Source organism: Emydura macquarii, unplaced genomic scaffold (assembly GCF_026122565.2).
Source record: "Emydura macquarii macquarii isolate MOO-44397 ecotype Brisbane River unplaced genomic scaffold, CSIRO-AGI_Emac_v2 contig_2897, whole genome shotgun sequence".
NCBI classification, from domain to species: Eukaryota; Metazoa; Chordata; order Testudines; family Chelidae; genus Emydura; species Emydura macquarii.
Window position 1 is genome coordinate 49,037,627 of NW_027133034.1, and position 562,933 is coordinate 49,600,559.

The 562,933-nt window shown below is 41.0% G+C and overlaps 5 protein-coding genes and 1 long non-coding RNA gene across 8 annotated transcripts; 4 read left to right on the plus strand and 2 right to left on the minus strand.

The window, feature by feature from the left end:
• Window positions 1-34,287: 34,287 nt before the first annotated feature.
• Window positions 34,288-248,876, plus strand: SV2C (synaptic vesicle glycoprotein 2C). The gene is made up of 15 exons (XM_067568724.1): window positions 34,288-34,577; window positions 68,089-68,138; window positions 100,588-101,287; window positions 147,016-147,196; window positions 164,475-164,626; window positions 213,836-213,969; window positions 214,120-214,209; window positions 217,087-217,197; window positions 219,060-219,148; window positions 221,271-221,435; window positions 224,972-225,105; window positions 227,195-227,398; window positions 228,212-228,371; window positions 246,260-246,437; window positions 247,890-248,876. Exons 3-15 carry the CDS (start codon window positions 100,708-100,710, stop codon window positions 247,953-247,955), a joined length of 2,244 nt encoding a protein of 747 aa, XP_067424825.1. The 5' UTR covers window positions 34,288-34,577; window positions 68,089-68,138; window positions 100,588-100,707; the 3' UTR covers window positions 247,956-248,876.
• Window positions 248,877-271,730: 22,854 nt separating this feature from the next.
• LOC137166903 (uncharacterized) lies at window positions 271,731-281,028 on the minus strand. Its single transcript, XR_010923866.1, has 3 exons — window positions 280,800-281,028; window positions 273,099-273,387; window positions 271,731-272,287 (listed from the first exon to the last, which is right to left on the minus strand). It is a non-coding gene; the product is annotated as an uncharacterized lncRNA (long non-coding RNA).
• On the plus strand, window positions 279,789-468,140 carry IQGAP2 (IQ motif containing GTPase activating protein 2). The gene is made up of 36 exons (XM_067568807.1): window positions 279,789-280,565; window positions 316,254-316,353; window positions 370,545-370,701; window positions 373,757-373,834; window positions 376,582-376,658; window positions 381,477-381,544; window positions 381,927-382,040; window positions 390,747-390,925; window positions 391,627-391,714; window positions 396,567-396,730; window positions 397,249-397,409; window positions 400,317-400,441; window positions 402,747-402,910; window positions 412,452-412,542; window positions 419,429-419,593; window positions 421,852-421,994; window positions 423,167-423,337; window positions 427,870-427,953; window positions 428,658-428,729; window positions 429,022-429,091; window positions 429,484-429,692; window positions 431,058-431,207; window positions 432,645-432,808; window positions 433,559-433,783; window positions 434,764-434,904; window positions 435,279-435,363; window positions 438,005-438,237; window positions 439,945-440,077; window positions 442,833-442,935; window positions 445,205-445,346; window positions 452,091-452,178; window positions 453,657-453,869; window positions 461,686-461,846; window positions 462,829-462,972; window positions 466,495-466,603; window positions 467,161-468,140. The coding sequence occupies exons 1-36, from the start codon at window positions 280,520-280,522 to the stop codon at window positions 467,272-467,274; spliced, it is 4,731 nt and encodes a 1,576-aa protein (XP_067424908.1). The 5' UTR covers window positions 279,789-280,519; the 3' UTR covers window positions 467,275-468,140.
• F2RL2 (coagulation factor II thrombin receptor like 2) lies at window positions 406,315-409,744 on the minus strand. Of its 3 annotated transcripts, XM_067568811.1 has the most exons (4): window positions 409,534-409,744; window positions 408,630-408,682; window positions 407,798-407,866; window positions 406,315-407,511 (listed from the first exon to the last, which is right to left on the minus strand). In XM_067568811.1, exon 4 carries the CDS (start codon window positions 407,444-407,446, stop codon window positions 406,421-406,423), a length of 1,026 nt encoding a protein of 341 aa, XP_067424912.1. In that variant the 5' UTR covers window positions 407,447-407,511; window positions 407,798-407,866; window positions 408,630-408,682; window positions 409,534-409,744; the 3' UTR covers window positions 406,315-406,420. The 3 variants fall into 3 exon arrangements, with proteins under 3 accessions (XP_067424912.1, XP_067424911.1, XP_067424909.1); XM_067568810.1 differs by lacking the exon at window positions 408,630-408,682; XM_067568808.1 differs by lacking the exons at window positions 407,798-407,866; window positions 408,630-408,682.
• Window positions 468,141-477,014: 8,874 nt separating the features above from the next.
• Window positions 477,015-489,311, plus strand: F2R (coagulation factor II thrombin receptor). Its single transcript, XM_067568886.1, has 2 exons — window positions 477,015-477,688; window positions 485,736-489,311. The coding sequence occupies exons 1-2, from the start codon at window positions 477,607-477,609 to the stop codon at window positions 486,935-486,937; spliced, it is 1,284 nt and encodes a 427-aa protein (XP_067424987.1). The 5' UTR covers window positions 477,015-477,606; the 3' UTR covers window positions 486,938-489,311.
• Window positions 489,312-522,812: 33,501 nt separating this feature from the next.
• Window positions 522,813-533,007, plus strand: F2RL1 (F2R like trypsin receptor 1). The gene is made up of 2 exons (XM_067568818.1): window positions 522,813-523,821; window positions 528,977-533,007. The coding sequence occupies exons 1-2, from the start codon at window positions 523,755-523,757 to the stop codon at window positions 530,074-530,076; spliced, it is 1,167 nt and encodes a 388-aa protein (XP_067424919.1). The 5' UTR covers window positions 522,813-523,754; the 3' UTR covers window positions 530,077-533,007.
• The last annotated feature ends 29,926 nt before the right edge of the window (window positions 533,008-562,933 follow it).

Below are 562,933 nucleotides of genomic sequence, written 5' to 3' on the forward strand. Positions count from 1 at the left end.
TGTTACTGGGCTAAAGAATCCTTGGTAACTTTTAATTTCTGCAAGCTGGTATCAGGCCATACACCAAGAAAACACAGTCTGTCTGTCTGTTTATATGGCTAGCAAAAATACAAAGCCAAACCAAATGCTTTAACTTCAGAGCTTTAATTTTCCTGGCCTCCAGCAATTCCCATGGGAATGTCTGTTGCCTAAATCTCAGTTTATTAGTTTGAAGCACATACCCATACAATAGGTATTAGATCACCCCAAAAGTCAGAGCACTTGATAGTTACCCCTAATGAGTCTGAGGCAGTCTCCGGGTGATTCAGTCACAGATTTTTGGATGGCCAATCTTTTCGTCTGTGCCTGGAGATCTTTCGATGTGTCCACAGAGTGATCTGCTGACTCACTCACTACCTCCATCTTATCCCCAAAATTACAGAAACATGTCAATCAAGGAAAGGTTACATAGCTGATCAAATAAAATCAATCACTGGACAGAAGCAAAAGTTAGACATGTCACTAAAAAAAATGGTTAAGCAAGCAATCTTGAGTTATTAGTCTAGTAGCTAGATTTCCCCATAGCTGCAATTCTATAGTATATCCAGACTGTGGTTTTTCACAGACACCTGACCCAGCATATTCAGAGAGAGAGAACGCACAGTCAAGGTTACTTCACGTGTCCACTGTCTACTACCCCCCACTCCCAATTTGCCTAGTTATGCTAAGTTCCTGCAAAGGCCTGAAAATGGTTAAAAGCAGGAAGCAGGATAATTTGCAGTCCAGCCCAACAATTGGCAGTGGCTTCAACACCTGGCTGATTGCTAAAATATCCCTGTACACTATGATTTTTCCATCCTTTCAGGCAGGGCAAGCTCTGGAGAACGTTGACATGTTGGAGGTGCCCAAGTAGAAGCATGAATTTTTGTCCCAGGCCAGTGAAGGGTGATCATCTGTGTATGCGAATCTTCTAGTGAAGACATCACTAGACTAGACATTACTATTGGGTCTTGTTGCAATAGTGGTTTTTCAATGCTTCCCTGAGGTGTAGTGCTCTGTGATTGGCTTGCAGCATTGCAGTGGCATCTGGCTGCTCAAAATTTGTGGCCAGCCTATCTGCCACCACAACCCAACCCAATGGGAACTTCTTCCCCTTTGTCTCACAGACATTATGGAGCACACAGCAGGCAGAGATAACTATTGGGATGTTTTTTTCACTGAGGTCTAACCTAGTGAGCAGACTGCACCAGCACGCCTTTAAACATCTAAATGCACATTCCACCACCATTCTGCACTTGCTGAGCCTATTATTAAAACGCTCCTTGTCGCTATCCAGGGGCTGGGTGTATTAACAATAGAACTTAGATTTAAGTGAAACCAACTAGAAGGAACAGGGATAGAAATGGTTACAAACAAACAAAAGTAAAAAAAGTTTCTACCACTAAAATCTACTTTAACAAACTAGGAGCGCTGTATGCGTATCTATACTGCATGTCCTTCCAGCTTTCATAATAGTGATAGCAATGGCCAAGATAACTTATTTAGTGTAAGCCAAGCAGGGTGGGGAAGCTCTCTGTATGTATGTGCATTGCCTGGCACAAAGGGATACCAGTCTTGATATCTAGGCTCTACTGTAATACAGCTAATAACTCAGTTTTCATTATTACAGCCTCCTGCTTTCACTTGCTCAGAACTTACTCAAAAATTCTCCTTTGGGGCTGAAGCTTTCCATACTGAGCCTCATCCTTTAGCTCAAAATGTAGAATTGATGTCTTTCATCTCACAATAGTGAACCTTACCAAACAAACAATACCTGCCGGAAGAGAATGTCCAGACAAAAGAAGTTCTTTTATTGTATGATGTTAAGATGCCATAGTGATTGTTAGCCACTACATATAGGTTAGGCATAGTGTATACCACAATAATGGGTATCATGTGCACAATATACATATAATATACATTATATATTGATATAGGAGTGTTGGAAAGTTATGGTAACCAAATGCATTATGCTCTTCCCACAATTCTATTCATCCATGTCACATATCCCACAACAATCTGCAAAGCTGAAGGCAGACTTGGCATTAGAAAATAGGAAGCCTGTTAAAGCCAAGATACATGAATGGTGTGTCCTAGTACAGGTTGGGATGTTACCTCTATCCTCAACTGGTTTGAAATATAGTAGTCAAAACAGAGATAAGACAAGTACAGAACAAAACAAGGAACTGTTACAAACTGATGAGTTGGATTATAGTAATGTGTAAACAGTTGTGTAACTTGTAAAATCATACTAAAATGCTACTAGCTGAAATGTGTATCTTTGAAGCACACCTGTGTAATGCGAACATGCTATTAGGTCAGAATTGCATCCCAAAAGGGGGGTATATATGCCTCCTTCTCATATTGTACTGTTTTATCTGTAGATCATTACATTTAGCTAAGTTTTTGGTTATTTGGTCTCAAACGTTTTTTAAGAATAAACTGCAACTGTCATCAAACAATTGGCTACGCCTTTTAGTCAATGTGGCAATCATGGTATATAAGCAAGATAATCAATGCTGATTTATCTTGAGCCTGCAAGGACTGTTTGTATCTCCCTGACTTTGCAGGAATAGCTGTGACTACTTCTCAACAGCTAAAGCAAGGAGATTAGTTTTATTCATATTTATGATTTCTATTGTAGGAGTGCTTACAGTGACAGGCCAGGGCCCCGTTGTGCTAGGTGCTGTACAATCACAGACCAAATAGACAATCCCTGCCCTGAAGAATTTACACTTTTGTATTGCTAAAATTCCCCATTCAACTGTCTCCCAACTAGTTTATCAGGTCTGCTGCACAAGTTATATGCACTTCATGAAGTAGCAAATATGGCCTAAAAATGAGTGAGGGAAAGCCTTAACACCTCTCATACACCTAGATGAGCCCACATTCCTTGAGTTGTGTTAGGTTGTGGGCATGTGCCTTGGCCATAGATAGTTTAGAACAGTGGCTCTCAACCAGGGGCATGTGCACCCCTGGAGATACGCAGAGGTCTTCCAGGGGGTACATCAACTCATCTAGATATTTGCCTAGTTTTACAACAGGCTAAATAAAAAACATAGCGAATTCAGTAAAAACTAAAATTTCATACAGACAATGACTTTTTTATACTGCTCACTGAAATGCAAGTACAATATTTACATTCCAACTGATTTATTTTATAATTGTATGGTAAAAAAGAGAATAAGCAATTTTGCGGGAATAGTGTGCTGTGACACTTCTGTATTTTTATGTCTGATTTTGTAAGCAAGTAGTTATAAAGGGAGGTGAAACTTGGGATACTCAAGACCAATCAGACTCCTGAAAGGGGTACAGTAGTTTGGAAAGATTGAGAGCCACTGGTTTAGAAGATGGCATGGTTACTTCAATGCCTCAAATCTATTTGACAACACAAAATAAATTTAAAAAGAAAAAAATGCAACCCTGAAATGTAAATAAGTCAACCTTCAAACCTACTGTTATGTGATGGGGTGTCCCAGTTCTTCATCTTGTGGGCTGTACAGCACCCAGTCATTGCAGATTGCGCTGAGTTGCCACAGTCCTAGGATTGCTGAGCTGTATCACTGACACATCCCACAGCCTCAGGCAACTGATGATTTGCTCGCTCCTTGCTCTTCTTGGTTATGCCCTTTTGGTGTGAAAATCGCCATTCTTCCTGTATTAATGATATGTCTCAGGCCATGGGTTAATATGGACAAAGACAGTGGGAGGTGAAATGGAAGCAGGTGATTGCAGGTTTGGCTGCTCCAGTGTGGAATGACTGCTATGCAGAGAATGGCCTGGTGTTTATTAAAAATGCGATGGGGAGACTGCACTGGAGTCACTGCTTTGCCACCACTTCCCTATGATTAGGTGTGCTATATGGAAATGGAAATCCATAGCTTCTAAAGGCTCAGAGCAAAAGCATGGGCACTATTTACACAGAGTATTTGTGTAAGCTTTTTATGTGTGAGAAGTCACTGCAGGCTATGGCTTAATCCATTTCTTCTGCGCAGCCCTTTAAGCGCACAGCATAAAGTCTGTCTGTGAACAGACTTTGCATGGCTAGCAAGCACAGATAAATCTATGCTCCGGATTCTGCACTCAGTTGCAAGTGGATCTCTCATGCACACACCCCAGGGCAAAATTAGGCTATAAATTATTGTTTTACATCTGTACACATCTACAAGGACAGCCAGGAAGTGTGACATCACCTTCACTTTTGGGTCACTCCCTTCTCATTATGGCAGCTTTATGCCTTTCTCTGTCTAAAATCATAACATATCAGTGGAACCAACACAAAGTAATTTATAGTACAATACATGAGATTTCATGCCGTAGTTGGAGAAGGAACTTTTGTTGTGTCCCCAGATTTATTAGATCTTAATTTCTTTGGGGGTGAAGATGTCCATACTTGTTCTCAGCCCAAATGTGAATATTTTTGGAAAGCTTGAGCTTATAGGGGTGTAGCCATTTTTGAATCACATTAGTGTGGAAGGGAAAAAAAGTTTCCCTCACACATTCCTGTTAGAATTGGTGTGCTCAGATAATTTAGGTTTTTGTGCTGCCAACTTCCCATTTTACTTTATTGTTTTCCCATATGCTGCCAAGTGAGCAATGTGTCTTGCAGACAGAATAAAGAAGTCTCTGCCCTGAAGAAGTTATCGAAAAAGACAAAACACACAGAGGTCAGGTGAAAAGAGCTCTAAAAGCAAACGGACAGCAGGGAGGTTTAGCACATATCTCATTCCAGTTTCCTGACTTCTTTTATTTCTCTTTCTGTCCCATTAGATTATTCCTTTTGCTTTGCGTGCGCTCTTCCTTTTATCTAGCCCTCAGCCTCTGAAAAGCGCCCTCCTTGTACACCTCTTGGCAACTGACTCTGTTCCCCCTTTTAGTCTTCAGACTCCATGAAATTCTTAAATCATTAAGAGACTGAAGCATAAAGGCATTTCCAAGTGTCTTCAGGTGCCAGTGTATAGGTTATGGCAGGGCTCCTATGGCTTCTTCTGATTCCTTTCTGGATGACTCCAGCTCCTTTCCCTGTGTGGCTGGAGGAAGGGATCCTCAGTTCTGGTGAGGAGTTTTCTGGAAGCCTCTCTGCCATGTTGTAGTGGTCTCACTCTCTAAGGTTGAGGTCTTACTTCAAGAAATCTCTTCAGTTGTTTTACAATGCGTGTTTAATATATCCAATTCTACACATGTTCAGTGCATCTTACTTTGCTGTTAAGATCATCCCAGTTTGGGATTCATTTGACAGTCATGATTTTTAAACTACTGAGTGTGGCTTCATTTATTGTTTTCAAAAGTCTCTATGGGATCAACAAAAGAAGCCACTTTTGAAGCTAATCAGTTCTGTAGGATTAAAATTATGACCTTTAATATTTTGCATTTTCCATAATCAATTGTGAAAATCTTAACAATGCAGTTTTTTCTCAATTGAAAAACTAGAGGTTCTGTATTAATGAGCATGAATATTGGCATCACTCAGAATTGACACTGTGCTGTGCAAAAGCAATAGCAAATGGATTTTTTTTAAGAACAGGAAGAATGATGCAGATGGAAGTTCGGGTTCCTCTAAAGCTGATTCAGGCAGAAGACTCTGATTGGGATGTAAACTAGCCAACAGTTAACTGGTAAGTATTAGTTTTACTGTTTACAAATTGTGTTAATTGTTTAACCGTCCACTGCATGTGGGAGGCTGTGCATATGGAGGGTGAGTGGGTGTTGCAGGCAGGAATGATGGGGCAGGGCTGGGACTTGAGCATGCGCAGGGGAGAGCCCTGGTGGCTCAGGAGTTTGGTGCCGGTAGCAGCGCCAGCTTGAGCAGCAGTGAGCTGGGAGGCAGTGGCTCACGTGCTCCTGGCTGAAGGGTGTGGGGGGTCAGGTGGGCATGGGGGGTGTCCCCAATCCTGGGGCAGGGCCAGAAGTGTGGCAGAGGCAGATGGGCTCGGGGGTGGGCAGGGCGTGAAGGTGCTTTATTGCCCTCTCCTGTGGGCTGGGGAGTGCCAGGCCCTGCATGCCCAGGGTGAAGTTGGGCAAACTGTGAGTGGTAGCAAGCCAGGGCGGAGGCACCTCCCCGCTCCAGCTGGCGCAGCCACAGCCCCATCCCTCCCTGCCCCCGGCACCCGCCTCGCCAGACAAAGCCAACCCCAGCCGCCGCAGCATGGCCCGGGCAGGGCAAAGACCACCCTCCCTCTCCCGTGTGTGTCTTGCTGTGCTGGCTGAACAGCGACCCCCCCGCCACTCCCCAGCACAGCAGGCTCCCCCTGTGGGAGAGCCCCACAGCAGAGAAGCAGCAGCTGCAGCCCCACGCTCTGGGGACCCCCGCATCTTCTCCCACTCACCTGGGTGATGCAAACACTGCAGAGTGTGGTCAGTGGGGGGGGGGGAGGTCCGGTGTTCTCTCCCCCCACCCTACGCCCCAGGCCAGCGCCACTCACCGGGGAAGCACACAGCATACTGGAGCTAAGGATGTAAAATAATATATCGTTTAAACATTTAAATAATATAATCTTTCATCATTTAAACTTTTGTTCAGTTAAATGATATTTTACAACCCTAATTCTGACATGAAGATTTGAAGTACAAAGAGAAATTTCTGTGGCAGATTAAGAAAGGAAGGTAGGTCATGTGTTTAAAGCATATGATTGGAAGCCAGGTAACCTGGATTCTATTTTTAACTCCGTCACAGATTTCCTTTGTCTATCTTACTTAAGGTAAATTATCTAGCCTCTCTGTGCCTCAGTTTCTCCATTTGTAAAATGATTATAATTAAGTCAGTGTGGTAGTTCAGGCATATTAGTGTTTATAAAGTACTTTGAGATGCTCTGACAAAAGAGTTCTTCTAGTATATGATTAAGTTTAATTTAGAAAAATGGATTTTCCATGTGAGAATCTCTGACTTGTGTGTGCAAGTATTCGAATGTATCATGAGTGAGCAGATGACACATGAATCAAATTGCACATGTACTGGTGGCAGTCAGGTGCTAGATATCAGGGCCAGAAAACCTGTTTGGCTTCTGCTATATGCCCATCCATTATAGGTGGTTTACATGGTTTTGCAAAGAACATTTTCTGTCTACTGTCTTGGCTACTGGAAAAAATGATCTGGGGGAACCTCAACACAGCCATTCGGAGCTCCAGTGGTTGTTTCTGTAGAAGATCAGGAGGAACATATTTAAGCCACCTAAAACCCACAAAGATCATAAAACACTTGACTTCTCTCATCTCAGTCCGTGTATTAGTCATAGGTACTATATGTTCAACATTAATTCTATACAAGACAAATCCCAGAGGAAGACTTTCTTTCAGCTCCACTCTCTGGTGCTCTGCTGAAGTTTCAAGAACTAGATGAAGTCGTATCAGACTGGCCTCTTGTTGCTGTATTTCAGCTCATGCAAGTCTCCTGGAGGGAGTGTTAAATTTAGCGCAAGGAAAAAACAGTGAAGAAATATATAATGGAATATTGTGAGGTGGCAAGCAAACAATTCAAGAACAAGGTACAGCAGTTCCAGGCAGACATCAAACATATATGTCCTGGTCTGTTCAATGCTGGGCCTGCAATCCAAACTGACAACGCAAGTGTAACTCTGAGTACCCCAATACCAAAGGTCCAGGGGCTCCCTGGTATGTAGCAGGGAGCTTCAGCTGGCCTGATCAGCTCAGTGCACCCCACACACGGTTATCAGGATATTTAGTTAAAAGGGTGTCTTGTTATATAACATTGAAAAACTAGTAACTCACTGATCATTAATATTCTTGTGTGATGTATTACAGTTAACATGCAAAAATCTACACAGATGTGCTGGAAATAAGTTCCTCAAATGTGTTTGGCAGTCAGTGCCTAAGCTCAGCTGGACCTATAGAAAGGAATGTTGTTTTGCAGGCTTGACTGTGTCTCCAGTGTAAATTAGCAAGATGATGAAAAGCACCTTTACATGCAAGGTAAACAGAGCCATCAGGCAAGCAAGTGGGGGAAGATGACCATTTAACAGTCTCAAGGAGGAGCCTTCCTGCATCTTCAAAGAGGGTCAATGAATTTTGGGAAGATACAAGCAAAGGAAAGAAGCCGTTTTATCATCCTTCGTGTGGGGAAATCAATTAAGTGCTGTGGGCTCTGTGTTGGATCCTGGTTGAAGACTGGCCAGCCATTCTGGAAGAATGATTGTAGTGAGAAAACTTTGAACAAAAGAGTTTAGTTTCAGTTAACTTTAGTCTAAGGGGTATGTCTACATTGCAGAGTGAAGTCGACTTACTTAAAGTCGACTTTCACCTGCCGATTTTTAGAAGTTGCTGGAACGTGTACACACCATACTCTTGCGCTGGGCTCGTGTGTCCACACTCACCATGCTTGTGTCGACATTCAAAGCAGTACACTGCGGGTTGTTATCCTACAGTGCAACTAGCTGCAGTGGCTGTTGGGATGAGTTTCATCATCCCATGATGCAACGCTCCTTCCCCCTCCCTTCTTTTGCCGCCGGGTTTGCCGCGATGGGGTTCCTAAACTGAAGGGGGGCCATTGATGGGACACATATCCCTATCTTAGTGCCTGCCCACCTAACAACTGAGTACATAAACCCCACAAGGGGTACTTTTCCATGGTCCTGCAGGGCCTTGTGGATCACAGGGGTCGTTTCACCAACATCTATGTGGGGTGACCTGGGAAGGTGCATGACGCGCGCGTATTTCGGAATTCAGGGCTGTTCTCTAACATGCAGGTGGGCACTTTCTTCCCTGACCAAAAATCGGGGGTGTGGAAATGCCAATAGTGATCCTGGGGGATCCTGCTTACCCCTTGCTCCCTTGACTAATGAAGCCGTACACTGGGCACCTTGACAGCGACAAGGAGTGTTTTAATAACAGGTTAAGCACTTGCAGAATGGCCATCGAATGTGCATTTGGGCTTTTAAAGGGCAGATGGAGGAGTCTCCTCACTAGGTTGGACATGAGTGAAAAGAACCTCCCGTCACTGATATCTCCATGCTGTGTTCTTCATAATGTATATGAAGCAAAGGGGGAGAGGTTCCCCCAGGGTTGGGCTGTGGAGGCAGAAAGACTGGCCATCAATTATGAGCAGGCAGATGTCAGCAATACGCTGAGAGCTAACCGCAGAGTGCTTTGCATTAGGGAAGCATTGACAACCAGGTTCTGCAATGAGATGCAGGACTGATTTCTGTTCCTGTCTGTTATTTGCCTTTGCTCAACATCTCCCGCACCATCGATATCTGTACCCTCCAAATCCATCCCAAACAAGATATGAATTAATAAAGAAACGTGTTGAAACGATGCAAACTTTTATTTATGAACATTCAAGTTGGTGGGGCCGGGGGGCTAGTGTTCATTCACAGTTTCAAGGGGTAGCATGGTTTCTTGCAGGCCAGCTGTCAGCAGGGCAGCCGCTGCTCTCTGCTCGCCTCCACCAGGGTGGAATGCATCACGTACTGCAGCCTGGCCATTCTCCTCCGAGACCTCTTGGGGGTGGGGGAGGGGCAGGACAGCAAAGTTATAAGCAGAGGATCGTTATGGAGGGGCTGCAGCAGGACTCTGTCTGGCCTCTGCCCCCCCTGAAGCTTCACAAGCCACTGGAGCATGTCTACATGGTCGCGCATGATTTGCAGCATCTCCTGTGTGGTACTGTGATCATGCTCCTGCATTTCTCTGTGACTCTCCCTGTCCATGTCCATATGTATAAAATACTCCCCTTGCAGTGCACAAGGCAAACTCAGACTCTCATTCCATTCCTAACACCCCAGAAGGGTTGGCTCGCTGTGCTGTTACAGAGATGGTAAGCCAGGGGCACTTTACTGTGCTATCGAGGGGATTAATGATCTTTAAAAAGCTCATTTCAAATGCCCTGTATTAGAGGAATGCCTGGGCAACATGGTTTAATTTGGATGACCGTTTTGTCACGAGGCGGCAACAGGGGATCTGAGGACAGCGCGGGAGGGGGTGGTTAATAGTCTTTTCTGAAACCAAATCAAAATAATTAAAGTGACTTGTTAGGACACTACAATGGGGAATACAGAGGTACAGGATATCTGCTGTACAGCCCGGGTATTTTAAACATGCACCGTCTTCCCTAGGTGACCATGAGTGATATCAGTCTCCTGAAGGTAACGTACGAGGAAAGGGAAGATTTGCTGCACGCAGCAAGGTACCAGCCTGGCCCTTATGCCGCTATGCTGTGTTCTGCCATGATGCTGGCTCCCTTGATTGCAGCGTGGCGTGGCAGAGTATCCCACCAGGGAGGAAGGAACAAGGCTGCCCTCCCACGAAACCTTGTGCAAAGGATAACAGATTACCTACATGAAAGTTTCCTTGAGATATCAACTGATGATTCTCGGAGCCTATCTCTGCACATAAATAATCTGTTGTGGGGGTAACCCCCCAGTAAAGTCCGCTGAACGTCTGAAATCCCCTTCCTGCCCCTCCCCTCCATTTAAAAGGACAGAACTGCTAAGAAGAAAAAAAACTCACCAGATGTGCCTTCCTCGGGATCATCATTGCTGTCCTGTGTGCTGCTGGACTGCCCTGGGGTCAGGAATATGTCCTGATTGTCTGGGAGAATGGACACCCTGCTCTCTTGCGCCCTGCTCTCCTCAGCCTCCTCCTCCTCCTCTTCGTCCACAGAGTCGTCATCATCGTCCATGGACTGTGATCTAGCAGAGATATCGATGCTACGGGGCGGGACCATGGTGGGGTCACCACTGAGAATTGCATGCAGCTCCTCATAGAAGCGGCATGTTTTTGGTGAGAAGCTAAAATAGCTATTAGCCTCCCTGGCTTTCTGATATGACTGCCGCAGCTCCTTGATCTTCACGCAGCACTGCTGCGCATCCCTTTTGTGTCCCTTCTCTAGCATGCCCTGGGATATCTTCCCATAAATGTCCAGATTCCTTTTGCTGGCTCTGAGCTGAGCCATAATGAACTTCTTGCCCCACAGACCAATGAGATCTAAGACCTCTGGTTGACTCCATGCTGGAGCACGTTTGGGCTTTGCAGTAGCCATGAGGAGTACAACGACAAAGCTCTCTCCACACTGGCAGCACAGGAAATGAAAATTGAAATGTTCCCGGGGCTTGAGGGGAGGGGACATTTCCGGGTAGCATGAGCACATTACAGCAGAGCGCAAATGTCCAGAGTTGTCACAAGGGGGCATTGTGGGATACCTCCCAGAGGCCATTAATGTCGAATTACATTACGCTATGTCTACATTGATGCAAAATCAACCCAATAAAATCGAATTAGGCGCTACGCCACTTGCAGAGGTGGTTTTATTATGTCGACTTATGCCGCGGTTTAAGTCAATGGAACTGCCGTACCAGTGTAGACGCAGGCTTTTGGAGATTGACGTAAGTGATGTTACGTCGACCTCTGTCGCCAGTGTAGACCAGGCCTTAGAAGCATATTTTTACTTTTGTTTGTAACCATTTTGGTCCCCATCCCTTCTACTTTGTATCTCTTAAATCTGTGTGCTAGTTTTATTGTACTGTATGTGACATTCCCCTGATGCAATCTGGACTGGTGTATTGCTGCATCACCCCAATCCTCCACTCCTGGAGCCCATCTTACTCTGCTCATCTGTGAGAATCCCCACTCTTAGGCTGTTCATGCACAACCTCCAGCATGTAAGCTGCTCGCAACTAAGTGAGTGAGTGCTTCTAACTAGCCATTCTTTGGATTATACAACAGAATGACCATAGCAAATACTTCCAGTCCCAGATGCAACCCTAGGAACTTCCATCTTATAATGTTCAGTTATGCCCACTGAACAACGTAAGCTCATATAAGTTCATCTATTTAACAAAGAAATTGACATACACTAGCTTTGTTATTCCAAGTGGAGTCTCCAACATATTTCAAACCAAATGCACTGCTTTAGGTAAAACAAACAAACAAATGTATTAACTACAGAAGGATTTTAGGTGATTGTAAGTCAAAGTATAACAAGTTAGATTTGGTCAAGAGGCACACAAACAAAACACAGTCTAAACTAAGCGTAACACTTCCAGCACCCTTACAAACTCAGGTGATTCTCACCGCAGACTGGCTGGTTTCCCTTTAGCCAGGCTCTCCCCTTTGGTCAGCACTTCTGCTGCTTGGTGGTATTTGCAGATAGAGGTGGAAGAGAGAGAGAGATCATTGTAAATGTCTCCTCTTTTTATAATGTTCCTTCTCCCCTCTGGGGCTTTGCCCCCACCACTCTTAGGGTCAGGTGACAAACAATGTCCTTATATGGACTCATTCGTGTCCTGAGGCAGTGAGCATTAGCTCCTCAGGGTTCCAAGCTGGCCAAGGGAAGGGAAGTGACTCACTCAAGAGTCCAACTGATCCTCCGTTGATGCCTAACCCAGTCCTTTGTTCCTGGTAGGCTGAGCTGGATTTGTCCTATACATGCCTTGTTGAGGTGAAAATTGCCCCTCTGCTCCTGGATATGTTTCAAGCCATGAACACACATCTTTGGGAATGTTACTTAGTGAAGCTTCATAACTATACACATGACATAACAATAAACATATTACTATAACAATAAGGATCAGTACACCATGAGCATTCCAAAGACATCTAATGTGACATACTTTGCATCAGACAATACACCATTATACTATAAGGGTGAACATGGAAGTGCAATGTGTCACACTATAAATCAACTCAGTGATGTCTATGAAGTGGAGGGTTTGTCAACCCCAGTTAAGCTAACAGGCTGCTATGTTCTGGCTCTTTAAAGGAGCAGTGAACTTGATAAGCTTGTGTGAGTGCTACAGTGAGAAGAGCTGAGGACTGTGGAGAAATGCTTTTGGAGAGAACTTGAGGCTGCAAGGGTAGTTGAGGTCACCCTGCAAAGAGAAACTAGGCAGTAGAAGTCAGGCTGAGACCTCCTTGATTTTATACTGGCTGTTGGTGTCAAGCTGTGAGCCACATCAGCATAGCATTTAAGGCACATAGAGTTGCAAGGCAGATGTTGACTGAACCCCTTACTGGCCTGTGTGAACTACTAAGCATCAATGCAAGCTTAGGTCAACAAATCTGTGCAGACATCAGGCCTCTGTTTTTAAAATAAAAACCTGCTTTTCCATGCAAAAATAGTATTGTGTGGTATACATTGTAGTACTCATCTGCATATGTGGATTTTTTGTCTTTTCTTTTAATACTAGTTCAGTATTGGTGGACATGCAATCAAATTATTATTTGTACAGTTTGTCATTTGGGGTCAAGGAAGTATGTACTACTCCACATATGAAAACGCAAGACAAGTCTATCTGCTGTATTTTTAATAGTTTATAATGTATATGGTATCCATTTGTCTCCAAGTAAGCCCTTTTCAGGTATCATTTAAGAAGAAATCTGTTCTAAGATTGTCCCAAGGCAAATTTAGTTTGTATTGTAGCAATATAATATATAGTCCAGTAGCTTTAAATACTCATCTTGAAAGCTATCATAAATCAATGACATCTTAAGGCATGTTTGTATAGGGTTTTTTGCTCAGGTTGACACTCAGCAAGCACGTATTCAAATTACTATGAATTTAATATACTCTGTGCTGCATAGCCTCTCCAGAATTAAAAGACACAAATTATTCCCATAGATCAGTAACTGTGGTTAAAAGACAGGAAACAAAGGGTAGAAATAAATGGTCAGTTTTCACAATGGAGAAGTAAGTAGCGGGGTCCCCGAAGGATCTGTTTTGGGAACTGAGCGGTTCAACATATTCTTAAATGATCTGGGAAAGAGGGTGAACAGTTGAGCTGGTGATGTTTGCACATGATACAAAATTACGCAAGATAGTTAAGTCCAAAGCAGATGCAAAGCGTTACACGTGATCTCACAAAACTGGGTTACTGGGCAACAAAATGGCAGATGAAATACAGCACTGATGAGTGCAAAGCAATGGACATTGAAAAACATAATCCCAATTATACATACAAATTGATGAGATCTAAATTAATGGTTAACTCCAAAATCTTTCTTGAGTGGTATGAAATTGTAGAACTATCCATGATATTTTAGTTTCTTCAGAAGTCTTTAATGAATACCATTTGGTCCTGGTGTCTTATTACTGTTCCGTTTATCCATTTATTCCAAAGTCTCCTTTCTTGATACCTCATTAAAGTCCAGGCCTTCATATTTGGTCAGGTTTCGCTTGTCATCAAATTGTAGACCATACTTTTATAAACTGTCTAAGCATTTGGGTATGTGATGATTTGGAAAAGTCAATGGATCATCTGCATAAAGTGTAACTTTCCCCTTCCCACTTTCATTCTGATTTTTGAGAGAAGCTGGGTGGTTTGTTGTTGTTACTATGCTCAGTTAATGTGCAGCTCCGCTCCTTCCAACTTTTAAAGGTCTCTGATTTGTGTTGTCTAACAGACGCTTAGGCCCACATCCTTAAAACTATTGAAGTGCCAAAACTCTGCCTAAATACCTTTTTGAAGATCTGGGCCTCACTGTGTTAAGGTCTCTATTTAGCAAGGTACTTAAGCAGATGTGTAAGTTTAAGCACATGAACAATTCCATTGTCTTGAATGGCATTAATGGAATTATTCACACGCTCAAAGGTATACATGATTAACTACCCAGCTCAGTACTTATGACATGATATAGGTACAACTACCAGTAGGTGGATTCCAAATCTTTCACAGTAATTACTGCTATACATTACACACTGCAGGAGAGAGTTGTTGTTTTTATGGAGTTGTAATGTTTGAATACATTTTAGAATTGCTATTAAAAGCACATTCTCAAGGCTTATAGCCTAAAGTCAGACATGCCAGCTCACTTGTTTCCCATGGAGCATGCATATGTGAATCATAAAATCTCTCAAATCTTCCTTTAAGCTCCATTCTTTGAGAAGTCATGGTACTGAGTGTTCTAAGAAATTAAGAATCACGTTTTGGAAGAGGTCCTCAGTTTTCTCTATAATTGCAAAACACGTCCTTGATTTTTTGTATGTGTCAGTTTCTCATTGATGGACTCAATAAGTCAACTGTTAGCAGCTCAGGATCGAATAATAAACATTCAGGCTGAATCTTCAGAAAATGGGTGAACTTCCACTTTATTCATGTCATGTAGGTTCTTAGGATTTTTCAGCTGTGCTTCATAGGCACAATAGGCTAATCTAATCTATTCTCTGTAAATAAATGTTTTCACTGGAGTGGTCAAACAGGTGCACAACTCTTTTGGAGACCATTTTTTACGATCTTTCAAAGGGGAAGCAATACTAAAAGGTTTCCCAAACTATTTTCTCAACTATTCCTGAAGCTGTTTCATGAGAAGTGGGATGTCCCCCTCATTCTGGGATGTAACCAAACCCTTAAATCTAGTTTTCATTTAAATTGTGGATTTACTCATCCGACCATTTTTGGTACTTTTGCATCTATATCTATCAATTATTCTTTCCTCAATTATTTGAATACTCAGCACAATACAACAGAGAAATATTGAGTTAATTTATTAACCGTTCTAAAACCAGCTGCAATTCTATCAGAACTCTGATAGGATTGGCAAAGAATTGAGATGAGAATAAATGGGGTTGTTGTTCTTGTAGCAAAACTTGAAACAAAGCTTTCCTTTTCTACCAGTTGGTTCCAATATTCAGCCATATTTGATGATTCTGTGTAAGAGACAGTAATGAGTTTAATCTGCACTAAATCTAAATTTAACAACATACATCCAGTTATCATTGAAGCAGCTGTGTCTATTACCATAATTCCCTTACCAGTCTACACTCATTTATCTCTCTTTAGACTGGAAAACAGAAATTAGGAGAGGAGGAGAGTTGCATTTTGCTTAATTATAAATATGGTCTCAATCCTGTCAGAAAAATGAACTAACAGTGGCATCACATCTGTTCAATTATCTGCCATTCACCTATGACTCACACCCAGACACCACTGCTGTCACAGCTTTAAAGTATGTTGATATAAAAGCAATGAGAAGACTCAGAATTTCAATTATCTTTCTCATGTAAAATGGAAAACTTTTAATAAGCTTAATATTAAAGTATTCTTTTTTGAAATTAAAACTACGTAAATGCCTTTTGTGCCACATAGTTTAAGAGCAGGTATGTTGGTTACCACAGCACAGAATCAGGATGCATTGTATTGTAGATACGTTAGGTCCTATAAAGTAGGTGTCCCAATGCAGGGCACCATCTGTTTGATGGTAAGCAATACAAATTGGCCTAGTGGATCTGGATGATTTTAGGGCAACAGATTTAGCAGTCTAGCTTGTCAATTCAATTCCATCTTGGTAGTTACCAAGTGATCCTCTGATGGCTCTTGTTAGATATATGGTAAATTAATTAGTGGCCTCTGTCTAGGCATTAGAGGGTGCACACGTGTGTAAGACAAAAACTATTGCAACAAAGGGGCATTGTCAATAAATATGCCATATCATCATAAATGGCACTCTTGACAGTGCTGTAAGAGAGACCATGGACTGGGTAGGCATGAGAGATTGTACTAAACTCTGACTTCTTTTGGGTCATCTATTGAAATCAAGTTGGAGGCACATTGTCAAGGCTAGGTGGGCAAACTTAACCTGGCATTGTCCATATTATTTTTTCCACAGGATTCTGCCCTGAATCAGTGCACATGCTGGACCTGCTCTAGGAAAGAATCTAGGTTGTGTAGTGAAGGAGGCTATTGTCTATAGGATCCCTGCCTCATTTGTTGCAGCAGTTGGAAGGTCTGTAGTGAGTCAGGCAGGGGAGTGCAGGAAGAGAAAGAACTGTCTCATGGTTAAGGCAGTGGAATGCTCTCCAGAAGAATTGGATTCTATCCCTGCCTCTGCCAGAGTTCATGTGTGAAGTGTGCTGCTAGGAAATTTGCTTAGAGTTTCGGGGGAAGTGGGGGTTGCTAATTGTGTATTTCTCAATTTTTGGGTGCCCAATTTGTCCCTACTGTCTGATTTTTCAGAAGTGTTTAGTACTTATAGCTGCAGCTGAAGCCGCAAGGAGCAGTGCTTTGTACATATAATGTACCATATAATGCTATATACTCTGAAAAATCAGGTCCTAAATGTCTCAAACTGGGCACCTAAAATTAGCAGGCACTTTTGATCCTAATCTCTCTGTGCCTTCGCTCCCCAGCTGTCTAATGTGGACAATAGCACCCCTTCAGATCACAAAGGTGTTGTGAAGATAAATTAATGTTTGTGAAGCTCTCAGATGCCATAGTGAGAAGTGGCATGGTAAAGTCCAGGGGGAAATTAATTCTGTCTTCAGAGCATTGTCTGAATAATGTGGAAGAAATAAGGCATGGGGCCTACAGAGGCAATATTTTATCCTTATTGTTCAAGCTGCTCATTCAGTGAGCACTGTCCATCCAATGCACTGATTGGGTATGGGACCATGCTGTTTCTGTGGTTTTCCTGGAGCCTCTTGCAAAGAAGTGTTCCACAGTGCAGAGGTCAAAGCAGTTCAAATGAATTCAGTCCTAGACTGTATGAACTTCCAGTGCGTTTCCCTATCTATCTGCTTATGGCCCCCATCTCTCTAGCAGCTGAGCACATCACAGTCATTCATATATTTATCCTGACAACACCTCAGCAGAGTAGGGAAGTGTTATCCTCCCCAATTTTACAACTGCAGAACTGAGGTCCAAAGTCAGAGGAAGTCTGTGACAGATCATGGACTTGAACAAGGTCTTAGGGGTCCCAGGCTAGTTCCTTAACCACTCAGCCACTTCCATTCCTGTGGAGAGTGTGTGGGAGAATCTTAAGGCGCTGACTTGCATCTTACAACTCCACGACCCTGCAACATCACAGATAGGCTTTTTAAGGGTTGGGGAGAAAAGAAGCATGCGGCAGAGTCATAACTCCCTCTTTCCATGGGTGGTGTGCAATATGCAGAGTAGAGCAGGGGGCCTTAAAAGCTTTCCTCCTCATGCAGTGTATATAATGTGTGCATTCTGAATATATGACATATTGGATACCTCTTAGGTGAATAGGTACTGAAAGCTATGTCATGTTGTCACTTGAAAGGTTATTTTGCCTAGGCTTATAGTAAAGGCTTGGGTTTGACCCATGGCAACAAGATATTAATGCTCTCCATACATGTAACATACAGGGAAATACGTTACAGTTCTTTGATGGATTTGCTAGTGTAACAGGGTCTGCTACTCACCATTTGGCAGTGCCTCCTCATGGCTCATCTGGGGAATTAGTTCACCACTGTCCACGCTTCATCCAGGAGTCACATCCGTTGAGTCAGTTACTTGCACTGCAGCGCCTCTCTCGCTCATCAGGAGCTGTAGTGCCTCTCCTTTGTGGTTTAGCCCTCAGGCCAAGTCACAAGAGTCCTCCCCTTTTGGAGTATTAAGAATCTCCTTCCTCAGAGTCTCAGGCAGTCTCCATCTCCACTATGCTGACTCCGCCACTCCCGCTGTGGCTGGTAGAGGAACCTGGACCCACCCTCTACGCCAGGTTCCAACCTAGGGACCCTCAAACCAGAAGTTTAGGTCTATCCCTCTCATAACTTACTGGTCACTCCTTGGACTGCTTCCTACCCTGTCTTGCCCAGGCTCATACTCTCATCCTTGTATTAGAGAATGCAACTGCAGGCTCACCTCACTGCATGCCCCTCCATCCTTGACTTCTAGCCTTTAGAGAAGCCCTGCCTGTTCCTGCCCAGGTGAACTTTGTTCTCGGTCTCATTGCCCCTCAGCTCCCCAGCAGGTGCAGCCTAAGGCTAATTGGTCTTTCTTGCCACTTTAACCCCATTCATGCTAGTGTAGGCCAAACTCCTCCATCACAGCTAGAATATAATTAATGTACAAAGATAAACCCAATTAGAAGAACTAAATTTCTAACTTGTAATTTAGTTACAGTACTCTCGTAACCCTAAGTAGCTCTGTCAGCTGCTGAATCAATATTTAGGCCCAATTCTTTTCTCATTAGCACTATTTGAAAACAGATTTACTAGAACATATTAAAGTTAAATAATGAAGTACTTCTAAATAGATGAATACTAGATCTATGAGTAAGAACAACGAGAGTCCTGTAGCACCTTAAAGACTAACAGATTTCTGCGGGCATAAGCTTTCGTGGGCTGCAACCCACTTCATCAGATGCATGAAGTGGAAACCACAGATAGGAGGTATATATATACATCCAAGGGTGAGAAACATAACATTGCACTTTAGCACTTGCTCTCACCCTTGGATGTATACCTCCTATCTGTGGTTTCCACTTCATGCATCTGATGAAGTGGGTTGCAGCCCACAAAAGCTTATGTCTGCAGAAATTTGTTAGTCTTTAAGGTGCTACAGGACTCTCGTTGTTTTTACGGTATACAGACTAACACGGCTATCCCTCTGGAACTTTAGATCTATGAGTATATGCCATTTTTTTCAGTAGCCAGATAACAGACTGCACTGTTCTTAGACAATGCAACAAAGTGATTATTCTCTGAAAAATCTCTTTAGATAGACATCCTGTAACTTCTATGCTAATGGTTAGCAGTCCCTGAGAATTGAAAAGCATGGCTCTGCTTACAATGCAGTAGAATCATGGAAAAGTGATAGTCCATCCTCTTACCAGTGCAAAGTATTTTCTAATGCTTTGTCCAGTCCAGTTAAAAATGACTCAAGCAATGAGGCTTGATGAATTATTCTTCAGTATAGCAAATCTCACAATTAGGACACTTTTTTTCATTGCAAACTTTCATTTATTTCCTTAATTTTATCCTTTACTTTTCAATATACCTCCTATGTTATCTAACAAAGCAGAACTTTACATTGTAAAAATGTAAGGCTTCAAACATATTTTGCCATCATGCTGAATTATAGTCTGAAGCAGAGAACCAGTAGGTGGCTAAAAGCCATCATGTGGGCATGCTAGGCTGTTTTACCTGGTGGCTGCCTTATAAAAATCAGAGGGAAAACTCCCTGTTAATACTTCTCTCCCTTGTGGTCCTTTATACAGAGCTTCCCCCACACAGACTAGACTTGCACATCTGATGGATTTCCCACGTGAAGAGGAAGAGTGAAATAACAACATATGACAGATATTGGTCAGATAGCTTAATGCACGACTGGAAGGTGCTCGGATATGGTGGTGGTGATGGGTGTATAAAAACTTGAATAGGCTAGAAAAGGCCTTCTGGGAGCTGAAAGGAAGTGCAAAAGAAGAAGTCTCATTTTTGCTCATCAATAAGGTTTCTGCAGGAGCTTTTTAAAAAGCAGTTGTGAGATACCTGAAGCAAGCTGGTGGAAGGTGTTCTGGAAATACTGTAGATACCAGATAAAGAGACCAGCAATTCACAAAGATTTTGTGTCAGTCAGTGTGCACACTCATCCTCAGAGGAACTGGCTTTCTACAATGCTGAAGGTTCACTTGGTGGAGTGCTGCTTTTGGGTCTGGATCATGACCACGGGCTGCTGGTAACTAAACTTGGTCTCAAGATGTTGGGTGAGCAGCAATAGCTACATAACTTTACAATGAAGACAGACTTTTCTACACCTCTGTGGCTGGCTGGTCCTGATATTGCAGCAGCTCCAGGAAGCTGGGAGCTTTGATCAACATGAATATTTGTTGACCTGAGGCAGCTAGCTACCCTGGAGACTAACTGGTTGGTTGGGTACTATTTTGATGTCAGGTAATCCCAGGGGGGGTGGTAATGGTGTCTTGGAGCTTTGCATGGCACAACATCATGTTGTAAAGTTTGTAAGCGGGGGAATGGGCCCGCTATTGTGGGGAACTTTCCTTGCTTGTACAATACCCCGGTAGAGTTGGTTAGCAAAAGGATCTGAGTCCCTGCTCCCACTCCCTTTACCCAGAGGCCCCACTTGACCTCGAGGGCTCCCCTACCACTTCGCTGTGTGGTGGGGTGCCTGTAACCCTGACAAGGCTGGGCCCAGGATTCCTGGGGCTCCACCCCCAATCTTGCCGTGGTCCCTTAGGGCAGGGGCTAGGGTGTCCCCACTCCGGGGTACTAACTCTGCACTGAGCACGTCCCTGACCCACTGATCAGTGCATACAATACAAAGTAATACAATTTATTACACAAACAGCAATCAAATCAATTCAAAATTAAGAAAAGAGTAAAAAGGTTAAAGTAAAACATCCCAACACTGCCCCTGGCCCGGGGCACCATGCACAGTGTCTCTGGGGTTCACAGTCTGTCACACGTTGCAGGCCCACTGTCCAGGCCCTGGCTATGCTGCAGGAATGCAGAGTCAGCCCCCTGCTCTGCCAGTAGCCACACACTCCCAAAGTCCCTTTTGTTCTCCCCAGCTGCTCACCACACCCAGCTCCAGACGGCTCCAGTCCCAGCTCGCTCTGCTCCATGCAGCTGTGCTTCGCTTTCTGGGATGCCCCTCTGCTCTGCTGCTGAAGGTTGGTCAGCTTGGCTCCATTCAGCTTTCTGTGTACCTCTTCCAGCCTTCCAGCTGCTGGCTGCTTTCTCCTTAGCTCGGTCAGTTCTGCCCCTGCATGCCCCAGCAGGCAGCCCCAGCTCACACGGAGGGCTGGGCTCCCCCCACCCTCCTGGCTCTCCCATTAGCCTGCCCGCCCTGTCAATCAGGCTGACCTGAGTTGGCCTCTCTCCACTGGCCCTGGGGACTGTCCGTTCCAGGGTCCTGCTTTCTCCAGAGATGGCCAATCAAAAAGACCCACTAAGTTTCAGTAAGGGGCTAACAGACCCCTTACAATAAGGTGGCCCATGTCCCTGAAATCACTGAAGGATTTAAACAACTGGAATAAACAAAGGGATTTCACAAAACTGGGTAAGTGGGCAACAAAATGGCAGATGAAATTCAGTGTTGATAAATGCAAAGTATTGCACACTGGAAGACATAATCCCAACTATACATATAAAATGATGGGGTCTAAGTTTGTTGTTACCACTCAAGAAAAAGATCTTGGAGTCATTGTGGATAGTTCTCCGAAAATGTCTACTCAACGTGCAGCAGCAATCAAAAAAACTAACAGAATGTTGGGAATAATTAGGAAAAAGATAGATAATAAGACAGAAAATATCGTATTGCCTCTTTATAAATCCCTGGTATGCCCACATTTTCAATACTGCATGCATATCGGTTGCCCCATCTCAAAAAAGATATTAGAATTGAAAAAGGTATAGAAAAGGGCAACTAAAATGATTAGGGGTATGGAAAAGCTTCCATATGAGGAGAGATTAATAAGACTGAAGTCTTATTTTTCAGCTTGGAAAAGACGACTAAGGGAGGACATGATCGAGGTCTATAAAATCATGACTGGTGTGGAGAAAGTAAATAAGGAAGTGTTATTTAATCCTTTTCTCATAACACAAAAACTAGGGGGTCACCAAGCGAAATTAATAGGCAGTAGGTTCAAAATGAACCAAAGGAAGTATTTCCTCACACAACACATAGTCAACTGTGGAATTCCTTGGGATGTTGTGAAGGCCAAGTCTATAACGGGGTTCAAAAAAGAACTAGATAAGTTCCTGGAGGATAGGCCCATCAATGGCTATTAGCCAGGATAGGCAGGGATTGCTGTTTTCCAGAGGCAGGTAATGGCCGACAGGATGGATCACTTGATGACTATCTGTTCTATTCATTCCCTCTGAAGCAGCTGGCATTGGCTACTGTCAGAAGACAGGATACTGGGCTAGATGGACCATTGGTCTGACCCAGTATGGCCATTCTTATGTTCTTATGTCTTATGAATAGCAGCTATCAGCAGCAGCCATATGCTTATTGGTTTCCTCTCCCCATTCTACCCCACTCCTCTGAAAGAGACCAGGAATGAGTACTGCTCAATGATGATGCCAATATTGAGGATTATTGTGGCATGTACATAAGCTGGCGAGGTAAAGCACATGAAGCCCAAACTTTCAAAAACTGTGGACCTTTTAAACAATGGACAGGGTGGGGGAATCTGTTCCAATCAAGTAACATTGACACTAATTGACTCTGGGTGACCCTACATACCCATTTTATCTGTGGCTAATGAAGCCATTCCCTGATTACACAAAGCTAGTGAGACCCAATTCATCTCTACACTCAGCAGGGGCAGGATGATGGCAGTGTGTGTCTTAAGAAGATTGAAAGCAAGGTGGAGATGACTGATCAACAATAACAATTCAATGACAAATGTAACAATTATAGTACTTGCCTGTTGCTTTTTGCTTAACATATATCAAACCAATGTGATGACTTCTGCTTACATGCCATATTTTCAGGCTGAGGACTCCTTATATGGCTGTCATAAACAAGCAGAGCATAAAAAGAACCTGACAGAGAGAAGAGAAAGAGAGATGGATAAAGCAATCTCTTCTTTCTCAAATCAGTTATTGGGGCATTCAAGCACTGCCTTGATCAATGATACTCAATTTTGTTATTTATGTGATCTCCATGCAATGTAAAGAGACCTCAGTCTGTCCATTAACAGAGACTAACACAACTAGAAACTAGACAATAGCTATATGATCCAGTGTGGTCTTTTGCAAAGCTTTAAGAGAACCCTGGCAAGTCTGATGTCCAAGTTCTGTAATCACAGTGGAGACAAAATTAAGTTTCTGAAGTACTACACTTAGGATTTGCAGCAATCACTTCTTTCCAGACATCTTGCTGATTAGAGTCCTTTAATTCTGAAGGGAATTTTAGGCATGGATGACCTACGAACTCAGTTTCCATGGTAATATACCATGGTGAAGGCCATAAAAATAATAGAATAGTGACAAACTGAGAAATATTTGTAAGTGGTTTCATTACCTCTATTTTCTGTACATAGAAAGGATGTTTTTACCATCTTGTGGGATTGTTACATTAGATTAGCATATTTATCACATATATGAAGATCAAGCCAAAATCCATGTAAAATCTAAGCTCTTTGAATATGCTTAGCTGATAGTTCAGAATGGATTAATATTAATATACAAATGTGTTGCTAATTTGGAAAAATAGAAAAGAGTGCAAAATATTGCTTTTAATAATATTTACAAATTCATTCTCTAATGAAAATCAAAGTACTGGGGATGGCAACTTATTCTAATGTCAGTACACAAGTTCTTTTTATTTCAAGAAATTGTTAAAGCAATTTCAATATTTATAACAAGACATAGGGAACATACAGTGTATACTTTAAACTGTTGGCAGGAAGAGAATTTGAAATGAAATCCTTTTACATTTTGTACAGCACTCTAATAGCTTGTGAAATGGCTCTGAGAAGATTAAAGGTTTTCTGCAAGTAAACTTGTGCTATTTACATATATCATTGCCTTTTTCATTACCAAGGAGTTCTGTAAAGGGGCACCCAGGAAAGACAGAATGGCATTAATATTCAACTGTGCTTTGTGTCTGACTGTTCATAAAAGCACTTTTGAAATTTCAATTAGATCTTTTTACCCAAAAAAAGGGAAAAAAGCAGAAAACTAGGAAAAATACAGGGCTTCACTCATTTTCTAGCTTTTTTATTCTGCATTTTGATATTGGCACCAAGAATGCTAAACCTGTAGATAATTGAAGTAACCTGCAATGATACACTATAGTATATAATTGGAGTGCGAAGAATTAGGGTTGCAATTTTTTTACTGTTAGCCACTCAAAAGCCAAGTTATCTGTCATTTTTCTCCTCATACAGTATTAGTATTCTACCACAATTCTGTGTAACTGACAGAAGGTCTAGACTGTTTCATTCACTGCCAGTAAAGCTGAATGACATGCGCATTTATGGCAATATTTTAAAAAAATAAATCCAATTGATCAACCACGCTGAGGTTCTTAAAATGTTTTTGATCATAGCTTGTGTCTTTTCAAACTTTATAAAAAAAAGCTAATTCTGCACCTGATAAAAGGCTTCTAGATTACAACTATTCTCACCGCTTGCCCACAGATGTCACAATCCGATAATATATTATGGTATTATTTTTTGTTAGATTTGTTTACCAAGGAAATTAACTGACCTCTTCACAGTGCAGCTAGATCCTACACATACACTGTTGTTATGTAGGAGCAACTTTCATGGTCTTTTGGCTCAGGGAAGCCAGAAATGGGGGCAGAATTAGATGAAAGGGAAGAATGTTGATCTGAGAAGTAGTAAAGCAAGCCAACCATTGGAAGGAGGTGGAGTGGGTAGGCCTAGCTCTCTCTTAGGAGGGAGGCAGATGATTCAGGAATGGAGGTGTTGTATTAATTGAGATAGAATAATGGGCCCAAAGAGAAAAGGTGATCCCAAAACCGTCCACATGTGCAGGGGTGTAGGTTTTATTCCTGAAAAAGTTCTTAGTTTACATTTACTGATAACTGTTAACTGATAACTACCAGTTCCAGCTTTGAGGCCTACCACTTGTCCCAGGGCCTGGGTAATGACCTTCAGGAATGAATCTTCTGTTAGACGGTAAGAAGATGGTGCAGCACTATACAGTGCCCCCAGATCTTCCCTCTTTCCCATTCTCTGGAGCAAACTGTGAATTTCAAAATCAGATGTGTCATAGGGGGCATAATTGGCATAGTGTCTACTGCATCCCCTCTTCATCCACAATTATTTCCTTGGTACCATCTTCACATCAAATCTCTTGGACACAAAACATAAGGCATACCATCTCTGTTCTTCCTCCAGATAGGTTTTGCCATGGAAGGTGATCTTTCCCAAGGCCTTACTGTAGCCACAGCCTGTACAGTCTGTGCTCTGCAGGTAATTTTTGCCAAAACCTGCCATCCTCACAGCTATTGTGGGTTTAATTCATTCTCTTTATACCAGGCAAAGACTTGTCCTCTATCCATGTTTACTAACAGAGGGCATAATAAGGAGGATTTTGTTTTTTCTCTTCACAATCCCAGTGGTGCCTCCAGGAATGTAAGAGGATTATATTGGGGGTATAGGTCACCACACACTTATGGGCTGCTAACCATCAACAGGAGCTCTTACCTGGTGTTCCTCTGCTTTGGCTGCAGTGGGTTTCAATGGCCTGGGTTCTTAACTGATAACTGGTGGTGCCTCCACCTGACTGTTTCAGATAATCAGAACCCTACTTTACCTCATGAGGTTTTGACTATCGCCAACCCCATACTTATCCCTATAACTAGCCTGATATCTTGTACGTGTGCTCTTCTGACACCTCCATAATGGATGAACCAACAATCTAGGTACACTTTATTTACAAGGGGAAATATACAGGAAACATAAAGGGAAGGGAAAGATTGATTTAGAATGGGTACCTCAGTAACACCATACAACCCGCAAGTAATACTACCCCCTTTCCCAGGTGGATTTCCCTTAAGTTGTGAGTACGGTTTATTCCACATTAATGGGCTCCATAAAGTGGAGGAATCCACTTCCTTTATGAGTTGTTGCAGGCCTGAAGATGGCTGAATGCTCTTGGCAAAATAGACAACTCCTGTCAGGCAAGGAGAAATAAAAGAGATCACTCACACTCCCTCAGGAAGGGCTGTCCTCCTCCTCATTCCTCCTCCCCTCCCATTGGGTTATTTAACTTTCCATCCCCTAGGGTTCACCCAATCACAAGGCTCAATAGCCTCCATTCCTTTATTGATGAGGTGAGCACACTTCAGTCTTCCCAATCTCTCATCTACCTTTTTTTCATCAGACAAGCTTGGCTCCTTTTTTCATTAGATCCATTAACTTGGGTTACATATTTAATCCTACAATGAATCCTGCTGTCTCATCCATCATGCTGCTCCTTTAACCTTCAATGTGTCTGTGATATACAATATCAACCTTTTCTATCCTGCATCTTACTTACACATCGAAATATAGGGCTGTTTTGTTTCAAACTCATTGGTAGGTTAGAAGGAATAAACTATTAAAGCAGCTTTTTGGGTCAAGATCAAACTTTGTCTGTTTAATGTACTATCAGAACATGGAACAGTCCTTTTAAAACCGAACAGCCTAATAAAACAAAGCATTCAACCATAAATTGTATGTACAGTACATGAAATATTGAGCTATTCTACCTATCATCACCTTATAAAACAATGATAACCCATAAGAGATACTGATATTTTACTATAGCCTCTGAGAAACTCTTGCTCACACACTAACATGATTATAAACTAATCTCTCACTTGACTGAATGTAACTTTTAAGATGCCACGTCAGCAAATTATGATTATAAAAGTCTAAACTAGCAATGGCATGTATGATAGTCCTATGGTAAGCAGGTAGCAAACTTGTTTAAGAGTTTTTGGTGACTTAAATTTTAGAGTTTAGAACCTAACTGTTTTCCTTTATATGTATTAAAGTCACCAGACCACTGTGAAACATAGTACCTGGTTTGACAAAGCCTTATTATTATTCATCAGGTTTGGTTTTTTTTAAAGGACCATCAAGACTCTTTTATAAGCTGTGGTTCTAAAACTGTATATAAGGTGTAAGAGTGACCAGATACAGCACTCTGGGAAGGATAGCTGCCCTATTTATTCATTGATTATTGTAATACTTGTAGAAATAAATAACAGTAATTAATAGTAAAAAGGGAACTTCCAGATATAGAAACAGTAATCAGGCTTTAAAAATTAGTTTCTAATAACCTTGCCCAATGTCTTCTGAAAATCAACCCCCATTTTACATTACTGAGACCTAAAAAAATGCAAGCATTGCAAAAAGTTATCCTTCTAATGTGTGTCAATGTACAGTTGCTTTAAATCCAAGATAGTTATAACAAGGTTGGAGTGTAGAGAACATGATGTTTATTTCATTCTCTAAATCTGCTCTGGCAGTTCAGTCTTTTAAACAAATTAAGAAAGTGTGACCTTCCTTGGATATATATTTAATCTCTTAAAATAATTCCTATGACTTTGCCCATTACTGAAATTAAAAAAAAAAAAAATGATAGTTATATTTTTAGATCCATCTTTAATAATAAGTTGGCTGCATTCCATTCTTTAGGGTTCTCCTGTGAACTGAGCATGATTCTTAAAATTCATACTGAAACTGCTTCTGTATCTAAAAATTTAAACCAAAGTTTTAGAAAGTATCTAATGATTTTTGGGTGGCTTAATTTTTTGGCATCTAATATGAAGCGCAATAAAGAGCCCTGATTTTCAGAAAGTGGGTGCTCAGCACTTTCTGAAAATCAGGTCCCTATTGGTGTATCACTACAAAAATATTGCATCTAGCATGAAGTAACTCTATTTTGAACCTCATTATGATAAAGGTAGATTAATCACTGGGACTGGAAGTGGGTGGTTGCCTAGGGACCAATGATAGTGGTCTGATTACATTCAATATGGGTAAACAAAAGACAGCCCCAATTAGTTTGTGTATCTATATACTTGGTGTTTTAAAGGGATAATTTCCCTAGACTGAGGAAAAATATAAATGAAATTGGGAAAATTGGATGTTCTTTAAGAAAAGTTTATTAGATTGCCAAAAAGTCACAATTCCACAATCAAGAAACAGGACAACTTTGGGTAAAAGCCAATCCCAGTTCAGTAGAAAAGTGAATACAGCAATTAGAAATTTATACACAGACACAAATGGAAAAAGGGGGAAGTAGATGGCAATCAATACAAATAAGAAGTTATGAAGTGTAGAAAATTAGTACGTAGAGCCCTGCAAATCCATAGATACCTGTTTTATCTCCACGGGCCATTTTTTGCAGGTCATGGATTGGGTGCAGATGGTCATGGAGGTCAGATTCCGTGACTTCTCGGGACCCCAGTGACTTTTGAGACAGAGTTGGAGCAGCTATCAGCCCTAGGGCAGCTACCAAATAGTTGATCAGTTGGCCAGCCCTGAGGCTACTGCTGAGGGTATGGATGCGGCTAGAGATAAAATACAGAGTGCGGAATGCGGGTCGGATACAAGTTTATTCTGGTGGATGCAGATCCACATTTTTATATCCGCGCAGTGCTCTAATAGTAAGAGAAGCTAAAGACATCAAGGAAAGCTTTCTGGCTGGCAAGGCTAATGGACAATAAAAAGGAGTTTAAGTCTTTGAAGAACAAAAGAAACCCTAACATTGTATAGGCCCATACTGAGATGGAGATAGTAAAATTGTTAACTGTGATGCAGGAAAGGCAGAAATATTCAGTAATTCAGCTTATCCAGTTTGAAGTCCTGAGCTGGAACTCAGTGGAGTGGGTGGGCCTTAGTTCCCCTACCAACCTCCTGATGGACTTTCAAGCAAAGAGGGCTTTCAGACCCCTACACAGCAGGAACAGACTGACAGCCCTGCCAGGCTGAGTGAGCTCAGGTGCCATGACCCATCTGGCCAGAAGGGGCACCGTTCACACAAGAAACGCACAAGGGCATTTCTAATGAGGGTGAGTGCTAGCCCCAATGCTATTCAACATTTTCATCACTGATCAGGTAGTTAATATAAAATCATTGCTGCAGATGACACAAAGATTAGCGGGTTGGTAAGTAATGATGAGGACAGGGCAGTCATGCAATGATCTGAATTGCTTTGTAAGCTGGACCCATTCAAACAAAATGTGTTGGTTTTTTTTTGGGGGGGGGGTTGGTTTTTTTTTTAAATAGCCAAATATAAGAGCAAAAGACTATAGAAACAAAGAATGCAGGCCATACCTATAGAATGGGGGTATTGTATCCTGGAAAGCATCTTGTCTGTTTTCCTTCTGGTCTGGGAGAAAGGGCTAATAGATTCCTTGGATGTATAAACGGAGGAGTAGTAGGTAAGATAGTGAGGTGATTTTTACCTCTATATGTAGCATTGGTGAGACTGATGCTGGAATAATGCATCCAGTCTTCATGCCCACATTTTAAAAAGAATATTGAGATTGATGAGGGTTCAGAAAAGAGCCACAACAATGATTTCAGGGCCAGAGAAAATGCCTCACAGTGAGAGATTTAAAGAGCTCAATCTGTTTAATTTATGAAAAAGAAAGTTGAGAAGTGATGTGATTATAGTGCATAAGTACCTTTTTAGGAGAAAATACTGGGTACTCCACAGCTCTTTAATCTAGTAGAGAAAGGCATAACAACTAAGAGCAGAAAGCAGAAGACAGACAAATTCAAATTAGAAATAAGGCGCACAATTTTAACAATGAGGGTGATTAACCACTTGAATGATATGCCAAGGGCAGTGGTGGATTCTTTATTTCTTGATGTCTTCACGTCAAGACTAGATGCTTTCTTTTCTGGCAGATATACTTTAGCCAAACACAAGTTAGTAGGATCGGTATGTCCCGGCCACATCTGGCAAAATCTATCTCCAGTTGTTTCTGTTTTATTACGGTACAGCTCACTCACTCCTCCTAAACCACTTTACTTCATAATCTGTCTGATATACTCACAAACCTATAGCTTTCATCATGTAGTGTCATGCTACTCAGAATTCACAGTCTTCACCCTGTCTCACTTTGACTGGTGTATGCTGAGTGTTTGGCCGTACATTGACATGTCATGACTATCTTTGTGAAATTATTAAAATACAGTCTTAGTCTCCATGTCAGCAAAAGTGTAAATGAGGAACTGGGTTCATTACTGTACTGTGAACTCAGCACAATCTGATTTTTAAAAAGAAAGAAATTTAAAAGGGAGTTATGCATAGATTTAATTTTTTTAAGCTTTTACTGATAAATTACAATTGTGATGGTGATTCAGGAAAATGTAATTAAGGTAAGATACTTGTAAATAAGTCAGCATTCCAAATTACATCCTTAGCCATGAATATCAAAACTGTTGATATGGGGAGTAAGGATTTTCATTGTGCATTTATTTATTTGGGGCATTATATTGTGATGTCTGTAAGCTCTTCAAGATAGGGATAGTGTCTTGCTATGTATTTTGTAAAATGCTATACATATTTATGGTGCTCTCGATAAATTACCAGTAATCTGGAAGAAAGCTGTATGGTAATTCTATAAAGGGTTAGGGGTGCCTATCATTGGTCAAAGAGAACCGAACAGCAGGAGTCAGGGACACAATCTGTCCACAAATCTTCTATCTTAGGTTATTTATATGAACCCCCCCCCCAATCACTAGATTATCTGAGCACCTTACAATCTTTAATGTATTTATCCTCACAACATCCTTGAAATAGGGAGGTGCTATACCCCCATTTTATAGATGGGGAACTGAAGCACAGAGAGACTAAGGGCTTGTCTACACTTAATGCTACAGTGGCACAGCTGCACCACTGCAGTTTCATGGCTGTAGCACTTCAGTGTAGACACCATCTATGCTGATTAAAGGGATTCTGCCATTGACATAAGTAATCCACTTCTCTGAGAGGCCAGAATTCTTGCGTTGACCTTGCACTCTCCACACAGCACTTAGGTTAGCTTAACTACGCTGCTCAGGGGTGTGTGGATTTTTCACATGCCTAAGCGATGTAGTGGTGCCAACCTAATTTTCTAGTGTAGGCCAGGCGTAAGGGTGGGATCCATGAAGAGACTTACATGTTGGAGAGGGCCAGCCCGAGCTACAGTGTGACAGGGCAACAGCCCAGGGCGCCTGATTGGATGGGGTGCCAGAATGTTTTGGATGAGCTGCCAAAATTTGATATCTGTTTAGCAGTAATAATTTGCGTAAATTTCGGCGGCAGCTTGTCAATTTCGCTTTTCCCCTCCCCACTTACTCCCTGCCAAAAAATCTTGCGAAATTGACTGCCTAATCAGTGCCATTTTTCTGTGGATAGCAAGATGCGTCGGGAAATTCAAATGTCTGCCCAGGGCGCAAGAATGGCTTGGGCTGGCACTGATGTTGCAACACTCAGAATCACAGTGCCTGACTTAGGGGCTAGAAAAACACTGATCCACAAAGCTGAATTAGACACCTTTGCTCCCTATACAATGGATGGGGAGAGAGATGCACCTAAGAATGCGCTCCACAAAAGCTAGCACACTAGGTGGGGAGCCACCTAAGCCAGCCAATGAGGAGATGCCAACCAGCAGGGTGTATGCTAAGCATCACCCCTCTCTTGGAGCTAGGTACCTACATCTAGGCTGCAGGGAGGCACCTAGCTCTTCGTAGCAATCCACAAGGGGAATTAACTTCTTAGAGTCAGGCTGCTAGGCATCTAAGTTGCTTCTTGAGGGAATGAGATGCCTGCTTCACTCCACACAAAATGGGGTGGGAGGTGTGCTTAAACAGTCATTCAATAGTCATCCACTGAGCGGGAGTGAGGGTGTGAGAATGACTCCATAATCCAGTGGTAAGGGCATATATGTAGGAGGCAGGAGACCACAGTCCAATCCCGCTGCTCCAATCACTCTGTATTTATCTACAGTGGAGCAGCTTCAAAGGAGAGACTGGTGGCCCCCAACCTCACCATATTCCATAGTTCAGTGGTTACAGCACTCTTCTGAGAAGGGGGAGATAGATCCCTGTCCAAATCCTTTCTCTGCCTCTGGCAGAATCTGGGTCTCTTGCATCCCAGTGGAAGGCTCTAGCTGCTGAGCTAAAAATTATAATGGGGGGTGGCACCACCATCTCCTTCTCCAGCTACATTTTGCATGGGACCTGATCCAGTAGGCAGCCGCTGAGCATGCCTACCTGATCAGGCCCTGCATGTGAGGTGGGCAGCCAAATGCCTATCTTCTACCAGTTTGTGAAACATACTGGTGCTTAGGTGGGAGATAAATGTCCAGATGCCTAGAGGGAGGCAGCAGTGCACATGCGAAGAGGCAGATATATAGGCACTTAAGGAACTTTTTCTTTGAAAACCTAGATGCTGGGTGAGTTAAGTGCTGAAGGGGGTCAGTTTCAGTTTTGTGGATTGCCGTAGAGCCAAAACTGGGACTCAGGCACTTAAATCTGGGGTTTAGATGCCTAAGTACCTTTGTAGATCCCAATTTAAGTGACTTGTCCAAGATCACAGAGGAAATTGGTGATGAAGCAGGCCTTGAACTAAAATATCCCAAACCCTAGTCTAGTGTTCTGTCACAGGTTCCCATTGAAGTCTGTGTTGGACTCCTTGCTGGGCCTCTCGAGTGTCTCACTTTGTGCCCCCCAATTGGGGACAGCCTCTGGGGTGGTGGTTGCCTTTACTGGGTCAGGGTAAAGCTGCCTTGTTAAAAGGCTTGGGGAGATTGCCTGATACAGGACTGTCACTGGTCTGCAGTCTTAAATTCCTCTGCCTCCTCCTCCTCCTCCTTTGTTGCTCTTCCTCATTTGTACTGGGTTTTGCCTCCTTCACAAGGTTCAGCTGTGGCTGTCTGCCTCTAGGATTGGCAGCTCTTGCAGCTGCGCATGGGCGTGGCAGGTCTGTTTGTTTGCAGGTAGGGAAAGCTCCCCTCCCACTCCTGCCTATGTCCTGAATGGGGCTTTTATACCCCATTACATGCTCTAACTACTCAACTGTTTTTCCTCTCTCTTGGTATTGATTGACCAGTAGACATCTGTCCCAGGACTAAATGGCCTTCTGATATGGTTCTTTAGAATGGATGGTTTATTTGCTATCTTTCCAGCACTTGAGTAGGAAAGGCATCATAATACATAGCATTTTGGGCTAGAGCTTGTGTATTTTCATTGCCTAGCTGTATTTTTGTCATGTTGCACATTTCTTGCTCCTGCAACACCCCCTGCATTAACTCGCTCCTCCATCCTTTCTCTCTTTTTAGTTTCTACCTCCTCTCCCAAGGATTTTTATGCCTTAATTCACTCTCTTTTCAACCTTACAATACCAGTATGTATCCTAAGAATTCAAAAAACTGCTTTCTCCTGACTGTTTTTCATTTTTGCAGTCCTTGCCTTACTGATCATACTGTGCATGGAAATGAGAAGTTAGTGGCAACAGAATGGTTCTACCAGATGAGTCAGGATGGATCCTCCTTATCAAGTTAAATCAATGAGAACTCTACTAAGCTAATTTCAGCTGGAAGTTTCTTTGCAGGGACTGCATCAGGTCTGAACCTGTCTGCATTCCATGAAGTCAATGGGAACTCTGGGAGCACAGGAAATGCCAGATCTGGTCCTTAACAAGTATCCTTGCGTTCTTTTAGGGTATCTTGTGATAAAATTTAAAAAAAGGACTACTGGTATTTTACAAGTATCAAATCCATTTTAACTTGAAATCTTGATACTGCACACACTTAGGCATCTTTACTCACATGAGTAGTTCCAATGATCAGTTTTACTTGTGTGAGTAGGGTCCTGTAATTATAATACTTTTCACGTTTCATGATCTTGCAAGGATATGCTTAACTTCACATGCATGAATAGTCCCTTCCACGTCAATGGGATCACTCATACATAAAGTTAAGCATGTATGTAAGTGTTTGCAGGACAGGGTGCCTGTGATGAGGTGTACAAACCCCGCACTGGACTGGCAGGGGTTAATCCCACACTGTAGTCTGAGGGGGCCACGCCCCCCCCCCAGCTCTACTGGGCATGCTCCACCTGCAGCGTCTGTACAAAAGAGAGCAGCCCAGCTCAGTTGGGGTGGACTGCTGAGGAGAGAGGAGGTGCCTGTCCTGGAGCTGTTGGAGCCCTAGACTGCAGAGGTGGAGAATGAGGATGCTGTAACCCAGGTGGGTGCCCCACTGTCTGAAGGAGCCCCCAGATAATGGTGTTACTAGAAACCGCACCAGCCAATGATCCCAGAGAGCTGGGAGAGCTACGGACTTTGCTGCTAGAGAATGGAGTAGGAAGTAGCCCAGAGGACTACCGTGGGAGAATCAGGGAACCAGTCGGTGTGTTTCAGATGGATCTGTGCTGACTTAGTGGTGAGTACCCCTGCCACTATCAGGGCTCTCAGCTATACTGACTCTGGCCACTAGGCCACGCAGCCCTGAAGTGCAAGGTGGACAATTAGACCCAACTGTGGTGCCACAATGCCCCTTCCCTCACCCCAAAAGGGGGATGGGGCATACAAGCCCTGTGACAGGGCCTAAATCTGGAGTTGAGGAAAATAAAAAGAAATCTAGAAAGATCAGAGGTGCATATAGTTGGCACACATGATACCATGGTAATAGCACTGTACAGAAACTAGTATCCTCTTAGAATTCTAGCTGGTTGTGGATTTTTCTTAATTCTCTACTAGATTCTTTTTATTTTGTTAACCAGCAAAAGTGCATGAAACTGTTGGCCACAAATAGAATTTTTCACAGCTGTTTTCAGGTCTCTAGTTTTTTTCTGTCTCTCTCCCCTCAGTCCTCATCCCACACCCTGATTTCAGGCTTACTCTGCAAATCTTGGAAAACATGGAACCAAAAGTAGAAGAGCGCAGAGGATTGATTGTTTACTGTGAGAGAGTATTTTAAATATGCTTAATCATTTTAATTGTATATATTTTTGTGTGTTGAGGTTTTGAATTTTAAAGTATTTTGAAAGCCATTAATGAGGCATTTTCTGTTGTTCCCTTTCCTTTAATTTATCAAGAGAATGTTTTATAAAAAAGGGAGACAGAATCACATACACAGAGCAAACAGTTGGGTTATTTCTATCATTACTGAGCTAATGTTGTGCTTACAATGATATAATTCCCACTCTTTCACAATGCCTTACTAATTAGGCTTAAAGGGTAGTTTTTCCCATTGTGCTGGTATATTGATTGTTTCTTCACTGCTCTGTGCTCTTCTGCAAGTACCGCCAGCTGCTCCTTCATGCTTTTACTACATGAAGAACTGATGTCTTTTCCAAAATATCAAGAAATGCAATTAACCTTGGTTTGACCTTTTCTCCCCTAAGTGTACTAATTTGAGTTGCTGTGTACAACAAAGACACATCTTTCATACTCTCAGCATATGCGCAGTGTGCCTAGCCATTTGATAGCAATGTCATCAGCCAGGTCAAGAGCTGGTAAATTAAATGCTGTAAAAGTATTAATAACGTGAAATACTACGCAAGTCTCCCTAAATACTAGTAGCAACTATTTCTCGTAGTGTGCGTGCGCGCATGTGTAAATAATATGAGCACTGCCAGTTTATTCATGATATCTGTGAATAGTACTCAGCTACTACAATAACTGCTTTTGAAATTTTTCCCTGTGTATTTATCCACGTTGATTAAACCACACAACACCCTTCCACCAATCAGATAAGTATATATTACTGTAATCTCTTTACAGATGGAAAAAGTGGCATATGTATATGTGTATATATATGTATAGATAAGCTACAAGGCATACATATCTGCATATATACATGCAAACACCACATATATGGTGGTGTTAATCATATGCTCATTGGGGAAAACAATTATAACTGGCAGTCATTTTATGCTTTAGATTGCATTTCGTACCATGAGTGGTCTGACAGCTGGTCTATCTCCTTTGAAGTGAATTATCTTTCTCTTTAAGTTATCAAATGAGGGTGGTTTTTTTAAAGAAAGAGAGCCATGGGTAAGTTGTTAGATGAGTATTTATTCTGTTTTACTGATAAGACATGGAGAGGTATGTACAAAGAAACTGAAAGACACGGATGAAGTGATTTACTCCCCTGGACCACAGTGCCTCATAGGCAAGTTTGTGTCAGGCAAATGCAGGTTCTGATAGTAGTTGCTGTGTGGCCTGGGGCAAGTCACTTATGGGCAGTTTTTCAAAGGTGGCCTCTGTACTCTGTGTCTCAATTTTGAGTGCCCAACATGGGCCTGCATCCACAGCTCCAGCTGACTTCACCTGAATTTGCAGGTTCTTAGCTCTTATGAACATTGGACCTACAGACGTTTGAAGTTGGGTATCCAAATTTGCGGCACCCAATATTGAGAAGGTTCTAGCTGTTAGCATGTCTGGCTCAGTTGTCCCAGCTGTAAAATGTGGGTAATTAGTTATCTACTCCATAGACACGTTGTGAGTACTAACTAGACATATTAAGTAGGCACAAATTGGGTAGCTAGAGGCACAAGTAGTCAGGTGCATGCACAGAAAGAGAGGTTGGTCTCCACCCAAGCTTACCCTCAAAAGGTTGTGACACCTCTGCTGTCAGACAGTGAGTCTGCCAATACACAATCCTCATTTAAAAATTTATAGTAACTTACCTTCTTTTAAAGACTGATAAAATTGCAGTAGTTAATCCATGAGAGACAGCTACTTCTTTCAAGAGTCACATTAATTTTTTGTAAAATCTTTTGGTAAAGAGCAGTTTGTTTTTTTTTTGTTTGGATGGTTTTTTTTTTTTTTCTCAATATATGAACAGCAAACTGCTCTTGATTGGGCATTGGCATTTTCATCTATTCTGGAAAACATTATTAAATTAAACTCATTAAGCCAAAAAGGAAATGAGGAGGAAACCTATAGGGATATTGGGACAGCGCTAATTTTTCTTTTTCCCATTTACATTGATGCTTGTATCTCTGCAGAATAACCTGTTAATTACATTTTGCTGTACTCAAGCACCACTCCCATTGAACTCAGATTTGGCTCACAGGTGAATGGGAAAATTTACCACTTCTCACCTTTTTGGGTTTTTTCATCCAGCAAAACAAAATCTGAGCTCCTACATGAACTTGACCAATATTTAAAATCTGTTAATCAAAGCTGGATCCTTCTTACATATTGAAAAACCTTTTTTGAGCCACTAAGATGTTGACTTCTTATAATTTTCATGTAACACAGCCAGTGCATCCCCTGGATAGGTCACATTAGGCCCAGTTGTCAAACCAGTTGCTCAGCTTGTACCACCTAATTTTAAGCTTGCATCCCCTTTCAAAATCTACATGTGGATGCAAAAACTAATTACAAATCTACAGTGGTTGCTATTAAAAGATAAATATTGGCCAAGTTACATGACTGCATATGTAATACTGCAGTCACTTCTTGTTCTGTGGTGACTGTAGGCAAAAGTTTTTACCTTTTAGTGGCAGCCAACTTGCATACGTGCACACTGCACATAACTTGCTGTGTAAGAGACTGTATAAAACTAACCTTAGTTAAGCAACTGGTTAACAGAACTGATTATCTGTATCATTTTTCTTAAGGTTTTTTAATTTTGAGTGCTTAACTAAAGAAAAAGGACACAATAATTCAGATTAGTTTTATAGAGTTAGTTTATATATCCTTAATAGCAACAACTAATAGAATAAGATATAAGAAGGTAAAGATGATATTGGACTATGATTTGGCTATGTAAAATGGTTCATGTAACCACTTATGTTTTCAGAATCACATTACACAACCACAACAGAAAATAAAACTTACACTCAATTTCTATCTTGGGAAGGTGACTTTGTTTAGAGTTTTAACTAAGAGGGGTTTACTTGTGCCAACTGCTTATCAACTCTGTTATTGCTAACACAACAGAGGAAACACTATCAAAGCTAGATCCAAAACAATTTGCTGAATTATTTACATTCCAATTCACCAAGGTCTCATTCCTAATAGATCTGTATTAGTCAACCCTTTTAACCTATTTCCTAAGGATTATATTAACCCTAGGATCTGGCTAACACTTCTAACTACCTAAAATGAACTACATTTATGACAGACTGAGTGCCGTTCAAAAAGCTTGCACACTTGGTCTTATTTTATGTCTCTATATACATAGAACTTGACAGGCAATGTGAAACTATTAACTAGGGTAGACCTGTACAGTGTTCCATAATCCTAGTTAACAATAGTAACTTGTTCTGTTCAAAAGCTACTTTACAGCAATCTTGACTGGAAAACTGGAGTAATAAAAATGGGATGAAATTTAATAGGGTGAAGTACAAGGTCATGCACTTAAGAACTAATAAGAATTCTTCCTATAAGCTGGCGATGTATCAATTGGAAGTGACAGAGGAGAAGAAAGCCCTGGGTGTATTGGTTGATCCTAGGATGACTATAAGCTACCAATGTGATGTGGCTGTGAAAAAGGCTAATGCAATCCTAGGATACATCAGGCGAGGTATTTTCAGTAGAGATCGGGAAGTGCCATTATACAAGCCATGGTGAGACCTCGTGTGGAATACTATCTACAGTTCTGGTCTCCTGTTTTTAAAAAAAGATGAATTCAAACTGCAATAAGTGCAGAGAAGGGCTACGAGGGTGATCAGAGGCATGGAAAACCTACCTCATGAGAGGAAACTAAAAGAGTTTGACTTGTTTAGCCTAACCAAAAGAAGGCTGACGGGAGATATGATTGTTCTCTATAAATACATCAGAAGGATAAGTACCAGGGAGGGACAGGAGTTAAGTTAAGCACCAATGTGGACACAAGAACTAATGGATATAAATTGGCCATCAGTAAGTTCAGGCTTGAAATTAAATGAGTTTCCAACTATCAGAGGAGTGAAGTTCTGGAATAGATTTCTGAGGGGAGCAGTAGGAGCAAAAATCCTAACTGGCTTCAAGACTGTGATTAATAAACTTATGGAGGGGATGGTATGATGAGACTGCCTCCAATGGCATGTGGCCCATCTGCCACTGCTAGTCTCAAATATCACCAACAGCCAGAGATCAGACGCTAGATCGGAGGGCTCTGAGTTACTACAGATAATTCTTTCCCAGCTGTTTGGCTGATGGGTCTTGCTGACATGCTCGGGATAACTCATCACCATATTTGGGGTCAAGAAGGAATTTTTTCCCTGAGTCAGATTGGGAGAGACACTGGGGGGTTTTCATCTTGACTTGAGGACTTCAGTAACTCAGCCAGAGGTTGGGGGTCTGTTACAGGAGTGGGTGGGTGAGGTTCTGTGGCCTGCAATGTGCAAGAGGTCAGGTTCCTTCTAGCCTTAAAGTCAAAGTCTAAATCTAGCTGTTAGACATTGGGTTTTTATTCTCTCAGCCCTCTGTTCTATCCCTTCTAAAAGGCGTTGATACCTGGGAAGTTCTTAAATAGTAATCACTCATCATTTTGGGGCCTCAGTTACTACAGCTGAATAACCAGAAAGTCAGAGTGACAATTCCCAACCAACATTAACTCAGAGGACCGATAGATCTGAATCTCTGCCTGAATTGGGTATCTCTAACTTATAGCACATATGCTACAATAAAGATATGGTGCTTGTTTATGTATGTATTTTTTCTATGCACTTTATATATAAAGATGGGACAGTGAAATGGGCTACAGTTTTAGTTTAGTGTTCCAAAAACCATTTTAAAATATATTCTTCCAACAGATGTCAACTTAGATATTACTCTGAGAACAAATCTCTGAGAAAAAAGAGATTGTTAACTATATGGCTATTTTATTTAGGCTTGTCAAATACTTCTGGAAAAAGGAACATACAGTTAATAGGTTTTGGCATTCAATTTCTGACCGTGTTTGCCAATTTGTTTATCTGCTGGCAGGAAGGAATTCCGTTTTTATTATCAAAGTTAACTAAATTGAATGTGTTGTCGCCAAATGCTACCTCCCTTTTTAGTTGATTTAAAAAAAAAAAAAGTCTTTGCAATAACTATGGAACTTGGCTTGCTGAAGGTTTAAGCATGCCCAAATGTCAGTTTCCTTCTTTATAAAGGATATTTCTTTTGTAAATGTATTAGCACCAACATTTAACATTCAATTAAATGCAGGTTAAAAAACCAAGTCAATGAAGCAACAGAGATTGCAGCAGACACAAATGAACTACATATCATGTGGTTTTTCATACTACTTCACTTTGAGTGCTCTGCAGTTTTCCAGCATGACAATTCCTTGGCTCTGCCTGCCCTTTTGTTTGAATGAGCAGAAAGGAGGGAGATCCACTGGATCTCTCCTCCTCCCATCTTACCCCAATTGCAGAGCCACCATAGATGCTACTAAGCAGTTGCAAGAGACTGAGCATGACAGCAGAATTGCTATTTGCCCTATGCCATCAAGGGGGGCAGTGCAGTTGTATGGAAGGACAACTTTCCATGCAGGATGGCTTCTACCTCCAGGGATCTGGTGATGCCCTTCTCTACAGTTCCCCAGATTTCTGGGTTGGGAGGGCCTTGTTCACTCTGTGCCCTGCCTCTACAGGCTGCTGTCACTCTGGGGGATTTCTTTGTAAAGGCACAGTCTGATCCGAGGCATTTACATTTTTCTCAGATCAGCTATCCCTCCTCCTTGACAGGACAATGCCATTATCTATCTTTGAGTTACTGACCTCTCAGAAGTGCAGGGGCTAGAATTCCTATGCATCAGTGTTCTAACTGATAGAGCACAAAAAGGGGTACTAGTGAGGGTCTGTTGTGAACTGTCAAATCAAACTAGAGAACATGATGAATAGCTTTGTAAAAATCTAGCTATAATATGTAGAAAGAAATGCTATGTTACCATGGGGGATTTTAGTTGGGGAGACATAAGCTGGAGATCGCATGTTGCTACTGGTGTAACAACCTTAGAGTTTCTAAAGAGTGTAGATTTGGTGATACAAAAAAAAATACACCCTGTAGTTCTATATTAGACCTAATTCTGAAAGGTAAAAATGAATTGATGCAGGAATTACTGGGCACAATTTTATGGCCTGTGTTTATGCAGGAGGTCAAACTAGAGTATCATAATGGTCCCTTGTGGCCTTAAAATCTAAACCTATAAACAGGCAATTTGAAAAGCTCTGTCCATTGGGATTCAAAGGTTTCTGAAATCCTCTTCTACTCTTTGAAAGAATAAGAAGAGAAAAGTAGAAAGACAAGATGATGAATGGGAAGAAAGAGAACCAAGAAAGGGAGGGGGAAATTACAAGATAAACTGAGGAGACGAGATGAAATAGAGACAGCAGAGAGTAAATAGAAAACTTTTTTTTTTTTTTTTTTTTTTTTTTTTTCTTCAAGAAGCAGAGTGTGCTGTTACATTCAGGAACTAAGGGATTGCTGTATTGGACCAGACCAATGGTCCATCTAGTTCAGTATCCTGTCTCTGACAGAGGACTGTACTGGCTATTTCTGAGGAAGGTGGAAAAACAATGCAGATGGTGTGATGGGATAACCAGCTCACAAAGAATGTCGTTTTAACCCCCATTAGTTAGAGGTTGCTGTATGCCATAAAGCATGAGTGTGTATACCCTTGGCTTTAACTCCTTACTATTATAATTCTGTAGGCTCTTTTTAGCTGTCTGAATGCCCAGTCCTTTTAAGAATCCTGCTAAGCTTTTGGCCTCAATGGTATCTGCTGGCAGTGAGTTCCACTGGTTAATTGTGTGTTGTATTTCCTTTCAGAAGCTGTACATTTGCCATCTTTCTCTTTTGTTGAATGCTCCCTTGCTCATGTATTAGAGGGTGAACAGGAATTTGCAATTCACCTTCTCTGTACCCATTTGCTATTCTGTAACCTTTCATGTCCTGCCCTCCTCCCTTATTTGTTTCCTCTTAAAGGTAAACCGTCCCAATTTCTGTTCTTCCCTATTGTACCCAGCCTCTTCTGTGGCCTGGGGGTGGTGGGGAAAGCACAGACTAGGCCTGCAGTTCTGACTAGCTCTAATAGGTGGTGTCGGTGGACATGCATGAGGATGGCTCCTTGCACTCCTTCCCTCTCTGCCACAAAAAGGCAGTCACAGGCTGGCCCCAAATGTTTGTTTCAAATAGTATCTATAGAAAAGAGAGGAGAAAGCAAAAACAAGACACTTCCAATTTCTTTTTAATTTTATATTAAATGACGGTCCGATTCAGGGATGCCACATGGAACAGTAGGACTAGTGGCCTGTGCCCTGGCACACAATCCCATTAGCAGTGCTACTCATTCTGCCCAGGGTTTATTACTTGTATTTTTGGTAAGATATCTAAAGAACCAGATTTTTTTTATTTTATACAGTTTGTTTAAAAACAAGAGCTGCCTCTCAAAATGCAATTTTTCCAGTTTTTTGTTTAAAATTTTCTGAAAGAGAATGAGCCTAAACCCTGCACCAAAACATCTAGTTTCCACGTGGCCCTGCTTATACCACCATTATTTATTAACGGTGGGATTTTCTAAAATGCCTAAGTTTCTGAGGCACCTAGGTTACTGAAAAAGAATGAACTTGCATTCCTTAGCCACTTGGACACTTTTGTAAATGGCACATAAGTGCCTACATTGTGCCACACACAGAGCTGAGCACAAAGACAACACTGGGCCTGAGAAGTCTGCAGTCTATAAAATATATCGGAAGGACAGAACAGGTTGTACTGGGTGGGAGGGGTGGCACCATATGTGAAAGAAAGCAAAGTCAAATGAAGCAAAAAGCTTAAATGAACTTAACTGTACCATTGAGTCTGTATGGATAGTAATTCCATGCTTGAATAATTAGCAGTAGGGATATACTACTGACCACCTGACCAGGGATGGCAATAGTGACTGAAATGCTCAGGGAGATTAGCGAGGCTATAAACATAATAATGGGGGATTTCAACTATCCCCTTATTGACTGGGAACATGTCACCTCAGGATGGGTTGCAGAGATAAAGTTTCTTGACACCGTAAATGACTGCTTCTTGGATCAGGTGGTCCCGGAACCCACAAGAGGTTTAGTCCTAAATGGAGCACAGGATCTAGTCCAAGAGGTGCATATAGCTGAACCTCTTGGTAATAGTCCACAACATTATAAAATTTAACATCCCTGATGAGGGGGGACACCAAAGCAGCCCACCATAGTAACATTTTAATTTCAGAAAGGGGAACTACACAAAAATGAGGACGTTAGCTAAATTAAATTAAATTAAAAGGTATAGTGCCAAAAATTAAATCCCTGCAAACTGCATGGAAACATTTTAAAGACTGCATAATAGAGGCTCAATTTAAATGTACAAATGAAATTAAAAAACATAGTAAGAGGACCAAAAAAGTGCTGTCGTGGCTAAACAGTAAGGTAAAAGAAGTAGTTAGAGGCAAAAAGGCATCTTTTAAAAAGTGGAAGTTATTTCCTATTGAGGAAAACTGAAAAGGAACATAAACTCTGGCAAGTGGAAGTGTAAAATATATATTTAGGAAGGTCAAAAAAGAACTTGAAGAACATCTAGCCAAAGACTCCCCCAAAAAAAAGGGGGGGGGGGTGGCAAAAAATTTAAGTACATCAGAAGCAAGAAGCCTGCTTAAACAACCAGTGGCCCCACTGGTTGTTTCAAGATGCAAAAGGGGCACTCAGGGAAGATAAGGCCACTGCGGAGAAACTAAATGAATTCTTTGCATTGGTCTTCACTGATGAGAATGTGAGGAAGATTCCCAAACCTGAGCCCGTCTTTTTAGGTGACACATCTGAGGAACTGTCCCAGAGTGAGGTGTCATTAGAGGAGGTTTTAGAACAAACTGATAAATTAAACAGTAATAAGTCACAAGGACCAAATGGTATCCACCCAAGAGTTCTGAAAGTGCTCAAATGTGACATTGCAGAATTACTAACTGTGGTATATAATCTATCATTTAATTCAGCTTCTGTACCAGATGACTGGAGGATCGCTAATCTGATGCCAGTTTTTAAAAATGGCTCCAGAGCCGATCCCAGAAATTACAGGCTGATAAGCCTAACTTCAGTACCAGATGAATTGGTTGAAACTATAGTAAAGAACAGAATTATCAGACACATAGATGAATATGATTTGTTGGGGAAGAGTCAACATGGCTTTTGGTGAGGCATGACTTCCTCCTACAATCTACTAGAATTCTTTGAGGGGGTCAACAAGCATGTGGATAAGGGTGATCCAGTGGACATAAATTTTTCAGAAAGCTTTGACAAGGTCCCTCACCAAAGGCTTTTAAGCAAAGTAAGATATCATGGGATAAGAGAGACGGTCCTCTCCTGGATCAGTAACTGGTTAAAAGAGGAAGCAAAGGGTAGCAATAAATGGTCAGCTCTCCTAATGGAGAGAGGTAAATAGTGATGTCCCACAGGGGTCTCTACTGGGACAAATGCTGTTCAACATATTCATATATGATCTAGAAAAAAGGATAAACAGTGAGGTGGCAAAACTTGTAGATGATCCAAAACTACTCAGATAGTTAAGTCCAAGAAGACTGCAACGAATTAGAGGTCTCACAAAACTGGGTGACTGGGCAGCAGAATAGCAGATGAAATTCAGTGTTGATAGATGCAAAGTAATGCACATTGGAAAACATAATCCCAACTATGCATGTAAAATGGGAGGTATAAATTAGTTGTTACCACTCAAGAAAGATCTTGGAGTTGTTGTGGATAGTTCACTGGAAACATCCACTCAATGTGCAATGTCAATCACAAAAACTAACAATGATTAGGAAAAGGATAGATAATAAGACAGAAAAGATCATATCGCCTCTATATAAATCCATGGTATGCCCACATCTTGAATACAGCAAGCAGATCTGGTCGCCCTATGTCAAAAATATATTTTTGGAATTGGAAAAGGTACAGAAAAGGGCAACCAAAATTACTAGGATATGGAACATTTTCCATACCAGGAGAGGTTAAGAAGAATCTCTTTTCAGCTTGGAAAAAAGACAACTGGGGGGGAAAGGGGGGATATGATAGAGGTCTATAAAATCATGACTGGGGTGTGGAGAAAGTAAGGAAGGAAATGTTTATTCCTTCCCATAACACAAGAACTAGGGATCACCAAATGAAATTAATAGGCAGCAGGTTTAAAATGAACAAAAGGAAGTATTTCTTCACACATACACAGTTAACCTATGGATTTCTCTGCCAGGGCCAGATGTTGTGAAAGCGAAGACTATAACAGAGTTCAGAAAAGAACTAGATAAATGTGTGGAGGATAGGTCCATCAATGGCTATTAGCCAGGATGAGCTAGGATGCAAAACAATGCTCTGAAGTGTCCCTAGTCTCTGTTTGCCAGAAGCTGGGAATGGGTGACAAGGGATGGATCACTTGATGATTACCTGTTCTGTTCATTCCCTCTGAAGCATCTGGCATTGGCCACTGTCAGAAGACAGGTAGATGGACCATTAGCCTGACCCAGTATAGCCATTCTTATGTTCTAAGACCCAGGTAAGATGTCCTGGGAGACAAGAAATGGTGATAAATGGGACAGATATGGCAATTTTCTGTAATATCCTGGGCACACTTTATTGAATTAAGAATCTTTGGAGTTCATTGTATCAAAAATGCAGATGTTTATGTATTTTTGGGACTGTATGTAGCATCTATAAGGGGGAGACATGGCTAATGTAAACACTGAGGTATTATGAGCTCCAAAGGACTATTTGAAACAATGTGCCAGACAAGAGTGGACATTTTAAAGTTGTGTGTTTCCAGGAAATCTCTAGGGAACGATGTATGCAAATGTACCCCATCTGGTTATGTAAGAACTCAACCTTTTGAAGCTTTGTCCTGAGGAGGTGACCTTTGTGTGCTGATCACCTGTTACATGAGGACAATATAAAAGGCCCAAACTGTACAAAGGAGAGTTCTTGTTCTGAGAAAAAGGTATTATAAACTTGTAACCACAGAACTATCCCTGTGTGGGGATTGATGGACTGACTCTTACCAGAGCCCTTGTTGGCATTCGGGTGATCTTTTGGTAAGCTTATTAACATGCGTGAAGTGTTTTTAAAAATTGTTTTAAATGTTTTCTCCTAAATGCTTTCCCCTTAAGAAGAAGGGCTGATAGCCTCGGAAGAAGAAAGCAAAGCAGGCCTGCTTAGGAAGTCTGACTTGCTGGGGAATTCAGAGTGCAGCCTGGAAAATCCTAAATAAAGAGTGGGGAAACCTGTGTCTCCACCAGAGAGGTGATGCAGTTGGGGCACCAGAAGCCTGAGAGCAGGTGCCCATGGGGACCATATAGCAGAAATGCAGATTCAGTTGCCCGTAACTGTGACAAACTCTTTTCTTTCTCTTACTCTCTCCTCTCACCCACCGCCATCACCTTTTCCTCCAATTATATAACGTTGTGGTTCAGAGGGCATTTGGTTGACATGAGTTATTGTTTGTAGGTTTTGTGGAATAAATGTTTTGATTAAACTATGATATACAGTACATTATTGTATCTGCAGTACATATGCAATAAGGATATTTCATCTGTAAATTAGTTTATAACTGGGGCAGCTAGGAGAATATTTTGTTCATGGTTGTTGCTAGCAACAAAATCCTCAGTTTGGAGGTTGTGGTAATTACGTCAATGGGGTAATTAATCAAAGAAACATCATAGATGAAGGAAACCTGAATCCTATGATGCCCCTATATGCCGCCATACTTTGTGCATTTGTTCTAAGGAGGCTGACAAAAGGAAAAACAAACTGAATAATTTATGACAGTAAAATAACCTTTGATATGTGAAAGGTTATTCACATGAGTTTGATTTAGAATAAGCTGCATTTCTTTTAGAAAACCTAAATCTGTGCTATGGTTGTTAGAGTTCATAAATATATGTGCATCTGGTACATATAAACAGTGTTTCAATAATAATAATAAAAAAAAAAAAAGTTTTACCAACTTGTTTGCTTATGAAACAGAAACCAGAAACAGAAACCAGATAATGCTTCCTGTCCAGTATTTTCTGTCTGTGATTTTTACTTTTCACATTAGTATTCATTGCATTGATGCATTAATAGAAAGTTATGTAAAACTCTAAACCCCATTACAAGTTGATCAGTTTTGATTCTAAAATCTATGTCACACTAAAAATAGAAATAAACTTCATGTGAGCTTTCTATAGCAATTTTAAAACCCATGTTATCTTGGGGGTTTTGACTTGCTTACCTTTTTTAATATTAAGATTAGGAAAAGAATACTAATTGAAGATGAAATGCAAAATATAGTGGAGGATAATTATTCAAGACAAACACGGTGAAAGGCTAATATTCCCCAGAACAAGAAAATAAGCTGATAATATTTAGTGTATTATGAAACTGCAGATACAGCATTAAAATTAATGACAAGACAAATGATATTGGAGAAGGCCCACTGAGCATATTTTAGATTTGATTTGCGAATTATTTGGCTAGGGAAAGACTTCTAGATATCTAATATAGAAATGACTGAACAATCAAATGATGGTTCAGACTAAAAGGAAGCGGGGTGAAAATTAACCTCCTTCACAGCTACAATATGAAATGCCTCATCATGTTGGTGAGCAGTTACTCATGTGAATAATTCAATGGGACTACTCAAGATCTCCAGTGTGAGAAGGGGCGTCACAATCCTGCCCCTCGATGAGTATGGGGTGGTGGGTTGTGACTACTTGTAAATCAATAATAAGGTTGTATCTCTCTAAATTCAATTGTCCATATAGCTGATTGAGATAATCCTGTAATGGAAGAAGAAAATAACACTTTTCTGCTGCTTAGATTATTGCTGTACTTTCTGCACACCAGAGAGGATATTTCAGTATGTTGGATTTATGTCGGTGACTCATCAGTTCAGCATAAATCTCTACTGTCATTTTACTGTGTGAATCAAAAGCAACTTAACGGATGGTATCGCCATGGCATTTTCAAAATGTTTAAGATTATATTTTTAAAGTTAGCCAGTCCTTGTTAGCATTTGTGCACTGCAATCCATACTCTGTAGAAAAGTTAGGGCTCAATCTGCTTTCACTAAAGTGGCAAATCTCCCATTGACTTTTGGGGGAGCAGGATCAGGCCCCTGAAGTTTAATATAATGTCCTTCCCCTGGCATGCTGCCCAGCAACTGGAGCCAGGGCTGAGGACCTGAGCCTAATAGGTGTGCAAAATGAGTGTAAGTTAGATGTTAAGCAAGTGAAAAAGGGGGTAGCAGGAAAAGCAATTACTAGGAAGGATCAAAATAAGGTGTACTTTATTTTACACCTTCCTGTTAGCTGTAGTTCCTGTTCACCCACTTCGACCCACTAAGTTTGCGAGCGCCCCCTTCTTGCATGCCCACTGTAGGCCCAATCTCTCATTGTTATCCTCACCAGCTTTCTGGTGAGCCAAGAACCAATTTAACTTGATGTGTAACTTATCTCACCAGTTAAATTGTTGTTTAACATTTATATTGCAGTAGCACCTATAGGCCAATTAGATCAGGGTGCCATTGTGTTAGGTGCTGTACAAACAGCCCCAAAAAGTTTAGTCTCATGCAGAATTTAGTCTAGACTTCCACGGGATTTATGGCCATTTGCTAGGATCGCTATCTCTGAGGTACAAAAAAGGGACAGCCACAATGATCCTGAGCCCATTCAACTGGTAGTGAATGCTGACGCCCTTACACATTTCATAGGACAGCTTCCTCAAAAAGGACAATCCTGGGAAAACCTAGACAGGGCAATCCTGCCACTAACACGAACTCTTGATTTTTGCCCATTCATTTTCTGCTGAAAAGGCTCTAACTTTAATTTTTAGGTTCGGTTCATAAACACCTCTGTTCTCTGTAAAAGGATGATGAGCTGCTGTTTCTAGAACTCACCTGACACTTGCGCATGTTCCCCCAATTACTTGGGTCAGATCCTGCAGCATTTACTGTTCTTGAGACCTTATCCTGCACCCGTTGAAGTCAGTAGGAGTTTCTCCATTGACTTAAGGAGAACAGGCATTGGCCTTTACACTTATTCAAGAAAAATTCTCATTGATTAATTAGACTAAGGACTGTAGCATTTGGCCCACATTTTTAATGCTTTTGGATAGTCCCCTTTTTTATAAAATGAGCACTTAGCCTAAATTGCAGCCTCCTGTAGACACAAAGGGCCTGATTCTCCTTTCATGCACCAGTGTAAATCAACAGAACTACAAAAAAAGGTCCGAGGAGACTTAACCCCTTACTTTTTAGGAGCAAAGGTACATGTATGGCACAACAGCAAGCCAAGTAACCTAGTGCTTATGTGTCTGTGGCTCTCACTAACATTCATGACACTTACACTATGTTGTCCCAGAAATCCATTGTGATCCTTTCCTATTTAAAGGGATGTAATTTCTCAGATTCAGTACTTCATTTAGTAAACACTTTACTACATAAATACAGCTTCTAAAATTTTAAATCCTATTCTGAGGCTTACTTTCTCCACAAAGCAATGTTTCTCCATTGCTCACCTCTGATAGCAAAAACACAGCCCAAACAGAAGAAGCTTTGATCAACAGAAGCTGGTGGAGCTCTTTTATAGACTTTAAGGACAGACAGGACCATCATGATCATCTAATGTGACCTTATGCACATTGCAGGCCACAGAACCACTCCTGCAATAGACTCCTAAGGCTGAGTTACTGAAGTCCTCAAATCCATAGTTTTAAAGACTTCAAGTTACAGAGAATTCACCACTGCAAGTGCCCCATGCCCCATGCTGCATAGGAAGTCAAAAAACCCACAGGGTCTCTGCCAATCTGACTGAGGGGAAAATTCCTTCCCAACCCTGAATATGGTGGTCAGCTAGATCCTGACCATGCAGGCAAGGCCTGCCAGGCAGATATTTGGGAAAGAATTCTCTGTAGTAACTCCGAGCCAGCCCCATCTAGTGTCCTGTCACCAGCCATTGGAGATATTTGCTGCTGGCAGTTGCAGATTGCCTACATGCCATTGTAGGCAGTCTTATCGCACCATCCCCTCCATAAACTTCTCAAGTTCAGTCTTGAAGCCAGTTAGGGTTTTTGCTCTAAACCTTTCATTTAAAATGGCATCAAATTCTGCTCTTTTTGTTTTTACACAGTCCATCTTAGAGAAGCAATTGTTTATGTAATCTTTGTTCCAGCCAGGATGTTAAAGCTAGTAAAAAAAACTTTTCTTAAAGAACAAGAACTGACCAGATACGTTTCTCTTTCTTGGAACTAAACCTTTACTAAGGTTCAGATAAGGGACTGTCTTCTATTAGTTCCTAACAGAAACTTCCTCCCTCTCTTTCCCTGTCTCTGCAATCAGCAAAATCCCCAATGACTCTTCCTTGCCTCTGATTCCTGTGGGTATTGTCTGCTCCCATGCCCTTTGGAGAATCCTGTTGTGAAATCCAGCCAGTCTAACAGTGGTAGCATATGTATGGCCTTGTACACATTTGAAAAAAGTGTCTTAAAATTTCCCACCATGGTGAGCTGATGAGGTTAAAATACTACCAGAGCCTTTTCTACACTAGAGCTAGCACTGGTGGGGAAAATTTTAAAGGGGGGGAAAAAAGAAAAGTGAGGCCCTGGGAACTAATGCATTTGATCATAAAGTGCTGTGGCATGCAATACAATATGCTTTTGGTCGTCTCTGAAAGGAAGCCCTAATGTAGATGTATTTTAATGCTCCCAGATTTGGGGTTCATCAGACTGACACACCCAGGTCTCTAATATCGTGGGACTGCCATGGTTACAACAATACTGCATAAACTCAGGTCTGGCAGCCTGCAGTTGTCTGGCTCTGTAAGCATGCAACGGGGAAAATGTGGTCAAGGAATTGAAGTCTGGTGGCCTAGGAGTGTGAGCGAGGATCACAGAGAAAGAATCAAGGAAGGGCTTGTAGTAATCCCAGGTTATAAAGAATAGGTTTGAGAAGTTCAGGTACTTTTCTCTGTCTGAAACTTGTCCAAATCTCCAAACAGTGCACTGCTACAGAATGAGGACCAACTGGCTAGGCAGCAGTTTGGCAGAAAAGGACCTGTGGGTTACAGTGGACAAGAAGCTGGATATGAGTCAACAGTGTGCCCTGATTGCCAGGAAGGTTAATGGCATTAGTAGGAGCATTGCCAGCAGATCGTGGGAAGTGATTATTTCCCTCTATCCGGCACTGGTGAGGCCTCATTTATAGTATTGTGTCCAGTTTTGGGCCCCCCACTACAGAAAGGATGTGGACAAATTGGAAAGAGTCCAGCAGAGGGCAACAAACTATTAGGTTGCTGGAGCATATGACTTATGAGGAGAGGCTGAGGGAACTAGGCTTGTTTCTTCTGCAGAAGAGAAGAGTGAGGAGGGATTTATTAGTAACCTTCAACTACCTGAAAGAGGGTTCCAGGGAGGATGGAGCTAGGCTGTTCTCCGTGGTGGCAGATGACAGAACTAGGAGCAATGGTCACAAGTTGCAGTGGAGGAGGTCTAGGTTGGATATTAGGGAAAAGTTTTTCACTAGGAGAGGAGTGAAGCACTGGAATGGGTTACCTAGGGAGGTGGTGGAATCTCCATCCTTAGGTTTTTAAGGCCTGGCTTGCCAAAGCCCTGGCTGGGATGATTTAGTTGGGGTTGGGCCTGTGTTGAAACTAGATGACCTCCTGAGGTTCCTTCCAACACTAATCTTCTAGGATTCTATGATGACTACAGGATTTCTGATCTCTAACTGGATGTCTTTTCTCATATTAATCTCAATTTTTAGTCCATCCCCATATGTTCACTTTGCTGTTTGTTTTTGGTTGGATCTATTTGTAAATCCTTTTTTGTTACTGTTTTAGCTTTACAATTTTAGATTCTTATGGTATGATTCTGATCTCAGCTCTACACACGTAGCACCAAGCCGTGAAACAGTGTATGTGTGTGAAGAACAAACCACAATTCTATTCTTCAAATTGTAGTAGTTGTCAGGATACAGCTGTTCTCCTCCAAAAAATGGATTGGGACAGATACACTTATTTCACATGCCTGTGTTTTAAAGATCCCTGAGAGGGAGGACAATCCAAACAGAAGTGTTAGTATTATGGTTTACTGGGCTAAGTCCTATGTCAACGTAGCATATCATGGCACATTTCACCAATGCAATATATTCCTAGTACTTACTAGAATTAAAAAATGCATGTGAGCCTCTTCAGATGCATTGAAAAATGATAGGGAGCTTTCTGTCAACTTGTGAATTACACATCTTTCAACTATTTCAGCAATACAAATGCAAAATTCAGCACTCAGGGTCATCATATGCATGATTTGTGAGACTGTCAGGACTGTGCATCCATAATCTAAAGAAGGGATTATTTACAGAAATCCCTCTACAGTATGTAGGCTTTCATCTGTGAGAGAGACGGTTAATACTCTTCACTTTAAAAAGTAGCCTTGGTATAATTCAGTGCTAGTTATTAATCTATTAGTTAAAAGAAATGAAGACAATTTCTATCTCCAAACACCATATGTTAGAGAATTCACTTGCATGTGAATAGTTTATAAAAATGTGAGCTGGGTCTGTAACATCTTATGACACTTTGGCATGCCCATCAGTAAAGTGAAAGGCTTGTTACAATTTTTGTTTTGACTGAAGCATGCTGTAGCCTAGGTGGCATATGACAGCTGAAAAGCCAGCTTTAAGGCCTTGTGCTGATCAGTTATTTCAAAAGGGGGGGGCATGTTTCTTGTATGGGGGGGAAGAAGCTTAAATACTTTAATTCAGGTATCCCATATTTCATTTCTTATGTAATATATTAGTAGGAGTATTGCCAGCAGATCGAGGGAAGGGAGTAGTCCCCTCTATTTGGCATTGGTGAGGCCACATCTGGAGTATTGTGTCCAATTTTGGGCTCCCCGCTAAAGAAAAGATGTGGACAAATTGGAGAGAGACCAGTGGAGGCAACAAAAATGATTAGGGGGCTGGAGCACATGATTTATGAGGAGAGGCTAAGGGAATTGGGCTTGTTTAGACTGCAAAAGAGAAGAGTGGGGGGGGGGGGATTTGATAGCAGCCTTCAACTACCTGAAGGCTAAGGTACTCCAAAGATGATGGAGCTAGGGTATTCTTAGCGGTGGCAGGTGACAGAACAAGGAGCAATTGTCTCAAGTTGCAGTGGAGGAGGTCTAGGCTGGATATTAGGAGAAACTTTTTCACTAGGAGGGTGGTGAAGCACTGGAATGGGTTACCTAGGGAAGTGGTTGAATTTCCATCCTTAGAGGTTTTAAGGCCTAGCTTGCCAAAGCCCTGGCTGGGATGATTTAATTGGGGTTGGTCCTGTTTTGAGCATGGGATTAGACTTGACCTCCTGAGGTCCCTTCCAACCCTAATCTTCCATGATTCATGATATACTAACAAGGCTATTTTACAGAGGGATAACGCTGCAGTAGTCTCTTCTATTCCAATTCAGATATTTCATCATGCAAACCCTTATATGAATAGTACTATTGAAGTGAATGACACTGCTCTCCTGAGGACAGAGATTGTAGTAAAGAAATTTCCATGACCCTCCCTTCACAGACCTCTGTCTACATCATCTAGGCTGGAGATGGGATTTGCCTCTCCTGTGAGAAAGGCCACCTCTAGACCTTGGAGAACTCCTACATCATGTATAATCACAGATGTGCCATTATGTGGTTACTTCACTTATGTAATTATACATTACCTAGTCATCTAGAAATCACTGAAATATGTCAAATATAGATCCACGGGTCTGGATGAGAGGATGTCATCTAATGCGTGAAGTCATGTCTGATGGGGTATACATTAAAACCTAGTCAATAGAAATTTGTGGAAATTTTTGGTCCTGGTATCTTCACAGTAACCTGGGGAATTTGCCCATGTTTGACTGCACAGGGCCCCTGCCAAAAGCTTCAAGGGAGAAAATGTACCTGTTCATCTCTGTAGACTTATGTATTTCCCTAAATGGATTGTTCACTCCACCATGTCATAAGTAACAGCATCCAAGTCCTGGAAGAAAGCTTGGTCAGACATGTACCTTACATCTGACAGGGGAGCAGCCCCTGTCCATAGTGAGCTTCTTGGCACTGCAGTATGACTTTTAGGCATAGAACACAGAGTCATGACAATATATACCTGAAAATAAATGAAGCAGAATGTCTGGGCACAGAGATTAAAACAGCAATCAATCTTGCCTAGGGGATCGCCATATTAAATGGAACTTGAACACTACATGGATTTCCTTTGCTCTCATAACTGTTTAATGTTAAAGCACAGGTGATATGTTGGAGATGTATTCCAAACCTGCTTGATCCAATCCTGTGACCTTAACCTGAACCATGCTCTAGTACTATGGAAACCCATAGGGGTGAACCTCTCCAAATTGCACATGAAGCATGCCAAACATAATTTGAACAAGAGCAAATGAAGACAAAAGCATCATTATGATGATTTAAAGAGAAGCTGATTTCAAAATAAAATATGTAGTATGAATCAGAACTCCTCTCAAATTTAATACAGCTGCTGGTAAAACATGTCAGTATATTGGACCATAGTGAGTTACTGACAACTTGTCTGAGTTAAAGCACTAGCTACCATCAGGAAAAAAACCTGGCATTTATCATGTTGCAAATTCAGGCCTCAATCTTGTGAAGATTTAAATGTGCGCTTAACTTTTTGCATTATGAGTAATCCCATGGACTCCAGTAGGACAATTCACAGTGCGTAGTTAGTTCATGCTTTAGTATTTGCTGGATTGAGGCCTTGCTCCCTTATTGTACTTAGAGCTGAGTGAGTTACTATTTTAGTTATAAGATTAGGGCACACCTTTGCTAGACACTTCTCAATAGTCAGAGATGAGAATCTTTTAAGAGTGTACATCCTAAACAAGCAAGATGGAAAAAGAGGGATAGGGGAAGCAAAGACACAGGAAATTTGAAGTGACATGCCCAAGGTCACACAGCTGGTTAGCAGAAATGCCTAGACTAGAGTCTCCTGAGTCTAAGTCCATTCTCTGTCTGCCAAGATCCAATTGCCTCTTCTGAATCCGCTTTTGAGATTACCAGAAAGCAACAGTACAGAAACAAAAGTGCCCGTGTCCTGAGGGAGAAATACCTATTGCTTCATATATTTACAATGTTCAACAGAATTCAGATGCCAATAGAACTTCTCTTGGTATGGTACCTGAACCAATGGATAATGTTGCTCCTAATAATATCACTTGAGAATGTACTTGATTTCACCACTTGTAGAGTAGAGTTTCCTTTGATCATTTTCACTTATGACTGGATGCCTTTGTGACATCTAAATCCATAGGAAACCTATAATTACTGAGGACTAGCATAAACTAGGGTGAATGCATCAGTTCTAGACAGATCAATTTAAAAGGTGAATTTTATTTGTCTGCCCAACATTACTTTTTCTCTGGTCATTCTTTTTATCATCACTTTAATATATCAATGCAGATGTGGCTAACCATCATTATGCAAATTACTGGATACAGTATCATATATCAACAGAGGGGAGCACCTCTTGGTGGGAAGCTTTATGAAAACTACAGTATGAAACCAAAATATGATACAAATGCAGCAAATCTTTAAAGTGCTCCTAATTTCTAATAGAGCACTCTTCTCGTAAACAACTCTCTTAATCAAACTCCAGTTTCTGTTCCTGCAAATGACCGTCCTCAGAGGTTTGTGATTGTGTCCTTCCTGATTTCAGATAAGCTAATGTCAATCCCATCCCAAAAGTGTAAGTTTTACTTTTATAGCCCATTCTGAGCCTTGCAGGGTAAAAAGTTGCAGCTGCAATGTCTTTTCTTTTTGGAAAGCTGTGCTTGCCTCTATTAGCTCTGTCCTGCAGGTTGTGTGGCTGGGCTAAGATCTGAGGAAAATTAAAATTTTGTTACCTTGTGCTTTTAAGTCTTCCCCTGACAACTCCGCAGCTGCTGGTCTGATTTTCTGTCTCAATTATCTGAAATTGTAGCAATAATTGTAGTCCCTACTTTTGTCTTGTTGTAGCTGACTTGGTTGGTTGGTTGCTTGCTTATTTGAAATGAAGTAGGGCCCAGCAGCCTCGGTCAGGGCACTGTACAAACACTTAACCCACAATCCTCTGAACACGTATGTGTGTGCTTAATTATACTACCATGTGCAGTCCTGTTTAAATCAGCAGGAGTATTTGCAGGATTGGGGCTGTAATAAGAGGCCATCCCTGTCCAAAAGAAATTACAGTACAATGTAAGGTTCTGAGCTTGCAAAAAGTTTCACACATGTTTAATACTGACTTTAATAGGACTACTCACTGCGTGTAAAATTAACCACTCTCTAAGTCTTTGCAGGATTCAGACAAGACACTGCTGCCAGGTATAACAAACGATTGGAGAGGAGGAGATGGAAGAGCAAGGATAACAGCTGGTTAAATAGACTAGCTATGGGCTCAGTTAGTAGGTTGTAAGTTAAAAGAAATATATATTTCTGAATCCTATGGCATTTTATCACCCATAACTTGCACTTAAAATATATTAAGGAGAGACTCACGCTTCTGGTTTGCTTATGGAGGGTCAACATTGTTCTTTTAAAAACAAAAACAAAAAAATTCCAAGGATTCTAGTGTGTTTTGGTGTTCCATCGTTGCTAGCTACCTGTCTGACACTGTGTTGTATTTTACAAAGCTGATTTCAATTCTCTCTCTTCACTAGGAAGGCTTGATTTTTCTTCACATTTCTTCCCACTTGAACATAATGTTGAATGGGAGAGATTATCCTTTAATTTATGTTCCCTGGAAAATCCTCCCCTAATATATCTTGCTATGGAGAACCTGGGAGCTTTCTGTCCACTTACTCTGTGGTGTATAGAGTGAACAAAGTGAAGTTTTCACTGAAGGACTTTGTTCTCTTAAAGATTTTAATTGCCATGCAGCAATCCGAAGTGTGCCAAAACTTTTGCTTTTGGGTGGGTTGGATTTGGGCAAAAAAGAGGGGAGTGAAATCTCCTGGAATTCATGGAGAAGGAAATTATCCTAGGGAATGAATGAAGGGTTTGAATGTAGTACCACCCTGTCTCTTATGGAAAAACAGTTTTGAAGCGCATGGAGTGAGTTCCCAACTCTGATACCTTTCTTGTGACCATAACACCCTTGCAAAGGGTAACATTAATTATCAGGAAATATAGTGACACTTCAGAAATAGTTAGAAAGGTGGACCTGAAAGTGCATTTAATATTAGGAAACATCCCATTGAATTACCCTGTGAATAGGAGGTCGTCTGATGGGATGGTAACTTTGAGGATTGTGTGTGTTTGTTTTTTTACATGTGGGTGATGGGGTAGGTTAAGCTTTGACTGCCAAAACTGAATGTATAACCAACATTTGAGTTATACTGTAGCTCCAGGGACAGGCCTACCTGTAAGAATTCTAGGAGTAATTTAACTAATACTGATCCTGCTATGTGTTTTCTGATATGCATCAGAAATCAAATCTTCATATTATTGTATGCCGAGAATTGGTGGAAAACTTTCTGGACTTCAGTAAGATTGAGAACACATCATTGGAATATCCTACATGTCTTCATTTCCCTCCGCCCCATTTAAAGTGACCTGTCTAAAAACAGGCAATCTGGTTCAGAGATGGTGGATTGTGATGTATGTAAATCTCAGGTACCATCTGTAGATGGAAGTATAGGAATGTGGAAATACACCCCACCCCCCCCCCCCCCATGTGCACAGAGGTTAGGAAATCCATGATGGACGTGAGCAGTGTTTATTTTGAACTTGTGGAAATGGATTGGCTTGTTGAGTGTCTTAAAATCCAAGACAGCCCTGTCCTCCCCTGATTTCTTTGGAACCAAGAACAGTATGGCTTATAAGCCCCTGCCCTGATATCGGTCTGGCCTAGAACAGGTTCTACCGCCCCGATTTGGAGATAATAGCTTTGCCGAGCATAACCACTTTCTTGGATGGATTGAGGAAGGGAGTGTGACGAAGTGGGAGTTTTCTGTAATATTTTTATGAATCCTATGACTGCCTTAGTTTCCTGTATATTTTGCATGGCTACCTGGGGGGAAGCTCATTTTGTTTTCGAGGTAGGCTAAGAAGCACGCACATCAGTCAGTCAGTCACCCAGCTCTCTGACCCAGACTGGGTCATTAAAAAGTACTGGCTGAGGCTGATCCTAAATCACTGGGTTTTCTATGGTCTTCTCAGTTTTTCCAGCCACCAGGAGAATGACATGTAGCAACCAAAGATCCAGAGACAGATGGATTTCATCCATTTCTCAGCAGGGAAGCTGAACAAAGGTCCCAGCTCAAGAACAAAGGACTGGAAGGTGTGAGGTAGAGGGGATAAAGCGTTGACTTCTATAGGAAACTGGGATCTCTCTCACCTGGGAACTGACTGAGGAGGTCAGATAGAGAAACACACAGTCTGAACAAGGGATTCACTACATGTGGGGGGTTGGGCCTCTAGACTTTCAGATTCTGTGTGCCAGGTGATGACTAATTACTTTTCTTTTCATAGAATCCGAGAAGATTAGGATTGGACGGGATCTCAGGAGGTCAGCTACTTCAACCCCTTGCTCAAATCAGGACCAACCCCAATTAAATCATCCCAGCCAGAGCTTTGGCAAATCGCACCTTAAAAACATCTAAGGATGGAGATTCCACCCCCGCCCCCGCCCTCCAGGTAACCCATTCCAGTGCTTCACCACTCTCCTAGTGAAAAAGATTTTCCTAATATCCAACCTAGACCTCCCCCATTGCAACATGAGACCACTGCTCCTAGTTCTGTCCTCTACTACCACTGAGAACAGCCTAGCTCCATCTTCCCTGAAAACCCCTTTTAGGTAGCTGAAGGCTGCTATCAAATTCCCCCTCATCCTTCTCTTCTGCAGACTAAACAAGCCTACTTCCCTCAGTCTCCTCATAAGTCATATGCTCCAACCCCCTAATCATTTTTGTTGCCCTCCACTGGACTGTCTCCAATTTGTCCACATCCTTTCTGTAGTGAGAGGCCCAAAACTGGACACAATATTCTAAATGAGACCTCACCAGTGCTGAATAGAAGGGAATACACATTTCCCTCGATCTGCTGGCAATGCTCCTACTAATGCAGTCCAATATGCCGCTAGCCTTCTTGACTCATATCCAGCTTCTTGTCCACTGTAACCCCTGGGTTCTTTTCTGCAGAATTGCTGCCTAGCCAGTTGGTCCCTGGTCATGTAGCAGTGCATGGGATCCTTCCATCCTAAGTGCAGGACTCTGCACTTGTCCTTCTTCAACATCATCAAATATATATGAAGCTCCTTAGCCCTGGAATAGCTGCCTAAAACAGAAAAATGGCTTTAAAACTTTGTTTTGCTATCACTGTCATTATTTTTGTCCTGTGCTTTGGATGTGGCTTTTTGGATTGGTTTCCTGAAAAAATGGATCTTGTGAATATGGGTTTGCTACCAAAAATGGTCTTGCAGAAATATCCACCTTCCATGCCCTTAGCCAGAGATGCTGTCTTGTCACTGCACTGGACACCATCGAGCTGGCGGAGGACCTGAAAGCATCAAGTGAGGCATCTGAAACTAGAGCAGATGTTGGGGAAATTCTCTTTAAGGAGGATCCCAACCCCTCAGCATTTTTCAGCTTTGTGGTCTTGTCAGAGAGCTGGGACTCAGTAGAACCAAGTATTGCTCTGGTGCAAAAAGTGGCCTTCACTGAGGCTCCAGGTGCTGCTGATACTGCAGCATAGTCTCTGTGGGGAAATGATTCCACCCTTCTGTCAGTGAAAACTTTGGGTAGGAAATCCCCTTCAATGGGAAGGACATTGTCCTTTACAAGAATTGATAAAACTGCATGCCTGCTTTGGGTAAAGCAACCAAGAATGCTTTTGACTAATAGACACTACAGAATTTTTTAAAACACTTTTTTGGGGGGAAGGGGAGATTTGGGACAGATGCTTTCTCTTTGCTGTGTTTACCATTCTGCCTTTGCAGCCATAAGCTGGGTGGCTGGGACAGGAGTATAAGGGTCAGTTTTTTACCTTCACTGCCTCATCATCCCTTTTTTAATCTTTTGGTGAGTGCTCAGGGGAGATAGCCTTTTGCTATTCTTGGGTTACTCAGAATAACTTGGAAAAACTGTGCAGGGAACAGCAGTTCCTAGGGATCCTGAAGGATTTATTTGCTGTATGTCTGCATTTGTGACCCATAGCCCACTTAGAGGGATGACTACCAGGAGAGAGGAACAAGGATTTGAAGTCATTGGCTTTCATCTCTTATGCCTATGTTTTTCCACTGAGGGGATTCTGAGAGGGACCCCAAGAAGGCAGGCCAGGAGCCTGTTCTAAAATTGCTGCCTGTAACATATGAAATCTGACTCCAAATGACTGCCGAGATCCTGCTACAAAGGGAAGGGGAGGCAAAGGGAGAAAATTACTCTGTGTCCCTAGCGGTTCTCTGGACTCCTGAGGAAGAGAGGGGAGGGGTCCTGACCACAGCATCCCACTGGCAAGGAGAGGGAGTCCTGGAAACATGTAGCCCTCCCTACTTCTCTCCCCCCCCCCCCCTTTGTGATACCTTGGCTGGTGAAGGAGAGGATGGGAGGTAACTGGGGCCCCAATGTTTTACCATGTGCCAGTTCTGTTGACTGGGAGATCCTGGGGCCTTCTCCTAGAGGGAGAAGTTATCTGGAGAGTCCTCCTAGCCAGTCAATCCATTTGACTTTGCCTACTATACTATGGTGATTGAAGAACCCATCACTACTGAATATATGCACCCATCCCTGGAAGTGAGAAACACAATTTTTTCAATCTTTTCATATGGGAATTTTTCTGTGATCATTCTCATCGCTCTTCTCTGAACTCCCTCTAGTTCTGCAGTATCCTGTTTTAGATGGGGTGCCCAGTTCTGTATGGAGTACTCCAGATGAGGCCATGCCATTGATTTACATAAAAGGCATAATACTTCTTGTATTATTCTCCATCCCCATTTCTTATACATCTTAACATTTTGTTTGCCTTTTTGACCGCAGCTGCACATTGAGCAGAGATCTTCCTTGAGCTGTCGGCCAAGTCCCATTCTTGAGTTGATACCTTTACAAGGTTCTAAACTAACTGTATGTGAGTAGTTTAATTTCCCCCCTTCAATATGCATTACTTTGCATTTATCAGCATTGATCTTCATTTGCCATCATCTTGCTCCCATGCTGCTCCACCTTGCTCATGTGTCTATCCAGAAGCTTTATTTTTGTAGATAAAGTCTCGCCTTTTGCCTTTAGAAAAGAGACACTTGTAGGGAATCAGTCTGTTTTCGTAGAATGTGACTCTAAAAGCTCTCTGATAGAGCTGTCCCAGGCCAATGAGATAGGAGAGGAGCAAGATGGCTGCTGCAATGGCCTTTCACTATTGGTTAAAAGGCCTTATGGGCCTCCTTTTGCTCTTTAGTTTGAGAATGATTTCTTTTCTGTAGGACTTAGATACGACCTACAAAACTGCTGTAGAGTTCCAAAACTTATTCTAAAGGAATTTTATCAGGAGTTTCTCCTGTATTTGCTCACTAGACACATGCCTTCCTTCTTGATCATGCTACTTCAGCTAAAGTGGTTCTTTTGTAGTACTTTGTAAAATCAAATGCAAGATGCATTTTGTATTCAGAAATATATCCAATTCAATTAGACCATAATGAATTGAATTGAAGACATTTTTTGCTGCATTTCTTGTTTATGCAGTGATGATGATGACCGTGCAATACTTCCTTTTGTTGCTGAGAACTTGGGAATCTGTTTTGTTTTCCTTTAGAATATTATTGTATATTCTAAAATTGGATTTTGTGGGGGGTTTTTAAATGATCAGAGCTATTTTAACTCGTACTTCTGACTAGAATTGTTACTATCCGTGCAAGTAATACCTAAGATTACTATAACAGAAAGAGATTAGCAGGAAAAGGATTTTTTTTCTTTTTTTTTTTTTTTTTTTTTTTTCCGGGGTTGGGTTGTGCATTTGACAGCACTCTGTATATAGACCCATTCACTGTTTCCCCTTAGTAGCCATTCAGTCAATTTCCCTTGCTGTTTGTGTGAGTCTTTCTCACAGCAACAGAGGAGAGAAAACATGAATGTAAGCCCAAAAATATAGGCATGAAGGCTCAGGGGAGGGTGTTATACATGAAATTACTTTTAACTGTCTAGAAGACTCAATATGTGAGAGCCTGCTGAGGTTCCCCAAATTGTGAGTTACTGAGTTACCCTTCTTAACCTCAGCAAGTGGTCTCGGCTCCCTTACACATCAGCTTTTCAGCCCTTCCAGCAATACTCTTCAGGACTCTGTTAGTGCAAACCTTGCCCAGCAGGTAACAATCAGGAAACCCCAATTCCTGAGTTCCTCAGGGAAGATTTTCTGCCATGCACAGCTCCTTCTTACTGGAACTCTCTCAAAACCATATCAAATTCACTGCTTCTTTAAAGAGACAGTATACAGCAGCTTATTACCTTAACTGGGGCTCTATTTCAATCAAAGCACTGAGATACTTTACTTTTTATTATAAACTAAGTCCATTATATTTAATATCACTTACACCTGAGTCCTTTTATTAATAAAGATAGAAATGGTAATAAACAAACAAAAGCAAGAATGTGATTTTAAAAATTTCAGTCTAACTTAACAAACTAGAGTCCTTTGTTCAAAGAAGTTTCTCCCCTGTCTTTCTTCCAGCATGACTGGCCAGTTTTTTAGCCAGGACCCTTTACAGAGCTCAAAATGCTGTTTCTTTGTCTCCTCAGGTGAAAGATAACTTAGGGGTTTGCTCCCTCTCTCTTTATAGTCCAGTACATTTTTTTTAAATGTGTTCTTCTGAAAGGTATCCCAGATAAAATTGCTGTCCCCTGTTGTGTGTAGATACCATGCAAGTTCCTTCCCCACTGGTAATTTTTACAACACAAATGATCTTTCCCTGCAACTTCCAATACAAATGAATTGCCCGGTGAATTTGGCCACATCAGTTTGAGGTGTTGGTCTCTTTCCTTTGGCTAGGGAAAACCTGTTTATGAACTCCCCCTGACCTGCCTGGTTTAAACACATTTTAGCCACATTTCTAGAACATCTGTAAAATTATTTTGTGGGTTAACTGTACATAATCCACACAGGAATATTAATGATCAGTGAGTTGTTAGTTTTCTAACAACATGCCATCTTTTGGGTAAATATCATGTGTCACTGGAGTGCTCTTAGGATCATAGTATACTTAGCCAGAATTGCCCCCCCCCAAAAAAAGAGGGTATTTGATACTGGCCTTGTTGTCTTTAGCCCCTTTCTATGGTCTTAGTTGTAGCTGAGCCATTTTCTTTTGAATAATCTAATGGAAAAGTCTATTGAAATATCTGTGGGTTGTTCCCTATCTGCTCTGTTCACAGTTTCCTTCACTTCATTTTGGTGATGCTATATGCAGATCAGGTGTCAATTATACACTAGTTCTCAGTGCTGGACAGGGTGGATCTGATTCTCCTCCATATACAACTTGTGTAGTCATTAACACCTATGAAAGATGAGTGTAAAATGCTACCATTCTAATGCCTGTTCTCCACAAGTGTAAATGACTACACAAGCTGCAAAGCAATGGACAATCAAGCCCAATGTGTGTGTGGGGGGGGAAATCTGAGCATGGTAACTTTAATTTAAATGGACTAAAGACAATGGATTTACTTTATAGATTCTCTGTTAGTAAAGCTTTTTGCTAAGTTTCAGTATTAAATTAAAAAAGAAAAAGGTAGTGGGTCTACGGCATGGAAAGGTTTTCCAGAGTTTCTGGTTTCCTCTCAGAAGCAAGTTCTGACACTTCAGCTAAGGCTTGTCTACTCAAAACACATGTAAAGTTTTCGAGGGGAGGACTGTCGTTGTTGTGTAATTTGTTGTACAATGCCTAGCACAACAGAGCTCTAATGCTGGTTTGGGGCCCTTAGATGATTCTGCATTAGAAATAGTTTTGTTTTTTTTTTAGTTTTTTTAATGTGTTTTTTTTACGCCAAATAAGGGGGGTCATTCCTGGGAGGAGTAGTGCTGACTCACAGAAGTCTCAAATCACTGGACTACAGAGAGAATAGAGGTTACAGCATAGGGTCCCTAATTTCTGTCTTCGTGCAAGGCGCTGTACAGACATGCCACAAATTTATAGCGTTATGAAAATCCTAATAGAAAGAGCAGCCACTCAGAAACACTTGGGATTGGCAAGAGCCTGCTGAAGTGCCTGGACACAAACCGCCTTCCCTGCTGTTACCTCTAACGCAATATTAACTTATGGACTAAGTGCCGGTGTAGATGTGTGCGGATTTCCCGCCCAGGGGGAGTGCACTTTACCGGGGGTTTCCCGCACAGCCCATGTGCTATCTTGCAATGTCCCAATCTCGCCGCGGAGGAACCTGTCTGCTTGCGTTAGCCGAGATTGCCCACTCCCACGCCGTCAATTATTGATCGTGCGCTGCTGCCTCCCTGTGACTCCGCTCTCCTCGCCTTTACCTCCCTCTCCCCGGCTCCAGCACTGCAGCAGAGGGAGGACTGCAAACGTGCAGCCCACACCGATCCCTTGTCCGCCCTTCCTCTGGCTCTCTCACGCCCGGCGGCGACTCCTCCAGGAAAGAGGCTCCTCCACCGCCAGCAGCGCCGCCGAGCCGAGCTCCGGAGGCAGGAGAAAAGTGACACGCTCCGCACCCGGGAGGCGGCTGCTGCTTGGTGCGGGCACTGGCAGGGGGGGGGTCTCGGTGTGTCCCAGCAGGTAAGTGGCGCGCCTAAGAATTCACGGGGGATGGCGGCTAATCCTGCTTGCGGGGCAACTTTTCCTGTTTGCGTGCGTGCCTCGGCCGGGCGGGGAAGGGCTCCAACTTTTTCCCAGCAGCGAGCGGCTTTGCTTTCCGGGGCAGTCACCCGCGGGTGGGCTGCAGCTGGTGATGGTTTCCAGCCGTATCTAGCTGGGTTCTCTTGGCGATCTGACTTCGGCTGTTCAGAACAATCTTGGGCAGTTGCTGCTATGCAGCTGCGGGGGGCTATGGGATCAGCCAGGTTGCCTTTCCCTGCCGTGTGAAGAGCAACTCAAGCCTGCCTCTGCAACTGACTAGCCTCCCTCTGTTAAGCCTGGCACTGCTTTTACGTAGTAAACCTGTCCGGGGGGGCAGAGACTGCAAGGCTCCCGTGGTAAAGATGCTTTAGGGGCGCAGAGGGAAAGCTGCAGAGGGGCAAGTGGTGAAGAAGGAAGACGCATGGAAGGGTGCAGACGCGCTCAAATGCGTGGGGAAAGAGCGGGTCGGGTTGTTCGCACTCTGCAAATAGATAGTCAACAACAACCCCAGTCACAACGCGCCTTGTGAAAACCGCCCTGCATTTCCCCCTGTCTAGGCTGCCTGCAAGGCTCGTGGCTCAGGTTGGCTGGGATGTTCTGTAGTGTAGATTTCACATCCCCTCCCCTGTTCCTCGCCTTTGCTGCTTCAGCGGAAGGAGTTTCCTGAAGCGTGCAAAGTTGTTTGGTTTCCAGTTGCTTTGGGGACCAGATCCTGAAGTCCCTTAAACTGTTGTTGTTGGAGGGGCGCGAGGGGCGGGCGGTTACCCATGGCAAAAGTCCCAGTAAAATCCGTGGCTGGCCTGAGTGGGTGTTGAGGACCGATCTCCCTGGTTTGGTTTACGGGACTGCAGCACAGAAGGGCGGCGGGAGGGAGATGCTGTCTGGAGAGAGGGATAAAAGGAGGGAGGGAGGGAGGAGGAAACGTGCCCCGGCAGAACTCCCCAGGGGACTTCAAGGAGGCGATGCACGCGCGTATCTCCTCCTTGTAGCCCCCCGGGGAGCTGTGCGCGTGCCTGGGACTGCAGGACTCGCTTGGTGCCGATGGGGTGGGAAGCTGGCGGGCTGAGTCATGCTGGCCGGGGCTGCCACGTAACATCTGTGCGCAAAGTGGGGAGGGTTTGGGGGGGGAAGGATCGTCTCCTCGAGAGATGTTGAGATCACCCAGCAGGGATTGACAGCATCCTGCGCTCCGAGTTAGGCTGAGTGAGGAGCGTGCACGTACAAGAAGCGAGGGATTGCGGGGGAGGGGGGCGTTAGCACAACACGGGGGAAATCTACACAGACAACCAGATGAGCGCTGCTGGTGGCCCACCCGCCTCGCCTCGCTTGGGCTGCACCCACTGCAGTGCAGTGCAGGCAGCTAACAGCAACTTCTGCTGGAGGGGAACCTAGGGAGCTCTTGGGGCGCTTGTGGGTGGCAACACACGGATCGCTCTCAAAAGGACGATTTCACTTAGACCTGGAAATGGACAGGTTCCTATGAAGGTATCTTCGAAAGCAACTCGCTGTTTCTGTCACAATTAAGGACAGAGGATTTATGGAAAGGATTAGCTAGCGCAAACAGGCAATAAAGTTGTCTCAGTGGAATCCGTGATTAAGCAGTATAGTTTCCTGGAATCTCTGTATATTATCCTGTATAGTGCTGGGATCTCCATTTCTGTGTATTCCATGGAAACATGTATTTAAGTTTTTATAATGAATTTTCCATCCTGGGAAGTGTGGAATTTCCTTTATGCTGCTATGTAACATATTCATTGTTCTTTCTGTAGTTACACTTTTATTTCCCATTTCCATCAAAAACAAAACATCAAAAACCATCAGACACACACTCCAACCCTCCATTCCCTACTCTTTTTTTTTTAATCAAATTTTAACATTTATTGAATCTGTCTAGTTGCTTTTTATCTGTATCATAATATTTGAAGACTGGAAGACTTTCTCTTTATAAATTCCAGGGAAGCACAGAATCCTGTTGAAATATATTATGGTTGTACTTTAAGTGGATTTTTATATAAATTTCTAGGAAAGCTTGTCATAATCCATATATTGACAGACAGTTTGCCAATTAACTTTATTGACAGAGCTAGTGCCTACCGGCATCTTTAAAAGATACCTGTACGAGGAAAAAGGTTTAATATCTATATTTTGGAACCTTTTTTGGTATTATTAAAACATGACCGTGAATATCAGTAAGCACAGACAAGGCATTGACTTTCTCATGTCGTCGGGATGTAAAATCACATACCATTAGCTTTTGAAAAAATTTTAAAAAAAGATTTGTATCACAAATGAGGTCAGAACCAAGTGCTTTCTGATTGTATACTGTATTCAAGAAATCTAATTCATTTTTTATGACACAGTAAAATGAAAGTGTTTTCTCAGTTCTCAACAACATGGAATAAACATACAACATAGTAAGATCACCCATAAAGCTTGTAGTTATACATAGTGTGTTTTGTTTTGTTTTTTATTGCATATGCAATACATGATATAGTAATGTGTGATACGTGTGACTAAGACCACTATAAATGTATGTCAGTTCTAAATATTGCATACAAGCTTGTTAGATCCACAAATTATTTATACAATAATGCATGATTTTACATGAGTTAAAAGACAGTGCTTTCCAAAGCACAATAAGTAAGCATTTATTTTCAGGGGCCCAATGCTCTAATTGAAATCTGTGGGAGTTTTGCCATTGACTTCAGAGGGAGCAGGATGGAACCTAATATAGTGGACATGTCTTTAAAAATTAAAATAGTTTTGCAAAATGAATACTGAGTTAGTGAAAAACAATGCAATTCTAAATACTGTAAACTGTTTTTACCTAGTAGCCTGGTCACTTGGGCTATATGTTGCTTAGAATTTCTTGACTGCATGCATATCCATTCTTGTTTAAACAAAAGCTCATCAATTAGATGAAATGTGTTTGCAAACCTGTGATAAGGAACCTGCTGCTGCTGCCATGGTATTATGTAGCGCACAATGTTTTCATCTTTAAGCAGACCAGGAATCATTTTTAAAATGTTGTAGTGGATTGAATGTGGGGCCTGATATTTTAAGTGTTTATCTGTAATCAGCTAAACAAGAAATTTCTATTTAGATTATTTTTATTAGTGTGTCTGAAATGTTGAGGCTAATAACAGTGCTAAGAAAACATTAAATCGTGTATTTTTAAATTTCTGTTTTAGGTTAGGAAACAGCTTCAGTTACTGAAGAAAATATCACTTCTGCTTTAACCGTAAGTGAAAAGATATGGATAGCATTTTTACTTGATGAAATATTTATAGTAAATAAAATCATAAAAATGGGACTTGATAATCTCTTAATTTATCTTTAATTTTGTATATGGGTATTTGGTTCTTTTTACAGGAGTTATAAAGGTTTAAAATATCTATTTTTGTGGAAATGCATATGCTGCCAGACTTATGCCATTTGTGCTCTGTATACAATTTAATTTTTTTTAAAAATAAATATCCGTTCATTAAATACAATCAAGCAAATTTCTACAGGACTGGTAAGATTAGTTATTTAACAGAAGGACGACAGTGGCCATCAGAAAAGGTCAATTTAAGCAAAGTATCTCTCTCTCCTCTGAATCAAGTCTGAATTCTGACTCTTCTCCTCCCACAACAGGCAAATACATGTTAACCCAGGCATAAAATTGCTGAAGGTTCTTTCCAGTGTACATCATATTATCACAGTGTTGTTTGATCTTAAGACTGAAATCCTATCAAAGTTTGACTGCATTTCTGCTAAGCAGCAGTTAGCATAAAGGCTTTAATACAAAACAACAAAAGCCAGAACATAAACAATTAAGATGGCCATTCCAACCCTAACACTTCAACTAAGCTAGGAATTTATAATGATGATGGATTAATAATACCTAGCACTTACAGCACACGTGGCATATAACATTACACAGATCCCTGCAAAAATAAGGTAAAATAGCATCTCCGCTCTCTCCTCTACAGAAGCTCCCTTTTGTGGTCAAGTCTGTCCAGGATTGAGTGTGTGTGTTCTAGGCTGGAAGAGCAATCCGCTCCCCACAACCCTGCCTGTAGGTTTCTGATTGGAAATCTGTACAATAATTAATGCTGTTGGTACCAGTATTGACTACTCCCTTAGGCTTTTGTTTCCATAAATGCTCAGCCCAAGGGTAATGAGCTGATATCTAGGGAGCACCAAAGAGGGAGCTGACTACACAAAAAAAGGAAAACAAAAAACAAAAAAAACCCCAGAATCCATGGGATCAGGAAATAACATCCTCTACAGATTGTCAGGCCCTGTGGGTCTCTGAGAGACCATCTTCTCTCTGTGAGGCTCTAGTGTAAACCTTTCATTTCACAGGAGCAAGTAAGTACTTACTTCCCAAAGTAGGCTTCACAGACTAGTTTTTACCCCACTAGAATATTTTCAAGGGAGGGGAATACTGAATCCCTCACCATTGAGGGATAAATCCTGCCCTAATGGCACAATCCAAGTAACTGGGTTGGGCACGGAAACTTGCAAGAAAGGACTTTTCTTCAGGCTACATATGGAGAGGCAGTGCTGCTGCTCCACCATCACTGCTGCAGCCTCCCAGCTGAAGTAGTCCTCCTGGTTGCTGTGCATCCACTCTTGAGGTTGGGAAATGGCGACTGGATCTGCCCATCCACAGTCCTTGTCATTGTTACTCCCCCAGCCTACCTGTATGCAGGAGGCTAACAAGCCACCACGGTGCACAGCTTTATAGTACTCATGCTGCAACTCTTTGACCTCTAGAATCCTGCCTTTCCTGGGTAGTTGGTTCTATGTCCCTGGCCCTTGGTGCCAGAATCACAAAGAGGACTTGGGTGTTGCAGTGCTGAAAATTACAACTCTTTGGCTCCTTGCTGCCTGGTGGAATTCACAGCCCCGAGATAGGCTTCCCATATAATGTATGGGGAGAGTTCAGCACCTGAGAAAGGGATTCTCCGAAGCCAGCAAGCTGAGCATGGAGCTGCCTAAGATAGCCTGGAGCAAAATGCAGAGGAGGGAGGCAGGGTTTAGGGCCCAGATCTACAGAGGGAGTTAGGTACCTAATTCCTGCTGATCTGGGCCTCAGATGCCTGACTGACGAAGCAGAGGCAGGTGCCTCTTTCCGCTCCGGTTTCTCCACCATGAGCCCTCTCTTGGAGTTAGGTGCCTAAGCCAGGTCAGCCCTATCTCACACAAAAGACAAGGAAAAAAGAAACACACACCTTCACCCCATTATAGCCAATAACACAGCCGATAGGGCACTCCCCTGGGATGTGGAAGAGCTGTTTTCAAATCCCCACTGTGCCTGATTCTGAGCAGAAACTTGAACCGAACTCTCCTGCCTCCTGGGAGAGCCCTAACTGCCAGGCTATTGGGTACCCTGGAGTGGGTCACTCCCTCCCATTGGAGCTGTTTCACTTAGTATTAAATAAATAATATTTATTCGGGGGGGGGGCGGGGAGTGATTTTTCTAGGTCAGTGGTTCGGGCACTCATCTGGGATGTAGGAGAGTTAGGTTCAAATCCCTGCTCCAATGCGTAGGGTTACATTATTGCCCATTGTCATGAGACTCCCCTTGATATGCACACGCGGTTACCTGAAGTCAGACATTCAGAAGGCTGAACAATTGTATGCTCAGATTACACGTTCTGTAAGTCAGGTTGTGATTTGCCTCTGTGTTTTCTGTTTTCCATTGTATAGAAGGGTAACATTATACACTTACATATCCCATTTGACATTTTATTGCACACTGGCATTTTTTTAAAAATAATTTTAAATATCAGGAATTTTAGTCTTTTGCCTGCTCACCTGCCAAAAGTGATGATGCTGTAAGGAGCAGCATTTGGTCCATAATTTGACATGGATGAAGCCAAATTACGCAATTAACTAGAGTAACACTGCATGCATTCTAATGCATTCATAATTTTTATACACATAAGTGGACTATGTAGTTAAAGGGACACCATCAACCTGAAAACTGCTCCATTGCAAAAAATGAATTCAAGTGCTTTCAGATATTGTTCTGGTCTGCAAGTCTTCCTGTCAATTTTTGTGGTTTTCCCAATCACATTTTCTTGATTTGTACATGTTTTTATCTTTCCTGCATGTATATAAAAGTTCTGTGGGAGCTATCTAAGTATGGGAAACTGACTATACACAACGGGCCAGGTGTTAAGCACCTGAATATCTTTAACTCCCATTGATTTCAATGGGCGTTAGAGGCCCAAATACTTTTTAAAAAGCTGTCCCAAAGTGCAGCCAAATGCATAAAATTAACAGAAAAAGGAGATTCCTTTCCCTTTAATCCCTTTCAGTTATAGTAATCTGGGGTATTCACTTGCAAACTCTGTGAGCAGTCCCATTGAAGTCTGTGGATGAGGCCAGCAAGGAAGGGGTGTGTCCAGGGGGGCTCAAAATGCACTGATTCAGACTCCTATGAGTCCTGGATTGAATTAAAAGCTGCCCTTTCCCGATGGGGATGAATATCCCTGCTTTGTGGATGCAGATTTGTCTTGATCAGGTCCACAACCTATAAAGGACTTTGTAATCTTTTTGAATGAAAGCTGCCATATACATACATTGTACTGTTAGCACTTAATCAGTGCTCTAAATTATCTGTAGCCACCGTAGTATGAAACTCTTGTAAAGATATAAGTGTGCTGGACTGCTGAAATCAAGAACACCGATTGGCTGGTGAGACAGGAAATTACTTTATTAAATTGTTTGGCCCACTGAGGCTGACTGTCCTAGACACTGGCTGCTAGAGCTGTATTTTACCTGGACTTAATGAATTGCTTGTTTCCATTTTTATGAAATGGAACCTTCATGCCCCCTAGAATGGGCTGTTCCTTTCTCTTTTTGGCCCCAAATTGACACACAACCCTGCAGTTTCTTCCAGCTATCTGGGAGGGCAGACAATATGTCGTCTCTGACTAGCCGAGTGACCAGTGCCACTGCTCATACAGAGTGGGAGTCTTCGAGGTTGTTCCCAAATAAGAAAAGTGAGGGTACTGGGGGAGGAAAAAGGAATTTCATATTAACATCCTGGGTTAATGTGGAACACGTAAGAAGTTTATTAAAGCAACAGAATAATAGAATGAATTTTAGGGTAAATTGTTATAAAGAATAAATGAGAAAATATTTGAAGAGCCGGCCAGGAGTGAATGGGAAAAGCTTGTGTGTGCTTTGTAAGTGTGTATAATTAAGGTGAAAAGTTCCAGAGAGGTAGCCGTGTTAGTCTGTATACAGCAACGAGAGTCCTGTAGCACTTTAAAGTCCACCACATTTAATTTCTGCAGGCATAAGCTTTCGTGGGCTGCAACCCACTTCGTCAGATGACGAAGCCCACGAAAGCTTATGCCTGCAGAAATTAAATGTGTTGGTCTTTAAAGTGCTACAGGACTCTCGTTGTTGCTATAATTAAGGTGTTGCTCAGGGCACCATGCACCTTATCTGTGGCACACAGGGGACATTATTGATGTGGCAGTGCTTCCCTGATTTACTGATAAACAGAATGTCTTTAGTTACACAAAAAGCTAATTGTTTTCCAAAACGTTCATTGTGATGAACATGAATATGCTATGACTATGCAGTCTTTTTGGATTCAAGGGACTGCGAAGGAGCAGGATTGGTTTTATTCAAGAACAATATCAGTAAAAAGCCAAAGTGTTAAAGATTAATATCAAATCATCGAGGGGGAGAAGTGACTTCAGAAGGTAGGTTTGGCTTGAGTGACACCTTAGTTTTCCTTGCAGTCCCATTGAGAGATAATGTTGCTTTAAGGCTGACAAAGGTAACAAGTGTTGGTGAAAAGTTTGGAACAGTCTGAATCTTTCACAAAATTGCATGTTCGTGGGGAACTGAGACGGCTTTTGGTGATTTCCAGAAGCCTAAACTTAAACTCTTTTCTTTGTTTTCTAATATGCAGTATTATAACGTATCCTACTTCGATTGCCACATTAGTCAGTATAATGATGGTGTTCCATCTAATAAAGCCTGGAGGTAACATAGGAAGGTAATTAAATATGCTATTTATTTTCTGCTAGCTAAAGGTTTGATTTATCAGACAAATTGAAACTCAGTGTTGAAAGGGAATTGTGGGAGGAGTTGCCTTATGGTCCCTCATTGCTGTGGTATCTGAAAACTTCATTTAGAAGGAAGATGCAGATAAATTGATACCTTGAGATGATGGTTTAGAGACGCTCCCTTCTAAGGGAAAGTGTTATGAATTATAGGACTTCTGAGATGTGTCCTGGAAGCAGGGATGGAGAATAAAACACAGTGTAGTTGTGTGCAGCAGTTGACTACAGAAGCTCTCTAGTTTATTGTATTCAAAGTTTCCATCCTTTCTCATTCACTGGTTTGTTGCTTAATGAACCCCAAGATTACATGGTGTCAGCAGTGCTGAATGAGGAGACTGTAGTCATTTTGAGGTTAACCCTTGTGTGTGAAACTGAAAGCAGAGGAAAGGGAGCAGCGAACAGAGAAGAACAGAGCACAATGTAGCTTTATTTAGCTTAAGAACGGAAGAAGGCCAAGAATGGAAGTGTTGCAACCTTCATCCAGTCTGCAATTGTCAGGCACTGTTGCAATGAACTAGAAAGGATTCTGACAGAGATCTGAATTGTATTTAGCAGCCGCAGAGGCAGAGGAGAAAAATGATAAAGTTTAAAAAAAAACAAAACAAAAAAAAAAAAACCTTTTTGTGTGTTTTTATGGAGGAAGCATTGAATATTTACAGCAACTTCAAGTCTGAAGAAAGTGAAAACATGAAGTTAGTATTTTAGTTAACTAAAGTTGAGGACTATTGCATGCCAAAAAGAATAGGACCTTTTTGAGAGAGACAGATTTTTTCACATGCAGGCAAAAAACTGATGACACCATAGAGCAATATGTCACAGAATTAAGGAGACTCAGTAAAAATCGTGGCTTTGGTGAGTTGACAAAGTCTCTGGTGAGAGAATCATTTGTGGCATTAGAGGCAATATGTTGAGAGAGAGACTGCTCTGTGAAGGAGATTTAAGTTTGGAAAAAGCTCTCCAGATATACAGGACAACAGCACAAGCCAAAGAGCTGAATTCACCAGATGTGCATGAATAACCCTTAAATACAGAAGAAAAGTACAATCAAGAAGTGGAACCATTTGCGATGAAAACCACTGCTGGGGGGAGGCTGGCGGGAGATGTGGAAGGTGTGGCTTGCAGCATGGCTGCAAACAGTATTTTGCCTTTGAAAAACTCCATCCTAAAGGTGAGCAAAATAATAGTTTTTTGCAAAATGCCACAGATCTCAAATGCAGAAAAATCAAGTGCATTCAGTTGAAGACAACATGATTGAGGAGTTTTACACAGACTTACTGGGATCAAGAAATCCTGATGAGAGGGATTGGATTCTGCCTATGAAAGTGAATGGAACAATTACTCTACTGAAACTAGACACAGGAGCTCAGGTTAACAATCTGTCTGAACAAGATCGAGAGACTGAAAATAAGACCAAATCTGGGACCAACAAAAATAAAAGTAACTGGTTATTTTGGGACAAATATACCAGTGAAGAGGAGGTGCATAGCTAGCATCAAATATAGAAGCATCACATACAGGCCTCTGCTCACTGTAGTGCCAAAGGCGGTGACATCAGTCTTCTGCCTGGCTGCCTGTGGAAAAACTCAGTCTGGTAAAACAGGTGCTCTCACTACAAGGCTGAGGCACTCATTTGGAAATATCATGATCTATTTCAGGGGTTGACTTGCTTGCAGGGTGACCATACCATCTGGATAAACAAGTTATCCATCCATATAGAAAGGTGCCATTTGCACTCTGTGATAAACTCAAGGCTGAACTTGCAAGGATGGAAGCAGTGCAAGTAAGACAAAAGGTTGAGGTGCCAGTGAGTGAACTCGCTTTTCTCCACAATGGCCAGGAACAGCCAGCTAAGCATATGCTTATGTACAAGAGACCTCAATAAGGCAATAAAAAGAGAACATTTCAAATTACCAACCAGAGAAGAGATGTGGTTCAGTATGCAAATACACAATATTTCTGTAAATTGGATACGTCCTCAGGTTTTTGGCACCTAAAATTAACTGAAGAAAGCTCAAAATTATGCAAATTTAATACTCCATTTGAAAGATACAGATTATTACGCTTAGCCTTCGGCATAGCTTCAGCACCGGAAGTGTACCACAAGACCATCTGTATGACCTATGAACATATAAATGGTGTTGACTTCAAAATGGATGACATCATAATCTGGGTTTAGTGAAAGAGGAGCATAATTGTAGATTTTGGTAAGTCTTCCGTGCAACCAGAACTGCAAATCTCAAACTAAATAGGAAACAATGTGTTTTAGGGGTTACAGAGCTGACTTTTGTTGGGCATATAGTCCAATGAAGGTGTAAAACTGGTTAAGAGGAAGGTTTCAGCCGTTGAAATGATGCCACATCCCCAATCAATGAAAGATGTTCAATGGTTCCTGGGAATGTTTAATTATCTTAAATTAGGTATGAATTTTCCATCTACCAAAGCAGTGGATTTGAGAACTTCTAGAGAATAAAAAATGAATGATACTGGGGTGCAGAACAGGAGGAATGATGGGGATGTTTGAAACAACAACTGATACAAGAGCCAGTGATGAAGTTCTACGCACCAGGAAGGTTTATTTAAAATTTCAGCAGATGCTTAACACTCTGGGTTAGGTGCAGTGATTTTACTGAAAGATGAGGATTGTTGGTAACCAGTGGTATATGCATCCAAATCACTGACTGAGGCAGAAAGCATGTATGCACAGATTGAATCTCTCACAGACAAACCATATTTCTAAAAGCTCCTTCTCAATCAGTATATTTATGGCCAGACTGTGGATGCTGAATCAGACCACAAGCCACTGATGGAGTTATTTGGCAAACTGCTGAATGACTGTACCTTAAGAATTCAAAGAACGATAGTAAAGCTGCAAATGCATAATTTGGTTGTGACTTACAGGACTGGTAAAGTCATGTTTGCTGCAGATGCACTTTCCAGAGCGGTGACTCCCACTATGAAACCAGAGAAGACCTTAGAGATAGAGATGCAAGCCTACATAGATCTGATTGTAAAGTCAATTCCAGTAGCTACCAGGAAATTGCAACAAATAAGAGGGGAAACAGAGAGAGATGAATTGTTGGGGATCATTAAAAGAGTGACAATTAAAGAATGGCCTGAAGAAATAAGCAGTTGCTGTCCAAGGATAAGAGACTATTGGAACTCCAGACATGAACTTACTGTGACAGATGGGGTGATTTTCAAGGGCAGCAAGGTTGTAATACCAATGAGCCTCCAGAAAGAAATGCTACAGAAGATCTATGAGGGTCGTTTAGGAACTGAGAAGTACAAAAAGTGAGCATCAGAGGTGTTTTATCGGCCATGGATCAATTATGATATTACTAATGTGGTAGACAATTGCTTTTCATGCTTGAAATATAAGCCATGCCAACAGGCAGAGCCTCTGAGACCTCACCCAGTTCCACAAAGGCCTTATGAGAAGGTAGGCACTGACTTTTTATTCGGTAATCAAAGGATTATTTAATAGTTACAGATTATTATTCTCAGTATACAGAAATTTGCACACTACACAATTCTAATAAGTCAGTGATAGCCAGTATGAAGGGAATCGTCTCCAGACATCTGGAATTCAAGATGAAGTCTTTTGCGACAATGGGCCACAATTTTCCAGTGCAGATTTTAGGCATTTGCCATAGATTGGGATTTTTATCACAAAAGATCAAGTCCATATTCCCCCCAATCAAATGGACTGGTGGAAAGGTCTATACAGATGGTAATGAATCTTATAAAAAAGATTTTTGACAATGAGGGTAATTTGTATATAGCTTTATTGGTTTATCAAAGAATGGCTCTTTTCCAGCTCAGCTGTTAATGGGAAGAAGGATCAGATCTAATTTACAAATCACTGATAACTTGCTGAAATCTCATGACAATGAAACCATATAGAAGATGACAAAAAATCAGAAGTAGAACTATTATTATGACAAAAAGGCCTGTGATCTCCCATCTCTTTACCCAGGTGATAGTGTTCCTGAAGAATCAAATCTCTAATTCTTGGTGTACCAAAGGGATACCATTAAAGAACAGCTGCATCCAGAGTCTTATGTGGTCCAGACAGATCAAGGGGACACATTTCAATGTAATCGAGGGGATCTAAGACTAATCCCAGAAAGTTCCAAAACATGGACAGTAGATGTGGACTCTGACATTTCCCAACTGACCATTCATCAACAGACAAAGGAGGAAACTGGCAAGGAACAAGAGAACATCTGACTCTCATGAAAGGCTGATACTGAGAATAGCAGAAAGGGAGATTAAATGTCCTGAAAGACTCCGAGACCTACTAACCAACCTGGAGTAGGGGTATTTGAGGAAAGTGAGTGGTAAAGACTCACTCCAGAGTGATGTGCTGGTGATCTTTTTCTCTCCAGGTAGTTGACATGTTTGGGTTTATGGAAATGTACTAGATGGGTTGAGAATTTAATGTATGTTATTAAATGGTTAGCTATTTATAGATCTATATTTATAATGTATGTAAGAGCTACTTGGATTTTTTTAGGAGGGAAGATGTAGAGAGATATTTGTGCAAGATTATAATTTAGAGATGCTCCTTCATAAGGGACAGTATTATGACTATAGGGATTTTGAGACGTGCCTAGGAAGCAGGGCTGAACATAGGATAGCTGTGTGCAGCAGTTCACCACAAAAGCGCTCTAGTTTGTTTTAACAGAAGTTTTATTCCTTTCTCATTCACTGGTTTGTTTAATGAACCCCAAGATCATTGCAGAGGAAATACAAGAAGAAACATTTTTGTTTAATATTGGGCGCAATTAAGATTTAAGTATTAACAACTGTGCAGAATCCTCATGTACTCTTCATATGTTTCTTTTATGCCAATTTTTTCATAGTCTCTCTCCCCTTCCTCACCCCTTCTAGCTTCTAGATTTATATCTTCAATCCCACTGCTTGACAGTGATGGGCCATGACGCTTTCACATAGGAGCCACGTTGTTCCTCCTGGGCTCCAATTCCATGATACAAATCCACACTCAGGATTTCTTGTCTTTCCCTGGAAGGCTAACTGCTCTTATTCCTTCTGTCTTGTGTATGACAGCACAGAACTTGCTTTGACAGCACTTTTAATAGACTGTTTGATTGGCAGCACCCAGTACTACAGCTTCACAAACAAAACACCAGACTAGCCCTAAACCTTCCTTTCTTTAAGGGTATATTTTTGTTTGTTCTTTACACATTTTAAATATTCATCGTCAGCAGACTACTGAAGCTATTCGTTCCGCAAATTGGTATTTAGATGTCTGAGCCCACTCCCCTTGTCCTCAGGGAGAGTACTTCCATTGACTAAATGGGAATTTGATCAAGCAGAGAAATTTGCTCTTTGTTGATACCATTCTGCAAACAGCTACCTCAGAGCTGGTCTACACTACAGAGTTTTGTCGACAAAACAGTGGAGGTGTACACACTGAAACTGTGCGTCGCCCTAACTACACCAACGTAAGTCCTATACCTCTCATTGAGGTGGTTTTATTGTGTCAGCACAGCATAGGAGTTACATCAGTGGGAGGAGCATTTCAATGTGTATACCTCTACTGTAGTGTAGACCAGCCCTGGGGGAGCTGTTTGCATAACAGCTTACCTTATGCTGGCTGTTGGCTGTCATTCCTATTTGGCTGAAGAGCTGAGAAGCTGGACCCCACTATCAGCAGGGAGTGGAGCAAGAAGGTATGGGTGACTTCTTTTGGCCCCCAGCAGGGAATAGGAGTGTGGGGAAGGCAGCCTAGCATGAGCTTGTGCGGCAGCTGGGCTCCTGGAAGGGAGCTGCCGGCGGAGCTGAGAGATTGGGCTCTCAGGTCTCCCCACTACCCCTCTTAGATCCGTGGAAGTGCTCCTGGTGAGGACGCACTCTACTGACCCAAGGAGGGTAGCGTGGACTTCAGCCACCATGGTAATTAATGTAGTGACTGTAAGTCGACCTACCATAGTTCACCTTACCTTTGTAGCATAGACAAGGCTTTAGGTTTGCAGATTTGTTATTGTTTCATGTATTATAGGTGGATGTATAGAATGCAAGAAAAGAACCTCACTTGTGCAACATAAGCCAGATACTTGAATCTGCAGCTGAGTAGCTGAAATTGCAGCGTACTTTTCCTGTGTGTTACCACAGAGGAGTCTCAAACCAAGACCTGTTTGTAAGGTAACACTGCTACCAGTGAGCAGAGGGAGCCTTCCATTAGCTAAGCATGGAGAAGCTGTGATAGACTGATCTCCATTAGGAGCTGATGTTGACATATTTTCCAGTATCTCTCTCTTTGGCTGCTATCAGAACATCTCTATGTACCAGGTTGGAGGAGAAATGAGTCAATTGTTTTGGATATATATCTGAGTAGTCATTATTCTTAAAGCTGGTCATTTAAAGATTCCTTTAAAGGGGAGAGAAAAACCATGTAAGAGGGAAGGATCGTGGATAGAATGGATAGTTCATATGCCAGGATTTTGAGGCTGTCGGGTAATACATTAAGATCACCAAGAGTTCAGTGGAAATGACAATCTGGGCAGGTGAAAGTACTGAACCAGGCCCTACAGCCTCTAACTACAGGTTGAGGAAAAAATAGCACGTGTCTTGTTGTTTTTAAAAATAAATTAGTGGTCTGACATGGCAGAATTTTTTCTGAATGAAATGTGTGGATCTCCGTTCACGTATGCCTTGTCACAATATGGATTTAGGCCTTCGGGAGCAGAACGCTTTTCAGTTGGGTGGCTAGGCTGTTTTTCAAAACAAACCATTTTAAGAAGTTCCTCTAGACTGAAAAATGGTTCCATCTTAGTTCTGTTGCCTATTGTATGACTCTAATCTCAAAGTATTGACAATATGTAACTCATGCTTACTCAGTGTGGCTCTCTGTCACTCTCCACGTGGTTCAGCCACTAGGGGTATGTCTACACTGCAGCTGGGAGTGTGTTTCCCAGGTTTGGTTGGTAGACAGACAGACATGCACTAGCTGTGCTTGAGCTAGTGTGCTAAAAATGCACTGTAGCCAGGCACTGGCTCTGACTGGACTGACGCACAAGCAGCCGCTCAGACGAGTCACTCAAATACATATCTAGGGGTCCAGGAAGGTTTATACTCCAGCAGCAAGTCAAAGCTACCACCTATGAAATACCCAGCTACACTGCTATTCTTAGCACACTAGTTTGAGCTGAGCTAGGATGTGTCTGTCTACCTGAGCTGGGAAGCTGCAGTGTAGACGTAACCTAACAGACAGAAATTTACAGAATGATGATGGCTTATGAAATGTGGTGAGCCATGTAGGAATGTATAATTTAAACAGTTAAAATATTCTGTTTGTGATTTAATGGAAGCTGTGAACCTGCAGCCACTTTGATTTACTATACTTCATTTAGCCTCTGTGCTTTCTTTCACTTACTGAAAAGCTAAATGTGCCTGTGTGACATTAAGAACAGCCCAAGAGAAGTGGGCAAAGAGCACCCAGATATCCAGTAATGAACTGGGCAAGCCAGCAGCAGTTCAAGTGCACCCCATTTCTTTAATGTCATGAATGTATCTCATAAGTCTCATGCAAGGTGTCAATGAAAAACTCATGGGCTCACTGGCTATTAATATCATCATATAACATAAGTGCAAGAAACTGATACAAAGTTACGGACGTAAACTGAAATTCTAGTTCTTAAGGTGTCTTTGCCAGCTACACAGGAATTCACATTCCTTTACTTGGATAGGGTGTCTCCCCACTTGGGGCATTACTTCCAAAATACTTTGAAAGACACTGAGAATCATAGACTCATAGGATCGGAGGGGACTTCGAGAGATCATCTAGTCCATTCCCTTGCTTGTATGATTGTATGTACATATTGTATAAACAGACCCGTCAAGTTAACCAGGATTGGAGGCAAACCTCCCACTATCAGGGCGGGGGAGGAGATTGACAATCGCATGTCAAATGTTCATTCAGTTGCACTGGAAGGGGCAGGAACTGAAAAATTTGCATTTTAGCAGAGACCATTCTGGCAGGGAAGGAAGCAGCAGGACACTTCCTTCAAGACAGACTCCATGTTGCCTATCTCACAGCTGGAAATAGGCTTTGATCTGGGACGGTTCTTCAGATGAATCCATTTCAAAGATTCATTGGACTACAAAAGAGAGAAGCTAAGAAACCCTATGTTGTTGATTTTTTCACCTAAGAAGACAAAGGTGATTGATTTTGGGGGATAAATCTTGACCCAGCAGTTTGGTCAGCCATCTTGATGGAAACGTGGTGAGGATTTTACCTTGAACTAAGTCTAGCTTCTTAAGTATTAGTTACTAGAAAGTATTTTATCCTTATTTCTCTCAACTATTTCTGACTTTAATTCTTATACTTGTACTCACTTAAAACCCATCTTTTTGTAGTTTTAAATAAATGTTTTATTTTTAATCTAAATCAATCCAGTGTTGGATTTGAACTGTCTGGGGACTCCAGTTAAAGTAACAAACTGTTGAATATTAAGGTTTGTTGCTCCTTAAAGGAGTTAATGTTCCTTGAATTATTTCAGGACAGGTCTGGGCATTTCAGAACACACGTTTTTTGGAAAGCTTGGGGTTGGAGAGAATGTGGAGTCATCTTAGCAGTTGTTAACCAAGGCTAATGGAGGCCAGTGGAAGTCAGTGGTATTACTGGCAAGCTCCAGGAACTAGAGCATTGGACCAGGACTGCCCAAAGTGCATGTTTGTTCCTGACTGTGGAAGCCCCAAACAGAGTGCTTTAATGGCAAACCACTGTGAGCCAGTTGGGGTTACAGGATAAGAGGTGACACAGCTCATCACTGGTCTGGATTGCACCCCAGAGCGTGATAGCTTTCTACACTGCAACTTGCTGTGTAATTCAGTTCTGTTTAATTTGTTTGGGGTCCTATTAAACAGATCTGCAGTGAATAACACATTTATAACATGGCTAAAAGATTGGATTTATCTGTTTGTAAGAATTTACTTAGAAGGGTCTTTATCTAGGGGTCCCAAGTCATGTATTTGCAGTGGCAGGCATCAATGCAGCAGCATCGATTGAGTGGGTCTGTGTAGACCGCTCAGTTGATCAGAGAGTGCTCTTCAATCAACTGAATTAATCTACCTCTCTGAAAGGAGCAAGGGTGCAACAACGGGAAGGTGTGTCATGTCAATGCAGCACTGTGAACGAAAGTATGTTGACGGGAGATATGCAAGCTATGTTACATAGCTTGCATATCTCCTGTCGACCGCCACCGCCAATGTAGACCAGCTCTTAGACTAGAAAACAGACGTACAACATTTTTTAAAAGTAGTTTTCTGGTACAAATTGAAGAGACTGTAAATAATAGCTGTATTATAGCCACCAGTCAGCACAATTATCAAAGAGGTGGATCTGGATTTTCAATAACTGGAGTTTTGGATGGTTTAAAATATTTATAGTTTGATATCCTATAAGGCTAAGAGTAGATATTCAAGGAATCAAACTCCATGGTAATATTTCCATTTTAAAATTGTTAGTTTCGTTCTTAAATGAAATTTCCAAAGAAATAGTGTTCAAACAGATTTCTCAAAAAAGCACATGAAGTAGCCCTCTAATAGGGCAAGACATTGGATGATATTGAGTACCATGTGAGCTGCAGTTTCTAGGATAAAGGGGTGAGTTATAGTGGTCAGCACCATTAATACAGACTTTCCTTGTTTTCATGGGCTTTTACCTTCACCCTATTACTTTAATACAAAACATCTTGATTACTTTATTACTTTTAAAGTGCTTTGTTTGCATCAAGATGTTTTGTATTAATGTTGTGACCCTGGCAAACTAGATGCCAACTCTTGGCAAGATTCCTGTGTCTCCACTGAACACTGACAAATACATAGCTGGAACCAATCTGGCTCAGCCCTGTGTTGGTATTGTTACAATAGGTATTAGAATCATGAGAATGTGTTTTAGTGTTTAGACTTTATTGAATGCTCGTGAGTTGCTGCATGCATTAATCTCACTCATTATCTCTGTATCCCCTGTTATTAGGTAATTTGAGCATTTGCACTGTAAGCCTTTGTAACTGTACAAATCACCAGACAGGAGAGAAATATTAACTAGTGTAAAATGCTGGTCTCCAACAGAAGGGGTTGTGTCCCGCCCAACGAGGAAGACTCCTCGATGCCAGAAGAACTAGAATGGGCATCCCCATAGGAAGATAAGACTTACAAGTGAATTCCCTCCCATCAGCTGCATTTGCAGCTCAAAGCAGAAAGGAAGTGGGAAATAAAGATCCAGGTCATCCTTGTTAGGGGTTTTTATGCTGCTTGACTTGGGGGGGGGGGCAAGGACTAATAGGACAGAGTTGCTGCAGGTAGCTCATGATTGCCTGTTTGCTGGATCTTAGGAGTGGAGAGAACCTGTAGAAGTCTGACAGAATTTCTATTTGCCTCACATGTTTGAGACATTAAAAAAAAATTACTTTGCCCTGGTCTACGCTTACCTGGAAATTTGGCGGCAGTCGACGAGAGTTATGCAAACTACACAGAGTAGCTTGTGTAACTCCCGTCAACTGCTGTGCTTCCCTTCTGCGCGCCGTCTTCACTGCACTGTGCTACGCCACTTGAGGGGGTGGTTTTACTCAGTCGACTTCCTGATCTTTGCCGCCATCAGTATAGACATACCCACAGTGTTGTGTATTATGTCAGAAGTGTAAGATATTAAAGGGACCCTGCAGGCACCTTTGCAGCTGTTGCCCATCATTAAGAAGGTGTTTGACAGTGTCTGCAGTTATTGTGGGACTCCTACACAGACCTTCCAGAAATGGAAGGAAATATATGCTGGTTGTGGTGGATTCTGCCACCAGGTACCCTGAAGCCACAGCTCGCTCTAATATACAAGCTGAAACTGTGGCTACTGCCCTAATTACTATTTTTAGCAGAGTAGGTTTTTCCCAGGGAAATCGTGTCAGACCCTGGTGCAAATTTCACGTCTGCAGTTTTTAGGAAGTTATGGGAGTTGTGTGGAGTGTGGCATATAAAGGCTGCCCCGTATCATCCAGAAACCAACCAACTGGTAGAAAGATTCAATGGGACACTGAAGTCCATGCTGAGAATGTATGTTACTTGGTGAGAGAATGACTGACTGGGATTTGTTGCTCCCTTATTTGTTAGTCGCATACAGGTGCATATGCCAAGAATCTAGGGGTTTGCCCCCTTTGATCTCCTTTAAGGGAGACAAGTGAAGGGACCCCTAGATTTAATCCGAGGCTCTTGTGGGTTTAGTATAGAAGAGTCAGGACAACCTCTCCATGCGTATGATCACTTGTTTTAAAGAGACTTTAGACGTTATGATGAATTTAGTGCATCACAATCTTGAAAGGAGTCAGGCATCTCGAAGCTTAATTTAACAAGCATTCTGGAGAAAGATCTTTTGATATAGGTGACTTGGTGTTAGTGTTGATTTTAGTGAGGAAGAACAAGATACAGGATTATTGGGAGGGACCTTTCGAGGTGATGAAGAGCATGAATGAAGTCACTTATGTAAAGAAAACCCATGGCAGGGTAGCTGTGCAAATAGTACATGTCAATAGATTGAAAGCTTGCCCACGAAAGAGAGATTGGGGTGAGTGTGATTTGTTGTTTTTATGTGGGAACGTTTACTACCCCTTGATTGATTTGGTCATGGACAGTAAGGGAGAGGAGAGACTGGAGAGCATTGAGATTTGGGAAGGTTTGAACCCAACCCAAAAGCAAGACATATTGGCCCTCTTCAAATACCACAGGTAGGTATGTTCCAACCGGCCAGGTTAAACTAACAAAATAGTGTATTCCATTGAAACTACAGGGTCCTGCCCTGCTCCTAGCACAGCATATTGTACTAAAGGTGAAATGCAAAGACAGATTCAGGAGGAAGTGGAAAACACGCTAGATATAGGGGTGATTTCTAAATAAAAAAGGCACTGGCCATCCTCTTTTGTGATGGCATCTAACAGGGATAAAATCATGAGATTTAGGACAAGAATCAATGGCCTTAAATTGCAGCAAGAGCCGTTTAGTCTGGATATTAGGAAAAACTTCCTAACTGTCAAGGTAGTTAAGCACTGGAATAAATTGCCTAGGGAGGTTGTAGAATCTCCATCATTGGAGATTTTAAAGAGCAGGTTAGACAAACACCTGTCATGGATGGTCTAGATAATGCTTAGTCCTGCCATAAATATAGGGGACTGGACTTGATGATCTCTTGAGGTCCCTCCCAGGCCTACGATTCTATGATTGTCTGTGGATTTTAGGAAAGTAAACATCCTCACCCAACCTGATCATTTACCCCACACTGTGGGTAGAGGACCTACTGGATCAATTGGGGGGGTACAAAATTCATAAGTATTCTGGATTTGATTTGTGGGTATCTGCAAATTTCCTTAGATGGTGATACCCAGGAAAAATCAAGCTTTTACAGTCAAGTCTGACCTATATGAGTTTAAGGTTATGCCTTTTGGATTAATTAGTGCAGGGGCTATCTTTCAGAGACTTGTCAATGATGTGCTGCAGGGTTTACAGACCTTTGCCATGACCTATGTAGACGACTTGGCTGTTTTTAGTGACTCCTGGCAAGACAACACGAACCATGTGGGAACTGTATTGCAGAGGCTAAGAGAAGACAGAAGACTGTTATGATGCCCACATGCAAGGTGGGGGGTTATAGAGGTACATTATTTAGAACGCAGGGTGGGCAGTGGATTTGTTCACCCTGACCCTTTAAAAAGTAGAAGCCATTCAGAATTGGCCTGCCCCATAAACCAAGAAGCAGGTCCAATCCTTTATTGGTCTGGCCAGTTATTACTGGAGGTTAAGTGGCATTGTGGCCCCTATAATAGTCAAAGGGGAAACCAGACTGCACGGTGTGGACTGAGGTCTGTGAAAAAGGCTTCAAAGACATGAGGCTGTGTCTTACGAGCCAGTTTTAGTCAGCCCTGATTTCAGCAAACATTTTGTGCTGAGCACTGGTGCTTCTAATGCTGGTTGAGGTGCAGTGCTAATGAAGGATGGGGTGGGGGACAAGAGGCAACCCATTGCCTTCTTGAGTTAAAAAAAACTGACACGCTCCCCTTATCCTTGGACAGAATTATGCTGTTATCAATGTTATGCCATAGTCTGGGCTGTTAAACAGCTTGAGCCTTGCTGTATAATAAAAAATGTAAGGTTCTAACCGATCATTGCTGCTAATATGGTTGCACCAAGCCAAAGGGACCAATTACAGACTGTTACACTGGAGCCTAGCCCTACAGGAGTCTGACATGGAAATAATCCGTATCAAGGAAAAATAACATGTAGTGGTAGATGCCTTGTCAAGAACAGGGGGACCCTGAGGCATATTTGTGAGTGTTGGTGACACCCCTTCCTACACCATTTTTGCATTGGATGTGAAGCTGGCCTACCAGGTGCCAACTCATGGTAATATCCCCAGGTCTTCACTGAACACTGACAGATACATAGCTGGAGCCAGTCTGGCTCACCTGTGTGCTAGTATTGTAAAAATAGGTGTTACAATTATAAGCATGTGTTTAGACTTTATTGAATGCTGGTGAGTTGCTGCATGCATCAATTTCATTCATGACCTCTCTATCCCATATTGTTAGGTAATATTTGACCATTTGCCCTGTAAGCCTTGTAACTGTAAATCATCAGACAGGGAGAGAAATACTTAGTGTGAAATATTGGTTTTCAGCAGAAGAAATTATGTCCTGCCTGACCAACAGGACTGGATTTAGGGGTAGGTGACTCAGGCAGCAGCCTGGCGTTCCAGGCTTGAGGGGGCGCCGGGCTCGGGGTGCTGTTTTTGTTAGAGACCAAAGGGAAAATAAAACCCTCGTGAGGGCAAAGGCAAGGAAAGTGACCTTTAGAACTAAAGGACTAGGGTTAACATTCTAAGACTGTCACCTGCCGTAACATTATTTAATATAGGTCCACCTAATGTTAGTGCACAGTTCAATTTCTTGATATTAGTACATTTCAGTTATTCTTTAAATTAAGAAGTCTATACGCTTAGAGGAAACTAATTTTTATTTGCTTATATATGGCATGAATAAATACAGATTTACAGATCCTAGTGTGCAAATTTGTCTCATGTGAGAGAGAAATCATTCATGAAAATCGTGCGTCAGTCGTGAAATGGGTTACAAATGCAATAAAAATGAGGTATTCAAAAGTTTAACAAATGGAGGGGGAGAGGTGCCAAAGACTCTCCTTATCTAAGGTGTCATTTGGTCTAGGGCTGGCCCTGCCAATCAGAAAGGCCCCGTGATGCCAGATGGATTAGAATGGAACATTAAAGGGGACCAAAGATTTTGTTTGCTGTTCTCCACGCCCCCATGAAGATGAGATTTACAAGTGAATTCCTCCCATCAGCTGAGTTTGCAACTGGAAGCAGAAGTGGAGAAGGAAATAAAACCTAACAAGGAGGAACTGGATCTTTATGCTGCTTGCACTCTGGGGGGCAAGACCTGCTAGGCATAAGCAAAAGATCCCCACTGCTTAGCTGGGTTAGCCCTAAAGGACGTATAGAGCTTTCTTACCATAGAAACATCTATTCCTTTTTGAACGTACGTGTGTGTGTGTGTGTGTGTGTGTGTCTGTTTTTTTCCTTGTGAATAACTCTCATTTCCTTCTCCTGTATAATAAATCTTTAGATAGGTTATTATAGGATTGGCTACAAGTGTTGTCTCTGATGTGAGATCTAAGGTGTAATTAATCTGGGGTAAATGACTGGTCCTTTGGGACTGGGAGTAAACCAACAAAGGTAGGCTTCCATGGGTGGCAAGACAGATCCGAGTACCCCAGGGGACTGTCTGTGTCTCCATCTTAAGGCTGTTAAATGCTTGAGTAGTTTACACTTGGTTGGTTGGTGAACTCTAAGTATAGAACTCACAGCCAGTTGTGGGGGTTTTATCCTGGTTTGTACTCGTGCTTTTGGGTCACTGCAGGACAGTTTGATGCATCTTAGTAAGAAATAACCCAGCTCTCAGTTTCAAAATTTGGGGAAAAAGTCTACAGTTTCCCTTTACCTTCTCCACCCCTTCTGTATATATTTGCCTCCAGAAATTATTAATTTTGAAGAAGAAAGACATTACTTGCTGGATAGTACCAAGATCAGTTGCCTGTAATTTATTTAATTACAAAAAATTATATTTAATCACCTGTCTTGTGGTGATTTATTAGCATGCATTCTTCTTTGTTTCCCTTTTTATCTGTTACATTCCTGGACATTTCCAAGGAGGGATGGTATGCAGTTTAATAGGATACATTACATCACAAGTTAACACTAATAACTTCCTGAATAACAACATATTTTCTTCCTGGTTTAGGAGTGTATATTAAATATCTACATTTGGTTGTAGATATGTAATTTTCGATCTTTTATAAATATTTTCTAATGTTTATATTTACCATGCACTTTCCTGAAAACACACAGTGCAGAAAACACACAGGCATTGGAATGAAATCTGAAGATGACAAAATGCATTCCCTTTTGAAAGTACATTTCTAAATATACAAATCACATAGTTTTGTTATCTTCTGTCTTTCACTGTGGTTTTTTGTCTCATGAACTATTTAATTAGCATTTTGTATCCAGGATATTGGTTTTTTTTTTTTTTTTTTTTTGCACAGTTGGGGTATTTTAGTGTGATTTTTATAATATTTTTGATGTCTGGATAGCAAATTTGTTACTGCAACTTGCTGTGCATCATGATACAGTAGCTGGCTAGAATGCTGAGAATACAGTAGTAGGAAAGCTCTGCAGGAAACAGGATGAAATGGAAAAGATATCATCTGGCATATACTTGATACAGAATTTCAAACTGAATCATTTATAGGGCTCCCTATATTTGGCAATTAAGAAAGCAGAAGAAAACTGAGGTGGATAAAAATCCAATTTAATTTGTTCGTAACAGGGATGAAGCTGTCTTGTTTGTGTTTGTTACACAGATGCTTGAGGAGAATTTAGCTTCTTAGGTTGGTGTTTAAAATAAAATAAATTCATTAGTCCCCTCCTGTCCATCTCAGATGTACCTGCTCTTTAAGAAGCAAACAAACAAAACCATCTCCCTCGTTTATAATGTAAACATGAAAAATCTGCTCCAATCTTTTAAGGCAATGTTGTGCAGCATGCTATGGCTTTTTTTTGTTTGTTTTGTTTTTTAAATGGCAAGAGAATTCTACATGGAATACTGAGTTGTTCTAAGGTAGGTCACCGACTATAATTATTTCATAAGGTAAAAGGATTCATACATTTACATTTCAATAAAATTACACAGAGCCTTCAAACTGTCCATTATCATTAAATAGGCAGAAGCAACAGTTCTGGGAAAAGGTTAACCGTATGTAGTTTAGTCATTTTTCGCATGTGTTCAGAAAATATTGAGGATAAATATTGCTAAGGCACTTCTAATCTGTCCTTTTTGTCACATGGTTATAGCTCCCTTCCCATATCAGTGAATCTCCATGTCTTGACGTCTTACAATCACCTGTGTGCAAGAACACCTGTTATCAACTCCTTTATTGTCACAACATTTCTAATGGACCATGAATGTGTGATTTTTTTTTTTAGTGGGTAACCTGGCATACTGGTGTGCTCTTTTTTTGTTTTGTTTTCTGCCACTGATCGTAAATGTACAGAGCTACACATAGGGTGAGAATGATCTCCAAACTGGACAGAAGTACTGACGGCCATTTTAGCCTCAGCTTTGTTGCACTCTGAGTGACCTTGGACAAGTGGGAGAATACTTATCTACCTCACAAGGGTAAAAGAAGGATTGATTAATTTGCATAAGGGGTTTGGAGATTTATACACTGTCATATTCACACTTTTGTGTTTATGCTGACATTTTTCTTTCATAAAAAGTAATTACTCATAAAATGACATCACTGAGATTTCCCATATTTTGATAATTTTCCTTTGTCCTAAATAGTTAAGGAACCAGAACAAAAATCTAGCTAAAATTGATTTCTTATCTTTCCCCCCACCCATAATATTGAGGAAAAAAAGATATGGAGTGGACTGATCTGCTCTTTTAACTGTGCATTAAGTAGCACTGGATGCCATATTCATTGTAAGAAAAGGGTTGGGGTTTTTTTTCCCTTTAATTAAATCTGCTAATTTTTGCATTTGTAAAACAATCACGTTTTGCAATAATGTTTCAGTAACTGGCCATTTGAAGAGGTGGAAAAAAGAGACAGCATGGTTTAAATGTTAAAGGATTTAGTACAGTGCTCAAGAGTGCAGGATTCCCCAACTGTATGTCTTTGGTGTATGTCCTTGATGCTTTGCACTTTTCTGCTAATAATATTGTGCATAATTGACAACCTTTTAGGATAGAGTGGTGTCCGTTAAAAAGACAACATTCACCATTGGTGCTATCTGAGAAGCCACAGTGTTTTCTAATGGTGACTGTTGTAGGTAAATATTGTTCCTAATTTACAATGGGAGAACTGAGGCATGGAGAGAGTGACTTCTGTAGATCAGTGTCAGATCCAGGATTAGAATGTAGGCCTCCTAACTCTCCGTACACGCCCGGTCTAATAGATCAGAAAAGGCTCCCAGGCAAGTCCTGTAAGCCAAAATTTTCCAAAGTTGGATGCTTATAATTCGAAACTTAAACATATATTTAAGCATTTAAATAAATGATCTGATTTCCAGAGATGCTGAACATCTATCACTCCCTACTGACTTCAGTTTGAGCTGGGGGTGTTCAGCATCTCTGAAAATCAGTATCTTAAGGTACCCATTTTGAAAATAGCAGCCTCAGTGTTTCTGAGCCTCTGTTTCTGTATTAGTAAAATATGGGTAATAGTGCAACTCATGGGCAGTTTGTGAATAACACCATACTAAATTGCCATTTTAGCATCAGACTAATAGCATTTCTGCTCTGCAGCTGTTTGAAATTAGGTATTTTCTTTTCTCCTTCTGACAGCATTTCAGCCAATTTTCTCAATATTCAAAATCTGAGATACTTTCATTGCTCCATGAGCTCAACCCTATGCATACTCAGCTGCGTAGGAACCTGTTCATTCTTTAATCCCTTCTGAATAATCGGTTGTAAATGACACTTTCTCCCTGTAGATATGCTGCTTGCCTCTGGCTGAACTATGCAGAGTTAAATGCATGTGACTCCTCCTTATATGGCCATTGTAGATTCATAGTGAAGAAAATTCTCTTGAGGAGGAGAGGGTGGTAAAGTGAGTTGTGCATCTGGCAGCAACAAACATGGCCAGACATGAGTCTTGCTGTATCCCATCACAAGACAGCATGATACTGACTGGAAGAGGAGGGCATAGTCTCTGCTGTTGGTCAGGAAAATAAATCTAGCAATGCTGCTTGTTACCAGCTCAAAAATCTAATTTCAGCTGTAGCTAAATAAGACAGCATGTTCTTAAAGGAGTTCTGTTAACATGCATCAATTTTAAATGTTATCTACTTAAATGTCAATTTTAATTTTAAGTTGGTGGGAATACATCTTTACACAGTTTACAGCTCCATTTTTAGGTCAACAATTCAAAGATGTTAAAAATAAAAAAATACATAAAACTATTTGAACATGAGCAGAGTGAAATACAATGTGTGCACGGCCTGCAGAGCTCCACTAACTGCTTTGTACCAGTTAAAGAAACAAGCTACACATGAACTGGCTTATGCCATCAAGCTCCGATGCTCCTTCCTTTCTTGTACTGGTGGCTTCTTCCCCTTCAAAGGTCAGGAGCTGCTTTTATTCATTACCTGTTTCTTCTGAAACATTTATTTCATCTCTCTCTTGTGCAGACTCATGGATGTGTACACTGCTCCTTTCTTCCTATGACATGTCATGTGACTTCTCCTCTCCAATGGAGTAGGCTTGGGTTCCTCCTCCCCTCCTGCCAGTGAGACACTCTCACCAGGGGGGCTTGGAATGATTCATAGACTCCTAGACTTTAAGGTCAGAAGGGACCTATAAGATTATCTTGTCTAACCTCCTGCACAACTCAGGCCACAGAACCTCACCCACTCACTCCTGTAATAGACCCTAACCTATGTTAGTAGTGTTCTTCTTTTTATTGATCTATTAATTTGTGAAAGAGTCTTTGCATGGGATACTGGATGAATACCAGTGAGGAAGCAGGCTTTAAGCCATAGATGTCAATAGCACTGCTGAGCGCCTAGTAAAAGCTCTGTTTTGTTGTCCAGCAAAGGCAACAAGAACTGTAACTTCCTTCAAGGAAGAAAGGGTTAATGTGGATACTCAGAGTTAGCATCATCCCTTATGTCAAGCTTGTGGTACACAGAGATATAACTAAAGGCAGCTAGTATTGCTGCTTCAGCAGCACTAAAAATGCAAAATGAAGTTTTTGAAAACGGAGAGAGTGAAATTGGAACCTCTTTATAGCATGTCTCAAACAATATAGCACGTTACAAAGTAAAATAAAAGAGCAAAAAAGAGGAAGGCTCTGGATGGGTGGCACAGACTCGCACAGAGCCTGGAAAGCTGGTGGTTAAAAATACCAGTGAGTTAAAACTATCTTTCCAGCAACTAGATGTCCTATAGCTGCTTCCAGCATTTCTACTTAACATTATGCCAGAACTCCTGCTCTCTTATCAAGGTGTATTGGCAGCAAGTAGCTGATTCCCCAAGAGGATAAGGACATTGCCAGCTCTTGCATTCTCCTTGCTGTTGGTTAGACTATATTAGTTTAGGAATGAGAACAGTGTTGGGGTTGTCGTTCTCTTTCTGATCACAAAGATGATGTATGCTGCCAGAAAAGGGATAATGTGCGTGCATGCTCTCTCACTCTTTTCCACAGAGTGTATTGTTCCAGCAGGAGCTAAGCACCTATATGTCTTCTGAAATATAGAAAGCCTTCACTATTTCACTTCAAAAAGAAAGTAAAAATAGTTAATTCCAAGGTGTCTCACCACCTGCTCTGCAAGGCCCTCTCTAACCTTAACACGTTTGCTGATTTCCGTTCCCTCATCTGACGTGCTGTGGCATTTGCCTGTCTAGGTACATATATGGCCCCCATCTCCATAATACTTTTGAAAAATCTGTGATTCTTAAGTAAGAAAAGACCACTCAAGTCATCCAATCTGATTCTGCTGGATTTTGCAGGACTTACTCTCTGTATAATTTCCAAGGTCTTATTTAATGATTTTTGCTATTTGATGCCTCAGGGTAGGGTGCCTTGGCCACTGCTCTTAGGACTCTACTTCAATGTCCAGTTATTACAGTGCTTAAGGTTGTTTTTCCTGTTATCTCATCCAAGCTTTTCTTTCCTTATTTCTGGACCATATCCTTCACTTTCTTCTCCCCTTACTGAGCACTTCACATCAACTCCTGCCAGGTGACCTGGCTGTGCCAACATATGGGTCTCACAGGAGACTCTCCAGCTTTGCAGGAGACAAGGAACAGAATCAGGGCAGGTAGGGAAAACATTGTGTGTGCTGACAGGACTTTTTATTGACTGACAGAGTTTAAGTGATCAGAACAGAGTTTTCCCATTGCTTTGTGCCAGTTCCTCTGTTCTGTATTTAAATGCAGTACAGTTGTTTTCACTTTGATGCTGACAGCTGAAAATGACAGTACATATTGTATCTGGATACCTCTGATGGACACAAAGTGAATTTTAAAGAGAGGAAAGGATGAGGCTGGAGCATAGTTCTTGTTCCAAGGGGAAACGGGCTTTTCGCATATTGATAACCATTTTAAAAGTATGGGGAAAAAAGGAATTTAAAGCAAAATACTTTGGAAAATGATGTCAACACTGCTTACATTCATGTAACCTTTTCCTTTATAATGAGGCGAACTGGCTGGTAAGTAAATTAGTTTAATAGTTTTTCACTTGGTTTTCGCATTCAGGTTAGGCTTAAATTATTCCTTGCAGGATTTTTGTCCACATCACAAAACCACTGCACCATTCGATGCAATTTAGTATTCTTCACTCAGGAGAGCGCCTCTAAGTGCCCACTCAAGAGGCCTAGAAGAGGAATAGTGTCGTAGCTCAGGATTGAAGTGGATTGGCAGAACTGTGTAGGGGAAGCTCACGCAAGGCCTGCCTGAAATTTATTTTGTTCTAGTGTCAGTCACCTCATTTAATGAGCACCAAAAATGTTCTTGAATGGTTCTTGAATGCACACACATCCATGTAAAACAAAACAAAAAAACCACAAACAAGTAACTCGTTTTGTTCAACAAAATCTGTTTGTAATAACACTGAGGATAAAGCCTACAAAAGCAATTAAATGGATCATTCTGGAATAAACTACCAATGCTTAATTACAATGGGGCAAATTTGGAAATGATGGAGATTGGGCTCCACTGTGATTCATATCAGAGATTTAAATAACACTGAACAGTAAATAAAATACACAAAAGAAATTACATCTTCTGTATTCTTACAATCTACTTTATAAAAGGTGTACTGGGTATTTAATAGTGAACATGGCCTATTTCTATAGTCAGTCATTCTTTCTTAGAAAAGAGTCTTGATTTCAGTAAAATGTAAGTCTATTGCACAATGCCCCATACAGTGGTAGCTCTTAAAATATAGCCATATAACCTTAACTTACAAGATGTATTTACCTTGTAATGTTCCCTATTCTTACTATAGGGGAGAGAGAAGTAATGTTGTTTAGTTATCTAAGGAATTTGGGCAGTTTAAGGGTTACCACTATACAGTAATTATATTGCTGGGAATACTGAAAGTTTACATCTAGTTAAAAGTAACTGGAAGACACAGTGGCCTTTCTTTATAATAGATATTGGTCCAAAGAAGAACCCTAAATCATCCATATTCCTTGATGTTGGTGGGGAAGTTTGGGTCATTGATTGATAGATCTAGGTTTTATACCATTGAATTTTGGATACAAGTCTATAAGATTTCAAAAGAATAACCAAATGCTCAGATATTCCTTTTCTTGCAACTATGTAATATAGATGAATGTATTCATTACAAGCAAGTACAAAACCTAATAAGGCAACATATTACCTTAGCTTCCCTCTCCCTAGACTGCTATTGCATACCATGCTGTCACAATATGATTTTCATTGTTTACATCCTTGTTTTTAAAAATAATGTATTTTGGATTATTTTTAATATAATTACTGTAATTTCATCTGCTGTTACCTTGCTATGGCATGTAATTGTGAGGAGACAGAGTATGTGAATTTTTATTAAGACATAATTATGATATGTACTGGTGTAGAGTATACAGATCCAATTATGTGCAAAGATACCGAATAATCAAAAGTAAGTGAACTGTGACTTGTATGTGCAGTACTGTATTTCATTTGATAAATTCAGTGTAGTGGCTGCTTTATTGTTTAAAATGTCAAGAGTAATCTGGGTTGTAGACTATCCACCTACCCAAACCATTTGAATTACTGGATATTGAAGTAATTTTTTTTTTTTTTTAAATCCCAATTTTTAAAAAACATGTAGCTCCAAACATACTGATTTTTTTTCATCCAATTTTACAAGAGGAAAATTAATTCTCTTAATTTGGAATGCGTATTCTGTTTCAATCTGATGTTATAAAACCCCAACGAAGGCCTTTTTAAATACCCTTCAATCTGAATTCAGATAGATTTGAAATCCTTTTCTGTTTCTGAGTTCCAGTGGTTTCCCTGAAAGGAAAAGCTATAATTTTCTCAGCAATCATTATTGTACAAAGCAAATAATATAAATTATGCTTACCCATGAAATGTTTATCTTTGATTTCCAACTAAGTAGAATACTGTTGAGATCTCACTTTTGGACATGAGGTTTGGTGACTTAGAAACACTAGCACCACCTCTTCCTTAAATTCATGTATTTATCCTTTAATTGGATTTACCTGCCTTATGAAGCAAATACCGCCTCTGCAGTCACAGAGGTGGTTCCTTTAATAGTTCCTCTGGGCAGGGGAGTGTAGCATTCCAGTGGATATGGGCATGGCTTTTATTCTTCCTCCACAGCTCAGCTCTGCAGGCCCTCCTTTTTCCCCTCATTAGTGGATAAAGGTGGGCTGGGTATGAGATTGGAGGATTCACTGTTCTACAACTCCTCTTTTCTCCCTCCCTAGGGGGAGGTGGCATGTAATGGTTTTAGGGACTCTTTCTGCTGCAAGGATTTCCCCTCATTCTCTAGCACGCAGTTCAGTAGTCAAGATTTGTGCTATATAAGACCCTATTGCAGCAACACACACAAGCACATGTATAACTTTAAGCATAGAGCAACTACTCAATTGCTTAAAGTAACGTGATTTTCTGGATAGAGGCCTTTATCTCATGTGAATTGTCACATCTAAACTTGGGTAAAATTTTGAAAAGCATTCTATTCTGACCTAATGGGATAGTATATAACTTCTATTTTTCCTTAGTCATTTTTTACATCTGAGACAACTTGCAAGAAAACAGTATCTTTCCTCTCTGAGTTCACATACTCCTCCTCCTGCTTCTTCCTCACCTGGAGTTAAAATCCTCTGTGACATCACAGTTGGTTACTATAACTAGAAGTGATTTTGGTTTAACAGAGGATTATGTCTTCAGATGGGCAACAAACAGCAGGTGTGGAAAAACTCAAAAGAAACAAAGATCCTGTCTTCAGGTGTATGTCATTAGTAATAAAAAATGAAGGAAGAGAGAACCAGAAACTGACACAAAATTAGAATGTCTGTTAAAATGTACATTTACTATGAGAGGTCAATTTAAAACAGAAAGAGAAATTTTTAAAAAAGGAGGAAAAAATCTTTCTTTGAAAAAGAATTAGTTGTATGGAATAAGAGTCAGACATGTCTGGAGATCCTGTAATACAGTAGTTTTTATCAGGTTGAAATCACTTATTACAAAATAAAAAAATGATCGGTTGTAACAAGAATGACATCAAATAAATGGAATGTTCTACTAGCCTAATAGGAGAAGCAATGAGAGAAAATGTAAAGTGTTTAAAGGTAACATTTGATTTTTTTTTGTACATTTTGTAACAAAAAAATCAGTGTTTTCCCTAAGTGATTTCTACTATACCAAGTTTCAGTAGAGTTTAAAATCACAGTAGCTTTGCATCTTGCATTGTCTGACTAAAATGTAATTTTACAGAGTGAAGTCACCCTTTTTACTGTCAATTCATTGCAGTGGATGTAAGTTTGGAAGCAGCGTCAAGCTTGACTATAAATAAAAGAAGCTTCCTTCATTGACATCTGTCTGGATGGAATACCTCACCACTCAATCAGTGGAAAATGTCTGCTTTTCTGTCTGCATTTCTACTCCTTCCCTTCCTAACAGAACTGCAGAATCAAGAAAATTTTGGACTAAACCCTCAGTCCTTTTCTTGCACTTGTGAATGCCCAATTAATTCCCTGGGGCTGAAGGGTTGAGAATTCAAGCAGAATTTAGCCTTCTGTCTAAGTGGATTTTTTTTAAAATTATTTGTACACTACCCCAATGTGTAATGAGGAGTAATTTACAGAACAAGTAAAAAGACCAAGATCCTACCCTGAAGAATTTACAACCTAAGGCCCCAATCCAACAAAAATGTAAGCATATGCTTCACTTTACATGCTATGAGTAGTCCTGTTAACGTCAATGGGTCTACTCAGAGCGTGTAAAGCTAAGCAAGTCCATAAGTCTTTGTAGGATCTGTGGATCTTCCTGGGTGCATCTCTGCAGGGAACCCCATTAGAGTTTGCAAATGAAGTCATTCCTAATTTTAGACATGACATAAGTGAAATTAATAATCGGTAATTTTGAAGAAGTTGAGGAAGATGTTATGGGGTGAAAAAGGATCCAGGTTACAGCAATAATGTACAATTACTCTGTTCTGGTATGTGCACTTCTTGATGGCTCTGATTTAGCTCACTTGTAGGGACACAGAAGAAGGGTTTTTGGTTTTGTTTTAAATGAGATCATTGTGCTCCTGGAAAAATATTTTATAAGTGCTTTAATTCTATGTGAGACAAGGCGGGTGAGGTAATATCTTTTATTGGACCAACTTCAGTTGGCGAAAGACAAGATTTTAAGCAACACAACTCTTCTTCAGGTTCAGTAAAAGATATTACCTCATCCACTTTGTCTCTCTAATTTCCTGGGACCAACGCGGCTACAGCACTAAATACTATGTGTAATCTAAAGAATTTAATTGAAGTTTATATGTAGTGGTTTAATATAGTGGAAGTAAACAGACCCATTGGATAATACAGTTTGTTGCAGTCAAAAGCAAAGAGCCAAATTCTCATTTACCCTTAAGCCACTTTACATAACGTGAGAAGTCATTCCTCATCACCAGCACTTCTATATAGATCTTCCAATGGTTTACTAGTAGCTAATTAGTCTGGTGTAATTAAAAGAGTAGGGATCTATTCTGCATGGACATCTGCCTGTAAATAATACAACTCTACTTATCACCAGAGAATGTGTTTCATCCAAGGCTCCCATTATAGTTCCCTGTGAAGGTAAAATTACTTAATTGTATCATAAAAGAAACTGTCACAGCCCTACAAAAGCATGTTGGCATTAAATCTATGCAAGATAAAAAGAAATATTGAATTGTACACTTAACTTCCCAGATAAAATCTTGACTAAGATGAAGGTAAGGCTGAGAGTACAAGTAAAATTAAGGATAAAAATCCTCACAAAATGTTACTGAAAAACGCTCATTTAAAAAACAAGAAAATTCAGAGTTAACTTTACCTTTACAAGACACTCAACCTTTGGAGATTTATGCTCTTTAAAATACTTTAGCTCGCTCTGTATTGATGCTACCTCCACTCTGTAAAATGGGCTTAGTTTATTTATATGGTGAAAAAATAAAGCTTGATTCACTGGTTGCAAAGTGAAGAAAGAACAATTTGCATAGATATCATATAGGCCCCTCTTTCTAAGACAATATAAGAACCTTTCGTAGTCACTAACTCCAAAAGAAAACCCTGTGGAAAAACTGTGGCAAACTCCGTAATTGTTCTTGAGCAAGTGGCTGTTCAGTCAGAGCTCATAGGGCCTGCAATACCCAGGCATATGTTGTGGAACTAGATGTCCTACTCATCCCATATTGAGTTTAGACTATGCCAATAATGTCATCTGAGAGAGACTTTCAGAGCTAAAGAACTATCATTACAGAAGTGGCCTTGCCCCTATAGACCTACTTAGGAGGAACATCATGAGTCTAAAATTAGGTTCTAGTTTTCAATCATAAATATTGCATTCTGCTTTTTTAAAGTGCTCAGTTTTTCTGCTGCTAACTGCTTTGGTTTGCATAGAACATTTGAGTGATGCTGTGACCTTTGATTTGAGGAACATTCAAAGTTTCTAAGATCAATCTAGACTGAGGGAATCCAAAGAAAAATAGAGAACTGTGGTGCCTTTCTGTAATATTTATGAAGAAAGTCCTAGAAATGTCTTTTAGTTTTATTAAACCATATTGCTTTTAAGGTTACATGCAGATTATGATTTCTGTTTTTCCTTTTATTAAAATTACTCTGTTCTAGCTTTCATGATGCATTTTATAATTCTGCCTGTGCCACACAACATCTAAAATGGATGTCTGTACTACACTTTTAAGGATAAATATTTAGTACAACACATTATGTTAAGGGTGGATTTTCAAAAGTAATCCAGCATTGGTTCAGATCTACCCTCATGGAACTCAAATGCAAAACTGTCATTGATTTTAGTAGGAGTTAAGCCAATGCTGAGTACTTTTGAGAATTCCACCCTAAATGTAGAATATACTTTGTTTTTGAAAGATCAGTTAGTAAAACATTGGGGTTTTTTTAAACTTGTTAATGTAAATAGTCCCCCTAATCCAGACAGCATCACAGCTGGTACAGTGCGATTTTCAAAAGTGCCTAAGTGTTGACTTTCCATGGGCTTTGTGGTACTAAATCATGTAGGTACTTTTGCAAATCCCACCCAAGGTGACTAAAGGCATTAACCACAAAATGTTTCATGGCCTATGTGAAATTAGCTGATGTTCTCAGTCCATTTCCTTAGTTCAGATGTCAACATCATTACAGTTTAAAAGTGGCACCAAGCATTGAGGGCATGATTTAAAGCCTATTGAAGTAAGTGGGAGTTTTTCCATTGATTTGTGTACTTTGGATCAGTCTTTGAATCTTTATGAAGACTGGACTTACCCTTTCATCACCAGATGTGTGTCCTCCAGGTCAAAGTTGAAGCACACTGATGAGCTAATATGGGGAAGCTTGCACAGCTGATGTCTGTAAATGGATGTCTGTGTCCATAGCTGTTTATCAATTCACTTTTCAAAGCACTAAATTAACTTTTTAAAAAATATTGTGGTGCTATGTTCATCTCTAACATTGTTTTCATAAATTGGAAACAAGCAATGTTTATTTTAAAGCACTAGTACAGAGATTTTTTTTTTCAGACTGAAAACTAGTGTTTGGTGAGACATCAGCGGACAATAAATTTCCATAGTGCAAATATGTAGGGAAACAGGGATTTTCTTGAGCGTTTTCTCAATAACATTCAAAGAAATTGCATGTACACCATCTTTGGAGTTCTTTGCTATAGTTGTGGAAATGCAGCTACGACACTGCAGCTCCCAAACAACTATTAATGTGGTGCTGTACCAGTGTGAAGGAGCATCTCGGAGGGAAAAATATAAATAAGAATATTCTCTTTTTCTATTTTGCAGGTATCTTTCTGAAGCTGAACATGTTCTTGCATCTCCACTATTGACATCTAGCGCAGAATAGATATTCCAGAGAGCATCAATAGATCCCTTTGCAGTAAGACAATCATACATTAATATACAATGGAAGAAACATTCAAAGACAGGACTTCATTAGTGAAAGGGGCTAAGGACATTGCTAAGGAGGTGAAGAAACAAACTGTAAAGAAGGTGAATAAAACTGTAGACAAAGCTCAGGATGGGTATACGCAGAGATCCTACAGTCGATTCAAGGATGAGGAAGATGATGATGACTACTATACAAAAGGAGGAAATTATGATGGAGAAGTCAATGATGATGAAGGGTCTAGTGAAGCAACTGAAGGGCATGATGAAGATGATGAGATTTATGAGGGGGAATATCAGGGAATCCCAAATATAGGGCAAGGAAAGGACGGCATAGTGGCCCTACAACAGCCTATCCATGATGAATATAAGGACCGTCATGAATTGGAAACAGAGAGGAAAGCTGATGAAGAGGAGCTAGCACAGCAGTATGAGCTCATTATACAAGAGTGTGGACATGGCCGTTTTCAGTGGGCCCTCTTCTTTGTTCTTGGAATGGCACTAATGGCTGATGGGGTAGAGGTTTTTGTGGTTGGATTTGTGTTGCCCAGTGCTGAGACTGACATGTGCATACCCAATTCTGGATCAGGATGGCTAGGTAAGTCAAATCTATATCCTATCTCTACTGTGTCAAAAATTATATTTGTTGTCATCTACATATTAGTTTGCCAGCACTGATGCTTGTTAATAAAAATATATTTTTCTCTATTAAATGTGACTGGTCAGGTCACTACATGTATTAGATGGCTGAAATGCATTTAATGAAAACAGTAATTTGTTTTAATGCTTTTTTTCATGGTCAATTGACAAAAGTAGCTATACAAATACTGACTGAACAGACTACACAGAAAAAGAAAACACCAAGAGCTAAGGGCTTGTCTTCAGAAAGACTTTGTGCATGGCAAGCTGGGCTGTAAATCTACAATGCACTAGCTTGCCACGTACTACCTGGCCATGTGGACCTTGCTACAGCACACTAGAAGTTCTGTAGTGCTCTCATTTACAGCAATAGACATCCAGAAGAACTAAATTAAAAATGTCATCTGAGTGAAGCTCTTCTGGATTTATCCTGGTGTAAATGAAAATAGATTGTGACCCAACAGTGTTAAAATTGTTTGGGTTTTTTTTTTTATTTGTGTGTGGTTTTGTTGAAATGTTCTCGTGTTCACTCCTTTGCTCAGTTTTGCTACTGGTTTTATTCTTGTCCCTTTTGTTCCTGACTACTTGGAACTATCTGAATTTACTAAATGTTCGGTATATGTAAAAATTAGATGGTCCTACAAAATTTAAATTATGATAAAGCTCTCTTACTAAGATATTAAACCTATTTCAGATGGGATTCTCAACATATTGATGCCAATAGTTTGCTCTCTAGTTATTAATAGCAGATGAGATTCTGCTCTTATTTACATCCATGCACACCCACTGGCTTCTTTAGGAATATAGAGGCATAACTGAGGGCAGAATTTGCACCAATAAGCATCCTTTAAGACTGTCTTTACTATTATGTTAGTTGAAGGATCATATATTTTGTTGCTGGAGACAAAAGACATTAGATATTTGTGTGGTGCAAAGATTCATCTTTTATTAAAATTAACAGTCATCTATGACTATGATAGATGGCTGAACTGATACAACATATTTGGCACGGCTTATAAAAAGAAAACCACGCAGATTCTCACAATTTGTTTTCAGACACATCATGACTAGAAGTTACTTAAGACCAATGATTTTTCAAAGTTGCCATTCATGGAAAGTAGGTGTGTAGGCATGCATGGTTGCAGGGTATTTTGTGTAATCTGTCTAGTTTTTTCTGTTTTTTCTTGTACCACACACCACACCACCACCAACACACACACACACACCCCACCCACACACACACACACACACACACACACACACAATGCTCATACTGCCTTCTGCAGCACTCAAATCTTCTGTGCCCTGCTCTTCCGCACTAGAAAAACACAGAGAGATTCCTCTTATGTAGGAGCCAGTGATTTCCCTGCTAGCACTGCTGGACCCCTCACCTCACCATCTGTACCTTCCACTGCATAGCCCTCTGTGCCTTCTGCTGCTGTGACTATTCCCGCAGAAGAACTGCCTATGTCCATGGCTGCTGTTCAGCCAGCAAGTGAGCAGCTTCCTACAGTTGCTGCACCGTCGCCGCTTCCCTCCTTAATGGGAGATGGCTCTTGCAAATTCTGCCAACTATGCCAGTTGTAGTGTGATCCTGCGTGGCGTAAGGTCATGCTACAGGCAGCCTGCCTCAATTCCCCCCTCTTGGACTGTTCAAGAAACTCAAACTCTTTTTTGTTCGTTCTCATCCCTTCCTGGGTTGTGCGTTATTAAATTAACAAACATTCAAAATAAAGTTTTCAAGTCCATCCAAAAGTTCACACAAGCAAAGGTTTCTCTTCCTCCTCCCAGGATTTCCTGCCTGGGGCCTGCTGTTCTTCATATGGCAGTCACCTTAATCTCTGCCCAGTGTGGCTCATTCTGTATGCAAAATTGGCTACCGGATTACAGTGACATTACAATGATTTCTCTCAAATCTTAACTAAGATTCACTTCAGAATTGTGTGAATTTATTCCTCAGAAATTCTGTAAATCGAAACCATGCTGGCAAACAAAATTATGAAAAGAGAACACACTTAGCTATTTGAGCAGCATATACTAGTCTCATGCCTCAAATACGGAAATTATAATCAGTGTTCCTATATCTTATTTTGTAGTAACAATACGAGATTCTGTGTTGAGGTATTAGCAAATAAATAATTCTACTTTAAAAGATTAACACACACAAGCAAGGAAAATCAGAATTAAGCCTGCCATTGCAGCCTATCTTCCCCAATATGTACCGAAGGCACTGTGACAACTGTGGTCATCTTAGCAATAGGTCCCACAAAGGGGTCTGCACAAGAGGGGTCAAGCAGGGGCATGGGCCCCCCAATCGGCAGGGGCACAGAACTCCTCCGGGGTCGAGGTGGAGAAAGTGAGCTGCTCCTGCCCTGGGCCGGGGAGGGAGATGACTTCCTCTGGACCTGGGGCTGTGGGAGCAGAGCCAAGCTGGCTCTGGGGCTATGGGGGGTGAGGAGGTGAGCCAGTTCCTCTGGCTACGGGGCGCACATAGTGCCCCTCCAAAAGTGGCCAAATTTTTTTCCATGTATGCCCCTGGATCCACAAAAACATAGTGATATCACGTGCTCCTCCCTCTCCCCCCGGCAAAATGCTAGTGTTGTAGATTTTAATACTACAGTACAAGTGGTGACCATAATATTTATATCCGTTATATACACAGCCTGCATAGATGGAATAACTATCTCCCCAGTGGTATGTAGTATTTTTCAATGTCATGAGAGTCTCTGGTAGAACCATTTTAAAGGCATCATAACTGGGCCATCATAGGCATGCATTTCCATTATTTTGCTGTTATAAATTCACATCATAATCACACTGAGTCTTTTTAGACAGACCTTAAAATTGTTTTACTATTATAATTTCATAGCTTAATGGGATTGTTAATGTTGTTAGGATTCTAAAGTTATGGCACCGGTGTTAAAATGTATATAGAGCAATCACCGCACATGCTCAGTGGCTGTTTTTATACAACTATCTAAATTTATTTAAAATGGGGTGTGTGTGTGTGTGTGTGTGTGTGTGTGTGCGTGCGTGCGTGCGCGCGCGCGCGCGCGCGCACACACACAGTTCTGTCATTGAGAGAGGCCCCATTGGCTCAATACATGTATCCTAACCCTTCCATAGCTTTCTAGTCAGACACTGGATAGTTAGAGATCATGCAGACAACTTAACCGTTACCATATAGAAAAGCTTCCTTGTTCTGTTTTTATATTTTGTTTCATTTTTAACAGAGCTGGCTCCTTTTACGTCAAATCATTTCAACTAAGCTGTGGATTGCTAGTTGGTTTGACATCTTTTCAGTTACATGATGAAACTGTAGATCAGCACGCACAAAGTGGTGTCTCAATATATTTTAGTTTAAATAATATTACCAATGAACTTTTCTGTCTATTAAACAATTATTTTATTTTAAATAAACCTTTTGTTCATAAGTTTACACTTACAGCTTGTCAGAAAGGCCTTCCTGGTTTGGTTCCCTATCTTACAACTTGATCTGCACATGCAAACTCCTGCACCTACATGGAGCCCCATTGACTTTAGGGATCATTGGCACAAGGAGTCTGTCTGCATGATACAAGTTGCAGGATCAGGGCCTAAAGCATAGCTTTGGTTCCTTTTTTAAGGTATCCTTGACAACGTTTTATTTCTTTCATTTAACTATATTCTCAAGCTCAAAACTGGGCTGAATTTGGTATATGCTGATAGGACTTTGAAAGCTCCCGGACAATAAAAACCTCTGTGGTGTGCTATACAAATGGGTCTTTCCTCCATTAGATTTGTATATTTTTTTCCTATAAGCATCAAGTGCTAATTGACAAACCACTGTTGTCTTTTCTCTCCTGGATACCACACAAGTTGTTGTCACTATTTAGAAAGATCTAAGAAATCCAACATATTTGTTAGGCTCTAACTTCTGTGGAAATATTTTTCAATGCTTTTCCTTCTGTTGCCCACTAGGTAGCAACTTATGTTTCTTGGAATTGCACTCAGTGCAGCAGCAGATACACTGGAGCTGGTGTACTAAAAATATCTTCCCTTGAGGCAAAGTCTTTTCCTGGAAGTTCAGAGACACAAGAAAAATACACTGTTTTCTACTGACACTAAGGATAAAAAGATGTCAATCTGTTTCCAGCTGAGTGCTTCCTGGCTACTTTAGCAAAATCACAATGGAATTGCCTTCCTTGTAGATTGAAACAGAGCATCTTAGCCTCAGTGTATCAGATCACTCAAAGGGAGAAAGTGTTCTAGCTTGCCTTCTGGGCAATCCTGCTGTGATTTTGCTAAATTTAAGATGGTGGACTTAGACCAACAAAGGGAGGGGCAGAAGCCATGATTTCACATCAAGATGATGTATGAAGCCCAAGTAGTCCCAAAGAATACCATGTCGTCAGTGTATGTGAGAACTCATGCTTATCATTGTAAGGGGGAGATTAGGAAGAGATGAGTCATGAAGGAGGAAACCACTGGTTTAGATACACATACTGTGATCCATTGATTTATAATTTATTATCCGAGGAGCTGTTGGCAACCGTTTATGTTTAGGATGCCTAACGCTTTCTGATATAAAAGATTCTTCTGACCTTTTTTGATAAGCTTTGATCTCTCCAATGTTTACAGCTGTTCTTTGAAATTTGGCAGGGAGAAAGCCCTTGGGCTAGAGAAGTGCCTTCTCATAGTTCCATGAAATTCCATTCAGGTTCAGTTGAGTTATAAACTGTTGACAATTGCCACTTCCAGTCTCATGCTTGCTTTTTCAGCAAACCTTTGTCAACTTGCCAAAATAATAAACATGCACATTCTAAAGAAAATGGGCCCATGCCGCTGCTGCCACCGCCACAGCATCAGACACTGCACTGAAAATCCTGAAACAGACAACTCACTCCTGTCAGAGAGGCTGTAGTGAGGGGTGCAAGAGGACAGAGCCAGCCATGCTCCCTTCAGTCCCACTAAGTGGCTCAGCCTCTCTCCCCCAGGTGCACTACATGGGGCAGGAGTGGAGCCCACTATCTCCTGAAAGTAGGGAAAAGAGGGATCCAGGCTGGGCTTCCCCTGACCAAATGCTGGACCCAGTACCTGGTGCTAGCAGTCCAGTTTTTCTCCTGGGGTACACCTTTTCCTTGCTACAAGATCGTGTCTGTAGCTCAAGCTAAGCTGCAGTACTGAAGGCCTAGAATTCAAATCTTACTCATGATCCATGACATGGGGATTGTTCTAGTTATTGTAAATAATAGAATTACTGTTTACCTTTTCCTTAAAACCCCAGTAAATTACATTTTAAAAAATCCCCTATATTAAGAGTGTTTTATAGATTGCAAAGTCAAGTACTTAAAGGTTAGAAAATGCAAGAATTTAAGTTGCCCATCTGATCTTAATATGCCCCCCTTGTGCGTATGCATTATGATAGTCTTTATTATACACTATTTTTTCTACAGGATCTCAGTCAGTGAATAGGTAGATCTTCAATATTTTTTATCCTTATCACTCAATGTGTGGTCACTTCCTTATTTACTGCACCCCATCCAAAGCAAATAATACATTATTTCTCATTAATTTCTCATAGGTGTCCATCAGGGTAGTTTCTAAGTAGCCTTGCAAATGCTAATCTTATCTCCACATCTGCCCAGTGACAAAGGAGGGTTTTGGGGTTTCTTTTAATGAGGCCATACATCAGTGAGAGCTAAGATTAAAACTGAAGATCTCCTGACTACCAACCCGATGCCCATTCCTCCAGACCATGCTGTCTTGCTGCCAGAGAAATTGACCTTCTGCCACTCCTAATAACTTAACTGAAATGTATGCTCATCATTTAAATGAGGCCCCAGGTGTATCAAGTTAGATAGCAAAAAATGAGGAATACAAAACTAGTGGCCATCTGCCAAAATTTGGATTAAGGGGGTAGCTCACCATCACATAGGAAGTCCATAGCAGAGGCAGGGATAGGATTAAATTCTCCTGTGTGGTGGTCATTTATATCTCTTCCTATGGTGGCCTGCCTCATTCACTATGCACCTTCAGATTTTTAGACAAATGAGATGGGATCCTACAAACAGCCTCCTTCACTACACAGCCCTGATTCTTCCAGTTTCATCCTGTGCACTGATTGAAGCAGAGCTCCTGTGGAAAAAATAGCATGGGACCATGTAATTGAAGACTGTTTCACACTGCATATACACAAGGGGATGGTTTACGGTTATATGGACAATCTAAATTCTGGCATTTTCTAATATTTGAATGCTTGACTTTGCAAACTGAAGTTTTAACATATTTTTGTAAGTATATTAATGTAGATGCAAATGTATTTTCAACAGATTACATATACAGCTCAGTGGTAGTAAGCCAGTGCCTTTAATGGTAGTTGTGTCCCTTTTACTCCAGGGATGAATTGATCCTAATATCTTTAGGTTATAAAACATTGTGAAAATGTATTTGTTGTTCAGTTATACAGTGCTGTTTATGTAGCCCTCCTTGTATAAAGTGTAAATGTGCCAAACAAAATGAGTCTTTCCCCAAAGAGATTAGAGAAACCGTTCCATACAATACATTGAAAAATATGTGAAAGAGCATGAAGTTGGAAGTGAGTGAAAGAAGCAAAAATGAGTTGTAAAGAGAAGTTTAACTACCTCTGACTTAGTTTGAGCTTTTAACTACCTGAGTTAAAAAGGAAAGGGAGTTCCAGGGAGGATGGAGCTAGGCTGTTCTCATTGGTGGTAGATAACAGAACTAGAAGCAATGGTCTCAAGTTGCAGTGGGGGAGGTCTAGGTTGGATATTAGGAAAAACATTTTCACTAGGAGGGTGATGAAGCACTGTAGAATGGGTTACCTAGGGAGATGGTGGAATCTCCATCCTTAGTTTTTTAAGGCCTGTCTTGACAAAGCCCTGTTTGGAATGATTTAGTTAGGGTTTGTCCAGCTTGGTCCCTTCCAACCCTAATCTTCTATGATTCTAAATTTGGGTGGAGGAAAGAGAATGGTAGGGGAGTGGGAGTAAGTGTTATGCAGAGCCTTGAAGTCAGGACCAATAGTTTAGCATTGATGTGGAAGAAAAGGAGAAACCAGAGAAGAGTCTGAGTGGTAGGAAGATGATAACCTTGATACCTTCTTTTGCGATAGACTGGAAATCTTTCCATACCAGGTCTTACTTTCAAGTTAAAGTCCCTTTTTTAAGAAAAAGAATATTTTACAAAATTTACAAAATGTAAAAAAAAAAAAATCTTATTCCAGCTATTCTATAATAGTAAGACGTTTTCAGTGTTAGTAGTTTCAGCTGATGATTTCCATACTCTTATACTATTAGAATGGGAAAGTTGTTTTGTTTTGTTTTTTTTAAACTCAAATTGTAATATATGTATATAAGATGGCTGAGTTTACCAGTTTAGATAAAAGAGTTGTCCTGATCATTTGCCCATAGGAGAGTCTGTTTTGGATAAGCATCCAGAAATGTACCTGCTCAATCAAATGAGACATCCAAACCTCCTAGGAAACCATTGCCCTTGATAAGGCTGATTTCATAGTTGATTGGTCACAAGAAAATATGACTGGCCCAATTTTGTGTGTGTGTGTGTGTGTGTGTGTGTGTGTGTGTGTGTGTGTGTGTTCTGTTCCTAGCTCTGCCTCAGACTTCTTGTGTGACTTCTTGTGCAAGTCACATCACTGTGTGCTCTGTTTCCTTATTGGTAAAATGGGGATAACATTTCCCTGTCTCCCATGGATATTGTGAGGATAAATCCATTTATATCTGTGAGGAGCACAGACACTTCAGTGATGAGCATTACAACAGAATCTCAAGGAAATGACAAGCTACAGTAGTAATCACACTGGAACGTGAAAATCCTAGGTGTATGAGCTGACTAGTACATCTGATCTGAAATGAAAACATGAACCTAGCCTGTCACCTCAGTTTCTCTGTAAAGGGCATGCAATCAGGGCCCCCACATGGGGGTGGGGGACGGAAGGGTACACTTTACTGGGGCCCAGTCCAGGCTGCAGCCCCCATGGGTATGTGTATGGGAGGGGCCCATGTTCTGAGTTTGTACTGGGCCCAAAAAAGTTATGCTTGGGTGTTGCATGCAATAATAGCTGCACTTCTTATGGCCTGTGGGCAGATTCATTCAGTAGCATGTACAATGAAAAAGTGCCAGGCCAGTTGTCATAGTTAGCTTCAGGTATGATGTGCTGCTTTGAGTTCACAAGATTTTGGTCATCAGATCATCCAGTAAGCACTATAAATAGTTCCATTTTACTTGACCAACTTTGGATTTTGTTTGTTCAAGGCTGCTGACTGACAGCTAGGGTTTTACTTAACTTTCTTTTCTTTCTAACAATTTCCTAATATATGTTGCTCTCTTTTTCTTTTGGAGATAAAACACTGGAAAGGATTTTTTTCTTCCTTGGTGGTCTGAAGCATCATTGCTGTTGTTATCAATATCAGCATAGGTCTAAGAATGAGGTTTGTTGTGTCCCTTTTATTGGCCGAATTGTAGCAGCACAGTGAAAAACATTGAGGACTAGAGACTGTTCTGGCCCTTGTGAGGGTGCGCAGCAGAAGAGGGCTCAAGGAGTTTTCTATGCATAAGGGTTGCCCCTCTCATGGACTAAGAACAACTCAGTCTCTGTGCTCAGAATAACAATAGAGATTGAAGAAGAAAAAGATTTGATGAAGTTCCGGAAGGTTTTCCCCACCACATTAGAATTTGTAAGGTAGCTCATTGTTTGTGTGTTACTTTCCACTACAGCAACTGACTTTTATATATATAAAAACACACTTGCAAGTGTGAGGAATGACCAAATATTTCCTTGCTTTTTTAAATCTTTGAATGAGGTAATAATGTGTGGGGTAAATGGGTCTGCACTATGGCAATGTCTTCAAGGCTATTGATGACAACTGTTCACCAGAGAGAAATTTATTTATTTTCTTCTTTGCTTGACAGATCTAAAACTGAATTCCACAGGGACTGAAAAAGTCACTAAAAATGTCTTCACTGGCAGTAATTTATGGAAATATAACAAACAGCCCCACCATGCCATAGAAAAATATTATGCATCTCTGAGGATTCAGAGGTTCAAACTGCACTATAGATCTGCATCCAAAACCAATTTTCCAAGCATAATAAGTTTAGCTTCTCTTTACTGTATTGCCCAATTGTTGTTTTTACTGTGTTGAAAGGTTAATGCTATTCAGAATAAATCCTGGTGGTGTTTAAAGGTTAATTACACTTCAGCTGATGCAGTAGTAGGATTTCTGAAATTTTTCTAAAGAAGACCAAGTTCTGGTTAAATGTTTTCTTTCAGTCTGTAATCACAGAGAATACATGTTTTTTTTAAAGAATCAGGTGGAGAGTTACATAAGTGTAAACGAAGAAGGGTTGATTATATCACAGCTTCTCTCTCTTTGAGTGGGTGTCTATTTATTTGTCCACATGTATTCTGTTCCCACATCTGCAGTTGCAAACTACTAGCCTGCTTTGCAAGGTGTTGAAAACATGTGACCTGCCTTTTGCAAATCTTAGATGCCAAGAACTATGTGATGGAAGCATAATTTTTAGATTCCATTTAATTCTTGCTGTTACCTGTTGAGACTAAATGTGGTCTTTTGAAAGATTTTTCTGTGTGTATCTTAGATTTCTTTGCAGCACCTGTTGTGATCAGAAATCTAAGATAAAATAGCTTTCAGCTGCTTTTGGAAGGGTTTCCCCCCCTTCTCTTCAGCTTTAAAGTATTTAGTTATTTTATGTGGGTGACATGCTATAACCAACATGATTAGTTATTTTCATTGACATCCGTTACTATGATTTTTAATTCTGTAGTTTTATCATACTAAAATTCTGAATTATAAAGTGGAGAACTCTCACACTCAATTTGTGCAAATCTTCTATCATTCTTGGATGACTTGTTGGCATCCTAATGATTCATACCTTAGGGTAAATACAACCATTAATGAGATAATAGTGCTGAGATTGGCTAAGTGAATATCCAAGGAGAGTTTACTTGAGTCATCAATGTGTTTACTGAATTTGTGAGGTTTCAGTAATCAGGTATTACCTTGACTCAGTATCTTCTCCAAAGCTCATCAGAATGGTATCTGAGTTATACAGGGTATTCACAAGAATGAGATTCAAAAGTGTGTGTGAGAAGGTTCTAAACAAATCTTGGAGGTCAGAAACTCTGACTCCATTTTGGGACCAACAGGACAAGATGTCTGAGACTTTCCTGCAATCAGGAGTTAAAGATGTGATGTTAGTTCATGTAAGCTAACTTGATCTAATTAATACCTTCTAAAACTCTAGTCAGGACAATTTGTACTTTAGCATATGTTAAACATGATCTAACATCATTCTAGTCTAGACAAATCCTGCCTCCGTTTCGAAAGGAAAAACTGCCCAAGGGACTAAGTGGTAGGTCAGAACTGGCTACAATCTCTGCTAAAATAAGAGAGAGTTAGATTTATTGAGAGCCTTCAGTACTTTTTCTATAATTTAAGTTAGCCTTACAGACCTTAGTTATTGAACAATGTAACCTAATGTTATTTTCTGTGTTTACTGAACCCTTAAAATAAGATTCTCTCTGGTTTTATTTAATACGAATTTGATCTTGTATATTTGAGGAAACAATTGTCTGTGACCTTTAGAAGAATTTATTCTTTATTACTTATATAGAGCTGTAGATATGCATGGTGCTTTACAGAGGAAATAAAAATGAGTCCCTGCCCCAAGGAGAGGTTATAAACTAAAAACATCAAAGGGAGATAACTACATAGGATTGGGATGGGGAAGAACAAGGGGAAAGACAATGAAAAAATGAGGTCAGCTCTGCTCTTACTGCATCAATCTTGAAGGCTGCACAGTTTCTTAGTTACTTGTCTTCATTTCAAAGGGTATTGACTTTGAAATCACTGACCTGATAGAAAGAGGCTGACTTAATGAGGATCTACCACATAAAATTGTGCTGGTAGCGGTAGGGACACATCCCAAGAGAGTTGGAACAATTCAACCTTTGACACTTACATTAGATCTAATTAATAAATAGATGCTGCTAATGAGGTCAGACTTTTTCTTGCTCGCATCACTAGTAATATTAAATCTATCCCATCTGAAAAAAGTTTCTTAAAAAAAAGACTGCTTTGCTGCCATTCAGATTTCATTATTAACTTTATGGTGCATATTTGAAATTAGTTAAATAAAACTACAGACTGGTTTTGCTACAAACAAGTCAGCCACAAGGAAAACATTCCTCTTACCGTCTACCAACAAAGGAGGTCTGCATGTGACTATATTTGTGGAAAGCATTATTATTTTTAGTATTTTTTTATAGTTTACAGAAATGCTTCTTAGCAATCCAGAAAGACTTTACATTCTGCTTGGCCCGAGTCCTGCAAAGCTGCATGTGGGTGAACCTCACTGTCCACCTACAGCCACACTGAGCTCAGTGGGGCTTCACACAGGCTCAATAGTTTGCCCACATGGATTGAGGCGTAAATTCTTACTGTCAACGCCATATTGATATACCCATCTAAGGTCCTGATCCTGCACTCAGGCTTACCCCTGAGCCCCTGTGCAGCTCTACTGACTTCTATCGGGCTCTGTCTGGATGCAGCAAAGTGCCCGTGTGCAGTGACTTGAAGGACTGGGGTCTCAGGGCCAGATTTTGAAAGGTATTTAGGCACCTAAAGATGTAGATAAATCCCTGGTGGGATCGTCAAAGATGGCTAGTCACCTAACTCATATTGAAATCAGTGGGATTATTTTGTACTTTATCAATTTAACTCCTGCATTTCAATTTATTTGCAGAAAGAGGCTTCATAGATGCAGTGGAAGGAAGCAAAACTAAATTTCTCTTGATATGATGGATCAGTTAGGAAGATCTTGAACAAAATCTTATTTTGAGTTTTCCTTAATTTTTCAATATGTTCAATGCTGCTACGTGTGTGTTTTTCTAGTAATTAAGTGATGATTATTATTTTTTTTTTTTTTTTGGAGCTTGTAATTTGTTGAGCCACATTTGAACAGATCTTTTTTTACAGAGGCTGTAATTTAGTATGGAAACTAAACATGATATCTTTTGTTGGTGGCTAGCTACATCACAGCATTTATTTATTTATTTTATCTTATTTTAACCAGTTTTAAAGAAATGTGATTGTAAGTCTGAACAGAGATATTTTTTAACTAAGTTTACTGGTCTGGATTTTTTTCATTAATCCACAGGAACTTGTTCTACTCACCTTGTGCTGAATAGTGCCGTGCTCTCTGAATAGCCTCCCTGAAACCAATCAGTCAGAAATAGTCCCAGAATTTATCATCCAAAGTAGTTTCTGCTACTTCGAATTTTTTGTTTTCATTTTAAAAGTGCAGTCCAGGAAGCTACGATACAGTCTAATTTTTTTTGCATTTTAAAAAAGGAGGAAGTGTAAATTGTCAAGATATTAGTATTTAATAATTATCTACTGGAAGTGAGCATTGTGGTTCTCTCCCAGTTCAGTTTCAATTATATTTACTTTGCATCTCACATGTTCTCCCCCTATCATTGTACAACCAACTGGAACACCTAAGTAAATATTCAGCATTTCTTTTTAAATAGATCTGAATAGTAACTGATATTCACATAGCCATTCCTGTGTAGCAGATGACAAGACTTATTCCTGTTGATAAAACTAGTGCTTGGTACACCCACTTTCTTGCTTTTAAAAAAAAAAAACCAAACAAACCTCATATGCCGTTACATATACTTGTGAGGTTTGTTATATATAGCTACATATGGATACTGGATTACAAATACCTGAGAATGGGCCTGACTATTGGTAACGTTTTACAAACACTTGCATCTTCTTTGCACCGATATAACTGACTACACAAGGTGCAAGGCAATAAAAATCACGCTTGATTTGTACTTTTACTAGACCCTGCTGACGACAACTATGTTCAGACAGAGTTGTAGCTGCAGAAGCACTGTTTTGCTCCTAACATGGACAGAATCTTAATTCGCTGTCACTGTTGGGTATATTATGATTCTGCATTGGAAAAAGATATTAAAACTTTCATTTCTTACGATGGCTGAAATTTGGTTATTAGTATTAGTTTTCCCTGAGGCAGTCACAGTTCTTGAAAAGATTGGGTATATAGGTGTGGTTTTAAAAATCATTATATTATTTGGAAATGTGTCTAGGTTAAGAACGGTTAGTGAAATTACGGCAACTGTAGGAATGTGAGGAATCTCACTGAAATAACAGTGGGAGTCCATTGTGTTTTGTGTTTAATAGAAATAATAATTCTTGAGGCGGTAATAGAAAATTCTAGAAATATAATTCTGTTCTCTGAAATATGCCATGAATATTCCAGAGCCAGATGAAAACTTGCTACATGTAGAATTAATACTCTTTCTTCAGATGAAGATGCTAAAAATACTAACACTACCATGTGTATTGTTTATCTTTGGCACAGCTCACTTGCCTTCTAGTTTCACGGAACTTTCTTGCTGCAATGTATGCTCAGTTTGGCTATCAACCTAATAATGTGATGAGAGGAAAAATTAAGATAGATCCTCAGCTAGTGCAAATCAGAATTATGTCATTGAAATCAATGGACAGGGTGGTTTTTTGTGTAGTGGTTCTTGTCTGCTATGAACTGAACTGAGACTAAATATATGTTGTGCAGAACGTGGGACCGGTCATAAGGCAGTGATTTTGAATGCAGATTATGATCAGATTTGAACCAGTAATGAAATGCTGTGCATCCAATTCTCTGAGCCACGGGCTTTCAATATCCTGGTCATGACCCAATAAATTGAGGGGGGGTTGAATCCACCTTCCCTCTTGCTGTGGTGAGATGGGAATGGGGATCCAATGGGTAGGTGGAGTTCCAAAGTTCTTTTCTATTGTAATTTGGGCTCATACTATGGGAAAAGTTGAGAACTATTTGAAAGCCATTGCCATGAGCCATGCAGTTTCCCTTATTTCAGATTTTCTAACCTCTAGTTTTGTCATTGACTTTTACAAATGGAAAACGGTTAGCATGTGTCATTCATTCTTCACTTCTCTCAGGTTAATAACTTGTAATGGTATCAACAGTGGGGAGTAAATATACTAGAACTATAAGTGCAGCATATATTTGAGATGCAGTTGTACAGGAAAAAAGTGTGCATCACAAGTAGTGTACGTTTGTATTAAAAATCTCCATATTTTACCTCATTGTTGAGGGGTGCAACATTTGTATGATAGTCCAGGGGTGTTTTACCTCTTAACTTTTTTTTTTTTTTTTTTTTTTTTTTTTTAAAAAAGGTTTAAATGGATATAACAATGTCTGTATACATTGGGACAAAGTTAGATATGTGCATGAATACAGCTATGTGCACGGATGCCAATGTTTTCAAATCTCAGAGCCTAAAGTGAGATGCCAAAATCCATATTTAGGCCCCTAAATTAAGTGGCCTGATTTTTTTAGGAGGTGATGAGCACCCTACTCTCCTATTGAGAGTTGTGGGTACGGAGAACCTCTGAAAATGACTTTTATTTAGGTGACTAAAATTAGGCCTTGAAATTTGGGATTTTGGGCCCTTATGTATGTATGTACATACCTGATGTTCATACCCATATTCAGATATTTGCATAATCATGTGGCCAGTTACAAGTCTACCTGGTAGAATGGGCAGATAAGTAATGTGCATGAATACATTATGTATTTGCACATATAAATTAGCTGTATTGACAACTCTCATGACTTTATTGCAACTCTAGGGACTTTAGAGTATTTTATTTACCTGTCTCATGAAAACATGATGAAAGGCTGCCAACTCAGGAATTTTCACTTATTCATAATGGCCACCACCCGCTATTAGTGTAGATGCGGCTGAAGCCAGCAAGATGCCTTCCCTGCAGTCTATCTGCATGTGGAAATGAGGCTGCCCTCAATAAAATTGGCTGCTAACTCCCCCTGTTTCAGGTGAGATTGAAGCCATGCCTACAGGCTAAAAGGGCCCCACTCCCTGGTTCAGGGGGCTAGACGGAATACAGGAACTGTGAGGAGCAGCTGAGACACTGTGAAACGAGGATGAGGAAAATAAGGGGGGGCAGCAGGAAGATTTTTGGGATTCTCAGAGATAAAAATACTTAGGACATCTGGATGATTCTGAGCCCATAAAATTGGACAGCTAGCATATGTTGAGCACCATTCCAGATTTCCTAGGACAGTTCCCTCAAAAAAGGGATGATCCTGGCAAAATCTGGACAGGTACAGCCCTGGGATGGGGAGGGAGAAGGGTTTTGATCAAGGGAAGGAGTGCTGCCCAGTTCGAGGCAGAGAAGTGGTGGTGTGGGGGGAGTCAGGAAAGCATTCTTTCTTGCAAAAGACTAAACCAATCCTATATTGGTGTTACTATGAAATTATCGCTCATATAAATGATTGATTGCAACTCTAAAAAGTAGCACAAGTACTATGTGTAAATGTGGATCATGATGCATTAATTAAGTGGTTCTGAAACTCTTTACATAAGAACAGCCATACTGGGCCAGACCAATAGTCCATCTAACCCAGTATCCTGTCTTCCAATAGTGGCTAGTGCCAAGTGCTTCAGAAGGAATGAACAGAACAGGTAATCATCAAGTGATCCATCCCGTTGGCCATTCCCCATCTCTGACAAACGGCAATCCCAGCCTATTCTGGACAGGATAGACATTGATGGACCTATCCTCCATGAACTTATCTAGTTCTTTTTTGAACCCCATTATAGTCTTGGCCTTCACAACATCCTCTAGCAAGGAGTTCTACAGGTTAACTGTGCGTTGTGTGCAGAAATATTTTTTCTTCATTTTAGACCTGCTGCCTATTAATTTCATTTGGTGCCCTAGTTTTTGTGTTACGAGAAGTAGTAAATAACACTTCCTTATTTACTTTCTCTACACCAGTCATGATTTTATATATTTTTATCGTATTCCCCCTCAGTCATCTCTTTTTTCCGAGCTAAAAAGTCCCACTCTTATTAATCTATGGAAGCTTTTCCATACCCCTAATCATTTTCGTTGCCCCTTTCTGTACCTTTTCCAATTCCAATATATCTTTTTTGAGATGGGGCGACCAGATCTGAACATAGTATTCAAGATGTGGGCGTACCATGGATTTATAAAGAGGCAATATGATATTTTCTGTCTTATTATCGATCTCTTTCCTAATGATTCCCAACATTCTGTTAGCTTTTTTGGGCTGCTGCTGCACATTGAGTGGATGTTTTCAGAGAACTATCCACAGTGATCCTAGATCTTTCTTGAGTGGTAACAGCTAACTTAGACCCCTATCATTTTATATGTATAGTTGGGAATGTGTTTTCCAATGTGCATGACTTTGCATTTATCAACATTGAATTTCATCTGCCATTTTGTTGCCCAGTCACCCAGTTTTGTGAGATCCCTTTGTAAGTCTTCATTGTCTACTTTGGACTTAACTATCTTGAGTAGTTTTGTATCAGCTGCAAACTTTGTTACCTCACTGTTTACTCCTTTTTCTAGATCATTTATGAATATGTTGAACAGCACTGGTCTCAGTGCAGACCCTGGGGGGACACCACTATTCACCTCTCTGCATTCTGAAAACTGACCATTTATTCCTACTCTTTGTTTCCTAGCTTTTAACCAGTTACTGACCCAGGAGAGGATGTTCCCTCTTATCCCATGACCGTTTACTTTGCTTAATAGCTTTTGGTGTGGCAAAGGCTTTCTGCAAATCTAAGTACATTATAGCCACTGGATCACCCTTGTCCACATGCTTGTTGACCCCCCCTTAAAGAATTGTAGATTGGTGAGGCATGATTTCTCTTTATAAAAACCTTGGACTCTTCCCCCAACAAGTCATATTTATTTTTGTGTTTGATAATTTTGTTCTTTACTATAGTTTCAACTAATTTGCCTGGTACTGAAGTTAGGCTTACCAGCCTGTAATTACTGGGATTGCCTCTGGGGCCTTTTTTTAAATTACCATGCAGCCCTTCTTTTATCAAAGGAAATAAAGTAGGAGATGGGAGAGTTAAGAAAGTAATAGGAAATGGATGGCAGTTCCCTATCTTAGGGGTGAGGAGAGGGTAAGTAGAGACTCTGAGTAGCCAAGTAGAGGCATGCATTCTTGCGTGCATTAAAAGTTGATTTTTTCAACCTGAAATTATCTCTCACACTGGCAGTGGAGTAGAGGGGAGTTAAATAGTTAAAAGAACAGGCTCGCCAACAGGAATTCCAGACCCCAGGGCAGAACAATCCCACCTTGCCCCCCCACCCCACCCCCGCAGCCCGGCCCCCTCCCCTGCTCAGCCTGCTCGTCACTGTGTCCTCCCCCCCCCCCCCCCCTTCCCCATTGCTCAGTCCCTCTCCTCTTTTCCACAGTCTGCCTTCCCCCAGGCGATGAGCGATAGCTGAAGGGGCTGAGTGGGGATGGGGGAGGAGGGACATGATGAGAGATGGCTGGGGTTCTGAGCAGGTAGAGGGACATGGCTACATAGAGGCCAAGCGGGGAAAAGAGTGTGGAATAGAGGAGGGGGGTTAGTGGGAAGAGACATTGTGACAAGCGAGGTGGGGGCGGTGCCTGAGATGGAGCAGGGGTGGACTGTGGGCAGGAGCCATGGGCAGAAGAGGCAGGACGGGGCGCTAGCCTCAAGGAGAAGCTTGTCCCCCACCACCCAGGGCCCGAGCCCCTTTTAAAATTGCTGGGCCCCCTTAAAATTGCTGGCCACTGGGCAATTGCCCCCTTTACCCTCACCTGTCAGCAAGCCTGTAAAAGACTATCTAAAAACATGATTTGATGGTATTTTTAAATATCCTGATTTTAAGGGGGGGTCTGATTCATGATTTTTGATCTCTTGCGGTTGGCAATACTGAATTAGGTTTATTCAAACACCATAAGGCGTTTCCGCTCCCCACACTTGTGTCTAAAGTGGTTAGAAATTGCTGTGCTTCTTTTTCAGATAGTGTAGGTTATTTTCTGGCTCTCTATTCCACCACAAATCAGGACTCTACCATTTGTGTCATATAGAAATTTACAATCTGTACAAAAATGGCAGTAAGAAAGAAATGCTTCCCAAAGGAAAAACCTGAGGGCCTTGGTGATTTTACACATTTAATTTGGCTGTTGCCTCCAGTCTTTTTTTTTTTTTTTTTTTTTAAATATCTCAGCTGTCTGGGCTTCTCTGGTTGAGGATATATGTAAGACAGTTACACATGCACAATTAGCAGTTTCCAATTTCTTTTTACTGAATAACGCTCCAAAGATAAAACGGTTACAGCACAACTGTTACAACACACCATAGCCAGACTAACATCACTAACTAGAGATTTGTTATTTTACTTTAAAATGAAAAAAGGTGCCTAAACCTTAAAATATATATATTTATACCTCACAAAATAAGTACAGGGCATCTGGCTTAATGTGAAAAATACTTCAAGTTCTTTAACCTTGTGATTCTTCCAGGACAAGATATTGTTTTACTGGACTCTAGAATATTTGTTTTAGGCTAGATTGGCAACACACAGTGGAAGTTGAAAAGGAAAACAGCCCCATGCCAACTTTTCACACATCCTCTGTGCTTGTCAAAAAATGCACATGTTCTGGACACCATATTCAGTGCTCTCTTGAATACTTTCACATGTTGCTGTTTTTCCTTCCCCAAACTTTTGTATTTTAGAGGTGCTGGATGAGTTGGCATTACCAGTTAACATTAAGAAATGGAAAGCAGTAATCATTTTAGTGGCCAAAATAGTTATTTTGAGAAAATGGAAATTTGCAATTCCTCTCTGATACAGACTGGTTTAGTGAGCTCTCTTCTGCTGCATTAATGGAAAAAAAGACTGTCTAATAGAAACACTTGGTGGGGGGGGGGGAAATGAGGATGTCTGGTCACACATGAAACTACTACATACTTTGCAGTTTAGTATATATTAGTCCCTGATACTCACTTATTTATCTATTTAGTCACTTTAGCAACTGCTGCCCTACATGACCTCTATTGGTTCCGATTTGTTTTGGTCTGTTTTCCCCCCAGGTTTTACAAATAATAATCACTGAATTTTTCTATTTACATGGTATTTCCATCTTGTGCATGTATTTATATGTTTTGTTTCATTGTGTTTATATAAATAACAATGAAAAAAGTTTTTAAAAAGTAAGTATAGGGATTGGGATTTCTGACAATCAGAGATCGTCTGCTTTCATGTAGGCTCACACTAGGTATTATATTGACAACTAGATTAAACGTTTAGTTGTACTCCATAACCAATTGTTTCAGTATCCACAATATTGAGCAAGAAAGACAAACTGATAATTGCTATAGATGTGAAGCTCACGCAGTATCTTTGGTTCAATGATATGGTACAAATCACAGACCCACTTGCCTCCAGTCTATGGTTCCTTCTTTATGGTGTTTTCCCAGTCTCAATCTCAGTGACTTCTGTAAAATTACAGGGAACTGTATTGAGATCCAACCCACAGATTCAGCAACCCTTGATAGCTCTGTCTTTTCCCTGTATGACTGGGTTGGATCTGACTGGTGCTCAAAATGTCTGCCAATTCTGTACTCCAGATAGAACTCACTATTGATGGATCAGGAGCTTCCAGTTTCTAGCTAAAGTGGTATGTGTGTATATGCAGGAGTGCCTGATCTTAATGAAGCGTTCCACACCAGCTTCAGAACAGCTACTGAATCTGATTAACAACTCCCTGCACTCCCTCTAGTGTGCTGAAATAGTGTGCTGCAGTCACTCCTCTATACTGCCACCTTGCCTGGGAATGTTTCCATGTGAACTCGGAGCAAGTAAAAACAGCAGCTGTGATTACAGCAATAAGATTTTTGGCTGAACAGCAGAAAATAAGAAAAAAAGGAAAGGGGTTTTCACTAGTATTCTTTAATTGGCCCTACCTGGAGGCTTTCCTGGGAAATGAAGAGGAAATCTATGCAGGGGAGCACTTTCTGTTCCTCCCTTTTGGGTAGGAAGCCTATACATGTGTGTTCAGAAGGGAGCATATAGCAAGTACGGTGCAAATAAAAGTATTGAACAACATTGTAGGAAACCTGTGTATGAATGTAGGAACACATTGTAGGAACGTGTAATGTGCTGTGTTTTTAAATGCACTTTTTCTTCACCATTGTATCCTTCCTCTCTCCACTGGTTGAGTCTGCATTTACACTGAAAGCAGAATTCAAATGCACGGATGTGTGGCCAGTTTGTGACTCTCTTGCTGCATTTGAAGCTCGTTCGCAATGATTTGTGACAATAACGGTTAATAGCTGATGACCTCTTGTGAGCCTGCAGGAGTACGGATGAACATAGCCTGTGTGATGACGTACAACATTCTGCTGTGCTGTGTATTGATCTTGTATGGAGCTTGCCAGAGTTTCTCATTTTTAAAAAGCACAAGGATTTTTCTAGTCTGCTAGAATCCAGAGCAATTTTCAAGGTCAGTTTTAAAGTAGCCACAGGCAAGGCTCTTAAACGGAGATCAGGAACTGATGCATACAGTCGTCTGAATAATTTTTCATTTAGAAATTATAACACTGCCTATTGGCACCCCTTTAAATAGCTAAAAAAGCCTATTTAGCCTGGAGTTTTATAATTTGGCCTCACCGGCAGCTGTAGGTGTACTGGCACCATGAAAGAGGGATTATTATTTTTGGTACATCTTTCTTGAGCCTGACATTGGGCCAGTGTATTCCATTGACTCTGTGTGTATGGGAGTGGGGAGGGGGACCATAGAGAGGATAAGGAACTTGCTCCGACCGAGAGATTTTCAGATAGCAGTTGTCTACCACATATGAATAAATTAGTTACTAAAAGAGTGGCTAAGTTATGCTTCCCATTTCGTGAGGGACTTCTCTGAACCAGTCCCCGGTAAAACGTTTGAGAAGTATTCCATTTGGTCAATTATATAAGTGCAGCAGCACTTCAGATCCCTTTCGGTATGTCTATATTGCAATTAAAAACCCACGTCTGGCCTGTGCCAGCTGGCTCACGCACCAGGGGCTCAGGCTAATGGCATGTTGAATTGCAGTGTAGACGTTTGAGCTCAGGCTGCAGCCCTGGACTCTAGGACCTGTGAGGTGAGTCTGAAAGTCTGCCCCACAATTAAACAGCCCCTTAGCCCGAGTCAGCTGGCGTGGGTCAGCTGCAGGTTTTTAATTTCAGTGCAGACATACCCTTAGATGCTAGCTGGGAATGGGCACACGGGTGTGTTTTAGGAGATTCACAAACATGCTCTCCCTGATTTTTGGAATATGGAGTGTGTAGAGTCTGGGCTGAAGACCAGATGATTATCTGGGCCAACGATGACTTGTATAACATTTCCTCTTTGGTTTTCTGGGAGTGGCAGCGTTATAGCCTTATTATTGGTCTATGCTCATCTCTGACTAGTCTCTAAGTGGACTTGACTGGCTGCTGTTAGAGGCACAGCAGATAACTTTTGTGGATAACTTCCTATTCTGCGTATACTTTAACTGCCTCTTGGAACCTTTGCTTGTCTTTAATCCTTGCTGTGATATTTAGGACACCAGTCTGGGAATTATTTTTTTTTTTTACCAGTTACCAAAAAATTATGGCCATTTGGTTATAGAAGTGGATTTAATATTATTGGTATATTTTAATTACCCCATTATTAAGATTTGAAAATCTTCTGCTGAGCATTTTCAGTAACTTCTGATTTCACTTTTTAAGGGCCTGTTGCAATATTAATAATCACACTAATGGGAATTGACACAAGAAGTATGTAGAACTTATAATGGCAAAGATCCATTTAATGTTGTCTTCACACCGTGTATTAAACCAGTGTCTACACTTTCTCCAATCCATGCTTTTAGGATGTTTGGCCCTCATGCTCTGAATCTCAAGGTGCCTCTCCTCATGTTCATCAGTGTAAGAGCAGAATGTTTAGATTCAAAGATGTAGTGATTTTTACACTCTCCATGAACAGATAAATTGCCAGCTGTTAAACAAGAAATATCTTTACATTCATATTATGTGCTATTTATATGAGGCAAATATTCACAAAGTGCATAAAAATATAGGAATGTGTTTATCATCACAAGTAATGTTTGATGTTATCAAATAAAAACTATAGCTGAAAACACAGGTAAATGTACAGATTACAAGGAAAACATACCGTCACTTACTATCAAACCCTGTGAAGATCCAAAGGGAGAACAGACTGCTTTTAGACTTTTATGTCGATATCCTCTTTCTGCCAAGACAGACTGAAGTTTGATCAATGTCTTATTTAGGTGCATCATCACTGAAATATTATAAATGGTATAATTATGGTAGCTCAAGAGAATGCCAGTTGTTTTTTCTTAGCCATGTGTATCTTAGCCAATGTCTTTACATGATTGATATTTCCCCAAATGGTGCTCTGTTTTACCAAGATGTTCCATTTCCAATGAGTTTAATTCTGTGATGCTTCCGGGGGGTATGCAGGGTTGGGAGGCACCACTTTACCACCTGCCCTTAGTGTGAAAAAGTCTTGTCTGTGTCTGATGAGGGTTAGCTTCCAACTCTACTGCCAACACAAGCATTGCCCTCGAGGCCTCACAGGCCCCTCTGTCGCTCTGCAGATTAGCGATAGGCACGCTCCTGCCCTTTGAGCATTTCCCTGGAGCGTCCAGTCCCCGTTTCACTGGACACTCGCAGTATTCAGAGATTCGCTGCTTCCGAACAAATAGAACACCCCACCTTACCAGTTCCACCTCAGATCATGGCCTCGCTTAGCTCACAGCACTTAGATTTGTTTATAGTGAAATCAATAATTTATTTCACAGAGCATAGAGATTCAAGTAATAACGAGTATATGGGTGCGCACAGGGATTTAAATGCGACTACTTTTTGGAGGGGCACTTTAAACACCAGCCCGCCCACCCACCCAGTGCCTTGGCCCCCACTGTCTCCCAGCAGTCTGCCTCCATCCCCCCTCACTCCCCAGATCCCCCAGGCCCTGCTGCCTCCTCCCCCACCATTGTCCTGAGATTCCTTCTGCACGCACCCTCCCCTCCCCCAGGCGGGCCATTCTCCAAACACTAACTGGAGGCTGCGGGTGAGGAAGAGACAGGACTCAGCTCAGTTCCCCATGCCTGCTGTGTTGCCAACCTGCCTCCCCTGCTCCAGGCGCCATGTAGTGGGGCTCGGGGAGCGCTAGCTGCATGTCTCTTCAGCCATGCTCAGCCTGACTCCCACCCTGGCTGAAAGAGGGGGGTGGGGGGGGGGGGGGGAAGACAGGCTTGGGGGAGAGGGACTGAGGCTGGGAGTGGTGGCAGAGATGATTACTGAGGGAGCCCTTCCTCTGCTTGGCTCCCCTTGTGCATGCCCCTGCAAGTAGAAACCTAGAGGTAATAAACAAGATACTCATATTTTACACCACTGGAGTATAATTTCAATAAGCAGCTTTTGTGGCTAATTAAATGATGAAGTAAAAATCAGCTGTTTGTTAGCGTACATACACCCATACCAGAGAGAATTTATTAATTAACTTCCTTACTGTCATTTGGTATTAATATAGATGCTGTATGTCTGTCGGTAGGATTCTCTTGTTTAATGCAGCATTAATTTAACAGAACCATATTTTACAGTTTTACTCAGCTATGTCTGAAGTCAGAAATAGCATCAACCAAGAAAAAATAATAATTTAGAAAAAAAAAAAATCAACCAAGGAAAAAGCTCAGAAATTAAAACAAGTGACCAAAATGGTGAATTTTAATATGAAATAAGACTATGCATATAAATGAATGTGTGGTCAATTAAAAGCTTTGGGGGATTTTTTTCTGATGTGAGATTGAATTAATCTTGGAACATTGTACAGGAAGTGCTTTGTGCTGTTCAATCAAATACACCGTTCATAATCATTCTGAGTACTGCCATAGAAGTGCATCTCAAATGGCAAGGTCACACCAATTTGCTAGCATGACACGGTCAATTCAGAGCCAGGTGATTAGTGCACTCTGTAACTAACATCAAAATCTCAGAGTAAAGAAATTCTGAGGACCCTCCTCATAGCAGTGGGAAGAGAAACCAGGAATTAGGGGTATTAGGAAGGTTTAACTAGGTGTGTTTTATCTCAGGCTTGTCAGTTAGGATTTTCTCTAATGCCAGAGGGAACTGTGGGATCAAAGGAGGAGATAGCATAAAATTATATGTTCAGTGATAGTAACTAGAGAATCCATCAATGGCTCCACATCATTATCTGGGATTAACTGGGGTTTTGATAAACCTACTACTGTGTATACTGCATTTTGGAAACGGTATCTATCTTTTAAAAAATGTTGTTTATCTGGGAGGCAAGATAGCTGGATATAACTGATTCTTACAGCAATGTATTTATGCTACTTTGAATAAAGGTAGCAGGGATTATTTGTAGATGTTAGGGAACTGTTGTACTGGTCTCAGACTGCCTATGAGAGGTTGTTAGCTTGGCTTAGTCAAGCAATAGTGGTATAATATTGCTGTGTGGTGCCATTTGTTACAACAGTCACAAGCAGTGTCCAGTTTGTGCGTGCTTGTAGCATGATTGCAGCGACCTAATAAGGATAAACCAAATGAATAAATAAGGGTTTTAAACATCTGGCTGTGGCATTGGGTTTTCTTTGTTTGCTCTGATCTTCGATGTATTTATTAAAACGATAACTTTCTTAAAGCGCAAACGATGAAGCTCATATACTGCAAAGTCATTGGTTTATTGTATTCCTTATTTTGCTGCCTTATCAGAAAATACAGCTGTGAGAAGGCAAGTCGCCTTCCTAGTGAGCAATCTATTACTTGTGACATCCCTTTGCAGTTACCTGGCTTCCCACTCTACTCTTAGGAGTTTATCTATTTTTGATCTGACTGGAAGAAGGAGTAAATCAATTATTCTGTTTTGTTAAAATGGCTTTTAATTTAAATAATCCTAGTTTCAGACTACCCATAAATCACATTCTGTAAACACACAGAACCACATTCATTAATTAAAAGAGAGGCATATGGGATTAGCACATCTGTTGTTTGGGTGTATTATAATGTAGATAGCTCTCCCCACACACCAGAAGATAACTGCATGCAGAATTTGAAGGCACTGGAAAAACTTGTTTTCATAATAAATAATATGAAGGTAGCTTGTGCATATCCATATACTCAGTGCTAGATCGTCTTGTTTTCTAAAGTTACTCTCTACGCTGCCAATGCAGACCCATTGAGGACAAACATGGAGGCGGTATAGACATTCTTTTCCCTTCAGAGCATAATCCAGGAAAGGCTCCCTTGCCACAAAGCCCTCAGATTAACCTGTGAGACCAGAGACAAATCAAACCTGGGTATTTTACTAATCTGTAGACTTCTGGACAATAAAGGCTTCCCAGACAAGCTGATCAAGTTGCTGTCTGACACGATAATGAAGTTTGCAAAATTCATCGCCTTGGGAATCTTCAACATTTGTGTGGATGACTCCTCTGAAATTACATCATATCAACCTTTCCATCTTCAGTTTCTCACAAGTAATCACTCATAAGGATGGACACTCTCGGAACTGGACAAATATATTGGAAATGCAACTTCTAACTGTCTTGGGCGAACAAGTTCTCCTGTCAGGGTAGATCAAAATTCCCTTCTACACCCCACCCCATCAGAAGATGAGAAGAAGCCACCGCAATGGTTCATCCCTGAAAATTCCCAGATTTTCATATTATAAAATATGTATAGAAAATTCTACTCAGCCAAGAGACTGAGGGGTAGAAGAATTGGTAAAACTCTATAACCATTTCCTGACTACCACTCTAGGTACGATAGCACCAAAGCCCCCCTCTCATCTTGTCATCTGCATAGATTCCTTTGGTTCTCAGATAACCTGCAACATAAGAAGTAGGAAGGAAAAAAATCTTGATCAGAACTGGAGAAAAATGCAGACTGATTCAGACAAACTCATACACTAAGAATTCCTTTGAACTTATGCAACTGCTGTGATAGAGGCTAAAGGAACCTAATTCTCATCACCCATAGAGGCAGCAAAGTCCTGCCTTTCAGAAGTTTTCTGGATAGTACTCACTTTGTAAATCCAGACTCGTCTGCAGTCCTCCCCAGAACTGAATGTCTTTCATTGGGAGGAATTACCCTCCTTTGTTGTCAGAAAAGAAGACCTGCTTCTGAAATTACCCTGCAAATGTCCAGAAACAACAAACCAGATCCAAGACTGGAAATACAGTACTCCGTTCTCAAAATTTGGACCATTCACACAAGAAGTAGTGATGAAAGCAATTACAGCAATCAAGGCCACCACATAGAGCTCTGTTCGTTGCTCTTCCTAGCTGATGAGTGTAGGTGATATCTAGGGCTTCTGCTTGCAGACAGTTGTGTGTGATTGCTACTTTCCACACTCTTGCAGTTTTATAATTGCTACAGAAACTTAGTATAATTCTGAGACAACAGAAGGTAATTGAGACACTAGCTAACAATAGCCTTCAACACTACTTTCTCTGCTTACCACAACCTGGTTTCATCCCAACGAATTTTAGGCCAGGACTAAGACTGCACAGGTTTTGTGGATGACTTCCTCCTGTCTATAGAGAGGGGAAGTACATGTGTACTCAACCTTCTGGTCGTCTTGGCAGTGTGTGATACTGTCAGCCATCAACTTCTTCATCCCAGATCTAAGAGGTTGCAAGAATGAATGAATGTATGTATGTCTCAGGCAGAACCCAACTGAAAGCATCTATCCTGTCTCTTAAAAGCAGGAATGTCGTGGAACAGTGATATGAGGCCGGTATGGCAATGCAGTTCTTCATATAAACATACACAAAATAGAGGTTGTTGCTTAATTTCCTAACAAATAAGCTGCTTCCTAAGATGTTAACAATCAAGCAGAGCTAGAGATATTTGTTGTGCCTGTTGATGTCCCACATTCATTACATTCAGTCATCTCTGAGAGTATAGCTACACTTCAAGCTGAAGGCATCATTTCCAGCTCAAGGAGACATGTTGGCTCTGATCAAGCTAGGACACAAAAAACAGAAGTCTGGCTGCCATGGTGTGAGCAGCAGAAAGGGCAAGCTGTCCCAAGTATGTGCCTACAGTTTCAGATGGGAGTGTACTTGCTCCTCTCCCACTGCTCATGGCGTGGTGGTTACACTTCTATTTTTAGAGTGCTAGCTTGATAGGAGCTAGTGCAGGTATGTCTCCTCAAGCTGGACATTAACCTTCAGCTTGAAGTGTTGGTTTTTCTTGAGTGTTACTGCATTAACGAAGATAAAAATGTTTGAGGGCTATTAGCCTTCATGCTTCAGGATGTAAAGCCAACCACTAACGGGTTAGGAAGAAATTCCTTCCATATGCATGTTATTGTATAATTATACAACTGTGTTTTACACCTTCCTCTGAAACATCTGGTACTGATCTGTTATGACAATAACTATGTTCCTGTTTTTTGGGAATGAAGGATGACTCTTGCCCTACCATCTGTTCTTGTCTTGCAGCTGTAGTGAGCTGAGCCAATTCTTTTCTCAGTCCCTAGGCTCAGCAAGACCAGCCTGTGGCAGGGTTGTGGAACTCCTTTGAGTCCTTTGCTGTCTGCCCTTAGAGCACACTGCGAGTCCCATTTACTTCATTTCAGTTGGCTTTTGACTATTTTGAGGGTTCCTTTCTCTTGCTTTTGCATCTTGCATTTCCCTTACCCCCCACATCTCCTCTCCCCCCCCCCCCCCCCCCACACACACACACACACACACTTGTTTGTTCCAATTTCGATAACAAGTTAGGACTTGATCCTCTTGGGACTGGAGTGGGTTCTTGCACTCTTTTATTTCTGCCACACCCTGTAATATTTTGTATTTGTACAGGGCACCATCTTTGTTCGATGTCTGTGTAGCATTCCATATGTATTCTCTTCGGTGTTTAGTTGGCTTTTCTTTAGCGGTACAGTACTTGGCTGCGTCACAGTAGTAATTCTGTAAATGGATTACATGTATCAATAAAGTGTCCGTGTTAAACCACTAGCAGAAGGATGGAATGCTATAGATATAAACTTTTCTCTCTATTTACCTGAACTTGATCCAGGCTGTTTCTGATCATGGTTCCTTTTACCTGATTTCTAAAAGACCTAAACAGCTGTGCAAAATAGATCTGTTAAATTACTTGTTCTCTCATTTTCCCATCTACACTGATCAACTGAGCATGATCTTTCTTTTGCTCAGGTTGATTTTCAATCCCATTTTCCTGACTTTCATGGTTGAGCTTCTCTATTGTCAATTATACTTCATCAGTATTTTCTAATAACATGATCATTTTGCCTGTGAATCTAATGTGGTTCTCACCTGCTTTTCATTTACGTGAAGTCCCTGTTTTGGTCCTAATTTAGTGTCTAGCTGTTTTGTAGACATGCCTGAAAGCAGTTGAAAGAGTTGATGTGTGTTTGTCTTGCTCTTCTTTCTGTCACTAAACTAGAAGTCTTTTTAATTAAGTGTTTGGTATTCTTCACTTTTTTATTTAGCACAGAAAATAAGTCTGTTTTGAAAAATGTTTTCTGAAATTCATTGTCTCTTTAATGGTTGAAATCCAGTGCTGCAATGAATCAGTTACAAAATTTGGTAAAGAGTCATTAGGTTAAATAAATTCCTCAAGGGCCAGATGTATCCCTGGTGCAGCTCCATTGAGCTGACTATAATTGATTCACTGAGCACCAAAGAATTACTCTAGAGATGAGTTAGGCCCTTTGTCTGCATTATTGTGCTTTAGTGGTATGTCAGTTCTCTGGTCCCCAGCCCTTGCATCCTACGTGAGGGTAATAAGTGATTTTTCCACTTACATTCCGTTCATTTTCTTCACTGCTTGCTTGTTTTTTGTTTAACTCTTTTTATACCTTTAGAAGTACACTACATGACCTGTAAATGGCATTCTCTTGCTAGTGGAAGTAAGAGTTGAACTGCAGAGTCTCTTTATAGTTAAATCATTCCTTTTGTTGACTAGACAGAACTGTGAGGCACATAAGGTTATTTGTGGTGGCAGCCTCAGGCCTCAGAGCAAGGATTCTCCTGAGCTCACTAAATGTGTTCTAAGTGAAATGGACTTCAGAAGATTTGACTCAGATGGAGAGTCCTGAAAGTCTTATTTCAGAACCCATTAATGTTGCAGTTTAGTACCATCATTGAGATGTTTGTACTTCCTTAAAGCTTTTGGTAGCATTCTAATACTGACAGCATAAAGCTCAAAAGCATTCCTAAAACAGATGAAACACAATAACAAAAAGACTTGAAACTACTTATGGCAATGGTCTCGGAGAATAATCTTTAAAAATAGCAGTGGTTTGGCTAGAGTGTAACATCTCTAACTTCAGGGTGACCAAGACTTTCTTGATTAGGTGTAAGCCTGTATTTTTCTTCTTTAAAGTTTTTGAAAACATTTTGAGTTTTCATATATATGTCATACATATTTATTTTATGGTCCACTCCTTGAAATCTAGTTGACTATTAATTTAATTTTGTATTAATTTTCCAAGTATCAATACAGTAAACATGAAACATGACAAACTATATTTAGATGACTGTGAGAGTCATAAAGGACTTATTAAATGTTACCTGGGAAAAATGACCTTCAAGATCTTTGGACACCCTGCTAGAAAAGAATATTTAACTTGTGATTAAAATGCAGTTCAACCCTGAAAAATGATTGTGAGAATTCTGTTCTATACAAGGTCTTATACAATGCTCATCAGCATAGTCTCTGAGCACCTTCCAGTAGAGCATTTAAGCAATATGGCTAAAATCTTCATGTGATTATTTCTTTCTGTCCCCAGAGGAAAAACTATGCATGTAGTGGAGTGTTTTAGTTTTGGTTATTTCTTTATAATGATATGTATATTGTGTTATGTGTATGTATTAGCAAAGTCAAAGTACATCCTGCACTTGGAGCCAAAGATGGTGAGGTCTGTGGTGCTTTTCAGGGCTTCTCCACTTGGTGAATTTAGTGCACGGCAAGCCAGCGGGTGAATTTAGAGTGCCCTAGCTGCACCACATTCACTTCCCATGTGGACATTCTTACTGCACACTAAAAGTAACTTTGGGTGGTTTAGCTTGGTACACTTCAAGGTGTATTAAGCTAAAGTGCACAAATAATAAGAGAATTAAATAGAAATTTATTTTCCTCAGTACAGAATTCTTTGGGTTTGTTTAAAAATTCTGTAGAAAGATTATTATTCTCCGTTTAAATTCTGTTTGACTTACCTGGATAGAGCATATAATTGAGTTCTGGACTTTCAGTTTCTGTTTCTTAGCAGACTAAAGTCTCACATGTGCAAAGAAAGACACGGGCTGGAAAGGATTGTTGTTGTTCTGTGCTTATGTGGTGGTGGAGCTGAGCCAAACAACACCGAGGAGTTAGTTAAGACATGATCTTAAAGACAAAGAGACAAAGAACGGAGGCAGAGTAGAAAGGAACAGTGGAGTAGACTGGACAGAAAAAGGGAAGACATTATTCACTACACACACAGCTTCCTATATTCCCCCACACTTTTGCCACAGAAAAACTGTCTTGGCTTCTGAGCGTAAAAGAGACCCTATCTGGGAATATTTTGAAGAAATTCCTTCGCTGGGTGAAAAAGGAAAATATATCAAGTGCAAGCAGTGCAAGAAGGAGATGCAGGGCCTACTTGCAAGAATGAAACATCATAATGAAAAATGTTTATTAGGAGAAAATGATGTGGATGAAGATGTGGATATGTCTGAAGAACAATGTGGATCAACTGGTTAGTAACTTAAATAATTCACTTTGCAATGCATCATTCATTCTTCAAGACTGTCTTTTAGTATAAGTGTGATTTAACAAGTAAATTCCCAAGCTGTTTGCTATGTTGGATGTTGCTAGAAAAAAAAGTTTAACTTAGCTAATCCTTATGGCTTGTGTAATTAGTTAACTAGGTTTAGAATCTATCACCCAAGTATACGGAATAGAAAGCTGCAGTAAAAGAAATCTAGAGTTGACAGCTGCCCCTGGGTGTCATTTTCTTATTTTATATTACATAATACATGTCCTTTATTTTGGAACATCATGACCCCAGACCATAATGGTGATGCCATAAGTCTACTCCCTATTCAGCATAACTCAGCTTTCCCAAGGGAACCCCATCTTATACTTGTTTTTCTCAAAAAACAGAAATGCCAGTGAGTTCTGTGGGGCTTACTCCAAAATTAAGTGCACCCTAAGTGCAGTCAGTCTTTGTTTTTTTTGGTAATTTGGAATCAGATCTGCATCCTTGCTGAAAAAAATGTAAATGATTAACTGAATAACAGAGTAAAGTATCAGCAGCAAGCAAAAGATTTTAATCATCCAGTAAAACCACCACCATGGATGGGTTTGTAGTAAGGATCAACAAATACCAACAAGATACCATAGATGAAAAAATTGCTCGGTTCATTCATGGCACAAATTCTCCTTTTCGCATTGTTAGCAATAATACTTCATTGACATGGTTGAGTCCTTACGACCTGGCTACACTCCACCTGGTAGAGCAGACATTGATGGAAGGTTGCTTGATACAGTGTATGAGAAGGAACTTGAACAGTGTGCAAGAAATACTGAGGGGAAATTTCCCAGTTTAAGCCTGGATGGGTGGAGTAATGTACACAATTATCCAGGAATATGTGCCTGTGTGGCAACAGAAGATGGGCTTGCATATCTTTCAGAAACAATAGATACATCGTAAATGCCCACATAACAGAATATTTAAAAGAAGTGGCAGTGAAAGCTGTAATAAACTGTGAACAAATATTCAATTGTCACATGTACAGATTTGTCACAGACAATGTTGCAAACGTGGCAAAGATGAGAAGATACTTAGAAGAAGAAACAGAAGGATGCTCCTTAATAACATATGGCTGCAGTGCCCATTTAATGCATCTTTTAGCCAAGATCTTTAAGTAAGTCTTCTCCAGGAATAAAAGAAAATGTTGTTGAAGTCACAAAATATTTCCATAACAACCATTTTGCTTCAGCTTCACTAAAGAGAGCAGGAGGATCCAAACTAATTCTCTCTCAAGATGTTCGATGGAATTCTGTGGTTGATTGTCTTGAACAATTTATTAAGAATAGGCCAATTCTCACTTCCAACTTTCTTCAGAAAGTTTTATATCTCATCCAAAGGATCTAACATTGGATTAAAGAGGAATGTAGAGGATATGCTCAGTATACTGAAGCCTATATCAATAGCCTTAAACGAACTTCAGAGAAATTGTTGCTGCATTGCTGATGCTGTTGAAATTTGGAAGGCATTTTAAGAGACATTGAAGAAAGAAATACCTCACCAGAGTTAAACTGCAAGCAATAAAGAAGTGAATGGATCAAGCACTAACTCCACCTCGTTTTCTTGAGAACATTCTCGACCCCAGATATAAAGGTAGATGTCTAACTTCTGAAGAAGATGGTGCTGTCATGACATGGGCATTTCAAAATCTCTCCTCCAGTCATAATAAATTTCAGGGCTGGAGCAGAACCATTTAAACAGTACATGAGCAGAGGGTTGGACTTGATGACCTCCTGAGGTCCCTTCCCACTCTAATATTCTATGATTCTATGATGATGTTTTGAACAAAGTCACTCCCCTGAATTGGTGAAAATCATTACCCAGGCACCTTGAAAAAGAGTTCCTTCAGTTGCCAAGCCAACTTTTCACAGCAGTAGCTTCCTCTGCAGTCACAGAAAGAATATTTTCATCATTTGGTATTATTCAGTCAAAGCTAAGAAATCGACTGGGAGTTGAAAAAGCAGGAAAACTCGTATTTGTTTGTCTATGAATAAAAATGACAGTGGGAGTGGGAAAGATGAGAGCTAGTTGTAGAAGTTATAAGGACAGCATACATTTAGTGTTGTGATATGTCTGTTAGAGTTAATACAATTTGAAAATTGAAGAAAAAAAAGTTTAAGGACAGCTGGCAACTCAGGAGACTGCTGCAATTGCAAATGTGAAACGTTTATGTAACATTTAAGATTTAGTTTAATAAAATATGTGTTGTGTTTGCATGTATGATTTAGTTCTTACCATTTCTAACGTACTGCTGCTGCATCTGCAGCTTGACACACGTAATGAGTATTATGTACTATTTCCTAAATTAATAAAAATCAAGTTATCTAAAAAAATTACACAAAGTATACCCTGCTAGATGTTGTAAAATGCTGTATTGAGTTGTAAATTAACGTTTTAGCGATCAGATTTGCACCATTGTTTAAGAAATATGTGAAGAAGTATCAGTGGGAAACTTGATTTTAAACCAATGATTTCTCTTGGTGATTTAAATCGCTTTGATTTAAATCAATCCACCCTGCTTGAATGCCAGTTTCCAAGTGTAAGATTTCCATGGATCAGGCAACGTATCTACAGTACTTTAGAGCCCAGGTTTAGTTGATTTTTGTTCAATACTTTTTCTGTTGTAACCTAGAAAAAGTCAGAATATTTTGATCCTCTCTAGGTGCATTTTTTAAAAATAGAACTGCTTAATTTTAGGTTATGATGGTGGAGAAATACACTTGCATGAATAAATGGCCACTGATTTGTTGACATTAGAATCATAAACAGAAAAAAAAAAAAAAAAAAAAGCCTAAAATAACTAGCTAAATAGAAACTTGAGTCCAGTGGCACTTGTACAACAGACATTATGGAGGCAGATATTGTTTTTTTCACTTGTAGGCCACCAGGTTTTAGTCCAATTGACTTGCTGCTATACCATGGAAACATAACATCTTTGCTCAACAATATTAGCTGTAAACTAAATTCTCTGAAATTAAATTGTTCATGTGATGCTAATGCCTGCCTTAGCTTTAGTCCTGAAAATATTTTTACATTATTTATTATGAAAGTATAGCTGCCCTTTTATTGTGGCAGTGAGAATGTAAAATGCACTTAAGTTGCTAAAAATATCTCATAAAAAGTTAAAAACTCTGTATAATGAAGAGCTGTCAGTTATTATTTATTTAGTAGCGTAGTACTAGAGGACAGAGCCCCAGTGTGGCAGACACTGTACAAACATAAAACATTTGTACACACATTTGTATTGGGATTGAAAAATTGCTGTGCATATTTTAAAACAATTTTATAATCCTAATTTTTAAAAAAAATTGTGGCTAATAAACATGGTTAGAATTATTTTCATAGTTGTCAAGTGCATGTGAAAGCAGGGAAAACCTGGATGTTTGTAAATATGTAATGGATATAGCAGGATTAAAAAAAAAGTCCTCAATATGACTGTGTAATTAAATATTAGACAGTCCCAAATTGCAGACCTAAAGCTATAATTAATTGTCCTCCTCTGCAGATGTCATAAAAGGGAATGCAGAAGAAGTAGATTAGATTAGAGAATGGTAATAGAGGAAAAGACTGATGTTCAGCACTGCTTTGGGATTTGCATATATTATAAGTTAGATAGGAGCAATCATTTAGCGTGTAAGTGTGTGAGACAAAATGAATACAGACAGGGGACATGGCCAGTCTTTGATTAGAGGCAAGCTGTTGCCCCTCTCCAAGGACCCAATCCTCCAACACTTCGGCATATGTCTGACTTGACTAGTGAGAGTAGTCCTACTGACTTCAAGGATTGTTGGGGGGGAGTACCATATATCATTTTGAGGGGAAAAAGAATGAGGAAGGGAAGTTTTTACTCCTTCCATCCATATCCCAAATTACCTGTCAGCAACTGACTTCCCCTCATTCGCCACATTAAAAAAGCCTTCTGCAGTGTTTGCATGAAAAAGAATGTCTATAGGAAACTAGTTGGCAGGCAGTGTGTGTCTGCAGGAGGGTCAGGTTGTAGCAAGAGGGTCAGACACTGGAGTCAGAGTTCTAACATCTTTCTCCTTCTTTTCTCCCTCCCTCTTCTCCCTCATATGAGAAGGTGAGCCGTGTACTATGATGAGTAGAACTGAAGATCTAGTATTGTGAATACACAGAAGAAAAGGAAATTGAGAAAGCTTTTACTTTAATTAGATCACATTATGAACAATTTAATTAGAAGCTTTGTTTGTCTCAAGCAAATTGTAGTGTGGGTTATAATTTTCTTCACAGTCTCTCTGATCAGGTAGATTAATCACTGGTAAGATTCAAATATAGTTGTGAAAGATTAGAATCTTTAAATTCTCTGTCGACTTTTAGCCAGGATTAAAACAAGGATAAAGTTGGGTATTACTATTCATTATGCTAGACATGGCACTTCAGTTCTTCGCTGTTAATATTTATATTTCCACAATGGTAGCTTGCAAGAAGTCCCTTGTATGAATAAATATAACAATAAGTAAAGTGGTTTCTAGATAACAGCTAATTTTCTCTTCTTTGGAACCATTTTTGGGATTTTATGTGTAGAATCTTATTTTCCAAAGTACAAATCTTATTTTAAAGAAAGGAGTCCCTTTTTACTAAGAAGCATTGTTTCTAATTTTTTTAAATGCTTTCCTCACTCAGTCTGGTGGCCAAAAGAATTTAAAAAAAAAAAAAAAAAAAAAAAAACCTGATGAAATTTGAACACATTTAGGGGGAGCTGCCATACCCTAGGTATACTAAAGCAGACGCTGGCTTAATAGGAGTACATAGCAGCACTGATAAACTATATCATTCTACTGCATGCTAGTCTTACTTTACTTTTATTGCTTTTATACCTCTTAATGATATGTGTATTTAGGGTCAGATTTTCAAAAGAGCTCAACTTCCACTTAGGTCAGATTCTGGGTGCTGAACTCCTTGGAAAATGTGACTGTTAGTGTCAGAATGGGAGCTGCTGGGTGCTGAACACTTCTAAACATCTGGTCTTGGTTGTCCAAAATGTGTGCACATGGTGTGGATGCTCTCTAAGCTAAATGTCCCTTAGAATGCCTAGCATCAATTGAATTATTCACAAAATGTGCTCACTGCTGTCTACATGTGGTGAATCCTTGTCCAGCTTGCCGGAGGAAATGGTTAGGGGTTGGGGTTTTTTTGGTCTCTTTAAGGGCACCCTTTCTGGTCTAATAGGCGGTAGAGAAGAAGTGTGGGGGAAGGTTCACGGGGAAGTAGAAGGATGGAAGCAGCTGGGCCAGGGGCCCTTCCTGCTGACTGGAAAGGGTGGGAATATTTATATCCTATGAAATTCAGGAAGTCACGCCCTCTTTTACCTGGATTGGGCTGGTAACAAAAGCAGCTGGCATGGGGGGAGGGAGTCGGGGGAGCCTAGAGCAGCAACAGCCTGAGCCAGAGGAAGAAGGAGGTGCCTTGTGGCGGAGGGAGGGGGGTTTGACCAGACTCCCCTTACTGTGGAGTAGTGAGTGGGTGTCCCCTGGAGGGCAAACGGCTGGCTGGGGCCAGAGTACGGAGTGGGAGGCACATTTGGGAAGCAAAGTGGCTGCATGGGCATGGTAGCTAGTATGGAAGCACCTGGGTAAGTGGGGCAGCATGGCTGCCTGTTCTTTTCCCAGCACAGAATTGTGTGGCCCCTCTTACAGGGGAGTGGGGAGACAGGATGACTGGCTTGGCATGGGAACAAAAATACGGGAAGTACAGGGACAATCCCAGAGTTTGGAATCTCTTTCCTGGGATTCCCTAGGTCTGCAGGCTATGCAGGGTTGCAGGCAGCATCCAGCAGAGCATGAGTCTCCCCAGTAGACCCAGTATTACAGATTAAACACTTTTGATCCAACTCAGATGTTGAACTTAGGGACAGGGGCCCAAGGTGGGGGGAGGAGCATGCCGAACTGGGGCAAATTTTTAGGTGTGGCTCAGGCTCATAGCTCAGACATGGCTGCAACCAATATTCCAGTTGAAATTGGAGATCAAAAGTGGGCAAACTGAGGCACAAGTTGGGGTCGACTTGGCCAGGATGGCTCACTGAGAAGGGGGACTCAAAATTGGGGAAAAAACTGCGGTGTAACTTGGGATAGCTGCAGTCAAGATTTCAACAGAACTGGGGGGGCCTAACTAGGGGAAATTGGCACAGATTGGAGTGGCTGCAAGGAAGACCCAGAGGATACTGATTGAGGAAATTGAGGCACAGCTCAGTGTGGCTGCCAGTAGAATTTGGGGGCCAAATTTGGGGAAACTGAGGTCAGTAGGGGAGGATCAGAGTGCTAGCCTGCTGGCCATATTCCAGGCTCTTGCTGGTAATTTGGGGTGTGCCTCTGGTAGATGGGGAAACACAAAAGGCCCTTTACGAAGATGACCTATCTCAGAATTGAGTTAGATATGTGGACTGGTATACTAGACTCTGCCAGGAAAATCTGGGAGGAACTTCTGGGATTGATTGTCAAGGCAAGAATAGCCAGGCACATTATACTGTGGGAGCTGCAATCTATTATTGGGCATCTTAACTTTCAGGCTGAGTGGTGGCCCAGGGCAGGGATGGACAACTGTCAGTCACCACCATAAGAATACCAAAGCCCAACCATTTTATAACACTTAATAAAAAGATGACAGCGGGTTTTGGAGTGTGGGAACAGTTTCTGAATAATTTTAACAGTGTCTTTTGGAAGGAGAAATGGGTGATAGAGGCAGATTTAAAGATTCACTCAGATGCTTTGGGAGGAACAGGTTTGGCAGTATTTTACCCAAAAGGCAGGTGGTGTGCCCAGAAATGGCACTCCATGTCAATAACTAAAAGAGAGAGTAAAGGATAGAACAGTCCTGAAATTCTTACTCATGTTAGTGGCAGTGGCTATCTGCAGGCTGGATTGTGTGTTTCTGGAGTGACAACATGGTGGTGATGCATGTTCTCAATCGCCAGTCCTCCAGATTGCCCAGGGTGGTGATATTAGATGCACAGACTTCAGGACCTAGAATCAGGAGCCAACAAGGAACCTGAACAGATGCTGGTAGCCTTGGAACCTTGTCATACAAGGGCTCTTGGGGGGGTACAAAGATTGATGATGCAGCAAACCTTTAGGGTTTTTTACAGGAATTTTAACAATTTTGTGCAATTTGGGGAGGGAAGGGGCTGTCTGTGACATAGCCAATTCCAAAACACCAGATGCTTCAATCACTGGCCACTCATGGGTTGGCATCATCTACCATCTCCAGTCACCCCAGGCCTTACATTTGCTAGTAGAATGAGGGGTTACCCCGATCCTTGTGGCAGGTACTTAGTTCAGGGATTTTTTTAGTGGGATGATCTCAAGATACAGGCCCTAGAGAGGATCCAGTGGGATGAGCAATTGTTTATTTTGGCCCTGAGAATATTGAAAACCAATCAGGGTGGGAGGGAAGGAGTTGAGTCAATAATACTACAGGAATGGGGGTGAGGCAAGGATTTGGCCAGTAGAGACATTAAGGACTTATATAGCAATGAGACCAGCTGAAGAGGGATCCGTCTTTATTCATGGTAATGGAAAGCCTCTTGCAACCGGGACCGGATTTGGGACAGGCATCTCAGATGACTGCCTGGGGTGCCGGGCTTGGGGTGCTGTTTTTGTTGTTAGCAACAAAAGGGAAAACACAATGTTTGAAGTAAAATGTTTTAGGTATTCCATATGTGCATTTTTCACTAACCTCCTAGAATGTTCTGGACCTTTGCAGAATCTTGTGAAACCTTCCAGACTTTCTGAGAACTACATTTTCCTCAAGCCTCCTGGAATGTTATCACACAGGCTCTCGCAGGTATATAAGGGGCAGGGCATTGCCAATCAGTCAGTGAGATATATGAATGAACTGAAGTGAAGTGAGAGCCCAGCTGCGATATTGTGAACCTTGTTTTATTGTGTAATTGTGAAAGTGTTCTTGTGTTTTAAGATTTGAAGAGTGTAAGCAGCGACTAACAAAGGACATATATTTAATGAGACATCAGCGATATCTATTAAACCCCTATCTACACAACAACATAAAAGAAATACTGTTTCTTATTTTGCCATTCTTAACACGTACTGTTTGATGATTTTCTAAGACAGCAGAACATAGACTTTTGCTCTACCTAACACTGTCTGTTTTCCCCCATAGAAAATAAAAGATGCCCCCGAAGAAGCCTTCAGGAGCTTAGTATAGGAAGCAAACAGCTCAATTGCAATCTAGTTTATAGCAAGGGGCAAATTTGATGGGAAAATGTCTGAAACAGAACAACATAGACCAGGATTTAGGCAGTAGGGATCATCCCAGTGTAGAATAAATTGAGGAGCGAAGTGTAAATGGAATTTACTAAGGAATTAGCATATTTACCTGAAGGTAAGGAATGGAAATGTGAGGAAAGTGATGGAGAATCATCTAGTTTTCCTGGTGGCATAAAGGAGACTAATGATAAAAAAGAATGTGGCTCATATGAAAAGGAGAGAAACAATCAAGAAGAACCAGCCTCGCATGATGATAGAAACAGCAGTGAGAAAATTTGCACGCCACAAATTGATAAATCAGATCCTGCCTTATGGCTGGTGATCCTAAACTCTGCCAGTATTGCTAGTACAATTTTGAATGGGCTGGGCAAAAATTGAGGATATGATGTTTCCAGTAAATGAGCAGAAGCGACATGTCTCAAAGTCACACTGCGAAGGAGTGCTTGAGAACAGTGAGAATCTGAATCGGCATCGGCTAGTTTACTCGAAATCAACTGACAGCTCTGTTTGTTGCAAAATATTTGACAAGAATGCTAAATCGTTGTTTGTACTTTTCAGGTACAATTACTGGCATAACTTAGTGTTGCTCTGAAGCAACTTGAAAAGTCACCCAGCCATTTTACGACCTACTCCAAATGAATGGAAGTTGAGTCCATGCTCAAGCTGAATAAATGCATAGACTCAGAAAACCAGTGTATTATTAATGTAGAAACCCAACCCTGGAGAAAGATGCTCAAGCATCTGATCTCCGTTACCTCTTCCTTGCAATGGAGCTATGGACCATTACTGCAGCAAAACAATTCAAAAGGAATTGACCTTGTGGCAAGGAACGTGCTTGATAACATTGATGCAGCTTGGCAAAACAAAGTACTATGCCATAATAATGGATTGCACTCCCAACATTAGTCACAGTGAAAAGATGTCATTTACAGCAAGATTTTCTGATGACGAGGTTGGCTGTATCCAAGGAAAGGAACACTGTCTGTTTTCGATCTGTGGACGACTCTGCTGGAAAAGGCCTCACAGAACTGTTTATGAACGTTTTGAATGAGAAGCAAATAAAGTTTCAGGACTGCCATGGCCATGGCTATGATAACTGTGTGAACATGAAGGGAAGAAACCGTAGTGTCCAGGCAAGGATTCTTGCACTGAATCCAAGAGCTTTCTTCGTGCCTTGTGGCTGCCATCCCCTCAACCTGGTTGTGTCAGATGCAGCATCATCATCTTTAGATTCAGTATCTCCCTTCAGAGTACTGCAGAGGATATACATCCCATATTCAGCATTAATTGTCAGGTGAAAGATCTTCATGGACAACGTTACCTGACCATGAAGCCACTAAATGATACTTGTTGGGAGAGCAGTATTGACAGCATAAGGTCAGTGAGGTACCAAGTGACTGAGGTTTATGACACCCTGATGGAACTGGCGCAGTCGAATGAAGCTGAGGCCGGAATCCGACACGAGGCAGAAAGCCTGGCAAATCAGATCACTGACTTCAAATTTCTGGTCTCAATTGTGGTTTGGCACAATATCCTGTTCCACATAAATGTTGTAAGCAAAGCATTACAAACTCAGTCAATGGACATCGCGACTGCTGCTACTTTTGATGAGAAGTTGTCTTGATTTTTGTTGTTTCCTACAGAAACAATGGATTTGAAGATGCCATCACTACTGCCAAAGAAATGGCAGAAAACTTAGGAGTTAAGCCTGTCTTCATGGAAACTCTTATTCATTGGAAGAAGAGACAGTTTGATCACAAGGGAAGAGAGAAGGTGATGGGAAGCTTGGAAGAAAAATTCAAGAGGTAATCTTTTTGCTCATTCGTTGGCGCTGCTCAAGTGTCCATCAAAGAAAGGTTTGGATAAACGAAGCACCACAAGAAGACCAGGGGGGAGAGTTGTATGATCTTACTAAACTGCCAGCAGACAGGAAAACACTCTTGAATAATTGTACAGACCTTCACCGAACACTGACATATGGGGAATGTTTGGACGTCAATGATAAAAATATCTGTCTAACTGGACAACATCCGTCACATTTTGCCACATGGGAAGCAATCTCCACTCCGAGTTCTCCAATTCATTCATGATGCAGAGCTGAAGGACATTTTTCCTAATGTGTGGATAGCTTTGAGGATTCTGCTCACGCTGCTGGTCACAGTCGCGAGTGGTCAGCACAGCTTTTCAAAGCTCAGGCTCATTAGAACATATCTTCAATCGACGATGGCCAGCAAGAGACTGACATCACTGGCTATTTTATTAGTTGAAAAATGCCATTGGCCATGAGGTCTGTGAATAAGGAGATGGCTATATTCGTATGTATGCAAGGAGGGATTGGTAATTCCCATTGGGACACCTTTCTGGGCACCATAGTTATTCAGGGAGGATGAGTTATACCTATCTGATGGGGGAATGGTTATAATTATGTCTGATATTAGCCTAGTAGGGGTGGGAGGAGGCAGCCAAGCATAAAGGCTGGTGCCTCCTTGTGGCAGATGTCCAGTGCAGGAACTTGTTAAGAAAGGAATTCCTTTCTAAACTCTTATCTGATAACTGTATCTAAGGAAAGCATCCGTTAAGGGAGCCTTGTAAGGGGGCACTGGGGCTCCTACAATTGGAACAGCAGGGAACCAGTTCCCCCCCTTTTATAACCCCTTTAATCTCAGATGAGGGAAGAGCAGCAGGGTCCCAGATATGGGATGGCTGAGATCAGGTTGGGGATTATGTGGAAATGATTAAGGAAAGGATGATGACTGCTGTGTACAATTTATTGTTGGTTACTCCTCGATTGTTTTAGTTGAGCGACGTTGCAGCCTAATTCAACCACATCCATTGCCTCCTGTCTTTCTTCTGGCATGGTTGGGCAATAATTGTTTTCATCACTGTTTGCCTTTCATTGCCCTTCCAAAGCAGACATTTCAATCCATGTTCTGGAGGAAAGAAGAATCTGGGGAAAGCGCTTTTCAGACTGTTTGTAATAAGTTTAGAAAGAGAGACAGGAACAGCTCCACAAGAGCAGTCTGCTCAGGAGGATGCAGGCTAAGTGTTTCTGTTTAAATAGTGCATTTATCTGGGTATGTTTGTGCACATCAGTGGCTCTCAACCTTCCCAGACTACTGTACCCCTTTCAGGAGTCTGTCTTGTGTACCCCAAGTTTCACCTCACTTAAAAACTACTTGCTTACAAAATCAGACGTAAAAATACAAAAGTGTCATAGCACACTATTACTGAGAAATTGCTGACTTTCTCATTTTTACCATATAATTATAAAATAAATTGATTGGAATATCAATATTGTACTTGCATTTCAGTGTGATACTTAAGCCTGATTTTTACTTGTGAACTGTGTCTGAAGCCTGAGCCCCCAGCAGCGGGGCTGAAGCATGTAACTTAGCTTTTTGAGGCCCCCTGTGGCGTGGGGCCCCAGGCAGTTGCCCTGCCTGCCATCCCCTAATGCTGGCTCTGCACTTGCACCTGTAAATCCATCCTGTGACCCCACTAGGGGCTGCAAACCCCAGGTTGAGAAACACTGATCTAGATGAGTCGATGTACCCCCAAAAGACCTCTGAGTACCCCCAAGGGTACATGTACCCCTGGTTGAGAACCACTGGTGTACCTGGATGAAGCGTGGCTCTCAGACTTGAGAAGTTAATGATTTTTTTCTGAGTCACTAAGAATGAATAAATACAAATTCTGGAAATGGGGGCCCTGTTTATATTAAAAAAAAGTATTGAGACCGGTTTGTTCCATGGGCACAAGTTGTGGATATTCTCTAGATATGATCCATGATTATTTATATACTTGTTTCTGAGCCAGGATAGTTGGGTCATCTTTCATCAGTGCAAAATATCCTAGGTGTTTTCTGGAAAAGACAATGTGCATGACCCTCTTTAACGTATACTTTAGGAGTTCTCAGCCTACTTGTGATTTTACAGTTCTCCCAGCTAACTTAGAGTTCTATGTGCAAAATCAACCCTCAGAGACCTCTTCAGACATTGGCTATTCTGTGGAGGATACTGAGTTCACAAACAACAAAGGGATAATGCTCATCCCTATATTAGTTTATTTTTTATTTGTATTGAGACAACATCCAGAGGTCCTAATCCAGAATTAGGGCACCATTGTGCAAGGCACCAAAAAGGTGTTTTCAAGTGTGACAGCTACAATATGGATAGTATAACTACATAATCAAAAATTATTCTCTTACTGATATGTAAATTATAAATATTCTTCATGGTAACTAGTGTTTCAAAATGGCTTATGTGAAAGAACACAGCTAAATGGAACTTGCTTGTATAAAATGTAAAATGGGACCTGCTGCAGCATTTTGGGATGTGTTATAGGCTTCAGCAGTGGGAACCCTGATTTGGTTTGCCATAGAAGCATTTTTGGTGTGAATAATTGCAATTCCAATGTCAGATTAAGTTTTCCTTAGAACTTTTACAGGTCACTTTTGGTGAACATTCATGCCAGTAAAACTCAATCATTCAAATGTTTTCTGTCACTTTCCTCTCCCATCTAGTCTCTCTCTGCAGGGAAGGGGTGGGCCTTCAGGACCCCAGTACTATAAGTAGGCTTGGAAGGATAACCTTTTTATCTGTAAATGTTGATTTCCCCGTACAGAAACAAACTGACAAAAAAAATCAATCAATAATCAAAATTTACAGAAAGGCAAAATAAGAGAAATGCTGCTTCAGTTTGATTTAAGGATATTTACTTTGTATATTTTAACACGTGATGTTGACAGTTTGTGATTTCACAGTTATAAAGCTTTAAATCTTTGAATCTCAATATCTACTGTCATTAAATAATTGTCTGACCCCCTCGTTGTCTGAAACCCCCTCATAATTTCCTGCAACTGTGAACATTTAAATTGATGAAAATAAAAAAAAGCTTTAAAATAAATATTGATGTTTCCGATGAAAATTACTAAAAAATAAAAATCAAATTCTACCAAGCCATATTAAAAGTACTGCCTGCCATGGAACCTTCTGGTCCTAACAGTTCAAGGATCCTTTTCTTGCTGATCCAATTCAAACAGGGGGAGCAGGACTAGCTAACAAATAACCTGCTCCCAGCTATTCTCTTTTTAAGCTCCTGCTCTGTATACGACATATAGTAGGGCAGCAGCCCAAGCCAGGAATTTTTACGAGGATGCAGAGGTGGAGAGAAGGAACAGCAGACAGGATAAAACAAGCAGCAAAAACAAAATAAAAATCTGATTTGACCAGGGCAGAGCTCAGAGACAGTCCCTGCCTTTACCACTCTCATTTAGTTTGTTGGATAGCAGTCTCTGAGGCTGCAAACTAAGATTTATAATTGTACTGTGATTTTTTTTCACACTGTTCTGACTTTCAAGTTATGTTGCACTAAGCTGGTAAGTATCTAATAGTTAAACTCAAAACCTTTTTAATCAGAGTAATAAAATAATGTAGGTATGTTGCATGTAATGGCAATGCCATTACTGAGACTGAATGTGTTTTGCTAAATGTGTGTGACTGAAATGTCATTTGTCTGATCCAAGTTTGTGAAATAACAGAGCACTGTAAGGTCACATTTGGCCAATAATGTGTATATATGTATGTGTGTGTATTTTACAAAACATAAGGTTAATATAAGTGTTTGTGAAATTTAATAAATAAACTAAAATAAAATATCCTTGCAACATTGTCCTACCTAGTATATAAGAACCTGAAAATAAAATTGACTAGAAACTAATTAGGCTATTTTCATTGTCCAAGTAGGATGAAGTACAAGGAGTAAAAAAACAGTGTAAATAGTGAACCTTTCAGAAATCTAGCTTAAATTGTCAGTTTTTATACTCTAAGATGATGATAGTCATGTAGGTAAAGATTTTTTTTTTAAATGACAGTTATCCTGACAGTGCTCCCTTTTTTTAGTTTTAAGTGAATTTATTGGCGAGTTTGAAGGGTCCATTTTTTTATCAATACCACTCACGTCGTAAATTTAAAACAGCATCACTTTATTATAATAGCTACAAAGAATTTTTCTCTGTGTGTTTAATGTGATTGGCCATGTTTAAAAAATTCTTTTAAAGCAGAGCTTGTTCAAGTGCTGTCTTGTGTTCAGGACAATACCTATTTGAGGAAAGCACAGAGAGTATTATAGAAAAAGAGAAAAACCACAAAGTAGGGGTTCTTTCATCCTGCTGCACTCTGATAACTAGCATTCATTTGTTTAACTCATTTCCTTTCGACTGAGCATAACTGATTTTAATAGCTACTGGCAGCTAATGATCCCATACATAACTGCTTGTTTTTAATATGTTTCTGACAATGTGTTTCTGTAAAGCAGATTTTTTTTTGGCAGTATTTTTGTAGTATTATCATGCATGCCCTGTGTTACTGTGGGATAGTGGAACTTTTTCTCCACTTTTTACTCGTCTGCCTATAGCTAGAGGCACCTAGTTTAATAATCTAGCAAGCCTCAATGTGTGTCTAACAAAGGAGTCGGACACAATAAGATGTCTATTCTTCCACAGATGCATGTGCAGATTTACACACCTAACTCGCTAATACGCAGATAGGGGACGAAATTAATTCCTGTTCTGTAATTTCACAAGTAAAAAAGTTTGTTGGAAAAATACTCTAGTATGTTATGATTGATTTTTGGTCAACTGGTGTCAGTTGCATAGCTCACAAAGTAACATCTTGTTTTCTGTGTGTTGCAGGTAGCATAGTGTACCTTGGGATGATGTTGGGGGCATTCTTCTGGGGAGGCTTGGCAGACAAGGTGGGAAGGAGGCAGTCTCTCCTGATATGCATGTCTGTCAATGGATTCTTTGCCTTCCTGTCATCATTTGTCCAGGGCTATGGCTTCTTTCTCTTCTGTCGCTTATTTTCTGGATTTGGGTAAGCTCTTCTGCTTTCTTTCATTTCTTTAATTTTTCTGTGTTTATAAAACTTGCCATATGTTTCCTGATATATGGAAATGCACATGCTGTAATGTAGTGTTTATAGTCTTGTTTCATTGGCTGGAGAATTACAGAGAGTACATATGGGACTAACCCTGGAAGACTTTGCCACAAACTTCTTGTGTGAACTCAGACAACTAACAATTTGCATCCCTTGGTTTTTCCATAGGTAAAATATTACCCACCTGAAAGGTGTGTTGTGAAACTTCATTAATATTTGTAAGGCATTTTGAGAACCTCATATGTAAGGTGCTGTACAAGTACAAAGTATTACTAGCCGTCAATTGCTAAATGTAAAAACTGACCATCAGTGACAGTTGCCCCCTATTGTGGGTATTATCTTGAGGGTCATATTCGGAGCTCTGTTTGTTTAGATTTTTTTTTTTTTTTTTTTTTTTTTTTGGCTCTAAATAATTTTTGCAGGGACTGGGATGGTTTACGAGATTGGTTGTAGGACCTTTTAGGATGCCATTTTAAACCCCGTGTCCATCAGAGTTGGGGTAGTTTGGGGAAGCTTCTGCAGTCTGCCTCTATTCTTCCTCTGCTTTTGTGGCTAAAGAAGGACTTTAGTTTCCAGCACTAACAGTTTGGCACCTCTAATAAGCACTAGATTCACAAAGGATGAAATTCCCCCATGACACCACTTACATTTTCACTTCAGGCCACTTGCATCCCTGCATAGTGTCTGCAGCCTTAGGATGGTCCAGTGAGGATGTCCCGCTTCCTCCCTCAGTTCTGACTTCTGCTTCTGGAATACAGGTGGAGACTGAGGTTTTTGGATGCAGACTGGCTTCCCTTTGGTCCCGCTCCAGTTAAAGGGATCTTTACCATTTCGCTACCAGTGCTCCCTGGACATTGTAGCCAATGTGAGCTGGTCACCCTAAGACACCAACACCCAGCAAAAGGCTTTCAGACAAGACCAAGGACTATCCTGTCACAAAATATACATCTCCTCCATTCACTTTTGAGGTACCACCAAATAAAGTCTCATCTGCCTTCTTGTCTAAATCTATGGAACCTCAGAAGAGGAAGATTTTGAAGAGGAGCCTATTCCTTAGAGTGCCTCTAGAGAGAGTCTTCCTCCTCTCCTGAGGATATAGTAATCTCCTCCATTACTGACTTCCTGCTTCTTTTAACACTTGATAACCCTTAAAAGCTACAGTCTTAGACTTGCAACTGACAACTATTCAAAAGAAATCTCATGTATTAAAATCATGACACCTTGTAGAGCAACTGTACCAACCACTGAAGGATTGATTGGATTGGGTCAATGACCTCTCAGTGACACTCCACTACCTTCCGGAAAGACTCTGGTTCCACCATCTCTTTTACTGCAAGCCTGCTCTGAAGTCTTTCATAGTGGTTGTGGCTTGTGAGGTAGCCAGTGCAAGGCAAAACCACAGTCCATTCCTCACAATAAAGATGTGAGAAGTTGGCTTTTCTGATTACGTGTAAAGATCAGTAGGACTTGAACCAAGGCCTGCAGGGCTACCAAGCAACTAACAGCCCAACACTGCCACCCAGCAGCAGCTAACTTGGCTACTCTCTGTGGCCCATGATCTGCAGAGAGAGGTTCAACACTACAGGAAGTTCCACCTCAAGTGATCTGACTGACAGTAGTCTTAGCGATCCCTGATTGGCTCCTTGTCCCTATGTAAATGCAGGACGTGTCCATGTAACAATGTGGATCCCTTACTAGCTGCCATAATTGCCCTGCTTCTCTGTTCCTGAACTCCTGGTCTTGAGCTTGGGCTCTGACGCCCAGGTGACCCCTAGAACTCTAGCACAGACCTCGATACCTGACTCTGTCTCTGACCCTCGGCTTGACTCTTGATCCTAATAGTGGCTCAGCCTCTGACCCCTAACTTTGTATCTGGAATCCCAAGCTCCTGCCACTAGTCCTGCCTACCTTCCCCCAGGATCCTGGCAAGAGGAAGGCTTATTTCTCTGCAACTCTACATGTGAGTGGCTAATTATCAGGGTCCTCTTGCCAGGTATGACTATGCCAAGTGGAACAAGCAGGCATCCTTGATGGAACATCTGCTTGAAGATGTAAGAGGCCACAACCATCAAATCTGAAAGCCAGATAAACACTTTTTCAAGACTGCTTACAGTGCCTCAGATATGGCAGATGTTTCAGTAGCAATGACAGTACCTAAGAGAAGGCTGCTTTCTGAAAGCTCTGGTTTATCTCAGCATGTGCAAATCCATGTGAAAGATCTACTTTCTAAGGGGCCAGAACTGTACAGTTGCGCACAGAAAAAGACTAGGAGAGGGCAGAGAGTGAAATCAAAGATTCTACATACACTTGGTTTTCTTGAGACTGTCAACCATCATACAAAAAAGGGCACCTTTCAGTTGTCCTGACCTTTATAGGAAGAACTTCCAGAAATTCTCTTACTCCTCTTTTGGGAACAAGGGAAGAAAAAAACTTGTAAAAAAACCAAAAGTTGACTCCAGCTTTGACACCAGGTGAGTGAAACAGCAAACTTGCCCTGAGCCTTGACTCCTGTCTTGTATACATACATCTTTCCTCAGTTCTCCTCCTGAGTGACATGAAAGTAGAGCTACTTCGGTGAAATGGGTTTTGCAAATAGAGAGAATTTAAACATTCAGCTCCATGCCTCCCCTGTGCCATATTCAGGGATCCTTGGCTAGTACTGATGGAAGATGTCAGCTCCCCAAAAGAAAAGCATGAGAAATTTAACCAAAGAATTGAGTGGTGCTATGTTTAAAAATATGAACTCCCTGAGATATTATTGGAGAAAGGTGTTAGAATAATCTCCTAAAGGGTCAAAAACGTTATCTCAGACAATTTTATACAGTTCTTTATGAAGTTAGTTTTATATCATTCTTTATGAAGTTAGTGTATTATATCCATATTGCATTAATGATTTAAAAGAAATGGTAAAAGTGAACACAATTTAAACTGGTCTTTAATAGTACAAAGAATCTAAAAGAAGGAGAAGAAAACTGAACAGAAATGCTAACCTCTCATAAGAGGTCTTATGAGAACACAGCTGCACGGCACATGCCAGAATCTCCTGCAGTCAAAATACAACTAAGCAAGCAAGAAACCATTCGGAAAAGAACTGTTGATTACATCATATCTTCTCAACAAACTGAAAAACTAAAAGATGAACCACAAGCTTTTAATAGAAAGTTGAACAGAGCAGTGGGTGTTTAATAGACCTTGGGTAAAATTTTCCAAAGCATGTAAGTCCCATTTTCAAAATGGACTTAGGCATCTATGTCCAATTGACTTTCAGTGAGCCTGAGACTAGGTGCCTAAGTCACTTTTGAAAACAAGACTAAGTCATAGACACTTTTGAAAATGTTACTGCAAAACAAGTTTTGTCATTTCTAAGCAGGACGGACTCCAGAAAAAGCTGAAACATGTTTACTTCTATTACAAAACTGGGAACTAGCAGAAAACATAAATATCAGAAAGATACTGCTGGAGAAAAGGCATCTACCTGAAAGATGAACATTTGAGAAATGAGTTTGAGGTGACATGAAAAGATGAAGAAAATCTGAGTAATATGGTGACATGCTGTATCTCAAAATAGTACCTTGTGACCCCCATATTCATCACTTGTATATGGTTGTGATGTTTCATACAAAGCATGCCTGGTAAGGTATCATATGAAAGGTCATGATCTGCTGAAATGCTATTCTCTCAGAATGTCTATCGGTATTGTGTATGATGTTATGAGATTTTGCTAATGGTTGTTATTGAAATATGTTGTGAGTTTAGGAGACTCCCCCTGCTAGCTCTCCAGTGATAACATAGGTGGTAACCCACACCCAAATGGGTGTTATGTGACCATTATGAGCCATTGACAAGCAGTGGAATTGTAAACTAGAGATTTACAATTCTGTAAGAGGCAGTTGAGCAAGCACCACACAATGGGGTTTGTTCAACTGTGTGACTCGGCAAGGCCCCCCAAGACATGCCTGAGCCAGTATCTTTCCTGGGACATGAACTGAGAGTATAAAATAAGGGACAGTGACTTCATAAGACCACTTCTCTCCTCCCCCACATATGTTGAAGGCAACAAGAACACAGGGAAGACAAAGACTTTCAGTTGAGGAGATTTGGTCGCAAGCTGAGATGGAAATTCAGCCTGTTTATTAAGAACTGTAACCTACCTGTGTCATCCAGTGAGATGAGAAAAACTGCTTGCTTCAAATGTTGCTTAATCGAATAAGGTTTAGGATTTAGATTGTGATTTTTATTTTAATTTTCTTAGATAACTATTTCTGACATTTATGGCCTACCACTTAGATTAAGAGATTATATCTTTCTGTAGTTAATAAACTTTATTTTAATGTTTTATCCTTACCAGTGAGTTTGTCTAAAGTGCTTAGGAAATCTGCTCAAAGGCTGGTGCATGTCCACTATCGGTAGATGAAGTGGCAAACTAAATTATGAGCTTGCATTGTTCAAGAGAAGGCCTTGAGCAGTGTAAGACGATACACTTCTGGGATACAAAGCGGAGTGCTGGGGGGATCTGCTGGTGTCTTCCTTGGTGCGGTTCAGAAGTGGCTTAGAGAACATTCATGCCACTTTAGCTGGGTGTGTGTCTGTATGGTGGTGGCTGAGTGATAACAGCACCTGGAGGGGTTTGAAGCTTGTCACTAGCACAGCATTGTGCGACAGCACAGACTGGAGAGTTAAAGGGGCACAACAGTCTCACAGTTCCTAGTTGTAATCCAGGGGCCCGTAACAAACATGCAAAGTCATCTCCTCTAATGACATCATTTTCCATAAGCCTGGTTCCTCCACTGATTCATTAGACATCAGAATTTGGTCAGAGATTGCACCCTAGAGCTGGCTAAAAAGTCTTAGGGTGTTACACAGAGGCCCAGTGTGTGTCAGTAACTCTCATCAGGCTGATATGCTCGTTACACCTAACACACTTGTTATGATCTGTATCTGAAAAGTTCATGTAATATTATTTGAAAATGAATGACACACTGGTGATATCATTGTGAAATGTATGTATTAACACTATAGGAGGAATTATGGATACTCACTGCTACTATGCTTTACTGTCTATGACCAAAAAAAACCAAAAAGTAGGTTTTCTTCCAGACAGAGGGAAGACAGCTATCATCTACCGGTCTACAATATAAATGAAGACAGTGTGTGACCTGCATTCTTGTAGCCTGGCTGCTGGTGTCAGGGTAGTCAGCCAAAGCAGCATAGTATTTAAGGCACCCACTGTAGGGCAGGTGGTGACACAACCCCTTGCTGGTGTGGGCTGAACCCCAAAGCATCATAGAGGCTTCAGTATTGGCTTCCTAAAAACTGAAAATACCTGGACAAGAGAGTGAGAGCTGCATTCATCAGCTAGCCCCTGAAGGCTCCTCCTACACATACAAAGACAAGTAAGGACCTCGTTAACTCTGTCTCTTAAGTCCCTAAAGGAAGACTGCTGCAAGGCCAGGACAAGATTTTTAATGTCAACATGAGTTAATAAATACTACCTTGAACTGAAATTGCTACCTATAATGACAGATCAACTAGTGTGATCTGTTAACTGATGCTGGAGAATTTTATCAAGACTATCCTGGAGTTTAGGTGAGTGTGACGTTGGCCTCCAGAGGAGTCACGCTGAGATAGCTTAATTAATTAGGGCAAAACTACAACGAGGTGGGACAGGCACTTTCCAGATCTGGTGGCTATTTCTAAAAACTAGATTCACCAAGCCAGCACCAAACAGCTTCTACTTAGCTCACTGGTTATCCAGAAGCCAAAAATAGTTCCCTTAAAGCCATCCAGCCCTCTGGCTTCCACCCAGACAGCCAAGTCAAATATGATGGGCATTCATGAAAATCTTGTCCATCATATAAAAAAAGTTCTACCAATTCCAAAGGACCAGAGACATTACCACCCAGGTCAATGAATACTTCAGATTTTACTCAAATACATGCTTACAGCCAATATTTATTAACTAAACTAATATTTAGTGGGACAAAAGGAAGGAGAGAGTATTGGTTAAAAGATCATTGTACATACAGATAAGAATAAAGTCCTTAGGTCAGTTTCATAGTACAGATGGAAAGCTGAGTTGCAAAAATTCTTTCAGGGTCAGTTTATGGGTTATAATCTAATAGACAATCCATTTGCAGAGTTTGTATAATTTCTTCCATAAGAAATAGCAGGGTGAACCACTCTATAACAGGGATCTTAGTCTGACGACTTGAACTCTGTCTGATGAAATGCAAGTAGACCTAAGATAAACAGGATCAGGTCTGAAACTTCCTTTATAGTCCTCTAGCAGGTTATATCATCTTGGCAGTAGGGGTTTCCTTGAGTGAATAATAGGTAATTACTCATGACTTTGAAGCAAAAACCCCTTATTTCCTATGCATACCGATAACTAGCTATATTAGCATAAGGTAATTGGCTATCTATAGCCGTTTACAGATAGTTATTACAGACTTCACAAAGAATTAAAACAATGACAATGCTACATTTAAGTTTCATTTAAATGTTAATATCTTCTTTTGATTTCTAAATTAACAGAATATAGTGACAGGCAGGAACTATTTGATTACATTGATAACCACTAACAAGAGTAGAGGTAAATACAGACATACATAGCCATTATTTATTTTCAAATTCTTACCAGTACATGTTTATCAAACTTCTAGCTACTTACAATGAATGGCTCTAATTACCATTTGTATTTCCTTTCGATATGTTTTTAAAAGTCGAGTGTGGGTCATTCAACGTGCTAGGCTTAACTTTTTGTGGCCTAGTATCACAATAAGTAATAGATTTTATTTATTTCACTTTACCTAAGTGATTACTTGGTTGTTTTAAGATGCCTTCTCAGAAATTATGTACCTAAGTTATAAAAAGCCTCTAAAGAACTTAACTGTATATAACATTTGTTTCAGTAGCAAATTTCATTCTAGTTGCCTTGAAATAATTTTAAGCTGATATGTGACTTAGCATAGAGAGTGGAAAATGTATTGTATTAGTTCAGCATCTCACTACTTATAATAGTAATCTGAGTTAGAGGCAGTGAAAAGATAGCTGAAAGAATGCATGTATTCTGAGAGCAATTACAAACTAGAGACTTTTCAGATAAAATATGATTTGTGGTGTCATGTGAAGTGGATACTTTTTCAGACAAAAAGAAAGAAGCTTGAATTAATGTGTCTTGATTTATAAGGTAAAACAATTATTCCCAAAATTCTTTTCTGAAGTGTTCTGTCTTTTATCTGAATCAGAATAAAAGTTTGCCAGGTTTGCTCCCTAAACCATGTTATTGACCACGAGATGTTATACTACATAGCTTAGATGTGAGAAACCAAATCATTTACTAACTTGATAGAACAAAAGCCACAGATAAGTCCCCTTGACACTGTAGTTTATGGGGACAAATCTGAGGGTCAGGCTTTATACACTTGCTAAGAGGATAACATTTTGTTTTAAGACATGTTATGATCTAGAGAGAATTTCCATCCTGAAGACCTTGAAGCACATTTAATTGGAGCCAGTGCTCAGCTTCCATAACTTTTCTAAGACGCTTTCCAATAGAACTGATTTGCAAAGCTACCGGGTGCTCTCAACACACTTTTGCATAACATTACTCCCTAGATTTAACCTGAAGAGCAGTACTTAATTTAGAAGTGTTACAATCATTATTTCAATCCTGCTCAGACACACCACCTTTTCACAGTTACCAAACTTTCAGCACCAAAATCAGGTTGCAGGTAATTGAAGTTCTTTGAGATGAGTGCCTGCACAGTTCAGACAAACCACCTTCTATCACCGCTTCTTCAGAGGCTACGTGCTGAACTTTGAGGTACTGGAAGGCTCTCTAAGGAAGGGTGAGGACGTAGCTCCATATATCCTGCTGGTCTGACTGTGCAGTACATCAAGGGACATGGGAGTGGTCCCATGGGCCAAAACCTTTAAGTGCATTCTGCACAGGCACATCTGAAGTGTGGGTCTCTGCAGCCTGTCATCTTAAAGAATTTCAAATACAGGTAAATAAGCTGGCCTTGGAGGGAGGAGGGTGCCAGTTTTTTTTGCATTTCAAAGGTGGTAACCCTACCTCTGGTTTATTAATATAAACCAAGAAGGGTTCACCCTTCATCTTTGCATCTAGGCTCCCCATGTCCTTTCTGGCACTTCTCCAGTTCTTCACAGTTACCCCTGGCTCAGGGCTTCACTGCCTCTCCCTACGAAACCCTCTTGCTTGTCCTGTTCTCACTCTTGCCCCAGCTCAGCACAGTCCACTGGGCTCCTTCTGTGCCCACACCAAACCCTTGGCGGCTGCTCTTTCCTCAGATACTGATCCCCCTTCCAGTCTCCATGGTGAACCCTGCCCCAGGTCTTCTCCCAGCATGGCCTAGAGATTTGTATTATATAACTGCATGAGCAGTCACATGAGTCCCAGTCACCTCACCCATAGTCATGTACTTTCGCTGGTGACTAAACCTCCAAACTGAAAGTGGCTACTTCCCTGTAATAGACATTCAGGCTGCATGTGCACCCAGTGGACCTGCTATATATGGTCCAGAGGCACTTGAATTTAAAACATAATTAAAGTGAACCACATTGTACTGATTTTCATTGAATTACAATTTTTCTAGGGCATCATTCAGAAGGTCTCTCTCAAGGGAAACTGTTATGATTGCCTGCTCACTTTCGGATATCACCGTTTCCTGAAGAATCTGAAGGGGGAAAGCTTTTTATGACACTGGGAATCTGCCACCAGTCTACAAAAACCAGGCAGAAAAAAGAGGAACTGATGGGAAGGGGAAGTACTAGCTGCAAATGGACAGTGGAGCTGGAAAAACAGGACAATAGCTGGGTTGATATAAACCAAGAAGAAGCATAAGAGCAGTTGTATGTTTCAAATAGGGTGACCAGCTAGCAAGTGTGAAAAATCGGAAGGGGGGGTGGAGGGTAATAGGGCACCTATAAAAGAAAAAGCCTCGAATATCAGGACTGTCCCTATAAATTGGGACATCTGGTCACCCTAGTTTCAAACTCATGTAGCATCTTTGCAGACCACAGGTAACAGGATGAATGTTGCAAATGCCATCACACAGACAGACACAATCTCTTCTGTACTTTCACTGTCTGGCTCTGGTCCAGTTTATAAGGACAAGAAGACTAGATATTTCTGTCAAAGAGCATATTGCTGTCTTATGCATTTTAATCTTGTTGTGTTTTTCCTATTTATCTTTGTATTCCTGACATGCTTCTGCATTTCAAGCCCCTTTGGTGAGTAAATCTGCAAACAAACACTGGCTGCTTTCTAAACCCAGCTTCCTGATTGCTCCGCATAAAAGTGTTGCTTGCATCCCAGCTGTCACAGGGCGTGTTGCCAAAATCTATTGCAACAGATTACAGCCCTACAGGTGGATTAGCAGACACTTTTATAATTTTTGTGTGTGATAAATAGAAAGATGCTCCTTAGTTTATTGTTTATTTTCAGAAATTCATCTCTCCTGCCATGTATTAGCTAAATCCCTTTTTGTTCTTCACTCTCATAATTCCACAGAACAAATGATAACTACAAATTAGTTCAAACATAAAAATGTTAATCACTGTTCCTTTAAACTTGTGTTCAAGATGGGGAATTGTCTTTTGAGGTCAACAGTTGCACTTTCTTTTGATGAAAAGTAAGACATAAATTATTTACAAATGATTTTTTCCAGTAACAGTTGTTCTCCTCTTTAAATGTTGCTATCTAAAAGAGAAAGATGATGTTAAAACACAGTTATGATGGAGGTTGCATGAAACCTCATTGAAGTTGGATGACAGATGAGCATGATAGATGCCCTTTCAGGATAAATGTAAGAAACAGTTAAGCTTCTTTTTGGAGTAAGATAGCTAAAACAACAGGATATCTTTTTAAAAAAATCTCTTGCATTTTGGGCCATTTTCATCCTTGGTGTAAGTCCATTGAATGAATTTAGCCCATTATGTCTAGCACTTACTCAAATGGTATAAAATTTGTAACATTATTAGTGCATGAATTGGTGGGGGAGTGCTCAAAAGTGCATGTAGTATTTTTAATAAGGACATATCTGTAATGAAAATTTCTAGGATCAGGACGCCAAAACAGGAGATTGCATTATCCATCTTAGAGATGATGAACGCTGTAGAAAATCCTATGACATACAGATATATAGAAAGTAATTCAATGGTGGAGGGCAGTTAACATAACAAATTGAAGGTGGAAGCTCTATGCCACAGCAACCTTCTCTATGAAATCGGGAGGAGTTTCTTTTGTTTTACAACCCAAAACTTTCTATGTGCATCTAATATCATTAAGGCACAATGAAAAATGCAATGATAAGCTGTTTTTGTCATTGTTCTTTATTTGTATGAGCTAATAGAATATGGGGGGAAATAATCAGTTTATTTTATTTCACCCATCTACACTGTAAGAAGGAGAGCCCATTTTTAAGTAGTAGAATGGTAAGAAATAGGGAGGGCATTTCCCACTGGTAAAATCCTTATTTTCTTAAGAGTAAAAATTTGTTTTTAAAGTGCCTTGATGTTTTGTTATCAAGACTAAAAATGCTCTGCCATATAAGTCTGTAGTTGTAATTTTCAAGACCAGGGTTTCCTAAGTATTTGCTCAGGGTATGTCTACACTGCAGAGTGAAGTTGATTTACTTTAAGTCGACTTTCACCTGCTGAATTGTAGAAGTTGCAGGAGCATGATCACACCACGCTCCTTGCGTCGGGCTCTTGCTTCCCCACTTGCCATGCTTGTGTCGATGTTTAAAGCAGTGTACCATGGGTAGCTATCCCACAGTGCAACTAGCTGCAGAGGTTTTTGGGAAGCTTGTCGTTCTCCCATGATGCAACATGTTTCCTCCCCCTCCCTTCTTGTCCCAAACAAACTGCAAACACTTTTTCACGCCGTTTTTCTACGCCGCGCACACGTCGTTGCCAGAGAGGCATGGAGCCCAGTCAGCTCACAAATATCTCACGGCTTATCCTGCAGTATTTTCAAAGGCAAAACAGGAACTGCAGCACAGAAAATATCAATGTTACGAAGGCTGCCCTGCTATAAGCCATAAAGCAAAACATTCCCATTTGCTGCAGGCTGTCACACATCATCTTCAGTCCGTTGAGCGCTGGTTCTGGGAAACAAGCATGGATTGGTGAGAGCACATTGTTATGAAGGTGTGGGATGATGAGCAGTGGCTGCAGAACTTTCATATGCGAAAGGCCACTTTCTTTGAACTTTGCGCGGAGCTGTCCCAAGCCCTGATACACGTGAATACTTGCTTCAGACCAGCTCTGACAGTGGAGAAGCGAGTGGCCATTGCTCTGTGGAAGCTGGCAACCCCAGACTGCTTCCAGTCAGTTGGGAATCAATTTGGAGTCAGTAAATCCACCGCTGGAGCTGCTGTGATGCAAGTGTGCGGGGCCATTAATAGACTTCTGCTATGAAAGGTAGTGACTTTGGGAAATGTGCAGGACAAGGTGGACATGTTTGCCACAATGGGGTTCCCAAACTGTGGGAGGGCAATAGATGGCCCGCATATCCCTATCCTAGCACCTGACCATCTTGCCTTGCATACATAAACTGGAAGGGATACTTCTCAATGGTGTTGCAGACTTGTCTACTCACTAGGCTTGACATCAGTGAAAAGAACATCCCATCAGTTATATCTGCATGCTGTGTGCTCCATAATTTGTGTGAAACAACAGGTAAAAACTTCCCCCAGGGTTGGGCTGTGGAGGCTGATAGGCGGGCCACAAATTTTGAGCAGCCAGATTCCAGCGCTACGCTCAGAGCCAACCATGGAGTGCTTCGCCTATGGGAAGCATTGAAAAACCAGTTTTACAATGAACTACAGTAATATATGTCTCTCTGGTGCCTTTCTCTTTCTCATCCCCCACTCTCACACCAGCGGCCCTCTCCCCTTCTTTCCCCACTGAAGCTATGAATGAATAAAGGCAGATGTTTCTTAAAGCAGCATAGTTTTACTTGTGACCTGTTTCAATAGGGGGAAAGGAGGGATAGGAGGATAAGTTAACATTGTAAAGTGTCACTGTGCAAGGAATTGTGATTGCATGCAGTTCTTAAAGTGGCCGTCATTGTCTCTGCTTGCCTCCACTGGTGTGGAGTGAAGCACATACTGCACCCTGCTCAGCCTTCTCCTAGCGCACGTGGGGGTGAGGGCTGATAAAGTGGTAGGCGGTGGAGCGTTTTGGAGGGGCTGTAGAGGGACTCTGTCCTGCCGCTGCTCTTCCTGAAGTTCTACCAGATGCCTCAGCATCTCAAACTGATCCCTCATAATACACAACATCTTCTGTTGCGTATCATGCTCCTGCGCTGATCTTCTGTGTTCCATGTCCATGTCGAGTTTCTCAGATAAGGACATCCTCCAGGTTCTGAACTCTCTGTCAGCAGCCGCGGAGGCATTCATTAGTTCACTAAACGTCATCCTGTGGGTTTTTTTCTGCTTCCTAATTTGGGAAGTCTTTCATCAGGAGTTCTGCAAGGTGGGCTGAAGGCCGAAGTGTCGACTGTAAGAAAAGCAAAGCACAAAGTTGCCATTGTTAGCTGACCCAAAGTAGTAAAAGAAATGTTACAATGTAAAAAGAACTTCCCTGCATGTTCACAAGGCTAAGCCAGACCCGCATTCCAATCTGTAAGTAGCGGACGGGTTGAAGTGGCAGTCCAGCCATGGTAAGCAAGGGGCCCTTGGATCCATTATGGAGAGGTTTAGTTAGCACTAATCTCCACAATCCACACTTGAGCAAGGAGAGAGAGTGATCACTGGGCTCTCCTGTAACATCCCAAGGACCGGTTTGGGAGGAGATGGGCAAAACAGAGTAGAGGATGCTGCAGGTGAAGTCTAGCAGCAGAAAACATAGGGCAACAAGTGTTCCGACCCATAATGCCCATAGCAACACTACCAGTACTAGAAATCGTCTTGGGGAGGCGACCAGGAACACTGGCCATGGCAGACGAATAACTCGGAGTGACTGTATTGGTCGGGTATTTTAAACTTGCGCCATCTTCCCTAGGTGACCATGTGTGATATCAGTCTCCTGAGGGTAATGCATGCAGAAAGGAAAGATTTGCTGCAAGCATTGGGGTACAGGCCTGGCCCATATGCTGCTATGTTGTGTTCCGCGATAATGCTTGGTCATTTAATAGCAGAGTGGTGGGGTAAAGAAGAAGCAGTGGCAGAAGAAATAAGGCTGCCCTCCCCAAAAACCTTCTGCAAAGGATTACAGATTACCTACATGAAAGTTTCCTTGAGATATCCACAGAGGATTCTCGGAGCATACCTCTGCACATAAATAGGAAGCCCATTCCCTCAAAAACACAAACTCCTTTTAAGAAGCTGGACTGGGGACATAACTGCAAAAATTAGATTTGCCACACACACTCACCAGATGTGCCTTCCCCGGCATCTCAATCAGTTCTGCTATCCTGTGTGTGGCAGGGTTGCTCTGGGGTAACGAATAGGTCCTGGCTCTCAGGGAGAATGGATACCCCACTCTCCTGCACCCTGCTCTCCTCATCCTCATCCACAGAGTCCTCATTCTTTCTGGACTGGGATTCTGCAGAGGTATTGAATATCCAGTGGTGGAGTCACTGCTGAGAATCGCATGGTGCTCCTCGTAAAAGTGACATGTTTTGGGCGAGGAGCCAGAGTGGCTGTTAGCTTCCCTAGTTTTCTGATAAGCCTGCCTCAGCTCTTTGATCTTAACGCGGCACTGCTGCGCATCCCTGTTGTGTCCCTTCTCCAACATGCCATGAGATATCTTCTCATAGATATCTAAATTTCTTTTGCTGGCTCAGAGCTGAGCCAGAACAGACCCTTTGCTCTACAGACCGATGTGATCTAAGACCTCTGGTCAACTCCATGCTGGAGTGCTTTGGGCCGTGCATTCGCCATGCTGTCCAAACTGGAAGTGGTAATTCAAAATTTCCAAGGGCTTGAGGGGAGGAGCTATTTCCTGTTTACATGGCCACATTACAGCAGAGCATGAATGTCCAGAGTGATCACAACAGAGCATTATGGAATACCTCCTGGAGGCCAATGGTGTTGATTTATGTTGTGCTCTGCCTACACTGACACAAATGCGACCCATGGAATTAGACTTCAGCGCTACGCCACTTGCAGAGGTGGTTTTATTAGGTCGACTTTTACCACGATTTAGATCAGTGGCACTTACATGCCAGGGGAGACGCATACTTTAGGAGGTCGACGTAAGTGGCGTTATGTTGACATCCATTGCCAGTGTAGACCAGGCCTTAGTGTGTACCACATCTTAGTATAGATATTGTTTTATGGATCATCTTCCCATTCATTTGCTCTCATGCATACCATTCATCTCGTTAGACATCAAACAGAGATCTGTGTGGCAATTACAGCAACTGCTTACACTGGGAAAAGTAGTTTATGTATTTTCTCCTTTTATCATGGTGCTAGGATATGGCACATTGCAAGTTCCTCCCTCCTTCTGTTTAATAGGAAACATCCAGCCATTTTCCCCTAACTCTCCACTTCTAGATCTAAGGCACATTCCCCAGCATTGAACTCTCCTCAAGACTCAGCCCCACATCTTGCCTGGCCTTGGAGATTTGGGAATAAGATTACATGCTGAATCTTGAATTTCATAGCCATGGGCTCCAGATTTGCCTGAACTGTCCCCCTGTGTAATAAATAATGTTTGTAAAGTAATTTGAATGAGGAAAGCTCTATATAAGTACTAAACATGACAATTTATTATTAATACAACATTGCATAGGCTGTCTGAATCTGTAACATTTACTACCATAGTAACTGCAATATGTGGACATAGACTAGATTCTCTACTAAATGACAAGAACTTGGAAGTAAAAAGAAGAAAATAGTCACTTCTATCTAGACCCTCATTTAATCAAATTTAGAAGCAAAAATATAGTGATAGGATTAATAGAAGAGTGACCAGAATATGTAAATACCAGTTAAATTTACCCAGACACAAACTTCCTCAATGGTTAGAATCAGTTCTAGGAAAAAATCACTGCCTATGACAAGAACTCATTTTCAAAGCAAATATGGTGTTAAAGACACTCATCAACAGGTTAATAGCAACACTTTCACTTGGGGCTTGCTTTTAAAAGGTGAACACCTCAAACTCCAAGTCAGCACAAGTGGATGCTCAATACCTCTTAGGCTTCAGCGGGGATATGGAACACTTGTTTCTGCCACTGCCAATGATTCTTCAACATAATACAAGGAACTTAATCTGAGCAGAAAAGACTCACTCTATTCAGGATATTCTATAGGGGTGAGAGTCAGTGCTGCACCTCAGACCAGAAGGAGAGGAGGTCGTGGCAGCTATAAGTCACCTTTCCACCCTCCCAGTCTTGGGCTGTTCTGGAGACTGGAGCGGACCCCAGTATGACCGAGGCAGCCCTGAGGCCCTGTCTAAATTAACAGTATCCTCTCCGGCTCAGAATCTTCATAGCACTGTGGGCTGCAACCTCATCCCTGACTTGCTTTTCGCAAGCATACCCCCAGCAGTTCCCTATGCCAGGTTTTCAAGAGAACAGCCTTATCATTGTCTTCTGTATCTGCACCAGGAGAATTCTCACCCAGATGGATATGAGGCTTTAAGGGCCCCTTTGCACCATTCTGACCCTTTTACCCTTATAAAAGGACTGGAGTGAGGATGAAGATCTCACACTACGTTTCTAGCTCTATAGCAAGAGTGTTATTTTGTCGGACTATGAGTCTGTGTAGCAGGACTTTTACAGAGAATTTAAGAACTAGCATGCTTCAGTCCATCTTGGGAGCTATTTATAATATGAGTCTATTGTGGATCCTTTGTAAAGAGATGCCTAGAAGGAAGCAACAGAAGAACAACCCCCTTGAGACATATAACCATTGAGTGCAGTATCTAAACATCCAATAAAGTAAACTGTATTGGCACACACTGAATGTTCATGGGAAAGAAGTTTATTTTTGTATTACTCTTTTGCTCTCTAATATTTGTTTAACCATTGGTAAACTTGCTTCTTTCTGCCCATCAGTTTTAGCAGCCATTGTGACTGCAGCATAAATGCGCATTTATCCTTATCTTGAAATTCAGTTGCAACTTCACCACATGTGAATTGCAGCGGTTGTACAGTGTATATTCTGTTATGAAAATACTCCTTGAAGCATCCTAGAACTGTCTTAAACACTGAAAAATGAAAGCACAAATCTTGAGTCCTGGGAAATGATGGAACATTTTGCAGTGTTAAGAAGGAAAACTGTTTTCTTTTTAGTCTAAAGCAAAGATCTGAAGACTAATAATGAATGGGCTGACTCTAATGCTGAAAATTATACATATCTTGAATTTTATGAGTTTTTATAGAAGAAAGCTGAACCGGTTTTCTCATTGTAGCTTTTTGAGAGGTCCATTTTTCACCATAGATGAACTGTGAATTTTATGTAAAATTGCATTTTAAACAGACATTTCTAATCTGACTGCAGGCAGTGGCCACATTGCAGAAAAGAGGCTTGATTTGTGATATTGACACTGGACTTCTAGCACAACATGAGCTTAACATCAGTTGTAATAAACCAATTTACACTGTTTTAAATCTAAGGTTGCAATGATAATGAGTAAACATTTTGCTGAAATATTAAAGAACAAAATTTCTCCTTCACATTGGTAAATTAGTATTAGTGGTGGTTTATTTATCCTGATTTTAATACTTGTGGTGTCATAGATGACATCATTTTTAGCAGTATGGCCCCCTGGTAACACAAGATTCAGAAATGCTATGTTTTATGAGAATCTTGTCGCCATGTTTGTAGATTACCAATCCTATCATCATCATAAAATGGATTTTCATAAAAATTAAAGTCAAACAACCAACTTCATACTAGTTACAATTCTTCAAGTTTTAACAGCTCACTGACAATTAATTTAATCCGCCGCTTCTTCATTAACCATATAGTTTCTATGAAAATCTATGGATTTAATTGTGTCCAAATGTGTGGGGCTTCCCCAAAAGTTTTCAAATGCACTGCAGTCAGGCCTATGGCATGTAGAAGACCTTTGTTAAGGTGACAATGTACTTAAGAAAAAACAAACATAGTAAGAACACTTTTTTGGGGCAAAGGCTCTTTCAGTTTAGGTTCTAAAGAGGCACAGTAGTGAGGTTTGTTAAGACTTGCTATTGCACTATCTTTAACATATGGTTTGTGTCTCCTTTTAGGATTGGTGGAGTTGTTCCAACAGTGTTCTCATATTTTTCCGAAGTGCTTGCTCGAGAGAAGCGTGGTGAACACTTAAGCTGGCTGTGCATGTTTTGGATGATTGGAGGTATCTATGCCTCTGCCATGGCTTGGGCAATAATTCCTCACTATGGTAAGAAACAAATCTTGCCCACATGTGTGTTACTTCTATTGTATATAATCAGTAAACCACTTTACAATGAGAAAAAGAGCATACTATGAGTTTGTACTCAAAATACTGACCTACTTAAAATAAAGAGCTAATTGATCGTTAGTAGGCAAGTGAACAAATTATATATCAGGCCCTAAATTACAAAATATTAAAACATGCAAAAATCAGCCATTGCTCATGCTTCAGCCAATTGTCCCTGAACCTCATGAGACTGGAACTTAATACACTGGAATCTCTTGTAATTTAATTGATGTTATCTCTGAAACTGAAGAAATGTATTTGCAGTAAACAGATATTATAATAACTTGCATCATTCAGAGAAAGTTTGAAAATCATGGTGTCATATTTGTGCCATTGCTTCTGAAATAGATTGAAGGGAAAAGTTATCCCTTTTTTAAACAAAGGAATTGGATCTTAAACACTTGGGAAAGGAAAGTAAGCAAGGTGGTTCTCCTGGTTAATGTTTGCAACTCCAGCCCAGACTACAATGCTACCGTGGCTAGTTGTCCATAAGTCATTCTTGTACTTCAGAAATATAGAAATAGAATGGACTGCAATATTATGTAACAGCTTTTAGAATGCATAAGGTACAAAACTTCCAGCTGATTCAAGTAATACAATGAATGTCAATGTAATGAGAAATCTCCTTAAAGTCATAGCACAATGAAAGGTGGTAATAAGACAGATTTGATTCCTAGCCTCTTCTAGGGCCTGACTTTCAAAGATGTTGACTGCTCACGGACTTCAGTGGGTGCAGAGGTTGCTCAGTGTCCTTTAAAAATTAGCTTTTGTGGACAGGAAGAATGTAGAAATGTTGCTCATTGCACTTTTCCAAATAATTAAAGGACGAGGTGCAATGGAAATCCTAACCAATTTTCTTCAGCCAGAAGGAGTGTGACCACAAGAGATGGAGTGTAAAGGAAAGAAAATGTGAGATTCTTGAGGCTTTCAGAAAAGTGATGAGGACAGGTGGTGGGAAGGAAAAGGAGGAATGGGTCACGACTATGCAGACTAAATCTTCTTAATGAGATAGCAAAGAAGCTTGGATTAAAATTCATCAGGGAATCTCATAGAAAAGCTGAATCTGAGTTCCTGACCTGGCCTGTAGGTCTTTGAATTGCCAAAACCCAAGATACAGTATAAGCAATTACTGGCAAGAGTCAAGGTATATTAATTGATTTTACTTTTCAATTAGTAAAGTGCCCTGGATACCAAGTAACTTTTTGTTCCAGTATATATTATTCTTTCATTTACTCTTACCTTGAGGCAGAAAATGCAAACATTATGATAAATTGATTTTTAAAAGGTTGTGTAGTTTTACTGCAAATTCTGGAAATAATCTTTACTGAGATGCTTGTAACTTTATATGAAAATAAATCTTGATAAATAACAATGCATACCCCATGCCAAATTAATGACACGAGGGGATTAATTTCCCTCATTTTCCAGCGGTGGAAGAACACCAATAATAGAAAGCCATAATAAATCAGGCCTTTCTGCATTGATGTCTAGCAGTATCACTTCAGCTGGAGACCTAAAAAGAAATGTAAAAGGAAATTCTGAGGGGTGATATTCTTCAGATTCAGCCAGTGCTGACCTTGCAGTGCTTTTTTTTCCCCATAAAAAGGGGACCCTAATAGCAAAAGGGGAAGAATTGCCAGCAAAAATGACTCTTCATTACAATGAAAACGCACAAACTTTTTCTGTTCTAACATTAGTTTTGCAAAATTGGCAAAACTGTTTGTATGGCTTTAGTGGGGACTCTCAAAAATCGTCATCACTCTCAGTTAGACTTACTTAACCCTACTGGCTAATTTAAAAACACTGGACCAGATCCTCAGCTGCTGCAAAAGTGGGACAATACCACTGAAGTCCAATGAGCTATGGCAATTTACCCCCGCTAAGGATCTAGCCCACTGTTTCTAGAAGCTCCTGTCTGTCACTGAGATTACATTTAAAACCCATGAAGTCCCTATCTTCTGCACATGCTGCACAACTCTTCTTGCCATTAACAAGAATTATGCATCTACACAGATAGCTTTAGACTCACATTTTTAAAATGGAATTCTACTCTAAAAGTATTTTGCTGAGTTCTAGCTCTCCATTATCACTCACTGAGCCAGATTCTCTGCCGCTTCCAGCTTCTGCAGAGTGCAGTAGAGATGTGGAACCATCAGGGAGCGGGCTACACCTCCCTGGTTCTCAGCCTGGCTCACCACAGCTTAGAGCAGTCTCTAGGGTTTGCTATAATGTGCTTCATCTTGCAGTGGTCTCCAGGAAAGCATCCACCAGCTGGGCAGTGCTGTCCAGATACTTCCTCTTCTTATCTCCAGCATACCTCCTGCACAAAAGGGCACGGTAAATACATTTATCACATTTTGTGTATAGCATTAAAAAAACCTTGAACCACTAAGATGTGCATATGGGTGAGTAAGAACACAATCATAGTGTTGAAAACTTGTTTTTCCTGTTTCATCAGATCCTTACTATTCATTGCTCCCACACGTAAGACATCTTAAATTTAGGTTTGAGAGACCATGCCTTCTGTGAAGCATTTAGCGCAATTATGGGTGCCATAAAATAATAGATAATAACGGGAGAGAAAATAATATAGGGGGAAGTGAGGGTGAAGACAGGAAGAGAATCTCAGAGGAATAGGAAAGGACAAATTTATGACAACACAAACCCACATAAATGAGCTAAACAACATTATTCTTCCTCTCCTCATTCAAAAATGGTGTCCAAGGAGGTGGTAAAGAGAATGAAAAGAAACAAGGAAAGAAAAGTGCTCTGTGTTTCACGGTTTCCTCCCTTTTGATTTTCAAGCAAGTTTAATAAATTAATTTCTTAATGATCTGATTGTTTGCTGATTTACCCATTCTGACATCACTTTTTATGAGGCGAGAACAAAAATGACGTGACATGTGTAGTAACTTGTCTCTTTTTCTGTTCAAGCAGCATGATAAAGCCTAAATGCTGGGCAGGGGGATGTCCAAAAGGCAAAGCAGAACAAATTAACAGTGCTTTAGTACAAATCTGTTATGGGTGCCACACAGAACAGTGTGCTAATAGGGTAAAATCAAAGCAAAACTTTTATTAATTAAAAGTTCATAAGGTGGCACTGTTGTAGACTGCAGGGATCCTGTGTTGAAAGATCACTGCTTCAGTCCCTCATAATCTCAGCTGTATGTGCTAGTGCCTCTGTTTAAGAGTGCTGTTAATTTATAATTGTTGTCCTTTGTATGAAAACTGAAAATGACTGTGGGTTTGCTTAGGGTCCCTGAAAAAGGAATTCATGTCACAGAGCTGACATTAGAAGTGGAAACATCTGTGAAGAGATGATCACAATTACTGCCCATGAATGAGGTCAGCATGGGTCACTATAGAGACACTGATTTATACTATCATTAGGCTAGATTTTATAGGAAGAATAATTAAGCTATTTTGTAAACCATTTTGAAAGTGCAACTTCCAGTTCAGCATAATGTTTGAAGGTAAATATCTTTAATGAGTGTCAAAAGGCAGTAAATATTTAGCATAGTGTTTCTTTTTCAAATAATGCACCATCTTAAGACTGAAAAAATGCTTTTCTGTTTCAATTGCAGATTTAAGTTTATTATCCTTTTGATTGGTCCGAAATGCTCCTTTCAATAGAATGTCAAATGAACCTAGTGCATACCGCAACTGGAGGTTAAAAAAATAAGAGGAGTCATCCAAGCTTTTGTAGTTATTTTGTGCTCTCATACAAAAACAAACTTGTAAAATGGCCAGTTTGGCAGATGTACAAAAATGTATATTGCCAGCCATGTCCAGTGTGTGTTAAAAATGATTAGCAGAGAGAGACCAGGGTTTCATTGCAAATCTCATCTGTTGGGTTTTAGTTTTTGTAAAACTAAAACAAAAATCAGAAGCAATTTGAATCTGGGCTCCAATTTAATCAAATGACCAAAGTTTAGGGGCCACTTTTGGATCAGTTTAAAGAGTTTTGGCCCATCTCTAAGTATATGTTGCGTACAGATTTGTATTGGCCTACAGAACTAAAGGAAAATTCCCAGTAAACCCCAGGACATCAGACAGCCCACAAACCTTCTAAACAGAGGCAAATTAATTCCTGATCTCATTGAGTTGTAGCTCTTCATCTTGGCTGGCAGGTAGCCCAACAGAAATAAGATCCATAGATCTATCCAGGGGTGAGGCCCGTTGGAGGGATAGGGTGGGGCCAGGAGTACTAGTGCTGGGGATTCAACTGGGGATAGGGACTGCTCCTTGCTGCCCTCTGTTTCCTTTGTCAGATATGGCATGCTACCATGTTATGCATTATGAGGCATGATGTGAGGGAGCCCAGGATACATAGGTTGTGTCACAGGATGGATTCCATGGCCTGTAAAGCTCTCGCCTGTGCCTGAGTCAGGTGACCAAGAATCACCTGAGAGCAGTCTGGAGGCAGTGCCTCCTATAAGATGAACTGCCTGCTCATGCTGCAGGGAGTAGGAAGGATTTTCTGTAGTAGAGCTAGGCTGGCGGCAGCCTGGGAAGCATACCAGGATTTAGGTATGAGCTGACAGACTCTCCCTGATGGGCTAGGAAGAAGGGTCTAGGAGAGTCAGGAAGCCCTCTGATGGTGCCCTGGTACAGGCATCAAAAGGATGTGGGGTTTAGTAAGAGGGTCAAATGGACTGTGAGCCAGGAAAGGTTCAAAGGACTGTGTTGGGTTTCAGGAAGAATCAAATGGTAGCAGAAATAGGACTGCAGTTTTGTTCAGCTGAGCCCAATGCTGAAAAACAGACAGGAACTGTGTGTTAAAGGGAGCTTGTGAAAAACTCTTTGAGCCTGCATGGGCCAAAGGAACTAATGATGTATGGAACCATAAAGGCGTCATAAAGCAGACTCCAAGAGCAGGAACATTAGTTGAAACTCCAGCGTCGACTGGAGAATTGGAGGGAAAGCTGAGATGCAAACACTTGACTCAGTGGGGTATGCTGACTCTAGTACAAGGGGTATGCAAACCTAAAATGCAGCAAACAACAGAAAGGTAGCACACAGGGCAAGCTGAGCATGGAAGCTGCTGGGTCCCCAAAGAATCACAAGACGAAGAGGTAGCAGTGGCACTTTCAAACCATTTACATGAGAAGGGAAACTACTGTCTCCATCCCAGCCTCTTGGACTCTAGATGGGGTCATGCTAGTACGGAGATACAGCATGAACCATCCCTCCACAGAACTCCCAAGGCCCGTCTTTTCTGAAGGTATTTTCCTCCAGAGTCCCACAGTGATTGAATGCCTTCTAATGCAACTACGTATGTGCATCATCCCTCCTTCCAAAGGCACATGCAGGTACACCATTTTCCTCTTCTAATTATATTAGGAAAATATAAATATTTATAGACTCATAGACTTTAAGATCAGAAGGGACCATTATGAGCAGCTAGTCTGATCTCCTGCACAATGCAGGCCACAGAATCTCACCCACCCACTCCTGTAATAGACCCCTAACCTGTGACTGAGTTACTGAAGTCTTCCGATAATGGTTTAAAGATCTCAAGGTACAGAGAATTCACCAGAGGATCCACAAGCAAGTGACCTGTGCCCCATGTTGCAGAGGAAGGTGAAAACCCCCCAGGGCTTCTGGCAATCTACCATCGGGGAAAATTCCTTCCCGACCCCAAATATGGTGATCAGCTAAACCCTAGGCATGTAGGTAAGACTCACCAGCCAGACACTTGGAAAGAATTCTTTGTAGTAACTCAGAACCCACTGCATCTAACATCCCATCACAGATCATTGGGCATATTTACTGCTAGTAGTCAAAAATCAGTTAATTGCCAAATTAGGCTCTCCTATCATACCAACCCCTCCATAAATTTACCAAGCTCAGTTTTGAAGCCAGCTAGGTTTTTTGCCCCCACTGCTCCTCTTGGAAGGCTATTTCAGAACTTCATTCCTCTGATGCTTAGAAACCTGCATCTAATTTCAAGTCTAAACTTCCTGATGGCCAGTTTATACCCATTAATTCTTGTGTCCACATTGGCGCTGAATTTAAATAATTCCTTTTCCTCCCTGGTATTTATCCCTCTAATGTATTTATAGAGAGCAATCATATCTCCCTTCAACCTTTTTTTGGCTAGGCTAAACAAGCCAAGCTCTTTGAGTCTCCTCTCATAAGGTAGGTTTTCCATTCCTCGGATCATCCTAGTAGCACTTCTCTGCACCTGTTCCAGTTTGAATTCATCTGTCTTAAACATGGGAGACCAGAACTGCATATAAATCCTCAAATCAAAATTTCATTCAAACTTCAGACTCTTTCAGCAATTAACATGCCTAGGACAGAGAAAGATGAGTAGAATCCAGGAGCTACTGCCACCCTATCACCTAGATCAATATGTGGGATTCTGGACCTAGAACACAGGAGCAGTAGAAAGATTATTGATCCAAACATCAGACACCAAAACTCAAAACCCTCATGCTAATAGATACAGTGTTTGAACCTGATTTCCATGTACCATACACAGACTTACAGACTGATGAACCCAACTAAAAGAGTTTTGCTATTAGCTGGCTGTTCTCTTACCTGTGGATGGTTATTTCACCAAGACTTTGGTATTTATTAAAAAGCAATAGTAAGAAAAAATAACACAAAGGTAAAAAATTGATATCTTGCTGTATGTTTGCAGTAACTGTTCAGAACACAGCACAGGACAGATGGGTAAAGGAGAGAGGAAGGGTCAGTAGGCAGGTGCATTTGGTTTCTGCCATTTAAATGAATAAGAAGGAAAGAATGACATTTGCCCTTCCTCCATCATAGCACCTCAGATTGTTGGTTCTTTTCCCCAGATCCATTCTCCCAAGAGACAAGGAGCTGTTCCAATATTCATACTTAAAATTGTATGAGTCTTTTTTTAAACAAGCGGCATGTCAGACTCTGCAGGGGTAAGATGCCTAATGCACATTCAGTCAGGGAGGGGGAGAAACACTGACTCCTTCTAAGGTTCTCTTTTTCACTCATGCATAAACAATGTATTGTAACAAATGTCATTTTAATTTTCTGCTGTAACTGTGATCAGTATAATTATGAAAAATGTGCATCAATGTTTAAGCCCATCTTTTAATTGTAGGAAGCTGCTTTCATCTCTGAATTAATTGTTGTATATTTCTTTCCATCTTGGCTGACTTGTGGTCAGTCTTGTCCTCAATGCTCAAAGCATATTCTTTTTCTGGCATCATCTCAATCTCAGATGACATTATCTGCAGTTAAGTTTTTGGGATCCTTCAGTATCTTAGCTATGGTACTGCAACATTCCTTAGACTAGAGAAGACACAATCCTCCAACATCAATTTTCTATTATTTCCTTTCATGTCTGTTTTTTTTAACCTCCCCTCACCAATAAGAATGAATCTAGCCCAGTAGCACTTTCCAACCTATGTAAAGCAATTTAAGAAAGAAGCATTAGAAAATGAAAAGTGCTATGTAAGTGAAAAGTATTATAAAGGTCAGCCATTTGCAGAAGTGGGAATGGAACTCAGAAGTTTTATTCTACTGAATTCACTTTGTAGATCATACCACTTCTACTGTAGGAAAAGAATCAGGTCCCTAGATCATACCCAGCAACTGTCCTAGGTTGCTATCTTGTTTCTGATTAGATTATGATAATTTATTTTTTGCTGTGTCTTTGGTTTCCTTGATTTCAGATGTTTAGTGCTTGTATCTATCTATCTATCTGCCTCTGAGTTTATATAAGAGTCAAAATACTAAGGGGAGGGCCTTGGGGTGTTATTGCCTATCTCATGCACATTAGTTCTGAATAATTAGCTGCAAGATACCTTGCACAGGATTTTTAAAAAAAAGTTCATTATAATTTCAAATATTTTAATAAATACAATTATTGAAAAAATTACAAGCACATTCCACATATTAAAAAGAAACCAATATACAACACCACACATAATTAATCAGCCATTCCCCCCGAAACACTTGGATTAATTAAGATCAGTGAGGCAAAGAAACTAAAAACTTACATTGTGGTATAACAAAACCAGAGTCAAAACTTCATTTTGTACCAGTCACATCCCAATTAAATTAAATCTAGTAATTTCATATGAGGACTCTAAATGACTAACCAAGCTCATAAAATGCTAAGTAAACAAAACATTCTTAATATCATAGTTTCAATAATACAGAAAAAAGTTCAGTAAGGAACAAAGACAAAACAACTTTTTATATCAATCAGATTCAAACTAGATTAAGTAGTAAAAGAATGTAAAAGATATTAAATATCTATTAAAGCTGTAGGAAGAAAATATAAATTTCAACTTCAGTATCATGAGAGATAAGGCCTGGATCACCTCCTGTCATGGAAATTCTTGTGGAAAGTGGCAGGGGAGGAAAAAATCCACAGAATTTCTCCAAAATTATTCTTTCTGAGCTAGACTCTGGATCTAGCTGGCTGCAAGTCACTGGGGCACGGTGTGGGCGCAAGGGTGTTTCCCAGACAGATTCTTTTGTGGGATCTAGCTCTGTGGTTGCACAGTGCCTCACACAATGGAGTCCTGATCCTGACTGGAGCCTTTAAGCGCTATTGTAATAACAGGATATGAAATGAGCAGGATTTTCCACCTTGTGGCATGAGTGGCATTCCAGTGGCCCTCCTTCTCTTTGCAAGCAGAGCACTAATTGCCTCTGCCTCAGGAACCCACCTTAAAGGTATCTTCCCAACTCTCTCAATGGTCCCAGGAATAGGGGCTGGTGACCCCCCCCCCCAATGCCCCACTTCCTAGGGGCTGGGGGAGAACTGTATGCAGAGAATTCCCTCCATGCACAGATCTTCCTTCATCCCTTGGATGATCTGAGCCAGTCATTATTGCTTTTCACATCAAATTCCAATTATTTAGACTAGATTATTCAGTAAGAAAGCCTATCAATTTAGTCCCTTAATTATGTAGCATTAAGCACATAGAATCATATTACTTTCTAACAGTGGGTTTCAATACAAATGCAGATTTAAGTCTAAACAGTTCTATTCAGATTCTGCTAAAATCCTATTATATAATGGCTCTTCATCTGTGCTATTCCGCTTTCATAAGCAGACCCTTTTCTCCATAGTTTGAGTACCTATCACTGTGATGTTCAAGAACAGAGGTTTTAGAATCCTTGACAAGACAACATTTTGGAGGGTAGACAACTGGAACAACAAATCTTCTAGGCAAAAAGTGTTTCTTCTCAAAACATAAGATTCTTTTTCCCCCCTTCTAGCTGGGGTAGACCTCAACATAACTAGGAAAGTATTAACTTGTTTGCTATTGAGTAGATCTTTCTACTGGATCTCCAAACCACTGAAAAGCCTCTCATGAGTGAATGAGGACTCAGAGATTACAATGAGAGTTGTACTCAAGTAATTAGAATAAGATCAAATGAAAGGTGCTGAAATTTTGTTGGACGTTTAAAAATATTTAAAGATTTTTAGCAGGGAGTCACATTTATCTAGCGGTACAGAATTTAAAAATAGAGAGCTTTAAAGTGTCCAAACTGGAACCACCCCCCAAACCTCTGGATCTTAAAGTGTTTGTCTTAGAAAGATTTTGTAAAACTTCCATTTGTTAATGAGAAACAATGTGTTATCCTGTTTGGTGACTTTGTACTGTTTTCCCTTGTTTGCGTTTGGAGTTATATTTGCTCGTACCTTTTTTTTAAAAAAGGTAATCTTTCTACTTTTCTCCAACCAATGAACTGAAAACTCTGACTCCGGTCCTGCCTCAGGATCCACTAACATGGACTTCTGCACTCATTCAGAGTTCTACTGAACCCAATGGGACTGTGCATAAGCACAGGGACCTATGAACAGATGCTGGTGCAGGATGAAGCCTTTATGTGTAACTGTCCAGTTGTGAATTCAGCTTGTCAAATCTGTTTCTCCTTGACTGGATAGTGAAGAAAATGCACTGTAAAGATATTTCTCACTCTATCATTAGATTAGTGGGGAAAAGCAGATATATTAGCCTCAAGTGGTGGCTAAAGGTAAACGTGCCCAGGAATAGAAGAGATCTTCTTGTCACACTTTTCCCCTTAACTATCAGAATTATCGCTGTAGACATTTTTCTATTATCATATTCGCTTTGTTCTTCTGTCTTCCCTTTGGAGATATCAAAAGAAAAGATAAATACACAATTAAAAGCAAAATGAAGTCCCCTTCTTGCACAGAACTACTGTGTAATATATCATCTTAAAAAGTGGATATGGGAGCACGGCCACTACATTAATAAGTACTCAAGGAGAATTAAGCTGTTAGAATTGCTACTTTCTAGAGCAACAATGAGAGTAGCAAAGTTTTAAATGGCCCCCCTCTGTTTTCTCTCCCTGGAGTTCAGATGACGAGGTGTTCAGTGGCACACAGCACTGATAATCGGAGCAGATGACTTTTAAACTCTCACTTCCGGTGTCCTTCGGAATGAGTGAGGCTGGATGGTAAAGGGAGGCCCTGAGCAGCAGTAAAAGCATAAAGTTTATAAACTCTCCCTCAATGTGTACTTCTCATGCTGGCAGGGGCTGGATGGCACTAAGTGATGAGATTTTATTCCCTTTCTTCTCAAATTCTTCCTGTCGGTGGGAGTGGATATCAGGGGTACTGAATGGCAGTGCCACACCACTGGGAACAGAGGGATTTGCATTCTTCTTTGGAGATCTGTGTCCCCAGCTCTCTATCGTGAAAGGGGTGTCGCTCCTCCTCTGTCAAGTTAAGTGCAGTATATTTTAGCTAATAAGATAGCAAAGGTGTTTTGTTGCATTTTTATAAATCTGTTTTTACAGAAATGAAATGGTTAATGCATGGTTTTGTTATTGAGGTCAGGAGACCTGGGTTTTATCCTGGCTCTGCTACAGATTTACTGTGTCCCCTTCGGCAAGTTATTCAAACCGAAAATTTTCAGAAGTAGTCACTAGTTTGGGATGTCTAATTTCTGGGTGTCTGGCATGGGATATCTATTGACTTCAATGGGAGCTGTGAGTGTTCCAAGTCAGAGATTGCCAGGAGGGGCACAGAACAATCAAAGCACTAAAAATTAGTGGCTACTTTTGAAAATGTGGGTCTTAACCTCTTTATGCCTCAGTTTCCTCATCTGTAAAATGGCATACTATTATTCACCATGTGCAGGGCCCCCACATGAGGGGTGGGAGGGTACACTTTACCAGGAGGCCCTGCCCAGGCTGCAACCCACATGGGTATGTGTGTCGGAGGGGGCCCGTGCTACAAGTTTGTACTGGTTCCGAAAAAATTATGCTTGGGCCCTGACCATGTGAGAACAGATTAATATTTGTAAAGCATGTTAAGATCTTCCAATGGAAGATCAAATGCAAGGTATTATTTATTTGTTAAAACATAATAAGCGTGGGAATTTAAATCTATAGTGGTCCTTCCCTATTGTAAATATGGGGCTCATGAGGCTCTGGCTTTTATACTTAGTTCTGCTTTTGAGATGCTTTCAGTGCAATTTAGAAATTCTGACATATGCTTTAGAGGTGGGACAGAGCAGCAGAGAAACAGCTTGATTTCATCCCTGTTTCATCAGCTATCTGTTGTGTTTCTTGAGGAACTAGGTACTCAGGGGGCTATAAGATGTATTATAAATCATGGTTTCATTTTAGGGGAAAGGTGAGTTTCTTCTTCCCCCTCCCTCTGCACCAATCCCCAGAGTGGGATTTGAATCTCTCTTATGCAGTGCATCCAACCAATCAAGAAGACAAGGATACACTTACATGATTTGTAATAAAAGGAGATATGCTTGAATGATTTCACACTGTGCTATCACTGCAGTGACTGTACCCAAGAGGTCTAGGTAAAGGCTACTGCACACACTGGTCAGATTTACCAGAATTATTTACTGCAGTTCCTACTATTACCAACACCTGATAGATTGGTTTGAGATGGAGACACAAAAGCGGTGCCCTGCTTTTGTTGTTTTGTTCAAAGATGGAACACAGGGGAGTAGGTTGTTGTCAGTGAATAGCCATGTTAGGTAGATCAATGGAGTTTGCTTTAATCTTTCTGCAGGAGGCAAAGTTCACATAGAAAAAGAAGCACAAAGGAAAGGAAACTGAAACACAATTAAGAGTTTTAAAATTTTATAAATATAAAAAAATCAAAATGGGGAGAAAAATACAAAAAAAAACCAACCCCACCGCACTCATGTAACTATTAAATTGATACTATTGTGGTTGGTGCATTATAAATACCTTTTGATGGATTAGCCAGAAAATACAGTGGTGCCTTTAATGCATAGGTTATAAATGCCTAGATTATAAGGCCTGAAGGGACCACAATGATCGTCTAGTCTGCACTCCTATTGAGGTTTGAGTTTAAAAAAAAAAAAAAAAAAAAAAAAAAAAAAAAAAAAAAAAAAAGCGCTTGTGAACCTTTGTTCCCCCACCCTTCCCTGGCTCTTTTGAGTACAGCTTTAAGTAATACAGTGTGTCTGACAATATATTTTCTTAAAGGGAATTCTGTCAGGATTTTACCTGCCTCATTGCAGAGAAAAAACAAATCTATTAGCTGTCAGGATAAAATGGATTAAGTAAAAATGAAATGACAAAGAAACAAATCGCATTGTGAATGGAAAATAAATACAAGTTTTGAGAAAAGCATAATGTGAAGATTAAAAAAAAAAAAAAAAAAAAGTCCTAGATTTATCAGACTGTGAAACAGTCTCCCACAGGAATTGTCAAAATCCCCATAATCTGACAAGACAAAGGACTAGTAAATATGCAGACGAGCTGGTAGTTCTGAACTAGCCATTTGGGATGAGGGTAGTGAGAACAGGATAGAAAAGTATGTCATTGTGGGTGGGGAAAGCTACAGCACCCCAAAACCAGTTCTCATGCACCCTGGAAACAAGCTGCTACATCTGCAGTTAAAGTAGTAATTGGCCCCTTGAAAGCAAATTTCCTCCCTACTCTTGAGGTGGCCCTTAGTGTTGCTGATTGCAGGAGCAGCTCACACGTAAAGAACTGCAGGATCAGCACTGATTTGCTGGCCCAGCTTCTCTTCTCTGCTCCCAAAGCGTTCGGCTCAACTCTGAAAGGATTCTTCACCATTCTTCACCCATTGCACGCAATGGGAATGTTGTAATTTGCACCGGAGGCACAGGATCAGAACCCAAAAGAGAAAAAAGAATAAAAAGAAAGGGGGGAGGGGAATAAAACAAGTGGCGGAACATACCAACAAGGAGAGGAATGAGAAGAGAGAGAAGGACATGTGGTAAGGAAGCAGAGGGATGGCAGCAGTGTGTCAGGACATAGTGCCAGCAGACATGGAGAAGTGCCCATCTGTCAATCCATCCCAGAGGAGGCTCCAGCAAAAGAGGATGGTAACCCCTGCTGTAATAAATCATGCGGCGCAGGCAGGGAGAGGGACTAGGACGCCTAACGGGTCTTTTCCTTTTCTAACTCGGATGCATCTGTGATAATACAGCAAATAAGCAAGACAAATGGGGCAAAGTGACTCACCAGCCAGGGCACCCCTCACAAGTGTGAGTGGCATTTCAGGGCTTTTCCTCCACCATAGCTCTGCAGAACTTCCATCCAGGCCCACTAGTGATTCCTTTTGCCTTGTGACTTGGCCTGCCAGATGGGTCACTCTTGAGACTCTCCGCTTTTGGGGGTAATTCAGAGTCTAGTCCACAAGACAGGAAAAATTCAAAGTCTAGTAGCTGCTATGTCAGGCCCTCAGCCCCCACTTGGGGCTTGTCATTCTTGACCTTCAGTCTGGAAGCTTGCCCCCCTCCCTTTGGTCTGGGGGAGATGCAGGGAAACCCAGACCTGCCATATCCTCTGGGACCCTGTTTAGATGGCTGTGGACTGTCCTGCCTGCTGCTTCCTTGGGTTGTTCTTACCTGTCCCTTCTTGTCAGCCTCTTCCCAAGATCTGCAAACGCTGCTATTCCCACTGTGGAATTGTGGCTCCTTGCTGCTTCTTCCCAGCTGGCTACAGAGAAGCCTCTGCAAAGCTGCCCCAGCCTCTCAGGCAGTAGCTAGGCTCTATTCCAGTCCTTCTGGTCCCCCTGTACTCCTGGAGCTGGAGTTGTGGTTCAGGCAGCCCCTCGGTCACTCTCCTAAAGGCAGGAGTCCTGCAGCTCTGCTCCATGGTGCTGGACTTGTAACTTGGGCCAGCTGTAAGGCCTCAGTTCACTGCTCCTTCAGCTGGCTTTTTTTCCCCAGTTAGTCCCAGGGTTCAGGGGATTCAGCAAGCCAGACTCCTCTTACTGGAATCTCCCTGCAAGTGAGGGGAGGTCTGCCCATTTCCCAGAGCCGGAAGGAATTTTTTGAACCAGGCCTCTCCATTTAAGACTCTTCCTCCAAGACTGGCATGCTTCACAAGTGCAGTGGGGTGGGGCCTCCTGAACCTACAGCTGCTCTTTAACCCCGTCTCACGTGGTGCGGAGTTCGTAGGCTCTTTCACTCCTATTTGCCCCAAACCTTTCCCACCCTTCTGTGCAGTACAGAGGAGAGCGAAAACTCTGGAAATAGCTTTTCTTGGGGAAAGCGATGCAGGGTGCTCCCCTGTCTGCAGAGCAGCCTCTCCTCTTTACAAAAGCTTTCTGCAACAGACCCATTGGCCATGCATGGCAAAGAATGAGCCATGCTCAGGGAGCAGGAGCTGTGGAGGATCCACACTAAAAGAGGTATTCCCCCAACACACACTAGTCTGGGACCATGTAGAGGATGCAGCAACAACTCAGCAGAATTTATTGATTTCTCCCTCCCCCCATACTTTTTTCAGCAGCAGGAAACACATGGGCCCCACATTTTAAAACAAAAAGCAACCTTATTGTATTTCCTTCCTTTCCTTTCTGGAAATTATGTTTTAGTCCAACATTGTTGGGCTTAATACAGGGGTAACTGGGAGAAATTCTATGGCCTGTGCTATGCAGAAAGTCAGCCTAGATGATGTAAAGGTCTCTTCTGGCCTTAAAATCTATGAATTTGTGGCTATTTTAGTTATGGGGAAATATTATTTTGGACTTAAATGACGTTTTAGCTTTGTTTTGCTTGAATCTATATTTGCCAGGAAACCTGTATAATACAAAACAAGTAGAATAAGACATAAAAGCATCTACTGTATAATGAAACATCTTTTGTTCCCTTTTCAATTCCACTAAAGGACATAATGATTCAGAAGTGTTAACTTTTTGCTGACATCTAGTGCATTTCCACTAATGTTGTCTCCTGCAGGCTAATACTGCATTTTCTAAATCTGAGTCAATTACAGTGGATATAAAGCAGATTTACTGACAACTTGAGAGGTTAACTCCCACTCATGAATTGTTTTTTTGTTTTGGAAAATCCTGTGTAATTACTTTTTACTCAATGTGTACACTTAAAATATTATCTTTGTCTTAGAGACAACAAGAATGACAACACAGCTGAATATAGAAATGATGTTTATGCAAATTAGGATAGGCAAGAAAAACAAATTCCTTTGTTTATCACTTTGCACTATTTTCTGTGCCCTGTGCAGGGTTTTTTATGGTCATTTAAAAGTTTATCTTTACAACTGTTAGAAGCTTAAGTAGGTTTTAAACACATTCACTTAATGAATACTAAAGATGCTCATTAGTGAGCTTCAGAAAGAACCTTCTCCTGTGGCTCTGTAAATTGATTGAAATAGAGAAAAAGGATTTGTTTTCCCAGAGGTTCAGGAAAAACCAAAAATGCAAGCTAGTAATTTTTGTGGTATAGCAACCCCCCCTTGGTCTCACCTGTTGGCAACAGTCTTCTTTGGCAGCAGGGCCTGTGGTAACTGCCCCAACCTGGACAAGTCCTTTGGCTCTTCCCCTCGGCACCTCTCTCACAGAACATTTGGTGCAGGCCTTATTTCAGGCCTGGAGGGGAGTCTTTCAACCCCACAGGGCAGGGGAGGTAGTCCCAGTCCATGTATATGCCCCAGGGAGGTACTTTTCTGTGGCTTCTTCTCAGGGCTGTAGAGGTGGTGGTAAAGCCCTGGAGGGTTGGAGACACCAGTCCTTCCTGCAAGTTGGGGCCAGGGTTTTTCCTCTCTCTGCTTCTCTGGCTGAAGAGAAGCACTTTCTCCTGGTCTGGGGAGTCTCTCCTTCAGCCACCACAACACTTCCAGCAGCTCCTTTCTCTCCTTCGCCTTTGTTTCCCCCCCTTTAGGGAAGGCAGCCTTTAAGTACAACTGGAGTAGCCCTTAATTGGGTCCAGGTGTCTGTAATTGACCTGCAATAACCTGTCCTCTGCTTACAGGGAACAGGGCCTTTAGCATTCTAGGGCTCACATACTGGCCCTGATGAGGTTCTGGCTGCACTTCTCCCCACACTTGTTTTTATACGCACACCCCATCCGTGGCCCCACAAAGTCGCGGGACCTCCTCGTCAACCTCCTCCTAGCCCTGGCCAAAATGGCCATCCACAAGACCAAGGAGAGGAGGTTGGCTGGGAGGGCGCTCTGTGACTGTGGGGCCTACTTCTGTTCCTCTGTTCACTCACGCATCCGGGCAGAGTTCCTCTGGGCAGTGTCCGCTGGCTCCTTTGACACCTTCCGGGAGCCATGGGCGCTGTCCAGGGTTCTCTGCTCGGTGTCCTGTTCTGGTTCCCTCCGTTTGACCCTGTGACCCCCCACGCCCGCTCCTTTTTTCATTCGTTGTCCCACGCAATCAGTTGTGTCCTGGGTCCAGTGATGGAGGAGACTTTAGCAGTTCCACTTCCCAGCTCACAATTAATATACCCTTTTGTAGCCATCTGGCCTGACTTTACCACACTTTATGGCAGTATCAGAGCAATGACTCTTTTTTGGTGTTTGCTTGAACGATTCATTTTACACAGCAGTCCTGATTCTCAACTCACTCTGATGTAAATTAGGAATAACTCCATTGAAAATAATGGTGCTACAACAGGATCTTTATGAAGTGTCTGGTGCATCAGGGATTACATCCACTTACAATATTTCTAAACTGGAAGAAGCAGGAGGCATAATCTTTGCCTATCATTGCCAGGAATGAATAAAGTAAGATTAGTTTATTTGTTCTGGTGAGATTTGTTCCTGGATCTGCTTTTTATTTTTGAAAGACAAGAGTCTTTTTTCCATAAAGCAGAAAAATGATTGGTGCTGTGTTCTCTCCCTACAGTAAATAATAGACAAGTGTGCTAATGAACAGTCATTTAGATATCAGAGCTGGTTACTAGTCCTCCTGTATGATAATTCAGATGCATACAATCATATATCCATTTTGTTCAGAATGAAATGCAAATCTGTTAACCATCCTCGTTTACTGTATACTCAGGCAGGTAAGAGACAGCAGTTTCCCTTGCAGTTGCAATTTACTATGACATCCATAACATATTCAGCCCATAGAGCCCTCTTACAACTGGAATCTCATTACTTCAGTTTGTAACTCTATTGCCTTTAAAATGAGATGAACAGAATTACAGAATGTGCACTGTATTTCTTTAGCAAACTTATTTCTCCTTCTCCTAAAAAAAAAAAAAGACTTTTTTCTCAGTAGCCACACCTAGATACTGGGTAAATGACTCCACTGAAGCTTTTGTACCCATTCACAGTATCTGAAGATGGTACTATGATCACATGCCTTTCTGTGTGTATTCATTGGGTGCTACAGATGGATATTGAGCGTATGTGAGGGAAAATAGGTATTACTTCCCTCCACCCTGTGTTCTTTCCCTTCCCCACCTCATTTCTTCTCTTTCCTATCATTCTGTTTTTCCTTCTGTCTAAAAGAGTCTGGTTTAGTTAGCCATAACTGTATATTTTGCAAAAGTGCTGTAAGCCTGTAACCAAAAAAGCAGCTGCTAGAAGCAATGCCCTCAGTAATCCAATGCTAATACAAGTTTGCCAGGACTCAAAAGTTATGCCTACACAGTAACTAGACACCCACAGCTGGCCTGTGCCAGCCGAGTTGGTCTCACAAGGCTCAAGCTGTGGAGTCGTTTCATTGCTGTGTAGACTTCCTGCCTTGGGCTGGAGCCCAGGCTCTAGGAGTCTGCAGGGTGGTAAGGTCCCAGAGCTCGGGTTACAGCCCAAGGCTGGAAGTCTACACAGCAATGAAACAAGGCTGAAGCCTGAGCCCCGCAAGCCAGATTCAGCTGACACTGGCCAGCCGCGGATTTTCCTTGGCTATGTAGACATAGCCATAGAGGCTAATAAAACTATGTACTGTGCTTGTGTATTTTTCCAGCAGGACAATTGCAAGTAAAAATCAACACCAAAAACGAAAGCTACATTTTCTCTCTTTGCTGTTGTCTTCTTTCCCTTTTTGTATGCAATTGTCTTGTCTTCTAGGAAACAAAATTAAACTTTAACAACAGCAACAACAACAGCTTGAGCTCATCTGACCTAACTTTCTTTTTCCCAAAAACACCCAGTTATTACCATCTTTCATACCAGCTGAAAGCCTTTCTACAGCTAACACCCCCTAAACCAACAAAAAACCACGCACCCAGGGTTATAGTTAGAATAAAAGATTTATTCAATATTTTACATTTGAAATGCTGTAACTGATTTTCCTTCTTTTCTGTACCTTCAATAAAAGGTTAAAAATAATGGTGGTTATGGAACTAACCAAGCTACTGTCTCTGTATACCAAACCTTGTTTTAAACTGTTTCATGTTAAACAGTAACAGGGTCATGTTAACACCTTTAACTCTTTAAGCCCATATATTCCATCAAAATGAATACCATAGGACTCAAAACATTCCCAATATATAAGTTTATATTTTTCTGTTTTACAGAATACACTAACAGGAAAGACCATGAAATGTGTACAGAGAGGCAGTACGAGAGGTGTAGAGAGGCTAGGACACTGAACAAAGTGTTGCTCTATAAGTCCTGCATAAGGATACTGCAGTCGTGAACTAAAAGATTCCTACTTCACATTGTTGTTCTGTTTGAAATCAAGCCCCTATAGTCTGAACTGCACAGCAGTGTAGACATGTGCTAGGACTTGGGTGACCTGTATTCTATTCCCAGCTGTACCACAGCAAAAATGATTAGGGTATGGAAAAGCTTCCATAGGAAAAGAGATTAATAAGACTGGGATTTTTCATCTTGGAAAAGAGATGAATAAGGGGGGTACGAGAGAGGTCTATAAAATCATGACTGGTGTGAAGAAAGTAAATAAGGAAGTGTTATTTATTCCTTCTCATAACACAAGAACTAAGGGTCACTAAATGAAATTAATAGGCAGCAGGTTTAAAATGAACAAAAGGAAGTATTTCTTCACACAACGCACAGTCAACCTGTGGAACTCCTTGCCAGAGGATGTTGCGAAGGCCAAGATTATAATGGGGTTCAAAAAAGAGCTAGATAAATTCATGGAGGATAGGTCCATCAATGGCTATTAGCCAGGATAGGCAGGGTTTGTTGTTTGCCAGAAGCTAGGAATGGGTGACAGGACTGATCACTTGATTACCTATTCTGTTCATTTCTTCTGAAGCACTTAGCATTGGCCACTGTCGGAAGACAGGATATTGGGCTAGATGGATCATTGATCTGAGCTGTTCTAATGTTCTACCAACGACCTGCTGTGTGACCTAGACAAGACTCTTCATCTCACTTCTCTGTTTCCCTTCCTGTCCTGTCTGTTTTGTAAGCTCTCTAAGGGCACCGATCATGTCTTACTATGTTTGGGGCTCAATCTTGGTTGGAGCCTCTAAGTGCTACTATAATACAAAAAACAACAATGATGAATATTAGTAGGTGAGATCAGTATAGTAGATGAGATCAGTATAGGATTTAGGTTATTATTCTCAAAGGAATCTATGAATTCCAGTTGGAGTTGGGCACCTAACTTCCCTACAGTCCTTTCAAAATCCCAGACTCTAATAGGGAAATTATGAGTATTTTTGAAAAAAGAAAAAAGTATAATAATCTGTTTATATTACTTTATAATATTTTCTTCCATGTCTTTGTCAAATTTCAGTCACTTTAATTTCCACTCCACAGGCAAAAGACCAAATGTATTTAATAAGTAATAGAGAAATTTGCGAACAGAAACATTCATTAAAACCTTGAAAATATTTTGCAGTGTTTTTCCTAAAGACCATATCCCAATTTAAGTGTTAGATTTGGTGTGACCTTCCAGATTGTTGTAGAAACTTCTAATAACAGCTGTTAGATCTGGATGTTAAATTGAAAATGTAAGTGTTTCAGTTCCGGTCTGGAGTTGAGTGATTTATGGGCATCCGATCTGCGGATATTTAAAAGATGGGCTTCTTCTGATCAAGAAAAGAAGTAATTAATCAAAGAGGACAATCAGTAAATTGCATATTAAAACACTGCAGTCTACCAAAGGGAAACAAAGACTGTTTCTTACCTAGTTTAACATTTACATGTAACTCACACACTAAAACTCTCCAGTATATTTTCACTATGGCATGCAAATAATGAGCAGTGTAACTACCAATGACATCCATTTTAATCCTTTCATGTTCTGATGCAATATAACAAGACTTCAGTGAAATTCAGGTAGCTCTTTTTAGAATTTTTTTTGTAACGTTTTAAAGTTGTTTTGGAAGCTGGCGCAAAGCAAAGTCCTTCCCTTTTATGTGAGTTTTAATGCCACAGTTTGAGATTTGTTCTTTCTCTTTACTCAAGTATTTACTTTTATTGCTTGTCTTTTTGTCTTTTACAAAAAAACATTGAAAAGAAGTCATGTTATTAGGAGCCAGAGCCAAAGTTACCTCAGAGGAAAATTGTGAGGATGAATTAGTTTATGTACATACAAAACTTTGAAGACATATGCATTCTAAGCATTGTCAGCATAATCCTAAATTAGTCAATTGAGTTGTCTTTCAGCAATCTATTAGAGTGTGTATTATATATGTATCTTATGAACCACATTTTCAAAGGGCCTTAATCCAGCCTTTAAATAAATGCCTGAAATAGATTCTCATATCTTTGTAGATACATACATACATACATAATTTCCATGATGATACACTACCTGTGGTTTGTGCCCAGAGAACAAGTAGCTATTGAAACTATTTTTGTGTCCACAGACTTGTGGAGAAACACACAACGAAACAAAACAAAAAACCCTACAAGGACAAGATGCTGCACTGCATGTTATTCTCCCCCTGAAGAGCAGATGAGAAAACAAACACGACAGATGTTAGCCATGCTGCTGAATGCACCACTGGAAGGTGCTCAGATACTATAGTTATGAGTGCAGTATAAGAATGTACATAGGCTAGAATGTACATAGGCTAGAAAACTGTAAACTCAAAACAGTGGGAACAGTATAGGACAAGTAGATAGATGGATGGATGGATAGAGCTGTCCTCCTGTCCATATAGATAGTGTGTTTTGTAGGCTAAAAGTCATTATTTCCAAAATTATACAATTGGAGCCTGTTTCATGCAGTTTTCTTTTCAGCTTAGCTGATAGTTAAATACTTTTCTGGGCAGTAATGTCTGGAAATGTTACATTTACTGTTCATAACACTGGATTTTGCCTACCCTTGATGATTGGATTTTATTATACTCTATAGTGCTATCCAAACAGATGTGTCCAACTCCATATGCAAACTATTTAACCATTTTTTAATTCAGTAAATGCAGCAAAAGAAAGTTGAGTAAACTCCAGAATAGGCATAAGAGTTGTCTTATTGCTAACCCATCTAACTAGAGGGCCGAAATGAGGCAATTTAAAAACTGATTTGAAGGGTGTTTTTAATGCCATTTGACTGCATAGCCCAAAATCTGATTATATTAATCACAGATTTTTTTTTTTTTTAACAAAGCAGAAGCTTTTAAAATAACAAGTTTTGTTAAAAAATTGAAGCCTCTTGATCAGCAAAAATAAGAGGTGGCTTCTTCTCCTGGATTCATTTAGTCTGATGAGACCACTAATGCTGAGAGTATCCCTTATGTTATATGGCTGTTGTCAGAGTGATCTCTAGTAGATTTACTGCTGATTCATACATCTTTATCTACTTTTGCGCATTGTAAAGCGCTCTAGCTGAATAACACCACTGAGTCAGACCCAATCAAGGATTCTGCAGAGCTGTGTCGGTATATAAATCTCTGGGGCTGTGCTGACTCAGTCAGCCATACAGTCAGCTCAATTATGTGCCACAATCCTTGTAATGAGATTTTCAATTGTATCAGCTTAACATTAACCCGAGGTGGCCTGCTCTGGCTATTATGCATAATTAGAATATTATCTTCCCAAATTCTTCATGTTGTTTTTGATCTGCCTTGAGCTATATAACATACACTGTTGTTGTAGCCATGATGTTCCCAGGATATTAGAGAAACAAGGTGGGTGAGGTAATATCTTTTGTTGGACCAACTTCTGTTGGTGAGAGAGACAGGCTTTCAAGATTACACAGAGCTTTTCTTCAGGAGCTGTAATGGAAAGTTTAGTGGAAATTCTTCAGGAGCTATCATGTCAATTCTTCAATGTAAATTCTTCGGCTATAATAGAAAACTTGATGTAAATATTTAAGGGAATTCTACTTGCTTTTCAAAAAGAAACTTTTAAATTATTTTTATGTTTGATTTTTACCCATTTGTTAAATTAAGGCAACATTCCAGTGTGCCATTCTTTCCTTTACCATCCCTTCAAAATGCTTTTAGCAGTTGCATCCCAGAGTTGTCTTTTGCTTTCTTTCCTCCCACATCCCTTCAACTTTTATCAGAGCATTAGGAAAATTGCAAATGAGAACAGTATTTAAATCTAGAGAGAGACCTGAAATTGTCCTTCACATCCAGACACCTAATCCCATCTCAGTCTATGTAGCCTTGAGGAAGCTGCAGTTAGAATTCCAGTATCCAAAATTCACCAGTGGAAGTAGTGGAATTGGATTCACCAGTGGAATTGGATCTGCATCAGATCCAAAACTGGAAGAGGCCTGTTTTCCAAATCTGGTTTTGATGCACTCCAATACAGCTGAAACCTCACTAAAACAACCATTGTTGTGTCATGCCCATTAACTGGGATTAAAAAAATAAATTGAGAAAATAGCTGTGGAGGTTTTTGTTCTGTTGTGAACTATAGCTCTCGTTCAGTTTTGAACCTGTGAACTCTGAGTTCTAACCTAAACTTAACCTGTATCCAAATATTAACTCTTCACTCCATTTCCATTTACAGTAGCATTAGGTATATAGGTGGTAACACAGAAAGGGTTGCTTGTTATTTTTTTTACTACAGATCTGTCTTTCAACAGGTAATTTTTTTTTCAATTAGCCTAGAATCTATGTTTCCACCAGAAAAGAGAGCAAAATCCTTGTAGTTTAGTGTAGAAGGTTTCCCCCATTCTCCAGTGATTCTAAATATAATGGGGTTTGCATACAGCATTAGGGACTGCAGTGGCTATGCAGGTTTGAATCCCCGTTACAAATGTTCTGAGTCTGAAAAAATGACTCAGGACAGAGTTGGAGCTTTTCAGTGTTGTCCTAAGCCAACCCATTTCAGTGCTGCATTGAAGTGCTTCGACAAAATTCCAGCTATTCAAAGCAGACATGTCGTGTCTGTATTCAGCACAGAATTGCACAAGGTAATATTAACATAGCTTTCAAGTAGAGAAACTCAATGTCAAATGCAAAATTGGATTCTGCTTGGTGATAGCCAGGTGGGGAGATAATTTTATCACCAGGAAATCTCAATAAAATATTTTTTGTTGTTCTTTGAACTTTGTCCCGCTCTTTCCCCAGCCCGTGGAAAATTCCAGACAACCGGTGTTACAGTGCCATAAAGCAAGGAGGCAAAGAACTGTGAAAGGAAGAGGATTTAAGGGCAATCTCCACCCCTTCATTCTGGTTTATTTCCTTTCCTGGAAGCATAGAGCTTTGCTCTCAGCTCTTTAAATCTAACTCCTTCTTTCCCTCTAGGAATGCCTGGATGATATTAGAAGATCAGAGGAAGATGATTCTGAGAAGAGGGACAAGAACAGGAAAGGTCCAACCAGAAAAAGCCAAAACTAAGCACTGTATGGTGACCCAACACCAGTTGTGCAAGGTCCCAATGCCTTAAAGGGAGAGCACCCTAAATCAACTGTACAGGCCCTGGCAGCAAAATTGTTGGTGAAAACCCTCCAGGGTGCATATGCTTGTTATACAATCTCTCTCCATGGGGATAATGGCTGTGCCTCTCAAGCCACTTACTCACTTTTCCCCATGGATTCAATTACAACCCAGCCTCCTCCCTTGCTCCATTTATCTATGGAGCTAGTTTTGCTCTTATTTAATGTCTCCTAAGTTCTCAGAGAATTTACAAACATTAATGAATTAGTCCTTAACTGAAGTATTATTGCCCCCATTTTATAGATAGGCACTGTCAGTGACTCAGCCTCCCTATCACTACAACTTGCCCAGAGTGTCTCAAAAGTTATTTTGCAGAACCACAGAGAATTTGTATGAAGAATCAGAGGTGGTATCACTGTGCGTTGAAAGTCTAAGCTGAAATCCTCTTTGTGGCAAAAGGATTGAGTGCAGCCCTGTGCCCAAATCCTCAGCTCTATTTTTATCTATTACTTTTTCTCTTTTATTTCCAGGGCAAGAGAAAAAAAGACAGTGAATTCCCCAGTTAAAACTTAGATTCAAGTTTTCCAACCCTGTCACCCAAAGCATGGTTTTGTATCCCTGCTCATCCTAGCTAATAGCCATTGAAGGACATATCCTCCATGAACTTATCTATTTTTAACCCTGTTATAGTCTTGGCCTTCACAACATCCCCTGGTAGAGAGACCCACAGGTTGACTGTGTGTTGTGTGAAGAAAAACTTCCTTTTATTTGTTTTAAACTTGCTGCCTCTTAATTTAATTTGATGACCCCTAGTTTTTGTGTTATGAGAAGGAGTAAATAACACTTCCTTATTTACTTTCTCCACACCAGTCATGATTTTATAGACTTCTGTCATATTCCCCCTTACTCATCTCTTTTCCAAGCTGAAAAACAAAGAGATTGTTTGTCATTTTCCATGACCCACACTAGGGTCTCTTGCAGTGATGCCCATATCTGTCATTGGTTAATCTGTCATTTGACTTGTGGGCAGATGGACCAGACTTCACCTCTGCCAGTGCAGGGTTAACCTAACCTAGATATTTCCACCTTTTGGTTTGAGATGACTGAGGTCACCACATTGAAAATCTGCAGTGCCACTCATACCCTTGCCTCACTCTTTTGTCTTGCTTTTCCAGTGCATATAGATAGCATAAAGTTAGCTCCAAAAGTTTCATAAGCTGCCTCTTTGCTAAATTCATCTCCTCTTATGGGACTGCTCATTAATCCACTGATTCTCTGGAATTATCTACGAGATAGGAGAAGAGGAGGATGCAGGACTAAAAGAAATTACACACTGGTAATTCAGTTTGTCAGAATCCCTACTCTTCTCCTCTTCTGTCTCCCTTCCTTCTCCCCTCATGTTATGGGAGATATGTGCTGTAGTACATGAAGGGCTGGAAGGGATGAAATCTGCCCTTGTATCCTCTGCCTTTCATTATTTTTGCTTCCTGGTAGATGGTACCATCGTGTTGGTCATCTAGAATTTTCCACAGGGCAAGAAGAGGAGGCATTATGAAAACCAGAAAAAAATGAATTATGAGTAAGTAATTTTTCCTTATCCATGTCTTTGTCTTGTATAGTAAGTCTTACCTCCTTTCCCCAGTGAAGGAAAACTGTATACAGGAATATGGTACTAAAGGCAAAGATATAGGTACAAAGTTCCCAGTCAGCTCAACATTCAGTTTGGTTCAAATTTCCATGTCTTTCTACATTAATTCGTTTTCCTTTAGCCAGAAAGGTCAAGAGATCCTGTGTTTTATAGTCATTAACAACCCACTGATTAGCCATTCTTTGCCACCTTTAACACCTGCCAAGATGGGACAAATGGCAGTACCCTACAATTTAAAAAATTAGTTTCTTTCATAAATCTGAGACTTGTGAGTAACAGCAACTTGCTCAATCTTTACTATAAGGTCAACTGAATCTCAGATTTAATACCAACAAACACAGTCTGTACACAGTATAACTTAAAAACTCCCCTTTTCCTCATTTTTCTGGCCTCATGTAGTATTCTGAACTTTTTTAGCTGATTTTTATAGCTCTTGGAGCAAGCTCATCACAGCTGTTATATTAGCATTTCCATAGCAGAGTAAAAGAAACCTTCCAGTCCATCCATATATACAACATTAGACAGGTGCCGATCCTATACTGTGTCCATATCTGGATGAATTTAGGTTTTCGACAATTTATCCAAACTAAAATAGCAGAAATCTCATGGGACTAGATGTTTCCTTCTCCACCCACACCACCCTTCCTTCCTGAGTCCCTCACTAACTACTGCTGTCTAGTGGGGGTGGAGTGTACCTGCTAGGTCAGGCCACTACCTTGTCATGCAATCTTCTGGGAATGGCAGGTACCTATCCAGCCCCAGGACAGCAGGAAGTGTCAGTGTCTGCTCTGCCCTGTCAGTACTACCTGTTAGAAGTCCTGAAACTCCTAGAAGTCCTTGCATGGCAACTACAGCCTTCTGTAGCAATGCTGAGACAAGAACATAAAGTTGAACCCAGAAAAAAATGTATCTCAGACTGCATCAGATGACGTACTTAGGTTATTTGCTTACAGCAGAAGGGTGGAAAGCTGATCCAAACAAGGTCAAGGCATTCAGAGATATGCTAGCCCTTGTGGAATACACATGAGTTGCAGCACTTCGTATGAATTATAAACTTCCAGTCCAGATTCTGTCTTCATTTGGCAGCAGTAGTACTGCCCATATACTAGTTTACAAGATAGAATGTGAAATGGGACTGGGCAGTGCAGTATTTGAAACACTGAAAAAGCTGACTACCGATGCCCTTGTCCTGAAGTACTACCAACTGGGGGATTTGTGACCCTACAATGCAGTGCATTGGAGAAAGGATTTGCAGGTGGCAGTAATACCGGGACAGCCAATTTTGTATGCCAGCAGAACTCTATTGGACACCAACCAAGGGTATGTCCAAGTAGAAGAGAGGAAGACTCTGTAGTATTTGCAGGGGAGTGGTTCCACCACTGTATCTATGGCCACCTTATAATAGTACAAACAGACCAAAAACCACTAGAAATAATTATGGCTAAACTCTCCTTAGCACCTCAAAAAGACTGCAGCAAATGTTAGTGCATCCACAATCATCATCATGGAAAATCCCAAAGTGATGTGGCATCTTTGAAGATCAAACACCATCCAGGCCGATTTCTAGCTAGGTCTTTAAAACAGGCTAGCTGGATGTTCATGTTGTCTGTCACTGGTGATCTTATAAATCCACCATAGCTTTCGGCACTTGTGCAATCATCAACCGTGTAACAGCTTTCCTTCATAAACATACTTCCTAATCCATTTATTAATTATAATTTTATATATTTAATTATTATTGTATTATGTTGTTATAATCTAGAGTTGATCTAACTGTGGTTCTATATAGAACTGTAGCTCTGTGATAAGCTTGATGTCACAATGCCTCCAAATAGGCCCAAAATATTACGGTGACTGCTGCAATGCAAACGTCTACATCTTTCAAGATTCCTCCAATGCATAGAAAATAAAAATGGCCATACTGGCTCAGATCAATGGTCCATCTAGCCCAGTATTCTGTCTTCTGATAGTGGCCAATGCCAGGTGCTTCAGAGGGAAAGAATAGAACAGGTAATCATCAAGTGATCCATCCCATCACCCATATCCAGCTTCTGGGAAACAGCAATCCCTGCCTATTCTAATAGCCATTGATGGACCTATCTTCCATGATTTATCTAGTTGTTTTTTGAACCCCATTATAGTCTTGGCCTTCACAACATCCTCTGGCAAGTAGTTCCACAGGTTGACTGTGCTTTGTGTAAAGAAATACTTCCTTTTATTCGTTTTAAACCTGCTGCCTATTTAATTTCATTTGGTGCCCTAGTTTTTGTGTTATGAGATGAAGTAAATAACACTTCCTTATTTACTTTCTCCACACTAGTCATGATTTTATAGACCTCTATCCTATCCCCCCTTAGTCATCTCTTTTCCAAGCTGAGAAGTCCCAGTCTTATTAATCTCTTCTCATATGGAAGCTTTTCCATACCCCTAATCATTTTAGTTGCCCTTTTCTGCACCTTTTCCAATTCCAATATATCTTTTTTAAGATGGGGCGACCAGATGTGCACACAGTATTCACGCTGTGGAAATACCATGGATTTATAAAGAGGCAATATGATATTTTCTGTCTTATTATCTATCCCTTTCCTAATTACTCCCAACATTCTGTTAGCTTTTTCGACTGCTGCTCACATTGAGTGGATGTTTTCAGAAGCTATCCACAATGATGCCAAGATCTCTTTCTTGAGTGCTAACAACTAATTTAGACCCCATCATTTTATAAGTATAGTTGGGTTTTTGTTTTCCAATGTGCATGACTTTGCATTTATCAACATTAAATTTCATCTGCCATTTTGTTGCCCACTCACCCAGTTTTGTGAGATCCCTTGTAACTCTTCGCAGTGTGCTTTGGACTTAACTTTCTCGAGTAATTTTGAATCATCTGCAAATTTTTCCAACTCACTATTTACCCCTTTTTCCAGATCATTTATGAATATGTTGAACAGTACTGGTTCCAGTACAGACCCCAGGGGGACACCGCTATTTACCTCTCTCCATTCTGAAAACTGACAATTTATTCCTATCCTTTGTTTCCTATCTTTTAACCAGTTACTGATCCAGGAGAGGACTTTCCCTCTTATTCCATGACAGCTTACTTTGCTTAAGAACCTTTGGTGAGGGAACTTGGCAAAGGCTTTCTGAAAATCTAAGTACACTATATCCACTGGATCAGCCTTGTCCACATGCTTGTTGACCCCCTGAAAGAATTGTAGTAGATTGGCAAGGCATGATTTCCCTTTACAAAAACCATGTTGACTTGTTCCCAACAAATCATAGTTCTCTACATGTCTGATAATTCTGTTCTATATTATAGTTCCAACCAATTTGCCTGGTACTGAAGTTCAGCTTACTGGCCTGTAATTGCCTGTACCATCTCTAGAGCCTGTTTTAAAAATTGGTGTCACATTAGCTATCCTCTAGTCACCTGGTACAGAAGTTGATTTAAATGATAGGTTACATACCACAGTTAGTAGTTCTGCAATTTCACATTTGAGTTCCTTCTGAACTCTTGAGTGGATACCATTTGGTCATAGTGACTTATTACTGCTTAATTTATCAATTTGTTCCAAAACTTCCTCTAATGACCCCTTAATCTGGGACAGTTCCTCCTATTTGTCCTCTAAAAGGATTGGTTCAATACACCTTCAATGCTGCTCAGTAAAGATAGATACCATCTGAGTGATTTCTAATATTGGCTGCCAAGGAAGAGGGACTTGCTACAGTGAAAAGTAGTGAAAAACAAGAAAATGGAAAATGGCCATCCAAAGATAAAGCAACTCTGGGAGAAGGCATTCCAGTACAGATCAAGCCTTTAGGAAGGCACAAGAACTGGTGGACTAAAGGAGTCATGAGCAGTGCATTGTCACCCAAACTATACAAGGTGATCAGTCAGGAGGGACAAATACTACAACAAGTGCCTTCTCTAAAGTCACCTTTGCCATAATGCACACAGGAAATAGTAAACTGGTAACAGCTAGGCAGGTGGCAGGTTGTGTTCACTGCTTTTGTCTGAGAATTGCCTACACCCTATTATTATTGTTATACCGTCACACCAGTCTTCGCCCTGAACCCCTTGTTTATTTCATCCACCTGTATGTCTTGTCATTTAGACTGTAAGCTTTTTGAGCCAGGGACTATCATTTTCTATATGTTGGTACAATTCGTAGCACAGTGAGGCCCAGACCAGTTGGGTCCTCTAGGCACTACTGCAATATAAATATTAAGTAATGAATTATAACAAAAATACAGACATCTGCAAGTCAGATACAGTGGGAGGAATGAGAAACCACCCAACATGCATCCATAGAGACCAAGAATGCTAAAGAGTGCAGACATGGAAAACAAATTTGGCCAATGCTGCAGTGTTGGAATTGAATCTAGAGACAGATAGGTCCAGGTGTCTGCTCAGGGAACCATGCTATTTCAGAGACTACTCATCTACTTGAGGCCATGGTAATGATGTGACTCTGATTAGTCTGTGTTAATAATCTCTAGTCTATGGGTGTTTTGTGGGATGGGAAGTTAATTTGTTGAATGTGTTTATAAAAATGGGAAAGATGTCATATAATGAGTGGAACCGAAGAAAGAAAATGAGGTTTAAGGAGGAGTTTATAATGCTGTGAGATTTAAAGGCTTTGTGATGTAAACCCGAGGGCTGCTCTTGGGTGGGACATGGAGAGAATCAGCTGAGCCTGAACATATAGTGCTTGCTTCACAGTATGTTTAGTGATCGCTGTTCCTTAGGTCTCTGCCTATGTGTTGAATCATTTATGCTAATGAAGCAGCCAGTGGTAATAGTAGAGAATAGACTGTTCCACTCCCTGCTGCCCCATGTGTTTGTAGCTTTGGCCGGTTCATTCCAGAAGAATCTTGTTGGATTAGGGGGAGAGGGAGCCATCCTGATCATTAGGTTTAAATGTTATGAGATCCTTTGATTAACCCCTCCATCCCAACCCTGTGAATACAGAGCTAGATCCTCAGTTGGTATAATTTGGCATAGCTCTAGCTACACCAGTTCATACCATCTGGGGTTCTGGATCTTAGTGCTCAAAACTTAAAAGACCCAGTTAAATTTCTGAGGAAATGTCTCTAAAATATCTCATTGCTTTTAATCAAAGATTTAAATGTCATCAGAGCAGGCCTGAGCTAGGAATTTAATACATTTATAAAAGATACAATACAAGGATGTCTGCTTAACAGTATTACTTCCTTCTTTTATTAAATTGCTGCTCCTTGTGAATGTCAGGGACTAATTGCATTGGCTAGAGATCCAGACATAATGCGGGCAGGCATTATGCAAGCTTCTACGTGCAGCTTTCATAATGTACCTCAGTCATGATCTGCAACACATCAGCTATTTCAGCTCTAGACTCTTCTGCAAAAACTGCCAGTGGTTGATTTATTGTACCAGGTTGCATGGTGGTTTTATAATGTGGAGAGAGATCCATTGGTGATTAGTCTCAGACCATCATACTATTCTTCATGTGTGATTTTTAGCAAGATTTAAATATTTATGTAGATGAAAGACTAGTGTGATGACCACCACCTGTACCACTATAGCCCGCCATCAAGAACATGTTTCCAGTGTAAGCCCAAAATAGTACCTGTGTTTGTCAGAAGACATTTATTTCAATTGACTAGTGGTTCTCAACCTATTTACCATTGTGGGCCACAATAAGCAGCTCTCTGTGTTACGTGAGCTGCATCCACACAATATATATACTCTCTGTATAGCCCTGCGGATGTCACATGGGCCACAGCTCTGTGCTGATTGGGCCACAAGTGGCTCGCAGGCTGCGGATTGAGAACCACTGCAATTGACCCTGTGAAAATACCTAACTCGATCCCGTAAGTGTATCATGTATCTTAATGTGGTCAAAATCTATTGTTCCAGTCTCAGGTATATTTTTATCATTATTTCAGTCCATCCCACTTGGGAAATATAGGATCTCAAAGCATGGATATTGTTCTAGCTGAAGTCCTTTTTTTTTACTCCACTGGCATCACTCACCCTTAAATTAGGAGACACTAAGGATTGATTTAATACCAGTTGAAACCTAATAACAGGTCTCAGCTTCTTCCCAGTGTAAAATATTTCTAGCCCTACCCTTTAGGTTTATCTTAAATATAGGATCTTCTAAATTACCCAGCAATGTTCATAGTAAAACTCATTGTAGAGTTAAATTCTTTACTGGATATTTTATATCTGAAGTAATAGTGCCATCAAGTGGCAATTTAAGTTAATCAGAGATTCTATTTAGTGGGCACATCCCGAGGTTTAAATGTAAAAATAAGAGGGTGGAGAACAGCTTTTAAGTTATGGCTGGTGTAGGTGCTCAGGTACTAGGGTGATAAGAACCACTGAAAGAATACATGGAAGCTGCTGATGACACACGCTGAATCAATTAGTTCCCTTGGCCTCCCTGTCCATTTCCCTTCCCCCTACATTTGGGGCTGCTCTCCCCCTCTTTTAGACTCCCAGAAGATGGAATATTGTGACTTCTTTACCATAGATCTGAAGGCTTTCCTATGAGAAGAATACCTAGGTCTAAAAAGTTCCTCACTCACTTCCGCCTTTAGAAAACTCTGCATTGTTAAGAGGGGGTAATTTGTACCAAAGATATGGTATTCTCATTTCTAGAAATTTGGGGTTTAGGGGGATCTGATCCCCTAACTGTACTTACTGTGTTGATATCATTGGTGCTGAAACTAGAGGTGCTGCCGCATCCCCGGCTTGAAGTGGTTTCCATTATATACAAGTTTTACAGTTTGGTTCAGTGGCGTTCAGCAGCCCTACTGTAAAAATTGTTCCAGCACCCCTGGCTGATATGGTATGTTGGAGGCCAGCAACCTCCCTTCTCTCTGCAGTGAGTGCTATTTATTTGTAAATGAAGATATCAGAAAGCATCTTTTTTACAAGAATCTTATACCATGAAAACACGTGTACAACTGAAATGTCATTTCTTTCCTCAGATCAGAAATATTGTTTAAAGATATTCTTTCAGTTTAGTAATTCCATGTAGGAGATGCAGTGCCATATTAGGAAAAAAAAAATCTGACAATGACTGGAATGTGACATTTGACATTTAAATAAGTAAATGTGTAAATTATCTTCTTTGTATGTTTTGCCATTGATTTGCCCTGCACTACTGTTGTTCTGTAATCCGTCGCTGCAGGCTCAGTGATTCATTTGGGCATTTCTGGTAATCAGTAGAGTGAGAAGGTGATATTCAATGAGAAGCTGCTGCAGAGCTTCCCGCACAGTCATCATAGGTTTTATTTTACACTGAGGCCCATGAAAACTATTCCCAGGATGCACTGGGACTAATTATTTTAACAATCCATAGCACCTTGGAATGTGCTACTGGTTTCAAGATTGATGATTTTGGGATACAGCATTTCCACAGAGCAAGGATGAAGATTTTTAACTCTGAGTAGACTGCACAACACTCAGAATAAAAGAGTAAGAGCACTTATATTTGTCCTGTTGTGTCATAAATCAGGGATGGGAGAGACAACTGAGTTAGAGCCAAGAACATGCCTACATTTGGCTGCAAAGCTTATCTGCAGACAATCAGAATGAAAGATATTTTGAAGACCAACGCCAAAATGATCATGGTAGTTTTTCAGTTTCCCAGCCTAGTTCATGACCTAAGAAAATTTGATGCAGTTTTTAAATGTGTTCAACATAATAATAAGCAAATAGTTGCTGTGCTTTTAATTTTGTTTTGCTAATCTATCATGTGGTTTTAGAATGGGTATTACAACAGGCAACCCAAGGCTAAGAAAGATGTGTTGCCACTGAGTTGTTTTCTTCTTTTTTTCTCCCCTTACATTTCTTTTGATATTTCTGTAATACATAATTATTATTCATGGCAAAAATGTGGAAATGTGAGTAAATCAAGAGATAAATTGCAGCAGCTGAAAAACAATGAAGGGGGAGGAAAAAAGGATAAGAGCAATGAAATCCTTAATGAACCTACCAGTTGACAGGCCCTCAGAAATCTTAAGGAGTTATGAAATGAAAAGGTTTTGATGTTGTCAAAATGGCAGCAGGATGTAAAGGGTGTGTCCATAGCTGTGAATTGGTGTCCTTCATTAAATGTAGCACTGTTAAATATGGGTTCACTAAACTTAATAGCCGGGAAGTGACTTATTGCCTAGGATTTTCCAGGACTAGCCAGAAGACGCTGCACTGGGAAGACAGTAGGCATGATTCTCCACTGTTTTACACCAGTTTTTATGCCTGTGTAACTCAATTTACTTCAGTGGGACTATCTGTGGAATTAGATACTACTGAGCATAGGTGAGGATGGCAGAATCTGTCTGTAAATGAGGAGGCAGAGGGGGGATTGTATAAATATAATCCTAGCCGCATATAGGGGGACCAGATAGCAAATATGAAAAATCAGGACAGGAGGTGGGGGGTAATAGGTGCCAATATAAGAAAAAGCCCTGAATATCAGGACTGTCCCTGTAAAATCGGGACATCTGGTCATCCTAAATATGGTCACCCTAAATATGTTACTGTGACTAATTCTAATGACAGCATCAGCAATTGCCTTGTTGATCTGGAAGATTTGTATAAGTCTCCAATTTTACTAATTGAAACTGAACTGGGTAACAGAGATAAGTATTTTTATGGTGACTGTCAGATTTGGAGTTTGTAGGAATTTATCTGCAGCACAGTAACACTGATTATATGTATGAGAGTAAAACAGCATATACCACTGTGGAAGCTTGCAGATTGGATTGCTGACAGAGAAACAGAAGCAGTAACCTGTTTCTTCAAAATAAGATGACTTGACTTTGAGTCTGATCCTCTATTAAATAAATACAAAGGTAAAAATCAGTCATACAGGATGTTGACTTTGCAGGTTTATAACATGAGCTGATTTTGTTTGTACTCTAACTGTATTTCACTGAGATTTGCTTTATTTATTTTATTTATAACTCAGCCTTTTCATAGGATCTATTTTGATGTGGTTCCTGCTCTATTAATATGATATTTGATTGACATTAGAGACAAAACTTCATAATCTGTTTTGCGCACACCTGAAATGTGGGGTGAGCAGCTGTTATAGTTGTCAGGTTTGGAACTGATGTTTATTGGATCAGAGTCTCTAAACTGAGATACATGTGTAGAATAAGGGTGTAGCTATAAATGGTTCTCATTTCCAAAAACAAGGAATGACAAGTGTACTACAATTTGAGTTTTGTGGCATGTGACTTTAAACAAAGATGATGGTTGAAAAACAAACACCAAACACAGAGATTGTTACCTAGCCCAGACTGGGACTTGATCTACAACACGTGCTTGTTGAACGGACAGAAAATCGATCTGAGGATCATTTGCACAAGAATATACTCTGTGCAATATGAGATATAATGTTCTTCAGTAAGTGATGACAAATTGAGACTAAGAGAAGAACAAGTTCAAACCAGGTCAGGAAAACCAACTAAATAGATTATATGCCAGGATGTCGGGGGACGCCTGTGCAGCCCAGGCCGGCAGCACCACTCACTGATGAGTGTCCAGGGCCACTTTGTCTAGCGGCTACAGTTCACAGCAGTATAGCACAACAGTCAGAGTCAAGAGCCGTTCTGCCTAGCAACTGTAGTCCTCAGTAGGATTGCCCAATGGTCAGAGTCAAAGGCCTCTCTGCCTAGCAGCTACATGGTCATGTCACCCAATGGTGAGAGTTAAAGGCTTCTCTGCCTAGTGGCTGAAGTCCATGGTAGCATCATCCAAGAGCAAGAGCCTTTCTGCCTCACGGCTGTAATCCACAGTAGCTGTCACCCAGTGGTGAGAGTCGGACCCAAGACCCTTCAAAGCAGTAGGCCACGTATGTGGCCTATAGTCTGGTATCCTTACTCATGCTCCCTGGGTCACGTCCAATCCCTGTTTCCCATATATCCATCAGTGTTACAGCTCTATCTTGGGATCCCTCCTGGCTTTCTCCCAGGTTCATCTCCAAAGCCCCTTCCCTTGGTGACAGCGAGTCATTGCCCTCAGCTCTCATGGTCAACTAGCTTCCAGCAGCTTGGCTAGGAGGCTGGCTCTGGCAGCTTGGAGTCCTGGTGGCTTCCCAGGAGGTGGCTGCACCCAATTGCTCTCCTCCTTAGTCAGCCCAGACTGAACTGAGCTGCTCCCTTTTGAATGCTCAGCAGAGGCGAGGGGGTACGGCTTCCTTCGTCCAGAACAGCTCCTTAACTCTCGCCTTGTTATACTTACAAAAGAAAGACTTGAGGAATCTTGTTCAGGGGACATGGCAAAATGTCATGTTTATTGTAAATACAGAAAATCTTTAAAAGTTATTGTATTCATACATTCACACTCACACCCAACAGTTCTGCAGCTGGCAGAATATAGTTACCAGTCTGTGCGTTGCTTGAGTCAGGCTACTGGCCAGCTAGGCTGTGCATGAGGGGGAGCCAGGCCTCTGTCGGTCACGACCCAATGCTCCTGGATGATTGCAGAACAAAACCCAAACTTTCCATGTTTTCACCCATCTTTCATAGTTGCTGGCTGTCATGTAGGTCTATGGGTCTTGCTATGTCATGCTGCCTCCAGGTCCTGTATGGTTGTTAATCACCAGCTAATTTAAAGCATGACTATTCTCTTATCTCTTTACTTTGTTCCGTTACCAGTTCCATTCTTCTGTACTTTAGGGTCATTTATCTTTATTCTTCGGGCTTCAGGGTCGGGATGATAATGGCAACTGGCATCTTCACTCCCCTCTTTGTTGTCAGAGCAGTTTAGGCTGTTGTCTTTTTCCTCATCTATTTACACCTTACACACACATTCTTCACTCACACAAAAAGAGTAATTAACCAAGATGTTTTTAGCTTCAATAGTACAAGTTTCAGAAAAACAGTAAAATGGAGAATTAACAAGATGGAGTCCACTCATGCCAAACAATAAAAAGATTAATCATTAAACAATACTATATTCTAAACAATAACCATTATCATAAAAATCTTAAAAATGTAAAAGGAAAATCTATATCTACATCTATTTTACTTATACAGTAAAACAAGAATTCTGGCTGTGATTTGCTTGTACAGTTTTTGGGGATGGCTCACAGCCTCACCAATGCGGGGTCGATACACCCCATCACACAAGGGCCCAGGTATTGTAAGAGGATTTCTTATGAGGTAAGTCACGTTATTTGAGATAAGAGAGGAAGAATGCCCTTGAAAGTGGCTCTTCAGAGTACCATTCACCTCAGCAAATACACAGAAGAGAGAGTGGCTGAAGATGTTGAATTCACGTGTAAGATTAGAAGAATGAACATGGAAAATAGCCGTTGGTGAAATTACTTTCACAAGGATTATCTCTGCCGTATCACTGGAATAGTATAAAGTGTTACTGTGGGGTTTATTAATGACCCATAAAGAATACTGATTTTTAGAGGTGTGGAATTGTGTAGAATAGGGTGCTTTAGATGGCTTAAAAGAGAGGATGCCGAGAGTATTGGTTTTTGTAATGATGGTTGTGATTTCTCCACATAAAAATATATCAAGAAATACATTACTCTCCACTGAAAATGGATTTTGCTACAAAACTGACATACAGTAATACAGTTTACTTGTCTATACAGTACCAACTTCCACTACCTCTGCTTGAGGGTATGTCTAAACTTTGAAGAATATGCTGGCATTGCTATGTCAACGCAGTTATGCCGGCATAAACCCTTAGCATAGATCAAAGGAGTTTTTCCATTAGAGTAGCTACGTCACTGTTCCATTGACATTGACATAGCTTTGTCTTTACTGGGGGATAAGTCAACACATAGCTGCATCAGTCAGAGGTGTGGATTTTTCACACCCCTCACCAACATAGCTACGCCGACCTAAATTAAATGTAGACTAGACCTTGGCTTTAAATGAGTTACTGGTCAGCTCCTTCCATGCCTGTCAACATAGGATATGCACACCCCATCACAAGTTCTTTTAACTAGATATGTTTGTAACTACCTCAATTTACACCTCTCCTTCTTTACTCCCTCCCTCTCCCAAAAAAGAAAAAATAGGCCAATGAAATATAAAAATGTAGATTTTGTAGCCCAGGCCATTTGGAGATCCTATGAACATACACAAAAAAAGGGGGGAGGAGGGAGGGTTAAAAAGTCAGTTAACAATAACATTAAAATCCCATTTCTGTTTTTTTACAAGTAGAATACTACCCTGGGATGAAATGAGGCACATGGCAGATTGGTTTCTTTTGGGGGAAATTTTGGAGGGGAAGGGTTAAAAATTGGGCTTATTAAGGGAGGCAAGCCTCAGCCTTAATTATGAAAGAGCTATTGCTACTTGAGAATATAACATAGATACCAAGACAGCAGCAGACACTGCCACTGTTTCTAGCTCTTCTTGATTGTTTTTATATTAGGAATCAGTTTATGTTGTTAGGAAAGTAATTAGCAGTCTCCAGTTTAAGTTTTTCTGAAAAATTAATGTATCAAATCAAAGTAACTCAAAGTAACTTGGTTAAAATAATTGATTCACTTATATTGGCACATGCTTCTCAGGCAATCAATCTGAAATACAAATAGATCCTTTTTTTTTTTTTTAATGAAAAACAATGTTCTTCAGAATGTTATGTAAAAATCTGTGGTTGTGTTTTTTTAACACCTCAGTTTTCCAAAGCCACTAATGGCTCAAGAAACTTTCCATGCCTAGATGTCTGTCTCTCTCATGCACTGAATGTAATAAACAACCCTAGAAAGGTTATCGGTCATTTTGTTTTCTTTCTCATTTCTTCTTGTGAAAGAAGCAGCAGCACTAAGTGATCCTGTAAAGTAAGGTCACACAGTTTGTGAATTACAATACTTAGTCCAAAGGCCAGAAAAGCAGGTTCACAAGTTTGCAAATCCTGTTGTTAATATATATAATATACAAATGGAACACTGTATATTTATTTATTTTGCTTCCATAAGGTGCTAGGCACTTAACAGATGGGTGCCTGCACCAAAGAGTTTACAGTCTAAAGTGCTGATCTTGCAATTTACAATTCATAGGTTACCAAGATAGAAGTTGCTGCTGCCATAGGCAACGAGATATATGGGTCAATGGTGCTTGGGCTTCACCAATATTGAGGATGGTGAGCCTGGCTCCTGCAATATCTCTGTGCTGCTGGAGGGTGCTAGGGGGCTGGCCGCAGAGCTCCAGTAGCGCTCTACCATGCAGGTGCAGAGCGCAGTGGTCCCCAGCACCTAGGGCAGCCCAGCCATTCTGCCTCCCTCCCCCGGACATACTCAGTGGTCGGCCAGGAGCTGCTCCGGCGCCGGCCCCGCCCCCAAGTAGTGCACCATAGCGGCGGTCGCTCCCTCCCTCCCAGCCCCGCCCCTTCCCCCCCACCTCTTTCCCACATGGACCCAGTGTCCTGGGCAAGAGCCACTTCTGGCACCACCAAAAATTATACAACACTGGCACCCATGGATGCTGGTATTTCTAGCTGCTTGATTGTTCATATATTAGGAAGCAGTTTGTTATAGCAGCAGTGTCTACTGCTATCTTGCTATCCCATGCATTGTAAATTGGAAGGTCAGGACCTGAGTTTGTAAGCGTTTTGGCACAGGCACCCAACTGTTACCGTAACTGCCTAGCACATTATGGAATCGAAATAAATACATACATTTCACACAGTGGGATCATTGTTTTACTGGTTTTTATTAAATCAGTTTTGATATTATTTGCTATACACTGTAAATTGTAGGATCAGGGACTATATGGGTCTCATATGGACAAAATAAAGATAAATGAGTGGGGGGGGGGAGCAAATAACTTACTAAGGGGATGGAGTAGCAGGGAGTAACTCCTCCCTGAAACACCATTCACAATTGTATTTCTGCTATGGAATGTATATTATCTATAAACTGGTCCTATGCCAGGGAGTTTGTGAATACCAGGAATTACTGATCTATTGCACTAAGCCCTGATGTATTAAAAACTGTGCCAAAGGAATAACTCATTTCTCCCAAGGAAACATGATTCGGGGCTATGATGGCAGTAACAGGCCTGTCCTCCTCAAATAGTGCTTTGGTGTGTTACTTGCTTTACCATTCCTAGTAGCATCTTTCCTGATACAAATTGCTACTATTGATCTTTCCAGCCCTGGGCAGTGGTGATTCAAGAAATGAACCACGTAACCAGCTAATGTCTCTATGCTGATGCTGTTCAAGTATCATCTGGATCTGCCATCATGCATCTCCTGTGTACACATGCCAGCAGCTTTGTAACTTAGTGCGTTACTGTCACTGTTCCTGGATGTGGTCTCTATTGCCCCCTGACTGGCTTTTTCTGGCAGTTCTTGGCTCCTGGCCTCTAGTTAGGCCTCATGTTCTGTTTCAGTCCCTTGGGCTGTGTTTCTGGAGGCAGCCTGGTGCAGGGTGTTGCCCCTTTGCTGTCCCAGGCCTTTCTACCTCCCTTCTTTCTTTGAGTGCTCTCCTTTTATACAGGCCTTGTTTCCTCTTTTGGTTGCCACCGTGAGTGCCTGCCTCTATAGTCGGCAGTTGTGGCAGTTGTGTGGTGATGTGGGTAGGCTGCTTGCCTGTAGACAGGAGAGGTTCCCCTCCCACTTCTGCCTCTGCTCAGTAGGGGGTTTGTAGACACCACTACAGTTATATTCTGTTCCATGTCCATCAACCCACTACAACTAGTTGCTTCACAGTGTTGTCTTAATGTTTAATTTTTTTTTAAAAGAAACTACTGCGTAGCTTTCTCTGTCTCAGCACTTACCTCTTTTAGAACAAGATCCTTGGTCACATTCCATTAATTATAGCAGAGAAGCTACATTTCTTCATGCAGTTAATAACTCATTCTTTTGACTGCTGGTGACTACTCCACACTATAAACCACTCCATCTTCTTAGTCCACTTCCGTAATTATACAAGCATCTCTGGTTCCTTCTTGTTGTGGTTCCTCTTCCACCTATCAAACTGTCCTTTCCCCCACCTGCTCTGACTAAGTAAATTGTGGCTTTGATTTAATTTCTTTCAGCTCAATATCTCTTAAACAGAAGCGCTGATATTGGGTATGAGAAGCATCCTCCGTCTCTATCTCTTTGTTTTGAACAATTCATTGCCTCCACTGGACTAAATTCTATTTTATTATGCCCTTGCAAATGTGTTTAAGTCAGCGTGATTGTATAAGTGTAACAATTTGGGGAATCTGTCTGTTTATATACAGCTTGTGAATTTGTTTGATATTGTATGTATATCTGTGTCAGAGGACAAACTCCATTTTGAATGTGGGGCTTCTCTGCCTTTTCTGTTGTCTTTTCACTTCAACCTTAGACTGAAATTCCAAAGGGTGGTAGCACAAAGTGCGGGGTCATTAAAACTTGATGTTCCTCTATTCACATCGAAGCCCCTTTGGACAAAGAGTTGGCTACCACCCAGAAGAACCAATCTGCCTAGATGGTCTGGTGACTAAGCAATGGTTCAACTGGTGGACAACTTTGATCACTTGATGAGGCTGATCAGGGAGTCAGCTAACACAGAGGACTGGGGGTTCTAAAAGAATGGGTCTCTCACAATCCTTTGAGGAAAGAGACCAGAAGGAAGCTGGTTTGGGGGGGGATGGAGGGGAGAGAGAGAGACACATACACTCTCAATGATTTGGAGAAGAAGCCAGGTGCAACGGGAAATCCTGGGCATCCTAGATGACTCTGACATAAGAACATTTAAGTATGTTGAGGAACCTGAGTCAGGAAAAAGCATACAGATGTTTTATTGTTTTGTCTAGATCTGCATATTGCTTGTGCTATCTAAGGTAAAGAGTGATTGTGTTAGAAACCTTTACAAAGTCTGCATGTTATGTCATTCAACAGTCACACATGCCTAATGAGCTGAATTGTGAAGCAGAGTGCCCATGAGTCTGGAATGTTGGAAAAGGGTGTGCTTAAGCTACTGAGAAGTCTGGAGGGGGATCAACAGTAGTCCTGGGGTCTAAGGCAGCTGGACCACAAGGTCCACATAAGGGAGTAACACCAGAGAGCCTGTGCCCAGGAAGTGTGCCAGAGAGGCCAAAGAAAGAGAAAGTGCTGCATCCTATTCAGACCAAAGGAAGCTTAAGAAGACATTAGTCTGGCATGGTGGGACACAACAGCCTGGGGTTCTTTACTAGGGCTGTAGCAACAGATATAACAGAAGAATTTGGCTTACAGTCCATAATTTGTAATTCTTGAATTTAAATTCTAGTTGCTTACACATGTCCTTTGTCTATAAAACTGCTGTTCTTTTTTGAGTGCTTGCTCATGCCAATTCCAAGTAAATGTATGCGCGCCACATACACAGTTAGCCAGAAGTTTTTCCCCCAGTAGTACCCATAGGGTCGGCTCTGGTGCCCCCTGGAGTCGTGCCTCCAGGTGGTCTATATAAGGCCCCGCTGACCCTCCACCTGTTCAGTTCCTTCTTACCGCTCCTGATGGTCGCTGGAACTTCACTCTTGCTTTGCAAGTCTGGCCATTGTGCTCCTAGGAATACCTGTAAAATAGTTATATATAGTTGTTAATTAGTTAGAAGAGTTAGGATAGTCTTAGGATAGTTACCACCGGTTTAAATCTTCCATTTTCCTGCTGGGGACAGGGCATGCCTAGCGTCAAGTCCTGTGTGTCCTGTAGGAAGCCTATGCCTAGAAATGACCCCCACTCATCCTGTTTGAAGTGTTTAGGAGTTTCATCAGTGGGATCACTGCAAGATTTGTAGGAGCTTCCAACCAAGGACTCAAAAGGAAAGGAGCCAGACACTTAAGTTCCTTTTAAAGGAGTCAGCCATCCGCCCCATGGAGCAAAGCCTGGCGGATCAGACACTCTCCACCTTGGTGTCAGTGCGGACTGCACCGGCATTGGTGAGGGAAGCAGCGCCGAGGCAAGACCCTGCATCGAGGGACTCCCGGCACCAGCATACCTCCCTAACACCGAAGGGCTCAATGCGCAGAGGTGCAGCACCATTCCCACTCCCCGGTGCCGCACAAGAAACTGAAAAAGATGGACTGGGGCCACTCGCCAGCACCAAGTACATCCGCCCAAAAGGACTCGAGCAAGGTGTGACCACGTCAGGCCACCTAAGCCATGCACCTGCAGTGGTGGTGCTGTTGACTTTGGCCCACAGGGGGTTCATCAAGTCCGGACTCAATGGACTCCCTGCAGAGACAAGATGAGGAGTTGCAGCTACCCTCGACGCCTGAAACGTTTGAGGCAGCGAGGACATGGCTCCACCACTCCCACTGAGGCAGGACCTTGAAACTGGCACTGAAAAAGACCATGGTGCCATCAAAGGGCAAGCCTGTCATGATGGCGTGGTCGCACTCTCCATGACAGCACTCTTTGGCACCGTGTGGCACCGCATCCCTGTGGTCACTGGCAAGTGAGCGGTTCTCCTTGGACTCAGAGGCAGAGTCCTATTCTTTGAGGAGGAGCTGGTACCAAACTAGCAGGCACCAGAGGGCGGAGACAGCACACCCATCCATGCCATTGCCCCCTCACTGACAGATGCCTGCCCAGTATTCGTTTTGGATTCCGTGAGTGTACTATCAAGCCCAAGGGTCCCAGTCCGGCAGATCATATTTGCTCGCCTTGGTCTTCAGACCCCGACCATCTCGCTCAACAGGAAGCTTACCGCACAGCACCATGGAGGGCTCCGAGCATGGCACCGGGCCTGACACAGCCTTGGACCCCCAACACCGAGGACAAGGATCCAGCACCGCATGACCCTTCAGTGCTGAGTGTCAGGAGACATCCACAGCTCCATTCAAAGTGACCTCCTCATTTCCTGATGAGACTGTGGCAGGAGCAGTCCCCACGCAGATACCAGAGGACAGCAGGAGCTTCTCCGCAGGATGGCCCAGAATATGACAGAGGATGTTGTGAAGGGAGCAGATCCAATGGTGGACATCTTGGCCCTGGAAGGCCCCTCCAGAGTGGCTCTGCTGCTAATTTAGACCATTAGAAGACCACAGAGTCTCTGTGGCAAACATCTACCTCTGTACTTTCTACTGCAAAGAAGGTAGAGAGGAAGTATTTTGTGCCCTGAAGGACCATGAGCATTTCTACACCCACCATCCTCCAGGTCCCTTGTGGTGGCGGCTGCCAACGAGAGTCAGAGGCAAGATCATCAGGGCCCCGCACTGAAGGCTAGGGATGCCATGAAGTTGTAGCTTTTCAGGAGGAAGGTATATTCCACTGGGGGGCTCCAACTTCGGATTGCAAACCAACAGGCCATCCTCAGTCGGTACACCTTCCTGGCAATCCGTGGAGAATTCAGGGAGTCAGTCCCACCAGACTCCAGGGCTGAATTCAGTGCCATGGTGAAGGAGGATAAGGCTGTGACAAAAACACTGCTGCAAGCAGCCTTAGATGAAGCAGACACAGCGGCTTGGACGATGGCCTTAGGGGTGGTCATGAGAAGGAGTTCCTGGCTCCAAGCCTCAGGGCTTCCGCATGAGGTTCAGTGAATGATTCAGGACTTACCATTTAAGGGCCTGGCCTTGTTCTCCTCCCAAACAAACTCCAAGCTTCATAACTTGAAGGACTCACGGACCACACTGAAGTCTCTGGGCTTACATACACTGGCACCCCAGAGAAAACATTTTAAGCCATAACCTATGCAGTGGTTCTACCAAAACCAATCAAGACAGGGCTCCAACCACAGAAGGGGCAGAAGCAATAGATGCATACCGTTGCAAGCTCTAACCAGGGCTCTGGGCAAATGAGGCAGTCCTCAGGGTCCAAACAAAACATTTGAGGGTGCACCTAAAGACAGCACCCCAATCAGTATCTCAGATCCACCCCTGTTTTATTTTCGGACCATCTATCCCACTTCTACTATGCGTGGTCCATGATCACATCAGACCAATGGGTTCTATGCATGTTAAAACTGGGATACTTGGTCCAATTTTTCATCTCCGTGCCCTCTCTCTCCCTCTTCAGGGACCCCTTTCATGAGCAACTTCTTCAGTAGGAGGTGCAGGCACTCCTAAGTGTAGAAACAGTGTAAAAAGTCCCTGGGGATCTAAGGGGAAAGGGAATCTACTCCTGTTATTTCCTAATCCTGAAAGCCAAGGGCGGGCTTTGTCCCATTCTCAATCTGCAAAATCTTAACAGATTTATGGAGAAGCTGAGATTCCGTATGGTTGTCTTGGCCGCTATCATTCCCTCTCTAGATCTGGGTGATTGGTATGCCGCCCTCGATTTAAAAGATGCGTACTGTCATATAGCAATCTTCCCAGGCCACAGGAGGTTTCTCCGGTTTGTAGTCCATCAGACCCATTATCACTTCAGCCTGTCTGGGACCCCTCAGATGGTCCCATGTCGGTAGTCACTGCATTCCTGAGAAGGATGAGTGTACAGGTGTACCCCTACCTCAACAACTGATTATTCAAAGGGCACATCAGAGAGCAGGTGGAAATGAACGTGAGACTGATAAGGTCTATCTCTGCCAGGTTGGGCCTTATGATCAGTAAACAGAAGTCAACACTCACACCTGTCCAGAGGATAGAATTCATCAGAGCAGTGCTAGATTCATGCCAGGCCAGAGCACCTTAAGCAACAAGGGTTGCCTGGATCATCAGTTAAGGTCCATCTGGCAGCCATTTCCACGTTCCACCCAGAGGAAACAGGCCGCTCCATCTTCGCTAACCCTGTGGTTTTCTGAAGCGCCTAAACAGATTGTATCCTCCTACAAACCAGCCAGTTTCACAATGGGACCTCAACCTCGTCCTGTCAAGACTGACGGGTCCACCATTTGAGCCCCTGGCGATGTACTCACTCCTCTACCTATCCTGGAATGTAGCCGTCCTGGTAGCCATAACTTCAGCCAGGAGGGTTTCCAAACTCAAGGTGCTCACGTCAGAGCCTCCATGCACTATCTTCTTTAAGAACCATGTACAGCTTCATCCCCACCCAGCCTTCCTCCCAAAGGTGGTTTCACAGTTCCATGCAAACCAGGATATCTTCCTCCCGGTTTTTTACCCAAAACCACACGCTAATAGTCGAGAGCATAGGTTGCATTTGCTGGACGTCAGACACGCCTTGGCATTCTATGTTGAAATAACAAAATCATTCAGGAAAACAATGCTGCTCTTCATAGCAGTCGCAGATAGTATGAAGGGGCTTCCAGTTTCCTCTCAAAGGATCTCTTCATGGACCACCTTGTGCATCAAAACCTGTTATGATTTGGCAAATGTGCCTACCCCCAAGTTAACAGCCCATTCCACCAGAGCGCAAGCGTCCTCCTCAACTTTCCTGGCCCAGATAACAATTCAGGATATCTGTAGGGCAGCGGTGTGATTGAGTATTTACATCTTCGCTACCCACTACATTATTACCCAACATATCAGGGATGATGCTGCTTTTGGCAGACCAGTGCTTCAATCTGTTGGATGCTGAGCTTTGACCCCACCTCCTATGATCTAGCTTGAGAATCATCTACTTGAAATTGACATGAGCAAGCACTCGAAGAAGAAAAAATGGTTACTAACCTTCTTCGAGATGTGTTACTCATGTCCATTCCAAGACCCAGCTGCCTACCCCTCTGTCGGAACCTGCCGGAAAGAAGGAATTGAAGAGGCGGCTGGTTTGCAGGGCCCTAAATAGAGCACCGGGGGGTGTGACTCCAGGGGCACCAGAGATGATCCTATGGATACTACTAGGGGAAAAACCTTCTGATGAACTGTACAAGCGATGCACACACCTACTTGGAATGGACATGAGCAACACATCTCGAAGAACAACAGTCACAGAAGGTTAGTAACTGTTTTTTAGCATCTCTGTAACATTGCCAAGGTACGTCGCTGTCTCAACTCTATCTCTGCTGAAAATTCTCATCCAAGGCATCATCTTCTTTCATCTTGACTATAGTTAGTACATTCTCTATGGGCTCTAATTTCCAACCTGTGCAGAATACTGCTGCTTGTCTTCTCTCATGTACCCTACCTAAAACTGCAATGCTTTCATTTAATCCACAGCCAATTCTCCTCATTCCCCATCCACTTTAGGATCCAGGTCACAATTGTCCTCCTTTGGCCAGATCTTCAACTGATGTAAATCAACATAGCTTCATTGATTTCAGTGGAGCTACTTTGATTTATATTAGCTGAGGATCTGTCCCCTTGTGTATACATATCCGTCCCTGGGCTTGCTCAGACTGTTCCATGGAACCTGGTGCCCTCTACACCCTCTGCCCATCTTTCATTGGCCACCTCTTTGTTCCTTCACACAATCTCACTGCTGTTGGTGCAAGAGCCTTCTCCTTTTCCACAGCTGTCGCCTGGAACAGCTTTACTGTAACTTTTAGCCTTATTAATACAATCACTTTTTAACTCTGATTTGAAAACATCTCTTTTCTCTCTTACCTCCTTAATTTCCTTCTTCTGCTATTATTTACACTTTAACTGTATTATCTCTCTCTCCCATGTTATTTAGTTCAGATTATGTTATTTATTTATGTTTATTTATCAGATTTATGTTATCTGAAAAGTGCTTTGGGATAAAACTTTTAGGAAAGCTGCTCTACAAAATAAAGCTGTATTTAGTTATACTATGGCAAATGAAAAACACCATGCTTTGCTTACTAAACCATACTGTAACTCTCTGTGAAACAAAAATAGCCTACAAAGAAAAAAGTTTAATAACTTCAAACATGTTTGTGCCTTTATATAAAAGGGAGAATTACAGTGTTTTCTTGGAATATCAGGGGACACACATTACCGGTTTCCATCATGCTCCTGTAATCATGCTGTACAAGAATGATACAAAGGAAATCTTCAGCAGAATATATGTGCATATGTTGCACAGAGGATGTACAGTATGATGCGTATTCACATTCCTGTATGTTTTTAGCACGCTTGCATTTTCAATGTTTTGACTGTTCCACAAATGATCAAAGCTTGACTAATAAACATTTTGCCAGCGGAGATCCCTTTTGTCTTCTTCAAAGTATTTTAACAAGAGGAACTTATTCTTACTAACTTAACTCAGTGATATTTCTACTAGGGTTGTTTCACAAGATCTGTTCTTTGGAGGAAGGGGGGCAGTTATTTTCTGTTTTTTCCTTTCACCCCTCTGGTTTTGCTCAGTTCTAACCCTCACTGCTTCAGGGTTAAGGATTCGAATCCCAGATGAGAGTTTAAACACCGAATGCTCTTCTCAGTACTTCCAACAGAAGGCATTTCTCTGATGTTTATGATCGTAGATTTCAGATGGTTCTTTGTCCAGTGTTCTGGGACTACATGTGAACAAAGTTATGCACTGTAAATGCTCTTTGCATTATGTTGCCTTGTATTGCATTCTGGGACTATGTTTCCATATTGAGATCATTAACATTAGCATCTTCCCTTTGTAGAATAAATAAAGAAATACATAAAAAATCAGACTTTGGAATCTTAAATCAAAGTAACTGTTATGCTTTTATCTTGCAGTTCTATAAACACTAATGGGGTGAAAACCACCAAAAACAAAATTCCTTTACTGTTCACCTGAGCCTAAAAAGGAATTCACTGTGGCCATACTCACTTTTCTAAATGAGAGGTAACCCAATTTCAGACACTCTTGGTCCTATGCCAAAGAATTAATTAACTCAATTAAAAACAAAATTCCAGTGTTTTACCAGAAAAATAAAAACACTCCTGCAGATAACTGAGCAAATAATTCACAGTGAAAAATGTACTGATTTTAACCTCTTTTTTTACTGTTCATAGAATGTCTGCAAGTATATTGCAATTGACTCACATTTATTTGTTATATGAATATACTTGTCACATTTTTTGCAATTTTTTTACACTGTTTGGATTGATTACTAATAGTTTGTGAGAATTCGATGCTCATTATCCAGAAGTCCCATGGCATTATGCTGTTCCCTAACTGGATAGATGTAGCTCCTATAAATAATCAATAGGAAGGTTTGAAGAAGCCACGTGGGCTTTGAATCTCTCAGGGAGTAATTTAGCCAGATATAGCAGATAAGCAGGGTGATGGAATTTTATAAAACACTATTCCTTGTCCTTTCAGGCTCACACAAACCCTGTCAGAGGCATCATTCCTAGAAAAAATAGACTACTGTAAAACCGATTGGGAGGATGCAGCGTTTAAATTTATTTTCCTGTCATATTCACACAAAGCCATTGCATGTGTATATGTGAGTTCCTATTTACGAAGGTTGCAGTGATGTCCTAGTTTGGTTAATTTAATTATCTCTGGATGAAGTTTCTGGCAGGAGGTTGGGAAACTTTTTCCCCCCTGCTATGTCGGTCAGCCTCCCATCCCACATGAGGTATTACCATTTCCAGTACAAATAATCACATAGAAAAGTTTAAAATTTATTCTGTGAGCATTTGTGTAAGTAAAACTTGATCCCTTGAATGTTTGTGGAACGAGAACAGAATAACGATTGGAGATAATTCCCTTCCCACCATCTCAAAATAAATATGTGTTGGGCCAGATTTGAGTGTAGATTTTATATCCAACTATTCAGAAATTGTCAGACACCAACATGTGAAATGCTCCCTGTTTCTTTTTCATGTTTGTTTTTCTCTCTCATAGGATGGAGTTTTAGTATGGGATCTGCTTATCAGTTTCACAGCTGGAGAGTATTTGTAATCGTCTGTGCACTACCCTGTGTCTCCTCCGTTGTAGCACTCACTTTCATGCCAGAAAGTCCAAGGTTTTTGCTGGAGGTAAAATTTTCAAAGTGTTCTTTAAAATTCCCTGTTCCAGTCCATATTATTTCGGGGTCATTCATCCCAATAGTATCACAGCACCAGGTACTAAAATTATTTAAGAAGTATTAACATAAATATTTTCCATGATTTCGTCAAATTTCATAGGTTGGAAAACACGATGAAGCTTGGATGATTCTCAAGCAAATTCATGACACCAACATGCGAGCTCGTGGGCAGCCTGAAAAAGTCTTCACAGTGAGTATTATTCTCCAAGCTGATCTTTTAGAGCAGCATCAGTTCTCCTGTCAGCCAGGACCTGAATGGTTTAACAATCAGTAAATGTACGCTACGTACTTGTGGTACAGCCAGCTCAGAGTAAGGAAATTATTGTACAGTCCCCCTGCCATATAAACTAAATGGCTAAGGTTTTAAAAGGGTTTTTTTTAGAGATCCAGTTCCCTTTAAGATTAATAGATATAAGGTGTGCAGATCGCCTTGGTAGCTTTGGAAACCTCAGCAAGCATATTGCAGGGCATGTGAATCAGTGATGTAACAATAAGCTCCATTGTATTGATATAACCAATATTCTCCATAAAACCACCTAAACGAGTGGCAGAACGTCTCCCGCCGACATAGCACTGTCCACACAAGTGCTTATGCCGACAAAAATTATGTCACTCGGGGTGTGTTTTTTCACACCCGTGAACGACAAAAGTTTTGCCGGCATAAGTGCTAGTGTAGACAAGGGCTTAGTCTAAAAGTAGGGTTCTTAGCACACTCATCCACTTGAACCAGGTCTGTGATTGCCTATGCATGGATCAAAGATCCACTGGATGGTGGCCATTAGCACCTTCCAGCACAATGTTGGTGTTATTACAGCTACTAATACCTCATGCCACTGGTAAGTAAAACAAATTGCCTAAGGCTACACAGCGAGTTAGCAGTGGAGCTGCCAACAGAACCTGGGCTTAGTGACTCCTGCTCCAGTGATCTAACTGCTAGAGAACACTCCCCCTTCTAAATTAATTATTAAAATAAAACACTGGAAAAGATTATTAAAACTCAACTCAGTGTGATGTTTTTAAATGTTATAAATAGTTTGACAACTTTTAATATGATTAAATCTCACTCTCCCATTGTGTGGATAAGGGGAAAAACACCAAGGGGTTGAGATTTTTCGGTGTTGCTGCTGTGAGCGATGGGAAAACTTGACTCCTAATACCAAAGTATTAAAGGATTAGAAACACTGTACTGTATATCAAGGTTATGCATTGAAGAGGTCCCTAATGTAGGCTTGTGTTTTCCTAAAACACTATTAACCTAATAGAATGCTAACATTACTAGAATATGTTAGCTTATCACAGTTTCCTTCTTGAACCATGTTAGCACCTTATCATATTAGGCACATACGCAAATAATTTTGTATAATTTGCATGGAGCCTCCTTTTTTATCTTTAATTTTTTAATTTAAATTAGACCTGGCAATTGTGAATTGTTATCTAAGTATTTACTCAGCTGGTATTCTTAAACTTCATAGCTTCATCCAATATAACTGTATGCCTTGATCTGTTTGTTGTCTTTTCCTTGCCCTCTGTGTTACTGGTTTTATCAAAAAGATACAGATTCTTTGGTAGTTAACGTATTTTCTGATCCTGCAGCAGATGTAATTTTTATTAGATTCAGGGGATTTTCCTTTCTCTTAATTATTTCTTTAAATGTAAAGTGTTTTCTTATGATACATTTTCCTAATGATATGATGTTATATTTTCCAGAAGCCTCTTGTCATCTGCCAGTAATATTTATACGTGTTTCCAGTATGGTTAGGTCTTGACTTTTAGATATGGTTATCAAAACCAAAATGAAAAGGAGACAAATTGAACTGGCGTGGGGAATACATTTAGGCTACATCTACACTACGAGCTGGGTAGCGTGGCTACTCACGCACTCGCAGAATAGTAGACATTCTGGTACTTCCAGGAATAGCATGACTCTACCCCTGCCAGCGTGACCCTGCCAGCATAACCTCACACTCACAGTGTGTGCAAGCTCACACTGGCAGGGGCAGAATGGTGCACTCTTCAAAATGGCGTCCCTTGTCTAGTACAGGACAGAACTATGTCTGGTTTTGTCTCAGTACCGGACAAGGGACAAACCATCCCAAAAGAGGACTATGTGGTTTAAATCCCGACAAATAGCCTGCCTAGAGCTGGGTTGTGATTCTCCTGCTTGTGTACACATGCTCATGCTAGCTCTCACCAGGCTAGCAGAAATATAAATAGCAGTGTAGTCGCTGTAACATGGGTAGCTACAGCAGGGGCTTGGCTTAGCCATGCTGAGTATACACACACGTTTTTCAGGCGGGTATGTATTCAGCATATTCATATACATATTCAGGCTGAATACATACCCGCCTGAAACTGGTGTGTACATACTCAGTATGGCTGAGCCATGCCTCCGCTGCTGCTACTCGTGCTTCCATGGCTACACTGCTATTTATACTCATGCTAGCCTGGTGAGAGCTATCACACCCCAGCTTTGTAGTATAGACAAAGCCTTTCTTTTAGGGTTCTACAAATGGGAGTTAGGCACCTTATTCCTCCTGACTTTCAATAGGATTTGGGCACCCAACTGCTCTTAATACCTTTGAAAATCTCCCCCTATAAGTCCAAGAAGAGGTTTCAACAGCCAGTATTGGCAATATCTGCTGTTGCACTTCTAAAACTTGACGTCCATTCTTAAAATCTGTCCCAATTCAAACTATTAAATGCGTCATGTATATAACATTACTGGGCAATTGCAATGTCTCGGATAAACAGCAGACCATGATGCTTTGGTCAGAAAAACTCTTAATTTTAACATGGAAGGGACAGATCCCTCACACTTACTCCATTGACTTCAAAATAGAAGCCAATGATTAAACCAAAGAGAAACATGGAGAACGGCCTGTCCTGGCTGATCGGATCCCCCTGTTCTCTTTTACGCAGAAGCCTTTACTCTTCTGTCTTTGAGAATCCAGCCCTAACTGTCTGCCCATCTTTAACTTATGGAGCTGATTTAAACTTTCAAGTCCCCTTTAAAATGCAGTTAACAGCTCAAGAAAACGCGAACGCTTGCTGCTTTGTCTCTTTACAGGTTAACAGAATCAAAACTCCCAAACAGATAGATGAGCTCATAGAAATTCAGAGTGACACAGGAACTTGGTACAAAAGGTGTTTTGTTAGAATCCGCACAGAGCTATATGGGGTAAGTAATAAAATCCAAGTTGTAATTGGTTTTCTTGTTACCATACACACTATCATTAGTGCTCAGAAGTGGGATATATTGGATGGCGTGATGTGGACAGCTGCTGTGTTGTACACTGAATATGACCCCTGGGTTTAGGAACAATCACAAGATTCCAGTTTCATAGGCCAGTGGGAGAGACTGGAGCATCACACAACCAATGGGTCCATTGTTCAGAAGGAAAAGGCCAGCCTAGATCCTTATGAGTCATTCCTAATAATAATGTGTGACTATGTCTCAAGCACTGTTGTGTAACAGATACTGAAAAAACAAGTGTGATGGGAACAAGAGGGAACATATGATAAGATTTATCAGTGTGAGTTTGGGATGGCCATACTACTTACAGTTAGTGAAGCAAGTTATGCAAGTCATCCAAAATGAATACCAATAAGACATGTATTCAGCATATGCCCAATATTTTACAGGAAAACGTAGAACTGTTTTATAATGTTTCATAAAATTTTACTGGGCCTGTTTTCCATATCCTCCTACCTTTAAAGCCATGATACCTCATTTACTTTGAATCCTGCAGTACAGACCTTACCAGGAGAAAAAAATTATCACTAATTTAGAATTATCTCTAAAAATTACCTAAAACAGCTTCCCACATGTAATAAAGTCAGCCTGTGGCAGGCCCTGTGGCTCTCTGCACCTGTGGGCAGAGGGAAGAGCAGACCCAGAGTCCCAAGCCGCAGCAAGCAGCGGGGACCCATGGAGCTACCTGCTGCTGCCCATGGCCCCTGCATCTCCCTGATGCCACAGGCTGTGAGGAGGGGTCCCCCGAAGATCCCTGTCACCATGGGAAACCCCTAGAGCTCTGATCAATTGCTATGGGTGACGAGGAGCTCCCGGAGCTCCGAGCCTTGGCGGGTGGCCCTTTCAGCTCCCAGCCATCAGGGGTGCCAGCGGGGAGAGGAGAGGGATCCCCACAACTCTGAGCTGCTGCTGCCACCAGCAGGAGGCCCTCACAGCTCTGGGCCTGCAGACCCAGAGCTCCCAGCCCCTGCCCCCAGCTCCCAGCCTCTGCAAGCAGCGCAGAGGACCCTGCGCCACTGCTCTCATCCCACCCTGTAGTCAGCCCATTTTATCACAGATAGGTTTTTTTAGTAAAAGTCAGGGAGAGGCCACAGCTTTGGTGAATTTTTTTTTATTGCTCATGACCTCTCCTTGACTTTTACTAAAAATAACCAGACAAAATCTTAACCTTACCCATGCTGTGCCATGGCCAAGGGACTCCTCTGTTGCACTGCCATGCCTCTCCAAGAGAGGAGATAGTGGTGCATCATGGGAGATGTAGTGGAAAACCCCATTTTCCAACCAGCTCTACTATAAACCTTCTGATATATGGGCAGTCCCAGCTCCTTCACATTTGTGTAAAGCACCCATTTCTAGATGTGATGGGTCATGACATATCAGACCTTAAAAGTATCACTGTTTCAAGATGGAATATTGCCAGTCATCCACTCAGAACAGTGTAATATTGGTGGGAAAGATGGAAATATTTCTGACCGTTTTGTTTTGTTTTGTTTTAAATGGTGATTGTATGAAGCTGTGTAGGGATTAAGAATGTTGGAAGTAGCCACAGTGGATCCAGTGCAGGAGAGGCCATCAAAAGTGCACGATAAATGGAGTTTGGCAATACCCAAACCTGTTTTTACCTACAACCAGCATACAGGTCTGGCCTGAGAATAAAGAGCTGTAACATGATGCCCCTTGCTTGCTGCTGTACTGATGAAGCAGAGAACAGAATCCAGGCCTCTATCACTTAACTAAATTGTCTAAAATGCTGTTTATTTTTAAACCTATTTTCTCCTATGTTACAGATTTGGTTAACATTTATGAGATGTTTCAATTACCCAGTCAAGGACAATACAATCAAACTTACAGTTGTATGGTTCACACTATCTTTTGGGTAAGATTGACTTGAATTCTTGATTCATTTCCCGTAGTTAGCCTGTACATCTTGAAATTTTAATGCTGTCAGTCATGCAGAATGCAAATCTGCTTTGTCATTGTGATTTTCTTTTCTTGTTGATAATACTTGCTCAATTGCCTTTTAAATAAAACATCATATTTTGGGGTTACTCCATTTTTGGTTGTGCAGCTGGACACCTTAATGGGTGGCAGCTTTCAGAAGGTCAGTATCCTTTGAAAATCAGAACTCTTCAAGATGTTGAGCTGGACAATCAAAAGTTGAGGAACTCAAATCACTTGTCACTTCTGAATATATAGGCCCAGTGCTCTACCTTCTTGAATAGAAAGATTTCCTCTGAGAAGGAAGGGATTAATGGTCAGCAGTAGCATTTCAAGGGTCTCTGGTGCCTGGGGGCCAAGCCTATATTTGCACCCCCCCCCCCCAGCTGCCCTGGGGAGAGGGGTCTGTACCTGCGGGGGGTGAGACATGAGGCGCGGGGGAGAGGCGCAAATGCAGGTGTGGCTCCACCACCACCCTTCTCCCCGCACTTACCTGCTGCGTAGCACCCTCCTCTCCCCCTGCAGCTGCAGCCCCACAGCCCGGCACCGACTTGGATGGGGCGGCCTCACCCTCCAGCCTGGGGAAGGGGGTTGGGCTGGCTTTTCATGATGCGCAGGACGGGGAGGCGCTTAGGGGTGCCCCTCAGAGCCTCCTACGCCCCCCACCTGGCACAAAAGGCCAGTCGTCCCTTCACAATGCGTGAGGGGGTGGGGCGCAGGAGCAGAAGTGGGAGCAGCCACCCCTCAGCCTCCTGCGCCCTCCGCCCATCGTGAAGGACCAGCCCGGCGCCCTGTACTTACCTGCCGCTCCAGCCCCGCAGCCTGGCACCGGCTCGGATGGGGCGGCCTCACCCTCCAGCCTGGGGGGGCTAGGCAGGCCCTTCACGACGCATGGGGGGGGCACATCTCGGTATGCTACTGATGATCAGAGTTTGTACAGCACTTGGAAAAAGTAAAGTATTATATAAATCCTTATTAATTATTATTATTATTTATTATTATTGCTCATTGTTCCATGCCTATGTTTCATTGGTGAACAGATGCTACAGTAATTCACTTATTTGCTTCCTTATTAACCTAGTGACTGTCGTTCTATGTCAATTTAAATTGAGCTATCAGAAAGTGAGCTTTTCTTGTATTTTTTAATAATTACTTATTGATGTGCTAAATTTGTCCTCAGTGAAGTACAGGAACTGAAGGAGAGTAAAATTAATTTTTAGTTCTTCAGCTTTCCTCCTCCTTCATAAAATGCTCTAGCCCACCTCTACTTCAGGATTCCTTCCATAACAGCATCTCCTTATCTCTTTTGCAACTTCTTGCCATACAAAGTACCCAGCCTGCACTCCCACTCCAGCTTCCAACCTGTGTCCTGATTTTCGATAACATCTTTGACAATTTAACACTAGAGTAAAAGATACACCAGCTTACTTTGGTTTTGGAATTTCCATAGCAATCCTATCCCTCTCTATTCTAAGGATAAGCCACCAAATGCTCAGACCGTTATAAACATTATGCAGTGTCAAGTTTCAATTTGACAGTGATATTCACTGTGGCAAAGAGAGCTTGTGCAAGATCTCCCGGCCACTTAAACTCTATGCTGGGACGACACATGAGCTGCTGGCAAAACATATGTACCGGGGGAGACTTCACTCTCCCTGCATCCCACTGGTACTGCTTCTGCTGGCCCTGCATAAGCTGGCATAGGGGATGATTACAGTGTGAATCAAAGGAGAGGGATCTGTGACCACACTGTTCCAGTGGCCTCAGCGTGCTTGAAAGCCCAACAGGTTAAATTAGCAGCTCTGGGAGGTCTATGTTGCACCCCTGAGCTCTGATCCTAACTGGAGGATGGATTTCTTCCTCTTACCTCTCACACTCTTCATCTATGTAAGACCTTATTCTTCTGGTTTATGCAGGCAAAGTGCATTTCATCCGAAAAGTGTTTCTGTAGATTTAGTTATCTGCTTTAAGTAGCTGGATGATGTACATTGTCTCTCTAGTCTGTACATACTTCTGAAGTGAAGGTGAGCTTTGTGAATGAACATTTCTGCTTTTCACAGCTACTATGGGTTGTCTGTCTGGTTCCCTGATGTCATTAAACACCTGCAATCAGATGAATATGCATCCAAAGTGAAGCATTTTAACGAAGAGAGAATTGTGGATTTCAGCTTCAACTTCACATTGGAAAATCAGATTCATACCAATGGAACATACATCAGTGACAGGTCTAGAAAGATTTTAGTTAAGAAAATATCATTCATTTCACTAACATTTTAAGTTTCTGCCCAAGGGCTTGTCTATATAGCATAGTAAAACAGTGGAGGGATGTGATTTGTAAAGCATTCTGACATGTTGCACTCTAACTGCCCCTTTTTAGAGTATTTTGCTGCACCGTGCAGGGCCCAAGCATAATATTTTTGGGCCCAGTACAAGACTTATAACACGGGTCCCTCCCACATACATACCACAATCCCTCATCCCATACATGCAATCTCATGAGCCATGAAAAAAATTTTCCCCATGGTAATGGGGGTTGCAGCCTGGGCCGGGCCCTCTAGGGCCTCCAGGCCCTGGTAAAGTGTACCCTTCCCCCTCCCCCCCCCCCCCCATATGGAGGCCCTGGCACTGTGTAGACAAGCTCTTAAAATTCTTTTTCAGTGTTAACCATTCATAAGGTTTGGGGATTGGGTTTGGTTTGTTTACATTTAGTTTTTGGAAGATTAATTCTATTCTTATCTCCTTGGTGCATTCTTGTGGAAATAGATGAGGCTGAATATGGGTGTAAGGGTCCATGTAGGTGGATCCCTTTTGAAGGACTGAGGTCTTGGTTATTTTGAGAAATCAAACTAGAGATACACATTACTGGTACTTCCTTTCATCAGGGGACTAAGATTCTTCAGACCCAGTGTGTGCAGCATGTGGGTTGCAGGGGATATAAATTTCACCTCTAACAATGGGAGAAAGAGTGGTTTTCTTTTGTTCCTTCCTACTTGTTGCTCCTTTCATGGTTCTCACTTTGGGCCTTTTGTGACAAAATGCTGTGCTTCAAAAACACTGAGCACCTTACAGGATCAACATCTTTATACAAGCGAAAAATAGTTCAAAAGATAAATACCAAAGGCATTGGCTAGAAAGTATGAACTGTTGTAAAAAGTAAAAACCCAGATGAGCAATGTCCTTTTATTTTTAAATAGACTCCAGAAGTCTTAAGGCACTAGCTAGAATTTTACAGAGCACACTTCGCAATGACTTACTTATGTAAAGATATCAAAGCAACCCAATTGTGTTTAAGCGCTCTGTGATCATAGAGCTGTTTTAAGTGTCTGGTCTCTGTCTACAATACATATGTATATAATATAAAATGTATTAAGGTTCTAAGCCTTGTGGTACTAAGTAGTTGTTGTTTATATAGTAAAATTACATTTAGGTTACTAATATTAATGGTTTTCATAGAATCATAGAAGATTAGGGTTGGACGGGACCTCGGGAGGTCATCTAGTCCAACTTCCCCTGTGCAAAGCAGAACTGGCCCCAACTAATATATAATGGTATATAAATAATAGTAATATAAGAAGGCTTTTTTAAATAAAAATTTGAAAGCAATTAAAGTGTGCAGTGCAGAGCAGTCGAAAATTATGACTAGTCTATTTCATTTTTAAATTAGCTTCTGCCTTTCAAATTCAGTTCCATTTCAGGATATGGATGCTGTCTTTAAAAAGTGGAGCCATTCATTGTCATTCAATAAATTTTGGTTGCTGTGCACTTGGCAGGCCTAGGTACTGTAGATCACTTCCAAATAAAAATTCTTGTAAAAATACTGAGGCTCCCAGATCTGCCCTGAATATATCAGGTATGCAAACTTTGACATTTGGCTTTGTTCTGTCCAAAAAAAGATTCAATATAAAACTATTTTCAATTTTTCTGTGTTTTTTTTTTCTCTTTGCCCCCCTCTGCTCCTTTTTTCATCATCTCTCCTACTCAGAAGGTGTTTCCAACAATATTCAGTTTTCTAACCCATGACATGTGGGTGGATTTAAATTCAAACCATCTCAACCATCGATGCTAACTTTAATGTAGCTGGGTTTTTTTCATTTTGTTTCAAACACATTTCCTGTCCAAAATGCAAAAGACACATCTGCAGTATGCAGGGAACACAGTCTGTCTCTTCTGTTTCGATTGGTTAGTCCAGTTACTCTTTGTTCCCTTTTAAACAACTGAGACAGTTTTTTAAACAGGGAGATCAAACACAGTGTTGTGAAAAAGGATAATGAGTTGACACTGAATTCTCGTTTGATTTTAATCAATCTGTCACCGGTGAGAAAAGGTACAGTAGCTCATCAATTAATAGACCGCAGGCATCATTTTCCTGTCCCATACTAGTACAGGAGTCATTTGCTAGTAACCTGTGAAACTCAAAATAGAATTTTGGGCCCCTTCTTCCCACAAAAAATGTGATTCTAGCAATTTTATCTGTGAGAAAGTTTAATTCCTACCATTTTTATCTACCATACAATAAACTTGACATTCTTGCTCCCTCCAAATCCTACTTCAAAAATAAAATTGCTCTTTGACCTAAAACTTACATGTTAATGTAAGACATGAGAAGTTTGTGTAGTAGGAATTTTAGCTAGAATAAGACTTAGAAGGCTTTGCTGTTATAACTGCTGTATACCAGCAAAGTGATCCTGTGATGGATACAGTTTATGCTGGCAAAACTGTTTTTGTCAGTAGAATTCATTTCAGCCACCCACCCCCAACTAAAATAAGCCATACTGCCAAAAGTGCAGTTTTGCTGATATAAATGCTTCTACGTTAGGGGCTCACACCTCATCACACTCCTGACCAACATAGCTATGTTGGCAAAAAGTTTGTAGTGTAGACTTGGCCTAAGAATATTGAGTCTAATGTTTTTATTATAATTATGGTTATCTAATAGGTTTCCTTCTTAACTTTTTTTTTAATTAATTAGATAACAGGTCAAAAGACTATGCTATTAGTTATATGAGAGTCAGTAAGAAGGAGGGACCAGGAAGTAAGAAAAGCTAGAAACTAGAAAAAGGCAATTTTAGAATAATTTGCACAAAAATGTATGTGCATAATTTCTATGCGCAATAATTGCAATTGCACATAGTCACAGTAGCTGCACAAACATATTTCCATTTAGACATCTACCTGGTCATTTGCATGTGCAATTATTATGACTGAGTTCCAGCATTTTTGTGCAAACATTTTTAAAAATCTGGGACAAAGTGTGTTTGAGCCTGACCTGATGGAGAGGGTTTTGTCTGGCTGTAGAAATAAAATTTTCTTTAAATCTGTTAGCATCTACACTAATTGTTTGTTCTGAGAAGCCAGATTTCTGGAGCCTTAACACACAATACAGTAGAACTGTGAAATGCTATTTAACACTGCTTTTTTAAGTATATTACATCAGAGTCCTGAGGTCCTTCAATTATTGATTAGAGATTGGTGATAACTGAACTATTTTATCTTTGTATTAACTATGAAAACGGTAATTGCATCCTTATGTATGCCCCGCAGCTGTGTGGGAATGTCATTTTGTGAAATCAATATATTCAACAATGGTGTCACGGCATCAGTCAATCAATCATTCCGACCCTGCAGCATCTTCCCAGGAAGTATTATGTTTGTGGGGGTGGGATTTCTGAGAATGGCATCCATGTACGACTGTACAGCTGAATCAGCTGAGCTATCCAGGATGCATAAAGGCAGACTGATGAAAATGATTTATATTGGGCAGGTTTACTGTGATGAAGTTTAAATCAGTAACCTTTGAAGATTCCGTTTTTAAGAACTGCTTATTTCAAGATGTTACTTCATTGAACACATACTTCAGGAACTGTACTTTTGTGGACACCAACTTCTCTAACACAGGTATGCTGAAAGGAAAATCATTATCACTATCCAACTACTGTGGTCTGATTTCACAAAGCCTCCTTGTCAGGAATACAATAGCTGTAAAAGCATCACATTTCAGTGATGTAACACAAAACAGAGACTCCAGCACCAGTTGAAGCAGGAACCATTTTTTTACATTCAGAAAGCTTCCTGCAGTTTTGACTAGATTTTCTTAGGCACTACCGTAATAAACATGCTCAATAATAATAAAGATAAAGGAGCACATCCTTTTCAAAAGGTCGCATGCCCACTATTAATTCAGGGAGTGAATTTTAAATCTCTTCTGAATTTGTTAATTGTCTCTGTGGTGTTTCAGAATGCATAGGAGAAAGTTTGTTTACCTGTATACTGATTGCTCGAGATAGGCTTATATCTGACTTGGCTGAATGGGAGCTTTTCAAAGAACAGTGCCAAACCTATCTGGCCCATGTATCTATAGTGATATGCAGTATGCTACCATGTTTGGGGGAGGGGATCTGAGTTCAGGACTCGTACTCATTCTTTCTCTCTCACTCTTCTCCCCAACTACCTAACCTAGGCCAATAAGGAGTGGGAGTATTGCAGAGACAAATGGGCCTAGACCTGATCTTATTTACACAACTGTAAATCCAGAATAACTCCATTTTGTTCAGTTGAATCCAGTGTAAATGAGATCAGAATCTGGCTCACTGGGCTTCACATTTGGGGGATGTAGCAGCTCTTATTGCTCTCCCACATGGTCATCTTGCAAGCTGTGTTGGTAGACTTCAGAGGTAAAAGTAGCCAGCTCTCTTTGCCTGAAGGGAAAGTCTACATGATTCAGGGCCTTGAGGCTGACAGAAACAAGAAAAACAGAGGGGGAAATCCAGGGTATGATCTTCCAGAGGGACTTGGAGGACACTGGGGGGAAACTGTCTGAATTTAATAGCTTGTACGCTGACTGGTTCAAAACATAACAAATAGAAATGCCAGTGAGTAAGCATACTGGCTTTATACCTCTGGATAGTTTTGTTCAAATCCTAATACAATCCAGGGCTAGTACTGAGACTTCTTGAAATAAATGTCCCTGTGGGATAACAAGGTGTAAACTGCAGCAGTCACTGATGCTCTGGCCTCATCTGCTTCTCACTACAAAGAAAAGAAAAGAAAAGAAAACTCTCACACCTCAGGCTGAGTTTGCAGAACTGGCACTTAGGGTTTCTCTACATGGGACAGTAATGTGCACCAGAAGGGTGTAAATTGGAAAATGCTCTAACTGCCCCTTTAGCACCCTGCTGACACCCTCTAAAAGGTTTGTAGTCCACATTAACGTAGTACGGTTTGGTACTGGATCAGTGCACGTTTTTAGAGCATATCAGCAAGGTCTACATGGGGCAGTTAACAGCACCATCCAGTTTATACCTCTCTGGTGCACATTGCTGCCCTGGACAGACAAGCCCATAAAAAACCCATCTTTTTATTGAGAAGTGATCTAATTGCCTCTCAGTGATTCCAGAGTAGATATACCGGCAAGCACACAATGACATTTTTGCAGTCACTATTTTAGATTAGAACTGCAGTTCAAGGCTAAGACATCCTGATCCCAAGTAAAAATGAGTCTCCTCTGAGTTTCCTGTGGACATTCGTCCTCACCGCAAACCCACCCAAAGGTGACATCACTGACAGTCTCTGTTTAAGAGAGACCCAGGTCTATAGCTGAGCAAGCTTGAGGAACATCGACAATGCTAAATGTTGGAAGTTTGTAAATCGCCTAGCTACAGTGTGCAGGGAGGTAGGTTGTACTGTTAGCCTCCAGTTGAGCAAAGCACATATGGAACTTTAAACACCAGTTTATGTGCTTTGCTGGATCAAGGCCATAGTCCCTTATTTTCATGAGCTCTGAATTGATCTGGAGAAAGTTTTGGTATTTTTCCCTTTCTGTATAAACAAACGGCAGTAACTAACCACATTATACTAAGCAAAGCAGTGTGTAAGATCCTATTTTATCAATAAGAATGGCTAATCTTGGGATGTTTTAAATTATGTTTCTCGCAGGATTATGCATTAGCTGATATTGTTTTAGCTGATGCTTCCTTTGTTTCCACAGATCTCGAGCAATATAAATTCATTGACACTGAATTTATAAACTGCATATTTACACATAACAAGACAGGATGTCAGATTACCTTTGATGATGACTACAGTGCCTATTGGATTTACTTTGTTAATTTCCTGGGAACTTTGGCAGTGTTACCAGGAAATATTGTGTCTGCTCTTCTGATGGACAGAATCGGACGATTAACGATGTTAGGTATGGGCTTTGCCAAACCACTAAAAAAAACCCTAAAGCAGTCTAGATAATACAAAGTTTTCTCTTTTGGGGTTTGCTGTACACAAAGGCAAGAAGAAATCCCCTCCAGGGACTTTACATGAGTGTATAATTCTAAACACCTTTTAAAAAACATTCAAATGTTAGAAAGTTTGGAAATTAACAGACAAGGAGCCCAGCCACTTCTCCACTGCCATATATTTGTTCATCACTCAGTATTACTATAAAACAAAATAAATATACTATTTAAGCACTTGGAGTGGGGATATTCAAAAGTGTTCAGCATTGGCTTGCTCCCATTAGAGGGAGAGGGAGCTGTGTGCAGGTAATCCTCAACTGGTGGAGCAGACTGTTTAGCAAGTGTAGGGAACCATTTAGCTAGTATAATTTAGAGGAGCCCCCAGGTTTCTATTTTGCGACATTAGTGGAGGTTGAAAATCAAATGTTTACCATTCATAATGATAAATCAGTGCTCATTTTGTTTAAATAACAAAGTAAATTAGTAGGTTGATTTTCTATGAGCAATATCCTATATAAAGACTGGGTCCTACTGAACATTCTTGTCAGTTAATATGGTATGTAAATGCAGTCCTTGTAACTGCAAGAAGTGCGGTCCCTACTGATAGTTGCCAGAGAAAGTTGGTTCTGTTTTTGAATTTAGTTTTATATTCAAATGTGCAGTTCAGTGATTTAAACTGTCCAAGGAGTAAAGGTCATTGTTATGCAAAACAAGCAAGATTATAAGTATTATTCTGTAAAAACAATAACTATTTTTTTTATCTGCCTTGGATATAGGTGGTTCTATGGTTCTCTCTGGAATTAGCTGTTTTTTCTTGTGGTTTGGAACCAGTGAAGCCATGATGATAGGCATGCTGTGTTTGTACAATGGTCTCACCATCTCAGCATGGAACTCCCTTGATGTCATTACTGTGGAACTGTATCCTACAGACAGAAGGTACATGGAAATATAACTGTGTTAGTCCTGTTGGCTCCATTGCAAAACATAATCAAAGACTTACAATGTACTAGTGTGCTGGGTGAGCCAGTCTACCACTCCTCATTTGTCTTCCAAACAGAGTAAAAATTAAGATGGTTTCTGAGCTGTTTGATTGATAATGATTGGAGGCATATTTTGCATCATATATCTGCTCTTTTGAATTAATACCATAAAAAGTACAATTGATGTGAAAAATGTAGGTCCAAATTTTGCTCTCATTTAGACTGTGTTAATCTGTAGTGATTCTGCTGATTTCAGTGGAGTGACTCTGGATTTACAATAGTGTAGCTAAAGGCAGAATTTGGTCCAAAGTGTAATTGTTTATTGACTTTGAACTAATGTGGAGACTATAATGTAATCACTGGCACAGGGATTTGATAGCATCTTGTGGAAGGGCTAATGGGTTTGGGCCAAGTACGAGCTATTAATCAGTCCAGTGAGGATTTGTATGAAGGGTCAGCAGGTAACCTACATGATCTTTTCATCAACCAGCTACAAAGAAGCCTCCAGAGCACAGCTTCTGACCTTTCCAGGTTCTGAAATGGCCCCCAATGCACTTCTAATTTCTGCAAAATAGTGTCTCATCTAAAACTGAGACTGAAGCTCTAGATCATTGGTCTAATGTCAATGAAGGGATTAGAAGGACAAGAATGTGTAAAATGTTGTAGTTCATCAAGAGTTAAACTAATGCGAAGACATGGATGCCCTGTTTGATTTAGTACATTTGAAAACTGAGAATTTATTTTCTTCCTTTTATTCTTGAAAAAATGCTTCTGTTTTAATTGTTCAAATTCCTATCAGTGAAGTCTGTGGAATGTCATGAGGCATTAGACATTTCAAATACAGAAAATAAAAATACCCAGAGACTTATTAATGCCTAATGCCTCACATGCTATTCCAAGCTTTTAGGATGAATATACACATAGACCTTAGGCTGCCTGTTGTACTGATCATCAGGAAAGGAGAGATTATAGATCCAAGTATCGGTAGAACACTCACCTCTATTTCCTCTTGAGCCAGAAAAGCTTTAAAGATATTTTCTTTTTCTACACTGGCAGTTCATCTCCATTGTGATGGCTATCTCAAGATAACCATACCATATGACTTATGAATCCAAAGGAATCTACTTTTAAGTCACTGTGTTTTTATTACACCTTAGGAAATGCTCTTCCAGTAATAATCATCCCATTAACCAAGCCTTATGGTATAATTAAAATAAGCCCTCTATACCGATAGTTATTTTCTTGGCATTCCTGAATGTAATAGGAGTAAATGTTTTATTAAAGCCAGGTAGTGGAAAATTACTGTGATTAAAGCCTATTAATTTTAGTAGAAGAAAAACTACTATTTTTTAAATAATAATTAAAAGTTACTACTGGTAACTGCTCTGTTTATTTTTTTACATTTCAACATACATGCAGTGAGTCTGCATTACATATGTATTTAATAGTTGCTTTATATCAGTTTCTGCTAGGAACAATACAACAACAAAAGGTTTTCCTATTTGTCCCTTTAAAACAATTTACCACAATAATAGCTGCCCACAATTCCACCATAAAAGTTGACTTCCAGCTGAAATTTCTTCTACAAGGGTTCAATCAGAGAACAAATAATTTTATATTACATAAAAAAACAGGTGGGTAAAATCTGCTGATTTTGGAAAGGCCATTGCCAATATATACTCAGGGCCAGATTTTTGCAAGAGCTCAGCTCCCAGCACCACCTATTGTTATCTGGGAGCTGTTTGGTATGAAGACTTTTGGAAATCTGGCCCTAACATTGGCCTTGTATTTTGCAGAGTTATGTGAAAAGTAACACCTACATGGACTCAATTTGCTGCTCCTTTTCCTGTAACTGGCCATCTCTTCCCCTCTCGTTGTGTTCCCATGCCAACTCCTGCCTGCCTGTGATCCCTTCTATCTGTAGTGACTCACTACCGTTTGCCAGTTTATGGGGCCCCTTGAGTTCCATCTACATTGCCTGAGAAACCAGGAGTGGAGAAGAAGTAAAACTTCTAAAGAGGGACTAATCCAAAAAACATTGAAGTAATTAGACTCAGTGGGCTCTGGTTCAGGCGCTGTGGGAAAGAAGTGTTCTCTGATATAAGCTACTGGTATATGGTATGGGCATCAGATGTGACTACAGAGGAGCAATCAGAAATAGTGTTCTAGCTGGAAGATCAGGTGTGTGTTTGAGTGTGCGGGTGTGTGTATGAGTCAAAAAATATTATTATAGCAATTATTATTTTTATAGCACCAAATATTTGCTAAAGCTACATAATTTATTATTTTGTATTAGACTTTGGTGCATAAAGACAGTTTTTTTGAAATTCTAATAATTCAAACTATCTGATATTTTGCAGACCATGACTCACATGTGGGTTAGTGCCCCTGGGAATTTTATGAGCCATCAAAAATGCACTTTTCAAAATGTTCTTCAAAACACAACCTTTCTAGCTCCACAGAGTTCTTCTTCTCCTCCTCTTCTTCCTCCTCCTAAGCTTGTCTCTTTCACCAACAGAAATTGGTCCAATAAAAGATACTACCTCACCTACCTTGTCTATCTCATCTCTGGGAGACCAACACAGCTACAACACTGCAAACTTCAAAGTGTAGGCTGACACAATGGACCATAACAGTTCTTTCTGTTAGTCTATTAGGTAAATATATACTTTTATACAGGCCCATCCATATTTATCTATAGACTTCACATCAGGGTGGATTGATTTAAATCAAGGCGATTTAAATAAATCACCAAAGAGAAAATCATTGGTTTAAATCAAGTTTCCCACTGATACTTCTTCACGTTTATTAAACAATGGTGCAAATCTGATCACTAAAACATGTTAATTTACAACTCAATACAGCATTTTACAACATCTAGCAGGGTATACTTTGTGTAATCTTTTTAGATAACTTGATTTTTATTAATTTAGGAAATAGTACATAATACTTATTACCTGCGTCAAGCTGCAGATGCAGCAGCAGTACATTAGGAATGGTCAGAACTAAATCACACACACAAACACAATAGCACTTATATTTTATTAAACTAAAGCTTAAATGTTACATAAATGTTTCACATTTGCAATTGCAGCAGTCTCCTGAGTTGCCAGCTGACGGCTGTCCTTAAACTCTTTTTTTTTTTTTAATTTTTCAAATTTTATTAACTCTAACAGACAAGTCATCACAACACTAAACATATGCTGTCCTTAAAACGTCTACAACTAACTCTCAGCTTCCCCATTCCCACTGTCATTTTTATTCATAGACTGAAACAGAAATACGGATTTTCCTGCTTTTTCAACTCCCAGTCGATTTCTTAGCTTTGACTGAATAATAACAAACGATGAAAATACTCTCTCTGCCTGCAGAGGAAGCTACTGCTGTGAAAAGTTGGCTTAGCAACTGAAGGAATTCTGTTTCAAGGTGCCTGGCTAATGATTTCCATTAATTCAGGGGAATGACTTTGTTCAAAACATCACCAGTAAACGTGTACTATTTAAATGGTTCCATTCCAGCCCTGAAGTTTATTAAGACTGGCATAACTGAGGAGTGATTTTGAGATGCCCATGCCATGGCAGCAGCATCTTCTTCAGAAGTTAGACATCTACCTTTATATCTGGGGTCAAGAATGTTCTCAAGAAAACGAGGTGGAGTTAGTGCTTGATCCATTCACTTCTTTATTGCCTGCAGTTTAACTTTCTGGTAAGGTATTTCTTTCTTCAATGTCTCTTAAAGTGTCTTCCAAATTTCAACAGCATCAGCAATGCAGCAACAATTTCTCTGAAGTTTGTTTAAGGCTATGGATAAAGGCTTCAGTATACTGAGCATATCCTCTACATTCCTCTTTAATCCAATGTTAGATACTTTGGCTGAAATACTTCCATCTATTTTATCATGGTTTTCTTCACAAAGTTTTATGAAAATAGTCCAGTTCTTAATAAATTATTCAAAACAATCAACCAGGAATTTCTTCAAAATATTCCCAGATAGGGTCTCTCTTATGCCCAGAAGCCATGACAATTTTTCTGTGACAAAAGTGTGGGGGAATATAGGAAGCTGTGTGTGTACTGAATAATGTCTTCCCTTTTTCTTTCTAGTCCACTCCACTGTTCCTTTCAACTCTGCCTCCGTACTTTGTCTCTCTGTCTTTAAGACAGTGCCTTGACTAACGCTTCTGCCTTGCTTGGCCCGGCTCCACCACCACATAAGCACAGAACAATAACAATCTTATCCAGCCTGTGTCTTTCTTTGCACATGTGGCTTTAGTCTTCTGAGAAACAGAAACTGAAAGCCCAGAACTTTCAAGAAGCAAGAACTGGTATTTAGGCCAGACAGACTAGAGCCATTAATTCATTTTTATGAGACTGTACGTGTAGGTTTAGCATGTTTGTGATGAAATTTAATTGTAACTGTTATTTTTTAAACGAGAGAGAAATTTAGTATTTTATTGATGATTTTTTTTAAAAATAAAAAAATCCGATTTAAATAAAAAAATCTGATCTAAAAAACCATTTTTTTAAATAATTGATTTTTATTTACCATGCTTCACATGTAGCCTTATGGTCTGTCTGTCTCTAGGAGATCATAAAAAGTTCCTTAACCTTTAGAACCTTCCAAACAATTGTACTCTCATCCCTCACCCCCATCCCTGCCCCCATCCCTGATTCTGATTACCCTTTCTCTGTCCCTCTGAAATCCCTCACATCTCCCTCATCCTCCTTTACTCTCACCTGACTGAATACTAGCACACAGGACCAGTCCAAAACTGGCTAAGAGCCATAAGGTACTGTCTTGCCTCTTCTTGGTTGCCAGCCCTATGCCCTGCATGGAGCCATTCTGTTCTATTTTATCAGTTACTTACCACTGCCAGATGTGCATTGCTTTTGCCACTATTTTCCCTGTCTGTAGGAGAGATCAGGAACCAGCAACAGAGGAAAGTAAGGTGCAGCTGGAGAGTGTGCTAGAAAAAAAGCAGGTATTTTCCAGATGTGGGAGGTGAGGCTTAACATAAGCAAGTGACCCAACCTGAGAACCCCACCCTTCCTTCCAGCACATCTCCCCAACAGGTCTTGAAAACTGACTGGACCCCCACACACCTGACAATTTGCCAATGTTCTGAGGGTTAATAGGATACATGTTTCTTAAATTGCACTACAAGTAATATTATGTTGGCCCTTTCTCAATTGGGTATATAACATGAATTTTGAAAATAATCAATGTACATGACATACAGTGACACATTCAATTTTTCCCTGTCATAGTTGAGTTAGGGTGGTTTCAGTAACCTAACTGCATTTCTGAATCTTAACATGTTTAGATTTCTTTTAAGTTTAACCCTAACTCTGAATTTCCTGAGTTTTCTAATGCTTGGATTTGAGCTAATTACAATACTCCTTTAATGTAGTTTGTCCTAAATGACTGCTGTGTACTCTGACCCTTAACTTGATCTTCATACTTTTTGTCTAATTATACAGTCTAAATCTTCATCAGAGCTGTTCAACTACAAATCTAAGACACATTTAAAATCCTGATTAGAGAATAAATATATCTATTACAGATAATACACAACAGTAACTCTGATACTACTGGGTTTCTCTTTATTGCTTTATACACACATTTGTACAAAACCATGATGATTAGCTGTACAATATTCTGCATTAGTCCAGTTTATAGCAGCATAAAACATGTCATCAAAGATAGTAACTTGTTGAGCATCACCTTCCTTAATGGTTTGCATAAGTCTGGATGGTTGCTTAGCCAACAGACTGGTTCTAGAAAGCTTTTGATTAGTCTCAGTCCCTGTAGTATCTGTCCCAAATCAATCTACAGCCACTGAATATCTTCCCAAACCTCCTTTCTTCCACGTGTTTTAAGATTTTGAATTCTGAAGAGCTTCTTGGATTAAAGAACAAGGAAAGTGCTGCCTCGTATTTTCATGCAATCTCAAAAATATTTCTCCCTCTGTTCTCTGAGATCTTTTTTCTTATCAGAATTCTATCTCAATTACACAAAATAAAATGGTTGAAAGAACATTGTTAAGGTTGCAAAGTCACGCATTCAAAAGTTTGGAAATGCCAAAAGTAAAGTCACTTATGCAACCTTAAATCAGTCTCTGTGTGGGGTATGAGTTATGATACAGTCTAATGACATGAAGATGTTGGTTTTCTGAGAGGACCCCTGCCTCATTCAAGGCACAAGATGGACAGTGCTCACTCACTGAGCAAGCTATCCAATATTTCTTTTTATCTTTATTTAACATGTGGTTCCATGCATTATTTACTGCACACCATCCAAACCCTGCACTGACTACAGAATTATTAATTTCTCCATGTTTTTTCTATGATGCTCTTATTGTAGTTTCTTAATTCTTCACATTCATTCATTACTTCATCTTCAAAATTCCCTGTGAGGCACAGTGATATTATTGTCCCCTTTTCACACAGGGGGAACTTAGGCACGGAAATTAAAGCCAACATGGTCAGATGTGTCCACTAATTTTGGATGCCTGCTTGAGACACCTAGGACCTGATGATTCAGAGTACTTAGCATTTAATAAGAGTTTTTATGTTCAAAACACAGCTCTCATTAACTGCAGTTGCACTGTGAGCTGCAGCACTTCTGCAAATCAGATTCAAGGGTCTCAAACAGGGCACCCAGAAAATGAGGTACGCATAATTAGTGAAGTTTGGTTTAAGCAACTTGCCCAGCATCACACAGGAACTCTGTGGCAGAGGCAGGGATAGAATCCAGTTCTCTAGGGCAGCATTCAACTGCCTTAAACATGAAACTGTCCTTTCTCTTACAGCATCCCCCTGCCTCATTCAGTACACACTTTTCAGCTTCTGCAACAAATGAGGCAGGGGTCTTCCAGACAACAGCCTCCTTCATTGTACAGCCCTGATTTATCCTCCGAGCAGGTCTATGCTGCCCACTGAATCAGGCAGGAAAAAATAGTATGCAGTCAAGTAATTAAAGACTATATCATAATGCATATGTACAAGACGGTAGAATTAAGGTTTTACAGGCAACCAACTCTACCTATAATGAACTTTTGAATAGAATTAGGCTAAAATTCTCTAGAGAACAGATGTTTAGGAAGATTTTATTACTTTAAAATTCAATTGCTACATTCATATCAATGTCAACAGCTTCTTGTGAACTGGTTTGGGAAGCACCAGGATTATAAATTAAAACTCTCACCATGGAGTAGCTGTGACCAGATAAATAAGCCAAACCTAAGTGGACTTTGGAATAAAAGTACTACTGATAAGTATGGATCATCTCATTGTACCTCCTGTAGGTCACATTTGATCAAGTAACCCAACAGTTCATTAACTTCACTATGGCTGCCAGACATCTGGATTTTGATCTTGGCCAACTAATTTAGAGTTCACAATGTACTGTAAAATGCAGTCATCATATCCTGCCTTTTCCCAGAGCATCTGAAAAGAGTGCATAGAGTTTGGTCAAAAATGAAAAATTATCGATCTACCTACTACTCAGTAAACCCATCCCTCATTTCCCTTTCTGGGCCTTGAGAACTACCCCAGAGTGATAAATATTATCCGTAGGCTATTTTCAGCCCTATGTTTTATTGTTGTGGCTGTCACAAGAGAAATTTTGTATTCATCTCAGTCATAGCTTTGCAGTCATTGACTCACAGTAAACTTCCTGGCAGTTATTTTCTACTGCCATCCTGTGGATGTGGTTCAACTGCACTCTGTTGAAACTCATATTTGTTTTATTATGGAATGAAATACCGCAGAAATGTAGTGTTGCCCAAGTTTCTTCCCTCTTCTTTCTCAGTGGTGCAGGCATTCTGAATAGTGAATTCATTCCTTTGTGTGATGAACTGTAAACAATTCACTTCCTAATTTCTGGGATTATGATTCATCATCAAATCATATTGAAGTTTCCTCAATGTTGCAAAGATATCTAGTCTACTATTGTCTATCTGCTCCATTTATTCCATGTCCATCACCAGAGTACCTGGTGACCTTATAAAATTATAAAAGCACATGAATGGTCTAAAACTATATGAGAATTTTCTCCATTCCCCCACTATAGTAGCAAGGGCAATCGCCTAGAACTTCTGTGCACCATTCTTACCCTTCTGCTTATATTTTTATTTATATTTTCTGCTCCACCCAAGGCAGGCAGAGTGGTGGAATTTTTAAACCTGTTCACCTGGCTAAAACCCTCACAAGTCTTTCTTTGCTGTCTTCATTTTTAGACTACTGTTGTATGTTTTGTTTCAGATATGATCTCAAGGAGGATTCGTATGTAATATAATCCTGATTATTCCCATCTGCTGACTTGCACTTGTCCGGTCCAGCAGATGACTTCAGATAAATTCAGCTGGAATTTTTTTTGTAAAAAAGCAAATGGATTTTTATTGAGTCACTTGATCTAGTTCTCTAGGTCCTTGTCAAAGTGTCTGTCTCCTTCCTCCCTCCCTCTGACTCTTCAGCATCCAGGATCTATAATCTAGGACCCCTAATTCTCTGACTGTAGTTCCTTTTCTTATATCTCCAATTCTATACTTCCGTATGGGTGATGGAATGATCACATTTCAGGGATTTACAACCTGACTATACAATTGTCCTTGATGAACTATTAATCTGATACAGAAAGATAAATTGTGTAGTCCTACTTGTGGATGAAATTTTGCATCTTGTTAGTCTGTGATATGAAGCTATGTCCTAATTTGAAAGGGGAAAAAAATTGGACATGGTTGAATTGTTAACATTAGTGGCCATAGCACAGCGAGGAAAACTGCTGGCTTCTGTTATATCTTCTCACATATGTTTTGGGGAGCCATGAGAATGCTATTCATAGTCTTAGGTGAGGTACGAATGGACCCTGCACTGGGTCTGGCACGTAAAGTGTCAAATCTCTGGTCTGTACAAACAGGCACCTCTGCAAATGCTACTGGGACTTCAAGAAGATGCAGTCACTTGGTGCTGTGGCTTCAAGGCCAGAACATTAATTTTAGTAATAGAAGAACCTGGCCCATGGAAAAATATACATGGCAGCCAGGGAAAGAGCTCTGGTGATCTATAGGCTTGGATAACCTTTCATTTTTAACCACTTTGGACTCTTACCATTTTTCATTTGGGACTTTAGCTAAAGGAAGCCACTTTCCTTTGTCATAGTTTAACTAAACCAGGCCTCCCTAGCACCAGAACTAAAACTAACCTTCTAACTGCCACTACACTGGCAGATCTGCCACAGCCCCAGGTTTCTGGAGCATTTTGTGTATTGTTGTTATTAAAAGACATAAAATAAATAATTTTTAAAGAGCTGAAAAAATCCACAACACTGCATTGCATGTATTGATGTGATGTGTTCCTGTCAATTTTCTAAGCTGTGCACAGGAGTGTGACTACATAACTCCCCCGGTGACTAAGGAATCACATGGCTAATTCCCCACACAGAGTCAGAAAACAAGAGTTTGTGCCAACGATTTGCCCATTAACTGATTAATGTAGTGCAGATTGGTATGATGTTTGGTAATGACTTCACGCCTTCAGACATCTGCATTTCAATCCACACTGAGTGCTTTGATGATGCACCAGGCTTCCTTCATGAGTCTCAGAATGTCAGTACACATAATCTCCTCTTCAACGCACTGCAGCAAGGACTGCAGTGGAGACACAGAGGGAGGGAGACTGTGCCTGTTGTGCTTGGAGAGTGGGGCAGATACATACATTTCTCAGTCCCTCTGTTTTACTAGAATGAATTCTGGGTGCAGTGAAGGGAACTATTAATATGGGATACAATTAATTTGAATCACAAATATTATTTTAACAAATATGTTTGTGTTTTAAAGCTGTATGGCTTGACTCTGTTTTTCCTGAACATCAAAAATTCCCATTGATGTTTTTTGGTGCACAAGGCATGCACAATTAAGTCCATAGTTGCAAGATCCAAGTAAAACTGTGACGGCTCCACCCCAGCCCCGAGGGGATTAATGACATGCTGCAGGCTGATGAGGCCATGCCCCTCCACCTCTGATGGGCATGCTAAGCCTGGAAGCAAGCAACCCAGCTCAGTCTGAGGAGGGAGGATGCAAACCTCCGGCTCTCTCCAGGGAGCTGCTGCAGACTCTGACACCAGAGCAAAGGCACTTCATGTCCCAAGCAGATTGTAGGACAGCAGATGAACCTTCTGCAGGACCAAACCACCAGGAGTGGCACCAGCTGAGGATCCCAGAGGCCCCAAAGAATCAGGGAGCAGTGCCACAGGAGACAGGGCAGGAAATAGCCATGGGGACTTAAACAGTGCAATGGTGGAACATCGAGAAACTCTTAAAGTGGATGTTGGAAAGTCAGCAGCAACAACAGGCCCAACTGGTGCAGCAGATCACCAGCCAACACCAGCTCCAAATGACACAGCATCAGGAGAAACAACAAAAGCAGCTGCTGCGAAAATTGGTCACCCAACACCTGATCCAACAGGAACACCTGATCCAACAGATGACGATGTTATTGCAGCCATCAGGGCCATCGAGACCAGTCCTCGCAGGGGATGGGACAGGGGACACCTTGGCGGGACTGCCGGTGAGGCTTACCAGCATAGGGCCTGGAGATGAACCTGAGCTGTTCCTTTTGAATGAGTCGTGACAGCGGCCTGCTGGCCCCCAGAACATTGGGCCACCCTACTCGCATCATAGCTGACAGGCCCAGCGCAGACGCCTACCTACAAGGAAAAGAATGGGAGCAGTCTCACTAATTACCAGGCCGCAGTAGATTTGGCGTGACCCAAACCCAAACCTGAGGGTACAGTGGAATGGACTCGGAACCCCAATCACAGGCAATTGAGGCCTGAGGTAGAAAGGTCTTGGGAACCACCTAACACCAGCGGACCTCCACTAGCCACTCGGGAGAACCGGGCAACACATCCAATCCCACAGGGGGAGTAGGAAACTTCCCCGCACACATCAGTTGTTCCCAGACACAGTCCATGGACCAGAGAGCCCAAGAGTCACTGCTATAAGTGTGGACAGGAGGGGCACTTTTGGAGAGACTGTCCCTTCATGGATTGCACCTATGGGCAGGTGTGGATGGCGGACCACTGGACTTGAAGAAGGGGTCTGGATAAGCTACTGTTATCTGTACGGGTAAATGGTACCCTGCAGATAGCCCTCATAGATTTGGGATGTAGCCAGAAGTTCGTCCAGGCCAACCTGGTGGGTCCTCCCAACCGTGCGGGAGAACCTATATATATGCAGTGAATCCACGGAGAGGTACAACCATACCCCACTGCCAGAGTATGGCTGGTAATGAGGAGCCATGAGGAAAAGTACCAGGTGGGCTTAGCTCCAGCCCTAGCATACCCCGTGGTACTAAGATGGGACTGGCCCTGGTTCCAGGAAGTTCTGCGGGGCTATAGCAGTCGTCGTAGAGAAGATGAGACACCTGAACTGCTGAAGAGGGAACTCCTGGGCCACGAACAACCAGATAACCCAGACAAGGGTCCCTCAATTCAGACCAGGAGTCCCTCACAACTTCGGATGGGGGTTGGCTCCAGGGAAGACAACGACCAGGAATAGCTAGCAATGAATGGGGACTTCCTCCAGGAGCAAAGGGAAGACCTAACCCTTAGCCAGGCATGGAAGCAAATCCTGGACAAGGAACGACCAGCCAGCCCAGGCCCAAGACATTTCCAAGGACTGTATTTCGAGGTCCACCCAGACTTCCTTTATCAGCTGACTCAGGTGCCCCAGACGGGCAAGAACTCCACCAGCTCCTGGTACCCCACTGATTCCAATGTGATATATTGTGATTATCCCACTCCATACACTGGGTTGGGCATATAGGGCAGGAGAAGACTTTGCAAGGGTGGCGTTCAGATTCTTCTGGCCAAAGTTACACTAGAGGTATGAGACTTTTGCACCTCCTGCCCCAAATGCCAGTGGACTGGCCCATAGGGGACACAGAAGGTGCCTCTGATCCCACTCCCAGTGGTCATGGTCCCTTTCAAAAGGATCGGTCTAGACTTGGTGGGATCATTGGAGAAGTATCATTCCAATACATATTGCTGGTATTCATCTACATGACTCGCTACCCACTACAAACCACCATGGCCCCGCCCTCACAGAGCTCCTCAAGATTTTTGCCAGGGTAGGCATACCCAGAGAAATCTTAACCAACTGTGAAACAAATGTCTTGTCTAAACCAATGGCCAAACTATGTTGCCTATTAGACATCTGAGCTCTCTGGACATTGGTCTATCACCCATAGACTGATGGGCTAGTCGAAAGATTCAATGGCACCCTGAAGATGATGCTTGAGAAATTCATGGACAGTGCCCCCCGACACTAGGACAAGTGCGCAAAGTGCCCCAAACCTCCACGGGATTCTACTCTTTTGATCTCCTTTATGGTTCCTAGGGGTTCCTGGATCTGCTTCGTGAGACCTGGGAGGAACAGGAATCCAGGATCATGACATCACTGCCCTACATCCTGCAATTGTGAGAACATCTCTAGAAGCTAAGGAAGTTTGCTCAGAAAAATTAGAGGCAGGCACAGCACACCCAAAAGCTCCAATACAATTGGGGGCCAAACTATAGATGTTCGAACTTGGGGACAAGGTCCTACTCCTGTTGACATCTTCGGACTCAAAACTGTTCGCCAAGAGGCAGGGGCCATTTGAATGTGGGGCCCATGGACTGTGAAGTCCGACTCCCCAGATGACAAAAAGACCTCAGCATATATCATGTAAACCTCTTAAAAGCATGGAAGGAGCATGAGGGTCTGCTAATTGCTCCCTACCCCCAAAACTCAAATTGGGGCTGCTGGCCAGTGAACCCCCCCCAACCCAGCACCGGTCACAGTGGGGCAGGATTTAAGCCCAGAACAAAAAGCAAGGCTACAACAGTTGGTCCAGGACTTCCCCACCATTTTTTCATCCCACACCAGAAAAACGAATATTACTAGCCATCACATAGACACCCCTCCTGGGCAGAAGGTCCACAACCAACACCATCCACTTCCCAGGAAGATGTGGGAAGTAGTCCAGAAGGAACTTGAGGCAATGCAGGCCCTGGTGATGGTGGCAGAATCCCAAGTGAATGGCGGAGCCCCATCGTCCTGGTCCCAAAGTCCAATGGAACCATGAGGTTCTTTGTGTAGACTTTAGGGCATCAACACCATCTCTCACTTTGATGTCCACCCGATGCCGTGGGTTGATGAACTGCTGGAATGGCTGAGGAGGCCAAATTTTTATCAGCAAGAGACCTGACTAAGGATTATTGGCAAATACCCCTTACACCATCATCCAGGGAGAAGACAGCCTTCCCTATGCCATTCGGTCTATATCACTTTATTACAATGCCCTTCAGGCTACATGGGACCGCGGTTATGTTTCAACAAATGATGGATCGACTACTGCAGCCACACCGGCAATACACAGCTGCATATATCAATGACATAGTGGTCTATAGCACCACTTGGGAGGAACATCTACAACACTTCACTGCAGTACTGCAAGTCCTGAAGGAAGCGGGACACTCAGCCAACCCTGTCAAGTGTCACCTCTGGCGGAAGGAGGTGACTTACTTGGGGTATACGACTTCATCCCCTGGTGGACAAGGCACAGGCCCTGAGAGACTACCCTTCCCCTACGACAAAAAAAGGCAGGTAAGAACATTCCTTGGCTTGGAAGGACACTATCGGTGGTTTGTGCCAGACTTTGCCACGATAGTTGTCCCCCATCCAATCTCACAAGGAACTCAGCCGTGGAAGATTCAGTGGTCGGAAGAGTGTGAAAGTGCCTTCCAGACCTTGAAAGAGCGACTCATTCAGGAACTCATTCAAATTCACTCGGACTTCTCAAAGGCACTTATTTTACAGAAGGATGCCTTTGAAGTGGGGCTGGGAGCTGTACTGTCACAGGAACGAGATGGGGAAGAGCACTCTATGTTCTACCTAAGCCAGAAACTGTTTCACTAAGAGATCAAGTATTCCACTATCAAGAAAGAAGCCTTGGCGGTGAAATGGGCAATAGAGGCCCTTAGACATTACTTACTAGGGAGCCCCTTTTGACTCATTGTGGATCACACATCCCTATGATGGATCAACACAACGAAGGAGTTGAATGCCAGGATCATGAGGTAGTACCTTGCCCTCCAACCCTACGAGTTCAGCATAGCACATCGTGCAGGTAAGGCCCACGCTAATGTGGACGTCATCTCACCAATGCGAGGGGAAGAGGGTAGAGAAGAACTCCTGCAGGGTCCTATCTTGACGGGTAGGGTGATGATGCCATGCCCCTCTGCCTGTGCTGAGCATTCTCAGCCTGGAAGCAAGGTATAAAAGGAAGCAACCCAGGTCAGTCTGGGCTGGCTGCCGAGGAAGGAGGACACAGACCGGCGGCTCTCTCCAGGGAGTGGCTGCAGACACTGACCCCAGAGCAAAGGCATGCTGAGCCTAGGGCAGATTGTAGGTTAGTGGATGGACCCGGGGAAGGGACCGAACCACCAGGAGTGACACCACCTTTAGGATCCTGGAGGCCCTGGAGAATCAGGGATCGGTGCCATGGGAGACAGGATAGGAAGTAGCACAGGGGACTTGAATGGTGCTACGGTGGCAGAATCAGGGAACCAATCAGTTTGTTTTGGGAGGATCCCTGCTGATTTGGTGGCTTGTTACCCCTCCATCGACAGGGCCCTGGGCTGGGGCTCAAAGTTGTAGGGAGGGCCCGAGCACCCGTAGGCAGCGCCCCACTACCCCAAAGAGCCCCTAGGCCATACAGCCCTGACTGAGAGGGCCACTTTATTGATCCCGGCCACTAAGTCAAGCAGCCCTAACTGAGAGGGCTACTTTATTGACCCTGGCCACTAGGCCAAGCTGCCCTGATTGGAAGAGTCGTTGTATTGACTCTGGCCACTAGGTAACTCTGCCCTGACTGAGGGGGCAGGTCTGTTTACTCCAACTACCAGGCCAAGCTACCCTGATGCAAAGGGCCACTATATTGACTGGGGCCATAGGGATGTGTGACCACATTTGGTAGTCAGGATCGCTAATGGGAGATTTAACTAGTGGCTCTACAGCTTTTTCCTGCCTTCCCAGCATATGTGACCTGACGCCCATGGCAGGGCGTACCAGCCCTGCAACATCAGCAATCAGAGGTGATTGAAAATAGAGATGCAGAAAACAAGGTCTACATTATTCAGACATATTTATTCATTCTTTTGAAAATATTATTTTTGTTCCTATTCACAATTAACAACTTGTATTTTATGTAAAATTTTATACATGAAGATTGCTTAAAGATCAAAAGATTGCATTTACTAAAGAGTTGTTTGCTTCAAATCCTTGAAACAGTCAAGAGCAATGAAAAACAGGCTTATTTTAATAGTCTTATTCATTTCTTCTTACGATCATTTGACAATGTTAATGAGATCTCAAAATTAACAGCACCATCCAGTTGCAAAAGTTTGACTGTGCCCATTATTTTTTTACAGAAGAGCTGGGTTTTTCCAGTACCTTAATACTGCACCAATTTAGTTCAAATATATTATATACCATCTTAAAAAATTGCCTTCACGCTTGAGTTAAAAACATAGAAACATCCACCTGATAACAGTCCCAGGATATATTGTGGGTTCTGAATGGGCTAGTTTTAAAGCACAGGATATGAAAATAAATGCTCAGGAAATTATATGCAGGCCCTTGTTATAACTAGATGATGTAAGCAGATAGTATTTGTGAAGCAATTTACCTTTACAGAGTAATATAAAAAGTATCCCCAGATGTTCCTTAGCACTGCTCTTCTGAAGATTTCATGTCTAGATCTGTGTCTAAATTTGCATTAGCTAGATCTGAATTCTTTTGTTAGTTCTGTTAACTCTTATTCTGTTAACTCTTACTGTGGTTATGCTGAGACCCACTGACGGAAAGGGATTACATTATCTCTACATAATGTTGTTTTTCTCAGTGTTCATAATCTTTTGGGCAAATATTGGCCTTAGGGCACTAGTGGAAGCTACAATAATTGCATGTGTGTGTGTATATATATATATAAGCACTGATCAGAACAAATAAGTCCTATATTTTAGGAGTATATTCTGTGCATAAATAAAGACAAAAATGGAACAATACCCATTTATCATACTAATCAATCCCTTTCTTCCACCATGATACTCCCCCCAATACCAGTCAAACTCTCTGCCTCCACCATGATCCCCCCTGGCAGTAGGCAGAATGGAGACACTGCCCTTCCACGAGGTCCCCCCTGTACCAGTCAGCTTCCTTCAAATACCATGATACTGATGCCCCATTTTGCACTCTGGGACTCTCCTCCTCATGAGCAGTGGTCCTAGAACTAGGAGTGCTGGGGGGTGCTACCGCACCCTTGGCTTGAATAATAACAAGCACCAAATACATGGTTTCCAGGATTTCCATCATCAGCACCCCCACTATAAAAATTGTGCCAGCACTCCTGCTCGTGAGCCTCACCTTACAACACAAACTCTCCTGGGGTGAGGGGGAAAATCACATCCTGCTTTCTGGGGCCCCTCTAAGGGTGTGTCTACACTGCAGCTGGGAGTGTGCTTCCAAGGCATTTCAGTTTCTCCTCCCATACATAATTCTCAGCAGACGCTCTGGCCGCAGGCAGAGCTTATATGCCAGAGTAATAGCCACCTTAGGGACAAAAGGTAAGATTGCTAGATGTTGGTGGCCACTCTGAGAGGCTTCCTGTGACTCTCCTGCTTACCCTCTCAGGCAGCATCTCTTGATAGCTTCTGCTTTCTATCTGCCTGTCTCTTTTTTCCCTAGACATATCACTGCATTTTCCCTCACGTGATATGTTAGAGGCACCATGTGTTGCATAAAGAATGAATACTTCAATCAAAAGAAACAAAATATTGTCCGAATCTATGTTAACTAACACTTCTGATCCCCTTTGCCTTCTCTGCTTCTAACTAGAGTTTTGAAGAGTTTTGTTCTCTTTTGGGATGTCCTGTGCAAAATTACCCAAGCAGCAGTCTCCAAATGATATATTCCAGTTTAAACAAGGTTTATTAAAACCAAAGTGGTTTGCAGAACATCTAGTTTTAACTTTGTCATGTGCTAAGCAGGCGAGTTACTCTTGAGCTTAGATAGAGAATGTTAATAGGATCATATATTACATTTCCATAAAGCAGTGTCCACTCTGATGTGTTTTCGTTAGATTCTCAGCCAGCAAACCACCTTCCTTCCCTGTCCTGCAGAATTTACACTTCAAAGAAAAACTTGTGGCACCAAATCTCAGAGCCTCGATCAATGGACTCGGGCTCGCAGGCTGGCTCGGACTGCGGGACTAAAAATAGCAGTGTAGACATACGAGGTCGGGCTGGAGCCTGGCTTTGAGGCCCTCCCCACTCGCAAGCTTTCAGAACCCAGCCTCCAGCCCACAGCCTTACCCCACAAGCCCAAGTCAATTGATCTGGGCTCTGAGACTCGGTACTGTGCAGGATTTTTTTGCAGTGTAGACATAACCTTAGATCTCACCTCCATCCCAAGATCCATTTTTCAAGCCCTTCGTTTGGATCATGTCTAAATTCTTTGAGTTCATTATCATATGAGGATGAGGTCACATCAGCATTTCCACAAAGTGCTATTTTATGAGGTGTGCCAACTGGGGGAAATTAAAACTTTCTGTTCCCCATACAAAGGTGGCCGACCCCTTGTTTTGTTGACACACTATAAAATCAAGAGGCCAGATCCTCAGCTGGTGTAAATTGGGATGGCTCCACTAGAGTCAGTGGGGCTAGCCTGATTTATCTCAGCTGCGGATCTGTCCCAAAAGCTTTAATTTTTCAACCATTTTAATATTATTCTTTTTTCTCTTTTAGGGCAACAGGCTTCGGCTTTTTGAATGCACTATGCAAAGCAGCAGCTGTACTTGGAAACTTAATATTTGGTTCCCTTGTTGGCATCACCAAAGCAATTCCCATTCTCCTAGCTTCCACTGTTCTAGTATGTGGGGGTCTGGTGGGACTTCGACTTCCTGACACAAGAACCCAGGTGTTGATGTAAAACTGGAAAAAAGCCATTTATGATTTATTTCCCTCTCCTTTCAAGTGTCAGCTCTCCTAACTGAATGGTGCAAAGGCTTCAGATTTTCAGCTCTCAGAATGGTGATCAGATAGCAGAAATCTAACTCAAAATTAGATATTTTTCTGTGACAGAGGTTTAGAAACTTCCATAAGAAAATTTTAAAGTTTCACCTTTTTTTGCATACTTTTGCTATTTTAATACTTTTTATCTTTCTAATTGCAAAGCTACCTCTTGAAACATTTTCAAAGACATATTCAGGAAGAGAAACCATGCTCATAGGTAGGTCTTTAAAATGCAAGCATATTATGGCACTTAGGACAATAAAAAATAGGTCCTAGGTTTTTTGCCATGACACCATTAGCTTCCACAAGGGTACAAACATGGAAGTCAATTATTTAACAGTATTAATGCAGTAAATGTCAATCTTACACACATAAATGCATACAGCATTAAACAGGAAACTGCATACTCTGCATCTGTACTGAGAATATTAATGTTGTGTGACTATATTTAAACCGAAGGGACTTCCTGCTTTCTCAGAAAAAGGCACGGCTGGCTTTGGCAATAGCAGTGCCTCTTTCAAAGGAAACCATTTTATGTAGATTCAATCATGGGTAAAGATTAACAATTGTAATCATAACAGTAAAGCTGCATGTGCTGAGGAGACACAACTCCTGCCGCAAAGGACAGCAAAGCTCTCCTGATGGATGACCAAAGTAAGAGAATAGGAAAAGAAGCACATTCACTGCTTGCTGATCCTCCATAGAGATACCAGCACTTGGATGTCTGGAAATTTCTGAGCATTTAAAAAAAAAAAGGGGGGGGCTTTGTCTAAACTTATCCCCGTGTAAACTATGAGTAGTTCTACTCTAGTCAATAGCTACACTAGTGTAAAACTAGTGAGACTGAAGGCAGAATCAGACCCAATGCCTGTATGAAAAGTCAACAGCTTTAAGAAAAGTGCTTTTGTTATTTAACCTACTAACTCTTACTCCTTTGAAGGCATACAGTATTTAGTAAAGACATTTTGTATTAGAGTGCCTCCTATATAATTTAGTCACTGCTCAACTTTGGCCTCTGTTTAACTTGATCAGAACCTCGGAACCAAATTATTTGTCTAAAAACACCTACTACTGCTACACTTGAAAAAGAAACCTAACATTTCATAGTATATCAATGTATACAATTGGCATAAATTTGAAAATATTAATTCCAACAATATCTCATCATTTAACACTTCCTAGTCCTCCCAGCTCTGCACACCGCCGAAAAAAAGACAAAATGTTAACCTTAGCTTTGAGTCTTGTGGATTTCATCTATTTGTCCCAGCCTTAACATTAGTGAAAAGCAGTTTTCTGTAATTAGGATAGTATCTAATTCTGGCCTTTGTGTGCTTCTCTCTCTCTCATTCATTTTTCAGGGCACTCCCTTGTGTCATCCCTTAGTCACATGACTTCCTCGTACTTCTTGTACATCTCTTTTGAAATCTGAAGCCTCTGTACAGATTTAGAGTGATGATCAACCACCAGTGGTAAATCACATTTTTTGTGTCACATGCTGTCCATTTAAAGTGATATATTGTGTTCAGTTCTGTATGTTACTTTAAAGAATTATTAAATTAAATATTTGCCAGGTTATGACCAGTGTGAAAGAGAGGGGACATAGGAAAGTAAGGATCAGTTACTGAGGGCTACAATTCAGGGCTACCATGCTAAAATCTCATTACATTAAAAAATGTGCTCATTTTCAATAAAAAATCCTCACCACTATTTCACCATAATCCACAACAACGCTGGTGGTTTTGCTATATCTAGGTTACATCTCAGCTCTCCCTGCCAGGGCCTTGGGGGATGGACGAGCTCTGTGCCCCCTCCCCACCTGGCAATTGGGGGGGGACATGCCCCTGCTTGCCTGCCCTTGTGCACGCCCCTGAGCTCCAAGGTACCAATGAATGTTACAAGCTCCTCAACCTCCAAAAAAAAAAAAAAAAAGTGGGGTGGAGGTGGGAGAAGAAGGGAGAGAAAAGGAAAGAGGGGGAGAATAGAAAGGGAAAGAAAAGGAAAAATAGAAGGGAAGAGGAACAAAGAGAAAATAAGTGCAAACCCTCCCTCCTTCATATTCCCAACACATTATGCTGTGGGGGCAAAAGCAAAAAAGACAATTATAGCCAACCTGTAAGCTGATGTGTACGTACAATCAGTGGTTTGGTAGTACAGCAGCTTGGCGCACCAGTATTTGACCTTTGGAGACATAGGTCCAGATGTTACTTTACTTCGTTGAAGAAGGTAAATCACATGCAACTTCATAGGAGACTGCCATATACTGTGTGTATACAATTACTTGATAGAAACCTATTAGAGAGAGCAAAACAAACTAGCTTGTATTAATGTACCAGAGCTCTCTAATGGATGAAATAACAACTACTTATCTGTGTCATAGTCCTTGCCTTGCTATGAGGTAACAGAGGTTCTCTTTCAGTTCAAATGTTAGGAGCCCTTGTTTTTTGTGCAGGAAGATGCAAGTTCTAGCCTTTTTTCTGCTTTGAAATTAATAGGGTTCAACATGGTGATAATGCTTGAAGGTAGTCATAGATTTATAACTGTAGAAAGAGAGGGCTACAACTAGAAATGCATGGGTGCTGCAGGGCGGGACTGAAATGGGCTGGCAGAGATATGGAGAGAAGCCTGCTTTCACTGCGACTGGTTCTAGCAGTGCCTTCTTCACTGAGGGCAATCATGCAGCATTTCATCGCAGAAGAAAAGAGACCAGAGCTCCTTGCCTGATAGCTCCAGCCCAGCTGTCCTCCTCTTGCCCAGCCCAAGATATCCAAAAAGGCTCTCAATTGCCTTTAATTTCCTTATATCCTCCAGTAATAAGCCAGTGCTCCACCCTTTGGGTTTGGGGTCACCACTTTTCTAAGCTAGGATGAAAAACAAGCTAAAGCAAAAAAAAACCCTTCAAGCTATCTCCATTGTGAGAGACAGATAGTCTCTTAAAGCTCATTTAATATCCAGGTAGCCTAACTAACACAGGCAATCAAAGAATAAAGATCCTCCGGTCAGACGTTCCAGTTATCCCTTTTGGTTGGGCGAATGAAGATAAAGGAAAGCACCCTTGGTACTGGCACCATGCTCATCTCCATTTGGGAGGAAGTTTCATTCTTCTTAGGAGCCCCACCATTTTTCTCTGGAAACCTCAGTTTTATATAGCTTCCATTCCCTGCTACTGAGGCACATCTGTCTGTTCCACTTTCCAGCAGCCTAATGCAGCCATAGCTGTCAGCCCTTTTCTCCAGGCCGGACACCTTGGCAGTCTCTATTGTCTAGGCTTTAGCTCTTTCCCCAGGGAAGGGTTTTAAAACATTTTTTTGTTCACCCAGGGACGTACATATATCCTGTCATAGCTTCCTTGCCCAACCAAAGTGGTGCTATGTTAGCATAATTTGTCTGATGCATTTTATTTTTTATATTTAGCTGGAAATATAGTTCAGTTCAAACACAAGGTTAAAAATGAATTATCAAAACTGCACACTCAGAGGGTCACATATACAGGAAGTGCAAGCAAAGCTGCTCTACTTCCTCCAGAATGTGGGGAAAAAATGTTCAGCAAATTCCAGAGTCTGACAGATTGCTTTTCCTCAGAGTTTCCTGCCTTCCTGTTCACCAAACTCACTGTTTCACCAAACTCACTCATCTTGTCTTCAGGCTATCAGTTCAGGAAACATAGCATGAAGAGAGACAAGATGGGTGAGGTAATATCTTTTGTTGGATCAAATTCTGTGGGTAAAAGAGAGAAGCTTTTGAGCCACACACAGCTCTTCTTCAAGTCTTGAGGTTCAACGGCTTGTCTCTTTCACCAGCAGAAGTTAATCCAATGAAAGGTATTACCTCACCTCTCTAATACCCTGGGATCAGTATGGCTCCCACAACCCTGCAACAAGCATCACTGCATGCATATAAACAAAAAAACAGGATTTGTATCATGTTATGGAGTTAACAGCAGACACATCAACCTGTGAGTTTGGAACACAAAAGCAGAATCACAGACTAATTAGAAAGCATTACTTTGGAGTAGATCTTCTCAAGCACTGTAGAACGGGGGTGATTAAATTATAGTCCACAGGCTGATATCATCCTGCCGGCCTCTGCAACGTGGCCCAGTTGATCTTTCTAAAAACTTTCAAGCATGGTGTGTGCACGTGTAGGTGTGTGTGTGCACACTTTAAACACTTTATGAAAAACATTTTGGGGCCTGTCATTGTTTGCATCCTTTATTTTTCCTATAGTGATCTGTTTTCCCCTTCTTCTTTTCTTGGATCTAGAAGGCTCCTTCAACATTTAACCCTGCTCTAGAATCTGAAAATTACTAGAGAGGCCTCCAGGCCACATCAGGACTTCTCTTTGACCCAGGAGTTCAGTAAACACGACACAGAGCTAAGACTCAGTGGGCCTGTTTGATTCTTCTCTTGCTTACACTAGTTTTACACTGGTGTATCTCCACATTTACAGACTTGTGCAGAGATGCGTCCAACCCAATTAAAATTAAATTGAAAGGACATACAGTTTGTCTGCAGTCTTTTTTCACCTACGTTTATATAAATTAGGGTGAAATTCTCTGTGGCGCTGAGACTCCTTTTAGTGCAGCAAAGATGGTAGATTTGTGGAACAAATCACAACTTTAATTGCTTTGTTGGATTGGGGCTTTACTGATCTTCTCTGTAACATGGTCTAGTACATGTTAGTTTTTTCTCATCGTACCCCCATGTATAGTCCAGTACCTCAGGAGGGAAATGAGATTGCTTAAACAGACTGGTCTCTGGCTCAGGGTAATTCAGTGCAAAATAGAACTGTCCCTCCTACCCACCTTCTCCATGAGATATACATTTAATACGGGCATGTAAAAGTGGCTGAACTCTGTGGGTCTTGTCAGGTACTCCAGCTTTCAATTCCTCCTTTCATCTGAGCTGCAGGCTATAATCAGAGACATCGGTCTAGTAATGAGAGGGAGGATCAACTGGTGGACCGTAGTTTCTCTTGGTCTCTCCATGGCCAGTCAGCTCTGCTACTTTCTTGAATCCTAAAGATCCCCTCACCTTACTTCTAATCTGGGCCACCCAAGACCTCTAGCTCTGAACGAGGAGCCCCAGCAGTGCAATCCTAAACTGCAGTGCCACAAATGGACACTGTACATCACTGCATATAAACTGTTGTGAGCAAACTACTCTGCCAGGTGCTCATAAGAATCTGTGTTCTGTAGCCCTGCTCCCATTTCATGGGTGTCTCTAGCTAGAACTGCCATCTAACCCTTTCACCGCTAATCACTGCACATACTTTCTAACGCATTCCCATTATACTTGTCTGGCATCCCACTGTCTACTTGGTGAATTCAGACCTGTCTCCACCTGTAGCAATGTGGATGATCAGTGTCTCATTCTCAGCAGGATCACATTTGTTCAATTGAAAAAAGAAAAAAAGATGGGGGAGGAGAGAAGGGAGGAGAGCGAGACAGTGAGATATTATGAAATAGAATTAAAAAAAACAAAAAAAGTCAGGATTAGTGGTTGAGAGGCCTAGGGTTCAGGTCCTAGTTTTTTTTCTGCAGTAATTTTCTTTAAATTCTTGTCACTGCCCTGCTGTAATGCAGCTACATGAGTACTGTTTATTGTAAAGGAGATGTACTGTATAGTTTTTGGTGAAAATGCATACACCTGTGTGTGCGCGCGACAAGTATAAGACTGTTATGTGCTATAAAACTTAACTTGGAAAGTTGTTTTTAAAATGCGATTTGATTCTCAGTGCCATTGATTGCCATTTGCTGCATTATTCTTTGAATACCAAATACACTCTGTTCATTTCCTTGTGAAAAATTCTTTACTTGGTCATCCATAAAGTTGCTGTGGTGCCAAGAGTTTTCTTAGTTTGCCATTAATTTTATGTCACTGAAAGAGAACGCCTGTAATTGTTTTAGGAGCAAGCTTTGATTTAGCTGCATCATCATAATTTTCCTTCCCTCACCATGCTGTACCAAACAATGAAGCAACAAACCATATAGAAGTATCAGTCACTCGTGTTCCAGTGACTCAACACACTAGGATATTCAAAACAACAAGTATAAAATTCTTGTTTTGTTCTTTTTTGAAACAATGTTCTAAATAATGTTCCAAATGGATCTCAACATATTAACTTCTGTGTGATATATGGGAAAATGTCTGTCTTCTTTCTGTATTGTATGTTTTTCATTGTTTCTGCATACATAGCTGCTGTCGTTCTAATAATGTTCTTATGGCTATAAATTGTTTGCCACTGCTCTTATCAGCATTCTTTGGCCAGCTAGAAACAGAGCCATTGCCAGGGTGTCTTTCAATTAATCATTAACATTCACAAAGCTTTAGCTTGGTAATGAGTGGTGTGTAGTACCATTCCTGCTATTATTCAAGTGAAACCAGTCTGAAAAAACACACACACAAGGGAAGAGGGTGGAGAAGAGAGTTCTTTCTAGAGCTCTGGCATTCATTATGCTTCTTCCCTATATGTAAGCAACTTCATTCTTTCCAATGTGTTTCCGGGGAGTGTGTGTGTGTGTGTGCATCAGCAGAAAAAAAGGCCAACTACTCCCTCAAGAATGAGCAAAGCATATTTGCTACAGGAAAGACATTTTTAAAAGAAATTAAAACAGACAATGCCGTGCTGCCCATAGTTTGGCGATCAGGTGTATACCCTAATTTACTTGAGACTGAAATTCATTCTGAACCATTTAGTTAAGTAATAACACACAACAGTGCAACAATGCTGCTGTAAAAACACCATTGGTGGATAGTCTAATGCAAAGAAAAAAATTGTCGGGAGGGACACAGGAGCCTGAAGTTTCTTGTAGTCTTTCTTTTAAAAAAAAAAAAAAAAGACTCTTTAGATTTACAGTGAATGTTGCTGACCTTATCATTATTGGAACTATGTAACAAACATTAAAACATAATACTTTAGAAGAAAAAGTAATACAATGTTAAACATTAACTTTAAATAGTTATTTTTTTTTAACAATAAAATTGTTGTAAGACTTTTTGAAAGAATCTTAGAGCTCTCTCCTCCCTTCCCCCTGTGTGGAGCCCATTCCCAGCCAGTATGGGGGCCAATTTCTGTAGCACTTCACCTATGACCGTGAAGATTTTACTTCCATTAAAAATATCCCCCCAAACTAGAACAGTACACACCTACTAATTTAGACCTTGATTCTGCAAGATACTCTATATAGGCAAGCCCTTATGCCTATACAGTCAATGGAAGTCAACGGAGCAGCTTACAGGATTGGGATCTTAGCTCTCTTATAACTTAAATTAAAAAAACCAAAAACAATTAAACACATGATCTGGTGTTAAGCAGTAGTGAAAGCAACATTCCTGAGTCCTGGGGTGAGAGGAGTTTTCTATAACATGTTGGTTTAATCTACCAACGTATGGATTGTAACTATTAATAATTTTAACCTTTGGTGTCCTCATGCAAATGACAGGGGTCCCAACCAATACATTACATTGTAATATCACCCCAGGTTGGAAACCACCTGAATTAACTGATCACTTTCTTTTCCAGCCATTTTATATGTTTAAAAAATGTGCATTTTGTTATCATCTGTCTTGCATTAAAATTCTAGTAAATTAAATTGTAACTTGTATATGACCACAAATATATTTGATGTGTGAAGGCATGTAAACAAACAAACAAAGAAAAATATGGATGATTTTGTCTTCTCACTTCACTGGGTCAATTCCTGTTCTGTGTATGCAAATATAACCATCGAACACTTGGTACTGAAAATATAATTCCATGCCTTCAATATAATTTACTGATGTAGTCAAGGTACAGATTCTTGGTATCTAATTTGTATCTCCTAAATCCAAAAAAAAAATACCAAAAGAAAAAATGTGTACGCTTTCTTTATACTGAGCCAAACTCTGCTCTTAATTTTCCCCAGTAGACCTCCAGTAAAATTAAAAGAGTTGCAATAAGGCAACAGAGAGCAGAATTTGGCACATTGTCTTTAACATACAAAACAGGCATATATGTGTGTCCTGATATTCTCTGTTTTGTAACATGACAATATATATATATTGTAGATAAAGTATTAAGATTGCTTTAAGTTAAATTTCCATTCCACACATTCATTTTCAGATCAAAATTTTGTACTGAGCTCTTGGCAATGGCCCTGACCTTTTTGGTTTTTTACTGCTCTGTGTGATCTCCTGTAATGTGGGTTACAGTCATCACTACTATATATATGTGCTTGCATGTGTGTGCACTGGTAAATTCTCACTTTCAGGTTTCTGGATTTTTCATTCCAAGTACAGCTGGTACAATTGTGAACTCATCTTTCTGGCATGCTCCTCTGTCAGATTGCTGATTGCCAAAATGTTTGACCAAGTGTATAAAGTCCCCTGAGAAAAGCTGTCTGTATAACTGTGAAAGGGCATGCTCTGTGTAGGATGACTATGTACAGTATAAATCTGTAAAATGTGGAAGTGTGTATAAAATTTATCTGCCAAATACCTATCATACATGTAACAAATGCAAAGATATTTAATGTACATCAAATTAATAAAGGGGCATTTTTTGCTCCACTATATTCCAATAAAGAGTTGTTCTCTGCAATGAATGTACACCAGGTGTACTGACAATTAAAGCTGCATTCTTCATTATAGCTATAAAATACTGAAAAAAACTGCTTTGATTTAATCAATGTGGTACTTTTAACGTATTTTTAGTGCTCTGTTGTTATGGCTGTGTACGTATTTCATCTTTAGTGTCCATTATATATATCCTGATAGAAATCCAAGACAGTGTTAAAAGAAAACCTGGAACAAGTTACTAATGTGAAAGAAATGTAAGTCAATATAACAACAATACATGGTAAAAGTTATGTTTGGAGGAAGTGAAGATCCTCTGTATTCAGCCATCTGGGACCCATATTTTTATACTGTATGATTGCACAAATGGAAGTCTGGTCTTGTCACTACATAAACTGCACAATAGGTGTATGTGTTCATACAAAGGGCCCAGTCCTGACCTCTGCTATGCACAGAGTAAATCACCAAAAGTTGTAATGATCTGTGCGTTTGAAAGGCTAACAGCAATTTACAAACTACTAAACCATAGTTTCATAGGATCCTAGCAGCCACAAAAAATCTGCTTTTCAGCAACTCCATCTCATTTTTGCCTCTATGCTGAAAGAGCCCCCCCCCCCCCCCAAAAAAAAATGTGATCAAAAGTTTAGGTTGGGCTTTTGTTTTTTACTGCTCTATTATTTATATTCTGGCATTTCAAATGGGTGATAAGGAGTAAATTCCCAAATTTAAATTATTCCAAACAGATGCTGGAATAAACAAAGCACATGAACATCTTCAGATGTGTAGTCATTAGGGAAAAGTCAGGCTGCAGGTAAAATCCAGCAGTTGAGGACATGTGGCTTTGGGACAGTCTTACAGCAACCATAGTTTATTCTGTTTGTGCCAGAATATGAATAATATTCTTCACTTATGAAGTAAGCCAAGTGTAATTTAGAGTTACCAATGGAGATTTAAAGCATTCTTCAGTATAATTAAGGCCTTGTCTACATTTGAAAGGGTTTGCTGGTATACATATACCTGTAGAGTTATACTGGCCAACTGCTCTATTGGAGATTAGGCTTATACCAGCTCAAGACTGCTTAAACCAGTTCCCTAAACAGAGTAAGCTATATTGGCAAATTCAGCAAAAGCACTTTTTTGCCAGTATAACTGTGTCTACCCTAGGGCTTTTGCCAGCATAGCTGTGTCAGTTAGGGGTGGGGAAAAATCACTCCCTGATTGAGATACCTATGCCAGCAAAACCTTTAAAGATAGAGCAGCCTAACTTTCAGCATAATGTGTAAAAGATCACAACTACCTGGGAACTCCCTCTACAATATGTAAAAGGTGGCTGCAATATTTTGTGACTTGGGATACACAGTATCTCACACCAAACTGTAAGGTATGCCATGTGCCATCCTCAACATGCCTTTCACTCCACTGCCCCATTGGTGATACAATAGAACCATCAGAGTTACGGACACCTCGGGAATGGAGGCTGTTCGTAACTGAAATGTTTGTATCTCTGAACAAAATGCTATGATTATTCTTTCAGAAGTTTACAACTGAACATTAACTTAATACAGCTTTGAAGCATGACTATGCAGAAGAAAAATGCTGTTTTCCCTTTATTTTTTTAGTAGTTTATGTTTAACACAGTACTGTACTGTATTTGGTTTTTGGGGTTTTTTTTTCCTTTTTCTCTGCAGCTGCCTGATTGTGTACTTCTGGTTCCAAATGAGGTGTGTGGCTGACTGGTCAGGTTGTAACTCTGGTGTTTGTAACTCTGAGGTTCTACTGTATTATTTATTATTGTTATTTTGTCATTTGGATTGTATGCATGCACCAAGGGTGTGCATGGGGTTGTGCAAAAACAATAAAGGACTCAGGGCCAGATTCTGAGCTCAGTACAGCCTAATGTGACATAAACCCTTTGGTTACTGACATTCAGACAGTTATAGGTGAGATCACTATCTGACCCTGGTCCCTGTCTTATGTTACTCATAGGTTGCAACTCTTGTTAATAGCTTTGGAATCTAACTTCCTGGTGACTACACAGAAAAAGAAAATTTGCTTAAGGTTCCCACATAGGAGATACATGAGATTCATGAGCCATATTCTGAATTGTAATAACTGTCAAATTATCCAGCAGAATCCTGATCTCGCAGAAACCTACCTGAGTTTGAGGTAATACTATTTCCTGTTTTTGAAGTGGACCAAGTTGGTGTGATGGTTGCTGAGACAGTGATTTCATGTTAATATAGCAGACCAAATGAAAAGGTGTATGTGCAAAATGACAAGGGGAGATTTCTAAGAGTATATGACAGAGAGATCACTAATCATACTGAACTGGGATGGGCAACAGAGCACAGGGAAGGCGTCTATCTACAACCATATCTGCAGCAGCTGAAACACTAAAACATCCAGGTGAGGGGACAAAACCTGCAGCCCTGAAAATGCTCAAACAAACAGTAATCCCAATTTTTCACAGTTGTGCATGTTGTCCCCCTTCAATAAAACAGGATTTAGTACTAAGCCAATGGTTTTCATATATTCATAATGGAACATTGACATCAAATATTTATTGTATTATTATTATTATATCTTCAAATGCTGATAAAACAAGAATAGTTTTTAAGGATGTTAGCCTTAAGAGTTTGCATTGACAGTAATATTACTGGTTTAGCCATTTAAAATGTTAGTTAAATTCCTCATTAGCTTGGCTCTATTCTGCTTATATATATTGATCTGGCCTCAGCTCACCCACTAGACTATGAAGGCTAATGTCTTTTGTATCTCGGAGTTTGGATTACAGGAAGGTAGCAGCTGGGCTACAACAGTGGTTCCACAAGCCTATGAATCATGCAGTGGACAGCATTGCAACATATTTACTTGCCTTTTTCTACATTAACCATTCAACATTCAAATTTCATTAAACAAGAGAAAAGGGAAAGTCCCCATAACAAAGAACATGTCCTTCACACACACAAATGAAACAAAAGCCAATGAGGGGGCAAAGGGTCAATTCAGTCTCAGTGCTTTCTCTATTTATTTTTTTCTTCTTCTGTAGGTTGGCAGGAAACAGTGAGTTTGGAATCATGGAATGTTTCCGAGTGCTATGGCAAAGGTAAGGATTGCCTTCTCAGCTGATCCTGGAACAGAAAGGAGCTCTGGCCCCTGAAACCTGCACGCCCCTGAGATCCAAATCACCTAGCACACTTTTGGATACAGTATAAGTAATAATTCATATAGGGGCCAGGGCTATGTATAGAGAGGCCCTGTTCTTCCACACTATGATTCGAGGCAGCATGACTGCTGCAAGTGCCCCTGTGCAGGCCACTGCCCCTAAACTCCCTCTTGCAGGGGTCTCATGATGCAGAGGGTGAAACAATACGATCATTATGAAATTACACAAGGATACCAGTGATAGGGGTGTTTGAGGAGAGGGCAATCCAACAGAGAATGCCCACTCCCCACTTTCTGTCTCTCTTGACCTGCCCACTCCCTAGCCATGGATCCTGATTGTCTCAAGTTCCCTGTGGAGGGGCTGCTCTGTGCTGGGGAAAAGGGTGATGCCTCTATTTGGATCTATGCTTTTTGCTTGACTCTGTGCATAAAAACAGAGGAGAACACTTAGGCTGGGTTTGTCAAAGGAAGTTAGGCATCTAGTTCCAATTTCAATTCAATAGGAGCTGGACAACTAACTCCCTTAGAAAAGCCCAGATTCATTTATTTTATTTACCTATGTGACAGAAAAACTAAACATCCTTACAGAGAATAAATATGTATCCCCCCAAGTGCTGATTTCAAGCATATTCATATAGATTCCAACTCCCTCACCCCTGTCAGTGTCTGGTGGTTCATAATTTAAAAGACAAACGAACAAACAAGCTTTGCTTTACAATCCAGTCCAGCTGGTGGACTTTATACACAGAAGAAATCAGAAATCTGATAGAGCTGTTTGTGATTCATCCACAGCTGAGCTGGGAGTGGCACCAATAGAAGACATTTAGAGTGACTGATTCTCTTTTGCCATTGAGTGACTGTACTCACATAGCCTCCAATCTTGTAGGGAGCTCCTTGCAGACAAAGAAATCTGCCTAAGTTGGTAGCACAGAGGAGGTTAATCGTTTAGGGTGCTCATAGGTAGGTAGATCATTTTTAAAGATATAGTATTTATGCAATTATATGGAATTGTTTTTAAATATAGATTTATGTCCTGTTTGGTAGCTTGGTGGACTTTTTTCTTTTGGATGCCTTACCATACTTTTTGTTTCCTGATAACAGGAATTACAAAAGGCCTCGTTTATTTATTTATTTATTTATTTATTTATTTTTAGATTCTGTTAACTTTCAATGGAAACATTAATAAAATTGTAAAAAAAAAAAAAACTACCCCAAAAAACTACACGCTCAGACTAGCATAGTATCACTCCCCCTGGCCCAAGACCCTAAGTCCCCAAATGCACTAGAAGCTTGTTTATGGCTGAGCCCTCACTGATGTTCTAATGCTCACATATTAAATGTTTATATTAGAATTACAATGTGATTCCGTTATACAAAAGAGACACATAGAGTCTAATGGCCTAGAGCCATTTCTGTTCTTGTTTGTAAAGATATAGAAAAGGGTACAAGTAATAAAATCCTGTTATTATTCTTTAGAGGGAAAGATAACTATAGTCATGGTGTGTGTAACCCATAACTTGCACAGCCATTCCTTTTCTGTTCGGGGGCAGGTTACAGTTTCAAGATCAGGCAAGGAAGTTTTATGGTGCTACAATTAGGTGACTGAATGAATCCACATAATAGTTCAGCACTGGAATTTTTGGACATATGGTACTTTACTCCCAGCAGAAAACTCGAATTTGAAGGGCAAAGCCAACCCAGGACCATTGATTAACCAGAAACTATATCATTATCACTAGAGTGCAGAATGAATGCTTTGCAGGCACAATTGACGTTCTCAACCATCTTCCCAGTTGAGGATAAGGGTCCAGGCAGGGACATGTGCATTCTGGAGATGAATGTATGGCTGCACAGATGATGTTGACAAGAAGGCTTTGGCTTCCTTGACCATGGAATGCTGTTCTGGAATGGAGGGCTGCTGGGAAGAGATGGGATTTACCTGACCAAGAAGAGGAAAAGCATCTCACACACAGACCCACCGATCTAGTGAAGAGGGCTTTAAAGTAGGTTCAAAGGGGTCAGGTGACAAAAACCCCTAGGTAGGTATAAAAAACGGTGACCTTAACAGAGGACTAAATGTTATGAGAGAAATGTAAAATTACAGTAGGGTCACAGGAACAAGAGGGATAATGGGGGAAATACGTTCAACATCTTAGATATCTATACAAAATGCAAGGAGTATGGATCAAGAAAAACTGGAAGTATTCGTACATAAGATAAATGATGACCTGATTGGCATCACTGAACTTGGTGAGATAAACCTCATGACTATTGGAATATTGGTATAGCGGGATATTGCTTGCTCAGGAAGGACAGACAGGGAAAAAAGGAAGGTGTTGCATTATACATCAAGAATATATACAATTGTTCTGAGATCCAGAAGCAGATGATAGGCTGACCAACTGAAAGTCTTTGAGAAGATAAAAGGGGGAAAAATGGGCAACATGATGGTAGGTGTCTACTAAAGACCACCAAATCAGGAGTAAGAGGTGGATGAGCCTAGAACAAATTTCTAGAACAAATAACAAAAATGTCCAAAACACAAGACCTAGAAGTAAAAGAGGAAAGTAATATGGCAAAACATCCAGTAAATTCTTGGAATGTATTGGGGACAACTTTTTGTTTCAGAAGGTGGAGGAAGTAACAAGGAAGACAGCCATTTTAGACTTGATTCTGATAAGAGGGAGGAATTGGTTGAGAATCTGAAGGTTGAAGACAATTTGGATGAAAGTGATCATGAAATGATAGATTCCATGATTCCAAGGAAAGGAAGATGTGAGAGCAGCAGAATGAGGAATGTAGACTCTAAAGCGGACTTTAAGAAATTTAGAGAACTGATAGGTAAGGTGTCATGAGAAGAAAATCTAAGGGAAATAAGAGTTCAGAGGAGCTGGCAGTCTCTCAAAGAGACAATATTAAAGGTGCAACTGCAAACTATCCCAATGTGAAGGAAAGATAGGAAGAATAGAAGGAGGCCAATATGGCACCATCTGTTCTTTAATGACCTGAAAAGCTAAAACATATCCTACAAAATGTGGACACATGGACAAATTGCTAAGGAGGAGTACAAAAGAATAGCACAAGCATGTAGGAATAAAATCAGAAAGCTATAGCACGAAATAAGTTCCACGTAGCAAGGGACATAAAAGGCCATAAGAAGAGTTCTATAAATACATTAGGTACAAGAGAAAGATGAAGGAAGGTGTAGATTCTCTACTTAGCAGGAAAGGAGAGTTAATAATCGACAACATCAAGAAGGTTGTTTAATACCTATTTTGCTTCAGTATTCACTAAAAAGATAATTTGTAACCAGATACTTAATACAATTAATATTAACAACAACAGGGAAGGAGGGCAAATGAAAATCAGGAAAGAACAGGTTAAAGAATATTTAGATAAATTTGATTTATTCAGCGGGGCCTGATGAAATCCATCCTAGGATATTTAAGGCCCTATTTGAAGCAATTTCAGAACCATTAGTGAATATCTTCAAGAACTATGGAAGATGGGTGAGGTCACAGAGGACTGGAGAAGGGCAAACATAGTAATGGGGAACAAAGAGAATCTGGAGAATTACAGACCAGTCAGACTAACTTCGATACCTGGAAAGATACTGGAACAAATTATTTAATAATCATTTTGTAAGCACCTAGAGGATAACAGGATTATAAGGAATAGCCAGCAAAGGTTTGTCAATAAACAATCATGCCAAACCAACCTAATTTCCTTCTTTGACAGGGTTTCTGGTATTGTGGATCGGAAAAAGCTATCAACATGATATATCGTGATTTTAATAAGGCTTTTGACATAGTCCTATATGACAGTCTCATAAATAAGCTAGGAAAATGTGGTCTAGGTGAAATTACTATGAGGTGGGTGCAAAACCGGTTGAAAGACCATACTCAGAGAGTAGATATCAAGGATTCACTGTCAAACTGGGAGGATGTATGTAGTGAGGTCCCACAGAGATCTGTCCTGGATCCAGTACTATTCAATATTTTCATCAATGACTTGGATAATGAACTGAAGAGTATGCTTCTAAAAGTTGCAGATGACACCAAGCTGGGAGGAGTTGCTAACACTTTGGAAGATAGGATTAGAATTCAAAATGACCTTTACAAATTGGAGAATTCATCAGAAATTATCAAGATGAAATTCAATAGAAACAAGTGTGAAGTACTACTCCTAGGAAGGAAAAATCATATGTACAACTACAAAATTGGGAATAACTGGCAAGGCACTAGTACTGCTGAAAAGGATCTGGGGGTTATAACAGATCACAAATTAAGAATGAGTAAAAAATGTGATGCAAATTGAAAAAAAGACTAATATCATTCTAGGGTGTATTAACAGTAGTGTCATTTGTAAGAGATGGGAAGTAACTGTCCCGCTCTACCCCACACTGGTGAGGCCTCAGCTGGAGTACTGTGTCCAGTTCCGGTTGATAAACTGGAGAAAGTCCAGAGGAGAGCAACAAAAATAATAAAAGGTTTAGAAAATCTTTGTTCTCTGAGAAAGCTTTTAAAAATTGGGCATGTTTAGTCTTAAAAATGGAAGACTTAGGGGGGACCTGCTAACAGTCTTCAAATATGTTAAGGGCTGTTATAAAGAGGATGGTCTCCGTGTCTACTTAAGGCAGGACAAGTAGTAATGAGCTTAATCTGCAGAAAGGGAGCTTTAGGTTAGATATTAGGAAAAACTTTCTAACTATAAGGATACTTAAGCACTGGAACCAGTTTCCAAGGGAGGTTGTGGAATCTCTGTCATTGGAAGTTTTTAAGGACAGATTAGACAAACACCTTTCAGGGATGGTTTAGGTTTATTTGGGTTTGCTCAGCGCATGGGACTGGACTTAATGACCCCATAGTGGAGGAAGACAAAGCCTTAAGATCTCTTCCATCCTACAATTCTATGGTTCTATGGCCAACTTCAAGGTGAATCCCAAAGGGACATAGCTTCCTTATATACTGACCGCCACCCAGATCTATCTCTGGCTAGGTCCTTAAGATGGTCTGGTTGGATATTGTCTGTTTCTGTCAATGGTGATCGTATTATGCCACTGAAGCTTTTGGCAACCATCTGTAGCAGCATTCCTTGATAAATGTGCTTCCTAGTTTGCTAATCTTCCACCCTAATAACATGTCTGTCAAGAACGCTTCCCAAATGAACCTGTGTTGGAGACTATTTCAGGATTTGGTTATGAATATTTTCATTGCTGATCTTGTCATGCCACTTAATATAGAGCTGCTGACAAAGACTACATGAAGTGAAAACATCAATCTGCCACTCTTCAACCTTCCTCAGTGTCCACATTTCACTGCTCTACAATAGAGTTGGTCTAACCATAGCTCTGTAGATCCCCGGCTTTGTGGTAAGCTTGATATCACAACATCTCACAGAGACCCTTATGATGGGGTGTTCACCCCACACCAGCACAGATGGGGTTAAAGTGGCAAGAGAGGCCAATTAGCCTTAGGCCGCACCTGCTGGGAAGCAAAGGGACAATGAGACTGATTGAGAATGAAGCTCACTTGAGCAGGAACAGGCAGGGCTTCTATAAAGCCTAGAAGCCCATGTTGGAGCAAGGGCATACAGTGAAGTGGGCTGGTAGTCATGCTTCCTGATACCGGGCGTAGAGGGGGAAAGTAGGGGCCTGAGGCAAGCAAGCAAGGAAGGAAGGAGTCTGGGGCAGAGTAGTAAGGTCTGAGATGGATAGAGCTGAACTGCTGGTTTGAGGGTCCCTGGATTGGAACCTGAAGTACAGGAGCAGGCCTGGGTTCCCTTACCAGCCACCGTGGAGTCAGCACAATGGAGATGGAGGCTGCCTGAGACTGTGAGGAAGCAGACTCTGATGAGAATAACCTGGAAAGGCTGGAGGACAAGGCCATGAAGAAGAGGCACTGCAGCTCCTGATGGGTGAGAGAGGGACCTCTGTGTGAGTGACAGAGGCAACAGATTGAGGGACTGCAGGATGGGGTATGGAAAGCGGTGAGCTAATTCCCCGGATGCACTGTGAAGAGGGACTGCTGAGTGGTGAGTAGCAGCCCCTGTGATGGGCCCAGAGCATGGCTGTGGTTGCTACTATAGAAAACTAGGTACAAGAGAACATAATACTAGAGTTGGAGGACTGAACCAATTTCAAAGATTTTTCTGCTGCATGGACCCCTTGGTGCTGTAATTGTAACTGTGTGTTACGGTTATTATAAGGGAATTAAAACAGTGATTGTACGTCGGTATAGTCAATTTTCCAAACAAAAGGCCTTAACTCCCATTTAAGGGAAATCAGCGGCAAAATGTCAGTAACAAAAAAAAAAAAAAAAAAATCAAAGCAACTATTGAATTACAGCAGCACAAAACATGTTTTTAAAAATCCGCAACAGACAAATACATGACTTTGGATTGCTATCGCTATGTGGCTGTTGTATCTGAAATCTAAGAACATTTACTAGTTTATTATGCACAAAATGTACCTCCCCTTTCATGGACACCCTTTTGCTAGAGCACTAACAAAAATTCCAAACATTGGCCAGCCATGAGTGCTTTTTGATTACACCAGGTCTTTATTACACATTGCCTTGAACCTCTGGCAATATCAAATTATTGAAAATAAACATTTACTATAGCATAATGCAATTTGCTGTCTGATCACCAGGGGGCAAAGGGAAAAGACAGTCTGTCAGAGAAAAGGACACTAGCATTCAGCTTCCGGCAATCACTGAAAGTTCCAGTGGTCATTCAGTTGTGCGCTACAGCTGGCTGCGATCCTTCCATAGACATGTCGGTATTTTTCAGTTCAGGTGACCACCTGCACACTAGTATTCCTTATAGTGTGTGCTGACAGACAGAATCCTACACCAGCAAGTCAGCAGCCATCACTACCGCCGCACAATGAGCCATCAGTAACTGCCGGAAAGGAAGTGTTCTGTGCATGGAACCAAACTGGCTACGTCAACACTCATTTTCAGAGGATTTATAGCTGCCAGAAAGATTTTTCTGTTGAATGAAACTTTGCAAATTTTCCTAGTGGCTGAGAGATGTTTGCAATAAATTAATGATTCAAGGTAGCCATTTTAAAATTGTATGAGGGCACAAGTGATTTCAGACCCTTTCATGCTCTCCTATAATCAGGGCTGGCCGCAGGTCTTGATGGAACCTTGAGAAGTAACATGGATGAGACCCTATCCAGTTCCCTCCCCACTTATGACCAACTGTCCTCCTCACCTTGGCATATTCAAAATGCTCATCCAACTCACCGCTGTTTGTGGCCTGTGCTGCCTTTCCCCATATTTGGACAGGGGAGCAAGAAGATGAAGCCAAAGTGAAATTTTCCAAGTGATGGAAGGAGAGATAAGGAGTTCAATCTCCATCTGACAGGAGTGGGGGAGTAAGCGATGGAGCTCTGAATAATAGGGAGGCGGGATGTTGCAGAATCCAAAAGTTGCAGGTTAACGTCATAGGTTGCAGCTGTCTTAACTTTGCAGATAACTGAAAAACAGTTTGGAGTTTAAAAACAATATGAGCTCAGCTCTAGGGCTGCCTACACATATCCATTGTGCTGAGTCATGTGTCCTGCACTCTGAAATGATTTGGAACTCTAATATGCCAAGTCATATACTTTGCTGCTGTGGGATCTAGGATGGCTGCTGATCAGCTTCTATCTGGAATTTAATGTGTCGGCTTTAATGTGAAAAGCCCTGAATGGTTTGGGACGTGGTTATCTGAGCAATCACCTCTCTCCCCATGCAGTACCATCATAATTGCCTATAGAATATGCACTTTTGCTGATGCCACCTTGACTTAAATGGTAGGATGCTGCTGGCGTGTTTTCTGTGAAGGGTCATGAACTTTGGAATTTTCCTCACTCCTTCGGCTTCCCAAAGTTTGGATTTGGAACATGCTGTAAAGCCATCTTTTTTTCTCAGCCATTAGGAAGAAGGTAAACTGAGGAATAAAGGGTCTGACCCAACTCCACTGAAGTCTTTGGACATGAATTGGGCCTGATTCTCCCCTCTCTTACACTATTGTAAATCAGGACGAGCTGTACAAGTTAATGGCACTAGCCCAATGCAAAACTGGTGTACGCAAGGGAGACCAGAATCAGGCTGAACTGAATTCAGTGGTTCTTGGATCAGGTCTACCATGTGGGGTAACTTATTGGAATCCTTTGGCATGCAGCAGTTAGGTTTGGTTTGGGTCTTATACAGTATGGTTTCAAAGTTGCAAAGTGCTTAGAGCATCAGTTCCTCAACTTTACTGGTTCACATACCACTTTCTTAAAGAGCTGGTGTTTGAAGGGGCATCTGCAAATTTCTTTTTGTGCTGCATTTGTTTTTAGGCCTTAATAGGTTTAATTTACATATTTCCAAATTCTGTAGTAAAACAAATGCCCAAGGAAGCCTAAAATGTTTGTTTATAACTAGGGCAGAATGAACAGAAATCAAGAATTCCATTTCACAAAACTTTTTTGAACATTTGTTTTTGTTGCAACGTGGAACAAAAGAAAGACCTTTTGCAATGTGTCACCAAAAAGAATTAGAGACCTATCCCAGAACAGAAGCCCATTAGGGACCTCTTGCCTTTCAGCAGATCCAGCCCCTATGGGAGCAGGGCCCCTGGATGCCTGTAATGCTGGGGAAACTGTACAGTGCCTCTCCCTGCTGGGAAAAGACTCAAATCAGCCAGCTGGCTTTCTTTAGTCCTGTCAAACTTTTATCCAGGGATCCAGGCAAACTCCACAACTTCCCTGTGGAGACAGGAGGGAATTCACCCTGTAGCCTCTGCCTCCCAGCCCTGCAGGGACCAGTCTGTAATCTCTACAGAGCAGTAGAGCAGAGGGAGCTCCTGTTTGAGGGTCTTTGATCTTTGGCTCCCTGGGGTTGCAGGTTTTGCAGTCATTCTGAACCAGCCCTGTGTGTGTGCGCCTGTGCCTGCTCAGATAAGATGCTCTGGTGGCGTGACACAGGACTCTGAATTTGCCTTAGTAGCTCAAGTTGTGCAAGTTGGCACAAGCTGAAGGCTAAGCCTAGCAGAAAGCCAGCTGGCTGTGTCCCACAGGAGAGTACAGCGCCCATCTGCACAACCATAGCACACAACACACCACTAAATAAAACTTGAATATGCCAACACCATCAGCGAGTGTTATCCAAATTTATGACTGAAAGCTGACAGAATGTGTGGGTGATTTATATCTGATTGATTTCCCCCTACACCCATAGGTCGTTTTCTAGACTTTTAATAATTTTTGTTGCTCTTCTCTGGACTTGCTCCCATTTGTCCACATCTTTCCTGAAATGTGGTGCCCAGAACTGGACCCCATTTTGTATCAATACATTTGATATTTTTCCTTCCTAAATGAAGTACTTTGCACTTGTCTATTGAATTTCATCTTGTTGATTTCAGACCAATTCTCTAATTTTTCAAGGTTGTTTAGAATTCTAATCCTGTCCTCCAAAAACCCCTTCCAGGTTGGTGTCGTGCAAATTTTTTAAGTGTACTTCATTACCCAAGTAATTAATTAAAACATTAAATAGACAGACCCCCTGCAAGATCCCACGAGATACTTCCTCCCAGTTTGATAGTGAACTATTGAAAATTACTCTCCGAGTACGGTCTGGCAACCAGTTCTGCAACCACTTTATTATCATTTTAATCTAGACCATATTTCTCTAGCTGGTTTATGAGAATGTCATGTGGGAATATATCAAAAGCCTTGCTAAAATCAAGATATATCACCTCTACAGCTTCCCCTCTATCTACTAGGTCAGTAACCCTGTCAACAAGGAAATTAGGTTGGTTTGGCATGATTTGTTCTTTACAAATCCATGCTGGGTATTCCTTAAACCATGTTATCCTCTAGGTACTTACAAATGGAATGTTTAATCATTTGTTCCAGTATGTTTCCAGGCATTGAAGTTAGGCTGACTGGTCTATAATTTCCTGCGTCCTCTTCTGCCCTTTTTTTAAAGATCGGTTCTATGTTAGCTCTTCTCCAGTCCTCTGGGACTTCACCCGTCCTCCATGAGGTTTCAAAGATAATTGCTACAAGTTCCAAGATTGCTTCAGCTAGTTCTTTAAATATCCTGGGATGAATTTCATCAGGCCCTGACAACTTGAATACATGTAATTTATCTAAATATTCTTTAATCTATTATTTCTCTATTTTGACTTGCATTTCTTCCCTTTTATTGCTACTATTAATTAAGATGGAGAGTCTTCAAGATGAAGAGCGAGATCTCAAAACACAGTTCTGGGAAGCAACTTTTCAGGAGGTATACATTATCATATTAAGCCTCCTGCCTACTTCTAGCCAAAAGGATTGTACCTTGGGACAGTCCCAAAGCATGTGAGCCAGTACAGCTCTGGAAGACCTATCTTCAGCAGCAGTTGGTTTGGCAAAGCCCATGACTGTAACCTTAGTGGGGACCAGGGTGAATGAAATATAATCTTCTGAGTAAGCCTTAACCATAGATCAATAGAAGAATTTTTTAATGTTTTGTAAGATGCTTTCCCATTGGCTAGTGTTCCACGCTACACACTTTGACAATGGTTTGTTTAAAACTGAGGTTTGTTTTTGTGTAAGAGTTTTTGGTTTATCACTTCCAACAAGCTCATGTACCATCAGTGGTACATGTACCACAGTTTAGGAACCCCTGGCCTAGAGCTCTACATAGGTATTAATGTAAGTCTAAATAAATAATGCGTAAATATTGAGAGTGGAAGAAACCAGCATGTACATCATTAGACACAGGCAATTAGAGGAAAAACAGGTCCTAAGACATCCAGGTACTATAAGGAAAAAAAAGAAACAATAACCAGACAGTGCCTAATCCCCAGACAATGTGTAATCTTGCCAAATCCACATGCTACTTGGTGGTTCTCACTGACTGTATGTGCTGCTGCAGAGCATGGATATTCCCTTGTTATGAGTCGCTGCAGATCCGGGTATTTAGTCATTCATTATGTCTTGCTCTGAAGGGTCTTTCAATTAAAAATATTCTTTTGTCACCTGGATGAAATATTTATTCATTTAATTGATCACAGACTACTCTGAAAAACATCACCTCACTCCTTCTTATAAAACACTGCCACGATTGCAGGATACAGGGCATTTGTCCAAGACATTTTGAACAAATGCTTTTTTTAAAGCTTGTTCAAGCAGAGAATCTGGTTGTTAGGTACCCTGGCAGACATCTGGGATTCCAAGTTTGTTCAGTGGAAAAAAACCTGAGGACAGTGGAAATCTGGAATATGCTTTTAAAAAACTGCTGTAGGTATCTTTGCTCAATATCAGATGTTACACAACACTATCTAAATAATACTTCCATATAGTGTAAAAGTTAGATTTAAAAATAAGATCCATAATAACTTTAGGCTCAGTTGAAAAAAGGAGCATTATCCTATGAAAAATATAGCATTCCATTCCAATGTCTAGGGAATATCAGCTTTCTAACTAGCAGAACATAAACACTGCTTGAAGTTAGCCTTTCCACACAAGCTTTTTCCTCTCATTCTAATGTGCAGTACAATACCCGGGGTGAATCTGGAGGGAGTCATTTAACAGTATTGCCAAGTGCTCAATACTAATGAGTCAGGTCCTCTCAAACCATGAGTGGCTTAAAAATGGAGATTTTTAAAAAAATAATAAATGTTGGGTTCTTATTTATTTGGTGCTTGAGATGTAACAGCACTTCCCTACTTCACAGAGGTGTTGTGAGGATGAATACATTAAAGAATGTTGGATGCTCAGATACTACAGATGGTGGCCATATATAAATACCTGAGATTGTCTTTTGTCATTTGTTAAATAAGCCTATGTATAAAATAAATGTCATACTGATGCTGCTGCAATCTAGCCTGACTGTCTTTGTAGTGGATTCCTATCCGTTTATGTGAGAGAGTCCATAAGAATGAATAGGGAGCATGGTCATGCAGGATGTGTGGCAGCTTTGTTATTGCCTACTGAAGATTAATCCTTTATTACACTATAGAAACCTGGCTCAGAGTAGAGTGAAGAGGGTGCATGGCCAGGGCTTACCCCTTTCTGCACCAGCTGGGAGAACACTGGCAGGGCTGTGGGGATAGCAAACTACACCCTTTTATGGTGTATAGCAATTGCTTCTCCTCTAGGCAGCCTTTCAGTAACTAAGGAACAAAATGAGATTTGACATGCAAAGTCATGCAAAGTTTACCTGAGCAAAATAATCCAAACCACAGATATTTGATGGGAGGGAGAAATCTGGGAAGAAGGAAGGTTGAAAGGGACCTAAGAGCCATATTAGGCAGCAATTAAACATGAGTTTGTTTTAGAAAAGAAGTTTATGTTTCTTTTGGGTTCATATGAAAAAGTATCACTTCACTGGAAAGGGAAGTAAGTCATATTCTTTCTGTGGCCCAGATCCTGCTCCCATTGATTTCAATGGTAAAAATCTTTTTGATTTAGCTAGTGCAGGATCGAGGCTACTGTGCCTGGAACACCCTGTTCTGCTGAAGTGCCTGTTTTGATTATCCATGGGCTTGTCTTCACTGCAGTGTCAGCTCAAGGTAAGTCTTGACCCAACCTGACTCCTGTAGACACACAAATCTCTAACTCCAGTTAAGTGGTGCCTTAAACTCAAGGTAGCTGGCCTGTCAGAGAAGGTGGCTGAGGTAATATTTGATCCACTGCGCTGCGCCAACAGGAAATACATACCCGTCAATGCAGTGCTACACTTTTTGGGGAGGTGGTTTTATTAATTTGACTTTTGGATCAACTGGGCGGGTCTTCACATCCGCTCAATCGATCCAGATAAAATGACATGATGGCAGCGAATTTGCCACCATCAGTGTAGACATACCCTGAGGCCCCAAGTGCTCAGCATGTCTCAGAATTTAGCTGTATTATAGTTGTTATAAGTATTATTGTATTGCACTTTGTTTTTTGTAGTTCTAGGAGTGGAAATGCTGCCAGAAGTATTTTGTTCAAATGCATTGTAACTTAGTCCGCACCAGTGCAAAATAACCAGTAGGAAAGCACTTCAATCTCCCAGGACACTCTATAGCTGACTTGAAAATTGCCATACTTCTATTAAAAAAAACTTCAAAAACAGACTGGCGAGAAATTGCAGAGCTGGAACTCCTATGCAAACTTGATACAATCAGACTGGGTCTGAATAGGGACTTGGAATGATTATCTCATTCTCACCTTCTAATCAATGGTTGTGAATAGGCCTCATCTACTCTAACTGAATTGACTTTGTTAGCACTTGCCCTCCCCACTGTTATGTTTCTTACCCTTGTTACCCTTCTTACCCTCCTATCTGTGATTTCCATTTCATGCATCTGACTAAGTGGGTTGTAGCCCACGAAAGCTTATGCCTGCAGAAATTTGTTAGTCTTTAAGGTGCTACAGGACTCTTGTTTTTTGCTAGACTTTGTTTCCTTCATACAAGTAATTAATCTAAGAGTCCATTCTGGTAATTGAAAGCTTGAATTACATTAATTACCTTCCTTATTGTTTTGCACAGAATCAAACTGGCCACACCAATGGAGCAATTCTACAGCTCTGTTTACCGAAGAGCATTACCAAATCTTTCTGCCTCAGTCCCAGTGCCTTTCCCTCTTTCTCTCACGTACAAGTTAAAGCATAACCCGTTGCTCTGTAATATTTTGGGGCAATCTCATTTAAAGTAGCAAATGGAGTTTTCCTTTCTGTAGGACAAATGCAATCAATCACAACACATAATACATTTATTTTATTTGTAAGTTGTCACAGGAAAAGTGATATTAAAGCAGCTATTTCCAACAAAGTCTAGTCTCTCTAATTACCTGCATGCATTTGCATCACTCCTACTTAAGCCACCCAAGAATTTCAACTATCAATATCCTTCGTGTAAAATCCCTTTACATGGAAAAGAACTGTCCAGAAACACAAGGTAGCACAGACCACTCTGTTTTTAGACCTATGTGCTGACAATGGGATACCTGACTCTTATACTTGGGTTTTTTTTTTCTCATCAGTTTTCTTTTTCATATTTCTTCTTCTTTTTTTAGTTCTTATCAGCTGCAGCTAAAAAAACAAAATTGGTAAGCCTGTTAGTTTGTTCTCTATGGTTAAGTGTTGCATCATGCACAGCCATTTGTGAGCTGGAACATGAATTAGAAAGTTAGTGAGAAATATGATCTGCAACAGTACAGTCTTGATAATGACACTTAAATTAATTTGATTCTCCTAGTCCTGAGTTGTGAACACTTACACTAGATTACTGACCAAACTGATATCTAAAGTCTGTGCTTAGCAGACACTTTGGCCCAAATCCTCAAACTTATTTAGGTGCCTAAATGCCTAAATCATTTTGAGGAACTGGGCTGTAGTCCTCAGTCTGTGTCAAGCAGAATAAGTCTGATTTTATTTCATTTATTGTAATATGCTCTTCATAATACAGTGGCGTGAGGTGTATACTGCTGTCCTCTGAACTTGTCTATGTGCAGAATCTGAGGTCGTCCCCCCAGTGCCTGGTTTACAAAAGATGTAAATCTTACAACACCATGCAGGTAAAGAAGCTTTTTCACTGCTCTCAAATCATAGAAAGTATTCACTAGGCAAACAGAATATCCAATTTAAAGAGCAGAACAAATATTGGTGTGGTTTATTTCACCAATATTCTTTCCCCTGTCTAATCTACCCCTGTCCTCAGCAATGCCTGGACCATGCCTTGCTCATGCATTTTTCCCCTCCTTCCAACCATGGGACATCTGCCTGCCCTCCCACACTCTACCACATACGCCCCTGGGTACTGCCTGTCTCCACCCAGGGCACTGTCTCACCATCCCATTCCCAGGACAGGGTCCCAGCCCCCAGGGGCTCCTGTGGCACTCACCTTGCTGAGTAGGTTGTGGTGCTGGCCAGATCTGCCACCCTGCAGTGATCCCACAGCTGGTACCTGACCGCTGGTGACTGGGTGCTGCCAGCCCCAAGCTCTGTCCCCCCTCACTGGTCCCAAGCTGCCCCCTTCCTTTGGCTCCCAGACACTCTGGATCCAGAGCTCACTCTGCACAGGTGCCACCACCCTGCGGCAATGACTGATTGGAGGAGCCAGCCGAGGTGTCATTAACAATCTGGAACGTCCAATGTCCTGGGTAGACTCAGATTTTTTCCAGGACAGCTACCTAAAAAAAGGAGGATGATCTTGGTAAAATTGGAGTGGCAATCTTAAATTACCACCTAAGGGATGGGGCACAAAGACCCTCACCCAGGGCTGAAGAGGGAAAATAAATGCTCAGTGGCATCTTTCCCACAGAGTTCTAGGAGAGTCTTATTTATATCAAGTGTCAGGTTTAAAGTGTTGTATGTTAAGAGCTTTACAAAGGAAGCCATTTGCAGTGTACAACAAGAAATGGTATTAGTCCTACAAAACCCGAGAACACTACTACATAATCTTGAGCACCACCTATGAGCATCTAATCTATTAGAAAACTACAAATAGAGACATCTCTTTTTATAGACCACTCTGTAACAGCACAGACTGGTATCACTGGAGCAGAAGCTCTTGACTATAAAATCAAGGTACCCACAGAATCATTTCAAGAGGTACAATATAATGCAGTTGTATTATTCTTCTTACCATGTCCCATTGAAATCAGTTATGCAAATGCTCTATTCATTTTAATAAGGTATAGATAGGTGTTAATATATTTTAGCATGGGAAATGTTCAATCATTGGAGTTTGTCTAACTCCAGTGTCAAAAAGCTTTATTTTAAGCATAAAGTGTATCTGAAATGAAAATGTCCCCATCAAATTCTAGACTGATGCAATGGAAAGGGTTGAAACAAAGTTTCTTTCAATTTAATATTCAATACATTTTAAAACTATTCATTTTCCAATAGGACAGCCTTTCCACTGGGAAAAATGGAAGCATACATATGGATTATTGAGATATTTGGATTCTACAATGCTATAAATATTCAATCAGGGTTGAGGCCTCAGTATGCTAGGCACTGTACAAATGCCTAAAAATTCATGGTCCCTGCTCTAAACTGCTTACAATCTAAAAAGACCAAACTAGATAAAGGATAGAAGAAAAGGGACAAAAGATAAACAAAGAGATCAAGCTGATGTGACGTTATACCTATTAGTCCTTGTTTGTCTACTCTATCCTCCTCCAGCTTTCTCATCCTGTACAGCCCCCAGATTAACCAAGACTGGAGATGTCCTTTATTTCAAACAATCTCTCTCCCACCAAAGCCAGTCACGGCCTAGCCCAGCAGCAGGGAGTGAGGAAGCCAGAGGCCAAAGCAAACAATCAAGAGACATCCTCAAATTAGTGAAATGTCTTTTGAAAAACACTGGACAGTTTCTCATAATCCCTCAATCTGGTTTATTAGGACATTAATGATTCCAATACAGATGAGACTGAGAAAATAGTTAGATTTTAAAAAATTGAATGTTCATAATCTACAGTACAGTTCAGATTTACAATCTTTTTTTTTGTAACAGCAGAGTTTTAAGGTCCTGATTTCTAAATCAATCACATGAATCCAAAGTGCAAAGTAAGAACGTGGGGTCAAATTCTGCTTTCACTTACATTGGCATACATCCAGTGGTTACTCAGGATTCACACTGGTGTTACTGAAAGCAGACTTTGACCTGTGGAAATTAAAACTTTATTGGGTTTTGTCTTAATTCCCAAAACTGCTTTAGGATTTTAAATCTGTTTATTACCTTATAAATTAATACAATATTTGAAAATTAGGAATGAGATCATTTCAAAGCAAAAAGATTGTCCATTTAATCCAGTTCTATTAACATCTACAGGAAGTATGTGACAAAGTCACATTCCTGAGGTGCTGACTCAGGATTTACCTTGTCCTTTACCTTTGGTCATCATACAAGTTCCCAAGGGTTTATCATCTTAGGTGAGTATTGGGTCTTGTCAAAAAGATGGTATCCTGTATCCTCCCCCATCGTTTTACATTATTATTGTTTTATACATTTTGGGAAAACCATATGAGATTTTAAACACAAATACATTGTTTGAATTAAAGTGTAAGTAAGCTCAAGATTTGTTGACCATAGTTTTCTAGTGTGCTTTATGATTACGGGTCAGATCCAAAGCCCATTTATGTCAATAGAAATTTTGTTAGAATAGCCTTGGACTTTGGCGCAAGCTCGTACATCCCAGTTCAATACAGCCCTTAAGTAAAGTACGTGCTTAACTTTCAGCACAAGAGTAGTGCTTAAAAGTTTTAAACATAGGCTTAAGTGCTTTGCAGAATAGGAATAGGGCTAATCACATGTTTAAAGCTAATCGCATGCTTAAATATTTTACTAAATTGGGCCTAAGGGACCAGTTCTGCTGTCTTCTCAGGCAAAAAATGTACTGAAGTCCCTAACTTTTATTCTTGAATAAAAACTGGGGGATTGCACACTATCATGCATCTGTAATTGAAGCAACAAATAATATTTTAGCAAACTGTCCTCTCTGATTCCAATCCTTCAGTGTGTTTGACACAGATGGACCCCCTATTGCAGTCAGTGGAGTTTTGTATGGGCACAGTGGCCCGCATATGTGCAATGCATTGCACGACTGGGGCATATATGTTGGGTAATTTGGGAGGAAAGTTACTTAAGTAAACAAATGATTTTCTAATAACCTTTTAAAAACTGCCTTTATGGGGGTTGGGACCCCTCAAGGGGTCGTGAGGTTATTTTGGGGGGGCGAGGGGGGAGAGAGGTCACGAGTGGTCAGCCCCTGCACATGCCATGGCTGCAACTGTCAGTCCCGTGCATGGCTGACAGCCAGAGTGATTCAGAGCTGGGTGGCCAAAGCGCAGTGGCTGCTGACTGGGTACTCTGAAGGCAGCGCCACCCCCAGCAGCAGTACAGAAGTAAGGGTGGCATGGCATGGGGGGGGGTCATCACAGCCTGAAATATTTTCAAAGGGGGTCCCAGAAAAAAAAATTTGAGAACCCCCTAGCATGTCTAGAATTTTTCCAAGGTCATCCCTTTCTTTAAAAAAAACCCAACTCTTTTTGATGCTTCATTAAAAACATTTCTTTTTTGCTGGTCTCACTTTTTACTTTAATACTCTTCTGGCACAGTTTCAACTGGCCAAATGCCAGTTTCATTTCCTCCTGGTATTTATCGGTAGTTATTTTCCACTGTCAAGCAGTAACAGAAAAATAGACTAAATCTTTCTTTCCACATCCTTCTATGATAATGACATCTTGAATTTAAACTATAGCATGGTACTTACAACTTACACTGTGCTCCCAGGGATAAAATCCCTGCAGGTGTAAAAGATGATATCTTGTACCCACCCCATCTTTTTACTTTATTATTCCTCCATCTGTCATGCAATATAGCATATTTCTCAATGGTCTCTTGCACTTTTTTCACAGTGCTTATGAGCAACTTGCAGTGAAAAGCACAAAGAAATCACATGTTATTTTAGGTGAAACCATTTTAAATTAAAGTAACCAGTTTGTCTTTTTTTTGTCAAATGTTGCATTTAAAATTGAATATATATTTAAAAAACTTTGACAGACAATGAAATTTCAGTGTCGGATATTTTAAAGTACAACGAATCTTCATCATAACAATCAAACCCAGCAACAACCTGTATGTGTGTAATACACATTCTGTATTTGTCTTTCCAATGACATGTGGGGAGGAAGGGGGGAACTGTAGGTGAAATCTTGGCTCTTTTGAAGTCAACAGAAGTTTTGCCATTGATTTTAATGGAACTAGGAGTTCACCCTGTATGTCAAATAGTGTCTAGTGATGTGTGCTCCACATCCTGGCCTACATCTTATCCTTTATGCATATTTGTAGGATGCAGAATAGAAGACCAAGGAAATTCTGAAAGGCTCACCTAACAGTTTCCTTATGCTTCCCTGAGATTGTCTATACTGCACAGTTAACCTGGGTGCAAGCACCCAGGTCTGAGCACCCAGGTAAGTCTAGCAGGGGAAGGTGAGCCCCTAGCTGCATTACTGCATTACTGTGTCCTCACTGTTTCTGCACTCACCTGAATCTTTGTGCTCAGACACTCTAGGATTCCTTCACAGTCCACTGTGTCAATTGCAATAGAACTTGTCTATCCTTTTGGGGGTAAGAGTCGGAAGGCAGTGGAAGACTATCAGCACTTGAGTGATGTTAGCCTGAGTCCTTACTGCAAAGTGGGTGGGTTCCAGCCCAAGTTACAGTGGAACCCAGGCTCTAACCTACACCCCCAGCTGGATAAGATAGCTCAGTCTTAATGCACTTCCAAATCTGGGTCAGAAGATTAGGTTAACTTGGCAGTGTAGATGGGGGTGGGGTGTGTGGTGTTGCAGAGAAACAGTGTTGTCTTTAAACCATCTGGATTCTTGAGCTCTGGGGGCAGAGGAAACTGTGTCTACACAGCAAAAAAAAAAAAAAAAAAACACACACACAAACAAAGAAAACCCACCACTGCTGTAAGTCTCAGAGCTCAGGTCTACAGAACTGGGCTTGTGGGCCTTCTGCTACCACACTAAATGGAAAAAGAAAAAAAAAAGCTGTAATGGTGTTCCTGCTTGGGCTAGGGATGTGGGCTCTGAAACCTAGCAAAGGGGACATTGTCAGAACTGGAGTGGGAATGTCCACTCTGCTCTTTTCAGCGCTATAGCATAAGCCCAAGACTGTAAACCCAGGTTCTGAGATTTGCTGCTGCAGGATTTCCCCGTCACCCCCATAGATGTACCCTGTGGGTCTATGGGGAGTCAGCTTCTCACTGGTGATGTCTGGCCCTTCTTCCATTGTAAGCAGTGCATGTTTTTCCCAGCACCTGTGCCTGTGCAAACAGGGTTGCAAGCATGCAGCTGGAATTAATATTGCTTGCAGCAGCTTAAGACTTACATAGATCTCTGGTGGGCTGATAAGGAAATATAATATAGGATGATGCTGTCCTGGCATTCTGCAGAGCTTCAACCCTAGCTGCTGACTCACCCCATCCTCTCCCTTTCTGTGGCCCAACCCAATTCTGCCACTTTCTTCTCCCTTCTGCTTGCCTTAATGAACGGGATAACAAAGGCCCTAAGCAGGTCAATGAATCTGCGGTGATACTAAACTAAATAAGTGGTTTCCAGCTGCAAGGCCTGGGTGGCCTCAATGCAGACAGGTAGGAGAGCTCACACATTCCTCAGGGCCATTTCATACTCCCAAAGAGAAAACAAACTTTCTAATGAATAAACAAAACCTAAATCTCCCTTGTTACAACTAAAGTTTCTTTACTAGTTTAACAGAATTGATGGTGTTGGAAGGAGTTTACTGGAGGGTGGTTTGTGGGTTTTTTTGGTTTATCAAAGTGTTTTAGTTTTTAGTTGGATACTCTGGGCTTTTGAAATAAGTTATATTGAATAAATTAAATATTATAAAATGTATTTATATAATTAAACACCCAAAGCAAAAATCCACCTACTCTATGAATTAAATCAGAAACAAGGTCCAGCACCCCAACTGTAGATCCTCATTGCAATCCCAGGTACCCTGTGCATACTGGCAAATGGGAACAGTGGAAATGTAAATAATAATCATTACACTCATCCAAACAGGAAGGACTTACAATGAATTCTGAAAAGTTATAGAGATATGCTGACTGGACACATTCTCTGAGGGAGAGTTCCATGGGTGAGGTCCCACTGCTGAGAAAGCACAATTCAGACTGCTTCTGGGGACTCTGCTAAAGGACAACTCAACTCACATGAGTAACCTTGGTGGGACATGGGGTTAAATGTATTTCTGCAAGAAGTTTGGTGTTAGTACCTGTATACTCCAGAGATATCCAGGACTGACTGTCAGTTTCACTAAGGCTACCAATCAAAGGGACTTTAATGTGAGCGCGTATGTAATTTTCATCCACTTTAACATCCCTTTGCACTAACAGAGCAGAGTTTAGTATAAATTAGAACCAGGCCCATCCATGGGGCCAAACACATTGTAATATGATTGATTTTATATTACTCCTGTGGACAGAAAATGTTATAAACATTTCAGGGAATCATGCTTTAGCCTACATTTCTGCCATGGTTAAAACATGGTTCTCTAACATAGTTGTAACATGTTGTGGGAATTATTTTTGTCTCTGCAGCCAAGGATAAATAGTATTAGAATATGGATTGTCTATCAATGTGCTTAAATATGGTCATTTGTGTCACATAGACAGGGTCTAAGATTAGAAAACTCAATGATTGTTTCAGTTTTTTCAGAGCATTTTTGTTGATTTTTTTGGAGGAGGAAAACATAACTAGAGAAGCCTGCTGTTTAATATTTACAAGCAACCAATTGGTTACCTGTATCTCTAGTTTGCCCCTCCTCTCGAGGGCTGCACTGTGAGCTCTTTATTGGGTGTAAGAAAAGAGCTGCTCACATGCAAGAAATGGCTTTGAAGAGAAAAGACCCAAGAAGGAGCAGAGTAGTGTTGGCCTCTTTGTAACCAAGCAACAACTTGGGACAGAAATAGGCTGCACTTTCCTTTGCTATTCTGTTTCCTCCAATGCTTTTCCTCTGTACTGGAAACCGCACAAGCCACACGTTTGTCACCAGTTAGGCCGACAGATCGCTACGGGACTGTGCGCTGGCGGCTGCTGCTGCAGCTGGCTGGTTCCTGCTACCTCCCCCAGGACTCGGCTGCAGGAGTGTTGGTGGAGGAGGGGGGAAAGCAAGAGGCTTGGAGGCGGGGTGCAGTGTCCGGCTGCGGGCGGTAGGGGGCGCTGCTCGTCGGCTCTCCCCCTCCTGGTGAATAACGGGGCTGGCAGGAGAGAAAGGAAACGCGGTGGGGGAGGAGGGAGAGTGATTCGCTCTGCGACCCAGCGAGCGCTGAGTAAGCGCACAGACTAGAGCGGCAGGGCGGGTGCACCCAGGTGAAGGGCCTGCCCCCTCCGCAGGGGGAGAGCAAATCAGAGAGGGAGGGAGCGGATAAGACAGCGGCGGCCAGGCCGTGGGGCACGGCAGGCAGCAGGAAGGGCTGAACTGAAGTTGCACTGAGCAGCCCGCCCGCCCGCACTTGGGGAGGCTGCGGCGGGAGCCGATCCGGGACCACTAGACCCAAGCCCAGCCTGAGTGTGCGGGGCAGGGGGCCGGGCAGGGCCGGCTCCCGCTGCAGGAAGGGGAGCAGCAGCAGCACACTTGTGGGGGGTCCCGAGCGCCTGGAAGAGCAGGAGCGGCGGGGCTGCGCCCGAGTTGTGTGCGCGGAGCGGAGCGGCAGGCTGCTGCGCGCCAGCCCCGCGGCAGAAGCGCCCCCGGCGGCTCCCCTGGCGCGTGCGGGAGCAGCTTCCAGGATGCAGCATGAGGAGCTGTCGCCCCTGCAGAGACCCCGCTACGGCTGTAAGTGCCTTCCCGCCGCTCCCGGCTGCGGCCGCTGGTTTATGGGGGGGGCTGTTGCCGGAATGTGGAGGCCGGGGTTTAACAGACGCCCCCGGCGCTGGGAATCCGGTGCCCCCGAGACAGACACGTGTGCGCGGGGAAAGCGAACGCCACGCTCCCTGGGGACGGGCGGGCGGGGCGGGGCAGGGCTCGGCTCGCTGCCGAGGGACGCACCTGTTGGGGAAGGCGAGTTACCTGCTGCGTGTCGGAAATGGCCTCCTTCTCCGGCCCCATCTTCCCGCCCCCCCCGTTGCAGCAGGGGGCTTAGTTCGCGCCGCGGGTCAGCGAGTCCCGGGGGGATTGTGCAGGTGTCCGCCGCTAGCCTGGCCCAGTGCGCGCTCGTCTCGTTCCGATGGCGTGCCGGAGCAGCCCAGCAGCGCCGGGCACAGGCAGGGCAGGACAGTCCCAGGAGCTCTGCTCGCTGGCAGTGAACTGGTTATAAGGCGAAGCACGTGGCCCCGGCGTGCACGAGTTCAGAGAGTCCTGCCTTAGCGTGTGTGTTACATCGCGGGGGGGGAGCAGCACCTTAGAGCGACAGTAGCTCAGCGGCCAAGGGAGGGAAGAGCAGGGCTCGGCGTGTGGCAGGGGTGATTAAACCGGGAGAGTGGCTTTGACCTGAACGAGGGCGTTAAATCTGCAGACGCTCACGGAGCTGCTGCTCGGTCTGTGGTTCCCTCTGCCTGAGGTGTGGGCTCGGCGGTGCAGGAAAAGGGATGTGTGAAGGTCATGAAGTGAATGGGGAGCTGCTGAAAGGGACGTGAAACTTGAAATCTAGTCCGTTGACAAGACAACGTTAAAACTAGGTTTAGGTGCTACCCCAGCGCCATCCTGCCGACTCGCCTGGGTTTACACAACGTTTCCTGTCACTTTTTTGGGGGTGTGAGGAGTTGTCTTTCACACCCTGACAGGGCTGGGAAGAACAGGGTGCGGAGAACTGACAGTCCAAAGTAAGCAAACGGAACAAATCCATACACGTCTTCTCAGCACGCAGATTGTTAGTCAAATTGTATAATTCTAGCACTTGAATTTGGAGGACTAGCCACCAATACAAGAAGCATGACGGTACTTTCAGTTACAGGGACAATGACAATGTAAAACAAGTTCAGAGAAGTAAATGCAATTATTTTACCTACCATTGCTGTAACACCTAATCTGAGAAAGTTCTCCTTTGCATCAAAGAGTGATGATAATATATAAACCACTGAACCTCTTAATGTTGGTTTCATAGTCCAGTTTTGCTATATATGAAATGGTAGTACTAATGCTATCCTCTTTCCAGCATTAACTAACTAACACCTTCAAAATCAAAAAGTTTCAAACAGGAATGCTGGACGGAGGGTAAGGTGGCTTTCAGTGGTTCTCAACCTGCAGTCCCATCAGCACACAGCTGCAGCCCATGTGACATCCTCAGGGCCATACAGGTAGCATAAATATTGTGGTGATGTGGCCCATGTAACACAGAGAAAGCTGCATATGCAGCCCACAATGGTAAATAGGTTGGGAACCATTGCTATATATTCTCCCCATTTTACAGAGCAGGAAGTTGAGCTGTTGCAATGGCAAACAACTTGGCCAAGGTCCCATGGCAGGTCAGTGGTTCCCCATGTGTGTGTGTCAGACAAGTGAACCTGTTGCCTTTTGGTATTTTGGATTCCTGAGGCTACCACAAGATTGTCACCTATTAGCTTTATGTTGATGTGGCCATTTGACTGGCTGATGCATAGAGAACCTACCTGGTCCTCATCTTCAGTGTCTAAGCATCTCATGCTAATGGATTCTATGGCGTTTTGTTTTTGTTACCACACATAGAACTGAGTCAGTTTGGTTTACTTATTTTCTGCTCTTTAAGAGCTGGGTGGTTAGTGGGTTTTATTATAAAAATGGAAGAATTACAATTCTGTATGAGTATTAGTTCATAATTAACTATTAAATGTTTTGAATGCTTTTTAACACAATTGCTTTTTGAAACTTTCTGATTTGAAGGATAGTGTTGGCTACAGGAAGAGTGCAGTGTAGCTTGCAAAGATATTTTAAAAGGTTCTCTTAAAGTTAGGCTCCATGGTTCTGATTTTTGTTTCACAAGGAGCTGCTGGTATTCAGCACTTCTGGAAGTATCTAGATGTAAAAGGATTTGGGAGGTTAACTTTAAGACAACCATTTAAAAAAATCTTTGGCATAATATAACATCACACTTCTGTATTCAGATTTTGTATTCTGTTCTACTTTCTCCCCTCTCCTTGGAGTCAGGTATAATAACTGTTTTTCTCTTGCTTTTTTTTTTTTTTTCAGAAATCTTGCTCTCAATACTTCAATCAAATATATGCTAATATACAAATTATTTGCAAAACTCAAAACATTAAGCAATCCTATCTCTATGGTCTGATACAGCTTTTCAGATTTTAGCATGGCAGCTCTGATTTGTTCTGTGGTCTGCAACGTAACTTCATAAAGGCATGAAAAACATATCATACATAGACACCAACAGACCTCTAGCCAAAGGCTAATGTAAAAGATGGGGTGGGGAGATGATGTTCTGCCAAAGATGTTATTTGGCAAGGTCCTACGGAGAGCCCAGCCAGCTCAGCTGTCATGGTTTCTACCTACGGGCTGTCTCTGGACTGTTCTAATGCATCTTTCTCCTGCACTAGCCTCTAGTTAGTAGGTATGTGGTAAATGTTTCAAGCCTTAGTCACTGTAGCTGATATAGATAATGTGTTTTGGAGTGGTTGCCAAATGCATATAAGGAGGGATGTTCCAGTGGTTGGGGGGCTAACCTGGGACTTGAGGACCCGGGCTGAATTTCCTACTTTACTATAGGCTTTCCATGTAACCTTGCACAAGTTGCTTAACCTTTGTGCCTCTGTTTCCCATCTTAAAAATGGGAATGAGTACCTCAGAGGGGTGTGAGGATAAATATTTTAAAGATTGTGAGGTGCTCAGTTACTGTTGCAATGGGGAAGGGGACATATAAGTACCTTAGATATAGATACAAAATGAAGCTAGTTCTATTTTCTTCTGTGAATTACTTTCCTGGGACAGCTGAGTACCCTGTGCTAGGGAGTGGATATGTTTACTCTGATGGGAAGTAAGTGGTGCTTTATTGCTACCCTTCCTTTTCTTCTGCTTGTGGGTAGCTTTAACTCTCCCATGGGACCATAGTGGCTCTGCAAGTGTGAAAAAATAAGAGTGTTATAGTGGCAGGCTCCCAAGCCCCCCCAGCTTTATCTCCTTCCTGACCAGTATTGCTGCCTACTTTGAGGTTTTTTGCCCCCTTATAGCTCCCCCACTCCTTATACTTAGTATAGGGGAGTGTTGTGGCTGCTTTGTGGAGCTGCAGTTTCCTCTCCCAGGGGGATTTTCGCCAGTGTAGACCCTCAAAGACTAAAAGTAGAACAGATTCTCTTAAGTATGTGAGTGAAGTGGACCAATGATGGTGAAAAGTACCAGGCTGACAGGTAGACTTTCTCTAGACATGTAACCGGTAGGTATGTCAGAGAGAGAACCCTTTGAAGTCTATAGGAGTTATGGATGCTCATCACCTTAGAAAACGATGCTGTTTATTAAAAAATAGTTAAAGAACAGCAAAACTTTAGTAGTTTTCATATATCTTTAATGTTAACTATAAGATGGCACCTTTTAAAAGCGTACTTATTTGTAATACACCAGTATAGGTCTTAACTATAATTAAGAGTGTTTTAGCTATAGTTATGGCATCTAAAAGCAGAAAACCAAAATTTCCAGTTTTATAACTGATTTGTCTGTCAGTTGGAGGGGGACAACAACTTTTTAAAAAACCTCTCTAATCAGAAAATCTGATCTGGCATTAGCAGAACTTTTAATACCTCTGTTGTAACACATGAACTGTTTATATATAAATAAAAATACACATTCTATGCTGATGAGCCTTTGCCAAGCACAGTTGCCTGTGGTAAAAACAAATCTGACCAACATATCTGCAGTTGAGACTGCAGGTGGAGTTAACTTAAATAATTTATTAGGCTAGAAAATCACCATGACTTTTCTTTCCACTAGTGACCTGTTGGTACTTTAAGCACTTGGCCTCACTTAGACTTTTGACTTCAGATTTTTGGCAAAGGTTGTTGTAATCTTACATTTTGCTGTTCTCTCTCTTGGGAATGCAGGAGGCATGTTTGCTGGTCAAACTGATGCTGCTTTCAACAAGCTCAGTTTCAATGGAGATTATAGTTCTCTTGTCTCCTATGAAGTTTCAGGATAGATGCATCTCTTCCTGTATGTTGTTAGCAAGACTGTTCTACCGCTAAAAGAAAAAGATATATACAAGGACAGGTAGTCTATTGTAGCCTGACAGATATAGTGAGGAGAAGTCTGCCCTTGAACAGTTAAGTGCTAAGGCATTTCTTGTTAGTATTGTGAAATCTCAGTTTATTCTCTCGAGAGACTAAATTATGTCCCTAACCTGTTAAATAACTAACTTTTTGTTTTACAGTTCATGCGGTGATGCCAATAACTTGATCTGCAGTGATATAAGATATCAGATATTCATCTAGAAAAGGTTTTTTTTTTTCATCTTTGATGTCACAGTAGAAAGAATTAAACCAAGCAGAACAAAAATTAACTCCAAAGGGAATATTTTTCTAATGCCGAGTAAGGAAATGCATTGTACAACTGAAGGCAAAAGATGTGGAAAGGAGGACTCAAAACTTTCAACTATACAAGAGGTTTTGGCCTAATGGAGGGTGGTGTGGGGGGTGCGCGGGGGATATCAACTCTGCATACTGATAACAGTTTAAAAAGAAATGAGAAACTTCATTTGCCATTTAATTGGCTTCCATAAGACAGTCATGAAATTTCTAATGCATAAACTCATTTGAGCGGATATGTTAAGCATGCACATGATGTTTCTATTAGTATAAACCATAGTGTAGTTTATTGACTATAACAGCTTCATGGCAACTGCATGTACATTAACTGTTTTCCAATATGAATATTTCTGCCATTTAACTTTTTTCTAAACCTCAGATGCAATCTGTAGTGAAGACTGGCAGTAAACTTTTGGTTCACAAAATGACACAGGGTCAGAGCGTTAAGATATAAACTGCCTTTAAAAAATGAGTAGTGTACAGTGAAAATGCTGATTACTGGTGACAAAATTGTGAATGGAGAGCTATAATTTTGCATCTGCTGAATTTCTTTCATACTAAATGAAGTGGTGATAAAGACAGCCATGCTGGTGTAAATTATGCAGCTGTTTGTCTTTGAAAAACTTTTTCTTCTGAAAGCTTGATCTTGACATAACATGTACAGAAATGAATGATATCCAGGTTTTATGAAAGAGATTGCTACTAACAAGTTCCCACTTCAATTGTGAGTTATAAGATTTTAAAATACCATGTAGACAAGCTTATTTTATGTAATTATAGTGAAGTCATGAAGTTCTTACTTCTGCTAAAAGCCACTAGTTTAACTTTTTGAATCTTGCAGAAATAGCTGCCATTTCTCAATTTTAATTTGAGAACCTATAAACTGTCTGCATATAGTTCTTGTGGTGGATTTTGGGGAACAAGCAGCTGTTTCTCAAGTGCAACTAGTAAAATAAATTCTTTGTAAAACTTCGAGAGGGTCTGCTACGTGAAAACAGATGGATAAATACACTCCTTCAAAAATATTCTGTTAACTGTATCCTACATATGTATACTTTATGGGTGTACACTTTGCCTAGCACTTGTGATTATTGTGGCTTTGTGCAAACACTTTTCTGCTAAGCCATTTTTATTGATGGGTGCAATTTGGCAACAAAAAACAATGTTTATCTCCACCAGTCTTTTGTACATTGTTAATTATTAACTGTTGAGCAAGGACTTGAAAAGTTAAGTGCTTTGTTTAATCAAGTACCACAATCTGTTTGGTCACAGGAGCGATTACCTGCATTTTATTCTGCACAAAATGGGCTTGTTCCCCTGAAATCTCTCATGTGCATGGAAGACTGAACTGTTATGGTATATCTAAATGCTACTTGGAATGTGGTTGAAACAGGAAGTGATGATATTGCACTGGAAACATTACTTCAGTTCTACAGTAGTTTTCATTTATGCTGTAAAAATGAGTTATGCAGATCAGTGTGCATATCCTGTTCTGTGCCACACCTACTGGACTTGCTCTAGATATCAGAGTGGTGTGCGCAATATAAATAATTATGTTGCATCCCAATATTTGATTTATGCATTTGCTGACTTAAATTGGCTCCAAAAAGCTGGATTATTGTAGTGCTTTTAAACTTGTTTGTAAGGGATTTAAAAAATTGGTTATTCAGGCTTGAGTGATAAGCAGATCTTGAGGGGTCATGTTTCATTTGAATTAGAAGCAAATGGACTTCTCAGATATGTGACCCGTTCTTTGCAGGGCATGATTAGGCTTCTGTGTCATTATTTCACTTGTTAGGGTTGTACTTCAGTATATTTTCTCCTTAGACAACTGTTTTTCAACACCTACAACTTCCATACTTTTGTGATACAGAGCCACAAAAAAGTGTAAGTAGCAGAAAAGTCTGTAAAGGGATAGTTATTCTCTGAAATATTAGGTTTGATACACCTAGTCTTCATGAAACAACATTCAAATCCTGATAGGGCTTAGTCAGCCCTCTCTCCTTCTGTTCTAAATTAAGTACCTTGCAATTTACTGTGTGCAGGAACCTGGCTTGTAAAAGGGTTTGGTCCTCTTCTGCATGGATGTTAAAGATCCTGTGGCACTACTCTCAGAAGTAGCTTTCCCCCCCCCCGTTGTTCTTGACAAAAAGCCCATATCTTTTTTTCCCCACTTTCAACTACTGTTGTGAAGCATGCTACTCCCTGTTGAGTGGCTGCTTCCTGCCTTGGAAAAGGTCGTTGAATTCTGATGCTGTGCTGTATGTAGTCAGTGCAACTGTTGGATTCCATAGGATGAAAGTGCCACATACATTAAAGCAACATTTTACATTTATCTGTCCAAGAGCTGTATTCAAAATCCTGATATTTCTGTGGGCTTATCTACATACAGAGTGGTGCAGCTGCCGCTGTAGTGCTCAGTGAAGACACTACCTATGCCAATGAGAGCTTTTCCTGTTGGTGTAGGTACACTGCCTTCCGAGAGGTGGTGCTGTGTCGATGGGAGAAGCTCTCCTGTCAACATAGCGCTGTCTGCACCAGGAGTTCAGTCAGTATAACTGTGTCACTCAGGGGTGTGGGTTGGTCTGCACGCCTGAGTGATGTAGTTATACCAGCATAAGTCTGTAAGTGCAGATGAAGCCTATATAACTGACCTTTTTTATCACTGTTTACCAATCCAATATTTGTCTTCTGCTAACTTGATGCAGCAAAGATTTTATATTTTCTACTAGATTATTGATCAAGATATCAAATAGTATTGAGTCAAGAATAAATCCATGGGGGACCTCATTAGAAGTATTCCCATTTAGTAGGATGTTTGATAAAACGTAGTAAATTAGACGTCAATCCAATCTCATCCACATAGCAGGACTCTTCTAGGTGGAATCCCGCTGAATTAAAATGGGCTGAACATGGGTTCAGAGATCCAATTGGAGAATCAAGGTCTTAAATTGTAAGCTGTCTGGGGTGCAGATGTATGTGTTTGCATGCCTGGGGCGGAGGGCGTGTGTGCGTGTGCGTGCGTGTGCGTGCATTGCTTAGCACAGTTGGGGCACCAGTCCTGATTGTGGCTTCTGGGCATGATTGCAGTATAAACAATAATATATGTTTTGGTAGAGGTTGCAAACGTCAATATTTCTATAAAAAATTCAGGCCATTTTAAAGAACTTGCATATTTATTGAAAAATTACAGGGCTTGTGTGAAATTCAAGTCTTTAAACAGGTTACTTGACACAGGGGGTTCTCAACCTTTTTCTTTGAGGCCCTCCAACATGCTGTAAAAACTCCAGGGCCTGGGGGAGGGGGGAGGAGAGGATGGCTCTGGGCTTCTGCCTCATGGGGAGCTGCAGCTCTGGGGCCCCCTGAAACAGGCTCAGGAACCCTAAGGGGCTGTGGACCCCTGGTTGAAAACTGTTGACTTGACAGACAAGTGACTAGCTTGGTACAATATAAGGATTTCTTTGATATTGTCACTACCTGTTGTATAAATTTACATTATAGGACCGTGTCTGGCTATAATTGTTTAAAATTGCATTTCTGCATAAACCTGCATGTTATGCTTTATGCAGTATTATAGTGAATTTACAGGGTGCGTGTGGGATTTTTTTTTCCCTCCAACTCCAGTAGCAGTAAACCCAATGCTCTGAGAACAGGTTTATGATTGGAATCCTGATCGACTATAAGCAGTGATTTGAATCATTGTAGCCTGCCTCTTTTTTTTTTTTTGGGGGGGGGGGGGGTTAATTTAAAAAAAAAACCTCATGAAGAGAAAGCACTTATAATTCTTTAGAATTTATATAAAATCTTGACATAATCTGATTTATAGGTATCTTAAACAAAATTCACTCTTTTTTGCTAAGAACGTCTTCACCTCCACAAAACTGAAATACCTCTAAATATTGTGCATTAGTATTTTATTTTTTCACTTTTTGCTTACTCTCACTTAAAAGGGCTTAAAGTTTTAGGACCTGACTTACTGAATGAAAGTGGTATTTGGGCTGTGTGAGCATAGGAGCTGGAACTAGGGGTATGGGGTTGCTGCTCTACCCCCTGGTTTGAAGTGGTTTTCATTATATACAGGATTTACAATTTCATTCAATGGCTCTCAGCACCCTCACTATAAAAATTGTTCCCGCACCCCTGTGAGAAGGTAGAATTGGCACTGGGACAAATTCTGCTTGCAGCTCACAAAGAAAAGAGCACTCTCTACGTGGGGGCTAGTGCTAAAAGCATGAAAAGTTGGAGGATGTGTATTTAGTCCACTTTTTGACTCAAAAGCGATTCAGAGTCTGACTGGGAGCCAGGTATGGTCTTTGTGAGAATTCTGTAGGAGGACTGGGATAAAAGTCTGTTTGTTGCCAGTATCTCTTCAGTGCCTTGCTGTGTGACACCTGACATCTGCAGGACCAAGATGTTTCACCTGATGCAGACAGAGACATAACACTGCAAATTACTGAGTTTTGAAAACTGAAAGAATAAAGTTCACTACTTTCACTGCATTCAAAGTTCTAGTAATCTGTAGGATACTAACTAAAGTTCTAGCAATTTATTTTACAAAATACAACTTCTTAGTAATAGGTCTTCTCTGTGGTTATCTGGCATGAAACAGCAAAGATGTAACTGAACAGACAAATGTTATCTGTAAGATAGAGATGATGCCCTATTTCAGTGGTTCTGAACCAGGGGTCTGTGGCCCTCCTCCAGGGAGAGGGGGAGGGTTGTGAGCTGGTTTCAGGGGGTCCCAGAGCCCTGAGTGCCTGCCTGCTGAAGCCCAGAGTCCTGGCACCCCGTGAGGGGGGCCTTAGGAAGAAGAAGGTTGAGAACCCTTGTCTTATTAAGATTTACACTATCACAGTTAAATATTTTGTGAAATGTTTTTGAGGTCTTTTAAGAGCTGTGCTGGATAAATCTTCCAAAAAGACCCAAAACTCCAATTACCTTGTAGAATGAAGTGGTTATTTTAAAACTTCTTAATAAAACTGCCAAGGCACCCCCCCAAAAAAAGGGGGGGACATTCCTCTCCAATAAAAAGATCTACAAATATGAAGCTAAAATTATTACTCTTACCTGACCTTTCTGATGCTTACTGGCTATGCCCACTGCAATTTAAGGCCTTAATCCTGTGGGGACACATACTTAATTTTACAGATTTGAAATCAACAGAATTATTTATGTGAATATAGTTGAGCCTGAAGCTATTTTGTTTTGCGTGGGATCAGGACTTAAACAGTTGTAGGAGCATTGTCAGCACAATGTGTAATAACACTGACGGAGCTTAAATGTGAAGTGGCTGAGCTGCTAACAAAATATGCACTCATTAAAAACAGCCACTGTTCCAAAGGACTGTAGGGTAATAAAATATTTTACCCATATTTTAAAAAGGCTCTAGGGTGATCTGGAGAATCATAGATCAGTAAGCCTTGGATCTTTCCCTGGCAAACTGCTGAAACAATAATTAAAAACAGCACAACAAAACACTAGGAAGATTATAATATGATAGTGTCTAATGAGCACAGTTTCTGTAAAGGAAAACTGTCTCTAATCTCTTAAAGTACATCTTCTCTAGGGAAAAAGTTGTTCTTGCATTAGGTAACATGAAATAAAATCCTGCAAACAAGGCAATCTCTAGTTTTAACATGTTAGGCAAAGGTAAAGATTATGGGGAAGTGCTGGTTTACCTCAGCCTGGTAACGAATGTTAAAACTACAAATTCCTTGTTTTTGCTGGGGTTTGACCTTACATTAGTTACCATGTGCTCACTAGCATGAGTTAAGAACACGATTTTCCCAAGTGAAGGTCAGGCTGTAGAATTCTTTGAACCTATTGATAAAATAGTGGGCAAAAAAATGGTTGACATGATTGTCGGAGACTTCTTGGAAATCTAAATCCAAGACCTGCACAAGAGGCTACTCAATAAGCTAAGTGTTCATGGAGTGAGGAAATGCATGATCATGGATCAAAAACTGATTAGGAGACTGAGCAAAAAATAGGATTAACTGGGCAACTTTCATAGTGGCAAAAGGATAACCGTGAGATGCCTCAAGCTTCTGTATTTAGTCCCATGGTGTTTAATGATCTGGAAAGTGGGTTAGTAACGAGGTAGCAGAATTGCAGATGACCCAAAGCTATTTCGTTTAGCTTGGACCAAAGAAGAATGTGGAAGTTCCAAGGGACCTAAAGAAGTTAGGAAAACAAGCAACACAACAGTAAATAAACTTTAGTGTTGCTGAACATAATTTTTTTTTCTCCTTGTTGATCATTCTTGTCAATCTTCTCCATACCTCTTCTGGTTCTGCGATGTCTTTTTTGAGATGCAGTGTCCAGTACTGCACATTGATTATACAAAGGCATTATTGTTTCTATTATTCACAATCCTATCCCTGATGTTGGCAAGCATATTTTCTTTTTTTACTGTAGCTGCACATTGAGCAGAGATGTTCACTGAACTGTCTACTATGATGCCAGCACTTGTTTTCTTGAGCTGATACAGTTAACTTAAAACCATATAAGGTGTACAAGTGTACATTTTTGCCTCCAATGTCATTACTCTTTTATGAAGAGAGATTGAAAAGATTAGAATCATTTACTTTGGAAAGGAGACCAAGGGGACATGATAAAAGTATATAAAATGAATGGAGTAGAAAAAGTAGATTAAAAGTTCCCAATCAAGAATATCTAGAGTTCATAATTGTAAAAAAAAACAATTGAAGGGATATTAAACCTCATGCTTCAGGGTTTAAGCCTATATCTGTTAAGAGATCTGAATGAGACCTGATTTTTGGGGGAGCTGGGGTAGTGGGGAAGGAGCAGATTGAAACTCTCGTATCTGTCTCTTATATGGGGTTTTTGCACCTTCTTCCGAAGCATCTGGTGCCCTGGCTACTTTCGGAGTTAGTACACTGGACTCTGTGGATTCTGGTCTGATGTAGTATAACAATTACTGTGTGTCATCTGTTGGGTACTGTATTTAGTTATAACAATCTATCAACACTTTCTCATTTAAAAATAACTAATTCCCCATCTTCATTTGCCTTTTTTCTTTATATTCTAGAAAATGCTGTCTAAGTACTTGTGTTGTGTTGTCTTCAGTGTTTCCTTTTCAGTCTTCCCCTCCCCCATGTCCCATACCTACCTTTGTTTTAATCCTGTTGTATTTCTTTTCACTTCCTTCCCTTTCAAAAAGTATCTAAATCCATCTCTTGTGGTGTGTAAGTTCTTACTAGACATCTAAACTTAGTCCAATGTCTATCATGAGCCATAAAAATAGTACAAAGTATGACAGATTGGGTATATGTATGTCATATTGTGAGCTCCACTTTGTCTTGTGAATGATATTTTTTTATTGTGACCTTGACTTTGTATTGTAACCTCCATGATGGATTAAGACATCCAATTTGTGTGGGAAAACAAGCCATCTCTTGACAAGACCAGTCTGTTCTATATATTGTCCTGCTCCTGGCTGGGTGTGAAGATACCTCAGGGATGTCTAACAATGAGAGCTATCAACGTTGAAGGGCTCTCTACTGGAACAATGGATCATCCATGGGTAGTGTCACTGACTTTGAATACCTCTCAAAAAGCCTAACTCTGGGGAGAAGGAGGTTGGAGCCTTGAATTCCCTCCAGCTGAAGCATATGGGCGAAAAGGGGATGGACTATTTCAAAGGTAGGCATAGCTTCCGAGCAAGGGGCCAGACCACTGCCATGTGCAAGACAAGCAGGCTTCGGAGAGAGAAAGCAAGAAGTGCTGCCTAGCCTAAGGATGCTAATCAAACCCAGGGCTCAGTCTCAGAGGAGGGGATGAGATCAGGCTTGTGGGGGCTGCATTCGGAATTGTTTTTCAAGGATCTGTAAGTTTTTGGTGTGTATCATTAAGACTGAAGCATCTGTGGTTAAGAAATTCCTTTGCTAAACCTGTGTTCTCTTCCTGTCAAGTTGTCCCTGAAGGGTTTAAATAGAAACCAGACATCCACAACCAGGTGGACTTTGGAGTAATGTGTCTAAGCACCTGGGGGCTTGGGAGGGCTGAGGCACTGGTTTTGGGGTCCAGGGTGGCCAGATTGCAGGGTCTCATTGCCAAGAAGCATATCACACTGGGTCTGCCTCAGAAGTACACATGTAAAACAAAATGGGGGTAGAAATTGCTAGAGGATGTTACCACTGAAAACCATAGTAACACTTCAAACTGTCATTGAAATAGCCTAAAGAATAAAGGACATCCCTCAGCAAATTCTGTGAGAGTTAGACAGGATAACACCTGTTGACTGTGATGTGAATAAAGGTTTTTTGCTCGTGAAAAAACTTGAAATTGCACAGCATGCTAAAATATTTTACTCAAAATGAGATAAAACTGTTTTGAGTATTAGATTGCTTGAAGAAATGAAACAGTTCTCATAATTTACAAGCCAGTTTTAGCACAGGTTTCTCTATACTTTTGTCAGTGTCCTCACTCTTGACTTGGAGGGCTTATAACATACTTGTAATGACAAGATGGAATTTGATGTGCATGTTAGCTTAGCTGTGGGCTTTTTATCAGAGCCAACTGTTTTACCAAGCTATTTTAATAGCTGACTGTGCTCTGTCCAATAGCAAATTATCCTGAACAGCATATAGTCTTAATACATGTAATCATTGTCTAATACTAAGTGGATAAAGATAATGGAGGAAATGCCAGTGATTTATTTCCCAGTGACTATCCATGTGGATTTGTATATAGTGGTACAGCTTCAAAAAGAACAAGTTGCTCTAGACAGGATGGAACCAAAGAAAAGATGCAGGGACCCTGCATGAGATGAGAGGAATTCATGGTTAGAGCTTCTTGAGAATGAATTACGAATTGAGAGAGGATCATAATATACTATAACTAAATGAAGTTTAATCTTTTCTGATGTGTGTGTGTGTGTGTGTGTGTGTGTGTGTGTGTGTGTGTGTGTGTGTGTGTGTGTAAATACTGTGCTTTGCTGCATAGTAACTTTAGCTATGTAACATTACTTAAATAGTTGGGAATCCCACAACATTCTGGGTGGGCTTGAGTATAAGGTTATAGGTATGTAATTGTCTACTGTATCTCACCAGGGTGTGGTGAAGATTGATTAATGACTGCATAGCACTTTGAAATCCATAGATGACAGTTACGCTTAACTGCACCTGTCATAAATATGAAGAACTTCTATATTTCTCTTGAAGCTTCAGTAACAGATTGCAGTTTGCATGTTTCTGGTGTATTGAAACAAAGACCTGAGTTCTGCTGATTTAAAATATCTGAACTATAAGTAGATTTAATCATAATTTGAAAAACAAGTTTCTAAACAAAGCCAGTGGCTCAACATGTTGCAAGTTTGTCAAGGAGGTGCAAGAGTTCGTAACCCTGAATCACAGACCCTTGCTGCTCTGGACAGACTTGTCATAGTTCTGTTGTCCACATGGAAACAACTGAAGCTTGTAATTGGCTAGGAAGTATCCTTGAACCTGTATAAACCCACCTTCCTCAACCACTTTTGGACCAATCTCCTCTTTATGCTTAGTAGTACATTTCAGCCTCTTACCATCTGGGACACTGTTTGTTTCTAATATGGAACAAAGCAAACAAGTTGCTCCCTCTTTAAGCAGTCATGTTGACCTGCCAACCTTTGCAACAGTGTGAAGTGAAACTGAATGCATAGAGGAATAGAAACCGTAAGTGAAATCGGGATTTTATTTATGGGTTTTTGGGATGCTTTGAAGTTAGGTGTGTGGTTTTTAGTTTTGTCCATTTAAAAAACGTAGGGAATAGACTTGCCAGAGTCAGACGATTGAATGCTTCTTGGAATTCACACCACTTTTAAAGAAGGCAATTCCAGTAGATATTTGATAACCATAATAGGCTGATAAGAATGCCTGAAAAGTGTACAACTTCTTCAGACTTCAAAAGTAGACTGCTCAGTTACCTTCTGAATCCCAGTTTGATATGCATATTAAGATTCCACCTTGAAGCATGACTATATAGAGCATCAATGGTATCCTAGATGTCCAGAAGAAAATATGGCATTGTTAAGATGAACTTCTGTATTACAGAATGTTAGAAAATCTGTACTATAAGTGTTGATAACGGGGGAAAAAAAAACCCAAGAGTTGGAGTTGAGTTGTCAAACTCTTAATGTTCATTGTAGTAAGGAAGAGGGAAGAACCATTTATTGATTGATGGTAGCTCAATAGATGTGCATAGAGCTCTCCAATACAGAGACTTCCTGATTCTGGTATGTTTTCTCTCCCCTCTGTTATGAAGCCTGTGGGAGGGGACTGCTGATTATAAGAACTACTGGCTCTTAGACATGTGAATGCTTCTCACGTTGACAATTTCAGGCAGATCTGGGACTTACGATTGGACTAAAAAGTGAGCAATTGGTGGTATGGGAAAGCAGACATCCTAGTAGAATTAGGCTAGGTAAACATCACCAGTGATTAAGAGCTTTAAATTAGATGTGCACACTTAAGACTTGTCTACATATTAAATTAAAATAACTAAATCAGTTGCAACTCTAAGTTACATGAAATAGGGCACTGTTTATGAAACAAGTATCCGTACGTGGACTTGCACCGAAACAATTAACTCAATTTGTTCTACATCACACCTTTATGTCCCAGTTACTGTGTAGACAAACCCTTAATTTTCCTGCCATTGCTGGCATGTAAGATGTAGTGTTGGGAGAATGAGCCCTGTGGTGACGTTTGGTTAATATAGAAGGAAGTGCCATATAGGCATACTTACAAGGCAGGATGTGCTCATCTGCAGAAGAGAACATTGGCTGAAGCACTAATTTTGAAATCCTCCTAGCAGTTGTTATAGCTGCTCCGATGTACACTAGCGCAGAGGATCAGATGTGGAGCAATATTTCAGAGGAAAATGCTTACTATATGTAGCAAGTGTTTTAGCTGTATTAAAAAATATATTTTTTCTATTGAAAGTAAGGAAGTTAACTTCCTTGTGCTGCAAAAACTATTGACTCACAACTGCCCTACGCCTGAGGCTTTGAATCAACTCACTAGGACTGGTTTTAAACCCCTCCCCTCAAATTAATAGTTTAATTTTGTTAAATCCATATTCATAGCATGCCCTGTGGTTGCCATAGCAATGTCTGAAATCTTATTTCCTGTATTTTAGTGGTCTTTGTAATGCTGTTTCAAGCAGATATAGCTCTTGTTTAAATTTTAAACAGCTTCAAAATATTCAGTAATAGTAAATTAGCTCTATGTTTAAGCTTAAAAAAAGAAATCTGTGTCACTAGTGGTAATGAGCTTGGGATATAAGAAGGCTGTCTAAGTTCTGAATAAGCGTTTTTATTACACTAAACTCGAATTTCAGTTTGTAAAGTGGATTATGGAAGTAGACACTAGGAAATTACTTGTATATCTGACTTGAAATATTTAAATACCCAATAAAAAAGAGTTTACTTGTCACTTAGTTGATCTTATTTTAATGGAAATTATACACAGATTATTTCCTAAACATTGAGTGCATGACTTCAGTGAAAACAGCATGCCTTGGTAGGGTATGCAGGTGTAAATAACTGGTCCTACAACTGGAAATCTATTGATGCTCAAGGAAGAATAAAATCTGATTCCCTCCACTGTTGGTGTTGGCTCTACAGCATGGAGGAGGTAGTAAAATCTTGTTACTCTAAATAGATGGGACTCTGAATACTTGAGGGCCATTTTTGCATAGCAACTCTCAGAACCACACTCCTAAAATAAAGTCGTCTAAATTCTAAAACTTCAGATTACTAAATTGCTGCAGGTGGCTTTGGTTCTCTAATGTGACTCTAACTATTTCTGATTTGAAAAATCAAACAACTCCTCCTCCTCTCCATAGCCTTTCCCTTTGTTTATGTGTGGGAGATGATTTAAAAAAAAAAAGGGGGGGGGGGGGGAAAAGAGCACTTCTCTGAACTTAGTGTTCAGTGAAAGATGACTTTAGAGGATATTGATCACAAAAAAGTACAGCACCGGGCAGCTGCAGTGCAAGGCCTATCCGCGCTGCCTTGTACTTCGCAGTCATCTCTGAAAGATAGCTAGTAGGGCTTGAGGGCACAGTATTTCAGACTCATGTCAATTTTGCTGGTAGCTCTGTAAACACTTGGCAACTAAACATTGAATTGAGGCCTCTCGCAGGCATCAGATAACAATTTGTCACTACTGTACTGATATGGTTGCCTAGGAGGCTTTGTAATGTACAACTTTGACAGTCCCTTTTGCCATTCCCTTGCTGAGAAAAGCATTAAGACCACAGTAGTTCAAATAAATGCGGATAGTGTGTTCCCACTCCTATCATACCTTTCTTCATCTAGCTTGTGGGTCAGAACAGAGACAGTCACGCCTTTGTGGCTGCTCTGCCTTGCACTTCCCCACTATATCCCTTTTGCAAGGTGGCGTCAAGGGCTTGTGTTGGATACAAAGGGGGGAGGGAGGGATTTGACTGAATGCATAGTAATGCAGATTAAGATGCAAGAGGTGTTTTTTCTTGTACAGTATGCACAAGTGGTTCTGCTCTGCACTTAAGTAACCAAAACTTGCACTGTGCAGGTGTTACCTGGAAATTTGAACAATATGAAGTTGTTTCCATTTTAACTCTTCCCATTGATCGTCTCAAACAATCATTTTGAACTAAGACTCTTCCTGTTTAGTTTAGTTTTGTCCTTCAAGGGAACTTACTTGGTGGTCTTGAACTGAATTGTTTCAGCTGTTTTATGAAGGCTTTAAATAACCGTTCCAGTTAGGATTTTAAAAAAATCCATTTCTCATGTCCAAAACTGAAAAAGCTGAAAATAGGAATTTCAAAAGCTGCCATGATAGCAGTACTTACTGAGGAAGGAGAAATGAGCAAGTTTGGGGAAGAAATGTTTTTAAGTTGTAAAGATTTAAGTCACTGAGTACATATACCTGGACTCTTTTTTTTTTTTTTTTTTTTTTAATTATTATTATTTTCAGATTTTTGTTTTTAGAGCACCTTTATGTTAAATTACTTCAGAAAACTGGATGGATGCTGAAGCTCCTTTTGGATTATTGAGCCAGGGAAGGTAGAGCAGAGTTTTAAAGTCTAATAGAGAACCAGCTAATGAGTTGTAGGGTTGGGAAGGAGACCCTCTGGAGCAGCTTTTTGCCTAAGGAAAAGAGTGAACTGCAAAGCAAAAACAAAAAAACAAACCAAAAACTTAAGACCAGACCTCACTGCCAAGTGTCACTAGTTACCAGTGTGGAGTAAAGACACTGCAGTTTGCTGCCATGAGAATCTCTTTAGGATAGGAAAAGTAGCAGACAAATTTAGAAAGTTAGGCTTATGCTCCAGGTTTTTTCCTTGGCTAAGTTGTTTTAGTCCACCCCATCCCACCTGTCAATTCCTGAGACAAGGTGGTTTTGGTAATATCTTTTATTGACCCAATCAAAGATATTTTCTCACCTATCTTGTGTCTCTAATATCCTGGGACCAACACAGCTACAACAATGCGCAGACTTCCTGAACTGGCTTTCCTGAACAGACAATCTCTGGCACAGAAGAGAACTTTTTCTGTGCTGTCTTCACCTGTTCTGTGACCTCCTTCACAACTATCTTCTTGCCAAGCTCATTCTCTTCATTCCTCCCCCCATTAACATTTCCTCAGACTGCTCCTTCCCATTCCCATGCTCCATTCATTTACTTCCTGCACTAAATGTCTGCTGCTGGTAGCATTTCCAGTCTAGAGCTCCAGTGAATGAAGACCAAACCTTCCCTGTGGGCAGTCCAAGACCAGGGAATGAACTCCCCCAGAAATTAAGGACTATCTCAAACCTAACTGCCTTCTACTCCAAGTATGTTTTTGTTTGTTTGACACAACCTGTTCTAACATATGCACATAGCAACAGATATATTTAAAAACTACCAAAATAAGACACTCCACTCTACATGCTTCCTCCTTTAGGGAGAAGATGAGAGAAGAAACCATATGTGACAGATATTAATCATGTTGCTTAATGCACTACTGGAAGATATTAAAATACTAGGGTGATGTGTGGTATAAAAATCTATACAGACTAGAATGTGAGCCCTACACTAAAAATGTAGGGTGAGCAACTGCTCCCCTCCCACTCACAATCTTATGTTTAGACTTCTCCAGGGGATACTGTGGTTTCTCCTTTGGTAGAGGAGAGGAACAGAAGATCAGTGATTTTTATTTTTTTTCTTCCCTTCTTCCTTATGTGGCCTTTGTTCACTGCTAAGTATAGCCCCCTACTAAAAGCAGCTAGCAGTTTTGTTAGAGATTTTGTACCAGGATGGCATATTAGGCTGTTCCACATGGGGAAAGGAAGAAGTACTTCAACAAAGGTTCTGGAAGCAAATTCTGCTTTTGTGTGAGGGGCTTGCATACTTGTAAATGCAAGCAAAATTAATCTGGTTTAGCTGACAGGTTCTCTTTACATTTTTCCTTATAAAGGCACCAGGAAATTAATGATAATTCTCTAAATGTAATGTGGCTAAGTCTTCAACTGTTTGGTTTTTTTTTTTTTTAAATTCATAAAATAAGGTACTGTTTTTTAGCTAAAAATGTTATGCTCTGAGGGATTATTCTAGTAATATGTTCTTGCTCTTTGGTTGCCTCCTAATGCTTCAACACTCTGCTCTCTTATCAAAAACGAAATGGTGTTTCTGGGTTAACTGGCTTGTCTCTATCAAGAGCTGTCAGATGGTTCATGAAAACATGCTTAGCTTCTTGCATGCTTGGAGGCCCTTCTTTACTGCTAAAATATGTTACAGTACAGGGTTCAACATCGTTTGGTCCTGTCTCTGTTTATCATGTCTTAGTCCACAGCCTAGCTTTGATACAATTAGGTTGGCAGTATACAGAGAACGCCTAAGTTATTTTGTTCTTTCAGCTAAATTTGTGTACTTGTACTGTACACCTCTCCAAATTGACATCCCTGTCAAAGCTCCATCCAGGGTCTTCGCTACTAACATAAATACATGAAAGGGAATGTGGAATAAGGTTTAGTTAATATCCTTGTTACCTGCCAAATAAAATATTCCTCAACCTCTAGCATTGTTAAAATGTATGCTGATTTTGACCTGGGCTCTGTCTGTAAAGGGTAGTTTAAGCTCAATAAGAGTAGAGCTTAGTCACACCTAAATGTCTTCCTGTTACTTTTCTTTCTTCACTGTCCTGTCTTCACAATCTACCTGATAACGTAGTGGTTTTTAAAAAAAAAAAAAAAAAAAAAAAAAAAAGGTGGGCAAACTAATTTAAACTAAACTCCATATGCCTCAAATGAGAAGTAGGTAACTTCTGTTTACACTCTACTATACTTCTGACTACCTTTCCTCCTAATCTGCTGCCTCTTCGTGGTGTCCCTTCTTTCTATAGCAATACTATCTTTTTTTCCCAGGTTCAGTACCTTTGCAGTGTCTTACCTTCCTTATTCACTGAGCCACAATCATTAACTGCTGTTGGAGTTTCCCTTATATGGGCTAGGTTTTGGGGTTCCCTGTCATCAAAAATGGTGTGTAGAGTTCAGGGGAAAATGGTAGATGGCATGTTGCATGCTGCTTTCCTCTTCCCTCTCCCTCCCCCAGTGCATTTGTGTTTATTCTTCGGATGCGCTTTTTTGCAAAACTTATTGTAAAAACTCTCTTAATCCCATACCACTTTTATTCTTAATACACATGTATTAAGATAATTTTATAACTTGTGTGTGTGCTAGATTGGAGGTTTTGCTTCAGATAAAGGGGGTAAATACAAATTTACAGCGTATAAGCTGTCTGTCAATTTAGGAAGAAACTAGATGGCATTTGTAGTGTGATTTTAAAAATTTATCTTCTGATTTAAAACAATAGCATACTGGTATTAACTCCATCCTGAAGTGGAATTACATTTTACTGTCCTTGGGTGATGGCTTGAATTCTTTCACGACTTAGTAAAGTGAAACTATTTTTGTTGTGTTTCAGCTTATATTCTGGCTCTACTGTTACGTTGTATTAAAGTTACATAAAGGTAAAATGTAAATGTGATCCCTATGGAAACGTCACGAATACTGTTAAAGATAAATAAATAAAATCAAACTTTTCTTTTGCTAGTAAGAACAGTAGCATTTAGAGTAATTCCAGAGGAACAAGTAAAGAACATACGGTCAATGAGTTAAAATAACACTCAAGTTCAAATTGCTAGCTTCTTCAGGAAAACAATGTTGATAGAGGGTCCATTGACTAAAGAACCATTACTTAGCCTCTCCTGAGAGGCTAATTACAGAGAAAACAAATAAGAAAGGCTCATTGAGAATTCCTGCTGGAATACACAATGCTATTTTGAATGTCTAGGGGCTGCCATGATGTGTTCATCTGAGGCACCAGTTTTCCACAAAATTGCTGTTTGTACAAAACTTACATGAACAAAAGACATTGTAGTTTCAAGTCTATGAAACCAAAACAGACCCTCCAAATGACTGCTAACCAGTATAGCATTTTATCATGTGACATCAAGTTCAACTGCATTATGGCTGGTAGCGATGGTAGACTACAAGGGAAAGAATGGACAGATATCTAACAGCTACAGTTCACTTCCTTGTCTGATATTCAGCTTATTCAGTGTCAGGTCAGGACTGCAATTGTATGATTGGTACAGGTTGAATGGTGCCTAGTGGTAGTATGATGCAAAGACAGCATTAACACTGGGGAACAGATTATGGAGAAGTGCAATTTCAAGGCAGAAGTCTTCAGCGCATGTACTTTTGGATATCCCGACAGCTAATTTTTGAGATCAAGTGTCCGTGTGCAATAGCAAATAGCAGTAATGTGAAGATGTTAGCTCACAGCAGTCCACCTGATAAAAATACAAAGTTGGTAGCGATGAGCAGGCTTGATCAAATTACTTCAGGTTTGTGGTCATTATTGGGGAGAGCAGTATATTTTCTCCTTGTTCCTCTTTCCCTGCCTCCTAAAGCTGGGGGTTTGGAGGCTTGGCTCTTACTTGTTCTTATTTGTCCCATCACTCTTGCTCTTCATACTGGAGTGTTTTTAAAGTAAAAACAAGAGACCTTCTGATCTATGTAGGATTAAGAACTCTAATGAAGATCTCCTGAATGAGAGCCATGCTATGCTTATTTTTTTTATAGGCAAACTTAATGTCCGAATTCTCTAGCAGAGGTGATTTGTTTTAAGGGACACTAAATTGTTCAGTTTGTGGGGAGGCCGAAAGTCTGAGATTAAGGTTAGAATCTTCCCCTTCCAAGGGAGGTCTTAACATAATATATCCAAAAAATAAATGTTAAAGGCTCTGGCAGTATTTGTAATTTTGTGCTGAAACCCAAAGCCGGCTTGTGTCTGTATGGCTAATCTGACTTTTTTTTTTTTTTTTTTTATGAGAATTCAAGAATTAGGCCAAGTATGCTGAGACTTGTTCCAGAATCCCAGCACTTTCCTGTTAGTGTTGACACTTGGCTTCAGAACCATAGGCTGTGGCCATTGTTGCATCACAGTTCCCTGGTGTGAGAGCAGTAAAGTTTTTAAATATTAGAAGCAATGGTAAATCTTTGAGAATAGTTGTGGTTGAACCTATGGCTGTGAAGTCTGATTTTATTCTTCTGGTGCAAGAGAAGGATTTTCTGGGACTTAAAGAACCAGTGCTTAGGATAAGGTAAGAGGGGTTTTGTAGGAGGGGAGGTGGAAGAGTCTTCACCCACCCATAAGAAAAAGGTCCAAGGAAGAGGTGGCTTAGCAAACATCTTGAATTTTACATCCCCATGACTATATTTTTGCCGTTAACAAATAAGCACGTAAATTCAGCTGCAACAGTGTCTTGGTTCGCTTTGTATAGTGCCTAGTACAGTGGGATCCTGGGCAATGACTGGGTACTACTGTAGTAAAAATAATAATCGAATAGACTTCTGTTCAGAAGAGGAATGTGTATGCTTCTGTGATGCCAGTCTTCCAAGAGATCTCAAGCTTACACCTGTAGTTACTTGACAAGGGCAACTGACTTCTTTCAAAAATTATCATACAAAGCTGCGTGCAAAGATTTGAAAAGCGCAAATTTAGTTAAGTGTGAGTTAGTTACTTATTCATCAAATTACACTTTTAAAAGAAATTCCAGTGTCTTCGACCTGCATATTCTCAGCAGTGCTAAGTTTTGAGAGCTTGTTGTGTGTCACTTGATGGAGAGAACTTCTGGGGCATGGATTGAAATCTTTTTTTTTTTTTTTTTTTTTTTAAATATCATGCTAGGCTAGCCACTTTCATTATCCACGGACAAGTCCGACCCATTTTCTACCCTGCTCTTTGAATGTGGAATTCTGTAGAAGGCCTCCACAATCAGAGAATGAGAACTTTCTCCCAAAGATTAACTTTTTTGCAGCAAAATAAAAAATGTCAAAACATGAAATACTTCAATACAAAACCATTTTTTTTTTTCAGAACAGAATGGTCCAGAATAGCTTCTAATGGCTTTTTTCATGAATTCATGAAATTGCACTGACACAGCTAAAGTTGAAATAAATTAGTTCTGTATAGGTAATTTAGTGAGCTATTGCACTGGACACCTGTGAGTAGCCTATCGGGGGGGGGGAAGGGGGCAGGAGGAAAAAATTTCCATTCTGTAACATGTTTTGGTGCAAATTGTGCATGTATTCTCATCCTGGTACTTGTGAGGTATCTGGTGTTAACATGAGCATGCACCACCTTGGAAAGCTTTTGAGATCTTTCTTCTCTGGAAGTGAAGAGAATAAGAGTTGAACTGCTGCTGTAGATGTGTCACCATAGGAATCTGTTGATTTCTGGGTAGACTATAAAGTCCTGATTCTGCACCACTGCAGGCAGATCTTTGCCAGGGATTTTGCTGGGTGCAGGATCAGGCTCGAGGTGTTGTGTGGAAAGGCCCTTTAAATTCAAAACACAAGGGTAAAAGGTCTAGACATAAAATGTCTGCTAGTACAACTTGTCCTTGTCTATACTAAGATTTTAAAATGCATTTTAACTCTTGTTGGCCAGGTTCATGTTGACCAACTAGGTGTTAGACAGACAACAGCAAATTACATTTTAAGGTACTAAAATATATGTATTTAAAATGTGTTAAGCCTGTCCATATTAGGGGAAAATTTAATGGGTTTGCAGCCTACCTACATGACTCTCTCCCCATGCAATACTACAGTGAGTCGCAGCCAACAGAGGTGCTCAACCTAGCTTCCTTAGTGATGTCAGAGAGTGGTAAGGTGTTCTCTTCGAGGACAAGAAGTGATTCCTTGGTTCAAAATAGCCCAGATCTACTTATCTTCGGCTCATGCTGCAGAGCCCACTTCCTTGGGGCCTTGGATGAGAGCTGAGGTATGGATGAGACAGGAGGCTTTGAGAGTAGATTATACAAAACTTAGAAATTTCTTACTCGCTGAATTATGTTGCTGGGGCGATCTGGTTGTCCACTTCAAAGAACTGTCAGGGCACCAAAAGCTCGGTGTGGTATTTTTACCCAAAAAACAAAAACAAAAAAACTATTTAATTCAATGTATATTGATACTTTGCAGGTTTCCTTTCCATAGAAGGAGGCCTCGAAGTCGTCAAGATAATAAGGTGATAACAGCATGGATTTATCAAGAACAAATTGTGTCAAACCAACCTAATAGTTTTCTTTGACAGAGTGTAACAAGCCTTGTGGATGGGGGGAAGTGGTAGATGTGGTAATCTTGACTTAAGTAGGCTTTTGGTACTATCTTGCATGACTGTCTCATAAGCTAACTATGGAAATACAACCTAGATGGAGCTTCTATAAGGTGGGTGCATACAAGGTGGAAAACAATTCCCAGAGAGTGGTCATCAGTGATTCAGTCAGCTGAAAGGGTATGTCAAGTGGGGTCCCTCGGGGATCAGTTCTGGGTCTGGTTTTGTTCAGCATCTTCATCAATGATTCAGATAATGGCAAAAAGAGAGAGAATTTATAAAGTTTGCGGATGATACTAAGCTGGGAGGGGTTCCAAATCCTTTCGAGGACAGGATTAAAATTCAAAATGATCTGGACAAATTGGAGAAATGGTATGTAGTAAATAGAATGAAATTCAATAAGGACAAACGCAAAATACTCCACTTAAGAAGGAACAATCAGTTGCACATACAAAATGGGAAATGGCCACCTAGGAAGGAGTAATGCAGGAAGGAATCGGAGAGTCTAGTGGATCACAAGCTAAATATGAATCAGCCATGTAACTGCAAAAAAAGCAAACATTCTGGGATGTATTGGCAGGACTGTTGTAAACAAGACAAGGCCTCAACTGGAGTATTGTGTCCAATTCTGGGCACCACATTGCATGAAAGAAGTGGACAAATTGGAGAAAGTCCAGAGAAGAGCAACAAAAATGATGAAAGGTCTAGAAAACATGACCTATGAAGAAAGATTGAAAAAATTGGGTTTGTTCTGGAGAAGAGAAGACTGAGGGCAGACCTGGTAGCAGTTTTCAAGTACATAAAAGGTTCTTACAAGGAGAAGGGAGGGGAAAAAATATTATTTAACCTCTGAGGCTAGGACAAGAAGCAATGGACTTAAATTGCTGAAGGGGTGGTTTAGGTTGGACATGAGGAAAAATTTCCTAACTGTCAGGGTAGCTAAGCACTGGAATAAATTGCCTAGAGAGGTTGTAGAATCTCCATTATTGGAGATTTTTAAGAGCAAGTTAGACAAACACCTGTCAGGAATGGTCTAAATAATACTTAGTCCTGCCTTGAGTGTAGGGGACTGAACTAGGTCCCTTCCAGTCCTACAATTCTATGATTCTGTGCTACTGGCTGCATTTTTCTTCTTCATGCTCCCCAGCCCCATACAGTATACATACATTTTCTGTTGTTGATCACAGTATCACTTGAAATATCACGTGATCACATTTACTTCTAGTCTCAAAGGACCAGTCATTTAGCCCAGTAAACACATATGAACACAAATTAATTTGTTAAATTTAAAAAAGTAATAGACACTTCTGTGATAAGCAAGCCCTCTATATGTCCTTGAGGGTTAACCCAGGCTAAACTGTGGGGATCTCTTGCTTATGGCTCTCTGGAGGTGGGGAAAGTGGTGGGTGTGATATCTTGACTTTAGCAAAGCTTTTTATACAGTCTCTCACAGTATTCTTATCAGCTAGTTAAGTGTGTATTGGATGAATAGACTATAAAATGGATAGAAAGCTGGCTAGATTATCAGACTCAACCATAGTGATCAATGGCTCGATGTCTAGTTGGCAGCCGGTATCAAGCGGAGTGCCTCAGGGGTTGGCACTGATGCCGGTTTTGTTCAACATCTTCATTAATGATCTGGAGGATGAGGTGGCTTGCACCCTCAGCAAGTCTGCAGATGACACTAAGCTGAGGGGGAGTGGTAGATACCCCGGAGGGCAGGGATAGGATAGAGTGACATACACAAATTAGAGGATTAGGCTAAAAAAAAATCTGATGCGATTCAACAAGGACAAGTGTCCTAAGTACAGGACTCTGCACAGGAATCCCTACACTGCTACAGGCTGGAGACCGATTGGCTAGGCAGCAATTCTGCAGAAAAGGACCTGGGGGTTACCGTGGACAAGAAGTTGGATAAGATGAAGAGTCAACAGTGTGCCCTTATTGCCAAAAAAGCTAACTGCACATTGGGCTGTGTTGGTAAGAGCATGGCCAGCAGATCGAGGGAGGGGATTATTTCCCTCTATTCGGCACTGGTGAGTCCACATTTGGAGTCCTGTGTCCAGTTTTGGGTCCCCCACTACAGGAAGGATGGGGACAAATTGGATAGAGTCCCAGCGGAGGGCAACAAAATGATTAGGTGGCTGGAGCACCTGAGTTACGAGGAGAGGCTGGGGGAACTGGGCTTATTTGGTCTGCAGAAGAGAAGAGTGAGGGGAGATTTGATAGTGGCCTTCAACTACCTGAAGGGGGGTTCCAGGGAGGATGGAGCTAGGATGTTCTCAGTGATAGTAGAGGAGACCACTGCTCCTGTTCTGTCAAGTCAAGGTCTAGGTTGGGTATTAGGAAAAATGTTTTCACTAGGAGGGTGGTGAAGCACTGGAATGGGTTACCTAGGGAGGAGGTGGAATCTCCATCCTTGAGGTTTTTAATTTCTGACTTGACAAAGTCCTGGCTGGGATGATTTAGTTGGGGTTGGGCCTGCTTTTAAGCAGGGGGTTGGACTAGATGACCCCCTAAGGTCCCTTCAACCCTAATCTTCTGTGATTCTATGCCTAGTAATTTTTGTCTCCCATAGTCAAGTAGCATAAAGATCTGGCTTTTCTGTGTTTTGAATTTTTATTCATGCCCCCTTTCCCCCCCTTTAAGCTGCAAACTCGGCCAATGGGAGGAATTTACTTGCAAGACTCCTCTTCATGGAAGCAGAATAAACAGCCTTTTGTCCTCTTTAGTGGTCCAGTGTAGTCTGTGTGATGCTGATGGGCCTTCCTTGTTGGGCAGCACATAACCTCTTCTATTGGAGATTAACATTTCATGCTAGTTAATCTCTCTCCTGTCTGGTGGCTTGCATGGTTACAAAGGCTTATAATGCAAATGTTACTTTACAATATGGGATGTGAATGTTAAGTGAGATTAATGCACGCAGCAACTCATAAACATTCAATGAAGTTTAAATATATTGCTCTAATTCTCATACCTGTTTTGACAATACTGATGAACAGCTGAGCCAGGCTGACTTCAGCTATGTCTTTCAGTGTTCAGCTGAGGCATGGAGACTTTGGCCTGAGTTGGCACCTGGTCTGCCAGCCTCAACCTGTTAGCAACACCTCAGCTAGGAGAGATATTGAGATCCAGCATTAATGGTAGACACCCTTCCTGTTCTTCCTCTCCTGTCTCATGGCTTTCAAAAGGATATGGTGGGCAGATTCCACCCTAAATTTCTCATCAGTGTTATGTGACTTAAATCAATCAATGAACCTCCCTGTTCTCTTTCCCAAACAACACTCATACTCTGGACAAACCAAGCTCCATACTTCAGATGTTTCCAGAGCCCATTCCTCTTTGAATAGGACAAAACTATTCACTAACCATTCACCCGTTTATTTGTGGCCTTGGAAAAGTTTGTGGAAAGTCAGGCCACATCTCCCCAGAGACTTTTCAAGTGGATCACCTTGATGCATCGTCATTACGGACAAGATTTTTGTCATGGTGTTCATGGAAGTTATGGATTCCATGACTTTCAAAGACCTCTGTGAAATTATCCTCTTCGGCTTCAGCTCCATGCCCTGGGGCAGTGGGGCCAAAATTGTCAGCTGCTTGGGGCTGTGGGGTCCCCGGAGCTCTGGCCTACCACGGGCGGCAGGGGCCCTGCCAGTCCCCAGGTTCTAAAAGAGTTTGCACCCCAATTCATGAACATGCTTACAGCTAATGAAGAGACCCACAGGTCATGCTCATCAAATGACACTTGTGATCTTGTATTGTGGGAAGACAGCTGCTCTTAAACTTGCCAACACTGAACGTCCCTTCTCATTTTATAAAAAATATGGCTGGGGACAACAGATGCCACATAAAAAATAACTTGTTATACCAAAATTGCAACAGTTTGCAAAAAAGACTTTACTAAAAGAATCCATTGTTTTTTGTTCTATAGCTTTTTCATTATTTTTGTTTGAAAAATGATTGCACAATATGTATATATAATTTAATGCAATAGTTCTCTCCCTTGACAAAGTAATATTTCATGTAAATATTACACTGTAATACTATGTGTAAATTACTACACTTTTTTGTTGCCGGGACCAAACCATGATTTTGTTCATTTTTACCATGACTATTCTGTGAATTTTGCCTAGTTTTACCATGACAAAACCTTACTAACAGATCATGATTATGGATAATTAGCATATATGCCTCTCCCCTCAGGCTTTAGGGCCCTCTTGCTTAGAGCCCAGGCAACTGTTCCAGTATGTCTAAGATGCGTTCCTAGATTGATGATCTGCAGGGCAGCTACTTTGTGGCTCATCCCATACTTCTACCTTATTTAGCTAGGCGTAGCTAGGACTCCTCAGATCCCTTCTCCTGTTAATCTGGGAATTGCTAACTAGTCACCACAGGTGGGATCCACCTGGACACAGACTGCGGGAATGATTACTTACCTTACAATGTCTGTGGATTGTGATGTGTTCATGTGGATTGCACTGCTTGCCCTCCATTCCTGGTCTTTTGATGTCACTGTATGCTGGCATTCTGAATTACTGAGGGAAGTGAAGAGGGCAGAGCAGCTCTGCCCATGTGAGGTAGGAGTGGGGGGGGCCACGAGGACAAGAAGGGCTCTGGTGTGATATCTTACACCGCTACTCAAATGTTTCTAATCTCATGTGCACCATAAGTGGGATCCACATGGACAGAAATATCTGAACCAGTTATGGTAGGTGTCATGCAGGTTGGATTGGTGGAGGGTATTTAGTATATTGTTTGACATCAGTGTGTCAAAATCATAATTCATGTGAGATATGCCATGTCAGGTACTGTTAGGCCATAATGTGCTAAGTAAGATAATACTTATGTTCATGTGTTTATATGTGTAATGGAAGTTATAGATATGTTTGGTATATCAGTATTTCAAATTGTGCTGTCTGAGTGGCATCTCAGACAGGATGGCTGCAGACAATAGGCTGCTTAATAGCCCGTTGAGACACTCTCAAGTGCAAAGGGCCCAGAGGGAGAAGCCAGGGATATACCTGATGAGTCACCAGGACTGGCCCATGTGACTCTGGACTCCATTTTGGTTCCTGTGAAATTCCATAAGCAGCATGGCCAGGGTCAGAAGGTATATAAGGCAGAGGCCTGGGGAAACCATTTTGTCTTTTGTTCCTGTTCGGCTACAGACACATACCTACCTCTGGATCAATTCACTTGCAACTGAACTGAAGGACTAAGACCCATCCAGATACTGGATGTATGCCAGAGGAACTTTACAAGCCTGCAAACTCCACAATTCTTCTGGAAACTTGATGTATATGGACTTTCAAATCGTTTGTATATGTCTGATTGCTCTAATCCTTTAAACACTTCTCTTATGGTTTGTTTCTTTCTTTTATAATAAACCTTTAGTTTTAGTTACTAAAGGATTGACTGGCAGCGTGGTATTTTGGGTAAGATCCAAACGTACATTGATCTGGTACTGTGGCTAACCCTTTGAGGTCAGAGGGAACCTTTTTTAGTGAAGAGCATAGAGTTTAAATAACTGGTCTCTTTACTGCACCTAGTGGCTGATTGGGAGCCGGAGACTGGAATGCAGTAAAGGGAGCTGTGTATATTTGTATATTGGCTTCTTGATAACCAGTGTGGGGATTCAGAAGCACTGTTTGTGGCTGGTTGGGAAGTCTGGCTTCCGTGCCACCCACCAGTGCAGGGAGAATCTGCTCCCTTTTTACAGCCTGCTCTGACCTTGGCATTCTCAGGTGGCCGCCCTAGGCATGGAAGGGTCACAGTAGGATAGGTGATGGTTCTTTCTTAAGTACTGTCCTACCCCAACGGTCTTCACAGTGGGGTTTTGACTTCTGTCACTGCCTCCAGTGCAGTCTGGGGAGTATAGAGGCTGAAAGAGTACCATACTTCCCAAAGAGCTAGTGGGACACACTTCTGATTTGCAGAACCGGAGCATCTTTGGAACGATCATGTTAGATGTGATTTGAGGGTTGTCCTAATGGACACTTGAAACCTTACAGATAAAGTGATTCCTTTATAATTGAAACTGGAACTTGTAAAGTAAGGAAGGATGGCCTGGTGGTTAGGGCATTAGCCTGGGACTTGAGTACTATTTCGGTTCTCTGCTCTGCCACCTGTGTGACCCTGGGTATGTCACTTAGTGTGTGTCTGCCTCAGTTGTAAAGTGGAGATAGTGTTTTTTTTTTTTTTTTTCCCTACCTCATGGATGTGTGAGGATAAATAAAGTAATGGGGGTGGGGTGGGGTACAGAAGCATGGCTTGTAATTTATCTAAAGGCAAACAGCTGTGACTTGTAAATAGGTTGGGTTGCTGTTTCTGCTCTCCTCCTGTTTCCAGAGGACAATTAACTGCTCCTTTGTCTGTGACTGCAGAGGAGGGAGAGGTAGTCCATTGTTTAATAGAGTGGGGCAGTAGTAGCGAAGTGTAGGCTGGAGTTGGGGGACTCCCAGTCTGAGGACCTGGTGGCATACTTACTTAATTCTTAGGTTCACTTCCTTATGGAGTAGCTTTTGGAACTACATTGTGGATGGAACCAACGGTCAGCATAACTTTCATGCCTTAGGCAGAGGTTCTAATATGGGACTCCATGGAGAATGTAATCCCTACTGGGTTCTTCACAGTAGTTAAAAGTTGACAACTTTGACTTGTTTAATTCCTCAAAGACTTGGCTGACTTCTTGGAATGCTAGCTGCTTTGCCATCAGTATTTGTAAAGCTCTGAGCACTCTGAAGCTTGTTTCAGAGCACACATCTGTATCAGCCTTTCTAGTGGGGCGTGTGATTTTCAAGAATCAATGCTATTGGCCTCAAAATTAGAATTTCATTGACTTGAGGATGGTGCATGGTGACTGTAGATGTTACCGTTTTCACAGTTCAGGGCAACTGCACCTGTCTTGCCCCCATGGTCCCTCTAGGGCATCTCTCTAGGCTCCTGGCACCTTACCTGTCCCCTCTCTCCCATCTGACCAGGAGTTTCCCAGGCTGTATGGTTTTCTGACTACACTGATATGCCCAGCAAGCCAGACAAGCAATTGTCTGTACTTGGCTTTCTCTCCAAAGGCTATGAACAACATATTGGCCTGAAGTTGTAAATTACTACACAGTTCTTACAAGTAAGCACATTTATTCTTGAAGTGAAAGCATCAGAATTTATTATAGAATACAAAAACCTACATGCATGCCAGAAAGCTTACCAGAGGTCACTCCAACTCAACCTTGACCTCTGGTAGGCATCAGTCCTTCAAAACTCACCACTGGCTTTTCCCTGTGGTCACAAGTTTCATAAGTGTCTCAGATTCAGAACCAAAACCTAGGCTGAGCAGTTCATTGCTTTTATTACAGCTCCAGCCTTTGATCTTCACCTTTGGTACCAGGTGATCAGCAGACAAAGACCTTTCCTAAAGGTATAGCTTCAAAAGGCTGGGTTTTTGCATGACCAGAGTTAGGGAATTTGCATTCACCTTCTTTTAGATGTTCCCTGGGAAAGCCCCTTAAATCTTTATTCCAAGAGTCCATTCTTACCTGGCATGTTGTTGTTCACTGTAGTCCTGTAAACTCTCAGCTGTCCCATCTCTCCCCTAGAGAGGGTACATACAATCCCAGCCAACAACAATACACAAACCATTCATTTAATACAATTTAATCCTAAAGATACATGACCTTAATTCAGTAAGGTATCCTAAAGATATGGCAGGAAATTGCCATATCTGTCTCAATCACCTTTTAAATCTCAAAAATTCTACTGATACTCTGAACATTGAAGAATTGCTTACATTACAAACCTGGATGTTTTCTCAGTGCATCTGATAAGCTTCCTGGAGCCCTAAAATGAGGACTTGGCTCCTGTTAAAGATCACCATGCTATGGAACTTGTGAAATCTACAGACAGGCCAGCCTCACCTCAGTCTCTGGAAAAATCATGGTGCAGGTCCTCAAGGAATCCATTTTGAGGCTCTTGGAAGAGAAGAAGGTGATCAGGAACAGTCCACATGAATTCACCATGGGCAAGTCATGCCTGACCAACCTGATTGCCTTCTATGATGAGATGACTGTCTCAGTGGATGTGAGGAAAGCCGTGGACGTGATATACCTTGACTTCAGCAAAGCTTTTGATACAGTCTTCCACAGTATTCTTATCAGCAAGTTAAAGAAATATGGGTTAGATTAATGGACTGCAAGATGGATAGATCATCGGGCTCAACCGGTAGTGATCAATGGTTCGATGTCTAGTTGGCAGCCAGTAACAAGAGGAGTGCCCCAGGGGTCGGTCCTGGGGCCAGTTTTTGTTCAACATCTTCATTAATGATCTGGAGGGTGGGGTAGATTGCACCCTTAGCAAGTTTGCAGATGACACTAAGCTGGGGGGAGTGGTAGAAACCCCAGAGGACAGGGATAGGATACAGAGTCACCTAGACATATTGGAGGATTGGGCCCCCCAAAAAAGATAGGGTTTAACAAGGACAAGTGTAGAGTCCTGCACTTAGGATGGAAGAATCCCATACCCTGCTACAGACTGGGGACCGACTGACTAGGCAGCAGTTCTGCAGAAAAGGTCCTGGGGGTTACAGTGGACAAGAAGCTAGATATGAGTCAAGTGTGCCCTTATTGCCAAGAAGGTTAATGGCATATTGGCCTGCATTAGTAGGAGCATTGTTCGCAGATCAAGCGAAGTGATTATTCCCCTATATTTGGCACTGGTGAGGCCTCATTTGGAGTATAGTGTCCAGTTTTGGGTCCCCCACTACAACAAGGATGTGGACAAATTGGAAAGAATCCATCAGAGGGCAACAAAAATTATTAAGGGGTTGGAGCCCAAGACTTATGAGGAGAGGCTGAGGGAGGTAGGCTTGTTTAGTCTGCAGAAGAGAGGAATGAAGGGGGGAGGAGGGGGGGTTTGATAGTAGCCTTTAATTTAACTGAAAGGGGGTTCCAGGGAGGATAGAGGTAGGCTGTTCTCAGTGATAGTAGATGACAGAACAAGGAGCAACGGTCTCAAGTTGCAGTGGGGGAGGTCTAGGTTGGATATTAGGAAAAATGTTTTCACTAGGAGGATGGTGAAGCACTGGAATGGGTTATCTAAGCAGGCAGTGGAATCGCCATCCTTGAGGTTTTTACACAGTCCTGGCTGGGATAATTTAGTTGGGATGGGCCCTGCTTCGAGCAGGGGTTTGGACTAGATCTGCTGAGGTCCCTTCCAACCATAATCTTCTATGGACTGAGAATCCTAGAATCATTCTTGACAACAATAGCTCGCAAAGGCAACTGCACCAGCTCTCTTGGAGAACTTACACGCTTACATTCCTTCCACTTCAGAGCTTCGTGTTATAACACATCATAGATGCTCCCTTTTTGATGCTGTAGTAACTAGTCTGTGCCTGGAGAAAAATCATGCTTATGATGGAAACTTTCCCATCCTTAATGAGGGAATCAGTACTATGGCATCCACAATTCTTCTGGGACGCTGATAGTGCGCTGATTTGCTCACCCCGAGCAATTTTAACAATTGACTTGCTTTGTGCTAGTAACTCTAACATCCAGTTTTCTCTCAGCAATGCTCTGAAGCACCAATAGCTTCATCATATTAACAGTACCTTTCTTTGTTCAGCTTAATAAACATCAGACCATAGAAAATTATTCAACATGGAGAAAGCACAGACCACTTATTAACAAATGGAAGCAACCCTAAAACAGAATAAGTAGTCTTGCTAAACCTAAAAGTATATTTAATCTGCCCTTTTTTTGGGATGGATTACTGCAGAGAAAAATTGACATACAAAAAAGCTCATCTTAAAAGTTGAAGAGAAATTCAGAGAGGGATAGATGTGTTAGGTGTCTAAAACTGAAACTGCTAAGCTTGAAGTGACATTTGCCTATACTGCACTATATCATCCATAGGAGCAACTCTAGTCAGAATTTTAGGCAAGGCACTTGAATTTGTCTTAACTGCACATGTGCTTAGTAAGGGCGTTCTTTAAGAGTTCTGTGATTCATCAGTGAAGTGCTGATGCTGCTGTATAGTGCATGTTGCTATCAATTGTGGGCACAGAAGCATCTGTCTCATCTGTATCTTTCATTTGGAGAATCTAGCCTGTTTATTTTAATAATTGTAAATGGTATATCATAGAATTGGGATGAAGTGAAATTTATTTACTGTGATTTAATTTTCTTTTTCTGGCTTGGGCAGTATGCTGGCTGCACCAATGACTGATCAATATGGGAAAATTTTACAAATACAGAATTCTGTCTACTATCTTTTTTGTATAGTGTTTTTCATCCAAAGTATTCTTGCAAACTGTAGAGGTCATTTTACCCACCACAGAAGTGCAGACACCTCTGGGGTGCAATCGAACTTCTTGGCAGCATGTAGCAATACTACAGTGCAGTTTTTAAAACTGAAAATGAGTGGAGACTGCACTGGGTGAACTTGTTACTTTTTGTTCAGGTAATGGCCAAATCCTTACTAAGGATTGGAGACATATTGTGCAATGTGCTGTACAAACACAAGTCCTTGGCTTCAGCTGTCTTACAATTCAAAAGACACAAATGGATGAAAGCTTGGTGATGAGGAATAACATGCAAACAAATAAGCATGACTGGAATGGTTTTGTTAATTACAGGTGGTGGCAGTTGGGTTTTTGTTTTTGTTGTTTTAAGTAGGCAGAATGTAATTACAGGACTTACTATTTGGCCAGGAGACTAAGTTTCATAGGATCTTAGGACTAAATTTTCAGAAGACTATACAGGAAATTACCTCTGCAGTCTTGTTAATAGTACCCACGTATATTGGAGAAGTTATCCTTTGATGGTAAGGACTTGAATTTTTACCAAAAAAGGGAGGCTGGTGATGGGAACTGTAGATAATGGAATAAAGAGAACCCCAGCTGGAAGGCTGACTACTTGTTCTCTTGGTATTTACCTGAAGAATTGGTTGCTGGGGAGTTTTCTTTCCTCCACTTACCACCCCCCCCCCCATCCCCCAAAGAAGGGGGGGATGAGGTGGGAGGAGGGCATCATTAAGCTCTTCATGTCCCTTCAGATAAATAATGTGAAGAATCTAATAAATCAAAGAGGAAAAGTGTGAATAATAGGATACTGTGTGATCCATGGAATATGCCATTTGCTGTGTCGGAGGAAATTTTCCCCAAGACTTTTTATTAAAAAAACAAAACGTATCTTAAAATGTCATGGTTTTTACATTGTTAATGGATTTTTTTTACTTGGTGTGGTAAGATTACTTCTGTATTTGACACGTTTCTCAGTGAAGTCCCTATAAAGATCATTTTCTCAACTGCAGCAGTTCGTTTTTGTTTTCAGTAAAATGGCTTGAGGGTCACCTTTAATCGTGTAACTTGACCTGGTTTTTCTGTTTACAGCTATTGTGGATGATGAAAGGCTTTCAGCGGAAGAAATGGATGAGAGGAGGCGTCAGAACATTGCTTATGAGTATTTATGCCACCTAGAGGAAGCAAAAAGGTAAATAAATTAAAATGTACTCTAAAAATATCTCGAATACTTTTAATTTTAGTTGCAATCTCAAGATTATAGCTCTGAAAAAATTTCCTGAATGACTCAGTCTTATTTAGTCACTGATTTGAAATTGTATAGCATCTTAAATAGTACCAAGAATCTTGTGGTGGTGAGGTTTTGGCTTTTATAGTTCAGCCAGAAAGTAGTTTTTATGAAGTAGAGAGAAATAATAAAAATCTTTGGATAAACTGTAGTGGTCATTTTAAATGAACAGAAGGGATAGGCACTAAAGTGTAACTGTGGAATACTGGCAGCATGGGGCAAAAGGGTTTTATTAACTACATGCAAACATGTCTTTTCCCAAGCTCTGATCTCTTGAAGTGACAGTACAAGATACCACACGAATTGATTCTCAGAATAGGATTATCGCTCTTGAGTACTCTGATTAGCAGTGAAATAGTGGTGACATCTGCATCTGTTTATGCTCTGCAAGAATAAGGTTAAAACAGAACCTTAGATTCTGGAGCGCAAGTTAGCAGCCTCTAGCAGAAAGTACAAGTCCTGTGAACCACAACAAACAGGCCAGTGTGACCCTGCTGATCAGAGTTCAGGACTCTAGTCGTGACACTCAGTGCTGTGCAGGGTATGCATTGCTACATGCTGCGGAGAAAGGCAGGCTGTGCCCACGCTGTGGTGTGTAACTTATAGGTGGTGGTGAAGAGGCTCTGGCAGTGGGGAGCCTTTCTCTTCTGCCTCCCCCTTGCTGGAGCCTTTCACTGATGTCCAAGACTTCACTGCAGTGGGGAAGGGGTCTGGCAGCTGTATATTACACTGCTAAAAATAGCAGTGTAGATGTGGAAGGCACTTTTTGGGCATTTAGTGAGCTTTATATAGGGTATGTACACTAGGGTCCTGGCGTGTCTGTACTCTACTTGCTTAAGCAGTGCCTCACTAGCTACACTCCTGTTTCTACCTGAGTTAGCTGGGCGGGTAATGTCCCAGCAGCAGGTAGTGTAGAGCTACCCTCTGAAAAGCATGTGGCAGCTCATTACCAGAGACTTGTAAGGCTGCAGCCCTCTCACTCCTAAAACAATGGAAAAGCTGCAGATGCAGTGGCAACAGAAGTCCAACCTTAACCCAAGCAGGGTGTTTCTGTTCAGGGTTGGGTGCTTTGTGCTGCTGCCATGGAACCCAGAGCCAATTCTCAAAGTTCTGCAAAGTAAATGACCCAGAAATTAACATAAAGGGGGGGAATTGCTCTTTGACGTTACTGAATGTACGAGATCACTGTGCTCTGGATCTTTAATGTTTTTGGTTAAACTTTGCTTCTACTTTCTGGAAAAACACTTGAATGCTAATATTTTTCAGCATTAGTACATTTTATTGAAAGTAAATCTGGGTCTTGTCAGTCAATGAAGTTTTTGTGGAGGTGGAAAAATAAGTGCTCACACTCTGTATAACTAAATACCTGTCTGAGAACTCAACACCAATGCTCAGCCACTGCTGTTGCAGAACCAAGAAAGATATTAAAATTGTTTAAAGATAGGGCTATACCTCAGACGCCCGCAGGACCATTTTACTGCTTTTTCTCTACAGCTCCAGCAACAATAGCAAATACTCTGCTGCAATAAAGAAGTAGTATTTGTGCAAATACAACATGTTCTATTTTGGCCAGTTCTGAGAGGCATGGTAAAAGAGTTAAAGTGCCATAAAAGATTTGGGCACAGTATGGCTGTTGATATATAGAAGATTTATACAGTACTGTAGCAGTGTTTTCTTTACTGGTAGTGTGGGCCAATTTTTTTTTTTTTTGCATTGTTCATATATAAAATGCTGTCATAGCAGCTGTGCGTTTCAAAATGCCAGAGTTAATTAAAAGGTGAATGTGTACTTTCAGCTGCTCTTTAAAATCAATGTTTGCACACTTCTTGTGCCACCACTTTAATAAGAGAAATCTTCCTGTGTTGAACCTGAAAGAGGAATCTCTTGTTATTGGTGGCTGTACTTCTGTAAATAATGCCTTCTGTAGTAGGTGCTGTGTCTCTATGCTACATGAGTAACAGAATAAGAAATTGTTTTTTTTTTTTTTTGTTTTTTTTAAACATAATCAGCAGACTTGAAGTATCTACAGCAATCAGCAGTGTTTCAATAGGGTTTTATATTTGATATTCAAACACATTTTTTCCATTGAGTTATGCTATTAAAAAATAGCTGCCACCTGCTGATGGCAAATGTAAATCATAAATTGTTCAATTCACAACTTTTTTTGTCCTCAAAATGTCAGTAATGTGGAACTGATCTAAGGAAAATATTTTCCCACACTGCTGAAAAATATTTTCAAGTGTCTCTCTTAAATTTATCAAAGCAGTAAAATTGAGATTAAAACTGCCAGACTGCCATTTCTCACCTTTCTTTTCTTCCTTCAAGCATTGTAGTATGGGTGCATAAAATGTAAGCACACTTGAGAGAAAGCAGAAAGAGAGGTTTATCAGGTGAGACTTGCAAAATCCTACAGTGTAAAATGGCAGGCATCTTAAGACTAGTGTTAAATTCCTGTACATAAAGAGCAGTATCTGTATCATAAGATTTCTTAGTAAATGTGCTATACTTGTCCTGCAAAGAACATAGAAATTGTGCTGTAAATTTTTTTAATCTGATGAAGTTAATTGAAATAGTGAAAAACTCTGCCAAAGAGCATTAATGGTATTCTCCTTGTAATACCTACAATTTTATAGACACCATCTTGAATTTGGCTTTCATTTGTGCTCGTCTTTCCACAGAGCTGTGTCCAATAACTGTCTCGGTATGGACAATAACATAGATTTGAGTTTTGGTAGCTGTCTTTTGGAATTGTGGTGTGTTGCATATTACAAACTTAACACATGCTACCATGGTTGGCTGTGGGGATAAATTCGTCCATGGAATAAGCTGGCACTGCTCCTGTTCACTTGATGGAAATTATACCCACTTAGGTTAGGGCTGAATTTGATCCATAACATCTTTTTTATCAATTTTCATTCTGGAGGTATCCTTTGTAGTTATGTAGTTAAAATGGATCTCTGGTTGCAAATTTAAATCTTGTTGTTTTTGCTTTCCTTTCTCTTCCCATTTTAATAGGAGCAGCTTGCTCCTATGAAGAGTTGTACACTATAGGATAGGCAGACTTTTTTTTTCCTGAAGTTTCGCAAATATAGGAAAATAGTTTTGAAGTGTTTCTATTCAAGATAAATTAGGTTTTAAGTGTTTTGGATATGAAATGGTCATTGATGATGATGTTGGCTAGGTCACAGTCGGCAAAGCAGCAGTGTAAAAATGTACACAGTTTAATGTGCTTAAAAGATCAAGCACTGAAGTGCTTAACTAGTTCAGGTATATAATGGTGTGATTATCTGGCTTGTTATGCAGGACCTCAGACTATAGAATTTCCCTGAACTAATTCCTGTCTGAACTAAAGGATATCTTTCAGAAAACTCACCTTGATTTAAAAATTGCTAGCGATAGAAAATCCATCCCAGTCATTGCTGGTATGTCACTTAACCTCACTTTAATTTAAAAAAAAAAAAAAAAAAAAAAAAAAAAAAGCCTCATTTCCTGTCTGAATTTGTCCAATTTGCATCTTGTTATACCTTGGCCTGCTAGATTAAAGAGCCATTATTAAATATTTGCTCCCCATATAGATACTTCCAAACTGTGATCAATTCACCTCTTCTTCTTCTTTGTTAGAGTCAAGGAGCTTAATCTGAACCGATTATCATTGGAAAGCAATCTTCCAATTCTTTACTCATCCTCATGGCTTTTCTCTGAACCCTCTCCAGTTTATCAACATCCTTGAATTGTGAATACCAGAACTAAAAACGGTATTCCAGTTGTGGTTGCACCAGGGCTAAATACAGAGGTGTAAATATACTCCTTACTGTGCTACTAGAGATTCTCTTGTTTATGCATCCGAGGATTACGATGCCCCTTTTGGCCACGGCATCATAGTGGGAGCTCATGTTCAACTGCCTAGATACCATGATTCCCAAGTATTTTTCAGTCATCGCCTCCCAGGATTTAGTCCCCCATCCAGTAAGTATGGCCTGCATTCTTGCTAGATTTGTCTTCACATTTGGCAGTGCTGAAGTACATACTGTTTGTGTACACCCAGTTTACCAAGTGATCCAGATTGCTCCATATCAGCTGATCTGTCCTCTTCATTATTTATCACTCCTGCAATTGTTGTCTCATCTGCATATTTTATCAGTGATCATTTGATTTCTTCTAGGTTTGTTGATAAAAATGTTAAATAGCCTAGGGCCAAGAACCAATCCCTGAAGGACCCCACTAGAAATATATCTGCTTAAGGATGTTTCATGGCCTACAATTGCATTTTGAGACTGTCATTTAGCCAGATTTTAATGCATTTAATATGGACCATGTTGATTTTTTTATCCTTCTAGCTTTTCATCAGAATATCATGCATTACCAAGTCAAATGCCTCATAGAAGTCTAAATATATTACATCAACACTTGCTAGTGCCTTTATCAACCAAGCTTGTAATCATATTTTTTAAAAAACCCTTCGTTGTACAGGATCTATTTTCCATAAGCCCATGCTGATGGACATTGATTATAGTACCTTTCTTTAATTCCTTATTTGTAGTCTCATATCAGCCCCTCCATTATTTTACTTGATTGCTGTCAAAGTGGCATGCCTATAATTATTGGGGTCATTCCATTTATTCTTCTTAAATATTAGCCCATCTGTAAGATTAGTTGTTTAAGTCTGACTCTCCATTTTGTGCACTGAATGGATCCTATTACACCCAACATTAAACTGAGGTGGCCTAGTGATTCATCTCGAGTCATGAACAGCGCAGATGTTGCAATTTCTGCACATCATGGAGCAAGGTTCTGCATTGGCTCTGAGCACCAGTGTGAGAAAGGGATTTGGGGGCTGAAATGAGGGCTCAGGTCTGGACAGTAGACTAGCATCTTGTGACTCCCCTTAATAGCTCTCCAGAGTAGGCAGTTCATAGAGGGCTGCTAGTACTGTTGAGTCTGGTGGCAATTATGAAGTGGCTGTGCACTGCTTCATGTTCTGGCTCAGATTTGGAAGGATTTCATTGTTTTTCCCCCTCATCCTCAGTGTAGGTTCCCCTGCAAAGCTCAACTATTTGGGTTTTGCACTGGGAATTGGCATTTGGCCCTTAATCAGCTCAGTAGAAAATAAGAACAACCAAGACTAACTATATACAATATTTGCATAGGAGAAGGTTCCATAGCACTTCCTAACATCTGTACTTGTTGACTTTGACCTTGAGAATGGGTGTGAATACATCCTAAACAAAGGTGACTTGAACAGCTCTAAGCTTGAATTTTCGTAAAGATTTAAACACCTCTTCCAGAGCAGACCATAGAGATAGTTAGGAACAACAGAATAGCTAACATGAAGTATCTCCATTTCATAATTTACTTTTAAAGGTCACTTTTTTATTTCAAAGACTTGATTTTTAAGGGCATTAACACATTTTGTAATAGCAGATTGTTCCTGGGTTGGTGATAGTCTTGGTGGCACTTATTTAGTGTTTTTAGTGATTTAGAGTCATGTATCTGTAACACCTTGATCAAGCTGGAGGAGTGACTCTTCCTACTTTTAGTCCATTTGAAACTAGGAGTGCTGACATGAGACTTCATTGTTGAATCATTTATAGGTTCACTTTACAGCTTTATGGAGAATTATAGTGTTATAGTACTTAATATAATTGTTATGTACTAGCATACATCAGTGGCCCAGTTGTAATGTTGTGTACTGTAATTTGGAAGACCTGGATTCAGATATTAGTTCTCATTGCCTACCTCTGGGGTAATTAGGGCTTGTTAGATAATGGAATGAGTGCTCTGGTCTGGGAGTGGGTGGGGTGAGGGGTGGAGAAACAGTAAATCTGTGGTCTTGCAAACTGAGCTCACTAAGCAATTCAGGTATAGTATTTGATGTTGCTATCCCATTCCTGACTAGAAGTAAGGTGCCTGTAGTATAGTAATCCCCCTTGCTCTGATGAGGATGGAAGAGCACAGTGTGAAGTTCAGTGCAGATACTTTTCAAACCCTGGTTGATGATTAAACTCCCATAGTGAGTATTTCTCTGTGGTGAGTTCAGGCACCAACTGCAGCATCTAAGCTTGTCATCTTTTAAAAAAAAAAAAAAAATAGTTCACATTTGGATTAAGTGTAAGTCAGTGCTGGGGTGTCTGCAGACAAATTGCTCCAGTGCTGCTGCTGCATTTAGCTGTCAAGCTGCAGCTGACTGATACATGTCAGTTTTCATTGGAGTATTCCAGAAACTTGGAGCACTAGTGAAACTGACACTGCTATTTCACTCTGCTGCTGTTGATGAAGGATAGTGCCTATGCATGCTTCCAGTGCTGCTTATTTGCTCAAGAGGAGGAACCAAAAGCAGAGGCTGAGAAAGAGCTAGAATAACTGAGAGCTAACCACTTGCCTTCTCCACCTCACCCTTCTGAGCAGTGAGGAAGCTGTGGGTGCGGTGTGGAAAGGGAGGAGACATAATACTCACAGAAGGAGGGAGGGAGAAGGGGTGCCACGGATCTGACACAAGTTTAGCCAGAGGCTAAGACAAAAGGAGCCACTGAGTAAGATTTCTGGGCATTGCCTTGGTGTTTAGCTTCTCACCTGCGTGATGCCCCTGCACAGTGGGTGCCGCCCATCTTTCAGATCTGCTGTTACCTAACTGCAAGAAGACTAAACTTTATATCTCTTTTGGTTAAAATGTATCAGCCCTGTGTGAGAGCTGTGAATGGCCAGAGGAGTAGGAGGAAGAGTGTGATGGGAAGTTTAAAAGTATACAAGGGACAGATTTTTCTGAGGAGGGGAAGTAAGAGGATGCATGGGAGAGGGCAGAGAACACAATGTAGGAAAAAGACAGTTTAAGTAGGAGAGAGGGAGGAAGGAAGGAATAGTGAGAACAGCAACCATAACTAAGGCCCTTTTAGGTTGCAGTTCCATTTTGTCTGATAAATTCCTGGGATATTGTAGTGTTTGTTACAAAAATTAAACAGGTGAAAATCCATGCAAAAAATAACTTTACAATTTTCTGGATAATATCAGGATTAATATTGGGAGGGCAGGAAGAAAGCAACAAATAGAGAAAACTAAGAGTATTGAAATTAGAAGGACTTTAATGCTGTTAGTTTCATGAACTGTACACTAATAGTAGATACAGACATGCATGTGTGTAGATTCCACTATATGACTTGACTTTTTAAGAGACCGAGGATATGAATAATAAGTTACCTTACAGTTGAACCTAATGTATTCCATTTTCTTAATATAACTATATTTTCTTGTATTTGGGTGTTCCAAAATTTGGGGAAACGCAGTAAAACTGAATGTAGTGTTTTTGTTTTTTTGTAAAATGCAGGAATTTTTATTTAAAAATCAATCAGCTGAAAACAAAGGGTCTTCAGTGTAAACCAGGAAAAGAGAAACCTGAGAGAGGGGAATGTTTTTCCGTACAAGGCAGCCTAATAATCCTCCATTTTAAAAAAAGATGAGACTGACTGACTGTACCAGACACCTACTAGCCAGAGTGAAAAATGGGGATGTTGAACATCCTCCCTGCTCCCTCACAGCCAAACCCCCTAGAAGTTAAAGGAGTCAAACAATGAAGTACTGTTTAATGGGTACTGTAGTTAGTTGAAACATTGTCAACTTTCTGTTTGTAAGTGTAAATTACTATATCTCTTGCTTGTTTTATTCATGTTCTCTCCTCTCTTTATAGTGGAGATCTTAGTGCTGAAATTTTCAGCATATTTAAATACATTCCTTACATGATCTAAAGATTCTGTAATACTGTTGATATATCTTTATTCAAAGCATGTTGGGTGGGAAAGAACTTCAGTTGTCAGCTCTTCCTAGGCTGAGTTTGTAGTTAAGTGGTTAAGTAGTTTGTAGTTAAGTGTAGTTAAGTGGGACTAGATTCATGAACTGGGGTTTGTGGATTTTAGCCAGATGCCTGAAAACAGTAAATGCACAGCATAAGGAAGCATCTCCATGCAGCCATTAATCTGGAGTCTTGCCCTTGTTTCAGCTTTGTCCATTTCCAAAGCAGAGAATATGAAAAGAGAAATGTGAGACTGTTTTCTAAACTTCAGCAGTTGGATAAGAAAAACGCACATGATATGACATTTCTTGTGAGAACATGGCAGGCCCTTTTTAAAAGGGACCGAAACATACAAATGACATGAATTTTAAGTAGTGAAACTTTTTTTATTGCACTTCGACTTCTGTTTCCTCTGCTGCTGAGTTGAACCTGCTAGAGGTAGTAAATCTCAACTTTCTTGTTAGCCTAATATCAAGGACTGTGAAATGAAAAAGTAATGACACTTATCTGGGAGACTACAGCTTTGCTGCAGCCTTGGTGATCTGAAGTAAAATGATGTGTAATCTCTGCATGTTTCTGATGTGTTCAATGTCTCATTACCAAGTTGACTTTAAAAAAAATAAAATAAATTGTTGCTTTGTGTCCTCTTAAAACAGACTTTGATCTGCTGTCACTAAATAAATATACCTGTATCATACATTCCATTTCAATATTTATTCCCAACTTCTCGAGGTCAAAGTGGTATCACATGAGGATGACTTATTGAAGTACTGATTGAGTAAGAGATAAAGAGCAGGAAAAAAAAAAAGTACACATTAATTAGTACAGATGTTTTTAAGACTCTATAGTGCCCTCCGCTAAAATATAGGTAAACATTTGGGTGTGACCTTATAAATAAAATATTGGAAATCTTTTCTGGATAGGTGTCAAAGGCTTTACTTCCCTATGGATGATGATCAGATCCATTAGTTAGCTGTACTCCAGATATAGATTTCTCAGTTGTGGGTGAATCATACTACGGTGTAGTTAATGTTTTTACAAATAGTTTGCTATGGATAGGTCTACACAGCCTGCAGGAGCAAACTTCCCAGCTCGGGTTGATAGACTTGCATAGTGAGGCTCACGCTAGCATGCTTTTTAATTTGGGGGGTGGAGGGGTGGAATGCATAGACAGTTGCTTTGAAACAGCAGCTCTAAAGCTTAAATTGCCCTTTCATGTCAGTGGATCTTAAAATATTATGGACATCTGGATTAAATGTCAACATTGTGAATTATTTCACTGATCATCAAAGTATCGGGGAGAGGGGAGGGTACTATGTTAGAGCTATCCATCAGTTTCCCAAAGTGTGGAGCATGCCCCCTCGGGTGCATGGAAGAACTAGTGATTTTTGAGGATGTGGAAGACGTATAAATGTGCAGGTGTTTTCAATACCACCATGTATTAATAAGATGACATAACTGGGTTTGATTTCATGGGGGTTTGAGGCCTCTGCAAAAAAACCGCTTAAGCATAGGAATAATCCCACAGACTGCCATGAGACTACATGCATGTTCAAATTCCTTGCTGAATTGGGGCCAAAATATAGGTCATAGCTTCTCAACCTGTGGTACGCATACCCCTGGGGGTTCGGGAGACATAGGCTGGGGGGGAGGGAGAGGAGAGGAGAGAAGGGGAGGCGGGCAGCAGTTGCCGACTTCTGGGGAAGCCTGGCGGCGGCAGCAGCCCACTTCCCGCCCAGTCACAGCTCCTAGCTGGGAGGCGGGTGGCAGCCCCCTACTTCCTGCCAGGTCACAGCAGGTGTGTGGCAGTCCCTGGCTTCTGGCAAAGCTGGGCGGCAGCAGCCCACTTCCTGTCCAGTCACAGCTCCCAGCTGGGAGGCAGGTGGTAGCCACCAGCTTCTGGGGGAGGTGGGCGGCAGCCCCCACTTCCCACCAGGTCGTAGCTGAGAGGCAGGCGGCAGCTGACTGCTTTTCAGGGAGGCAGGCAGTAGCTCCCCACTTCCCGCCTGGTTACAGCTCCCAGCTAGGAGGCAGGCGGCAGCCACTAGCTTCTGGGGGAGGCGGGCGGCAGCCCCCGGCTTCCTGCCAGGTCCCAGGTGGGAGCTCAGTGGCAGCCTCCTGCATCTTGTCAGCTGGGCGGGCAAGTGGGTGGCAGTCACCCACACCCCGGCTCCAAGCCAAGGGGACAGCTTCCAGCACCCCGGCTTGAAGATGGGCAGCAGCTGCCTGCCCACATCCCTGGGTCCCAGCCAGCACAGAAGCCTCCTCTGCCCCAGCTTGGATTGGGTGGCAGTCACCCACCTCCCAGGCTCGCAGCTAGGCAGCAGCCACCTGCAATTTGCCTAGGTGGCAGCCCCCCTACTGGCTCAAAGCCCAGTGCCCAGAAAATGTGTTAATTTCACTGCTCTATGACAGCCCCAGATTTTACCAGTTGCCTCTTTTCCTGTCTCTCTCACCCTCCTTCCCTGTCTCTCTGTCTCACCCCTTCCTCCTCTCAAATCTATGGCAAAAAATTTGGCGTGGCACTTCATGTTCCCTAGCATTGGCATGCTGCTCAAAGTCTCCTAGCTTTGGCCAACATCACCTCTAGCCCAGGTACATACTTGAGTTGTGCACCTCTGGTGTAAAGGTGGTAACCCTACCCACACTAGATTTGACATCTGTCATATCACAGCCTTATATACTCAGCCCTTCTTCCAACATATGGCTCACATTTGTCTGTAAATACAAAATCCTGTGGAATATAGAGTGTTGGAGTCCTTATTAAAATTTTCAGACGTTAGGGGGTACTTTCTTCTTAAAAGGTTGAGAAACACTGATCTAGATATTTAACAGTTTAGGGGGTTTTTTGGGTTGGTGAATTTAGATGAGTGCAGAAAGCAAATATTGATCTCCTGTAATTAAAGGTTTTTCCACTTAATGCCATTTTTGATCAGGGTGATTTGTCAAGCTCCAGCGATGATCCTACATTTTGAAGTCACACTCTAGTGACCATGTGTTTGAAAAGAATGCAGAGGGCTGCCATTACTTAAAGGCATTGCTTTAAATTGTCTCCAAGAAAATGTGATAGGACTTTCAAAAAAGTCCTAAAAGATAGCAGTTGGTTTCTGACAAGTTCAGGGGTAAGTTTGTAAAATTTCTTTTAAGATACGAACTCTGAACTTCAAAAGCCATTTAATATTTAACTGCTAAACAAACTGCATTCAATACTTCTGACCCTTGCGAATGTAAAAAAAGATACCCATGTTTCATTTGAAACAGAATTTTCTGAAGGTGGTGCATGCATAACATATTCTGATTAGCCTATTTCAAGGCTGTACAAGAACAGTCTGTCTCCAGAGGAACCTTAAAGCTTTTATCAAGGCATTGCCTAGCAGGTGCTTTTGTAACCCGACTACTAGAAGACAGTTAATTATTAATAGCTGGTTAGGTGCAAGCTGTGGTGCCATTCCCATAACTCAGTAGGATGTTAAGTAGATAATTGATTATTACAAAGTCATCTCTCATGCTACTTACACTTCATTTCCCCACCAAACTGCTGTATTATAATTGAAAGGTTCTTGTATCAAGAACTTTAAGTTTTGGTAGGTTTGCCTTCATGTTTTGGATTTCCAGATAACTTTTCAGTGGGTAAGGGTGTGCGTGCATGCATGTACCACATTGGCTCAAGTTCCTTATCAGCCTCACAGATGGCTGCTGACTTCATCTTTCTGATTATTCGGAATCTTCTCTCCCAAAAGTTAAAATTGGTATGAAATTTCTTCATTTGCAGTAGAATTAGTTAATAGCTCATCTGGAGGGTACAGTGCATGAGAAAAACAAAGTATAGTGTACAGTAACATCAGCCTTTCTTCCCCAGAGTAGGAAAAGCCAAATATAATTTGTCAGCTCCTATGGGAGAAACAGAAGTAGGGGGGATGGCAGAGTAGGACACACAAGAATTGCCGAAGTGGGTCAGACCATTGCCCCATCTGGTCCAATGTCCTGCTGCTGACAGTTGTCAGTATGAGATGCTTCAGCGGAAGGGGGGAGCGGAAATTATTTTCCTGTGGGGAAAGACTTTTTCCGCCCAATCCCCAGAAATGAGAGATTAGTGTATGTCCAGAAACATGAGGGTTTATATCCCTTCCAAAATTACTGTTCCAAGCCTTGGTATTCTTGTTGGACATGTAAATGTCTTTGTCTTTTTTCAAACCTTGTTAAGCTCTGGGCTAGTGGAACTCTGTCCACCTATGCACTGTGTGCAGATAGATCCTTTTTTTTTTTTTTTTTTCCCCAGTTTCAAATTTATCACTTTTCAGTTTCATTGAATATCCTTTTTTCTCGTACTGGGAGGTAAATGAAGTTCCTGATCTCCTTTCTCTCTCAACATTATTCCATATAGATTTATCGTGTCTCTTCATAATCAATGCAATGTTAATTTCTAGGAAGCTTTGGTGTGTCTGCAATATGCTACAGTATTTTTCCTCTGCTGGCCCACACAACCTGAAAAGATAAGAAATTACCTTAATGAAAAATCGCTTATTCTGCATGTGCCAGAAGTCTGTGTAATACTTGTATGAATTAGAGGAATTGGAGAAATTGCAGCAGCTGTAGGAGACGTACAGTGTAGAGGGAAGAATGAAGAAACTAAGGCTTGATATACACCACCAACTTACAGTGCAGTATTTCCATTAATGACAAGAGTTGGTTTTTGGCAAGTTCAGGGGGTAAGTTTGTATAATTCCTTTTAAGATACTCTCTCAACTTCAAAAGCTATCAATATTTAACTGCCTCTCCCTTTGGCGTAGGTAACATCTTCACTAAACTGCACCACTGCAGTGCTGTAAATGTAGACAAACCTGAAGTGCTGACAGAGTAGCAAACTACCAATGGGCCACTGTGTCACAACTCTTGTCGGGCCTTCCTGACATACTCACTACACCTAACACACTGTCATTACATTGCATGCCGCCTTGTGTGTGTGTGTGTCTGTGTGCGTGTGTGAGATTAGAAAACTAATAATTCACTAATGACTGATGTGATTGTGGGGAGGGAGGCATACGAAGAGTTATGGATACATTTTAGAAGTATGTTCTTAAACTGTGATTGAGCAATGCATAAGCCCAGTCTGCCCTAGACAAAAGAGTGTGTATTTGTCTAACCAGGCAGGAACATTGAAGGCAGACTTTTTTTATATAAAAGGGCAAACAAAACCATCAACTGAAACTCTTAAAAGACGGGGCCTGAACCTCAACTCTTGAGTTATTGAATCAGCTGAATCACTGTACAATATTACTGCATTAAAAAAAGTGTATTATCCAGTAAGGTCATTTCTAATTGCTGACACACTAGTGATCAATATCATTGTGAAATATATGTATGTATTTAACAATATAGGAGGAACTAGTAATACTAACTGTTGTTACACTTTCTAAAGTCTGTGACCAAACAATAGGAAACAGGTTTCCCCCAGACAGGCGGAAAGGCAGCTATCTATCTGTCTACCATTAAATTAAGCAAGGTGTGACCAAAAACCATGGAAGCCTGGTTTACATATGAGTCAGCAGGGGAATAAGAAGTCCACAGAAAGGGAAGAACGGCATGAGATCATCCTGAGTATGGGGAGAAACAATGCATTTGGGAAGATAAAGGGGCGAGAAGAAGCTATCTTGGCATCCATCACTGGACAGACACAAGGGGCCAGAGCTCTTGCAAACTGAGAATGGTGGGCCTTTCAACGAAGGGGGTTGAAGGTCTATGGGAACTGAAAATAGAGGAGAAATGTGCTTAGACAAAGATCTTTCAGTGTGGAAGACTAAGGAAACCAGCACCTTGTACTTGTGTGGAAGGTCTTGAGTGGGAACGTCAGCCGTGGTTGGAAATGGTAAGAAATCTATCTTTTTATCTTGAACCAAGGCTTAGCTTGTTGAGTCAAATCTTAGCCACTACAAAGAGTATTTTATTTTTATTTGCTTGTTTTTATCCTCTACACTTGAACTCCCTAAAAACCTTTCTTTTTTGTTGTATTTTACTTTAAACCCTTCCCCTGCTGTGTATGAATTGAAATGATTAACTCCAATTAAAGCAGTAAGCTGCTATACTTGTCTCTAAGGGAGCAATAGACCTTATTACTCCTTTGACTGTTCCAGAAGAGAGCTGGATGCTTCAGGGCAGATGCTTTTGTGGAAATTCAGGACTAGGGATGTGTTGGGGTCACCATATGAGTAGTAATCAAAACTGGTGGAAGCCAGGGTGGGGCTGTTGTGTTGTAGGCAGGATGCTGAGGTTGGAGTGCTGAACTAGGGTTGCACAACACACAGACACTTGGGGAACTGCCTGCTTATCTGCTGGTGTCTGGCTGTACACCCAGGGTTGCAGGACAGGCAGTGCCACAACCCGTCACTGGGCTGGATTGCACCCCAGAATGAGACGTAGGCAGCTGGGAGGCCCAGAACAGGTAAGCAGTAAGCTGTGGTGCTTACATTTTTCTGAGCTGGCTTGCTAGCCATTATTTGGTAGATGTCAGTTAGCCAAGGAGAGCATGAGGTCTGCTGCCCAATATGTATCGATTGTGAGAGGAAGCTGGGGGTGGCCAGTTCTTGGGAAGGATTTGAAGAGCTTGCCAAGTGAGAGAGGTGGCAGTATGAACAGCTATTTGTGATCTAAGGATTTCTGTGCTCTGCAGAGGCTGTAACACTGTTTTGAGCAGTCGCAGAAGCATTACTAAATGATGCATTGGAATTAGGGGTTGAACTGTCATGTTTAAGCTTCACATTGAAAATGGTGTTTGTTTGTGTATTTCTGGCTTTAATTAGCCTTTAATTTGATACTTTGATTTAATTAAAAATGTGGTATTGGCAGCCTGAACAACAGTGGGAAGCATGCTCAGACCCATGTAGTACATTGTTTACCCCACAGATGTGCTAATTGCACGGGTGTTTCTTGTCTGCTTGTGCACTAATAAATTGGCTGCAGCTGCAGGGGTGAGGAGAAAGGAAGAGCTGCTGCTGGGCTTTCCCTTCTCCAGTGATGGAAGGGGAGCTTCTGCTGATTTCAAGGTGGCTGAGCATGGATTTTCAGAAATGTAGGGTGCTGAAATGGTTAGTCGTACACTAACCAAATGCTGTTGTCCTATATCCAAAATGTTTGGACAAGCAAACCGCAAAGTTTAAAAATGACCTTTAGCTTAAACTCAATTCTTATACCTTAATTGTCTCCTAATTTTTGACCTGGAGTATATTAAAGCATGCAAGTAAAAATACTAAAACTGCTTCATTGTTCTGCTAAACAATTTTGGTGGTAACCTCTGATAAAGCATGTCTAATTTCACAAATAGTTGATTTCTATGCAATACTTCCTTCATTCTAATCTGACATTTACACATTAAAATAACATTGTCAGTGTTGCAGAATATTTTCAAGATGAGCATATTGCTCTAAGGAGTCTCTGACCAAGGAGCCAAAGACTCTACTAATATCGGGCATTCTAATTAATGCATTAAACCAAACAAACAACCTGACTTTGACAGAAGCAAAAACATCTTGTCGCTCATAGATGTATGGTCAGAAATGCTTGTGCTAATGATGGGGGCGGGAGGCAAAGGATTTGCTGCATTTCATTGCGGTTAACACTGCAGAGCCAGTACACCTAAGCAGAGTGAGCCGGATTCTGTTTCTGTGTATCAGACGAGTTTACTACATTTTAATAATTACACCTGTAAAACCCATTGAGGACAGTGGAGTTAGAGACACCACAAAGGGCCTAATTTGGTCTACAGCCGGGGTTCTCAACCTTTTTTCCCCCCCGAGTACCACTCAGGAAAACAAGGGGGGGGAGGGGGGATTTCGGCAGCGGGGGATTCCCTCCGCCGAAACCCTGCCACTGTTTGCCCCTTTTCAGCGGCAGGGTTTCGCGTGGGTGGGTGGGGAGGACTTTCGGCTGGGGGGGACTTTCGGCGGCGGATTCGGTGGCACGGTATGGCTTGCGTACTACCCAGCCTTCTTCGAAGTACCACCGGTGGTACACGTACCACCGGTTGAGAACCGCTGGTCTACAGAATCTTCTGATAACTGGTGGTGGTGAGTGAAAAGAAAAGATCCTTGAAAAGATTCTTGAGCCTCAGAACCCAGGCTGAGATTTCAAGCTTGGTGCTCCTTTGGTTTTCTTTAATTTAAAAAAAAAAAAGAGAGAGAGAGAGAGAGAGAACATCTCTACTTAAACTTCACACTTCATATGGAATTGGACACAGACATGGAACCCAACAGGGCTATTTTTAGCCACTTCAGAATGCTGCTTGAAACATCTTTTTCTGATCTGCAGGGATCATCCTGTCTTAATTTTAACTTTATGGCAGGGATAGTTGTGGTGGTTTGTTTTTTTGGTCAAGGTCTAAACTTCTTGGTCAAGGTCCAGACTTCAGAGAAACGTTTTTCACACTGCAATAACAATAAGTAAATAAAAAGATTTCACTATCCATTGAAAAGCATCTGGCGATCTGGGCTTGGCCTGCAGTTTGCCTATTGAGTACTCCTGTTTTATGATGTTTGTTATAATACTGAAGGTAAACTTATATCATGTATTCCCTGTATGCTTCAGACTTTTATGGGAAGGGGCAAGGGTGGGGGGAAAGGGTCAGGTAGCTTAGCTATTTGGGTTGCTCATGAATTTAACTGAATCCTAACTTGGCCCTTTTCCAAGACACTAATGGTGAATGAAATGCACTCTAATTCATAAGTCCCATTTAAAAATTCCATTACATCCATGTTAAGGCTAAGACCATAAAGCCACAGGATAGGAAAATCATGTTAGGATTGTGACAGTGGTGGCCACTGAAGTAGCTTTTTACCTAGTATGTCTGGTAGTGTCAGCCTTATTTCCTCCTCCAAATATTGGAGAACGTGGAGTCACTGTTTAGTGACTGTAGTGTATGCTGACTTCTTAATGGTGACTATGGAGCAAGTAGCATTTTGAGTTAAGACTAGCATAATAGACTAAATCAGTGATTAATCTAATAAGATATCCTATCTCTGCTAGTGTCAAAGCAAGATGCTTCAGAAGAAGTTGTAGAGCCATAATAATACATGTAACCTCCTACTGAGTGGAGGGGAAATGGGGTCGTCTTCCTTACCCCCTGCTGATGAGAGATTATGCCCTCATGCATGTAAATTGCTGTCTCTCTCTCTTTGGATTTTAGGGGAAGAAACAAACATTTGGAGAGGGTGGGGCGTTTTGGTAAGATACCTAGGTTCCAGTGCTAAGTGACTAGATTGTGTCAGCATGATGGGAAAGATAAGGAGCATAGTTTTGGGCATCTGATGTTTAAGTATGTGTCAGGGATTTGTACTACCACCCATTGCCATGGTATCTGAGCACTTTTCACTTAAAATCAGTTAGCAATAGGAAAGTCCCTTGTGGCCTTCATGTAGCTGATGGCAGAAACTACACAAGAAGATATCAGATGGACTGAGAGGTGGGGTTGAATGGGAGTAAACAGGTCAAGAATGACACAGTAAAAGTGTAAAAATCTTTGTCATAAGGATAGTAGCTGAAGTTGTGTATAGATAAAATCACCTGTGGAGAGGGGGGCCAAGGATGGAGCCAAATGAGACCCATAAGGGAAGCGAACTAGGATTTGTCAAATAAGACAGTCAGAGGGGTAGGAGGAGAATCACAAGAGGACGGTTGTCAGAGAAGCCAAAGGAGGACAATATTTTTGAGACGTGGTGTATATAATTAGCTGTCGGAAGTTCACAAAGAGGTCAGAGAATGGCAATGGAGTAGGGGACCTGAAATTTGGTAAAGAGGAAATTCTTGCAGACTTTGAGAACAGCCTTTCAGAGGAGAGGGAGGAAGCTGGATTGGAGGATGAAGTTGGAGGTTGTGCTGATCTTGCTGACTTTTTTTTTTAAAAAAGGGGGAAAAAAATTGACCAGTCCTCTATGGAGAGGGAGGAGAGCATGGGTGGTGGTTACAGATGGGAGGAAGGAACCAAAAGTGGTGAGAGAGTTCTTACTGATGGCAATCCTAGCCAGAGCAGGAGTAGTAACATGGTAATCAGTAGGGGAAGGGAGAGTAATATTACTTGAGGAAGATGGCAGAAGCAAAGGACAAGAGAGCTAGCTTTGTACTGAATTAAATCGTGGTCATGGGACTTTCTCCTGAGGCATTTGGCACCATGGGAGCATAGGACTTCTCTGCAATCTGGAATTTGTTTTATTGGTGCTGTTTGTCTACTTGACAGCTGTTTGTAGATAAACATAAATGATAAGGTATTATGAGGGATAACTGAAAAAGCCCATGAAGCAATATAGTTCCTGTTAAAAACTATTAATAAAAGTGCTGCTTTTCAGATTTCTGAATTGCTAGATTATTGCAGTTCTGAACATAAAACTTCTCCCTCAGCACTAGTGTTAATGAATGTTCATTTCAGTATGGATAAGTAGCTCTTGTGTTCTATCATAATGTTGAGCTTTTAAACTTTGTCTACTCCCTGAACCAAAATCATTGTTCGCAGTCTAAAATATCGTGAAATGCTAAAGCACATTGTGCTCCTTGCTCTCTTAAAGTAGCTTAGATTTACTTTAACTGGCCTTGTATTTAAGCTAAGTGGGATAATAATTGTGTACATGTTAAGGGACTCAGAATATAGTCAGTTCCTGCCCTAAAAAAAAAAAAAAAAAAACCTTTGGAAGATCCATACATCTGTCAGTGGTCTTCAGCTTGCTTGCCTCCCTGGAGCCTAATCAAACCTGTCAGTCATTGACACCAGGGTAAGTGGCTTCTGAAGCTGCCAGTTAAGTCAGCTTTGACAGACTAAGGTAGCTGAAGACTAAATGAATTGACAGTGTAAAATCGGGAAAAAATGGAGACATATTTTCCCTGAACAATCTATGGTAATATGGGTGATTCAAGCAAAATAATAGGGGTTTTTTTAAGATTTTTTTTTTTTTTTGTCGGAGTGCCCTTTTTAAAGGTCTGTGTCATGTTGCTTGTTCTGAGTGGAGCAGCAGGGCAATCCTAAGAACTAGGGAATAAGAAATTTACCAATAACTACACTTCCAAGGGATATAACTAAGCAAAAAGTGTAGAATGGAATGTTTTGAGAAACTATCAAACCAGTAGCGTGGGGTGGGAGAAGAAAGGAAAACAGAACTTTATGAAATAATTATATGGTCTAGTATTGAATACATTTTTTTAAACTCAGAGCTATAGTTACCACCATTTGTATCACATCCCAGTGTAATCTGTTTGTTTGTTTTTAATAAGTTGTAAAAAGCTAGATATATTCCCTCAGTCAGCCTTTCGGAGCCATGAGACAATATAACGTAGTTGTTTAAGCAGGATTTGTTGGGTGATTGTAGACTTCTACTTTGTTCCTGACCTGCTATGTGTGAGAACTGTTTGTCAGAATATAAAATCTCCTTTCCAATTTTGTGTCCTGTTCTTCATGTGATCTCTTGTTTTAAGTGTTCTTTGTTTTTAGTTCCTTTACCCGAGAGAGAGAAATTTAAACACTTTTCATGTTGCAGATGAGATCAGTGCAAACTTGAGTAACACACTCCTGTAAACAATTATAGGAAATCTGGATTTCTGGATTTATGTATGAAGCAGACTTAAAACGTTGTAAGGAGAACACAATGTTTGGAAAACAATTGCTATTGTCTGTAAAAGAGCATTTACTAAATATTGTTTTTTATTTTTCCACATCAATATTGCTACCCTTTTCTCAAGCTTTGTATTCTTCATAGCCTCTTAAAATAGAGTACCTTTTTTCTGCTTGATATGCAATGTACAGTACCAATTAATGCTGGATTTTATTCTACCTTGTGTAAAGAGGAGTGCAGGCTGGCAAATCCTGAATAAAGATTTAGATTTTTTTTTCTGCCACTGTTCTTTATACTTTCCTTTCTATGTCTTTTACTTGGCATATTGGACCTTAATTGGCTTTGTGAAACCCAAGATTTAACAACCTGAATTGTACTGTTGGTCCTGAAAAATACATACCAGAAACTTGCAAACCTGTGCATGTAAGTTGAGGTTGGGATTCTCACTTGCAAGGTTTGGGGCAACATGTTGGTGAGAAGCCTGCTCCTCTGCTGCTGGGAAGGAAGGCAGAGTTTTCAATTTCTGCTGAGACTTCTGGCCTTGGATTCTGCTTTTGGGACTCCATCTTTCATAATCTAGCTAGTAGCTGGGTGTTTTTTTTTTTTGTTTTTTTTTTAATTGAGGCACATTTCTCCTTTCCTCACTCTGCCTTCCAGAATCAGGGAAGGGGGAGTGAGAAGGATTTTTGTCTACTTTCCCTACTTCAGAGCTTCTTGGCTGTTTCTAGTTGTGTTCTATCTGTCCTCAGCTTCTCTTGGGGAAGGTCTGGGGATCGTTGATTCCATCTGAAGGCAAACAGATTCTGCTTTTGCCCTGCAGCTGTGGTATGAAACATAGGATTCTCAAGTTTCACTCTTGCCCCCAAGTTTTTGAATATCAGCAATGAAACAGACCAGAATCCTGTTTGTTACTCTCCTTGGCAGAATTATGAATGGCAACAAAGAGAGGTAGTGGTGTCTACAGACTCAAGATGATGGCACTACTTTATCTTATGCTTGGTTCATATTTGGAAGGATATCTTTGCAACCCGAAGGTCTAGAAACGTAACTTTTTTAAAATGCATTTAAATTCTGTATAAATTAATGTAGGTCCACTCCCCAGTTGCTAGGGTTGGGTAGATGCCAGTAAGCGGTGCTTGCAGAATCCCTGTTCAATGCTTGTCTCCCTAAGATATCCCACCTACAATAATTGAACACTTCATCAGCCATAGGATGAGGATATTTTAGACCGTACAGAATAGCCATAAAAAGGAACAACTAATCTGCCTATCTCTCTCTAATCTCTAATCTCTCACTAAGTGCTAAATTCAATTTGCGGTTACTCTTTCTTGTGCATTGAACACAAGTAGATTGCAAAATTTACTTTTATGAATGATCAAGACTTTCAGATTAACATCACTCTAATAGCCCTTGCACCTTCTTGGAGTTTTTTGCAAGTGGTCTTTTTTTATGCAAATCTGAGGGTACAGTTTAAGCCTCTGTCATGAATAGCTTTCCTTCCCTTTCAAAGCTGTACTTGCAGAATTGTGGTGTAACCTGAAGAGACTTTCTTTTCCCAAACCCCTTATTGAAACTTAGCCTTACAAGATCCTGTGGAATTAAATGGTTGCTATGGCATTGCTGTAGCTAGGGTGCTATGCTCACAGCTGACTGACATTGTTTATCCTGAAAAGGGAGAGAATCAATTTGGCATCAGTAGGAGTTGTTCATTATTTTGTGCAGAGCAGATAGTCGTGCTGCTGTAGCAATAGTAAATTCAAGCAAATGAATCGTTACCTTTATTTCTTGGTTATGTCATATATTTGGTTCTGGCAGATTCATTACATTAATTCATGGGGGCAGTTATATCTCATCCTCTTATTTCTAGTGTTCTCGTACTCAACATGCATACTGTTTGTTTTGAGATGGACTTAGGAATCTGTCATGAGCTACCCTGAACTGGCTTTTCATTTTTGAAATTGTCCCTGCATGAGAATCCAGTGACAGAGCAGAAGTCCTCTCTAGCCTCCCTTCTGTTTGTTATAAACTCTTTCAGAAGAGAAGATCTGGGGAGACTGTATCCTGTGGATTATTACTCCTTGTGAGCAGGCTTTGTCCTATTAAGGGGAAAGCTAGTGTTGCTTTGGTGTCTCAGTTCTTCCAAGGCAGAAATATCAAATCTTTTTGCTTCCTTTAATGCTCTGTTGTGATTCCTACATGGCAACCTGACAGCAGCCAGATGTTGGTTATTGCTGATCTTCATCCCACACTTTCAGGCATTAGAACAATGAATATGTTTTTATTCTTGGAAGCTATTGCAGTTCACTTGGCATTTCTGCTTAGCATTTAAAGAGAGAATGATGAGCAACTTAGTGCATCCACTTTCTAATATAGCTCTATTCATAACTTTCATGCCTCATCAAGATCAACTTGATTTCTGAAAATAAATTTTTGCTATTTAGAGTTTTTGTACTATCTTATTTCCCCCGCTTCTTCCTACAACATACATATTTGCAAGCAAACCACCACTTTGCCAATAATTTGTGAGAGCTCAGTAACCTAGGAGAAAATGTCTGAATTCCTTATTTGATGGCTGTCAGAATTTACTTTGGCCTGTTCTCAGATTATAATAAGATTTGTTTAGATTCCTTCTTTCGAGGAACCATTTCCTTTTCCTCTAATCCAGGGCAATGAAGCTAAGTTAAACTTGAATAGCTATATGCTAAGTTGAAGGGTGGTTGATCATAAATTGTAATAAAGATTACTTCAGGTAGGCCTTGATTTCCGGATGCACCCCAGAAACTGTACTTCAGTTTTTACTGCCATTGCCACAACCTATTTGTGGACACTTAAGAGTAGCTCAGCAATCTTCAGGCTTACCTCCAACTTTGAACTATCAGTTTTGAGGGCTCATTGGATTTGGTGTTGCAAATTCTGATTGCGGGTCAGGTTTGGGTGCCCTTGTTGATTTTGAGTAGCACCTTATTCCACAGATTCTCTTACTGACTTCATGGGGACAGTTCATGAAGTTAAGGTTATTAATCAATATGAGGAAGATCAGATTCTGGCCCTAAATATAGAATAGTATTTGATGTAATTAGACATTATCTCCTGTAGTCTAAGGGTGTACATAGGAGTTACTGAAGCAGGCCAAGGTTCTGGCTAGTCTGGTAGTGTCTGCCTTTGACAGTATCCTTTCTCATGAAGCTTCAGAGCAAAATAACAGTATTTACCAAACTGTACACTGCTTTATCCTGGGCCATAAAACTTTATTCCAGATTGCTGCGGGTCACCAGTTCATATCTAGAAATAACTTCGTGTTTCAAGACATGTTTGTTCTAATTTTGTAGTTGCTTATGACACTTGCTCGCACTCATTACATAGTTCCTCTAAAGTCCTATAAATGTCTTATCAACATGATTGAGTAGGTATAGAATCATCATAGAGTTGGAAGGGACCTCAGGAGGTCATCTAGTCCAACCCCCTGCTCAAAGTAGGACTAACCTCAGTTAAATAATCCCAGTGAGGGTTTTGTCAAGCTGCAGTTTAAAAACCTCTAAAGATGGAGATTCCACCACCTCCCTTGGTAACCCATTCCAGTGCCTCACCACCCTCCTAGTGAAAAACTTTTTCCTAATGTCTAACCTGGACGGACGGACCCCCGACCCCCCCCGCAACTTGAGACCGTTGCTCCTTGTTCTGTTGTCTGCCACCACTGAGAACAGCCTAGCTCCATCCTCCCTGGAACCCCCTTTCAGGTAGTTAAAGGCTGCTATCAAATCCCCCCTCATTCTTCTCTTCTGCAGGCTAAACAAGCCTACTTCCCTCAGCCTCTCCTCATAAGTCTTGTGCTCCAGCCCCCTAATCATTTTTGTTGCCCTCCGCTGGACTCTCTCCAACTTGTCCACATCCTTTTTGTAGTGGGGGGCCCAAAACTGGACACAGTACTCCAAATGTGGCCTCACCAATGCCGAATAGAGGGGAATAATCACTTCCCGCGATCTGCTGGCAATGCTCCTACTAATGCAGCCCAATATGCTATTAGCCTTCTTGGCAACCAGGGCACACTGCTGGCTCATATCCAGCTTTTTATCCACTGTAACCCACAGGTCCTTTTCTGCAGAACTGCTGCCTAGTCAGTCGGTCCCCAGTCTGTAGCTGTGCATGGGATTCTTCCGTCCTATGTGCAGGTCTCTGCACTTGTCCTTGTTGAACCTCATCAGATTTCTTTTGGCCCAATCCTCCAATTTGTCTAGGTCCTTCCTTCTGTATCCTATCCCTATCTTCCATGGTATCTACCACTCCCCCCATCTTAGTGTCATCCGCAAACTTGCTGAGGGTGCAATCTACCCCATCTTCCAGATGATGAATGAAGATGTTGAACAAAACCAACCCCAGGACTGACCCCTGGAGCACTCCACTTGTGACCAGCTGCCCGCTAGATATGGAGCCATTGATCACTACTCATTGAGCCCTATGCTCTAGCCAGTTCTCTATCAATTCTATAGTCCATTCATCCAACCCATACTTCAACTTGCTGATAAGAATACTGTGTGAGACAGTATCAAAAGCTTTGCTAAAGTCAAGGTATATCACGTCCACCGCTTTCCCCACATCCACAGAACCAGTCACCTCTTCATAGAAAGCAATCAGGTTGGTCAGGCATGACTTTCCCTTGGTGAATCCATGTTGACTGTTCCTGATCACCTTCCTCTCTTCCAAGTGCCTTAAAATGGATTCCTTGAGGACCTGCTCCATGATTTTTCCAGGGATTGAGGTAAGGCTGACCAGTCTGTAGTTCCCCGGCTCCTCTTTCCTCCCTTTCTTAAAGATGGGCACTATATTTGCTTTTTTCCAGTCATCAGGGACCTCCCCCAATTGCCATGAGCTTTCAAAGATAATAGCCAATGGCTCTGAAATCACAGAGGTAGGTATGGTTTGCTGTCCCTTCCTCAGATCATTTCTCTTCAGCCAGTGAGCATTATACAGAACGTGTGGGAAGAAACTGAGATACCAAATAGATTGTCTGTCTGTCCTGAATGATTCACACATCATCTGGCCTTGTCAATCTAGCGAGGCCTGACAGCTCCCCTCTTCTGCATCATTTTTGCCCAGGTTTGAAGTTCCTGGATCAGCTCAACCTCATTACAAAATGCCAAATGTTTTCATCCAGTTGTACAGTAACTTCAGGTAGCTGCTTCCTGGCTGCTAAAATGTAGGAGGGTTATCAGCTGGTACCAGCATATGCTTTTTGCCATGCCAACTCAATCACCTCACCGCTGAGACTGAGCTGTGAACGTCCAAGGAAACTGTCTGTGGCCCCAATGTGCCTGTAGATTCAAACACCAACTCTCATGACCCATTTCCTAGTTCCTGAAGATTGGATAAACAGCAAAATTAGCACGTTGGTACCACTGGAGACTGTATCATCTGAGAGCCTCAAATCTGTTAAGACACTGAAACCAATTGATTGCATCATCCAGGCGCAATGAAACAAATAGGCTATGGAGACACTCTTCCCCATCTGTTAGGGACCATACACTATCCCTTACTGCTTGTCTGCCTTACAGAAACAGAGTGGGGGCTCTTCTCTCCTATTTCCCCCCCACACACACCTCCCTTGTGCTCTCCATGTTTTGAGTTCCCTGCCTACCATCCAATATAGGTGTATAATAATATAATTTATTATAATTACCAAATTAACTTCTGTGAATGAATTACATGGCCAAGTGATGGCTGTGTAGCAATAGGTAAGGATATCCAGTCCATATATGGAAAGTAGGCAGAGATGCACATTAAACTTAAGGTTGATGCTGGAACATATTTTCTGAATTTCCTGCTTTTTTTTTTTTTTTTTTTTTTTTTTTCCCCAGAGGGTGTTAAGAAAATAAATACTTTATGTACAAGGGTTCATGGCATTAAAATGGCTAAAGTTCCATTTTGAGAGTCTTGTTTTAACTCTAATTTAATAATTGAAGGTGCAGCTAGTAACATAAGCAAGGAATGTTCAGGCTGGATTCTGTTGTGATTTGACGGCTTTGCACCTCTCCAACGCATAGTCCTAATCTGCATGATGGATCTTCATGTAAGGAGAATCCCTAGGTGGCCCAGATGGTCTAGCAGCTCTAAACCCCTGGGTTAGAGGGCATTCCCCTGAGAGAGGGGGCCATGACTGAGGCATTCCTACTCCATCAATCCCTTGCTGCCAGAGTGTCCCCTAGTAGCTGTGCGCAGCTGTATTCAATTAATATTTTTTAGGCTTCTGCAGTTTAAACCATAGCCAGGATGGCAAAGGATCAGTGGGGCAATGAAGGGCATACAGTACTGTTCCAGATGTGTACTGAGTGCATCTGTCAGATGCAGAATCTGGCTCATGCATCTTAAACAACCTAATTCTAACCTAATGTGTCTGCTTGGGAGACTTTCTGTTTGGAAGCGGTCCAGATGCTCTGTGGCTGTAGTCCAAAACACTTTAGCATGCTGTTCAGTGTTCTGGAGTTGAAAGGATGGAGTAGTTTTTGTTTTGTCTTGTTTTGACTAACAGTCGGAAAGATGACGCAATAGGTAAGTGCACTGTAAGTATAAAGAAATCTGTAGAATACTGTAATAAAGGGAGTACTTTAATGGTTAGCTTAGTAGTTTTTTCTTTGTTTTATCAGGTTATGATGTCCTTGTAAGAATGAGACACAAATCATCAGCTTTGAGTGGGTTTTTTTCTAACACTCTTCTCACTGCCTTGGTAACAGGGTACTACAGCTTCTGTAGATAGCAGAAACCGTCCTTAGTGTATTGTTGCTGTAGCACGGCAGAGCGACTTATTTCATCTGTAAACTGGGCAGGGGCCCCAGATGGTGTGAGAATACAAGTGGAATCAAAGTGGGCCGCTGGGGTGCCAGGAGTGGGAGGGCGGGGGAAGAAACTGAAGTACTGTAACTACTTTACCAGAAAAAGTAGCGAGTTTGTTGAAGGAATGAAATGGGGAGCATAACATTGGATATGTTGGCCATGAATTGAGCCGTAGCATGTTCTCGGCTGCTTCTTTTGAGGGAAAGAAGAACTCTCAATTGAAAGATTTTCTTCTTATCAATTTCACTAGAGCTGTTTTGCTCTGTTAGATTTTTCTCCTTTTTTTCACAAGGATTTTCTTTAAGAATCTCTCTGAAATCTTGGCAACTGATGAGTCTCAGGAGCAGGTTCGTGGGCAACGTAGTATATTTATATAAAGATGGTTGGTTGGCTCTGTGTGGCTAGCTCTTCCTGGCCAACAACTGTCTAAGGAAATCAGAAGGACTGTGTATCATTACAACTTCGTAGGGTCAGGTGGTTCTACCAGCTTTGGATAAACATTAGTATTGTCTTATCTCTACTACTAAGTAGAAATGAAAAGGAAGCAAACTGGAGTAAAGCCTCACTCCGTCTCACAAGTGGAAACAATTTTTTTATGTCAGTTTTTTAAACCACCTATCCGCTTTGTCTCTATCCACTGACCAACCAATCACTGCTCAGAGTCCACAAGTATGTAGGAGGCTCTGCTTCACAGTCAAGCCCTGTTTCATATAAATAGAGCCCTATGCAGATACACAAATGTGGATCTGCATCAAATCCGCCTCTGCCCCAATCATCTTGCTGCTAACCTCCATCAGCAGTGTGGTGATCTGCACCCGCAGCTCTGGGTCCTCCAAACTCTCCAGGCAGCTGGCAAACAGGAATAGCTGATTGGCAGCCGAGAGTGGGAGCCTCTCCCAAGAGCTGTTCCACAGGGGCTCCCCTGCCAGCTGCCGATCTGGCCGGCAGCGGAGCCCCGTGGAACAGTCAATCGGAGGCGCCCCCCCTGCATCTCAAAGGCAGGGAAGTAGCCTCAAAGACTGTGAGCTGCAGACAGTTGCTTCCCCATCTTTGAGTGCCACATCCAATCCACCATCTGCCAAAAAATGATCTGCGGATTTGCAGGGCTCTCCATATAAACATGGATTCTCATCCAAGGTGTAGATCCTGATTCCCTAGGGAATGTTCTTTTCAGTACAGACTTCTTTGGCTCAGAGATGGCTAGGGAACAGCTGAGACACTTAATAATCCCAAAACAATGGCTAACAAAAGGTTGGTTCTGTGGTCTTTTTGGGGCATTTAGCTGGCATATCTCTATACAGTCCCTTGCCAGTACTTTAAAGACTGCTTGTAGCAGTATAATGGTCTAAAGCAGTAGATCTCAACTTTTCCAGATTACTGTACCCCTTCCAGGAGCCTGATTAGTCTTGCCAAGTTTCTCCTCACTTAAAAACTACTTACATACAAAATCAGACCTAAAAATACAAAAGCGTCACAGCACATGATTACTGAAATTTTGTTCTCATTTTTACCATATAAGTATAAAATAAATCGCTGTCTCCAGGTTGAGAAACACCGATGTAGTATGTAGAGCAGTATAAACAAGTCATTGTCTGTATGAAATTTTAGTTTGTACTAACTTTGCTAGTATTTTTCATGTAGCCTATTGTAAAACTAGGCAAATATCTAGCTGAGTTGAGGTAGCTCCTGGAAGACCTCTGTGTACCTCCATGGGTACGTGTATCCCAGATTCAGAGCCACTGGTGTAAGGTCCTGGCTTGTGCAAAGGATTAGTGGAACTACTTTCAGTACACAGATTCCAATCTATTAGGTGAATGTTGGTAGCCCTTGATTATTTAGTTGTCGTGAATCACACATACCAGTTTCATCAGTGGCCTGTCTTTGCAGTATCGGAATCTGTGACTTCTCATCACATTAGCTTCTGCTTGCTGCTGTCATGCAGCCCCCTCCCCTTTTTTTGAGGTAAGTTGCCACTGACATTTTAGTAACACTTCTGTACAGAGAAGCAAAGTGAAATTAAGAGGACCCAGTTGTCCATTTGAACAATAGAAATATTTGAGTCACACATTCTTTCTTGGTGTAATTATATTCTCCCTAGTTTTGGAAAGTGACTCACAGGCTATGCCTGCCATAGTTAGTTGCCAGAAAATGATCTAACTTGGATAACTGTGATACTTTATCCTCAGTTTTGTACATGGTTTATATAGCAGTCAGGCTGACATGGACAAAAAGAAAAGTTGTTACATATCCGATATATGCCTCAATTTTATTATTTTAACATCCTTATAACCACATTTCTCAATCTGTATATTTAGTGGGTGGTGGTGGTGGTTAGTTAGGAAAATGTGAAGTTATGTTTTGTAACCTAGTCATTTGTGTTTGTATAATATAAAACACTTGCAAATGCAGATGCCTACAGTAAGGCATTGCAATAAAAGTGGCTTGATTTCTGCTTCTTGAGATGGGATCACCCACAGCTACAATTCACCTGATGCTTACGCAGGGAGTAACAAGCTTACTCAGGGATACAACAAGCTTTTGGAGACTTTGCTCTTCTTCACTTATCCAAATGCCTTCCTTCACCAAAATGAATGATTGGCTCTAGTTCTGTCTGAGCATCCATAGCTCCAGTCCTATAATTCACTGGATGCTGATGCAATACTGTACCTCTGTACAGTAAATTGCAAGACTGGGGTCTAATCTGTTGATGAACTGATTGTGATATTGTTCCCAGAACTGAAAGTCTATTGATATTGCATCTTTTTGTTTTTCAGTCTTTCAATTGTAAACAAATTATTGCACATACCAATGGTTCGATATTGGGGTTAAAAACACCACTGGTTGGATTTTAGAGAATGGTGGAGGCAGAAAAGTTATTAAACTGTACATGCAAATTGCAGAAGTTATCTTGAAGTCTGTGTCATTGACTGTCCTTAGCAGAGGTCATGTATGTGTCACATGTTCAGCCAAAGTTAATAGTGGCTGAAGCTCTTTTGATTACTGGTCTGTTTTAGTTTTTAGAAGTGAGCAGTTCCTGGTGCTTCCTAGCAGACAGACATCCATGTGACTGAAAATATCTCACCAATTGCTTCTTGGGGTGTTGGGGTTGGGCTGGGGCAGGTGCCAGTGATTAGGGGATTAGCCTAAGACTTGAGACCGGGGTTCAGTTCCCTGCTCTGCAACATACCTTCTGTCTTACCTTGGACATGTTGCCCAGTCTCTCTGCCTCAGTTCCCCATATCTAAAATGAGAATCCTTCCCTCCCTCACAGAGTGGTTGTTAGGAAGAGAAATACACTAAAGATTGTGAAATGCTTTAAGATCTACAGATGAAAAAGCAATTGTATAAGAGTTAGTATTATGGGATATTGGTGGCAGTGAGGTGTAATTCAGCCTTCCGTATGTGTCCGTCCTCTCCTAATCGGAATGGTAGTATCTCTATGGGAACTGTATTAATGCTGTTTTGAATTTTTAATATTTGGAATCATTGGTGCAACCCCAAATATGAAGTATGTAAGTAAAAGCATTTGAGGAGGTTCGAAATCAGTTGTATGAGAGTGAACTCTAGCCTTCTGACCTGGTCTCTGACAAGCATGTTGAACTTCAAAATTTATTGAATGCCCCAAAACAAGTCAGAAATTTTCTTAATTAAAGAGAATGTAGGGGTGATGTGGGATGAGACTTAAGGCAAAAGAAGTCCCACCATGGAATGAGAACATATTTTAATTCATGTCCTACTTTGGGCTGATCCACCTCCATCTGCAGCTATGGGAGAGGCTCTTTTGCTGTTAAAGCCAAAAACAACCCTCCTCCTCTTCCCCCACAAAACTAGTTTTTAGGAGGATAAGCTGCTGCTATTGTGCAACACTCCTTCCCTTTTGACCCACATAGTCTGTATTGTGAAGAAAGACCTGTTGTTTATCCCTACAACCTCTGAAATCCCCAGCAACACTATACCACATATGGGAGCAAAACTGAATTAATGGGTCATCACTAATGCTGTCATATAGGAGGAGTCTGTGACAAGATCAACAGACAGATTGCAAAACCAAATAAAATAATCATTATGTAGCTCTATGCATGTACTTTATAGAAGTGTGTGGCCTTTTCCCCACGTTTTGGGGGGAGAGACTAGAAATACTTGTTTAACTTCTATTTCAAGGGCTTTAAGAGCCTGGTGTTGCAACAAAAAGATCCAGTTGAAAATTCTTTAAAGGCAAATGAAGACATTGCTGATTGTTTCCTATTGCAAGATTTCTGTAGTAATGGAGCTCAATTGAGCTTCTGTCATAAACTACAGCAAAGCGGCCTTCTGTGAGGAACTAGAAGAAAAATATGAAGGAAAATCAAACTAATGAAACTGCTCTCTAAATGTGTAGTTTCAATTCAACATATGACATGGCTATTGAGTATAAATGGCTAAATAAAATTGTGATAATGCTCAGTATAAAGGCAGAGCCTGAGCTTCGGCTGACAAGTCAGCCATTATGCGAGGTTACTGCATGAAACAGTTTTAATAGATTATACTAATGCAGGATGCTGCCCAATGGGTTCTTCAGGCAACTTTTTCTTCCTAATTTTAATTCAGAAGAAAAAGCATTTATGTTCCTTATGCATGCCTAAAACCTAATGTGCTCATTCAGGAGCAGTCCCATGAGGTTCCTAACATCTGGATTTAGGGTAGATCTAGTTGGTCGTATTACTAGATATTTAAATAATTCTTGAGTGGGAGTTTATATCGCACTGTTGCCTGAAAATTATACCAGTAAACTTTCTTATACAAAAGAGAGCATCTCAGAGTGAAATATACATACATAGCAGTGAATTTAAGCGTGCTTTGCACTCATTGAACTAATTGAAAGCTTGGAAATGCAGTGTTTGAACTTCACTATGAATGGGAGTTGTTTGTTATGCTGTACAGTATTTGGAATGATTTTCCCATGGTTTTGTCTGGGGGGTGCTGCTTATACAGTATTTGGGGGGAGAGCACTTTCAAACTGGATCGGAATGAAGGTGCTGTAGGACCACAGAGGAAGTGATTAATTGCAACATTTGCTGTTAGTGTACTCTGGGCATTTTTAGAACACTCAAATAGGTATCAACAGCAATTAAAGTACAGACCCTACCCTGAAAATTCAAGAAGCGTGAAGAGAATACCATAGTCCAAGTATAATATACGTATTTCATATACACAATATTAAGTGAGTCTGGGTTCGTCCTAACAAAATCAGTTTTTATTTTTAGGACTGCATCCAGTTACTACAGCATTGTTAAGTAACAGATAAGCTATTTTCTGTACTGTGTTTGCAAAAGGATCAATTGAGGTGGGGGTGGGAAAGAAAGACGCTAATTTGTGTAAAGTATTTGCACTCTCTCCTGCCACCCATCCCCAAGACACAAAGCACTTCTTGTACAGAAATCCAGAAAAGAATATTTCAGGCTCCTCATGTCTGTGTGAGAGGGTATCTTTGTAGAAGGGTATTATGCTTATATAGTACACATTCTTATAATGGAACTTGAAGAAATAATGGTGACGATATACTTGTAGCAAGCAGTTGACAGACAAAAGGCTTTGCTGTCTGGGAATTCTTTTGATGTAGGACTGCTGTATTACTGCATATAAACTTGATTACATTTGTTGAATAGGGACAGAAGCTTAGCAGCATTGATGGGGGGGAAAAATGCTATTAAATATTTTGACTCTAGCATTTCCAGTAGCTGTCAAGCCAATTCATTAAACACTGAATGATGTACCGGTTTCTATTACAGACCAGCTAAAAATTGTGTGTATCTTATTTGTTATCCAGTCTATCCCACCCTAGCACACTTGTTTAGCTTGTCCACCCATTACATTTTGTCTTTTTAGACTATATAAGATCTGAGGCCAGGGACTGTTTTTTGTTGTTGGTATTCTTCTTAGTGCAATGGGGCCCAACCTGGTTGTGGCTTTAGGCATTACTACGATATAAATATTAAATTACTGGATCATAGCACAGCCAAAAAGTAAGGCTTGCTGATAGCTGTTCAGCCCTTTCCCAAGCATTTGCTAGAAGTAATGGCCATGGGGGAAACTCTCCATGATGTTTGTGTTGTACATTGAGGCATCTTTAATATTAAAATTTTATTTTTCACATTTCTTAAGCCAGCCTAAAAATCTGAAATGTATCTAACTTTGCATTATTTTCTGTGATTGAAGGGCAAAATGCCTTGTGGTATATGTATATGTTAAATATGGCCATCTGTGCATGGGTTTATTCCTGTCCTAAGGGACCCCTAAGACAGACAAATGTACAAGTGAAATATTTCTTCTACTTTCAAACTACATACCTCTTTTTATCTGGCTATACTCTGATCCCCATGTATGGTAGTGCACAAGGTCTCAATTCTGTGGTAAGACCCATGGATTTCTGCAGTACACCAATGCTAAATTTCTTTGGCAGTGTATGATTGATGGGGGAAATTTATTTTGATTGTGGTAACCATCACAAAAATGTACCATTTTGATCACTTAAAAAAAAAACAAAACCAAAAAACCCTTTTTTCTTTTCTTTAACATTGCTGCAGAAGCTTCAGTTGGCTCAAGGACTTAAAGTGATGATGCCACTACCTGCCTTGTGGCAGTTGTCATGGGAGGCTTGGTGATCGGGATGGCTTTCTGGGTAAGGGCTGGGTCTGCAACCAGATGAGATGAGCATCTTAATTTTTTTCTGAACAAGAGAGAGCTCTCTGATCCAGTACAGCAAGTTTCCTTATAGCTTCCTGGAAACCGAAACCCACATCTACAAGGCAGCCTTAAACTGTCAGTTTGTTCTGCCTCCAGTAGTTGCAGGCAGGATCCAGTGCTTTGGAGACGACTGAGTTGCAGCAGAGCCAGTGGAAGAACAGTCCTCCCATGTTCCCTCTTCCTTGACTGGAGCAGGGAAAGTTCTTTGTGTCGTGGAGCCCTCTGTGAAAAGGGCAAAGTAACTGGTAATGGATTACATTAAGCCGTCTATAGCGAACATGTGTACCTTTTGGAGACATGAACTTTCGACAGGCATACTCTTCCCCTGCCCCCTTCCCATTTGAATAGTTTCTTTCACAATATAGTACACAGCATATAGTAGGAGTGGCCAAATTTATTGAGCCTCCGAACTGCACATGACCATCTCGTCTGGTAGCTAGAGGATGAGGGGATGTGGGGGGGCTCCATAAGCCACCTTTTAACTGTAAAAGAGCTGCATGAGGCTTGGCCACCCCTGGCATATAGTCACCACAACAAAATCATGATTATACAGTGCAGTACTCCTAAACTAGTTAAATCTAAATATAAAACAAATCTTGAGTGCTCAAAATTAGGAGGAATTGAACTTTTAAAAATTATATCCAAACAAAGCTATTAAAGTGTAACCCATTCTGATTGTTTCAGCTTGCCATATGAACAGGATGCAAGATACTTTTAGTAAGAGATCATGTTCTTATTTGGTCTGATAAAAGAAATGGATGATCCAAATTGCATCTGAAGTGTGTGAGGCTTACTATTTTTAACCTTTCAAATGAGGCAAATATTGAAAAATGCAGGCAATTTGTAGAGGAGTTAGAATCATAGAGTTGGAAGGGACCTCAGGAGGTCATCTAGTCCAACCCCCTGCTCAAAACAGGACTAACCCCAGCTAAATAATCCCAGCCAGGGCTTTGTCAAGCCACAGCTTAAAAACCTCCAAGGATGGAGATTCCACCACCTCCTTAGGTAACCCATTCCAGTGCTTCACCACCCTCCTACCGAAAAACTTTTTCCTAATATCCAACCTAGACCACCTCCACTGCAACTTGAGACCATTGCTCCTTGTTCTGTCATTACTGCTATTGAGAACAGCCTAGCTCCATCCTCCCTGGAACCCCTTTCAGGTAGTTAAAGGCTGCTATCAAATCCCCCCTCATTCTTCTCTTCTGCAGACTAATCAAGCCTAGTTCCCTCAGCCTCTCCTCATAAGTCTTGTGCTCCAACCCCCTAATCATTTTTGTTGCCCTCTGTTGGACTCTCTTCACCTTATCCACATCCTTTTTGTAGTGGGGGGGTCCCAAAACTGGACACAGTATTCCAAATGTGGCTTCACCAATGCCGAATAGAGGGGAATAATCACTTCCCGCGATCTGCTGGCAGTGCTCCTACTAATGCAGCCCAATATGCTATTAGCCTTCTTGGCAACCAGGGCACACTACTGACTTATATCCAGGAGTTAACCATGTATTCTTTAGCTTTGAGTTAACTGTGCTGTCCGTTGGTATAGTTGTGTGCGCTCTGCTAAAGGGTGCTCTGATTTCAGCTTCTTACCTCTTTTAAAGATCTTGTTCTAAGTTCCAAAACTACTTCAGAAAAATCTGCTTTGGCTTCAGGAAAATATCCTGTTTTAGATGCACAAGCATTCACACGCTGAGACTCCTGAATGTAATTACAACAGCTACTTGCTAGCAGGCATCACTGAAGCTGTGTTAATAAAGAGGCTATGCTTTAATGCCAGTGGTGCAAGTCTCCCTCCCTCCGGGTCCAGCAAACTCAGGCTCAAGCCTAACACTCATTCCCTCTTCCCCCCTCTCCCACACACCTTCTGTTTACACATAAATCATGGTGACTCAGACCAAGGCTCATAGGATCCTAGGGGGGTGGAAGAGGATCTGAACCCAAATCAAGCCGGGACCCAGGGTTCAAGCACTATTGGCTTGCAGTGTAGATGCAGTACCACTGGACTCATGCTCTGGGAGTCCACCAAAAGTATCTCACAGGCTCCTTTTTTTTTTTTTTTTTTTTTTTTGGTCCTCTGAACAGCCAAGTTTGGTGGCCAATCAGCTTTTCCCATGCTGCAGCATGAACAAAAGGCTAGAGCAGCCACATTTTGGGACGGCGCTAGGAAGTCTGAGATATGAGATGTTTGGACACAGCCCTGCATAATGCAGTTTAGATGCAGAAGAGCCAGGTTAAGACCCAGGGTTCAACTATTCCTAACCTGGCATAACAAGTGAGTATAGATCCTCAAGCCCTCGGTTAATAAACCCAGGGTCTGCTAACTTGAGTTTTGCTGACTCTGGCTTTATATTCGTGTAGGCATACCCTTTGTTCCTAGCTTTCATGGTTTGAAACATCCCCAACAGTGCTTTGAATGTCCCTCCCACAAAGCCCCAAAGCTCTCCTGATTGGGTAGTAGTTAGTTTCCCCAGGCTGCAATTATACTGATGGGGTCTATTTATAAAGAGAGATATATATACTCTGACTTATGAATGATACAAGAAAGTGGATTACAGTTTAGGTGGTGGTTTTTTCCAATTACATCTTATTAGTATTACAGTAGCAGATGTGTGTAGTAAGAAACAGCTCCTGCCCCCAAAGACCTTACCATTTCAAAGGAAAGTGAACTTGTATGAAGACAAGGATGAGATGTGGGAGGAGCAGATTCTCTCCTCAAAATAGCATCTTAAGTCACTTAGGCCTTTGTATAGTGATAGACGTTAACAAGCTCTGATGTTTCACTATTTAACATGAACAAAGTGTTTAGGTTTTAATAGGGCTGGCAGTGATGTCAATTGATTTAGTAGAATATTTTTGCTTCAAGGTCACAGTGGTAGGCTTTTATTTTTGAGAGCACTGAATTTTAAGTTGGACTGGTGATGTGCTACCCACTGATTAGTTAATTGACTACTGTAGACCCATGCTAATTGAATTTTGCAAAAAGCAATGGATAAATTAACTAAAATCTAATTGTTTTTCACTTACTACACTTATGATATACTAGTAAAATGTGACTTTTTTTGTAATTTCTCTTTGTAACATGAAATATCATTGGAGTATTTTCAGTATTATTGGTGGAGAGACTTTTTGTTTAATTATAGGGAGGCTCATTAAACTGCCAAATGGTGAGTCTGTTCTCCTAAAGAGAAGATATTACAATACGGCGCTGGTAATCAGGATGAGTTTCAGTCCTGGTCTACCATTACTGTGTACTTCCTTCTCTCCATTATAAAGTGTGGGGGAAATATTTGCCTATTTCTAATGGACCTCGTGAAACTAACTTCCATATTTGTGAAGTGCTTTGAGATCCTGGGAAAGAGCTGTGGGAGGAATATTCTTGCCTACCATTTCACTAGGATAGACTGCATTGGTTGGAACAATTGGCAGCTCTTTACTTTTAATATTAGTTTCTTTGCAGTTCCTGATTAAGTGTTATGCAAGCTTTGGGGCTTTCTGGAGTCCAGGATTACATCCTGATTTTTATGCATAGGCTACAAAGCAGTTCAGATATTTTCCCCGGAAAAATATTTGTCACTTCTGTCATATTTTTATTAATAAAATATTTAGTTACTGATGTCTGGTAAGAGCTTCCTTTTTCGGGTTTAAATTGATTGATTTCCTTTCAATTTAATTGGCTGTTCTCTTGCTCTTAAATTATGACAAGGGAGGACAGAGTACTTGACTTCGTCTTTGTCACAGTATTCATTACTTTACGCATACCATGAGTATGTTTCCTTTCTCTAAGCAGTCTTAATATCTTCAGACTTCTCTGGAAGGGTTTCCATGCCTATAACTTTATTTGAGACTCTCTGGGCCTGTTTGGTTTTTTTGTTTGTATTTTTTGTTTGTTTCTGCTGTACCTCTTTTCAGATGAGATGACAGTTAATGAATACAATGTTCTAGGGGAAAATTCATAATTGCCTTATGTAACAGCATGTTTTCTAAGTATTACTTGTTCTTTATATATCCTAACCTTTTCATTTACTGCTGTAGCACACTGAACAAGTGCTTCCATTGAGCTATCCATGATAACACTTGGATATTTTCCTTTAAATGGCTAGTGTTAATCTTAGAATCTAACAAAGTATGAATAGCTCAAATTGTTTTTTCCTACCTATGCTGAATTTCTGAGCATGGTGGCTTCCAGTTTTAAATCCTTCAGGAATTCCTGTCTTCTGTAGTCTTGAGTGTACTCAGAAGATTTTGCCACCTCATTATCAACTAATATTGACAGTAAATTGAAGGTAAATTGCAATCTCTCTGGTGCAGGATCCTCTTTTGTTGTTTACAGTGTTTAGCACTGTGGGCCCAGGGGTCCCAAATAAGAGATCGAGGTGCTATTCTAAAGCAAATGTATTAAATGCTGGCCACATTATGAACTGTTGGGTGCTTAATTGTTAATCTATGCCATATTGGAAAATGGTCAGTTATTTCTGGGTTTTTGTATTTTAACCTAGTTTCTGAACTATGACAGCGTTTTCAAACCTCACTCCGTGACTTAGTTTTTTTAATAACCTCTTATGAGTGACTTTGTCAAAGGTCTCTTTCAAAATCTAAATTAAATCTCAGTTCTCCATACTCTTGTTAACACTTTCAGAGAATTTTAGTAGACTGGTGAGGTTTTATTTCTCTTTTACAAAAGAGATGTTCATGTAGGTGTCTTTATAAACCTCTTTAATTATTTTTGCAATCTGTTTACCTAGTAACAAAAGAGGGTTCACTAGTCTGTAATTTCCAGGATTTATTGGTACATTATATTTGGTTTCCCTCCAGTTGTTTGGCACACTATGTGATTTTGAGACTTGCATTTTGTGTCTGGTGTATGTCATTCCTATGTTCTAATTGGTGGTTTTTTTTGTTTGTAATTTTTGTATTTTTTTTTCCTTAACCAAATTGGGCTGTTTCTATTACTCTAGATTTTTAAAAGTGGTGTGTAAATATATGAAATCTATATAGGGATTAGCAATTATTCAGGACTTCTAACTATATTGAGGAATAGACTAAATTTGTACTAGCAAAGATATTTTCAGGCCACTCTGAAGATTATATAGGACATGAGACATTACTAATGCAACTCTAAATCTTATCTGCATATTTCAAAACATTATATAAAGCAATATTTAAATCAGACATGGAAATTGGAATGATAAAGCTGTTTCTGCACGATCAAAAGTTCCCTATAGGATCTTTAAAACATCAAGTGGCTAGCAGAGTTTTCTCTTGTGGATCACTTTAAGAATACAGCCTGTCTAGTCTTGTATGAACAGTAGGAGATACTTTGTTTGTATATTGCTGTTCAAAAGAGAAGTTGTATCAGTTCTGATCCATCCTTGCAGGCCTTCCCCAGAAGGTGATGCCATCTGAAGGAAAATTAAACTTGGCAGTCTACTCCATAAACTTACTATGGTGGCATATAGCTGATCTGTGATGGCTAGCAGCAAATATCTCTAATGGCTGGTGATGGGACACTAGAGGGGGAGGGCTCTCAGTTACTACAGAGAATTCTTTCCCAGGTCTCTGACTGGTGGATCTTGCCCACATGCTCAGGGCCTATTTGGGGTCAGGAAGGAATTTCCCCACAGGTCAGATTGGCAGAGACACAGGGATTTTTACATCTTCCGCAGCATGGAGTATGGGTCACTTGCAGGTCTAAACTAGTATAGATGGTGTATTCTCTGTAACTTGAAGTCCTTTTTAAATCGTGATTTGAGGACTTCAGTAACTCAGCCAGAGGTTGTCTGTTACAGGAATGGATGGGTGAGGTTCTATGTCCTGCAATGTGCAGGAGATCAGACTTAGATGATCATGGTGGTCCCTGCTGACCTTCAAGTCAAGTAGTTGTGTAGTTGTACATGCTTGTATATCATGGTCTGTTGAGACAGACTGAAGACCAAACACTTTCAACAACCTGCAAAATATGGACAACGAGTAATGCATTAAACACACCTTATGAATTAGTTATGTTAGGTACTGCTTTACTTTATACCTGCATACATAAAGTCTTTAAATAACTATTTTGAAACTAAAACAAAAACCTCTTCAATTAACACTTTGGTCCCCCATGTCTAGTTTTAGGATAAGACTTTCAGCTCAAACAGCACTGCTTCTTCTATGGAGAATGAAGTTCTGTGCTAACACTAGTACACTCGGAGTGCAAAAAGCTATTTTGGGTCTTCTGAATAGGAGGGCTGCTCCACACCTAAATGGCAGGTCTAGAAAGACTAATTTTAACTGACTTACTTATTGATGAATTCCTGTCATTGGAGGTTTTTAAGAATAGGCTAGACAAATACCTGTCAGGGATGGTCTAGGTATACTTGGCCCTGTCTCAGCATGGGAGTGGGTGGACTATATGACCCCTCAAGGTCCCTTCCAGTCCTACATTTCTGCGATACCCAAGATAAACATCTAAATATTAAAGAGTAGTGCCTCTCTAGTCCCCTGGGAAAGCACTTCAGTGCAACTAAGATTAAGAGCAGCACCAGACTCAGTGTTTGCTTGTTTTAAGTAACTGAGAGCTGTGCTTTTGGAAAAAGCTACAGAGCTTGACAGGTAAGAAATGACCAAAGGACTAAAGTTTCCTGATTGGCAGGTTTAGTTTCTCCAGTGGCTTCACAAAATATATGCTATATGGGACTTCCTAACAGCCTTCTCTAAAACCATATTTTCAGCAGATTGTTAGTAATTATTATCTATAGAGTACCCAGTGCAAATGAGTACTCTACAGAACAAAAAGATGCCAACATACAGTCTAACTTGAGGTGTGATGTGTTAACAATAGGGAAATGGAGTGAGAGACATAAGGGTTAGTTATAAGATCAGTTATTTATGGTATATGGACATCTTAATGGCTTGAGCCTTCTATTTAAAAAAACCCCCAACTTTAATATTTCTGCTACTTAGTCAACACTGAAGAAGCTGGTTTTTAGAAGGGCCTGGAATGACAATAGGGTCATACCCTAGTAGTAGATTAATGTGAAATGCTACCTTTATTTTTTCCTGGGCATGTGAGCCACATTGTACAAGCAGAGGTTGTAGCTGCAGAAGTCAGCTAAGAAAAAATCCAAGCTATAAAAGGGGCATGACAGAGAGACCATAGTGCTGTGGTATTAGATTCTTTGCCCCCACAGGCTCTGTCTCTTAGGTCAGGTTTGTGCTAGAAACTTTTGCCCATATAGCCAAATGCAACACTTCTATACTAGTAAAAGCACTGATATAAATGCAGTTATACCAGCATAAAAGTGCATGCTGGTATAGTTTGTTTTTGCTTGTTGAACTGGTATAGCTATGCCAGCAAACTTTTTTTTAAGCATAGAATAAGCTGAAATTTGTTAAAGCAGCCTCCCTCCAATCCAAATGTAAGGTTCTCTTTCCCTCCCTCCCTTCTGCCGATTAAGCTAACTTCCAGATTTTCATATGAGGATGCTATGTAACTTATGTGGATGCTGCTGGTTAATTAGAAAGACATTGAATCAAATTTTGATGCTGTCAGCCATCATGCAGATAAGGCCTTCTGGAGATCACTGATCATCCGGTGCCAACACGGTGAAGGAAAGGCATGAGCTTCTGCTGCCATTCTTTTGGATTCAATCCATGTTGTTCACCAATACTACCTTTTTTTTTTTTTTTTTTTTTTTTTTAAACAAAGAAACCCACCACCACCCTGAATGAAGCAGCCTGATAGAACGTGCACTGTAACCAGTGAGCCTTGTCAACTCTGTTACATGTACCCTAACTTTTTAGCTGCCTGGGGTATGATCATCTTGGCTCTGTCCTTGATTCCCTTCTTGTTTCCATCTGCACCTGGTCTCTGAGTAATCTTTTCTGCAAACAAACTTAAACTACCATCTCTGTGCTGAACACTCACAGATTTACCTCTCTACTCCATATCTTTCTTCCTCTGCGCAAACTAAAATCTCTGCCCCTCTCTGACATCTCCTCACAGATGTCTAGCTGTCAGCTCAAGCTCAACCTGGCTAAAACAGAGCTCTTAATCTTCCAGCCAGCCATTCTTCCCTGATTACTGTGATAACATCACCATCCTTCCTGTCACTTGAGCGCATACCCTGGGCATCATCTTTGGCCTCAGCCTGGATGCAGGGACATACAGAGGTCTATGTCTAAATCTTCCAGATTCTTTCTGCATAAGAAATAAGATACAAGTTTTCCTATCCATCTACGTGCCTAAAACTTTCATCCCAGCTCTCATGATAACATATCTGCTACTGCAACATCCTCTTTGCCCTTGACAATTGCAATCTTGTCCCACTCTAATCCATTCAGAGGCTGCTACAGTGATCATTTTCCTAGCCCATTGCTTTGACCACGTCATCCCCTCTTTGCACCCCTCCACAGGTTCTCCCGTCTTCATTGTATCAAACATAAACTGTTTATCACTCTCAAGGTCCATCATGGTCCAATCCCATCATAGTAAATGAGAGATTATACCTATATCAAAATGTCAACTCTCACCTGTGACTAGCCCGTGCCTCCAGTCTCTATCACTTACTTGTTAAATTTTCAAACAGGCACCTTCATGCTTTCTTCCATGCTGCCTCTGAGTTTGTCCTGTTTCTTTCCCCTGCTCTCAACCATGCTCTTCACATGCCTCCTTGTAAGCGTCATGGGAGAGTTTCAAAGAGCTTGACAACCGTTTGGCAGTTGTAACAGCACACCACCAGCCTGTCATGCTGACCAATGTTGTCTCACTGTTTTGTTGTACTCTCCAGTCTGTGTCCATCTCCATCTTATACTTAAACTGTCAGCTCTTTGAGGCAGGAACCATCTTTGTTGTTGTTCTGTTTCTGTAAGTGCTTAGCATAATGGGGTTCTGGTTATTGACCAAGACTCCTACTCACTACACTAAGGCCTGGTCCGCACTGGCCATGGGTCTCAGTGGCAGTCCATGGGAGATACACAAGTTACTGTACGTAGCTTGCGTATCTCCTATCGCCTTCCTAACGTACGCTTACTGCGGTGTCTGCACTGTGCTGTGCCAGTGGGAAATGACCTCCCGTCGATGCAACGCTGCGCTTCTTTCCACGGTGGATTAACAAAGTTGACTTCCGGGTTCAATTGAGCGAGTCGTCACTGCAAAATCAATCCTGCACTGTTGGTGGTGCTGCCAGCAGTGTAGACATACCCTAATGCAGCCTTCCTAGTTGCCCCCCAAGAAAGCACCCCGGAATTGCCTAACTCCCCTCCCAAAATTTTGCTGTGGCATTTTAACATAAATTTAACTACATTTCATTGATATTCCTAACACTGTCATGCCTGATCAGCTGGCCTGCTGACTCTTGCAGATAGCAAGACCTAGAGACGGTTTCCTGTGGAGCTCCTCATTGTGGCTTTTTTTATCTAGTACTGCACTGCTAACTCGACACCAGTCTCTCTCCCTCCTTCCTTTGCTTCCTCCTCTTGACTTTAGTGAGCTGTCTCCAGCATTTCTTCCCAGCCCTTGGCAGCTTGGAGTCAAGCCAAGAACAGGAAGGTAAGATGGACCTCCCTCATGATGATGCAGACAGGCTTTGTTGGTATTGAACCCTGTTCAATATATTATCTTTGAGAACTGTTGCTGAATTTGATGTGCTTGATATGAAACACTAAATTTTAATGTCACTGCGTATCTGAAAAGGTAGCAAAATGAAACCTTTTTCAAGAGTTTGCATGACTGCATGTTTAATTATAGGGATTGGAGAATGTCTGAGTGCAGTGAAATGTGCAAGTGCTTGTTGCTGTAAACTGGAATGGTGATTTGCTTTTACTAGAAGGCTCTGTACCTTTTAGCTATTAGAAGTGCTGAGTAAACAAGGCTTGGCTTTGTCAGATGACTTGCTGGTGGAGACAGCAAATATAGGCCATGAGGGGCCATCCTAAACTTCAGAACAATATTCTGAGTGGCAGTTCACATTCTGGACTCTAATCACTAATTAACCCACATAGAAGCACACAGTAGGATAAAACATTAAAATAGCAACTAGTTTCTGTGCCACCATCTTGTGAACTTGGATTTTGTAACAGTATCTTCAAGTTTCAATTTGCAGATGTAGTAGCAGAAGCCTGGCATGAAAAAATAGTGTATTCACTTTCAATATAATGCACACAGGACCTAATTCTCCACTGCCTTGCATCTTATGCACTCACTTGGAAAAGGTATATAGGTTTTTTTTTAAGTGTAAGCATGATCTCTCATGTTGATTCTATATTGCACAGTCAAACCTAGAAACTAGAATCTTTTGCTGTGGCATTCATAAGGTCTTGCATAGAGGTAATCATTGTTACTATGCCAGGAATTCACTTACTTTTTGATGTCTTCTAATACATGTTGCCAAAAATAAAAAGCATGATACTATAGGTAGAAATTATAGCTCAGCATTCAGTCCTGGCTGGCTCTAGGTGGCTTTGTATCAGTCATGGGTTTTTTTGGAGCCTTTTTCCTCTTGATAATTAAATCCTGCATTTTAAAAAGGCAAAGCCTTCTGTCTCTGAGCTGACAAGTACTGTAGTATACAGAACGTAAGTTAACTTTGTATTCTAAGGATAGCTTTCTGTTTACTAACGTATACACGGTGTGGGAAATGTATGATTATATTCCTTTTCTTAAAAAATATCAGATACACTTGCTTGTAACAAAGTCCAACAGGCAAGATTAATAAAAACCTAGTTCATCTTTTCACAACTTGTTTAGATAGTTCAACAAGGAATAACTTCACTGCCACACCTCAAAAGATGTTATGAACCAAAATGATTTCATTGACTTAAAAATACCATTAAATCATGAGAACTGAGAACCCTCTCACTTACCTACCAAGATCAGAGTTCAAGCCCTTAAGATTTTCCTGCTACAGTTGCCATCTCTGCTTTAGATATTAATATTGATTGTCTAGAGGAAAAACATCCTTAAACTCTGATCTTGCCAGAGAAATAGGCTTTTTATGTACCATTCTGTTTGTTTAATCTCTTGAGCTATATTTGATAGTTCCCTTTATGACTAAGCATAGACTTGCAGGGTGAGAAACTGTGCCTCCAAGGTGCAACATAGAACATTCATCCTGGTCAGAGGAGGGTTTAAGATGAAATCACCTTTTTGTGCCCTCCTTATGTTAGTCTGATTCAGGAGCATAAGCGGCCCAGCAGGTAACCAGGACAGCGCTGGAGGAATGCTTGTTATGGCAGATTGTAGCAGCGCCACCCAGAATCCCAGTAGTCGCATGCTGAAGCCCTGCCTTTAACATGACCCTCGTGCCATGGTACCCATCCTGCACCAGACCTTGCCAGGGGACCTTTGGTTCCTGCAACAGGGGGCATTCTCTTCAGCAAATTCTGGGCCTTGTAGAGCCTCTTCTGCTACTCTGGTCTCTCTTCCTAACATACCGGGGCTGAGAATCTTGCCCTCAAACTCCCTTCTCTGTCTTGCTGGGTGTCCTTAGTGTGGTCACTTATTTCAAATTTGGAAATAGGGTGACCATAGAGTCTAAACCCAGAAGGGACCAGGGTGAGTGTCTAATATCCGACTTCCTGCATAACACAAGCCAGAGAAATTTCTTGGATTAATTTAGTTTTTAACGAGAGTAAATATTTTAGGGGGAAAAACCAATCCTCATTTAAAGATTGCCAGTAACGGAGAATCCGCCACAACCCTGGTTAATTGTTCCAATGGTCAGTTACCCTCACTGTTGAAAATATGTGCCTTATTTCTGGTCTGAACTTGTCCTAGCTTTGAATTTAATCTTTTGGATCTTGTTACACCATACTGTGTATTGCATCCTTGATTTTAGGGAAAGTATAGGGGCTTTGAAGCCAAGATTGGATTGAACTGGACTTCATAGGGCTCAACGTGTAGTGATCAATGGCTCCATGTCTAGCTGGCAACCGGTCACAAGCGGAGTTCCCCAGGGGTCGGTCCTGGGGCCGGTTTTGTTCAACATCTTTATTAATGATCTGGAGGATGGGGTAGATTGCACCCTCAGCAAATTTGCGGATGACACTAAGCTGTGGGGAGTGGTAGATACCCTGCAAGGTAGGGATAGGATACAGAGTGACCTGAACAAACTGGAGGATTGGGCCAAAAGAAATCTAATGAGGTTCAACAAGGACAAGTGCAGAGTCCTCCACTTAGGAAGGAAGAATCCCATGCACAGCTATAGCCTGGGGACCAACGAGCTGGGCAGCAGCTCTGCAGAAAAGGACCTGGGGGTAACAGTGGATAAAAAGCTGGATATGAGTCAGCAGTGTGCCCTGGTTGTCAAGAAGGCTAATGGCATATTGGGCTGCATTAGGAGGGGCATTGCCAGCAGGAAGTGATTATTCCCCTCTATTTGGCATTGGTGAGGCCGCATTTAGAGTATTGTGTCCAGTTTTGGGCCCCCCACTACAAAAAGGATGTGGACAAGTTGGAGAGAGTACAGCGGAGGGCAACAAAAATGTTTAGGGGGCAGGAGCACATGACTTATAAGGAGAGGCTGAGGGAACTGGGCTTGTTTAGTCTGTAAAAGAGAAGAGTGAGGGGGGATTTGATAGTGGCCTTTAACTACCTGAAAGGGGATTCCAGGGAGGATGGGGCTAGGCTGTTCTCGGTGGTGGCAGATGACAGAACAAGGAGCAACGGTCTCAGGTTGCAGTTGGGGAGGTCTAGGTTGGACATTAGGAAAAAGTTGTTTTTTACTAGAAGGGTGGTGAAGCACTGGAATGGGTTACCTAGGAAGGTGGTGGAATCTCCATCCTTAGAGGTTTTTAAGCTGAGGCTTGACAAAGCCCTAGTTGGGATGATATAGCTGAGGTTAGTCCTGCTTTGAGCAGGGGGTTGGACTAGATGACCTCCTGAGGTCCCTTCCAACTGTAATATTCTATGATTCTATGATTCTCTTACTATAGTCAAACACCCTGTATTGCACTGTGACTCTGCTTTTGACTTTATCCCCATACTAGCAGTAGCTTCAGATCTGTTAAGGCCACAATGTTAGACTGAATTATGATGCTATATAGTAGAAATAAGGAAAATGCATTCTGAACCCCATCTGCAGAAATTCCAGTCTTCCTATTAGCCTAAACTGGCAAGCTCTTCAATAATGTATGTTGATAGCCAAAAGTCTATTCTGCTGATTTTGTGTTGAAGAAAAATGACAGCACAAAAAGCAGTACAGTGTTCAGTTAGCCTTTGTGTTTGTAATTCATGCGATAGCCAGCCTCCAAAAAAAAACAAAGAACTTATGCTGCACTGTTGTGTGCTGAAGAAAAATATTTTGAGAGCTCCCCAACAAGACAACTTTGATTTCTCAACTTTAGAAATAAATAACTTTTGAAACTTCAAAGCTACCCACAAAAATTATCACTGTCAAAAGCGTATCGCATCTCTATTTGATACACTTGTCTCTGAACACATACACATTTGCATTTACTGATAATTGAATTTGCATATAATTATGCACTCCAGTAGCTACATAAAGGGCCAGATCAGAAACCACTTGAGAATGATCATGTGGAGAATAAGAACGTTCATGTTAGCATTTCCTACCATGCTGCTTGCTACACTCTGACAAGGCTACAACTGTGCCACTATGCAGACCGGGAATGTAGCTTTGATGGTTCTCATCTACAACACGTTTTCCCACGTGCCCTGATTATGCATTCTCTATCTTTAACACTACCATTATTTTAAAGATATTTATGCATCTAACTTTACTTGAAAGACCATAACAAAGGAGAGAGGAAAAGGTGGTGGTTAAATAAAGACGTGGTCTCAGGCAGGGTTTTCGGGGCCGTAGGTAAGCATCCAATAAGACTTAATGGCTTCCAAGATTGCAGAAGAGACTGGTGACATCTGGAACCAAATGGCCAAAGGTGTGTTTACAACAATGGATAAAGAACACTAAAGTAATAATAAAAAAAAGTGTAGGATGCTTGTCCTCAGAAAACTTACTGAGATGGCGTGGAAAATTCCATGGTGTATTACTCTCTGGTTTTGGGGAGAGGGAAGCTCTCAAACTATATATCTGGTGTATCCTTCCATTAAAACACCATAATTCCCCACCACTAAATCTGTGCAATAGGAACAGACCATAGTTTTTGATGATTTCAACAATAACAGAGGAACATTACAGTTGTTTACCTGGATATCAGACAAAATACTAATGGTGATGAACAGTGATACAGGCACCTAGATAGACCAAAACCTCTTGCATGCACATCAGTTCATTCTTTTTGCTTTCAGACAGATTTAGAACATGCTAGGATGCTATAAAATGCCAGGCTGACACCTCTGTGGCAGTACTTGCTACAGATAAGACTATCAGTATGTCCAGATGTTGTATATGTATTTATGCATATGTGGTTGAACAAATAAAATAACGCTTGGCATCCCCCTTGAAATTGTAGCAGATCATCAGTTGCTGCAAACTATTGTTGAAGCACCATCATGGAGCTATGACCAGTTTTGAAGACTGGCCCCTGGTTCTCTTCTTTTCCTCCTTTTTCCATTTTACAAATACTTTAAAATATGAAATGCAAAGACATATGCAGTCATAATTGTATCCTCTTCCCAGTTCATCCCATCACCTTTTTCTTCTCCCTCTCCTGCCACCAGTTTCCATCTCTTCACTGATATTTTAAGTTCTGAGCAGTTGCCATTCCCTTTTTCTTGGTCTGAGGCACCTTCCACATGTTTTAGTTGCCTGTCAGATTACAAGGACAGGTTTGTTTATTCATCTTTATCTTTCTTAGCATGTATTTTCTCTATTGCCCTGCCACTCCTTGTCCTAAAGATCTTTCCAGCCCTTTTCCTCTCCTGTGCTTTTCCTGCTGCTCCTTTCTTCTTTCAGCCCCATTATCATTGTTAAGGGGCCCTCCGCAGAAGCAGCGGAATGGCTCCCAGAGCACTGCGGGGGGGAATCTCCTCTCACTATACAGGGCAGTAGAGGAGAGCCAAAAATATTTGGTCCTTGTTGAACAGTGGAAGGTAAGTAAAGATTGGGAGGAGCAGGTGCAGCATGGTCAGAGTTTGTTTTTTGCTTCATGTGGAGCCCTGGGTAGGGGGAGGAGTTAAACGCTACTTTGTTGGTGTCCCTGGTTTAACAAGGCCGGGGTGTCCAGGCTTATCCACTCTCCACCCGTTGGTAGCAGCCCTGGGTAATGGGTTGGAAGTTATTACCCACAAGTCAGAAGAGCACAGTCTTTATGAAGAATATAAATGGTTGCTTATTCCTACTGGAATATAATCTGGAAAATGGTCTGGCTTTATAGTTCCATAGTAGTGGCTCCAGACCAGTTAACCATGTGTAGTTGCACAGGACTCCATCTCGGTTGGGGGGAGTGTTCCCTCAACCACCAAAAAAGAAAAGGAATGGATGGCTCGAGGACCACATCCTGTCTGCCAGATCATTTTATTTGGCCTGTCACCCCATATGCTGCAAGGGGGGCAGTTTGCTCCTCTACTGTGATCTCATGTTACTCACTATGGCCTCAGCAGGTCACATGCCCCACACAGCTGACTGTAGAAGGTGTGCTGCTACTGCTGTGAGAATGCTCTATTGCTCCGCAAGTGGGTTGCACTGCCTAGCTCTCCCAGGAACTGTTTCCTTAGAGGCAAAACACCCTTGGGCTATTGCTGCTGACTAACTGCCCTGAGAGCTGGTGCTGCTTTTTGTTACCCTGTGGATGAGTATGTAGCCTCTTTTTGGAGAAGTGGCGGGGGGTTATCATGCTCTAAGTTTATGGGTGGTGGTAGATTCACAATGTCCGTAGTGCATAGGGCCCCAAAATTCTTTAACCTGACTGGAGTGGCAGAGTCTTTAATATTCTATTCAAATTCTCACGTTGCACCCATAGCAGAGTCCCTTCCACTAGTGCAAGTGAATTGCAACTGACTCACATGGTCTCTTCCTCCTGCATGCCATTTTCGACCTGATGGTGGTGTCCCCTTTAATTTATGTATGAATGAAGGGATGGTGAAAGGTGTGGCTTGCCCTGGGAATGGAAAGTGGTGAGGTTTGTGGTGGCTCTTTAATCCTGCGGGAGTTGTCTTTGGTTTTGGGCCACTCCCCCAAGAAAGCTCTGCTGCTCACGCGAATAACTGCTGATACCTTTGAATAGACACTTCTGTTGTGCCAGGGGAGGAGGGTTGACACATATGGTCCTTGGTTTGAAAATCCCGGATGATCTTTTTGGTATCTTGGGTCCCGATCATTAAGTGACTTGAAGAGATGGATTGAGTCCTAGAACTTGATGTTATATTAGATAGAGACCCAATTTCAACAGATATCAGTTTGTTCTTTTATCTTGTTTTTTATCGATTCACATTTTCAGTTTCCAGTTTCACAGGAAATGGAGCATTAGACAATCATGATTATAGATGTTGAGATTCAAAAAGTTAATGCTTTATAATCATTAAAACACAGATTGTCAACATTACATGTCAAAATATACAAAACAATTATCCTTAAATCAAACTCCAAGTTTGCAAAAGCAGCATTTTTCTTTTTTGCCTATCTGTAAATGTTGATTGTCTATGAAAACACATTTTTTTTGTTCTTTATTTGTGTGTATGGTAAAATGGTGTACAGACACTTCTTGAAGAAAATAGAATTCTTCCACGTCTACTTATACCGCTGAGGAAGCATACTATGTTTTGGACTAGTCACTTTGTGAGTGTTGGCTGACTGGAGTAAAAGATCAAATTTTAGTTAGTAGCTCCCCTTCATCACTTGGTCAGCTCTATCTGCTTCTTATACAACTGTTTTAGAAGTCGTAAGTCAAAGAATAACAAAAATGATCCGTGGAAATAATTGGTCCCCGCAGAGTCTGTATTCACACTAACTCTGAGGCAAATGTAACTTTTCCTATGGTCTTTTTAAGTTTTTGGAGAAGACAAATAGTGTAACACTTTGCTCTTGCATGTATATTTTTCAATGGTCATTAAAAAGTGATAGCTCAAGAAACCTTGGCATGTATCCATACCGTGCAAACATATTGTGTGGAACAGGAGAAAGCATGTCAGCGAAACCATACTTTCCACTCAGTTTCTACACTGCAGGCTCCAGCACGTCTTAATGACACTGGTTCCATACAGATTTGGCTGATAGTGTCCAAGATCTATTGCTGGTGGTTTCCTGAAGAACTATTTGGATAGTCTTTGCCTCAGTGAAATCACTTTCATATATATCCTGCAATGAATCAAAAGGTAATGGAATACGTCATTTTGTCTCATGAGTCTTTTCAACATAAGACATAATGACAAAGTGAGCTTTTTCCCTTCTGGGGTGAGAAATTGGCTGATTGTTTTAGAAACTTGGATTCCAACATCACAGTTGTCTGTACATATAAACCTCGGATGGAGAGGTGGTTGTACAGTATGTGAACTGGTCTCTGCCTGCCCTAGTGATCAGTAAGTGAGACAAACGAAATATCTACAGCATCCTATCCTCCCATCTGTAATCAGGTTAACATCCCTATGGCAACAGGAATCGCTTAAATGGAAAAAAAAATATTGGGGAAAGTATTAAATGTATTTGTAGCTCATTTTAATGTGACTTAGCAGGGGAGCTAGCATCACAGGGTCTGCAGCAAGCTGGCTGGCCAACAGTGCTGTACGTACCACTGTTCTGAGAAACTCTGGTCTAATTCTGAGTACAGACTTTAAACTTTCAAGATTCTATGTTAAGTTGTTCTTTAGTGTTTCAGTATAAATGTTCTAAGGGATATCATGTGTCAACAGTAATATATTTTAATTATTCTAGTAAAAATTAGCTAAAAGATTTGTTGGAAAACTTCATGAGGTTTAACTCTGCTAACACTTCAGATTTAATATAAATAAGGAGTACAGCAATAACAGGTTACTGGGCTTAGCAGAACTTGTTTTATTTTTTTTGTAATGATAATATTTATTAAACTTCTATATTTTTAAATTTTCAGTTTCAGGAAATGGGGGGGGGGGGGTCAGACAGCAATTATTTAATGGCAGTAGACATTGAGATTCAGAGTGAAAGCTTTATAATTTATAACACAAATTATACATTTTGGTATGTGGTATTTGACAAAGTAAATATCCTTAAACTTTAAGTTCTTAAGTAGCATTTTTCTTTCTTATCTATCTTCTTTCACCTTCAGTTGCATAGGGCATCCAGTTACCACCATTTATGCTGGGATGTTCAGGCTTCTGAGTGTCACATTTGGCTTCTTTCTGTATTATTCTGTGTAATGTTTCTCTAGATCACCCCCCCACCCTCACCCCCCCCCCCCCCCAAGTGATGTGCATACTATAACTTGCTATGAAAGTCATGTTGGTGACATCCTTAAAGCATATCTTAAATATGTCCATTGTTATCTTACCATAATCGCTGTAGGTTGGTTTGGTCTACTTTGAATTTCTGATGCTGCAAGAGGCACTTTCCAGTGGACTCTAAAGAGCTTCCTCAGGCATTTACTTTTGGAATGAATTGATCTCAATTAATTTATTTTGTCTGTTTCTATGACTTTGCTCCATAAAGGAGGACAAACATAATGCTGCTAAAAATATATATATTTTTGTGTCTGTGCCAATCATGCTACTTTGCAAATCTTTTCAGGTTTATGAAAGCTATTTGTTGCTTTTGATATTTGTTGCTTCACATCACTAGCATTGCATGTCTCTCTTTATAGATAGGTAAAATGGCTGACTTTCCACAGCCACTCTATTGGTTATTTTTCGGACATTGATAGCCATATATTTTGTCTTCCTTCTTAATGAACCAACCAACTTGTTTTGCTGTATCTGCCGAAATATGTGTTGTCTTCCACTAAACAATAAGTTGGACTAAGCAGGACAATATCTCCAACAAAAACAAGGTCATCCAATTGTGCTTCATTTGTTCTTAAAATTCCCTAATTGCCTTCTGCAGTTACTTTACTCATGACAGTCAATGACCAATGCAACAATAATGGGGACATAATACACCCTTGCCTTATTCCAGTTGTCACTGCAAACCGTTGGCTGATATTGTCACCATCTCTGGCTGCGTATTTATAAGCATCCTTGATTAATTATTTTTGATGGTATTCTATATAGTGCCATAATTTTCCAAAGACAGTCTGGTTTCAGTGTCAGAAGCCTTCTAAAAAATCTATAAAATTTATCACAAGAGGTGCTTTCCACCTTGTTCTATAATATGTCTAACAATAATATGGTCTGCTAGTGATCTCCATGGTCTAAAACTTACTTATTCCTCTCTTAGTTGACTGACTGTTTCCTGATATATAACAGGATGATAGTGCACTTGATTTTCTTACTCTGATAAAAATTGAAGTGTACAGATAGGCAATGGAAATCTTATTTGTCATTTGCATGAGTCCGGTAAAATTGACGGTTAGACGTTTACCAGTAAAAAAAAATCTAATCCTTTCAAGCCTACTGATTGATAGTATCCTCTCCTTTTGAGGAAGGACTTTTCATCCTTTTTACCACTGAGCTATTTAGCCACTACACTTGAAATTCTTTGGGAACATGACATTTACGTGGCTGTCTGTATTTATGGCAGGCATAGTGTTCTAATTTTAATAGAAACAGCAAGAAAATACTTGCTGTTTTGTCAATAATAGCATCACCGTAATGAGTGGTACCAAATATTTCATTGGTATTAATAGAGAATTGCAACATAATGAGAGTAGACGCTTGTTTGCAGCAACACCTTGTAAGAGCAACTGCTGTGTACCAGCAGCATTTCCCCTGAGAACCCTTTCCATACCGTGAATTGTCCACTTAATAACAGCAACACAGCCGCTGCATAAGAGAAATATTTGTGACATTGTGATGTCTCATCCAGGGGCAGAGACTGGAGAGAGATTTGGGGGTGTTGCCGCCCATCCCCCACTGCATCTTTCCACTCTCCTCCCAACACTGGCCCTTCAAGCGCAGCTCCAAGGTGCACAGCCCATTCATTTGCCCTGCGTGACAGAGCCTGCATGGAGAAGGGTCTGGAAGAGAGGGACTTTTCTGCAGGGGGGCAATGGGGTCTGGAGGAGCAGCAGAGGCACAGCTGGGAGGCTTCCTCCTGCCTTCCTCAGCATCTGGCTTGCAGCCAGTGGGGGGGTTTGCCATTTTGCAAAACAGCACCGACACCCCCACCACCAGAAACTGAGATGGAAGGGACATCTCAGTGCATGTGGGAGGGATCGGGAGACACCCCCTCCTTAGGTCACTGACTTATCCCATTCCCCCTTCCCGTCTCCGCTATTTATGCTAGGAGCCACCCTGCCTCCATTTCAGGCTGTGCATGGTGCCTCAGCCATTCGTTCCTCGCCAGAGTGGGGCATGAAGTTGCCAGCAGGAGCATTTTCAGCCTGTCCCCGGCAGCCAGGGTCACTCAGCCATTTTGTCAACTGGGGCTCCCCTGCTAACAACCCAGGGTTCCGCTGCCCCGTTCCCCCAAACTCCACCTCCACAACGTGGCTGTCCCACCCCTTCCAAAACACCTTAACTCTTCATACGCCTTTGGTCAAACGATACCCCCCATAACAGCAACAGCCGCTTAGGAGCAACATAGCAAAGGGGCACTGGTAGGTTGCTACTTACAAGCATCTACTGTATAGTAGGTGCATAACTGCTTCATGGTGATAGTGGATGTGAATTATCTTGATTTCCCCAACTCCCTATCTTTATACCGTTAGACCCAGATTCAGGAAAGCATCCTTATTCAGAACAGCATTTAAGCACTTGCTTATGTCCCATTGAAGTGGGATTTAACTGTGTGTTCAAGTACATTCCTGAATTGGGGTTTTAATGACTTGTGCACTCCTTCTTTCTATTTTAGAAACAAGTCTGACATTGCCCAAGATGATGATGCACTTCAGTGCATCCTCCTAAGACACATTGCAGCTTGATACAACCTTTTTAAAAAAAAAAATCTTATTCTGATTCAGAAGGCGTAGTTGTGAAACTTTGAATCCATTTTGTGGTAGTTTTTGATCTGTCGTATTAGTGAGCACATGGGGAGGTCCTCTTCCATTGCTCTGTGTATATGTTGGTGCTTTTACTAATACCTAACCTACGGGGTGTGTGGATGCTGGGGGTGGTTGTTGCAGTAGTTACTTGGTGTGAGAGGATATAATGAGATTACAGTTCTAATGTTCAAATTGTAACCAACAGAAACCTGCAATTCTCAAAACCTGTTTTGTAGGTGGATGGAGGTCTGTTTGGCTGAAGTTCTGCCGCCCACTACTGAGTTGGAAGAAGGGTTAAGAAATGGAGTTTATCTTGCCAAGCTAGCAAAGTTCTTTGCCCCTAAAATGGTCTCTGAGAAGAAAATCTATGATGTGGAACAGACACGGTATAAGGTAATGAAGGCTTCATGGCTATTTATTAAAATAAAAAGTTAAAGTTCAATATTTGTTGCTCTTAGCTCCATCTTTCCCATTCTGTTTTAGCACTTCAGCTGGGCTTTGCAGAAAGCTAGTGAGTGCTTTTTTTTCATTGTATCTTAATATTTTCTGCATTAGCAGACTGTGCTGTGTCCTAATACATATGGAATTGTCGTGGAAAAGAATCATACAGCTACATTTTAGAGTAGGATCGGGTGCAGCTTTAATTGTGACACACACAATCACATAACCATAGCTATGGGGAATACTATAGACATAGGGAAAACCCAGGTGGCTATAGGGAAGTCAAGCAGCATGTCTAGATGCTGGGCAAATGTACTTCAACTGGCTAACAGATACAAAAGACTTATATAGGGGTTGCTTAGGTTCATTTACATGTTGATCGTATAGTGGAATTTGATTAACAATTTATACTTAACAGAAAAGACAATCACAATGCACAGTGGGACACACCAGATGCCCTCACAGGAACGCCCAATGAGTCACTTGATTATACAATCAGGTTTTCAGGGACTCTGGCTAACACCTGAAGATAGGTGGTGACACAATACTTGTTCAAATGCTAATTTGTATGGAGTAAGTCTCTATGGGGCCAGTAAGACAAAGGGGGGCAGGTACTGGTACTTATCAAAACAGGTGAAGTCTGTTCAGACTTCAATAAGGCATAAGGCTCGTAACAGAGACTTGCCTCTTGGGTGTGGTTCAGAGACCTCTTGTGGGATTTTAACATCTTTATCCTAATTTCAGTTGAGGCATTCTGTTAATGGCTTAGCCTGGGCCTTCTATTTCAGTTTCAGGCTACAACTTCAGACCAGGCCTTCCATGACCAGTTTCAGGCCAAGCATTCTATTAATAAATGTAATGCTTATTTCTTTGATTCCACAGAATTCTATCCTTTTTTGTTTCACTTTTTAAGGTCATCTGTGTTGTATCATCACAGATCATTCTTACCTTTCTTTCTACCACCAGTTGCACTCACAGACTACTGTATAACTCCCCATAGTCAGATGAAGGATTATGGTCACTAGCTGGGACATGAATTTATAGCACTGAAGAGCAGGGAGGCAATATGATAAAATAGAACCTACTACTATAAGGGGGGAGGGGAATGGTAGCTATACTTAAGGCTTTTTTTGGGGGGGGGGGTCTTAAAAAACCTTCTGTCAGCTGCCAGGAAAACCTTTTGGTAAGGACACAGTGTTACCATTTGTAAAATTGCAGTCCACTAGGAAATAGTCCCACAATGCTTTAGGTCCCTCTTTTTTATTTATTTATTTATTTTTAAACTTTACCAAGTTCTTATATGAACTGCTTTATAGTTTTTTGTTAGTAAATATCTTCCTTACTAGATCTTCACGTTTAGTTTTAATATCAAATGCTTCTTCACGGAGGGGGGGGAAAAAAATCAGTCAAACCGATCAAGCTCTGCTGTTATATTCACAAGGTGCTTGGTGATCATGGAGAATGCATGTATACACCTTAGTTTATATTTGGGGACATCTTTTAAGAGTTGCTTTATTTCAATTTACATAAGGAGACAGCTGGAGAATGCAAATTTTAAAGGTACATCTGTTTTTGGGGGGTGTTTTCTGTGCAGGGTCAAAATCTGTTCAGGATCCCATGTGATTAACAAAATATGAATATAATTTTAAAATTATGTTTATGCTTTTAAAATAAGAAAAAAATTCTCTTGTTTAGCTGTCACACACACAGTTCAGGCTTCTCTTTCTCATATGACCTTTTAAATAGGAGCATTTTCTTCACCTTTTTGTTTGGTTTTAAGTGCTGGTCTTGACAACTGTTAGGGAAAGACCGAGCTTGAATCCTGAATTTAGAGATTGAAAAGTAGTGGTGGTGAAACTGATTTTGTATTACATATACTTTAGATTGTAAATATTTGTGAATTACGAGCATATCTACATGAACATGTACAACATGGGGAAGCCTCTTTCCCCTGTCCTCTTTCTCTAGAGATGGTTTTAAAAAAAAAAAAAAATCCAAGAACACCAAACGACCTAGCAAAAACTCGAAAGCAGAACTTTGTCCTATTTGTCCATAACTTTGTCCCTGAAAAAGGAGGGATTTCTGCATCCACACCTGGCAAGCTGGCCAAATATTGAAATGCTTCTTCCAGTAGTCTTGAAAACTGTCTGCATCTGAAATATTTGATTTTATATAGAGTTCTGTGAAACTGGTGGAGGAACTTCCATAATTTTGTGCAGAATTTTTCAACAATTCTGCCTTCAATTGTTACTTTTTTACAAAACCTAGTAATTTTATTTTATTTTTATTTATTTATTTTATTTTATTTATTTATTTTGCATTAAAGTCATGGACACTTCAAATTTCAGGCTTAAGAATTGGAAGAATGCTTGTACTCAGACTGGGTGGGTTTTTGTTTTTTTTAACTTGGAGATGGGTGAATTTTCAGTGGAAAGGGACTTGTTCTTTTAGTGGAAAAATTACAGTGTGGTATTTCAACTAAATTGGCCCACTTCTTAAATTCTTGGCAAAAATGACTTTCATGCGTTCTTTTGTGTGTTGCGCACACCTCTAATTACAAATCACCTGAACTCCCCAAATCTCCAGGAGACTTTAATGACTAAAACATCTTTTTTTCTGTAACAGCCCTGTCTCTCGTATTTGTATTCAGGCTTGCCTTGCCCAACCGGAACAAGAGCCTAATAAGCAAGAAGGCTCTTATAGAATGTTCCTTCCCCTCTTAACAATGGGACTCTTTGAACAAACTTGCTTGGAAACAGGATTTGGGGCACAGGCACTGGAATTACAAAGTCCACCTAAGAGGATGAGTTGCATGGAATGTAACTACCTTATGATTTGCTAAAAGGCATGCAGTTGAAACTCTCTGGTTTTAGTCACGTATTGAAAACTTTCAGAATTTTATTCACAGGAGAAGTATAAAATTGTTAAGCAAAGGGAAGGTATCTGGCAAAAGAAAATAATCATTCAAAATAATAATCTCTTCTCTCTCCCTCTCCTTCCAAATTAGAAATCAGGCCTTCATTTTCGACACACTGATAATACTGTGCAGTGGCTAAGGGCAATGGAGTCCATTGGTCTACCTAAGGTTGGTATTTAAATTACATGAAACAATATCTGGCCCATAGGCAAAATTGACTAAAATATTGAGATTATTTTCCACTTAATTTGCTTAAATAAAATATTGTTGAAAGCTTCAGTACTGAGAAGACTAGTTCAGGAAATCTAAAGTCTTAAAATGTTTTTCCTTTCAATTTCTTTTGTCGCTTGTCATCTTCCATCTCCCGCTCACTCTTCCTTTAATTTCTATTCTGTTTTCTATTCCTCCTCCTTTATGTCCAGTGACTGTTTCTAGTCTCTCCTGCATCTTCCCAGTAGATCCTATGCTGTCCCTCTATCTTATTCCCTCTTAATGACTTCTCTGGGGGTCTCCTTTCATGTTACTTCCTGTTCTCTTCCCCTTTCTCTCTGCCCCCACCTTACACGTTTTCTTTGCTTTTCTCTCCGTTTCTGTGTTGCCCATCAACAGTTTCTCCTGATCAGATATTTAATACAGGGCTGGGTGGGAGCATTTCCTGTGGCTACTCTCTGAACAGTGCTTGGTGCCTCTCAGCTGCTGGGAACCTATGGCACTTCTGTGCCTTCCTGCATTTACCAAGACAGCTTGTTAGCCAGTAGTATTTCTTAAAAAGCTGTCTTATCCCTTCATAGCTGTAAAATATTAACTCTTATTTCAGGTTCTATTGCTTGCTTTAGGCTGGTTCAATTTATTTGGTGGCTGGCTATATCAATTCATCAGACCTCTAGCTTCTCTTATTCTGTCTTCCTCTCTGAAAGGCTTCACTCATGTCCTGTCCCCTCTGTACCAAGGAAGGTCACGTCCTAGAAGGGCCCAGAGCTTGCTTAATCTGCCACAAGTGTTTTGACATGATGATGAGGGGAGCTGCCTGTCACTCTTCCTGGGGATACCCAGGGTTGTGAGGCACCTCGGTATCACCTGCCCTTAGCATGAGGAAGCCTTTTCTGTACCTGAAAGGAGGTCAACTCCAGTGAACATTGACAACTCAAGGCCTCAGCTGTAGGCCTTGCAGGCCTCTCTAGAGGTTATTAGGCGCACCTCAACCCTTAGGCCCTCCAAGTGTCTCCCTGGACTGTCCAGCCCCTGGTCCACTGGACACTGCCGGTATTCAGATTCACTGCTCCCAAAGCAGCAGAACACCCCCAACTTGCCAGTTTCCCCTTCAGATCGCTGCTTTGCTTTAACTCACAGCACTTTGCTTGTTTTCACTATAAACATACCTTAGTTTATTTAACAAAGCAGAGAGAGTCAAGTGATAGCAAGTAGAAGTATTGGGGGAGGGGGGAACAGTTACAGATGAAATCATAACACGCATTCTAGAACCTAGACTTAATTAACAGGATACTCTCATGTCCTGTACAGCATTGCTCCCCCCAGAATCATTGCAGTGCTTTTTGGCCAGACTGGTTGTAACCCTCCACGTATAAGAGAAGCCTGCTATCAATTTGCCTCCTCCATAAAGGATGCCTAGTATTTCCTTGCATCCCATGATATACCAAACAGTCTTTTGTCTTTATTCATAAACAGGACCCTTCTTGCTGTTTGTTTTATCTTGTAGATTTTGCAATCTCTTACTTTTGCCTCTGGCTCAGTAGGCAAATAGGTCCACATCATGAGGCATATAATACACAAATGGCCAGACAGGTAGATGGCTGTTACCTCTTCTCTGAAAGGATCATCTCCTAGGTATGTCACCTCCTGGTGACCGCGTAACACCAAGACCTTAAAGAGTGTTATTTTCAATATATTCAATATTTTCAATATAGATACAGAATTCCTTAAATATAATCTGTACTTATATTTTGCAATGATTATCACAATCGTGGGCTACTGGTTCTTGGTGGAGACCTCATATGCCCCACTTCGGTGAACAGTTATACCATATTTGACCCAGGGGATCCCTGTAAAAACCCTCTGTGCCCTCTGCCAAATTGCACAAATGGATCTCCGGGTCACAGTGCCTTCATAGTGCTCCCAACTTCTGCTGAGGTGGGAGCATGGGGTTGAACTCATTTTGAACTCTAACTCACTGCATGGAAGCATGCTTCACTAGTGCTAGGTGCCTTTGCAGGCACAGACACTGTTTCTTAATTTGGGAAGCAGTGTTTAGTGAATTGAACCCCAGACTGGAATCCAGGCCAGGAACAATATAAGTTCTGATTCTGATTTTACTACTGACTCGTGATGTGGCCTTGGCCAAGTCACTTAATATCTTTGTACCTCAGCTTTCTCCTCTGTAAAATGGGGGTAATGCCGTCTCCGTCAGGGTGTTGAGGATTAGTCTGTATGGTGCTCTGAAAATGTAAACCGTACATGTACTAAGTATTCTCCCTTTGATAACATTGATTCACAGTTAAGCTTTACAAATTGTACTAATCCTTCAATAACTTTGATTTCTGTATGAGGTTTACCAAATCTCTAAGGTTCCATTGTTGTATCTAAATATTTGTTCTTTCAATACTTCATTAGAATAAAGAGCAAATTAAATAAAACAGGCAGATGTTCTATAATGTGTTTTCACTTAAAAAGCATTCTCTATGGACTGTGGAATAATGCTTATAAATGTTAAATATGTAATGTTGATCAAACTAAACCAGTACAACATCTTGACCGTGCTTGCAGTTTTGTATAGCTAATTTTGTCTAGTAATGATAGCTCAAAGTTATTGAGATGCTGCATTACTGTTCTCTAGAGGCCCCCGTTTGACTAATGAGAGAGTACGGATTAATGATCAGCAATTCTGTTTCTTTTTTTAGATCTTTTATCCAGAAACTACAGATGTCTATGATAGGAAAAACATCCCTAGAACGATATACTGTATTCATGCACTAAGGTAACTAATGATGGGGTGAAGGGAGGGAGCAAATGCCAGATTCCTTTCCGGCGCCTTTCCGGCGTGTAGTTTAAGAATGGCTTCAAGTAACTGGTGCTCTTAACAAAAAGTCACACTTTAAAACTTTAGTATTCTGTCAAAGTTTATTTGGGTATGGGTTGTTGATTACAATGTAAGCAAAAGTGAACTTTTATTATAGGACTATTAGGCAAATACTTTTGAAGTACAAGTTTAAAAAAAAAAAAAAAACTACTGAAATTCATGCGAACAGCCCTCCTGTGTATCTCCCACAAACACACCATTTAGAAAGCTGAAACATTTGTTTAAAACAAAAAAACCCACCTCTGTGTGAAATCTCTTGTAAATCTCTTGAGACACTAAGCAAAAATCATCTTTTTAGAGTGACCGTGACTTCCTCCATAAGCTGATTTAAAATTATACCAGTATGCCAAATGCCTTGAAGCTATCTCACCTTATTGATTTCTCATTTCTGCAAATAAGTGCCAGTACACTTAATTTAGCTTTGATGTTAATACAATGCCAGTACAAATGTGTTGACCAGAAAAAATGAAAATGAAGCTCTTGAGGCTGTGCCTGGACACCAATTCAGAACTTTTGCCTTCCAGAGTGAAGATCAATACATACATACATTCTTAATCATGCATACCCCCAAACTATTTTGTCTCAAGTTTTTAAATGTGATGGGCTATTTTCTCTCTCAGATATTTAGGTAGTTTAGTTATAATGCAAAGCCAGGGAAGTTTTGGTTTACACCATTATAGTGGAATTAGAAAAAATGGTAGAAAAAGTTTTTGCCTTAAAAACCTCTTCCTCTTGATATTTAATTAGAGGTTCTAGACTTTCTCATGTTCTGTCCGTGCTGGTAGGAGTAGTATTGGCAGACTAGACTCCTTCCTGGTTGTTAGCTCATTTTCTGCATAAGGAAACCTTTTTTCTTTCATAACTTCTGTTAATGTCAGGCTTGTAAAGATGAGTTTTAGGCATCATTTAATTGTTCTGTTTTGTCATCACTCATAACGGAATCATTTGGCATGTCAGTAGTCCTAGGAACTACTAAACGTGCCATAGGTGAAATGTTTTACTTCTAGTATAATCCTTGAAATGATGCTGATGCTCCTGCAGTGTAAGAAGTGTGCGTAATACCAATAAATAATGTATACGTTCAAAGTTTAATGGTTTTTCCTTCAAAATGCTGAGAGTTCGGCTGTAGCAATCGGATCAATTCTTTTGTGATGTAAGTGTTGCTATTTAGATGATTGCATTTGGTTTAATATTAACTGAACAGCATCACAATGATCACATAAATACAGGAGGGTAGCTATAGTCTAAAACTATGTAGCTTGGTCTTTCTGTCAGCGAGTGTCTTGTGTAAGCTTGAAACGCGATTTCCTGAAGTGGACACATGGGGCTCTTAATGTTAAGCAGCTTATAAAGAAATGGTAGGCTAAGTTCCATTCTGGTGATGTCATAATCTTTATTCAGATGTTCTCCAGAAAGGGGAATAGAATAAGGCTTTCAAAAGGCTATATTTGGTGAAACTGAAGATTTAATCAATTGTTGGATTGACTAATACAGTAAATATGGGTAAAAAGTGTCTTTTTTTACATTATTTGCTTCAGCTTTTTGTGTTGCTTGCAACGATAATGTAACAATTAGTGTCTTCCTTCTTGAGCTGGGTTTTGTAATGGTTTGATTCCCGAGGTATTAGTTTTCTCTTCTCCAGCCTTATCTTGGTCAGGATGTATGCCAAGACATCAGAGCTGATCTGTGTGGTTTCTTGGCCTTCATTCTCAATTTGTTTTCATTTCACTTAAATCCTTCTTAATATGCTACATATCAGCACAAAGCTACAACACTCAGATCTTTAAAAGAAAGTACCATGATTTTTTTTTCTATCGGCCGGTGATTCAAGAGTGCTTCTGTGCCATGAATTGCCCACCCTTCGTTTTGATGACCACATTTAACTCTGTGCTACTTTGACTTGACGTGTAAGACAGGCACATGGTCAGTGCACTCTGACCACATTTTCTCTGCCCTCTTCTATAATGCACTGTGACCATGTGATACATTTCTCTACTGTAATTTTCTTGCAGCTTAACCCCCAGCGTCTGTCTTGCATTACACACACAGCTTCATTAAAAGAACATTAATGTTGCAAATTTAAGCATTCAAAAGTTAATATTCCAGAATTAAGATTGGCTATGTACCCTTAATTCATCCCCCTTGTGTATGTGCATTATGATAATCTTTAATTACATTCTCATATATTTTTCTGCAGGACCCTGATAGGTTCAATACACAGAGTGGATGGTGCTCGGGGGATAAATCATGGGTGTACAGTGAATGAACCTATGCTCTGTAGGACCTATAGTTAATTGTTTGAGAAATTGAAGAAAATAAATTTTCATCACTTGGGATTATGTTGATACTCACATGACTAATTAGCTGGGTTTGAACCTTTATATCCATAACACGTACCTCTGCCACTCGAGCTAATGGAGTAACTGATAGCAATAGTAGGTTGTGACCACTTCCGGTTACAAAGTGCCTCCCTTGAGTTCTATGTTATGAGTGGTGATTCCTGCTGCTTAGTAGCAGTACTCACTAATAAGGTTCTCAGTAAACATTTGCCCCATAAATAATCTGTTGAAATGAGCCACTCCCACACTGTGAAATGTTCTTTTAAAGCCATTTAGTTTAAATGTGTTCAGATGCAACATTAAAAATATAAGCCTTATTACAAAGAACATGCATTAAGTATGCATGTTTTTCAGTGAATATATTCCTTAATGCAAAAGAAGGCAGCTGAATTCTCTAGATTACCCTTACATTTTATGTAAAAATCAAATGAAAAGCAAACTCTCAGCACCACCTTGTGGTAAACTCCTCCAAACCACAGAGGATAGAAGATTGAGTGATGTGGTCTATCATGTGTAACTGTAGTTTACACAAGAGTGTGAAATCTTAAATTTATCTGCCGCATTTCAAACCACTTCTGTTCTTTCATAATATCAAATATTACCCGGTGGTGACTGCTAAAAAGCCAGCATTTCCCATTTTGTCACAATGATGCAATTTATTATTGTGATTATTCATTTTATGGCATCCAAAGTATGGTGGGCTCTTCACAGACAAGATGTAGTCCTGGCCTCAGAGTTTACAGTAAAAGCCCTCTAAAACATTTCAAGGAAAGACTAACAAAGAAGCAATTTGGAGTAAAAGGGAGGACTGGGCTAATGCAAAGAGACTAGGTTTGTTTGGGGATTGTTTTAGGTATATTTTAACTTAGTTGCTGTGTTAATTTATTATTTAATGCCTTCTTGTAAATTGAGAATGGCAGATGGAATGATTCAGTATGTTGTAGCAATCTGGAGACTTGCATGATGAGATATAATGGGATTGTATGCTGCAGTGATCTTTGTCCAGGTGGCAAGGGAGAAGAGGGGAGATCTAATTACTAGGGCACTGGGCATCACTGGTTTGAACAGAGAATATTTGTGGCAACTATTAACATACAATTAATAATGCCTCCTAGTGCAATTCTCGGGCAACTGAAAAAAGACAGAATAGACTTGCAGCAATATGTAGAGATGATGTGTGGGTGGGGAGGAGCCTTTTTTAAAGACAAAATAGCCTCCTACTGTTATAAATATATAAACAAAGCACTTTAATTCTGAAATTTGAGCTTCACTTCACAGAAAATCACTTCCATTAATTGGAACTGCAAAAATAAATTCCAGAAACTCTTAACTTTTTTTACAATTAAAGGCCTTGCACATGGTCAGAAGATAAGAATGAAAGATGTGAATTCACTCAGCTGTTATCCAAATGGTACTATATAGCCTTAAGAATAATTTGTATGGGTTTTCTTGCTACACCGAAATGAAAATAATGGTTCCTGGAGAGCACATGGTTGCACTGAACTTATTTCTGTTTTCTAAAAGTATAAGAGAACTTAATAAGCTGAAGAGTTTGGTTGTGTTTTTTGAGGGGCTATTTGAGGTTGAAATACTAATCTTTTTCTCAACATTAAATATGCTTAGTCTTAGGAAAACTGAACTGAAACTGTTTCTTTAACTAAAAATGTGTGCATTCTGAAACCAGTATTCCTAATTTTGAATAATGAATGTAAAAGGAACTATTATGTCCTCAGGGCAGGGTGTCCAGACTTTGGTTTTGAAGCTGAATAATGAAAATACAGTTTGCTAGTTACTGCATTCCATGCTTATGTGGAATATATCCTGCAGCTCTTACTGTTTATATGGATCCAATAACATATCTAAATTTCCTGTTGCAATACATAATATGTAGACAGACAATAGACATATCCCAAATTGTAATTATTAGTTTTGTCTTAATTTTCATGTAATGGGTTTCCTGATACACTAGCTTTTGAGTATCACTTTACTAAGTTTGTATTTTAAAGGCCTATTTTGTATGAATCCAGCATCAAGGATTTATCTTTGTGTGTACCCTTTCCCTTTCCATATGCTAAAATATTTCAGTACAGGCAACAGTTCTTGCACTCCAGCTGTGTCCTCTCTCCATCTAAGAGAACTGCTTGGAATATCTCCATTTTATGACTAATACGTCCCCCTTTATACACTCACACTGTTTACAATGCACCATAGAAAATAGTTAATTTTATTGCCTATCTGTCCACAGAATCAATACTTAAAGTTGAGTTTAATCCAGTAACATTCTAATTATACTGATCATCGTTTTGGGTCTAGAAAAAGCAGGTATTCTTTTGACTATTCAAATCTCTGGCATTGTGACTTTGTTTCTTCTTTGCAGCTTATATCTGTTCAAACTAGGTATAGCACCACAGATCCAGGATTTATTGGGAAAAGTAGACTTTACAGGTAAGTCTGTTTTTAATTAGTCATATTGTAGATAATTTATTGCATCAATGAAACCTGCTAATACTACGGTTTCTAGCAACCTACTCTCTCTATAATGTGAGATTTCCCTCTTCCAACATTCTGCACACATCCTAACTGAAGTGATTGGTAGGCTGCTATTTTTAATCAATGTCAGCCTTTAAAAAATCATGGGGAGGGAATTTACATGGAACATTTGATACAGCTTTGAAACTGTAGTTTTTTCTTTTTGCTAGAAACTCCAAGTTAACCAAGCCCTGGATTTTTAAATTGTAAATAAATTTTAGCTGTGGTTGCTCATGAAGTCCTGATAACTACATCCTGTTAATCATTTCCAACTTTCCTTTTTAAAATATATAAATAGAGGAGGAAATCAGTAACATGCGAAAGGAGTTGGAGAAGTATGGTATACAGATGCCGGCTTTTAGCAAAATTGGTGGGATTCTGGCCAATGAATTATCAGTGGATGAAGCTGCATGTAAGTCCTCTTTACCATGTTTTCCACCTAATATCTGAATTGACGAGAGTTTTTGCGTAAGTTGTTGATGATTTTGAGAGTCATTTCATTTAAAATATTACTTGGCAGTAACATCGAATTAATGAATCAGCAATATTTTTAATTTCTTGTCTAGAATTGCCATCATCTCCCATATGTTACCTTCAATAACTGTCAAAATGTGCACGTCTTGACTGAGTAACCATGTCATATTACTGTCATGAGACTGTTTGTTTGTCTGTCTGTCTGAGAGCTCTTTGGAGCAAGGAATTATACCTTCTTCTGTCTGTATAGTCTCTCTCTCTTGGGGGCTGCCTGAAAAAAATACATCTTCCTCTCCTTACTTTCCCTCTTTACCTCCTGTTTGGCACCCTCACTTTTTGTCATATTTAAAATATAGATTTTAAGCTCTTTCTGTGCCTTCAGTATAGTACTGAGCACACTTTTGGACATTGTAAGGTAATAGGCAATGATTGTACATTCAGTGAAAATGAAAGGTAGCAAATTAAAAACTAATCAAAGGAAATACTTCAGCACAACATGTAATTAGACTATGGAACTTGCTGCTACAGGTGTCAGAGGCCAAGAATTTAGGATTTAAAAGACTGGAAGTTTTTATATGTGTAATGAATGTACCCAGTTAAACAGTTAATGGAAGCAATACACATCCTCCTGTTTTAAGCCAGTTTTTAACTATTAGGAAGAGATCTTCATGGTGCAGATTACCCCCCATCTGCCTATTGTGGGGTTCTAGCTCTTTCCTTTGAAGCATCTGTTGAGACAGAGCACTGGGGTGGATGAGCCACTGGTCTGATCCAATATGGCAATTCTTATGTTCCTAAGTAAGCATCCTAACTGAGATTTCTTTTTTTAGTTGGCTTTGCTAAGCATTTCTGTAAATGTAGCTGTTGTGGGAATTGATAGTGGACATCTTATTTCTCTGTATTTTCCGTTCTCTGTATTTTCACTTGTCAAAAAATAAAAGTTCTTAATTCCTATTTTAACTACACAGATATCTAGCCTTTGGCAAGATGGATAACCTCTCTGCATTTCAGTGAAATGGTATATGCCAAAATCTTCTAATAAATGCCTAAAGGTAAAATATGGGCTATAACATAAGTGTATATTTTAACTTCAGACATTTGGCAGAAGATTTTGGCCTATGCCATTTCAGAAATACAAAATGGAGAACAGAGAAGCTAATTGTCTTGCTCGAGGCATACAAGTGAGCCTGTGATAGAGTGAAGATTGGAACTAGAGGTGGTTCTTTGAATGGCTCTGCATAATCCCATGTATGGGTGCCGTGCCACCTTGTACTGCCTTGCAGTAGAACCATCTTCTAGCAGTGTCAGCTGGAGTGCTCTTGTGCTGCTCCCATCAGCGTCATGCCACAGTGAGAGTGATGGCCTCTAGGGTGCGGACTGCCCCCCACCACACTGTTCCTTCCAACCGAGTGCCGTGAGTAGATGTGAGTAGTGCCGTTTCTCTGGAACCAGAGCCTCTTTCTTCTTAGACAGTTAGCCTTAACTGTTAGTTTTGTCAGTTAATTAGTTAGTGATTCTTATTCAGTTCTGTGTTATGGTGGAACAAAAGAAGCAGAAAAAGCAGGGTTTTAAGAGGTGCATCTCCTGCCTGGCCATCTTCCCAGCACCTGACAACAATGTGCAGGGCCTCAAGTGTCCAAGGAGAAGGATGTTCACTTTCTGGTGGCTTGATCTGTAGGATCTCTACTCCCAGAGCCAGAAAGAGCTGTAGACAAGTCTGCCTATCCTATCTCCTGAAAGAAGCTCTTGAGTTCAAACCCAGAGGGTCTGGCCTGAACAACCCTCTGATCCAGGGTTGAAAAAGCCAGTCTTTCCACGAGCTGGCACCAACACAGGGCTAACAAGTTCCAAGAGGCTGCACCCACATCCAAGACTCGATCTGATCCCTGCCACTCTCTGTTAAGCCTCTCAGGCTACACAAGGCTGAACCGAGGGCCACGGTGTCAGAGGCCACTGCCCCAGTTCTGGAAGAGAGACTGGGAGACCATTCAGCCAACTTCACCAGTGCTATGCCTCACAGTTCTCTGATCCTGGTGGAACCCCTGCAGCCTCAGCATCCACTTCCAGATTTAGGGAGATAGACTCCATTGGTGCACCAGAACTAGGGTCATCAGTGTCTTTGGTGTTGACAGTCAGCACCGAAGAGAGGCATAAGGACAAAGTGGCCGCAGTTAGTAGTGCTGGTTCCCATGCATCAGAGCTATCGGATCCATCTGATTCAAACAAGGGCTCTCCAGCACTAAAATGCAGACTTGGTTCACCCTCAGCATCAGTAGCAAGTGAGATGGACTTGCGTATAACGCCGGAATCTGATATTGTCTCAGTTGTCAGTTCCACTGTCCGGTTCGTGTTTTGGCTTCTGTTTCAGATCCAGCTACAGTCTTGGTTCTGGAGTGTTCTATCACCATGGCAGCTCAGGGTCATTTCTCGATACGTCAGAGCAGAGCATGAAACACATGAGCTGTACGAGGAGACATGTTTATCTGATTCCAAGATTCTCTATTTCATCTCCTGCTAGGAAGAAGAGGCCAGAAGACATTGAATCTTCTATTCTAGATTCTTCTATGATTTCTCTCTCTCTCCTCTTAAGACCCTTACAGGGTTTCCACAAAGAGCTGGTTCCTCATATCTCCCATGGGACCTGTTGTTGTCCATGGTTCACTCGCGCGCTCTCTATCAAGAGGAAGATAAAGGAGGAATGCAGAGACTGTGATAACAGGGTTTTGACCTCCTTTTGGGCGTCCCACAGCCAACATTTTCCCAAACCCTAATTACTGGGGAGACTGGCAGTTATGGGGCCCATGATCTTACTAGAGGGCCACCTGAGGAACTTTTCAGCTACCTTCTGCATGGATAGAGGAATAATACTGTATCTGTTAAGGATTCGGCAGCCTAGAGTTCCTCGGAACTGATTCTTCCTGATCCCATGAGTGGCAATATGCGGACCCATTCAAAAAAGAAACAAAGGTTACTAGGAGAGCTCTCTCCTGTCGGTTTGAGCAACTTCACCATGTGCGCTGCACTAGTGTAAATTTGTAGTGTAGACCTTCCCTGAGAGTGCTCTAGCTGACATTGCTGAAGGTGGTTCTACCTCAAGGCACCATGAGATGGCGCAGTATCCATAAGTATGAATATTCAGAGACCTCTCAAAGAGCTCTGGTTATAGTTAAGTACATTTAATTTAACTTCATGCACACAAGGTAGAAAATTTTGGCTTAAGTAATGTAGTTGAGGTGAAGCGTAGCTATTTGCAAGGCACTACAAAGATTTCCAAATATTTTAAGTGCAAAGTAATATCATGACAAGCTGTTCCATAATTAACTTAAACATTAAAATTCTGAGACCCTAATTTAAAACACACTTTCCTACATTAGTATTGGCTGGTATTGTTTATGTTGGTACATGCTGTAACTTCAGTTTGTATATGATTCTGCAAATGTAGATTTTTAAAATACAGTCTATAGGGAGAAAAAAATCCGGGTATGTCAGTCTGTCTTGCACATTTCCTGAGGTTTAGTTACTATAAAACCTGTTTGATTTTTTTTTTAAACAGTAAATTTCCTTCCTTTCCTGGAGATAAAAGGGCCATAGCTTCCTTTCCAAAAGCTTTTTATAAAGTGCATTCTATTTCCTCTTAATTTCTGAGGTATGTTTCGTAAATGCTATAAAGTAGCCTTTCTTGATGTCTTCTGCTCCGTAGGCTGGGAGTGAGCTGTAGAGCACATTCGAGCCAAGGAGTGGTTGCTGTACAATGAAAATCTCTGACAAAATTAAGTCTATTAACAAAGTTCAGTGTGGAGTTTATTGAATTCCTAGGAGGAGGAGAGTTATACGAAAGAGGAAAAAATGGAAAGAGATTCAGGGCTCAGACATGGATGCTGAGGAATCCCGTTGTGCTATTGGAAGATTGTAGATATTGGAGAATAGAGAAAAAGACCAATTAAGTCTCTTTCCTAATAATGCTGGATTATTTCTCTGGAGAACGTTTTTTCTCTCCGGACCATTTTAAAGTTAAGTGGGTCTTCCACTTCTTCTTCCTTTGATAGACTGGTTCACAAGTGAACACATACACCCTTTTGCTAATATTGAACCTAACTTTTTCTCTTTAATTTCTTATTCATTCTAGTTTATATGCCATTTAAGCACCTTAAATGTCTCCCACTTTGTGCATACATCCTTAAAATACATGTTTTGTTGTCTTCCCCTCTGTCCTCTCAAACAAATGATACATATCTAGCTCTTTTTTCTTTCCTCGTGAGTCTCTCACTCCTTGACAACTTCTAAAGTTGGTTTTTAAAGGTAAATAACATTTATAGACTTGAAGGCCAGAATGGACCATTATGATCACCTAATCAAACTGCACAACACTGACCATAGAACTCTTGTTCTGTGCTTCCCACATTCTGCCCATAACTTCTGGTTGAGCTAGAGGATATCTTTTCAGAAAGACATGCACTCTGGGTTTAAAGATTTCACGTGACGGAGAATCCACCATGTCCCTAGGTAAACTCCGTTTCAGGGAAACTGCACATTTATTTCCACCCCCTCCTCCATTCCTCCTCCTCCCTCCCCCCATGGCCCACTCTAGGAGTTCCTAGTCAGGTCTCCTGCTGTCACCTGTCTCTCGGTGGAACTATTGTCCCAATCCCTTCTGACCAAGGTTTTTAAGGCTGCTCAGGTACCTGCTCTTACACTGAGATATCTCCAGCAAGTTAGTCAGCCTAAAGGCTACAGCCTGTGCTTTGCTTTCTCTCCTGAGGGCAATGATCAGTGTACTGCCAGCAATTACAAGTTACTGCTCAGCTATTTCTAAGCACTTTTATTCTTAAGGTAAAAAGCATTACAGAGAACATATAAAAATAATAATTTCTATACTCATGGTGAAAGCTTACCAGAGGTCTCCCATGAGTTTTATGTGGCCCTAGTAGGTCAAAGTCTATCCTACCCTTCCACAAGGGTTGGAGCCCCCTCTTGGACAGAAGGTCCTGTCCATTTGCTGGGTCAGAAAGAAGGCCCTGTGTCCATTCAGGCTTATCCTTTTCTACCAAAAGCCCTTTGCCTTGTCTTCTAGTCTCATGTTTAGTCTTGTGATTCTTATGTACAGCAATAAAAAAAAAAAAAAAAAAAACTGCAGCCTGAGCCTGAGTCAGTTGACCTGGACTTTCAGATTCAGTGCTGCGGTTCTTTGATTGCTGTGTGGATGTATCTTCAGTGATTCACCTTAATCACCTCCCACTCTTTTTAGTTTCTGTAGGAATTGTTAACCCTCCCCTGTGAAGTAGTATACAATTGTGTATAAGCCATTCATAGATTTAATACGATATGGTCCCTAAAGATATTACATGCAATTGCAGTATCTGTCAGAAGTTGTTCAGTGGGTAGTTAACCTCACTGTTAGAAGTTTGTGCCTTGTTTCAAGTCTAAATTTGCCTGTGTTCTGTGTCCAGCAGTCTAATCTTGCTGTGCTTTATCTCTTAGCTTATAGAGACTTCAGTCATCAGAAAACTTCTTCCCATATAGGTACTTACAGACCAGTGTCGAGTCTCCTATTTGTCTTTGCTTTGATAAACTAAAGAAATGGAGATTATTGAACATCAGTGTAGAAATAGAAACTCTAGAGGACATTTCTTCTTCCCCTTCCCCTCAACAACCCTGAGATTTTCCCAAACTTTTTTGCTATTGTGCAAGTGAGATTTTGGGGGTTGGGGGTGAAGTTCACCAGCACCCTAACTGAATTTCCTTTTACTTAGGTTTTTGGCCACAGACATTGGTTTTGTAAATACAGCTTTTTCGTATGTGAGATGTAACAGAATTTTTATTATACGTTCATAGCTCCCAAATAATGAGATTAATGTTTAACAAATTTCTATATTGTAAGTGTTCAGTTTGCCTCTTACCAAATATTTATTCAAGAAAATAATGGCAATTCTGCAGGAAAAGTTAAAAGGAATGCTCATGCATTCCTGCCTGTGGGAGCCCTGAAGATTATTTCTCTGCCTTTCACCCCTTTTGCTTCATCCGAACCCTGGCTCTAGGTTCACTCCCACCATGTATGTGTGCTTGCCTTTTGTGGGTGCCAGGGCTGATGGCCTTTATAGACATATCAGCACTTCTGAGTTTCCGGGGGGCGGGGATTGCAGTTTGTCCCTTGTCCTCAGAGCCTGAGCTTGCTGTCTATAGCACTGCTTTCCTGTGCTGGCTGAGTGCATATGTGTGCAGTTCGGTTATGTAGAGAGAGAGCTCCTTCATACTGTCCTTATTTCATGCTTGTATGGTGTATTTCTGATACTTTCAATAGTGTAAGGCAACTGTCTGTTACTTATGAATATAACAGATGCCCCAACTGTTAATGGAACCAAAAAGAAAAAAAAAAAAGAAAAGAAAATAAAGTGTGTTCCTGTGATGTGTACCCAGGGTACAATCCAGGCTAATGAATAACTATCACCCCTACCCTCTCACCTGGGGTGCCCTCTGCAGGGTGCCTGTTTTGCTGCTGTAGCCTCCAGTCTGGACTGCTCACAATAGCCTGCAGCATACAGGTCACTCCCAGCAGTGTCTGTGTGGTGTGTGCTGCAGCCTGCCAGCCACACCTTGGCTCTTATCAGCCTTGGTTACAGGGTGACCCCAACACACCCTCAGTCCTTGATTTTCCTCTCAGAAATGTATGTCTTGTGCTGTCCAACCGTCTCCTAGACAATACAAGCTTATATAAAGTCCATCATCTTATTAGTAGAAATGATATGCACACATCTTGTTACCCCAAATGGAGTTTCCCAGACACTTCAGTTCAAACACACTGGATTTGATTAAAAAAATGTTTAACTACAAAGAGAGGTTTTAAGTGAGGCATAAAAGTCTGAAATGATTATAAGAAAAATGAAAATAAAATGCACTTGAGGCCTAACTTCACATGCTATGTTAAATTCAAAGCAAGGTTTTTCTCACCAAATGCTCACAGCAGTCTGACCAACTTTTTAGGTCAGAACCCCCTTCAGTTCAGTGGCTACTTTATTTGGTCCTTCTGGTGCAGTGAATTGATGGGCAGGGAGAAGTGGGGAGAAGAGAGGGAGGTGCCTTACAGTGTCTGCCCCTTCTTTTTGTAGTCCTGTTCTCCCCACCCCTCCCTTTGAGGAACATTTTTCAAGTAAGGAGCAAGGTGACAGGCACCCTGTGTGGAAGGGAACTCGGTGCTGTTTCTTTGCTAAGATGTAGATTTTTTTTTTTCTCCGTCCCCTTTCCTGCCACACAATAGCCACTTAGCAAGTAATGGGTTCATCAGACTTGTTTACACAAGGCGGAGGCATCAGCTTGCCTTTTGTCTCTGAGGAACTGGTTTGACCATTCCCCAGACTTCTCTGGAAAACGTACTTTTAGTCGTGATCTCAATTTTGTTTAACATCACATAGAACACTGCTATATGCATTTTGCCATACTGATCAGCAAATCATGAGGTTTTAAAATATCTCAGACATACTTTTGTACAAATAGTGTGTACGGTGTGGACATGGGTACATTCTGTCATAGTTTCCCTCCCCCCCCCGCCCCTCCCAAAACCCCATGACAGTCTTATTTATAAAGCTAGCTTCCAGTTTGGGGGTTTGTGTGGAGGCTTTTTCTGAGAAGAGGGTTTTAGCAAAGTTCAATGTTTAGTAAACGTTCAGTATGTTTGTGTTACACTGCTTGTTTTACCTAAATAGAAATGGTGGTAGTGGTGTTGATGGGGAGATGGATGGATGGGTGTAATCAGTCCATGATCCAGGAGGGATTGTACCCTGGTGTCTGCTGTGTTCTAGGTTTAACTTCAGAATAATTAGAGCTGGGAGGAACTTCTAGTGGATCACATGGCATACTGAATGATTTTCACCACTCACATCAAGAGTAGCTCTGCTAAAGTCAATTGTTACACCACTGTAAAACAAGTATAAGGAGAATTGGGAATTGCTTGTTTTGTCTTCTTTCTATGAACTAGTTTTAGTTATGACTATCCTGTAACTTTTTTCCCAGTTTCTTTCTTGTTTGTCTTTCTGCTGTCTTGATCAGTCTGTCGCCACAAAACGGAAGATGAACTTTGGAACTTCTACACAAACCTTTTTTCACAAAGCTGTATAATTTGAAGACAGTTTACATCTAGGACTTCCATCGTGACCAAAGAGGGTTTTAAGTGCTATTTCTATTGCTGAAATAAAATGACAAAATACTCTTCAAACCTCTGCAAACTTAAACACTGTCCTATCCTATGCTAGTGATTACAGCTACATTGTGATTCATTTGTAGATTGGAGAGTCCAAAAAAGTTAAGCTATGGTGAAACATGATCATATACAGTGGAACCTCGATTATCTTATCTAATTAGTACCGGGACTGGATTGGCTAACCAAAAATCCAGATAAACTGGAGAGTGGGCAATGGGGGCTCTGGCTGTCAGCCTCTTGCGGCGGGGGCTGCGCGCAGCTAGTGGTTCGGTAGTAGACAGATAATGTCTCTGATAAATGAGATTCTACTGTATAATATCTTGCTTTCTCTTTTAAAAAGCAAAAAATGAAGCCTTGAGAACAGAGAATTGGTAACACTAATTTGTTTGATCCAGAACTACTTTGTCATTGGCTCTCCGTTTTAAAGTTTTGAATCTCATCCATCTTTTTCAGTGCATGCTGCTGTCATTGCAATTAATGAAGCGATTGAGAAGGGCATAGCAGATCAAACACTTAAGACTCTGAGAAACCCATATGCAATGTTGATGAATGTGGATGAAGACCTTGCACAGGAATATCAGAAGGAACTCCTGGAAGCTAAAAGGAGAAAAGAGGAGAATGCAAGACTGAAGGTACTAAAACATATTTGGATTTAATTAACATTCTTAAGAAGTTTGTTATTGCGGTATAAAAAGTGCATGCAAACTTTTAAAAAGGATTCTTCTAGGATTGCGTTAATAAGCCAGTGTATTCAAGATAAAGCAGGTGAATGTCACTATAGAAAATTGATCACAATGGTCCCTTTGGTCTTGGAATCTATTAAATTAAACAGGCTGGAGGCAAATGTTTACAGATACTGTGTTTGTACACTTAACATATGAATGTATTTGAGTTGTATAAAGATTATAAAATAATTCTATGTAAAATCCAGAAGACGCTCATTTGTCTCCTTTAACATTCTATGTAGAAACAAAGTTGATTAACCAAAAGTATATATAAAAGCTTAATGTTTTAAAAGTACCTTTTTCTTGGAATAAAGCATAATTATTAAGCATAGCATTCTATTTGACAGAATTTTCCATTAATACAAAATTGTACTTACATCATTCATTTCTCAGTAACAGTTTCAATTTGAGAAGACAGGATTTGATTTTAAGTATACACAGTGTGTTACAATAAGCAGAGGTTGCTTTAAAGATAATTCTTTCCCTAGAGAGCTTAAATCTTCATATTGTGGTTGATAGTTTTTACCACTCATAATTCAGTTGGCTTTTCTACCATCTGAAAATATCTGTGTTCAACTTTTGTGAACCAGTAACTATTTTGTTTCTAGAATGGCTCAATTTCAGAAGAGGAAAGAGATGTGTATGAAGAACTGCTGACACAAGCTGAGATCCAAGGCAATATCAATAAGATGAACAGTAAGTAATTCCAGTTTTTTATGGAAGTAGGCACGTGGCATCAACTAATTATGTATTTCTTTGTACCAAATTCCAAACAGACAAAAAATTACTTTCTTTTACAGAAATGGCTTTTTAAAAGTGTCAAACGTTTGTCAGTGTTACAATGGCTACTTTCAATGTTGTGGGGTATCTTGCTGCTTTTTTCCATTATTTATCTTTTGGGGATATCTTTTTTTGTTGTTCTCGCTGATCTCAGATGCCTCAATTCAGAAGCCAATTGGTTTCACCTGCTTTGTTTTCTTATGTTTCTGTCAGTTTCCACTGGCTGCAGAATACTGTAAAGTTTGATCCCTCTTTTTAGATATCCATTTGCAGGGTCAGGGCCTAAGTCTGAAGCTCAAGTCTAAGTGTGGGAGGACCCTTATGCCCGCATGGAGTCCCTCAGGACTCTGTTGGAGGCCCTTGTAGGATTGGCTTTAAAATATTACCCTCTGCTGGATTAAAAATTGTCACTGACTAGCTTGTATATACAAGCAGCAACGGAATTTTTTTTCCTCAAATTGGTTTTGCCGTTTGTAAGCATTTTTCTCCTTTCAGTTCACGTAGCTTTAGTCCAAGTGAATGAGGCTATTGACAGGCAAGATGAAATGGCATTGATGGCAGGTTTGAACCGTCCTGCTTTGAGCTTGTCTGGAGTTCTGCAGCAAAATTCCTCATGGTACCTAGCACAATTGTGTGACTATACAGAGCAGAGAATGCAGGTAATTGAATGGAATGTATGCTAATACAACGCTTGAGTTTGCATTTTTCTCTAATTAAAATAGAAGTGACTTCATCCTAAACTCTGCAGTCTGAACTCTACTGTTTCATGAAACAGTAAAGAATTTTGTAAAGTATTTTAAAATAATACTTTCCTAAACAATACAAAACTAGATGCATTTGCTGTAAAGCACATGATGCATTGGTAAAAAGCAGCCAAATAAGAGAGAAATAATATTTCATATATATATATTCCTTAATACAAAGCTCATCTTGGAAACTATATCTTTCTGCTATAATAAACTCATAAGAAGTTATGTTGACATAAACAATGGTGAATGAAGACCATTATAGAGAACATCTGGATTAAGGCGAAAATCTGTCATTTTAAAAGTGAGTTGGAAGTTTATGGAAAAACAAACACTATTCTTTTAATATGCCATTGTATTTGGTATTCAGCCACCATCATGGTCAATTCATAGTGTATCGTAGTGGAATATTTTCCCGTCCTCTGCGAATTTAAAAAGCATAATGAAGTCTTTTTGTCTGATCTGTTAGCTAGCAGGGGTTCTAATTTTGCTCGACAAAAGTGAGATACAGAAAGAAGTTAGTGTTGCCAATGAGGAAGCTGAGGCTCTCAAGCTTAGTGAGTAAAATGTTTTAATACTCATTTTCATGAACACCGTTTCATTACTCTTACTTAAGCTGAATAACTAAATCCATCTTTTTTTGCATGCAAACAAGGTTTCTTTATAAATTGAAACCACATTGCATTTTATTTTTGCTACTGCTCTTTTCAATGTCACAATTGTCAAGTCACCAATCTGTGCCACTTTGGACGTACTATTTTATCTGAAATAGCTAATGCTTTTTTTGGTTGAATATTTTCAGCTGCTAGTGGACATACATGGCTAAAACTGAACATAATGCATGGCTTGATGGCTTGTGTAAATATAGGGTTGTGTTTTTTTTTTGTATAGTCTTGATCTTTCTCAAAAGGAAATTTACATTTTATCTCAGTTAAAAGTAAAATGATCAAATTGAAAAATAGCTTGCAGTCGTATGCAGTAGAGGAAACTAGATTTTTATCATTTTAAAATATTAAAATCTCAGCCTGATTAATATTTTAGTACAGTTTATATATGGCACAATGGATCTGCAACATGTTGAGTAATGTTGCTTTATTTTAGAAAAACTATAGTGAAAGCAGTTCTAAATTTGCAGCAGCCCATCTATTGCCAATTGCTTCTCTGGCATTCTTTGAGTGATAATCTGTCTGCTAGGAGCTTCAGCTTTGAACAAACTGCTGTCATATGTTGTCTGTGGCATGTGTTAGTGACTGTCTCATTTTAATATTTAATTCAGTGTAATTGTTCTGATGCTATGCAAAAAGGTAGTATGAATCTAGTTTGCTGTGCTATTGTAGACGTGCAAATTTTAAATAGCATACAAGTCTCTCTTTTATAGCTTAGTGATTTGGATTTTAGAACGATCAGACATGGTGAATAGTATTTCCTTTTAGGAGAAAGTTGCTCTTGGTAATGGAAAACTATAAGGAGGGTAGTGCTATTTATTTGTACAGCTTCATCAATGTCTTGGAGTGGGAAAAATGAGTTTGTTTCCTCTGGTGTGGATTTAAAAAAAAATAAATGCCACAGTATTGTTACCCACACGACTTCATGTGGCATGAAGAATTTCAATTCAGTTTTACTTCTAACCTGATATTGATCAGTTTTCATTAGGGGAAGGCAGGTAAACAAACTAGGAACTTCTTGAAGATCCAGTTGAGGGTACCTATTAAAGAACTGAGTAGTGGTAAGTTGACCTAGGTACAAACTAAGTGTGAAGATACCACTGAAGCTACAACGTGCATGATAAATACCCAAGAACTTGGTAAATGCATTTGTGCACTATGGACATAGATTCATAATATCAGAGTTGCATGCTTGGTTCCTTAGCATGGAAGTCCACAAAGCCAATTGGTGGCTGCAGATTTTGATGCCATTTTGTTTCTGGCCCAGTAGGGCTTTTTCTGTAGAAGTTTCTGCATGCTGTCTGAGAGGCAAGTGCCTTTATATATATATTTTTTTTTACCTCAGGAATGGCTAAAATACTTACCATGCCAAATATGATTCCTCCCCATTTATTCCTTGTGTCCTGGGTCCCAGGTACTCAGGCTCCATGGCTTTGAACTTCTCTGAGTCTTCCATTCAGTCTGGTTCTCGTATACTTGTGGTGCCTAAGATAGTATAAAAAACTTTAAGATCAAGAACGTGGCATCTCACCTTTTCTCCTCCTGGCTCCAATTCAGCAAGGACCTTAAATAACCTCTAACTTTAAGCTCAAGAGGAGTCCCACTGAAACAGATGGGATTACTCTGTTTATATTTAGGTATGTGTTTAAGGTCCCTGCTGACTCAGTGCCTAAAGTTCTTCAGCAACATTCCATTGTCCATACTGCTGGATAGAGTCCTAAGATACAGAGAGAAATCCCCAGTATTCTCAACTCTTCAGACCTCTGGGTGGCCATCTGTCAGTGAAATATCCTTTCAGGATCTGCCCTGCTATCTCTAGGTTTTTTGTTTTTCAAGTGGTTTGTTTGTTTGTAAAGACTTTTGTAGATTGGCTACCTGAAGAACTAATCAGCCAAACTGAAAGCTGGGGAGAGCATAGGCAGAGTCTGAATCCTCCTCCTAGTACCCTGGAAGCTGCCATTGCCATTATTCAGAAAGCCTAGAGAAGCTGTCCAATATTTAGGGCATGGACACACTTTAAAAAGCGATATAAAAGCAGTTGCATATTGATACCCTATTCTCTGACATCACAACCTCTCAAACAGGCCTCTTAATGAGCTCCCCTGCCAATGTCAGTCTTCCAGCCCTCTCACCCAAAGTAAGCAGTGGGAGAGTCAGAGGAGCATGGCTTGGCTGAAGAGGGAAGAATGGGGGTCATTTTATCTCTGTCCTCCCACCAATACATCTCAATTGCCCTGTCCTACCTTCCTTGGAATAGGCATCCTACTTTTTCATCTGGCATGTCTGGTCATCATACTCAAAAGGAGACTTTACAACTTTTTTTTTCTCAGTGGGATTTTGGCCAGTTTTTTTCTTGATGCAAGACTGAAATCCGAGTGCTTCGCTCTTCCCTCAACCAGGTTTGTGACCACTATCTCCTTCAAAATTGTGACTGTTGTGGTGAGGAGATTAGTATAAATTGCAGTAGTTGCAATTTCTTTAGCCTGTGAGATGAGATCTAGCACTCTTGGGCAGCACCTGCTATGTTGCTCTACATGTGTGTTTAACCCCCAGTTTTTTATTTGAGACCAGTTCTGAGCTCACCAAGGGATACTACTTCACCTATATTGAAGAAGAAAAACATTAAATGACGCTTTAACAGTTTTCTTTAACAATCTTAGATTGTAATAAATTACTTTGGGGGAAAGCCAGTTTTAATTAGCAGTTCTTGTGGTGGCTATTGAGGTTATGTTTCCTTATGAAAAAAATTAGACAAATGCACGTAAAAGGGGGAGAGAATAGCAAAAGATAAGATGCAGCTTCTGTTTTACTCAGTTTTTAGCTGATGAAAATTCCAGTTACAAGAAGTGAGCCACTATGGAATGTGGTAAACTTTTACCAGGCTATTAAGGCACATTGGTGCTGCAAGTGTAGCCTTGTCCAGCCTACCAGTGTTGGACTCTTACTAGAAAGGTAAAAATGGGAAGACAATGGAGGTAGAAGAAATAAATAAAATGGTGAAGGAAACTAATATAGGTTAACGTTCCAGGCACACTTGGAATTTGGTCAAACCCAATAAAGATGATGTGTCAATCTCTGGATTGGTCAAGTTGTCTTTCAGGATAATAATGAGTTGATCGCTGACTTGTGTTAAGCTATTGACTTCCACATACTTTTGAGCAGAAATAATTTTTGCAAGAATGTTGTGTAATTTGTGTCTTAAATGCATCTTTTGAAAATATACAGCTATAGCTGTCTTGAGCAATTGCAGCATATGATGTAATATTGGGTTACTGTTTGTCTACACAACATAACAGGGAAAAAAAAAAGAGCAAATGGAAAAGAAATTAATGGGAATTTTTTCCTACTTTCTCCCAGAACTTGTAGCAATTGACCATATCAATACTGCAATTCGTAACTGTGATGCTAGTAAAACACTGGTTGCACTGATGAAACCAGAGGCCCAGTTGCCTGTTGTTCACCCATTTGCTGCTGCTGTCTATCAGACTGAACTGTTCAACCTTCAGCAACAGAATGCTGTGGTAAGAGTGAAAAACATATAAATTGCTGTTCAATAGTGTGCAGTCAAGCCATAAAGGATCGTGAATACGAATGCATTTTTATTTAACACCATTTTGTTACTTATGATAAATGATCTGATATTTCTATCAGATTCTTCTTCTTCCTGCCTTCAAATGTATTGCATGCATATTTCTATATTTTAATAAGTGCTTGCCTGTTCCAGTTATATATTCTTGACCAGGTTAGCCCGTGCTAACTCTTGTGCTGCAACTAGTTGACTGACCTTCACTTTTTCGTTGTTGCATACAGTCTCTCTCAATTTAAGGTTGACTGTGTTTTATGGAAAGTGATCAGCCAATCTGGGGGGGGGAGTCCACTTTCTGATTCAATTTAGAGTAGGCTCTAAAGCTATAAAATTTTCTCCTCCTGCTTTTAAATCAAATCCATGCCTCCCTCCTTTTGGCATCTAGACTGTAATTAAACCTGGTTACCTTTATTTTGTTTAGCTTCATGACTGATGTATTCTATTTTCCCATAGAGTTACTTGGCATATGATGAATTGTCTGTAGCTGTGGAAATGTTGTCAGCTGTTGTGTTACTAAACCAGGCCTTGGAAAGTAAAGACATCCTGGCAATGAAGAGTCATCTCAGAAATCCATCCATTGGCTTCAATAATCTGGAAGAAGAAAACTTTCAACGGTAAAAATTCATTTTTGTCCTGTCCAAATGAGCAACAAAGACTGCTGCAAAAGGATGAATGAGCATATTATCAGCCATTTTTCCAGCGTTGTGATATGAAGTTAAAAAGTTTACAAGCTAAACATTGGCACAATGTTCCAGTTTATTAAGAGGAGAGAATACTAGGGCTGCTAAGATGCAGTGCCCCGTCTGTGAAAACACAGGCAATCAAATATCACTAAATGTTTGAGGGCAAAGGAGGATCTGGAGGTCAGGGTAGGGGGAAATGTCCTTGGAAGTTAAACATGAGCTGAGAGGATTTGCTTTTGAGACCATGTATATCTGGACTAAGTTGCGATTCGCTACTCACTAGTATCTTACTGAATCTTTGAGAGAGAACCTTTGAATATAGTCTGTGTAATATACTAAAAACCAGAGGTCTTGTACTAACCTGTCTAGCTTAAAATGGTAGGGGCCTGTGTGGTTAAAAACCCTGTCTGCTAAATAGCTGAACACAACATGATGTGCATGTGTTCCATTCAAGTTGTAAATTCAGATTTGAGATGAGTATCTTTTGTTGCCTGGTGTTTGACTTTTCTCATAGTTGCGGACCACCTGGTGTTCTGATCCTGTCACATCTGACAGCCAAAGGAAAGTCCACACAAATCAGTAGTTGCATGGGTGATCTCTGATGAACACCAGCAGTGCTACATTAAGGAGTGTTGGTAAAAAAGTATCACCCACTGCCTCACCCACAGTTGTGCTGTCCCTGGGCACTATGCAGCTGGACGTGCTGCTGCTAGATGAGATGAAAGAGAAGTCCTGAGCATTGAAGATGGCTCAAACAGAAGTTATGGGCTTGGTATAGAAATTACTGGATGAAATTCTCGGACCTCTGTTTTGCAGGTCTGATAATCCTAATGGTTCCTTCTGGCCCTAAAATCTATGAATTTCATGGCACTTTTAACAAGAGTGGGGTCTGGTTCTCCCAGGCTACAGAACCTATACATGCAAGAGCCCTGAGTTGGGAGGGGAACCTCTCCCTCCCCCCACAAACACATGCAGGGAAGTAGAGTTCTCTGCATAAGTCCTACTAGCAGTGAGTGGAACACTGCTCTCTACTTTGTGGACTGGGCTGCTGACAGAGCTTGAACAAAAACTTTATCCTGGACTTGGTGTGTTGCAGAGCTGCATAAAGAGTCTGTCCTAAATTGCTGCCTGTAGTGTCATGCAACATTGTAGGGGTCCCTGAATCTCTCAACTGCCTCCCTCTCCTTGATATGGTATTGGCTGTTGGGGAGGACCCAGAAGGAGAGAGGTGTGGGATCTGTGTAATCCTCTCTGGCGGCCTACCGAACCCCCAGGATCTTTTTTCCTTTGCAGAGAGAGAGAATAATGCTCCCTCTCCCTGTGGCCAAAAGTAAGACATTAATGTCTTGGGAGGAGGAAAATTACATAAGTGGATGCTGCAGAATGGGGAAGAGAAATTAAGGGCCCCATATGAGCAAGTTACAGGAGCAACAATTTGAGCAATAGATGTGCTCAAAACAGCTGTGGCAAAAGTTAGTGATTTACCCCTGGACTCCTAGCCAAATTCCACTTTTGGTAATAACATCCTGCCCACCTTATATAATCCCTGCAGTCTTAGCTGGATGAGGTGTTCTTCACTTCCAATTCTAAGATGTGCAGCATTGCTACCAGCTGTTAAAACACTCTAGAAGTGAAAGAATTTCACTAAGTGCTTTGGGATGAGGGACTATGGAAATGTTAAATAGTACATATCTGATATTTAACTTTGTGATGTGACTTTTTTGCTTTTAGACTACCTCATGAGTAGATTGACTATAATGTAGTTAAACAAGAAAACACAAAACCCTCAAGAAATCATGGCTGTTGACATGAATTAATATAAACTTTAATGTAAACATCCCCATTTCTTGGGGAAGATATTTTGGTTTACTATTAAAATCATTATTTTCTTGACAGACTGCACTTTCTTGGAATGATTTTATATCCATTAGTAGCATGGAGCTACTATAAGGAAAGTGCTTTGGGGTGACATGATACGGAATTATTTCAGATCACAATCTGAGTTTACAGTGCAAGGGTGTGGCCAAAAGAGCTAATGCAATCCTTGGATGCATAGACAAGAGAATCTTTAGTAGGGGTAGAGGAGTTATTTTACCTCTGTATTTGACACTGATGCAACCAGTAGTGGAATACTGTGTTTAGTTCTGGTGCACACAATTAAAGAAGGATGTTGATAAATTGAAGAGGGTTCAGAGAAGACATTCAAGAATTTTTAAAAGATTAGAGAACATGTTTTATAGTTATAGACTTTAAGAGCTCAATCTATGTAATTAAACAAAGAAGATTAAGAGGACTTGATTACAGTCTAAAAGTATCCACATGGAGAACAAATATTTAATAATGGGCTCTTCAATCTAGGAGAGAGAGAGAGAAAATGATCCAGAGGTTGAAGCTAAGTAAATTCAAACTCCAAATAAGGTGTACAGTTTTGGCAGTGAGGGTAATAACCATTGGAACAATTTACCAAGGTTTGTGGTGGATTCTCCATCACTGATAATTTTTACATCAAGATTGGGTGTTTTCTAAAAGATATGGTCTAGGAATTATTTTGGGAAAATTTTGTGGCGTATGTTATACAGGAGGTCAGACCAGTGATCACAGTAGTCCTTTCTGGCCTTGGAATCTATGAATTGCATGTGTAGAGCCAAGTAAGGCAACTTTCATGTGCCTGTTTACATGGTGCCTGGCTGCAAACATTTACGATCAAGTTTTTCACTTTCATGTGCACTAGATTCATGCAATAAGGGGTGGGGGGAAGAAATGCATAAAGTAAATGATGGACAATATTCTTGTAATTGAATGACTCTATGGTAATTTATATTTTATATCTTCCTACAGTTATGCTGACACACTATTGTCTATTAAGTCAGAGGCTTCATCTCCAGGACAAGATTATTTAAGCTGGAATGATATCCAAAACTGTATTGACATGGTTAATATGCAAATTCAAGAAGAAAATGAAAGTAAGTAATTCTGTTAACTTTCTGTCAAAGTCAGAGGTTCCTGTGGTCCCTGGAGTGCTTGCCTCAGGTTTACAGAATGCTGCCTGGTCACATAGTGATGCTGCTTATTTTCAGTTGTAAAATTGCAGTTAGACAGCAAAAGACCCCACTAAATGCTTTCTTAATATTTTCAGTATTAAATTGCAGTAGCTGCAATTAAAAATGAGAACAGAAGTGTATCAGACACCATAATAAAATGTGGTGAACACTAAAAGTAATTGAGTTTCTCTTTCACCTATAACAAAGCTTTTGCTTTTTTTCCTAAGTAGATTTGGAATACCTGATTCCTCTTCCCCAGCATAGCATCTTGATAGTAATTCTAGAGAAGAGAGCTAACATAGTTATATCATTGTAAACAACATTGAGCGAAGATTTCTGTGCTGAATGCCCTTGCTAGAGTGTTGACAGGAGAGAAGGGAGCATTCCATGCAGTAGTTACTTGCATTACCCCTTCTGTCTTTAAATTCTTTTTTCACCTGTCTGAAATCCTCTTGGTGTTTCCTGGTTCACTGATGATATCCCTGAATACATCATTTCTCTGACATCACAAATGCGATAGTTCTAATGGATGGCAATAAGGCTTCTATCCATCTATGTTCTTATTGGGCCAATAGTTCTGGTATTTAATCTCATTTTGGGACTTTACTGATTCAGTTAAGTACAAGAAGATTTTTCAGGTGAGGGGTAAGTGGTAGCGGGTGGCATTTTACACACTTTCTATGTTCAATATCCCTCAAATAATCCTTTAGTGGGGGCAGCCGTACATAACTGTGTCAAAAGCAATTCTTTTCCTGCTTTCCTTTATATATAACAGACTCCACTTTATTTTTAGAAAGCAGCTCATTGTGCTCATCTTTTCTTATCCTAAATTGTTATAGAGGAGTTTATGCCTTAAAACGTTTCCAGGTTGAAAAATAGTGCATGTTCTTCTTTGAGTGCTGCTCGTGTCCATTCCATGCTAGGTATGTGTGTGCTGCGTGCACAGATGTCAAAGATTTTTCCCTTAGTAGTATCCATATGTTTAGTCCCACTAAATAGTAGCTGTTTTCGGATTGCATTGTTCTAATATTTACCACCTGGCAGGGGACAGCTCTGCATGGAACTGTCCACAATACCAACAGAGCGTTTTGAAACATATTGCATCCAAATCAGCCTATGCTTCCCCAGGGTGCAGAAATTCCCTCTCCTCAGTGGGGGTGCCCCCAGGATTGTCATAAAGAATTCTGCTTACATCCACACAAAGAATAGCTAGTCTCCTAAGAGGTTAAGGCCTTGTGAGGTCACATGACTATGACCTCAGCAGTTCAGTTTTATATACACACTATGGAGAAACCTCAGCAGATCCCAGTCAGCCACCAACTGAAATGCACTCTGTCACAGGTGATGGCAAAGCAGTCAACAGGAATTAATACTCTCACTCACAAGCTTGGTGTAGCAGGTTTTATGAAAAGCCCTCAGGACAGTGTTTCAGCGCTCTATTAACTAGGATCACAATTTATAAACATAGTTGTCTAAAGATAGGTACCTAAATGCACTCAAAAAAACTAATCCGACCACTTTTCTCAGAACTGCTGGGCACCCTGTATCTCATTGAGTTCAGTGGGAGTTATGGGTGCTCAGCAGTTTTAAAAACCAAGGTATTTTTCCTTTAGGCAACTAAGTTTGAGAACTTTGACTTAGATGCATGTTCTGGGAAAGTTAAGTTAAAAATGTTAAAGTGGTGGTGCTGATGACTTGAAAAGGTATAAACTACATAAGTTCAGAGGTCAGAATATGTATGTGTCAGGAAAACGAATGTGTTAAAATCATTTGGAATAGTCAGACCTGAAAATCACTTCTGAATGATTACTTGAACATTAAAACGTAAATAACACCAGACCCTTACACTCATGTGTTGAGTCTCTATTTAAAGAGCTGTACATGGATCATCCTTCTATAGAAAAAATGGGGAAAGCTTTCATTTTTAGCAAAGGATAATGTTTAATTGTTAAATCTGATTCAGTTAAACAGTTGGTGTTGGGAGGAGGAAAAATCTGGTCTAGCTTGCTTGGCATGAACTGTCGGTCAGTATTTGAGCAGTATTTGAGCAGTATTTGAGCAAATTTGAACAGAATTTGCTGTTGCTGCTTACTATAACTTGATGTTCACACTTACTCATTTATGACGCTATCCTTTTTTTTTTTTTTTAATTAACTTGATAAGTGATTGGGCTTTTTCTGTTACTACATCTTTAAACATTAATTTCCCGTGTTTCTTTCTTTCTTAGGAATTGTTGCCATTGGCCACATTAATGAAGCAATTGACCAAGGGAATCCTGAGAAAACTCTAGAAACCTTGCTGTTGCCTACAGCCAAACTGCACGATGTGAACCCAACAAATGCAAGGCATTATCAGGATGTTCTGCACGATGCCAAAGTGCAGAAATGCAAGGTAGAACCCTAGTTGACTCATTGATGCTTGTCAGTATATAATATGCCAAACTTGAATGCATGTTTTTTCCACAGTATTTTGAAGTGGTTGTGATATCTGTCTCTAATGTGCCAATTGCAATATTATCTGAGCACTAAGTAATTCCACCTGCTGCTGAAACTTTTAGTATGAATGGGAGCTGGGGGGATAAAATCTATTGGGGCTAGTTTTAAACCAACAGCAACAACAAAAATCAGTTGTGCAAGCTTGTCACTGTTCTCTTGATGTTCCCTAGTTTATCTCATCCTGTCATGGTCACTTCAGATATTTAAGAGTGTGGTATTTATGCCATAATTGTGCTGAAGCAGTTACCAGAGCTCAGTAGATGATCTGGTCTCCTTTTTTTGGGACTAGGGATGGATGAGTATTTCACAACTAGAAGGGAAGCTGCTGGGGCTTTTGTCACTAGTGGGGGTGGGGGGGGAGGGTTGAAGCTTTGGCAGTTTTGAAAAGAAATTCCAGGAAATTATTCTGACCCCCCTCAAAGTGCTTAAAAGTAAATTTGGTTTTAAAATAGCTTTTATGATCCCAACATCTTTTCTTTTTCCTTCTCATAATATTATAGCATGCTGATTTTGATTGTCTTCGTGATGTGCTGCTTAGGGTAAACTATTTTAACAGGATACAATTGTTGGCTTCCACATAAAGCTGTGCCTGGGCTAGCATCATAGTTTTAGAGATTGTAAACAGATGAGTGTAAATGCTGTCATAATGCAATTGAACACAAGATCAGCTATAGCTTTTGGCATAGTGTTTAAAATTTATTCTCAAGAGTTGTACATCTAAAAATCATGCTGCACATTCCTAAACTAAATTATGGGAGCTTGGAAGAGAGCTTATAGCAGCATATATAAATAATCTTGTCATCTGCAGTGACTACAATGAGGGGAGGTCTTTCCATTTTATGGAAGCTGCATTGGCTTTTGAAGTAAGCCTTTCACTTGTTCCAATTCTTATAAAATATGGGGATATTCTGGTTAAAAACAAACTTCTTCATAGTTCAGGACAAGAAACTTTAAAGAGTATTCAGCTTGATCATTTAGTTTTCAGGTATTTACAGCTGCCATAGCATCCCCTTGTATTCTCTTTTCTTGGTTTTGCAGTCTTTTCACTGCTACTTAAAATGTGCTTTTCTCTCCTTTTGCTCTGTGAAAGACTCACAAAAAAGCAACCCAAATAACTGATTACTCCAAAAGGAAAGAGTGAAAACATTGGCTTTTTTTTACTTTTTACATACTTGACAACACAATATATTTAGTCTCTTAAATTACAGTAATTTTAGGTGTTGCTTGTTACAGAGGCAGGTAAACATTTTTAGACAAATTGTGATTTTAAGTTGAGCCTCCTTTTAAACGGAGGAAAGACTATATTGACTTTCCTCGGCCACTTTGTTTTAGCCAGTAAAAGGCAAAATAAAATAAAAGTTCAATAAAAACCAGCAAGCCCACCCTCCCAACCTGTGGAAGAGCTCCTGTTCATATAAGCAGATCTGTTACCTCCAGTTTGATTGGCATAGTTTTAAGGATGAGATGTGGAGGTTAAAAGAAAGTGTCTGATTTTCAAATATTAGGTAGTTGTACTGTACCTGATTTTCATTATTCTAGGGGAACATCTTATTCAGCTGGGGTAAAAGATATGGGATCTCACCTGGGACCTCCTATTCTAAGCATTCTGTTACTTACACACCCCTGATTTTAGTGGTCCAGATAAATTGAACTTGGGTCTGAATCCCCTGTTTCATTTTGCAGATCTAAAGCCCCAGTCACTTCCTGTCCATCTTTGTGAACACAACAACATTGAATCTAGTTATTCCATAAATCCTTTCTCTTATTAAAAAATTGATATTATGCTTGGAATCTGTTTTTATGAAGCCATTCCAAACTATTGGGTAAACTTACTATTTTTAATGTAGAGAGATTGTGTGCTTTTGTAGATACCTTAAATTGTAAGCAAAGAGCTCAATATTTCTAAAAAATTACAGTTAAGGCTTGGCAAATATGTAAACTTGTAGGTCTCCTTTTAGCAAAATGGTTCTCATAAATATTTGATTTTTAATCTCTTCAATGGAGTTTGTTACATTTGGATTATTTTTGAAGCTGCTCTTAAAATATATTTACAACTTATAAGGAGATAGCTTAATTAAAATAGTGCTGTAATTGAAAATAAGAGTAAGTGGCATAGAGAAACTCATTTCTTTGATGGAAACATTACTGGACCGCTAAGGTTTCTTGACTACTGAAAAATGCCTTGCAAAAAATGTTTTAAAATTAAAAGCATGCTTTTAAAATGGTACTAACAGTATATGTGAATAAAATGTAAGGACTTACCTGAACAAAATCCCAAGCAATTGACAGAAATATATGCATGTACACTGTGTTTTAATCTTGTGAGAACCTTAACTCTGTATTATTGGTTTAACGTCAGTTTTGAACTTTTCATAAACTTCTATAAATTTATAGTGGTAACCATTAAACTTGCCAATTAACATAGATAATTAAGCACCTGAGATTAGATAGGCTAGGTATTTGTGATACTCAAGATATTTCCTGTAAAATAAGGGAGTACATGGAAGTATTTCAGATAATGAGGCAATCTTACCTGTGTGTTAAGCAGAACTGCGTAGTTCTTAAAGACAGCATGATGTGTTTATCATTTAAAAAAAAAAAAAAAAAAAAAAAGAGTAGGGCAATGTTTTAAAGGGCCTGCATTCACGTCACACTGACCCCACTCTTTACTGGGAGCCATCGGTGCAGCTTGTCAAGTATTGTATGCAGTAGAATGAGTGCAGGATCAGACTAAATGGGAAAACTTGTATGCATAGGAAAACAAATCTCTAATATGATGCGAGACAACAGATTATCTTCTACCAGGTGTGGTGGATACTATAAATGACTTTCTTCTTACTGCACTTGGAAAGTGAAAATGTTTCTATAGAAGGCCAAGCAGAAATCTACTTATATCATTGCCACACATTGATCACAATTTAGAGATACTGGGTATTTTCAGGGAAGTCACCCAAAGCTTTCAAAAATAGTGATATTGCCTTAAAAATATCATTGAGATCTTATTTGTCTTCTGTTGTTGGAGCTTTTAGGGTCCATATCTTCAGACCTTTCTCCATAGCGGTGAAGGCTAGAAACATTTGAGGGGCGGGCAAATGAAAACATTCACCTGAATCAGGAGCTGTGGCTTCAAGATCAGCACCAAGACTGGTGATAAAATCGAAAGACTTGGCAAAACTGTATTTTTAGAAGTCAATGTAAAATTTGGGCAAAAATAAATCTTAAGATGCTTTTGAATAGCTGCTTTTTTCGTTAAAAAAAGACCAATTAGAATTTACAAAACAATAATTAATTGCTGGGTGTGTTTGCAATAATAAATACAAATTTTTAGTGGTGTATTTTTTTTATTTTGATGAATTATCAGACATTTATCTGTCACAAAAAATAAATATTGGACACTTCATTTAACTCATTCGTCTCTGGATATTTTAACCATTGTGAGATAAACATTGGACTGCTCTTTAATTTTGGACATCCGAAAGTAAAGGAATGGGTCAAGGCAACTGTTGAAACTGCTTAGACATAAGGCAATAAGGTAGAAAAAATACAAACTATCTGTTTTGTTGTAGTAGTAATAAACATGATGGACAATAAGTAGGATGTTGCTTGGTGTGAAGCAAATGGCAAAAATCATAAGGATCAAGAGACTTATTTTAACATACCTGAACCACCTCTGCTCATAAGTATTGAGTGTTTGAATAATTGAGGTGTAACAAAAAATGATGATGGTCAGTGGTATTACAAATCCAAAGATTGCTAAAGAGACGAAGTAGTAGAATTGGAATGCTGATAAAGTTTCACAGGCATTATCTACATCATGGCAGGTAAAGATATTTAATTGTTCCAAGTAATAGCTTTGCTTTGTTATGCAGAATGGCAGCATGTACAGGAAAACAATTGTCCACACTATGCCACATGTTAAAGTTGCATAAGTACGCTTTGGTAGACTCCTGTAGGTAAACGGGTGAACAATAGCCACATAACGACTGATGCTGATGCACATGAGGAGTAGAATGGAGCAGTACATGTTGCCATAGAAAACGGCAGTCATGGTTCGACACATGATTTCTCCAAAAATCCAGTTGTTCCCATTGAGATGGTATGCTATCTTGAATGGCAGCATGATACAGAACAGGAAATCTGAAATGGCTAAATTTGTATAGAAGATGGCAGTACAAACAGATCTGATTCTGAAAAACAGCATCCACAAAGTGATGGCGTTTGATGGCACACCTAATAAAACTACAAGAATATATGCTGCAGGTATTAGTTTGATGCTCAAATAACTAGTAAGGTACTCCGCTGTGGTATTGTTAACTTTCAGTATTGAGCCATTTGACTTCCCTGATGAGCATTTATGTTCTTGGTTAGGAACCATCTTTGTCCAGCCTTCTATGTCAGAAGGGGGAATGTAATCATAAGTGCCTTGTGGCATTCCACGGAAGGTCTTAATATTAGGCACATCTTGACTTGCAGAGCTGTTGCCACCATGTTTAGATTCTAAGGTTTAAGAAAAGAAAATAACTAAATCATTAAATTTACTCTGGACAGAGTCATGATGTACACTTTTTTTCCCAGAGAAATCATTGCTGCTCTAATCTGAACAGTGATTCTGTGAAAATGGCACTGTGCAGTTCTGTATTGTCTCTGATTTCTGTATCACCTGGCACCCCTCATAATTTTATATATAAATGGACTCTCAGCTCTGAATACTCAGTTGAACTTAATGTCAAGCTGGATTCTTTCTGTTTTAAGAATAATGATCAGTTTTTGCTGGCAGACTTACGTTTGATATCTCTGCAACCTCATTGTCTTTGGTGGATTTTCACAGGTGTAACTGCTTGAACTTGATAAACTATGTTGACATACAAAAACAGAATATAATCCTTGATTCACATGCCCTCAACTGTGTTGGCTCAGCAGTGCTAACAAGAATTAAAAAGCAGTAAAACTTCTGTTACTTAAGCCAGCACATATGACTACTCAAAAGGCAAATATGTTGAATAAGATGGTGCCATTTTACATACTCACTTTTCAAATTAGAACTATGCTTAGAAACATTTATCCTTAATCTTTTACATACACAATCTTCCTTTTTTGGAGTTCAAATACTTGAGTTTCATCCCCTCCTCTTCTATCTTTTTTTTTTTTTTTAAGCCAATTACTCTGACTCCTTATTTCTTGGCTCAGAAGGCAAACCAGATTCCCTCCTGTTAGCATGAAGTAGCAATGATGTAGCTACTACTCTTATTTCTATAGTTAGTCTTAAGTGTTGATCATCTGTGTTTTATTTCTGATTCTATAACTGGCAAATCTGTCTGCTTCAGTTCCACCCAGTTTAAAATCAGGGTGATAGTACTTATCCTTACTTTGCAAAGTGCTTTGAAAAAATATGTATGGGAAAGGTGCTATGATGTTAGTTATTGATTTATTGGCCTACAATTCAGTATTCTTTTGCATACAACTCTGAAAACATCACTAAAAACATTCTTACTATTTAGACAAAGATTAATGAGCATATTTAACCTCATCTCCTAATGTCAACAATCCTGATAAGGCTCAGCATAGAATTTTGTAAAGAAGTGCTAGTACCAAAAATGTTCAGCCTTGTTATATACCTTTTGAATGACTACAGACATTTGTTCTTGGTCTTCAACACTTCAGTTAAACTCTTAAATGAAAAGAATAATAATCATACTTTGCCCCTACACAACATCTTTCACTTGAGGATCTTGTGGCCATAATTGTTTTTTGCTACTGGAGTAATTCGTAATTAGAATCCTAGTTCCAGAATTTGAATCTTTGAATGCTAGTCTTTTTATCCTAAAGTGACTTAACTAATTTCTTCTGGATAAAAAAAATACAGAAAATAATATTATGTCCAGGCATTACAGATCCTTAGAATGGGCAGCAATGGCAGAGTATGCATAGAAGCAGATTTGAGTAAGACTGCCATTTTTAGTCCCTTTTCTGGGCATGACTGTCATTTAAAGAGACTTGAGTAGCAGAGTATTTTTAAAAAAATACAAAAACAATTAATCTTCACAGAAAATGCCCAGATCTACTCCCAATGAAATCCATTGAGTTTTTCCCACTAACTCCAGTGAGGCTCTGATTGGACCCAGTGTTTTGGAATGGTAACTTTCCCCTGGTATTTATGAAACAAATTTGCCCTTTCAGTTGAGCTTTTCCTTCTAGATGCCCTCTTTCTACACAGAGAGAGGGTGTGATTGTACTGTAGGGGAAGATGGGTTATGCAGGAAATAACATTTTAGTAAACACAAATACAATTGCCTTTTGTTAGTCATTTAGCAAAACTATCAAGGGCCACTGTGGAGAGAGATTCAAGATAACCAAAACAGGGAAATCCAAAATCTGGCTCAGTTGTGACTTCGTGTGCTGTGTATCAGCCTGTTGGGAGTATGTATAGCTGACATAAGCATCAAAAAGATAAGCCCAATGGTCATGGTACCAGCTAAAACATACAGATAATATAAAATACCCATAGAATGAGAGGCTTACCTCTTTTCTGTAGACTTGAGGACAGAGACAGCAATCCAGTTATGACTAAAAACAATGTTTTCATTGTTGCAAGTTAAATCCAGTTGGCAAAATAATGCCTCTTTAATTCATTTGAAAAGGGTTTTTAATCCATATTTTTGTGTAAAAGACCCTGGAGTTTTAGATCTGTCATTCAGAAGCATTCTGTGTATGAGATTCATAGTAACTAACTAGTTTGTTCTTTCTCTCCTACAGCATAGGGTGTGACATATTTGAATGTGTAAATACATATGACTCAGTTTCAACCTCTGGCCTACATGGAAGAGATTAAATTGTTTCAACATTTGTAATTTAACTCCTAATTGACCATGAACATGAGTTTGTCTTTTTTTTTTTTTTTTTTTTTTTAAGTCTTTGTATACTTTGTTTGAATTTGCATGTAAACACATATTCAGAAGAAAATATTGCTGCTTAGAATATTCACAGAAAGTGTTTGATGCCTGAAGTCCCCAGTCAAAGATCAGAGCCCTGGTGTGCTAACGTGTACAAATATGTAGTAAAAAGACTGTCCCTGTCCTAAAGGCTTATAATCTTGGTTAAATACAAGATGAAACAAATGCACGGTGTTGGCAGGGTGGGGCAGGGAGGATGAGGTAATAATGATACAGGTATGTTTCACAAAGACTTGCTGGGCTCTGCTTCTCACTTCCCTAGCAGTTCTCAATTGGCAGTGCTCTGTAGGCTGTCTGTCCTCTCCCATCTGCTTTCTTTAAACAGTTCCTACCCCCTGAACAGTTTACATCTTTAGGAAACTACAAAAATTATTTTTTAAAGCTTCCTAGTAGAGCTGTCAATCAGAGTTAATGCATATGATTAATGCAAAACAAGTTAACTAGATTAAAGAAAGTTGTGATTAATTGCGGTGTAAAACATAAAACAAAAAAATAGTATATTTCAATTCACCTTGTATAAGACCACTTAGTACTACTACCTGTTCAACCAATCGTTAAGGCAACAAATTTGTTTACTTTTACAGGAGATAATACAGCCCGCTTCTTATTTAAAATGGCACTAAAAGTGAGAACAGATGTTCACATGGCAGGTTGTAGCTGGCATTGCAAGATATAGCATATCTGGCATGTAAAAACTTTCATTCTTTGACTTGTGGGTTCTAAAGTTTTACTTTGTTTTGTTTTTGTGTGCAGTTATGTAAAAATAATAATAATTCTGCATTTGTAAGTTGCACTTTCATAATAGGGATTGCACTATAGTACTTGTGTGAGATGAACTGAGCAATATTTTTTGTTTCGTTTTTTTAGAGCAAATACTTTTATTAAAAATGAGCACTGTACACTGTATTTTGTGTAATTGAAATCAATATATTTTAAAATGTAGAAAAATATCCAAAAATATTTATAATAAATTTAAATTGGTATTCTATTATTGAACAGTGCGATTAAAACAGATTATTGTGGCTTTTTTTAATTTAGTGATTAATTACGATTATTTTTTAATCGTTTGACAGCCCTAATTCCTACATATATCATGATGAGTGACTGCTTCCAGCAGGCAATTTCAAAATGCTGGGCAATATAAGCTGGCTTCCAACATACTGGTAAAGTTAGAATAACAAATTGTTACCTGGCCCATGAGCCACCTATTTACCAGCACTATAATAATTCTAAAATAATCTGACACCCTGGGGAGTTATATTCCATTCCTCCCTCCCCAGTCCTGAGGTTCTAGTTACAGTTTTTAGTGACTCTCTTTAAATTCTGACTCACCTTTTAATGATACTTTAAAAATGTTAGTTTGATTTGTAATAGCTGCAACATACAATTCACAATGAGTTTGAGGTATAGTTGATTCTGATCATATTTGTAAGGCATTTCTGTTCTGAAATCTTTGTCCTACTGCATAGCTTGTGCCTAAATTCATAGTTTGGTAGGTAGGAAGTGAAATGTATTTTGAATTAACGTTTGTTTATTGTTTGGATGAAAGATCTTTGAACCGGATGCCAGTTCAAAACTACAGTACAAGAAAATAAGCAAACAGTAATGCGTTCTACAGGCTTACAGTTGTTTGCTCTGTAAATCCTCATAGCAAACTTAAAAATAGGAGTTGACTTTTTGTTCCTGCTGTCTAAGGCTCAGTACAAGGGACTAGACTGGATGACCTAAGTATTTTCTAGACTATCCCTGACAGGTGTTTTCTCTAACCTGTTCTTCAAATCCTCTAATGGTGGAGATTCCACAATCTCCTTAGCTAATTTGTTTCAGGGCTTAACTACCCTGACAGTTAGAAAGTTTTTCCTAATGTCTAACCTAAATCTCCCTTGCTGCAGGTTTAAGCCCACTACTATGTAGGTTGCTGGACAGAGTTAATTTAGACACATCTGTCTTCAATAAAATAAAACTACTATCCGAACTTTCACATATTAAATGGAATTTTGCATTTTGGTGAACATACACTTACCGTACTGAAGAAAGTACATTCTCTATTTTTTTCTATTATTGTATTTGTTCATTACTAGGTTCATATAGTTTCAGATTAGCCTTAGATCCTGTCTACACTTACCACTGAGATTCGGCGGCAGTCGATGGGAGTTACACAAGCTATGCAAAAAACTTGCATAACTCCTGTCGACTTCTCTGCTTCTCTTCTGCATGCCGTCGACACAGCGCTACGCCACTTGTGAAGGTGGTCTTAGTATGTCGATTTCTGGACCGACTGAGCAGGTCTTCACTGACCACTTAGTCGATCCAGAGAAATCAATCTGATGGCGGCAACTTTGCTGCCATCAGTGTAGCCGTAGCCATAGTGTCCTGCGGCTTTCAGAAAAGCTTTCTATCTATTGAAGCTTTCGTAATGTGTGTTTTCAGACTGAGTTTGACTTACTGTATTTTATGTATAAATATTTCTCCATTCCTCTCTCCTAGGAATCTCATGATGATTCTGCAGTTCTCTGGCTAGATGAAATACAAAAAGGAATCCACGATGCTAATAAGAATATAGAAAATGCCGCAAAGTGTAAGTAGCAACCTGAATCTGCATTAAAATTGCATTTTTTTTTCCGGATAAAGAAAGACAAGATTTCTAACTCTTTATTCATGTACACTTTAATATGTTGGCCAAGTTAAGTTATGGTTAATTATCTTTAGGAAAAACAAAATATACTCTTTTCATTCCAGTAAGATTGAGGGTGATTTAAAATAAGATTTAAATGTAAAGAATGTAATTAGGTGGGTCTAAAACAGTAGTTCTTGTGCCTTGCGTAGTAATCTGGGAAATCAGTATTACCCAAAATAATGGAAGACCAAAGATTTCTAATGCTAATACATTTTCAGAGTAGGTGAAATATAATATATTAATAAATATCCTTTGCATATATATATGAATATAGATTCAAGAAGGGAATGAGACAAGTGAAGCATATTTGTATAAGAGATTTTGCTTGTTTAATAAGTTTCTAAATGGTAATGGAAAACCATTTGAAAGGAGTCCTGTGTATAAGTCTTAAGTCCTGATCTGTGTTGCAAGACCAAATTCCTGCATGGTCACAGCTTTGGTTAGTCAGATTTCTTATTTCATAACAATCCCTCTTAACAAATGCCAGTAAATACTTTGAAAAATTAAGGGCATGTTACTAAGTTGGAGTATTAAATTTAAGCTTTTTTTGTCATGAAATGATTATTCCAATTCCTAATTAACAGTTTGCTTTAAATCTGTAAAAAGACAGTAGCATAAGAAAAGTTGGTTTGGGCCTGTCCTGATACGCTGTTAAACCCAGAGTATGTATAATGTCAAAACTTCTTAGAAGATAGAGTACAAACAAATCTGAAGCATACATGAGCAAACTGTGTGGAAATTCCAAATCAAGAATGTTGCATGGTAATGAAAGACTCAACTGGAAACAAGAGCATCGGTTTTCTGATAAACATATGGGAAATGCTGTGTTAGAAATATCTTGAAGGGGCTCTTTATTTACTGTTTTATTCCTGAATGTGCTGAAAAAAAGTTTTACATTAAAGCATGAATCTCTTAGTAATGTGAAATGCAGTTATTTGGCATAGTAAATCCCTTGCATTCAAACTTCCCCCAGCCTAAGAGACTTAAATGGCATTTTAGAGTGTAAACTTTCATAGTTTTAGGTGGTTTTAGTCAATATTTTTACCTACTTCTTGCAGTATTTTGACTGACTTCATAGAAAGGCTTAATTTATTCTGATTTTGTTCTGTACTTTGTGGTTCATATATGAAAACTTTAAATACAGTACTTATACTAGCTCTTTAGTCCATTACTATAATTTTTAATACTTAATGTATCAAAAGAATAACTGCTAAATATTTTTATAGACATCCTCATGCTTTTTCTTATGTTTTCTCCAAAAGATCACTTTTAAATACTATAGAAAGCTTAAGTGTCATTTGCCTTATGAAAAATTATTTTCAGTTGCATTTCAGTTTTTCTAATGTCAGCTGGCCACACAATGTACTTTGTGGGACCTTCTTTCATCTCTATCTGTCAAATTTGGATTTTGCTGCTACTAACTCTTACTTAGTTTTAGCTAAGCTAATGTTCATGTCACAATCAGTTTAGAATAGAGAAACTTGCTTTGAAATAATTTTGTATTACTCTGTTCCTCTTCCTCCTGTATATTTATTTATAATTTGAATGCAGCAGCCTCCCCCAGGCAATAGAAAAGATCAAACCATATACAGTACTGATCAATGATCTGCAATAATAAGAATGGAACACTGAACCAAATAACAAAGAATAACAAATTACTAAACTCTTATGCAGGAATTTACCAACTGAAATGCATAAATTAAATTGTAAATTACCCTCTCCTTCTCTGAAATGGTAAAGTAGCTTTCTTTTATCTTCAGACCTGGAAATGATATCACTAGCAGTCAACGCCCCCAGCTTGATTTGCTGTAACTTACTTGAGGGGAAAAAATGAGTCTTTAAATAGTCCTTCACGCCGTTTGCTGTACATGCCTGAGAATTTGCTCCTGTCTGAGCAAAGGATCAACTAGTGAAACTTTTAGAATAGGTAACCTGTAAATTTCATTGGCAATAATATAACCACTTCTGACACATGGCCGTCAAATGTCTTGCCATTACTAATTTTTTTTGCTTCCATCTTCAGTAGTTGTATTTTGTTTGCTAAAGATCAACCTGCTGTGTTAAATTGTGCCTTGAATATTGAACATAGAATAAAACAAACCTTTGTAGTGTTGAACACGTATGGCTAGCTACTGAAGATGCATAGGTTTTTAATATTGCTGAATTTGATGCTACTGATTTAAGAATAACTGAACCCAGTGCCTTAATTTAATCAATCAGATGTACTTAACCTTTAGAGGATACTTTAATAGATCAAACATCTGTGAAAAGCATCTGATTTAAATGCATGTATATCCCCCAAACTGAGCTCTCCTACACTTGGGTATTGTAATGCCTCTTTGATGAGGATATGTGCTTTTAATGAAGATGTGAGGCTAAGGCATGAGAAACTCGAAGGATAATCTGTGCACAAAGAAAAACAGATCTTTAAAAATTGTAAACAAAGATAAGCAAAAATAAGAGAATGAGACCTTGGACAAGGTTGTGTTTTTACTCATTTTGGAGCAATATAAATATTGACATTCTAAAGGTTATATAGATAGTTCCGTGCTAGTTTTCACATGAGCATTGTTTCACATTGCTAAATAGTTACTCCAGTAAAAAGATACAATAATGGTCTTTTTCATAGTCTGTTTTATTTATGGCACCATGTTTGTATTAAATACATACCCTGAATATTTGAATTTTAATAATCCAAGAGGCAGGAACTTCAAACAATACAATTGTTTTTTAGCAAGTCACTAACAAATGTAACCTTTTTAAAAAAAAGTCATTAAGGTCTGCGGTTCAGCATGGAAGAAAAGAAGTCAGTGGAACAAATATCCATATCTTGCCAAGGCAACTTAGTGTCGTCAATTTTCAGAGGAGAAATGTTGAGTTTACAAATTTCCCACAAAGAATCTGACCCTTTTTAGAGCAAGTCAGTTTTTGTCTGAAGAAGCTAATGCACACTAAGATCAGATGATCTAGACTTGAACTCTGTATTTTCTTATCACATTGAGAACTTTCATTTTGACCCATAAACCTCAGGGAGGCTGTTTTAAGAAGGCAAACAAATTAAGAACAGCACATACAAAAAGTAAAGGCAAACCAAGTGTAATGGTAGCTATTGTTTTGAACAAAAATTAACTGAAGTGTTTTTTGACACAATTTCAGTAACAGATCTTTATGTAGAAAAGGAATCTATGTTTGAAGAGGGTGTAGCAGGAGGATGTAGGTAACAGCATAAAATTGAAGAATGTACTGAGTGGTCTGACATGAACCTAATGAAACAGGTGTTCTTTAGAAGTCTTGAGTTTCTTGTAAACTTGTTTTTGTGACTTGTTTAAAGATGTGCACATAGTAGATGGTAGAGTTGTAAAAAAAATTTTGATTTCATGTTTAATAAATGCTTGAAATTTATGTAATTTTGACAAACATGACGTCTTGCATGAAACTTTTCATATTCACAAAAACATCTGTGTATCCATAAAAATTGACAATTTTGCAGAGGGTTAGAATTGGCTTTACTATTCCCACCACACTTCTTCAGGTGCTTGGATTGACTTGAGTCTAAGACATTTTATTTTATTTTTGTGAGTGGGAGTGTCACAGGGCAGGCTTGAGTCAAGTCACTTTGCTCCTATGACATGGACTCCCCCAAAACACCAGGATTCTGGGGCTGCTAGCAAAGCAGGTCTTGTATTCCTTGCATTCTTCGCTAGCTGCCCCAGAAATCCTGTGTTTTCGGGGAGTCCCCATCACAGGAGTGAACTGATGTCTGGCCCTCTTAAAGGTTCAGTTACACAAAATGCAGCTGTCACAGAGTGTATCTGAGCTAGTTGAAGGGTCAGGGAGAAAACACTGGTGGTGGTTAGTCCAGTATTTGAGATCCTAAATAATAACTATAGGAACTGCTGGGTATACCTAGGAATCTGCCTTTTTTTTTTTTTTTTTGCTGCCCTTGAATTGGTAAGCTTTGTTTAGCATACAGTCTTACCATGAAAACAGTCTACAAGAGGAGAACTCTTTTGTCCTAAAGAGTTTGCAGCAGTAGCATCAGTTCTATGTGCAGAGAGTCAGTGCAGAGAGTCTGAGAAGCCCCACTGTCGATGTGCTGTAGCTAAGTGCAGGAGGGCCAGCCCCAAAGTACAGCATAACTGCCTCAGCTGCCTGTCGTATAAGGCACTCTTACTGAACAATGTTAATTTACCGAACCAAGCAATTGGGGACAAGGACAAGCTGGGTGTCAGCAACCAGTGTTGCTGTTTTTGTTGGAAGAGAATTGTGTGTCAGCTCACTTAGAAATCACAAATGATAGTGAGAGGAAGAAAGGCTCTGATGAGGAATAATAGCCAAATATTAAGTGACCAGCAAGGGGCAAAGGGTGGATGGGAATGTGCATTTTGAGATATTGGTAGGACCACCAATTCCAGTGCTCAGAAGACAGCATCTGCAGTAGTGCCTTCTGTACCAAGCTGCTGCTGTGCTCTTTGGATTTTCTGTCTTCTCATTGCTCATGTTCTAATGCCAGTCGGTGGCATGGCATGATCACCTCTAGTCTTCCAAGGGTCCTTGTGTCATGCATAGGTCAGTTTCTTTTATGTTTAGATAAACAGTGGGATCCTACTTGGTGAAAAGGTTGGGTGTCTAATCTTGCTGTGGGTTTGTCTGTGGTGTTTTGCATATATTTGTTTTGCCTACTCTCAACTGAATGCTTTCCTGTTTTCAGAGTGACAATGAAGATCTATTTCCTGCCTCATCTACATTTTTTTTCTACCCACCCCGTACCAATGTGGCTTTAAAAAAAAAAAAAAAATCAAGTTTACAAAAAAGCCGTCTTCCAATTCACCAGATTTTAACTTGCTGACTTGGAGAGATCTTGTTGGGGGATTATCTTCTCTGGCCTGTAGGGTAGTTGTTGCTCTGACACTGCAAGTTCCTGCTGAGTCAGCTTTGTTGGAGGTAGAAATACGTATTGGGAAAGGGTTCAGGAGAGCGAAAGGAATGCTTCAGGTTTGAGCAGGACACTTGTGGGCAAGTTAAGAAAATTGCATGTATTATTTCAGTCTAATGCACAACATAGAATCATAGAAGTTTAGGGTTGGGAGGGACCTTAGAAGGCTATCTCGTCCAATCCCCTGCTCAAAGCAGGACCCATCCCAACTAAATCATCAAGCCAGGGCTTTGTCAAGCTGCACCTTAAAAACCTGTAAGGATGGAGATTCCTCCACCTCCCTAGTAACCCATTCCAGTGCTTCACCATCCTCCTAGTGAAAACGTTTTTCCTAATATCCAACCTGTATAATATCCCCCATTGTAACTTGAGACCATTGCTCCTTGTTCTGTCACCTACTACCACTGAAAACAGCCTACCTTAATCCTCCCTGGAACCCCCTTTCATGTAGTTGAAGGCTGCTATCAAATCCCCCCTTATTCTTCTCTTCTGCAGACTAAACAAGCCTAGTTCCCTCAGTCTCTCCTCATAAGTCTTGTGCTCCAGCCCCCTAATTATTTTGTTGCCCTCAGCTGGGACTCTCTCCAGTTTGTCTACATCCTTTCTGTAGTGGGGGGCCCAGAACTGGACACAGTACTCCAAATGTGGCCTCACCAGTGCCAACTAGAGGGAAATAATCCCCTCCTTTGATCTGTTGGCAGTGCTTTTACTAACGCAGCCCAATATGCCGTCAGCCTTTTTGGCAATAAGGGCACCCTGCTGACTCGTATCCAGCTTCTTATCCACTGTAACTCCCAGGTCCTTTTCTGCAGAATCGCAGTTGGTCCCGAGTCTGTAACAGTGCATGGGATTCTTCTGTCCTAAGTGCAGGATTCTGCACTTGTCCTTGTTGAACCACATCAGATTTTTTTTTAGCCCAATCCTCTAATTTGTCTAGATGACTCTGTATCCTATCCCCGCCCTCCAGTGTATCTACCACTCCCCTCATCTTAGTCTCATCTGCAAACTTGCTGAGGGTGTAATCTAGCCCGTCCTCCAGATCATTAATGAAGATGCTGAACAAAACCAGCCCCTGGGGCATTCCTCTTGTTACCGGCTGCCAACTAGACATCGAGCTGTGGAAGGCAACAGGGGAGCTAGTGTCAATCACTCATTTCTCTTCTAAACTAATGGCCTCTGAAATTTGGGTCAACATAATGTATGTGGCAGCATAGCAGCAGATTTGCTTACATGTGCTGCTTTGAATTTAACGATGTAGGAATGCCAGGATAAACATTAAAGCATGGACTGCTGTCTCTGTAACTGTCACAAATTTGAAAGGTTGAGTGAATGTGCCTGCTAGCATCTTTATAGGCTTTGCTATAGCTGAAATTCCATGGAAAATGACATTAATGGGGTACAAATTTTGTCATTTTATTTTGGACAACAAATTTCAAACTTTTGCAAAAAAAAAAAAAAAGTCAGCTGCTAGACTTCTGCAGTGCTGCATGACTGTCTTCAACAAAGCAGCCAGACTTTGTCCCCAGTTTCCACAATCAATATTAACTTAACTTATTCTTAACTACATTGCACAGCACTAGAAGTGTGTTTGCAGCATTGTGCAGACCAGAAAGTGCACTAGCATTGTACATAGTGAGTTTATTATCTGAAATAGTTATGTTTACAAATTTGATCTCAATTAAGAAAGTATATTGCAAAAAGATACAAGGGATGGTGGTACATCATGAATATAGTCTCCAAGAACGCCAACAGGAAAGTGCATTCTTTAGATCATTGAAATATAGAACTGTATCTCTGTGTATGTAAAAAATGAAATTGTCTGACATTGAATGCTATTTTGTTGTTGTTTAGTGGCTCTTGGAACCTCAATGATTAACAAGTGTTTGGAAAAACATGATTCACAACCGATCCTGGCTATCTTGCAGTCTCCTAAATTTGGTTTAAGAGTTGTTCCAGAATGTGCTGAAACCTATTACAAGAACCTTTTAGAAGCCAAGAATTTAAAAATCAAAGAAGGTAAAACCAAATCTCTGCAGTACTGTAGAGGCATTGAAAGATTAGTGCAATATGTTGATATTTGAAGTTACTGTAAATTTAATTGTCTGTACATTAAGGGAGAGTTGGGGAAAACTTGAGATTTTTTTCCCCCTCTGATTGTCAAAGGCTGTCTAAATCTCCTGCTTTGAATCTTAAGGTTTCTTAGCGCTAGTTTACACTAGGAAACTTCATCATAAATGCTTTATCTAACACAATGTTAAATGCTCAGGGCTCAGTCCTGTGCCATGCCTCATTCAGAGCGCAGCATAGAAGATTGAAGGAGCATAAGTGGTTTAAGCCATTCTCCATCTTCCTGATTCTGGTCTTGTCTGGGGCCTCTAATTGATGGTCGCTTCTCCATAGTGCCTATAGGCTGCTCTGCAGCTCGGAAAAACCGTAGTATAGAGCCCCACAGCTCTACTCCCTTTCCCACACCCAGCACAACCTTACCCCAGCAACTGTGAGTGGAAGGCTTAGGCCGCATATGTCAGCCCTATGCTGCTCCTGCACTGGGTGAGCTCCTAAGGCCATTGCATCCCATTTTATGGCCCCTATGCAATAAAAGAGCAGTGTACAGGAGCTGCAGCTGGGGTCAGAATCGGGCCCTCCATGTAAATGAGGACTATCCTATTTAAAACTGTCAGCTGGTCATGGCCATCATGAATAGCCACAACTAGGTGACACTACTTTAAATGTAGCAGTCCATGTTTATGCTGCATGCTAAGTCATGTTTAACATTGTCAGTTAACGCATTAACGTGTTGTAACACTCCCCCCCCCCCCCCACACACACACACACACACAGACATGCTTGTTTCAGCACATAAGACAAATTGTGGGTGGTATTTGGTATAGTCGTCTTCCTCGTCACATTTACCTTGTACTCCCGAGGGAATTCTGCACCAACAAATTAAATTCTGCATACAATATTTTTAAAATCTGCAAATTTCATTTGTCAGTAAATAAGTGTGGAGGCTCCAGCATGGCAGTATGGAGCACAGGCCACTGGCTGCATGGAGGCGGGAGATCATCCTGCAGTCCCCCATCAGGACATGGACTTAGGGGTGGAAGGGTGAGATTGCTCTCAACGCAACCCTGACACAGTGCAAGGGCCAGACCTAACCCAGAAACACTCTGAGGCCCTGCCACTCCGTGCCAGGCATACCAGGTGTAGGCAAGCAGGCTCAGCCCAGCAGGCTCCAAGTGTGGAGGGGCTTAGTATGGGGGGATCCCGATGTGGGGTGAAAGGGTTCTGTGTTGAGTAGTCTGGGTGCAGATGACAGGCAGGGGAAGTTCCTGGGAGTTGATCTGACCCAGCCCCAGCCGCTCGGTGCAGGGGAAGAGGAAGTCTTGTCCTCGCTCTCCCTCACAGCCCATGCAGGACTAGCAGCTGAGCCCAGTGCAAGGTAGGAGCTACCAGCCGTAGAGTCCCCAGTCCCACCCTCTGCCCCTGCAGTGATTTACCTCTCCACCGGCTGTTTTGGGTGCCTGAAATGACGCACCTGTGCTGCTGGGGGGGAAGTAGGAGGGGGGCCATGACTGCTCTTGAGGCTTGCCTTTGCTTCCCCATCAGAAAGTCATTTTTCTATGGGGAAGCAAAGAAATCTGCAGGGGACATGAATTCTGCACGCGCACAGAGGTGCAGAATTCCCCCAGGAGTATCCTTGGCACAGTCCGTAAAGAAACTTACTCAAGACTTTTCCTGTCTCTCAGCATGTAGTCTTGTTTTTGTGTTCACCAAAACTGGTGATGCTCAGCAGAATGATAAAATGCATGTCCGTGGTGTAGATTATGAGCCTATAAAGCCCAGCCTGCACCAGAGATACGGCAAAAGCTTCCAATCATTGCTAACACTATCTCATATCCATCAGTGTTAGCAATGGTAGCAGCCTTAGCATATAGACTGACTGCTGCCAGCATTTTAAGTACCGTGTTGACTAGATCTTATCTGAGTAGAGATAGATAACAGAGGTAATGAAATTGCCCCTTCCAGCTGGTGGACAGTTGCTACTATGCTCCCCATTATTGTCCGCACCATTGGAACTGAGCCATTGCTAATATAACAGGATTTTTTTGCAGAATTTTCCTAGTTTAGGCCAGGTCAAGACTTGTGTTGACTTCCATATATGTAAAATAATTGAAAAACATTCTTTGACAGGCAAGGGAAGAAAATAATTTATACATTATTAAAGTTCTTAATTGTACACTAACAATATACATATATTGCTTTGCTTTTAGATTCTAATGAAAGTCCATGGATCAAACTTATAATGGAGAATAGATATGGTTATTACTACCATGTGGAAACTGGAGAGAGTAGCTGTGTTCCCCCTGAAGGGTTTATACCAAAAAGTTCTTGGCTAACCAGTGAAGAAATACAGGTAGTGCTAAAATGTTCAAAATGACTGATGCATATAACTGTAGCATAAATAAAGAAGCTAGTTGTTTAATGCCGTTGGATACAAATGAAGTGTTATGCCAATATTTTTAGGGCCTTAAAAGCACGTGGGAAAAGAGAAGGACTTCTCTAATTGGGCTTTGATTTAGGCTGTTCATTCCCCAAATAAAGTAGAATTTAAATTTTGTTTAATCAAACCCTTAGATGGGGGCTGACAGCTCAGATATAGTACAAAGCACCTCACTTTGGCCCATATCATATAATCATAAGTACCTTTACATCTAATTTGAAATGATCTTCCAAAGCTATGTAATCCTGCTCTGTCAGTTATAGTGCTGTGTTGCATACTGTACTCTTTTCATAGGCCCCCAAATCAGGAAAGCCCTTAGCTACATCCATAAGAGCTTTCTCGAATCAGGGGTCCCTTTTAAGCTTGCCTTTACTATGGGTTCAGTCACAGGTGTCACTACCCTGATGTGTCCTGTTACGTTACTAGACTGTATTTAGCTATACCAATGCAAACCACCACTGTACACGTGCTACACCAGTGCAAAAAGTGACTTGCACCAGTTTGCCTTGCCCAGAAGCAGTACAAGCCACTTTTTACACTGATGGAGTGAATCCACAGTAAGTCTTTGTGCTGGTTGAGCTAGATCAGTGGTTAAAATCCCAATGTAGATACACTTGTAGGCAGTTCCAAAATTCTGCAGCAGCATTCTTCACATACTGCCTAGTTTCAGAATTTTTTTTTTCACATCGTTCTGAAACTTAGAAATCCTAAAATATTAAATAAGCATTTTCACATAGTTGTATGGGTTACATTTTTAGGCTCCTGACTTCTCACTTTTGAGTCAGCAGGGGTTGGCAGTATGGCAAAAGCGAATTCCTCAGCTCCCTGGTATGAAAAGCTATGTAATGGCTAAAAACAGTCAGTTTATTGATGATGTGGTCTGAAGGGAATTCAATTCTTCTTTAAACAAATGGTAATAACATTGTGGTTCTCAGTTTTGTGAGTGGTTACAAATGTGGGGAGTAAATTGAAGGGTTTTTCAATAATGGGTGTGGATGGAAAGAATGGAATCCAGACTCTGAAATGGTTAGGCTTCAATTTTGTTTAATTGCTTATTAAAAACTTTTTACATGATCTTTTACCAGACTATTGTTGGGCAAGTTACAGCAGATTACAATCGAGAGCAGCTGTGGTTTGCTAATGAAAACCTGATTCTACAGCTGCAAGCCCTAGCAAGGGGATTCCTAGTCAGGAAAAGTTATGAGGAGAGAAAAGGATACCTCCAAAAACAGGAACCATCTGTGATCAAAATACAGGTATTGCTGTGTGCTATAAAGACAGGATCACTTCTTCTGGGTGTTAACTTTTTATGTGTGACATGCTGCATGACCTTTTAGTGCAAAACCTGCATGACCTTTGGATGTATTTTATCTTCCTGCCTTCTTTAGCAGAAAGGACTTTTTTTGGCATTTCTGTAATTTGCAGAACTGAATTACCATACAACTACAAGTCTCTGAACTCATTGAGAGAAATGTTTTGGTTTTAAGCTGACAAAGCTCCAGTTTACAATGGCTATAGATCATGTATAACTGTAGTATGTGACAGTCCCGTTGGAGAAGCCCAATGATTCTTGCCATTAGCTTTTTCCTGAGCACTGCTTTGATGTGTAAGTGGGCGTATAAGGAATGAGTAGGAGGATGGAAGCTAATGAGTTTAATATTGAAACCCGAGTTCTTTGCCAAGGCATGGTTCACTCAGGAAATACATTCCTTTCTTGGCTCTCCCTTAATCAGAAGTGGATTGCATTTGCTTTATGAAGCAAATGGTCATATAATTGAAAAGGGAGTGGCAACGTTAACCTCTTTGCCTGATTCCAAGAGTATTTACTTGGATTTGCTGAATGCGCTGTGCTCTGAAAGGAGCACAAAGGAAACTTACCTTTTGGTTTTTACAGAGCACGTTATGCATGCTTTCATAAACCAGCAATGGTGCTTTCATGTACACTTTGTGGTTTTACATATTTTTAAAATAGTCCTGCATATACTGTAATAGTAAACTTGCTCAGTGAGCTTGAACTCTTTAGATTCAAGTACAGTTTTAAAAATTTGTTTTTCTAGCATGGTTGCATACTGCAATTAATCAAAACTTATTTTTGCTACTATTTCACATTATTAGTAAAATGTGTGTTATGGTGATGCTAGAGACCTTATTGGTATTGGGCCTCACTTGTGGTAGGTGCTTTACAGATTGCCACCACTTTGGGAAAGGAATTCCTTCACCAAATAGTTACCGAACTAACAAGAGGGGATGCCATTTTAGATTTGGTATTGGTGAGTAGTGAGGACCTCATAGAAGAACTGGTTGTAGGGGACAACCTTGGTTCGAGCAACCGTGAGCTAATTCAGTTCAAACTAAATGGAAGGATAAAACAGAAGTAAATCTGACAAGGGTCTTTGACTTCAAAAGGGCTGACTTTAAAAAAATTAAGGGGATTAGTGGGGGAAGTGGACTGGACTGAAGAACTCATGGATCTAAAGGTGGAGGAGGCTTGGAATTACTTCACGTCAAAGTTGCAGGAACTATCTGAAACCTGCATCCCAAGGAAGGGGAAAAAATTCATAGGCAAGAGTTGTACACCAGGCATCTCAGACAGGTGATTAAGAGAAAGCAGAAAGCTTACAAGGGGTGGAAAATGGGAGGGATCAGCAAGGAAAGCTACCTCTTGGAGGTCAGGACATGTAAAGATAGTGAAAGAAGCCAAAAACCAAGTACAGTTGGACCTTGCAAAGGGAATTAAAACCAATAGTTAAAGGTTCTATAGCCATATAAATAGGAAGAAAACCAAGAAAGAAGTGGGACTGCTGAACACTGAAGATGGGGGGTGAAGGTTAAGTATAATCTAGGCATGGCCGAATATCTAAACAAATACCTTGCCTGCTGTTTTTAATGAGGCTAATGATGATCTTGGGGATAGTGGTAGGGTGGCTAATGGAAATGAGGATATGGAGGTAGAAATTACCACATCCGAGCTAGAAGCCAAACTCAAACAGCTAAATGGGACTAAATTGGAGGGCGCCAGATAATCTCCATCCAAGAATATTAAAGGAACCAGCACATGAAATTGCAAGCCCATTAGCAAGGCTTTTTAATGAATCTGTAAACTCAGGAGCTATACCGTTTGGCTGGAGAATTACTAACATAGTTCCTATTTTTAAGAAAGGAAAAAAATGTAATCCGGGTAACTACAGGCCTGTTAGACCTCAGTAGTATGCAAGTTCTTGGAAAAAATTTTGAAAGAGAAAGTAGTTAAGAACATTGAGGTTAACAGTAATTGGGATAAAATGCAGTATGGCTTTACAAAAGGTAGATCAGACCAACCTGATCTCCTTTTTTGAGAAGATAACAGATTTTTTATTTAGACCAACGGAAAGCAGTGGATCTAATTTACCTAGATTTCAGTAAGGCATGTGATACGGTTCCTCATGGGGAATTATTAGTTAAATTGGAAAAGATGAGGATTAATATGAAAATTGAAAGGTGGATAAAGAGCTAATTAAAGAGGAGACTACGAGTCATACTGAAAGGTGAACTGTCAGCCTGGAGAGAGGTTGCTAATGGAGTTCCTCAGGGATCGGTCTTGGGACCGATCTTATTTAACCTTTTTATTAGCACATTTGCACTTTTTGTGCGAAGGTCAGTAATAAAGTTTGTGGATGACACAAAGTTGGGAGGTACTGCTAGTACAGAGAAGGATCTGGATATCATACAGGAAGATCCAGATGACCTTGTAAACTGGAGTAATAGTAATAGGATGAAATTTAATAGTGGAAAGTGCAAGGTCATGCATTTAGGGATTAATAACAAAAATTTCTACTATAAGCTGGGGATGCATCAGTTGGAAGTGACAGAGGAGGAGAAGGACTTGTGTGTATTGGTTGATCACAGGATGACTATGAGCCACCAATGTGATGTGGCCATGAAAAAAGCTAATGCGGTCCTAGGATGCATCAGACAAGGTATTTCCAGTAAACATAGGGAGATGTTAGTACCGTTATACAAGGTGCTGGTGAGACCTCATCTGGAATATTGTGTGCAGTTCTGGTCCCACAAGATGAATTCAAACTGAAACAGGTGTAGAGAAGGGCTACTAGGATGATCCGAGGAATGGAAAATCTGCCTCATGAGAGGAGACTCAGAGCTTGGCTTCTTTAGTCTAATCAAAAGAAGATTGAGGGGAGATATGATTGCTCTCTATAAATATATTAGAGGGGTAAATACCAGGGAGGGAGAGGAATTATTTAAGTTCAGTGCCAATGTGGACACATGAGCTAATGGATATAAACTGGCCATCAGGAAGTTTAGACTTGAAATTAGATGCAGGTTTCTAACCATCAGAGGAGTGAAGTTCTGGAATAGCCTTCCAAGGGGAGCAGTGGGGCAAAAAACCTAGCTGGCTTCAAAACTGAGCTTGATACATTTATGGAGGGGTGGTATGATGGGATAGCCTAGTTTTGCAATTGACTGATCTTTGACTATGGGTGGTAGATATGCCAATGGCCTGTGAAGGGATGATAGATGAGGTGGGTTCTAAGTTATTAGAGAATTCTTTATTGGGTGTCTGGCTGGTGATCCTTGCCCACATGCTCAGGGTTTAACTGATCGCCATATTTGGTGTTGGGAAGGAATTTCCCCAGGGCAGTTTAGCAAAGGCCTGGGGGGTTTTCACCTTCCTCTATAGCATGGGGCACAGCTCACTTACTGGTGGATTCTCTGTACCTTAAAGTCTTTAAACCATGATTTGAGGACTTTAGTAACTCAGTCGTTGGTTAGAGGTTTATTACAGGAGTGGGTGGGTGAGGTTCTGTGGCCTGCATTGTGCAGGAGGTCAGACTAGATGATGATATTGGTCCCTTCTGACCTTAGAGTCTGAGTATATGTATAAGCTATCATCAGAAACTGGAATAGAGGATGTGAGAAGTGGTAATAAAACATGCATTTACACAAGCCAAATAAGAGAAAAGTTTAAAGTCCCCATTGGTCATATACCTAGCCATTATCTGTTGGCAGTTTCCTGTGGGCATCCCAATAAAAATGGGCATTTGTGTATTAGAAGTGAAGTGCAAATGGCTTATGAGAGAAGCAGATAGGTGAATGATAGAAGTTGGCATCACTTGTAAAACAGAGGTTAGGGGCAACACAATAAGACGAAAGTGTGTAAGCAGGGAAGAACTAGATTGGCAGGATCTTTAAAGGCCGGGACCAGCACTGGTATTTGAGCCAGAGAATGGGGAGCCAAATGAAAGAATTCAAGAGTGTGGTGGTGTGGTCCCAGAAGGCAAGAAGAAGGTCTCAACTGGGTTTTGAATCAGCCTGAGAGGCTGACAGTGGATGCCAGAAAGGGAAGGTGGTTGCAGTAGTCAAGACTGGTGGTGAAGGAGGCCTGGACGAGTCATAGCAGTGTAGACAGAGGATAGGGCAGCTGTTGGACACCATAGAAGAAGAAGAGACAAGATGTGGAAACTGCCTGGAGGTTCAGGTTTACAGAGTCCAAAATCAAAAATGACATATGGAGCACTGGCATTACAGGCCTAAGTGACACAGTTGACATCCTGGGTCAAGAATAAGGTGGTAGACTTATGAGTCATCAGCATAGAGGTGACTGATGCCACAGGAGCAGATGAGGGCACATAAAAGGGTATAATGGAAGGACGTGCCTCAGTCACATTTTCTCTTCACTTTTAAATTGAACAGCAATTTCTCTGTGAAATAAGATATATAAACTTGGTTATCCAAGTATATGCATAGTGAAACTAATGGTCTCACTACTAATCTCCCACTTTTTAAATAGGCTTCCTGGAAGGGATATAAACAAAGGAAAAGTTACACTGACAGATTGCGGCTGCTTCAAGGCAGCATTGCTGCTATCATCAAGGTAAACTTCCATCTATGATGAGCGGTATGATGGTTTGTTCTATGGATAATGATGATGTTTCCTCATTGTTGGGGGAATTCAAATGCTTGAAACCCCAAGGAATCGAGAGAAAGGGGCTGCCCCAGTAAAACTGTGAGTGCTCCTATTTCATTGGGGGTTACATGGCTGGCTCAAAGTTCTGACAGCAGCAAATAGTCCAAGAAAACCACTCTTTAAGCATGATCCTGAGAGTCTTCCATTAAAAGCCAGAGACTGTCACTGTTAAGCATGATTATTTTCAAAATGTGGTATAACAGTTTATGAAACGCTGCTGGTGGTAATTAAAATGAAACCTAGCTCTTACGTAGTGTGTTTGAGATCAGATCAAAGTGCTGTACAAAAGAGGTCATATTCTTATTCCCATTTTACATACTGAGAAACAAAGGCTCAGAAAGATTAAAAATGATTTGGCTGTGGTCACCCAACAGACCAGTGGTAGAGTCAGGAATAGAACCCAGGTTTCCTGAGTCTCAGTACAGTGTTCTAACCATGCCCAAGCATCCTGTCAGTTGTGCAAGTGACTCCTGTTGACTTTGCAGAAGTTGCATGCTGTGCAACTGATGGGAACACTCAGGCATCTAACCTCTTTTTAAAAAAAGCCAAATAAGATTAGAGTTGTTCTTAATTTGCCTACAATATCTCTTAAGTTTTTATTTGACTTTTAGATTCAGTCCTGGGTCAAAATGTGGCTAGCGAGGAAAGCTTACAAGAAACGGCTGCAGTATTTCAAGGATCATGTAAGGCATCTCTTCACCCCGTCCCCATTTCTTTTGAGTAGAGAGAACTAATGCGGTAGTAGTAGTAATGCATGAATGAATGTACTTCCTGAAATACAGATGATGTAGATTCCCCCTCATGTCTCTTAACAGAAATACATTATAATTGTGAAGACATTAAAACTTTTTCTAATTATGCTAGTGTTTGGTACATGTCTAGTATTCTTCATTATCTCCCTTCATAGAACATGACCTGTCATTAGAGGTTTCCTGTTTAATGGTTTTTAAAGTGCGTAGTCTTCGTCTTTTCCAGAATGAAGAAATTGTGAAAATACAAGCATTTCTTAGGGCAAACAAAGCTAGGGAGGACTACAGAACACTAAGTAAGTGCTGGTGATAAAAATTTGAGTGTAAATTGGAGGGGAAACACTTTATTCTAATAATTTGTTCCGTTGTGATTTCTAATCTTTGAGTCCTGCTTTTTTGGCTCTTCAGCAGCAGTTAAATGAAATTGTGATACTCCCATTTATTAAACTGTTAATACATCTACATGGAAGCACTATACAGAGTTCTTGTTACACAAAATAGTCTACTCTTGCTCTCAATGACATAAGCACCTTTCTGCAGTTTGCATTTTGAGTGTAGATGTTACGGTGTCCGAAGGGTACAAATTCCAAACACTTATATTTATATATTTAAACACATTCTGTGTCTCTGTGCATGTCAGACCAAGCAAAGAAAATACCTAATATGAGCTCATTTACCTTAACTGCAGTTGGTGCTGAAAATCCACCCTTGAATGTCTTGCGCAAGTTTGCTTATCTCCTGGACCAAAGTGACTTAGACTTTCAAGAAGAACTAGAAGTAACCAGGTTAAGGGAAGAGGTGGTTACAAAAATCAGATCCAGTCAGCAGCTGGAGAAAGACTTGAACTTGATGGATATAAAGATTGGGCTACTAGTGAAGAACAGGATCTCTCTGCAGGTCAGCATGCTTTGTTCTATAGAATTCACTGTGAAGGCAGTGGAGTTTTGCGTGCCGAAGGAATGTTAGGGTGTTCCTGGGGAGTGAAGCAGTTGCCTTTTTTTCTTGTTTAGTCTATGCTAGAAAGAACCACAATCAATACAACCTGTATAAGAAGTAGCTGGACTTAGAGAAATCTTTTGGTGAGAATTCATATAGGAATGGTCTCATAACATTGAGGGCTGCTGTTCTTTGGAATACATAATGGCACATGGTTGCTTCTTTCTAGTCTTCCACTTTATCACCTGCCAGTTACTTTAAAAAAAGCTATCAGTGTCTCAATGGGGAGAAAAAGCAGGAGTCATTTAGTTCCTAGTTACCATGTTACTTCACATCTCACTGAATTATGACAGACATGGGCAGCAGTAATACCTAAAAGTATGAGGTCATTCTTTGTTTGAAGCAGCTTTCTAACAATAGAACAGAGCTGACTTCCAATTTTAAAACTCTACGAGAGTTTGCTTTTGTTTGTTGAGATTTAGTTGTCAAAAAACCTGTACGTGAGCTTGAGGTACCCTGACAATCATCATTTAGTCCACATTGAAATTCTACCCAGCAGCAAAATATAATACAAGAAGCCAAAATGACAGCTGTCAGGGGAGTGCGCAGGAATTACAATTTTACTGGTTTTGGAGAAAGTGCCCTGCTGGGGCCCAAGGAGCTGTCAGTTAGTAAATAAAACAGCAAAATCTACTAGATCTCACTTGAACCAAGCCCTCTCCAAAAGCCTTTACAAGTAAATGGCTTTGGGAATGTGCTCTGAAGATCAGCAAACTTTAGTTATTTCAGACCAAGGTAGAGAATGAAATCTACAGCTAAGAGATTTGACTGTCTCATCAAAGTGGATAATGTAGAGACACAAAACTCTGAAAATGCCACATCTCCTCCTTTCTCTCCTTGCCCTCTGCTTTGGAAGGGGAGACAATGATAGATTACACTGGATGGCTGTTGGCATGCCAAAATTAATGTTTTGGGGCCAGATTTGATTGAATGGAAGCTGAGTATGGACTGTGGAGTTAAATAGTCTAATGTATTTTTATTGTGACTTTTAACTCATGTAAGATGGGACTCAGAGCTCAATGTTTTGCCTTTCTAAAAATATAAATAAAACTAATAGTGAGTAAAGTGACGTCATCATGAATAACATTGTCTGGTTAATGTACTATGCTGGGGCTAAATATAAAAAGGGATTGATAATTGGTCTATTTATTAAAAATTTTTAATGTAGAAATATCCTACATAGGAGAGTTGAGAAACGGCAGTGTGCCATATTGCTTTATATTCTATGTAAATATATGTTCTGTATAATGGCTGACTCGTCCACAGGATGTGGTACTGCACAGCAAGAAACTAAACAAAAAAAGCAAAAATCAGGTGGAAGAGATGGTGACAGGTGATAAACAAGGCATCAAAGGCTTGAGCAAAGAGAGGAGAAAACAGCTGGAGGCCTATCAACACCTGTTTTACCTTTTGCAGGTAAGTCCTAATGTGAGGATTAATTTGCCCCCAAATGGCTTGTGTTGAATGCACTTTGAAGTTTTGCTTATCGCTTGTTAGTTCTTGTTCTAATGAGAATGAAGGGGAGCGATTTCTTTGCAGCTGTAGTGTACAGTAAATACAATTACTACAGATCATAGCTGAGCACCTACAGCAAGTTTTGTTCATTGGATGATTGAATTTAAATAGGCTTGATGATTAATGCTGCATAATTTAAATTTGCTTCCCTAATAGAAAGCAGATCTATTGTCCTTAAACTGTGCAAGAGAGAATTCATTGCTGTTCCCTTCCTTGAAATTATTTCAAACTCCCAACTTTTTTAGGCTTTCAACTGTCTGCAGTAATATAGTCCTACTTGGTTTTGTATGTCTCTTCCTTTTCTTCCTCCACCTCCATCCTATCAACTTTATTTGGATGCATAGTTCAAATCTGAGCAGGAAAAAACATTTTCTTCCACATTATCTCTTAAGTTTAAAAATACTGAAATTACTTTGTGTGTATTGAGTGTTGAAGAAAGAAGCTACTGCGTGAATGACCTCTAATTACGCAATGTTTGTTTATTTTTGTGGATTGGTCCTCTATCAGTTTGAATGTGGGTACATTTCTTCAGAAGACTTGTTTGTGTTTGTCCAGGGAAAGTTTGTTTCCCTTCCCCCACTTCCATTTGTGTGTGTTTGGGGAGAAGGGTATATGTTCTTCAGGTGTATTTTTAATTCAAAGGAAGTTAAGTTTTTTGAGGGGAGGGACATCTTTTTGATGGTGAAATGGCAAAACAGCAAAGTATGGATGTCCCAAAAATATTAATTTTAGATTTCAAAATTCCAATTAACCTTGTAAAGTAAAACTTGTGTACTCTTTATTGTAAGTGGCACCAATGTGGATGTAGTTTACATATCATTAGCATCATATGTACAGCAAAACTTTTGAACATTCACATGTTCATATCTGCTAAGTACCTAAATGTGTGTATTCAGGTAGGTTATATGATTTTTTTAAAAAAACTCATACTATAATAAGGACTAGTGATAAATGTTTAGTACTGGCTTCACTTGGCTTTCCATTTGAAGAGGTACAGCACTGAGGCAGGTAGCCATTAAAATACTTACAGTTGTCATTTGCAAGTAACTAGCACTGCAGCATTCACAGTATTTCCTAGGCTTAGTGTTACAGTAGAGTAACGCTCAGTATAGGGAATACTGCATTAAAATTAGGCCAAAAGCATAACTGAAGCTTTTAATGGTGACAGCTGTGAGAGGGCATGGCCTTAACCATGCAAACATAACTTTCATTAGTGTTAATGGAAGCTATACACGTCCATTCACAGGTGAGTAGACTCCTTATGGTTTGTGCAGTAGTAGGAAAATGTTTATCATTTGAGAAATATATTAATCGCCCTCCATCATGTTCCTTTCCTAGACTAATCCCATGTATCTGGCTAAGCTGATTTTCCAGATGCCTCAGAACAAGTCAACCAAGTTCATGGATACAGTCATTTTTACGCTGTACAACTATGCTTCCAATCAGCGAGAAGAATACTTGCTTCTCAAGCTCTTTAAAACTGCTCTAGAAGAGGAGATAAAGTATGTACATTGACTAGAACCACCCATTCCTCTGAAGAGAGGCTATATCTACTGTTTGCATTTCAAATAAAATTTCAGAGGCGTCTTAAACTTGCTTTCCATTCGATGTCAAATCATATTTTTATTTGTCAGTGGGGAAATTCAAGTGTTATATCAGTGGGACTTAATAATACATTTTGGCTGAAAAGGTTATAAATGTTTTATACCTTTAGATTCAGGGAGATGGTCTCTCTGGTAGAGAAGCAAAACCTGCATAATCCTAGATATTTTTTTTAACTTACATGTACTAAAAGTACAACTGTTTTGGTTTCTTTGTTACTGCTTTTTGCCTGAATATATAGTTGAGTTTCAGAACTTTTATTTTTCTTCAGAAATGTAATTTGTAAGTGTGTGTCATAAACAGAGGGCTCATCCTGGCATAGGTTGTAATCAATAAAACCCGTATTAGCAAAACACTGAAGGTGTATGTGCTTAAATTGTTCTCAGAACTAGGCCTAAATGAAGTGCCAGTTCTACATGTCAGGAACACTTCTACATTTTAATCTGTATTACAGTTCAGAGATGAGTGATTTATCTATAAAAGCTATTTCAATTTTGATATAAAATACATAAATTGGAGGGTTGCATTGATTTTAGTCAGAACAAAACCAGTTAGTAACTTGGCAATTTTTCTAACCTTTCATACTTACTTAAAAAAAATATCTGAAAATTGTTACTGTTCAATGAAGTACTATTTTGTTTTTAATGCAGTTCCAAAGTAGACCAGATACAGGATATAGTCACTGGAAACCCTACTGTCATTAAGATGGTTGTCAGCTTTAATCGAGGTGCTCGTGGACAGAACACTCTACGTCAGCTGTTGGCCCCAGTGGTGAAGGAAATCATGGATGACAAATCCCTCATTATCAACACCAGCCCTGTGGAAGTGTACAAGGCCTGGGTAAACCAGTTAGAAATGCAGACTGGAGAGGCCAGGTAAGTGAGCAAATAGAATAGTTCATCTATATTCTGTTAATATTTGAGTGATTCCTCAAAGCAGATCCTTTTTGCATTGGGTGAAGCCATTGTTTGTCTTTTCCACAAGCAAGCATGAAGATGCAGTCCAGGGTGTGTGCCTGTGATACTCAGGTTCAGTGTAATGTAAACAAGGCTTAATGTATCTATTTGCTGAGATGTAATTCTTACTAGTACTTTTATTTTATAGCACCAACAAGCATAGTACATGCCTCCAAAAAGTAGCTTATAAACTTAGGCCCAGAGCCTGCAATCAAATCTGCTAACAAAGACCAGTGCAGGGCCTCATTGACTTCAATGGCGCTTTGCAATGGGCACAGAGGTCCAGTGCTTGCAGTTCTGACTGAAGGACTGGAATGGCAGACTAGTTTAGGACACCTCTCTATCTTAAGTTCCCCATCACTTTAATATCTGAGCACTTCAACATCTCTGTGAGGATTTTACACATTGGGAACTGAGGTACAGAGAGACTGACTTGCCCAAGGTCACAAGGGAAGTCTGTAAGTGAGCAGGAAACTGAACTAGTCTTCCAAGTTCTAAGCTAATGCCTGAACCTCTGGATCATCCTTCCTCTCAGCACATAAGAGAACCCTCACACTAGAATAATTTTATATGTTTTCCTCTTTGTATCTAGAAGTGGGCAGTTCATATCACTTCCGTGGGTTTTTTTTTTCTTTTCCCTTTCATTTAAAAAAAAAAATGAACTGATAATATTGGTGGGGGCTTTTGGATGGGTTTGTTTTTGTTTTGTTTTTTAAATGCATTTGAGGAATTGGCTGTGTTAAGTCCCTTGTGTTTATCTGTTCTCTGAAATACACTTGAAATAAGTAGTTGAGACTGTATAACATTAAACTGAAGTTTTTAATTAATTTTGTTTATAATTTCACAGGCATTGTACATAGTTTACTTTAGCCCAGTAAATACCTCTCTTGCATTTGCAGTAAATTGCCGTATGATGTAACAACAGAACAAGCATTAGAACATCCGGAAGTGGTAAATAGACTGGAATCCTCCATTCAAAGTTTGAGAGTGGTAACTGATAAAGTCCTTGTGTCCATATTCTCATCTATCAGTATGATGCCGTAAGTGCCGAATTATGAGTCCGGTAACTTCAATCCATTTGTACAATAGCATTTGATGCAGGTTTCGGTATAAACAGCCATCTGTACTACCTTGGATAACTATCTGTAATACATGCCTTTATACCAGTGATTCTCCAACAGAGGGAGCAGTTCCTCCATATCACATATTTCCTCCAGATATGATACAATACCTCCATGAGCATCTGTAATTGAAATCCTTTGTTTTTTTGTTTTTCCCCCATTATCATCTTGTTTTGTGTTTTAAGTGGTTAAAGTCTACGTGAAAATGCAGTATCTTGGTTGAATGGAATGATTTGTTTGTGTTTCATCTAAGTCTTTCCATTATTTTCCTTTTTCATCTGTTCTGTATGTAGTTATGGAATGAGGTATATAGCCAAAGTTCTGAAGAATTCGCTCCATGAAAAATTCCCAGATGCAACAGAAGATGAACTATTAAAGGTAGATTTGTGAGGGTGATCTGTCAGCAGCTTGTTCTTTCTGCTTATGCCAAAAGCGAGATTTATTGCCTATAAACTTTCTAAGGAATTGTTAACACTTGTATTTATAGAAACTTCTGGGAGTGAAGATGAGGAATTCTGTGTGCTAATATGGCCTGACTTTGGGGGGGGATCAATGGTGCTGAGCATCTGCAGCGCTTATAGAAATCAGTGGCTCAGCACCATTAGAAATCAGCTCAGTGATCCTTCGTAGGAAGCTAGAAATATTTGATTGCATGATTTTGCTTCATGCAATGGTCATTCATGAAGAACATGACTGGGGGCTTGCAATTTGAACTCTCCTGAGTTGAAATTAGAACATTTAACACAAATTGCTTCAAATGGGTTTTTTAATACTATATTTAAATGCAATTGGGCAGAGTTATAAGAGCAAAGGGTGAGTTTGTCCTTCCATTACTCTTGTTTAAGATGCTTGTAAAAGTTGTGGAAATGTGACATTTGTCTAGACTGAAGCATGTGTGTTGGCAAGTGATGCAGAATGTTCCTGGCACTGTGCCTTTCCCTTAATCTGTCAGAACCATTGTATTCTGCAGAAGGCAGTGTGAAGTCATTCCATATGCCTACCACACAACTACAGGGGTAGTATCTTGTTTTAATTAGATATATTTGTATCTTAGTACAGTTGTCAATATCAGTGTTGCATTTTTAAAAATTGAATTACAATGTATCCAAAATTACTTTGAGGATTTTTCTGCTATCCTTCAAAAGACATTATTTTTGTATTACAATTCTTGTCTGTAGCCATTTTGAGAACTTAAATCTCCTCAGCTGTAGTTTGTTCTGTTTTTGTGTAATAATGAACAATACAATTAATATTTGTTTACAATAAACACTGTTTACAAGAATTTCTTTGGTACCCATCACCACAGTGCCTGGGGATCACTACAAATTTACATTTTTTTAAAAACTTCTCTGACAACTATCCCTAAATGGGTAGTAAACTGATTCCCCCGCAAGGCACTTCGACTCTGACCGCTGACTGGTACCGCTCATCATTTGAAAATCCTTAAATTCAAAAGCCAAACATTCCATTGAGTGACCAGGTCTGGGCTGTGGTATACTGGCAAAGGAAGTAAGTAGCAGAGGACAGGAGTCCTTCACTCCTCACCCATAGGAGTTCAACTCTTGGATCAGCTTAGGTACTCTAATGTAATAGAAGAGGCTGTTTCTGAAAACCAGATATCAGGACATCTAGGGCTAAATCCAATGCCCAGTAGAGGCAGTGGGAACCTTCCAGCTGAACTCAGTAGGATTTGACTCAGGCCCTTGCGGTTTTAGAGAGAACCAAACTTTTTAATTGAATATGGAAGCAACCCTAGAGGAGCACATGAGTTGTGTGCTTATGTTGGTCTGTTCCTCATAAAGGTGCATGGCTGCATTCTGCCTTAGTTGAAACAAAGTGCCAGTCAACGGTAGACCTAAAATTGTTACGGAACTCTAAATGCCATAACTGACATTCATATTGATACCTTCCAGTGCAGAATTTCCAAATTCTAAGTAGGGGCAATAAGTGCAAATTCATTGAGAACAGGCTACAGCTTTCATTAAAGAGGCTATAAGATTTAGAATATGAAAAGTGGTTCTGTTGCTCTTCCCCCTCGTGGAGGAGGGAGAGAATACTTCTAGGAAAAACAATTGAGGAACAAGACTGATGGGAATGCTCTCTTTGGGAAGTAAGTGTAGATTAAGGGTTTTATTCTACACTTACACAAGATACTGAAATTATTTGTGGGAAGGTACTGGCTTTGAAACTTTCATCAAGAGGTTTTTTTAGGCCCAAAGGAGGGAGACCAACCACCCACACCCCAGAATAGCCAATTAGAGCTGGGCAGGAAACAGTTTTCCTGTCCTGTGAATATTTCGGAGTTCAGAAGTTTTTCCCTTTCAGCATTGTAATGAAACTGAGACCTTTTGCAGTTTTTTTGAGGGAAAAACCAGGATGGACAGTAAAGAGATCAACCAGGCCCAAACCAGCCAATAGCCCAATGGGTAAAGCAATCACCAGGGTTTGGGAGACCCTGGTTCAAGTCCCTGCTCCAAATCGGGCAGAGTGTGAATGTGAACCCAAATTTCCCACATCCCATGTGAGTGTCCTGATCCCTGGGCTATTGGCTGATTTGGGCCTAGTTGGTCTGTTCTCACTCATCTAATAACTTGATATATGCATCCAAAATTTCAGGCATTGAAATGCTTTTTAAAAATATGTGATTTTTAAGAATTAGACCTGGCCAAAATGTTGATGAAATGAGAAATCTTGAGAGAGGGAGGAGGACTCCTTTCCTGTTTTTTTGTTTTTGTTTTTGTTTTGTTTTTTTATGAGTTGTTAGAAATATATTCCTGGTGTAAGAGCCCCTTACTAAAATAACATCTTTATCTCTGTGGAATCAAAGACTTTGCCAGTTAGTTAAATAGATAATACTTCTGTCCGAAGTTGTTTTCACAAATTGCTCTCTACCACATCTTAGTTACTGATTTCTTAGACTCTAAACCAGGAAATGTGTACTCTTTTGGTGGGCTTTCTAAGAATGTAATAAAGTGTACATGAGGGAAGAAAAAAGTCTCTCAAAGTATTTCTCCTATAGATTGTTGGAAACCTCCTGTACTATCGCTACATGAACCCAGCCATTGTTGCTCCTGATGGTTTTGATATAATTGACATGACAGCTGGAGGCCAGATACACTCTGACCAGAGGAGGAATTTAGGTTGTGTGGCGAAAGTCCTTCAGCATGCTGCATCTAACAAACTCTTTGAAGGAGAGAGTGCGCATCTTTCATCTATGAATGCTTATCTGTCGCAGACGTACCAGAAGTTCAGGTGTGAAAAGCTTGGGGGTGGATGAGGTAGACCTACTCTGTTTACCTGATTTATAATTGTATAAAATCCCTTTAATCGATGGTGTAACCTAAAAATTCAGTGAGTGATCCTTCATATAGCAATCCTGCTCTGCCTTGCTCTGTAATGGGAAAATAATGTGCTCTATTTCCAGTTCAGTACTACTGTTTAGCAAGTAATTTAGTAATGACAGCAGTATTCAGTCATCCAAATAGGAATTTTTAATGTGAAATGAAGTACAGGAGTCAAATGGAGCATTTAATTGTATAACACACAGTAATGCTTACTTTAAGTAAGCAGAACAGCTGATCGTTTTTATCAGTCCAGTGGCTGAGAATACTCTTCTGTAAAGGTAAACTATTTCCTAGCCAGGAAGAGCTGTCTGGTTTTTTTTGGTTTATTTTTTTGTTTGGGTTTTTTTTTTTTTTTTTTTTAACTTACGACATCTCAGTTGAGAGAAACAATTGTAGGAAATGGCATTTTAAATATTTTGCTGGAAAGTGTCTTGGGAAAATCCAGACATTCTGTGTTGCAAGGAAGCTGTTTGAAATTTATGCTCTTTACCTTTTATTTTTTTGGGGCGGTTATGATCATGGAATTATCATGAGACAGCAGAACATTTCAAATGTACATTCATTCCTTTTATAAGGATCTCTTCTACACGAAAAAGAAAATATCTTTTTAATGAGGGCTATTCCTATGTCCCTCATTTATAGGTCATACATGAGCAAGGATATTGACAGTTTAGTCATTTTATTCATGAATATCAAAGAGCTAGAGGGGGAAGACCTACTCGTGTTTTAATTTGGCTATGATCTTTACAAAAAGAAGAATCCCATATCTTATTCAATTAACTTTTGGCAGAAAATTGATACATCTCCTAAGAGAATGCTAACCTGACAGGATTATAATCTGTTCTGTTACTAAGTGAGATGAGATACCTTAGTTATCAGTAAACATGCTGAGAAACTGTTTCCTGTTTCTGAAACACTGGATGGCTTCTGTCTATATATATCTATATATATGAGATGGTATAGCCATAACACATTGTGTTAACAATTTGTGTATTTTCCTTCAGTAGTCTCATGGTGAACAATTCCATAATCTTTACAGATATGCTTATATTTTACACAACGTTCCTGAGCACCACACAGTTAAATATTTCAGTGGAACAATGCAGGAATTTTACATGTGTTTTAATTTAACGTATCTGACTGCCCTGTATTTCAGACCAGATATTGTGACCACTTGTATTAGTGTGCATGAGATTTAATTTTACTGCTCCTAAACTTCATCCATGTTATGAGCTGTTTTCATGCAAGGAGTGAAACTCTTTATGCAAAGCATGTTCAGATCTTCTGGAGGACTATTTTTAATCCAGATTCTAGACTACATCCCTCAGAACATATAAAAGGCGTGCCAAATAATTCTTGCTTACCACTTTGTAGCTGAAAGGGAAAAATCTTATTTTGAAATCTGCAGTTCTCTCGCTAGGGACTGGTAATGTTTTTAAGCACTCCTATTTACATTTCAACATGCTGCTTGCGATTTGTACCCTGGCACTCCTATGTAAATAGCCTGTATTTCAAACAAGAGGCTTATTCCAATTCTCTACAGTTAACTAAAATGTGTTGTTTCTCTTATTGTATAATTATTTAACCTATCTTTCTTATTTGCCCACTTCTTTAGGAATTTTTTTCAGACAGCATGTGATGTTCCTGAGCCAGAGGAGAAATTCAATATTGATGAGTACTCTGACATGGTAACCCTCAGCAAACCTGTCATATACATCTCCATTGAAGAAATCATCAATACCCATTCAGTAAGTGAATGGAAAGAAACTTAGCTACTGAGCAAAGGGTATCAATTGTTAAACAACTATTTAATCTGTTCTTGGGAGATTTCTCGAATCACTTTTTGGGAGACAAGTAATTTTTCCATAAAACAGAATTAACTGTGGTGGTCTATATTGGCTTTCCTTAAATGCCATGAAAGAATTCCTTTGCACTTCCTCTCTGATCGTCTCTTGTCCAAATATAAAACATCCCAATGTCCAAGTGTATGGAATAATCTTAGAACCAAACTTTTCTTAACATTTATTGTAACTTGTACTATATGTCACAGGAGAGAATGCATTTCCAGTCCCCTAACCCCAATGGAAATAGAGACAACGGTTTGGAAACTAAGTGGTAACCAAAATAAGAATCTGACAATAAAATGTAAAGTATTTTTTGTTCAGTGTTTAATTGAAAAGGGAAAAAATTGCAGAACTTCTTATTGGCATATAGTACTGATGAGCCATTTGTAGTTTATTTGAATTACTTCATCTTGGTAAGAAAGGGGACTGTTTAACTTTATTTAAAAAAAAAAAAGTAAAATCTTGTATTTATGATGGAATACCAAAGTCACAAAGTGTGTTGCTGGAAGCAGATGTAAGGGTATGATTTAGGAGGCAGTGGTATCCTGCAAGCATGTTTATTCTGGATAAAGAACAGATGAAATGCAGAAACTGCAGTTTCTAGTGTGATTCACTAAGACATAATTTAGATGTATACCATATGGTTCTTTCAAAGCTAGTATACTGTATACTAACAGTCATCTACGAACTTGCAAAACCCAGAAATGTTAAATCATGAATATTCTTTTTAAAATACTGAATACTTAAGTCTCAAGACAGTGAGTTAAAAATCTGCCTTACTCGTGCAAGAACTAATGGTTTAGCCTACCCGGAAACATAGTGTTTGCTAGGTTAGACAACTGCTGCTTCAAATTTGAATTAAGGATGTATTTTTTTCATTTCCTGTCTATCAACACTTAGCTTGTTCCATTTAGGTGTCCAGCATGATATTCAGCTCCTGCCATGCTATTGTCAAGTTTGTGACTTAGAGGCTGAATCTCAGATGTTGCAAATGATTATGAGAGAGCCTCACGGGGAACCTCCCATTGTCACTTTTTGTGTAATCTGATTTAGTGTGTTCTGTACTTCATCAGGATTAACGGAACACTTTTAATGTAATTACTTGTCATGTGGTAAAACGCTAGTCAAAGGGGACAGTCTTTTCTTCTAAGATTTCATGTAGTTCATATGTGTATAGAGGAAGTAGTTAAGACTTGAAGCAAGGCAGTTTTATAGCTAAACATCCTAAATTTCTGCATGCCTTTAATTTTAAACTTCACTGTATGCATGTTTGCATACACAGCATACACTATGTAAAATATAATGCCCAGATACTAATGCAGATGAGATGGAGGGAAATTTTCAAAAGCAAAATGTTAGTTATGCATCAAACTGCCCTTTGTGTTTTTGAATGTCTTCCCCAGAATCTATGATGTGCCTTGATTTCCCAGATATGAAGTGTTTTTAACTGCCTGTACATTTCAGTGAACACGTTTGATTCAACAAGTTTTCCACTCTTTAAACTATCAGATAGTTCTTAAATTTGTAAATAGAGCATATGTTTTGCTTCACATTTATTTAAATTCAGTTTAAACTGGAGGCCATGGCCTCCATAACATTAAAACAGACTTCCATAGTAAGAATCCTGTTTACATGGAAAACAGACCTTGGGGACTAGCAAACACAAACTCTTATCAAACTCTGCACAGTGCCACTTGCTTCCTGAAGTAATAGCTGATGGTGGGTACAGAAATGAGCAGTCTAATTACAATTAACTCATTCTTCAGGCTATACTATTCATGCTTTTTTATAATTCACCATCCATTTACAAGCTTGTTTTCTGAGGCTTTTTATGGCCTGTGAAACCATTCCTCCTTGGAGATGTGCACAGCTGCAATACAAATTGTATTATGAATAGAGTTTGTAGTACTTCCTGTTACCTTGGTGTCAGTAAAATCACGGATTCTGACTATAGAGAGATAGTATTGGAAGCATAATACTAAATTTTCTGATTTTTAAAGTGAACTTTAGTCCCTTTGAAAGGTACCACGCTGATACTGCAGGAGTCAGATATCCTGTATTTAGAAAAAGTATAGCAATAGACATCAGCAGCGTGAGCCTCCTCACTTTACGCATCATGACGTGCCTTGACCCTGCCCTGATGGGGTCACCATTATAAAGACTGTTCCCCGCCTGACCCGTTAAGGTCCTGATCCAACAAAGCACTTCAGCATATGCTTCAGCAAGACACTTATCAGAGGCCTTACTTCTTGGCCTCTGATGAAACTGTCAAGTGAAGTGCCAATTCTGATTCTGTTCAGCAGTGGTGTTTTATTAATTTTTTAAGCTGCTGCTAAGTTGGAGGCTTTTCCCCAGGTGTTTTAATATTTTGGGGGCTCACTCCCTTCGGTTTGTTTATATTTGCTGGCATCCTAATATCGACCCACGGATGAATCAACCAGCAGACTGACAGATAAAATGAACAGTTGTGAAACCACCCACTATAAGCAAGCATTTTCTTTCCTTCTGTCCTCCATAGTCCTTATTCATGGTATTAGCCCATTGTGGCTTTGAAGACTTTATTTTGAGTATTCAATTTGTGAGTATGTAGTAGCATTTGGAGAATTGGAGTATTTTCAGTGGTTTCACTGATGAACATTTTGTTTTTACTTGTTTATAGCTACTGTTAGAACACCAAGATGCCATTGCTTCTGACCAGAATGACCTACTGAATGAATTGTTGGAAGGATTAGGGACTGTTCCTGATGTAGAGTCTTTCCTTGGTAAGTTCTTTTTTTTTCCCCCTGTCTTGCCCCCTCCTTCTTTTGGTCTGTTTGTTATACTAATCCAGGGACTGGACCTAAACTGGTATGTGAGGAGCACTTTATTTGGCCTCTTCAGTGTCTGAAGAATTTAAGACTTGTTTTCTAAAATGATTTTTGCAGTTCATATAATTGAAAAGATATTCTAAAATGAGACTCAAAGGAGAGCTGTCTCCCAGAGTCAGCAGTAGCTCTGAGAGGTGTGAACGACTTCCACTCATCACAATGGGTATTAATTCTGAAGTATAATATCATTTAACTCCCCAACATCAATAATTTCAGCAGAAACATCTAGCTCTCTGGAATAGGGTAGAGAGTACTACCACATATTTAAATAACCTGACTCCTATAGTAGAAATGTATAAAAGGGGATGGAAGGGGCTGTGCAAACCAAACTTCCATAAAAGTAGACTGATTTTAACTTTGAGAAGTAGTCATCTATAGAACAGTGAAACAGGCAAAGGATCACCATTGAATTTATTGGAAAACTTTCTAAAAGCAATTCAAGCTGATTATTGATAAGAGGCTATGAAGAGAAGTAAAGGTCAGTAATGATGAGTTTGGATTTGAGTTTGGCAAGTCCAACAATGGACGCTATCTTTGCATTAAGATTGCTTGTAGAAAAATATAGAGAAAAGAGGAAAACCCTGCACATTGTGTTCATCAGTCTTGAGAAGGCTTATGAGCATGTTCTGAAAAACGTTATATAGTGGTGTAAGAGAATGAAACTGTTATCAGACTCATCCAGGATACGTATGAGTGCTGCTACCACAGTTAGAAGGTAATGTCGAGAAACTGAACAGTTTCTATTGGGTCCAAGTGCATTGAGACTTGACACTAAGACTCTTTGTTCACCTTGTGCTTGATGCGCTTATAGAAAACATTCAGAGTGGCACGCTGGTGCATGCTTTTTGCAGAAGATGTAGTGCTTGTGGGGGAGAGCAGAGAGGAAGTGGAAAATTTAATGAAGTGGAAGTGCATACTTCAAAGAAGTGGCATGAAAATCAGCAGAAATAAAAGTATATGGTCTGTAGATTCAATGATAACTTTCAGGAAGGCAATGAGACTAAGTCTGGGGGCCCAGTCACAAGCAAAGGTACAGAAATTCAAGTTCCTAGGTTCAATACTACAGAGTAATAGGGAACTCAATGGCAAGCTTACAAGCAGAACAGGAAAGGCTTGGGTTAAATGTAGAGAAGTGAGTAAAGCCATCTGCAGTAGGAGAATGCTTTTCAAATAGATAGTAAGAGCTACAAGATGATTATTAGGCCTGCGCTTTTGTATGGCTCTGAATGCTGGGCACCAAAGGAGACAAGATCAGATTTTGAATACAATGGAAATGAAAATGTTATGATGGATGCTTGGAGTTACAAGGAACAAACATATTAGGTGAATTGTGAAGAAGGCGAGACCAAAAGCTATAGAAAAGCTGAGGTAATCCAGGCATAGATGGTTTGGTCACATGAAAAGATTTGAAGACTATACAGGAAACAGGATGATAAACTTAAAAATGGAGGACAACAGAAGGGTTGGAATGCTATATGGATGGATGCTAGACAAAACGGATTTGATCAGCTGTGAAGTTTCCAAGGAGCTGCCTCAAGGCAGACTGGAATGGAGAAGGGTACAGAGCTGATCCAATATAGGTGGGAGTAAGGCTAGAAGAAGACAATTATAAATATTAATATTGGGGCAGGGTTCACACCACCCTTGTTTGGAAAATGCCTAGCATATTTTGGGCACTACAGAAACATGTTAATAATACGAACACTATATCAGTATGATTACCTTACCCCAGTACTATTTTAATTTTTGTGTTGACTATGGAAGTTAAATAATTGCACAACTTCTTCGGTAAAGAAACACATGCTTGAACCCTGTCTGGATAACTGTCTTGAAAGAAAAATCCAATTAAGGTGGTAGAAATCTCAGATTTTAGCATTGCAAAAATCTTCACCTAGATATACAATAGGTAACTTTTATTTTATATTTTCTGAAAATGTCCAGTAGAACAATTGCTATTGCTAAATAGAGGGTAGGCATTAATTGTTTTATGGTCTGAAGAAAAAATTTGAATTAAACATGAAGTTATTTGTCTAGACATATGTGCTGAGAGATCTTTGAATAGTTTTTTGTATCCTTTGACATGTTTCTGAGTATTCTGGTACATGCACCAGTTCTTGTCTCAGTCAGTGAACTGGCAGAGTAAGAGCCATGTTTTTTCTTACAGGGGAAGGAGCTGTTGATCCCAATGACCCTAACAAGGAAAACACACTGAATCAGCTTGCAAAGACTGAGATTTCACTATCTTTGACCAGCAAATATGAGTTACAGGAAGGTGAAGATCAAGATCTCAAAGGCTTGATGATAAAGTACGGTTTGTTCATAAAATATGTCCTTATTTGGACACCTAAATAAGTTTTTTCAGAGGTGCTGAGCACTCACAGCTTCTGTTAATGTTAATAGGATAGTGGCAATCTGAAAAACACAGTATTCTTATTTAGATCAGGGAATTACAAACTCGCTTAGTGTGGACCACATCTGAACTATATCACGTCCCTTTGCCATTGGCTTCAGAGGTGACATAATAACCAAGCCTTAAGTGAAGTATGACCTGGCAAGAGAGAGACAGTGGGAAAGCAATTTAAAGCATGAATACAACTGAAAGAGGTGTATGTAGTTAGATTGTACCTCTGGCTCATTATGCCTTCTACCTCCTTTTTTTAGGAGTAGGTGGTGTGCAGAAATACCTTTTTGAGACTTAAAGATTTGATTTTGTTGGATTTCTTTAAATGATAAGTAACATTTGAAAGCTTTAATGTTATTTTGAAGTCTGATGTGAGTTCGGACAGCTTTTCCTCATTCATAAGAATTTGGTTTATTCTGTGTACATTGTTTTCTTGTGGTAAGAAGGATCTGTTTTATAAAGTTGCTAATGTGCTTCACAGAAGGGTTAATTTGGTTTCAGGAGTAACTTAAACTTTTTGTCAGCAGTGGTTTGGTCTCTTTTCCAGCTTGCAGTAAATATTCTTAGCACTGTAACAGATAAACTGTTAATTTTTAATTAAGAACGTAAGAATTTTAACTCCAGTAAATTAGAAATGTAGAAATGAGCACCTTTCAGATGTATTAAATTCACTCAGCAAGTGAATGATGTGGGTGTCAGAAAAACCACCAACGCATTTCACATAGGCTATCAAATGGTTATTAGTTAAGGTCCATTATGCAAGCTCAGATTCAGACCGTGGGGCTATAAATAGAAGGATCTGTATCAAACAGACCAGTGAAGTCTATACCCCATCCAAAATCTTTCTAAATTGGGAAACAAATTTTGTAAAACATCAATATTTTGGCTATTACAAAGTTACTGCTATTTGCATTATTGCCCACTGTGAAATAATTACTGTCCTAACACATGCTTTTTTCATAATTTAAGATGAGTTGCTGTCTAGACTTGAAGGCAAATCCAACTCTACTCTCCTTCCTTTAAATTGATCAAAACACTTGGAACCTTTCACCTGACCTGGTATTTGTACAGGATGTTACTATCCTCTCACTTCACAAACATTGTACGACTTACCCAGAGAGAGAATTATATTCACTTGCTTCCTTTCTCTTCAGATGATTGAAAAATACTACTGCTAAAACCTGTAGGCAAGTGTGTTATATCAAAGGTCTGCATAGCTATTTTTATTTTTAAATTAATCTCATCCCTATTTCACTGGATATATTCACATTTAATGTACCTGTGAATTACGAGTTGTTTAATATCCCTTTTCTCTATTGAAAATGGGTGCAAGTGTACTGCTAACCCTCTAAAACTGCTATTTTCACATTTTTGCTCATAGCCATGAGGGCTAGACTCTCTTTTAAAATTAAAACTCAAATTCTGATCGCAATGGCTGCACAGACCTATCGTTCAATTCAGCTACAATCCGTCTGCAGTGCTTGTGCTGAACACCAATATTTTTAATGTACTTTCTGAATCTGAGAAGTAATTTAGCTTTATTAACTGGCAACTGAAGCTTTACTTTGGAGGAAAGTCATTTTACCACAGTGTTTGCAATTACGTGCACACATTCTACATTCTTAACCTTAAGGGCGTTTTCCCTAAACAAATCTTCCAATTTAGCTGACAGAAGTAACTTCCCCCAGAATTTCCCACACATTGATTTGTATAATTTTATGGCCCAGGAAATGTATTAAGATTTGAATGAAAAGAGAAGTGGTTGGCTTGCCATCAGTATAGCAGTTATGCATGCTTATTGATCTGAAACATAATTTTCAAACACTTCTTGGGATCTTTTTTGGTAACTTTACATCAAACTACATATGATGCAAAGCTACTTGCATGACTGCTGTAGTTTCTAATACAAAATGCACTATGTAAGAGTATAGGAGTATCTCAACACATTTGTGTATTATTTCTGACATCCGTAAGGTAGGCAACTTACAGACAGAATAACAAGGTCTTTGTCCTGAGCAACTTAAAGTTTACATAGACAATGTAGAGATTAAGGATGAGGGAAGGGATTGGAGTGAATGGTGATAGTTACCATATAACTTAGTAGTACCACCATTTTATTTCAGTTTGTCTTTTTACTTTGTTTCTTCATTGCCTTAAGTGTATTGTACAACCAGTTTCTTCTGTAATTGGGATGGATGGAGCCAAACCATTTTGTTTAAATTAGAGCTTATGTTTTGCTCACCCTGCAATCTCTGTATTTACAGTTCATTCACCTCCTTTGTTAGAGAGTGTTTTCTCAGTTACTGCTAATCTCATCTTTAAAGAGCTTTTTTAAAATTCACTTATGCAGAATTGAACTACAGCTTCAATTGTAGATAATGACAGCTGAATTAGGATGCATGTACAATAACTCTTGCACCTTTTCTAAAAGACATTTTAATATAAAAACTGCCCGTCCAGTTGGTGGGTCAATTGAAACTACCCACAAGGGTTATCAGCCAGTGCCAAGAACAGTTTTGCCTCTGTGCCCATTCAAACATCTCATTAAATGTGGCTTCTGCTGAATAGGATTTTTGTACATTTGTAGAGAAGCTTTCATGCTGTATCTCTTCTGTATCTAAATAGTGAATGAGTTTAGATAGCTGTCAGTCTGCTAGCTATTATGCATATTAAATCATCACTCTTTAAAAGTATATTTTATTAATCATAAATGCAGCTTTAAACATAGATTGTTGTGTACTTTTGTAAAATAGTTAAGCATGTGTAGAGTATTTGTGATACATTGGTGAGTTAATATCTGTGGTTATGTGTGTAATTGGATAGTGAGTGTTTACAGGAACTTATTGTTTGGAATATGTGCTTGTTAAATGACTTGCCAGTCAGGCATGCATACGTCTCATAATAGTACTGTGGAGATGGAAATACACTGCACTTTTCACAAATGAAAAGATGAGCTGCTAAAATGCTCAGAATCCTCTTGCCTACACCAATCTGGACCAGTGGGCCCCATATTCTAATATGCATGCAGTAATCAGAATACAAAGTATCTAACTTGTTTCTCCAGAAGCAGCTTCTTTTGGAGTTAGTGAACTGTAGCTTTTTAAAATGAAGTAAAGGCCATGTATGTATGAAACATGATAAATTTGTATCATCTCTTTAAGAGGTTCTGATTACTAAAGATTTGTGTAAGCTCTGCTTGGACAAGACTAGTCTCTATTGCCTTGAGGGGGAGTGTGGCCTAGTGCCTAGAGCAGAAGGCCTGATTCTAGTCCTAGCTTTGCCATTCATCTGCTGTGACCTTGGCCAAGTCATTTACCCTGTGATTTTTTCCCTTCTCAACTGGTTTGTTTTTCTATCTGTTGGTACAGTGCCTAGCATAATGGGACCCCAAGTTGGTTGGGCCCTCTCATGGCTACTATTTAAAAAAAAAAAAAAAAAAAAAAAAAAAAAAACGGTTCCAAGTTTGTCCGCTAGAAATGGGTGCATTAAAAGCTGTCAGTACTAAGTTAGCAGCTGCATTTAAAAAAAATCCATGCTGTATTTTTAACTCTAGTAATACAGTCAGGAGGTTGCAAAGTCATGAATGACTTTTTTGCAAGGCCCACACTGCAGTGGCAGATTAAACAGTATGTCCAAACCAAGACAGAATATGCCATATGGTGAAGTCAGTGACCTAGAAAGACTCCCAGACCAACTTCTGCAACAGGGGAGGACATCACACCTGCCATGGAGCCCATTGACTTCGCCCTGCCTACCAACATCCTTTCTCTTATCTGGTCTAATCCTCATCTAACTTGCTTTCAGCAGTTAAATACAAAAATACTTTTAGTAATTGTAAACAAAAAGCATCAGTATAACTGAAGCAGACCAAAGGAAGTAAATTAGCTATTGAATAAATAAATTGGATCAGCATTATCTCAGTCTTAAGTGATTGAAGAACTTTTTTCTTTTAATATTTCCAGAACTAAAAATTACATGAAAATTAGAGAAGACTGGATCCCCCCAATCTTATACTTTCAGTCTTTATGCTCTTAAATCTGTTTTTACTGTAAATAAGTTTTAAGGTACTTGTATTATAAAAATTACACCATATTCCTGGACTTCAGTTATTTATCCAATGCTTTTAGAGAGCCTGGTTCTCAAAAAGTGGCTAATCATTTGTAACTGTAACTTTCAGTTCAGTTATAAGGTTAACTTGTCTCTTGTCCTGCTTCCTTTGTGAAGGATATTAGAATTTCATGAACATGGAATGCTGAAGTATTTCTAGAAACTAGGCCAAAAGGAAACTCACGTTCTGAAATACCTGACGGACTGGCAGTATGAGTGCGTAAATGACAGATTCTCTTGTTTAGTTCTCATATTGACTTGCACATTCCATGTAGTTTAATGTATATGGATATTGCTGATTTGACTCCAGAAACCTAAAGGATCTGAGGCACCAATTGTGGTTTTAAAGCTTATCTGGCATGACGCATAAGGATTTTGTTAGTTGTTTTCACAGAGCTATCAGGTTTCCAAAAGTAGAAGTAAACTTCTAGTGTATTTTTGTTCAAGAAATGAAAATACACTTACCACAACTGATGACTAGTTTCCTGCCTTAAAAGGAACATTCATAGAAACTTGCTATGGCCATGTTGAAATAGTGTGTGTCTAGGTATACAACTAGATATATTGTGTATATGATTGGCTGTTCCTAGGTGTTCCACAAATTCAATGATACATCTCTTTGATAAAACAGATTACAATACTTGAGTTTTTAAAAATCTCTTTAGAATATTAGAATTCATGGGAAACCTTTGGGACTTTTGAGTTTGAAAATTGCAAATATATCCCTTCAAAGGACCATATTTGGAGCTGTCTTGTACCTGTGCTTTGTATGCATAACTTTTTGCCTGAAAAAGTGGTACATAAGGAGAACTTCATCCATGGGTTGTTTTGCACAGTTCTGGGAGATAGTAGAGATGCTGTCGTGTGACTTGTGACTGGTGTGAAAATGGGTATGTTCTGTATACAGCTGTACCCTGTGTGTACACCTCATTCTCCTCCTAAACAGCACCCTAGCATCCATAAACTATGGTCCCAGTGCAGAAAAGCATTTGGATTCAGGAAAGAAGTTAAGCATGTGCCCAAAACTCCATTGAGTCAACGTTAAGCATGTATTTAAGGCCTTTCCTGAATAAGTACATAAAATAGTTGGAATAAATTTCTATCTGATGTAATAAGTTCTAGGGAGATCACCAAAGGTTGGAGAAGGCAGCTACAGAAGGGGACAAATCTGAAGTAAATGTTTAAGGCAAAAACTCATTCTGAGGAAGCTTCTGTTTCACTGGCATATAGGAGTAAATTCAGGAGCAGTAGATGGCAGAAGGAATCCCTCTGAAGCTATTCTACATGTCTGAGCAGTCACATGTAATGTACAGAAGCTGTTAATGAAGGGAATACATAGCTGCTGTGCCTCCAGGAGGTTGAGCAGACTTCCTGATCCAGCTCTATATGCATCAGAAAATGACACAATAATTCAGTGTACTGACATTTCTGGATTTCTTGCCACTGCTGCTTTTTTCCTTCCATATAAATGTCTAATACATCAATGAGAATTTGATTCAAACTCAAATGTTTTGTGTCAAGTAAGAATACAAGTTTCCTGTGATTATTGACTCTTGCATGGGCGCATATAATAAAGACCATAAAATCCTTTCCCACAATTTCTTGTTGGATTTAAACTTCTGGTCTTGAAAATTAAAGTAGTGGTTTACATAGATAAAAACAGTTGTTTGAGGACTTAACATAGATGTTTCATAGCTCATACTTCAAAATGATTTTTTTCAAAAACTCGGTTGTTACATTATCTTTTCAGTATGGTGTATACTGTACATTACTAATCTACTAATGTCTATTTATTACTTATGCTATTAGCCTATAAGAGATGTACCTAGTTTGTGTAACAATGTATTTTCTTCTGGTAGAGCTGTGTAACAGGATGTTCTTGGAAGAACTGTAGAATGAAAGGACAGCAGGAATTGTCATAACTTCTTACTACAACCAAAAAAAATCCCACTACTTTAAATATCAGGATGTAGCAATTTCCTTTTTGTTTAGAATATTTTTTTGCTAGTAAGGAAACATTGAGTATTCACTGCTCTAAGAGATTCCTCTTTCTTTAAGCAGTGCACAATAATATACTTTGTTAATTTTCTGTGTCGCTTCTGAAATTCAGCAATGTCTTTGCTTCTAGATATTCTGTATAATTCCAGATGGCTCATAAAAGATTTATGCATATGTCAGATTTTGGAAAGATCTGTGTTCCCACCTCACTTTCAGAGGCTTAAGTTAAGTGATACAAATGCTCCTGTATTTTAGCTAACTGAATTCTTATTATGGCATCTATCACCATCATAACTGAATCTCCCAAATAATAGAGAACACAAGTATATAGGCTTTGGTACAAAACTGTGCATATATCAAAAATCCATTGTTTAGTTTACTATTACTGTTAATAGAAGCTCTGAAATCTAAAATGCCTGACACACTGTGTGTGTGTGTGTGTGTGTGTGTAATCTTTAATTTTTAATTGAGTCACAAATGAAGAAACCAAATGCTTCCTATGACAACTCTTATAATAATATCCATTGTTTATTTCTCTGTAAAGGACAAAAAGACTTATAGTTGATGTGATACGAACACAACCAGGAGATACACTCTTAGAAATTTTAGAAACACCAGCTTCTGCACAACAGGTAAATGTCAGGTTATTTTTGCTCTCCTCTTCATATATCTTAATACCTTGTCCTGGATTGAAAATGGATAACAAATTTCTCTGACAGCAATGGAGAAAAATATTCTTTTTGAAGCTAACAAGTCATACAATGAAATCAGCCTCTTTTTTTTTTCCCCCTTTCATGTGAATTACTGATTTTAATTACAAGTTATCAACATGTAGTTTTTAAAGCTGGCAGGCCTGGTACTAAGTACAGTAGAACCTCCGAGTTATGAACACCTCAGGAATGGAGGTTGTTCATAACTCTGAAATTTTCATAGCTTTGAACAAATCATTATGGTTGCTCTTTCAAAGGTTTTCAACTGAACATTGACTTAATACAGCTTTGAAATTTTACTATGAAGAAGAAAAATGCTGATTTTTAACCATCTTAATTTAAATGAAACAAGCACAGAAACAGTTCCTTACCTTTTCAAATCTTTTTTAAATGTTCCCATTTTTAATAGTTTGTTTTAACACAGTGCTGTACTGTATTCGTTTTTTTTGGTCTCTGCTGCTGCCTGATTGCGTACTTTTGGGTTCCAAATGAAGTGTGTGGTTGACTGGTCAGTTTGTAACTCTGGTGTTGCTAACTCTGAGGTTCTACTGTAACTTCAGAGAGAGCTATTGTAGAAAGTACAATGTGTATTTTATTTCAGGAGTCTTATTAAAAAGTCACCATTTAGATCACAGGGCTTATTCCTGCTTGAAAATGTTGATCTTTTGTGCTAACACCTAGAATGAGACTGAAGTTGTACTATCCTGTAATCGATTAAATTATTTTGAACATAATTTGAGTGTCCTTAGTCTCTTTGATTTTATACCATAAAATGTGCCAATATAAGCTATCTTTCTAGGTTTTTCTCCTGAAATATGTAGTATCTTAATTTCAAGCATTTTCCCATTTAGTTTCTTTGCTCATGCAATATAAGCAAACAACTGTGTGGGAAACTGCCTGTCACCTTTCTTGGTATGGGAATCTCCCTTGTCTTCTGTAGACTTCTCTCAAATATTGCAGCCTGAAATATTTAGTGGATGCACAAGCTATTGCAGTGATGCAACATTTTGGCTTTTCTTAACCTTTTTAAACAAGAGGAAAAAAAGTGGGGGCACTTTAAGGTCTTCAAACCCTGTTGAAGTCAGGAGGAGTTATTCCACTGATTTGAATGGTTTTGGATCAGGCCACAGGATTGTAATTCGAACATGCTCAGTATTTCCTGGCTAACAGATTTACTAATTCATTAATAGTGAATGGATCTACTTTTGAGGTGCCTTCAAGAAGCATAGTGAGAGTGATCTCCCTCAAAACACAATTTAGTCAAAACAGAGATAAACAGCATTTATTTTACAGTCTTGTTCTGAGTTCTCAGGTGTCTTTTACATAGAGGTTCGAGCATCTGGATGCTTTTTATATTTGTTGTGCACTGATAAGCAACTGTCTTTCCATATTTTGTCCAGGAATCCGAGCACTTAAAAGTGGTAGAGAAACGTGCCATCTTAGATTCCAAAACTCCAGAGAAAATGAAGCACAGTCAGTCCATCCTTGAAGATGGGCAGCTACCAATAGAGCAAAAGAAAAGGAAAATACAGAGAAATCTTCGCACATTGGAACAAGCTGGATTAGTGTCTTCTGCAACTAAGTACCAAGAAATCATCAATGAGATTGCTAAGGTAATTGGAATGTGCTGTTTATTTTTAAAATTTCTAAAAATGCACCTACCCTTTTACCATATGTATAAGTACCTGTGATAAACCTTCTCATACAGAATACCAGACTGAATCACCTAAAGTATACAAATAATGATTCCATCTCAGTTTGAAAGAGAATTTAGACCATCAAAATAAGTGAGGAAATAAATTTAGTTGCTAAAATACTCAATATATGATTGCTTGAGCTGAATAATGTGCGAGAGTGTGCAGTTTTCCTATATTAGCCACACTACACAAGTGATGAAGAGTAACTGAAAATCTCCGATGTTTTTACCTAGCTCTTCTATTGGTATCCATAAACATACACAGCAAATAGCAGGTGGTCATAAGAAGAGGTTCTGCTACTTTTTCCATTTAAAATAAAACAAACTTTTCAAAGCACAATGTTCCAAGTAATCATTAGTTTTCATCCTTAGAGCCTAAAAGTCATTAAGAAATGAAATAAAAATAGCAGTCAGAAAAAGGATTTCCTTTCTTGTGTTTGACATAAGACAAAATAAAGCTGCAGCAATGATGGAAAAACAGTAAAGGAGAGGTTTTTTCACCATTATCTCAATAAAAGGAGTTAGGCTTATTGTGTAGCAACCAACTATCTTGACCCAAATCAAAATTCCCATTCTCGCTCATGTTGTCCATTTAGTGTAGTTAATGTGACAATATATTCATTTGCATCAGCTATTGTCATCAGACATAAACTTTTTTCAAAAGGTAAGAGATTATATTTGCAAATGCACATAGCAAGATCTGTTTTCTAATTAGATACATTAGATTTGTATCTAATATCATAACTGAGAGGTTTGCCTCTCTCCCCATGCCATACTGCTACAGTTGTAATCAGAAGATGGTGCTCGAGCTGCAATCTCCTTGTTTATCAAAGGTGTGGTAGGGGGCATCTGGCGGGACGTTCTTTGTGGGCACTGGAATCCTGGTACTTACTCCCTCCCTTAGTTTGAAATAGTCCATATCTGATGACCTTCTAGGCCTGCTGCAAGAAGACTTCTGTTTAAGAGGGCTTTTGAAGAAGATTGAGGGTATTCTTCCTAGCCAAATAATTGGGAAGATTTTTGAAGGTGACTGGCTGAGCCCCGACTGAATTGATCATTTTGAAACTGCTGAAATTGTTTTGTTTCTTTTAAAATCAACGTAATTAATATCCAAGGCTGAGAGATGACATTCTTAAGAGTGAAAATCTAGTTTTCTCTTTTGAAGTATGAATTGGATGCATGTCCCACTATAGATGTGCATGTGCCTCATGCATGCAGTCAGCATCTTTGAATAGCAGCATCCCTCAGGGCTGTGCATGGACCCTGTATTACCTTGAGCTTCCATGCAATCACATCCCTCCCTCAGTTCCCTCTGACCACCTGTGGTAGCAAGACTGAAACCAGTGAGTGCCTCAAATGTATGGACCAAAATACCAGCCCTCTAGAGACCTCCAAGTCCTCTATTGCTTCATGTGGGAGTCGCCAGTGCGGCACAAGAGTTCGTGGAAGACGTTTCTATTCCTGATATTTTCTTCTTCTCCAGCTGTAAGGGGGTCTTTCTGCTATGCTAGACCTGAAGAAACAGAACAAATACATACCTCAGATTCAGGATGGTGATGCTTGCCATGGATCTCAGGGCCATGGTCCCTCAGATCCTGTGTCTGTTAAACATCCTAGGCCTGAAATTGAGTGAAGAAAAGTAAATGCACTCCTTAATACCAAAAAGCCATCCACAAGTGCTCTTTACTTGAGTTAATGAATATATTTTTCCATCTCTGCAGCCTTCAATAATGTGGGCCTGACTCAAATGAAGATTTAATCAATTCTGGACTATCTTTTTGCACCTTAAGGAGTCAGGTCTAGCTCTTGGCTCCATCGAGGTGCATCTGGTGGCCATCTCAGTGTTTTACCCTCACATAGATGGCAAGCCTGTCTTCACTCACCCAGGCTATGCAGTGCTAATTCAAATTAGCTTAATTCAACTTTCAGCAGCCTATTTATATAAATCACAGCTGACTGCACACACTACGCTGTTTGCACTGTGTTCTTGTGTTCACACTGGCCAGCCTTAAGTCAAATTAGAAAGCAGTGCAAGGTGGGTAGCTATCCCACAGTGCAACTAGCCACCGTGGCTGTTGTGATGAGTGTCGTCGTCCCAGGGTGCAGCACTGCTTTCCCTTCCCCTCCCCCAAACAAACAGGAAAAGGATTTTCTCACTGGTTTTTTTACTCCCTGCGATTGCCATTGCTGCAGAGACATGGAGCCAGCTCAACTCTGCACTATAACTGTGAGCGTGACAAATGCATCGCAGCTTATCATGGAGTACTTTAGAAATAGAGCAAGAAGGCAAAGCAGATACTACATCTATGCCACTGAGGCTGCCCTGCTACAAGACATCCAGCAGAACAATTCCCGATTGCTGCAGGCTGTAACATGTCACCTGCACTCTGTGGAATTCAGGTTCTGGTGCAGGGAAACAAACACAGACTAGTGGGAGCACATTGTTATGCAGCTGTGGGATGATGATCAGTGGCTGCAAAACTTTCGGGTGCAAAAGGCAACTTTCCTCAAACTGTACTCGAAGCTGGCCCCGTCCCTGAAGCGCGTTAACACTAGCTTGAGGCAAGCTATGACAGTGGAGAAGAGAATTGCCATCGCTCTATGGAAGTTGGCAACCCCCGACTGTTACCGCTTGGTTGGGAATCAATTTGGAGTCAGTAAATCTACAGTGGGCGCTGCTGTGATTCAAGTGTGCAAGGCCATCAATAGACTTCTGCTACGAAGGCTAGTGACTTTGGGAAATGTGCAGGACATCGTGGATGGGTTTGCCACGATGGGCTTCCCAGACTGCGGGGGGGGGGGCCATTGGTGGGATGCACATCCCTATCTTAGCACCTTCCCACCTGGCGACTGAGTACATAAACTGCAAGGGGTACTTTTCAGTGGTCCTGCAGGGCTTGTGGATCACAGGGGTCGTTTCACAGACATCAATGTGGGGTGGTCTGGGAAGGTGCATGACGCTCATGAATTTCATAACTTGGGGCTGTTCTGTAAGATGCAGATGGGAACTTTCTTCCCCAACCAAAAAATTCAGATCGGGGGTCTGGAAATGCCCATAGTGATCCTGGGGGATCCTGCTTACCCCTTGCTCCCTTGGCTAATGAAGCCGTACACTGGTCACCTTGACCGTGACAAGGAGTGTTTTAATAAGAGGTTAAGTAGTTGCAGAATGGTTGTAGAATGTGCCTTTGGGCGTTTAAAGGGTAGATGGAGGAGTCTCCTCACTAGGCTGGACATGAGTGAGAAGTATCTCCCTTATGTGATATCTGCTTGCTGTGTTCTTCATAATGTGTGTGAAGCAAAGGGGGAAAGGTTCCCACAGGGTTGGGCTGTGGAGGCAGAAAGACTGGCCACCAATTATGAGCAGCCAGGTGCCAGCACTACGGTGAGAGCATACCGCGGAGCGCTTTGCATTAGGGAAGCTTTGAAAACCAGTCCTGTATCTCATTGCAGAACCTGATTTCTGTTCCTGTATGTGTTTGCCTTTGATCCCCACCAACCACCCACCCCCCTGTATGTTGTTTGCCTTTGATACCCACACCTCCCACCACCCTTCGATATCTGTGCCCGAAAAATCCCTCATGAACAAGATATGATTTAATAAAGAAATCTTTTGGAAAGATGCAAAAATGTATTTAACATTCAAGTCTTGGTTGAAGGTGGGGGGGAAGGGTTCATTCACTGTCTCCAGGGATAGGGTGGTAGCTTGGTGGCCAGCAGTCAGCATGTCTGCCACAGCTTTCCGCTCCCCTCCACCAGGGTGGAGGAGAGCAAGTACTGCATCCTGGCCAATCTCCTCCGAGACCTGTTTGGGGCAGGGGAGAAGGAGGGCGGCATAGCATTCTGTCAAAGAGCATTATGGAGGGCCTGCAGTGGGACTCTGTCCCCAATAAGCTGGAGCAAGTCTGCCTGGTCCTGCAGTAGTCGCAGCATCTCCTGCGTGGTGCTGCGATCATGTTCCTGCATTTGTCCCATGTTCTGGGACGAGGTCAGCCGCCACGCTCTTTGCTCTGTCTGCAGCTGCCGAGGCGTTCATGAGCTCCAAAAAGATGTCATCTCTGCTATTTTTGCTTCCTTTTTCTAATCTGAGACCGTCTGTCCGCAGCACTACTTAATGGTCGGCCCACTGACGAGGTGTCTACAGAATCAAAGAAAAATAACAAGATAGCCACAATTAGCATAGTGAAGAACAAGATACATGTGTGTCAATTTCAATAATGCCGTGATAAAATGTAGGTAATGATTTTCTCTCCATGCTTGTATTTAAAACCCTTACAGAGAGGAACTGTGGACGGCGGGTTGGGGGGGGGGAATCTCCTTTTATTCCAAACCCTTAACAGAGAAACTGCGGAGGGCTTGGGGGGGTGGGGAGGGAGGATATTCTTAAAACACATGAAGCCATGATGCTGCTACCTTGAGTGCAGAAAAGAATCCTATCGTGGAGGGAGGAACAAGGCAGCTGTCCCCTGAAAATTTTTTCGAGGGATAACAGATTAAATTTTTCATGTGATATCAACTGATGATAAAAGTAGCGTTTCTCATCACATAAAAAACAGGATCCCTGGGTAACTACCCAGAAGAGTCAGCAAAATGCCTGAGATCCCTTTCGTGCCCCCCACACCCAAAGTTCAAGGACAGAAATGCTAAGAAGAAAGAAAACTCACCAAATGTGCCTTCCCCGGGATCATTTCTGCTGTCCTGTGTGCTGGTGGACTGCTCGGGGGTCAGGAATATGTCCTGACTGTCTGGGAGAACGGACACCCCGCTCTCCTGCACCCTGCTCTCCACAGCTTCCTCCTCCTCGTCCACAGAGTCCTCCTCATGGTTCATGGACTCTGAACTAGCGGAGGTTATCGATGCTGCAGGGAGGCATCGTGGTGGGATCGCCCCCAGAATAGCATGCACCTCATCATAGAACCTGCATGTTTTCGGAGAGGAGCCCAAGCGGCTGTTAGCTTCACTGGCTTTCTGATACGACTGGTGCAGCTCCTTGATCTTCACTTGGCACTGCTGAGCGTTTCTCTGATTTCACTTCTCCAGCATGCCCTGTGATATCTTCACATATATGTCAAGATTCCTTTTGCTGGCTCTGAGCTGAGCCAGAATGGACTTCTCTCCTCACAGCCCAATGAGGTTAAGACCTCTGGTCAACTCCATGCTGGAGCATGTTTGGGCTTTACAGTAGACAAGCTGAGATCAATGGCAAAGCTCTCCCAACGCTGGCAGCAAGCAAAGGACATGGAAATTCAAATGTTCCCAGGGCTTGAGTGGGAGGGGTCTTTTTTCCTGGTTCCGTGACCACAGAACAGCACAGTGCAACTGTGCAGAGCAGTCAAAGTGGGGCATTTTGGGATACAGTCTGGAGGTCAATTAATTCGATTTAAGACCCTTTGCATCTACACTGATGCTAATTCGATTTAACTAATTCGAATTTGGTGCTACATCACTTGCAGAGGTGGTCTTATTAGGTCGATTTTACAGGCACCTTAATTCAAATTAACAGTGGCGTCAGTGTAGACACAGGTGTAATTAATTTGAATTAAGGGACCTTAAGTCGACCCAAGTCGTCAGTGTAGACCAGGCCTCCAGTCACTAGCAGGTTCCTAAATGGCGTTGATAGACTGTTTGTCAGAGAGCCAACATTTTCTTTGATTTGAATTTGGTGGTGTCTGTACTTACAGACCTTCCTTTTGAGTTTTTACTGTTGTGCTTTTTTTCTACACCTGTTAGTAAAGGTAACCACCTTAGCAGCCATTTCCTCTTTCAGGATGATGGGAGAGCAGAATCCCTTGGTCATGAGGACTGTAGGGTTGATTCTACAAAGACAAGGTTCAGCTGAGACCACACCCCAGATTCCTCTAGAAGGTGGTGTCCAATTTCAATGTGACTGCCTGTCTGCCTACCAGTTTTCTTCCTTAAACTGCATCTGTATAAGGAGGAGCAGAGGCTCCAAACCATGGACAGTTGAGCATTGTGTCCTACCTAGGTAAAAACAGTCTTCTGGGGGTGTCTTTCCAGCTTTTCATCCCTTATGTGGAATGTATGAGAGGCCACCCATTTACAACTCTCAGGCTCTCAAAATGGATCACCAGCTGCATTACAATGTATTATGCTACCAAAGGAGTAAGACCTCCTGACAAACTATCAGTTTGTCTACTAGACCAGAGCTCACTCAACTTCATCAGCATTTGTAGCACACGTCCCAATTATTGACCTCTGTAGAGCAGAGAAATGGTCTTTTATATTCATACATTTGCCAGGCATTATGCACTGTCTGCTGCATCACAGGAGGAGTCAAATGTTGGGAAGGCGGTCCTACAGTACCTCTTTGGATGAGAATCTGTGCCCTGTCTCCTAGAGTTATAGCTTGGAAATCGCCAGTAGTGTAATGAACATATATAAGCACTCAGGGAAGACAAAATGGTTACTCACCTTCTCATAACTCTTGTTCTTTGAGATGTGTGGCATATGTCCTTTATACAACCCAGCTTCTTTCCCTGATGCTTTAGCTTTTATATTCTAGCTATAGAACACAAGGAGCTTGGCAGTGGATGGGGCCCCTATGGATACTGCTTGGGAAAATACTCCAGCACCAGTGCGTGCAACGCACGTACACCTACAGCATAATGGACCTATGCAACATCTCTTGCAGGATTTCTCATAACTGTTGTTCTTCATCTTGGCAGGAGGTTAGACTAGATGACCTTGGCAGTCCCTTGTAGCCTTATGAGAAGGCGAGTATCAGTCTTTTCCTCAATAGGTTGTAATCAGTGTGGATCCTATGACCCGCTCTCAAACTCCACTTTGTCCTCAATAACACAGGCTTTTGATTGTGGGGAACTGAGGGTGATTGTGGCTGTTCTGCCCTTTATGTCCTTGCATGAGAACATGAAGAAGCACCAGGTATATGTGTGGCTTCGGGTACTGCTAATCAAGACGCCAGTCGTGCACACATGGGGCATGTGCACCTACAGTGGGATCCACACTGACTACAACATCTTGAAGAGGTATTATAAGTAACAGTTTTTAATTGTGTTTTAAAGACATAAGCATAAGCATCACATGAATAGATGAGTTCTAGGATGTTGCACACTATAAAGAACTCTGAGCCAGAGCTATTAATGGCTTTTCACCCTATCCCAACTGTTCGTCTGTGTCTTAAAATCTGACCTGTTGGTCCTCATTACTGTTTATAAATCCACTGGAGTGAAGAAGTTGATTAAATCTTCATCTGTAGCATCACTGTATCAGAAGAAATAACATACCATAAAAATAAAGGTCTTGTGGATGTTCTTAACTGGTCCTATTGACTTCTTTTGGGTCCTCAAATAAGTTAATGGTCATCAAATAACAGTTTATTTGCTGAAACATGGATTCTTACTTCAGTATAATAGACAGAAATAAATTGTAAAAGAAATACAAGCAGCTGAGTAAATTGCGCACACATGGAATTAGGGGTGTCATTATCCATTTTGCACAACTAAGTGCCATTCTTTGCAGACATGTAGGATTTGTATCTACACTTCAGACAACCACTTCTGGGAAATAAGAGCAAGTGTAGTGTTATAATTAATGTTTTTCCTGGTAAACGAGTGAGTAATAAATTGCTATTCAGTTGTAGAAGTATTGAACAGATTTTCATGGTGGTCTGTGAGGAAATAATTTAATTTAAAAAAAACTCAAATCACATTATTATTCAATAAAACAATTCAATTCAAAACTTTTTATCTTAGGACATCCGAAATCAAAGAAGATACCGACATCATCGAAAAGCTGAATTAGTGAAACTCCAACAGACTTTGTCTGCACTTCAATCCAAGACAACATTTTATGAAGATCAAGTAAATTATTACAACACCTATATAAAAACCTGCTTGGACAACTTAACAAGAAAGTGAGTTGAAAGATTTCTTTTTAATGTCTAAAGAGAGCTCCAAGTTGATGTAAGTTGAGGGTTTTGTCTTTAATTGCAAATTTGAGTATAATGCACATGTAAAAAGTGAACCAGAATTGTCACCAACCGTTGAATATACTACATAGTGAAAAGGAAACTGATAATAAATTTATTTGAAGCCTCCTTTAAAAAAGCCTTACATCTGTCACAGGCTTTTTTGAGAGGAATGTTTTCAATTTATTGGTGTTCAATTAAAAAGTTTAAGTGGAGAGTTTACCAATGGAACTACACATGTGCAAACTCATGTGCAACATTGGGATATAACTATTATTTTTCCCCTCACTCTGAGGCAACTTGCTTGAAGGTGGAGGGACATAAAATAGTACTAATTAAAATATTTCTTTGCTAAAATATGCTTTATGATACAAGTATTTGACACTCATCTGGGATGATCTGTATCGTTCACTTCTGGATTACTGCATTGCTCATGAGATAAAGCCACAGCTAACACTGCCCAGTTATAAAGTTTTATTAACATAAGTTATGGGTTCTTTCAGGGTGAAGGACTTCATTGTACGCTTAAAAAAAAAATTTGACATCTGTTGTAACTTCTGTTACTTTACATCTTATAACCAGCTGCTAAAATTTAACTTTTCAGCAGCTGAAAACCTTTACAAAAAATGTAAATTATTCAGACAAAATAAGTCTCCTAATTTTTCTACGTCTAATAGTAATTCTCAGATCTGTTCCTTTCCTTTTTTCCTCCCCTTTGCTTTTTTCTAGTGTTTAATTTTTGAGCTTTTTATGTAAAAGTTGGTTATAGTTAACAAGACAGAGCCGTCAAAAGAACACACAGGAGTGAAGGCAGAACTAAACTTTGTTAGCATTTCCTTTGCAAAGAACTATGGAGAAGAGGAGAAAAATAAGTGTGAAGGAGAAATAAGTGGTGTTGGTGGATAAACCACAAACTTTTTTTCCACAGAAATTCTCGGCGATCAATTAAACTAGATGGAAAAGTAGATGAGAAGGGAAGCAAAAAACTGAAACACACATCACTAAAGTACACAGCAGCAAGACTACATGAAAAAGGTGTCATTCTAGAAATTGAAGATCTTCAAACCAATCAGTGAGTAAAGCATTAAACCTGCTCAGAGCCAAGTAAATTGACAACTCTTTAACTAGTCATTGCTTTGGTAAAAGTTCAGAAATTTCAGCATTCTTTTTTTCTAACATTACTGTAGAGGTATTTATACATTAGGAAGGGAGATTATAGTTGGGTAGCCTAATAAAGTTTCTCCCAGCTATCTTGTAGTTTGCTACTTAATGACTTTTTTTGAGAATACACTCGATTAGCCTATTGCTACTTTAAATGGAACGTTTAGAAGTTAGATATTGAAGTAATTTAATAAGTGCTGATACAGTGGACTTTCTGAGTAGTTATTGCATTTTCATCCATTGAGTAATCATTTTAATAAACTTTTGAGTAAAGCAGACATTGTGCCCAAATTGCCATTAGTGAAAATAATTCAGTTTTGAAGTTCCTGGATCCTGACCTCTTCCTCATCCTGAGACCCTTGGGCTTCATCTCTATTCCTGCAAATCCTAGAGACAGGTCACACTTGACTTGGCCGTGCTCCCTTCCACCCTCGTACCAGATCCTCTGCCTCCAGCAGGGCAAACACAATTGGTGGTTCAACTTTCCTGTGTTATCCAATATCCTAAGTTTCATAGCTCTGTTTGTTTGGGACAACTGCAAGCAAAATGCTCCTTTCTCGCACCCTTTCTTCCTTAAAGGACCAGAATTTTTCAGGATGTCTTTTTATGCTCCGTCTGCCCCCCAAAATAGGACCACCTGTTGAGTTCTATCATACTGAGCAAGCCAAACAAAACAAACTGAAAAGTGACAGAGCTGCCTTTCTATAGCTCTTGAAAAAGGTTTCCTCACAAATGAAGCACTCCTTGATTTTTCAAAGGTCCATGGACCTTTGCTCTCCTAAGGAAAACGATGCAGAATTTCAATGGCTTGGTGATGTCCGTGCATTCTTCCCCCACACACCAGTCAAGACTCCTCTAGAGACATTTTAGCAAGGATGGGTCAGCTCACATTAGTACCATGGGGGTGTCAACAAGCTGCCTCACCAATTCTTTGAGGGAAGTTGGGGGGACTCTTTGATTTAACACATCTCACAATTTCCTGGTTGAGTCTACTTCAAAAAAGGAATTTGAGTTCCTTCGCATTCATGTAAGTGGGTTATAGTCAAGGGCAAGGAGTCTGGTATTTTTTTCCAATTAGCCTTCTTTTAAAGAGGAGAATCCAGCCTCTTAGGAGGATGCTTCTTTGTATTTCTTTTCCAATAACTTATTTAGGGATGAGAAGCAGAAAATCTCAAACCTCCCTCCTTCTCACCTTCTAAACCTCAAAAGCCCCAAGTAAGATGGAAGACTGGGCCCCCAATGGAAATGTGACGACATACATATTGTGACAGGGTCAGACTAGATGGCTACTAGATGTAGCAGTAACATCCCTGGCAAAGGACATGGTGTCTTAGTGTGTCTTGCTAAAGGAAGGATTTCTTCCGAAATGCCCTTGTAGATGGAAAGATAGACCACTCTCAGAAGGGACTGCAAAGCCTCTTTTAGAGCCTTGCTGATAGCCACCTGATTTGCCAGAACCCGAATGTCCTGATATATAAAGCTAAAAAACACAGGACACATCCTTCTCCTCAGAACAATTACTAATTCAAGTGTGCTAAACAAGATATCCCTGGCTCTTATGATCAAAAGACACCCATGGATTCCATTAGACTGGTAGCAAGAGTCGTGTCAAATTCCTTGGCCAATAGCCAATTCTGGTTTAAGCCCTGGACAGTGGATAATCATTTAACGCAAATTTTAAGTAGGTGATGAGTTTGTAGGAGGAGTCCTGTTCAGAAAGAAGCTTGATAAGGCAGTATCTAACAAGCCAAGCCAAAATGTTCATTTCCTACTCCAGCAAAACCCAAAAGAAGACTTCAAACTCTCCTACAATGGGAAAAGCTTCTTTCATTCTTTCACCACAAAGATACCAGAAGAGAAACCCAATTTACTCCAAGTGCAGAAGCTGTGCCCAGAACAATAGGAGGGAAGCCCAAACCTTCGCTCTGTCTACCTCCATCCAGAAATAGGTTTACAGGGGAGGTTATCCCTTTGCTCAGACAGATCCAGTTGATAGGTTGGTAAAGGAACTAATGCTGGACAGATACTCTTCAGCTTTAGGATTCTCCATATTCCTTCATTCTCTGTCCAACCTCAAGAGATACCAATAAAAATCAATCTATTCTCAAGGAGAGTTAACACCACCTAGAGCTAGGGGCAAGGCCCCTCAAGATGAAATGTGCTCTTGGCTCTACTTCATATTGCATGTATTAAGTTAAAGATCAGGAGTGGTCCAAGCTGTTTTGGCTCATAAGAGGTTGAACAGATCAAAGAAGAGACCAATTAAGGATGGAGACAGTAACTTCCATTATTGCTTCAGTCTCTCCCTGATGATGGTAGATCTGATGGAAGCTAATCTGTATAGTCAATCAGGAAATGTCATGTGTATGGTGAGTGCTAATAGCTTGCCCACTACAGGTCATTTAAACTAAGCACTCAGAATAAAAGCTCTCTAGAAAGAGTAAAGATGCCATGCAGTATCTGTACTTAGTGTCATTAAGGGTATTGTATTAGGGTATTTTGTTTGGATTGTTAGACTCCCTCTGAACTTTTATTCTGTTGCAAAGCAGCTGTGGGAAAAGGAAGGTAGACATTCAGGCATACCTTGCCAGGCCACTGTGGTCTCTGCTTTGAATTAAGGGTTTTCCAAGTGAAAATTGCAAGGGCTGAGGGAGATAAATGGCAGTGGGCACAGTTTTTTATTAACCAGTTAGACTTATGTGGGATCCTGGAGAAGAGTCTACTGAGGTATTATGAGACAGACACTTCTGGGGACAGAGCAGAGGTACCCTGAGGTATCTACAATACGGGCTGCTGCCTGTGTGACATTTGTTACCACTTCCCTTTAAGGAAACTGAATGTGTGTACATTTTGTAAATAAATTACCCTGTGTCCATGTCTACACTACAGACTTCTGCTGGCCTAATTATGTTAGTCAGGGGTCTGAAGAGGTATGATCCTAACTTACTGATGTGGCTGTGCTGGCAGAAGCCCCTACTGCAGAAGCAGTTATGCCACCAAAACTGTGTTTTTACTGGTATGTGTGTTCTACTCCTGGAAGGTGGTTTTATTATACCAGTACAAAATAGCTTTGCCAGTGTTGCCGAGTCCACACTAGGCACACTCTGCGGTATATTATGCTTGTTTTCCTATACCATAATGTAAAGCACTTCAAGTGTAAACATAGCCTCAGGAAATACCTGACTCTGCACCACTGATTTCTGCTCCAAAGCAGAAACTGCCCTTCATTCCCCCCAAATTCTGTTATTGTTGGACAAAGGGGCAGTAGTAATATCTCTAGCTTCAGATTACATATTTGTCAGGAGTGCATAGTGTGCGCAGGAAAATACGGGTGCTTATAGTACAAATCTTTGGGTTTTTTGTGGCTTTCTCTAGTGTTTTTGATCATGTGATAAGTGTGTGGCATACATTATATATCCAGTTTTTTTTTAAGGTTTAAAAATGTTATGTTTGACATCACACCTGGTGAAGAAATGGGTGACTTTGAAATCAAAGCTAAATTCTTGGGTGTTCAGATGGAAAAAGTGCATCTCCATTTCCAGGTAAAGTTTAAATTTGCTCTGTTGTAATCTAAATAGACTTGTATTTGAGCTCAAAATCTACTCATTCTGATTTTTCATGAACTATTGAGGCAATATAGTAGAATGCAATGGTCCCCAAACTGTGGGGCATGCCCTCCTAGGGGGTGTGGAGGAATGTTTGGGGATGCACAGAGGAGCCTGGGCCAGCCTCCAGGGGGGCGGGGGAGGGAGCACCATCTAGCCCTGCTCTGCTTCAGTCCCCAAGGGAGCACAGATCGGGGGAGGGGCAGACCAAATAACTGGTATAATGGGTTAGAAATAACAATGTTATTGGGGTAAGATATTAATCTTAGGCTGAGATTGAGTGTGTAGAGGGGGATAACTTTAGTTTATATGTATTGACAATACAGTAAGTGTGTCAAAAATTACTTATTAAATATCACTTCAGCTGTGAAGCATCTAGAGTTTGAGGCTTGGAACTTATAAATAAATGTATCAGACTTGTTGGTTTTATTTTTGAAATTGGGAATTATGAAGTGTGAACCCAAGCCAAGACTAATTTTTATTCTTAATTGCAGGATTTGCTTCAGATGCAGTATGAAGGTGTAGCTGTTATGAACATGTTTGATAAAGCTAAAGTGAATGTAAACCTGCTCATATTCCTGTTGAACAAGAAATTCTATGGAAAATGATTGCAGATATTGTGAACTCTGCATCAAGTGAATAGGAATGTCTGTTCAGTATTTTTGCTTTTAAACATTTGTTTGAAGTTGCTATCATTGGACATTGTTTTTGATGTCAAAAAAAGACCAAACTGTTCAGAAGAATATACTTATGTGCCTTTTTCATCATTTGATACTGCAGTAGTAAATTAGAAAATAGATTAATTTAAACACTTCCAGATTTCACTGTGGTGTTGGTACTTTGATTGGAAAGTGTATAATTATTTAGTGACACTCAGCTATTGTGGGGAGGGAGGCACCATGGTTTTTAAAGTAGGCAGAAAATTTAGTTGAATGGCATAAATATATAAACCTCTTCCTATGAAAACATTATATTTTTAAATGATCCAAGTTACATAATATAGTTCTTATTAGACTTTTCAAGTATTTTCTGAAAGAAATCCTAATTTGTTTCTAAGGGATATTTTTGGCAAATATTTAGTTAAATGCTAAGCCTATTGTCTGGCAGTTGTCAATTGTAAAGTGAATTCCTGTGCAATTTGAAATAAAATTTTATAGGTAATTATAAAGTTACAATAACATTTACTTGTACAAAAATATATCTTATGATTTATTCCTCCTAAATAAAAATGCACTACTGCCTCGGGGTAAATAAATTTTTCTACTCACAGCCTTTTAATTTAAGCGGCAAAGGGGCAATCTGAATAGTGATCAGTAGTTTTTTTTAATTACTTGATGTATTTGAATACTTAAATTGTGCTCGTCTGTCTTTTTTATATGAAAAGAAATAAAATCAGTAAATAAATGCAATAATCAGTTTTTTAAATGTATTCTTTGGAGATTGTTCTATGTAAAATAAATGTTACTTAATTACACTGGTTTGGTTTCTAAATCATTTTAACCCTTTATTTCTGTAACAATCCACACTGTGAGAGGGAATTCTATTGCACAGCTTCTCTCCTCATTCATTGCTGATGGGCGAATACCTCCCACCTGTGGAATTTGGAAGATGTCCAGTGTTATTGTAGGAGCCTCTAGGACTAAGCTCTGCCCTTCAGTCCAGGCCACCAGATTTTCTGCCTCTAGCAGTGCAACAAGCTTGACAGTTCAGGTTCTCCTGATCATTTTGTCTTAAAACCTTTTATATTTATTCGTTTTTGTGCAGTGGCAACCTCGCTGTCTTTTCCCCATGATCAGGTAAATAGCAGCATTGTGGCTTCAAACATCTCGATCTGCCACTACAGCCACTCACTGCAAGACTACTCTGTCGTCCCACCCTCCCCCCAGATATGGCAGAACTATCCTGCAAACACCTATCTTACATCTAGGCAGTGTTCCCTATTTGAGGCTCTACAGAGAGGAAATTATTCTCTGCCTGTTCCTGGACAGCTGACCCTTCCACTGCCAGGATATGAAGCTCAGAGCCCCAGCTCCTGGAATCAAGTGGAGATGTGATGATTTCAGCCTTCATTCTTAAAGAAAATATAAGTTTTTAGACCTCGTGGCTGTGGAAAAAGCTTTAAAAGGTGACCCAGTGCACCTAAAGGCTCAAAAACAGAAGGCAAATAAAAACACCAAATCTATTATTTTTTACATAATCTCAGGATTTTTGGTGAGTTTAACTCATGGTTTTTGAACATTTGGGGATGGCAATACTGCAGTAATGGATAACAAAATGGCTTTTTGCTTCTGCATATATCTTCCCAAAGTTCATTGACCCTGTTTTAAGGGGATGGAATTTTTCCTGCAGGTGCGTGCTCCATCTCCCATCGAGATTAAGTGGTCATCTTCCCCCGTTTGCTCATCTTGTTTGTTTACCTTACATGTAAATACCCTTTTCATGGTCTTTGGTCTTTTTGATTTACACTGGAGACACTGTCAACCTAGCAAGAGTGTCTAGGATAGGCTGGGCTTAGGTACTGCCGGCCAAACATATTTTAGGAACATACTTCCTGCACACATCTGGAATTGTTTATATACTGCCAGTACATAAATCACACAATAATATTAATACCAGCATATTACCAATTTGTACATGACATCTTACATGACAACTTAGCTACAAATAATGACAACAGTGAGTTGGGGCAATGAATGTGTCATGGCATGGTATGGTACGATGTGAGAGGTATGGTATGATGTGCCCTCTGCCAGTTGGCATTTGAGGGGCTCCCTGTGTCACACAAGGGTGTCCACGAAGGGACTATTACTCTGGTTGAGGGAAAAATCTGGAGCAAGGAAATCTAGATTAATTTTACTCAAAACCAACAAAATCCTCAGCGTGACACAGACAAAAAAGAGCAGTTGTGTATGAAAGTTCACAACTCCAGTAGTACAAGGCTCTTCCTTATGGTCTAGCCTCTACACTTAGTGTTTTAAGTGGCTGGTGGTAATCCCATCAAGGCACAGGTTGCATGTTCTTCATCTATAATTATGCACAGATGACATACCAATCAGTACCCTGTCTGGAGAAACAGACCCATTCATGAATGAACAGGTGCTGGAAAAGATATATAGCTACCAGTTCTTCAAAAGCAAGAGGAGCTTTTGATTTCAATTCAAAGAATTGTTCACCCAGAGATCAAAACAAACATGGATCTGGCTGTGATTTTACCATAGCGGTAAAGATTTGCAAAGATCCAAAACTTCATTGCATTAATCATTTCCTAAGGGGTCATCAATAGCCAACTCTTTCCAAGGACTAGGATTGCTGGTGCTATGCATCAGATTCATATACCCTGCATGGCTTAAATTTATTCTGAGGACATAGAAAAATGCATTTGACACAATGCAAAATTAGATGTCATTCTCGGAACATCTAAATGCCCCTTTGTGGACAAGTAAGTACCAACAACATATTGAAAGCCAACCCAACTTTCACGCTAGACCCTTACATACTCACTATAAAAGTAAACATACTTGGAAGACAAATTTCCAAACTCTCACAGTACACGTCCTTTTAGTGCATTTTGACTCCTCTATCAGGAAACAAGCAAAACCCACAAACATGGACAGAGGGGATTGAACTAGTTATCTGTGTGGTCCAGTATCCGGTTTGTGACAGTGAATAGTACCAGTTGCAGCACTAGAAGGTACAAGAAACCATGTACTCACAGAGAGAGTCTCCTACCTCCTGTTAAAAGTTAGCTTATGACTGAGGCCTGAGTGTTTTTATATCCCTTCCAAAAACAGGGAGTAACCAGAGGTCAAAGCTGCTCCGTGGTGATGGAAATCATGTCCTGAATAGAGAAGAATTTGCTAGCTTTCAACACAGTTCATGTAAAGGATACAAAAAAGAGGAAAAGGGAGAGTTGTTGTTCTCCTCCTAGTCCTCCACTGGCACATTTTGAACTTGCTCTGTGGCTAAGAACCACACGTTACAAATGAAGAAAACACCAGACATCTTGAAGCCGGGATTCCTTCATTAACTGGGAACACCTACAGTTAACAGTCTGCATACCAGAATAGAAGGGTAGTTCAGCATGGATGCTCCATAACCTCTTATACAGTTTGGTATCCAGACAGAACTCAACCAGGATATTTTGTTCATTGATCTGGTCGAATTTACATTTCTGGTGTGAAGGAAAACAGCTCTTTGGAGGCGGGACTGCCTCTTTTGTTTGTGCAGTGCCCAGCACAATGATGCCCTGACCTCTAGATTGCTATTGTGACACAAATGTTATAATACCAAAGGTCTGGTGATCTCAGTTACCTATGACTTTCTCCAGGAGATGTGGTTGGAGGCCTACAACCAAACACCTTATAAATATAGGTACCAGCCATAACAGCACTTCATAGACAGACATATTGGGTCCTGCACTTGAGTATTGAATGCCGAGTTTAATCACAATGACAAATTAGACAATCCTGTTGCTGGCCTTTCTAGTCACCTTTACCCACAAATAGCAAGTTTCGGAATTAGTTCCCCTGCTTCTACAAGAACCACACTGCCTTTGTTAAATGGAAAAAGTTATTCTTATAGCTCCAGAAACCTTTCTGTTCAAGGTGAGCTCCTCTTTCCACAATTCCTGGCAAACAGTTCTCTCATCATTTTTGTTCTAATCCTTGGAAGGTGGCGGCATAAATGGGCATTCCTAGAGCTCTAAAGATATATCTCAAATGTATGGTGCACATATGCCAAATGTATTATGTTCATCTCGTTCTATCTGAAATGCCAAGGTCTTAGGACCTCAAGGGTGCTGCAGATAAGAGAGAAAAATCCTATACCAATTGGCATGCTAGGCATCTGGGAAGCTATCCACAGAAGGCCCTAGAGGCAGTGGGAGAAAAGTGTATTAGCCTCATATGAGGAAGATTTGCAATGTAAGTTTCTATTCCTCTGCAATGGCATCCTTTGGTAGGAAGATGCTATTAGGTTGGTGCCCACATAACTCCTTAGTTTATAACACTTTTACTCTCTATATGGGAGGAACTTCCATTCCTGCCCATTATTCTACTATAATAATTAAACTCTGCTTATCCTTTCCCTCCCTAGTTTGAAAATTCACTGCTCGCTACTTCCCATGAATAATGAATGAGGAGAGAAACTGCTGACAGAGGAAAATTATCAGGTAAGAAATTTCTTATTCTCTTTCAATGGTTTTATAAAGCTGATATGTCCAATTTGACTTGAAACCTCTCATTAACCTGCTCCCCAAAACACCAGTAGAATAGTGATAACTTTCATGTGCTGTACACCATTAAACATGATGAATATTTTATTGGTTAACAACTAACGAGGGAGAACATTCATCCAGTGGACAAACTTACAAATACAGTGGGTAAAATAATTGTAATACTTTTTCTGAACGTGCCAAAGGTTTAAAAAGATGGATGGAAAATGAAGTTGTGTGGAATTAATATATCCAGCAGATATTAATTTTTGAGAGAGAATAAAACTGTATAAAGCAGATTACATTGTGGGTATCATGACTGTCACACTGCCTGGAGTGGCTCATGACTGAGTGCCAACCTCAGGGTAGACTGTCAAAAAGCAGGACAGACACCCCAAACTGATGGTATGTTCTATAATTAGATTTCACCAACCCAGTAACAAATGTGAATTCCTGAAGTGAGATCAGTCTTACCAAGGTGTCACAGATAGTCCACTTGGGTACTCCAGTCTGTCTTGCCACCCAGGTAAGCTGGATTTAGTGATTAATGGTCACTTACACAAAGATCACAACATATTCAAGTTGCTCCCAAACACAAGGACTCACCCCAGGTCAATTTGTACCTTAGATCTCACACCAAAGACACTGCTTGTAGCCAATTCTATAGTAAACTAACTAAAGATTTATTAACTAGGGAAAAGAAATGAGTGAGTTTACAAGTTAAATCAGGCAACATATATATACAAATGATTTACAGCCTATTGTTCCAAAAGGTGACTGACGTAGTAATTCGTCAGCACTGAATGTCTTTTAGGGCTGATGCAGGTTGATCCTGGGGATCTCTGCTTTTGTTTCCAAGCTCCAGCCCTGTGAAAGTCCAGAAAGCAAAGAGATGAAGATTATTTATGTCAGGTATCTTTACTTCCTTCATCCAGAATTCAAGCTGATGGGATAGCTTTTCTGGACGTAGCACCTTCATGGGTGTAAGAGGACAACTAACCCAGTCTTTGCATCATGATGTTTCACAATGTCCCATTTAGTCTTGATAGTCTTCCTTGATGGGCGGGGGAACCGCTCCTCCTGCTGGGGTTCATAAGTTCAGAGCAGACATTTTTACAGTTAGAAAACAAAACTTATATATTATAGCATGGGATACAGACTTTACAAGTATGATTAATGCATGCAGCAATTTACAAGCATTTTATAGAGACTAAACACTTCCTTACAAGTTTAACACCTATCTTGATCAGTACTAACATACAGGGGATCTGGTCTGGTTTCCAACTATGAATTTGTCAGTGCTCAGCTGATGCCTACAACCTTGGCAAGAACTGGCACCTGGTTTACCAGTGTCACATTGACTACTTATATAACTAGTATTGGTGGTGCAGTTGACACACACTGTTATTACATATGAATAAAAATCTACTGGATAAATTTCAGTACTAAAAAGTACACACACAAAGTGTCACTTCTAGTTTTTCCTGTTGGTGTGTAAATACCATCTTTGACCTACCCAGTCTCTACAAACAAAAGATATTTCACAATATTTATTGTACACTTTACCCCTTTCATAAGATTTGTTCTGAATTTCTGTTAATCTGTTTGCACCTGCAAGTTAGAATGTTCACAATGCTAAGACTAGATTATTAGTAGTGCTCACGAGAAATGGCATGACGGAGACTGAGTGAAATCCTAGCCCCACTGATGTCAATGGCAAAATACATGAAGCACAGAAGAAACTGTAATCCAATTCTTTAACAGACAGCACATTTTCTAATACAGAAGTGTATGGCATTCTGGTTAACAATATTTCTGCAGATCTTTCTCACAAAAGCACATCTGGAAAGATGTGAAAAAAACCCCCAAATCTTTTCATATCTATGTTGCTGGTCACTGTGCAGGACATCCTTGCAAAAGCTTTCAAAAGTTTTTACGAAGAGCTGTCAAAGAAGTGGGAAGCTACTGTCACTCGCAATATGTCCCCTGAAGCATTTCACAGCGAATCATCATTCTGGAAAGTCATTGTGCTGTTTTGAGCCTCATTGTAAAAGTGTGGCTTCAGCTGATAAATTTAAAGTGTGCGCTCATATAATCTCCCCCTTCATGGCTTCTAACAAAGAAAATGCAAAACTGGAAAGTGAATTCTGTACCTATATGGCAATGCCTTTCCTGGACAACCGCTCCATCACTCCTCTTGAATTCTGAAAAGTCCACCACACCAGCTTTCCTACTTTGAGCCATACTGCCTCCCACATCTTCAGTGTCCCACCTGGTTCAGCTGATGTGATGTAGATACCCTGGAAGGTAGGGATAGGATACAGAAGGGCCAAAAGAAATCTAATGAGGTTCAACAAAGAAAAGTCCTCCACTTAGGAAGGAAGAATCCCATGCACAGCTATAGACTGGGGACCAACGAGCTAGGCAGCAGTTCTGCAGAAAAGGACCTGGGGGTAACAGTGGATAAAAAGCTGGATATGAGTCAGCAGTGTGCCCTGGTTGTCAAGAAGGCTAATAGCATATTGGGCTGCATTAGGAGTGGCATTGCCAGCAGGTCGCGGGAAGTGATTATTCCCCTCTATTTGGCAGTGGTGAGGCCGCATTTAGAATATTGTGTCCTGTTTTGGGCCCCCCACTACAAAAAGGATGTGGAGAAGTTGGAGAGAGTCCAGCGGAGGGCAACAAAAATGATTAAGGGGCTGGAGCACAAGACTTGTGAGGAGAGGCTGAGGAAACTAGGCTTGTTTAGTCTGCAGAAGAGAAGAATGAGGGGGGATTTCACAGCAGCCTTTAACTACCTGAAAGGGGGTTCCAAGGAGGATGGGGCTAGACTGTTCTTAGTGGTGGCAGATGACAGAACAAGGAGCAACGGTCTCAGGTTGCAGTTGGGGAGGTCTAGGTTGGACATTAGGAAAAAGTTTTTCAGTAGGAGGGTGGTGAAGCACTGGAATGGGTTACCTAGGGAAGTGGTGGAATCTCCATCTTTAGAGGTTTTTAAATTGAGGCTTGACAAAGCCCTGGCTGGGATGATATAGCTGAGCTTAGTCTTGCCTTGAGCAGGGGGTTGGACTAGATGACCTCTGAGGTCCCTTCCAACTCTAATATTCTGTGATTCTATGTGGAGAGAGTATTTTCAAAATTCGGCTACATCCAAGACTGTAGGAGAATGGGCCTTGGAAAAGACTTTAAAAAGATAGCTGCGAGCCTATGCCATGCAGGACTTCTGAAATTACACTGAAGAACTTCACATAAGAGAGTGAGTGTTTTATAAATATTTTAAAATATTGGGCCCAAGTATTAAATGTCAATATTTATAGGCTAAATAGTTCTAAGTCTACAACAGTAAACTGTTTATTCAAATGAAAAGTTTTATTTGGGGATTAGAGGTATATTGTTTTCTTAAACTCAAAGGTGGCATTTTGTTTTGCATTCTGCAGCAAACCACATTGAATTCTGTTCATCAAAGCATTAATCTACTTTTTCCCCGTCCTTCTGTCCACCAAAATAAACCCCAATATTAATAGTTTTTTCCATGATTTTCAGCTGTTTTTGTTGTTGTTGTTGTTGTTGTAAACACCAGTAAGTTCCTGGGAAAAATTAAATAAAATAAACAAAAATGAAAGGCCCTATTAATATATCACTTGGGAATATTTAGGATTGGATGTCTTTGTGAAAGAGATGCTGTAACTCAACCAAAGTATTTGCATTTTGATGTTGCTCATTTACATTGTAAGGATGAATAATTCTATGAATTGCAGGAATTACTGGGTGAAATTCTATGGTTTGTGTTATGTAGGGGGTTAGATGATCAAGGCAGATCCATCTAGCCTTAAAATCAATTACTACTTGTTTTCTGGAAGGGCTGTCAGACTCTCAAGCAGGTGGCCAGCAATAGGAGCAGATTTCAACTGGGTTATTGGCAGAGTAATTGTAGCTGCATTGGTTGGTATGGCATTGAGGATGCTTTTGGCACAGCTGTTGCTGGTGGTTTATCCAATGGAAAACTGACTGGATCACCCATACCTCTAGGTAATGCACTTAAGTTGTATATGGTGAAGGACACAGTTATGCATCCTCTGTAAATGGCTGACACTCGAGTCCATGATGTCTTGCCAGTTCACCTAGTGGCTGTATGTAGATATTGAATAGGACCAGAGAGAGAATTGATCTTTTGTGTGCTTTCAAGAGTGAGGGATCTAGTGACAGAAGTTCAGTTCTCCATCACTATTGCTTGGGTGCATCCCTCCCTGAGGGACTTAAACCATTTTAGCACGTTACCTGGGACTCCTTCCACCAATAGTTGACAAAGAAGTCCAGGAGGATGAGAATGGATGTCTGCCTTCTGTTCTTTAACAGCCAGGCATCCCTGTAATACCTCAACATCTGCCTGGAGAAATTCTTAGTGGAAAATAAAATCTTGAAACAGCCAGTGCTAGAGTTTCCAACCCTCTCACTTCATCTGGTGTAGAGTGCTAGATAACCAAGGTGCTCTATGTGGACAATGAGAGAGGGAAATTTGGGGACCAGTGCATCAATGATCAAGGCTCACATATGACTCACCAGATTCTCTGTTCCTTACGCTGTGAGTGGAGTGCTGCTGTCCTTCAGCATCCTTTAGAATTTGATGGAGTCTGGGTCATTAGTCAAATCAAGGTCATAGGTCTGACTTGTTGCTTGGCAGAGTTCTTGTCACTGCCACAGTGAAGTAAGGCTCTGCTCTAAACTGCCACCTTGGGCTTGCTATTAACATCGAATCCTAAGACCAGGTCCAAGGTGTGACTGGCTGATGGAGTTGCACCAGAGGACCCGTGAAAGAGAAGTAAGCAACAAGGTTCATGGTTGTATATCTGTGGCAAGAACATGAACGTTGAAATCTCCCAGGCCAGGAAGTCACGGGTCTTGCACCACCATTGCCAGCAAAGAACTAGAGAGCTGCTTTGGGAACTGTTTAGTTTTTGGTCTATCAATTAGGGTGACTAGGTAGCAAGTGGGATAAATGGGGACAGATGGTGCGGGGTAATAGGTGCCTATATAAGAAAATACCCCAAATATTAAGACTGTCTCTATAAAATCAGTACCGCTGGTCACCTTACTGTCAAGGAGCCTCAGACCAGTCAGGTTTGGCTTATGCTGGGTGCCTCGGTGGCCAGAAGGGCTCAGCTCTGGCCTGGTCACTGCATGGCCCTGTGGGGCCAGAGGTTCCCTCCCTTCCCTGAAGGGAGTTTCCATACCCAGGTTCTGCTGTTTCCCTTCCCTCACTGAGCGCCCCTGTGGAGCAAGGGGGCGGGCACAGCCGGCCTCCGTCCCCTCTCGGGCATGTGGGTTGGCAGGGGCAGCGGCTTCGAGGAAGCCAGAGCGGGCCAGCCGTGGAGCCTCAGCCAGGCAGCGCACGCCCGGCCCATGTCCCGCCAGGGGGACGGAACGGACGTGCCAGCAGCGCCTCCTGCCAAAGGCGGCGGCGGCGGCAGCCGCAAGGAGCCGCCCCCGCCTCTCCCAGAGCCCACAGCGGAGAGGGCGCTGCGCGGTGAGGTGAGACCGGCGGCCGCCCCTGCTGTTCTTCCTTCCTTCCCCCGCCTCCGGGGCCGCTTATAACCCCGCCGCCGCCCGTGCTGCCCTTGCTGCTACGGCGCTTCTGGGAGCGGCGGGCGGACTCTGCGGAGCGGAGCGGCAGCTTGCGGAGCCCCCGGCCCGGCGCCGGCGGAACGAGCGAGGGAGGGTGGCGACGGCCATGGGGCGGCAGCTGGTGCCGCTGCTTCTCGGCGGGCTCTCCCTGCTCGGCCCCCTGCTCGCCTTCTCCGCGCCGGCCAACGGTGAGTCCCGCTCAGCGCATCCCTGGAGCCGGGGCGGTTCGGGACCCCGAGGCAGAGGGGGCCGGGGCGGGCCGTCCGCGGGGGGTGGGGCGCTGGCGCCTGATTACTGAGGTGGGGGAGCTGCAGGGGTGGCCGGGGCGGGGGCTGCCTGTAGTACCGCTACCCCGGTCACTGGCAAGCGGGCGCGGGGTTCGCTGGTGCTGCAGAGATGGTGCCTGGGCAGGATTTCCCTGAGAGCACCGTCAGCCGCGGGAGCTGTGCCCGCCTGGCCAGGCCAGCCCAGCCCACACCGCTACTCAGAACCATGGATGGCTTCCCGTTCCCCTTCCCCCCCTAACATCGCTCCCACTGGCTACAGGACCAGCTGATTTGGTAATGAACGAAACTGCCTGTCCCCACGGATAACAACAGGGGAGTTGCTTGTTTGAGAGACAATGAGGTTAGGCTGTGCTTGTCTGTGTTACCCCTGTGTTAGAGAGACATGGTGGGGGAGATAATAGCTTTTATGGGACCCACTGCTGTTGGTCAGAGAGACAGGCTTTCGAGCTACACAGAGCCCTTCTTCAGATCCTGGAAAGGTACCAGTGGAGGTTGGTCCGGTAGCCCGCTTTGTGTGTCTGATGTCCTGGGGCTGCAAAAACGCTCCAGACAATACCTCCTTAACATTCTGTGGCAGTGGTCTAGGGAGTCAGGAGATCTGGATATTGTTCCTGACTTGCATCACCTAAACAATGAGAGTTCTGTGACACCTTAAAGACTAACAAATTTATTCGGGCATAAGCTTTTGTGAGCAGAAACCCACTTTGTCAGATGCAACTGATGCTTCGTCCTTGCAGTTGCATCTGACAAAGTGGGTTTCTGCCCACAAAAGCTTATGCCTGAATAAATTTGTTAGTCTTTAAGGTGCCACAGATTTCTCATTGTTTTGCTGAAAACAGACTAACATGGCTACTTCTCTGGAATGTATCACCTAAGTCTCTTAATTTCCCTGAACTTCAGTTTCTCTACACTAAGGAATAGGAGGATAGGATTAAAATTCCAAATGATCTGGAGAATGGGTCTGAAGTAAATAGGATGAAATTCAATAAGATCACATGAAAAGTACTCCACTTAGAAAGGAACAATCAATTGCACACACAGAAAATGGGAAATGACTGCCTCGAAAGGAGTGCCCTGGAAAGGGATCTTAGGGATACAGTGAATCACAAGCTACATATGAGTGAATAGTGTAATACTGTTACATCCCAAAATGAAGTTCACTTTTGTTGCATCAGCAGGAGTGTTATAATCATGACACAAGAACTAATTCTTCCACTCTAGTCCACGCTGATAAGGCCTCAACTGGAATATGGTGTCCATTTCTGAACATCACATTTCAGGAAAGATGTGGACAAATTGGAAAAAGTCCCCAGTAGAACGTATGACCTATGAGACAAAAAAACTGGGTTTGTTTAGTCAGGAGAAGAGAAGACTGGAAAGGGACATAACAGTTTTCGAGTACATAAAAGATTGTTACAAAGAAGAGGGTGAACATTTTTTCTCCTTTACCTCTGAGGATAGGACAAGAAGCAATGTGCTTAAATTGCAGCAAGGGAGGTTTGGGTTGGACGTTAGGAAAAATTTCCTAACTATCATGATAGTTAAGCACTGGAACAAATTGCCTGTGGAAGAAGTGGAATCTTCATCATTGGAGGATTTTAAGAACAGGTTAGACACACACCTGTCAGGAATGGTCTAGTTATTATTTAGTCCTGCCTTGAGTGCAGGGGACGGGTCTAGATGACCTATTGAGATCCTTCCAGTCCTAAACTTCTATGGTTTTGTAAGATGTGGATAATGTTGCTTAACTGCCTTATTAAAGGGTTTTCAGATCTAGAGATGGGAAGGCATTTTCTATAAAATGGGGGTGGTTTTAATTTAAAGACATTTAATTTTTGCCATTTGTGTTGTTTACTTTTGATTCTCTTCAGCTTGGCCGATAAAGACAGACTAATCAGTTCCATTTTCTGGTTCTTCTGCCACAGCACAGCACTACCCCATCTTAGTTGCAAACACTATAACAGAACATTTTAAATCCAAACAAAAAACTGTTTTAATTGACAGAAAATAAATAATATATTGACATAACATTGCTAGTGGCAAAAATTTTTCCATTGATACTGTGCCTGTATGTGGGTGACACTGTTGCAAATTATGTCAGGTGCAAATACAGCAATAGGAGTATTTACCCAATTCTCCTTATTAATGAAAATTTGATATATGGAGGTGTGTGTGTATATTTTGTGTGTTTGAAAAGCTTTTATTTTAGATTTAGATCTTCATTTTACCTTGAGGTTTAAACATTTAGTTCACATTTAGTTTTTAAAATTTAGGTTAAATTTACTGTTTTAGAATTTGATTAGAGTTGAGTTTATTTTGAGATAACCCTTTGGCTTATTCAGTTTTTAGGATGATATGCTGTAGCAGTTTTCTGTATATTTTTATCATCACTGTATAATGGGTGATAGGAATGAATGCTATTTTTATTGGTGTTAAACTTAACATATATCACACATGCTTCAACAGTTTAACAGAAAATCATTTTAAAACAATATATTTTAAATTACATGGGTCTAAATCATTGTCAGATTCTGACAATGTCAGAGCTGGGCTGTGAACAAAATGAATTAGATTTTGGTTTCTGATTCAACTAGTGCTTCCTGAGTGTGTGATAAATGGAAGCTGTGCATTAAGGTATTTACTGTGTGACAATTTTTTAAATTATATTTTCCATGGAAATTGTTTGCTGTATTTTTATGATTAGCTTTTTAGTGTAGGATCTTTAAGATTGCCACTGAATAGTGGAAACCTAAAAGAAATTTAGTTAAAATCTATGTCAAATAATACCAGTATAAGATTATATTGTTGCATACCGCTTTTCACTTTACAGAAACAATAAATGTGTGTCCCTGGAACTCTTTCCAAAAAAAGGTGTAAATTATGTTCTTGCAATTGCATCCGTTTGACTGTTAAAGGACGTTCAGGGAGTAGAATAATGTATAATTCTTATTTGTTTCTTATAAAGAAAACTGAAATGCTAGGTTTACAGAATAAAAAAGTTAGTTATTAAGTTACATGGAAAAACTAATGAATTCTGTTCAATGGGACAAAAGGGCTAAGGTTACCATTTCTCGGAAGGGAGGCTGTTTACAGTTACAAAAACAATACTCTTTCTTCTGTCACACAAAACTGTATTTCACCCTAACCTCTGAACTTCTTTATTGTGTACTACTAAATGGCCAAAGAATTAATTATATACATATTGAATATCTTAATCAATTCAATAATACCTTGGGGGCTCATAAATGGGTATAGAGCCTTTCACCAAGAAACAACTGGTATGAATGTGGCTATCGGCAAGAGTGATCAAAAGTCACTCTTCGGGAGCTGATGGCTGTTCAATTACCTGTGTAAAATGAGGTAGTTAGTGGCCCAGTGTTCAGGTTTCCACATCACAAAAACATTGTTACAGCTAGAGCAGACTCTGAATTCCTTAGGGTTTAAATAGCTTACAAATCTGTTCTGAGGGTGACAAGGTGGGTGAGGTAATATCTTTTACTGGACCAACTTCTGTTGGTGAAAGACATGCTGTTGAGTTCCATAGAGCTTTTCTTCAGATTCTGGCAGTCAGGCCAAGAAATTAAACTATGGGAGACTGAATTAACCTTCCATCCTTAGAGGAGGGTCTGTTCAGAGCGGGTTATAAGTATACTGGTGGGACAAAGTTAGGAAGTTTGTGCTGCTTGTGATGCACTCCGGTCTGTGGATGAATTGGATCTATTTCCAATGCTGCAAATACAGTGCTTTTCATTTAAAAAAAAAAAAAAAAAAAGTTGACTTGAAAAATAAAATGTATACATATGCCTGAATGTAGTCAGTCCTGGATGTGAAGATTCAGTGATCCAGAGAATTGCTGAAAAGATTTCAATAACTTATCTTTGATATTGCTCAAAAAGTAGCTCTCAGATGTTTTCAACTGAAAACTTCGTTTCAAATGATGATTTTAAGCAAGGATCTGTAATAAGAAGCAAGTTTAAAAATTAGTGAGTTTTTATTATTTTATCAGATAAATAAGAGAGAAATTAAATTGTTGTACACTTAAGTTTCTGAATCAGATATATTCATTTGCTTCTTTCTAAAAGCTTTGTCTGAGTCTTGAAAATTCAACTTGCCTAAGGCAAGTAGGTTTTTACTGTTTTGATTGATGAGTAAAATATTAGTTTTTTCATAATTAACTACTACAGTAGGGTGAGGATGTAGATCTTGTGTTTGGGGTAGTATATTTTTAAGATCAGCTCAAAAGCTTTAGTATTAGGGGTAAAAAGAAATCTTTCTTTCCTTCTGAGTGTCAACAAATGATTGTGATTTCGAGTCTTCCCACTTGTCTCTCCTTTTTATGCTCTTTACTTTTTCTTGTCTTGTTCTTCTGCTCATGTGGCCTTAGTCAAATAACTCTTCAGACACCAAGATGGATTTAAAGGGAAAATCACAAAGATCAAACAGTCACAGTCAGTTTCTGTTTTACAGACAGCTCCATGTGTAAGGTGTTGTAAGGATGTTGTAAGCTGTTGATGTTTTGGGGTTTTTGTTTTGTTGTTTTGGGGGTTTTTTTCCTCCCCCAAAATGGGACAGAATACTGATAAACTAATCGGGAGGGCCAGCAATGTTTGCCAGACCCATCATATGGCACTTTATGGAAAACAGTGCAATGTGTTTATTAAAAAAAAAAATAAAAAAATGTAAAGGATTTTGAGAACACTTATTTGAGCTCTGATACATCTCTTCAGCAGATCCCAATTTGAGAACCAGTGCCAAGACTACAGGCAACTTTTGGCAACTGGAAATATCATACAATACTACTTAGCTTTATTTACTTACAAAAGTCCTTATTAGAAGCAGAGGAAAGACTGTATAAACTAATGTTTCAGCTGCATAGCAGCTAGAGCAAGATGAAATGTTTCATCCTGCTCTTTCTCAGCTGCCAGTAAACTTTTCTAATTCCATCACCCAAGCACTTTATTATAGACTGGCAGCCCTGTCATATTAGCAAAGATAATACTGCAGACCTTCATAACAATCAAAGGATTGTGACCTCTTTCAGAGAATCGGACAAAAGCCTAGAGAAAGCAGGGATGATTATTTTAGTAATATAATGCCATGACTGTCAATATTCAAAGGTTTGTAAGTGTTGTTAAGGATAGTGAAATAAAATATGATCAAATACATTTTAGAGACAAATCCTATAACTTTCCAGTTTTCAAACTCATTGATTGTCCTGATAGGATAGGAAACTGTAGCATAGCTATGTCTATTTATCAGTAGTTTTCAAATGGCTTCAGTACAACTACTGTATTCATGGTAGTTTTGCTGTGATATCTCAATGTGTCTGATATCCCACCGTGTATGCAGAGTTCTTTGTTTTCTAGTGATCCTGTGAAGGCCTCATGCCTCAGGTCAGGGTTCATCAGAATCATTATTTTTTTTTATTCTGACACCATGTAAGAGCTTTTATCCCCCGTATTACTTTTGCTGACACAAGCCTCAGAAATCTTCTGAATGACCTCACTTTTCTGCTTGAGCCCTACTGCTTTTAAAATAAATGCAGACATGAAACTTTTTCTGCCCTGAACTTCCAATCTTCCTTTTTATCTTGTATAGCACCGGGTACATTGTCAGGGCTTAACAAATGTAACCTTTCCACTAGGTGGCGTCAGCAGCAACAAAGGCAAAGTTCAATATTTAGGGTTCTTCTTAGCATTACAAAACAGAACCAGCTGGAGCACCCACCCAGAAATGTGGGAAAACTAGACACATCCCTGGGTGCCTCTAAGAGGCAATACTTCCCCACTCACAAGCGCTGCGTCTGTGTATAACAAAAGAAAACATTTATTAAAATGGAGAGGGAATTCAGCACTAACTGGGGAAAACCCCGCAACAATAATTCAGAAGTATGCAAACCATAAGCAAACAGCCGCCCACAGTACCTTGAATGGTAGTCCTTTGCCTCAGTTTCTCACCTTGGGGGTGTGAAAGTCTGACGGACGAATGTTCCTTTAACAAACCACTCCCCTTTCCCTCTGCTGTACCCGACACTTAGTTGATTGTCCAAAGTCCCAGAATTCAGAGGTGTGTTCACATTTGTCACCCTGAAAGGGGGAGTGTCAAGCAATGTCTGCTGCTGCTGCTGTTCCTCCTTCTGCTTTCCGCTTGCTGCTGCCTTTGATGCTGCTGTCACTGCTGCATACTGCTGTTGCTGCAGCCACCTCTAGCTGTGATGCTTTGTTCTGGGGTTCCATCACCAGTTCTTAGTGATTTCACTGGATAGTGGGGAATCTCACTGCTGCTTCATCCTCTGCACTGTCTTCACCAGGTCTAAAGTTCAGCCCCCTTGACCTACTTAGCAGTGATTTCAATTTTAGCAATCACTTAGCAGGGACAAGCACTCTAAATTAAGTCTGATCAGCTCTGCCTTTAACATGATGGAGGAGGGTCATTTGGTATCTAGGATGCTTTAAACAGAGTCCGCACCACTAGGTCGGAATACCTGTCCCCATCTCTCTGACTTGCACTTGGATTTGGCATCATTATTCCCAATTTTTAATGAGTGAGGTTAAATTTAGAGTGACCCCCACCCCACAGTAAAGCATCATTATGTGCAGTTCTGCTGCCTTTTAGTTATACAGTAAAGATACATTTCATTACCTGTGTGTCCAAGAATAAAGTGTCTTCCATATCACTGATTTCAGTGCAGAGATTCCCTAACTGGTTGATTTCTTTTCCATGCAAACTTAATCCTTGTCCGGTCTACTGTGACTAGTACCCAGGGAGTCAGTTGTGACAGAGGTTAAGTACTGGACTGAAATCACCTGTACATTTCACATGGGCCTCAGAACAGCTGTCAGGCTTTGCCCCACATAAGTGACAAGGGGAGGGAAACCCTATATGGGGATGAATGGGATTCTTCCAGAGAAAGCAAAAGTATCCTGATAATTTGAATTGTATACCTGTTTTGGTGGCAGACCCCAACTTAAACTTAATATTTCAGTGGTAAGTACTCTCTTCTAGCTATGTGCATGTCATTACTATTGCTCCTAAGGGGAGTTTTATGCATGAGTGTCACGGAGACACTAGACCCTGCAGACACAACTGTAGGAAGAGTCTGGCAAAGCTAGTCAAAGCAGGGTTGCCAACCTTGCATTTTAGGTTTTACTGACATGAAGATCTGAAGTTGGTTTTTGACTGACACAATGAACTGACTTCACTAAAAATACCATAAAAAATACAATAATGTCACAAGAGTGCGTACTCACTCGCGATATTCAATACACAGGAATTTGGAATTACACAACTATTTAGCTGCAGTTAATTGATCAATCGGGTTCTTTGGGTGTGTACAATAATAGAAAACAGGAAATTGATTGTCGTATTCAGAATCAGTTCTTGTATCATAAAACTACACTGATCGTGACTTTCAGTGTCAAAATACAACGTTTTATTTCTACCCAATTTCACAGACATTTTTATTTATTTACAGATTTACGGACAGTGTTAAAATTGTACACTTTTTGTGGACTGTCCATAAATTTATGGATGGTTGGCAACCCTGGTCAAAAGGTAACAGATTTATCAGTTGTGTTACCATGGCATCTAGAAGCCCCAACCATGATCAGGGTCTCGTTGAGCATGGCATTATATACACACACACGACCTGCACACTTCAGTCCCTTGCCCTAAAAAGCTTACAAATAAACAGAGAACAGATAAAGAGAGGGGAGAGAGGAAGAATCCAAATCTTACAGATGGGTAACTGGAGCAAAGAGAGATTAAATGACTTGTCAAATGTCGTGTAGGCAATCTCAAGCAACACCAGGAATTGAAAATGGATCTCCTGAGTCCCAGTGAAATGATGTAACCACAACACCAGTCTTTCTCTTGGTAAATAGTTTTCTAGCTCGCAAATGTTATGCAAATATCTTGCCTACTAATCTTCATGCTCTTTATTTCTCAGACACCACTTCTAGGAATGGCACCCTGCGTATAAGAACCTTTGGATTTTATCACAAAGATGACACATATGAACATATATTGCCTCAAGACATCGACAGTGATACTGAAAGTGATTCAGAAACTGGATCAGGATTCACCAATCGAACCAGAGCCATTGTACCCACACAAACAAGATTCATTTCACAAGATGCTGAAAGATACCTGACTAGTCAATGGTTGACTCGTTTTGTTCCTTCAGTTTACACTTCAGTGGTTATGCTGAGTCTCCCTCTGAACATTACAGCAATACTTGTGTTCCTGATAAAAATGAAAATTAAAAAGCCAGCTATAGTATACATGCTGAATCTAGCCTTTGCAGATGTACTGTTTGTAAGCGTGCTTCCTTTTAAGATCGCATACCATTTTTCTGGAAACAACTGGGTGTTTGGACCTGAAATGTGTCGGCTCGTCACTGCTGCCTTCTACTGTAACATGTACTGTTCGATATTGCTGATGACTGTTATAAGTATTGATCGTTTCTTAGCTGTGGTGTATCCTATGCAGTCTCTTTCATGGCGTACATTAATGCGTGCCTGGCTGATCTGCTTTATCATTTGGCTTATAGCCATAGTTGGTGTTATACCCATTCTCATCACAGAGCAAACTATGAAAATACCTGAGTTAAACATTACAACCTGCCATGATGTGCTAAAAGAATCTGAACTTAAGGGATATTACCGTAATTTCTTCTCCATTTTCTCTTCCATTTTCTTTTTTGTGCCATTAATAATCTCTACTGTCTGTTATGTGTGTATCATTCAATGTCTTAGGTCTTCTAATATTGTTGCAAAGCAAAGTAAGAAGACACGTGCTTTACTCTTGTCTGCAGCTGTTTTCTTTATTTTTGTTATTTGTTTTGGACCAACAAATGTCCTTTTATTAATTCATTACGTATCATTTCCTTACAACAACCAGTCAGAATATATCTATTTTGCCTATCTCCTCTGTGTTTGTATCAGCAGTGTAAGCTGCTGCATTGATCCTTTGATTTATTACTATGCTTCCTCTGAGTGTCAGAGACAGGTTGGCAATCTCTTGTGCTGTAAAGAGAGTTCTGAACCTAGCAGTAGTAGCAACAATAGTCAGTTAATGGCTAGGACGAGTAGAAGGGATACCTGCTCCAGTAATCTGAGTAACAGTGTCTACAAGAAGTTGCTAACATAATGTTTTTGGATAAATGTATATCATAGACATGTTGAAGATTTTATACAACTCCAGTAAAAATACTATATTGTATCCAAGAAGTGCACAATTTGGGGCAAATTTTAATTGAGAAATATAGTACGGTAGATTCATTACAGTGATACATAATTCTAAACACAACACAGGAATCTGTGTTGTATACGTATATAAGTGAAGAGGGAGGAAGCAATATAAAGAACTTTCATAAAGCTGTTGGATATTATTTTCAGATAAATCCAGGCAAACCCTTTTAAGAGTCGCAGTTCAATCTGTTGTAAAATTCTGTGAAATATTTCTGGTTTAGGATTTTAAACCCTATACAATCGTTAAGTGAAATGTTTGAAATCATCTCTCCATTATATCATGAGTGAAATGAAAATGGTTTCCCAGCCAACCTATTTTTGCAATGTCATTATTTGTAGGTTTATCTATATAATTGTTTTTGAGCATCATTCTGTATTTTTGGGACATCAAACTGCGGATTCCAGATTTCCTCAAGTTTTACATATCTTTTTGTTTAACAAACAAAGCCAGTTTTGACAACTGAGCTTGTCAGATAAAAGAATTCACAGCAGCTGTACAGGGGTTCTCAATCTCTTTTTGCTGGGACCCCCTTTGAAAATATTTCAGGCTGTGACAGCTCCCCCTGCAAAAGTGATGACCCACCCCCAATGCCATTCCACCCTTACTGGCATGCACAGGAGCTGACGGCTTGCGACATTCCCCCCCAGAATAACCTCATGACCCTAAGGGGTCACAACCCCCAGTTGTTTGAGAACCCTGAGCTAGGACTACTTTTTGTATCAAAGTTCTCACATAATATCATAGAACTTGGCATTGAAAAGAACTCTTGGGTCCATGGTTTAGACCATGTTACCTTTAGAGCAAAATTTCCCCAAAAGTAAATGTTGATATGCATCCACAAAAATTGACACTGAAAAATCAGTATTTGCACATGCTCAGGCTCTGTCTGTGTACATTACCATGCATTTGTACTCTTTTATACCGCTTGGCACCTGCTGTTTTGCAATTTACCAATGCATTTTTCCTGCATGCAAGTAGGCCTCATCATCTAGAAGTTTGTTCTCTATCCCACATAAGAGCAAGTCTGAGCAGTTTTGAAATAGTTCATTTTAAGTTTGTTATAAATGTTTTGGTGTTTAGCTCCAGAGCCAGCCTCATTCTGTATGTATAGCATCACTTTACGCTGAAGTGTTACTATGTGCTTTTAGCACAAAAGTGACAGGACTTCTGGCCTGCAAATGAACTATATAGAAAATAGGACTTAATTTGGTTTCTGTTTTCCAATAGTTACAATGAGGTCCATGTAAATTTTGAAATAGCACTAGCTTGCCATATGCAGAGTGAATAGAAGTTTTCTGTCCATTACAAGAGATAATAAATTTAATCTTTCAAGCAGGTTCTGTGAAAATGGCAAACTCCTGCCCAAACATATTCTATTTTACCTTTTTTTTAAAACTTTTAGTGATGGAGTTAAACTTGTTTGCTGCAAATATTGAGTGCTAGTCTCCCTCCTGACTGAGTCTTAAAAAAATTTACACACACTAAGTATGTGAGGACCTGGGAGGAATTATGATAATCTATCTGTTCAGTTACCATATCATATGTTAAAAATGTAGGGTATGCTCAGATTCATTTTCATTTGGATTGAGTAGTAAACACATTCTTTTGCCACATTACACAAATTTAAAGCTCATGGCCTGTGGTGTAATGTTTCATTTACTAAATGTGGGGGATCGGAGGTGGGGGAAGAGCGGTGAAATGCAACCACCATCATGCAACCACAGGAAGCAGCTTGTTGAAACTGACACACTCAAAACACGTACATGCTCTTCCTGTGGTTGTATGCTTGAGGATGGGATTGCGTCTTCATTTTACCATGCGTTAATTGGACATTTGTTTGTGTCCTAATATTTTGTTTGACATTGGTTTATTTTTAGAAGTTCAAAAGAGTCTAGTTAATCAGCTTTGGTAGGCAAAGAAGTACACGCTGTAAAGGAAGGAAATGTATTTTGGAAATGGCTTGTCATAATGGGAATTCTGTTTTCCTTTCAGTCTCTTTGGGTAAAGTGCACATGAAAATAGACATCTTCTTAACACCAATTCAATTGTATTTTATGAAGCTGCATGCTTTTCTAACTTAGTAGTTTTAAAGACTTAAGTAAAATCTGTAAATATTTAGCATTTTTGTTTGTTATCTTGTAATAATTCCCTGGATTAATCAAATAGTCTCATCCATGCTTCATGGAAATTGTAATATAATACAGGACGCAACTGCTTATTTAATTTTTTTTAATACTTTGGAACTTCAGTTAAAATAAACATGTAAACTTCCTGTGATGTGTGTATTTGACTCCACAGTCCAACTAAGATTTCTATACATGAGTCCAACCATGCATTCCTTGAGCACCCAAAATTCCTCTGACATCTATGCGGATATTGGGTGTGCAAGGAATGTGGGATTAGACCCTTTATGGGTTTCCCAAATATAAACATTGCAGACCAATCCTTTGGAGTTTCCACAGCCCAGATATGTTTTGCATGATGGATTTACATCATCTATGAAACTCTATACTTATAGAATGACACTGCACCTGCAATCACATTTTTTTATTAGTGTTTGTAGAATGTAATGGATTCCAGTCCCAAATCAATTCCTGGATGTTTGAACCAACACTAACATGCTCTTGGATTTCTTTTAATAAAACTGAAGTGCCCATCCCACACACGACATGCTTTTACATAGTTAAGTTTCACAATAAAAACATCGTAGAAGAGAATAAATACACACCAGCAGATAAAAGAGCTGCGCAGCAGGCATAATAATTAACCCTTCAAGTACTTCTTGCCCACTTACGGGGCTGGGAGTCAAGGCACTTGCAGTCTGCACAATAGTAAATCCAGGCTACAGCAAACCAAGTGTGGAACTGAATTCCAGTTTATTCATGGAGAATGGATGAGATATTATACTTGTAGTAACTTCCACTAATCTTGGATAGGTGTCCAAATCAGCAACTTCTCACAGCTCCCCATGGCAAAGGGGTGAGAGAGAGAGAGGAAAAAACAGCTGTCTGCTCCCCATAACCCATGAAAGGGAGCAGTAGCTAAGATCCCACAACAGTCTGGATCCTGCTTCTCTCCTTTATTGACATCCCCAAGGGATTTGCCTTCTCCCCATAACAAAGAAAAGAAACAAAAAGGAACTTTTTGTAGTAGGGAGCTGTGGTGCTGGGCTCTCTACCAAAAAAAACCCCACAACGTTGGTGTTTGGCTTCGAAGATCCTGGTTGGTGTAAAATTTTCAAAAGCGCTTAAGTCCCATTTTCAGAACAGACTTTAGAACCTATGTCTCATGCCAAGTCAATGAGACTGGGCTCCTAAGTGTCTGTCACTTTTGAAAATGGGATTTAGGGGTAAAATTTGAATAGTGCCTGCAACTTTTCTTTACTGTATCTCACTGAAATACAGCAGCTTCACAACAAGGCCTTTAATGACAACCTCCTCTAAAACCAAATGGCAGTTAGTTTATTCAGCTATCACACAGCACAGAACGGAATACAAAGCATAGCAAATTATAATGCACTTGCAAGGCAAATACATATAAACACTTGCACCGATACTGTAAATAACACAGCCTGGTGTGACCTTTAACAGTGTGTCAGAACTATCTTCACACCTTACTTGTTCTACATGTATTTTGTAAAACTAACTTTTATATTCTAATATACATAAAAATCCCTATGGCAAATCCTATCTAGATCATCATAATGGGTCCAGTGGATACTCTTTCAGGAAATCTGAGCATTATTGGTGGGTCCTGTTGCAGAGGCAGTTTCAGCTCAAATCTCACTGAACAGTTCATCGTTTTTGAGTAACATTTTGTAATTATAGCTACATTCATAGAATCATAGGACTCTAAGGGACCTCGTGAAGTCATCTAGACCAGTCCCCTGCACTTATGGCAGAACCAAGTATTATCTAGACCATCCCTGACAGGTGTTTGGAGATTTTTAAGAGTAGTTTAAGGCAATTTATTCCAGTGCTTAACCATCCTGATGGTTAGGACGTTTTTCCTAATGTCCAACCTAAACTGTCCTTGTTACAGTTTAAGCCCATTGTTTCTTTTCTTACCCTCCGAGGTTAAGGAGAACAATTTTTCTCCCTCCTCCTTTAACAACCTTTTATATACTTGAAGACTGTTATCATGTCCTCCCTCAGTTTTCTCTGGACTAAACAAACCCAATTTTTTCAATCTTCCCTTATGTCACGTTTTCTAGATCTTTAATCATTTTTGTTGCTCCTTTCTGGACTTTCTCTATTTTGTCCACACTTTTTCTGAAAGGTGGTGCCAGAACTGGACACAATGCTCCAGTTGAGGCCTAATCAGCACAGAGCAGTGGAAGAATTACTTCTTGTGTCTTGCTTACAACGCTCCTGCTGATACATCCCAGAATATTTGCTTTTTCTGCAAAAGTGTTACACTGTTGATTCATATTTAGCTTGTGAGCCATTATGATTCCGAGATCCTTTTCTGCAGTACTCCTTCCTAGGTGGCTATTTCCCTTGTATGTATGCAACTGATTGTTCCTTCCTAAGTGGAGTACTTTGCATTTGTCCTTATTGAATTTCATCCTGTTTACTTCAGACTATTTCTCCAGTTTGTCCAGATCATTTTGAATTTTAATCGTATTCTTAAAAGCACTTGCACCCCCTCCTAGCTTGATATCGTCCGCAAGCTTTATAAGTGTACTGTCTATAACATTATCTAAATCATTGATGAAGATATTGAACAGAACTGGACACAGAACTGATCCCTGCAGGATCCCACTTGATATGCCTTCTAACTTTACTGTAAACCACTGATAACCAGAGGGGAATGGTTTTCCAAGCAGTTATGCACTCACCTTATAGTAGCTCCATCTGGGTTGTATTTCACTAGTTTGTATATGAGAAGATCATGTGAGACAGTATCAAAAGCCTTGCTAAAGTCAAGATATACCACATCTACCGCTCCCCGCATCCACAAGGCTTATCAAAGAAAGCTATCAGGTTGATTTGACATGATTTGTTCTTGCAAATCCATGCTGACTGTTACTTAGCACCTTATTATCTTCTAGGTGTTTTCAAATTGATTGCTTAATTATTTGCTCCATTATCTTTCTGGATACTTAAATTAAGCTGACTGGTTTGTAATTCCCTGGGTTGTCCTTATTCCCCTTTTCATAGATTGGCACTGTATTTGCTCTTTTCCAGTCCTCTGGAATCTCTCCCGTCTTCCTTGACTTTTCAAAGTTAATTGCGAATGGCTCAGATATCTCCTCAGTCAGCATCTTGAGTATTCTCAAATGTATTTCATTAGACCCGGATGACTTGAAGACATCTAACTTGTCTAAGTAATTTTTAATTTATTCTTTCCCTATTTTAGCCTCATCTCCTATCTCATTTTCACTGCCATTTACAATGTTAGACGTCAAATCGCTACTAACATTTTTGATGAAAATGGAAACAAAAAAGTCATTTAACACTTCTGCCACTTCCACATTTTCTGTTATTGCTCCTCTCCTCCCTCCCACACCATTGAGTAATTGTCCTACACCCGGTCCCTTGGTCTGCTTGGTACCCTGTCCATGAAACCCTCTCCCTGCTGTTATGTTTCATGCCACATGATGACATTTCCATGTGGGATTAATCAAAAGCAAAGAATAAGTGACAACCCCTCATTCATCTGCAGTTTCACTTTATTTCCCTTTTTTCTTAGATTAAAATGTGTTCTTTCTGACATCAGACCCTACCAGACAAAGCTTTGTTTGACAGAATTACTGTAAATCTAATTCCCAAAGCATGGAATCTATACTTAGGAACCAAAGACTTGTGCAACAGCTTATATTTAAGGAATGGCCTGTGGCAATATATTGAGCTATGATGTCATTAGATTTTACCAGCATAGCAGGGATGCACCTGGTTAGTATTTAGTTGAGATGACAAAGTAAAACCCAGGAGCTACTAGACATGATGGTATCAGTGATTCCCTAATTCATCTGTGGAGCACATGCGGAGCACATGTTGCTGGCTCTCTCTTGCTTTTAAAATGCATTTTTAAAAACCTTGAAATTACTGTAAAGTCTTCCTTAATATTACTTTTTCTGCTAAATAATTGCTGTGGCTGCTGCAGAAATATAGTTAAGTTGTCATGAGGAAAAGTGGTGGTGTGTGCCTTTGTGATTAGAAGGGGAAATGGTCTATGTCATCCATCATGAATGGGCAGGGGAAGTAGTCCAAGAGATAATATCTCTCTCTCTCTCTCAAGATGTGGTCCACATTGTGAACCTGGAGTAGGTAAGACTTCTCTTCTGTGAGTATTTATCCAATGTCCACCCCGGTGAGAATGTGGCTGAAGATAGTCTTTCATTTGAGATGTAAAAATGAGATTCTGTATGTAAAGGGACACATCCAATTTACCATGACTAGTGATGTCAGTTCTGGACTTAAGGAATAGCAGGAGTAGAGTATTTCATGACTGGTTGCATTGGCAGAGCTCTGTATGAAAGCTTGTTCAGCAGCTCTCCATGCTTTTCCTGCTTCAGCTAGTTACCTTGTTTCTGTAGACTTCATCTTAAATACTGACTTTTTAATGTCTTCATGATTGTATTATATGATGCACTGTACTACTTCTGAATATGGCATAACTGGCTTTTTCCAGACATCAATACTTTAAAAACCATAAATATTCTGTGTTGACTAAATGCATCATAATGCACTGTGCACTTTGCAGAGATGTTTACAAAAGAAGTGCTTTACTGAGAATTGTATATTAACATCTGATAACAGGAAGAGTCAAGAACGACCATAACCATTCTCACTTATTACCGCACGTACACGCTCATTTACACTGCCAATAATGCTTGCAAGGGAAAGGAAATCAGTAGATCTGGCATAGGGGGCTAAGTTGATAGAGTGAGACTTTCGGACTCAGGCAGAGAAAGGAATAGAAAACACTTGTATGCCTATCTGCTGTTACCTTTTACTCATCCTTTCGCACTGTGTGAGATGCTTGATTGCTTGTGTGGCTGACCGTGCAGCTCATGTTAAGCAAGTCTAAAGTTCTTGTACAACTGCATTCAGGGATGGGAGTTAGAATTGGTTGAATCCTTGTTAAGGCGGCAGGAAGGTGAAATTTCCTTGCAGACTGAGGCCAGGTCTACGCTACAAACCTCTGCCAGCATAGCTGTATCAGTCAGTGTGTGATGAGATGTAATTAGTGACCAGCATAGCTATGCTGCCAAGAACCTCTAGTGTAGATGCAGTTATATTGGAAAAACCGTACTCTTGCTGGTATAGTTTGTTTAGCTTGGGAGAGCTGGATTAAGCTGTTCTGCCAAAAGTGCAGTTTTGCAGGTATAAATTCTGTCCACGCTGAGTGCTTTTCCAGAATAGCTATACCAGTACAGTTGTACCAGCAAAGTCTTCCAAGAGTAGACATTGCTGTAGACTTGGCTTGATGAGCCTGCCACATGAAATTTGGGTGTAGAAAGAAAGAAACTGGAGCTGAAGAAAAGATCTGGAACTTTCTGTTGACACCACTTTCTATACTCAGTATAATCTGTACTTTATCCCCTCATGTGAGACTAAACTGTGAGTATATCAATAGTTTCTAACAAACACCAGTAGTTTTAATTCAGGATGCTGCACTGCACCTCTTTCCCCTCATGGTGGAATTCCTTCCCACCCTCCTCCTAGTAATAGAAAGTGAGTTAGAAGAGGCTGTTGGATCACAAATTGCTATTGAAATAATTGCCAAGTTATTGGAGGGCATCCTAGGGGAAGGGGATGCAAGTAGGAGGGGGTGTTGGAGGAGAAAGAAGGGGTTTGATGTGTCGAGGGAAATTGAAAATTTGCTTTTTAATGTCTTCGTTTATTTTCATCTTTCACAATACGCGGGGCTTAATCCTGCAAGGGCTGAGCACTCTCGCCTGGATCCAACAGAGCACTGCGCTGCTGGAGGAAGGCCAAAGTGCTCAGCACCTTGCAGGATTGCAGCCCTAGAAACCATGTAAATGCAAATAAAAATAAATCTAAAATAAATACATACATTACCATAATCAGAGCTACCCCTAGAGGGCACTGAAACACTATGCACACTTTACACTACAATGAGACTGACTAGTGTACAGATCAGTAATGCTGTGGGTAAAATTCTGGAAAACTATTTGTCTTATAAGGAAAAAAATATGGATTTGGGAAAGTTGAACATTTTCCTGATGGTCTTTCTTTTAAATCCCTATGAAGTAGAACTTCCAAAGTTCTTAATCAAAATCACAGGAGAAATACATTTTCCAGCATGCATGCTACTTACATTTGTAACAAAACTTCCATGTACACTTGGAAACTTCCTAACTAGCCTCTCTCTTCAAAAAATGAACCTTGCAGCTTACAGTACTATACTAATCTTGAGTATATTGTGCACATCAGCATAGCACCATGGAAGTCACAGTTTTCTGATTTTTAACTAACTGAAGATCTGACCCTATGTTTCCTCACTAATATAAAAACAAAATATATTGAGCCAAATTCAACCCCACCCTACTGTAAACCTAATTAAATCACTGGCTTCTATTTTTTGTTGGGGGGTACAGCTGCATATTGCCTTATCTGATATTGCTGTGTGATAGTGGGAATCACTCCCAGGAATTGTTCCTACACATTTTTTCTGCCTTTCGGAGTCTGAGAAGAGGAGAATGGGAGGAATGCTCGTGACCCCCCAGTCTTTTGGAAGAAAAAATGGACATCACTCAGCCCTGTGTAATATAAAATTGGCAGAGCGCTTTCTCACTTCTCTTCAATTTGTTCTCATTATAAGATAATAGTACCAGATAGGGAAGAACCTCGCTATATCACCTCCTTCTCCTCCTCTTCCCCCCCAGAAGACAACAGTGGCTCAATCTGTTAATGCAATTGTGTTGGGGTGTCCACCCCACACAGGAGTGGAAGGGGTTAAGGAAGACCCCCAGGGTCCTACCACATTCTACCTCCAAAAGGAGCAGTGGAAGTGAGTCCTCCAAGCAGCAGTGAGAGGCTGTGTGGAGCACAGCCAATCAGAGAGAGGCTGCAAGAAGCAGCCAATCTGGGCCCAGCAGACCCATATAAGAGGAGCTGCAGTGCAGAGCAGCATGAGACTGTCTACACTTGCCGCCAAATTTGGCAGCAGTCGATGGAAGATATGCAAGCTACTCTACATAGCTTGCGTATCTCCCATTGACTTCCTAACTTCTGCTTACCGCGATGTCTTCAGTTCACTGCACCAACGGGAAAGGCCCTCCTGTCGACGCAGCGTTACTCCACCTGGTGGAGGTGGATTAATAGTGTTGATTTCCAGTTCTATTGAGCAGGTGGCCACTTCCGCTTAATCAGTCCAGATAAATCTATCTGACAGCGGCGAATTTGCCTGAGTTGCTGCTGGGAACTCAAGGAATGAGGACCGTGTTTCTAGCAGGCTGAGATTTGCAGCACCTTAGATATAACCACTGCTGGCAGGGACCAGGGGAGCAACGGGGGGTCTCCTGGATAGCTGCTGAGACTGGGTAGCTGAATGCCCTGAGATAAGGGCAAAGAAGGTGCTGGGGGAAGTGGCCCAGGGAGACATAGCAGCATTGGGAGAAGGTAAAGTGTTACAGCAAGAGGCTGCTCTCTATAGCAGGGGTGTCAAACATACGGCCCGCGGGCCGCATTTGGCCCGCGAACCTTTGTTATGTGGCCCGCGAACCTCTCTGATCCCGGCTGCCGAAATTAAGTAGCGGAGCCGCCGAAAGTCTGCATTGGCACTTTAAGAGATTTGTGGGGCCAGCGTCTTAAAGCGGCAATACCTTTCGCTCCAGAAGTGTGCCAAAAGGAGAACTCGTCCTCAGTTTTTCAGCGGTGGGTATCCCTCCTGGAAATCTCTTAAAGTGGCAATGTCAGTGTCCCCACAGCGAAAGGGCAGCGCTGAAAGCTACTGATGCTGCGCCGCCGAAAATGGGCAGAGGGCCTGAAATATTCGGCGGAGAGCATTGTATGGCCCCTTGAAAGTAGAGGTTCTGTGATTCCGGCCCATCACTTTGAGTGAGTTTGACACCCCTGCTCTATAGGGTCCTTGGGTCAAGACCCAGAGTAGAGGGTGGGCCTGGGTCCCCCCCCACTCACCACTGAGGAAGTGGCTGGACTATTGGATCCATCCCCTGGAAGGGGGAAACACAGAGCAACCTAGCCAGAGGGCTGAGTTGTGGAGAGGACGCGGAGGTTCCTGAGGTTGAGAGAGGGGCTGCAGGCTGGACAGAGAGCCAGAGTGACAGTGTGCAAACCATGGATGGCGGTGTGGGCCTCAAGCTAATCCCCAGAGTGACCAGGAGGAGGTGCCAGCCCAGCAGTGAGAGGTGCACTCTGTGACAACATGGTGGAGAATGCAGGCACACGGTCGCCTCTGAGGTAAGGGGACTCTGTGGAGGACAGAGCACCAGGTGAAGGATTGCATGAGGCAGTTAACCCTGATGGAAGGGAACTGAGAGAGACTATATAGCACAGTCACCCCAGACACAAGGGAAGAGTGTGTTACAGTGCAGGATAGACACCCTTGAGGATAAGAGGGGAGGAGAAAAGACTATGGAATCGCCTAGGGCAGAGGCACTCTTTGCAGATGGCAGCAAAACCCTCCCAGGCTAGGCCCCAGACTTGCCACTCCCAACCAAGGAGATAGACAAGCTGCAGTTGTGAATCCAGGCTCTGCTGATGCAGATGCTTGAAAATCAGCAAAGATTAGGGGACAAACTAGTATCTGCAGGAGTATTTGATCAAGATTATGGCGCAACAGCAGTACTTATTTAGTTGCGGGAGGAAGAAGAATGGAAAAGGTCATAAAGTCTGGGAATAGGAGGGAAGGCCCAAGGCCAGGAAGCCAGAAGCCTGGCCAAAATTATGTTATGCCTGTGGTCAGAGGCATCAAAAAAGGCAGTGCCGCTATTTGTGTTGTGATGAAGAAACTCCCCAAAAAGTGAGAGTTGTAAGGGGGCCCAAAAGAGTCCCACCTGCTAGGAGGGTAGGTAGATGAGGCTGTGGTATATCCCATGTAGCCTCTCTAACTGTACACTAAGATGTACGTCATTGAATTGCTTTATCATATGGCTTTTTGGCAATAATTGGTATTATATCTCTCCTCATCACAGATCAAACTACAAAAATACTTAGGCTAAACATTACAACTTGCCTTGATGTGCTATTTCTTCATTTTCTCTTCCATTTTTTCGTGCAATTAATAATTTCTATTCTCTGTTTGTTGTGGATCATTAATGTTTTAGCTCTCCTATTATTGTTGCAAAGCCAGGTAAGAAGAGATGTTCCTTACTCTTTTCTGCAGCTGTTTTGTGTATTTGTATTATTTGTTTAGGTCCAATAAATGTCCTTTTAAAAACTTGTTTTTCATATGAGTACAGGCTTGAAGTTATAAGTTTTGCTTCTCTGTATCAGCAATATAAAATGTTTCATTGATACATTGGTCTATTACTATAGCTCTCCCAAGTGTCAGGGAAAGCTTTGCAATCTCTTGTGCAGTAGAGAGAGCTCTGAATCTGGAAATGTTAGGATAACTCTACTGGATACCTGCTGTAGTCTGAACCAGTTATCCAAAGAATAGTATTTCACAGTAGTTTCTTACTTAATTTATTGGGATAAACATACAAACGTTATGAACTACATATATAAGCATCGATATACACCTCTTATAATAAATGTCCAGGTGAGATGCACTTGCATCTGTTGACTGCATATGTGACTCAAAAGCATATGGATATCTTTATTTATCCATTTTCCTGTAAATATAAAATACATTTGATAAGAATTATATTCTATATTAATTAGGTTTCAAGGAGAGCATAGATACAGACAAATCTGTATAAATATTTATATAATAATACTTAGCATCTACATGCATTTAGTTACTTTTCCCTGCAGCTTTAAATGGAGGGAAGCGTTTTAGTTTTAAAAAAGGACAGAAAGAGCTGGTGCTTTCTTTGGTCAGCCAGAGAGATCGTTGTCACACAGCCTCTTTAAAATTCTTCCTTGCCTGTAAGTCAGCTAAGAAAGTACCTACTCCTACATTTATAATTATGTTTATCTCTTACATAGCATTTACATTAGGACACCAGGGTTTGCCTTGACAATATATTAAGCATCTCCTGATATTATCATCAGCTGCTTGCTCTGGAACCTGAGTCCTATTCCTGGGTAAGGGATCTCTCCTCAGGGACCATTCTGTTGACCCACCATTCCATACCGCTATCAGTGGAGAATAGGGAGCAGTCAAATATACTATTTTGTGCTGAACTGGGCACTTTGAGCTGATTCTGTCAGCAGATGACAGGTGCAAAATGATGATACCATTTGCCTATGTGCTTTTCACATTACCAATATTAGCTACCCAATAACCCCTTTATGGTTCCTACTCATTAGTTGGGATAATGGGGGAAGGACTCTGATAACAAACTGTTCTTTTTCCACTTGTGGTATTTCTATGTCCTCACACGGTATAGTAAAATTCTCAATAAAATACAGAGCTTAAAATTTATATTTTCATAGCTAAATTATAGTGTATATGAAATATTATTGATATAGTCTATCATACGCATACATTTAATGTATAACTTGATAGAGAAATGTTTTGACAAGATATTAAATGTTTTAGAAACTGTAAAGTATAGATGCAGCTCTATAAGTTTTGCAATCATAGAACTTGCCACAGAGTCCACCCCAGGACACAGCATTGTGCTCCTGAGTCTATGCGTTTATTTTTAGGTTTCTAGCTCTACTGTGTGACAAAAATCTGCCACATGTTGACAGAATCTATGCAGCACTATTTTCCTGCATCTGCTGACAGCCTAAAGCAACAGTGCTGAGAAAGAAATGAACTGCACCATTCCTCTAAAAGCGCTGTTATTTTAACGAACAACATTAGGCTTCAGAGTTAACTTTCCTGCTGCTAATTATTTTATCAAAACACTCAGCTAATCTGCTTATTTCACAATTCTTTGATTTAATTTTAGCAAAACATCCAGCTGATGAGTTTATTACAATTCTGTCTCCCAGGTCTGCCTGGTCCTCAAAACTGCCTGTTCGTCCCAAAAAAAGAGTTTACAGCACATTGCCAGTAGCTCAGCAGTTTGAAACAAAGTGAATTAAATATCAAACACCACAAGTATTATATAATGATTGTATTATTCATTTTAATTCAGTAAAAATTCCATTTTAAAATTGATCTGAAGGTGCTTCAGGCAGCTACACCAGAGTGTTACAGAAAGCAGGCCTTACTGCCAAATTTAAATCAAGCGTGTCACCGAATCCATGGGACTCTGAGGATAGCCACTGTTGTGTCTTTTGCTTTTTACACAACAAACTTAATATGAAGGAACCACACCATCATAGTGGAGTCCAAACAACCTGCTTATAAGTACATGCAATTTGCAAGGTCTAGTTGTACACACAAACTGCTGTTCTGTCAAATTTATAAACAGAGAACACCAATAGAGGGCTCACAAACTATTGGCCACGCCCAAGGATGAGATGGAGCATGTTCAGGCATGTTCTGTGTTTGTTGACAGCCTTGGCATTTGTCATTTCCTCTATTTGTTTCAGTTCCTGGCCATCACATAAAACTCTTGGCAAGGACTTCTATTTTTACAATTTGTAAATGACCTTCATTGATTCTTGGAGTACTTGTGATCTGATCTTCATAGGAATAACCATGCTGGTGCCAAGTGGTAGGCAATCTTGATATACATTGAACTGCTCTTTTCGAGCAAAGAAAGCTGGAAACAGTTATTTGTGAGCACAGGTCCACCACTCATCATGTGTCTTGCACTTTATCCATCACTGGATCATTTTTAGGTTCATGTTGTACCATGGTATTTGTCACAGGCCAGGGTTCAACTTGTGCCATACAGAACATTTTGTCTCTGGTTCCACCTCTGTGTCCTCACCTGCTGTTTCTAATGGCATGTGTAACAAGCAGTCTGCATATACAGGATGTTCTTTCTCTGTAATCACGCTGCAGGCATTACTAGCACTCATTTCTTAAAAATTGAAATGAGAGGTTGATGATCTGTAACCAGAGTAAACCATTTCCAGTACAGATGCAGCCAACGGCTGATGTAAGGAACAGTGTCTTAACTGACACTGCATAACCCTAACTACACTGACATAAACCCTACACCTCTCATCGAGGTGGCTTTGTTATGTCGGCATAGCAGGGGAGTTGCATTGATGGGAAAAGCATTTCAGTGTGTACATTTCAGTTCTGTAGTGTAGACCAGCCCTTAGAGTTTGCTGGTGAAGTGAACAGACAGGTGTGACAGGGAGCAGACAGTCTAACCTTCAGCAAAACTCCTAGCTTAGGCAGTAGGGTAACACCGTGGCTTACAGTTCTGGGCTGCCCCATTCTTGGTTGGACCCTGGGCACCTCTGCAATAAAGGTGCATAATAATAATAATTTATGCAAAACACATTTTTTCAATAGTGTGGTCACAAATAGTCCCATTTTTCTTTGCTGAAAGGCCACACTCACACAGCCTCATCAGTGCCTTTTGGACATTCTCACAGTGCTCTTCATCACTAGCTCCCGTGACTAATGTATTGTCCAAACAATATTGAATGCTAGGGGTACCTGTGATACCTGGTCCATGGCTCACTGCCAAAAAGCAAGTGCAGATACTTTTCCAAACACTAGTCTGTTATATTGCCATAAGTCCTTAGTGCGTTAATTGGGATGTACCTCTTGTAGCTGTCTTCAATCTCAATTTATAAGTAGACCTCAGGTAGATTGATCTCAGGGAAATACTTATCACCAGGTCATGAGGCAAATATATCCTAATTTCTAGGTAAAGGATACTGATCTGCAAGCAATCCTGGGTAACCTTGAAATCCGCACTGATATGGATAGCCCCATTCTTTTTTATTAGTGGCACTATTTGTTCCAGTTAATCTGTACATAGTGTCAGAGTCCTGTAAATGCTGAAGTTCTGCCTCTACCTTTGGCTATATCGCAAGTACTACATGAGCTTTGCAAAAATTAGGAATTGCTGCTCTCACAGGTTTTTAAATCAACGCTACTAGAGGGCTCATAAATTATGTAAAGAGATGCTACCCAATTTCAGTATATGACAGCCATCAAGGGGTGTTCAGTATACCCTCCTCTCCCCCCCATTATCTAAATAGCACAGGGGACATGGATTTTATTCAGATAATCAGTAGTTTGGATAATTGAGAGGGCATCCTTGCAGCCCTGGCCGGGGTAAGAGGTGGTGGCGTCTCTGCTATGCCCTGCTCACTCACTCCTGTGACAGCAGGGCTCCTGAGGATCCTGGCATTTCCAAAGGGCCAGTGACACCCATTCCCTGCAGGTGCAAGGTTTGGGGAGCGCAGCAAAGGCTGTGGTTCAGGAGAGGCAGAGTAGAGACACCCAGCCAGGTCCCTGCTCTGCTCCACCAGGATGGCAGCCTTCCTTGCACCTGCAACGATGAGGTGTCACTGGCCCTGAGGCAGCGCAGGGAGCCCTCTGCAGCTCTGCTGTCCAGGCTCTGCTCACTACTCCTGTGACAGTGGAGCTGCAGAGGGCCCTGCAGCACCACAAGAATGATTCAGCAACAAGGTGGCCTCACCCATGGCCAAGGGCTTCTCCCCTTCCTCCTCACAGTCCTGTGTGTGTGTGTGGAGGGGGGTCTCTATTATCCAAACCTCCACATTATCCGAATCACTTCCTTGTCCCCCAGTATAAGATATATGGGGGACAAAGAAGGGATTCAGATAATGTGGAGGTTTGGATATACAGGAGTATGCTGTATTCCCAGTGTAGGACCTGATCCTGCATTAACTGCAGTGAGACTTTATGGGTGTGTAGGGAATGTGAGTTTTGGGTGTGTGTGGAATGCAGGTGTGTACCCTGGATGGGCATGACTTTGGTTACTCAGGTCTCATTTAAGTGGGTGTTGCACAGCTACAATCCTGCCCCCTCTGTAGGCCGAGAATAAATTTAGTCTTTGGCGCTTGTTAAACTGAGCTCGTAAACATTTATTAAATCGCACCTAGATCTGGTTCACAGTGTGTGTGGCTGTGGGGGGCAGGGGAAATGTTTTGTCAATAATTTCAGTCCCATGGGCCTATATTTTTTTCACTGGAGACCAGTTTCACTCCGGTTGGGACTGATATTTGAATTTTTAGGTAAAAGGTACATATTTTATTCAGTAACAGTAAATGTATGTATACAGTATGTGGCTGGGGAACAAGAAGAAGAAAATGCATCCAGTAGCATAGAATCATAGAATTATAGGACTGGAAGGGACCTCAAGAGGTCCTCTAGTCCAGTCTCCTGCACTCAAGGCAGGGCTAAATATTATTTAGAGATCACCCCTGCAAGTGATTGTCTAAACCTGCTCTTAAAAATCTTGAATGAAGGAGATTCCACAACCTCCCTGGGCAATTTATTCCTGTGCTTAACTACCCTGACAGTTAGGAAGTTTTTCCTAATGTCCAGGCTAAATGGCCCTACCTGCAATTTAAACCCATTGCTTCTTATTCTATCCTCAGAGGTTAACAAGAACAATTTTTCTCCCTCCTCCTTGTAACAAGCTTTTATGTACTTGAAAACTGTTATCATGTCCTTCCTCAGTCTTCTCTTCTCCAGACTAAACAAACCCAGTGTTGTCAGTCTTCCCTCAAAGGTCGTGTTTTCTAGACCTTTAATCATTTTTGTTGCTCTTCTCTGAATTTTCTCCAATTGGTCCACAATTTTTGTGAAATGTGGTGCCCATTTTCCCCACTCTCCTCCTGTGCAGTATGAGTCATTTCTGCTTCTGCCCTGGGCCATTAGGATAGTCCTAGTGTTAGAGACAGCTGGTAGCACTCTTCTCTGCTTCCCTTATTCCCCTGCTCCAGACAAGGTTTCTCCTTGTAGCACCCAGAAACCTCAGACAGGCTCAGAACCCCCACTGTGCTAGGCTCAGTACAAATATCTGAACAGAGGTTTCCTTCCCTGAATAGCCTAAAACCTATGCTATCATCAGTGTTGCCAACTCTCACAGTTTTATCATAGATTTTGCGATAATTGGTGCATTTCTTAATGCCCCAGATCCTGGAGTCATGTAATTAGATAAGAATCTCAGCTTTCATTAAAACAACAAAAAAACCCTTCTCTTATGGCTCCAGAGAAAAGCTTGACAATGTGACGTGAGCGTATCATAAAGGATCAAACCAGCAGGTAAACAAAAAGAATCCAATATTTATTATTTTGGTAACATATTATAATGTGGGGCAAGGCTGACTTGTGCTTTTTGATTGCTTGGGACTGTAAATGCTTTATCTGTGTCTGGGTTTAGATAAATATGAGCTTTTTGATTGGGTGGGATTTGTTGTTTTGGAGGAGAGGGAATGTTTGTTTAAAAAAAAAGGGGAGGGGGGAGCAAACACAAGACATGTAGATAGTCACAAAAGTTCTCAAGCCAACATCAAAGCCTGTATTACAGCTGCATTTAAACAAAACACACTCTTTAGAAAAGAGAGCAAATAAATAAATATAAACAAAGACGAGCATGTGAACTTATTCTCATTTAGCTGTGACCAGAGCAAGCAATACTAGAACCAGCGGTGTACATTACATTGGTGTCCACCCCCACCCTTACCCCTCCGTTGGTGACAGCGCCGCACGGAGGGAGGTCTGCGAGCCCATGTTCCACTCTCCCCCATTCCCCCTCACCCCCGTCGGTGGCAGCAGCAGTAGTATGGGCAGCGCTCTGCGGGGGTGGGGGGAGGCATGACGGGCTCTGGTCCCTGCAGCTCCCTCCTTGTGCCCAGCGGAGGGGCCAGGAGTACGCCCTGGCTGCCTGCGACAGAGGGCAGCTCCTTCTCCAAGGGCCTGGCTGGTGCCCTCCGAGGCTGGTGCTCGGGGCCATGCCACCCTCCCCCAAACCCCCCTCGGTACACCACTGACTAGAACTGGATCAGGCCTTAATCAGTCATATATCTACTCTTAAAATTTAGATCAACATAGCTACGTTACTCAGAGGTGTGGAAAATTCAAACTCTTGAGAACTGCAGCAATGCTGACCTACCGCCCAGTGTAGTTGGTGCTAGGACGACAGAATAGTGCTTCTGTTGACCTACCTACCACTGTGTCAGGAGGTGGATTACATACAGCAATGGGAAAACTCCTTTGCTATAGAAAGCATCTACAGTAGGGTGCTAAGATGCTATACCTACAGCACAATAGGTGTGCAGCTGTAGCACCTGTAGTTTAGATGAGCCCTCAGGTTAAAAACTGGGAACAATTTGACCGTATTATGGGGCAAATGGTGGTAGCTGCTCCATGATTAAGGTTGAATTTGTAGCCTATAGGACTAGCCTGCTTGCTTGCACATATATACCTCTTCTTATAGATGTAAGTAGTGTTGTTTTATTATACTAGAGTCATAGATTCATGTTAAAGTATTATAGCTGTAATGCAAGGTACCTTACAGGCCACATCCTGTATGAAAGCTAAGGCAGTTAGCATATATATGTTCGGGACCTTTGGCCCAGATAAGTAATGATGAGTTAAAGGATAAGACACATATGGTTATAACCTTTACCCTAGATAAGTCAGGAGGTATCAAGACGGGGGGCTGTCTCAGGTTATGTATGTCCCAAGTAAACTTCACAGATATACCACAAAACCCACAAAAGGGCCAAAAATAACAAAGGTCAGATAAGTGAACCATCTGGAGCCATCTGGAAAGGATGTGGCTATATCATTAAAATGTACAAACGTGCCAGCCTATAGAATAAGGGTACCCTAATAATTTGGAGGGGTGAAGAAGCCAAGTTTGGATTTCAGAGGAGGACCCATATTGTACAGGGTATAAAAAGGGGCAAACCATGTTACTTGGGCATGATCACCAGCTACTCCTTCTTTAAGCTTCTTTTAGTTAGTGTTATTAAAATATTTTGTTCTTAGTCTATACCTAGTATTATTTGTAGTCTTAGCCTTATAGCTCTTGGCTCTCGAGCATTGCCTAGCTCTCCACCTCTCCACTCAAAAGAGCTGAAGAACCGGACATCTCTTTCAACCAGGTCATCAGGGAAGGGTGTGAGTATATTAATCCAAAACATGCCATAAATAATATATATATCACATGTCTTTAGAATAAGACTGTAATCCTACCCATCATCCATTTGATTATTTATTTACTTTTAATCAGTCATTTGTTTAATCATTTTATGTTATCTTAATAAAAGCTTATAAAATTATACAAATTTGGCTAGCAGTGTGAGCATTCCTGTCGTGCACCCTGGGGGTCCCCAAAACTCTTCTGGAGCCTGATTGCGGGACAAGAACCTCATTATCTTCTGATCAGAGCACTTGGAAAGCCTATAACCCCATTCAAATTACTAAACACCCAAAATCAGGCAACAAATTAGAATTTAATTCTAACAGAAGCATCAAACTTTTATTTAGCAAAAAGAAAAAAAAATCTCACTCAAGTGGTTTTTAAAAAAAAAACCAAACAAAACCCAAAATATAGCATATAACCTTTCAGCAGTATTTGAATTTGTCATAGTGATTGGATGAAAAATGAATCAATACAGAAAGAGTAATTAGATATTAAAAAATTCACCCATTCTGACAGGTTTTTCAGTGGATTGTCTCACTTTTCTTTGCACTCCTTTTGCACTATTGCTCGTCATGTGCTGATTCCTAGAATGTCAGTTGTACACAGGTAGTGTTTATCTATAGCGTATTTATCACTTTTTAGCAAGAACAGAAAATAAATGCATCAAGGCAAACCTGAGGAATTTTCTTGTTGCCCTTTTTCAATCCCAGTGGCTAATTAAAGTGCAGAAGGAACCAAGAACAAAAGGAGCAGTTTCTTTGCTTACTGCCCTCAAGCCTCTTCAGCCAAAACCAGATCGAAAAACACACACTCTTGCCCTTTTTCTAGAGTCACACTGTGTTTTTACAGCTTTCTTCCTGCTTGGCTATCTTGCCTCTAGCCTTTTTGTCTCTGTTCTTTCTTGTCTACTCTAATTTGTGTGTGATATGTCTTCTGTACACACACACACCTACCCAAAACATCATTCTGCCAAAACCTCCTGGGCATATTCACACACACCTTTTGTTTTAGATGGGGGCTTATCCTTCCATTTATGTTAATTGGCCGGTGATTTCACACCTATCAGTCTCAAGGGGGTTTAACTCAACCCATAACAGGGTTTCATCCATAATTTGATGACAAATCTGCTGCCACTCACTTCCAGTGGACATTGACCAATGAGCGAAATTCCCTCAGCAAATACCACTGTAGCTTAGTAAAAAATTCCCTGAGAGGTGGGAAAGAGACCAGGAGTGAAAAATCTCCTCTTTGAAAGCTATTTAAATTCCCCAAGCTTACTCTCCTAAGTATTATGCAAAATCTAAGCACTGTTAGCTTTCCAAATGCATGGAATGGGTGATACTGACAGAGATAATAAAACAAACAAGGTCAATGTTAAGGTTCTGTATTATGTCTTCACTACAGAAAGGTGTTTTTATTTTTACAACACATGAGGGATGTAGTGTTAACCTGCCTAGCTATCTTGCATTAAAAACTGCAGAAGCTTGTCTCCACTAGCATTTTACAATGAGATAGCTAATGCACATTGGCTATCCTACAATAAAAACATACCTTTTGAAGACAAAGCCTTAAAGGACACGTTTGATTTTGCTTTTGGGTATCTGTTGGAGATGGAAGTGAAAGCCTGATAGAGCAGTTGGAGTGTATTAGTAACTTTGTGGTAGGCAATGTGAATGTGGAAAGGAATGCATAAGTCTTTGCCCTTAAACTTTTATTTCTATGCTTAAAAGATTTTCCAGAGAGAAAGTGTCCTGCCGCAGCCTTACCTGTAGCTAAATATAGTATTTGTTTGCTACCATTCTATATCAGAGACCTGCATCCCTATTCTTTCAGCAGGGGATACAGGTAACTTCCACTAAAGTCAATGAAACGTTTGTTTCCTGCGGGAAGAGAAGATAGCACTAGATTCTCAATCCAGTCTCTTAACTTTCAAGCTGTCTGTATGTGTGTCACAACTTGTTCTTTTCTCCTGTGGTATCTGAGCCATACTTGTGCTCTTGCTGCGGCTCAGATTCATCAGCCTAATACGTGACTTAGAGTAAGTCTCCTCTCCTTATAAGGCATTGGAAACCAGATATCAGTTAGCAGTGTAAAACATGTCTTAGCCCCAATCGCATAATTACTTTCCTGTCCTTACTCTATCTTCAGTGTTTTCTCCTGAGAGCTAAACCAAGTATTTAATAAAATCCATTAGAAAGAGAACATCTATAAAATCTGCATAAATATTGGTAGTTTAGATCACAATTCAGTATGATATCTAGTGGAAGAACCTCAGGTATGAATAATTGTTACAAAAAGCAGTGAACTTTCATTATGTCAGGAAAGATAATGACTCTGTTCTAGACAAACCAGCTGCTCTGCCAAAGTATAAAGAAACCTGGACAAAAAGAAAACTCTCTTTAGATACAAATCTCTAGTTTCATAGTACAGCTAATAATACCCATTGCAGGCAAATAATGTGTGAACCTACTGATTAAAAATGTGATGATCATTTTTAGTCATGAGTACTTCAAGAGATATGGAAGCCTCATACATCACCCTTGCTGGTGGTCTGTACCTCAATTTTATGCAACTTTTCAGTTGTAGAGACTGTTTACTTGGATCAAATATTTGTGGAACATTGGTATTTTCTTATTTATTATCAGAGCACTTCTCATTCTTTCGACTCTTAAAAAATAACAGCAATGATAACTAATAAAGACTTCTAAATGTGGATATTAGGTAAGAACTATGCTTACTGCGTAACCAATTAAGGTGTAAACGATTTATTCACTTTTTACCATGCAGAACATTGTGAATAATTTTTCAGTCAGTAGCAAAAGAAAAGCATGAAATTATAAATTTAGATGTAAAAAGAAAAGGCTAAATTCAAAGCTGATGTGTAAGGCGGTATAAATTAATTATATAACAAAATTTTGATGTAAGGGGGTCTGTGCTGCTTTAACTTACTTCAGCTGGAGACTGGAAGAAGGGGGCAATGACACTTCTTTAGACATAGCTCTGAATTTGGCTTATTGAGTGATAAAGAGCACTCAAGTTTGTCCCCTTCCTGGTTTAGTCACAGTCTGCTCAGCCTGATTACCATACATGTCCTGTTCTAATACAAGGCAAGCGTGGGCAGATTCTTCCCTGGCTGAGCAAAGTCCCATTGCCTGACTGACCAAACAAACTCAAAATTCAGCCAAAAAAGGTGGAGCACTCAATACCTGAAAAGTCAGTGCTCTTGCAAACATGTACAATTGAGCAGGAGCAGGGGACTGTCCCCAACATGCACACCCCTCCCTTATGTGGGGGATGGGAAATACCTCCTCCAGTAGAGAGAGAGACCTACTCAGGGTTGCCCCTGTGGAGTGAGAAGCTTCCCTGCCAAGCGCAGGAACGTGGTGGGGAGTAGACCATTTCCACAGCATGGCCTGTGCCTGGCAGTTATGTGGACCTGAGGAAAGCAGTTACTCTCACAGGCTGGATCCAGCATATGAGGCTGAGGGATGGGCAGCTCTTTTATAAGCTCCCAAGTCCCAGCAACTCTCCCAACTCCCTGGTCTGGATCTGCCAGCCAGGGAAAAGGCACAGGCATAATCAGGCTGAAGATTCCTCCCCCCCATGGCATTTGGAGTAGGGAGAAAAGAGACCAGCAGCTCCCCTCACGTCCTAGAGGAGGCTGAAGTTCCTGAAGCTCCATCTGGGACAAAAGGCAAGTGTGGGAGGTGAGGACCACAACCAGAATTTTCCTGAGAGGGCCCAGAGCTCTTCCTCCTCTGCCCTGCTGCAATCCCCACACCTTCCCCACCATCTGCCCCCACACCCAGCCCCAAGCTGTTTCCCTCCTGCTGCCCCTGCATAACAGTCCCAAAATCTCCCCATCACACCCCCCATGTCCAGTTCTGAGCTCTCATACTGCGTCTGCCCGCAGTCCTGCACTCTCCCCATTGCACCCACCTCCACACACACTCCTCTCCTGCTGCCCGTGCCCAGCCCTGCACTCATCCCCCCACATTGCCACACACCCAGCTCTGAGCTCTTCCGCTCCCTCACCTAGCCCCTAGCTGTTACCCACAATAGCAGTCAGGTTGAAGAACACCATCGCCAGCAGGGGCCAGGCAGTTCTTGGACCCCCATCATCCTTCTGTGTCTCCACTTCACCAGCAAGCGCCAATCTTCCCATCCTCCTGGGGACTGGGTGGTTCCTGGTGCCCTCTGCTCTGCTTCTCACCCTGGGCAGGGTGTGCCTGGTTCCCATGGGCACTGTAAGGACTGCAACGATGTGTGCGGGGAGCAGACAGACAGGATTGTAGCACCACTCAGATTTAGCTCAGCTGCCCCTACCATCATGATGGCGCTCCAGTCAGTATCCAAGGGGGGGGATCTGGGTCCCATAGCTCTCATTGCACCCCTCTGGAGGGGCATAGGACTGCCTGAGAACGGCAGGGAGTTCACTGCTCCAAATTCTCTTCACCACCCTTTCCAAGCAGCTCTCTGTGCCTGCCACCACCTGTGGATGTGGGTTCCCCTCTCACCCACTCACCAATTTGCACTTGGGTAGGCAGCCTCAGCTGGCTTGTTGCACAGCTGGTGTATGTGGCTTTCTGACACTTTACTGCCAAAGGCAGGACTTGGGCATGTGGTTTTTTTTGTTTGTTTGTTTTGTTTTTTTTAAAGGAACACCAAGAGTACATAACTGAGCAGTCGTGATCATTCAATGAAACCACTACACATGCGTCTGCTTCTTGCTGTATACACAGCTGTACATAGTATATACTTCACCCGTCTCCAGAAAGGTTATTGCTTGTGCCGCTGGCACACTGAGCTAATCATTGTGGTCAAACTCCTTCTTCCCTTAGCAGCTGTGGAGGGTCCCAGACACAGAACAGTTCTGCTATGCAAGGGGAGGATGGGCTTCCTGAGCCCTTGAAAGGGGTTTGTAGCCCATGTGCCATGGAACCCAGCTATGTAGGAGGCTTCTGCATTTGTGTGTGCAGCTGTGTTTGGGGGGGTCAGGGTGGGACTGATGGATGCACTGTTCTGTGGAGCCCCTTGCCATTGCCCCTCACAACGGAGGGCTAAGCAGCAGGAGGTTACTGCAGGTTCAGGGCTGCAGTAAAGTTCTAATGCTGCCCTGCAGCATGAGTGAGGGAAGATTATTTTTTCCTTCCCATCCCCATGGAGTCTTCCTGCACCAAACTCCAGTTATACCAGTGAAAATGTCCGCTGTGCATGCTCATTATGGCATTTGCACATTAACAATTTTGTTAATTTAAAACCAAATGTTTTCACACTTAGCATGTAGTTGTCCCAGGGTATGGTTTCATTCCAATTAAACACCTGCAGCTGGCCCTGCGTGGGGTGGGAGGGTCCCAGAGCTCTGCCTCCAGACCGAGCCTGAACGTCTACAATGCAACTAAAACAGCCCCTTCGCTCAAGTCAGCTGGCACAGGTCAGTTGGGGGTTTATAACTACAGTGTATATGTACCCACATAGAACTATTTACATGCTAAGCATGGAGACTAAATGAACAGCTATTTTGATTTATTTAAGCTATTATGAAGCTACCAAATAGGGAAAATATTTGTTGTAAACTTGACTAATTCAAAAATGGCTGGCGGTTCTTTCCTGCATTGTTCAACAAAAGAAATCCAGGCCTGGAGCATTAGCTCCGCAAAGGCAACTTTTTTCTCAAAAAGTTATGAGTGAATGAAAGACCATTATGGTGAAAATCATTTTTCAACCTTAACAATAGCATTCCCTAAGGTAGTGGAACTCAAACTATGGCCCATAGAACAGATCAGCTTTTCCAAATGGGTTGCAGAATGAAACATTGTAAAAGCAGTGCAGTGCAGGCCTGAGAATCGGGAAGAAGAGGTCGTCCCTAGGGAGTGTCCACAGAATGAAAGAGCTAGAAAATCAAAGGATGCTATAGTGTGAACATATTGACTGGCTAGGCAAGAAGAGGTTGACACAGTAAGGCTACACATCCTTTCCATATTATCTCATCTTCATTTCCCTTCTGAGTAAGAAGGGGACTTCCAAAATACTTTTCTATAAAGCATGCTGGCCAGCTGACACCTTTGTTCCCTTAAACTCACTTCTTCATTAGAGTCACTGGGCTTTGCTGTATCTGCCAGACCACAGCATTGCAAATACCACATTTTATAGGATACGATTTCTTATTCTGTGCTTTTTGACCAAGAATGCCAAGAACAATAAGCTTCAGCCACTCTACTCTCACTAGGGTGGAAGGTTCTTGCACCTCTCTGGAAGTGTGTGAAATTTCCAAACAGTTTACAACCAGTAAAACAGTAAAACAGGATTACTGCAGTACAACAGGATTTATTAAGGCTAGAGACAGACAGACAAACCTTATTAAAACAAACCAAATGATGAAAAGTGCAGAATTAATTATATTAGGCATGTTGTTCTAGGCTATGTTATTAGCATTTCAACAGTGTGATGTTTGTTCCAATGTGTCGCCTGGGTGATAGGAGAAATGGAATAGTCTCAGTCCTCTATACAACAGCTATTGTCCTCCATATCTGTTGTCATCCCACCTTCAGCTCTGGAGTTATTTCACAATTTCCTCTTTCAATCAGGCTTTGTCCATGCTAAACGTTTTCTTAAAATCTCCTACCAGTACATTCCCACTAGTTGCAGGAACAGTGGAGGCTCTGGCATTTTAATTCTTGTGGGTATGTCTTCACTGCAAAGTTAACTCAAGTTAACTACACTGAAATTACTTCTCTCAAATTAGCCTAGCTTGAGAGAAAGCAGCCATACAATAACACAGTGTGAGCTGCTGTGTAGCACTTTGCACTTTGAGCTGGAGGTGTAAGTCGCAGTTTAAGGAGACATACCATTGGTCAAGGACAGAGAATAGCTGCAGCAGCACAAGTGGAGACTAGTGCCTTGAGTATGTACCTCGTGTCTTGGATAGGTACAGACTTGGGGCAGCTTGCCCCACCTGTTGCTTGTGCCATTGCAGTGACACCACTTCTAGCATGCTAGCTTAGTTAGAATTAGCATGGGTATGTCTCCCTGCGTGGGATTTTATACCTCCAGCTGAAAATGAAGACATACCCTAGGCACATCCTATGGTACTTTGTATTGCAGTAAGTTGAGTTGCTCTATGAATTCTTTTCCAGTGAATAGTGGGAGAATTTGTCTGTCCTTTCTGAGCACATGTGGGAATTGTTGCAAGGCATTAGAGAATCAGTAGCACTTGAGATGAGCTAGCCTGTGTCCACACTGCATAGTGGTTGTGTTAGCAGCTGATGAGTTGTGCTAACTAGGGCTTTCACCAATACACTCTGATGGGCCAGCCAATTTGCATTAAGGAATTCTGTGTGTGGAGACAACTTAAGTTAGGTGCAACACTCAAGTAATAATTCAAGTTAACACCGCAGTGAAGACAAGCCCTCTGCAATCTAGATGTGTTCTGAGAAAGGTGAGATTAGATGGTAGTAAATAAAAATTGCAATGGCTGGTCTAATACTTCTAGCAAGACTATAAAAGTGGTGGAGATTTTAAGTAAAAACTCAATATAGGGCTTGGGAAAATTAATCTGAATCCACATAAAGGGGTATATCTAAAGTGGATTAGTTAAAGCACACTAACTAATCCACTGGGTGGATACTCATATTCAGAATTAAAGTGGCCTTAACTCAGTTTACCTTAATTCAGATTTAATTTGGATTAATTTTCCTGATGTTCCCATGTAGACGCAAGACCTATAGACACTGCTGGACTCTAGCATTTCAAATGCTCCTTCTACCTCAGCCTAAGGGCCAAGATGATTGGATCAAATATTGTATTGTCAATTGTCCTTGCCTGAAGACATTAATCTGAATTTAATTTAGTATGCCTTTAAAGAGAGAGGGTTGGTATTTTTAAAATTCCCTCAACTATATTTTACTCTATCAGTTAAGAATAACTGACATATTAACAACAATCCATCACACCAATGTCCCTGAAAAAGCAACATCCATGAAAGAATGAGAAAAATGTATGCAGATCAGCTAAACAATGAGATAAAATGCTTGAAACAAAATTTATAGTCAGAGGTTAATAAGTAGATTGTCTTCATTGTAATTGATTACTCAGGAAATATGGTCAAACTATAATAAATCAAGGCTATAAAGATATATAACAACATTACTCACAGTTGCATAATCTCCTGAAGAACATAATATGGAAAGGGGAAACTGCTGTTGCGTAAAACTTGGATTATGGCAGTCTCTTTATTAAGGTGAAAAAAGGGACACAACTAGGTAAACAGTATGATTCACCAAGTTGATTCTCATTCACTGTTACTTACAAATATTTCTGACACTGTTTTGAGTCATTGTAAAATACAAAGGTTAAAGGGGAATAAACTGGTTGTATTAAAAACAGAATAGGGGGCTATGTCAAACTGAGCCAAACATCCCTGAATCTGTGGGGAATTTGGACCTAAACTTCATGTCCTGAGTCCAAACTTTGCACTCAAGCCCTTCTCCATTGCAAGAGTTAAACTTGACTGATATTATTTATTTTTGTATTACTGTAGCACCTAGGAACCCCAGTTATGGACCAGGACCCCACTGTGCTAGGTGCTGTACAAATACAGAACACAAGAATGGCTCCTGCCAAAGAACTAACAATCTAAGTAACAGATAGATAGACTAAGTGGGTTAGTGATGGAGATAGGTCATCATTGTCAGCCAGTCAAATAACGTATTGTGCTCAGAATACTTGGTATTTCACAATAATAGACATAATTCTTTGGGTACAATCTAATTTCTTTCAATCCCTGCCCCATCAAATATTCACATTTCTCATTCATTGCTAGCTAGCTTTGTCTAGATTAGAATTAAAAATTGTATTATTAGATCATGTTAGCTAGTTCTGTCTAGCTGAAGCTAACAAATCAAGACAAGGCAAGATGTACTTTAGCATGTGCCTAACTGGTCAAGTTAAACCAAGCCCTCCTCCCCCCTCATCTTTTTAATTTAGAGTTTTTTGCAGTGTGGGTGAATTATTGTATTTCAACATACTAGGGTAAATTGATCCCTGTGTAAACCCACTGAAAGCAGCAGTTACCAAATGATGATGAATTTAGCCCAAAGGCAACACCTGCCATTTAAAATAAATCAGTTTAATGACACTGAAAACAAGAAAATAAAACAGTTGTGTGGTTAATTTTATAAGCCTGTTTGCATTGTGAACAGAGAGCTTTGGAGTGGAGAGTCTGGTGACCGAAAGCTGTTAATGGCACTCATTTTATAAACCATGAAGCAATGGAGTCTGGAGGAGGTTCAGCTTCTTTTACTTTAGAATCCTCTTGTTCCATCCCATATAGGCAACTAACTGGTTGATGGCTTGTCACACATACTCCAGTTTTGCCTTTCCTTTGCCTGTGAGCCTAACTATTCAAATACAGCTTTTTTTTCAGAAAACAATCCGCATTAACTATTTTAATTACTACTTTTAACAATTATGTAAAGCTAGTAAAAATCCACAAGCTGGTAATATTCCTGAGTCCCATCCTGTCCATCTCTACACTCTTGCTTTCTTGTACCACTGCCTTGAGACCAACAGTGTCCTAGGGCTGTTTGACTTCAATTTTAGCACATAACTTTACTGAGGCCAGAAGAGAGTCATAAATGCTTATGAGACATGTAGTATGCTAAAGGTATCAAACTCAACCAGCGAAAATGAGGGCAAACAGCCTAATTCTCCAGTAATGAATCAAGTGGGAGCGTGAGTTGTGCGAACACCACTCTGGGAGCTCAGGTCTTTGTTTCCAGTTCAACTGAACCAATGCTCCTTTCAACAGTTGTTTTGTAAGAGACATACTCAGTTTTGATGGTTACTGAAAGGTAGGGGATTTTTCGACGTTGGTTCTGTTAGAATAAAATGCATTCATCTCTCAGGATGAACAAATCCTTTTGACCTCTATGGACTTGCCTTGACTAGGATTTAAAGGTGTGCTGTTAGACCACATTAGTTCAGTCTAACTAACTAGTCTGCAGAGGTAGAGTTTGACTTCTGTATTGTGGGGACAAAGTTTAGTATTGGACGAACAGAAGGCTAAATAAGTATAGCTGTGACGTTGGATGCCTCTCTCGTTAGTTTGCCCGGCTGCTATCCGAGTGGCACTTGGGCACGCGGCCAAGCGGCAGCGCACAAATGGAGGAAGGAGCCCCCTGGATACCTGCCTGCCCTCCTCTTCTGACATGTCTTGAGGGGACTTGGCTGCTGTGGGCAGATGCCAGATTCCATGCACATCATTGCTGACTGGGAGTGACTCTGGCAGGCTATGGAGCTCTGTGATAAAAGCTCCTGCCTCCTTCCCTCCCCTTTTCTCTGAAAACCATGTTTTTCCCCCAGCAAAGTGACTGCAGCCCCAACACAGAAAGGGAGCTCTGCAGCCAGCATGAGCCTCCTGCTGCCTATGCTGAGACAAGTATACAGTTTGGGGGGACAATGCCCCCTCTAATTTGCACACATGCTATTCTGGTGACTTTTCCTTTGAAAAATTCTGTTGAAATCTGGCAATGAAGTTGCTTTTGTGTCAGGGATGTATCTTTTGCTATCCCTATAAAAAATCTGCCCAAATTTGGCCAAGTTGTAAGCCAAGCAGGACTTTCCCTGCAATTGCAGCTCTGGACTATTGCAGGCTGTGCCAGGACTGGGCACCTGAACTCAGTGCAGGGAGACTGTCTTCCACATGTTCTCAGTGAATCTACTGCTGGCACTCATGCAACTGTCTGATTCAAATGCAGGGATAACAAGAGCAAGACTATGCGGGAAGACAGGAGTGGACAACCAAGGAGGCTGAGGGAGGAGACTGGTGCTGGAGTCTTGCAACTGAAAGGAGAGGGAAACCAGGACGGGTAACTGGGAGAGAATGGGACTCTCTTGGCAAGGATGCTAGGACTCGCTGGGGGAGACTGGGATTGGCTGGTACTGGAGACTAGGAGTGGAACTGGAAGCCAGTGGTTCAGAGGAGACTGAGATTGGATGAGCTGGAGAGAAACTGGGACTGGCTGGGCAAAGAGACTGGGAGGGGAAATTGGGTTTGGAATGGATCTGATTATTCAAGTAGAACATTTTTAATAGAATTTCTGAATTATACAAAAAAAATTTTTGTGATCCAGCATCACATTTTTATCCGTAGACTCTGTGTATCTGCCATGTCCCATCAAGACATACCAAGATACTCTTGGCCATTCTCTCCTTGTCAAATCCTCTTAGGGATTACCTTTTTAAAACACAAATGAATGACTCAAAGGAATTGACAAAGTTTTCATGGTCACAAGTGCTCACCTCTATACCTACCATAGCTTTCTGAAGTAGGGATTTTCAAAAGAGCCACAAGCTAACAAAGTTCTTCCTAACTGATGGCTTTTTGTGGGTCTGTAAATGTTTGTTCCTCCTCCATTTCTCCCATCAAGAGGGACAAGTCTTCCCTTTCAGCATATAAGGTACACTTTGTTCTTAGCTGAATGTGCATTATCCTTTATCCTGGCATTGCATTTCAGCATCATGGGAAACAGTAATTCCGCTATAAACATTATTCAAATATGATATTGAGTGCTATTTGTTAAAACGAGTTTCTCTGAATTATATGGATCCTCCATTTTTGAGACTCCTGACCAAATTCAGCTCTGATATAAATAAGTGTAACTCCCAATGGGAGGAATTTCATTATCACTTCTCTTTTTTTTTCCTAAAGGCCAAGATTTTAACATTTTCATCTCTCAAATGTTCTTGTATGATGACATAACATGGGACACAGTAACAGAAAAGAAAGGGGTACATTTTTGGTTTCACTTCACACCTATTTTTTTCTTTTCAAAATATGTGTTTAAAATATATTTAAAAATAGTGTTGTAGTGCAGATGACATAGACATATGTAAAGCTCCTTGTAGTCACTTTTTACACTGCAGTGTGGCTCTTCCAAACCCACTAAGGATTTTATCCTATATACCTCAGTAATGCAAAAAGGTTGGAAACCACTAGTCTGTAATAAAGACCCTACATTTAATAAGTGGCTCAAATCACCCATTCATTCTTTCTCTGGCACTTTCATTCATTGTAATTGTGCCTGAATTACCAGTTCTGTTTATTGTCATGATGGATTTTGCAAAGATAAATAGTGGATTAGGATCCTAATTCTTTGTGTTTAGTTAGTAATCCTTAACCTTTCTTTCCAAATCTTACTTTACTTGCTTGATAAACAGCAGACCAGGTTGTGTCTAGCTTGTTAGGCTATTTTTATCATGAGTCACTGAATGGAATTCTGAATACTGGAAGCTTAATGCTGCTCCCACCTGAAGTCAGTGGAAAAAACCTCAATGATTTCAGGCCCTCTTTCCATTAAACTAATTTTAATGATGATCCAGGAACTAAATTGTGTAGGTTATAAAATGATGTCTCTTAACAAATATTACACCACATGAAGATTTGTGTCAGTTCAGCTGATTGCCGTAGTACTCTTATTTACTGATAAATGTTAAATAACTAATTTAAACAGAAGCTGCTGATCAGAAACTGAAACCTGAAATATAGAACAACAGCTAACATTACCTTACTCAGAATGGAGATTTTCTATAATGCTTAGCAAGCTTTAAATGGACTGATTTAAGACTGATCCAGAGAGAGAGCTATTACTTGTGGGTGCCAGAAGGTGTCTGCCTGTGCAACCTTAATTTACCCTCCCTTGGATATGCATTATGATAAAGTCTTTAATTACATGATCACAAACTGTTTTTTCCACAGAACCCCTGCCTTACTTAGTGGAAAGAATGAAGCTGTTGGAGATAAATCAAGGTTGTATAGTAAAGGCTCTTGGCAGTAGGGCCCCTGCTTCATTTGTTGCAGAAGTTAGAACGTGTGAAGTAAATGAAGCAGAGAGGATGGTCTCATGGTTAAGGAGGTTGAATGATTCTATCCCTGCCTCTGCCAGAGTTCCTGTGTGATGCTAAACAAATTACTTAAACTGTTCACAGATGGACACTAATTTGTGTTCCTCATTTTCTGGGTTCCTGACTTGAGATGATGGGGGTCTGATCTGCAGCAGTGCTGAGCACTCTCAGCTGCAACTAAAGTCAATGAGAGCTGTGCTACAAACACATGAGCAGTATAATGCTCCTCCTCCTCTAGTATGCAGATGTCAGAGCTCAATATCCAGGTTCCATAACCAGAGGATAGCCACTGTATCAAGGGATGCTAGGCATTGCAAATAGGCTTCAGATGTTGAGTTCGGCACTCTTCCACCATATGAGTTACTATCAGCAGTACAGCTCCACAGCCACAATGTGGGGAAAAAACCAAGCCAAGCTGGTGCATAGTTGCTGGAGAAACCAGAGAGTAGCCTATTGAGCCTTGTCCAGGATCTATGATCAAGTGACAAGGAGGCAGGTGCAGTAATGGACTCTCTTCCTACTGATGTTCCACACTGTAAGAATATAGTTTTCAGTTTCCTGGAGGTGCTGATCCTCTGTGCATTGTAATATGTAAGCTGCCGTAACAAAGGGATGTGGTGAGAACAGCCCTGGTGTCAGACCCCAGTCTGCTGGCATGGGATTCCTCCCCTGAATATGAGCAGACCTTTGAGTTGGTGCTACATGTTTTTTCCTGTCTGAAAATGGAGCATCAGTCAACATGTTGTAACAGGTTAGTTTCATCTGTCACTACGCTCCAGGCAGACTTAACAGTAATGGCATCTCAGCAAAGGTCTGGCAGATTTATGTATGCCAGAACATACAGACTGGAGGTGGTGTATAATCCAAGTTGCCACTAATAATACGAATGGCCAAATTCAGCTCTGTATCAACAAGCTGAGTATGGCAGATGACCCTAGACTACAGAGCAGTATTCAGCAGGAGCAAACACAAGGGTCAATACCTATCTATGAAAGACTGATGAGCCTGTTCCCCAGGAGCTTCCTGATAATTTTTGTATCAAGGCAGCCTGGAAACAGATCTTCATTTTCAGGTGTTCCAAGTGAGGCCAGTATGTCAGGCTATGGTCAAGTTTTACTCCCAAGTATGTGACAACTGTTTGGAATGGGAGGAACCATCCTTGTACATGGACTGAGATGGGTCAAGTAGTGAGACAGCTGTTTAGATGGAAAGTTGCTGCTGTCTTGGTTTCATTGCGAATTAGTTTCCATTGCTGGAAGTAAGTGGTCAAAATGTCCATATCTTGATTGAGATTCTCATCAATCCTGTGGAAGCCATTTCCAGTGTCCGGCATGAGCATATACATACAGTAGATTTGCTTATTAGCAACCCCTTGGTGGACAGCCAAAAGTTGCCATTAATGGGAGTTGACAATAAGCAAAAGGCAGGTTTATAGGGCTGCAGCCAGGGAAAGAAGCACATATGCAGCACTGCAAACCTGCCTGTGGTTGATGCTCTGCACATCCAGCACTTTATTCCAGCGTTGCAGCCACACAAACCTGCTTTCTGAGCTGCAGCCAGGAGCTGCTAGGGAGGCCACTTGTTTGGTTTTGAACTGGATAGTCCTCTTTTGGGGTGGTTTATTCCACCTGGTATTGGGACAAACCTGGATGTGATTTTTTTCCAGTATCAGACCACGGATGCGGGTTTTAAGAGCATGCTGCTCCATCCCTATATGGTGTGACCTCACGCTGTGCATGTGAGGTCACACTAGTGGGGGTAGAGATGACATGCTCTTAAAGACAGTGGCTGCTGTGTGGTGTGACCTTACATGCACTGTGCACTTGAGGTCACATGGGCAGGGTGCCCTTGAAGATGGTGCCCCTCCATGTGGCATCACCTCACACACAGCACAGAGCAACCCCACTAGCCCCCAGATTCCCCACCTCCTGTGGAAGGCCCTAGCACCTGAGCAGCAGCCCCTTCCTACTGCTGCTCTGCCCGCAGCCAACCTGGGGTCATGCTGATGGGCCAGGGCTCCTTACATCCTGGTGCTTCCATCCCTGGCTGCAGCCCTAGCAATCTGTCTGTGGCCCAGACTTTCCACCAAAAACAGTCAATAGCCAGCATGCTGTTACATTCTAGTTAAAGATGGTATCACTTCCAGGCAGAATGTTTCCATGAACAGAAAATTGTTCTGCATCCTCAGCCTGCATTTCAGGAAGGGTATAGGTGTATATATTGAATAAAAGGGGAGCCAAAACTGACCCTTGTGGAAGGCCATGGGGAGCAAGTGCAGTAGCAAAAATTGAAGCTAAAGTAGAATAAACACAAAATTGGATCTCAAGTTCTTGTTTATAATCTTTGATCTCTTTGTGTGTCAGTTCCCTCTCTCTGTAAAATGGGGATAACAATACCTCCCCCCCGACACCCATCAGAGGATTTTTGGAAAATAAATGAATTAGTATTTGTGAAGCACTCAAATATTATAGTGATGAGTACTATCAAAAAGCTCATAAGGAAATTAACAATTCTGTCTTCAAAGCAGGGTCTGAATACTGTGCAATAAATAACATCTAGGACCACACATTGAATAGTGAAGATAAAATATTGAATAGCTGCTCATTAAGTGAACACTGACCATTCTGTCTACTTAATGAGGCAGGGAACTAGTTGACAAAATAGTATATGATCTTATACTTAGAGACTGTATCATAATAATACGTATACACAAAGGGAATAAATTAGGGTTGCATAAGCAACCTTCATTCTGGGATTGCCTAACTTTTGTGTGCTTGGGTTTGCAACCTTAATGTTCTTTTAACACACATTTGTATAATATTTGTAGATAGTACCTGGATATAAACTTAAAGGACTATGTTTTATGTCACTGTTCCCCTCTATTATATATATCCTGGAATTAGTGCTTACAGAAGTGAAGTACTTAAACAACGTAGCTGGTGGTGCCAATTAGTTTAGAGGCTAGCTGATCACAGAAAATACCAATTTGTTACTGCATTAATATATCACTAATATAGTGCCATAAAAACACACAGTGCTTAACAAGCTTGTAAGATTCAACTCAGGATCCCCACTCTACTTCACATACAGCATTTATATAGAGAAAACAAAAATTAAAGTTTATTAAAGAGATTCAAGTGATAAAGAGTGAGAATACTGGAAACAAATAGTTACATATAAAACAAAATCATAACATACTTTCCAGATGCTAACCTTCCCTATCTCCAACCAGATAGTTTACCCCAAGTCCTTTTCCCAGTGTTTCCAAACAGTTTGGCTGAAATCCTCTCTCCTCTGATCAAACCTTTAGGTGATTTGTACTCTGAGGCTGAAAGAATAATGGGGTTCATCTATACCCCACATATAGTTTCAAAAGTTCATTGTCTTAATCCTAAACAGGATAACCCCTGCTGTTTTTATTTTTTCCTGCAACCTCTGCACTCCATTGATTAGCATTTTGCTCAGATTGTGAATGGGCATCCATTGTCAACCACACAATACTTAATTTGCACATGACCCCAGCTGGCGTGAGATACGTCTCTTCGCTTCTGCCTAACAGGCATGTACCATCACCTTTTGGTGACTTCTTGCCTTAACGCACAGACCTAGAGAACATAATTTTGATTATATCTACTTAACTCCTCCTCACCTCATCTATTACCCGTAGTAGGGATATCTCACAATGATTATGATGACCAGCTTGACACAGGCTTTCATGAGGGACCTCACATAACATGCTTTGGTGCCAGACCAAAGGGACGTCTGTAAACCTTATGTATTCATGTGCCACTGCCAGCTGGCAGCAAGAGATCCTAGGGTCACACTGGGCCAGGGCTGTTTTCACCCCACTGAGACTTCTCTACTAGGACAAAAGAACTGCGACTCCCGCCCCTGACCCACCTTGTATCACAGGGGCATACGCTGCCTCGGCGCGCAGCGAGCCCGTTTACACTACACCACCAACCGCTGCTTTTCCAGGGGGGTGGGTAACTGGAGCTAGCCAACACAAGGCTGGGCAGCTCCTGTGGACTTGAGGTCCGCCACGCAACGGTGCCAGCCGAGCCGCGCCGCAACCGAGGTCAGGCAGGGCCGCGGGCGGGACCAGCTGACACCAGGGGGAAGGATCCCATCTGAAGGCGGATACGCGCCAGGTGTGTTCCTCCGCCGCGCGGCAGCGGCTGGGACTCACCCAGCTCCAGCGCCTGCCAACGCGAGCCGCCCCCTAGCGCCGGGGAGCTGAGCACCACGCCAGGGACCACCTGCCTTGGGGGGAGGGGGAGGGGGAGGAAGAGGAAGAAGCAGAAGCAGCAGCCGCAGCAGCAGCCCGGACCCCACGCGCCGGCTCCGGCGGGCCCAGGCTCGCGCGCTTCTCCTCCCCCGTTTCCAGTTCCACGCCGGGGAGGTGATGCTCATGTCACGTGCCCAGTCTCACTGCCCCCCGCGGGCCGCGGCGTTCGAAACCAGGCGTCCGCCTGGAGGGGGCGGGGCCGAGGCCGAGGCACCTGGCAGTCTGCAGGTCGGCCCCGCCCCCTCGAAGGTATCAGCGAAACTGGACGGGGGCGGGACGCGAGCGCGTAGCAATTGCGAAGACACAAACGCAGTGTCCAGCCGCGCAGCAGGTCCCGGCTGTCGGTGTGTCGGGCTGCGCCCCAGTCCTGCCTGCTTGTCTGCTCCCGCCAACTCCGAGCGCAGCGCAGCCCGTCCCGGTCCCGCCTGGAGATGGGGCGCCGCCGCTGGCTGCAGCTCCTGCTCCTGTGCGCCGCGCTTGTGGCCGCCTCCGCTTCAGGTAAGAAAGGAACGGTCGAGATAGTCGGGGCCGCGCCGCCATGGGAGGTGGGGAGGCGGCCGGGGGGCAGCGCAGCGCAGGGACTGGGCGACTGGCGGCCGGTGGCGGCACCACCCCCGGGCAGGGTGGAACCAGCTGGGATCGGTCCGAGCCGCCCAGCCGCCACGTCTCCGGAACCCGGCGGGGGCTGGGGTGAGTCAGACGGGGCACGGGGTCGGGAGCAGCGGGCGCGGGGATCTGAGGCGCTCACAGCGACCCTCTCCTCCGTCCCTCCCTCCCCCTAATAGCCGTCACCAGGAGTTAGCGCCCCCCGGCTGCGGGCCGTTCCGAGCGCACCCTCCGCTCACCCCAGGGCGGCTCTCAAGGGCCGGGGGGCGGAGGAGATGAGGCGAGGCTCTTTCCTTAAGTACCCATACTGTGTTAGTTGCTCTCCAGACTGAGGAGGGACGATCTCTGCCTCAGATTGTTCCCAGTCTAAGGCCAAGGCACTTGAAGAGCAACGTGAACGCCTTAAATCGCCCTCAGCAGCAAACAGGGAGTTAGGGCGGGTTTTGACACGGGTGTAATGCTATCCGAGCAAGCTGCCACATTCTGCACCAGCTGCAGCGAGCGGTCTTTGTGGCTGGCCCCACCAGTAATTGCAGTAATCTGATCTGCAGCTAACAGCCCCTGGGCAATTTAATGTCTGAGAGAAAGTATTGCAAGGCTGTAACAGACTTGAGTTTTTTTATTAGTGAGGGGTGGAAGCCAACTAGCCAAGCACTTTTGGTCCCTGATACCACAGCAGTTGGGGATCTAGGAGTAGCTATGAATCATCAACAGCACTGGGAAGGGGATGGACAAATTCTATCAGTCATGGATAATGCACAATTGCTGTTATCAACTATTTTCTCTAAATGCCCCTTCCCTGTTCATACAGGATCACACATCATCTCGGAAATGAACTTTAGCCAATTTAAACTTGATGCAGACTCATTGTGCCTTTTTGAAAGGTTAAATGGCTTATAATAAATTGAATCAAATTCCCTTTATCTTAATTAGATTCTCAAGTACAAAACGTTGGAACAGACATAAAAAAAACCCTTAAGGTAGTGTTTCAGCCTGACATTTCTGATGTTATCAGAAAGCTAGGTCTCTTGTAATTTTGTATTTTTTGTCATCTTGTATTTTTTATTTTGATAGCAACCAGAACTTAACTCTTTAAAACACTTTGTTTAACTGTTTTCATGTGCATGTTTCAATACTTTACACAGTGAAAACCATTCATGTTGGCCCTTATCAGCCCCATTGATGAGCAATGAAATGAGACACACATTTAGCACAGCCCTCCCTGCTGCATTGATTCTTTGTCAACACAAGTTAGAGCTAGTTTGCATTACAAAAGCCATATACCACACCAAAGTTTTTCCACAGTTAACTGTTCAACAAATTGGGACTCTGGAGTTATATACATTAGCTATAAGAGGTAATCTTTTTAATATAAATATTAACTATGTTGATATAACAAAAACGAGAGTTCTGTAGCACTTTAAAGACTAACAAATTTAACTTCAGCAGGCAAGCTTTCGTGGGGTTCAGCCCACTTCCTCAGGTGCAGTCAGATGCAGTTTTGGGAGGAAGTAGTATATATGTCCCTCAGTACTCGAAGCTTTTCCTGTAGGCGGGTTGGTTGACTAATAGTACACGGTTGATTTTCAAGAATGAAACTCTGGTGTGTGTTTTGGAGGAGGAATATTCTCAATTTTTATGGAAAGTTAACTGTGCAATATGCAGAAAATACAATTAGCACTATATCCCAGTGTGACTACTGCTTTGTTAAGAAAATGTACATTACTTCTGAGACCAACATCCAGAGAAACAACTGCTGAGCTATTATGAGCCTACTGATTTTCAATTATAGTTAACATTTGGGTTCTGTGGTTTTGCATAAAATGTGTGGAATATAAAATGCAGAATATTTGATTGTATTTGAGTAAAAAACTAAACAAATTACTAAAACACTAGCATTATTTCACAGAGGATCTCTTTAAATGCTGTATCTCCTGTAATATAAATTTGTATCTCATCCATTCTCTGTTGCAGTGGTTCCCAACCTATAGGGGATCCATGGAAAAGAAAAATAACATCCTCATCAGGGACATGTACAATTTCAAATAAAACTAGTAGCATGTGGTGGTCTGCAAAATGTTTGGAGGTTGAAAAGGGGCCTGCACACTCGAAATGGTTGGGAACTGCTGCTATATTGAATGTTTACCACATGTATTGATAGTTATTGCATCTGTTAGCCCTGTTTTATACAAGTATTGCATGCACACTTCTAAAATAGATGTCCACAAGTTGGTTTGGAAAACATGGGGAGTGTCTGTTTAAATTAATGTAGAAAACTGACATGAAATGCATGAACATTTTTTTTGTTTTCATTTCTGTCATATGGTAGCAGTTTTTAAAGCTTTGGACATGTGCAGTATAATTGGAATTTTATAATGTGTGCAACTGGTTACTGATTGACAGATTTGACAGCTATGCAGCCCCGTTGTTTGAAAACTGCTAAACTATGGTACTATTAATTAACTCTTAAATGTACATTGTCCAGTGACTTGGAACTTGCCTAATGGTAAAAAAAATGGATCTGGTTAACTGTTTAATCAGAACAACCTCTTTTTTGTGGATGCATTTATCAGTATAAAACTGCTTGTAGCAGTATAGCTTATTTCCATATGGGAATAAGCAACAAACTGTACTGGTGTAACATTTTTTTTCTTTTCTTTTTTTTTTTTTTTGCCAGTATAACTGAACATGTAGCTTATTTTGTTCAGGAAAACGGCATGAGCTCTACTAGCAAAAAGAGCTGTACTTTGGGGCTTGCATGGACAAGGAAAAGGGATACATGTTTAATTGAAAATCCCTCTTTAACTGTAGTCTAAATTGGTGTTAACATCTTTAACTCGATTTTTGTAAATCAAGTTATAGCCTGGGCAGAGCCTTAATGTGAGATATTAGTTTGACCAAGATTAAGTAGTAGCTTAACTGAAACTGAATGTATATACAGATGAAAGAATAAATGGTAAGTCTTCCTGTGGAAAACTACTTTGGAATCTTAAAACTTAAGGAATAGAAGTGTTCTCTTAATCTTGGCAAGTTATCAGAAGGATGCAATCCACTGCATACAAAAGCATTCATGCTTTGGGACACTGCTTCTTATATTTTAACACTTGTGTACAAATCTGTGTTACTGCAAGCTCTCTTTTGTGTCTGCATTTTATAGCTTCAACCCACTTCCTATCCTTCAGGTTGCTGCAAAGATATTTTAAGATTAAAATAGATTTTTTTCATTTACAGAGAGACTCAATATCATTGCTTTTTTAAAAAAAAAGCACATCAAACTATTTTAATTACATAGAATGAGTTCATGGAAAGCACTTGGATATCATGGTGATGCACTGGGTATAAAAATGACACTGCTGTTTATCTTGCTTCCAGCCACTAACTCAGAACCTTCATGCAGCAGACCCATGACACTGTCAGCCTACCACAGGTGGCTTGGTATTGGGGCTTCCTCCTGCAATGGCTGTTGCAGTGGATGTCAGAGCAGGGTGAAAGCATTTACAAGGGATTCTGGGCTGCTCTGGATAATGAAGCAACCCTCCAGAGACTGCCATAAATTATAGCAGCTCCTGGGTGATCTAATATGCACTGGGGGCTGTAGAGGCCCCTGCAGCAGCCCAGAATTGGGAGGAAGCAAATGTGTTTTAAACTAAAAAGCCATCTTTGCTCCCACCCTAAACTGCTTAAGGACTCTCAGCACAGAATTTCAACCACTATGTGAAGTATGAACTAGTCATAGCAGCTGTTCCAGTCTAGTGATTGGAGTAATAGCTGCAGAAAGACTGATTAGCCACCCTATGCATGGATTACAGGTGGTTTGCCCTTCATGGCATTTTGCATAAAGCTATTTCAGTTTTTGAGCAGGACATTAGGTGGTGTGAACTTTATGTAAAACAAGCATAATTGGATCAAACTCTGTAGTTTTGTACTGTGACAATTTTAGCTTATAACAAAATCAGGCCAATCTGGTTCTTGAAGTCTGCATACTGTTTTTACCACATAACTAAGTAGGCCCTAAGTAGGTCTAAATGAAGGAACCATATACTGGTGGAGTTGCATGCTGCAGGGCTTGCAATGGTGCATCTTACGCCTTGTCTACACTAGCACTTATTCCAGCAAAACTTTTGTTGCTCAAGGATGTGAAAAAACACCCCCTTGAGCAACGTAAGTTTTGCCAGCATAAGCTCTTGTGTGGACAGCGCTGTCAGTGGGAGATGCTCTCTGGATGATTCAGTGGTTAGGGAGATAACATATCAGAATCCCAGGCTAAGGGATTAAGCTGCTTTTATCGAAACTGAGACTTGCAGAGGTATATTCACATCTGTTTTTAACTTAAGTATTTTTGTGGTCCCCCTTCATTGTACAACACTCCTGGGAAGTATTAATCCTATCTTTACAGATGGGGAAGTGAGGCGCAGAGAGAGGAAATAACTTCCTTTGTGACCTCAGGCGAGTTTGTGGTGAAGCAGGGAATTGAACCTAGGTTTCCCCTGTCCCAGGCTAGCACCCTTACTGCTTGACCATGTAACACTACTGGAAGTGTTCAAAAGACTCATGTTTTCTTTCCTGTCTTACGCAGAAGACTGAGTGCAATTAAGGGCTCGTCTACATGGGGAAAACTGTTGGTATAGCTATGTTTTTATTCTTCCTCGTGTAGACAAGCCTCTGTTCACGTACAATTGGCTCAAGCTTTGTTTACTCTGATTCAACTACTTATTCAAGTAGGCTTGGAAGGGTTAAGTATTAATTAATTCCCCCCACCAAAAAAGACGAGAATTTGTGCATGGACATCAAATAATTTAACATTTATATATAAACATGGTGTAATAAAAGAATTACTTTGCTGATGGGTAATAAGCTAAAATGAAAGGGAGATAAAACTAAGGACAAGATGACTGAATTCAAGCATTGTTGCTAGCTTTTTCTGTTAATGTCTTTCTTCATAGTGTAGAATGGATTGAACTGACCTATTGTTTTATCTTTAAAAAATGCAGCAGAAATATCTACTTAATGACATTGTACTAATCTGTCTGTTTTTCTTTCTCTTTAGTGAGAAATGCAACCAACCGTACAAAAGGAAGAAGTTTTGGTGGCCAAATCGTTGAAAATAAAAATATCTCTGGAAAATCATATAATGTGAGTGACTTTGCTGCAAAAGTCCTTACTGGAAAACTCACTACAGTTTTCCTTCCTGTAGTCTACATCACTGTGTTTCTTATTGGCTTACCAAGCAATGCCATGGCTTTATGGGTCTTTTTCTTCAGAACCAAAAAGAAGCATCCAGCTGTGATTTATATGGCCAACCTGGCACTAGCAGATCTTCTGTTTGTCATCTGGTTCCCTCTGAAGATTGCATACCATATAAATGGCAACAACTGGATCTATGGTGAAGGACTTTGCAAAGTACTTGTTGGATTTTTTTATGGAAATATGTACTGCTCTATTCTTTTTTTGACCTGTCTCAGTGTGCAAAGGTACTGGGTTATAGTGAACCCCATACTACACTCAAGAAAGAAGTCTGAAGTGGCACTGAGAGTTTCAATTGCAATATGGATACTGATTTTGTTGAGCACCGTGCCATTGTACCTTGTTGATCAAACTGCATATATTTCAGATCTTAATATTACTACTTGTCATGATGTGTTGCCCCAGCATGTATTGGTTCATGACATGTTTAATTATTTCCTTTCTCTAGCAATTGGAGTCTTCTTATTTCCAGCTGGTCTCACTGTTGTTGCCTACATACTAATGATTAAGACTCTGAATGCTTCCATTACAGATGTAAACATTGGGAAGAAACGGAAAAGGGCGATCAAGCTCATTATTACAGTACTATCCATATATCTGATCTGTTTTATCCCTAGTAATATTCTACTTATAGTACACTATTCTCTGATCAGGAACTATGGCAAAAGTGATGTGTATGCATTTTATATAACAGCATTGTGTCTTTCCACTTTGAACAGTGGCATTGATCCATTCATCTATTATTTTGTTTCAAAAGACTTTAGAGACAACCTTAAAAATGCTTTCCTTTGCCGAAGTGTGCGAAATGTGAAGAGAATGCAAGTCTCTCTTTCATCAAGTAGATACCCTAAGAAATCCAACTCCTATTCTTCCAGTTCAAACACAACTAAGACCACTTACTAAATCTCCACTTGTAGGAGAAAAGTGAACATTTTATTAATATAGCAATGAGCCTATTGTGCGTAACATATCTTTTTTTTATTTTTTACAAGTGTGTATGAAGGAACCATCTGTTGGATTCACACTGAGACCTTAATTTCAAAACTGGCAACTTCACCTCAATGAATTCCAAGTAGGAAATATTGAGTGGCATGGGAAACACAGCACCATCCTGAGTTTCAGATATTGATTAAAAAATATTCATTCTCTAAGTGGCTGAGAACTTCTGTAATGCTTTAATACGTATGGAATGTTGGATGATACCTATATTTTAATCACTTCTGTATTTAACTCTTGATAAATTAGTGAAGGATACTTTATTTTTATGACTTTATTGTACTTTTGTTTTTATATACTATATTTTTATATACTAGAAACAAACAATTTAAGTATCTTGTTTCTTTAGGGCCCTATCCCTTTGCACATAACTCCATTAAGATCAATTAATGTTAAGAGAGTAAATAAGAGAGCCTTCTTTTAAGCCACAATGATACATTTCTTATGCTCAGTAGAATTTTTATTGTCTACCAGACTTTTCTATTGTTGCAAATACTGAAACTGGGGAAGCCTGGCAGGATTATACTAGTGAGATAGCAATTATTAGCTAGCACTGAGATAAATTAACTTGTTCTTTGATAGAAATATATGCTGAGGCAAACTATTTCCAAGATTTGGCCGGTATGTGATCTTAATGGAACATAATATGCTGTATTTGTAGAATTGTGTCATGTAGCTGTTTCATTTTTACACACTACTTCATTTGTATTAAGAGATATATATATATATATATATATATATATATATATATATATATATATATATACATATATAAGGTAAATGAAGTCACTTTTTATAACACATTGAGTTTGGAAGTCATCATTTGTGTTCCTGTTTAACTTTTTCAAATGTCAGTGATCTGATTTGCACTACCAGATTTTAGGTTAAAAAGTTTTTATTCTAAGTACAGATGTGGAGTTTGTAAATATTGCAGTTGGATGTAAAAATGAAGTAAATGTGCCTAATGCTACAATTCAGTAGTATGGGGCGTGTGTGTGTAGGTGAGAGGAACAGCCAGACAAAGTATTAACTCAAAACAGCTGGAAAAGACTCAATCCATTATGGATACTCCATAGCATCAAGCTCACTTTTACTCTGAAAAGCTGGTGGGTGTGTCTAGTTGATGTTGGTATGATTTTTAATTTAATCCTTTCTCTGTGAGTCCCTGAAAAGATCCTTGTTTAGGGCTCTTAAATGCAACTGCAGTATAGTTGTGGAGCAGCATCCCATTCTGCTAGGCGCTAGACAAACAACAAAGGATGCCTGAAAGAGCTTACAGTCTATATATAGGACAACGGCTGGATACAGACAAATGGGGAGCACAGAGAAACACTTCTGTTCAGCATGATAGGCAGTGGTCTTAGCAAACCCAGATGCTTAGCCATATTGGTCAGTGAAGAAACAAATTCCTTGGGTTTTTTTTAAAAGGGTTTTTCTACGATATATGCTCACTTCACTTTTTTTAAGTCAGCTATGGGCTGCAGTCCTAGTCACTTACAACATTTCAAATGAAGTGTTAACTTAAAACTGTAGGGGGATATCATTCATGCCACAATTAAGAAATGTGAGCACTCTCAAACTGCTTCTACACTAGGAAATGTGGCAGGAAAGGAACAGTTCCAGTAAGTTAGCTTTCATTAGAAGCTCCATGCAAATAGGGAGCGGATGTTATAAATAAAGTTGTAAGCTAGGGCACTGAACACTTTATTGCTTATGTAGGCTGAGTTTATTGCACACAGCAGGGCTTCCTTGCATCTCTCCATTCTGTACCACTTCCCCATCCCCTTTCACGGCATCTCTACAATCTCACCCCCACTTCTCATGCCAGGGGCTCTATTCCCATTTTCCCTTATTCCTCATACCCCCATTACAGAGGCTCAGACTTTTCCTCCTTGCTACCTATTCCCTCTCCTTCCCCTCCCATCCTTCTCTGCAGAGTTAGCGTGGGCTAATCCAGCCTGGCAGGAGAGCATCCCCTGTGCAAACCCCTATCTTGGGTTAGACCCTTAACCTGCCTCCACCGTGGTGCTGGGAAGGATTTCAGGTGCAATTTCTTATAGTTCTTAGTGGTGCATTAAACTTGGCCACTCTAATTAATTCTTCTGTAGTGAGCTTGTGATGTACCCCCAGGAAACCTGGGGTTGTGAGGCACCTTGCTACCCCCTCCTCTTACTGTGAGGAAGCTTTCTCTGCACCTGCTGGGGATTACCTCCCCAACTCCACTGGTCATAGGCAACACAAGCAGTGCCCTCTAGGGCTCCCAGTCCTCATGGTCACTTTATAGGTGAGTGATAGGCACACACTAACTCTGATTCTCCAGGCACTGGACACGCTCAGATTTCACTGATTGGCTGCTTGCCAAAGAAGCCTATGCCCCACCCTACCAGTTTCACCTCAGATCACCGCTCTGCTTAACTCACAGCACTTAGACTTGAGTTTATTCTAATCTAGTCTTTTATTTAACAAAGCATATTCAAGTAGTAATCTTGGGAATGAATGGTTACATATCAAATCATAACAAGCAAGCTAGACTTAGTTACCAAGTACTCTTATAGAGTACAGCTCACCCAAAAGCTCTGCAGTGCTGTACCTCTCATGAGACATACATGCTATCAGTTTGCTTTTAAGGTTTAGGATCCAGTGTGTCTCTTCACCCTCCCACGGTACACCAGACCAATCCTTCGTGTTTATTCATAAATGGAGGCTCACCTGCTGTTTGTTTCTTCCTGTAGATTTCCTCTCTTGCAGATGGTGAAATATCTCCATGTGCATCTGGCTCAGTATGCAAATAGGCATACATTGTGAGGCATACCATTCACAAATGGCCAGACAGGGAGATTGATGTCCGTTACCTCCTGTCTGACAGGAACAATTCTGAGGTGTGCCACGTCCTGGTGACCTGTCTTAACTCTAAGAGCATTATTTCAGTTCAGCTACACAGCTCCTTAAATATTACCCATACATACATTTCACAGTGATTATGATGACCCGGGGGCTAGTGGCTGTCAGAGACCCCTCATGCCATCTTTTGGTGAACTATTATGCAGATAGCTGACCCAGGAATCCCTGTACAACCCTATGCATCCCCTTTGCCCTCTGTGTGTTGGCATCAAGGGGACTGAGTCACACTGCTCTCACATAGCATAGAGCTGCTGTCTGGAAAGGTCTTGAGAACAATATTTTATGTAAATAATGTCCAAGTGCAGTTACTCATTTCTAATGCAGACTGATCAGAAAATGAAAGTGACAGCATTTGGTAACAATAGTTTTCCATGAGAATGTCCTTAAATAATTCAGTCTGTAAACCAGAGAATAACTCATCCTGCCCCCTAGACATAATGTTTTGGGTATGTTCCCCCAGATTATGGGTATTGTTGATCTGAGAGCTTTACTAGAAGGCTAGTGTCCGCTTCTGGCCAAATGCCAGCATGTGAGGGGATCTCTTGGGCTGCATCTCTAGTCAAGTGCTGTTGAAGCGGAGCAGGCAAATGTGGGGTTACAGTGCTGAGCTAGTGGAGGTGACTTAGGGCTGGTCTACACTAAAAAGTTAGGTTGATGCAGCTGTGTCACTCAGATGTGGAAAAAAAACAAAAACCTCCCCCTGAATGATGAAGTTTGTTAAGCTGACCTAACTCCCAGTATAGACAGCACTATGTTGCTGGAAGAATTCTTCCCTTGACCTTGCTACTGCCTCTTTGAGAGGTGGATTACTATGCTGACAGCAAAACCCCGCCCTTCGCTGTAGTGCATGGCTACAGTGCTAAAGTGTAGACATAGCTGTACAGTGGGGAAAAGACAAAAACCTACAAGTCCAGCTCGAATCAAAGCAACCCAGACCCTAAGTACAGTGAGAATGCAGGCTAAAGTAGGTGTTGTGCAAAATGAAGCACTCGGGACTGTTTCAAGGGGAAAAGGCAGTACGCCTAATTTATTATCAAAAACTAAATTAACAGCTATCTGACGCCTATGCGTGCGCACGCATGCACACACACCAGAAAATGTTCTGTAGTTTTTATAGCTATGAGTCCTGATCATGGCTTGAGGTTTTAGCTTGGGACCGTTTCTGGCGTTCGTGGCTCGTGGCAGCTACCTGGCCAGGGAAGCTGGGCCCGAGGCAAGCAGGGTCTTTGTCGGGTGTGCACCGACGCTCTTCTTTGGTGATGTGCAGAACCTTATTCTTCCCCCAAAGCCTTGCAATCTCACCCAGTCTTTTATAGGTTTTTGACTTTGGCTGTGTCACGTCGCTGTGACCGTTGATTGCCAGACAATAGTAGATGTGACTTTCAGCTCGTTCTTGGTGTCTTGATTAAGTTTTCCTTTTGTTTTCTGGGGTGGATTCTTCTTTTGCTTTTTAGTGTTCGCACTCTTCAGCCGTTAGGGTGGACTCCGCACTTCATCAGGATAAACTGGCAGTTCGGGTCTGGTTCACACATACATACCCCTTCCATTCACACCTTATTCAAATAAAGTTCTGTTCATCTAAAGGTTTAGAAAGAGTTTTGTACAAGATGGCATACATTTGGTCAAAATGGGGTTTTACATTTTCAATATGGAGTATGGCTGAGAGGAGTTCAAATGTTACAGACAGAATTGTGAGATGGTGATTATACATTCTAGGGAAATAATAATAATACCATATAGAGGTTAACACAAATAAGGGTATGAATGAACAAAGCTATGAATGAATCTACAGGGTTACAATTTTATTCCTACATTAGCCCCCTTTTGACCCTTCACCTCACATGTGGTGAATGGGTCACATTTTACTGAAAGAATATTTTTACTGAAAGAATATTTGTTAGCCAAGAAGGATGGCCGGCAGAAAGGAGAAAACATTCATTACAATTTATGTAATTGTTTTAAGGCAATATATTGAGAGACAATATGAGCTTGCGGTTTTAACCTTGAATACATTCTTTTTGTCCAGCAACACATTACAATTAACATTACTATTATTAAGGCAAAGAGGATAGCAATGGGATGTAACATAATTTTTTAGAAATGATGACCAGGAGGGGGACCATCCCGCAAAAATGTCATACCAAATGATGTGTCATTATTTGTTTTGCTTGTGCAGATATTCTTAAAATTTCTGCTCCCTGATGCAATATAGCTATACTGCCGGTCTCTACTTGGGTGTGAGTGGTTGTGGTTAGGTGACTAATTTGCTTATTCTTCTGCATTAATTCGTACAGGGTTGTCCAATTAACCCCCAATGGAAAATTAAAACATAGAACATTACTTGCTTCTAACCCATTGATTCTTTTATCTTCATGAGATGGAAAGTAATATGTTAACATTGGAGTTTTTAACTGTTACATTGCACATACATTGTTGCACAGGGGGCTCTGAGATATATTTTTCTTGCCAAACAACTTTTTCTAACCCAATTATACAACACAAGTTTTTTCATCATAGTACACCTTTGTGGTACCATTATTTAACTCATCCCAATAACAAGTTGCCAAACTCTTATGTTGTAACAAACAGGGTTCTTCTAACATTGGTAAGGTAGGGCATATCTATTGTTGTGGGGTCCCCCTTAAACATGAACGATGATCTATAATGTCTCCTTGGCTATTTAGATATGTTCCTGCCAATCAAGGGACCCAAATATGTTCGCACTGGAGAGTTGGGAGGGCTTTGAATGGCCACAGAATAGCTGTGCCCTGATTACTTGTATGGATATATGCCCTGTAAGAGTGGATGTGTATACCTTGGAGTTTAGAACATTATACCATCCAGGAATATAGGGGAGGAAAAGATTGTCTTTATGTTTTGTTAATAGAGGAACTAGGACCGTCATATCTTTAGCTCGTACCCAATCCATTTCCCTTTCTGTTAACACAATGGCTAATAGCTGTTGTTCGGAGCACCAGAGCTGAAGCTGTTTTATTTGCTACCTCTCTTATAGTAGCATATTGGGCCCAAAATGCTCGATTTACATGTTCCCAAGTATGCCACTGCAAGTTTACTGTATCTATCCCAGTTTGCACTAGTTCAGCAATTTGGTGCTCCTGACCCTGTACAATAGCATGATGCATTGCTTCTACTGCACCAACCTTGTTTTTTAGTACTTCTAGGTCCACAGAGTTTAGAATTCCTGTTCCTATACCTCCTAGTAAGGTATCTGTTATACCTCGTCGCTGACGAGAGAAGGGGTGTTCTTGTCCTATAGATTTAAACCAAGCCTTAAATAATGGAGAGCTATATTGTGCACATTCTGGATGAGTTAGGGTTAAATTATTCTTGGTCCAATTGACTGAAATGTGTAAGGTTGTGATTAGTGGTGCCACTTGTACCTCTACAGGAGATTATATTTTAAATAAATGAGGATGAGGTACTTCTACAGTCAAGGACCATTTAAGAATAATACAGATGTATTTCCTACCAGTATAATTTCATTCACCCATACCGTTATGGTTCGTGTTTTTAAAGGTCCTGGTTTAAAGGGTGGAAATGTATGATATCCAGGAGGCACAGGATGACACCCATGGTTGTAATCTGTTACAGGTCCAATGGGGGTGCTTATTTCAAATACACAATTATGATCACTGGGTGTAATATTCACCCATACTTGTAATGTAATTAACTGAATTGGTCCATGCAGTATGTTATTACATACAGGTATTATTTCAGTTTGGTTCCACATGGTGAAGTTAAACCACTGGATTCCCCAATGCGCATTGGTTGTTTTTATAATGATTAATTCTCTCTTCGAGTGATTGCTCATATGCATTCCAATATAGGTGAGTGCGCGCCCCGTGCACGAGCCTCCGGAAGCTTTTCTGCCCCTAGCAATCCCCTGCGGGTCGGCTCCTGCGCCCCCTGGAGTACTGCGCTCATGTCGCAGTATATAGGGCACCGCCGACCCCGTGGCCCCCACTTCCTTCTTTCCGCCCGTGATAGTCATTGGAATGCCTGCCCCTTGCTTAATCGCAAGTAGCAATCTCCCTTAGTTAATAGTTTAACAGGTCAAGTTTTATAGTAGGTAGTTTTTCATAGTTTAAAAAAAAAAAAAATTGTTGTTTAACGTAGCTATAGTTAGCCCTTAGGGGCTTTGACGGAGCCATGACGGGCTCCACCGGGTTTAAAGCCTGCACTGCTTGCTCTAAGGCTTTCCCGGTCAGCGATCTGCACGACCGCTGCCTCCGATGCCTTGGAGAGCAGCATCGGAAAGACAAATGCCGGATTTGTAAGTCCTTTAAACCCTGGACTCAAAAGGAGCGAGATGCTCGCCTCAGGACTATCTTGATGGAGTTGGTGCTTGATGGAGTCGGCGCTTCGTCCTGACTCTGAACCCTCCAGGTCACTGACGGCACCGAGTGTCTCGTCGGTACGCAGCGCTCTACCGTGTCTATGAACTCCCCCCTGCGACCGGTACAGCAGGGGGAGATGCAGGAGATGCCCCAGCCACGTGCCGTTGAAACAGCTGCGGCACCGGCATCTCCGTGCAGGGAGCCTCCCCCGACCCCGGGGGGTGGGGGAGCACCCCTGCAGGGGCCGTCGACACCAGAGGCGTTTGCAGCGGCATGCGCCCTGATGGGCATGCCTACGCCTCCGTCCCCCCCTCAGCCGAGGGCATCAGGGACGGTGTCTCAGGGTAGACCCGTGCTGGGTTACACTGGTGGGCAGAGGAGGCAAGGATCGACGTCTCCCCCCAGACGGTCGAGGAAGGGGGGAAAGGGAGACTCCCCCTCCTCACTCCGACCGAAGGTCGTTGAGCACCTTGACACCGCAGCACCGGGAGCGGTTGCGAGGCTCTGGGAGCAGCCGCTCCAGCTCCGCATCTCGAGGCGACCGGTCATCGGAGTCCTGGCACCGCTCCATTACCAGCTATGCGGCGCCGAGGGAGACTCAGCACCATTCTCGATCCTCGGTGTGCAGCTCCCAACACCGGTCGACCTCACCCAAGGACGCCCGGCACCGTTCCCATTCTCAGCACCGGTCCCGTTCACCTAAGACCCTGAGACCTTCGGTGCGCACGCGCGAGCAACGTTCCCGATCCTCGGTGCGCAGCTCCCGGCACCGGTCGACCTCACCCAAGGATGCCCGGCACTGCTCCCATTCGCGGCACCGGTCCCGTTCACCTACGGCGCCGAGACCTTCGTAGCGCACACACGAGCACCGTTCCCAATCCTCGGTGTGCAGCCTGGTGCGGCTCCCGGTGCCGGAGATGACTCAAGCCCCTCGGCACCGGTCCAGATCCCCGGCCTATAGCCAGACACAGTCCCGGGAAACTAGACATCATTTCTGGTCCCTTAGCAGCCGTCGTTACCCAGCTGCTTCTGAGACCCACTGTCGCCGCTCTACATCGCGGACGCCCAGCCCTGCACCAGCAGACGCCTCCGCGCGGAGGTGACAGTCTCAGTCCCCAGCCCGGAGGCATCACCATGCGAGGTCCCGGGCACGCAGCCCGGGGCGGCCTTCGGCACCGCAGCACTCGGCACCGAGTGACCCTTCGGCACCACACCCCGACAGAGGGCGCAGCCGCGAGCGGGACCACCCCAGGTCTCCGGCAGACAACCGCCCTAGAACCAAGAGGGCCCGGGAGCACTCATCCACCAGCTCCAGCCAGTCGCCCCCCCGCCGGCACCGCAAACGCCGTCGCGAGCGCTCTCGATCGCCCCGGAGCAGATCTCCGCCCGATCTGGACAGGGATCGTACAAAGCGACACAGATCGCACAGCCCGGCCTCTCGCGGGCCCGTTTCGTATACAGCACCGGGACCGGTACCGACGTGGGTGCAGGGCCCTGGCAATGGCCCTACTGGGGCCCGTGGCTGCCACAGACGACCCAGGGCATAGGGTTAGCGCCTTCAATGGCAGCCACCCAGCCAGGACAGGGCACACTTTTTGGATGAAGAATCTGACCCCATGGAGGGCCCCTCCACGGGTCCCCTCCAACAGTCCTCCTCCTCTTCCCCCCCGGACACTACAGCCAGGGACCAGAGAACCCTGCTTCCTGATTTTAAAGCCTATCAGGAACTATTAAAGAGGCTGGCTGACAATTTGCAAATAGACCTGAAAGAGCTTTCGGAGGAGGAGGACCCTCTCTTTGGGGTTTTGGGTTCAGCAGGGCCTTCCAGGGTTGTGCTCCCCGTTCATGACTGGGTCCTTAAGTTGGTCAAGCCCCTCTGGGAGACCCCTGCCTCGGTGGCTGCCACCTCAAAAACAGCCGAGCGCAAGTATTATGTCCCGCCTCAGGGGTTTGAATACTTATACAACCACCCTCCCCCGGGGTCGCTGGTCATAGATGCTGTTAATCAGAGGGACAGACAAGGTGCCCAGTCGAACACTCCCAAAAATAAGGAGAACAGAAAATTAGATCTTTTTGGGTGGAAGATTTATTCGACTGCAGCTCTTCAACTGCGCATAGCAAATCACCAGGCGCTCCTTGGCCGATATAACTTAAACCTCTGGGCCTACCTCCAGAGGTTCCTTCGTGCGCTGCCCCAAAACCTGGCTGAGGATTATAACACCATACTCCAGGAGGGCGCAACAGTCGCAGGAGCCGCTCTCCAATCTACCAGCGACGTGACTGATGCGGCGGGGAGGGCTATGGCGGCCGGGATAGTCATGCGACGATCTGCTTGGCTACAATCATCCGGCCTGTCGCCGGAAGTGCAGCAGGCCATTCAAGATCTGCCCTTTGACGGCATAGGCCTGTTCTCTGACAAAACAGATAACAAAATTACATGCCTTGAAGGACTCTAGGGCCACCCTAAAGTCCTTGGGCCTGTATGTGCCGCAGGCCACGAGGCGCCAAGGCAAACAGCGACCTCAGAGACAGCAGCAGCCTGTCCCCAGACTACCCCATCGGCCTACCCAGCCAAGGAGAGGTCGAGATCGCTTCAGGCAGTCTAACCGCTGAGACCGCCAAGGCCCCGCTGGGGGCTCTCAGCAAGGGCCGCAAAAAGCACCCCTTTTGATGGGACGCTTGAGGGCGGCTCTTTCCCCATCCCCTTGGATCTCACTCTGCCCTTCGCAGACAGACTGCGCCCATTCCTCCGAGAGTGGCAGAGAATAACCTCGGACCGCTGGGTGCTAAGCGTGGTGCGAAGAGGTTATGCCCTCCAACGCTCAGCCTTCCCACTGGATTTTCCCCCTACCCCGTCCCTCTTCAGGGACCCCTCTCACGAGCTACTCCTCGTCCAGGAGGTACACTCTCTCCTCCGCCTTGGGGCGGTAGAGGAAGTTCCTTCTATGGAAAGCGGCAGGGGGTTCTATTCCCGGTATTTCCTTATTCCCAAGGCAAAGGGAGGCCTGAGGCCTATTCTAGACCTTCGTCATCTGAACAAGTTTATCAGGCACCTCAAGTTCCGTATGGTCTCCCTAGCCTCTATTATTCCTACTCTGGATCCAGGGGTTGGTATGCTGCCCTCGATTTAAAAGACGCCTATTTCCACATCTCTATCCTCCCAGGCCACAGACGTTTCCTCCGCTTTATGGTAGCGGGTGGCCACTACCAGTTTTCGGCCCTCCCCTTTGGCCTTTCCTCAGCACCCAGGGTCTTCACAAAATGCATGGCGGTGGTGGTGGCCCACCTGCAACGCAGAGGCGTCCAGATCTTCCCCTACCTCGACGAATGGTTGATACGAGGAAGATCCAGAGTCCATGTACAGAACAGCCTGGCCCTAACTTGCGCGACATGCACCAAACTGGGGCTGCTCATCAACAAGCAGAAGTCCACGCTCACCCCGGTGCAGCGCATAGACTTTATAGGGGCCACCCTCAATGCGGTTCAGGCCAGGGCCTTCCTCCCACTGCCTCGATTCAAGACCATAGCCGCCATAATCTCAGAATTGTACAGGTCCCCCACGACAACAGCCAAGCACTGCCTTCAGCTGTTGGGACACCATGGCGGCATGGTGGTGAGGTTAGCTCGCCTCAAACTCAGGCCTCTCCAAGGTTGGTTGGCTTCTGTATACGCCCCGGCCAGACATTCGCTATCCAAGGTGGTCACTATCCCAGCCCAGGTGCTAGCATCCCTCAACTGGTGGACAGACCCGAGGGAAGTGCTGAGGGGGGTTCCCTTTACAGAATTGACCCCCTCCATAACGCTAACAACAGACGCTTCGGACGTCGGCTGGGGGGCCCACATGAGCCGCGACCTCAGCACGCAGGGTCTCTGGTCGCCACAAGAACTGCACCTCCACATCAATGTCAGGGAACTCCGGGCTGTCTGGCTGGCCTGCAAAGTGTTCCTCAGGTTCCTAAAGGGCAGGGTGGTGCATGTCCTCATGGACAATACGGCAGCCATGTTTTATATAAACAGGCAAGGGAGGGCACGCTCCTCGGCCCTCTGCCAGGAAGCCATACAACTGTGGGACCTTGCGGTGAGGCACGATTTTCACCTATCTGCCTCTCACCTCCCAGGGGTCAGGAACAACGAGGCGGACCGCCTCAGCAGGTCATTCTTACCCCGCCACGACTGGTCGCTTCACTGGGAGGTGGCAACTTTTCTCTTCCACAAGTGGGGTGTTCCCCAACTAGACCTGTTTGCCTCAGCGTGGAACAAGAAGTGCCCGAGGTTCTGCTCGCTCCAGGGTCGCGAGCAGGGCTCCATCTCGGACGCTTTTTTAATAGACTGGACGGGGCCCCTAATGTATGCATTTCCCCCCATTCCGCTACTTCCCAAAGTACTTTTGAAAGTCAAGAGAGACAAAGCGGACGTCATCCTGACTGCACCAGCCTGGCCCCGGCAGCACTGGTTCAGTATGCTGCTGGACCTGTCCATAGCCGATCCAATACCACTTCCGAAACGCTACAACCTGCTCTCCCAGGACCAGGGTCGCCTTCTGCACCCTGACCTGAACTCCCTCCACCTGACTGCATGGAGGCTCTGTGGTTGACAGAGGGGGAGAGAGCCTGCTCAACACAAGTTCAGCAGGTCCTGCTGGGAAGCAGGAAGCCTTCCACTCAGGTGCTGTATAAGGCTAAATGGAAGAGCTTTACCTTTTGGGCGGAGTCCCGGGGTATCTTACCCAACTCTTCGCCCATTCAGGCGATCCTAGAGTACCTGCTCCACTTAAAGATGCAGGGCCTGGCACTTGCCTCCCTGAGGGTACACCTGGCAGCCATCTCGGCCTTCCACCGGCCAATGGAGGGGAGGTCCATCTTCTCTCACCCTATGTCCCATAGGTTTCTTAAGGGGATAGAGAGGCTATATCCGCAGGTCCGTGACCCGGTACCTCTCTGGGACCTGAACCTGGTTCTCTCCATATTAACGGGACCCCCCTTTGAGCCCATGGCTACATGCCCCTTGCTCGTCCTTTCCTGGAAGGTGGCCTTCCTAGTGGCCATTACATCGGCCAGAAGGGTCTCCGAGTTAAGGACTTTGACCTCGGAATCCCCCTACACGGTCTTTTATAAAGACAAAGTGAGGCTGAGACCCCACCCAGCATTCCTACCTAAGGTGGTGTCTCAGTTTCACTGTAACCAAGACATCTTCCTCCCCGTGTTTTTCCTAAACCACACGGATCGGAGGTCGAGCAGAGATGGCATTCGTTGGACGTCAGACGGGCCCTGGCCTATTATATTGATCGCACAAGGCCATTCAGGAGATCAACCCAACTGTTCGTGGCAGTTGCGGACAGAATGAAGGGCTTACCTGTCTCTACCCAACGCATCTCTGCATGGATCACCGCCTGCATACGTACCTGTTACGATCAGGCGAAGGTGCCGCTTCCGGGGACCATGACGGCACACTCGACCAGAGCCCAGGCCTCATCGGCGGCCTTCCTGGAGCGCGTGCCACTGCTGGACATCTGCAAGGCAGCGACCTGGTCATCAATCCACACCTTCTCATCTCACTACGCCATCGTACAGCAGGCAAGAGAGGACGCGGGTGTCGGCAGAGCCATACTAAGAAGGGCTACTTGACAGTGACTCCTACCCGCCTCCAAGGTATGGCTATTTAATCACCTATATTGGAATGCATATGAGCAATCACTCGAAGAGAGAAAACAAGGTTACTTACCAGTAACTGTTGTTCTTCGAGATGTGTTGCTCATATCCATTCCAAACCCACCCTCTGTCCCCGCTGTTGGAGTCAGCAGAAAGAAGGGACTGGGGGTCACGGGGTCGGCGGTGCCCTACATACCGCGACATGAGCGTGGTACTCCAGGGGGGCGCAGGAGCCGACCCGCAAGGGGTTGCTAGGGGCAGAAAAGCTTCCGGAGGCTCGTGCACGGGGCGCACACTCACCTATATTGGAATGCATATGAGCAACACATCTCGAAGAACAACAGTTACTGGTAAGAAACCTTGTTTTTTACTAGTAGTCCCAGAAATGGTGTCCACATCTTTTCTGCTGACGTCCACCTAAAGGGAAAGAAACACTTGCACTGGAGAAATGTCTTTTTGTTAGCAAGTTACCGTACCAAGACTGTCCATAAAGGTGTGTGTGGGTGGGGCGATCCAGGTATGAATGCTTAGCTTCTTCTTGTTACTGGACACCTTATGAAGCTCAGCTCCTTACAGGGATACCTGAAACATGGTCAAGTAAACATTATTTAAGAGAACAGTTTTGTCTGCGATACATGAACCCATTTGAGTTTTCCATCCTTATCTATACTATATACCAGAGGGCTAAGACGATCAACAGTAGAATAGGGACCTGTCCATTTAGATTCTAGGGTGTGATTTCTTTTTCCCAGTTTCAGATACATTACTTGGTCTCCAGCTGCCCATAATGTAGTGTCTGTAGTTTTTTGTTTTTGCTGCTTTTGATTCATGTGTTCAATGGCTTGATTGATTCTGTACTGCAGTGTAGTTTTATATTCCTGTAATTGCTTTAACCATTGGAAATAGTCATTTTGGGTTGCTGTGGAATGGTCTTCATGCATATGGAAAAATGCTCAGGATCAATCATTAACTTCATTGATTGTCCAAAGAGAATTTGGTAGGGCTGGATTTTAGTTCTCAGTCTGTCACTACTGAAAATGGCTGCGAGGATTAAAGGCAGCTTCTCAGGCCAGTTTTTACCAGTATTGCCCACAACCTTTCTCAATGCTTCCTTAATGGTGTGATTCATTCTTTCCACTTGTCCAGAGGACTGTGGTCAGTATGGAATATGGAGCTTTTGGATGATCCCTAGGGCTTGTAACATCATTGTAAAAACTTCACCCACAAATGCCCCTCCATTATCAGAATCTATGATTTTTGGGGTTCCATACCTACACACCACTTCAGTAAAGAGTTTCTTAGTCGTGGTTCTAGCACTATTATCTCGGGTGGGGCATGCTTCCACCCATCCTGAAAAAGAATCTACATTGACTAATAAATACTGATATCCTTCTTTACTTTTAGGCAACTTATCAATAAAATCTATCTGGATTCTGTGCCATGGTCCCAAACACCGTTGGTGCATCATTGGTTGCCAGTGTGGAGGGCGAGCTTTATCCCTGGCACATTGGACACAATTTTGTACCCCTGTCCTTACATCATCCTCCATACCATCCCATTCTGCTACTTGCTTTAGCCTCCTGAGAGTTCCTTCTATTCCCTCATGCATGAACTGGTGTGCCACATTAACAAGTTCCTGCCTCTCAATTTTGCCAGGGGTTCACCTGCACTCATTACTTTGGTCCTGTTGTAGCAGTAGAGAATCAGAACATTTCTTCTCAGCCTGTGTCTGACTTCTGGTCGCAGCGGCTATGCTGTGCTGTTGAGTAATTGCATCAGCTTTCTTATTCCATATAGACTTTGCACTATGCTCTTTGCTGCATGCTTTAACATGTCTGGTCTTTAATAAGTTGGGGTTACTTGTTATCCAAGAATAAATCCACTTCCACATTTCTACGTATGCTATATCTTTTCCATCTGCTCCCTTCCAATTATTTCTTTGCCAGTCAAATATCCAATACTGTATGCCTTTTACACAAAAATCACTATCTGCATATACATATATTGTTCTAGGAGAATTTTCATACAGTTTTAATACTTGGTATATGGCATGAAGCACTGCATGTTGTGCTGAGCCATGGTCTAAATACCCTTCAATTACTTCCTCTTCCAAGTTAATGGCTGCATACTTAATACACCGCTTTCCTTTGATTACTGCAGAGCTGCCATCAGTAAACCAAATGTGTTTTTCCTGCCCTATAGTGTCAAGATCCTTAAGCGGGGCTGCTTCTACTAAAGCAATTTTCTGTTCCAGTGTAACTTCGGGGCACTCATGCTTAGCCCCTTTTTCAATTAAAGCATGAATTAATAAATCAGGCTTAGAAACAGTTTCAGCAGTGACCCCCCGATTAACCAGAATGAGAGTCCATTGAGCCATGCGGGTATTAGAGACTTTACCCCCAATTAGTTTGCCAGACAAAATGTACTTCAAAGGAGTATGAGTACTCTGAAGTGTGATTGGTGCTGTCCCTGTAAGTGGCTCAAAGGACTAAGCTACCTACACTGCTCCTAAGCATTCACGCTTGCAGGGCTCAAAGTTCAACTCTGCACCTTGAAGTTTTTTAGAATCATATGTCACAGGCCCTAGTTTGCCATTTTCATTGTTTTGCAGGAGGGTGGATGCTAATGCAACTCCATTAGCAGCCACTCTGATCACAAAGGGCTGCGATTCATCAGGGAAGCGCAGTGCAGGGGCCCTTACAGCTTTTTATTTCAACGTGCAGACTCCTGTTCTGTACCTCATTCCCACTGCGTTTTATTTTTCCATAAGGGAAGGGTGATCTCAGCATAGTTGTAGATGTGTGGGCATAAAAAGTTAAATCCCCCTAGTAAAATTCATAGGGAATGTACATCTGTGGGTGCCGGTATTTCTAACAAAGCTTTAACTTTTCTTAGATCTGCTTGCCTCCCTTCCTGCCCGATTACCATGCCCAAATAGTTAACCTGCTTCTGTACTAGCTGTGCTTTTTCCAAATTAACCTTAAACCCAGTTTCCTCAATTAAAGCTAAAACATTTTCAGTAATAGATTTTACTTGTGCCTCAGTTTCCCCAAATATTAGAATATCATCTACATAGGAGAAAACAAAAGGTCTTTCCTCAGGGTTTAAATGATCTAAGATATCCATAACATGTTTGTGGGCAATGGCAGGAGCGTTATGGAATCCTTGTCATAATCTTTGAAATGTCCATTGTTGTCCCTTAAATGTGAAGGCAAAACGCTCCTGAGAGTCCTCATGTAATGGAATAGCAAAGAAGCAATTGGCTAAGTCAATAACAGAAAAATATTTAGCAGTAGCTTGCACTTTTTGGGTTACTTGTGTCATATCTGACACTATTGGAGCCATTGGGATTGTCCCCTTATTAATTCTGTGGTAATCTATAGTGAGGCGCCAGGAAACCCCGTCTGCCTTCAGTACTGGCCATATGGGTGAGTTAAATGGTGAATTTGTTTTTCTTATTACCCCCTGTTTCTCTAATTCACTAATAGTTTGAGCCAATTGTATTTCTGCCTCTCGAGGATAAGGGTACTGTTTCTGTGGAGGAACAATTTCACCCACAATCTTGACACATGCATTAATTCTTCCACAGTCTGTTTTTTTCTTAGTCCAGACTGTGGGAAATTTCTTGTGCCATTCCTCAGCTTCCTCGGCAGAGAGTGCAGCAATTGCCTTCCCACCCCCTTTTGTTAATAGAAGGGTGGTACTCATTTTACCTGATGGAGTTTAGGAATGTCCAATTCCCACACTACTCCCCCAGGAAGATCGATTATGATATAATTTTTTCAAAGCCAATCTATTCCTAAAATCATTTCATTGGTCATTTCAGCAGTTTCTATAAAATTGCATTTGGTCATCAGTCCTTGGACTAGAATGGGAACATCAGACCATTCCCACCCTTTACTAGCTTGTCCTTGGAGTGATTGGATCTGTGCGGCCCCTTCTCTCTGGCCAGAAGAAGGCGGGTGTTTTATCAATGATACTGTGGCTCCGGTATCTAAAAGACCCATTTGGGGAGCTCTATTTCCCTGCTGGACGTACACATAAGGTCTTCCTCCAAGATCCCAGGAAATTTTACTAATGAACCTCCAAGTTTTTGCTCCCTTGGGTGGAGGTTCTACGTCCAGCGGGCTTCCCTACATGCTAGGGGGATAAGGGAGAGGATCAGTGTAAGGGGAAGGGGGGCAAGGAGTGCTGGGGGTTACGCTAGCAACGCCTGTCTGATTCATTTGGAGCCTCTGTACTTCTTGCAGTATATTTTGGGTTGATGCTCCGTTCCATTTATTCCTATCCCCTCCCAACTTCATTAAAATTTTCCAGGCTAGCTGCCGAATTTCACGGAGGTCAGTGTCTACAGGATTTTCATTATCAGCAGCCATAACGTTGTTACTAGGTGTTCACATTTTATGTGAGTCAGGGTATGATCGTCCCCTCTCTACCCCGAGCTCGTCCTATAGCCCTCTCTTTGATTTAGTACCCCTTTCATGCCACTTTCATTAGAATATGTCATGGGGGTTAGTGAGGCAACAAATGGGGCTCTCTCTCTCTTAACAGTAGTTACTGAAGAGGTTCCTGTGTGTAAAGTAATCTGCTGAATTAACCCCCTCAGTTCCTCTGGTGTGGCAGGGTGCCCCTCTTGCCATACTCCCAATTGACTAGAATAATATGGGAGGAGAGAGGCAACACAGTCTCTCAGGGACGTCACTGTGAAGTTTATATCATAGATGGTTTCTGCCCCTTGGTTTACAGGGGTTAATCCTGACATTACCTGGGTTAGCGCCCATCGCACTAGGTAGGTTTCTGGGTCCTCATTTGGCTCCTGGCTCATGAGGGAGGCTTGGGCAACTAAGTGTCTCCATCCATCAGTTCCCCTAATTGTGATAACAAAGTAACCACATTTCCTTCTCCACTTGTGGTTAATCGTTCTTCTATTCCCCTCAGTTCTGGGGCTGCACAGATACATAGTACTCTATGAAATTCAGACACAAAGAAACTTTCCCGAGCTGCTGTTAAAAGAGCTTGTAAATTCTACTGGGAGAAATTCTCTCTTTTTAACCGTCCTAGCCATTTAGCCATTGCTTGCAACTCTGCAGAGATCACAGGGGAGGTGGTGACTGTGGTTGTGGGCTCCCCGTCCCTCACTGGAGAGTTAGTTACCGTAGTTCTTATAACGGCTGCCACCCACGCTGGTTCTACACTCCCTGTCATGACACCTTTCCCCCCCATCATCATCCCAATCATAAAAGTCATCCTTTGCTAGGGGCTCTGGTATCATTCCATTGGAGGATACCACAGCTATTTGCCGGGTAGCAAAACCCAATTTACATTCAGCTGCTTGATAGTAGATTCACAGCGGTTATGATCTCCTGTGGATCTCCCTTGTTCTAAAATTAGTTTCTTTATCATTTTTTGTAAGATTTGATTTTCTTTTTCCAAATGCTCTTTTTCCTCTACAAGGTTATTTTTCTCTTTTTCTTGAATTCTGGATTCGCTCAACGTGTCTTTGAGAATTTCCAACTGGTTCTGTAAGCCTGCAGCCAAGGCTTTCCATTTTTCAGTTCCCTGGCCAGATTTCTGGACTTGTTTTTGGAGGGAGGCATTATCTTCCTGACAATCAGTCAGGTGAATGTAGGCATCATTACAGGCTTCCCATAAAAGCCAGATTGCTGCTGCATCCTTTTTTGTGGGACTTGTGGGTTTATATACTAGGAGGTATTTAGCCAATTTGTCCTCCAGATCAGCTATAGTATGGACATCAGACAAAGCTTGCTGAGTCCATGGACTGTGTCCGAATTTTTCTAAAGTGGCATGAAACAGGGTTATTTCTTTTAAAAGTCTAATTTTTGGATCTCTTCTTTAGAAGAGTCCTTAGGGGTTTGCCTACGCTTAAACATAGTGCTCCTAGCAAATATAACGCTCTCAATAGAACCGGGATCCTAAACCTGGTCCTAAATCCAGCTATTCTACAACCGGTGGTGTGTAAACCAATATTTTATGTGACATTTCACAACTTCTTGCCTAGTGGCAATAATTTTCTCAATAAAGCCGGTATTCTAAACCAGGCTTTAATTCCGGCTATCCCTAGAACTGGTGGTAACACACCAAATATCAAATAATTATTCTCTCAGTAGAGCTGGCATTCTAAACCTGGCTCTATCTCTGGCTATTCCCACAACCGGTGGTGGCACACCAAGTATCAAGCGCTTGTCTTATACTTTTAGTAACTGCAGCAATACTCCATTCACTCTCACTCTCTTACTTTCCCCCCGTCGCATTCTCCACCAATAATGTTGTGCAGAATGAAGCACTCGGGACTGTTTCAAGGGGAAAAGGCAGTATGCCGCATTTATTATCAAAAACTAAATTAACAGCTATCTTACGCCTATGCACACACACACACACACACACACACACACACACACGCACACCCAAACACACCAGAAAACGTTCTGTAGTTTTTATAGCTACCAGTCCTGATCGTGGCTTGAGGTCACAGCTTGGGTGCGTTGCTGGAGTTTGTGGCTCGTGGCAGCTACCTGGCCAGGGAAGCTGGGCACGAGGAGAGCGGGGTCTTTGTCGGGCGTGCACCGACGCTCTTCTTTGGTGATATGCAGAACGTTATTATTCCCCCAAAGCCTTGCAATCTCACCCAGTCTTTTATAGGTTTTTGACTTTGGCTGTGTCACATCACTTCTCTGTGACTGTTGATTGCCGGACAATAGTAGACGTGACTTTCACCTCATTCTTGGTGTCTTGATTAAGTTTTCCTTTTGTTTTCTGGGGTGGATTCTTCTTTTGCTTTCTAGGGATGTGTTCGCACTCGTCAGCCGTTAGGGTGAACTCCACACTTCATCAGGATAAACTGGCAGTTCGGGTCTGGTTCACACATACATACACCCTCCATTCACACCTTGTTCAAATAAAGTTCTATTCAGCTAAAGGTTTAGAAAGAGTTTTGTACAAGATGGTACATTTGGTCAAAATGGGGTTTTACATTTACAATATAGAGTATGGCTGAGCGGAGTTCAAATGTTACAGACAGAATTGTGAGATGGTGATTAGGGAAATAATTAATAATAATACCATATAGAGGTTAACACAAATAAGGGTATGAATGAACAAAGCTATGAATGAATCTACAGGGTTACAATTTTATTCCTACATAGGCAGGTTGCTAGCCTAGGCTGAAGCAAAACCTGATCTTAAGCATATACTCACCTGTGCCTGCTGGTCCAGGCTCTAAAGCACTTCAAGGCTGCAGTAAAGGTTTTTCTGTGTATGTGTGTGTGTGGGGGGGGGCGGATTAGGGGCAATGCCCAGGGTAACTCTAATAAAAACATTCCTTCTTTTGCCCTCTTCTGGGGTGCCAACATTTTAAAACTGCATCGGGAAGAGAGGTGGAACTAAAACAAGGGTATTATGCTGCCTGGAATATGCTACTGCCATCAACAGACAATTACAGAAGTGGTTGAAGCTGGTAGCTCTTGTGTGTCCCCCATTTTCCCTGCTTGGAATGAGACAGAGCAGGGACTTGAATCTCTCCCGCATCCTTTGTGAGTGATTTATCCACTGGGCTAGAAGATATTCTAAAGTAGGTCTCTCTCTCTCACTCCACTCACCAGAAATTCCATCCTGGACCTTATGGCATGTCTATGCTGTGACATGGCAGCAGCTGGCCGAGGTCATCTGGCTCAGGCTTTCAGGGCTTGGGCTGCAGAACTATAAAATTGTAGTGTAGACCCTGGGGCTTGGATTGGAGGTCTTGAGACGCCACGAGGGGGGTGGGCCCCAGAGCCCAGGCTCCAATGCTTACACTGCAATTTTTAGCCCTGCAGCCTAAGCCAGCTGATGTGAATTCTAAGACTCGGTGCCGCAGGTTTTTTTAAGTGTGGTGTAGACACACCCTTAGTACCTTCCTGACAAATTTCATTAAAACGGACATATTTCTGTGACACGCTTCTCCTTTGACAAATCGACACTTTCCAACAAAAGTTTACTCAAATTCCTGAATAGCTTTAATAGCCTGTGCATGCAAGAGCTGAAATAGAGTTTAGGGCTCCACTCCTAATCACCTGCTCTGTACACTAGCCATGGGGTCAGGTTAATTAGTCTCTTGTTCACTTATAGTTAAAATTTCCTTATGTAAAAACCTTCTGTGGTAGAAGGCCATATAATTGTGGCCATGTGTGGAGCGAGCAGGAAAGGAAATGGGAGTCAAAGCTGGTGTTAGGAAGAAATGATCTATAATATCCCTGGCAAAGGGGCGCTGTGAAGTTGCTTTCTCTACCTTGCAGCCTATATCTTCGCTATAGTTGAACCCAGTATTTATGCCAGCTTCCATCAGCAGAAAAATCTGCTGGTGGGAGGTTGCCTTTGGGAGCGGACTTGAATATGGCAAATAAGGGAGCCTTTGGGGAGGCAGGGCAGGGTAGTCTCTTCTAGCATAGCTGTTTGAGTGGTGTAGCTGTAGATTACTGTACAAATTTACCTCACAAATATAATTCTCACCAATGCTCCCCTACCATTGTTTTATTAATTCTTTAGTTATAATCGCAAATTGCTTCTTTAATTGTAGCAGTAAATCATTCATCAGAAAGGTCGCCAACGTTCCTGAGTGGCTTTATTTGGGGATGCTCCAAAAATAAACCTGAAAACGCTAAAGCTGAGTCAGACTGCTTGAGAGGAAACTAGGAGTTTAGCAAAATTGGTAGTACCAGTTACCATTAAACCTTTTACAGTATGGGGCAGAAACTTCATGTCTGAATATGATTTTAATGTGGGAGGAGTTTATATTAAGGTTTGTAGGGCACTCAAGAATATTGTGACGCGAATGTAGTATAAATGGCAATGACTAGACCTGAGTTAGCATAAGTAACAATAGTTAGGTTCAAAACGACCCGGCCATGAACTCAGGAAGTAGGCTAACCACAGAACCAGTTTAGAGCAGCTCAAGTCTAGCTAAGGCAGTAAACAAGTAACCACAGCTTATAGTGTATTGGTCCCTCACTAATTGCCAATAACAGAGAAAATAACAAGTGTTAAGAACCAATCCTCAAGTGGATTGAGACGTAACCATTACGTTTATTGCTAGGAGTAGGGGGAAGGGATATCCTGGGACCCACAGGTGCCGCTCTGCCTTGGAGCTCTCCGCAGGCCTGTAGTGTGCATGGATGGTGCTGCATGAAGCAGGGCCACTCCTGGGGCAACTCACTTATTGGAAGGAAATGGGCTCCACCTTCCTGATTGTGGTAAGCGCCTGACTTGTACCTCTAACCACTTGAGTGCTGTAGCAGTCTTTTAGACTGATTTAGCAGTGTGGGTGTTGCTAAAATAAACTAACAGTGTGGGGCACTTCCTCCTCCGACTGCTCTTTTCTCGCTCCGAGATCTCAAACCACGAACCCTCTGTCTCGGCGGAGCACAAGGTTACTCTACACTAAAATGCTTTTGCCAGTGTAGCATCACCAAACAGTTCAAACGGCATAACCCCTTTGCAATCCCAGGATGGCTCCACCCTTGTAAGGACAATGTAAGCCCTCCAGCAACATTAGGAGGAGCATTTTAAGACTCAGTTGAACCACAGATCTGAAGTCTCAGCTGCCACCATCGAGTCCATTCCTCAGCATCCAGTAATAGCACCTGTTGCTGATGCCCCCATCTTCTGAGGCAGTTTTTCATGCCATCACGCAGAATAGAAACAACGAAGTGCCAGGCCCAGAGGGCATCCTTGAAAGTCTTCAAAGCTGGTGAAATAGCACTCGTGCACAAACGTCATCAACTTCTGGTTAGAATTTGGGTTAACGAGGAAATTCCACCTGACCTAAAGAATGCTAATATTGTGACCATTTTTAAGAAAGGGGGACGTGTCAATGTTTGCGAATTACTGAGATATTGTCCTCCTCTCCATTGCCAGGAAGACCTTTACTCACATCCTTCCAGAATCCCAATGTGGTTTCAGACCATCTATGGGTACCACCAACATGATTTTTGTTGCACAACAGATTCAAAAGAAGTATAGAGAACAAACCAGCCATTGTTTATGGCATTTGTTGCCCTAACTAAGGCCTTTGATTCCATCAATCAGGAAGCATTATGGAAGGTGCTGTCTAGGTGTGATTGTCCATTGAAGCTCATTTGTGGTCTCAAGCTACTTCATGATGGAATGACTGCCCCCGTCCTCTGTAATGGGTTAGAGACGGACCTGTTCACCATCCTTATTGGTGTTAAACAGTGCTGTGTTATTGCCCCAACCCTTTTCGCCATCTATCTTGCTATAATCTTGATTCTTATTCGTGACTGCCTTTCCTCTGGAATTGCCAGCTTTTCAATATGTGGTGTCTCCATTCTAAATCTAAGGTCACCAGGACTGTTATTACCCACCTTCAGTATGCTGACAACTGTGCTATTTTCTGCACACTGAGACTGACTTGCAATCAACCCTAGAACACGTCTCAGGCCCTTATCATAGCCTAGGACTCTCCCTCAAAATTGGGACAAGTAAGGTGCTCCACCAGTCTGCCCCAGCACACATTGTCCCCCTTCTCCCACAAATTGTCATCAGAGGTGAACCTCTGGTAAACATTGAGCATTTCCTTACCTTGGTAACCAACTCTCCTAATCTTGATGTGGAGATTGAACATAGGATCCCTTGTGCCAGCGTGTCCTTCGGAAAGTTGCTCCATCGTGTCTTTATTTGACAGAGAGCTGTGGATGGAAACTAAGATCCTGGGCTACAATGTAGTAGTCATCCCCACTCTTCTTTAAGGGTGTGAGCCATGGGTGACATATCAAAGCCATCTTAAGCATCTGGAGTGATACCACCAGCGCTGCCTTAGGAAGATTCTCCATATCAGATGGAAAGACCACCGCACGAATGCCAGAGTGCTTGCTGCAGCTAATATCACCAGTATTGAGGTGAAGATTATGAAACACCAACTTCGCTGGGCTGGTCATTGTGTGTGGATGCCTGATACTTGTCTTCCGAAGCAAGTCCTCTTTTCTCAACTTAGTCATGGTAAGAGGACCCACCGGGGACAGAGGAAATGTTACAAGGATACCTTGAAAATATATCTTAAGAAGGGAAGCATTGACCCCACGAACTGGGAAGACCTGGTTAGCAATAGACAGCAATGGCATCACATTATCCATCAAACCTCAGCCCATTTTAAAGAGCATTGCCTTGCTCAAGAGACTAAGAAATGGCAGAGGAGGAAGGAAAGTGTACAGCATCCTGGCCAGCAGTTGTGCTCTCTCCAAGCAACTACCTGTCACTTATGTGGAAAAATCTGTAAAGAGCACGAATGGGACTCCTCAGCCATCTTAAGTCTCATCAATGACTTTCCCCGGGCAAACATCACCCTCATATCGAGAGATAGCTGATGATGCCAATATAGTTATACTGGCAGAGCCCTCTACTGGAGATGCTGCATAAGTTGATTAGTTCGACCAGCAGAGCTAAACCACTTCCACAAGTGAAATCAGCTATGCTGACAGACGCAGTCTTTTCCACCCTGGGGGGTTTGCCCACAGAACTATGTTAGCTAGGTAAAGTGCTTTTTGTCACACTTCTAGCTGACAGAGCTATGCTAGCAAAACTTTGTAGTGGAAACTAAACCGATGTACAAGAGCCAGTGGATTGTTGATTCTTTCAAACATCTGCAGGCATTGGAACTACAAAGCAATATTTCCTCCCCTCCCACCCCCTTTTGGTCCTTAATATATCATGAAATAAAGGCTGCCTCAGAGTGTGATTTAAGGAATCCTTTAAGTCCCCTGCATAGAGAAGTTGGGGGAACTTTCCTTGATTCTTAATAACTGAAATACTGTGAATTTTTTTTTTTTTTTTTTTTTTGTGAGCGGAGCCATAAAGTGATGTCATGGGGCTGCACGGTGGGCAACAGCTGTCATTCCCTTAACTGATGGGCAGGAAGTACTCTGCTGGGCGAGGGGGAAAACGGCAGCCCCCTGAATGATAAGGAATGTAAACACTTCAAAAGCACTTGATAGTGGTTTGACACTTTCAGACAATACAAGTTGCCTGAAAGGAAATGGTGGGGGTGATTTCTTATCCATTTCTGAAGTCTGCTGTACTTGCAAAACTGTGGTTTTACTGGAAAATAGGTAGTTGTAAAAGGTGGCTTAAAGAGGAACTGCAGACTTTTAAAAAAAATTATAAATTTTTAATTTTTCAAAAATAGGGAGAGGGAATACAATGTATGTACAGCGTGATTAGCAAAATGTGAGCCAGCCATTATCTACTTGAAACACTGAGCTGCTCATTTCCTGTTTCCTCTGCTAACATGAGCAACATAAATAAGAGAGACGAGATCGGTGAGGTAATCTTTTATTGGACCAACTTCCCTCAGTGAAAGAGACATGCTTTTGAGCTTGAAGGCTTATCTTTCACCAACAGAAGTTGGTTCAATAAAAGATATTACCGCCTTGTCTCTCTAATATCCTGAGACCCACATGGCTACACCACTGAAAACAATACAAATAGTACAGCTTAGGCATATCTATGTGACGCAGAGCTGCACTGGCCTTTTGCCAGGATTCCAAAGGCCTCACTGAACTTGAATGTAATTCACATGTGATTTTATGTAATGCACACAGTGATAATATTATCTTCCTTGGATAGTAAATCTTTTGTGTGTCTTTCAAGTGAATTTTGCACTTTACAAGCTTTGGCCTCTTCCTAAAGTTAGGGGAAGATGACAGCTGGTATCTGCATTTTATGAGGTCCAAATGCAGCAGGTGGTATCAATATACTCATTGCTCATTCTTGTAACACCCATGAGTATAGGTTGAAAAAGCTATTGTTTTCACTCCTTTTTCTAACTTACTTAAAACTTCCTTGGAGGCTGAAATTTCTCATGCTTCATTTCACCCTAAAGATGAATCTTATTTTGGGAAATTTTAAATGTATGGTAGCATGACATATGTATTCTCTCAAACTAATATACTTTTCAAAACCATTACTACCTCAAAAATTGTTTAGTGTTTCAACTTCAAACATGGCAAAGGTAGTTTCTCTCACGTTGTCATGGTAACTTGAAAGAAATTTTATTCACAAAAGTTAAGTGATTGAAAGTTTGACCCAAATAAAGTTCTGTTGCTCAGGAAACCAGAGGCTGATAAATGCTGAGTACCCATGTTCCTTCTTTCCCCATATTTGCTCAAGTTAGTGGTGTTCCAACACCCTTTATTAAGAAAAGGTGCTGAGATCAGATCCAGAGTCCCCAGTTTCAAGAAACCCCCAAATTCCGGCTTTGCAATGCATGCAAAGGAGAGCAAGGATCTTTGGATCTAGTCTTGGCACTTTTCACCTTTAGCCCTCCCAATTTGTGGCACTGATGACAGTGGAGTCAAGGAGAAGATGGATGGTGAAGCATCCTGCTAGTACTTCTACTAATTTTAGCAGCAGCAGCAGCAGGAGAGGCTACTTGGGGAGAGGTCTGCTAATGACATATACTACACTGGGGTATAATTACAATTGCCCACAGTGCAGTAATGAGATTTCAAATAGGTACTAGAGAAAAGTTAGAACATTGACCTGTTTTGACTTTCTTTAAAAAAAAAAAAAGTGCTCAGAGAGTAAGTACATTGATGGGTGTGATGTAAAAATCTGCAGTAGCCAGATACAAGATTATTTGGACAATCAACACCACACAACAATCAGCCCACTGACTGAGTCTTGTGATATATGCTCCTTTCCCTCAAACCCACAACCACAAACTAGTTAGAAACTAAGAGCTGAAAAGAGGGTGGTTTTTTTTTTATCAAATGTGGACAATTTCTTGTGATCTTTTCATGCCTCTCTTCCTTTTTAGATATTTTTTTTCTTTCTTCCCTTTGCCTCCAAATTCTGAGGCTTTTTTCCTCTCTCTTTTGTTTGCTTTTTCCCCTGGCAAATCTTGTTTGCACTTTTCCAGCTACCCCTTTTTATGCTTATCCCTGCTTATTTCTGTATGTAGTGGGGTTGGGTGGAGGGAGCTGTTTTCTGTTTTTCCATTTCTGCAGGACTTTTGCACTTTGCACATGGAGAGGATTTGATTTCCTTCTGCATTAAACTCTTGAGCAGAGCTGCAATGGGAAATTAGCTGAGATCCTAGATAAAGGTATCTTGTAGGTGGACCTGTTTACAACACAAGGGTCCCTTGCCACACATTAGTCAATCTTGATATGTAGATGAGATCAAGCCATGCTACAGCCTCAGCCTTTGCAAATTGGAAATAGCTCTCTTCCAGTGTAAATATGTCAGATTTTAGGGATTTTCATGAATACCTGGGATGTTATCGGAATATTTGTGAATAGTAAGCCCCTACACACAGCAGCAAGTTGAACTGGAGCTGTTTATTCATGAATATATTTATGCATCATTTTATTGTTCAGCCAGCCCTAGTTGTAATTACAATAGCTTCCCTATCACAGAAATGTTTAGTGTAGCTAGGAGCTGAGGAGGCATGATGATCCAAATTAGTTTTGCTGCAGAAACCCCTTTACACACAGAGGATGCTGCAAAGGACACAGGCTGCTCACAGTGTAGTGGCCTGGTTTACAATGGGAATTTCAGCCATTGGTGTTGAGCTACCCCTAGTGTAGAGAGACAAAAGTGCTGGAAGGGATACAGCAGGGATAAACTGCACCAGTGCAAATTGTAGTTTATAATTACTATGCTGGTCTATGCTAGGAGTTTTCGCTGTTTGTGAAACTCCGCAGTGGGGCTGTCCACTGATGGATGTAACTGGTGCAAATCCCCACCATAGACAAGGCCTGATGTGTGGAATGGATTCTGCTCTTGTCAATAGGTTAGGCAGGCCTGGCGTGTGCTTGCCTTCCTCCAACAACTACCCATGCTGCTCGCCAGCATCCCCTCACAGTCATTTACTGTTTAAATTGTACTGTTAGCTAAATTTAAAATAAAATTAACTAAACAACTACCAATGTCTGGAAGTAATAAAGTGAATGCAGTAGAAAAAACACTCAATCACTTTGTTTTATGGTGCAACCCTTCCACGCTCCTTTGTATTTTGACCAGAGGTTGTAAGCTCTTGGAGACTCGGGCCTTGTCTTCTTGCATGTTTGTAAAGTGCCATGCATGTTCCCAACTATTGGGAGGCACGAGCCACTTGTAAAAGAAAGGAGGGGGGGTTTGACTTACACAAAGCATGACAGTACTTTGGCCTGGCCTGCACTACGGGGTTAGGTTGACATAAGCTGCCTTGCCTTGACGTACCTGTGGAAGTGTCTTCACTTACGGTTGGCTCCCATCGCCATAAGTATCCCTCTACACCCACTTAATAACATCACCACGCCGAGACGCAGTGAGTCACGGTCGATGTAGTTAGGTCGACAGTGTCAGTGTCAGTGTAGACACTGTGTTGCTTACGTTGACTGTTACTGGCTTTCAGGAGCTGTCCCACAATGCCCCACACTGACAATACAATCGATACACGTGCTTCTGGTGAGGACGTGCAGCCCCGACACAGGGAGTCAAGTGGGTGCACCCACAAGTGGTTTAATAACTGCCGAGGCTAGAGGCTGATGTAGGTTAGGTTGACGTAATTTTACATTGTAGACATAGTCTTGGACCCCTTGGTATTTACGAGCTACAGACAAAACTGTTGCCAACTAAGGCTGCTCTTGTTTACTGAGGGCTTGTCTACAATTACAATGCTACAGCTGCCCTGGTGGAGCTGCGCCACTGTAGCGCTCAGTGAAGACGCTCCCTAGGTTGATGGGAGAGCGTCTCTTGCCAGCGTAGGTACTCCCGTCGACAGAGTGCTGTCTACAATGGGGGTGAGGTGGGTATAACTACATCGCTGGGGTGTGGATTTGCCATACCCCTGAGGGACGTAGTTATACCGACATAAGTTGGTAGTATAGACCTAGCCTGAAAGAGGCTTCACAAGGTTTGAAATGCCACATATTGTATTCATCATGCTCAGCCTATGGTGCCTATGCATTCATATATAATCTTTGAACAAGAAGATTAGAAGAACGTCATTGAATAAATCCCAGTTTTTTCACACAGAAAGCCTAGGTCCTAGCTTTAATGTGCACTGTGATTGCATTGCAAGGGAAGAGCTATGAGTTCTTGACAGGCCAAGTTCTTTAGAGCCAGCCATCTGCAGAACTTGATTGAAAGTAGCTCACCTGCTATGCTGTGCCACACTATGCAGTGTATTCTAGACCATAGTGAGAGAATAGCATGTTAACTATAGCTTCATGTTTTGGAAAACAGTTCAAAAGGGCTGACAGTCAGGCTCGACCCTACAAAGGCTCCCTCTTCTGTTTGTAGATGGTATTGCATGTCCTTTTAAACAAGTGGCCAAATAAATAACAACTTAATTCAATTTTTTCCTAGGTTTGGGCAGATAGTTTAGTTTTGTAATTCCCACATTTATATACTCACACACACACGGGGCTGCAAAAGGAGAATAATTTAACAAATGTTAGCTAAATGTAGTATCTTTATTAAGATTTGGGGTCAGAGAGCCATGCTGACTCAGGGAGGTGTAAACTGTTCTTGGATCATCAAGGGAGCATTTGGGCCAGGATTTTTAGTCAATGTTTCAGTCTCTCCATTAGTTTCTTTGCTTTCAGTCTGTCTTTAGACTGAAAAACCTTCAAAAGTACGTTTATTTGAAGAAGAAGATATTTCATAGAATCATAGAAGATTAGGGATAGAAGGGAACCACAGGAGGTCATCTAGTCCAACCCCCTGCTCAAAGCAGGACTAACCTCAGCTAAATCATCCCAGCCAGGGCTTTGTCAAGCCGCAGCATAAAAACCTCTAAAGATGGAGATTCCACCACCTCCCTAGGTAACCCATTCCAGTGCTTCACCACCCTCCTAGTGAAAAAGTTTTTCCTAATATCCAATCTAGACCTCCCCCACTGCAATTTGAGACCGTTGCTCCTTGTTCTGTCATCTGCCACCACCGAGAACAGCCTAGCTCCATCCTCCCTGGAACCCCCTTTCAGGTAGTTGAAGGCTGCTATCAAATTTCTTCTCTTTTGCAGACTAAACAAGCCTATTTCCCTCAGTCTCTCCTCATAAACCATGTGCTCCAGTCCCCTAATCATTTTTGTTGCTTTCCGCTGGACTCTCTCCAACTTCTCCACGTCCTTTTTGTAGTGGGGGGCCCAAAACTGGACACAATACTCCAAATGCGGCCTCACCAATGCCAAATAGAGAGGAATAATCACTTCCCTCGATATGCTGGCAATGCTCCTACTAATGCAGCCCAATATGCTATTAGCCTTCTTGGCAACCAGGGCACACTGCTGACTCATATCCAGCTTCTTATCCACGGTAACCTGCAGGTCCTTTTCTGCAGAACTGCTGCTTAGCTCGTCGGTCCCCAGTCTATAGCTGTGCATGGGATTCTTCCGTCCTAAGTGCAGGACTCTGCACTTATCCTTGTTGAACCTCATCAGATTCCTTTTGGCCCAATCCTCCAATTTGTCTAGATCCCTCTGTATCCTATCCGTACCTTCCAGGGTATCTACCACTCCCCCTAGCTTAGTGTCATCTGCAAACGTGCTGAGGGTGCAATCTACCCCATCCTCCAAATCATTAATGAAGATGTTGAACAAAACCAGCCCCAGGACCAACCACTGGGGCACTCCGCTTGTTACCGGCTGCCAGCTAGACATGGAGTCATTGATCACTGCTCGTTGAGCCCTATGCTCTAGCCAGTTCTCTATCCATTTTATAGTCCATTCATCCAACCCATACTTCTTTAACTTGCTGATAAGAATACTTCTTTGCTGATAAGAATATTTCTTTGATTACTATTATTCTTTATAAATATTCACAGTTCTTGCTATTATCTCCGATTCTCTGAAACAGTGTGATGTGCAGAAAGCTTCCTCAGTGATAAATTTTGTTACCAGTACAAATTCCACACTGACACAGATGTATGAAAATGTCTGTTTTTGGAAATGTGCAATCATTCTGTAAAATGTTTCAGTTGTAATTGTGTGACAATTTACCAGAGCCATTTCACCAATATAAATAGCTCTTTGTGCTGAAGAAATTAGAAGTAGGCATGCCCTAAATTAACTACTTTTCACCGTATTGTTCTGCTGGAAGGTAGTAATGGTTTCCATAAAGTGAGTTTTAGATCTATAGACTTGGTTAAAGCTAACTTGGTTAGAGCTGATGGGTGTACTAACCACCCTTCTTTCAGGCTAAATGGAAAGAGCAATTAAACCCCTTTATGTAGTGAGATAGCTGGAAACTATAGAAGCCACCACCCCAGGCAATGGACCAGATGCCAAGGCCCGATCTGAAGCTAAGCAGTTTCCTGACTGTAAATTCAGGGGTTGGGGGGTTATATAGCAATCTGTTTGTGTGTTAGGAGCAGAAAGTGAGGAGAAAAGCAAACAGACAGTAGAGAAGCAGTTGCGAGTGTGGCCTTGGCTTGGAAACAGAGAGAGAACTCTCTGAGAACAGAACACTCTAGAAAGGAGGCTTACAGATTTCTGAACAAGGAAACTACTTATTGTTTGTCTCTGCTGAGTTAAGGGAAACACAGGACTTTGCATACATTCTTTGTAAATAAACAGGATTGCACCAAAGAAGTACCTGACTAGTATGATGCTAACAGAGCAGGTGCCAGCTCATGCCAGAGCCCCAGGCCAGTTCACTTGTATATTAGCTCATAGTGATTGTTATAAGAGCATATTTGGTGTTTAAACTTCATGAAAACTAGTGGGATGTTACATGTATTGTTTTCACTTATCTGTATCATATTATAATGTAGTAGCAAATATTTACATTGTGTCTATCCCTGTAACTAAATAACCCATCAAATGAGAAAGAAGTCTTGTGGAATGCAGATGAAGCACTTTTACAGTAATATGCTAATTTCAAAGCAAGTGATCACTGTGTGTGATGATCGGCGGTCAAAGACTGAAAATGCGTTCCTCATGCTCCGTCATCAAAGGAAAAGTCCATGTGGGCAGTGACCCTGGCAGCATGTTTTCTGTGACAAGAAGCTATAAGTATGGATTCAAGGAAAGAACCTGGAGCGCCTGGCTGTTTGGACTCTGACAGGGATTGGTACCAGATGCAAAGCGGAGATTCCCTAGAGACAATCTGCGTACCTGGAAAAGACTTTTGGGAAACCATAAGTTTATTACATCACTGCCACCATTTGGAATTACAAATTGTGACTACCTGTGTATATGGTTTACCTGATTTAACTGCTCAATAACTCTCACTTCCTTTTCTTAGCTAATAAACCTTTAATTATTTTACTATAGAATTGGCTACCAGCATTGTCTTTGGTGTAAGTGCTGAAGTACCAATTGATCTGGGTTAAGTGACTGGGCTCTTGGGAGTGGAAACCAGGGGTGCTAGAACTAGGGGTGCTGTGGTGTGGCAGCACCACCTGCCTTGAAGTGATTTCCATCAAATACAGGTTTACAGTTTTGTTCAATGTCAGTTTGGGGTGTCTGCCTTGTATTCTGACAGCCTAACCTGAGGTAGGCACTCACAGCTGTGAGCCACTATGACGACTAGTATCATCATTTTTTTCCTCCTAACAGAAATATCTTGCAAGGCCCCAAATATGGGATAAGTACTCAGGTTAAAGGGGCACCAACGCTCTGTCACTCCCGCTGCTCCCCCAACAATACCAGTCTCATCCACTCATTTGTGAGTAGCTCATAAACATTGTATCTTCCATGGTGACCCTTAGATGTGGAACTACCTCCATGAACTGAGCCGTTAGGCCACTACTCTCTCCTCCTCCAAAGCCATCTCCGTAGCTACTTCTGTAACAAATCAGACAATGATCAGAGTGAAGGGTGGATGGGGATAGCTGGCACTGATATTTGCAAATGTTTTA

Coding starts and splice junctions, on each gene's coding strand:
- SV2C (XM_067568724.1), top strand. CDS start 100,708: ATGGAAGAAACATTCAAAGACAGGACTTCATTAGTGAAAGGGGCTAAG. Junction 101,288..147,015: donor TTCTGGATCAGGATGGCTAG/GTAAGTCAAATC, acceptor TGTGTGTTGCAG/GTAGCATAGTGTACCTTGGG. Junction 219,149..221,270: donor TGGTTCACACTATCTTTTGG/GTAAGATTGACT, acceptor TGCTTTTCACAG/CTACTATGGGTTGTCTGTCT.
- IQGAP2 (XM_067568807.1), top strand. CDS start 280,520: ATGCAGCATGAGGAGCTGTCGCCCCTGCAGAGACCCCGCTACGGCT. Junction 435,364..438,004: donor CAGAAGATGAACTATTAAAG/GTAGATTTGTGA, acceptor TTTCTCCTATAG/ATTGTTGGAAACCTCCTGTA. Junction 466,604..467,160: donor AAGTGCATCTCCATTTCCAG/GTAAAGTTTAAA, acceptor TCTTAATTGCAG/GATTTGCTTCAGATGCAGTA.
- F2RL2 (XM_067568808.1), bottom strand. CDS start 409,597: ATGAAAACATTGTTTTTAGTCATAACTGGATTGCTGTCTCTGTCCTCA. Junction 407,512..409,533: donor CTCAAGTCTACAGAAAAGAG/GTAAGCCTCTCA, acceptor CTTAAACCTTAG/AATCTAAACATGGTGGCAAC.
- F2R (XM_067568886.1), top strand. CDS start 477,607: ATGGGGCGGCAGCTGGTGCCGCTGCTTCTCGGCGGGCTCTCCCTGCTC. Junction 477,689..485,735: donor CTTCTCCGCGCCGGCCAACG/GTGAGTCCCGCT, acceptor TTTATTTCTCAG/ACACCACTTCTAGGAATGGC.
- F2RL1 (XM_067568818.1), top strand. CDS start 523,755: ATGGGGCGCCGCCGCTGGCTGCAGCTCCTGCTCCTGTGCGCCGCGCTT. Junction 523,822..528,976: donor TGTGGCCGCCTCCGCTTCAG/GTAAGAAAGGAA, acceptor CTTTCTCTTTAG/TGAGAAATGCAACCAACCGT.